Raw genomic sequence first — 499,379 nt, 5'->3', positions numbered from 1 at the left:
TGGGCCCATATTGTGCCTGTCTCGAGGCTGAGGGCCGAGGGTCAACCTGCCGTAAACTAAAGGACACGATTACCTGGTCACTGGAATTATATTAGAGATTTTTTTGAAAGAAGTTTCCGTTTTTGTGTGGTAAAATAGTGTGAATTTTGAGAGGTACTTTATTTTGAGACTTATTTTTTTTAAGATAAAATAATATTCAGGAATTGTTCTTTTTATATTCATTTAGGTTTGTACTTCTTTGTTACTGGACACATTATTATTTGTTTCATAAAAAAGGCTTTAATTGTTTATTTGCTACATTTGATCGAATAGTCTTTTTAAATATTTTATGCTGAAAATACTACTGACCTTTTTCTATTTCAAAATAAGTTACAAGTACCTATTTCATAGGTATTTTGGTGCCACGTATTCGTACATTTTATTTATGCAAAACTAATTCAATATTCTATACAAGTTCTTTGTGAAACAGGCTTCGTTTATTTATGTAAATTGAAAAAAATATACAATGAAAATAAAGTAGAATTGGGAGGTTAATTTATTCTTCTTTTTAGAGGTCGTGTTACACATCATCTGGCTAGCCTTCTGGTTAGATAGGGATAAATATAAAAAAAAAAACTACAATGACTTGTTGGATTTTTACCGAAAACCCTGGTGCCTAGGACGCATGTCCATAAATTGTTATCTATTTGTCGAATCTATGACGTAAGATTGACGTAATAGCAGAAAGGTTGTCCTAGGTCCGAAATTAAATGAAAAACGTAGGTATTACTTTGTCTTTCTACTAATCTTGTTTCATTTTTTTGTTACAGATGAATAGAATCTTTGTTTTCCATCTAGAGAAAAACTGATTTCATTAACAGATTTTTTGAACGGACCCCACTAATTGAGATCTTTAAAGTTAACGAGATTTTTTTGTAATACTGAGTCTATTGCAAAAACAATAGATGTTGTTTCATGCGTTGTTACATGACGTCATATCTGCCTATATTTTGTATAATGTTGTAGTGTAAATAAATACAAATACATTACCTCTATATCTTCGATACCATTGATAAATAAAAAATAATAACACAATTATATCATCAAAAACACGCGAACGATTAGTTTATTTTATCGAAGAACACGCGATAGCAATTAAGACTTAGAATAAAAATAAATAACACACAAATTACACTTAAAATAATACTTGTATTTTCTATTAATACTACTAATTAGAGATATAAAAGAAAATGAACATTTTTCTTATATTTATTCGAGTACTTTGATTTTGCCCGTGACTGGTATAGAGTAATAAAGTCTATGTGAAATGTGAAATCACTTTGATTATAACAAAGAAAGTATGTATCTATACTAATATAGTAAAGAAGAAACACTTTTTGTACAAGTTTGTTCGAACCCTAAAGGCTAAGAGACCAATGAACCGATTTGAAAAATTATTTCAGCTTTGGAAAGCTATACTCTTCTCGCCACGGGACAATAGCTAGTTTTTACATCTTCTTACACTAAATATAATAAAGAGAAATACTTTTTTGTTCGTTTGTAATCTAAAAGCTCCGAAACTACTAAACCGACTTGAAAAATTACTGTTGGTAAAATACACTCTTCCCGAGTATCACGGCCTATATTTTCTAATAGTTAGCACGAGACACGGGTAAAACCACGGGTAACAGCTAGTAATGTTAATTTGGAAAACAAACGTCTAAAACAAAGAAGTCTGAGCTATTTATTTTATTAAAAGTCTATCTAGGTCGAGCAAAACTCAGCTATTCTGGGTTTGACCTAAAAAGACGGTGACTTATATTACTTCTATGTAAGAAAAGTTTTACGGCGCATTTTTTGTTTATTTCTTAGTTTTAGTATTAGTTGATAATTGTTTTTGGTTATTTATCCTACTTATATTCTAAATGTCAAAGTTTGAATGTACGAATGGACGTCTATATGTTTGTAAGTATGTTTGATCCTCTTTCACGCAAAAATAAAATGGATCGTGACGAAACTTAGTAGCAATACAGCTTACTAATCGGAATAACATTATTATAGGCTACTTTTTATCCAGGTGCGGAAAAAGTTCCCCCGGTGAAACACGGTTTAAGATAAGTAGTGTCAGAAAAATACCACTTAAAATACCAAATAACTTTTTTAGGGTGCTACATTAACTTTGGGTTTCTCGGGTAACTGGTGGAGGATGTCAGAAAGTCAGTCGCTCCTTGTAAAACACTGGTATTACTCAGCTGCATCAGGTTAGACTGGAAGCCGACCTCAACATAGTTGGTAAAAGCCTAAGCAGATGATGATACAGGAACATTATAAATAAAACCGGCCAAGTGCGAGTCGGACTCGTGCACGAAGGGTTCCGTAAATTACAGTTAAATCAACCTATCTCAAAAACTATAAGAGATACTTTGATCAAACCAAAAATCGTTGAAAGAGTTAATTAGCATGCATCACCTCTATTTTTTTTAGAATTTTATACCCCGTAGTTATAAAAATAGAGGGGGGGGGACATACTTTTTACGACTTTGAGAGCTGATATCTCAAAAACCGTTCACTTTAAGAAAAATGTTTTTTAGAAAACTTTATATCATTTTAAAAGACCTTTCCATTGATACCCCACACGGGTATGTACATCGAAAAAAAAAATTTCATCCCTCAGTTACATGTATGGGGGGCCCCACCCCCAATTCTTTTTTTTACTATTTAGTGTCATATTTTTGTAGCGGTTCATACAACACATATTCCCATCAAATTTCATCACTGTAGTACTTATAGTTTCCGAGTAAATCGGCTGTGACAGACGGACAGACGGACAGACGGACATGACGAAACTATAAGGGTTCCGTTTTTGCCATTTTGGCTACGGAACCCTAAAAAGGAGTTTGGTACGTTTTTCTGCATTACAGTGTATTTCCCATCGATAAAAGTCGTAGGTATATCGATTGCAAACAAATTAGTAGTATGCCATTACGCCTTAGGCAGCCATTGTTGGACCTCTTGACCCGATGGCAATTTGAATAACATTATTTCCCTGTTTTCTGAAAAAAATGGTTTGGTTTTTTTTTGTTCTTAATGGTTTTTTGAGGGTTGGGAAAAATGTATTATGTTGTTTATTGTGTTTTTGCGTTTAAATGTGATGCAGTCAATATAGTTTTTATCTTTCATCGCAAGAAGCTCACTTCCAATTCAATTTTTCGATAAAAATACCACTTAAAGTACGTATTCTGATGACACCACTATTGGTAATATTTTGGAAAAATACACACACTGATAGTTTTAGTTTTTAGTTGTTTTGAAAACCATCTGGCCAATCCATTTTTCTGGACATAAGCCGAGCCTAACACAGTTGGGAATAGGCTAGGCAGATGATGATAATAGTTCACCACTATCCACGGCCTTAGTAATTTACTTCACGCACCCAGAACAATGCAATAGTTTTCATGTGAAAACACAACATATAGAGATAGAGATACTTTTGTATTTATAATGATTCTTCAATACCTTCCAAACCAATATCTCAGAACTCCCACACAACCGTAGCCGCAGCATATTTTAAGAGGCCAACACTGGTGACATTAAATTTCAGTAATTTGGTTAATTTGTGCCTATGTTATCGCAGAACAAATGGCTAGACGTGAGATACTGGGGGGTTTTAAGCCACTGGCAAAATGCCAGCCTGTGGCATGTACGAAAAGAATTAGATATTATAGAAGTGCTATCGTATTTTTTGGGTTTTGGTTCGTTAAATTTTATTGGCTTGTGGTTTTGGCGTATAGATCGGTTTGTAGTACACATGTTACGGCTGTGTTTAATTTACAATTATGTGTAGTTCTTGCAAAATTCAATGGCGGTTTGCAACTAACTTCTGAAACGTGTATGTGCCAAATTCTTTACTTAAACCCTGTTTCAGTGTTCAAGAGCCCATTTGTCGAGGAAGAGTAATTTATTGGCTTATAGGTACTTTTTTCCATGTAGGTATGCGAAGTACCCAATTCGCGCGGTACTCAAGTAGAAACGCTGGTGGAAGCCAGTCAAAATATATTACTATTTCGTTACCGCTAGTTCCAGTTTACGGATAGTCACTCGTCAACCTACGGTACGTTGCCGTAATAAATCCTATGTTACTTCCAGTCATTTAGTTCGCAGTGTCAGAGTTATAGGGCAGTGTACTCCACACTTCGTGGCCCAGCATACACTGCATAGCTTCGTAAATAGTTCAGCTTTTTACGTGGACTACGTTTTTTTGCAAGTAAGTGTACGCGACAACATTTGGCGAATAAAGCTTTTTTGAGTATAGTTTTCTTATCTTAACTGATATATGAAAACGCATATTTTGTTTGTTTGTCTGTATCCGAAAGAAAAGGATGTAAGTGAAAGTCTCCCAATTAATTTATTTAAGGTGTTCATGTATTGTTATTACGGCAACAGAAATATATCATCTGTAAGTATTTCAACTATTACGTTTCATGAGGTGCAGCCTGGTGACATACGGACAGATACTTAGCAAAGCCTTATAATAGGGTAACCCTCTACCATTTAGGAACGGAACCATAAAATACAATACATACAATTAAAACATGTTAATAACATCCAAATATGTACGGTTTTGAATATCAGCAACCCCCCATTGCATGAAATTTGACACTAAATTACACATTATAATGTTTCCCAAACGAACAAACATACTTATGTAATAAAATACACGTAGTGACGTGAACCGGCGTAAATAAAGAAAGTGTACGCGTTCTAGTAAATTACGCGAAAGTGTACGCGATCGAGTAAATTACGCGAAAGTGCGCGGCTCAACTTTCAAATTGATTCGCCAACTTCTTAGGGGTGAATATTTGTTTCGGTTCTACTTGTGGTTCTCGAAGTTGTGATTATTGTGTGAGATTTTTTTACTGATACCAGAAGATTTATGGATTGTGTGAAGCACGATGTGGCTGGAAAGAAAGTTACTTGTCAGATGACATCAGATAGAGCAGTGGGCCAGAAATTAGTAGAAGACATCAAAATGATGATTTTTATATTATTTTTGAATATTGTTATGTTTTTAGGCTGTAGTTTTTAACTATACTCAGCATGCAAAAACCTAACCTAACCCAACCGTGTTCAAGGGACAATACTATTATCATAGCATTCTTAATGCTGAAAGTTTATTTTGCAGTCGGCACATTTTTTTTTTTAGCTCGTTACAGAATTACTCGCATACATATTTCTTCCCTCTAGGAATAGTGTAGTTCGAGTGAGAACTATCAATAAGTTAAACAGTGAGAATGAGACCGTTAGTAGGTTTTCTTCAATAGTCCATATGTATAAGACTATGTTGATTATTTGCCGCGAAAATAGGTCGCGCTAATTAATATCACTTAAAGCACAAACAAGTTCCTGCTGCCTTGGAATTTCACTAAGATTTGCTAGAAATACGACATAAGTTATGTAGACTTTATTTAGTTTTAGCGTACGATAATTGAGTTAGGGATTTTTTATAGATTCGTGTTTTATTTTCGGTTCATACTAACAAAAGCAAGGCGTTGAGGTCATGATTTTGTAAGTAATAACGAAAACTAAAAATATTCATATTCTAACTACTTCTAAATGATAAATGATTTATTAATTTTACAAATGGGTTAGAATTTACACTTTTACTTGTAGATAGGTACTCTTTTAAAGAAAGTTTTGTTTGGTCTTTCCGTCTGACTACATTCAGAAGAAACACCGAAACCAATTCAAGGGTCATAGTCTCTTGGAAAGTCCAAAAACTATCATTATTCTATGTATATGCAATGTGATTATCTACCTACCTATTTATCAAAATGAAAACGATTAAAATTGCAATTAATTTCCCTTCACATTTTTACCCACGACGGAACGGAGCAGGTATATGCGTTTAGGGTGAGAGATGTGCGTTTGTGTGTTTGTGTGTTTGTGTGTGCGTTGGTGCAAAGTAATGTTCCCTCCTATCTTCTAAACTAATGATCTGATTTTGATGCGGTTTTCAATAACGTATTTGTGTTGGATGAGTTCATGTTCTTAGACAGGTGTCATGACTGTAACTCACTAGAGGGCGCCACAATATTAGAGCAAAACAGCAAAGTAATGTTCCCACCTACCTTCTAAACTAATGATCTGATTTTGAGACAGTTTTTACCCACGACGGAACGGAGCAGGTATATGCGTTTAGGGTGAGAGATGTGCGTTTGTGTGTTTGTGTGTGCGTTTGTGCAAAGTAATGTTCCCTCCTATCTTCTAAACTAATGATCTGATTTTGATGCGGTTTTCAATAACGTATTTGAGTTCGATGAGTTCATGTTCTTAGACCGGTGTCATGACTGTAACTCACTAGGGGGCGCCACAATATTAGGGCAAAACAGCAAAGTAATGTTCCCTCCTATCTTCTAAACTAATGATCTGATTTTGATGCGGTTTTCAATAACGTATTTGTGTTGTATGAGTTCATGTTCTTAGATAGGTGTCATGACTGTAACACACTAGAGGGCGCCACAATATTAGGGCAAAACAGCAAAGTAATGTTCCTCCTATCTTCTAAACTAATGATCTGATTTTGATGCGGTTTTCAATAACGTATTTGTGTTGGATGAGTTCATGTTCTTAGACAGGTGTCATGACTGTAACTCACTAGAGGGCGCCACAATATTAGAGCAAAACAGCAAAGTAATGTTCCCTCCTATCTTCTAAACCAATGATCTGATTTTGATGCGGTTTTTAATAACGTATTTGTGTTGGATGAGTTCATGTTCTTAGATAGGTGTCATGACTGTAACACACTAGAGGGCGCCACAATATTAGGGCAAAACAGCAAAGTAATGTTCCCTCCTATCTTCTAAACTAATGATCTGATTTTGATGCGGTTTTCAATAACGTATTTGTGTTGGATGAGTTCATGTTCTTAGACAGGTGTCATGACTGTAACTCACTAGAGGGCGCCACAATATTAGAGCAAAACAGCAAAGTAATGTTCCCTCCTATCTTCTAAACTAATGATCTGATTTTGAGACAGTTTTCAATAACGGATTTGTGTTCCATGAGTTCACGTTCTTAAACAGGTGTCATGGCTGTAGCTCACTAGGGGGCGCCACAATATTAGTGCAAAACAGTAATGTTCCCACCTACCTTCTAAACTAATGATCCGATTTTGATGCGGTTTTCAATAACGGTTTTGTGTTCGATGAGTTCATGTTCTTAGATAGGTGTCATGGCTATAACTCACTAGGGGGCACCACAATATTAGTGCCAAACAATGTTGCAATATAATCAAAACGTCTGATTACAATTCTGTTTTCATCAGCAATGTGTACGTGCTTAATGCATGTTCCCAAATAATAAAAATTACGCCAGTAACTCACTAGAGGGCGCTACAATATCAGTGCAAAATAATATTGCAATAACATATTATGTAGACTATAATTCGTATATGCTCTCTAAAAAGTCTGAAATAAAATTAAGCAAAATTAAAAATTTTGAAAAACCCCCGACGGTAAAAATCTTATTGAAAATAATAAAATAACTCAAAACCCCCGACTTAACCCAATTATATAGGAATAACCGTCGGGGGCTGCCTTTTCTATATGAAAATTCAATAATTAATTGAGTGTATTTTATGTCATCGTTAAACATCTACAATTCTTCAATAATTGTATTCACGACACTAGGAATCCTTTAGCTGGTTTAATGGCAGCCCCCGACGGATATTCCTATATAATTGGGTTAAGTCGGGGGTTTTGAGTTATTTTATTATTTTTCAATAAGATTTTTACCGTCGGGGGTTTTTCAAAATTTTTAATTTTTCAATAACGGATTTGTGTTCCATGACTTCATGTTCTTAAACAGGTGTCATGGCTGTAGCTCACTAGGGGGCGCCACAATTTTAGTGCAAAACAGTAATGTTCCCACCTACCTTCTAAACTAATGATCCGATTTTGATGCGGTTTTCAATAACGGTTTTGTGTTCGATGAGTTCATGTTCTTAGATAGGTGTCATGGCTATAACTCACTAGGGGGCGCCACAATATTAGTGCCAAACAATGTTGCAATATAATGAAAACGTCTGATTACAATTCTGTTTTCATCAGCAATGTGTACGTGCTTAATGCATGTTCCCAAATAATAAAAATTACGCCAGTAACTCACTAGCGGGCGCTACAATATCTGTGCAAAATAATATTGCAGTAACATATTATATAGACTATAATTCGTATATGCTCTCTAAAAAGTCTGAAATAAAATTAAGCAAAATTAAAAATTTTGAAAAACCCCCGACCGTAAAAATCTTATTGAAAAATAATAAAATAACTCAAAACCCCCGACTTAACCCAATTATATAGGAATAACCGTCGGGGGCTGCTTTTTCTATATGAAAATTCAATAATTAATTGAGTGTATTTTATGTCATCGTTAAACATCTACAATTCTTCAATAATTGTATTCAGGACACTAGGAATCCTTTAGCTGGTTTAATGGCAGCCCCCGACGGATATTCCTATATAATTGGGTTAAGTCGGGGGTTTTGAGTTATTTTATTATTTTTCAATAATTTTCCTCTATGTCGCTAAAACACATCTATATAAGTAGAAACAAATAACAGTCATGTTTACCATGAAAATACCCCTAACAACAGAAACTCCATGTCAACTGATTTGCCAACCACTAACAACAAATCAGACTCGTAAATAAATACGTTTGATCTGTTTAAACAAACATACAAACGCGACACAATAAATTACTAGAAACAGATGCGGAACCCGACAATAGTTTTGGAAAATACAACCTGAAATCAACCTTAACATCTGTGTAATAGAGTCTAAAATCTTCATTCAGTTTTCGTGAAAATAGTTGTAGAAATACACAGTGTATTGTCGACTTTAACGCGCAAGGAATACGGTTGAAATTTCAATGGCAGGTGCGTTTTAAGGCTTTGCCCCACAAGTCAGTCTAATGAAGAGTTTCGCTCGCTTCGCTTTGACGCTCGCTTTTTAGCTCTTTAAGTCCCAAAAACGATGATTGTTTGAAATCTCTTAATTGGTGTCACTAAGAGGGAATTGTAGAAAAAACGCATTGAATTTTAATTCAAATTCTGTTGTAATTCCGATGATTTTTTCTCATTGTTGCTGGTTTTGAAACTTTGAAATCATCAATTGATCAGAAATGGCGGTGCTATGCGCAAACCAACTTAAAAAAGTTGGTTCAATGTGAAAATATTGGGAAGTGTAGATAAAATAAATCATTTCACTCTCAATGTAACACGACTCCCCTAGCGACAACCAAAGAAATCCATTGATTGATAAAAAAAGGTTTGTGTGGAGTCAAAGCTATGCTTAACATTAGTGAAACTATGTTCATAATAGTAATAGGTAATCGTGCTTAGGTATATACCACTTTCCTTCTAACATCACTTTGGTCGGTGTTTAGGGTAGTCAGAAGCCAGAAAGTCTGAGAACTAGTCCTACTAAAAAGTATTGTCTTGTCCGTGTACCTGGGTTAAGAACGTCAGATAGGCAGTCGCTAATGATAAAGAAACGTGTTTATAGATATATTTTTTCCATTATTTCTTGACTAATTTGAACATACATTGAGAGATAAGACGGTCCAAAAATAACATTAAATCACGTTTACCTACATAACCATGTGGCAGCTATAAAACATAGCTTTTAAATCCTATCTAGCGCTGTACAACATCCCTTGCGATTACGCAACATTCAATAACTTATAGGAAATTGTAGCACATAATATCTTTGGGGTCCTTTCATCACAGAACCGTTGAACCAGTAAGTGTAATACACATAACAGTTTGGTTTAAAAGGAATACATATATCTCAGGCGTTTTTATACAGCACTAGAGCACAGAGATTGCTGAATGCTTTGTTTTCTAGACGGTATGGTTCATTTAAATTGTAATTAGTTACAATACAATTATACATGTTGAAGTAAAGAAAGAAAAATTATTTATTGACACAAGCCATACATACACATAGGAATAAACAATATAAAAGTAACAAAAGGTTGCGCCAAATAGGTCCAGTTTAGCATTATGCCAGACGGCTAGTGTCTGACGTTGGACTGGAAGTCATTACCTAGTTGAAAGAATTCGGATTACGTCTTTTACGAGTACCTAAAGCACTAAAGTAGCCTTAGTTTATAATGTTAATAAGATAAATTGTAGTTTTATAGGCTTCATTTTAATGTACACCTTATTTTTAGTTTTCATCAATGAAGCATATAAGTATAGCATCTTTCTATAAAATTACACAAAGGTTATGCAAAAAAAAAATAAACCGAACTAATTTAAACCTTATATCCAAACACAAAAGGCTGATTTTACCATAACAGTTGAATTGAAAGCGAATAAAAATATTTTTTTTTATTTCCTCCTTCAAAACAGAATAAAATATACATTGAAAGGGTTCTGATAAAATAAATCATTTTATTTTCAATGGCTTGCTTCCCCAGAGGTGCTCCAAATAAATTTTGCAATGGACAACAAAACTATGGGAACTATTTCGTTTGTATGTTTTTTGGGAATAGTAGGTAAATATTGCTGTAGAAATAAATGGCGTATGCCTAGGCATTTTTATAAAGATATCGCTGTTATTCAGTTTTGATACTAAACGAATGAAAGTTTAGTAAAACAAAAAAAAAACTCCAAAAACCACTGAACGATCCATAGAAAATCTAGACACACTTAATAGCTAGGTACCTATATATTTTCATAACCATCAGTATTTTCAAATAAAACCTTCAATTCCCACCTTCACAAAAACATCTTCGAAACATTCTAAAACCAAACTCCACAATATTCCAAAGCATAGTGCAACAAAAAAAAAAAGAAAAAAAATCACCAAAGCGGTAAGGTTGGCGCGTAATTTTAGGTCTTTCAACATGTCGACGACGGTCGCGGGGTAAAATGAAGCGGTTTGAAAGGAGACCGTCTGGACTCTTTGAGAGGCTAGTATAAAGGACCTAGTCGGCCATTTTACACGAAGGTTGTTAGTAGTTAATTTCTTGCGCACAAGAGCTTGAGTTATTGTGGGCAATGGGTTAACATTCTATTCAGTGGTTGGTTTGTTATTTGGGTATTTTATTATGTGATCTCTTTTTGTAAACGCTTAAGTTATCCAAAATCTCAAACATTTTTTTCAGAATATCGGATGGATACTAAGTGATAAGAATGTTCTTACACTATTAATACGAAGGAACGTACCTAATTTCATTTAAAAAATATAAACAAGTACAAATACTTTTATAAAAAAAAGCCGCAATATTCAATCTTGGACGCAATCCATTCTTTTTTTTCATAAATCCCTCATAATTTTAAGGCGTCTGTCTATAAAAAGTTTTGGAGCTAGACTTCACAATACACAAAATATAATTATACCACAGTTTTGAAGACAAGCGGCCGCGTTAACTATAGTTTTAATTAGTGACAGTGAACTCAAAACGGAAAATTAAAAACTTTTTCGTTTTCCAGACGCCTTTTTTAGACTTCAAATAAAAATGGCAACAACGCCTCGTTTGAAACCTACAATAAAGTTTTACGATCATTAAATTAATGTGCTTCAAGATATTTTTATTTTGTAAGTTTAAAAATCTGGTTTTGTGAGTGGAAAAAGATGTTTTTTGGTACCCACGTTCTGAGGGAAGTACTTAAAAATGTCTCTTTCCTAAAAATGTCCTTGCTTAGGCTTTCGACTACCTGTTTTCTATATGTTCAGTCGTTTTTAATGAAGATGATTATGAAAATAAGCGGGTTAATGAGAACGTATCGAAGGAAAACGTCTTATTTTTTTTTAATGTTGTAATGCAGTGTGTAAGAAATGCAAAAATCCTTGTTAAGAGAAGATAAAGCTTGTTTTTTATCTACATGCTGTAAGTTACTCCTTGGAGACGCAGATGGAGCCATGTGGAATATCTAGTATTATGTACAATTTCATCCAATATTAAAGAACAGCTAACCTGTCATATTTCGTAGCTTCTGATTTTAAGTGTCAACACAATATTTACGAGCTCGTATACTTTATGAGTTATTTAAAAGATCAGCATCTGATGAGGTGATAGTCCCAATCTCAACGATCAAAGGATGATGTATTTTTATGGAAAAACGTGATAAGTGCCGAATTTTAATGAGAATAATGAAAACTGAACCAGGCTGTTCTTTATGGGCCTGATAATACAGACCTACTTAAAAAAAATACTACATGAACTATTATTAGACAAATGTATCCAACTACACTCGCATGCAAAAGGTCCCCTTATTATCTTTTCTGTTAAATTACATAAGTAGTTCACGCGGATAAGACATAAGTAGTGTATGTATATTGTGAATGAAGTCATGCCATGCAACTAGCCAGATGTTTTTATACACCAATACCTACCTAATTTTTAAAAAGTAGTTTGTGTTGAATGAATTCGAGAAAAACTGACAAATGCTTTTTTTGCCTTTTCGTACATTAATATCTTTATTATAGACTCCAAACTACGAGTAAACCGAACTTTAACAACGAAGATCGCCATTACTGCAGTACCTTTTGATATGTTATAGGCGTATTAGAAATCATTAGATATTGTAACCAACACATAGTTTATTATCCCAAAGACAACACAACATTAATTGAAAATCAACAAACGTGTTTCAATAATAGCGTGTCAAAATAAAATATTAGTGTTTACGAACCGAAACAAACAAATCAGAACATTTCTTTCGTTTTCAGGAACACGGCACATATAAACGTTTCGATAAATTTCCCACGTTTTTTGGTACAAGTTAAAGGCTTTTACGGCTATATTTATCATCTATGATATACCTGTGTTTTACCTTACGAAAGAGGATGGACCATCCCTGTGTGTGTAAATGTACATGCACATTGTCTTTGTATGCGTTAGCTCGGGAGGGCTCAATAGTGGTCGAGTCGCCGATTCACATTACACACACAAGCAAGGGACGCCCGCTTTCGTGTTCTTCAGCAACAATCTGTACTTAGACATTTTGAGTTACTGAAAAGTATCTCTATACTACACCTATATCGTTCTTTTGTGGACAATCCTGGAAAAAACAAAATTCAAATCTCCGAAGTTTGTTTTCCAAAAACATTTTTGGTATGCGTAACACTAGCTAGAGCATACCAAAACTTTTTGACCCGTAAATCAGTGCAGGCATCTACAGTGCTAAATTCTAGCAATATGAATCAACTTACAGACCGCAATATGCTTGCTTATATATATTAAGTTGCAAGAACCAATAAATCGCGTTCCTTCATAACTTGAGCTGCTCAGGTAATAGTTGCCATCCCGTTATGAAATGAGGTACTTTGTATGCGAAACTTTGACGTCTTATATCGAACAATAATAGTAAATAACTGAGACAAACGTTTTACAGCCGAGATGGGAATTCTGTACAACAGTTTTGGTTTTTAAGTGTATTTGTAGGAAATATTAGGTGGTCTGGTCAGCCAAAGTAATATACGTAATTACCTACTCCTAGAAGTAGATATCTGAAAAAAATTGAACCTATTAGATATTTATAATGCCTATAATAGTACAGAAACGAAATTGCTATTAATTTTCTGTACTAATTCAATAAAGAGGAAGCCTTTTTCTGTTTCGATACTCAATATTTTATTGCACTCCATAAGTTCCATAGTTTCTAAGTCCATAAGTTTGTTTGTTTGTGCCCAAAAGACTTCGAAACTTCTGAACCGATTAGAAATTTTTTTTCACGAAATAAACAGAACGAATCATTGATTAGCTACCGATGAGCTAAACTTCTCTTGAATTTAACCACACACAGCCAAACGCAACCCAATACTAATATCCCCCAAACATTTCTAAGACCTAAATTACTCTCCCAAAATTTCCAATTACCTTCATCAGCATAGCGAAAGAATATCGAAAAAAAAAATAACATACATAGGTACAGAAACTCTAATCACAGTCGGGATAACATACTGCGACTCGGAACTTTGCACAGCTAATTCCGTGTGCCAAATTGAATTCGTGGTGTTCCGAACTTTGCTTTGGCTAGTTTTTACGATCTACCGTTGACGGAAGATTGGTATGTTGTGAATAGCAGTTGCAAAAGGTTTTTGTTGCAGCTGCTTATTTGAGATGGTTAGCTTTTTGCTTGGAAGGATTTGTGCAATTAGAGCAGTTGTGTTTATTGTGAATGATGTCGTAGAGTTATATTGGCTTACTAAAAAGTTTCGGATAAATCGGACTTTCTGGCTTCTGACTACCCTTATCGATTTTTTATTTTCTTGAATAGCCCTAACTGTTCCACTACTGGGCAAAGTAAGCTTTGTTTATCTCCACACGTCTTGATCCTTCGATTGGTCCTACCAATAACATTGGGACTGGGCTGGACACGTTAGTCGTATGTATCCGGACAGGTGGGCCAACATGGTCACCCAGTGGATACCACAAGGTCACCGCAACCGAGGAAGGAACCGGAAATGATGTTGGGACGATCTGGACCCTTTTTGGACGATTGTTCAAGATATTTAAATCCAGGATCCACCTTAAAGTTTCGTGTATGGAAGATGACAAGATGGTTATCCACGGAACGACCCCGCCAAGCATTGCTTAACCGTATGATCGAACAACCAGTGCGGCTGTTACATAGCCAGAAACTCCTTAAGTAGTCAATACAAGTACGTATTAATGTTCAAACACTTAAGCAAATACCTACCTAGTCTTCAAAAAAGACGTTAAAAAGTTCACACAAAAAAATCCCGCACAAACCTACGGGTGTAGACTGTAGAAGTTTGATAAGCATTAATGTACATCAAAGTACAAGCTATAAAGTTGATATTTTCCCCCATTACACCACTTTATGGTCGGCCATGGAATGGGCTTTCTTCAAAGTAGTCCACGTAATTGAGTTCCAACGGCTAATTACCGGTAGTTGTCGGTATTTACCGGTTTTGCTATTAACTTGCCGCTGATTTTTGTTGTTGAAGGCTGTAGTTTGTAATAGACGGCCATTTTGGTTCCGATTTTGAATGTTGGAGTGGAGTAAATTGTGTTTTGAATTGTCAATGTGTCATTCTAGATTCGCTTTTGTTTTTGCAAAAGGCACGCCCCCTTTTAGCCTTTGCTAAACAGTCGATTTTAATCAAATGAAGGGACTGAAAAAAGTAATTTAGTTGATGTTATAGTTAAAACAATGATAATTTTGATACTTATACCCAACATTTAAGTCATATCCAAAGTTCTACAATAACCCAACAATATTTAGGTTATAACCAAACTTCTACCAATAAAATACATAACAATGTATAGGAGAATTAGTAAAATATATCGCGTGATCGCGAGCGGCGGTCGGTAGTAATTTTCCCTCGCTTGCATGATTGCGCAACGGCCGACAATTTATTGTTTTTGCTTAGCTTAAAGGGTTAACTGCAACTTTGTGGGTAATTTTACAGGCTAGGAGTAAGTTTAAGACTGTTTTCTTTGAAGGGTTGAGTGATGCTTGAGTGGGGTAAATTTTATTGTAGGCTCTTTGGACAATACCTTATATATTGTGTACTTATTTGTTCTTGAAGAAGTGAAGTATCAAAACCTATTGGCACAATTTAAGACCAAATATTCAGTTGTTTTGTGGTGTGTGATTAATGCTCAATCCTTCTCTGTGTGAGAGGGTCTGTGTCCAGCAATAAAATGGTGATGATTCAGGTGATTCAAAAACAACGCAACGCATTAACAGTATTAAGATTCGAATTGTAAACTTTCGGCCAGATGTGATGTAAGAAACAAGATATAGCAAGTACTTAATATACACGCGTGCCGTGCACCGTCCATCCGCGCGGTTTTCCGAGAAATTTTGAATGCGCATAGGGACCGCTCGCCCGCGCGGTTCAGCTGATACATTCAAGCTTAATTCAAAGAAACTAGACTGCCGACCGAGACGAACCGCGGAATCATATGTGAATAAAAAAAAGTAAACTATAAAATCTTCATAGACAAAATATTATGTAATTCTAATTACACGTCCAATGATAAACGTAACCAATTTGTAATGAAAGTTCACGACATTGCCACAAGGGGGCAATCAATCTGCTTCTCTCCTATCAATCTCTCACAAAGATTTATCTCAGTTAAACTAATTGAGTTACTTGCTTGTTACATTAATATTACTTCCTTTGATGCATCAAAATTGAATAATATTGGCTGTTTATGAAATGTCTTGTTTTGTTGATTAGGTAGACGGTAATATTCTATTTATATTGCTATTGTAATATTTAATTAATATTCTGATTCATTTTAGAATAGCTTCCGCGTCCCACGAAAGATACTTTACGCTCCCGGATAAAAGTAGACTACAGCGCCTTTCTCTATAAATAGGATATCGGTATGGACACACGAATTCGATGTCTTATTATCAAATAGCATGTCCCAGAGTATGTTTTTTTTCAGTAAACAACAAAAGTTACAATAAAAGGCACATTATATAAAAAAAAAACAAAAGAACCTACACACACATACATACACATCAACATAACAAGAAAAGAAAAAACAAAAAAAATGAAAGAAAAAAAGGAAGATGAATCGCCCAATTATCACAGAATTAATATTTACTCCCATTGAAAATTACGACTGAATACGTAATCGAGTTGTGACACAAAAAAATCTTTAATATTCAACCTTTGATCTTTGTAGGAAGTTAAAAAAGAACCTATACTTAGCCCGGGGCAGGGTAGTCGAAGTCCCGCTCAAAGAATAAAATGTTTGACAGACGCGACATCACTACTAATATTATAGCAAGGAACTCTGTCTGCCTGTCTGTTTGTCTGTCTGTCTGTTACGCTTTCACGTCTAAACCACTGACCTGATTTTAATAAAATTTGGTACAGTGATAGAGTTGACCTTGAGAAAGAACATAGGATAGTTTTTATCCCGGACTTTTGAAGTATTCTCTTGGAAACGCGATATAACCGAACACTACGCGGGTGAAGCCGTAAGCGGAAGCTAGTAAACCTATCAAACTATTTATATTTCTACCTACTTCAGTCCTTTAGGTGACTCTATAAAAAAAACATTCCGAATAATTTCTTGGTTTCTTAGATATATTTCAGAAGTAAAAAGGTCATGTCAGATTATTATTTGACCTTTCATTTTGTAAAGGCGTTTGTTGTCAAAGGTTTAACTAGAAATACTGGCACTATGTTTTATAGAAAGACTTAAAATAGTGTTTATGAAATGCTTATTTATATATCAATTTTATTTTTAAAAAGTCGGCCAAGTGCGAGTCGGACTTGCGTACGAAGGGTTCCGTACCATTATTTATAAAACGGACAAAAAATCACGTTTGTTGTATGGGAGCCCCCCAAAATATTTATTAAATTCTAGTTTTTGGTATTTGTTGTAATAACGGCCACATCATCTGTGAAAATTTCTGCTCTCTTTCTATCCCGGTTCATGAGATACAGCCTGGTGACAGACGGACAGACGAACGGACGGAGAGGAGCGAAAACAATAGGGTCCCGTTTTACCCTTTAGGTGCGGAACCCTAAAAAAAAGCAACAAATAAAAGGTTTAAAAAAAAAAATAATTGTAATTGTCCTGCATGACGTGTCTGCATTATTTCCACATCTATGTACAAAACGGAACGCAAAATTTCAATTCGCGAATTTGTTATTTAAATTGGTTAACTCAGCTGCTAGTAATTACTTATTCTTTTACTTTGGAAATAACTTGAACGCCGTTACGGTAATCAGACCGATTCCGTGTGAAAAATAGTCAAATATGTATTTAGAAAAAAATATGGATGTCTTTGATTCGTGTTTTTTAGAGCAATAAATAAGTGACCCAACTTAAAAATATAAGTCATTTTAGACATAAGAACCAGTTTATTAATTTTCTCTTAGAAAATGCTCAAGGCTTAAAAACCTAAGATTTGACAAAATATTCAATTCTTGGTATCTTTTATATAAATGCTAATAAATACATTTCCAAGAACATGTTTTGTAATAAAACAACATCCATGAGATTAACGCAAATTCATAAATTATTTCGAAATGTCTAGTAATATTTTCACAACTAGATTCTATGAAAAACATGTTTAAGTAGGTAGATCCTTGTTACCACGAAATTGTGTTTTTGTGGTAAGAAAGATTTAGAAATATTTATATTTTCCAACTTTCTATAATTTTGTATAACTTAAGTATACATACTTTTTGGCTATATAGAAATATATAAAAAATCTTAAGGAGTTTGAAAGGGTATATGGAACCCACACAAGGTAAAAGTCCAGTGCGGATTTTCCTGAAATTCAGCTTAGGATATTTTTCTTTCTATCTGTCTCTCATATATAAACAAAGTCGCAGTTAGAAGCTAGTATTATAATTACCCATTTCAAGGTTAACAATTTGCCAAAACAAAAAGATTACTTCTAACGTAAGCATGTTATTATTTGGAAACGTTTTCTTTGTTTCGCAAAAAAGATATACAATAATTTGTACTCTCGTAACAATTAGCCTATGCGCATGCTACAGACTAACCAGTCGACCGACTGTTAGCCCAATACTTGGAAATAAATATGTAAAAACAACGATCAGGTCATTTTTATATAAAATATTAATATAAAATTGACCTGATCGTTGTTACGTGTATACTTCCATCTATCTTCATACTGATTTATGAGCCTAAACTATCGGCCGACTAAAAGTTTGTAGTGTGTGCGTACTTATTAACATTTGGGAACTATATTTTTTGTCACCAAAATTTATTTTTGTCATCAAGTTGTATCACCTAATAAATAGATTTATCGCCACGAAATATTTTCGTTCTCAGATAAACAAAGAGTGTTCCCATGTATGAATTACCAAATTATTGTCAATAAAATGTATAAAATATGAGATGGATCACCAATAAAATTGTAGTGCATTACATGAATATAAACTTCGTTCTTATAATAATAGTTTTATTACTTAAATAATAGCTTGGTGCTCAAAATGGTAGATCTGTCACCAAATAAATCGATTAATCGATCCCTGACTGCGACTGCTTTTTATTTGTTATTTTGTCACCAATACAGTAGTTACATTTTATTATGTTCAGTTATTAAAATAATGTATTCGTTACCAATTTAATACATCAGTTTATTTTTAATAAAATTATGTTCAAAGGGAAGAGGAAGGGAAGGGAGACAAATTGGCGCGCTTTCGGGCCTCAACGAATGGGTTGTAGGTTGGTTGTAGGTACGATCATACGATGCTTATTTTGACTTTAATTAAGTGTTTTATTTACTATTCAGCTAGAAATTTAATTTAAATATATTAATTATTTAATTTAAATATACTACCTGTGGAAATTAAGACCCTTGGGGGAGGGGCACATGGCCAGTGAAGTAGTAGACTCTTTTGGTTGAAAGGATGATGACGACCACCCTACATTTTAATACAATTCATGAAATTTTCTAGTGATAAATATATGATTTATTGGTGATCTCTTTAAATTAGTTTGCCTAAATACTATTAGGACAAACCTATTATAATACATACAAAACCATTTATTTGGTACTTGACCCCATATCTCCATGATTTTCGGTAATTTATTGTGGAATTGATTTTATATTGTTTGGTGATACATTTTGGTGACAAATCTACTATTTTGAGGGCAAACCCTATTATTTAAGAAACACAAAATGAATTAAATTGGTGACAGCTTAAATCATACCCTTAACATTTTGAGAATTTTCGTAAGTAGGTCACTCTGTATAATGTTTACAATGAACATTTTTCCTTGAGGCAGTGCCTGAGGTGTTAGGTTGCGGTAGAAACGTTAAAATAGAACAGTCTACATAATTGTGGTGCGGTATCTTGCTATTTATAGCTAGTGGTTTGCCACATTCCTGTAAAAAAGTATGTGGTCGTTTCTAAAATAAAAGTTTCTTTTGGTTTCAAGATGTAATTTTGTGCCTAACTTGTAAATGATATCCTAAGACGCTTTCAACAATGTGAATTCTTTCTGATGTTACCCTAACAGCCCAAACCAGACCTCATCTTCAAAACTCATCCTGCAAAAACTTTTGAAACGTACTCTTATACGTATGCAAAATAACTCCCCCTAAATATACCCCAATGCAAACAAAAGAACATTTCGATACACAAAACTCTAAAAAAAAAAACCAAGCCAAAAGCGATGCAATTAATAATATTTTTTCCAGCGTCTGTCCCAAACACTTGGCTACCTATTTGCTTTTTAAAATTTTCTAAAATCGCGACATCTTTCGACTTTAAAGCAACAACGCGTGCTGCCAAAGGCAATATCATTATTTCATACCAGCCAGCTTCGGAAAGAGTCGGCCATTTTTATTGTATGCTACTTCAAAAACGAAGATTGCTTTCGAAAATTTTGGCAAACGACATGCCTGCTTATGTGGGACGCTTAATGTTTAATCGTTATTAGTTGTTTTATGCGAAAACAGTTATGCCTCGTTAAAATTGACGATCTGTTCTACATCTCATCTTAGTATACACCGTTTGTGTTGCGAAAATTTGGTGAACTCTTGTTCTCAGTGATCATTTTTACGGTTCTATACCCAAAATTATAGTCAGACTTCTTTGTCCGTCGTCCATCATCTGTCTTGGTCTTAACAGAGGATCACGCCATTTAAGGTCTTGGGGATGAAATAATTTCACATCATTTTGACACCATTGTGTGTCTTCCAAAACTGTAGTTCCCCATATTCTTTGTAGTTTTTTACAACTTACTATTTACATCCTACGTTGATTATTTGAGTGTTTCGCCTTACCCTGTACTGTTTTACATAATGGCTAAAAGACTAGCCGTATGCTGCAACTACCCGATGCGGTGAGTTGATTCTTACGAGCCCCGCTAAAGTACTTGTTTTGGTGTTTCCTTCGAACGAGTTTCTTGGAAAAAACAGAGGCCATTTTGTTTTGAGAGGAGCTTTAGATTGGTTAGGTTCGTCGCGGATGCTAAAAATAAGTCTCTGGTATTGTGCTTTTGAAAAATAAGCATTTTAGACTCGTAGATAAGTGACAACTGCATGGGCCGATCAATCGTTTGGCTAAAGAACGCATGCACGGTTGGTTCGTGAATGACTGACCATTTTGTCATTTCGAGTTTCCCCAAGTTTAGATAGGAAGTCGATCCATGTAAGACACTGGTAACCTACTGCACTCTGTTAGATTGGAAGCTGACCCAAAGATAGATGGAAAAAAGCTAGATAAGCAAGCAGATGAGTGTAATCTAAACAGCCGTCAGATAGAGGACTATGGAAGAAGAAGCTGCTGTAAATAAGATAGTAAAGAATACTAGATATACCTTTACGTGCTACAGAACAAGACTCTTCGTGCTATAACTTATTTATCCCATACTACTTTAACGTTGTAAACTACGTTTATTCCTTAAACGTTGCTCACTAAAACTAGAACCTACAAAAAACAGCCAATTTAACAACAACAAAACTAGCGTGCAATTTCTCGTTTTAAAAACCAGTGTTAACATGACATGATCTAAATTAATCGTGTACACTGTACAGTGGGGCGAGGAAGTCGCTCGTTTGTTCCCGTTGTGAAAACATGTTAGCAACACATAAGCCTTTCTCTTGGCGGGTATCTTCGACAGATTTTGGTGTGGTATAAGTTAGAAACGAAAGAGGTAGCAAATTGTATTATGAGGCTTATTTCCTATTCATAATTCAGCTTGTGAGAGCTTCATTGCCCACGTAGTTATCGTCAGTTTTCGTTACCATTTCTTTGTTCCCAATATTAGTTCTGCTATTCGTGAAAACAATTTAATAAATAAAAAATATGAAAAACGATTCAGTTGTTTTTGCGTTACTTTCAATTATGTAGCTATACATAGAAAATGATACATTGACGTGTCAGTTTTCCTCTCTTCATAGCAAGCGTCTTATTGGAAATTCAAAATGGTGACCTCTAGATGCAAGCTAAATGTTCCCTTTAAATTACAATTATTTACTTAATCTTGCGCTTTAAACATAAATTACAAACCAGAATCCAATTTCCCCGTAAACTCCTGTATTTCACACCAAACAACAAACGTAATTTAATATTAATTATTTTCAAGGAAAGGTATTAATTGCAAGCGTTTACAACGAAACGGTTCGCGTTTCTTACAAAATAATAGATACCTAACGTGTACCTACTAATAAACAAGGCGATAATAACATGTATTTGGAAATTCAATCTTAGGCTCTAGGTATTAAGGTAGGTTTTTCCTTGAACAATTTTAAGCTAGTTTGATGATCAGATTTCTTATTGGGAGGAAGTTTGGATTATGTAAGTACGTGCTTCTTAGGTATGATTAAATATTTTGTGTATGATCTTTTGTAAGCGTTTAAGCGGGTTAAATATTATCCTATCATATTTATTTAGGGCTCATTTCAGTTAGGTACTTATACTAATACTAGCTTAATCTTATAGTATTTTTTTTCAAGCACCATTAACCTGTGTATAAAAAAAATCCTTACTATTATAAATGCGAAAGTTACTGTCTTTGGCGCTTTCACTTCAAAAATACTGAGCCTAGTCTTTTCTCCTCCGTGTACTGAGCATACATACTCATAATGGTTACCCTTTACCCGGTTAAGGGAAGTGGCTCTCTATATTTTCCTCGTAGTTTTTTTTTTCAACACAACATTGTAATATCACAGATTCGAAAAGCACATTTAATTACCATTTACACCCTTAATATATTACACTAAGAAGCAAAACCACAGCAAAATTCTAGTCCTAAAAATAAGTCTAAGATAATCTGTACCGTTTATCTTAATAACCAGACTGAAGAAACTGCAAGTCATTCATTCAATACTGACGGATATGTATTGTTTGGTTTGTAAGCCTCGACTACACTGCCTGGGAAATTAACGGAGGAGGCTACACTGTTGGAAAATAGGAATAGGTGGTTAGTGTTAGTATATGTTCTAGTTTTTTAACTAATATATCGGTTTTAAGGTACTGTTTATTTTCGTGTCTAATTTCACCATAGTTAGTTTTAGTTTAGACTTATTTGTATACCTAACATATCTTTTAATTTACTGTTTTTTTTTTAAATTTGTAATTTTTGCTAACTATACGAATACATTATTGAGAAAAGCATTCATCAATACAATAATACAAATATTTTCTAAGACCCAAGTTCACAGTCATAGATCTTCTTTTCGTTTCTGAAAATCACTATTGACTATGAATTTTCAGATACAATTTTCAACGTAACCACTAAACAGTTGTTTTACGAAAAGCGGACGTTCAATTGATAGGTAAAAATATGCAGTAAATACACAAACTAAAACAAATTCGACAAACTATATAAAAAAAAAAAATGATTTTAACAAAAAAACCTTAAAACTTTCGTTACGAACAAAAAATCCCTTACACCCCAACTGTAAAATTACTATAACAAGCTGCGCAGTCCCGCATTTGATTCCCGGAAACAATTATCTGATAGTGGCGGCATGCGGTTATCATGTTAATTTATAACATCTCGCTCGCGGGTACGGGAAATTGTTCTTGACTATTGCCAAGCTTTTTTGTTTTTCTACTATATAGTAGTAATAATATTTTCTTCAGGGTAGTAGGTAACGTAGTAATAATTTCACTTTATGTCTAGCTTTCATTTAAGTGTTAGACAGGGAATGTAATTTACCTAATGATTTTTTCCAACCAGCTCTAAACTTACTTGTAGACTTTTGGTTTAAAGGAATGCCGGGTAACTGGGTTGAGGAGGTCAGATAGGCAGTCGCTTCTTGTAAAACACTGGTACTCGGCTGAATCAGCTTAGACTGGAAGCCGACCCCAACATAGTAGGGAAAAAGGCTCGGAGTATGATGATAGTTTAAAGGAATGCATCTGGGTACCAGTATTTTATAGAGATAGAGCTGCCTTAACCAGTTTCTAGCTTCTTTAATGCCCGTGATATAATAGTCTTTGACTCTGATCTTTCTGTCTTTAATCCTTAAATGATAGCGGGGATTGTTTTTACTGTAAAACAAATAAAGTCGTTCCATACCGTGAAACAATTCTTTGTACGAATATCTTGATGCTTATAAAAATCTTTACTCATCTTCTAAGCAGTAACAAGTTATTAGTTGACGCGTTCGTGAATCAATACTTATTTTTCAAAAAATAAAGAGATTACCTGCACATTAATTAAGACTTTGAATTACAAAACAAAACAACTCAATACCTATTCGAAAGCAAATAAACAAGCATCATTTAATTAAACATTACAGGTAAAACAAAGTATGAAATTCATTTAATCTAAGGGCTATTACACACTGTCGACTAGTCGGCGGCGACTCAGTCCCTCGGCGACCGAAACATAGGCAACAACGTGCGTAACTGTTACAACCTTTTTATCGTCCCACTGCTGGGCTGCGGCTTCCTCTCACACGGAGAAGGATTGAGCATTAATCACCACGCTTGCTCAATGCGGGTTGGTGATTTTAGACTGTATAGTCCAGGTTTCCTCAAAATGTTTTCCTTCACCTTTTTTATCACCCGTTGGTGTCTTAGATTACTTAGAAAGTACATACAAACGTAGAAAAGTTACATTGGTACATGCCTGACTTGGAATCGAACCCACACCCTCATACTCGAGAGGTTGGTCCGTTGTCGGCACTGCGTACAGGCCCTAAGGTGAGACAAGCAGGACTTTCATTGCTTTTTCATAATATTACAAAAGACAGTTAATTTTCTTACGGTTACGGAAGTGCGAGTCTATTGTGTAACTTTTCGTTGCAATTCTGTTAAGTTTCCTTGGTGTTAATTAACAATTGTTTTGTATCGATGTTTTGTTATGATCCTTTGTTTATTTTTTGTATCAGTAATTTGTAACAATCACCAAAACAGTATTACTATTTAAAGCTTCTTAAAGTGCGTTTCAACTGAAAGAGAGAATGCTCATTTTAGCCCAATCTAGAAAAAATTGCACTTTAAGTTTTAATTTAATTTTTTTTTGCTTGTTTGCACTGAACGGACTCCAATACAAAGTAGTTGTAATAGTTATTATATTGTATAATGACCTAGAGCGAGGCGCTTTTAAATGGCAATAAAAAATATACAAACAGTTTTTTTTTAATTATTATGAGCAGCGATAATGAAAATTCTTTCGGCTATGCAAACATTCATTTACAAGCAAACTAAACTAATTATTGACTTTACAAAGATATTAGTTTAAAGACTTATTAATTAAAGTGAACGTGCTTACTTTGCTTTATTTTTTACAAAAAAAAAACACACTACTCACAATTAATTTAATTATCGCCGTCCAAATGGCCAAACAATTTCTTACTCTACTTAGTTTATAAATAATACCAAAACAAAATAAGAAAAGCATATTGCAACACAATTCTTAATTCAAAATCAAATCTGGCTTATTGCCCTCCAAAAAAACAAAAAACAGATTCCAAATTCAAAACACACGATGCTATAAATTGGTCCATTATTATATCTCAGTAGAACCGACAGCCAATGACAAAAAGGACCGGAGTTGGAATGTCCCAGAATCTCCGTCTTGGCAACATTGCTGAGTGATAACTTATACCTACTCTTAATTAAACTAACACCGTCCAAATCGTCAAACACTTTCAAAAAAAGCAAGAAAAAATATCTTCAAAATACTACCAAAATAAAACAAGAAAAAAAAATTGCAACACCATTCTTTATTTAAAACAAAAAAAAACTGATTCTAAATTCAGAATACACGATGCTATAAATTGGTCCATTATTATATCTCAGTAGAACCGACAGCCAATGACAAAAAGGACCGGAGTTGGAATGTCCCAGAATCTCCGTCTTGGCAACATTGCTGAATGATTAACTCATACCTACTCTTAATTAAACTATCACCGTCCAAATCGTCAAACACTTTCAAAAAAGCAAGAAAAAATATTTTTAAAATACTACCAAAATAAAACAAGAAAAAAAAAATATTGCAACACCATTCTTTATTTAAAACAAAAACTGATTCTAAATTCAAAATACACGATGCTATAAATTGGTCCATTATTATATCTCAGTAGAACCGACAGCCAATGACAAAAAGGACCGGAGTTGGAATGTCCCAGAATCTCCGTCTTGGCAACATTGCTGAGTGATAAATCATCATCATCATCAGCCTATCGCAGTCCACTGCTGGACATAGGCCTCTCCAAGTGCACGTCACTGAGATCGATTTTCAGCTTCTCGCATCCACATAAACCATACCTACTGTTAATTAAATTATCACCATCGAAATCGTCAAACACTTTCAAAAAAAAGCAAGAAAAGATATCTTTAAAATGCTACCAAAATAAAACAAAAAAAATATTGCAACACCATTCTTTATTTAAAACAAAAACAGATACCAAATTCAAAACACACGATGCTATAAATTGGTCCATTATTATATCTCAGTAGAACCGACAGCCAATGACAAAAAGGACCGGAGTTGGAATGTCCCAGAATCTCCGTCTTGGCAACATTGCTGAGTGATAACTTATACCTACTCTTAATTAAACTAACACCGTCCAAATCGTCAAACACTTTCAAAAAAAGCAAGAAAAAATATCTTCAAAATACTACCAAAATAAAACAAGAAAAAAAAATTGCAACACCATTCTTTATTTAAAACAAAAAAAAACTGATTCTAAATTCAGAATACACGATGCTATAAATTGGTCCATTATTATATCTCAGTAGAACCGACAGCCAATGACAAAAAGGACCGGAGTTGGAATGTCCCAGAATCTCCGTCTTGGCAACATTGCTAAGTGATCACTCATACCTATTCTTAATTAAACTATCACCGTGTAAATAGTCAAACACTTTCTAAAAAAGCAAAAAATAATATTTTTAAAATACTACCAAAATAAAACAAGAAAAAAATATTGCAACACCATTCTTTATTTAAAACAAAAACAGATTCCAAATTCAAAATACACGATGCTATAAATTGGTCCATTATTATATCTCAGTAGAACCGACAGCCAATGACAAAAAGGACCGAGTTGGAATGTTCCAGAATCTCCGTCTTGGCAACATTGCTGAGTGATTAATCATACCTACTCTTAATTAAAGTATCACTGCCCAAATCGTCAAACACTTGAAAAAATATCTTTAAAATACTACCAAAATAAAACAAGAACAAAAATATTGCAACACCATTCTTTATTTAAAACAAAATCTGGCTTATTGCCCTCCAAAAAAAAAAACACCACAAAAATTCAAAACACACGATGCTATAAATTGGTCCATTATTATATCTCAGTAGAACCGACAGCCAATGACAAAAAGGAGCGGAGTTGGAATGTCCCAGAATCTCCGTCTTGGCAACATTGCTGAGTGATTAAAATCTCTGGAGCGTGTATGGGAGATAATCTGGCATCAAACCAACGATCCTTTAGTACTGTAGCCTGCGACTATCTGTTACTTATTTTTGCTGCGTTCTTGTAAGGGGAAGGTTAGATTGGCTTCTTTATTTAAGAAGTTTTCTACTAAGGATTAAGTACTCCAATCATTTTGACTAGCTCTCTTCATTTAAATCACTCAGCTGAATCCAGTGATGGTTAGGCAGATGATGACTATGCACAGTTAAAATTGAGAAAAGAAAACCTTTGAAGAATTACATGTGTATGAAAACGTTCCATTTTCCCTAAATCTGTTTTGGGACTACACAAACCTTGTTTGATTATCATGCAGCAATTTTTGTTGAACGTTTCGTTACGACTGGGTATGAATTCAAATCTAGGATTTTCTATCGTCAAAGCTAGGTAAAATTCCAGCTTTCTTTACCAGGAAATAGGCTCCGAGACCAACGAAAATTTCAAAGAAGTGTTTTCACCGAGTTAAATTTCTTCGAATCCACAATAGGTAGGTATTCAAAAAATATATCTTAATTTTGAAACCAGAGAAATTCTTCGTACTATGACCAAGGCCTAACATCCGTAAACAAGCAAAGGACCTTTGTACGGTCCATTGTAAGGAAGTGAGCACACGAATTGTTTACACCGCTTGATTTTGTCTGGATATTGTTGTGTGTCGCTATCTTTAGCTTCCGTTTATCTACCAGGACATGTTATTAGAGTGTTCAGCTATTTGTTAAAGAAGAATAGTCTTTTAAAGGTGCTTTAGTGTAAAAAGCAAAAAAAAATGGGTAAGCTTTCTCCTCTGTAATTATTGCTACATTTCACAGTTATTTGTTGATACTCGGTTGCCATACTGCTTTATGAACATCATCATCAACATCATCTTGGATATAAGACGTCATCTGCTGAATATAGCCTTCCTGGCTTATGATTAATCACAGCACTTTCGCACTGGCGAATTTTCCGCTGTTGCCAGTACGGCTATCTGTTGTCAATTATTTGATGTCACTCGTATGTCGCTCTAAAAAATCCAGCGGAAAACCCGTTGGTGTGAAAGCATTGGCATATATCATACATTACAGACATATTAAATATTACAACACGTAAAATACACTTTTCGACACCGTAATTACGCATATTGCTATAAAACCCATACAACACACAACATCTACCTTCAACAAAAAACAATCCGTAGGACCGTGACACAGTTTCCCCAACTTCGCAAACGAAAACAAATCTCCGGAATCGAAATACACGAAACGTCCAATATCACAAAACTTCGACTTTCCTATATAAAAAAACAATTTTCGATGTTTCATAAAATTACTAGTCAAGCCCAAAGAATGGTCGAGCATAAGAGTAAAAGCACACTGCAAACTTTTAGTCGGCCGATAGTTTGTTCGGACTCTTAAACCAGTATGGAAATGCTTGATACGCACATAACATCTCATTTTCCGAGCCTTTTCCCAAGTACATGTGTTGGGGTCGGCTTCCAGTCTAACCAGCTGAGTACAAGTGTTTTACAAGTAGCGACTGCCCTATCTGACCTCCTCAACCCAGTTACCCCGGGCAACCCAATACCTCTTGGTAAGACTGGTTGTCAGACTTACTATCTTCTGACTACGGCTAACGACTTCCGAAGATGTTATTGTGGCCGGTATTAGACCGATTGAAAACTTTGATTGTTTTTTTTTTAATATTTTTCTCCAACTATCAGGCAACTGTAGGCCGACTGTTTAGTTTTCAGTGTGCGGGTCAAGCATAAGATTTATATCTTAATTTTGACAGTCCCGTAAGGTTCTTGGGGCGGAATAAATAAGTTATGACTTATCGCTCGGCAATTGAAAAAAATCGGGACAACTGTTACCTTTGGTACGAGAAAGTTTCTCTGCACTATGTGTATTAGGGATCCTTTTGGCGTGTTTTGTATTTGCCTTTTTTTATTAGTGAGTACCTATTATAGAAATTGAATCAAAAGTTGATATATATTTTTAATGTTGATTCAATGTTGAAAATTGTTTACGAGAAGAAACTATTTTAACCCCCGATGCAAGAACGTCGGGGTATTAAAGTTTGGCTTAACTGTGTGTCTGTTTAGAGGAGTACATAAGAGGAGTATATAAGAGGAGTACAAAAGGGGAGTATATAAGAGGAGTACATAAAAGGAGTACATAAGAGGAGTATATAAGAGGAGTACATAAGGGGAGAACATAAGAGGAGTATATAAGAGGAGTACATAAGGGGAGTATAGAAGAGGAGTACATAAGAGGAGTACATAAGAGGAGTATATAAGGGGAGTATATAACAGGAGTATATAAGAGGAGTACATAAGAGGAGTATATAAGAGGAATACATAAGAGGAGTATATAACAGGAGTACATAAGTGGAGTACATAAGAGAGTACATAATGGAGTTCATGAGAGTAGTTTAGTGTTTTCTGAAGTCGGTTTGATTTTTTTAAAATGATTTTTTTAAGTTAGAATTTAGTCTAAACAGTTTAGTATGCTTTTGTAAAATTTCAGTTTTTTTTCTGGAGAGAAACCAAAATACGTACGTAATTCAACAAATGCTTCATATTTTGACCTATAAATAATGTTTTGACCATTCAATAATTTCCATTCGCCATCATTGCAACACTTTTACTTCACAAAGAACAAACACGTCGCATCCAGTATGTCGATACGAATGCAATAATTATAAGTGTCACGACCACAAAGGAAATGATATTGAATCAATTTTGTGCAAGCCATTGTGTTATAATCCGTACATATAATATGTGAATTCTGAGTATTGAGATAATTTTTACCATCTGTATACCTACTAATTTAATAAAGAGAAGACATTTTCTGTTTATTTGTTTGTACCCTAATTCTTCTTCTTCTTCCGAGCTTTTTTCCCGACTATGTTAGGGTCGGCTGCCAGTCAAAGTGTTTACCAGTGATTTACAAGGAGCGACTGTCCTATCTGACCTCATCAACCCAGTTACACGGGCAACCCGATACAAGCATCAACTTAACTCCTATTAGTGCACCTGTGTCTGCGCAAAAGCTTGTGCACTATAATATGTCCTGCGCAGTTGGCGCAGTTAATCTCCTTACACGAGAACAGCCGCCGTAGCCGATAATCAGCTAGGAGGACATCATCATCATCATTATGTCCCTAATCATAAAACAATTGAAAATCGGCGCTCCGACATACAACGGGTTAACGAAGTCGGATGAAAAAAATTGTATTTATACTAATATTATAAAGAGGAAAACTTTGTTTGTTTGGTTGTAATGGATAAACTCAAAAACTACTGGACCGATTTTATATATTCTTTCACCATTACAAAGCTTTATTATCTGCGTGTAACATAGGCTATATTTTATCCCGGCGCGTTCTGTAGCTCCTACGGGACGCGGGTGAAACCGCGGGCAAACGGCTAGTTGACCAATAAAATTCGCCTGTAAACATATTCCAAGCGTGTCCCATTACATAATTACTGGTGACGCGACCATTGTACTTAGCATACAATAATTACACTGTCCCATTTAATTGAATGAAGCTTTCGTATTTTTAATCAATTAATTGGATATTTTTATGGCTCTTTGTTCAAGAGGCAATTTCGTGATTATAGTCTTTAGTGTTTCATTGTTTTAATTTCGCTTTTATGTAGCAGTGTATTATTACTTTGGAATACATGATATTATTATTGTTGATTATGAGTTTGTGACTAAGTAACAGCCGCACGGGTCGATCGATCATAAGGTTAAGCAACGCGTGTTCGGTCCTAGTCATGACAAGTTCTTCCGTGTTTCAGAAGGCACGTTCAATTGGTGGGTCCCGGCTGTCATGAACATCTTTAGTTGTTGTTACAGGCAGTCAAAAGCCAGTAAGTCTGACTTACCAAGGAGATGGGGTTGAGGAGATTAGACAAGCAATTATTCTATGTTGTATACTGGCACTCAGCTGCATCCATGTATGCATGTTAGACCGAAGGCCAACATCCCGTTTTTATCGAACTTTTCTTTGGCAATCGTTTTAGGGACTCTTCTTTTTCTCAACTATTGGTCTTTTCAATTTATGATAAACAGCCGTTTTCTTATATCAAACGTTTATCTTGTTGGTGAAAATAGCCTTTTGTTGGTGAACTATATACACAAAACACCGTGATTTCGTTACCTACGTTTTCAGTTCTATTTCAGTTTTCTCAAATTACATTTATGAAAGTTCAGTTCACATATTCTAGGAAACAGTTTTAGCAAAGTTTTATCATACAGTTATTTTCAGCCGCAACAGCATAATGCTTTCAGCTGAAATGCGATAAGAAATACAGAGTAATGTGTGTCAAGAGATATAAACAGTTTAGTCGGATGAGATGAATTTCATCATAACTGTAGTTTAGTAGAAGTCTTGATGGATGTATAACTAGACTGCAATATCAATATGTAAAGAGGAAATATTTTTTTGTTCCTTTGTTTGTTTGTTAAAGTCTGAAAGTAATGATCCATTTTGAAAATTAACTATTGGGTAGCTACACTATTTGCTACGAGACAAGAGTGAAACTGCGAGAAATAGCTAGTATAATAATATGCGTTTGAAAAAGTTACCACAGCTCTGGTAGGTACATAAAGGGCTTAAGAAGGAACATGGTGGGTTTTAGTTAATAAGAATCTGACACTCTCTCGCGCTGCACCCACAGCAGGATTATTTGATGATTTACCAAATAAAAAAAAATATCTTGCATCAAAACTTCTGTCCCAAGTTTTGTAAGTTCTGAAGTGACATTCCAAAATACTTGTAGTCCTAACAGCAAACTAAAGAGTTAATAATTAACTGACCCGAGAATCGAACTTCAGTCGAAACGTGTAATTATTGTTGTCCATTAGCCAAATTGTGTTGAACATTTAAAATTTATAGAAGGAAATGGGCGTGGTCTAAGAAGGGTCGAGCGTTCTGTTGGCGTCCACAATGAATTAAAATGATCAGAAGGTGCACTTAAAAATATTAATAGTTCTTGAAGGCATTTACGTTCGCTTCTGGTAGGAATTATTATACGCAGATTCCTTACCCTCAGAGTAGCTACCGTTGCCATAGTTTAAAAAAATCAAGGTATGAAAGAATTTTTATAAAACCTTTCATTCTCACCTGCGCGCGTGGTAAAAAACCGATCGTATTCCGTGAAATTGAGCTATCTAACACAGAATGACTTTTAAAATCAAATCAGTCTAGTAGTTTCTGAAATTAGCACGTTTTAAATCAAGAAGCCTTCTTTGACTGATTCCGGGAAATAAAAGAAAAACAGTTTATAAGTTCATGTTAATAAGTGATATGGTTTGATGAGATGGTGTCTACAAAACTTATAGTTTCATTTACATACTTTTGTAAACCTTCTGTATATTCACCAAACCAATGGTTTCCAGTAGAGTTTTATGGGTCACGATATCGAGTAATGCTTGAGCGTACGCCAGCAATTTACAACTTTACTTGTTAATGAAGATAGTGTGAGTACCCCGCCCAAAGGCCACTTCAATCCTAAATGGTTTCCTAGAATACTTCGACATATTTTCAAGAAACATAGAAATGTATGAAAAGCCTGAGTATGATGGCGTGGAAGAAAAGCAAGACTATGAAGTTTCTTAGTAAAACTCTGCTATAATCTACTAAAATGAATCTTACTGCACGGTATTCACCTACATACACGTGTATCGCGGTGATTGATGACAACTGTCTATCATAAATCAAAATTTCATAAATTTTAATACAATCTATTTTTCTTCTACTATTGAGAATTGGATCAATTCTTCCTCAACATTACATTACTATTCGTAATTAAATTAATTCAATAATAGGTGATTCAATAATTACAACGAGAATGCGCAAAAGATAGACTGACATACTATTTTATACACAGAAAAGGATTAAAACAGCAAACACAGCAAACACCTTAAAACAAAACAGCAAACAAAAGGTAACAGCAACACTTCCCAACCCTTCAAACGCTGCCGGTCACATTACACGAGCAGCTACATAATGTAGCACGCAGGTGTTAACCGCACTAACTCAGAAACATGGAGAACTAAATGAATAACGGAGATGTCATAACGCGGGCTGCGGGATTGTTCGAAAGAGTTGCGGCGGCCCTGGTACATAAAGGGCTTCAGAAGGAACATGATGGGTTTTAGTCAGCAAGAGCCTGATACTCATTAATTAGTCATTTGATGACTTCCCATAAAGAAAAACCGATGTCACAATGCAAAATCTCCTAAGAAAGTAGCGCGCTAAAATGCGGGTGTTCGGCGAAAGAGGAATGTTACTAGCTCCGCCATTACAACGCCTTCTTTAGAACCCGCCTATTGGTTTCAAAATAAATTCACCAATCAATCCAGACCAATCTTTGACATATTGGTTTTAATCTGACAAGAAACCCAAAATGCCTCGTCAGTACCAATAACTGATTACGCCTACTGTAAGTTACTTGACATACAAGAAGGCGTACCTACCTTCCTCATAGCATCTCTGCTTTATTTTTCCTTCCTCCATGGTCAAAACTTTGCACCATCACTCTCTAACACGGTTTGTAAGCTGCGTCAGTTTAAATATTAACTGAGCAACGTGTTAGCATGTTCACTACTTATTAACGGGTTAAACTTACTGTGAATTAAGGGCAGAAGGTTAGGTCTGTGGGTATATTACTTGTAGGTAGTTGAGTTGCATCAAGTTGGGGTCGGTTGAAACAACGGACAGTTGCAACATGTTAGGGTCGGTTCATATCTGACGGAAAATGCGTCGAGCGTATCGTAAATGTATGATCGACGCACTAACGTATTATCGGTTAGGTGTGAATGATTGAATGTTTTACCGTATAATTTTGTCTGTTTTGGCGTTACGCGACCGAAAATACGCGACGTATGTTCCGTCAGATATGAACCTACCCTTAGGGTAGGCTGTATTAGTAAGGATCAAATGCATCATTATCAAGGATTACGCAGAAGGTTTGGCAATTAATGAAACTGAATTTACCAAAGTAATAAGTATACATATCTATACATATAATTCTATGATCTAAATTATGCGTAGCAAATGCTAGAATTAGAAGCTAATAAAAGAATTGATTTCGAAGGTTCAAGAAATATCTGAAAGAATTAACCTAATAGCAAAGCAAATCCAGAGCAAATCTGGCGAAGGCATCTAAGTTTGATCCGTATCTATCAGAACAAAATTATGCTTAGCTTTTGATAAATAAGCCAATATTGATGATTTTCTAATTATTAAACTAGATATTATGAAGCATCTTTGTGGTGTTCCAAAATTACATATTTCTTACTCAATAGCGCAGAATATTGTCGTAAAATCTACAACATCAGATACCTATTCATTCAAAACACTGCAGTGCATATATAGGGAACACAGCGTAACTTGTTTGTGGCATAGAAATGGGAATGAATTTGAAAATAGCCCGGCTATGACCTTTATAAACACGCAAATATAGGGATGACGTAGACGTGAGCTGTCATCTGTCATCATGACATCTGTCACTTTCGACTGCTGTCAAATTTGTGGCTTGAAGTGTAATTCTGATGCATATATCGTGTTTATAATATGCTAGGTCTTTTAGGGGCTTAGGCTAAATTCAGCCTGGATCGATCTGGGATGACTGGAGGGTTTGCGTTGGTCAGAGTTCGTAATAAAGCAAGAGAGAGTAGAGAGGTATCTATGTGTTTATATGTTACTCATCTTATAATTTTATTTGTGCCTAGTTGTTTTCCTGCGGTTTCACCCGCGTCCCGGGGAAACTCCTTCCCATACCTGGATTAAATAAAGCCCAGGTATGTTTACCGGGGATAATGTAGGTACCATCCCAACAGTGAGTTTCTTACGTCTTCATAACATTAGTGTAAATTATTTTCTTCATCCATACTTTTCTAACAGCAACTAAATTGCTTTAAGCAAAGATACGTCTTTTTAACCCTAAAATGGCAGTTCGCGTGTAACCCGCGACTTAACAACGCAACATTTCGTAGCTAAAGTACCACTTTGCAACTAACTTTATAATTCTGGCGTACTTGTGGAGTAATGAAGGTAAAACCTGCATAAGTTGCTAGTCTAGAAGAGCGGCAACAGCGCAATGTGGTATTATAGTTGAAAGACTGACGCAACATAAATTGAATCATGTTTTAATAATGTTAGAGTTGGTTGTTCCTTTTGTGGTGTGTTCATGGAATACAATGCGTTTATGTTGACGTTAAATCTAATTTAAGATGGCAGTGATAGGTCTGAGTTCTTTGGGTCTTAATGAGTTGTGGCTAGACGACTGTCTGATTGGGTTAAAAGATCGCGAGCGCAACTATTAGCGACGGAACGTGGTCTCTCGTTTACAATGCGTACAATGCGTTATGGAGTACACCTTTCAGAAAATCATTTAGTATTAAGACGTCCATGCAACTCTCATCATATAGCTTGGGCCCTTTGAAGTTGGCTGCTAGGGTAACAAATACCTAACTTCAGAGAGGTATGACGAGAACGTGAAGTACATTTCATATATTTTGGAAGCACTAGTAGCCAATTTCTTAGCTGGAAAGTTTATCAATAACTCTGATTCAGTTGACAAACCCAAAAAAAAAATAAGTTCCATTCAGCCATTCGACAAGACTGAAAGGTTCCTTTCAAAAAACCCAAACTTCTACCTAAATAATAGGTGCACCAAACAAGCAAGTTGTATGTGTAATTATTGAGTGCAAATAAAGCTCGGTACAGCTTACGATGCAACGCTACTAACGCGGTGCTGCGACAGAATTCAATAGGCCAAATTGCGGAGAGGACAGCGCTCGCCGAATGGCTAAGTCGACGTGTGTCCTAAGGTTTAAGCGGCAGCGAGAAGGCCTTTTACACCCGATTTGTATATTTAAAAAAATCGTTGTTGTATGGGTTTATGGATGGTAGTTTTTTGACATAGGCATCAAGTACAAAAAGTGCGCTTTCACACCATCGGACTTTCCACTCGGTTTTCTTAAGCGGTACAAAAAACCGCGCAGTTTCAATTAGAAAAGGTTTATATGTGACAGAACATGGTGTCTCGCATTATCTTTCGTATAATGCCAAATCAGGCAAATACACGATAAAATATTGAATCATTCACACCTCCTAACCGATGTTTCGTTAGTATCATAATATTTCATATACCTATTAATCATTATTATTATTAGATTTGTATACATTATACTGTTATATACATCGTCGATTCATCGCATTTTCCGTCAGATATGAACCTTCCTTAATTTCTTTTGTTGCAAATAACAATTTCTCACAAAATATATTATGATTTCAATTCAAACATCTTCACGTGTATAAATCGTTAATTTAAAATGTTCTCATACATGTATAGTTGCTCTACAATATGTATATAACAATTATAAATTGTGTTTACCATACCGTTGCTAAAAGATTTAATAATTATAATACGAACAAAATTCCGTAAGCCACATTCGTACTATATTAAAATTAAACGAGGTTGGCCACAATACGTGATTTAATTCAAAAATACAATGAGAAAACCAACAATAAATGCATGCAATGCAGTTTCTCTCGCCGAAACCAAAATTATAACGAAATGATTTTTATATTTGCAAAACCACTTTAAACAATGAGTGTAAGTTATAGGCAAGCCTTTTTCAATAAACTATTGTCATGAAATCATTACTTTCTAACATTATCTGCTAAACTTATATATCTGTGTTCTAAAAGGCATTTTAAATTGGCGGGTCCTGGCTGTTATTTGGACAGTATTGGCTGTTCAGTTTGTCGTTACAGATAGTCAGAAGCCAGAATGTCTGACAACCAGTCTTACCAAGGGGTACAGTTGCTTGGGTTGAGGAAGTCAAATAGGCAGTCGCCCCATATAAAACATTGGTACTCAGCAACATCCAGTTACACTAAAGCTGACCCCAACACAATTGGGAGAAAGCTATGAAATTGACAAAAGCCTTCAAAAACATTTTTTATACGACTCACTACTAAACCGCTCACCGCTACCTCTTAAGCCTTATCCCTCTAACCCAGCCGCACACAGGAAGACTGTAAGCTGTGGGAGGGGGGGCAGGAAATTACGCGGGGTGCGGGGCGCGAATCAACGTAACCGCCCTGTTTATTGTAACTCTAGTGACGGTACAGGATTGTAAAAATAGAAGAGTGTAAGTGTTGGGTTAGAGGTACCAGGATAGCAGAGATTGGAAGGAGTTCAAGATAAGGTACAAGATTATTATGGTTTAAGAGTTAAACAGGGCGTGCTTTGAAGAGTGCCCATTATTTAACCACCTTTCATAAGAAGCCATGATTTTTTAAATGTAAGATAGACTATTTTCGAGGAAACCTAGGTTACTTTTTGGTTGCGTGACATATTTCCCACGGAACACAGGAGAAACCACTGATGAAAGCTAGTTTTAATCATGAATTGCTCTGATTGCACAAGTCCCAATAAAACGTAAATAAACAGTAGAGAAATTAAGGACTATTTCGCGACATAGTTAATCCTTTTTGCCAATACGTGCTGCGTTTATAATATTCTACACGCTTTCGTTATTTAAGAACTCTTCACAAATAAAGACTCCTGAACCCTCCAAGGCTGTGAAAAAACACTTGAAACACTGTTTATTATTTCATAGCCATTTTACAATTTAAAGTCACATTTACGTTGATTGCGAGCTCTTTTAAAGCAAGTCCCATTGTCTCGAAGATTAGTTTCATAGTTATTTGAACTTGTTTCTTTGAAATTAATTCTTTGCCTGGCCTCTTTACTTCTGTCTTAGTTTCAAAGTATTGTAGTTAAAGCAGACCCTGGTATTACTTTTCTTGGACTTCTTATTTGTATGCGTTACTTATTGCATTCAGTGCAAATAATAATTTAAAGTATTTTAAAGGAACATAATTTTATGGGTGTTAAAATGGTGTTGAGTAAGAACTTGTGGCTAAGTAAGAGCAGTATGGGTAAATTACGAGGTTGAGCAACTATTAGTCCGGATGGTTTGTAGATCGATGTAGGGTGACCATTTTGTCATGATGAGTGTCTTTCAATGTAAAACTGGTACTCAGATGCTACAGGTTAGATTCGAAGCCGACCACCGAGGGAAAAGGCTAGACAGATAGTAATATAGAAAAAAATTGATTCAAGGGTCACTGAACTCGTAGCTGCGGGATTGTTCGAAAGAGTTACCACGGCCCTGGTACATAAAAGGCCTACGAAGGAACACGATGGATTTTTAGTCAGTAAAAGTCTGACACTCCTGCGCCGCTGCTAACCCACAGCGGGAGGGGTCATTTGATGATGTTATTAACCATCGATAAAAAAGGGTCACTGAACCGAGTAGCTGAGAAATAGGACACAAACTTTTTATTCATACCTATCAAATAAAGAAACAAAACACTAATAAATAGGTACGTTTCAGTTTACAGAAAGTTATGACTCTATACTAAAATGTTTTACTAAGTAATTTATCCCAATTAGTTTTACTAATTAAATTAGCTGACAATGCTAGCAACACGAATGAGGGTAATCTTCTATTAAGTATAGATAGAGCTTTTCCTATGTTTTGGACATATTTTTTGGAGGTGAACGAACTTTTGATTGGTGTTGGAATTGGGCTAAGTCTGCCGTTGATTAAGAATTCTATTGTTTTAAAAGGTTATCTGTAGGTACTTATATAGTAAAGAAGTTTTTTTGTTGTACCTTAAAGGCTCCGGACTTACTGAACCGATAATTTTTTTTTTCTTCAATTTTGGAAAGATTTCACGGTAGTATGGGAATCGGCCAGTTTCTAATAGTGTTAAAAAAGAATAAAATATGTCTGTACTTTTTCTTATAGTGAGCAGTCAAAGACAAAGTCAAAGTCAAAAACGTTTATTGAAAATAGGCTAGATTCTAGCACTTTTTCACGTGAAAATAATACAAAAGCTACATGTTAAATCACGTAACAAGTCTTATTTTTAACAGCTGACGAAGACAATTTGCATGGGTCATTGAACTTCAAAGTCTGACTAATGTATGAGAAATTGAGCTGCATATCCATATGCGTTCCACTCAGATTTCATTCTAAGCAAGCATTACTAGCTTAGTCTCTAAGCAGTATAATACTTATAAAATAGCTATGTACGTGGCACACTGCTTATAAGAATAAAAGCGCATAAAATAATGTTGGAGAATATGTTTTAAAGTGTTCCTATTTTGTCTTGTACCTATTCTTTCCATGAAGGAACACTTATTTCTATTTAAAATATTTGTCACATTTTGCATGAAAGTGTTGCAAGAAATCTTTTGTACATTTACAACAGCAGAAGAGATTTGCGATTTTGAAAAAATACATAAATAAATAGCAGAATATTACGCCTTCATAATTTGATACTGAATTTGTCCCTCATATTCTGAAATATTTTTCATAACATAGGTACATAGGTACCTATAAACATACGTTTAACATTTGCTTAAGAAAGTACGTATTGTTATTTTCGTTTAAGTACCCGTCTTTCTGTTCAACTTTTTTGACACACCTTTTACAACACCATTTTCACGAACCATGACGTCACACGTTAGAACAACCACCCCGTTTAATATGCAGCACCGTATGTCAGTACATTCGACACTCCGTATATAGGTGTCTCGTGTCCCAATTAGAGCCGGACGGACTGGCCTACCTAATTCCTATTAGAGAGCCGCTCTTATAAGCGGATTGTTTGAAGTCTGTTGCTATGGGTAGTAAATTCCGAAATCCGGTCCCTAAATTCCGAAAAAGATTAAAGATGACTTATATAAAGTTAAACACACTTCTATCATATGTGCTTAAGAAAGTATTTTAATTATTATTTCAATAGCTGTTAAATGTCTTTGTAACTTTTTTGTAATAGGTACCTTTTACACCACCATTTTCACGAACCATGACGTCACACGTTAGAACAACCATCCCGTTTAATATGCAGCACCTTATGTCAGTACATTCGACACTCCGTATATAGGTGTTTCGTGTCCCAATTAGAGCCGGACGGACTGGCCTACCTAATTCCTATTAGAGAGCCTGCTCTTATAAGCGGATTGTTTGAAGTTTGTTGCTATGGGTGGTAAATTCCGAAATCCGGTCCCTAAATTCCGAAAATGATTAATGATGACTTATATAAAGTTAAACACACTTCTATCATATGTATTTAAGAACTATTTTAATTTTGTTTAAATACCTGTCAAAGGTCTGTTCAACTTTTTTGTCATACCTTTTACACCACAATTTTCACGAACCATGACGTCACACGTTAGAACAACCATCCCGTTTAATATGCAACACCGTATGTCAGTACATTCGACACTCCGTATATAGGTGTTTCGTGTCCCAATTAGAGCCGGACGGACTGGCCTACCTAATTCCTATTAGAGAGCCTGCTCTTATAAGCGGATTGTTTGAAGTTTGTTGCTATGGGTGGTAAATTCCGAAATCCGGACCCTAAATTCCGAAAAAGATAATAGATGACTTATATCAAGTTAAATACACTTCTATCATAATAATATGTGCTTAAGAAAGTTTTGTAATTATTATTTCAATACCTGTCAAACGTCTCTTTAACTTTTTTGTCCTACCTTTTACACCACAATTTTCACGAACCATGACGTCACACGTTAGAACAACCATCCCGTTTAATATGCAACACCGTATGTCAGTACATTCGACACTCCGTATATAGGTGTTTCGTGTCCCAATTAGAGCCGGACGGACTGGCCTACCTAATTCCTATTAGAGAGCCTGCTCTTATAAGCGGATTGTTTGAAGTTTGTTGCTATGGGTGGTAAATTCCGAAATCCGGTCACTAAATTCCGAAAAAGATTATAGATGACTTACCTATATAAAGTTAAACACACTTCTATCATATGTGCTTAAGAAAGTTTTTATAATATTCTTTTAAATAACTGTTAAACGCCTGTTTAACTTTTTAGTAATACCTTTTACAACCCCATTTTCACGAACCATGACGTCATACATTAGAACAACCATACCGTTTAATATGCAGCACCGTATGTCAGTACATTCGACACTCCGTATATAGGTGTTTCGTGTCCCAATTAGAGCCGGACGGACTGGCCTACCTAATTCCTATTAGAGAGCCTGCTCTTATAAGCGGATTGTTTGAAGTTTGTTGCTATGGGTGGGTGATAGGGATGACTGTGATGACGTGTGTTTTGAGTGATGTGATTGGTTGGTGAAGATTTGTAGGCTGTGTTCGAAAGTTAATAATTCAATTTAAGCTATAGAGCCACGTGTACCTAAATTACTAACATTTTCATACATGTGCAGTGAAAACTACTCCTCGCACCATGATAAAAAAATTATAGCCATGAACGCATAGCATATGAACGACAGTTTTAAATCGCTCTGTTAGTGATTGATATAACATTTTTTTTATCATTTTAACAAAGAAACTGTTAAATGGTGTAAAATAACATAGACCAAAATTTTAGACACTTAAATAAACAATTAATTTCTATTTTATTTTTTTATTCCAATCACCTTCAATCATAAATCCCATTATTTATACCTATTCAACCAACTCTTAAACTAGTACTCCGTTCTTCATATCAGCAAGCACGATACATTCTACCATAACATGGTACCCTGGTACTCCAACCCTCTCCAATTAGGCAAGCTCGGCCTCTTGTGTCAGATTTCAACTATAAAATAGCGAACATATATCAAGGGTGCTTTGTCTATGGCTTTCAGAATTCATTGTGTGTACCAACCTTTTAAAACTAACGTTGTTTTGTTAAAACAAATTGTTGTTGATGGTGTTGTGACAATTTTTTGTCTTTTAGTTTTAGAATTTTTGTGTTAGTATAATTGGAAACGATGTGTTAAGGTTTATTTTGTAGTGTCCTTTCCGTATTTAGTAGAAGTACTGAGTTTTTTTTTGTTTTTGCTTCTTCATCCGTGTTTTGAGAATCGGTTTGCAGTTTACGTCTTCTTTACGTCTCATGTTTAAGGCGAGTTTCTGGATAGGTGACTTACCATCTGATCAATTATTGTGACAAAGATTGGCCTCTAGCCAGCTATTAAGCGAGTTGATTTAAGCGCTTATTTACTAAGTTATTTAGTAGAATTAATCTTTCCAAAATCACTTATTCGACTTCAACGAGAACAACGACAAATGGCATCTCATTATGAGAAAGACTTGCCTAGCCATGAACCATCGACAATATTGACAATGACTCCTCTATTTATACAAACGACGTGTTCCCATAACAACAAGCATAAGTCTACAACATACACCAACCACAGCCAATCAACAGACAAATTAATAACCCAGCAATCAACACAACATATTGATATTCTAATTAAACAAGTTTTGCTAACGAATCTAGCTATAATTCCGCAGTGTACGACCACAGTTGTAAACTTTCAACCACATCGAGGAAGGAAATGGTAGCTCTATATTGAAGCTGTATGCATTCGGCTGTTAATTTTGATAGAGTGGCGAGATTCTAGTTATTTCGTAAGTCTGTGGTGAGGGTATTTTGTCAGTCAGTCGGCTGATAAGTGGAGGCTTTATGCTCAATTTCTGAAGTGTTATTAATGAAATGATCATCAGTGCTCACTGTTTGAATAAGTGATCTTCAAAACACAATATATTATGGATGGTAATATGTTACTTACTTCAAAAAAGATCGGCGCTGCACGTAGGTACCAAGGAAAATGGAGACAGTGAATCATATGGCTGAAAAATAATGATGATCATATTAATCATATAAAAATATATGTAGGTAGTTTCCAAAGAAAATGGAGAAGGTGGACGTCGTATAGCTGAAAATTGATGATGATCATATTAATCATATAACAATACACTAGTAAACCTATACCTAAAGAACAGTAAGACTGACAGAGTAATATTATTATTTTGAGAGTAAAGTCTTGGTATAAAATGGAAAATACGAATTCACAATTAAATATATGTCCCTAAAGCTGGTACAGCAATGTAAAAAGATTAACAAGTAATTATAACACCCCGCTAAAACGTTACACACTCAAAGTCGAAACTTCACTACCAATCAAACTATAACATTAAACTTGTATGGCATATTTAATTGGCTCGTACCCCGCGAGATTTGTCAGCGATGCGCTCTGCAGGGAAGTGTAAAATTATCGCATTCCTAGTGGCTTCCCCTTATGGAAGGAATACTAGTGAGAAAGTGTGGCTTGACTCGGCTTGTGTATGTAGGCACCTTTTTTAAAGGGTTATTGATAGAAGTTCTATACAATCCCATGACATTTTTATAACTTACTACTATTTTTAAATACTGCCTCGTTGGTCTAGCTGTCGCAAGTGCGGCTGCTGAGCACGAGGTCTCGGGTTCGATTCCCGAGTCGGGCCGAAATCGCTTTGTGGGTTTTAGAAGACTTTCACAAAGCAGCCCGGAGCCTGGAAGCTGGTGATTGATACACCCGTGCATCGGAGAGCACGTAAATGTCGGTCCTGCGCCTGATCTCTCTCCGGTCGTGTCGGGTTACCGTCCCATCGGGTTATGAGAGTGAAGGAATAGGGAGTGCACCTGTGTCTGCGCAAATGCTCGTGCACTATAATATGTCCTGCGTAGTTGGCTAATCTCCTTACATGAGAACAGCTGCCGTAGCCGATAATCGGCTAGGAGGACATTATCATCATCATTTTACCTGTCTCGTTGGTCTAGCTGTCGCAAGTGCGGCTGCTGAGCACGAGGTCTCGGGTTCGATTCCCGAGTCGGGCCGAAATCGCTTTGTGGGTTTTAGAAGACTTTCACAAAGCAGCCCGGAGCCTGGAAGCTGGTGATTGATACACCCGTGCATCGGAGAGCACGTAAATGTCGGTCCTGCACCTGATCTCTCTCCGGTCGTGTCGGATTACCGTCCCATCGGGCTATGAGAGTGAAGGAATAGTGAGTGCACCTGTGTCTGCGCAAATGCTCGTGCACTATAATATGTCCTGCGTAGTTGGCTAATCTCCTTACATGAGAACGGCCGCCATAGCCGATAATCGGCTGGGAGGAGGCATCATCATCATTTTTAAATTAAAAAAAATACGAGTCTTTACAATTGTGGTTATCGACGAAAAAAATTCATTCTAAGATGTGATGTGGGTATAGATCATGAGTTGATACAGATTTCATTCAAAAATGTTGTACCATTATTTATTGTAACAATATAAACACGAAACAAATGAAAAAGCAACGTTTTTGTCTACAAATATTTTGCTTTTAAAACTTATTAGTAGAATTACTAATTACACTAAAATGAAAAACGTTACAAGTTATAGCGTTCAAAATTAAAATTTGAATAAATACAAAACTCATTTGAAAGAGCATAAAATTTCCAACAATTTGCCGTCGACAATAATTTTATTATAAAGAGGTTTTCATTACCAATTCTCGTTCAAATACTGGAATGATGTAATAAAAACATTAGGTACCATGTTCTACGAAGTGAATCCTATGCAATTACGGTTAGCAAGCGACTTTGACCCTTAACGCTAACAAATTAAGACGAGTAATCCATTGGTTAATCTAATGGAAACTAAGTTAAAAGAGCTTTAGCATTGGCTGGCTGTCACACCGCAGTTGCGGTTACAAGGTATTATTTTATTGATTTAGTTGGATTTTGTATTTAAGTAAACTTTATTTTAGCTCTATTTTTTTATTTTAATATCTCTGGTTTTTGCAGTAAGGGAGGTCAATCCTTATCTAACTCTGTATACTTAGTTTCTATCAATCAAATCTACATACACTGATTCCTGTTCGTTTTTGAAAGTAGGCTAAAGACAAGCAATCGCAATGTTATTTAGTAATTGTTATTCTATTACTAGCTGAACATCGCAGTTCCACCCGCGTACCGAGGTAACTTTTCCTTGCATTCAGATAAAAAGTAGCCTATGACCTTTATCATGTTATAGTCTGAGGGTGCACCTTTAATTTATGCCGTTGTTTTGAGGCAAAGGCGAAATATACACTTACGTTCGCGTTTATATAATATCATTATATAAGGTTTATCCGTTCTTTTTACCTTCCTTTATCTAACAAACCCATAGCTATTGCAACTTCTATGCTGCATTTTATTTCTTGCTTGTAATGCACTCAGCAATAATTGTTACGCTTCGGTGTAACAAGCGGCCCGTAGTAATGGGTTGTTAAATTTGTTGGACGCCTTATGGCTGAGAAACGGTTGAGTTGGAGCAAATTTATGCAACGGATAATAATTTTGTTCTCATACTCGGGTTTAGTTCTCTTACTTATTTCATAATATGTTGCAGGGTAAGAGATAGTGGGGAGAAGATAAATAATAAATAACCTACTACATACTTATCTTCAGGTCCTTTTTGTGTACAATAGTCTGTGATATGCAAAAGTTTATAATCTCGGTATCTTTTAGAGGAGTTTTGACTAGTCAAAAAAACCTTGTAAAATTTACTTTGCACATACAGTAACTAATTTTAATACTAACGTATAATAATTTAGTTTGTAAATACAGTATTAGAAGTAGAATAGTAAGTTTGTATATAAATGTATTTTAAAGATTCAATTTTAATTAACCATTAAAAATATACATTTTAATTCACCTATGATCTGTTGACTGATCCTTAAGAAACTACGGGGATAAAAATAAAGCCTACATTGATCCTAAAAAATCATATTTCTGTAATACTCTAATGCTGTTACACTTTTTGAAACCAGCCCTATAGTTTATACATATATGCTTTACAACAAAACCTAGTAAAGATCCACGAAAAAATACCTAGAATTCATTCAAAACCCCAACCCCACTGATAATTGTAAGTACAGCACTAAAAATAGTCATCTATCATAATCAGTACTCTTTCAGAGTGCGATTGTGTGATAGCACTCCCAGTGATTGATGGCGTGTGATTATATTCATTAATATTTATAAATATGTGAGGACATGGCTGGCACGTACTAAAGTGATTTTGGTTGTTGGTGGGACTAATTTTTAGGGATTTAACTATTAGTAGGTATTGTTTTATGTACTTGTAAATAGCTAACAAATATATACATAGCTATATATTTGTTGTAAATAAAGAATACTCGTCTACCTAATTGAAAAAAAAAACATGATTAGTGTTGCCTTTACAAGATTGTTTTGCGTTTGCTTCCAAACTGGTTAAAAACACTTCAGTCTGTAGGTACTACATAATACAAATGCAATTAGATATTTAATAAACGACTTCGTCTACTTGGTCTGTCTGATTATTTTAACTAGAAAATTAGAAATAATCGTATTATTTTACGTGGGTGAAGGAGCGGAGAGACTAGTTTATTCTGCAAAGACGCATTATCTTAGCTATTTTTTTCCTGATCAACTAACCAGAGATGTAGAATTACGTTTTATTGGTTGCTTCAATATAATTGGTCTTCTATTTAAAACAGGTCCTAACTTACATGAATTATTAAAAAAGGTCCATTTAGCATACTTTCCAAAACCCCCAGTACAAAACAGCACAGATAATAAAGATGACGCGATCAAAATTGTGCTGAATAAAAAAGTTAGACTGGGTGAAGTTAAACTGTTCACGAGGGACTTAATCAGAAAAAAAACTTAGCCGCGATGAAAAATGGGAGTAAGCAACTTTGTTCTTTTTTATTCGTTTTGTGGGTTATACTTATCTACTGATATTTTTAACATTATGGCCATTTTTTCTGAAAGGAAATGTACCCGTTTTAGTCAGTGTGTAATGTTTGTATGTTTTGCAATATTATGGTCAATAAATACTAGTGGCTAGGTATATTAGAAAAGCCAGAGACCTGACGATGTCATTGATAAATAACAATTGATCATATTTAAGTATCTGGTACCTAACTTAACCTAAAGAATACCTGTGCCACTTTATTTGGAGACAAGAAATTATGATAGATACCTTACCACTGTGGGGGAAACGGGTGGGTTTGTCAGACTTTTGTGCTCCAGAAGAACTAGAGTCATTGTTGTATCAGGACCATATAACTGTTTCGAATAATAGCGTAGCCCTGCCAGGGTTTGGTTCTTTATTAATTGTTATAGTATTATTAATTACAGGTGAACACCTGACAGTCTGATACCTACACAAAAAAACGTAGGCACTTCAATTTGATCTCAAACTCAAAAGTCACTTCACATCGAAAATTTTCTAATTACATCCGAAACTCTATTAATGAACAGGCATAATTTTAAAACAAATTAATACCTACGTAAACTCATACATCTCAGCAGCCATTTTAATTTGCCGACACCCTTATCAACTAGATGACCGTTTTTAATTAATGAAAAGCTTGGATCAAGTTGGAAAGGAATTTGTGATAATGAACCGGTGGCATTTTTTTTTTAATTTCGCCATCACGAAAAAGTAAGACACTCAGTTGCTGGATGCCAAATTGGATAACAATTTTTTTTTCCGCTGTTACCTTATTTTGGATGTAAGTGTACTTTTTAAGCGGAATTAAATTCTGATGTTTATTTTGGGGCAGAGATTTGGTTTTACAATGTCTGAGTTAAACTGAATGGATCCGAAATATAAGTAATCTAATTCTGTGTAAGTGGAGTGTCTAATTTATCGGGTACCATGGCTATTCTTTCTAAGAAGATTGAAGAGTACAAGCATTTTCAGTTATTGAAAACCCACAAAGCAAATTAAATCGAGACCCCATGAACAACGTTCAGTGATCACTATGTCAATGCGACATTTCAAACCAGTAATAAGTACCTATAATTAAATATATTACATTGATTTTGATATAAATATCGTGAATAACGATTTCAAATAACATCATCAAAAGAGAAACTGAAATCGAAATATGTATACCGATACAATACTTTTAAACAATAGTTTAGCACAACAGGGAGGTATTGTCTTAAAATGCGACATTAATATACGCATTAAAATAACGCAGAGCATAAACCTTAAAAAAAACCACTACAACGATCAGAAAAGAACACAAATAAATTTAATATTCGCCCACTAAAAATATGATGCAATGTAACCCTCAACCGCTCGGGTATTTACGAGCCGTGGCCACGAGTAGTTTGCTCAGCACTCGCGCGGTGCCACTGTTTGCGACGCAATCGCGCGACTATTTGTCGCATCCTGTCGCAGGGTTAAATCGCAACTGAATGGTGTAGCCTTGTTATGTAGTTATTCTTTCACTGTGAAGGAAATGCTGACTGTTGATCGGCCATTTTGTTTAGAGAATTGTGTGAAATTGGATGTATTGATAGAATCGGTTTTGTAATTTTTATATTTGTCAGTAGTACAATTGATTGATTTATTGTATTCCATATATTGTTTAAATCATTGCTCTTTTAGGCAACGTTTTTGTTTTGATAGCGTTGACAAAAAAAATTCATTAGTCACTACCAGTTTCAAACCAAACCTGTGTTTATTAAAACCAGTTCAAATGTTGCCAAAAAAAAAACTGTCGACGTTTTAAATATTTACAGGCACAAAAAAAAACTAAAGCGACAACCTAATCAAACAGTGCGGTTGGCAACACCGTTGACTCCAAACAATTTAGCAGGACAAACGTTGGCAGAATTGTGACAAATGTCATCACGAGCCGAGGCCGAACAAACAGTAGGTACCTAACGTGTTATTTGTATTACTGAACGTCAAGCACGGGAGGGTTAAAAATATTAACGTTCGTATATTAGTCATGTGTACCCGCACTGCTATCAAGTCGACCAATGGAACTAACTCAGTGGATCCCAACCTTTTTGTGTTTGAATAACATTGTAATATTTAGTGGTTAATGATTTAGAATAAACTAACTTCAGATAATATATGCGACTTTTTTTATCTCATAGTGGTATTTCATCTAGCTTTTTTGCCACGATTACAGTCGCGTCGCTTGGGAACTACTGACTGTATCCGAATAAAATATAGCCTATGTCATTCGGTAAAAGTGTAGCTTTCCAATAATGAAAGAATTTTTCTAATCGATTCGGTTGTTTTGGAGCAGGGTACAAACAAACGATCAAAAAAAATCCTCTTATCCATATTTTTTTATTATTTATTATTTTGGTGACAAAACTTTGATAGCCACTGTTTTTCAGGGTCAAATGTTATATCGTGTTCAAATTGTTGGGATGTTTGCTCTGCGTATTAGGCTAGGTTCAGATGAACATCTGACACCCGACGCGTGACGTAAGTGTGGTGTGAAAGCCCTAACGGAATAGATATGAAAAGTACTGGTAAAGGTAACTGTGGGATGAAAATAAAGAATGGGAAGAAAAAATTGGTTACTGGGAGTTATTGTTGCGTGGTTTTCAAACATATAACAAATCTTATATACGGAACACTTTTTACCACTTCACTGATACTATAGGTAAACTATCAGTGTGTATCACATATGACTGATGGGTCAGGGAAGTTATTAAATACTATAATATTGACATTATTACCGAAATTACATACGAAAATAAGAAATATTGTGTTGTTACAACCCCGTTGCATCGCGAATTCCATGCGTACTCTTTTGTCATACACGCTCTCAAAACCCCTTTCTTTTTAATCCAAATACACATCCCTCTTACCCATTAAAACCAGTAACAATTACTCCAGTAAAGCTAAAGTCAAAAAATATAAAACAAAAACGGGAATCATTGAATAGGCAAGCGGATTCCAGTGTTCAGCCTTAAACAAAACGTCCAAATATGAACAGACTGCATGCCATGCAACTGTCAATGAATAGACGGGTAAAACAATCATTTTTAGTGTACAGATCGCAGAAGTGAAGTTGGTAGTTTATTTAATTTTAATTTAGGGATTCATAAATAACCATGTATCTAACCTATTTTTCAGTAATTGAGTATAGAAGGCCGCTTTAAGCTGTAGGTCCCGGCTGTCATTTGAACATCTTTGGCAGTCGTTACGGATAGTGAGAAGCCAGTAAGTCGGATATATCAGTCTTACTTAGGGGTTTGGATTGTCCGGGTAACTGGGTTGAGGAGGTCAGATAGGCAGTCGCTCCTTGTAAAACACTGGTACTCGCTGGACTTAGACTGGCCGACCCCAACATAGTTGAAGAAAAGGCTAATATATAAAGATAATGGGGTAAGGTTTTATTGTCAGTTTGGTTCCCTATAAAATGTTATAAATAATTAATAGTTTTAACCTACTATAATATTCAATAGCTTTTCAGATTTCCCATTTCCCAAGAGGTTCTTAAGAAAATTGGCTCTTAAAAGCAGTGAAGCTATATTCATCCGACTATTTTAAATATTGTAGTGAAAATGTTTAACTCGAAAATTTCGCCCCACTTATTACATTTTTGTTAATTAGGTATTACTATAGTAAAATAGAATGTAATAAATTGTGACCAATAACAAACACTAGACACTGTCACCCCCAAAAACAAGGTAACCAAACTTCAAACCCCCACACCAATTAAAAGCAAAAACTTATTTAAATAAAATACTGAGCGCAATTTTTACGCAAATCTCTGCAACCGTACCTTTTTTTAGCCAGCCGGGCCAACGATACCCGTATATTTTGAAAGAACCGGCCCGCACATCCAGCGCTTTGTTTACATCCATGCATCCGTATTACCGGCTTAACAAAGAGAACAAAGTTGGATCCAGTCCCCGCTGCAAGAAAGCGCTGATTGTGCTGGTTTGCCGAAGACCTACTTTTTAAAGCGGACGAAAGATGTCTGTTACCTGGTGCTGTTTTTTAACAGAGAGGTTATTGAACTTTGTTATAGATGTTTGAGTGCGTAGATATAATATCTATTACGATGTTCTGAGAGTTATTGTTGTGTGGTTTTCGTACGCAGGTAAAAATAAATGTTACATTTAGGACACGATGCATTATGCCGATTGTAATGAAGAACGTGTAATGTATTTGGTAGGTTAAATTATATTTACAAGGTTTCATGAGAAATTCTTCCGCTATAAATGGTTTTGCTGAGCTCGACAGTTACGTTGGGTTTCCAGGTCATTATAACATTTTATTTCGCTTTAAATGTTTTACACGAACTGGCTATAATCTCACATACATGAAAGTTTTGATGTGTGGGTGTAAGATTGTATGTAACTTTTTCACGCAAAAGCTACTGAATATTTGTAGATAGTTCTAATTTCCTCGGGTTGCGGCTAATACCATGAGACAGCTAATATTTTGATAATTCCAAGGAAATAAGTGTAAACTGAAGAGATCACCAAAATCGCACGAAATGTAAATATCGTTTTGCCTTACCATACCTATATAACACGCAACAGTAGCTTCTAATTACATTACATACAGTATTAGTAGGTATATTATTCACGTTTACATAATAATATGTAGATATAGGTATGTTAACCTCAAATCTTCATGTTTACTCTCAAGTATTATTTAAACTCCCAAGAGTTTGGTTAAGTCTATACCAGAGAACTAGACTGTAATTATATACGTTGAACAATCAACCGGGTCACCCGGGTATCTAAGCCCCGTGTAATATCTAGCAACATCCGGTAGCAAGATGGCCGGCCCGGATATCCGGCGCTCTCAGATGTCGCTACTTGAACCGCTCTATTAAAGTTGCTGCGTCGTTATTTGCTTAAAAATGCGATTTTAAGATCCTTTGGGTGACTAAAAACATTTTGATGATAGGACAAAACTTACGATAAATATAAATACTTCATAAGGTATTTCTAGCGGTCCTAACTGTGTTCCTAAGGAACTACTTCAGGCACACGTACAAAAAGAAGCCTATTTTCTTTCTCAGGTAGACTATATTTTTACTCGACTGCCAAGAAGGGTTATTCATAATTTCAATTATATTGTTTCAAGCGTTTTGGCCTGAAAGCGCGACAGACTGTTATTTACATTTACTGACAGGCATTTATAATATTAGTAAGTATGTTATGTAGTTCCAATTCTAAATGTACCTAGGTACATTTCGGTTCTCATATTCAATATAACAATCCCTAGTTTCACAGTTTTCTCAAATCCACCAGACGGCCTCTGACATGGAATTTTAATAACGATTGCTATCCAGGTTTCAGCAGATGAACACGGTTTCAGGTAGGGTATAACTCTGCTAACTATCTCAGTTTGAGCTTCTCTTTGAAACCTATTGAAAAGCCCACAGCAATGACGGCCTGATCCGGGGATCGAACCTGCGATCTCGTTTATGGTGGATGTGTATGTGCTCAATATACTCCAAAGGCAATCAAAATAAGAAGATTCCAACAGATTGAGAACTTCCTCCTTTTTTGAAATCGGTTAGTAAATAAAAATCTTATATAAATGAGCACTAAAGAAATCCGTCCCATTATAAAGTTAAAATTCCAGGTCTCAACGTTTCGACTCAATCAAAAAAATAAAACAATTCACTCTCACTCATTCTATTTTCGATCTAAAAAATCGACAAATCCATTTTATCTACCTGGCAACATTCGGCCGTGTCATTCGAAGCCTTTAAAAGTCGGTCGTAAAAATAAAAAAGGGGGAGTCTATGGACAATAGAGTTGGCGGTAATTTTTCACGCATGTATAGAGTTATAGTCTATGTTAGGGTGCTTTTGTATTGGCGGGAAAGCGTGATTATTTTTTTCGTATTATTTGAAAATGGAAGGTATGAATGTAATGCATTGGAAGTCTCTTTTTGGAATATTTTCCGGATTGATATACATACCTAATGTTTTTATTGGAATTTTAAGATTATTTTTCTTGCACAGGGTAAGATATTGTCAGGTTTTTTTATTAAAAAGTTCTCGATTGCAGCCCCCGGAGTCTATGTTTGGGCTAAGAGGGAAACTGGCAAAATGCAGTGCACGATTATATATCTTCATTTACGTCTGGTAAACATAGGTGGCATACTTACATAAACACATCATATCTTACATACATATTATCTTTAGAGTAAAAGTCCTCGGAGGTCGGTTAATAATTGGAGTTCATCATCAGCCTATCGCAGTCCACTGCTGGACATAGGTCTCTCCAAGTGCACGCCACTGAGATCGATTTTCGGCTTCTCGCATCCAGCTCCTGCCAGCCGTCTTGCGCTGTAAATAATTGCAGTTAAAATAAATTAAATTTTGTAATACGGCCATTAAGAAGGTCTACAACAGGAAAACGGGTCTACAAAAAAGATCTAGAAAATAATGTTGAAAACTAGAGAAAAATTGTTAACAAAATATAAAATTACACTTCGTTTGTGCACACGGCTTTACGCCATATAACTATTATCTGTTGAAAAGTAATAATGTTCTATTGTGAAGGAAAATTCGCTATATATCAGTGATGACGAGCGCTTTTAATTCACAACAAAATGTTATTTGGTAACACGGCTTTGTTACGGCGGTTTCAAATTAGATTGAATAATAACCTTTTATGTTATAGAAGAGAATTAAACATTTTCAAAATGTATTTGTTTGTTGAATAATTTATCATCTGCCTAGCCTTTTCCCAAGTGTTGGATTCGGCTTTCAGTATAACCTGATGCAGCTGAGTACTAGAGCTTTACAAGGAGCGACTGCCTATCTGACCTCCTCATCTCAGTTACCCGGGCAACCCAATACCCCTGTTGTCAGACTTACTGGCTTCTGACTTCCTGTAATCCTTAGAACATTCGTTGTTTATGAAACCCCGTCTTCTTTGATTGGTTTTGTAGATCCCCGAAGTCAAGAAAAAATATAGGTGATAGGTGCGTGCCCTAGTAGGTCTGAATTAAGTTTTTCCATAGTCGTTTCATAAGGCCCATGCGGAATAAAAATCTTTTTTATAGCCTCTGGTATTCGGTCGTCAAGAACCTTTATAATGTAAATGTAATATGAAGCTTGTTTATTTCGAAAGAAAATATAGTGTAACACAGTGCATTAGCTCTTCAAAATTCTCACCACGCCACTTTTGCAGTACACTTGAAGTACTTAAAAATGACCCACTTTCCACGCTCCGAGCAACTCGAAACAAAAGTTAGTAATGGCCATGTCACCCGCGGATATGATCCGGGACTCGAATCTTCGGATATCTTCGTGTATCCTCGGCTATCTTCGGATAAATCCAATACACATTTGTGATCCGACTTACTTACAAGTTGTCGGATAGTCGTCAAGTTGTTCCCGATATGAAGTTGTTGTGATAGACGCCTTGTAACAGTTTGTTGGTACTCGTCAAGTTTTCATACTTGGTGATAAATGTGTAATCGTTGTCTGTAAACTGAGTCGGCTTTTTTGGGTTTCAGTGTTCGTGTATTACTAGCTGTCTGCTTTGCTTGGCCGTTTTGTTTAAAATTATTTTTGTAATTTTCAGTTATTGTAAAGTTTTATTTTGGATAATCTTTGCTCTTTATTACTTTGGATAATCTGTTATCATGTTTTACACTAGTGATAAGCTGCATCTGGTGTGACTAGTAGCTCATCATTGCCCAACTTGGAAAAAATTGATAACTTGGAAATTATTACTTTTACTAAACGAAAGTTCAATTATGCCCACACAAACAAAAGCCTATTGTTTCATCGTTTCCAGCTACCCTTGCTAACTTTAGATATAGTAAGGATGTTAAATTAACTACATATAAGGCTAAACTAACAGTTGCTAAGCAGAAACCATAGCATAACCTGAATCGATAGGTTTGTGAGGCCGGCCTATTGTAAGTGATATCTCATTTGACTATGAATGCACTGTGTATGTGTGTGTGGTTTGTCAATGTTTGTGTTTATTTATTGATTTATTGATAGTTTGCCAGCGGGTTATTTTGGGTCCCGGGAAAATCACTTCTTGCAATCGGGTAAAAGTAGCCTACGTCTACGCTTTCTTAAGCTTGCTTAGCTTCTAGAAAGAGCTAGAGTCTAGACAACACGACGGTTTTTAGTCAGTAAGAGTCTGACACTCCCTCGCCGCTGCTAACCCACAGTGGGAGGGGTCATTTGATGATTTTTGTCGTCGTTAAAAAAAAAGACTATCTATGTACATTTCATTTATAACGTTTGAGTAGTTTAGACGTGAAAGTCTTAAAGTTAAGCAGAGTTACTTTCGTATTCATAATATTCGAGAGGATATGTTGTTACGTGAGTCACTGTGGTGAAAGAAACTGTCTCTTATGAGAGTGGGCAAGTTCCATTCCTATTCATTTCTTTCATTCAGAGGCTTTCCGAATTAGTATGTACTTTCGAATTGTATCTTCTTAGACATCTACAACTACGGTGACTACGGAAACATGACTACTGCTATTAAATGCTTAAGTATTATGTCAACAGTTTGTTGTCCCAAATACACAAAATAACCTTTGGTTTGTTTTTCTTAAAAGTAGCTAGCTTGATAATTCAGGCCATTTATCAGTCTAAAACCTCCTCAAAATTATACCCAAACAGCCTTATCAAAATCATATACCACCACTACACACAGGATATCGAGTTTGCACGTCAAAATCCTCCATCTAGCAAGTCATATGCAAATGGTATATCATACCGAGCGGATTGCTTTCAATAGGCTGCAGTATCTACCGGCTCGTTTGTAGGCGAACCCGGGGAGCACGTCGTGTTATTCTCATTGTATTTGTTGAAAATCCATCGTCGGTGATCTTGGCTAAATTAGCCTAAGTTTATAAAATATATCGTTATCATGTCAGCAAGTTTGTCTAACGTGCTCATGGTAAGAAAGAATGTTACTTGTGAGATGACGGCAGATAGAAGAGTATGGAAGGAGAAAACATGCTTCACCGACCCCAAATAAAATTGGGATAAGGGCAGGAGGATGATGATGGTTAATGAGGAATTTTAAACCGTTCATTTACCGCAAAAGCACAAAAATAAAAAGAAATAAGAAACCTTTTAGATTGGTAAACTAGCCAAAACTAAAACCTCACAAAGTTATACCCAAACAGCCTTATTGGTATGAAATGGTATATCATACGGACCGGATTGCTTTCAATAGGCTGCAGTATCTACCGGCTCGTTTGTAGGCGAACTCGGGGACCACGTAGTGTTATTCTCATTGTATGTATTTGTTTTAAATCCATCGTCGGTGATCTGTGTGGAAATTTGTTTTTGTTGTCGTGGAAGATTTTTAGGGGATTATGATGTTTAGAAAGAGCTAAAGTTTAGGAAATAATAATAATGACGTCTAGGCCTAATTTTTACCACGGCGACTGTTATCGTATCTTAGGAGATCAGCCAGCTGCGCAGGACATACTATAGTGAACAAGCATTTGCGCGGACACTGGTGCACTCACTATTCCCTCACTCTCATAGCCCGATGGGACGGCAATCCGACACGATCATAGACCAGGACTGGGGGCAGAACTGACATTTATATGCTCTTCGAGGAATGGGTATCATCGCCAAATTGCAGACTCTAAGCTACTTTGTAAAAGTTTCTTAAAACCAACAATTCTGGCCCAATAAAACACGAACCTTAGACCCAGTCGAATATTTCGACTATAACACCATCGAGGTATGGTACATAAATCAGTTTGTATACCAAATAAAATGATATTGCGCCCTAGTGGGTCCAATAATATTTGGGCACGCCTCAAGTTTATTACTACAATATCGATGCGGTTTGCACAAACAGACGTACTGACTTCGTATTAGATATTACGTATAATGTAATTTAATGAATCTTTGTTTTTGTTTGTTTACACTACCTATCTTTTTTTGTTGGGAAATCATCAAAAGAACACTCGCACTGTGTGGGTGCAGAGTGAGAGAGTGTCAGACTCTTACTGACTAAAACCCACCATGTACCTTCTTAAGCCGTTTATGTGCCAGACGACTGTTTTTGTAACTAAAAATACCTATAATGACAATTTATTTAAAAAAAACTATTTTGATTAATGATCTAAGTTTTATAAGTATGCATACATACTTAAACTAACGTCTTCCCGAGAGAATATGAAGAAAAATTACAAAACGTCACCTTAGTGCTCTTTCAATAGTTCTGAGCCATCAATTTTATTTTTATTTAAGTATTCTGACATTATTTAAAATGGATGTCCTTTGAATAAACGATACAATTGTTTTACATAACACATTAGAATTGAATTAGAACAATTTGATAATGAATATATACCTCATATTTTTTGAGTCCTAACGACAAGTCACATTTTTTATCACACGTGTCATTCATGAAAACAGTAGAAACAAAATAAAACTCATACCTAAAAAGCCGAATCAGGAAATTTCCAAAACTTTACGTTGTGCCATTTCCTCCTATCGTAATTATTCCCACTCACAAATGATCACGTTACACAAAAGTATCAGTATATCAATACCTCGGTAACATTACATACAAATACAAAAGTGGAAACCAAATTAATTTAATTAAAACGAACAAAAAATATCGTATTACAATTATAAGGGTAATTCCACACTTACAATTGTTATCAAAGATTTTACATTTTACAATTTATCGTCGGCTCCATGGAACATTGTTCAGACCATTTCTGATTTCAATTAAAGTTTCAATATATGGTAATGAATCATGGGTAGGTATATTGTAAAAGCTGGTTCGTTCCATTATTAATTCCTAGTTGGATTTAAGGGCAATGTTACTGTTTCATTTGTTTTTCCTTTATTTTGTACGAAAAAGTTCTGATTGGTGTTTCGTATTTTTGATTGATTGAACATCGTGTTTGGGAGTTCTGTGTGAAATTATTTTGTTTGTAACAGTCTTTTTAATGGTGTGATTTTGGGTATACTGTTTTTTTGTTTGTATTTTTGCGAAACAATATACGGATTTCTTCGTTGCTTTAGCTATTTGTGTAGATTCATAGAATTGTATTCCATCACTTTTTCAAAACTACCTCTATATTCCAGAATATACCTACTCGTTGTATGACTGAGCTAAGCTGATGCTATGATACCTATAGATTTTAACACCACCTTTTAAAACGACGTGGTTATGTGTGTGTCTGTGTTTCTTCAGAATGGATAAACCGATTTCAATTTCGTTTTTTACCAATTAAATGGTGAACATGGACTTTCCTTTCAGAAAACAACTCCTTTTTACCATCCATCATCATCATCATCATCAGCCTATCGCAGTCCACTGTTGGCCTCTCCAAGTGCACGCCACTGAGATCGATTTTCGGCTGCTCGCATCCAGCTCCTGCCAGCCGTCTTGCGCAAGTCATCACTCCACCTGCCTTTTTACCATTTAACATCAAACTCCTCAGAAACAGACAATTTAATCGAAAAAATACTAGCATAAAATTTCAATTTCCCCTTAACAGTGCCAGATGGTGATATGGAAAGAATTGGAACATATCGAGTGTTAAAACGATCGGACATTACGCTCCTGTGAGATTGACTCCGTACCTGTGTTACGTAATTGCTTTTAGCCGCCATATTTGATTGCTTGAATATGTTAGTGACGTCATATTTTGGTTGTAGAAAAAGGTTGGTTTTGAAGTGTTAAATCAAAATCGATATTGATAACCTATACCTTTTTGGGAAGTTGGTTGAAAATAATGTTAATTTATGAAACCTGGTATATACATATTTAATGTTAATTGGTGCAATGATCACCATGTACGACTATTTATTAGTCAAAGGTTGCATATAACGTTATAGTTTTATATGATTGAAACTAGAGTTAACACAGGTAGAAAATATACTTTTTTCAGCTAACCACTCTATCGCTTTAATTATTTGAAATCTTTTTCTTCACAACACTCTACGCTAACATTAGACTTCAAAAATTGGACTCACTATTTCCTCCTGCTTCTAAATGAAGCAACAAATATCTTCAGACTGTTTATCACTACTATACAAAGCTTTCAATAGAAGTAAGGACAAACCTAGCCTCCAAAAATTGATACAGAGCACCCAAAATTAAAACATAAGCTATACCAATTAAAACTAATAAGCCTTGTCTAAGATAATTACCGTTAGAAACTTTAAGGGGACATCCCGAAGTTGCCTTGTTAAAATTATTTTGCCATTTTTTTTCAACGGTAATGATGAAGGCCTTGTTTCGAAGTTTGTTCTTACAAAATTAACATAGAACAGTTTTTATTAATTAATTAGTTGAACCTGATGTCGGCACTGATTTTTCTTGGGCAATTTTTTTTGGTGTTATATAGACTGGTGGAAGAAGGTTAGTCTGTATTTTGTAAACTTTTTTGTAGAGCATAAACTTATTTATTAATTGAATTTGAAACTAAATTAATTATATACTTACACATTATATTATTCGATAGCTATCGCTAACTTTATGTTTGTGAAGGACACCATTGGGTTTCTTTAAATAAAATAGGTATTTACAATACATATAAAAAACTATCCTAGTAAAAAAAGCACTATAACTAAAACGCGTCAAAAAATTCATTCCCATCGCTGTCAACTGGGAGTGTACCGAAGAGGCTGGCAGCATTACCTCGTTGGATGGCCATGCTGATCTTTTGTTTCAAAATAAAATTGAATCTCTTCATAACACATAAACAAATCCAATATTAGGCTAGCTATTATATCTGTGGATATTCTTACTAGAACTTGAATTTTAACACAAGCTCCAAACGACTCCAAACTCCTATCTCCAGTAACCAAATCCGTCGATAGATTATAGAAATCTATCGTAAATCTAGCTCAACACTAACAATGAAATCCATTCAATCAATGCGCGGAGGTCCAACTGTGGCAATAAATACATTCACGTCAGGGCCTCAAATTAGGTTAATGTTTGTAGGCCATTAATTCGGGCACACTCTACGGGTCCACTTGCGACATAAGTTATGTTGCAAGCAACCCTGAAAGTTGGATGTGGCATTTTTTTAGTAGAGATAAACAAAAGATTTTCATACTTCTTGGACATGACTAGAAATAAATACCTTTTGTTTTGTTTGTTATAAGTACAAAACTACTCAATCCTGGATAAAGATTTTCTTATTTATTTATGGTATGTGCATGTGAGAAGGGGCACAAGACTTGATAGAAATAGTGTGTTAGAAAAGTTGGAGAGGGAGATAAAGAAAATATACATGACACGAATTATGTTATTGTGATGGCTTACAAAGAGAAATAGGAACATATTATTTAGCTGACCCCTAATGACTCGAAATGTATAGGTACGCAAATGAATAAAACCAGAGTTACAACATCATAATCAGCCTCTTCTTTGTCATTGCACAGACCTTTTCTCATATCCAGAATCAAAAACCAAAACAAATGTACACCAAAAAGAGCATTCTTCATACTTCAGACCCACAGTCCCAATTGCCACATCAAACTACATCAAATCTCCTTCGTACTCTGTCGTACCCCGAAGTGCACTAAAAGCATAGCATACGAATACCGTGAATTATTTATTGAAGAGAATTCCGACTATGTGCAAGTTTCGTGCACTTCCCAAGAACCTATTAAAGTCACGACTATTATAAGATCTACTTAATTAGCTCCACTTTAATTATAAAGTTTAGATGAAAAGTTTTTTGCAAAAAAATCTCGGGTTTTGAAGCTGTCTGTTGGTAGATTAAAGATTTTATTGAGATTAATAAAATTAGAGGTAGAATTTGAATGGTAATGGAAAGGTTTTTTGTGAAGCTCTAGTAAAAAAGTGTAGTTCAAGGTTTAGTAGTGGAGATAAATGATATGGGATGGTTTGATCACAATTCCTTGAAAATGCCCTCTAAGAATTCAAAAAGAGAAATTCTACTTAATGTAATGAGAATATGCATGGTTTGCGCCTATTGAAAGACTATGGAATATCTATTTTGCTATTAATCTACGTTTAAGTTAACAGAAAAAAAAGGTTTATGTAGCTTTAAAAAATTTAATGCTTTAACTGTTTCCAGACACAAAAAGATAAAGAAAAACAGAATCGTTTAGACTAGTAAATAGTCACAGTTCTTAACAAGAGAGGTACAAGCGAGGACAACAGTGTTCGCTGTTCGTCCCTTGGGTAAAATATCCAAGCTCTTATCTTCCTTTTAAAAATAAATGCTTTCCTATATTGAGAGAATTACTATCGTTTTGTACGGTACACTCAATTAACAGCTTTCTTTGAAGGGATTAAGATGTAAATTGCTTTGATAGGTTAAATAGTGCGGGGTATAATGTTTCCTGGAACTTGTTCTTGGATATTGATTAAGTTATATTATTATAAAGGTATAAGACACAGATTACCTTAATAGTTACTTCGTAAGTATAAGTGTTGGATTGTGTAGGAAAATGTTTATTGGTCAAAATTGGCCGTAGCCTGAAAGAATAACTTTATGCACAGGGTAAAAACTACACTTTAACTTTCATCAATAGACTCGTGGTGACTAAGTGGTTAAAGCAAGCCTCTTGAGTATGAGTGTGCAGGTTCGATTGAAGGCGTGAAAGTTTTCTGAATATATGAACTTTCTAAATCATTGCACAATTACGCATCTCTATAATACATAATTCGCGATCAATTGAATTAAAATTGAATAGAAGGCAGTTACATTCTTTTACGAAACAGTACACAAGAAGGCTCAAATAGTAGTTCTTTACAAAACTTTATCATTCGAATAAAAATATAACACACATATGCCAAAGAAACTTTTACCACAAAGTATAGTCATTACCAAAACGTCAAACTTTGAAGTACAGTTAAACAAGAGTGTTACTAACGGCCAGTTTCTTCATCAAAAGTTAATGTCTAAAGTAAAAGTAACGGTCAAATTCGTTTTTTCAAGGCTAAAGCGACAGCAAAACTAATAGAAAAATTGAATTTGACCGTTACTTTCACTTTAGACATTACTTTGACTTTTACATTGGCTTTAACTTTTGATGAAGAAACTGGCTGTAAGCTTTGCCTGTAAAGTAGGTAGAATCGATGCAACGACGCCGGAGCGCAGTTTAATGAATATTTCCATTTAGTCTACTGCAATAAACTGCTACATGAATGATGTAGTTCGGGAGCTTGGAACAAGAACCTTGGCTTTAAGAAATGGTTGATTTTTGTTTAGCTTTAGTAAAAATACATACAAATGAGGTATCATTGACAGACCACATGTGGCCTTTGCTGCAAAACGTTTGAATTGAGATTAAGATTTATAGCTTGAAATGCAGGAGAGTTTATGTAATATACATGCTCATCTTCGCGGTTCTAACCGAGTACCGTGGGAACTTTATATTTATTCCTATGGCATCTTTTTACTCAAAATGTGTAGATAGACCAATAAATGAATAACCTTCCTGCGTCTGGATCAATAGTAACCTATGCTCTTTCTTTTAAATCGGTTTAGTAGTTTGGCGTGCAAGCGCAACAGATCGACAGGGTTGCTTTCTGCATTTATAATATTGGTAATTCTTTTGGCTTGTCATTATATTTTATATAAAATCCGTTATTAAAAAAATACATTATTTTATTCACAACACCACCAAACAGATCCCCATTCCTTATCATATTTTTGACGTTCACAAACGAAGCTAAAATTGCAGTCCGTACGTGATACATTCACGGCGCTGCAACTTGCAGACGCTGCGATTGAATATTCCCTCGCAGTTAGCGCTTGTGACACGTTAACAAGTATAAACCGGGCGGACTAGACTAGCTGGCTGTGGGGAACTGGTAATACCAGACCACCCAGATTTCAAAGTCAAAGGTTTTTATTCCATATAAACATAGACCTATTACAAGTGTCTAAAAAACGTCAAGCTAGTTGCGCGGTTCTAAAGAGTTAGTTTCCAAAGAGATTAAAAGTAACTCATGTCCTTTCTAATACACATTTTTAACCAGTTTAGTAGCTTTAGCGTAAAAACGAGACAAATTGACACAGTTACTTTCTCGCATTATAATATTAGTAAGGATTTCAATTAGGTACCTAATATTTTCATTTTTTAAACTTTACGCCAAATCTTACAACAAAAACATTATTTTATTCACAACACCACCAAACAAATCGCAATTTCTTAGCATATTTTTGACGTTCACAAACGAAGCTAAAATTGCAGTCCGTACGTGATACATTCACGGCGCTGCAACTCGCAGACGTTGCGATTGAATATTCCCTCGCAGTTAGCGCTTGTGAAACGTTAACAAGTATAAACCGGGCAGACTAGACTAGCTGGCTGTGGGGAACTGGTAACACCAGACCACCCAGATTGAATGTAGCTAATTTCCTTTCTCGGGCACATTTAATTTAGGCGTAAAAGTGCTACAGATTGACGGAATCGAAGACTTACAATTGCTTTTATAACATTGGCAAAGATTTCAATTGCCTAATTTTTTCATTTCATTAATCTTTAGACCAAAATCTGGTGCAATATAGAGATTGTTTTATTCACAACATCAGCAAAAAAACTGCCATTTCTTACGTGATTATTTTAATCAGTTTGGTGGTTTTGGTGTAAAACCGACAAATTGACACACACATTACATTCGCATTTATAATATTGGTAAGGATTTCATTAACTTAAAAGACCAAATCTGCTATGAAAAAAACATATTTTATTCACAACAAATCCCCATTTCTTAGCATATTTTTGACGTTCACAAACGAAGCTAAAATTGCAGTCCGTACGTGATACATTCACGGCGCTGCAACTTGCAGACGCTGCGATTGAATATTCCCTCGCAGTTAGCGCTTGAGAAACGTTAACAAGTATAAACCGGGCAGACTAGACTAGCTGGCTGTGGGGAACTGGTAATACCAGACCACCCAGATTGAATGTAGCTCATTTCCTTACTCAGGCACATTCAATTTAAGTCGGTTAATTTTGGCGTAAAAGTGCGACAGATTGACACTTACATTTGCATTTATAACATTGGCAAAGATTTCAATTGCCTGATTTTTTAAATTACTTAATCAATCTTTAGATCAAATCCAGTGCTGCATAAAGGTTGTTTTATTCACAAAATCATCAAACTATCTGCCATTTCTGACGTGATTTTTTTAATCAGTTTGGTGGTTTTGGTGTAAAACCGCGACAATTTGACACACACATTACATTCGCATTTATAATATTGGTAAGGATTTCATTTACTTAAAAGACCAAATCTGCTATTAAAAAAACATATTTTATTCACAACAAATCCCCATTTCTTAGCATATTTTTGACGTTCACAAACGAAGCTAAAATTGCAGTCCGTACGTGATACATTCACGGCGCTGCAACTTGCAGACACTGCGATTGAATACTCCCTCGCAGTTAGCGCTTGTGAAACGTTAACAAGTATAAACCGGGCAGACTAGACTAGCTGGATGTGGGGAACTGGTAATGCCAGACCACTTTGAATGTAGCTAATTTCCTTTCTCAGACACTTTTAATTTAAGTCGGTTAATTTTGGCGTAAAAGTGCGATAGATTTTGACACTTACATTTGCATTTATAACATTGGCAAAGATTTCAATTGCCTGAATTTTTCATTTAACCATTGTTTATACCAAATCTGGTGCTACATATATAAAAATTGTTTTATTCACAACATCAGCAAAAAAACTGTCATTTCTTACGTGATTATTTTAATCAGTTTGGTGTTTTTTTGTAAAACCGCGTCAAATTGACAGTTACATTCGCATTTATAACATTGGTAAAGATTTCATTTACTTAAAAAGCCAAATCTGCTATTAAAAAAAACATATTTTATCCACAACAAACTACCATTTCTTAGCATATTTTTGACGTTCACAAACGAAGCTAAAATTGCAGTCCGTACGTGATACATTCACGGCGCTGCAACTTGCAGACGCTGCGATTGAATATTCCCTCGCAGTTAGCGCTTGTGAAACGTTAACAAGTATAAACCGGGCAGACTAGACTAGCTGGCTGTGGGGAACTGGTAATACCAGACCACCCAGATTGAATGTAGCTCATTTCCTTACTCAGGCACATTCAATTTAAGTCGGTTAATTTTGGCGTAAAAGTGCGACAGATTGACACTTACATTTGCATTTATAACATTGGCAAAGATTTCAATTGCCTGATTTTTTAAATTACTTAATCAATCTTTAGATCAAATCCAGTGCTGCATAAAGGTTGTTTTATTCACAAAATCATCAAACTATCTGCCATTTCTGACGTGATTTTTTTAATCAGTTTGGTAGTTTTGGTGTAAAACCGCGACAATTTGACACACACATTACATTCGCATTTATAATATTGGTAAGGATTTCATTCACTTAAAAGACCAAATCTGCTATTAAAAATACATATTTTATTCACAACACCACCAAACAAACTACCATTTCTTAGCATATTTTTGACGTACACAAACGAAGCTAAAATTGCAGTCCGTACGTGATACATTCACGGCGCTGCAACTTGCAGACGCCGCGATTGAATATTCCCTCGCAGTTAGCGCTTGTGAAACGTTAACAAGTATAAACCAGGCAGACTAGACTAGCTGGCTGTGGGGAACTGGTAACACCAGACCACCCAGATGTCACAATCAAAGGTTTTTATTTCATACTAACTTCCGCCCGCGGTTTCACCCGCGTTCCCTAGCCGGATGGTGACAAAAACTACACTAAAACCTTCTCCCGGGTCTAAGTTACCTCCCCTCTAATTTTCAGCCAAATCGGTGAAGCCGTTTTCATGTTATGTAGTGACAACGGAAAGCGGGTTTCATTTATATATATATAGATAGACTTATTACCGGTGTCTAAAAAACTTCATGCTAGACGCACGGTTCTGAAGATAGTTTCCAAAGAGATTAAAAGAAGCTCATGTCCTTTTTAATACACATTTTTAATCAGTTTAGTAGCTTTGACAGATACTTTCCACATTATAATATTAGTAAGGATTTCAATTAGATACCTAATATTTTCATTTTTTAAACTTTACGCCAAATCTTACAACAAAAACATTATTTTATCCACAACATCACCAAACAAATCCCCATTTCTTAGCATATTTTTGACGTTCACAAACGAAGCTAAAATTGCAGTCCGTACGTGATACATTCACGGCGCTGCAACTTGCAGACGTTGCGATTGAATATTCCCTCGCAGTTAGCGCTTGTGAAACGTTAACAAGTATAAACCGGGCAGACTAGACTAGCTGGCTGTGGGGAACTGGTAATATTATGGTTTATATTTATTTCAGTTATTGGGGTACGAGAACTTGAAGGGTGAAGATGCAGGAGTATCTTATATTTTGCTAAGAGTAAATAAGGGTACGTAAACTATGATTCGTGAATCTTACAGCCTTTTCACATTAGCGGATTGTCCGCTCGGTTTTTCCATGCAGTGTCGCTCGGATGTTGCTCGCTTTTTCTGCTCCAAAAATTAGGAAATATGAAAAGGCATTAAATGCTCAAAATTTCTGATTTAAATATAATAATTGAAGATCAGAATATCATTAACAAGCATTTATAACAAACTATCCTTTTCCATTTTGAAGTCGCAACGAACTCGTTAAAGTAACGTCAAAAGGAGCTTAGATATTTTCTTGACGAGACACCAGTAAGGTCTTCATAGTAAAATCAACAGGCATTCATTGAACACTTCAGTGTTTGAGGAACGATGGCCGTTTAAGTGCTGGATGCCTTGAGTGAATGCCGAGTACCTACTGTGTAAGCGAAGACAATGCGTTGTGAGAAGTGCAGTATGTATGTATAGTGGTAGGATAGCAATGTGCAGTAGTAGGTAAATTGACGTGATCTTCCCATATGTGTAGTGTAACGGTACACCATATCATTCTTCTCTTTGGAAGCTTTTTTATTGCCACTTTAAAAAAGTTTTTTTTTTTGTAGCATAATATTCATGTTTATTTAAAAATATTTACACCTACTACCTAAAATGAAATTAATTGAAATAAAAATAATAATTCGCTTCAAAAAGCTCCTCATCGCTGCCCACCGGGAGTGTACCCAAGAGGCTGGCAGCATTTTTTCACGTTGGATGGCAATGCTTAATTACTGACGAAAAAAAATATGGTAGCACGATGTTCCCTAATTTCGCTGAATGCTGTAACAAATGTCTTTATTTAGAACATTGCAAGCCCAGCTCCCGGCCTATAGCAATAGTGTTATTACTTACTATGAGAAAACCGCATGAATTAATTAAGTGCTCAACTTAATTAGTTTGCTACTTGTTTCTAGGTCTTAGCTACCTGGATATAAACTTTTTAGGAAATAAATATGAGTTGAAGAATGCATTTTACTGGTTGTTTTGTGAGCGATACCTTTGGAGGACTATATCGATCAGAGCCGAAAAAGGCAAAGGTCGTATTAATCTAATTTTAGAAAATTTTATTTAATGATTGGTATGAAACCTGGCGCAACGTAAATTGGTCGAAAAACCGAATCTAAAAATATAAAAAAACCGAATATAAAAAAATTACGGACGTATCCAGATGATGTTATTAGATTCAGTTGCGTATGACAGGTGTAAAGGAAATATTAAGCATATCGATTTTTTCAGTGCATAAGGGATCGAATAACTATGCGAGACCGCCATAGAATTCAATTCACTGTATACCAAATTTATACTCTATGTACCTTAGATCGACCAATCAGGTAAAAATGCACGCATTACTGCACCAGAACGTGCGATCATTTCTCCTTGTTACCTCAAGTACCTTACTCGACATTGTTTCATCACGATTTATCGAAGACTTTGTTCTTATAGATCTGTACTTTATAGTTTTACGACAGATGTGAATGTATGGGTGGAAAGCTTTGAGCTTCGAGTCTTTGGAGTTTATCGAGATGGGGTAGTATTTTAGTGGTGAGTAAAAAATTACGGGATCCTCCTTAAATTTAGGGTAGCTATAATCGAAGCTGAAACACCAAAATCTTACTAAATAAATACAGTAGACAAGTATATGCCATAAGCACAAAAAACTGTCTCACACTGGTGGATTTTCCAAGCGGAAAAGTCTTGCGACACTACCCATACAAACCAAACGGTGTCGCTCAAAAAAATCTGTAAGGAGGAATTAAGGCAGAAAAGATAATTGGGTTAAAAATATCTATAAACTTGGAAACCATACCTAAAAACCTAAGTCAACTACGAAAACTAAAAAAAAACAGTACAAAAATAAATTCACTACAAAACGTCTACATCACAAGAACCTATTACACAGACATTTTGAAATCGCAAACGTGACAACTTTGCATCGAATTTCCTGCACCTAACTGCACTGTCCGATACCAGACTGTCCCAACCTCATATACTTCTTTATACACACTATTGCAAAAAAAGCGGGCACCTATGCGATTTTTTTTAAAGGACTTATGCGAAATTTTGATTTGTACTTATAAGTGTTTCAAAAGGTTACAGTGACTGAATTATGTTGCTAGCATCAAAAGGCTTTGGGGTTGACTCTTACGTATGTTTGTGCAAACCCTTTTGATGCTAATAATGTAATCTAGTCATTAAAACCTTTTGAAACACACATAAGATCTTTAAAACCAAGATTTCGCATACCTAGGTGGCTGTTTTTTTATGCAATAGAGTTTATATATCTATACGAGTATATACGTAGGTATGTACGTTTGTAGGAAGAGCCGAACTAATCTGGAACACCTGTGCTAAGAAAAATGTTGCTATCACACGCGATCCGGACCTTTTAACATGGACAAATCGTATAATATGTCTATTTAAAACGTATTTAGGATGCTTTGAGCAGATGTTCGCGGGAGGGTGGATCGGCGGGTCGGTTTTTTGGTGTCTATAAAGCGCATTTGGAGTAGTGTTTGTGTGTTTTTTGTTTAATATTAAAGTTGGTGGTCCAATTCCGTGCATAGATCGAAAAACCCATTTTCTCGTACCTTTATCTCTATATAAGGTAACAATACCACTCATAACGACAAACAACTTTGCTTTTTGGGAGGTGTCGATACAGAGGTTCTTACAGCACCTTGTTCAGAAAGAGATGTGAAATCTCATTTTTTTTGTGGAGATAAAACTACCAGACAAAGTTTATTGACACTACTATATACTATCTCAGATTACTCCAATTCTTCACAAAATAAGGTATTACAATATTACCTACTCCCCAAAAATCTGAAAACCGTTCGATCTCCGAAAATTGACACTCCATAACAATAGCGAAACACGATAAACTTCTACCGATCGGACTGAAAACCGGCAATTTTGTTAATTAAAAGGTTTATCGGTAATTTGTACTGTAAACAAGTTGTATCCAAAATCTAAGTTGATTTGTGTAAGGTTGTGTTCGTGGAATAAAACAAATTGGTGTGCTCCGCAATTCGATAATTATGTGAATCTGGGTGCTGTGTTTTCGGTTTTTGCTGGAAAGTTGTTATTCTACCTCTAGAGGTGGCAAATATTTCGTGTCTGTTTTGGTTTGAGTGGCTATCGTACGTATTTCTCTACAATTCTGTTTTTCTTAGAAATCACATCATGACGAGAACACTGCCCTACATATTTTACCATTTAATATGATTCCTGATCTTCAAAATGGCTGCACTTGTAAACCCATACATAAACCTAAACTGTACTGTGTCTAAACTGTATCGTGCAAGAATCAGAACCGGCTTCGAATTTGACGTCTCCGTGTAAGAAAAAAATAAAATAAATCACAAATTCTCAAACCCAGAAATCAAAAAACAAACCAAAGGTGAAATCAAAACAAAAAAATCGATGATCCAATTGGTGATTAAGCTTGGAATCTTGAACAAATTCACCATTATTTAGTCTCGGGGTTCTGAAAGTCGTCCGCTATGCAAATTGTATAGCATAATCACTGAAACTGTTTAGAAGGGTTCCCCAATTAAGTGTACAGTTGAAAATTTCACTTCCAAATTTTCCAAATCGATTTTCTGTGCCGTTTTATTTTATTTACTTGGGAACATTTAAATACGGAGTACGATGTTCCGATTTTAGACCTCCATTTTGAATTTTAGGAGGGATTTTATTTTCTTGATGATATTATTTGGTATTTTCTGATGTTGGACCTTTTTAGAGAGTACTAAAAAACCTGAATGATTTCTTGTTACACTCTCACTGAAAGAGTTGAATGAGATACTTAAATATTAACAAAAAAGAAAACATATAAAAACGATTTAACGTTCAATCTAAAAACACATTTGAGACATATCAAATATTCATCTCAAAATTAATTTTACTTTCATAACAAAAATTACAACTTAAAAACAACTTTGCATGTTGCATATAAAATATTACTTTAAAATGAATATATAATTATTTAGGTTGTAAAACTTGAAAGCTCACTTAATAATCTAAGCTAAAAGGCGCCTAACTTTCTTCAGATTTCAGTGTTTCGAGCTTTCAGAGAGCTTTGTTACGCCTTGTTGAATTTCAAGGTATTATACTAAATTGTTTTTTGAAATTCAAATGTAATAAAATGTGGAGATATTGAGAATGCTGGAACAATTTATCCATTTAACTTAAATATCATAAATATTTTAGTATGTTTGTTAAATCTTCATTGCTATTTACTTAACCTATGTTGATGAGGTCTTCGTCAACATTGTCTTTTTCGAGGACTTACAGATATTTTGTCATCATTAAATCTACCATGATAATATCAAAATAAACAGTACGATACGACATATTGACGTCGACGTTTTTATACAAGAAGTACATACTTAAATAAAGACAAATCTTGACACAACTTTCGCGGCACCCAACCTTATTACAAAATCACGAACATTGTAAACATCCCAGATATGAAACTTCAATGGCACACTCAAAACCAGCATCCAAAACCCACATAAAATACCTAAAATAAAACCACAAGCTTACCTAAAATAAAAATCCACATACGATCGACGCAATCTAAACACGAAGTCGTAACAATAAATTTGTTTCGAGTCGGTTGCTGCGTCTGCGGGCAATTTATGCCGGCCGGCCGTCTCTAGCCGGAGATGTATCGTATCCGATCGTTGCATCGACGTGTTCATTTGCCCTTAAGATTTAGTGGCAGTATTCACGTGGCTCTATTTGATACGTTTGAATCGGGGCTTTTATTTTCTCTTTATGGAGTAGTTTTTGGGTGAATTGAAAGTGCGGGAATTCATGTATTATCTATGAAGTAGTGGTAGTGTCTACGATGCAGACACAATAGTTAAACAATCGGTATGTTGCACGTATGGCTCATGGGGTAAGGAAGTTATTAATAACTCGAGAAAAATGTGCTCATAGTTTATCAAAGTGTAAGCCTTCTTCTTTTTAGGATCAGTCTGTAAAATGATGCAGCAATAGTGCCAAACATAATTAAAACTAGAATCATATTCAAATTGTATGGTGAACTTTGCGAATTTGGCGCTTTTTATAAGATTTTAATCCTTACCAGTTCCAAATGAAAAAGTACAATGCTGTCAAGTGACACTCTTGAAAGAAAGTACCTTATTTATTTTCACATTTATCACCTCCTCAAATATTCTCTGACCTAAAGTTTCCTACCTATCACCCAAACTTCAAATTAAGAAAACGCCGCCAACAAAACACAACAGAAAAAAAAATTGAAGGATCTTTTCCCTCAAAAAACGTGAGCATAATACACGTCTGAAAGGGGTTTTTTTCAAAGGCTGTGCGTCTGAACGGGCCTTTGTGTCATGTAATGATTTTTTTATAGAGTAGTCCGTTATTATGGGCAGTTCATTATAGGAGATAAGGCCCAGGTTATTAGGAAATGATGGGATAGCATGGGCTCTTTGATATGAGTATCAGGTTGCTAATTTGTGAATGCTGCACAATATTTTTTTAAAGTGAAGAGAAATTTTGATGTGATCTTTTCAAAGCTATGTAAAGTTTTTGAATGTATCTTTGAATGAAGATAATAATTATGTGTGTAAAGAAAGAGATAAACGAATCTGACCTAAAATAATTGTTATAACCATTGACTGTCTGTCCGATCGCTTTGAGCAAAAAAATGCAATGAGTCGTTCTCATCATAATCTTGGCAATGATGGCAAGATGGCACTATTAGTTACTTACACATGTAAAATACCTCATTCAGCGATATGTCAAATTGGGAAGAATCATATTTTCCTCGATTTATGGAACTGTGGCCACGTTTATGACCAATATCCTCTCAGATCAAAGTCAATCAACTCGCCAGGGTTGCGGGGATGCTCGAGAGAGCGGCCCTGGTATATAAAAGGTTTAAGAAGGAACATGATGGATTTTAGTCAGTGAGAGTCTGACAGTCCCTCATGCTTCACCCACAGCGGGAGTGGTCATTGATAGTATCTTATCAAAAACAAAAAATGACAGTCAACTCAAGCAGCTCTTCATTCACTATTTCACTATAATTTTGACTCATTTTGATCTCCCCGTCATGCATTCACGTTTCAACTTTAGTTCGTATTCTACGTGACAGGTGGTAGCACTTAGCGCGCTCTTCTCAGTAATAAACACGTCTTGAATTAAGTATTTTCAGCAGAAACAACGTTTCCCTTCTAAAGAGATTTCAATTGAAAATTCTGGAGTTGTAATTTTATGCTTGCTTTCTGTTTTGTTTTAAAATTGTTTGTGGAATTGTTTTGAAGACATAATAGTAATAGGTTAGTTCTAGTGCTTGATTAGAATGTACATAATATATGTGCTCGAGACGCGGCGATATTATATTGGGAGTTTTTTTACAACTTACTGTCCGATACTGAAAAGCAGCATCTAAGTAATTATTAGGACATCTGGGTATAATTATATCATTATTGATACCCTAGCATTCTACACTGTTGCCACTTAGAACCACCCAATCCCCTAAAAATACAAAATCAAAAACAATTCACCGAAAATCAAGCACTGAAAATGTTTCTATCATTTGAACATTAATCATGTTTACGACGCAAATAATTGTTTGGCGATTCTAGTTTGAACTCCGACAAAGATTTGGCCGGTACGTGCAGAATTGGCCCCGTCCGGACTAAAGGGCCTACTATTATTGCTAAAGTCACTAAAAGTCGTTTCCAATAATCTATCTATGAATTTGTTAGGGATTTTGGCATTAGCCCCATACAAGTAATGTCAAATTTTTATCTTTAGTAAGTAAAACCGCGGATGGATTGAATGTTGGAAAAGGCTGTAAATTGATGATGATGTGGTAAATTGTAGATGTTTTCATACTTTTTTTTTTGAGAATCACGACGTGGCTTGACTTGTTGAGTATTTCTTTGTAGATTTCTGCAAATCTGTATTGAGTTTTTTGGTTGGTTTTTATTAATCTTTGATATAAAGATGTGTCTAGATTACAGCTACAAGTGTAAGGTCTGATTGCTTGTTAGCCAGTTTTTTTACTTTTGTTGATTATTGCTTAATATTCTGTTTGCGATTGTAGTTATTAGTGAAAATGTGGCCTTTTTTCTAGTTCTTTTTAAGTAATTTATCGTTGCCTTTCTGCTTTAAAGAATAAAACTATACACTTATACATATTTTGAGTACTTTCCACTTTATACTTTTGCATTTTAAAGAAATCTATTTTTGTTTTCTTTTTACTTAAAATTAAAAGTGTTTGTGCAAAACTTATTAATGAAGCCCAAATTAGAGTTCCGCAAAGTCGCAATTTAAATTAACGTATTAAATTATTCAGTCCGTCTGTCAAGTGTCGCGGCTGACAATGAAGAAGGGAAACCTTCAAAAATTAACTAGACCTTTTAAATAACTGTATTGTAAAGAAAATGTTTGGTTTTTAAAAGTTAAAGATTATAAAATATCATCTAATGTTAGAGTAACGTATGTAAATAAAACTTAACTTATCTGGTAGGAAGTGATTTGTAATTTTCAAGAATTTAAAATTGCACCCAAAAAAATATTAATAGGTTAGGTACCTATTGGCGGATGATAGGTTAGGTTAGGTTTGAAAATTGCAATAAACGTAAGCAGTCACCATAGCCGAAATTGGCAGGGAAGCATATACACAGACCCTTTATGAATATAGTTTTTTAACGTACACTTTTATTCCACAAATAAAATAATCTAAACCTATAAAGATTGGAACGACTCATAATAACATTCCTAAAACCTCAAAATTTTCCTAATAAATGTTCAAGTGACCTCGTTACCATAGCAACGTGACAAACAAGTGAGATTACTACCCCTAGTATCAGCAGGTCACAGATACCATGATTTATTCGGCAATTAATTTTGTAACGGCCATAAAGGCCGGGCCCCGATACTTAGAACTGTTTTAGAGTACCCCGCACACTGAAGACTAAATAGTCGGCCCACACTTGGTAAGAAATGGCAAAAAAGTATTAAAAAAATGGTATCAATTAATCAAAGTTTTTAGTCGTCCTGATAGCGACCAAATACCTAATTGATGTTATGTGCGTGCATCGGAGAGCACTTGTCGGTCCTGCGCCTGATCTCTCTCCGGTCGTGTCGGATTGCCGTCCCATCGGGTTATGAGAGTGAAGGAATAGTGAGTGCACCTGTGTCAGCGCAAATGCTTGTGCACTATAATATGTCCTGCACAGCTGGCTAATCTCCTTACATGAGAACAGACGCCATTGCCAATAATTGGCTAGGAGGACATCACTATTCATTTCCATACTGATTCCTAAGCCCAAAAAAACTGTCGGCCGACTAAAAGTTTTCAGTGTGCAGTTACTTTTAGAGGATTTCTGTACCTGAATTTTGGTCGCAAAGACTGGGAATAACAATAAAGGCTCCTGTTTGTATAATAGAAGGTAATTTATTTGATTTGGTTTTAGTAGGGATGTTTTAGAATGCAGGAATTATTTTAGAATGATTATGTAGTGTTTTGTTATTGTGTGGTCTTGAATCTTGGAGGAAAAGGAAATAGAGGCACTAACATAAAAGGTAGTTATTAGTAACTCCATTTTAATATGGCCAGCATCTTACAATCTTTAAGTAGGTGTTATCTGTAAGTTTGAAAACTAGAAAAATAAATACTAGATTTTTTTTTACAAGCGAGACAATTTTGTCACTCTTATTAAGGCCGTGGGAGACTACTGGGTAACATTCATACATAACCACGGACATGATAAGAGTGACAAAAGTCACCAGTGCGCTGGCTTTAAGGGTGCGTCTACACAGTGCAAGTAGCTTGCGCATGTTGAGGCACCTGCACAGGTTACATGCATTTTAAAAACGTGCAGATCTAGCAACTCGCGCATGTACCAAAGCAAAATACCGACCTGCGAGCTCTGTTGCTTGTTACTTGCGCATGTTACATGCACTGTGTAGATGCACCCTAACACTACACACACACCTACATACTACATAGTAATTTGTCTCGCATTTACAGTCTCGGCGGTGGTTGCATAAATTTGCAGCAGACGACGCTGTGCCGTTCACAATGAGCTTTTAATGTGCTCTGATGTTCTATACATTGTTCGTGTTTATTAGGATTCGGTTTATATTGATTGTGGTGGAATTAGGTACTGTTTGATTGTGGGGTGATCATGATGTGTGACTAAGAGGTGAGGTGATATGTCTTGTGGAAGAAGGCTTAAGTGTATCGACAACATTATTTAGTTAAATGTCAATTGTCGAAGTAGACAGTTGTTTTAAGGCAAACGCTCGCTTATGTTGTGGGTAAACTAGAGTCTAAATCGTGAACTGAATATTTCAGGTTCGATTAACACAAAGAAATGCTACTTTTTTATGGATATATTGGGAAAAAAATACCTTCAAAATTGATCAATAATGAATGGTAACATAAAACGAAACACACAAAGGCGACTATACCTGCTAATTAATAAGTCATAATAATACATAATATCGTGAAAAACGGCCAAAACAACATTTTCTCGAGCTTGTATTTTCCCGACTGTAAAACAGAAACGAACAGATGTACTACATCAAAAGAGACATTTATACATTTGCGCCCCTCCAAGCCGTCTTGATTACAGATCCCGCGAAAATATAAAGTAGGTAACAAAAATCTTTGTCTCTTAAAATTCGCACTCAACGCTATCTATCATAAGAAACCCCTCTGACTTCCTCCCTATAAAAAACTGTCGTTTCGAGGGTGCATTTTTCCTCCCATAGTGTTTATTTTTTTTGCTCTTAGAATTTCTCTATGGAAGGCGATTATTTTTTTATAGTGCTCTTTCTTAGGTTATGGTTGGAGTATGTCTTTTTTTTCGGTGTTAAGATGTTTTAGGTGTTTTTAGGAAGGACATAAACTTGGTTCTTTTAAGGTCATCAAAACTGTAAATGCTGTCTGTTGTTTAGCTCTTCAGAAATAATTAACTGCCTAAAATAAATGTCTATAGTTAACCTAATGATTTTTGTTTCTAACCCCAAAAACGAATGACCCAATCCAGATAGGACTTTCTCATGCAGATAAATGATGACCAAATCACGTCAAATTATATAACGCTAAAAACAAAATTATAATACTTTTGTGCATACAAACAAAAGACCAAAAAAATCCTATTTCATCACATTAGTTTAGATAACTTGATTGCATCGGGTACGATGACCTATCCAAATGAATGAATGTTAGCGCAGACTAAAAACTAAAAACCCTTCACCATTAATAAGATCAGTCACATAGAATACTGAATTTGATAAAACTTCAGTAGATTGCTTTGACAAAAAACCGGCCAAGTGCGAGTCGGACTCGCGCACGTAGGGTTCCGTAACAATTTATAAAACGGACAAAAAAAATACGTTTGTTGTATGGGAGCCCCCCAAAATCTAGTTTTCAGTATTTGTTGTTATAGCGGCAACAATAATACATCATCTGTGAAAGTTTCAGCTCTCTAACTATCACGGTTCATGAGATACAGCCTGATGACGGACGGACGGAAGAACAGACAGAGGAGCGAAAACGATAGGGTCCCGTTTTACCCTTTGGGTACGGAACCCTAAAAATATCAACCAAGGGAATTCACTGTAAAGCTTTTAGTTCGATTTTACGAATAAAGGCTGTTGACACGACCTTTTAAAAAGTGTTTTTTTATTTAAATAAGTTTTCTCTATTTTAGAAATCAATGAAGAAACTGCTTTGTTAGTCTGTCTCGAGTGATTGCTGAGACAGTTTTCAGCGGTCAAAGCCCAGGTTGGGTAACCTGGTAATCGTATACAGAATTTCACACTTTAGGTAGGATATTTCAAGGCATCCTTAAGAAGATTCAGAACATTTGTCCTTCTTATCAAGATATTGTAGTGACCTAGTGGGTAAAGCAAAGCCTCTTAATGTAGAGTGTGTGGGTTCCATTCTAGGTCCGAAACTCAAACTCATTTTTGCATCTTTTGCTTTTCATTGATCTTAGCAACTTATTTTTTCCTAACATTTTAACATAACATAATTTTAATAAATAAATCACAACATCTGTCTGATACATAAATAGCCTAGAGACAGAGAAAGGAGATTGACTACTTTATATCCTGGTGCGTGAAGTAGTTCACTCATCACGAGGCTAGTACAACCGTGAACAATTGGTGATGAAATAAACCCTTATAAAAACGTAGGTAAATAATTAACGCTCGATATATAAACCTGTCATGTTTACTTTTCAATCAAACGCTTCTGTCTACTCCACAATCACAATTCCCCGAATAAAATAAATCAAATTAATAATTCAAACGCTACGGAACTAAAAATAACACCAAATCCGAAACCGTAAAGGCTTTAGAAAACTAATTAATTTATACCTACCAGTGTGACAAGGGATGGAGATAAGCCAACTGAACTTTGCGCTTGTCATACACCTTATGCGATTGACATAAGGTTGATTTTGAGTTTTGTAGTTACGGAAGACAATTTTGCAAATATCTTCCGTTTGGGTAAAATACATAGGTGTTGATTAAAGGCGGTAAGATAAGGCTCGTTCGTTAGTTGGGGTTTTCGCTAAATTTATTAATAAATGTTTTATTGTTTACATGTCATTAGATAGCGGACAATTTAAATATTTGTGTTATTTTATAGTTTGTTGGTTCCGGACAATTAATAATTTTACACGTGGGGCTTATTAATTAGACTATTGGATTAGGTAGAAACATAAACCAATACGATCCTCATAAGTTTTTTTCGTTCATCCATAGTTTTATTAACGTGGAATGATGTTTTGATGAAGTCGTGGTGGCATAGTGGGTAAAGAACCAATCTTTCGAGTGTGGGTTCGATTCCACGTCAGGCAAGTAGGTACCAATGCAACTTTTCTAAGTTTGTATGTACTTTCTAAGTAATCTTAGACACCAATGGCTGATAATAAGGTGAAGGAAAACATCTTAAGGAAACCTGGACTATAAAGTCTGAAATCACCAACCCGCATTGAGCAAGCGTGGTGATTAATGTTCAATCCTTCTCCGTGTGAGAGGAGGCCTGTGCCCAGCAGTGGGACGATGAAAAAGGCTGTAACAGAGTAACAGATGTTTTGATCACAAATTGTATCTTGTACCTACTAATTAAAAAACTCTATTACCTATAGGAAACAGGGTCTTTCTTCTTTAGTGAACTAAGTAACTCACATATCAAGTAGTTACCTAATTACACCTAGCAATTACACCACCATAGTCTGAATAGCTTTTGCACATTGAATTTAGAACCAAAGCCATAGAGCACTATTGTCTACGCCTCAGGGCATTACAAACTAGCAAACTAGGTACAGAATTACGTGTAGCCACAATTAAGCAATTAGGCATAATATCAGATATTATAGAAAGGTGTCATAGATTCTATGACACCTTTTCTAACAGAAAACAATGGGAACACGCCAAAAAACGAGTTACTTACTATATTTGCCCACAAAATAAATAAATAACATATAGTGAAAAAGATCACCTACATCCTGTAAATACTAGTTAAAAATCTCAAATCAGATATCAAAATTATCTGTTTACACGTAGTATTTTGCACATTGAATTTAATGAAAATGAAATCGTTATTTGTAAACTTTAAGAAGGTGGTTTAAGGTACATATGCATTTTACGGTCATACAAAGGCAACATTTACAACCATATAGCACTATTGTCTACGCCTCAGGGCATTACAAACTAGCAAACTAGGTACAGAATTACGTGTGGCCACAATTAAGCAATTAGGCATAATATCTATGACACCACATGCCGAATATGAGCGCACTGAGTTTGACGTTGCGTGCGGTCTGGTTACAAACAGACCTACATACATAAGTGTACCTATTGAATGGCACGTTTCAGTGTGTAAAATGAAACTTACAATTAATGGTGCATTTGATAGCATAATAGGGTCTAATTGTAAGTCCTTTGTTCTTGGTGCTGAATTGAATAGAATTAATTTATCTAGGTATGCAATTTTGTTATGTGAATGTGAATATATTTTTATGTAGGTATATTAACCGATTGCTTAAAGAATCCTAGACCGATTTTCAAAAATTTTGTTTATCCTACAGACAAACTAATCTAATACATTGTGGTCACCTTCATTGAGCCAATTCGTTAAGTACTTATAATTGACTTTATTAATTTGAGCCCCGGTCTCTTTTCATACAGAGAAGGAATGAGCGTAAATCATAACGTGCGCTCAACGTGCATTGACGATTTCAGAATTTTCAAGTCCGTGTTTCCTCATGACGGTTTCCTTCACATTTATTCAGCCATTTGTGTCATACATATGTACTTAAAAAAAAACTATATGTAACTATGAGAACTAACTGTTTACTTTACCCTACGTATCTGTGTAATAGATTTTTGATTAATCCCCGATTTCGAGGCTCTCAACGTCGCCTAATCTGTAGCAATATACTAAGATAATATCCCGTCACAGGTAGGGCAACAGTTCGGCGCCATGCAATATCCTGCCTCGCTTGTTTGCTGTTCCCTATTGTCTGCACTCTAATGCACTTAAGTTTGTGCGAGCGGACAAAATTATTGACCCACTTTTGATAAATATTTATTTCATATTCAGAGGCACAATAAAGCTTATTTAAACCTCCTAATACAATACATCTGAAATTATTAGATTTTTCTAGAATAAGAACTATAGGTAACATAATAAATAACAAATAGCAAGTGATATCTACTAACTTAACTACATCATGAGTGAAACAATAGGCAAGTTAAAATTGTTAATTACGGTAAAATCATGCATACAACTTCTATCAAAGCTAAAGCAAAAATTCAAGGTAAAAACGACGAAATAATAAAATAACTAACTAAGTAAGTAAAATAAATTTCGCACAAAAAATTAAACAAGCGAAAAATTAATTTCACAAAATTACAAGCCCCGGCTTTCTATTCTAAAAATACTTTGAACAAAAGCTATACAATTTTACGGCCGTGAGTGTATCAGAGTATTCGAGTGTGCAGGCATCAAAAACGGCCGAGTTATTATGAGCCCTGTACCCGTAAGACTTAATTAAAATTGTGTTCCTTATTGCCAACGAGAAAATTATTCCATTATGCTTTAAGCTGAAAATGCTTGTTACAAAAAGAATTTCATGTTCACCCACTTTTATTTTGCGGTTGCATAAATGTAATGCATTTTGCAGTTTTTAATTTCAAGTTTATGTTGTAGTAGTTCCGGGAATACGTCGGCTTTATTACTGTAATAATATTAGTTTTAAATCATTGTTAGTCTTTTGATACTAGCGATCGAATCGTTTACTTTAACAACATATATATCATCATTTGCAACCTACTCCAACGTATTTAATGCTTGTACGTATTATTTCTATGATCGTCACTCCTTTCAAAGTCAGCAAAAAAACCTTTTATTTTTTCAATACTTCATTTGGTAAGAACTGATATTGTATTCTAATCAACACCTAATAAAATTTTCCACACAAAAAAACACTCGAACTGTAAAACGCCTTAACCAATAATTTCCATTAAAACCGCCTTTATAATGCCAACTTAACCTAACATTGCCTTGGGCAGAACAAAATAGATACAATAATACTTTTAAAGACTAACTCTTTAGATACGCGCCCGCTGAAAACCGCTTTATCTTCCCTGACCCTGCGTTGTGGTAAGTAGTTGTTTGAAGCCTCCATTATTTGGCTAAAGTTAGTTTTGTTGGTTAAATTAAAACAGGACTGGAGAGCCTAAACAAAAATGTTTAGGCTGCTTTTACTAGGCTGTTGTAGAAATGTTTTTTAGTCTCACTGTTCTCTTAAATTATTTGGCTAAATATACTTTAAAAGGTGGCAAAGCAATTTTTTGTCTTTCAAAATAAGATTTTTACAAACGTTTCTTATTCGCATTTCATTATTAACTTATTTATTATATGTTTTGATTCAATTGAACGGCCTAAATTGTATCCGGTTTACGACCTACTGGGTAACTGAATCACAGTCACACTGTTAAACAGGAACTTCCCGTAACCTAGCGCATACTTACTCACATCCTGTTATCCTCTAACACAGCATGGAGGAAGCTGCTTATAAAGTTCGATCGAAAGGGTGGAAAAATATATGCTTATGATGATGCAAACCCCTAAAAATTACACAACGAAATTCTACACATCACGCCAAAATACACAACGAAACTATTGCCATCTTCCAAATATTTTTCTAACGCACCCAAACGCAAACAGCTACATACTCTCCAGCGACCCATACCTGCAGCGACCAGCAACCTTCATTGTGCTAGTGACAAACTACACGAGACGTTTAATAAAAGCAGTCTTGAGAAATGTGCCCCTTTGTAACATCGCCATTTGTAAAATACGACGAATAAAATATTTTCTTAGAGGCCGGTATGCGTTCAAGTAAACAAAGGTAAAAGGAATTGTTACCGTTCTCTTTTTTTAAGATATTTTTGACTTGATGAGGATTTTCGCTGTTTAGGTTATTGCTTTTTTTGTAAGTAGATGTTGTTTTTTTATGATTTGGAGTATTTTGGAGTCGTTTTTCTGTAGTGAGGATGTATTTTTATGACAGTCAAGGTAATTGTGGATTGGCTATACGGGAAAGGTCTATTAAGTAGATTTCATCACTCTTTACACGTTTCACAGCAGTTGCTGCTGAAAATATACGTCAAATTACCATTGAAATCCCGAGTAATTTAAGTAGCAGATTTAGATCCAGTCTAAAAATAACGGAAGGCTGTGGATAAACCACTTCCAAGCCTGCATAAAACTTTAAACAAAGACTACTTCCAACAGGCCTTTTCATCAAAACATAAATAATTTCATATCCTCATAAAACCTCGCTACACATACCTAATAATTCTGAATATGTGCATCATACTTCAACTTCTTCAAACAGTCGCAGAGCATCGTAAAAGGAAAAGTTGTTCGTATCTAAAACTCTTGGAGTCTCTTCACCCGTTTATTCCCAGAATATCGTACGAAGAAGTGGTCTTGCACTCATTAAGGAACGCATGAGCAACTCCTTGACGCTCGGGTGGAAACTAGGTCGGTTAATATCAGGAACAGACAATTAAGATGGGGAAATTAAGATAGTATCCTATTGTTGTAGTGAGAAGCAAAAGTGGGTCGTTTTTAGAGCGTAAGGTGGGCGAACATTGTATTTTTAACACAATTTGCTAGATAATTTTGGTAATATTTGGTCACAATTTTACAAAATAACCACGCTTTGTTAGCAAATATACGAGACTCATTCTACATACATTTCCAAACCCACACACCTCTTTAGAACGTAGCAAAAGCTCTTAAAACAGCAAAGTACCTAATTCATTGTTGAAAGAGGTTCGTACAGAGGAATTCCACTTTATTTGCGCCCAGAAAACACGAATCCATTGGCACGTTTTAGGCACACAGCAGCCTCAAGGTACACAAACAACATCCCATTCGGCAATTCTTCGCTAATTTCGTGCACACGTAAACGCATTTCGCCGTCCTCATTTCACTTAACACTGCGAACGATCTAAAATACGTTCCCACACATTCGTTCATGTAAATACGGAGGTCTGGGTCCTCACGTTCGGTAATAAATGCAAATTGGCTCCAACTCTCGATTCGCGGAGTAAAACTTTTACGCTGTAGTGGACCGAGTTTCCCGAATTCACTCCTGATACGAATATTTCGTTCCAACTATTAACTAGTGAGGGTGAAATGAGGCGATTGGATCAATTGCTTTTTGTTTTGACTTCGAGATTGCGAAGTGACGTACAATTGAAGTATTTTGTCGAACTTGGGAAAATTATGTAGTTTATGGCTACAAAATATGACCCATATTTGTTCTGGGTTCTGCAGTTTATTTTCAAGACATAGAATATGGCCCAGTTTATATAGAGCACTTCTTATGGGAGCAGCGCTTGAGAGAGCTGTGTTGAAGTATCATACAAAAAGGGGAGCTTATTGCAATTAACTAGTCATAAATAAAGACCCCACGATTAAAGAAAAATAAATATAAACTGAAAACCGAGCAATATTTTTCTTGATTGGAGAAATCAGTGCATAGGTAAGTAGCTTATTTTATTTACGTAACGTTTTAAAATAGTTAATACAAATAAAGGTAAGTAGCTTAATTGCTTATTATTGTGAAGTTAATAAAGCTTATTGCAATAATTAATCCTCTTATTTGCAAGAGCGTTAAAAGGGGTTGTGCTTCCCACCTTTAATTTCGATAACAGATTGAAGAAAATACAACTTAAAATACTGAGTAATTAACGACGTAAAATATTGACTCACATCTTACTTTGTCAAATGATTTGTATGACTTCACTTACATTTTATATTGTTCCTTATATTTTTATGATCGTACTTTTTTCAAATGGATCAACCTTCTTTCAATCTTCCCCTCTCTTTCTCTTGGTTCAAGCTTATTTCTATAACGTTCAATTGCAAGAGAGTAGTAGCTAGTTCTAATAGGGTTATAATGAACTCCCTACAAGCGTATAGTAACGTATAGGAAATCATCAAATTTTATTTTTTTTAACGACGTCAAAAATCATCAAATGATGTCCCGCTGTGGGTTAGCAGCGGTGAGGGAGTATCAGACTCTTCTTGACTAAAACCCATCATGATCCTTCTTAAGCCCTTTACGAACCTGGGGCGCGGTAACTCATGTACATAAAGGCACTTAAATGCAAAAAAACTGCACTACATCCTATTTCGAAAAGATCAGCTAATTTCCCCATAAAAATCTGTAGCACCCTCAATAACCGGTAATCGGAATCACGTGCTCGTGTACAGAGACTAGCAGTCATTAGTCGGCATCACGCCCGCGGCTCAGCCGCCATTTTAATCACGGCTAATAAGCGCACTCGCGGTAATGCTGTTGAGTTTGGACGTCACCGTGACGGGCTCAGATTTTAATTTTTGTACATGGATTTTTTTGAAAAGTTTTAGTTGTGGTTCTAGATTTTAATTTTATTGTGGAAATGGGGACTGCAGTATTTCATCGTTAACTTAATCCATGTTATTAACATTTATACTTCTAAGTTACAGCTGAACATGTACTGAATTAGCTTCAACCTAAGTTTCACGTGGGCTACTCTATTCACCCGATTATAAAGTAGCATACGGCCTTACTCGATAAATGGGATATGTAACACTGAAGTACATTTTTCAAACTTCCTGAGGTTAGCACGTTGAAATAAACAAACTTATCAGCTATATAGATGGGTTAGGTATCCACAAATTGACCACAGAATCATAGGAAACTCCTTGTTGATCAGTGACCATGCCATACCTAACAATTTCTAGTTGAAATCTCCATACAAATCATGCAGCTGGCATCGTCAATACATTTGAGGCTCCGGGCTAGTCCGCATACATTCTATTTGTGGACCATGAAGCGTGAACTCGCAGCCGCTTACAGATGTGGGTGACAATCATTGTGTGGGAATATTCTGGGTTTGTGGTTAAGGATATTATGCAATAAAAGATAAATATCTACTTATTTGTATGAATTTGTAGTTTACCAATAAAGAAAAGAGCTCATGTCATTTTATTTTATGTGTCAATCGTTCAAAGAATAAAGAATCTTTACCTGCATGTCGATTCTATAAAATATCACAACTCACTTCGACATCACTCTCACTTCGACTTCGATCTAAAGGTAGAATTCCGTGGACGCGACAATAGTCAACCTATGAAAATGTATGGCACCGTTGCCGAGGCCCGTGACAGTCGCGCGCGGCCGACGAATTTCGTAAGCTGCTCGCGGCATTGTCAACAATTTAATTCTGGTTTTACTAAAATTCTATAGATGTTATTAAGCGCTAGACCATGTTGAGAAGCGTACGGCCGCCAGCGGCTCACGAAATTCGTCGTCCGCGCGCGACTGTCGCGGCCCTCGACAGCGGTGCCATACATTTTCATAGGTTGACTTTTGTCGCGCGCGGCTGCGACAATCGCGACCCACGGAATTCTACCTTAAAGTTTCGTGATTGACATTGTCAAACTACACTAGCGCTACACTATCGAGCGTGTTGACAAGTTGAACTAAATTAAAGTCGAGATTTTGACAGATCTGCCAAAATCTGTCTATCTATAGGGAGGTAGGGGAGAGATGGGCAGTTGGAGACATGATCAAATCAGATTAAAGGGGTCCTTTTATTCTGATTTGATCATAGTTTTTTATTGGGTAGTTTACGTTACCGACTGGTAACGGTGTTCATCCATAGACTATCTGTCATTTCTGTGAGTTGTCAAGAACAAACACTCGTAAAAGTACTTAAATATTTTGTTGCGGTTTCGGATCGTTATAAAGAGAAAACTAATGAAAGGTATGTGTATTTTCTATTATTAATGATTGATTGTCAAAATCTCCAGTTACGATTATAGTAAGTCGATGCAATCCACACCTATTATACCTCTAGAAGAGGTACTACAGCAATAGTTTATGGGCCCCACGTTTTTATTTTAGTCTAATATGACCGGGACCACCTACGTAGGTTGACAGGTAAGTAACTATTTTTTATTTTCTAGTTTTCAGTGCACATAAGATAAAACCGTTTTACTTAAGTTTTTTTACCGATTTTTTTTTATAAACTAAGTCAAAAGTGTCCAATGCTCCCTATGGTAGGGAGGCTTGGACATACCATGTAATGTATAATTTGTAAATTTTTGTTCTTCTTCTTCAGTGAAAATTTGTGAGGTTATAAATCTGCGCTAAAAATCCTGTTTAGTTTATAGAATCTTGTTTCAGGTACCGTTGCCAACTTGATCTAGGGACTCCATATTTATCAGCTGTTAATTTTATTTTTTAACCTTTTGATACCTCTTGTATTGCTCGTTATATTAAATCTTTAGGAATTTCCCGTCGCAAACCATTCTTTTTAACCCCCGACGCAAAAACGACGGGGTGTTATAAGTTTGACGTGTCTGTGTGTGTGTGTGTGTATGTGGCATCGTAGCTCCCAAACGGATGATCCGATTGTAATGCGGTTTTTTTGGTTTAAAAGGAATGTCATTCGGGAGTGTTCTTAGCTATGTTTGGTGGAAATCGGTTCAGGTCTTCAAGGTCATCAGCTCGTTTGTTAGGTGTGATAGGAATGTTACACGCTCAGTTTACTTGCAAGCATATGTGGGATCTAAAATTTGAAATACTAATGTCTTCTGGAACCACTGAGCTGGTCTGCTGTTAGGACACGAAGATAGGTAACCCTGAACTGCCTTTTAGTAAACCCATCGAGTTTGGACTCGTTTAATTTGTCTTGACTAGTTTTCTTCATGTTTCTAATTGACGAGAACCTAATTCTGGAAATGGGATGTGGCGGATGAAACCCTAGAATGATATATAACCCTGGATCAACAAAGGTCCATCTTTATTGTTTCTCAATCTGTGCAATTCTCCCAGAGCCAGTTTGTCATGAGGATTGTTAAACAGCTTCCTTTGGCTGAGATCGCATTAGCGAACCCATCATAAAAGAAGGAAACATTAAGGAGCTCCTTTAAAACCATGAAATAAAATAAAATTATAAATTAAAAACCCCCGACCCAAAAAAGTACGCAATTATTATGACAAAATGTTATAAACGATAAACCCTATAAAAAGCAAAAAGTAACTTTAAACACTACGTAAGTACCAACTAAAGCATGTCAGACTAAACAAAATTTTGACGTGTCGACGGTTTTATTTAAACCGTTTAAATATCTCGTAATGTTGAAACTGATTGTAATTTTTAGGATAGCTCTTTGATTTTATCTAGCCAAACATAAGAAATGGCAATAAAAGTTGATTATCTGTAAAATCTGATTTTTTATGCAATAAATGTGAAAAAGTGCCCATCGCTCCCCTACCTCCCCTAAAGTATGAAATGACATTACGAATCGAAGTGAAATGCGAGTTGTTGATCGAGTTTTATAGAATCCCAATACTGTACTATTACGGTTATCAAAATTAATCGAAAATATGACTCATAAAAAGTTATAACAACATAAATTATTGTGTATCATGTTAGCAAGACATAAGTAGGTACCTAATAATTTATACGAAAGCTCAATAAAAAATATTTTCATATGTTTAAATAGAATGATAATCATTTTTCATTTATGCAAAGGGAAAGAAAGGGAGTATTTTTCTTTCTTTTTTAAAGGATCAAATATAACGTACATACCGCGAACGTGCCTGATCGTGTCGCGATATCGTAACAGCGCATATTAATTCGATGTAACCGTTACGTGTGCGCTTGCTCTACCAATAAACACCACTAAATGCTTGAAGTCCTGAGCTGGAAAAATATACCTACTGATCGTGACCGTATTCTGTATTTATTTGGTTTCCTTACCTAACCAAGGGGTATTGTGTTGCCCGGGTAACTGGGTTGAGGAGGTCAGATAGGCAATCGCTCCTTGTAAAACACTGGTACTCAGCTGAATCCGGTTAGACTGGAAGCCGACCTCAACATAGTTGGGAAAAGGCTCGGGAGATGATGATGAGAATGATGTAAGTAAGGAAATCAAAAACTCAGGTATAAAAGTTATTCATAACATCCTTGATATTTTGGTAGTCTTTTGCCGCCTTAATTATACTTACAATAGTTCTGGACGTATAACATTATTCATTTAGAGCATGAAGCTTCAGAAGAAAAAAGAAAATAAAAATTCGGTAATTTTCTGATATTTTTCTTCTAACAAATTACTGTCTATAGGTTTGTAGCTACTGAAATAAAGTATCCATATGGGTAGAAATCTGCTACGAATATCATAATATTCTTATTCAGTTAATAAGTAATATAAAATAACTTAATTATTTTCTCACCATTCAAAGAATTATAAACTTCAAAAACACTTATAATTCTTAACTTAAAAGCAACAAGGCGAGTTTGTAGTACCCCGAGTTAAGTATCATTTATTTAACAAGTTTTAGTGAAAAAGTTGTATACTGTGGCTTTTAACCAAGGTAATAGAGTTGGGTTAAAACCGAGCTGGCTTTTAACATTTTGTTCTTTGCATACAAGTTGAAAAACCTTTAAACATCTGAGTGGTGTACTTATTAAAGTTTAAAATACGTAATATAGGTGTAATTATGTTTCTTAAGAATATTTAAGTATTTAAAATTTCAGTATTTTTAATTTTAAAAAATTGACAAAATATAAACGTAAAACAGTAAGCAAAAGTCAGGCGCACTCTGATAGCGTTACCGTTTTTCAGATGTCAATACCTACGTATTTATTTGGTTATACCTGAAAGTTTTTTAAAGAATTTATGAAGCACTTACTGTTCATGTTCACTGAGTCATGAAAAAAGATACTTATATAATGAGCAGTACATTATAATACACAACAAAAGTGTACCATAAACCCACGACCATAACTTGAACCCACGCTTATCAGCGAAAAGCAAAAAAATAAACAAAATAAAATTTACGATTCAAGGTCCATACTGACTACACAAAAAGTCTAACCTTTTGTTTTGCACCTTACCCGTGAAATGTAGTAAATAAATGCAAATTGTTAGAAGCACTCTCTTGGACCATGGAGAATTAAATGACAAGCGGAAATGCCATAAGGGAAAATCTCCTAAGAAGCGCGACAAAATGCGGCTGAGCGAGGAACGTTACTGTCTATCGCCATTATACGTCTTCTTTGGACCTGCCCTTTTATTGTAATACCAAAAATCATAGCCAGAAGTCTTAAAGAACCAGAACTCATAGTTAATTCATTCATAACTGATCATTTCAGTCATGCCCATGCTACGTATTTGACCTACCTGCATTATGGCATCTCCGCTCCTTGTTCCTTAATCCGTGTTTTGGACCGTCTGACACCCAACCTTCTTTTGGTCCAGGGCAGGGTTGGTCCCGTTAATGTTTTAGCATTCGCATTCGAATACATTTTGGGTGGATTCTAATTAGGTTAGGTAAATGTAGAGTAGGTTTAGTTGAAAAAAGTTTGCCAGTGTTTTTTGTGATAGATTGTTAAAGATAGTTAAACTTACATGATATGTTCATAATCATCATATAATAGGACGTCCACTGCTAAACATAGGCCTCCCCCTTAGATCTGCACAGATACCTGTTAGGGGCGACCTGCATCCAGCGTCTTAATATGTTATTATAGAATATACTAGCTGTATGTATTCTAATTTTAGAAAGGTTTATGTCCTCAAAAATATATTTGTATAATATATGTTTAGCTTTATAGATGACTTTGCTCTTTAATGTTGGACCTAACGTATTATGAATCTTCATAAAACAATAGAAGCCTCATAAGAGAATAGTCCATTTAGCCACAAACATCCACTAGGTCCGCCAAACCAATTACCCACATAATTTACTAAAACAAAATAATATTAAATGAAAACTCTCTCCTTTTGTCATGGAAATGGCTTTTAGTGACAAACACTAGGATTAATTGCTTCTATTTCTATGAAAACTACGCAGAAAATGTTATAGCAATAGTAATTTAATTTATGGCATACATTTGCAATATTCACTAGCGAATATGAATTATTTATAGTTGACACTTTTTGAGTGCTTACTGTTCATAATTTGGGATCAGCATATAAGCGCATACATACCTACTGATAGTATTCAAATAGATGTAAATTACTAAGTATCTCATAATAAAATGAAGTATATTCTTATATAAAATGAACCATGCTTTTTAAAATTAAGAGTGTATGAAAGATCATTTTTTATTAGAAGAAAGGATTAGACAGTGTATAAGAGTATAAAAATCTTTAAATAAGGCTAAAAAACTTTACCATAAAGATGCATCGATGAATAAAAATGAGAAACAACAAGACAGAGAACAAAGAAATTAAGAATTGAAGCACAATATTTTTTCAAATGTTTCAAAATCAAGTCTCTAGTTTTACACATGAAAAATAACACAAAAAAACTTAAGCAACCTTTCAATACCCAATAATTGCAAACAAAACTGACTCAATTCACTATTTCAGCTCCATGGAGAACAAAATAACTAGCGGAGATGCCATGATGGGAAAATGCCTAAGAAAGTAGCGCGCCAAAATGCGGGTGAGCGGGGGACGAGTTACGTTACAGTTATATCGTTGACAGATATCTCAAATAACCCAAACGCCTAGTTAGTTCACTAGTAACTATTCGTTTTGGTCATACCCACCGTACGAATTTGACCTACAAGAAGGCGCCTGACCTACCTGCATTATGGCATCTCTGCTTCTCCTTACTCCGTGTCCAGCTCCCTCACTTAGTCCGATTGGCGCTTTTGTTTTTTGCAAGGCGGCTAAGCAATCAGTAGAATAGGCAGACCTAATGTGCCAACATTAACAGAAGTGTTGGTAAAAGGGTGCCGGGGTGAGCTCGTAAATTCAAGCCGACGATGGCGGGTGTATTGAAAAGCTTACTGAAAATCTTGGACGCGTTCGTCGTTTAATATTATTGGCTGGTTTTTGAGGTGTGTTTAATGTAACTGTTGTTTTAACAGCTGTTTATTTCATTAATATTAAGATTTATGATAGCTACAGTTAGCAGAAGCTAGCAGTTTAGGTAACGTGCTTACATTAGGTTTATTTTTTAGGACAGATAAGCGGGCAGATTTTTATAGGACTTTCTGCATTTCATTTACTTTAGTCGAAGGTGAAACCTAAGTCGTCCACAGAAAGAACAGCATTGGTGATTCGAAGTTTTCCTACTTTATTTTATCGAGCTGGGTTTTGTCATAATTGTTATTACTAGGTATTCCAGTTTGAAAGAAATATTCAAAAACAATTTCCATAAAAGAAAAAAAAAATACTGACTTACACATCCTACTTAATATTATAAATGTGAAAATTCGTTTGTTTGCTACGCTTTCACGCAAAAACTTCTTAACCGATCATCATAAAACTTTGTACACATATTTTTGGTGGTACTCGAACGAACATGAAAATAGGCTAGTTTCCTAAAAAATAATAATTAGTCCGTCTTGTAGATTGTCCAAAATTAAGCGATACGTATTTTTTCTTTTTTAAATTGGATCAGAACTTGTTAAGATATAGCGTGTTAAAGTTGAGTGTGACGTCACAAATTGCTACAATTTTCAGGACACTGTGACGTAAAAGGCCCCCACTCCTAATTTTTGAAGCGTATTATCTTTGTCATTTTATGGTTAATTAAAAAAATAAAAAATACGTATCCAATATTTTTTGATTATCTAAAAAGCGGACTAAATATTATTTCATTATTTCGACCCTGGACACTACCCTATTCCAGGGGCAGAATCTAGTCATTCATAAAAAATCTTTCCAACAAAATGAAAGCACCTACAAATACTAAAGCAAAATACGTTAGTACAAGCTAAACTAAATTCCTCAATATCGAGTTGCCAAGTCCTGAGCAATCGTCGGAAACTAATAGGAAGCGGTCGCCTATTCAATGGAGGGTGCAGAAAATAGTTCAATCGGTCAGATGCACTGCGATATGAAAAGGGAGGATTTCAATGCATGATTAAATACGTGACTGACGTTATCTGCAGTATTATGGGTTAGGTTATTTGTTGTAGAATGTGTTCTTGGTGATTATTGTATTGGATTGAGTGGGTAATCGGTACTAATTTTTGTAATAGTATCTTCCTCCGAGCCTTTTTTCCAAACTACGTTGGGGTCAGCTTCCAGTCTAACCGGATGTAGCTAAGTACCAGTGCTTTACAAGGAGCGACTGCCCTATCTGAACCCCTCAACCCGGTTACCCGGGCAACCCAATACCCCTTGGGTAGACTGGTGTCAGACTTACTGGCTTCTGACTACCCGTAATGACTGCCAAGGATGCTCAATGACAGCCGTGACCTACAGTTTAACGTGCCATCCGAAACACAGTCATTGGTGTCTAAGATATACTTAGAAAGTATGTACATACAAACTTAGAAAAGTTGCATTGATACTTGCCTGACCTGAAATCGAACCCGCGCCCTCTTACTCGAGAGGTTGGTTCTTTGCCCACTAGGCCACCACGACTGTTTACTAATATTATGAGCAGGGAAATGGTGTCTTTGTGCAAAAAAAATGAAACTGTACCTAGTTGTAAAAATACTTGAACGACCAAAACCCTGTAAGTAAAAGTAACTGTAAATGGAGGCAATGAATCTCGACGAGTCTAGACTAATCATTATTTATTTAGTCTTTGCGCAGCTCTGGTAAAGGTACTTTCAATCTAAGCTATGCAGATGCAGTGCATGCACCAGGCTACCTGACCTCCGCTTTGCAGTAACTGAGTAACAGTAACGCTTTGCCATACGTGTCGGTCCAATAGCACTGACCGTGGTCACGGGTGGAGTGATGACAGCTAGCGACGTTCCGTGAAGCACAGAGTTTTTGAGCTACCCTCACTTTCTCGGCACAATTTCTATGAAATTGATTTGGTATATTTTATTGAAATTGTGAAGGTACTCCATAAATATGTGGTACAAAACACGAAACTATAAAATCTTGATCCTTTTTTCCATTATGGGCTAAGTGGTCACTATTAAGGTGGAAAAAATGTTCTTAGCTAAAATGAACGCTAAAATAATTTATTTTTAACTCATTAGCCTTCAATGGTTATTTTAAACTCTCCATAAACTTCAGTCGAGCGTCGCATAGCTGCCATAAAGGGGCGACCACATAATAGTTTGAGAAACTCTAAAAGTTATAGACTATGCGTCAAGTTCAGCTATTCTCAAAGTTTTCTGCCCCCTTTTGGGGAATAACTCGGCAGATTGTTGGGAATCAAATGTGTTTACTGTCATTGTTGCCCAACTATTCACTTTGATGAGGGTATTTTGATTCTTAATTTATTATAATTATGCTTTTACCAGTCTTACTCGAATATGAGTCTCTATGTATAACCTGTAGGTATTGGGTTGCCCGAATAACTGAGTTGATGAGGCCGTACAGACAGTTAGTCTTTGTCAAATTCTGGTACTCAGCTAAATCCGACTAGACCCCAACATAGTTGAGAAAAGGCTAGACAGGCGATGAAAATTAAAAAAAAAATGTTCCTCCATATTCATTAAAATGATTACTACCGAAACGAAATAATCTGTACAAAAATCTCTTTCAAGAATAAAAGTACTGCCCACTATTTCATACCGATAGCAAAACAGCTTGCTCCCACATTTAATTACCTACGAACACAGTTAGTTCACATTTTTCAGGTGAAATAGCCAGAACACGACTAAGCTAGGATAACTGGACTGTAACTGCTCTGATCCTGGATTACAACTGGCTTTGTTGGCTCCATACGTTTGGTTTTAGTTCCAAAAAACGTATTGGGGATGTACTGATTCTTTAGAAATTGCTAGATTTCGAATTTTGACCGGGTATTGTATGAACTGGGTGTCTTCATCAAATACGTTTGCTGTATTTTTGGCAGGCAAAGTTTTGTATCTATACATGCAAATTATGTACCGTATTTATGTGCTATAGTCACATTTTGATACATACTCGATAACAAAAGATAGAAAGATGTTTGAGCATTGAAAAGTGGCGTTTCAGTATTCGGTAGTCAGCCTCTGTAGTCTTACCTTAAATGTACCTTATACTTACTTTTTACTCTCACCAACTGGTAAGCTATTAAGGGTATCTAAATGTTATTACTTGTAATAAGACCAAGCAAAAAATATCTAGTCCAAAACCATTTTATTGGAATAGTTGGTTAGTAGGGCGAAGTTTAGACAAAATGAAACCTCAAAAGCGAACATTTTCGAATATTTCCATTTATTTTCGTTTCCCAATAGTTTAGTGAAAACATTCCGACAGTTAGAAAGACTCCATTTTAAACTATTTACAATTATTTAACGTACAAACTTAATTGTTTTTTTTTTTATTAATTATAAAATTATTAACTAGCAACAGAACAGGATATTTTATATCCGCTAAAATGAAAAGTTGCAAAAATTTAAAATTTTAACTATAAATAATAATAATATCGTTTAGTGTAATTGAGTATGTACCCATTTTCGATGATACCCGTCTTAGGGCGCCATTGATAAGACATGACTTTGTAAAAAATCTGATTGTAATTTGAACCTTTTTCACGATAAAAACATTTGTAACATTTTTATTTCTAAAAAAAACTATAAATGCTCATGGTTAAACTATAAATGGTTGAAATAAAAAGAAATCACAATCCTTTATTTAAAACTATGCTTTCAGAATGCAAATTTTTATAATCCATATTCTTTGTACCTACCAAAATTCTTGATCTGAACCAACAAAGTGACGAATAAAAAAAAATGTCCCAGACTTTGCTACATTTTCATAGCAATATCATTTGTCACTTCCAAACAATTGCTATGACACGTAATTAAGACTCATAGTTTTCACGTAAACTGTCATGTTTTACAAAGTCATGTCTAAGTGAATGGCCTTTACACCACTTTAAGACACAAATAGGATTATAACCGTTATGATACAAAACATATTTACAATGTTACTGTATGTACAAAACTCTTATGGACAAAGTAATATGAACTATATTGTTAGTTGTCTAAGTCTTGTGTTCATTTGATAGAGTTTGCTTTTGTATACTTAATAAGTCATTTCTATTTGTGTTTACGAAATCATGGTTCAATTTAAAATTGGAATTTAAAATATGAATATACTCACATTAATGTTTTGGCGCTTTTAATTTACTGGAAAAAAAATATTTCAACAATATTTGTGAAAAACTGTTTTTAAACACCTCAAACAAAATACTTAAATATCTTTTAAAGTCCTAATGTCTTTATATACTTAACTAAATTAAAATATTAACAACTGCACTCAAGTTTTAATCAAGGTTACAAAATGGTTGTTCTAGTTCATAAAATGGCTGGCTTTTGGTATCTTTGTGCTATTTCACACATATTACATAATATTCAAAGAAAGTATGAAGAATATTAATTTAAAATAAGAAAAATACACATACCTCATTGAATAAATACGAATGCATTTATTACCTCTTTTGTTTTAAAAAAATATCAGTTATTATTTCGATCTTTAACTTCATATTCACTTTAAACATAATTAAACTTAACAAGATATCCCTGACACATCATAAAAGCGCAAACTTCTAACATAACAATTCGGCTACTTATAAAATTAATTCAACAATTTCGCTTACACAGCCAAAATTTTCAATCTAACAGTACTCAAATAAATGCAAGGTGAGCAAAATACGAAGTCAAAACGATTTGAATTTTCAATGTTTATTACCAGCTGAATATATGAATGTGACCCGAGCAAACACTACAAATGAACAAAAGAATTGACTCACCCCTTATTCATAAAAATATGAAAAACGCTCGTAAAATCTTTACCTGACATCGACATTTTAATAATGCGTCGGTTTTTCTATAGATTTCAGAGCGTTTTAGGTTCTTTCATTGTTCACGTGGACCGCATGTTATCGTCAAACGATGATTGTGTGGTTTGCTTGTTGAAATAATCAAATGTTCGTCGCTTTGCGAGGGTTAACCAAGATTTCTTTTACTTAAAAGTTAGTAGAAACGTATCATTTAAATAAATCACGTGGTCATAAAAAAGGAATAGATGAATTGAAGTGGCAATTACAAAATTATATCCATTATGTTTTTATGAGAAGACCAGTCCGAGATCCAAAAAATACTTACAAGTCTTTCTTCGAATTTATCAAATCACACCATTTTCTATAGTAATCAATTAGACCACAGTATTAACAGATCAGAGAGAAAATATCAGATCGCAAGAATATATTTAATTTGGCTAATGAGCCTATATGAATTTGGAGAATAAACCAAGCAATCGTCGTATGCCAATGACATGCAATTCATGCAAACAACTAGACCTTAAGTCGTACAAAAGTTCACAAATAAGGGGCATAAATATCACATTTTAGTGATTATGTTTATTAACTAGAATATCAGTTTCATACTTACTATAGTACAGTAGGAAATATTAGTCCAATCTTCAACACATTTTTTTAATTCCAAACTTTTAATGGTTACTAACTGTAAGCTATCGGAATTTGTTAAACCTTTTCTTAATTGATAATTCATATGTTAATTAAAATCTGTATCATTTACTTTAGTATACTTACAGCGCGTTTAGATTTTGTGAATGCTTTTATCTTGTCCAATAAAATCATATTTTTTAACATGTTTTATTTAAATAGCTGCTTCCTATTGTAAAATAATTATGTCAAAAGGCAGTATGTGAAAACCCAAAACAATTGATATAAGCAAGAAGTTTTGACAAGAGTGACTTGCAAATTGCCACGTACGCCGATATTTCATCGAGCGATTTTTAACAAACCTATAAAGTTAATACCAGTTCCTGAAAGTAATTATTTCGAACAAAGTTAAACAAATTCCGATAGCCCACATATTACAATTATATTGATATTCATATAAACTAGTTACAAACGTGGCTTGTTTATTTTCACAACCATTTATCAACGGAAAATGAAAACTTTAAAAACAACGACAATCCGATTTACACTGTTTAACATTTTTCTGAGTATAAATACTGTTTTTACTTTGTTTAATATTAATAACTAGGTTTATATGTGTTATATTTACATGTTTTTATGATTTACAAACGAATTGTAACAGAATTTTCAATTATTTTATCCTACCTAATCGGAATTCGACTAACAATAATATCAAGTACGTGCTTGAAATGCTGAGTTTTTTTTTGTTTGGAGGAAAAATAATAATCCCTTTTAATGCCCTTGGCAACAATTTCTTTTTGAAGATAATATTTTATTTAGTATGTTTTTGTTCGAGAAGGTAATTTTAGTAGATGATTTTCGATTTATCATTTAAACACTGACAACGTTTGAGTTGTTATTTTTAAACGCTGAGATATACTTTTCATCGATTTTATCTGGTCATAGACACACTATTTTTTTTTTTGAAAATGCAATGATTTTTTTTTTCAGAACGAGAATTACTATTTCCGTAATAACTCTATCTATGTAAAACAAAATTTTATTCCCAATTAATACTGACTAGAAAAAAAACTTAATTGTTTAAGAATGGCTAAAGTTTTGGAGCACCTATTATGTGTTTTTGCAATAGTTAGGTAATTATACTCCACTAAATACATACTATTATGTATTTAATTTTAATTGGGGAGGGAAGAGCATTCGCATAACGTTGGCCATAGCCCCCATGGTCCTCAGATTAAATGGTCACAGTTGGACTGAACCAATCAGCCGTGTCCACAGAATTACAGTTGTCTCATACAAACGGTTTTGGCAGTCGGGCATACAGTGTAACTCTGTTGAATGACCATTGATCACTTAGGTATTACACACTGTGAGGGCAGTGATTTGATTTGCTGATGGTATATTGGAAACTTAGATACTAATAAATAAAGTTAATGAATTTGAAGACGTGAACGAAAGTTCATGTTCTGGGCTGTGATTAAACATAAAGGTTTAATATTACCGTGAAAAAAAAACGGTTGTAATTTCAAACTGCTCTCTCGTCTCTTCAGCAAACAAGCAAGTACTTGATATCAACAACAGAATCACTAATCACTCACTCGATTTAAAAAAAAAGTTTTGAGCACTTGGATAACACAGTCGTATTTACATGTCCTATAGCTGCGTGGTCTGTCAGAGCGGAGTGTCGCGGGGGGGCAGGCGCGGGGCCGCGGAGGGAGGCACGGGCCCCGGCGCGGGCCCCGCGGGGCCCGTGGGCCGCGGCAGCGTGCGCAGGTGCTGTAATGGGATGCCACCCGGGGCCCCCGCGCCCGGGCCCCCGGACCCGCGCGGTAACGTGCACGACCCTGACGCGAACCGCGCGGGCGGCGGAATGCCTGACGACGGGTTCTGGACGAATAGAACACCATAAGAATATCCTTCTTCGATCTGCTGGAGAGATTTGGACTTGTTCATTTGAGTGATCGTTATCATCATGCATAAGATAATAATAGAGGTACATATTGTGAACACACAGACAAGAATATAATTAGTTGTTCTGAAAACATGAGGCAACATTTCGTGCATTGCAAATGCGGCCAATCATAACCCACGGCAGTGCCTGACGCCTGACATATGTCCCGACAAATGCGACAGGCAATCCAACACGACCGGAGAGAGATCAGGTGCAGGACCGACATTAACGTGCTCTCCGATGCACGGGTGTATCACCAACTTCCAAGGCCCGGGCTGCTTTGTGAAAGTCTTCTAAAACCCTCAAAGCGATTTCGGCCTGACCCGAGACCTCGTGCTCAGCCGCACTTGCGACAGCTAGACCAACGAGGCAGTTAAAGGCTCTACCATATACATTACCTGTGTATCGTGCATGTTGGGCATCGCGGGCGGCGGCGCGGTGCGCAGCGCGCAGTAGGCGGGCAGCCCGCCGCGCACCCCCGCCACCGAGCCGCGCGGGTTCCGCGACCCTAGCGGTGGCGATATCGTCGACACCTGCTGCTGCCGGTAGTAATCCATCTGGACCAACGTCAAAGTCATATATTGGCACCTTTTCTCGTCAATATTGACAAAGCAGAACTAAATCACCCCAAAAACCTCCTTTCACCACCTAATGCTATCATGGTTGGAAGGCTTTTAATCACATAAGTACGGGGGCAGACCTACTTCGCTCACCAACACGCACGCTCAGTGCGGTGAGTATGGGCATATCCTCTCAGCTTAGAGATGGCATTGTCCAGCAGTTCACGTTTATTTGAGGGTAGCTCTTAAAGAATAAAATGAAAGAAATAAGCGCATAAATATGCGGGCGTTCAGGGGACCAGAAACGTAACGAGCTCTGCTCTCATACGCCATCTTTAAAATCAACAATCGGGTCAACTATCACTCACATATAGACTTCAATCCTACTCTAACGAACATTTTTTACCCGACTGCCAAAGAAGGAGGGTAATGTTTTTTACACAAAACTCTCACCTGCATCTGATCAGTATCCGACGGTATAATATCAGGGTTCCTATCATCACTCTCACTGTCTTCCTTCTCCCTCAGCTTGTCAGGACTGGCAGGCTGTGACGACGGAGGGGGAGCGGACCTTGGCTTCCTCTTGGCACAGCGCTGTTTCATGGCCACCATGAAGAGGATTAGGACTACCATGAGGATAATGCCTCCGCCGACGGCCACTGACATGGCTCCCGACATTTGGAAGGCTGTTCGCGGTAAATCTGTTAGGGGGAAAAAGTTATTAAGGTTTTATTTTGTTCATGTGAATGTATTTTGTAGGGAGTTCTTTTTGACCAATTTTTTTTCTTATGTATAGGGTTAGTTTTGGTCCTGTATGAGAATGCGCTTATGCTGTTTCCTTTGTCCCAAAGTTTTAGTTCTTAGATATGGTATTTTAGAAGACTCTTTGATTGTTTGGCACATTACATTATCGGGACAAAAAAAAATATTACGCACTATGTCTACGATTATTGATCCTGAATTAATGTAATATATTTTCGCTCTAAGAATTGAAGCCAAAATTTAACGTCATGAACCCGAAAATACAAAACCGTCTTTCAACTTACCTAAACTCTTATCATGTACATGATGTTTTTCAGGGGGCCTCAGCGTGCTGGCTCTCAAAGGATACGGATCCCCTCTTCCCTTAGCGTTATAAGCTAAGACTGCAGCGGCGTATGTTCGTCCCGGGGCTAAACCTACTGCGGTGAAGCGGGGTACTGCGCTTGATACGTTTGCTACGATCTCCTGTGGGAGAAGAAATTGATTTGAGCGTTCTTCGAAGCTTGGATTTTGATGATGAAGATGATGGAAAGATAACAAATTAAATCTGGAGTTTCAAAATGAACCAGTTTATGTACGCGCAACTTCGCGGTAAGTTATTACACGAAATTCGATTTTCCACATGTTTATCGTATTTTGACGCGTAGACAGGCGCTTATGAAAGTTTTTTTGGAAAACATACAGGTAGCTGTGCAAAGTGGAAATAAATGGCTATAGTTTTTAAGAGCATCCATAGATATTACGCAACAAGACACATGGTTATTTACCTACTTCTAAAAATATTATTTTATTATGTATTTACCTGCGTGACGATCTCCCGCACTTCTAAAAGGAAGGACTGTGGCATGCCACCGTTAAAGCCTTCGGAACATCGAACCCCAAACGATGTTAGTGACGCATTCACCACTGTGCAGTTGTGGACTTGGTCGGGACGGCCTGCGAAAAAATTACGTACTTAGACATAAAAAAAACTTTTTAAATACTGTATAACGAGGTGGATGATTCCAAATAAGGCATTGAATTGAAGGGGTAGTGAAGGGTAGTTTAATTCTACAAACTGCTTATTTTTTACGGCGTCTCGATAGATTTTTATGGCAGATAATTTTTTCCTACACTTGAGGTTACCATTGAAAATTGAGTAGCGTTTTCGTCCAACAGTCGTGCAGATTTCTTGTATATAGGTCAAAAATCTAGGCAGACAAGATCGATCCTGATAGCAAAAAGTATACATACCAAAGCAAAATACACCACCGAAAAAAGATGCCGTAAGAAAATTTCCCTCGAATTTTCTAAAAAACCTGGATAAATGTTGAACATTATGTTGATATTAAGTAAGCACCTGAATTCAACTTAGTTGGCAAGTGAGGATAAGTAACTTAAGGTTTCATAAAGTCAACTTGAGCGTCCGTGTTGATTTTCGAAATGAAAGAATAACTTAGCGGTGGTTGCTACCTTGTTAGGCTCAATCTACTTCAAGTAAAAAGAGGCTGTTATATATCTTCGAGTTAAGTTAGAAATTGGTGGGAGTTTATATTTACTTCAGTAATAGGGCTTTGGGTTTAAACGATAAGTATGTATATTTTAAATAAGTTCACGGTATAAAATAGCAAAAGAAACCTACACTATTTTGCCATTAATCTGTATTCTAGAATGAAAATAAAATTGATCCGTTCTCATTTCAAGAAATTGATTCCTACAAAAATAACACCAGTCTCGATATAATTTCATCTTTTCGTGAGGTCATGTGAGATTCCTAAAATTGAAATAAATATAAAAATACATTCGTAATATCCAATACGAAATAACATCAAAAGGAAGACCTTTTCAAACCTTTACAAGTACAAATAGATCACAATGTGTCATAGCAAATATACAGAATAAACATGACCAAAGCTTCTTCTAATGACAAAGTCCCTAAAGGCTCAGTCAAAGGCTTAGAGTCAAAAAAAACATATTTCTCGAAATAACAACTCTGATGTTATGTTTTGGTTATAAAATTAGTTTATAGGCACACCCACGTTTATACTTATATATCAAGAAGTTGAGGTCTGAGAGAATTTTGAGACGCCCCGGGCAAGACGAGGCATTTGCGGTACAAAATATACAAATACATATTTTGGTACGGTAATACATGAACTATGTGGTTGTGTAGGTACTCAGTTATATGTATGAGTATTTGTTTTAAGTATGGTTAGCAAGTAACAAAAGCAGGTGTTTTACTCTTATATTTCTTCTCAAAAAATGGATCACATCGTAAGGTACTTCTTCAGCATGATATAGAGGAAGAAGATGCCCAAAGTAACGATGAAAGGGTTGTCTGAAAGTCGATATGGCTGCAAAGAGTCCTACTTGTGAGATGGCGGCAAATAGAAAAGTATAGAAGAGAAAGATATGCTGTGGCGACCCCGGCTAAAATTAAGATCAGGGAAGGAAGATCTAAGTTAGTACAATTAATAAATGAATGAAATAAAGAATTGGTTTGAATATTATTTCCAAGATTTAAAGCTCATAAATAAGCTTTTGATGCTGACTCTACAAGTAAAACATATTTAGGATCGAGTTAGATAGTATCATAACTATGTAGTTTAACATCAATCGCAGTCCCTCCTCAGTATGAAAAGTGGCTTTACCTCGGATTAATGCTAGAGGTTAGAGATATTATTGTATAGAGTTGCTTGTTTATAAGTTTTGCATATAGTGTTAAAATTAAGGCAATATATTATGTAAGCCACGCACCTATTTACGCTATATTGCTTGTAATGTTGGTGCAGATAAGTATGTAGGTATGCGTTCTTAAAAAAAATAACATCTATTTTCACAAATGCGTAAAGTCGCGTAAGTGTATCGTGTGAAATTAGGAAGATCGAATGACGATAAATTAATTTATGACCAAAGAAAAAGTTTGTAATTTGCAGTAAATAAATACCGACATCCAAAAATCTGTCATCATCTGTCCACCTACAAGGTGAACAGACGATCTCATAAAGGTCGCCGGAAGACGCTGGATGCAGGTCGCCTCCAATAGTATCTGTGGAGATCTAAGGGGGAGGCCTATGTTCAGCAGTGGACGTCCTATGGCTGAAATGATGATGATGATCCAAAAATCAGCACCTAGCCTGCAGATACTAACTTAATTCTCTAAATCTATTATGGGCCTAATAGCATAGCGTGCCGTAATCCATCTCTGTTTGTGGAGTGTAGGTGACCGTAGAACTAGTTCCCTCACGACACACGTATCGAGCACAACACAAAACGAAATTCCCTTATTTTAAGTAAACCATTAAACTCACCTGCAGCAATAATATGATAAACACAAGGCACCCTCTGCTTCCCGATCCTATTATGGGCCCAACACAGCAACGTGCCGTAGTCCATCTCTGTATGTGGAGTGTAGGTGACTGTAGAACAAGTTCCCTCACTTCACACGTAGCGAGCACAACATTAACCTTAATTTTCTTAATTAATTATTCCAAGTAAATTAAAAAAGCTCACCTGCAGCAATAATATGATAAACACAAGGCACCCTCTGCTTCCCGATCCTGTTATGGGCCCAACACAGCAACGTGCCGTAATCCATCTCTTTATGTGGCGTGTAGGTGACCGTAGAACTAGTTCCCAACATAAACCTTACTCTCCTAATCTATACTTATAGGTAAATTAAAAAAATCTCACCCGCAGCAATAATATGATAAACACAAGGCACCCTCTGCTTCCCGATTCTATTATGGGCCCAACACAGCAACGTGCCGTAATCCATCTCTTTATGTGGCGTGTAGGTGACCGTAGAACTAGTAGCCAACATAAACCTTACTCTCCTAATCTATACTTATAGGTAAATTAAAAAAAACTCACCTGCAGCAATAATATGATAAACACAAGGCACCCTCTGCTTCCCGATTCTATTATGGGCCCAACACAGCAGAGTACCGTAGTCCATCTCTGTATGTGGAGTGTAGGTGACCGTAGAACTCGTTCCCTCACGACACACGTATCGAGCACAACATAAAGCTTAACAAAAAGTAAATAAAAAAACTCACCTGCAGCAATAATATGATAAACACAAGGCACCCTCTGCTTCCCAATCCTATTATGGGCCCAACACAGCAACGTCCCATAATCCATCTCTGTATGTGGCGTGTAGGTGACCGTAGAACTAGTACCCGCCCGGGACACGTATGTATCGCTCACTTCGTTGCTATTCGCTGTATTGTTGAATGTCCATCGAAACTGGGGACAAAATGGGTAAGTTAAGATTGACGATTTTTAGGAAGTAAATCTTTAGCATCGATATCGGCTCATTAAGTACCAGTTTTTACCTGGAGCTGTGACCGCTGGCTGCGAAAACTAGTTCCCTACTCGAATGAAAAGTAGCCTTTATCTTTACTCAATAAATGGGCCGTCTAACAATCAAATATTTATCTTAATCGGTCCAGTCACTAGTGAAAAGTCGTGGTGGCCTAGTGGGTAAAGGACCAACCTCTCAAGTGTGAGGGCGAGGGTTCGATCCCAGGTCAGGCAAGTACCAATGCAACTTTTCTAAGTTTGTAAGTACTTTCTAAGTATATCTTAAACCATTGGCTGTGTTTCGAATGGCACGTTAAACTGTAGGTCCCGGCTGTCATTGAACATCCTTGGCAGTCGTAACGGGTAGTCAGAAGCCAGTAAGTCTGACACCAGTCTAACCAAGGGGTATCGGGTTACCCGGGTAACTGGGTTGAGGAGGTCAGATAGGCAGTCGCTTCTTGTAAAGCACTGGTACTCAGCTGAATCCGGTTAGACTGGAAGCCGACCCCAACATGATTGGGAAAAGGCTCGGAGGATGATGGTCCAGTAACTCCTGAAATTAGCGCATTCAACCAAACAAATTCTCCAGGCAAAAGTAATATCAGTATAGATACTGCAGTGTCTTGAATAGAAGAAAAAAATATACATGTAATAGTTTAAAAGTTTTTCTTTAAGATTTACAGAGAGAACAGTCGAAGCAGTATTGTTTTTATTTTGCTTTTAACTTATGTACAAACTAAACTCCAAGGATGCTTTTGTTGATTCAACGTTAAGTATTTTGAAACTATCAAAAGTTAAGAATTTTGTTTTAGTTCAGAGCTATAATTTGAAAAAAAAAAATTACAGTTAAATCAACCTATCTCAAAAACTATAAGAGATACTTTGATCAAACCAAAAATCGTTGAAAGAGTTAATTAGCATGCATCACCTCTATTTTTTTTAGAATTTTATACCCCGTAGTTATAAAAATAGAGGGGGGGGGACATACTTTTTACGACTTTGAGAGCTGATATCTCAAAAACCGTTCACTTTAAGAAAAATGTTTTTTAGAAAACTTTATATCATTTTAAAAGACCTTTCCATTGATACCCCACACGGGTATGTACATCGAAAAAAAAAATTTCATCCCTCAGTTACATGTATGGGGGGCCCCACCCCCAATTCTTTTTTTTACTATTTAGTGTCATATTTTTGTAGCGGTTCATACAACACATATTCCCATCAAATTTCATCACTGTAGTACTTATAGTTTCCGAGTAAATCGGCTGTGACAGACGGACAGACGGACAGACGGACATGACGAAACTATAAGGGTTCCGTTTTTGCCATTTTGGCTACGGAACCCTAAAAACTGCAGCTTTGATCTTTCTTTACTAAAATTAAAAAGTAAAAGAGTTTGTTTGCTTGCTTGATGCACCAGTACCAGGGACCACTCTGGTTGGATTCAGAAACTCTTTCAGTGTTAAATAGCTCATTTATCTTGATAGTCTTAAGCTACTTTTTATCCGGGTGCGGGAAACAGTTCCCACAAGATGAAGGTAAAACCAGCGGCAAAAACTCTTCAGTTGTAAATAAAAAATATACATTCCTTGTTTTTGCTAAAGAGGTATGTAATACAGATGTAACAAAACAGGTCGGTATAAAATAACACAAACATTATTATAAATCTGTTGTTCTGTTTTGGTATTAGATATAAGTATAGAACATTTGGCGTATCGCCATATGTGCAGTTAGAATTTATACTTTCAATGTGTACTTTGTTATGAGACATATGCTTTACAATACTATTAGGTACTATTTATCCGACTACGCTAGAAGAAGGTTTTGTTAGTTTTGTGTAATATTTTAATAAAATAATATATGCTATAACGTTTACTGCTTATATAACTTAATTTACTTATATAACTTAATTTACCACCTAAACCTACATTGTGGAATGCAATAAAGAATTGAGTATTGAGTACTTTTTCTAGAGAAAAAGTTAGTTACAAAGTAGAATTTAAACAGTTGTTTGGCATGTTTTTAAAGAAAATTCCCATACGCAATATTTTTAAGTACGTGCCAAACATCTATTTAACAATTTCATAATAACACCACAGATGTTTTTAATACAATAAAGTTTTCAATTAGGTACATCATCCTGCTTAAATTCCTCAGAGAGTCAAGCTTACTACTATTTTCATTATCAGATAGGATGTTTAACGTACCTACTATTGACTAATTTTCTCAAGAAAATGTTATAGCAAATTACACAATCAAGAAATGAAATCCATCTTCAGTAGCTCGAACAATCCCCAAGATAATTAACAAAACAAAAATAAAGTACTAATGCCTATATCAGATTTCTTATACAAATTCGCTGCCGATAATGAGACTACGATTAATTATGCATGATTGCTTTTAGAAGGGAACGCCTTGATATCGATCAACTTACTTTTCACTTAAAACTTTGTAAGTACAGTAGAATCCGGATATAACGACCTTCAAGGGACCGACGATACTATGTCGTACTAACCGGATGACGCACAAAACGGACGGATTATTTCTTAAGTTCATATCTTAACTTGTACATACATACATAACTTATGAATACATATTATTATCTTCTTTCTTCATATATATAAAAATGAATTGATGTTCGTTAGTCTCACTAAAACTCGAGAATGGCTGGACCGATTTGGCTTATTTTGGTTTTAAAATGTTCGTAGAGGTCCAGGGAAGGCTTAAACGATACGAAGTTTGTTGGGTCAGCTAGTCTTCTTCTTCTTATATATAAAAATGAATTGCTGTTTGTTAGTGGAATGGCTGGACCGATTTGGCTTATTTTGGTTTTAGAATGTTTGTAGAGATACGAACGCGGGGCGGGGGTGCGAGTGCGTAGGTAAACAAAACATTGCGCGTGTGTCGTTTTAACCGGACGTATTATAATAAATATTGGTCGCTATAAGCAGTTGGTCGCTTAAACCGGAGTCGCACTAAACGGTTACATTGTCTTAGTACCTATATACGAAACCTAACTTGAGTAAAGATTATCGTTGCTAAAACCGATTAGTTGTTATAAGCGAAGTCGTTATATATGAATTCTACTGTATTTTAAATTACTTATCTATTTTCGGTAGACGATTACCTACTTAATATTTAATCACGTTTTTGGGGAGGAAGTATTGTTAACCTAATTTTGTGGAAGGCCATTTTGGGAAATGAAACTAAAATAACTTCGTACATGAAAATGTCAGTAGCTGTAGGTATTAAGTTAAAGTAAATACTTTTATAGGATTTAGACACTTTTAAAGGATATAAATACCTATTATGTAATATTTAAGAAAGTAAGTAGGATAAATTATGTTCACAAGGACTCAATTTCACGACGATAATCTGACGACCTCTAAACTGAGGAAATTATACTATTGTCTTGAGTGATATTGGAAGTCACGGCTACATAAGTATAGCTCTCAAATGAACGCACCAATTCATTAGCTTTTTTATCAGCTTAATATTATACTCCTTTTTATTGAGTCATCCATCTCTTCACATCAAAATACAACGGTAGCACTAAGTACTTTCCCGGAAGACGTCCTTCACAAAGTAATGAACTACCAGTTATCAAGAAAAAACCTAACAATTGAATTACTAAAATTGAGTGAAAGCCAGAGTGAAGGGTTTTAAGGAAAACCGCGTAGTAATTCCCTCTTGATTGGCAAATTTTACCCTTTATACATAGGTATTTGTATGAAGGGTATTGTATAATTTCTGACTAAATTAACAAACCATAAATGAACTGTGGTGCCTTCCAATTATGTAGATAGCAAGTTGGAATACTAAATTGATTCGCACCTTCCTTTTAGAAGCAGGAAGGTTTAGTAGGAACTATTTGATTGAAAGTGTTGCTATGAGAGAATTTCTTCTGTATAATATTCCTTATTGTGGGTTCACACGATATAGACTTTAAGTATGTACAAATATAAATATGTATCTGTATAAAATCGAATCGAAAATCGATCTCAGTGTGCACTTGGAGAGGCCTATGTCCAGCAGTGGACTGCGATAGGCTGATGATGATGATGATGATGATTTGTATAAATATCTGTGCGAACTTAAACTATGAGTGGTTTGATGATAAGATGTTTGTGTAGACTTATCATTGGCTTACCAGAACTTTTGTATGTACTGATTTGTTGGGCAAACTAAATTCTATGAAAGTTTGTGTGATCTTGGTATCGTGTGGACTAACCATTAAAGATGGATGTTTCAAAAGATAGTAGAAAAATAAATGGTAGATGTAGTTTTTATTTCACTAAGTTGTTTACTCCATTTTCAGTGAGTGAGTGTGGGCGAATCTACTAGTAACTAGGACAGGACTTATTTTATTTAATCAAGCTTAACTAATTTGCTTCGAAGAACCAATTTATTTATTACAAGTTGTTTTTCTTTGGATTTTATTGCGTTGTGAAACATCTTTATATTTTCTTATCATTTACTGATTTGTTTACATAGGTACCTATAAGTATGATTTACAACCTTATATAACCAACATCGGGAACCGGGTTCAAGCTACCGATGGCAACTTTTTTTCCTTACTACTTGCTTCCAGCAGCGGTTTCAGGAAGGAACTACTTCCCGCATTTGGATAAAGGTAGGCTAATTATGAATTGGTTACTCACCACAACTTCAGGTGGATTAGCGTCGACATGGCAGGTGATGTGTGCTCGTTCCTGTTTGGCTACTCCGTGCACTCGCTGCTGGGAACTCCGACAAGTTGGTGCATCTGTTGATAATATGACTTACATTAGGAAGACTTATTGGTATATGTGTTACATCCATAGTGATTAAATAGATATTGTACATGTATTAAATTGAGACCTATAAATCTACAGTATACTAAATTGATTAAAACGTTGATAGAAGTTTGATGATTAGTAGTATTTTGATTTTGATGATTATTCCAAATTAACTTAGCAAGCCTAATTTTGACTTTACTCTCTATACCCAACATTGTACGAAGGGATGGTAACCAGTCTTTTGTCCTCCGTGGATGGTAAACATTGGAGTCATTAAAAAAGTCATCAACTCCCAAAGTTGCGCCAATGTTATTGTTGTATTTCAAAAAAATAAGTTTGACGTAATACACCGCAGTGCAATATTACCAGATAACACAATTTACAAAATTATCAAAAAATATGTACTTACACAAAACATTCAACGAGAAAGGCTTGCTCTCCCCATCACCCTCAGCATTGAAGCCCACACAGGTGTAGTTACCAGCCGTCCGTCTGCCCACACCTTGGAGGACCAGCGACTGGTTGCTGATGATCACGCCTTGTCCGACGTTGTGGAGGAGGGTTTTACCCTGATTGGGGAAAAAGTATAAGATTTTTTATTATGTAGTTATATAAAAATGTGGTCTACAGTACTGTAGATGTCTAGAAGGTATCGTTCTTAGAAATAATAAGACCGTCCATCATGTCACCTACTTTTATTAGATTTAAAATCGTTAATGTTCCAAATTCATAATTATTATTATTCATTTATTTAACTACAAGTGAGTTTCACTTGAAAATCTTTAGTAAGGTTAATTTCCCTTGCCTTTCTGTAAACCTTAGCCATATTAGGCGTCACATAAACACTTTGATCATTCGTTTAAAACTGTTTAGTCCACTTGTTGGAGTGATTATGATGTCATGTAACGGTACGCATCGTGGTGCTGTGGTAGATCTAATAAACGGATCCTAAAAGGGAAAGACAAAAAGAAATAAACCTTTTTTAGGGTCAATATGTTACAACCAAGAAGTTTTCAAGGTCATAATATTCAGCGTAATTTGTATCCTTCAGAAGTGTTCAATATAAATTTTCCTCAATTTTCTCGACATTTAGTCTTGTAATTAATAACTCTATGGTCCAAAACGAAAGGGCTTATACATGGTACCATGTACACGATGTTAACGCGAACTAAAGTTAGTTTGGGAGTTAAGACTCCGTTTCAACCCTTCCATGGGTCCCATGGGGATGAAACTTAGTATTATGTCTCTTCAGGACAAGATACATGGACGGAATATAAGTTTGACCCTTTTGGCTTCAGGGACATTGTCCACGGTTTTTCCTGTTAGGTGGACTGATTGAAAAATGTTGTTAATGCGTTGTTTATTGCTGTTATAAATGGGGTTTAGTATGGAACTGAAGACATAAAGGAAAGTAAACAACATTATTGCTAACTAGCTTCTGTCAGCGGTTTCAACCAAGTCTTACGGGAACTGCTTTATTTACCCGGGTAAAAAGTAGCCCGCGTTTCGTATCGAAATTAGCGCGTCCAATAATCTGTTTCAGCTTTATAATATTAGAATGGGTAAAAATATTTAATCAAACAACTCATGTACCTATGTCAATTATGTATTGTTTTGAGTTATTACCGTATAACTTGAAAAATAAATAAAGACTATTTATTTTTACAGCTAAATCAAAATACTCACATTATGTCTCCATTCAACTTTATACACGTATGGATGCGCTCTGATGATGCAGTCGAAGTACACATCAGTGCCTTCTCTGATGTTTGAGGGGTCCAGGTTTGTTCCTAACCGCACTGTCGTTTCTGGGACATCTGTATGAGAAAATAAGAAGACATACTTAAAGTTGTGATTGGAGCTTCAAACCTAGGAGAAAGACACGTGTTTCTAGGAATATATTGTGTTATAGGAAATAGTTCAAGGTGAGCGGTACAGGGGGCTTTGTCGTGTAATATTACGTTTGAACGCAGGTTGTGAAAAAACATATGCACTTTATTTAGACTTAATTTATTGGTGTTATCGTTTACTGATAGTAAGAGTCAGATTTTACAATGACATCATGTCCACATAATTTTGAATTTGAGTTCGAGTAGATAATACTTATTTCTAAAACTTTTTGTACCAATATTAGATACCCAAGCAATAGTAAACACAAACCTTCAATATTAAATAAATTGTAAACCAAAGTCTTTCAACTCCTCGAACAATATAACAAAAACACTGTTATTCCACTCTTCAATATCAAGAAGTTTTTGTGCTTTCGCGAAAATTTTCATTCTCGACCATAAAATCTAGAATTCAAGAAAAACAAACTTCTGGAAACTTCTCAAGGCTCGTAATAAAATTTGGAAGGGAATATTCGGATTAGCTTAATTTTTATTCTTCAGCATTTTTACTTCCTCATGGGACTCGAGATTAAGGCGTTCAACTTTGGACGCTTACAATTTTGTGATGGAACAACGAATTAAAATTCCGTGGTGTTATAATGCTTTTGGGTAAATTGATACCGTCTATGTAAAGTAAATGTAAATGTAGCCTAATGTGTTGTACCATTAATGTATTACTTTTCGTGGTGCGTATCGCAACAAAATAGCAATTAATTGGCATAGTTACAAAACTGCGTTCATTATTGCACCCTTTGATATTTTACATGAAAGTTTTTTTTATATCTAAAAGTCGATCATTGCATACCTACTATTAGTCCGTAATTAAACAGTTGTAGGTACTATGTAAAGATGATACAATATAAAATGTTCTCTCTCCAAAGACCAACTGTTCACATATTTTGGTCTGCAAATACCAATTTGTCCAAACACACTCAGCACTTACACTGAATATCCAGGGTCCAGTCGTCTTCCAAAGCTGGGACTAAGGACATCTGAGGGTTGGACGCTCTGCAGGCGAGCTTCGCTCCAGCATCAGACTTTGTCAGCTGAAGGGAAACTGTCGATGTCGTTGTGTTGCCGTCTGTTGATAGCTGTTGGGAGAAGAGTTATGATTAATCTACTAATGCAATTTAATAGGAAATAAAAAAGGTACCCTGAAGGTTCCTAAACTTCTGAATCGTTTTGAAAAAATATTTCACTGTTGGAAAGCTACATTATCCCGTAGTAACATAGGCTATATTTTATCTGATTACGGGTAGTACCCACGGGACACGAGTAAAACTGTGGGACAACAGCAAGTTTTTGATAAGAAGCGCTACAATACGTTAGCAAAGATTGATTGCTATTTTATGAATCAAAGGGCAACAGGGGTCACAAAAGTTTTAAACCTATCCTTGTCCTAAATATTTCTGCCTTTTCAAGTAACTTAATCTTAGACCTGTTAAAATATCTAAAACTCCTACCAAAATAATTGAAACGAAATCGATTACAAAACCTAATCCAAAACAGATTACAAATTACAGATTGAACAACTTCTTCAATACAAATGAATAAACAATTACCTAGCTTTTCCAAAATTTCCGTCTACCTGTCCAAGCCAAAAATAACTTTGAAGTTTCAGTCTATCAGTCTATCAATCTACTAATGACTTCTGTTGCTATTAAAATTTACAGAGGGAAGATAAAATCGCTCACGATATAATAGATTTCGGATTACACCCACCCCTTTGAACTTGTTTATAAGCAGAATTGCCTTCAATTAATATTATTTTGAAGTTACAAATCAGAATTCAAAAGGTCACTAGATTGAGGACTTAAAAAGGTCATTTAGTGATTCGTGTCAAGATTGTACCTGAGTATAATTTACAGTTGAAAGTCACTAAGTGGGTTAGTCGGCTTTTTGTCTTGAATTAATTTATATGAGTTATTTATTATAGAGTTACTATTTTAAGCATGTATATTGGTAAGAAATTAACACTACTGAAAATCATAAGGATAATTATGGTACCTACGTTGTCACTTCTACGAAGAAACAATTAATTAATGTACCCATGATTACTTTCTCGAAAAAGTTGCTTGATAAAGAGTTACTTTTCTATTGCTTTTATATTGCAAAGCCATTAAGAAAAGTCTCGATATACATAAAAAAATACAAATTATTCAAACTCTTTATAAAAAAAGTCGTCCCAAAATCAAAAGACCCAAATCAAAATCCAGACGTTAAAATTGACATCAAAAATACCAATCGCGATCCCCGAAATTCTCGAAACAAATCAACCAATCACAGAGCTTACTTCAAATCTATTCAGGATTGATTTTAATTAAGTGTTGTTAATATTAATTTCTAGTTGGCATGTTGGCTGGTTTAATTAAATTACGTACGACAGTCAAACAGGTTTGAATAGCGTATGTGAAATTTGATTGACGTTCCTCTGTGTTGTAATCAAGAAGCCAGTCTTCGTTGATATTTTGGCTTTGCCAATGTAATCTGGTTATATCGTCACTTTTGTGCAAGGAAGCGCGGATAGGAATTTGATCAATGTTTTGGGTTTGACTTTAAAAAGACCTGGTGCTTGTAGGCAAAGATAAAGAATTTAGTTATTCCTTATACCAATCTGTTGCCTGGGGTTAGCACAGAATATCTTCTTCTTCCATATCTACCTTATTGATATCATCTATCAAGTAACACTCTTTGCAGCCCTATCGACTTTCACACAAACCATCTATTGTTTCTTTGGCTATCCTCCTTCTCTATATCTAATCACATTCATGCTCAACTCTTTTCTTAAAACATGATTTTCATTCCTCCGCATCACATACCCATACCGTACAGCCGGTTGCCACACGGCTTATCTGTTACCGGTGCCACTTTCAAACTTCCTCTCTTTAATTAATCGCTTGCTCTATTTATATATTAAATTATAACAATTTTATAACTCTCAAATAAAGTTTATTATTTTGTTTCCTTATTTTTCGTATTAATCTGTCTTTCAAGGTGGGCGTAAGAAATAAGCGGTACCTATCTTTATATTGAACATTTTCAATAAAACTGTTTTTCTTTATTTCATTAAACAAAATATATTATTTTCATTTCTGACGATTCTTAATACTGGGGCTACATTATTTTTGGGAAACAAATGCCCCCTCAGAAATAAATAGAATTTAATTTTAATAAGCTTTGCCTCGGGGACGAAATGTAAATTAAAACACTGAGGGTCTCATAAAGCATCAGAGGTTTCTGCTACTCTCTTATTTGCATGAAGTAAACTAGGTTGCATAAAATTCGAGCACTTTTGTTAAATATGTTACTTTTTTTAAAAGATGTCCTCAGATTTTGTGCAACTTAGGGCCGATTTTTCAGACCCAAAATCACTTTTTATCTAAGAACACGTTTTCCGTTTTGACAGCTTTTGTATAGAAAATATGACATACCGCTATATTTATTTCTCAGATATAACTCAACTGATGATGATTGAAAAATCGGCCTTTAGTTTGCATACAACTTGGTTGGCGATAAAACAGTTGAAAGCTACACTTACTGTCATACTTTTATCACAATTACATAATGCCCTTTTCAAACAAAAGCCTACAGTAAAGATTAAAACGGCCGTCAGAATAAAAAGTAACCCAGATCTGTTGACTGATTGGGTACCAGGGCAGACAGTCATGCGTAAAGGAAAACTAGCGAAAATATAACTTCAAAGGATTTTTTGTTAAAGCGAACCATATATTAGGTTCGTTAGAGATTGGAAAGTTCCGCTGAAAAAGGTTTGCAACCGAAAATTGTTTGTTCGAGGAATTCATAGCGTGATGTAGGTGTTCTGCTATTTTATTTATATTTTACTGGCACTATTAAGTATTCTTTATAAAATGTGTTCTAGAATCTATATTCGGACACTCCGACTTAACTAAAACTTTTTGACATATAGACCGTTTTCACACCAGCACATTTTGTCGTGTGTATTTTCTATGCGACAAAGGATCTGTTTGACGTGTCATGGTTTGTGACTGTAGTTGTCAAATTGTTTCTTGTTGGCAAGACTCTCTTGATCTGCGCATTGCTGTGCAGAAAATCCGCAAGTGTAAAGGCACTGTAAGCTAAAATAAAATAAAAAAATCGGTGAATTTTAGATTCGAAATCAACAAATGTACCTATTTAGGAAAAGGGGCATTGTATTGTACTTTCGTAGAATCGCGAAATTAATTAAATATAAATGTTTTCAACAAGTTTCAAATATTATATTGGACGTTGAAACGTGACATGATATATGAATAATTCTTGGAAGAGAGATATTAATAACGGCAATAAAGTTTTATTTGGTACTTCTGACTTATGTCACAAAGGTACATAACATTACATTGTAGATAAAAATTCTCTTTAGATATTTATTTTTAGGGTCTGAAAGAGGATACTATTTTGCCCTAGGCTTTGTCCGCGTTCTGAGGGAATTACGTCCCACACCCGGACCAAATTAGCCTTTAGGTACATGACATATCTATCAGTTACCCATCCCTAAATCGATTTTTTTGTGTGAAAGCAAAACAAACAAACTGACATGCACAATTATTAGTGAGGACGATAACGATATTATATCAGGTCTCACTAGCAAATTTTTCCAAAAAGAAAGAAAAATCATCATCCTCCGAGCCTTTTTCCCAACCATGTTGGGGTCGGCTTCCAGTCTAACCGGATTCAGCTGAGTACCAGTGCTTTACAAGAAGCGACTGCCTGTGTGACCTAAACCAACTGGGAACCCAACTGGGTTGAGAAGGTCAGATAGGCAGTCGCTCGTTACCCGGGCAACCCGATACCCCTTGGTTAGACTGGCGTCAGACTTACTGGCTTCTGACTACCCGTAACGACTCTCAATGATGTTCTATGACAGCCGGGACCTACAGTTTACAATAAACAAAATAAAAAAATCATTCACAAAAACAAAAAACAACCAACCTAGGTCCAGATTTCGTCCATCTAATCACGGCACGCCTGACAAATTTGCCTCCCCGGACTTTAGCGAAACTTTCACTTGACACGCCCATTCACTAGGAGCCCTGTTGGTCTCTTACGAGCGATTTGTGCACGCTATAAGCATCTCCCGTCCCATTCAATCTACATTTATTACATTTACGTGCCCCTATTTCAAGTTGAGACAGTGCGATTAAATTTCTATGCAAAATTAGCTTTCCTTGCAAAAGTTTTGGGGATTTATGATAGTCGGTTTTATCTGTTAGTCTGTTCGTTGTCAATCTTGATGCTGCGGGTTTTTGATGGAATTTTTCTTTGATCGTGTTAGGTGGATTTGAGTACCTAATTTGAAGAATAATACATTATTAATTATGTTTTCTAAATAGGTAGAATATTAATATCGGTTTAAGAGGAAGGTTCTCATTCGTTTAATTAAGATTTAGTTAGTTTTTGACCAATCATATGGTAAGTTTTGGTTATATTATGTTTACAGCAATATTTCGTGTGTTTATTTACAGTTACTCGAAAAAATAAAATGAATGTAATATAATTGTATCTATTCTTAGTGGTTGGAATTAACTAATTATCTTTGGTTTATTGTGTCGCCAGTTTTTCGAATAATTTTAGTAGCACTTGAATATGATAGAATCAATATTAATGGAGGAAATCGTGACCCAATTTGACTATCTATTACAAATGGAAATGTAGTATGGACAGTTAGTAAAAAAGTCCATTAACACAATCGAAATACTGAAATAGCCGAATCTTATAATATAAAAATGAATCGCAAAATGTGTTGGTAAGCGCATAACTCAACAACGCCTGGACCAATTTGGCTAATTATTTTTTTGTTGTGTTAGTTATTGTCAGGAGAAGGTTCTTATGAAAAAAAATAGGGTAAAGTAGAGAAGTCAGTTGACGGGAGCGAAGCAGCGGGCAAAAGCTAGTTTCAAATAATTTTAGTAGCACTTAAATATGACAGAATCAATGTTAATGGAGGACAACGTGACCCAATTTGACTATCTATTACAAATTGGAAATGTAGTATGGACAGTTAGTAACAAAAGTCCATTAAAACGATCGAGATACCGAAATAGAAGAATACAAAAATAAAATCTCCCCGCAAGTAACTGTAACGACATTAGAACTAAATAGCCTGGACATCAGAGAATCGCAATAACAATGTCTGTTGCCTTTCTCGACATATTTCGTTTTTTTTATTCGAGACTTTAATCTTAAGGTATTTTCCAGTTCTTAATGTACTTATGTTGATGCTTATACCTAGCCGAATATTTCACCTAAATATATCACACCTAAAATAAATAAAAATTCCCTTTTAGTAATTTTTATTTTTTTATTTTGTTTGACTTTGTGTAGGTACTTTTATGCCTGTCTGCACCTACATACTTCAATTAAATATATCTGACCTACAATAAATCACAATGTCCTTTTCGTTAGCACTTACCGTTTCCTTAGCATTGTTTATCCTATGCCCGTTCTTCCACCAGGTGATGGAAGCCGGTGGTCTCGACCCTGAGCTTTGGCAGAGGAGGTCGTACCTTCTGCTGGCTGATAGTGGCTGGTTTGACCCGAGGATATGGACTGTTAGTGGTGGAACTGAAAAAAATGGTGCGTTTTAGTATGTGGTTGCTGATATGATAGATAGATAGAATATTCTTTATTGTACACTAAAACAAACATAGACAAGGACATTACAAACAAATACGTGTGAGTACAATAGGCGGTCTTATGGCTCAAAAGCAATCTCTTACAGACAACCTTATGGTACCTTATGGTTGATGGTTTAGGATATGTTAAAGGTTCATGGTCGTCTAATAATGAAGTTACTGGACCTTGAAGGGGGTAGCTTTGGGTTTAACTTATTTTTAACAAAAGAAGTATCAGACACAGAGATTTTTGAAATCAAATTGATTAGTTCCTAAGATTAGCGGGCCCAAGCAAATACGGAAACATACAAACCGGTCGGCTTTATAATAGGTATTATAGTATAGATTCCTAGAATTACCTACAAGTGAATAAACAAACATAATTCGATATAATTTTAGAAGTGTATTTTGTGTGGGAAGGTACTTTATTACTCTACTTATCTATTTATAAGAATCAAGAAATATGTTTCAGAATTTGTTACATACAAGTGAATGATGCAGATGGCAATGAAGATACGTTCTGAATTTGACGGTTCTGAATATACAAGACATTTTATAAAGAAAAAAAAAAACTGCTAAAATGTATATTCAATATGAAGTGAGCGCTTCATTTTGTTAGCCCGTTTAAAGCTGTTCAACTGTATTTTATATGAACTGTTAACCTTTGTGTCTGTTAATTATGTTTCAGTCCCGAAAATTAATTCAATTCAGGACGTAGACCTATTTTCGCTATTCAATTTCCCTCAACGGAATTGCTACTGCGTAGGATGATGAAATGGCTAAACAAAATTATTCTAACATCCATTCTCGCCAAAGAAAATATATTCATTAAGTACTGAGAAACAAATTACTTATTTCTCGCATTACGTAGACATAATTTCTTGATAATATGACTTAAGCGTTTGAAGAGAAATCACGCAATATTTCGTGAGGCAAGCTTTACTGTCAAATGTGGCTTGACTCCGGTGAAGTTTGAGTGGCAAAGCTTGGTGGAATAAACACCTTCTTGGGTATAAATGACGTCAACTATTATTCTCAGGTACTGCTGGAAATATTTTTAGTAGGTAACGATTAAGAAAGATCTTGCAAAAAAGCCTATCTATCACGTTAAAGCTGATACTTATGTATGGTGATTCCAAATCACCACCATTTATATGAAAAGTCTGAAATTGCCAAAGAACGTAAAGCATACATGGTGATTCACGTATGCTCATTCCATCTCTGTATGAGTAAAGGTCTGTGACCTGCATTGGAACAATGAGAAGGTTGACGACCCCTTTTCTTTATGATCAAAATTTTGGTGACAGATAAAATCCAGATATACTTACAATTCATATCCAAAGTGAGCGTAGTCTCAATAGGATGAGCTCGCGGATGGTTAGAAGCCCTACAGGTGAAGGCTGCTCTAACATCAGCTCTGGTTAGTGGTCCCACATGGAGCACCCCTCGGACCCCGTTGGAGGAGAGGGGCGTGGCTGGCGTGTCTGTTTCTACCTCGTCCCGAAACCATTTCACCCATGGTCTGGGACGACCTGTGAAGGGATAGTGGAGTTAAGATTTGGTAGACCTGAAGGACTTTTATGACCTTAAGTTACTGTGGAAAAGCTTTTGTGTTCTGCAACTCAGTAGAAAAATATGAACCGTTATAGAATCTAAACTTTTATTGTTCCTTTAGTCCGTCACAAAAGCAGACTTTTCAACACATTTGTTGTTGTCGGGTAAGTTGATCGATTGGAGTCTTGGTTGACTACGACCCATTTTGTAACATAACGATGTATCAAGGTTATTTGCAGATGTCGCTTTTAATACAACTGACACAAGGCAGCCTCTGCAGAAGTTGTCTATTCAAACATGTATTCGTTCTTAGATGGATACAATATGCAAGGTATACTCGTCTAAACTCAAACGACTCACCACACTACCACGCATTACGGTATACTCCATCGAGATATACTTTATCTGATGTTAGTATTGTTTTATTTCGAGCTTACCTCCGCTGACATCACATTTCAACGTGAAGGTATCTCCTTCGATGTAAGGGCCGACAATGGCTTGCTTCACATCACCCTTGTCGTCTGTGATCACCATCTTATTTGGTGGCACTGGGAACAAAAAATTTTTTAATGTTCAATACAAGACAAATACTTATTGCAAAGTGAATTCACGAGAGGCTACTACGGGTTATCGTTCTGTGAACAATGGATAACATGTGACATCTCTTACACTTCAATGTTACTCCAATAAGAATATAGGTATGATAATTATGTACTAGGATGTAATCTAATCTAATTCTAACGTAGATTTTTTTTTTTGTAGATAGGTTCTTTGTTAATAAGGTGCCCATGAAAAACAGACTTTATAGGTACTTCATCTAGAAAAACGTTTAACATAAATACGTTTTCGAATCTTTGTCTTATGGAAAAGCTAAAATTATTTAGGAACATATAAAAGTCATTACTAAGACCTACTAAGCGGCTTTCTGGAGGCCAAGAACAAATAAAGAATTACGTTTTTCGAGTCTTAAGAGCTTTATCTAAAGCACCACCATTTTACGTAAAACCTAAAAAACATCATACATTTACAAACTCAAGTGCCTAGTCTTTACAGATTTTATAAATGTGAAAGTAACTCAGCATGTCTGTTTCTTCTGTGTTAAAACTACAAAACCGATTTAAAAGTGGCTTGGCAAACAGTCCAGAGCCCCAGAAAGGACAAAGACTACTTTTTATCAGATTTCAGGCAGTAGTTCCTTCAGGAAGGGTTGAAACCTCAAGGAACGGCTAGTCAATAATAACGTAAATATTTTACACCGCAGTGCAAACTGCAAAAACCGCATACTTTAAACAAAAATGCATCACGGTGATCAAAGTTAATGTAACACCAACATAGTGACATATTGCCTAACATTTTATTTAAATTATTCATTGTTATCGCGTGGTATTGTACTATCAAATACACGTGTTTATTGTTGCAAAAAATCGCAATAGCACAAAATCCAAAATGGCCACCATTATGCCAAACAAACGTTTTAACAAATTGCGATTAAAATCTAAAATAATAAAATCAAATTAACATAATAAAATCCGAGTTTAACAAATAAGCTTTAATTATAATTACAAAGTTCATTAATTGTTGTCAATTGGAGGCGAACTAATTGGTCGCCATTGTTCGGTACACTCAACCAACTTGATAGTGACTGTACGAAATCCATTTTGTTCTTCGTCACGGTTTATTGGAGTAATTTAATTTAACTGGAGTTTTTATTATGTCGTCGTGTAGTTTATTTTGCTATTCTGAAAAAAAATCATCCGTTGTGTTTTCAAAGAATTGAGAAGAATTTATAAACTTATATTCGTTCAGAGCAATAAAAACCGTTTTAGCGATCGATTGGTTGAATATTATTTTTGCTTTTGAGTGGTGTTGAAGAAAAGCTACAAATAAACATTTATTTGTCCACAATCAAGAAGAAAAAGCATCCACTGAACATCTCAGTCAATTTGGAATTATAAACACTGTAAGTATTTATTCGTACATACCTATAGTTTCAAATATTTTACTCTAGAATCGCAAATGGTTCGCTGAAAAAAATCTAACTTTATCAAATATGTGCTGATTCAACAAGCAAGCAACACAAAATATTAGTTTTTCTATGAAAAAAATAAAACTAAATGGCCCAAAACTGTTCGGCATTTACTCTGGCAACATTCTGCTGATCGTTCTGAAAGCATAAAATCTCAGCTAAGGATATCGATAATAGCCTTAATATAATTTTCATAGCCCTATTCCTTTACTTTTTATTATTCATTTAGCATTAATTCCATTTTTATTGGACAACTTTTATGTCCAATTATTTTATAATGCTTCCCGTTGATTTGTTTAAGTGAATTCCGTTAATTTTCCGACGGAGGCACGAAATTGAATGAGGGTCTGATATTATTATGTAAGCTTTTAGGTACTACCTACTTTTTTGTTCTTAACGAATTTTGTAAGGAACAATGGATGTTTGGTAACTAATAACGTTCTATTGTGCTACCTGAAATACTTTTATCATTAAATAACATTTGCAAATTAAAACGAAATTCAACTGTGGTTTCACGGCTGACAATTTAAACCATTATCCTAATCTATTCAGCTGCATTTCCATTTACGCAGAAATCTGCATACATAACTAAATAATTAATTAATAAATACCGCTTTCAAAATCCCAACACAAACATCGGAATAACAAAATATTAATTAAACGAACAAAATGTACGAGATTCTCTCTGAAAATATTCCAAAATTAAAACGGATAACATAAAGATAAGATATTCCTTATATTAATAATTTACTAAACATCTGAGATTGTAAGATCTATTTGATAAAGGAAGAGATAGGATCAAAGAAATATTTTGAGATCAAAGTCTATCGGATTCTATATTCGTTTATATCGAAGCGGAGGGCGGAATGAAATAAAAACAGGACTGTTTACTCCTCGATTTATGATTGGAGGAAATGGACCAAGATGGCGGTCGTGGAAGTGGTTTAAAAACTGTTCTTTTTTCAAACGGTGCAGAAATTCTAGTTGGGTTATTGTTTGAATGGACTTAGTGGTTTTATTGAGCGTTTTATGTTTTATGATTGAGGTTGTAAAATATAAATTGTTTACCAATATTTGTATTTGTTTATAAAGTTTATAGTGGTAAGTGGAAAAGACAAATATTATTATTGCGTAATATACGAAATTTTATCGAATGACATAAATTCATTTTTAAATATCTAACCACAAAATGACACACAAACCGCGCGTCGTGTTTTGAGATGATTACACCTGAGTGAAAAAATGGTTAAAAAATGTTAACATTTTTGAACCAGGTTTTCATGAAACCCATTAAGTAGTACGAGATAAATGCGTGGTATGTCTGAAGAAATCCCAAAGGTAATAAATGCACATCATACATTATGTGCTTCTATGCTTCGATATTGGCAATTTAAGACATTATTATGCAATATTATGCTGATATGTCAAAGATATTGCAATGTGTGACGACAGCATAAAATCTGCTTGACAGGCAATAGGTATATTGTCATCTATCTGGGTTCAGAGTACTTCTCTGAATGTCTATAAGACCTGTGTGTAATTAGTATATAGTACCTAATGTTATAAAGAGGAAAACTTTGTCTCTTTGTTTCATCATCTTCCAAGCCTTTTTCCCAACTATGTTGTGGTCGGTTTCCAGTCTAACTCAGTTCCAGTCGTTTATCATGGATAAACTCAAAAACTACTGGAACGATTTAAAAAAATATTTCATTAGAAAGCTACATTATCTGCGAGTAACATAGGCTATATTTTATCCCGGCATGGGCAGTAGTTCAAACGGGACGCGGGTGAAACTGAGGGAAAACGACTAGTTATTTATGTAAGATGTAAACATCGGTTGGCTTACATATGGCTTACATGCATAGCTTAACCTCATTGTTTATAGTTTTCCACCAATTTTCTCTTCAAGAAAAAATAAATTGTTTAATACATCATCAGTTTGACTGTAAACTGTATTTAATTTTACGATCAATTAATCACAGTTTGACTGCATTATTCGTAATTATTAATTAAAGCTAATTGTAACTGAGCCGATACGATTCAAAAATTAAACATTAAATAATTCAACAATGTAAAATTATTATTTCACAAATACATACTAGATAATTCCTATACACAATATAAAAGCGCAAAAATACCTACATTCTTAATATGAACAGTCATTATCATCATCCTCCTGCCCTTATCCCAATTTTATTCGGGGTCAGCGCAGCATGCAGATAGAAAATTATAGAAAGAGAAACTTTCTATAATCTTCTATCTGCCGTCATCTCACAAGTAACATAAAAGCAGTATCTATTGCTAAAGAATCTCTTTTCTTTACCATTTACCTATTTTCCTAAGCAGAAAGTATAAAGATTCTGCGTAGGTTTGATTGCAACCACGTGTAAGGTGCTTTTATTCTCTTCACGGACCATACACTAATTTTCCTGTTACCAAGTAGGTAAAGTTGCTAGGAAAAATATCCTGTGACCGTCAGAATGCTGTCACTCCTCATCGATCCCCTCGAAAATCAAAAAGAGAGTTGCTACCTAATTGCTACCACTTCGTCTTCCCAGCAAAAACAAATAGGAAATGGTGATGGGCGGGCGTTTTTGGGGCTGTCTTTTGCAAATTTGACCTTCTCCATGTGAGAGATAAAAAGGCTGTAATAGACAGCGGTGACTTTTTATATTTTTTAACAGATGCCATTGGTTGCTACCAATTGCTACTCTCGTAGTTTTGAAGATAATCATGATCTAAAGTAGTAGTACACCTTTAACGTTCCTCTCAACCAATTCTACATTTTTTTTTCTCCAGAGTAAAAGTGCATATCATGCATATTAACATGGACCTGCTGAAGATATTATCTCGTTTTTACGGGACATTGTGGCACTTGCCGTAAATATAAAACGTGTTTTCTTTGTCTCCCGCCCCCGTTGCAAAGTAACGCACACTTTAGTATCATTTAAATTGCCAATTTGCATTTTAGTATTTTTATGTCGCAGTTTTTGGTTAAACAATGCTGTTTTTAGTAAAAAAAACGAAATTATAACACTCTTGTGTGACATGAAATTATTTCTAACAATAAAATTCATTGTTTTGTGGGCTACAATGATCTCTGATCGTTATATCATAGTTATGTACAAAATTTCATTTTGCACAAAACAAATATTTAAATTCGTAAATTCATTTATTAGTCCGCATAAACCAAAATGAAATTGATAACGGTATTTTATACAAACTCTGTAATATTTGCTTTAATTAAATCGAATTTGTAAACCGTAAACAATTTGATTATTGTTCTAAATTCATAGCATTCTAAAACGGCCTTTGTTCGAAATATGAACATAAAAAACGTTAACCAAAGCCACAGAATACCACAGACTAAGCATTGCTGTCCAAAAATACATTCGAAATACGAAGGAGGACCAAAGAGACGTTTTAATAATATCAATTTGTATAGTCTACGTCCCAAGTGCATTGGAATAATGTCGCCTTTGTACTCGGTCCAAGAGTTCTACTTTGTGCAACAACCTACGAATAATCTTATTCTGTGTCACATAGCTTTCCTCTTGAGATGTGACACGTTGCTATGGTAACGATGGCCTGTTTGTAGTCCGCAGTGCTCGTTCGTTTTCGGCTAATTACGGAGGCGGAACGATTTGTGTCAGGGTTTAAAGGAACGGTCTTTGAAATTGGAACAAGAAAAACAAGATTGTTATTTATTGTGAATGTGGAACGCTTTTGGTATTGAAAAGATTTTGAAACGCGTCTTTTTGCATAGAAGAAAATTTTCAACAGTAAGTACCTATATTGATTTTGTGGTAGTTAAGTTACGCAGAAAATGCTATAATTAGGTTTATCGTGGTCTTGGTATTTAAAAAAAACTTAGGTACAGCGTAATTACATAAAAAATAGGTTTGACATTGTGTAAAAAAAATCATACAATATTTTCTTAAACTAACAAACTTTTTTTATTTTCCAAGCGATCGCAAAAAGAACCCCTCGCAAATACTATTTTTACCATCATATTTCTAAGTCAAACGTCATTACATTTGACCTATTTCACTGAACTTTTTCCAAGTCTACAATCTCCTGTTATAACTAAGCTATTTTCCACCCAGGGGGTATACTTCCCCAGTTTGTAGGTACCTTGAACACTGTGATACGGAGTAGTTACATATTTTCTTAGCAGTAGTTATGCAGTTTCGTCATGAATATGTATGTAGTAATTCTCATTTAGCTTTATCAGAGAATGACGTGATGGAATGTAGTTAATTTTTATATTGTAATACTTAGTTTTAGTTTTACTTAGAAGACGCTGAATGTAGGTCGCTTCCAACAGGTATCTGTGGAGATCAAAGGGGGAGGCCTATGTTCAGCAGTGGACGTCCTATGGCTGAGATGATGATGATGATGATGATGAATACTTAGTTATTACCAGTAACATGAGGGTACTACTTCCCTTACCTGGATAAAAAGTAGCTTCTGCTATCAAGTTCTAGACTTAATCCGTGGAACTTTCATTTAAATCGGTTCAGTAATGGCGTGAAAGTCGGACAGACAGATGGAGTAGAATTTTGACGTGACAACGTCTTATAAATTGGTTTGCCGGGTGACATTTCAAGAAACTGCGTTACGCTCCGCTCACGTTATGCGCTCACAATGAGAGCTAGTGAGAGGCACGCGTCCCTTCCACTCGGGCATGGTTAGCCCGCCTAAGAGCGAGAGAGACAGACGTCGTTGTCACGTAAAACTTTCGCCCGTATACCGACTTTACAGGCAACCCATTTTTTTTCTAAGTCTCTCGCTATAATACAGGGGGTATAGTTCCTCAGTCAGTAGGTACCCTGAACACTGTGATACGGAGTAGCAACGTAAGTATTTTCTCAGCAGTCGTTCCGCAGTTTCTTCATGAATATGTATGGAGGCGTGTATGTGTGTGAGAATTGCTAAGACACACTGGTGTATGTAGTTTTCATTTAGCTTTATTTGAAAATGACGTGATGGTATTTAGTTAATTGTCATGAGAGAATTGCTTCCAACCGGATGCAAAGTAGCTTCTTCTACTAAAAGTCGGCCAGATAATAGAGGTACCTACTTTAAAATGCTAGTAGGTATAGTAGCTCGGAAGGATTTTGGCAGTTACTATATTTGCATGAATATAATTTTATGGGTTCATATTATGTGATTTATATTTTATTTAATACACTGCAGTTTTGATTTCCGAGTCTCCGCACATTACTGTGTAACCTCCACCCGTTTGATTCCCACCTACGAGGTGATAGAAATAAAAAACGGGTGTGTACCTTTTAAAAAAAATGTATAATGTACAAAAAAACCACAGCCGGAGGCACACAAAGATTTGATTTGTGGGTCGTGAGTATAACTTTGTCTGAAGTCACTTCTGCAGGGATAGGTACTCCCCTGTAGTGGCGGCGAAATCACGCCGCTGGCCGGAGATGGAAGTAGGCCGAGATGTACTGCGGTGCTGTACGGTGACGTCACAGGGATGGAGACGGTGCTGACGTGCACGCGGTGCTGCACGAAGCTATCGCGACGGCGACACCTCGGCTCGTAACAAACCGAACACGAGGCTGCTGCTGCTGGCGTCTTATAGCCGGGTGGAAAAACCCTAATTCGGGATTTCCACACAACAAATATACTGAATCACTTGATTTAATAAAATTAATTTTCAAAATTAAACGGCCGTGTCTGCTAGGGCGCTTGCCACGACGGAATTTGGTAGGAGGTCAACGCACACACCAGTCTAGAAGCGACCAGCGAGCGAATGTCAATCCGCGCTGCGCTCACGCCCGCCGCTGCATCGATCAAAACCCTTCGTTCCGTTCATTCCGCGCGTTCCTAACCCGCGCACAAACAAAGACCAGCATTTACAAATCATGTAACGTTCCGTTACATTACCCCCGGTCCCTCATAAGGATTTTATTTTAAAAATAAAATCCGCATGACAAACTCGTTACAATACCCTTTTATTCATACTTTCATTTCAATCATGCCTCATCTCTCAAAACCAATCATACCAGACATCACACAATATTATAATCATGCGACGTGTCCTACCATACCAAAAAAATCAAGCGACTATTAGTCGTCACTAACTTTGGTAACAGATCTTAAAAGTTTAATAGTGAAAGGGGAAACGTAACAAAGATCGTGTTTATTTTAAGGTAGAAATTTTCAAGTCCTTAATATGCCAAGACCCTAAATTTTTACCGGACATGTCTTCCAAGACATATACAAGTGGTGACAGCTTTTGAATGACCCGGCATTTAATGTATTTGGGAGCTAACTTTTTACTAAAGTGCTTATCTTTATCGCTCAGAACGTAAGCACGTTTATACACTATATCACCAATATTAAATTCGAAAGATTTACGTCTTAAATTATAATATGACGTATTTTTTGCATGAGCATGATACAAGGATTTTTGGACTTGATCAAAGATAGAACTTAGGCATCCAAGGTTCTCCGCATATACATCGCGAGGAAGAAAAAGAACCTCATCACCCAAGTCAGTATCTGTATAATGCGAACCACATAATACTATTTCTCGTCCAAAAACTAGAAATGAAGGTGTAAATCCGGTGGCTTCGTTGACCGAATTATTTATTGCAAATTGTACTTTTGGAATAAACAAGTCCCATGTTCGATGATCACCATCCACGAAAGTTGAAATGCAAGTAATTATAGTTTTGTTATACCGCTCAACAGTGTTAACTTGGGGGGTATACTTGGGTGTAAGAAAAACGTTCGGTATTTTATATTCCCTAAACAGATCTTGAGTATGACCGCTAATAAATTGGGTACCATTATCCATGAAAATACTTTGAGGAACACCATGAACAAGGAATATGTGTTCTTCCATAATTTTAACTATGATTTGAGAAGTGGCTTTTTTAATTGGGAAGATGTGACAATATTTTGAAAAGCAACAAGTCACTACTAGTATGTAGCTATTTTGTTTCCGTGTGGTAGGAAGAGGTCCCATTAAGTCAACCGAAATCATTTGGTAAGGGCGAGAACATTGCTTTGGGCGTCCCATCTCACCAAGAGTAGCATGGTTCTGAGCTTTATATTGTAAACAAGTGCTACAAGAACCAACGTATTTTGCTACATCTCGATGCATACCCGGCCAGTAATATCTGAGAGCAACGCGCTTGTAGGTTTTAAAAATGCCCAAATGACCTGCAGTTGGTTCGTCGTGATTATCCGCAATAGCCTTCTCCCTGAGCTCAGATGGAACGACTTCCTTCCAAGAAAATTCATTAGTAAGCAAGCACTTATTCTTACTAAGACGGAAGAGAGTGCCGTTCTTAATTTGGAAATTGGGAAAATTTTCAGGTTTTGTGACACAGTTATTATAAATGTTGGTATACCAAGCATCACTAGAAGTCGCGAATGAATTAGCAGTAACCACTGAAGAAACAGGAACAGCTCTAGACAACGCATCCGGGATGATGTTGTCGACACCTCGACGGTGCTTTATATCAAAATTAAATGAAGACAAACGCACCCCCCAACGTGCGAGCCTTCCCGTAGGGTTATTTAATGAAAGGAACCACTTTAACGCACTATGGTCTGTGTACACAGTGAAAACCTTCCCATTCTCCAAATAACATCGCCAATGCTCTAATGCCACGAGAACTGCCAGCGTCTCCCGCTCCGTTATGCTGTAGTTCTTTTCTGCCGCCGTGAGTGATTTGCTCATGTAAGCTATGGGGTGCTCTTTCCCGTTAATAGATTGCGTGAGCATACCGCCTATCCCATAGTTACTTGCATCCGTATGCACCTCAAAAGGAAGATTGTAATCGGGGCAGGAAAGAACGGGCGCAGAAACTAAGCATTCTTTCAGTTTTTTAAATGCGATTTCTGCCTCATCAGTCCACTTGAACGGTGGAGTGTTCTTTTTGTTGGAAGTCAACTTGTTGAGTGGCCCTGCAATTGTACTAAAGTTGGGAACGAACCTACGATACCAAGTAGCTGTGCCTAGAAATCGCTTAAGCTCCTTGCGATTACTAGGAGTTGGGTAATTGAGAATGGCTTCAACCTTTTCTGGATCGGTTCGCAGCCCATTCGCATCAACTACGTAACCTAAATACTTGAGTTGACTTCGAAAAAACTCACACTTGCTCAAGTTAACGGTGAGGCCTGCTTTACGTAATTTATCTAAAACGCGAAGTAGAAGGGAAACATGCTCTTCAAAACTATTGCTAACAATAATTATATCATCTAGATAAGCAAATATACGATGATCTATGTTACCTAAAAGCTTATCTACAAGACGCTGCTGTGTAGCGGGAGCATTTGTCAAGCCAAAGGCCGTCGTTTTAAACCTAAGAGTTCCTCGACCTGGGACGTAGAAAGCCGTCTTATCCCTGTCCTCCTCCGCTATCGGAATCTGCCAGAAAGCCTTGGATAAATCTAAACTAGTAAGAAAACGAGCGTCGCGCAGATTATCCAGAATTTCGGCAATGTATGGCAAGTTGTAGGCATCTCGCTTTGTAACTGAATTTAACTTCCTGCTATCGAGACAAAAACGAAGCTGGCCATTCTTCTTAGTGACGAGGAGAACCGGAGACTGCCAGGCGCTTTCGCAGTACTCCACCACATCTAGCTTCAACATCTCATCCACCTGTTCGACAAGAATTTTCTGCTTCTCAGGAGAAAGCCTATAATATCTCTGTCGAATTGGAGGAGAATCGCCAGTATCGATGCGATGGGTTAAAAGGTGCGTACGACCTAAGCCTTTAATCTCAAATGAAATGTCCCTAAATTGCTCAACAACGTTATCAGCAATAGCACGCTGAGACTCATCTAAGCTGTCATAAGACTGAATAAAAGTTGAATGATTATTACTATTTAAATCTACTACTGAAGGGTGGGAATCAAACGGGTGGAGGTTACACTGGCGCCCCACGTTGGGCGCCAGTGTAACCTCCACCCGTTTGATTCCCACCTACGAGGTGATAGAAATAAAAAACGGGTGTGTACCTTTTAAAAAAAATGTATAATGTACAAAAAAACCACAGCCGGAGGCACACAAAGATTTGATTTGTGGGTCGTGAGTATAACTTTGTCTGAAGTCACTTCTGCAGGGATAGGTACTCCCCTGTAGTGGCGGCGAAATCACGCCGCTGGCCGGAGATGGAAGTAGGCCGAGATGTACTGCGGTGCTGTACGGTGACGTCACAGGGATGGAGACGGTGCTGACGTGCACGCGGTGCTGCACGAAGCTATCGCGACGGCGACACCTCGGCTCGTAACAAACCGAACACGAGGCTGCTGCTGCTGGCGTCTTATAGCCGGGTGGAAAAACCCTAATTCGGGATTTCCACACAACAAATATACTGAATCACTTGATTTAATAAAATTAATTTTCAAAATTAAACGGCCGTGTCTGCTAGGGCGCTTGCCACGACGGAATTTGGTAGGAGGTCAACGCACACACCAGTCTAGAAGCGACCAGCGAGCGAATGTCAATCCGCGCTGCGCTCACGCCCGCCGCTGCATCGATCAAAACCCTTCGTTCCGTTCATTCCGCGCGTTCCTAACCCGCGCACAAACAAAGACCAGCATTTACAAATCATGTAACGTTCCGTTACAACTGTTGGCCGAAAGTTTATTTTGAAAGTTTTCATGCAATTAAACTTTTCGAAAAAAGAAAAATCATTATAAATTCCTAGTTCGTGCATATTTGGTTAAATCCGCAATCATTCGAAAGCTGATTTCGATTCAATGTTTGAATTTCAAACATTAGGTACCCGATTATTGGTGAACTAGTAGTCGTAAATTGGTTTTAATAGTCAACACTAAAAGCATTATAGTTTCCGCTCGTAGTACAAATCAAATGGTTTGCAATCAACTAATATTTGTAATTTATTGAAAGCTCAGTGTAGTTACTTGAATAATATAATTATTGACTCGATATATTTAAATCATTTACCGTCTTACCAAGGGGTAGTACTGGGTTGCCCGGGTAACTGGGTGGAGGAGGTCAAATAAGCAACTGTTCCTTGCAAAGCACTGGTATTAATCTGTATCTTTCTGTGGTTAGACTGGAAGCGGACCCCAACATATTTAGTTGGGAACAGGCTAGGCAAACGATGCATATTTAAAATAGCACTTATCTCCTATGTTCATTTAAAACGGTACAGTCCACCGAATGATATGTGGTAACATCCAAATAAATAGGTATTATCAAACACGTTAAAATTTGTCTGTAAACTCAAATAGACACACATTACAAAAGATATCAGACCAACGATGTGTATACAATATGTATGTTTGTGAAGTACCCTTAGCAACCTCTTACATTATGATTCCTCCTTCTAAAAACATTATTTATCATACTTATAAGTAACTTTACCTAATTAGCTTTTCTCATATTTATAGAACACCGAAATAACGGCTTTCTTATGTTACAAATAAGTAAATTCCTTGAAATGACTGAATTTATTTTTCTTAGGATATGTTTTCCTAGAACATTGCCATTCAATTTATGAACTTATATGTATGGTTTTAAGAGCTAATTTAGAATGATTGTAACATACACGTGTTGTGTAAAGTTGGATAGAATTAAGTTTATCTTCGTAAAAGTAGTTTCTTTGGGAACTTGGGAGCTAAAATTATTTTCGTGTAATTCAAATAATTGTTTTAGGAAATTAATAATTTTCAAGATTTTATTGTTAGTAATGGATAAAACAAAAGTTCTAAGACAAACGGTTATGTATTAAAAGCGTTAACAAAAGAAGATTTGTTAAACTGTAAGTAATTCAATAACTGCTTCCCATCAAATACTTGTAAATCTTCTATCTATGTAACGCATTTGACATCTTGCGCATGCGTATTTATGATTTATTCTTACAATTCGACTACCACAAAGTCAAGACAAATCTGAAAAGACCTTGGTCTACTCTTCAATACAAAAATATACAAAAGAAACTCACCAATAACAGTCAAATTGACTCTTGAATTCCTCGTCTGCGCTTGCTTGAAGTCCACCCTACATCGATAGACTCCTTGGTCAGAAGCCTTCACCCGGTCTACCCCGAGTTCTGCTGGTCTTCTCTCCGGGAGGAAGTATGCTCGTGATGCGAAGACGCTCTCGTCTGACCAGCGCTCTGCGACGCCGAAGTCTCGCTCCCGAGCGTCGACACTGGAAGAATATGAATGTTAGATTCCTCTTTAGATGAATATTTTCTATAAATAGGATATTGGTTGTTAAGTTAGGTTATGAAGTAAAAATGGGTGTTCAATTTACTTGTTCAAATCTGTGTATTACAAGGTGAAATTAGATTAATTTAAACATAAAATTTTCACATAGTTGATGGTCGTTAATGATGGTCAACAGCAAAATGCGGTAAATTATTTTAGTCTTAGAGATCGGGCTGTAACCGGTAAGCATTGATTCGGCGTTTCATGTCTGCGCAATGAAAAATATCGTCATTGTACTAACAAAATAAACTTTACAAATCCTATTTACCTACAAAACTAAATTCAATAACACAACACAACAACGAACTTCCACTCCAAGACTTCTACAGGACTCCAATCCAACAAATAACCAAACTAATTGTTCAATTATTAAAAAAGCTTTACCCCTGGCTTTGAGCCAAAAAACTTGGCACATACACAACATTTTTTACTTCCAAGAAAGCAAAATTGTTATCTTACAAAGCTGTTATCAAAACTATATTCCGTTTTATAAGTGAAAATCAAATTAACTGATTAAACTCGAGCCCTTGCCAAGTTTCAAGTTGCCTGTTCAATGTTCAAGAGTTTGAGAAGGAAGCCTATTTGGTTCAACTAACTTGTATCTATGTATAGTACCTATAGCGTTCTAGTTATGGAAACCTTAATGATTTTATTGATTTAGTAGCGGTTTAAGGTGGTTTGCGTTTTGAGGTAATTAAGTACAGAAACAGAAATGCATGAAAAATATAGCTTATAAATGATAGCATTCTAAGAACGATTTCGCCCTTTCTTAGATCTTAATCTGGTGTTTTTGAGTTCTTCTTTTTCAAGTGGAAAGGCTTAAAATCATTGAGTTGGTCACAGTTTACACAAACTAAGAGAATCACATAAGTACTTCCATTTTTTTTTACTTATTAAAACTACTTTTCCTAAGCCTTGTCTTCAGAAAAAATATTTTTCACCTCGAAATGAAAGGTACTAGTCGACGCTTCAAAATCCCCTTTTACTTACAAATCAAAACAGCGTTTTCTAAGAGTTTCCAAGTCTGCTTTGTAACAAAAGTGCATAGCGTGAATGTTTAAAAATCTCTGGGAACGCCGTTTCCTCATGAAACTTTAAAAAGCGATATTTGTTTTAAATTCTTTTATGTTCAAGTTTTGCTTGTTCTTTGTTTAAGTGGATGGGCGTTTATTTTCATTTGTTTTTGTGGTATTTTGAGAATTAATATGAAATAAGTTATTTGACGTGGTTTCCCGCGTGACGAAGGAACTGCTTCTCGTAACGAGCTGGGAATAAATAGTATTCTATGTCCTTGTCCTAGTTCTAAGCTATCCCTATCAATTTTCATACAAATTAGTTCAGCAGTATTGGCAAGAAAACGCAACAGAGAGACAGATGTTACTATCGCTTTTATCAATGTAAAGATATTAACTTTGATCGTTCTAAAATAAAAATAACTGTCTAGAACTGCAATTCAAAAACAAAAAAAGTTAGCCTTCCATCAGCCATTGATAAAATTGGCCCAACAAAAAACAAAACAGCCAATAGACAACGACAAACCAATTCCTTATCCGTAACAAGCACAAATTACGCTAAAACCGGTCAAATAGCAATGATAATATTATACCAAAACTATGTCTTTTCCTTTACTCAAAAGGTACCTTTAATCTCCAAATAGGGTTCAACGAAGCGTGAGTCACGACCCTTTTAAGGCCATCTTTACTAGAATTGGGACTGAGAAATGGACTTTGGAAAAGTAGTGCAAGCTTAGTCCATCTTGTGTTTGTGCATATTGAAAGACGAGTCCTGATTATATGGGGATAGGGTAAAGGTTTGTGCATACCTGCAGTTTGCGTATTCAATACGCATACTGTGGAAAATAGGTAGTAATTTTCTTGTAACATGTACCGCATTACGTAGAATCCGAATATTGCCTAAGTATAGTTCTCATGGGCTACGTGAGTGAAGTTCTTCGTGTTCTCTCTCGCCTGTTATGGTTTCTCTCTTATAAGTAGGTAGTATAAGTAGTTCCTACAGAGTCTACTTTTTATTCATCTAGAATTATTTCATCGATAGTTCAAGTGCCATAAAAAAACAACTCTCTAACTGCACAATTGCTTAAATACCACCCCATTCTTGTTCGAAACACTTTACAATACCTTCTAAAGTGCCAACTACCAACTGCCAATACGACATAATGTGCACCAACCTTAAGTTCGAAAGTTCACTCTTGCCGTGCATCGTCAAAGGATACATTTGATACTTTTTGTAGCTATACACTCAATGCACTCAAAACTTTTCCGTATGCATCGACGGATGCAAAAAGTACGTTCAAAGGATAAAAAATTGTTTCTGTAGGTTTTTTTTGGTTTAAAAAATATGTGATTACTGATTTAATAGGCTGATTTTTGTTTTGCAACGAGTTTGGGTTCAGTAATGAATTTCGTCATCGCTGTTTGCTAAGCTGGAGTTTTGTATAGCGTTTCAAAACTCATGTGTTTTATGCACTTTTACTTCACGTTTTTTGCGTTTGAGTGACCATCCCAACAAATCATTGATATTATTTTAATCCATCTCTGTAAGTGGCTCAAAAAATTTAATTTATTTCTTGTCTCATAAGATGAGCGTAGGTGAGTACCTAAGTCCAATCCATATTTTTAGTTTGAAATCTTATCTTCTTGTTTCTGAAGGAAATACCTACTAAGTTCTAGACTGTTACTTTACCTACAGTAAAAATATCTAAGACATTATTAAAAAATATCGTCGATAGGTGACTCCGATTGCAAAAGTTTAGTCAAAACGAGTGTTTGGAAAATTAAAATGGTTATTGAAATTACTTCGAGCTGACTTTAAGATGAACTTTGCTAACTTTGGGCTCTCTTCACAAAGTTTATACAAAATTAGTATTAAAATTTTGATATTCGGGAAACTGTTCTAAAAGTCGATTATGTTAAAATTATTATAGCTAGCAATAGAGATTGTTTTTTTGCTAAAAACTAAGATTTTTATATCATAGGCTTGGGTACCTCAAGTTACATGTCTGCGGTAATACGGGACATATGTCTGCGCTCCAGCATACAACTGGACGAAGTAGGAAACAAATGATATTATTCCTCTAAACCACACTTACCTATAAATAGGCGTACCCAGATCCTCCCGGTACCACAGCACGAGTAACACGGCGTCATTGTCGTCCTGTGTCGCGATGTCGCACGGCAGATACACTTGTGTCAAGTGTCTTACAAACACACTTACCTATAAATAGGCGTGCCCAGGTCTTCCCGGTACCACAGCACGAGTAACACGGCGTCATCGTCGTCCTGTGTCGCGATGTCGCACGGCAGATACACTTGTGTCAAGTGTCTTTCAACACACTTACCTATAAATAGGCGTGCCCAGATCTTCCCGGTACCACAGCACGAGTAACACGGCGTCATCGTCGTCCTGTGTCGCGATGTCGCACGGCAGATACACTTGTGTCAAGTTTCTTACAAACACACTTACCTATAAATAGGCGTGCCCAGGTCTTCCCGGTACCACAGCACGAGTAACACGGCGTCATCGTCGTCCTGTGTCGCGATGTCGCACGGCAGATACACTTGTGTCAAGTGTCTTACAAACACACTTACCTATAAATAGGCGTGCCCAGATCTTCCCGGTACCACAGCACGAGTAACACGGCGTCATCGTCGTCCTGTGTCGCGATGTCGCACGGCAGATACACCCACTTGTGTCAAGTGTCTTGCAAACACACTTACCTATAAATAGGCGTGCCCAGATCCTCCCGGTACCACAGCACGAGTAACACGGCGTCATCGTCGTCCTGTGTCGCGATGTCGCACGGCAGATACACCGGCTCGCCGGCCACGGCCACCACTTGTGTCATCGGCACTGTTGGACAAGGAAATAGGCAGTTATTATAGGTATAAATTAATATTGGTAAAACATACTGATGGTTTGAATGTTTCACGTTGAAAACTGAGTCACGATAAATGGGTGTAAAATGTATACTAATATCTAGATCCTTCTTCTATACTTCTATACAAATAAAAATAAAACAGTACCCTGAAGGCTCCGAAACTACTGCAACGATTTGGAAAATTCATATTAAGGGTTATAATATATCCGGGAACGAGAAAAATCCTTTGGAACGTTGGTGAAACCGAGGGAAATACGTAGCTAATTTGTTATAAAAATAAGTAACAATGCTATTGTGTGAACGCATGTACGCTAAGTTCATACCCACTGCGCATTTTCGTCACTTGCTGATACAAAGACCCGAGCAAAATGTGCACCTACGTATCATTCTTAGTTTTGTACGAAAATAAATTGTCACTCCTTTAACATACATATTATTTATGTGAATTCACATTGTTTCAAAATTACACTTAATATTAACACATAATTTACTATGATAGTTCAAAATGACAACAACAACGAATAAAGCCACGTATTCACTGGGAAACAATGTTGCAGATACACAGTTTCTGAAACATCATGTTGATGTTTACAGCAACAATGTTTCGGAAATTCTGCCGTCCACATCGTCCACAGAAACAAAATTATATATTTCTGATACAAAATTATTTGTTTCAGAAACACGTATATATTGTTTCTGAAACAGTGTTTACAAACAATTGTTTCTCAGTGAATACATGGCTTTATGCTAACTTTGATTAGAAAATGGCGCGTCTTCATTCTATTTTTTTTCAAATTATAATTTATTTTTTACTATGCCCAAGGTATTATGTCATTTAGCCTAGGCATGCTTATTTTCGCAAAATTATACAATGAGACCAAAACATTTATGCATTCGTAATTTGAATCTGGAATGTGTTACAAAAAAGAAAAATGGAGACTTTTATATTTTATTTTATCAGTTTTATAATTTTATTTGCGAATTCGCAATTGGAATATAAAAGATGGTTGCCATATTGAATGAATTTAAACTGCAAAGCATTAATATTGAAGAAATAAGTTCAACAGTCCGTTTCTTAGAATGTAGCTGTTGTTAAAGTCGTCTGAGAAACTGTAAGAAGTTTTGTAGTTATAAAGAGACTTCTTCGGCGACTACAGACTATTAAATTGTCGTTTTGCCGTTAAACTATATATTTTTTATTATTTTATAACAGCGCAGTTACGAGATTATAGTGCACTTTTATAATAGGAATGAAATTAATGTATGGCGCTTTTAAATTCAGTAGTAATTTTCTTTGTTATAATCTTTAAAATTAGTTGGTTACCTACCAATGAAACTTTGAGTAGTTTTACTCTATTCTTATAATCTACAAATAAATACTAGATAATTAAGTTATTAAGACGTTAGTAGGTACATTATTTAATTTGAAATAATAAACTGTTGCACAATACACATTTCAATAACATTCTATGCCCCATACAAAGGTATACAATGTCATAAAATAGAATGAAGCTAAATGTAACCCACCCAAAACAAAAATGTGAAAGACTGCCAAGTTCGATAATATGGGAATGCTTCGCCTATAAAAGAAGTGAGATCTAAATTAAGTACCAAGTTCCATACACATAGCTCAGTTAAAAATAGTTACTTTTTAACCCCCGACGCAAAAACGACGGGGTGTTATAAGTTTGAGGTGTCTGTGTGTGTGTGTGTGTGTGTATGTGGCATCGTAGCTCCCAAACGGATGATCCGATTGTAATGCGGTTTTTTTTGTTTAATAGGTATGTCAGTCGGGAGTGTTCTTAGCTATGTTTGGTGGAAATCGGTTCAGGTCTTCAAGGTCATCAGCTCGTTTGCTAGATGTGATAGGAATGTTACACGCTCAGTTTACTTGCAAGTATATGTGGGATCTGAAATTTGAAACACTAATGTCTTTTGGAACCACTGAGCTGGTCTGCTGTTAGGGCACGAAGGTAGGAGACGTAACCCTGAACTGCCTTTTAGTAAACCCATCGAGTTTGGGCTCGTTGAATTTGTCTTGACGAGTTCTCTTCATGTTTCTGATTGACGAGAACCTGATGCTGGAAATGGGACGTGGCGGATGAAACCCTGGAATGCCGGAATGAAACGGATAAAACGATTTATATTTTTGCTGAAAATCTAGAATGTCCAAAGGTTAATCTTTATTGTTTCTCAATCTGTGCAATTCTCCCAGAGCCAGTTTGTCATGAGGATTGTTAAACAGCTTCCTTTGGCTGAGATCGCATATAGCGACCCCATCTTAAGATAAAGTAAATTAAATGAAAGAAGGAAAAATTAAGGAGCTCCTTTAAAAAGCATGAAATAAAATTAAATTATAAATTTAAAAAAACCCCCGACCCAAAAAAAGTACGCAATTAAACCCTATAAAAAGCAAAAAATAACTTTTAACACTACGTAAACTAAATTTTGACGTGTCGGGGGACCGCTTTTTACCTTCATAAATACTTACCTACATAAATCAAATGATACCTACCTAATTACAACATTCGTTTAAAAAAAAACACGTAGGTATCTAAAGTAATGAATTAGAGCGGTCCCCCGACACGACAAAATTTAGTTTACGTAGTGTTAAAAGTTATTTTTTGCTTTTTATAGGGTTTAATTGCGTACTTTTTTTGGGTCGGGGGTTTTTTTAAATTTATAATTTAATTTTTTAATGATGTTACTTGGCAAGTTTTCACACACCTTGTTATAAACCTACAAAACGCAATGAATCAAGTATTTGATTTTCTATTAAAACTTGCCAAGTAACATAATTAAAAAGTAACTATTTTTAACTGAGCTATGTGTATGGAACTTGGTACTTATTTAGATCTCACTTCTTTTATAGGCGAAGCATTCCCATATTATCGAACTTGGCAGTCTTTCACATTTTTGTTTTGGGTGGGATTTCATTTATTTTTGTAAGGTTGTTTATTTTATTTTTTTCTTATGATGAAGTCAGTTAAAGAAATGTCTCATTTATACTATCTTTCAGATTTTTTAATATGCACTATGTTTCTTACAAAGAAATGAACTAGATTAACTAAATGGACTAGATTTACCAACTGACTGACATGACATGTTATCATATATTATGTTCGTGGATCAAAGTTACACATTCGTTATTTTCGAAAATGATTCACACTTGGCCGTTTTCAGATTTTTACTTTACTTTGACTAAATACAAACCTTTGTAACGAATTTCAGATTTCAGATCGACCAGACGACCATTCGAAGATACATTATATAAATATAGATAAAAGTTCGTTTTAGTTCCTTAGGGGTATAAATTTATACCGGGTGTAAAACACCTTCATTATTTTGAAACCGACTCACACTTGGCCATTTTCAGATTTTTCCCTTTACCTTGACATAAAGACCTACCTCCATGCCAAATTTCAAGTCAATACGACCATTGGAAGTGGTTTAGGTTTTTGATGAGTGAGTCAGTCAGTCAGTCAGTCAGTGAGTGTATAATAAAAATAGCGATTTTCTGACGTCAATATCTCAAGACCTACAGTAGGTATATTAATGAAATTTTGTATTTTAGATAAGTGAGGAGGTCTCAACAGATACTAGAAATTTGATATTCGTAAATAAAATAGATTTTGAGTTACAGGGGAATTTGGCCCGAAATGGTTCGTGTAATATAGCCCACGGCCGGTGTGTCGCTTTTTTGCTCGAACTTGGCGGACACACTGCCGTGTGTCTAGATTGAACCTTTATCGAAGTAGTTTATTTTTATTTTTAAATACACATTTTCGCAATTCCAAATTTGAATCTCCACACACACACAGAGAACACAAAATCATGACGCGTAAAATTCTCATAGAATAATTTCCTTGAATAAGAATCGGCCGTCCTTAGCTCGCAGCTAGAGTGGACACAAGTACTACCTACTTTTTTGCGCTCAACTGAGCAAAAGAGTTGCAACTAGCACAAGTACATGTCAAGGAAAGTAGTCCTTTGGACTCCCTACGAAGAGTTGAGGAGACTTAGAAAAGGATTCCGTCGCTGGAAATTAAAGAAATGTGAATGCGCGACGTTATTTTGTACTTTATTTTGTAACTGTATATTATTTTTTATGGTAAGTCTTCTAGTGGTCTTAAGTACCATCAATGTTACTTTTTGATAATTTACTTTATCAAAAAGATTTAATATATTTTTATTATATGTTTTATCATATTTTCTCAAAAATTGCCACATCTGTAATAAGAAACTTCTTATTTTGAAGTCGTTTAAAATCCACATTCATTAAAGATCATGTACCTATGTAGATATTTTCGTATAATCTTCAACCTCAGCTGTCAGATAACATCATACCAAATCTTTATTCCCAAGTTTTACAGAACGAATTGTACCTTCTACATATCACTTTTATGATCGCAAAGAGTCGAGATCTGTCACAAACGTCAACGTCAAAGTCAATGTCATTTCTGTTTGCGAACAGATTTTGACATAATAGGTTAATACACGATAACTTCAAAGAGGTTGAATAAGATGAATGTGGGAAGCATAATCTTATCTCTTCATTTGATAAGTAATCATGAAAGGGAATTTTATAATTCTCAGTAGGAATATCTTATTATGATGCTTCCTGGTTTTCTGAAAGCCAGCGCATAATTTTAAAAATAAGTAAGCTATCTCTAACAGTTATGATAGATCAAGTTTGTGTGTTTGTGTTTTTAATAGGTATGATATGATATACATATATTTAAAAGAGGTCCTATGTAGGAGAACCGCTAAGTATAGGAATTATCGGACCAAAAAATAGGCACCTTACGGCCAGCTGCTTTTTATTTGGTAAATAAAAGGTCTAGAATTCTGAGAATATCAACATCAGTCTATACTGTCGAAAAACCTCTAGCTACTGCATCTAACTAGTACTAACCAGTAAAAGCCAGTCACGTCAAAGTCCCTTCTAAGAATTGATGGCTGAAATTCTGGTGCCCTGAAAATATTTTACTCCCCTTTTAGAATAGTGTACCGGCTTACGATTCCAAGAATAAATGGAAGTAATCACGAAACTTCTTTTCCAACATAAACATAGGGAAAAGTTCCAATTTCCTTAGTTTTTGGACCTTGTATTTTTAGGCCCGGCCGTATTTTCTATAGGCAGATGTAAGGTTTGGATATATTTTAGATATCTAATTTCATATGTTATAATTTTTAATAGTAAAATAATTTGTTCAATTGATTCACCAAACGAAATAATTTAAAAATGACATTTTCCGTTTGGAGGTAACAGCTAGCAACACTTGGCAAATGGCGGGATTCTGAGCGGAGCACCGTACCGTGCGGTCGTGCAAGCGAGATTGTGTTGAAAAGAATAAAGATTGATAGTCTGTTGAAAGTGTTGACGTTTTCTTGGAGAGGAGTCCTATACCTTGGAGTGGAGTTCTTACATTTCAGAAGTGGGATACAGCGCAAATACTGCGTAAGTACACGTCTTCTATTTTTGTTTAGATTATGCGTTAGCCATTTGAATTTGGAATTGACGTATTGGATATTTTAAATAAATTATTATTTTTATACCAATTTGGTGGGCAAATTCACGTGAAAAGGTTTATGTATTTCAAGGCACACCAACAACTTATTTACAATTGCTTACGCATATATAAGTTTACAATTGTTAGTCCTGTGTAAATAAGTCAGTTACAGGTGTGCACAATGCTCACAGAGAATAGTGTGATCGGTTGCCAAAAAGCCTAGCCCTTAAGCCAATAGGTTGGCATAGAATTAATTTAATTTCAATGTTTTTGTGTCTAAGTTATTATTTATTTGGTGGTTAAAAATACAGATACCATGCCGTTCTCTAAGATGATTTTTTTTTTTGGTTAAACCACGTTTTTACGAAAGTACCCTCAAATAATTTTAATCCTCGTTTTTATAAAACCACCCAAAAAACAAAATATATAGCTCAATAGATAGCTAATTTGGCACAACTGGGTATATAAAAGGGTGTGATTTCTCAGTTATTTTTACGATCAGAGATACCGTTTCCAAGATATTTACGATTTTGTCTATTCATCTAAGTATCCTATTATTTTGCTATTGTGAATAGATCTAACGTGAGTTATTTTTATGTGAGTTGCCAGACCAGATAATGGATGCCACCGGCAGCTGGACTCAGCACAGGCTGGAGATGCCGGAAAGAGAGTCGCCGCGAAGCAACCACACTGGCAGTCGAAGCGGAAGTCGCAGTCGACGTCTGGGAGAGCAAGAGAGGAGCGCGAGCCAGCAAAGATCAGCGCCGCACTGCCACGATGGGCACCAGGATGTCAACCAGAAACAGCAACCATCACGAAGGTTATGTAGTCCAGTTTTTACTACTAACGATCTTTTAATGCTACTAAATTCCGTTAAACGTGTACCGTCGCGTCGCCGTCTCAACCCATGGCTCAAGGCGCACCATCGAAACATTTCGATTTTAAAAACATATTGAATGATTTTAATCCGACTACTAAAAATCAACGCATGGATATTTGGCTTAGAAAGGTGAACGAGTGCGCCTCGGCCGATGGTTGGGACGACAAATGACGATACTTTTGCTATGCAGGAGCTGCAGGGATTGGCCAAACTTGATATGAGAGTTTAAACTCTAAACGATTTACGTGGCGGGAGTGTCAGGAGAAATTACTTAGTGCATTCCTTGTGAACAAATTATGGTCAAACCCTGGAGGACATGCTTAATAACTTCCCTGTCCCATGAGTCATATGTGATACACACCGATTGTCTTACTATTGTGTCTGCTTGGTGGAGAGTGAAGTGGTTAAACGTAGAAGTAGATGCTACGAACGAACCTATTTATGATTTATTATTATGAAAAACTTGCTGAATCAGTGCGATATCACGGGAAAAGATATCACGGGAGCTGTAGATTACATTAGCATTACCCACAGAATCAGTGATCGGACTGTGAAATCTAATGCACTTGCTTTGCGAGATGCTTGACCAGTTACTTCAGTCCTTGATTAACAATAAAGAATTTTAATTGTAAGCAGAAGAAGGACATCCTTACCTTCAGTGTCCTAAGCCTTTTATCCGATGCTATAAATGGAAAAGTAGGTCACAAAACCGACAACTGTTTCAGTAAACAGGATAGATCTGAGCTTTTTTTTTTTTTATTTGTGTCAACATGTGTGTAACTTCGTTTAAAAAAAAAAACACAAAACACGACAATTCTTTGAACGTTTAATAACAAAAATCAAACTTTCAGTTATGTGACTTTTAATGCACATCGGATATAATTTTTTTAAATATTAAGCTATAATAAAAATATATTTCTGCAGTGATCCCTAGTTATGAATCAAAATTCAATTCCTGTCCATCGAGCGAAAACAGAACAAAACAGTGTTTTATAAAGAATTTTAAATATTTTTTTTTTTGTTTAAAATAGAAAACAGGGACAGTCATACCACTGAACGCCTGAAAAGGATAAAGCTTCATCTACATGGACGCTATTATTATAATTATGTAATATTCCAGATCAACATTTAATAATAATCAAGAAATACTATATCTTTTCAATAATGGAACAAATAATTACAAAAATATTGTACCTCGTTTACATAAAGATTGTAAACATGAATAAAATAAAATTGATCCCCACAGAAAACGATTATTCTGAATTTCTGAAACAACATCACTGTTTCCATGTAAGCTTAACTTTATAGGATCAGTCATGTTGTGACTTTGAGCTCAGCCCGTATGTGACCATAGATTTGGTCACAAAACGGAAGTCACATTTTCATACTTGCCGATTAGAAAGAAAATTATAAATAATTATTTGTGGTTCTTTTCCATTTGATGTCATTTTAAAAGTAACCGAAAGAAATGGCAGTTTCTAGAAATAAACAGCAATCACATATCTGAACATAAATTCCGTTCTTGTACAACAAAACGTCTACGTTCCTCAAAGTCCTTTTGACTTTAATAGTAAAGTAAAGTAAAACGCAGTAGTATGTTTAAGTAGTGCCTGTTTCAAAGTATTAGGACCCAAAAATTGTGGCTTAAAGTACTATAAAATGCGGTCACAATACTGAATGTTCAGGGTGGATCAAAATTTTATACGTTTTTTATGTAAATAAGCCAGAATATTACAAATAACCTATTAATATTTTTATAAAATGATTATCGATATTTTGTTTTCTTTTATTGATGCGAGATAAGGAATTGTCCATAAATTGATTTTTGTCATTGATTGTTTACTATCAAGTGGGTACCAAGATTTTATTCCTTAGAAATGTCAAAAGGTTAATATTTATGTTTACTTACTTCCTTTTATGTATTGTTAAGTATTGTTAGTTATCCATGATATTCCTTTGAATTCGAATGAAGTCTTTAGATTAAGATGACACATGTAATTGATTGAGTAATGATGATCTTTTGAATTATGCGAGAAATGAATGGTTCACTATTTAGATTGAGTGTCTGTGAGAGGTGAAGGGTTCACATGACAATCAATTTTCAGTTGGATGTGACCTTGCGATAAATGAATGACTCGTTTTGCTCATATAAATGTGAGAAATGAAGGGTTCACATTTTATATTCTCGCGAGAAACGAAAGTTTCGTGGGAGCATAAATTATTAAGTAAGGCTGTAAATAGTTTATTGTCTCAAAAAAGATACACACAAGAGAAAACACACATCAGTGATTACAATTTTCACATGTACAATAATTTCGTTGAACACTGGTACCCAAAGTAAGATTTAACTTGTGGTATGGGTACAGGGGCTCTCGTTATTAATTTCCACAGATAGTTAACGTGAAAGTTAATCGTAGTGAATCGTAGATTAGATGTAGAAATAGTATGGTGGGATCGCTGGGTTCCGTGGATCTAGGTTTAACATGAGTTGAGGTAAACGCGGTTGTTTCTTGCAAGGTCGTTAACGATAATTTGTTAGACACACAAATTCTTATCGGGCAGTTTACCGAGCAGCCACTTCTAGTTATTTAGAAGGATTTAAATGAGCTTAAATTCTCAAACCACCGAAATGTTCGGATGATAGCAATAATGATAAAACGGTTACAGTCAGTAACTCTTTTAAAGTAGAGTCACCGTTTCACGCACTCCATTTAGACCACTTGGGGCCTTTTGTGAAGTCAACATTGGGGTATACTCACATACTGGTGGTAGCTGATGTTTTAACAATATCGTATTTATTAGAGCCGTTAGGAACACTAATACACAGAATGTTATCAAGGTCTTAAATGATATATTTGATACTTTTAGGACGCCCATCCGTTTAATAAGTAATCGCCGTAGTTGTTTTACTTCACATGCGTTTAAAAGGCTTTATCTGGATAAGGGCGTGAAAAATGTTTGAACGCGGTGGCTTATCCGCGCTCAGACGGACGAGTGGAGCGATATGGTCGCGCCAAATTGGAGGCATTAAAGGCGCAAAACGTGGGCAGTGACGAAAGAGAATGGGATAGTAAGATGGGGAAAATCCAGTGGGGTCATAATGATAGCTTGCAGAAGACCATAGGTCCGAGGAGGTGAATGAATGGTGAAATGAATCCCATATTAAACGAAGTAGCCCAGGCTAATGATGTTGATCATGATATTGAATTAGTATTATGATAAGAGTGGAAAGCAGGCTGGAATTTATAGTAAAGGATTTGGTCAAGTTACTAAAATGAATTTGCAGAATGACGGTAAAAGTTTAAAGCTTTTAGAGTTACGAAGATCTTAGGCAACAACAGGTAGAGACTGGTTCCTGTCCTAGTACTTGAGCGTACGCGTACGCCTAGTGTGTGCGCAACGCTGCCGTGGCTGTGGATTGAATGCGTCTTTTGATTCATGCGGAGTCACTGGGGGTGAACGATGACGGCATTGATTGAGTGTATAAATCGAGTAATGATGGTAGTGGTGATGAAATGTAGATAAGCGTTTTAAAAGATATAATATTATGTGATTATTTATTGCGAAACAGATGTATAGATTAGATTAAATTAGTTATTTTCTTATAATACATTCACAGATTATTTTGATTTAATTGTTTTTACCGGATACTTCGCTCCTCCCACCGAATAATATCGTAATGTGACATAACGATGCTTTTTGTTTTATTGCATATTCGTCATGTACATACTCTTTTACACCTTGTAAATTTTTTTCACATTTTTCCTATAAGTATATTACAAACTAGAATTTTTATAATAACCATAGCATTATTATTCGGTTACAGATTTATTGTGCTTATTTACGTGAATACCATCACTAGTAGTGATTACGGGTAGCGCTGCAAATAAGATTTTCAATTTGTTACAATAACGATATTATTCGAGTAAGAACAGGAAACTCATTTTATAGTAAAATATTCTAACAATACTATTCCTGTAGACATTTTATTTTTAAATTATGGTAATGCTAGTTACTATTAAATTATATTTAAAAAAAAACTAACAATTACTTTTGCAATAGTTTACCGAGGCGATGTTTACACTCAACATACGATTACTGTATTATCTATTACCGCGAGCTACATGCAATACGCATCGCTTTCTTTTTTTCTAATGATAAAGAAAGGGATAGAATAATACTGAGTACGCGGCACGTGCTGCCTAGTCGCCGTGTTTGTTTACTTTAAATCAGTACCGGACAATAATTTCGTGGTGAAGTGTTGCGATAAATAATGTTGCTGTTTTAATTGCAATAAATACGAGTTTACTTAAATATAAAGCGATTTTCTGTTTTAAATTAATATCTATAGAGTTAATTGTATAGATTAAGAATAAAGTGTCATCAAAACACTGCAAAAATTAAAAAGTTTGTTTTGAAAAATCCCCGAGCTAGACGAATGTTGGATTTGTTGAATTATTCTGGTCCTCATCATCAGCCTATCGCAGTCCACTGCTGGACATAGGCCTCTCCAAGTGCACGCCACTGAGATCGACTTTCGGCTTCTCGCATCCAGCTCCTGCCAGCCGTCTTGCGCAAGTCATCACACCACCGTGTCTGAGGACGTCCTACACTACGTTTGCCGAGGCGTGGTCTCCACTCTAGAACTCGTTTACCCCAACGGTTATCGGTTCTTCGGCTAATATGGCCAGCCCACTGCCACTTCAGCTTGCTGATTCGGTGGGCTATGTCGATGACCTTGGTTCTCTGACGGATTACCTCATTTCTGATGCGATCCCTCAGAGAAATGCCGAGCATAGCCCTTTCCATAGCCCGCTGAGCGACTTTAAACTTGTGAACCAGCCGTACCGACAGTGTCCACGTTTCGGCTCCGTAAGTCATGACGGGTAGGACGCACTGATTGAAGACTTTGTCTTTAGGCACTGTGGGATCGACGATGTTAGGACTCGACGTAGCTTCCCAAATGCAGCCCAACCCAACTGAATTCTCCTATTCACCTCGTCCTCAAAGTTGTTTCTACCTAACTGCAATGTCTGCCCGAGGTATACATATTTCCGAGTAACTTCGAGAACGGCGCCGTGTATCGCAATCGGTCCCGGCAAGTTCATCCGTAGGCCGATGCGTAGAGAAGATTCAGCCAGGTCGTTCAGCATCTGTTGTAGGTCCTGCAGCGTTTCCGCCATGATGACGATATCGTCAGCAAATTGCAAGTGAGAGATGTGTTCGCCATTGATTTTGATGCCGCGTCCTTTCCAGTTCAGCGTCTTGAACATATCCTCCATTGCATTAGTGAACAGTTTCGGGGAAATAACATCCCCTTGTCTCCTCGATGCAACGGTAACGGGCCTTGTTTGCTGATTCTGTACTTGGACGGACATTGTAGCGGCTTCGTAGAGACATCTCATCACTTGGATGTATCTCCAATCTACTTGACAACGCTGCAGGGACTCCAGAACAGACCAGATTTTAACCGAGTCAAAGGCCTTCTCATAGTCCACAAATGCTAGACACAGGGGCTGTTATACTCTTCGGTCTTCTGTATAATCTGCCGCACTGTGTGGATGTGGTCTATGGTGCCGTATCCGCTCCGAAACCCAGCCTGCTCCGGTGGTTGGAATTCGTCGAGTCTTCGCGCAAGTCGGTTCGTGATCACTCTTGATAACAGCTTATAGACGTGGCTTAGGAGGGAAATGGGTCGATAGTTCTTCAGCTGGGTTTTGTCTCCCTTTTTGAAGAACATGACGACAACACTCCTACTCCACGCCTCTGGAGTTCTCCCTTCAAACAGGACGGCATTAAAAAGCTTCTGGAGCTCCCCCAGTAAGGGGTTTCCTCCTGCTTTTAATAGCTCTGTTGTAATGCCATCCTCGCCAGGGGCTTTTCCATTTTTGAGCTGTCTCAGAGCGATCTCGATTTCGCCACTACTGACTTCTGGCAGGTCTTCGGTGAAATGGCGTGTTAATGTAGCTCTAGAATCCTCATTTCCGAGATCAGGTCGAGATGCATGCGATGCGTATAACCGGCCATAGAAATTTTCCACTTCCGAAAGGACTGCCGGCACCGAAGAAACGACTTCTCCACTTGTTGTGGTCAGCTTCGTCAAGTGGCTTCTTCCAAGAGATTGTACGAACACCTTTGACCCCCGATTCAGCTCAATTGCTCTTTCAATGACAAGAGTATTGGAGCACCGGAGGTCGCGTCGTACGTGCTTGTTGATCTCTTGGTTTAGACCCCGCTTAGCTGACGAAGTGACAGGCGGGTTTTCACGTCGTTTCTTCATAAGCCCTAATGTCTCTTCCGAAAGCTTTGATTTCTTGCCCTTACGCTGCATGTTACAGAATCTCGAACCTTCCTCCCTGAGGATCCGAACCACATATTCATGGTTCTGGTTCACGTCTGTTGTGGTTTCCACGGCGGCAAATCGGTTCTCCAGATTTGACTGGAACGTTTCAGATCCTGTCATGGTTTGGAGCAGTGTTGGTCGGAGCCTGGCCTTCATCAGACGGAAACGTTCGGCCTTGAAGTTGATATTCAGAGAGCCTCGGTCTAGCATCAAAACGTCAATACGAATCAATATTTAATACTCAATATAACTACTCATTTTTTAAACCAAAGAAAGATTTATGTGTGGCACCTTTCTACAGCTTAAAGAGGCTCTATTGAAATAGGGCGCTGTTTACTAAAGTTCATAATTATGGAAGAACAATGAGGAATCAAATACATATCATTTTATTCGGATGGTTGCGCGGGCCAAAATAAAAACCGGTATGTGTTTGCACTTTATCTATATGCCATAAAAAAGGCTATATAGAAAATATTACCCACCGTTTTTTTGAAACTGGTCACAGTCAAAACGAGGGTGACCAGTCTAAAACCAGCATACTCTGAACCAATTGCGGTCAGCAAAGCTCTGCTAGAAGATTTACTCAGCTTATGCAGAACTGAAGCCCACTATCATTCGTTCCGAAGCTGTAATGACAACCAGCTTCGGATTCTGATAGTGACGATGACAATGACAGAGACTAAATTATTGTACTAAGGTGTTTATGAAAGATCGGACAGATCTAATCATAGTTTGGTTTGTAATTTTTTTTTTAACAAATGATTATGTTTTTTCATTTTATTAATAAACAGTTTCCTTTTATCACAAAGTCATAGTTTTATTGAGATTTATATTTCTAATAAATTGATATTACTTGATAGTTAATTGAAAAATAAAATAGTAATAAAACAATAATTTAATATATAATATGCATTATATCGGCAAAAAATCCAGGTACAATCTATTACTGTTTATGTTTGGTTGTCTTTGTTTAATGAATACCATTGTAGTATACTATTATTGTGCACGCTTTCTGCTTGTTCTTACGCGAATAATATCGTAATGTTGTTTTCCGAAATAATATTTTTCTAGCGTTTCCAGTAAAATTTATTTTCTTAAATAACTTCGTTCTAATAAAATAAACAGTAAATAAATTTGTTTAGAATGATTCTATAAATAAATAGCTTTTATTTGATATATAAATCATTCTCTTATGTTGCACAGTTTTTCCAATAATCGTAAAAAAACACTGTTTTATTTTTCCTGTAAAATTTGAATTTATTGATAACGATATTATTCGGTGGGAGGAGCGACTTGTTCATTGTATGAATTTAGTATTGTTACAGATATCGCTCCTCGACTCTAAGAAGTGATTGGTTTAAAGATTCGAGAGAGAAATTCGTCACGAGTCGTCGAGAATTGACTGGTTTGAAGCACATGCAGATGAGTTTTTGGTGTAAGTCCTTTAGAAATGAATGGTTAAAGGCATTCTAGTTTCTCCTTCAGAAATGAATGGTTGAAGGAGTTCGTCTAGTTGAAACCCTCAGAAATGAATGGTTGAGGGATAGGAAGTCCTCGAGAATTGATTGGTTCGAGGCACATGATGAGTTTATGTTGTAATTCCTTCAGAAATGAATGGTTGAAGGAGTTAGCATTAGTGTCCTGACTGTGGTGTCTCAATCAATATATTTATGCCAATATAATATATGTAAGGCTTATTAATGTTAATGATTATTTCACAGATACAGTGTTGTTTTTTTTGCTTTAATTTTTGTGATATAATTTGAAACGATGTTGAATTGTATAAGTTGTAATTCAATTATAATTAAATTGTAATAGACAGCTGTGTTGCTGGGAAGTTTGTTCTTCGCCACTTCTTCTTCCCAGCCATAACACTAGGAAGTGGTGAAAGGGGGGCGTTTTGGGGGTGCTGTCCTTTTATGAATTTTGTAAAATATCGCTATTGGCCAAGTGTAAGGTTATATAGCCCACCTAGTACGTGTATGGGGACATACACGAGGTCAGGATGGACGAGTGTAAGGTTTGGATATATTTTAGATATCTAATTTCATATGTTATAATTTTTAATAGTAAAATAATTTGTTCAATTGATTCACCAAACGAAATAATTTAAAAATGACATTTTCCGTTTGGAGGTAACAGCTAGCAACACTTGGCAAATGGCGGGATTCTGAGCGGAGCACCGTACCGTGCGGTCGTGCAAGCGAGATTGTGTTGAAAAGAATAAAGATTGATAGTCTGTTGAAAGTGTTGACGTTTTCTTGGAGAGGAGTCCTATACCTTGGAGTGGAGTTCTTACACAGATTTATCACTGTTTTTGTTTCGTAACTGCTTGATTTTCGAACGTGAGGATTTGAATTTGAATATTAGTGAAACTGCCAGTCATATTTTGAGCCGTTCTCTGGATTAAAGAAGTTTTGTTCGTTTATTGAGACCTTTATAAGAACTGATAAGCTTAAAATGAATATGTGATGATAATGATAAGTATGAAAGTATAATGGTTTATATGGCTTTATAAAGATCACAGTCATATTTAATGCAAGCATATTAATATTTGTTGATTCATTAGCCTTTTTAAGTCACTACAGTACCTGTCCAAACAGCTAATCGCTTTACTAATAAACCAATCACTACATACTCACACACACAAACAAAACAAAATAACAAAAGCGCATCACGATCCTTTACAAAAATGGTTAAAACACATCCAAGAAGTTCAAATAATAAATCGGCCAATGTAACAGGGGGATAAGTGACGTCTTTGCCATCCGGACATCCGTATGTCCGGGCGTTCTTACCCGTCCAGTGTCCGGATACAATGAGACAATGTACTGAGAAAACCGTACTGTATTTGTGTTAGCCCGGACACAGTTTATCTGTACTTCGCTGTTCTTTTAAGTGATTTAAAATGTTCTTTAAGTCTTTGTAAAATATTGTTGAGCTTGCTTTCTTTAGAAGTAGTTTGTTAAGACGTACCTAATTAATCTATAAGAGGGTAAATAGAAGTGTTTTGTACTGAGTGCATTTTATAAAATTTTGTATAGTTATCGGCACGAATCTTGAGCTCTGACCTTCACCTGCGCAGAATTAATTTATTGGGTCCTTTTTGTGGTATGAAGTGAGGCGCGGGAGCGGACTTAAGCGGTGATTGGCCCGCAGTGATTAGTTCTTTGCTAATAAATCACTTCTGCGCAGATGTAGGTCAGAGCTCAAGATTCGTGCCGATAACTATACCAAAATGGCTTATTTATATTGAATTTATAGCTAATTAGCTGTACAGTCCACTAGTCAATTAATTTATAGCTTCTCTTCTCCTGTGTTAAGTTTATGCATGTTATTGACATAAGCAACGAAACGTCAGCGTCAATGCCTTTAGGCATGTACTCCAATAAGCTTGATCAGGTTACAATTACAGAGTAATTAGATTCGTAATTATCGAGGTAGATTAACGTGGAATTAGTACGTATTAGCCAGAAGTCAACCAGTTTAGAACATCTACTATCTGCTAAACATTTGTTTAAAGATGTTACTTGTAGGATAACGGCAGACAGAGAAGAATTGAAGAATACTTCCTGCTCCGATAAAAATTAAAAAAGGGATAAGTGTCGAAGATGATGATGATGAAATATTAATAGAAAGTGTCTCAGGAGCAATGTCAAGTATCAAAATAACCATAACATGCTCATGTTTAAGAAAAACAAGAGAATAAGGATAAAGCATGCTAAATAAAATAAATATTTAAATGTCCTGCGAGGGATTTCAAACTACTTAAGACTTCAAAGAAACAAATCCCCTTTCTAACTTAACTACTCTATCGTCGAAACAATCTTACGTTCCCAGAACATCCCGAATTCCAATCTCATATCATGAAACATGCATGCCAACTAAACGTCTATGGACGTTATTATTGAATATCCCCAGTACTGGTTATAAATCATGCTAAGAATTGTAGAAATATTAATAACCTACAAAGGTCTCGACGACCTCACTATGCCGGACTGCCGAACCTGAGGTCCCGGGTTCGATTCAAGGTTCGGTCGACAGTTTTGTGATGAACATGCTTGTTGGCCGTTGGCTGGGTGTTAACATGTGTATGTAGCTATATGCAGTTTATCAGTTGTGTAATCACCCATAACACAAGTTAATTAATAACTTATCAGGGGGCTAACCGACCGTCTGTAAAAAGGTGTCCCGACATACTCAAGATGACTTCAATGATACAAATCCTCTTTACATATTACTTACTACTCTATCTGCGAAACAATCTTACGTTCCCAGAACATGCCGAATTCCAATCTCATATCATGAAACATGCATGCCAACTAAACGTCTATGGACGTTATTATTGAATATCCCCAGTACTGGTTTGCTTGCAATGGAAATCGGTCCTGAGCGTCGCGGAAACGTTATTAATTTCCGAATGTCGCACCGTGTCGGGTACGTACGTTTTGAGGCGGTTTTGGCTATGTGAGAATGAAATATGGTCTTGTCTTGTTTCGTTTGGTTTTGTTGGTTATGTTTCTTATGTATTGGGATTGCAATATTTAAGATTATGCTGGAGCTAGACAAAGAGGATATACATCAAGTTTTCATTACAGGAAAGGAAAATTTAAGGCCTTTTTGTGAGTGAATGATAGAACTCATCTTACAAGCTTTTGTAAATGCCATAAATGTCACTCTTAACAGGCTTTATTAGGCTTGGCATAAGCAACAGTATAACAAATAATATCCGGATGGCTAAGTAACTCGGTTAAGCAGGCCAGATTAGCAGACTCTCATGTAAAATACTGGTAGGTACTCTGCTGCGTCTGATTAGAATAGGAGCAGACCCCAACACACTCACAAAAAGGCCGCACAATTGATGATTTAGGTAAACTATTCATAAAAATACTTCGCCGTGTTTTGACACAGTCAGTAACTAAAATCAGTAACTAAAATGAATGCGCACATTAGCTTTAATCCCAGCATTACAAGTCAACTTAAAATGTTCATCACGATAGTCACGGCGTCAGTTCCAGTTGGATCCATAATCTTGTTTAGAAACCTTTCCAGTGCGAACGTGTTCGAATAAATCCTATTTCGTTACTGTGACGTTGGCATCCCTGAAAATACCCAAAATTTGACTATTCAGTTCAGACGTACAGGAAATCGAGTTAAGCACTTCTAATTTAGCTTTGATGTTTAGACATCGTCCGTGTTGATGTTATTTTGAATGTAGAATTCTGTGTTAGGGGTGTAGTTTGATATTTTGATAATAAAATACATTTCTATAAAAATAAAATTTTAAAGTCACTGATTGATTCAGCAATAATGCCCCATTTTGGCGTCATCATCGTCAGAATAATTATTTTTGTAGGTCCATTTCAAGGTGCTCCATAGCTTTCCTCTATATTGAATGAACACTTTTTCAAGGAACTAACTTATCAGACTTGGAAATCAGCACTTGGCGTTTATCAACGACGACGACCAGTATTGTTTTGAAATACATTGGCATAAAACCTCCACAGTACATTGTAAGATTTTCAAAATTATTGTAAGGTAAACTCACATTTATGAGTTTTTTATTGTTTCAAGTAAAACAAAATAAAGTAGCATGTCCAATACAAATGCGAAAGTTTTAGTGTGCTCTGACCCCGCGGTTCAACCATTAATTAACTTTTGCGCTACGTGTCGCGGTTTCTATTCGGGCACAGAACCAATAGTTTTATAGCCCAAAAATAACGGGTTTAGGGCCTAAAATCACAGTGTGTTAGGAAACCTACTATTTACAAAATAGACGCTCTTTTTGACACGCGCAAAAATATGGTTTAACTTACTTAACCAATTGTGATACGGTTTTGAGATAAAAACTAAGAAGAACCTTATGCGAACCTCTCGAATAGCTCTCTATTATCAAGGTACAATCTAGCAGAGATACTAACAGTTTCTGAAATAGCTCTAAAATTCTGTAGTACCTCGAACCTCGCTTATTTTACTAACGACACTATGTAAATAAGGTAATCAACACACCTAATCCAATCTTTTTGTCGTCGTACCAAATTGCTCAAAAACGATATTACTCCCAAACTGCAAGCACAAACTGGCAAAAAGCTTAATAAAGTACCGATATCGCAAAAGGAAATGGCTCCACTTCTATTCAAAAACGTTGCTAACCCAAATTGAACTTTGACTATGGTATTATAAAGTCCAATTTGCATCGTCATTTATTATCCAAAGTTGGGATCTGAGGACGGTAGTGGGACATCATTTGAATAATTAAAAAGCGGCTTTATCTATTTATTCAGTTTCTCCCAAAAGTTGTCGAGTTGCATTGTGTCCAATCTATAGGCGAATTTGAGGGTGCTTTAGTTCGCAACAGCGCTGCTTTTCTCTGGAGGGCTTTTGACAGAAGTGGGCTTTGCAGCCGTCAAAATAGATTCCACTGTATTTGCGAAATGTAAAAATGTTTTTAGATTTTTATTTGTTGTGAAATTATCCTCATGCTAGTTCCTAGAAAAAGTAAAAAGGCTTAGAGGATTTCAGAATCCTCGGTTTTCAATTACCTGTGTTTTGTTTTGATGACAATAAAATTATGAGCGTATGTCTGCATTGTCCTTGTGTTAACTTTCATGTTTTTCCAATTAGAAAGAGCGTTGGATTTCAATCATGTATTTTAGATTTTATTCCTAGAATTTAAAATGCAGAATTAGTATATAGTGAAATTTTGCTTTGAAGTTTTCTTTATTATTTTGTTCTCTTTGTGAGTACAAGCACTCTATTGGCACCTTAGAGCGCGACTCGATAATCGATACAAAGCTTACGAACTAGAAATTTTTTATCGAAAATAGAGTTTAACAAATGCCTTTTTATTGTAGTCTGGAAAAAATCTGACTTCTTATGAAAAAATATGACTCCCTAATATATATCTTTGAATCGTAAAGAATGTTTAATAATTGTGTTATAATTACATAGCTCCTCATAAGTTCTATGTTGCAGGTTATCCCAGGAGAAGAAAGACCAGAAAGAGAAAAACCCAAAACAGAAGCTGCAACAGACCACCAAATCCATATCTCATTCCAAAAACCAATCCAAGATGATCACGACTAAAACCCTGTCCAAGACTAAGATAGCTTAAGTATCTCGTTCGTACAGTTGCGTTCAGAATATAAAATGGTTGCACGTACACCAAACATTGGTTCGCAAACACTTCGTTTAACCATGTACGGTAAACAATTGGAGGCTTGGTACGGTGGACGCTGGTCTGTTTACTAGATCGGTTGGTTAAGATTTTCATGTTTGTGTTGCGACGGTACTCCTTTAGTGAAATTCCGATTTGTAACTTGCAACACGTCACGTTGCACGTTATTTTTGGGAGTTCTTGGAATCGGTTTGGGTTCGTTGTTTAGTTTATTGGTGTATCGGTTGTGTGTTTGTGTTTGTCTGTTAACGAAACTTGTTTGGTTGTACTGTAGGAGTATCGCAAAACCAGTAGTGAGACTAGTGTAGATCCAATTTGCATCAAGTCAGTCCTTTGCATCAAAAAATCTGTTGATAGCAATATAGGTAGATGTAATATTTGTTTTGTCTTCAATGTGTTTGAAGAACTTAATAGAGACCAAATTAGTATAGTGAAATGAATAAAAAATATTGTAAGACTGTAAGCCCTGTCGGTTAATCCACATTTTCTTTTTGCCTACAATTAAGAGTTCTTAATGGCGCATACTCCATTTCCTTCTAAACATTCTCAACTCTTGTTGAGAGAAATGAAACTCAACTGAATACTGTAACAAATATTGTATATTAATAAAAGGCACTGTGCGTATGTCGAGCGGTAAGGCGCATGCCGCTGCCTGCGCTGCCTGTGGCCGAATGTGCTCGGCGCCGCCGTCCGTCGCTCGCGATGGCCGCCGTGGTCCCCCCGCGCCCCGCTGTACTCGACGCGTTCCGTTGCACAGCGTATTGGGCGCGTTCATCCTCCGGGCCGTTGAATGTATTCAACCTTGGTGCACCGGTAAGGGGCACAATTTATTAATTGCCCTTTTGATTGTGCCGGTGGAAGTGTAGATATCCGCCACCCTGGAGATCTCGTCGCCTCCGGGGTAAAGTTTGGTGACGCGACCCATGCGCCAGTGGAGAGGCATTAACTTGTCTTCCTTCAGGATGACGAGGTCCCCGACATCGATGGTTGAGGTGTCCCTTCTCCACTTCGCCCGGTTCTGAAGCTCCGCCATGTACTCCATCCGCCACCTCTCCCAAAAGGCCTGTCTCAGCTGCTCGAGGGCTTTGTATCTGTTGGTTTTACAATTCTGGGCGGGCGCTGAAGGCACTGACATCAGCGGCCGTCCGATTAGAAAGTGCCCGGGGGTTAAAGGAGTGGTATCCATGGGATCTGATGACAGAGGGGAAAGGGGTCTGGAGTTAAGAATTGCCTCTATTTGGGTGAAGAGCGTCCCTAATTCTTCAAATGTGAGTGAGGCATTGCCTACAACACGTTTAAGATGAAATTTTGCGGATTTTACACCGGCCTCCCAAATCCCACCAAAATGTGGAGAGTATGCGGGTATAAATTTGAATTTAATTGCCTCATTGGCTGCATAGTCTGATACCGCCTGAACGCTGGACTGTATAACCCTACCCAACTCATTGTCAGCGCCAACGAAGTTCTTTCCATTGTCACAATGTATAGAATAAGGCTTGCCACGACGCGACACAAATCTACGCAGACATGATATGAAGGCTTCGGTTGTTAAATCACTCACAGCTTCTAAATGTATGGCTTTAGTTACTAAACATACAAATACACATAAATAAGCCTTACTGATACGGTTACCTCTACCCTTTTTGGAGGAAATCATAAAAGGTCCAGCAAAGTCAATTCCACAAGAATTAAATGGAAAGTCTGGGTTGACTCTAACACTTGGTAAGTCACCCATTAAAGGTTGTGCAGTTTGACCTTTCATTCTAGTACAAACTACACACTGCCTAACTATAGTGCGGGCTAAGACCCTACCACCTAGTGGCCAAAATCTCTCACGTACTGATGCCAGGAGCAACTGTGGACCTGCATGCATAAGATGTAAATGCTCATATCTCATCAAAAGTTTAGTAAAGTGGTGTTTAGAGTCCAGTAAAATAGGGTGTTTTTTGTCATACTGACAATCAGACTGTCTTAGTCTGCCACCTACTCTAATTAAACCATTAGTATCTAAAATAGGATTTAAGGGTAACAACTTACTTTTGTGATGCAGTTTTATTCCCTCTTTAATGTGCTTTATGTCCTTTGCAAACGATTCTGATTGGCTAACCTTAAGTAATAGTGTTAAAGAGTTCTCCAGTTCATTAGCTTGCAAAGGTCCATTTAATTTTAACACTTTTTTACAATTATTAATAAAGCGTAAAACATATGCGTAAATTCTTTTAAGTCTACTGTAACTAGAATACCTTTCAAATTGTACTAAATTATTTTTAGTTATGTCTACATCTGAGACTAATACTTTGACCTCTGGTAAGTTTTGAATTATAGTGTTAGGTTGAATAGGCCAATAACCTTCTTCCTGCTTTAGGAATGAAGGACCTTCCCACCACAAAGATGATGACTGTAAATGCTGTGGGTCAATGCCCCTTGAAGCTAAATCTGCAGGGTTAAAGTTGGTTGGAACATGCTTCCATATAAACGCTTTGGTCATATCATTAATTCTATTGACTCTATTACGTACAAACGTTTGTAAGACTTTATTTTTAGTTTTAAGCCAACCAAGTACAACTGTGGAATCAGTCCACATATATTGTTTTGTAATATTACATGGTACATTTTGTAATACTTTCTCACTAAGTTGAGCACCTAAGAGAGCTGCACATAACTCTAACCGTGGGATAGTGAGTTCTTTAATTGGAGCAACTCTAGTTTTTGCACACAATAATTTAACTGTAATATTATGTTTACTATCTTGGGAACGTAAATAAACACATGCTCCATATGCTTGCTGACTTGCATCTACAAAGCAATGTAACTCCGCTGACTGGGTTTCCAAGTTTTCACCCAATACATACCGGGGTATTGTAATATTAGAAAAATGATGTAAATTTTGTATGAAATTAAACCAATTTTTTGCATAAGGCTCAGGTACGGGATCATCCCAATCTAATTTTGCAATCCACAATTGCTGGAGTAAAATTTTAGCTTTAATTACACAACAACTAACTAACCCCAGGGGATCAAAAACTTTACATGTGGTGGAAATAATCACACGTTTGGTAACCTTTGAAGCCAACTCAATATCATTAGGAAAATGCAGCTCATCAGTCATTGGTGACCATTTCAGACCTAAGACATTAGCGTTGTCATGAAAGTTAAGACAATTAGATGATGATTCTGATTTGTCACTAAGTATATGAGAGTTAGTTCTAAATTTTCGTAGAGGGAAACATGCTGAATTTAATATTTCAGTAACATTTGAATAAATATATTTTAATTCCTCTTCCGTAGAGGCTCCTGTATTTAAATCATCGATGTAGAAATCATTTTTAATGACATTTGCAATAATTTTATCCTGACATTTATCAGCCAGCTCAACTAAACACCTTGTAGCTAAGAAGGGGGCTGAAGCCATCCCATATGTTAAAGTGTTGAGCTGTAAAATTTTTAAAGGTTGATTGGTTTGGTCCCTCCACAAAATTAGCTGAAGGTGCCGCTGTGATTTATTCAAAATCACTTGACGGTACATTTTTTCGACATCTCCAGTTAAAACAAATTTATGTACCCTAAAACGAATAAGAATAGATATTAAGTCGTTCTGTACTGTTGGGCCAATAGCCTGTATATCGTTCAGAGATTTCCCTGAACTTGTTTTAACCGAAGCATCAAAGACTACTCTCAGTTTGGTGGTATCATGTTGTTCCCGAATTACACAATGATGCGGTAAGTAACAACCAAACTTAGGCCTTTCTATTTCGCTTAAATGCCCTAACTTACTGTATTCTTGTATAAATTCACTATATTGTTTCTTAAGCTTCTCATTTTTATTTAATTTCTTTTCTAGGTTCAAGAAACGTTTAACTGCTGTAGGAAATGAATTTCCAAGTGCCTGCTCCGGGGCTTCCGTAAGTGGCATCATTACAGAAAATCTACCATCTGCTAAACGACTAGTGTTTTTATTAAAATGAGATTCACAATACTGTTCATCAACTGAATAATTATTATTAGAGTCTGTAGGCAATTCTTCTACCTCCCAGAACCCTTTAACTAAATTATGGAGGTCTTGAAGCGACCCTAATTTATTATTTTTAACTAAATTACAATGTACATTTTGGTTAAAATAAGTTGTACCTATGGGGCCAGCAACTAACCAACCTAGGCTACTCTCCTGCAATACAGGTTTGTTTAATCCTAACACTATTCTATTATTATTTACAATATCAAAAAAGTGGTCCGCACCAATTAATATATCAACTTCAGCTGGCACATAAAACAAAGGGTCTGCCAGTACTACCCCAATGGGCAACCCCAAGTGTTCAGCATCCACCTGAACACCAGGTAAGTTCCCTGTAATTTTAGGAATTACCAGACAATTAACACTTTTATTAAATGAACTTACCCTAGACTTAATTTTTATATTACAATATTCTTTAATTTTACAAGCTGCATTGTTTATCCCACTAACATTAAAAGAATTAATTTGTGTAGCTTGTAACCCTAACCTTTCCTTCAGGTTATTTGTTATAAATGATGACTGGCTACCAGTATCCAACAACACACGCACAAGCTGAGTATTATTGTTGTGTATATTAACTACTTCAACTTGTGCAGTACATAACAAAACATGGCCTGGTGAATGAGCTGACAAACTAACAGGAATAGTTGGTGGCTGAGTGGATTCTGTACTTTCTGTGGCTACGTTAGTAATTGTACTGTTGCTATGTAACAATGAATTATGTTTTTCATTACAAGACCGGCAAAAACTATTCAATTTACATTCTGAATTGTTGTGATCACTACGAAGACAGTTGATACACAGGTTATGCTTAGCCACTTCTAACAGCCTATCCTTTAAGCTCAAAGCCTTGAATTTATTACATTTATGTACATAATGCGCTTTATTACAGATAACACATGTTTTTGTTTTTGAATCAGGTAATGTAGTTGTTAATGATTTAATAGACTTATTATCCTTACTATGAGTAGAGTTTTTATTTTCATAATACCTACTACCATTAGCAGTCTCTAAGACATTTGCTCTATTATCTAAAAACTTTATAAATTCTTCAAGAGAAGGTAGGTGACTTAAATGACCTTTGTGTTCTTCCCATTTACTTTTAGTTCTAGGGTCTAACTTGGCTGACACCAAGAATATAACTAAAGGATCCCAACCAGTTGTAGATATGTCTAATATATTTAAAGAATGTAAATTTTTTTGAATTTGATCCATCACATATCTTAGCGCTTTAAAAGATTCCTTTTGGATTGGATTGATATTAGTTAATGCCTGTAAGTGATTATTTATAAGAATATTTTTGTTATTAAACCTATCACATAAAGACTTCCATGCAACTTGATAGTTTGCAGCGGTAAAGTCTATGGACCTAACTATATTACAAGCGCTACCGACTAATGAATTTCTTAAATAATGAAATTTATTTATTAATGGTATGGACTCATTATTATTTATTAAAGAATCAAATGTGTCTCTGTACTCTAACCACTTAGAATAGTTGCCATCAAATGTAGGCAAATTAATAGTTGGTAATTTGACAGAATTGTTCATTTTACTACAACTTGAATGAAATGACTCAGACTTATTTTCTTTACTACTTTCTGAATTTAAACTTATCAATTCTTGTGTAAAAGAAATCATGGAATAAAATTCACTTTCTGTAGAGTCTCGCTCTAACATTTGTTGATCTAAATTTTGATCAATTTCTTCTATTTGAGATTGAACACTATCAAATTTAGACAATAACTCTTGTAGCTGTGTGAGTCGCAAAGATAGCTCTCTCACTTCTAAAGGACTAAGGCTAGAGGCTTTACTACCAACTTGGTATTTATCAATAAACTGTTTGAATATAGTAAGTCTACTACGTATTCCACCACGTCTACGGACCAACAATTTAAAGTCTGTACTCTCCCCATAGGGAGAGGCAACCGTATCTTGCGCCATGATGAAATAAAAACACTAGTAAACTACGCACAAACAATGAGTTGAGTAACCCCGTAAAAATAGCCACTTAGTGAAATAAAAATGTGCAATCCAACCGGTAACCAATCCAGCAGTCAGGCGGCACAAACCATGCAGCCGCCGCGAAGCCGTTGCCCGCTGCCGCTGAGCTCGCTAACACAGCACGTAGCAGCAACAGCAGCGCGCCCCGGACGCAGCGAAGCACTGAAGCACGTGGTCACTTAGGTAGCACGTGGGTCGCACGCCAGGAACGCTGGAATGTTCGGCATAAAGCTTTGAATTGCATGCAAAATACGGAATGTATTATTATTCCGAAGCTTATAAGCTAACCTTTGTGGTCAGTAAATAGTTTTAGGTTATTAGAAACCAATGGTATGTTCTCGAACTTCCGAGAATTTCATGCGGCGAACATATAAATTTTAGCTTAAGCCGAGCATGGGAGGTACATAAAATAAAGTCCTGTCACGGTCGCCAGATGTTGAGAGAAATGAAACTCAACTGAATACTGTAACAAATATTGTATATTAATAAAAGGCACTGTGCGTATGTCGAGCGGTAAGGCGCATGCCGCTGCCTGCGCTGCCTGTGGCCGAATGTGCTCGGCGCCGCCGTCCGTCGCTCGCGATGGCCGCCGTGGTCCCCCCGCGCCCCGCTGTACTCGACGCGTTCCGTTGCACAGCGTATTGGGCGCGTTCAACTCTCATTCACAACCTCTTTTTCCACTGCAATCCAAGACTACAACAAAAGCCACCTGATCATAATCTTATCTAAAACTCCCATACTCGTACATATGACCTTGTAGTGTCCCCAAGGAAATCTCCTCATGTCCCAGCTTGTCACGCGTGAAATATGAAAGGCTTGACGGTGAGTAATGCTAGTTTCATCTGGATGAGCCCAACGATCCCCCGGATTAAGTCAGACATGTTATTATTACGTTTGTGTGAGTTTCTGCTTAATTTTCGCGTTGAATTTTTGAAGGCGTTATGCGTATGTCTTGGTGAGATTTTGCGTTGAGATTTGAGTGGATTAATTTGACAATTAAACTGTTTTGCACCCGTGGGAGAATGGTTCTTCTGGTAATGGTTTTTGAGTCTTTTATAAGCAGATGTTAGGAAGAGTTTTTTTTGTAGATATTTTTATTCATAACTTTAGTAAGGCATAATTATGTAAGCAACCAGTTGCTTTCGGAAATGCCAATAGAGATCACCTGTAAGTATTTATTCCTATAGATTTAAGACACACAAGTTTCAATGAGAATTGTACCATATTGTATCTGTAAATAAGTTAGAAGCTACTCATGTTTACAACGCCCCACACGCAGATAGACATTGAAAAACAACGGTCCAATGTACCCCAGTAGAACAAAATTACTGTCCGTAATAATAAATGTAGGCTTTCGAAGAATTTTCGAACAGTCCCTAGCAAGAATACGGGACAAGGAAGCAAGAAAACTAATACAAGACGCATTCGGAATATTTTTGCTGAAGTCCAAGTAAAAGTAGAAACGGAAATAATGATCGTCTAGAAATCGTTCTGAGAGAGAATAGAGTGTAATAAATATACGTCTTTATTGTGCTATCAAAAGACAACATTTGATAGCTCGAAATAAAATGACAGTTGATTAGTTGGTCTTCATAATTTTATTGCTATCACAATAGTTTATTGTCTTGTTCTATATCGACAATATTATTGTTCATCTTGATTATCTGAGCTTGAAATAGCAGCATTCAAACTTGAACTTGTACTTGTTGATCATATTTTGGAGTTGTTCGAATCATATTAGTGTCCATTTTTTTTTCTACAAATATAATGAGAGATCTTACGAAACTTTAAACTAGTTCCTTGGTTACAAAGAGTGCATCTCATGCAGAAGAACCGGCAAGAAACTCCTTAGACACTCTTTTAAAAGTGATGATTGGTTAACACCCAAAAACACTCGATAACAATTCTGATCATCAGCTCCCAAATAAATAACAGCTCCCATCCTAATCAAGGAGACATCACATAAAATCCACAGTACATACTATGGATACAGCAAATATTTTTCCACCATTTATCCTAGCGGGCAAACACGGCCATCCCCTGTGTAATTCCATTATGGATGGACTTGCCCGTCCTGTATTATTCAACGTCTCTCGAATCTTTGTGTAAAGATTCTTGTATTTCTGTTTTAATATTAGCCTGTTTACTAAGGAAATTGCCAGCTATATCTTAGTTGGAACTGTCGGCCTTATCTGGTTGTCACTTTGTGTTTTTGAAATTTTTATGCGGTCTCTGAGCGAAATTATGTTCCTTGATTGATGGGGAATATAAACTTTGTTGGAATTTAACCGAGTTGCGGTCTCTTGAGTGTTATGATGGTGTTATAAAGAATGCAGGTGGCTTATATTTGGCAGGGAGTTTCAGAGCTCGTTTTTATGGTTTTGGACGAAATGAATCTATTCTTGTAAGTATGGAAGTGGTCGTAAAGTCGGTATTGGGAATTCTTGGTGATGAAATAGCGTGGGAGTGCTGTTATAATGCGATGTTATTTTTAGACAGATTTAGACACGAATTTTACGAAAGGTTTATGTTTCAAGTAACAAAATTAGTGCTGAATTTTGGTTGAAAGATTTTTGTTTTGTTAAGTAATTTAATGAACCCGTTGGTTTGTTGTATTTTGATATCATTTCCGAGAAATATTTCAATAGTAATGGTTCTCGCTACGTCGTGTGTACGTTTGAAATATTTTTCCAAGAATACTAAAATTCAACACAAATTACGAATAGAACTAATTTCATCAAAATAACACAACTCAAGTATAAATTACTGTATCTATTAATATTATAAAGCTGAACACTTTGTTTGAAGGCTCTAATTTTAGGAAGTGTTTACCCGGGTGTGCTAAATAGTTCTTAAGGAATTCGGGTGAAACCGCTGACGGAAATTAAACGCAACTAAATCAAAGCTGCCGACAATTCCTGTGATTAGCATAATAAGATTACACATTACAATGGTCGTATTACAATCTAACCATTGATTATTGTTGAACCAATCATGTGTAGGGTGGCCTAACTACTCTATTAGTAAATTACAGGACTGGATGTACATAATTATATTATACTAGCTGTTGAACGTGGTTTCACCCGCGTCCTGAGGCATTTACTTCATGTATTTTTTGCTGTCCTGGTAAATAGTGAACGATAGCGTCGATGCTTTGCCCGCGCTATGGGGAAACTTCTTCCCGTACCTGGATAGCCTATGTTCAGAGCAGATAATATAGACTGTATAGACAGCGAAAGAATTATTCTAATCTGTAAGCCTGTTCGTGTCAATAAATAAACAAACATATAAACAATCCAATGTTTCCTCTTAATATATTGGTATATATAGATATAACACTAAATAGAATATTATTGTGTTTGATTGGACTGATTCGTGTGTGATTTGCGGATGGTTGGCCAATTTGAGCAATTTTGGTTACGATTGTAAATGTACTGTCTTGTTTGATATTATTTACTTCAAAGACAAGAGTACTTTGATCAGGATGTAATTGTATTATTTTCATTATTAGCAAACACAAAAGCTGTGTATTTTGCAGGGCCTTTGTGTTAACATTGCCTTTTTCCGTAGGGAATGTCTGTAGATTGAAATTTTGTACCTTGGAATGTAAAATAATAGTACCTATGTTTTTACATAGGTGTTACATAGGTAAAGTATTTTTACTTTTATTGTGATTCTATTTTTGTTCAGTATTTCCAAACAGACGATAAACAATCAGATGCCTAAAGCAATTTAATTTAGAAATAGAATACGTATGATGTAGTTTAAATGTTCTTATCGTCAGCTTTTGTTTCATTTTGTGGTTTTAATTGCTTATAAAGATTAATCAAACCGCTTTTGTATTCTTCATTTTCAAGGCTCGAAACCGTGATTTATTAGAAGCGCTAAAACTAGGTTATCTCCCCACTTTGCCTGCAAAATACATTCCACAGACAGACTCTTAAAAGAAAAACAAGTCCAGCGTTAAAACCGAATTACCAAATAAGATTGGGAAGCGAAAAAAGCGAACGAATTCTCCCTTAATTCAGAATAATAGGAAGTTTTCTGGCGCAGTTGCTCACAGATTTCCCAATCGGGGTTCAAACCTCCGTTGTTTTGAAGATATGCGAAGTAAATTTACGCCCCGAGCGAAGGCCGGGATTGCTCGCGAAAGGCCCAAGTTAAATCGACTTCAGTATTGTAACTCCCCTTGGATGTGAGTTCCGATAGGGCCTATCGAGAGAAAATTTTTGGAACACAGTTTTTTTGGGTTCCGTGCGCAAATGGTAAAACGAGATTCTGTTATTAAGACTTCGCTGTCCATCTGACGCCAGGCTGTATATCATGAACTGTGAAAGTAATAAGACAGTTGAATTTTTTACAGATACCTATGTATTTCTGTTGCCGCTTTAACCAAAAATTATTTAGAGATAGATTAAAATACATACTTATAAAATTTGAGAGGGGCTTCTATACAATACTTTAACGTGATTTTTCATTAGTTTTATAGTGAAAGGTACGGATCCCTATGTGCAGGAGGTCTACTAACGCTTCTCCAGTTTTTCGGAGTTGCGGAATAATAGTTATAATCAGTTTTAGTGTAAGTACTTTTAGTTTGGTTCACTTTGATACGTGGAATGGTTTTAAGTTTGAATTGGGTTGTGAATGTGATTGACTGATTTCGGGATCGGGATTAAAGTTAGGAAAGGCTAAGTAGATCGATAGGGCTCTGGAATTTATGCCGTCTGGCCTATTTTTAGGTTTTAGATTAAATTCATAGGAATATTTATGGACTGGAATTTCATTATATTTTTGGACACAGACAAAACAAAACCAAAGTTGTAAATGATACAACAGACATTTTCTTAGTTATAGTTCTTAGCTCGCATAATAGGTACTATAGCTCATTTGACAAATTAATCACATTTATAGAGACAAAACTATTCACCAAACACCAAAACAATAACTTAAAAGCACCAAAACCATGCAAAACCACTAAATTCTCATTTTTAACCCCATACGCTACTAACAGGCAAACTTCCTAAATAAATAACCATTGAACGAAACCTATATCACCAATAGCCATTAAAATTTAAAGGTATTTTAGCTGGAAACTGTAGCGAATGTTTCAATATATCTTATGTAGGAACAAAATAGAAAATGTACTGCTTCATCCCCCATTGGGTTTATGGTTGTACATTGCGCTGGCAGGGTTGTGACGTCAGATGTATGGGGAACCGGGCGTTCGTCCAAATGTGACGCGCCAATGAACTGGTGGGACGATGGTCACGTTATGGGGTAGATGGGTTGTTGATAGATACTTAAATACGCTGTGTTATAGGCTAGGTAATTGAAGAAAATAGGCTAAGACACTTTGGTCGTTTTTGCGTTGTAGAAACTTCTTCGGTGGTTGCTCAGAAGCCGGCCGGCATTTGATGTGGTGAGCTCTTATATGATTGACTGACACTCTCTATGACTTATAAAACAGGTAAGGTATGCATGGTAGTGATATTTCAGCGGTATATGAGAGTGAATAAATACAATAGAAGATAGCACATGTGTGTGTTACGTTGTAATAATTCCTATTTAGCTAAGTATAGTTCTCTTATACTACACTACTAGACTAACTATCCGTATCTAAACTGTGACTTTGACTGTTTCCATTATGGTGAATACTTGCACAAGCTATTGTTAAGTATCAGTCATCTTGCTTGCTTGAAATATCTTTTTAATATTTCCTTGCGAAATGAAACATACGTTAGCAGTAGTTGACCTAAAGAAGCGTCGGCCTTGAAAATCATATACAAAAAAAATATCTTCCTTATGATCGTAAGACAAAAACATGATGACAACAGAACAACATAAGTACAGTTACATTCTACCCTCAATCTACTTTTACGACTCACTGGGGTGAGTTGATACATTTTATGTTTTTCCGCCGTTTTTAGAGACGTATGCAAATGTGTAGTGACGAATAATAATCTGAAGAAGTCGGAAGATGGCTTGTCGAATATCTTTTAAAAGCTTTTTTGGGTGGATAATTCAGTTATATGTAAATTAGAGCAAATTTAATTTCTCATGTGTCATAATCAATTTTAGAATGTATGTCATCATCATCAAACTTTTTATTTTATAATCACTGCGTCACTGCATAGCATGGACTGGTGATATCATATTTTGTTAAGAATATGCATGAAAATTGCCTAAATAAATCTCTGATATGATTAGCAAGACAATGAAATATTTTTATGGGAAACTACAGCATAACTAGAGGAATATTTAGTCCCCACAGTTCTGCCATCGCTACAAATCTACATCAATGCATTTCCATCGCGCGCACCCAACCAAACAAACAAAAAAACATTTGATCCAACATTTGGCCAACCCCCAAAACCTGGCCATGGTACCCACATAAAATACAAAGCTGAATTTCGTTCCACTTATTAAATAAAACAGGCCACTGACCTAACAGGGATTGATTGCCATGCCCTCACGTTGTTGGCAAATACTTTGGTCGTCTGCAGCCAAAACGGTCACATTTTTATGGCCTCCTTGACCCCATAGTTTAGTTTGTATTTAACATTCTGCATGTATGAAAACTTTTTGCTGGTGTCAAAGTTGGTGATGGCGTGAGAAATGGGAGAACTTTCTTGTCATTTGAATGAATTAATGTTTTCGTAATCAATGGGTTACGGGTGTTATATGTTCGACTATTATCGCAAGTAGGTCATTGCTTCTATTGGTAATCCCTCATTAATTAATGGCGTCTCACGTCACAGGTGAATTTATGCATCGATAGTGATTCGAAGATCTTAAACACGACAGCGTTGAGCTATTGCAAATTGATCATTATTTTAATTACAATAAGACGCATAATGGTTCAACGGGCCACAAAATCCTTATCGATCTAAAACGGCCATATATTGTGATGTAGGGAACCTTTCGCGGTATTTATTACCGTTCCCGATATGGGTAAGCGGTCAAAGTCGGTTGATAGATGGTATTATGCAAATACGTGATACGCGTTATGTTTGTTTTGTATGCGTATTAGAGTCGTGATGAATGCGATGATAGGGTCTGATGGGTGGCTTGCTAATCTCGGATGGACAAAAATTTATTGATTGGTAGTGGTTTGGAGTAGAGGGATGTTAGTAGAACGGTGTTAGCGAATGGATGGTGTCATCCTTCAATCTAGCAGCAATGTTTCCGAATTTGTTTGCCGTTGGATTCCTAATAATACTTCATCTAGGAATTGACCTCTCCAGAATCAGAAGACTATAAAATACTACTGGTACTTTCAAACATTCTTTAAAGAAAAAATATTTCTATTATTTTGTAGATACATTACCAATATTAAGACTACTACAATTACCACTAAAAGCTATCCAGCATCAAACAAAAAACAGTACCTAATAAAATGAGCTTCATAATCTCAAATGTGTTAGCTCTCAAATATAAAGCTAGGAACATACAGACGCTCCTCTCCTAACTCGTAATATTAGTCAAGTCGCCTGATAACGTGTGCTTCGTTATATTAATAATAAGGTCGGTGAAACTTCTTTTAAAATATTGAGATATTCGAAATCAGAAGACTGTAGAATACAGCTGGTATTTTCTAATATAAAAAAAAATTTGTAAGTTATCATTATTTTTTTAAATACACTACTAATATTACCACTAAAAGCTATTATAGCACACAAACAGAAAACAATAATAAAATGAGCTTCATAATCCCAAATGTACATAAAGCTAGGAACATACGACCGCGCCTCGCCTAACTCACAGTAGCTTTGATGACGTATAAATTTACGCGCCTCGCGAGGGATTTGCTGTGGCCAGCCAACCGCAAATAGCGCATTATTGGTAGTATTCTGTGTTTGTGAAATATGTGCTGCGACGATGTTTTGTTAACATGCTCATACATAGATATGTTTGAACGTGTAATATCGTTTACGTGGACGTTATTTTGATGGTACTGCGTATTTTGAGCGCGATCGAATGATAATTAAGTTTTGTAATGGAAATTCTATGATAATGACTATGAAATGAAAGTGTTCTATAAAACTAAAATTAATCCTCTAATTTTAAAAACACTTGAAACATTAAACAGCTTATTTCAGCAAAACCACTAACCATAAATTACAACTAGAATTTTTATTATAATTCCAACAGAGGCAACCTTTTACAAAATTAAAACTACTCCAGCGTAAAATGCATAACATTATCTTTTAAAACACTTTCAACTACATCTTCGTATCGAAAGGAGCTTTTAACTACGAAGGGCGAGGCATTAAACAGGCTTTGCCTTGTCACCGTGCGCGAGGCACTATAGTCGCCGGTGAAAACTAAGCTTTATTTATGTTCCTACTTTTATATTAACGGCCTTTTCGTTTCTTGTAGACTTGGAAATTGTTTAATTATAGAGCAGCATGATTTTTGCTAAGAAAATTGTTTTCTTGGAAAACTGGGGGTGTTTTTTGTATGTCAAGGTGTTTCTTTGTGTTTTTGCGTAATTCTTAATAGAAATTATGAGAAAAATAAAGGTCATTACGGTACAGGTAATACATGAGTAGGTTTCTTATTATAATAATATCTTGCTAAGTAAATAAATAAAATAAATGTTTCTTTCTATCTTTCGTCCTTGGGCTTAGAGTGCCCAGAATTCAGAATCCACTGTGTCGGAACTTTGACTCCTGCTGAGTGAATAGCAAACATACACTGTAAAAACTTATCTTTTTAGGTAATACAACCACAATATTTAACGAATTACACAAACAAACATTTAAATACACAAACACAAACTTGTCATAACCATTCATTTTATTTATATTTACCAACCAACAATGCCAATACACTTATATAAGAACGATTAAATGAAATGACAGTTGTTTCATAATAATGTTTGCATATGCTGTGACATACAGGGGAAAAATAACTGAATTTGAAAATAAATTACGAAAATACTTGTGGCTCGTAGATGAAAGTCATGGTTTGCAACGGAGGAATTACCGTAGTATGTTAAAAAGTGCCACTAAACCTTGATAAAAAAGTCACTTAAATAGTAATTTGCTTATCATGTGAAGGTTTTAAAAGACAGACTTCATCAATGGTTACAATCTAGACAGTATATTTGAAAATATTTTGTTTGTTCGCAAAAATATCCATAAATTCACAGTTAAAAGTGACATTGAAAAGATAAATACACGTAACAAACATAAATTAGTGGTTCCCAAGTTTAGGCTAACAAAAACAAATAAGTCGTTCTTAGGGAATTGTGTACGTTTTTATAACAAGCTACCTAAATGTATCCTTGATCTCACTGATAAAAAGTTTAAGAATGTAGTTAAAGCCATTTTGATCAAAAAGGCGTATTATAAAATTCAGGATTACATTGATGACAGTGATGCCTGGAGGTAAATTAATATTGTTTTTTCTTTTTCTCTGCACATGTGGCTTCTCCAGCGATCACGGGCACGGGAGTGTCTCCGCCCAGACCAGCCAAGCCCAAGCCAGCAAGACCCCAAGACTTGGGGCCCAAGTTGCATTATATAAGAACTTGGTTACCCAATATATTTTTTATTTGAATTGTATAAATCGCTTTTCTAGTAACGATTGCACTAAAATTATTTTGTATAATTTATTAATAAATTTTTAGCTCAATTTGGATTGTATAACATTCTCAGGACTAGATAGAAAACTGTATGAAATATTTAAATTTTATTTTCTTAATATTCAGTCGCATCGTATACAAAGCTGGCACAAGTAAACAAGAGTTAATTGAAAAAGACTAAGCTGAAGATGGTGTTAGATTTAATATCACATAAATATCAAAACACATAATAACCTCTAGCCAGTCCAAAACAAAAGCCAAGGTCACACACACTGCACACTGCCAAAGTCGACCCTTCCCAAAAATCGGAACACGTCCTAATTTGATATCAGCACCCTTTCTGTCTGTCAGTCATGACGGAATTCAATTGTGCTATATCATGGCACATAATAATCCGATCGTGTATACGTGAAATTTTATTCATTTATTCAGTAGCCTTAATATCTGAGGATAATGTGGTTTGTTCAGATGGGATGATTTTGGAGCAACTATATTGTTGCTTTAGGTGACGGATGTGCGAAGATTTGGGTTTGGAGCTCTGATAGTGGAAACTTCAAAAACAGTTAAATTATTTCAAAATATTGCGGGTACGCTTTATTCGCTGATTAAAACATATGGGTAACTTTGTTTGTAAAACAACTTGTGACTTTTGTCTATCTATCAACGATTTGTCTATCAATTTAAAAGAGTAGGAGAAAATGCTTCAAGTTAAATAACATCTATATTTTAATCTTCGTTATTATTATTGTAATCAATTATTACCACAAAATAATACAATTCCATAAGCCGAGTAATTAAAATAAAAGCAAACTATGCCACTAATTGAAATTTTAATAAACAAACAAGGCTTTGTTCGACAGATTGTCAAAATAACTTTCATCGGTGCTCCGCCAAAAAATAATAAAACCGGATCATGCAGAAAAAGCAATTAACGCACATTCTGTGCACCGTCGACCCGAGCCGTCGCCGGTACGTGGTCCCGTGTGAACCCGCCTTTATAGCTCGGTTATGGAACAAAGGATACGCACAAAATAACCACAGAGAGAGGAAAATGATAGAACATGGCCAATTGTTTATTTTTATGATTGAATCGCCAGTGGGGGAAGCTTGTGGCAAGTATTTACCGCAGTTGAACAGATCAGATAGGCAGCATCCATTTAGACTGAAAGTCGACGCCAACTAAAAAATTAAGCTAGTCCGATATAGACATAAAAAATGAAACCATCAGTTCACAGGAAATAACTCGATACACAAATACCATAACTTGGATTACGATGAAACAAACACAGAAGCACGGAAAGCTTGTAATATGATAATAAATAAATGGCCAAAACAAATCGTTAACACGGTCAGGCTAAACCTCACTAGTCAGAGTTATGTTTTGTTTAGGCCTAACTGTTATCCCCCAGCGGGATATTAAGTGAATTTGTGTTTTACGGTAATTCATATTATGTGCGTATATTTTGGGATTCAAATGTTTTAGCTGGCTAGAATTTAGATGGTTTAGAAGTTACATATTAGGATAGTACGTGAGGATTATTCTCTTTAAGAACTATTCATCATATTGTCTAGCTGGTCCCCTAGTCAGTTTATATATTCACTCTCATAAGAGGTAGTTGGAAGTTAGGGTGTTATATAGATTCATTTCCTAGTTGACCTCTATTCTTAGATATGGGTAATTTGGTAGAAGACTGTTAGGGCCTATTTTGGGTCTTCTACAAAATGTTCTTTTTTATCGGTCTTCCAATCTAACGGAATACAATCGCGTACCCATACCAATATTATACCTGGATAACTGCCTCTATAACCCAGTTACAAACAACCCTAAAAGCCCAAATCTTTCTACTCCATTCATCAAAAGCACAACCAAAGACATCCTTTTCTAATAACAGCACGAACAAGATACAACTAAAAAAATAAACCATCCTTCGAAGACACGACGGAGTTGCATCACTCGTTTCATACCTCTGAACCATTCCACTCCTTGGTGCATCCAAGATTAATTTTCCGAATCATTGGTCAGTTTCACACTACAGCGGATTGCAAGAAGATGTTTCCATTACTATCAGTCCTATAACTTTGCAATTCTAATTTGCCTGCATCGTCGTCTGCCTGTAAAAATGTATTCGTTCCGTTTGATAGCGAGTTATTTAAGACTTCATTGCGTTCAAGAGGGAATTATAGTTCTTTTTAGTTCTTATTTTTCCAATAACTGTGAATGGAGTGTTTTAAAAATGGGTGTCGTAAATAAAGGTTTACGAACTCGAAGGTACGGGAAAATATGTTGAAATAATAATATGATGGCTAGAGAAAAGCAACAAAATCGGTAAAAGTTTCCACACAAAAAAAAATATGGTCCCTTTTATTTTCACCATTTGTAAAAAAATATAAACTGACTCGTTAAAATACACAAACAAATAAAGCTCAATAACAATTATGAAATTACAAAACAAGTGTTATCTCATCTCTTTGAACAATATTCAAAGGTAAAATATCACCTGAAAACAATAGATAATTTTCTTTCAAGAGCTACAACACTTAGTAGCAATGGAATGTAAATTGGTACTGCTTAAACCCGCCTCGGCGTAATGTATTCGGAATAATTTACGTAATCTGATGTAATATTGCACAGGCTGCGACGGAATATTGCCACAGAAGTAGATATTGACTATGGAGGGAATATGGTGAAAACAAGACGGCTATGTTTAGTTATAGATTTTACTAGGGAACTATCTGTGGAAAGTAGAGGAAACTATCTTTTAGAAGCCCAGTGCCTAGTTCGATGACAGAAAAAAAAAATGTATTAGCCCATTTAAATCAATGAAACTGTAGACGGAACAAATATTCACCATCATCATCATCTGACTAGCTTTTTCCGAACTAGCTATTTGGATGCATCTGAGTACCAGCGTTTTACAAGGAGCGACTGCCTCTCTGAACTCATCGAGTCAGTTTCCCGGGCAACCTAATATCATTAGATAATATTGGTTCTCAGACTTATTGGTTTCTAACTACTCGTAACGATTGTCAAAGATGTTCGAAAAAATACAATATATGCCACTGTAGTAAAAATTTTACCTAATCGGTAAAAAAAACTTTTACAACCTCATTTTAATCTCTCAAAAAAAAGCTCTCAATCACCACAACACAAAATTAAACCATAATTCCGCAATATTTTTGACTACCGTATAAATTGGCTATTTAATTTGAAATTCACATATCATATTATTTCTCGTTGGAGGAGCCTGTATTAATTTTCAGGGAACACAATGTATTATGCGAGCCTGCGCTTAACGATTACATACATATTTATGTAGACTGATAAATATTTATAGAGAGGTGTTCGTGATCAGTTCCATGTGGTTTTAGTTTGCTATCATCATAGGTATTAATATAGGTTTTGGTGATAGTTATAATAAGTCTATTTTCAGTGTTAATTTTTGGATCACGTATTGATTTTAGGACAAAATGTAACCAGGCCCACAGAGTTGAGGGACTCCATAAATGATAAGTAAGAAGTCGAAAACCACTAGCTTAACATGAACCCCATTTTAGAAAGGTTACTCATAATTTTATTTTAATAATAGGTACCTACATATCTTTGTATAAGTTTTGTTAGTTCCAATAAATGTGATCGAACCTCTAACCACTATGATCAAAACCAGATAAACTCTTTACCTTTTGACACAAATTCAAGAGTGAGCAAATATTCACCATTGCCGCATTTCACTACAAACATATAAAACCCATCCGTTAATGTACTTTCCACAGTACAGACCAGCCCTTTGTCACAGCATTGCTTCTCAGTAATGTGAATATAATAGGATCGTACGTGAGGGACCGACACATAAAGTGTCAACTTTGTGGCCGTGTCCCCGACACTAAGTGGAGTAAAAACGGTATGTTTTTGTCCGTAAAAAGCATGGAGAACAAAATTACTAGCGGAGGTGCCATAACGGAAAATCGCCTAAGAAAGTAGCGCGCCAAAATACGCCATACGCGTTACTGTTTTCGCCCTACTTCTATGTCTTCTCTGAACCCGACCATTTCTGTAATACCAAAAGTCGTTGACAGATGTCTCAAAGAACCCGAACTTCTCATTAGCCCACTCGTAACTGATCGTTTTGGTCATGCCCACCGTACGAATTTGACCTAGAAGAAGGCGCATGACCTACCTGCATTATGGCATCTCCGCTCTTTCCTTACTCCGTGGTAAAAAGTATTTTATCTGACTTTGCTAAAATAGTGAGTGAATAGAGGTATCGGTTGCGTTATGAGAATCTTTTGGTTCCTTATTAATGGTTGCTCATTCGTGGTTAGTGGAGCAAGACTATGTTTCTTTTTGTTCTAAATGAGGTAGTTTATGGGAACATTTTTTGGGATAACTGTGATTTATTACACTTCAAAACTTGTAATAGGCATAAAACTTACTATTTAGTATTAAGCTAGACCTAGGTACAAAACGTATTTTTTGCCTCATATCATGCTAATAAAAACCACATTTTTTTAAGAAGATGCACACAGCTACAGTCAACAGATAATATGACAATACACCCAGAAAAAAATAGCAAACATGAAAACACACTTGCAAACTCAAATTTAAATGTCTTAAATGACAAAATCTTCATAGATCTCTACACAAATCCTTTCAAAACAATACCAAAGATACTCATATCAAAATATCTCAATACAAAATTTATAGGTATGTTTGTCCCACAATCACTACAAACACTAAGTCACGTACAAAACACATCTACCAAAGCATATCATGGTTTGTTCTAAGTTTTAGAGTGCTAACTTGCGCTAACTCTCAATAACTTCTGAACTGATATGAGTATGAAAGAAACTTCAAGCTGTAAGTGTAACTTAGACTGCAAGGAAACAACAGGCTTTTGCTGTGGCTAGTTTATTTTATCTTCTGGACATTTTGTTGGGAACATTTTATGTAAGGTCAGTTTATGACTTAACTAGATATTGAACTCGGTTTCGCCCGTGTACTGTGGAAACTACATTTTGGATCCGTGAAAAAGAAGCTTATATATTGGTCACGAGAATACCACCTATCAACTTGATTTTAATTATAGGATCAGCAGTTTTAAGTTAAAGCGAAACAAGTAAACCCATTGTAATATTAACATAGAAATGAAATGTAGTCTAATACCATTCCTATTGCTGCTTAAAATTTGTTTTTGAGCCTTCAAACAAAAACTTCATAGATCCCAAAAAGTTTTACAACGAAACCAAAATATCGTTTGCAACAAGGTTACATGTATCCTATTCCACATTTTTCAAATCCATGTAGGTATATGCCTAGAGGGCCTAGAGGCTCTGAATCAAATTACCTAAAACTTTACACACAGTATTTACTTACCCCTAGTCATGGAGAACAAAATGACTAGCGGAGGTGCCATAACGGAAAATCACCTAGCAAAGTAGTGCGCCAAAATGCGCATGTGCGAGGAACGTTACTGTCTTCGCCGTTATACGCCTTCCTTGGACCCGACCGTTCTTTCGTAATACCAAAACCCGTTGACAGATGTCTAACTGTAAGGGTCCGTTCAGATAGACCGGGTCGGAGAGCAGAGCAAATTTTTAACACGTTGAAAATTGAGTACTTAGTATTTGAAGTAAGGTTTATTTCTGCATGCGCACTGCTTTTGTCATTGAGAATGCTCGAATGCGCTCGGTGTGAAACAATAAGAGGAGCCAACCGGCACCGATCGTGTATTTTTTTGGCTCCGTTTGCATGCTCTTTGATGCTCGCGCAGCCGATCCGCTCCGGTCTGTGTGAAAAGAAAACTGCGCGCCGATGCTCTCCGACCCGGTCTATCTGAACGGACCCTAATGTTAGTTCACTCGTAACTGATCGTTTTTGTCATGCCCACCGTACATATTTGACCTAGAGGAAGGCCTGACCTACTTGCATTAAAGCATCTCTCATATTTTCTTTCTCCATGTCCCCAGCACACAAAAGCGAACCATTTTGTATTTCAAAATGTATTCGTCAAGTGAGTATATAGCCTATTTCGGCCTCAGGCTAGGTACATTTATCCAGTGTATTCCAACCCTTTTTCATATTATCTAGGGATATGTTTCTTTGTTTTGATATTTTATTTGAAACTTCAACAGTTTTATTTTAGGTTAGAATGTGATTTTTAATGCTTTTCTTTGTTTTGGAGATGAGATTTAATTTGGATAAAATAAGATAATTTTGTGTATTTTCTTTTAAAATGTAAAGTAGTTTTTCATGTAGATTTTATCAGTGAAGATTTTCGATACAATCTTCGGAGATTTATTTGTATTTTTAAAGCCAAAAGGCAACTCTTGTTTTGCGCTAATATTATAATCTCAAAAAAAAAACAGCATCTCTTTCCATTTTAGTTTAGCAACTAGAACAGACTATGATAATTTGCATAATGACTTCTCAACTGATTTTTGGCTCTCTGTAAAGAGAGAAGCTTGTTTAGGATTATAGTGCACCATTCATACCCCAATGGGACGGCAATCCGACACGACCGGACAAAATATTTCTTATCACACAGAAGAGCACACTTGATAAATAATGATTTCAGTGTAAGGCCTAATAATCTAGACCCAAACATAGGGTAGAAAGTAACAAATTGCTAACCATTTGTCTGTGAGACCTACATTACTCAATTTCAATTGAATTTCTCGATCCTGGGACTGAGCTAGTTTATCTAGGATGTAGGTTCAATATGGTATCCTTTTGTTCACGTGTAAGAGAGTGATGACCTTGAATTTGCCTATATTAGTCTATGATAGAAAAATTATATTACGACTTTATAAAAAAATACTGATGATTATTAAATAAAACGGTTATGCATAGGTTTATTTTGTGGTCAAAAATATTTTATCTTAGGAATGAGTCATAAAATGTTGAGACCCTATAGAGTTGAGATCATTTATGGAATATTAGGTATTGCTTGGTTTTCAGTGTAATACATTGTCTGAAATAACAGAAATAATGTTCCATATAAATAAAGTTATTCAAGATAACATACCATAAACAAAATTACCTCCAAACAAAATATCAACTACACTCAAAACCCATCTAATTCACAAGTCACAAAGTAATTAATTCTAAAACAAAATAAAGCGTAAACAAAATTAATACTCGTCAGCACGCCGGGTGCACACATGACCTCGATACGTCGCGTCAGGGAGGAAGAAAACAGCAGAGATGCCATAAGCAAGGTAGGTCAGGCCCCCTGTATAATCTGACAAAGATTGGTCTTAATTGATTGGTGAATTGATTTGGAAAAAAATGGTTGGGTTCCATAGAGGCTGTCATTTGAAGGATTTTCAATCTTTGGAAGTTGTTACTGGTAGTCAAAAATCAGAAAGTCAGAAAGTGACAACTAGTCTTACCAGGAGGGTTGAGGGGGCAGATAAGCAGTCCTTGCAAGCAATGGTACTCAGCTGCAACCGGTTAGACTGGAAGCCGACTCCAACATGGTTGGGACAAGGCTAGGCAAATGATGATAGGAGGCATGTTCCCCCCACACACCCGCATTTTGGCGCGCTACTTTCTCAAGAGAGTTTGCTTTATGACATCTCCTAGTCACTTCATTCTCCATGTTACGCGTATACATAATTATTAACGTATTAGCTCGGCTCGTTTGTCACTCGCCTAATCCCACCTTAGCCGCACCTGCGCACAGACATCTGGGATAAGTCAAAAACAATTTTGTTTTAATGCCACTGTTGTGGATCGATGGGTTTCTTAACGAGGTTTTATGAAGGTATTTTATTGGTGATGTAATGAGAAGTTTTTAATCTGTTATTGGAAAGAGACAGCCATAGAATCACAGACAGGTCAGTTAGATCTGCCTGACAGATGAGCCGGTAGGCATAACTTCTTTCTTGAGGCTTGTTTCGGAAGATTTTTTTTTTGAAGTAGATGTCGATTGTTAATGGAAGTATTTGCTTATTTGTAACCAACTTCTAGCAGGCGATTTCAACCGCATCCTGTAGAAACTATTCAGCCCACTCAAAACAAAAAGCGGGCTCTAGTTTTCCTTAATGAATGGGCTATCTAACACAGTTTTTTTATCAGTCCTGTATATTTTTTGGTGCTAAATATTCTATGGATTAAAGACAAATAGTAAAACTAACATAAACACGCTAACTTTCCTATAATCCACGACAACATCGTTCACAAACATAGCTTCTATGTATCTTCTATACCTACATCCTTATAGCACGGTTTATCATGAAACGTGTATGGGAAATTGATATTAAGTAGGGTAACATCATAATTAATGGAGAGGCAGCCACGTCTTATCTCAAGATACCTGATATTATTAATGTACGTTTTGAATTTGAACGAAAATGTTTTATTAAATGTGTGTTTTGACAAATTAGGTCACCGTTTCGGCTTTTTGAATGTCATTGTTTTATGTGAAATGTCGTATTATATTTGGAAACAGGATACGTTATTTTAAAGAAGTAATTTCTTCGTCGCTCCCGTTCTATATACTTTGTACTGCTTAAAATATAACAAATTAAATCCATTCAGGTTTGTTAGTAGAATTGGAAAAACTTAGGCTCAACATGAAATTAAAAGTAGTTGTAGGAAAGGCACTGAAACAATGTTTATAGGTAATATTTTTTTTATTTCATTTCATCTTAATGCGGCATACGTAAATGACATAAAGTCTCCAATACCGCCAAAAAGATGCTATCAGCACCAAACTATACTTTAAACACCCACCATAAAATATTTCTCGATAATTGAAATGCACAAAAGGACCACAAAATTACAATCGCATATCAATCTCACTCATAAAGACATTTCACACAGCAATCAGGGAATTCGGTATTTTACACAAAAAACCCCTGCACGACTGCGTCCGATTTCCCAAATCTATTGGACAATCGGATATTTTAATCGGACAGTTTTAACTCGATCGTTCATTCGATACCGTTCAAATCGCATCGGTATCGGAAATAAAATAAAATGGATAAAATTAACTGGCGATGTCCGAAAGCGGTATTTTAGGGCTGTGTTTTTTTATTTTAGTTTGTTGATAAAATATTAAAAGAGCCACGCATACAATAAAAATAATTAAATTAAAATAAAAAATACATTGTAATACCAATGTCTCTACTATATAACATTATATAAATTGGAAAGTAATTGTCTCTCTGTCGCGCTTTCACTCCAAAACTATTCAAATTGTTTAAATATTTTGTTTGGTTTGGTTAGTTTAGAGGAAAACCACAGAAAAAGCTACTATTAAATAATGCACAAAATACAATTAGTAGTACTGCATGAAGCTATACATACAATAAACATTTTCATGACATATTTGACATCATATTTTGATACAACAGCCTACTTCAACAAGCTATGCATACCAGCCAATTATACAATGCTACTGATAGCCATTTGGAAGCCACTCAACGCGGCCCAGTTTAGCTGAACACAGCAAAAAGCTGCATCAATCACGCCTACATAATATAGAAAATACCCGAACAAAAACATACACGCTCGATTTAAACCACTACCATATTCAAGAGTTATTTACCTAACGAGAAGAGTGCAAACGCTTTTATAATTTCGCGAGTCAACACTAAAAAGCCATAATACTTAAATTTTCATACCAATTAAATGAGCCTGACGAGGTTCCGTACAAAATGAAATTTGGCAAAACGCTCTCGTGTCGGAACGAGATCGAGCTACCGTGTAAATTTATGAGATAAGTTTGGTTGTGACCCCTTTCAACCCCCCCACTGCCGTTGCCATGACGACCTCTCTAGGGAACTCGGTTTCACGGCGATTGGATTGTCCTCCGAAACACGATACCAAAACTTTTTTCTACTGAATAACCCACTATTTATTACCCTAAATATATTTAAAATTCAATTTCAACCGCTGAATTACAATTTTTATGACCCATACTCCAAACAAGGTAGCGTAATTTAGACAAAAAATGAGTTTTAATATTAATCTTATGGCCGTAGTTTTTACAGAGCGTAATAAAGGCGCGCTCATATCGTGAGTGACACTTAAGCCGGGCCCAGGGTTTTATTAAACTCCTTACGGGACCCACCTTCACTCATCCTGAATTATAAAAAAATGGAACAAGAACGTTATAAAGGTAGAATTCCGTGGGTAGCGGCTGACGCAGCCGCGCGCGGCCTACGACAGTCGTCGGCCGCGCGCGACAATAGTCAACATATGAAAATGTATGGCGCCGCTGCCGAGGCCAGCGACAGTCGCGCGCGGCCGACGAATTTCGTGAGCCGCGCGCGGCATTGTCTTGAAATTAGTCGATTTTGTTCGTCCGTTCCCTCTAGTCAAAGTGCTAATTGATATCCTTGAAGAAGAAGAGGATGACGTGTTGCTGTGGCTGTATTATGAAAATAGATTACCAATCTACCCTATCTTTAAAAAGTAGAAATGATGAAGGATACTACCAAATACTGATTCAAAAGCATTTGTATTGTAATGAAAACAAAAGGTAGTTTTGCCGAATAAATAAAAAACAATTCAATTCTGGTTTTACTAAAATTCTATAGATGTTATTAAGCGCTAGACCATGTTGAGATGCATACGGCCGCGCGCGGCTCACGAAATTCGTCGGCCGCGCGCGACTGTCGCTGGCCTCGGCAGCGGCGCCATACATTTTCATATGTTGACTATTGTCGCGCGCGGCCGACGACTGTCGTAAGCCGCGCGCGGCTGTCGTAGCCGCTATCCACGGAATTCTGCCTTTAACGTCTGCTTATTGACGTAACTTGTGAGAGCAAAGATGGCAGATGAAATTCGGAATTCAAAAATAAAATTCTTGCCAGTCAGTCTTTTTTATGTAATTTCGTTCACGGAAACGGAACGCAATAATTGAAACGTTTCAAATTTCGTAACAGTGGAATTCTAAATGTATTCGAGTCCCGAAAACGGTTGCTTTTGAAAGAGAGAAGAATGCAATTCTTTGTACGATTAAAGAAATCTTTATTCTTTTCCTTAAAAGTTAAGCCAATCAGTGTACATAAGTATACAAGCATGTTGTCTCAACTTGAGGACACGACATAACAATCATGGCCGATCTCGTAGCAAGTTTCGTAGTCCCGTAGCAAGTTTCGTAGCTTCGTAGCCAGTTAGGTAGTTGAGAAGTGCATTCTTGGCTTCCCTGGTACAAGTTTGCTTATTAACGTCATTATGAGGTGATAATCAGCGGATCAAGTGATTTTATTAGCTAGATAACTTTCAAAACGAATCCTTAACTAATTTAATGGTCAAACACCTTTTTAATTAGATTTATTAAGACAGTTGACTCAGCCCCAAATAATAATAATGAAAAAAAAAACAAAATATTGACGATGTTTTAGAAAATGTCTTCAAAATATAAGCAAAAAGTCTAAGTTTGTATTACAAATAAGAACCAATAGAACCACTCAAAACCGCATACTATAACCATTCAACGAAAAAGTTTGAAAATAAAAAGTTTTCAATACACTTAACTTGAACAAGGATATCAAGGAAAGTGGTTACCGAGGGTAGTCGAACAGAATGCACCGCATTATTACTCAATGGTAGAACAAATATGAATTCGTATGGAAAATATCTGTTTATGTACGGTAAGTAATTTGTGAGAAACATGTTTTAATTTAGTCTTTTATCTTGTTTTACATGTTTGCGTTTTGATGAGCTTAAGGATTTTTTTTTTGGTGGTGAAATGTTTTTTGAAGGTGATTTTCAGAGGAACATGTTATTTTTATTTTGACAAATATAATATGACGGTTTATTTTAAGATTTCACATTACATATATCCTATTTTATGTTCGACTATTTCTGGAGAGATAAAAACGTATAAAAGTATTATTTTCGTTGCACAAAAGAAATAATGCTGAAAACGGGGGTTTCTACGAGTTAACTGTAGAATGGAAGCTAGGTACTAAAAACAATACACCTTTACACACTGCATATAGCCTGAATTATAGTCGCATTCAATTCATTTTCCTACTGAAACTCAGAACAATATAAACAAGCAAATACCTTCGCAAAAATAAATAAATTTAGGACTCATCAACATCACCAATTACCATAGCTAAAAAGTTTCTATTCAGTCCAAGATTCAGTTAAATATGGATCCAACTTCTACAGACTAAGGCCGGAGTGTCAGGATTGTCAAGTGCCAATTATAAAGACCGTTTATCTCGTTTCGGTAAATTTGTTTTTATCTTAATACCGACTTTTGACAATTCCGACGGAATTAGAATTCCGGATTTTTATTGACCTACGAGAATTTTGAATAGAATTTGCCAGTTCTTTTGTTTGATGATTTGAATTTTTTGATGTTGTAAATAAGGTTTATTTTTTGAGGGTTTAATGCAGTGATGTTATTATTTGCGGATCAAATATTGTTTTCAAGTTGGATTCAGTTAATACCTCTAGCGACAGAAAAAAGAAGATATTTCAAATAAGGTTCCTCTCATAAATAGTTATATAGTTTTCGGTGACATTTATTTTGCAGTGAAAAAACAACCGTTTTCTTCCTAAATAATTCCTTCGTGCCCCCAAAATGACACATTTGATACACAAGTGCACATTAATTACTTACATAAGAAAATGTAAAAAAAATCTTTCTTAAGTAAGAAATGTTATATGAAGAACAGTCCTCATGCCTCAAAAAACAAAATTTTCAGCTCATAAGATTAAAACAGTAATTAAAACACTAATTACCTTAGCAAATCATACGCTCACACCTCAGCACAGACTTAAATCCAGTCATAAACCGCTCTAGAACCGCCGTAAACCAGTTTGGTGCCGGTATAAACCGGATCAAGCCAGTATTCCGCCCGCACACGCGACGATATTCGGGCATTAAGATGGCGGTAGAAATATTAACGTCACAGTGTAAGTAAATGTTTGATGACGGAAATATTGCTATTTTGGTACTATATAATTGACTCACTTTGGCCTAGAAATGTTTGTACTTATATGTAGTGACCTACTTTAAAGGGAAAACGCGACATGACTTCTCTGAGACGATTTTTATATTCGTTCTCTTAAATCGACGGTGTGATGAAACTATAATTACTTATTTTTTAATAAACAGGGAGAAATGGGCTGAATGTTTCTGAAAGGAAATTTAAAAGGAAGAAAAGCCTAAATAAAAAAACAAAATACCCGACTGCACACTAAAAAAAGAGTAAAACAAGCCCCACAATAATATTGATCAATACAACTTTACTGAATATAATTTATAAATATTGATGGAAAGCATCGCAGGCGGGGACCAACAGAGGCTTATTTATAGTCATTTCGGTTGTGCACCATTTAGCAGAATTTTCGTTGGTGGCGGTCAAGGTGGTCCCCGCCTGCGATGCTTTCCATCAATATTTATAAATTATATTCAGTAAAGTTGTATTGATCAATATTATTGTGGGGCTTGTTTTACTCTTTTTAGTGTGCAGTCGGGTATTTTGTTTTTAATAATAATTCTTTTATTTATAACTTTTAGCTGTTTTATTTAACGAAAATGTTGTAGATGTAGAAGACTATGTATATGTAAGTACCATTTTAAATTATTTCGACGACATTTGGCTTTAGATTACGAGTGATGTTACTCCGCAACATAAATTTACCGCCAATGCGACGTTCAAGACGATCAAGACGACGTTCATGCATTTGATCAAGACGACGTGATTGTATCGCCAAAAGAATCGCTTTTTGCTTGCTAACGCATGAGTTGCTTTGCGTTGACGCAGAATTAACATGTTCCCGTGGGAATTTTGAGAAAAAACGTATCCTATATTAATTACTCCCGTGATTGAAATGAATCTAATGATACCGCATACATATTTTTTTAAAGGGAAATTTAGAAAAAATATCCCGTGGGACTTTTAGGATAAAATGTATCCTATGACACTCCCGTAATCAAGACAAATCTAACGATACCTCATACATCAAAATCCATCAAGCCGTTTAGGCTACAGGAGGTCACAAAGGAACAGACATACATACATACATACATACTTACATACACTCGAAAAACATTACCCTCCTTCTTTGGCAGTCGGGTAAAAATAGTGTTTGCTCTCATTGAAATGTTCTTACCTACTGTCATGTATAAACTCTGAGAACTAAGTCCACCATTGCCTACAAGCTTACAAGTTCGCAAGAATATCCAGCCAAAATTTAATAACCAACCAATATACCACAAAATATTTCAGCCACATCTCTTCCATTCACAAAAGCGTAGACCTAGCCTATAAAAACTAAAATTTCAAGTGCAGATATTCTCCGCAAGGCCGTTCCCGCCAAATAGATACCCACAATTGCTCGACCCAGTAAGAGTAGCCGCACACTGCAAACTAAAAGTCGACCGACAGTTAAGAAACGCTGGCAAATATTTTTTTTTAAAGGAAATTTCGATTCCAATCAAAATTTTCAGTTGGTATAATACCGGCTAAATACCTGATTTTCGAGTGTATGTAAGTATGTATGTATTTTTTGTAATGTGCGTACTACCATTCCTCTGATGGTGATTAATTCACCCGTGCATCGGAGAGCACGTAAATGTCAGTCCTGCGCCCGATCTTTCTCCGGTCGTGTCGGATTGCCGTCCCATCGGGCTATGAGAGTGAAGGAATAGTGAGTGCATCTTATTAGGTATGTCCTGCACAGTTGGCTGACCTACTTATATGAGGACATCATCAAGAGGACCGTTCTTCGTCATACTGATTCATGATCCCAGACAAACTATCGGCCGACTAAACGTTGGCAGTGTGCGGCTACTCTAAATGGAACAAAAATATTTTTGTTAGTTTTTCCCTCCGAGGTCGCTTGTGGAAATTTGATTCGTAGACGGTACTAGAATATAGAATTTCCTCTCCTTTGAGCAAGTTACCTTTTTACTGAAGAAAAATGGTTTTAAAATTAGCGTCTAGAATAGGAGATAGTCTGGGACCTTTTTTTTATCTTTTTTGCGTTCTTATTTCGAAGACTGGGTCGTCGATGGTGATTTTCTTTTTTTTTGTTGGAATTTTATCAGCTTCGCAAATATTTGCCGTTATAGGTTTTATTGTGTAGACTGTAGTAGTTAATCTATATCACAGATTAAAAAACTTAGAAATTAAGTTTAGTTTTTCGACTTCAGGTATTTTAGAGTGATTAATGAACAAGTGACAATTAACATGGAAGTGAAGTAAAGAACCATTTAATTTGACAATATTTAGGCAAATTATTGCCCCCATCAACTCGAAAAGATCTTTACCCTTTTCTATAGCCTCACAAAATACACTCACATTACAGCGTAGGTATAATTATTTAGCATAAACCTTTTTTCTTTTCATAAAAGAAATCGGGCCTCCGTATAAGTTGCCAGATCATTGCTTACGAGCGGGCCCATTCATCCTTTTAAGTCTAAACGATAGATAAGCAGACTAAAAGTAAAATATTAAAGAAAAATACATAGTTATTGGTTAGTCATCCTATTTTGCGATTGAACCTTTAAATGGTGCGTAAGGATAAAACGAAGCGATCGTAAAATAGTGTTTTTAGATTCGATTTTATTTTGTTTTTGTTTATATGTAATAGTGTATGTATTGATGTGGGTATAATGTTTAGTTTTTAGTTGAATTTCGCTGAATTAAGTATCTGGGCGTCGTAAAATGTTTGTATTTTATAGCCAAGTGAATATTATAAAGGACATATCTCTATAGATGTGTTGTCTGAGGATAAAGTTCTAATAAAATAATAGATATTAAAATGACATTAAAAAACTCTTTGTGTAGTTGAGTATTTATAAATAGACAAAGACTACATAGAGTATAAACAAATATTTTTATAGTTAAAGAGTCAACTTGCTAGATTATTTATTTATCGCGTATAAACAGCCTAAGTGTCTTTGTGATATTAAATTATTTAATTATATTGAAGATAAAAGGAGAAAACCTATTTTCAATACTCCATCCAAGTTTTTGAGTGTTGGAACTATTGTTGAGGTTAAGGAATGAGAGCAATAACAGCGTACCAAAAACAGTGTTACTACATTATTAGCCGAAAAAAACATGGCTTATTATTTTAGAATTTGCAACCATTGAAGAGATAAAAAAATGGTTTTAATTATAATTTCCTAAAAAAACTTCAGAAATAAACAACGCAAAGAAGAAAACAGGGCATAATATTAATTTTGGCCAGATATTGCGGTTTCGGGGCAAGGGAACATAGCGATGGTGCCAAAGTATAATTTTATTATCATTTTATGGTAAAATGCACGAGTGCGTTCAGATGGCAGAGGTTTTATAGTCTTATTCCTTTCCCACGGAATTATTTCGCTGACTTCTGATATGTTTTTGTAATACAAATGGCTGATACGCATCTTGGTTTTATTACGTCTTATGAAGGGTGGGTTTTGAGGAAAAAGTTTTTTTTTTACAAAAAAAAAATGGTTTTAGGCTGTTTTTAATTTCGTTAGAGAGATATTCTAAACTAAAAATATAACTTTTATCTGTTAATAATATCACGTAATTCAATCTGCGTACGTATGTCACTAATGATTCATTTACGTAATTGTAGGCATACAAAAATCATAATCTCCAACATTACATTTGCGTTTAATAATTTAAACTGTGATGTGCAAAAATACATATCCCTTTCCCACATTAATAACATCAAAAACAAAGAAATTACTCATAAAATCAGAGGGGCACTTTAGGCATAAACTCCCAACTATTTTCCCGTTGCCTACAATCTTTTTCACACCAGGTGTGAAGCCCTCATCGTTGCCAATAGACAATAGGATTTAAGTAGCCCTCTCTATTTGAAGGAGGGAAAACCCTTAAACTCTGTCTAGTCTGTGGAAAATGATGTTCGTATTTTAAAAGTTTAGTTAAGGGGATGAATAAAGAGTAATTTCTTTTATATTGACAAGTGTAATTTTTGGAAGAAATAATTATAGTTTTTTGACTATGATCTGAAGTCTGTAATTTTAATGTGGTTCCTGTAAATTACCAAATTAGTTGTACGATTTATACGGGTCTCTGGTTTATAGCTTTGAAGTTACCCCAAGTAATTAGCGGAAACTTAATTTACTAAATAATGAACGCTATGCATCAAAACGAATTTCAAATCGAACAAAGTACTAACAACAGTAATATTGTAAAAAAAACCTTTCTCCAAAAAAAAAAATACAGAACAGATCTTTAATGCGGTTCATGTAATAAAAGCAACGCATATTATATAATATATACCGCTCATTACCACAAACCTTTCTACTGCCATCCTTATCTAATCATCAGCCACAACAGAGACGAAAGATCCAAAGATAACTCTATCGACCTGCATCTAATAATACCTTTGGAAAATTGTGTCACACACAGAATAAGGAAATATGAGCGGAGATGCCATAATGCAGGTAGGTCAGGCGCCTTCTTATAGGTCAAATACGTAAGATAAGCATGACCAAAACGATCAGTTATAAGTGAATTAACAAGCGGCTCGGGTTCTTTGAGACATCTATCAACGTTTTTTGGGTAATACAAAAAATGATCGGGTCCAAAGAAGGCCTATAAGGGCGATGACAGTAATGTTCCTCGTCCCCCGAACACCCGCATTTGACGCGCTGCTTTCTTAGTACCAATGCAACTTTTCTATGTTTGTATGTACTTTCTAAGTATATCTTGGTCACCAATGGCTGAATAAAAAGGTGAAGGAAAACATCTTGAGGAAACCTGGACTATAGTCTGAAATCACCAACCCGCATTGAGAAAGCGTGGTGATCAATGCTCAAACCTTCTCCGTGTGAGAGGAGGCCTGTGCCCAGCAGTGGGACGATAAAAAGGCTGTAACTGTAACTTTCTCAGCAGATTTTCCATTATGGCACGTCCGTAAGTTATTTTGTTCTCCATGGTCACACACGACTCCAGGCTTCCTCGCTTCTCGACCTTTTTCGGGCCATTTCATATCATTTGCTGGCTTTGATCAAAATTCACTTGATTTACTCACGAATATTATATTGTATTAGGATTTACATTTTGTATGTGTGTTTTGAAGTTTGAAGAGAGATTTAGATGGAAATTTCGGTATGGAAATGCTTTGTGTATAGTTGAGAGGAAATGAAGCAACTATTCGAGTTACTATAAATCTATACTAATATAATAAAGATGTTTTGTTTTTTACCGAAACCACTGAACCAATTTGAAAAATACTTTACACTGTTGGAAAGCTACCCTCTTCCCGAATAACACAGGCTAGGCTTATCTCGATACGGGCAGTAGTTTGCGGGACGCGGGTGAGACCGCAGGAAAATCGCTAGTTAAGAATAAATTGAATCAGTATGAAAAACCTGTAACATAACATGCAGCAGTTATCGAGACAATTAAAAAAAATGCAGCTCAAATTAATATAAATAAAAAAACGTAATATCGCATGAATTCTCGATTGAAATAAATTAATCAAAAATAATAAATACAATTTTGTTCAACAAAAGAGAAACCGAAATATTTTCAGCGATATACAGTGAACCTATTATGCAATTAGGCCGAGCTCCAAACAGCGGGTGTTATGATATTACCATTTATGTACACCTAGCTTTATTTTTAAGCTACACACTGATACTGAACTAGGCTGATAGCCTACATTTAGATTTATTGTTTTATCTTTGCTTGTTGAGAAACATCATATTCATATGCGAAGTGAACAAAAATACATACTCTTTCGAGGTTCCGTTTTTACATAGTTTTTCTTGCAGCAACGACTAAAGTTAGGAGATTAAAAATATATATATAATTCCAGATGTCATAGTTAAACAGATAAAAAAAATAAGAACCTTCACTAGACTAATACAAAATCAACGTCTGTAGGAAATAAATTAAAATTCATTTCATATACAAAAGATCAACGCGCCCATATTTCCTCCGTACACTATAGGACGTAATTACACAATCTATCATACCAAACATACTGAGAAAACACAAAAACATTGAATGAAGATAGCCAATAGGAAAAGAATGAATCAGAAGATGGATATCTCTTAAATTACGGCCTGTATACTCAATGGAGTCACGCTATACTAACATTACACATACTTAGCGCTTCGGCAATGCTCGGCATAGTTCGGGTGAGCTCGGCAATGCTCGGTATGCGTTCGGTAAATTTCGGCATGTGATCGGATAACGTTCGATGCTGAAGGCTGTAGTGGTCTTTGACCCGTATTTTAATTATTGGTCTTTGCTTTAGTTAGATGCCTTGGTTTGCTTAGTGAGTATTGATAAATGAAATAATTAAGAAATAACATACGGTAGCCAAGTAGTAAACTTATGACTATAAGCATCACGACTAATTTATTTATAGGGTTCCGTATCCAAAGGGTAAAACGGGACCCTATTGTTTTCGCTCCTCTGTCCGTCCGTCCGTCTGTCCGTCTGTCACCAGGCTGTATCTCATGAACCGTGATAGTTAGAGAGCTGAAATTTTCACAGATGATGTATTTTTGTTGCCGCTATAACAAAAAATACTGATAACTAGAATTATACAAATATTTTGGGGGGCTCCCATACAACAAACGAGATTTTTTTGTTCGTTTTATAAATAATGGTACGGAACCCTTCATGCGCAAGTCCGACTCGCAATTAGCCGGTTTTTTTAATAATTTCTCAGTGCTTTTTTGACCTGAAGGACAGTGCATTAAAACATCATAACATAAACCGAATTTCAAAATGGTTACCATTCCACATAGAGCAAGCATGATGATCAAAGGCAAATTTTCTTTGTAACACGAGGCCTCATCAACTTGAATGATGATGATTTATATCGAGTACAGACCTACATTCACAAAGTATTTCATTTCATCAAAAGAGAACACACAGCTACGTTGTATACGACGTAATAATATTACTATTCTCCATAGTCACGACCCACACTTTAATTACCCTTTGAATTTCAAATTTGAATTATTCCATTCAAAATATTTGAGTCGAAACACAAATCTCGCATACATTTATAATGTAAGTTGGTTAAAATTTGTACAGTTAAATATCAAAGAGAATATTATATACGATTTTAATCTGTATAGCTGTGTGTGGTACTATGATCAATAGGACAGTTTTCTTACTAAGATAAAACACTGTGTAACCAATGAAATAATTCATTATAATGTCGGGACATCATTTCACACACAGTCGGTAAGCCCCATGGTAAGTTATTAATTAACTAGTGTTATGAGTGGTAACACAACTACATATATCCATATTGATAAATACTTATTGAAACACCCAGACCACGGCCAACAAGCATGCTCATCACACAAATGTGATGACCGAACCGGGAATCGAACCCGGGACCTCAGGTTCTTCTGTCCGGCATGGTGACCATTGCGCCATCGAGGTCGTCATTATTTGAATTTGGTCGTTATTTGAAGTTGTAACAAGATTACACCACTAAAACTTAGGCTAACAAAGAAATTACTTTAACGTACTAAATATTTTTTTACAACCACGTAAATTGGGTTACCGTCAACCGGACATAAAACAAACAAACAAACAAACACTTGAGAAATTCCACATGACGAACCTTGACTTCATTACATCCAAAAATAGGATCGGACTAACCCGAAAAAATAAACTTTTTTAATCATACAAAATGAGAGGGCCCATAAAACTCGCTCACGCAAACGTAACATCGTTAGAGGCTTTGGCGAACTTTAGATTTTTTAATTAAAAGTCCAAGCTTTCATAATTAAAATGCTTACTTTTAGGTCTTCGATTCGGGTATTCGGAACGTACGTAAAATCTCGCAGGTTTTTTTTCTTGCCAGCTTAAAGCTACATTTTAATTAATTAATTCCGTAAACGATTCTTTATGCCGTAATATTATGCACCCCAATTTTAATTTTGACTTTAGAATTCGTAAAAAGTGTGTGGTATAAACAAAAGAAATAAATGAGCCAAAGATTTCAGTCGTTATTTGCACAAAACAGCATCAATTTCTTACAAGAATTTTACAAAAAATCGCGATTAGAAAGTCAAAGTCAAGTCAAATAATTTATTTCATTTAGACCTTTACGAGCACTCATGAACGTCAAAAATTATGAATAGGTTTGATACTAGTTGCCCATTCCAAAAGTAGCTTTCTATGGAGAAGAACGGGCAAGAAACTTCATGGTTACTCTTTTTAAAACATAATGGGTATAAAAGTATTAAAGCCACATTTACGTAGTTGAAATAATAATCTTATTTAATACCCATCGAACCGCTACAAATACCATCTAACCATTAGTCACAAAAACAAACGACTGCTTATGACCATAGCAATATAAATGAATAACGCTCAATGATTAATCGAGAGTAAAACTGTTTTAATTAAAAATAACTGCGATATCCAATCCCGGGGTTTTCATTAAAGCGAATGGAATTAATCTTTGAAAGTCGTGTTTTATAAGTCGGATTTGGATTTTGTCTCCTTCACGCGTCCGATTTTGGGTTGGAAATGACAGACGGATTTTGAAAATTGTCTGTTTGGAGACTGGTGTTAGGTATTTTGTTGATTGAGTTAGGGAGGTCAATGAACTGGTATGGTAATGATACTTTTGATAATAACCGTTCCTAATTCGTTGAACGACAAATAATCACAAAACATCACAAATAATACCTAATAACACTGTTTGTACTATCAACCAGTATTATGTATATTTCTACACAAATTCGTCATCCCCTTAGGATTTATTTTTACCTTTCTCCTCCGAAAGAGGTTAATCTATACCCGTGATCCTAAATCCTTTTCCGTTATTTACCTACCTTATATTCTCAAGGGAGATACATAAATTCGGTTACATAGCAAACATGAAAAAATACTTTTTAATACTCAGCAGGTTTTAACGTTACAACATGGCTTGGTAAGCGAAAAAAAAATAGGCAAGAAAAAAATATCGCAAGCCCAATAGCGGACTTAATTCTGCCCACCGCAACACTAATTACGGTAAAAGGGCGAAATCTCTAAGGTAAGGATAATCCTTTCTTGTGCGTACTTCGTTTTAATAAATGCCGCGTATTTTACGTATATATTTTAATTAAACATTTTCACGCAGTATCTCCTGGGAGTTCGCACCTCGGGCACGGAATGATAAATTGTGAAGAACCCGCTCTTTATATTAAAAGTTTTTTTACGAGTGTTTTTTTGGTGGGAAGACATGTGTTTTGGGAATAAATTGAGTTGTATTTCTTTCTACCATTTCCTTTTTTAGTTATTTTGAGAATAATGAATTAACAGTCTGAGACAGATAAGCAGATCAGCGAAAACAGATAGGCAGTCTCTGAAAGTAAAGCATTGATACTCAGCGGCCGATTAGACTGGTTGCCAACCTCAACATAGTTGAGAAAAGGCTTGGCAGATAATCGAGTCTTTAATGTAAGAGGATAATGCATCATTCAAGTTATGTACAGACAAGAAACACAGGACTACTTATGTTATTTACTTTGGAGTCTTTCAAAATATTAGTAAGACTTTTTTGTATTTATAAGTGTATCAGCCACTTTTACCTCTATTCGTATCAGAATTTACACAGCAATGCCAATAAAAGTACCTAGTCTAATTACGTACTTTCTGTAACCCCGGCTGATGTTATTGGTTTTTTCTATTAGAAGTTTCTTAGTAGCGAGAACGAACGCAATAAATGTCCATTTGGTCTTAGTATATACGCGATTTGATTACATGGGACGGTATTATGGCAGTGGTAGGTTTTAGTGGCCAGCTGTGTAATAATGGGGCTGTCAAAAATAATGTGTAACCCGTTATTTTGTAGTTGGCTTATAATGTGGTAATATTGACTCTATTAACGCATTGGTGTGAATAATATACGACATACGGTGAAGATTGCGCTCGGTAGTTATGTATATGTTCAGACTCAAAGATTATGACATGATGACATATGATAGTGCTGGTCGGAGAATGAAACTGAAACGATGGTATTCGCTTCTTTTTTAACAAATTATTTTGTTATGAAAGATTTATAATATAAAAAGTGAACTAACTGGGAAAACTTTTGTGTAACTGAATAATGGGTCTACGCTCTTTATACCAAGTCCACTGACAATATGACTGTCAGTTTTCTTAAAACAACGGCTTACTATGAATTTTCAGGCCTTGGAGTGTCTAGAGCGGCTCTTTTAACTGAAGCCATTTTAGTATTAAGTGCTCACAAACAGAAAAACTAACATTTATAACACTATTTAATACAGGATTATACACCAACGCCATCTTTCCACACACCGATCAACGTTCCATTAAAATGTCTACCATAAACTTCTGTTTGAGTTCATAATAAAACATTATGACACTCAATTCCGCCCACACTTGAACCCTTTGCAAACACCTAACCTTTACTTTTCACAGAAATAACATAACTAATAAAACATTCTGTATTTCTTTCGAAATTTCTTCTGAAAACTTTCGAATAATTTTCTCGAAAATTGTGTTATTTCTAGTAGTTCTGTTGTTTTTATATTTGAATATGCTGTGGTACAAAACGGTTCGGTTCAAAATCGTTAGATTTTAACGTCTGTATGATGTAATTTTTTTACAATATACTCAGAATTGGTTACCAGTTACGTTTTAAAACCTTTTTGTGGATTATTATTTTCTACGTTATTTCTTTTGCAATGTATTGAAAAACTTGTTTCCAGGTAGAAGTATAAACTTATGATGTTATATTTGTATACCTATGTAATATTTTTGGACTCTTTATGCCATTAAAGTTTAACAAAAACTTAATAAATATAAGAATACTTTGAAATTTGACATCTGTAAGCAGTAAACTCAAAATATCTAGTATTGTCACACCATTTCAAGACTTCGTGACCCAGATTGATCGCAACAGTGTAAAGAAAACCCCAACAAAGTTCTGTCACGTAGTGTAAATAAACAGGGTTTTGTGTAAACATTAACATTTTAATTAATGCATAAAACTAAGCTTTATGGCTAGAGTTACTGTGTTTATGCTTTACACTCGGGCACACAAGTGTTTATGAATCTAAATAATTTCAAACATTACCGCTAGTTATGAGGAATATAATTTGCATTTTTGCATGGATTAAGTAGTGTTGTGTGGTGTTAACAAGCTTTTCTTTTACTAGCTGCAATTATATTAGTCCGTTTTATCATGAAAGTCCAATTAGGTGTGTAACTCAATATTTCTTCTAAAGGCATAGTACTATAATACAAAGGAAACATTTTTTTTTTGTTTTTTGTACACTAGAAAGAAAAGGAAGAAAGAAGTACTTCCTACGGTACGGGGAAAACGAAACTAGTAGATACAAAAAATGAAAGGTAATAAATATATAATGTTCAAAAGACAAAAAAACAAAATATAATCAAAAAGAGGACATTCTTACTACATAATAAGACTAAGATAAGATCCAAACAAGTGCATATAATGTGTAAATCTTATACTTAATAAACTCAAACAAGAGATAGTTTATTTTCAAGCCCAGGAAGCTTTCAATTACCAGCAGATATAATGAAAGTCACGGTTTACTAATATAAGTATATATTATTACAGCGTGACTCAGTGGCTATTACTCGCGCCCTAAAGGGTCCGCCTCAGTCTTAGGGTAGCCTTGTTATTAGTTAAGGTTTAATACTTTTTAGGGAAATATGGACTTTAATGATAGTGCGATTAAGTTGGTTTTTCTGTTTGGTTTAAGTTTTTACAGTTTCAAGTTAGTCTTTCATTTATTAATGAAAATCTAGAGAAAAACTTTCGCACACTGATATTGGCTATAAGTGACCGCAAAACAGCAAACACTGTCAATACACATGCCATAAAATGGCTGAATTCAAAGTGGCAAAGTTATTCGACGAGAGCTTTACTGTTAATTAGGTAGGTACATGATTATCAACTTAATACCTTCATATGCCCTCTTCCAAAAGCTACCGTTAACGAAGTCAAAAATAGGCTTATTATTTGCAATTCTATATTGAAGTATTTGCATGGCACTTGCTATATTTCGTCTGCACTTTTCCTCTCAACAGTACATTGCAACCAGCAGTATACTTGAACCATTTACCGTAAAACACGCATAAGGTTGCACGACTTAATATTCGGGGTTAATAGAAATAAACTATTTTCGTCGGCAGTTAATTTCATAGCTCTTATGTCATTCTAGTTAATAGCACAGAGTTATGTGTTTGTTTTGACTGGGGAGAGAAGAAACATAATATGGGAGCCATTTTCCTGCAGGAGGTATATACTAGGTATGTGTAGTGTAGTGTAGTTTCGCATCGTCATAACAGGGCTATTAAATTCACGTTAAGCAACAAACAAGAGGAAGCTTATTAACTTGGTGGAAATTTAGAATACCTATACTATGGGAGTTACTTTGTGAGTGCGATTTCAGTTTTGTCATACTTTGAAAGTTTGGATATCACTGACAAACGTCATTATCATCTGCCTAGTTTTATCCGTATTAAGTTATGATCGACTGTACTTTATTTAAAACACAGAAAAACATGCATGCATGGGCTTTAATGGCTAGAATTTTAGGCCCGATTTCTTACTAGTATAGTAAGAAATCGGGCCTAAAATTCTTAAATCAAATCTAATCTTTGAACAATTCTTATTGTTCCTTCAAGAATATTTGAATGTACTTATCATCTATTTGATAGATAAATAAGTAGTTTTAATGCCTAATTTGTAAGCATTACAAAACAATCAAAAGCCAACGCTGAAATAGGCCTTTAAAAATATTTGCTAATCTCAACTTAAGTAGGCTTTTCCGAAGAAGAAGCAATTTACGAAGAGATATCCATTACAATTCTCCTAGAATTCTGTCTGTGCCTAGGTATATTTATATTTGTAGCTACAAGAAAATTTCCCATACTTTGTTTTCGTATTCATTGTCTACAACATTCACTACTGGACCAAAGTCTCCTCCAAGCTATTTGATTACCGCATTGTGGAATATTTTACGCTTCGGAGATACTACTGCCTATTTTCATGCACGGCATTCAATATCCCACTGAGTTGAGGAGGACAGATAGGCAGTCGCTCCTTGCACAACCTGGTACTCAGCTGCATCCGGTTAGACTGGCAGTCGACCCCAACATATTTGGGAAAAGGCTAGGCAAATGATGATTACTACTCTACTGCTATCACCAGAACCTCGACTGTTTTCTAGAAGGGAGCACCATATACAGGTGAGGCTGGGAAAGGACGTGGTTGATTTTATCCTTCACACCCCTATAACTTCCCACACTTACTCATATAATAAAGCTAATAGAGCGTAAACATCCGTAGCCAAGCAATAGTGTTTATAGAGTGTGAATTTGTACGCACACCTCATTTGGCAATCATTATTTTATCTAACGTTCAATAAACCATATCAAAGCACCTACTAAAATATTAGTGTAATATTTTGTACCAAAGAATCTATTAAAATACTAGCTTTTGCCCGCGGCTTCGCTCCCGTCAACTGACTTCTCTACTTTACCCTATTTTTTTTTCTTAAAAACCTTCTCCTGACAATAACAAACACAACAAAAAAAGAATTAGCCAAATTGGTCCAGGCGTTGTTGAGTTATGCGCTTACCAAGACATTTTGCGATTCATTTTTATATTATAGATTTTGTTTCTAAAACGTTTTATGCTTTAACTTAGATTCTAATTAAATTTATTTATTGTTTTATTTATTTTTCAGCCAAAACCTTGAAGAATACTGAATAAAAAATACAGAAATATACCTACAAAAGGATCCATTACATTTTAAGAAATAAGGAAAAATATTTCAATCTATTGTGGAGTACCGATTTCAATACCTTGTTATCATAGGTAAAAGGAATTTATCTTCAAAAAGGTTCAATGAAAAAGTCGCGAAATAAAATATTTTGAAATTTATTTCTGAAGGTATAGAAGATAAATATTTTTGAAGGGCTCAAAATATTAGACATTTTGGTTTGACTCCTGTCGTTTGTGATACTCATTTTTTTATTTGGCATTAGGTAATTAAACTATGTAATCGTAACTTTGAAATATTTATATACCTATCTAATGAATGTTTTGTTCCAAATATATAAAAGCTTATCAGTTGTTGCAGACTTTAAAAAAAGCAACCAAAAAAAAAACCGATTAGAAAAAAGTATATTCTAAAAAAAAAAATCGACCACACAAAATACACAAAAATAAACTTAACCGCCGAAACTCTACCAAATAATTACCAGGCGTGCAGCACTCAATAGGAGCCTATTTCGGTACCCATAATCGTTTCCACTTCCCAGTGTTATTATCTCAGAGTAAATTGACGCTTAATGTCCATCACTCCGCGGAGTTAGGCTTGAATATGACTGTAAGTACCTGGGAAATGATCGGGATAATATGGGGTTCAAGGCTGTGGAAATAAATGTGTGTTTTGCTTGGGAAATATAGCTAAAAATGTTTTTTTTTTGTGATATGAAATAGGTGGTTTTGTTATCTACGTACTGACATAATAAAGAGACAATCTTTTTTTGATTGTCATTGTTTGTCAAAAATCATGGTTGAAAAGCTTGGAAAGAATTTTATCCGGGTACGAGAAAGTTTCCCCGAGCGAGTGCTTAATAATATACGTAGAGTACCTAAGTATTCATAATAAATGTATTTTTTATATATGTATATAAATGAGTATAATAGGAAACCAGAGCTGCCCAAATAATTGTAAAACTACCTACCAAATGAAAAATAAAAATATTTCCCATATTTTCTGGATACATTTTTTATTTTGCGAATCACAAAAGCCAAACCAGACAAAGGGCCATAACATCTTTCCCAGAAACCGTTAACAAACAAAATATTTCAGCCATTTAATTTAGGGTCAAATGCGCAAGTTTCAGCAGCCTTTGTAGCTCTAATTTAGGAGTTACTACAAAATAGTGGTTTAATTGCTCCCCCCACCCTGAATGGGGTGGTCGGAGCCCAGTTTTGAATTAAGAGTAGGTACTCGCACACTGGAAACTAAACAGTCGGCCGACAGTTGACGGCAGTTGACCGATGTCGTCATCTCCCGTGCCTTCCTCCAACTATGTTGATGTTGGGGTCGGCTTCCAGTCTAATAGGATGCTGCTGATACCGGCTAAATACCTGATATTTCTAAAGTGCATACTGTCAATCATCATCATACTGATGTACGGTCACTTCAGAATCGCTGTTACTCGTCATAGATTCCTTTGAAATACATATAGAGAGTTGCTACCTAATTACTACCCTCGTGATTTTTAAGGCAATCAGCAATCATAATTTATAATCAGCATGAGAAATGACAGCTATTGGAACGATCACGATTTATGAGCCCAAAACAAACTGTCGGCCGACTAAAAGTTTGCAGTATAAGTGTACTCTAAGCCTAATAGTGCATAATGTTTTAGGAGCTTCCGCAAAGAATGAAGGCCGTGGTTTATGGCTTTGGGGTGGAGATGAAACCCTCATAAGTTTCATTATTGTGAGTGAAGACGGCTTTTGTTTGCGTGGTCCAGTGTTTGTTTTTAATGAAATACTAGCTGTTGCCCGCAACTTCGTCTGCGTGGGCAATATAGAATAGTCAAAATACTACTTATGCACTTAGCATACTGGTTTAGCCCTTAGCAGTCGCATAGATTCATTGATCAAGGTTGTGTTGTGGATGTGACCATTTATCTAAACAAAAGAAGTAAAGTTTGTGACGTTGTGAATATCTCTGGATCTAGTCAGCCAATTTGGAAAATTATAACGTATGGTGCGTAAGTAATTTTCACGGGAAACAGTTATAATCTATGTCTATATGCTTTGAGTCTCACAAAGCTGTCATCTTCGCCCGCTATCCCCGCCGCCCGCTAAACGCCTTAGCAGCTAAACGTCAAGGAGAGCGGCGCGTGCGCGCCGCGAGCTCGCTGTAGGTAAATGCCGCAGGGCAGCAAAACGCGACGTTCATGCAGCGTGCTCGCGACGCCCGCGCTACTCACACGCCCGAGGATCGCGCACGCCTAATGTGGGGGAGGCCTAAGCCGGGACTCCACCGAAATGTTTGCATTAGTTCACGAATAGGCAAAATGTACGTATCTGTGAGAGTCCACTTCATGTGTTCGTACTTGAAACCTGCAGTTTTGCCAAGATTTTCAAAATGTACGCTTGCAATTTGTCATTTCTTGGTGGAGCCAGCAAATCGAAAGAAACATAAGTGTTGTATACTGTGCGTCACTACCGCACACCGGGAAAATTTCGCTCTTGCGGAGGACGTTTATATACCATATTTTGTGTCACACAGGACGACAGTAAGTATCCATCGAAACGCTTCCAAAGATCTGATGAACGAACAAATCAGACCTGACTTGGTCACCTGGGGCCAATCAGAGCTCTATGAAGCGATCATATGCTTTGGCTCCTACTGTTATTGTGGTTTCTGAAAATTTATTCACCTCATTCAACGATGAATGTAATTCTGATGGTACTATTAAGAACACTTGCTTAGCGCAGAAGCTGACGTTGGCAGGTCGACTCTTTTGACTTCTCGAATAGGATACCATTGGTTTTTGTGCAATGCACACCTGCAATGCATGCTGGATTAGGATAGGATACAGGTGGATAGGATTTGGTATTAAATCGAGAAAGCTCCCATTTCTTATCTGCACTTTGTATCTGGGCTTGTTCTGCTACAGAATCCTACATTACCTACCTACCTCACGCTTAGCAGCGCTTGCGAGAGACAGATCCTTCTTTCTTCTAGGATTAAGTTTACATATTTTGCATCAGAAAAAATAATGGATGTCTACTTAATACTACTCACTCAAAGTAATTTGTTTTAAGGCCACCACATTAGTGGAAGATAAGCTAAACTATGTTTATGAAAAAATCCTGATATAAACTCCATCTGTAACTTTAAATGATAATTAATTGTTATACTAAAGTCATCATTTTTGACATAATATTCAAAAAATAATTTAGATGGCACCGTTTTAAATTTGGCTGAGAACTATTATTTTCCTTTCATCAAGGTAATAATTATAATTGGATTTTGATGTGGCACGGCAAACTGACAAACACTATTGACATGTCTATCGAAAATTACACTACGTGTTAAAATATGGTGAATTACGGAAAATACACAACTCCATCTGTTGAAATAATAATCCTCTATAAAGAATGTATGGTAATTAATTGTCATTTACCACCTCGCTCCTTTGACAAATTTTATGTATTTTATTTAACACAGATTACCACAGATGGAGCTACTTTAACCTTGGCTAAACACAATTTTCATATTTTTTTTTCTTCCGAATATACTTATGAAGGTGTGATTTTCTGTGTAAAGGTTAATAATAGGCCGATCAACTAATATAAGTACAACATTCAAATGTACAGTTTTGACAAACAGATTGCGTGTCGTAATATTTTACATCTTGTATTCACAAAATTAATCATATCTTTTGATAGAGTGAATCGATTTCGATGAAACAAAAACTAAGTAATACCCCAAGTTACGTAGAATTTTTGTATATAAGCATTGTCTGCATTGAATTAGTAGATTTTACGTGAATCCCGAACGAACAAACAGATAAACAGATAAACAGACAAACAGACAAACAGACAAAAATGACAAAAATGATGGAAATGGGTTCTGTTAGTTATCCTTTAACATGCTGGCTATTTTTTTTGCCAATTTCTTCAATGTACAAAAATTACTTTTCTACAGATTTATTATATGTATAGATTATTTTGGTTTGTGGTTCTAAAGTTTTTAAAAATTGTCTGGTAATTTCTTGTACAGAAAAATCTGATAAAAGAAGATAGAATATTTATTTTGAATTAGGCATAAAAGTATGATTTTCTCCATAAAAATTCTTCATTATTAGGCATTACACTGGTCTCATAATTATGCTCAAAAGTTTTTGAAAAATCGTATTATTGATTTTTAAATTATTTTTCTCCAACATTTTCGCAGCTACATAAAACCTTGAAACCAAGCAGTTCATTGACCGACCACGACTTACCTTCGCCCAAATCGAAGCAAATCAAATCGACATTACTTCAAACCTATTTCAAATATCTAAATAATACAGAAACATAACACTAATTACCCTAACATAGTTACCCTTGAAAGTTCACGAAAACACCAATTATTTAGTAGTTAGTACTGTAATAATACCCTTTGAACTAACATCGATCGTTTTAAAAATGTATGGGTATTTTGATGGCTTTTTTGTAGTACTAATTGTGTTAAGTGCCAGTTTTATGGTTAAGGTTTTAGTGATGTTTAAATTAAGAATGAATTTGGGTAACGTGTTATTTTTAAAGATGGTTGCTTGTTGGCGCCCAAATGGGCCATCATTTTGGTATAAATATTCTCAAAAAAGTAACTTTCTAACCCATTTCTTTAAGAACTAGAGGCAGTTTTACTGTGATTTTAGCCTTTCTTTACATATTTTAAGTACCTAAAAATCATTTGATGGATAAAGCTTGCTTTATTTGACTAACAACACGATTATAAACTATATTAAGCTCTTTCTTTGATATCACATAAAGCAATTCTATCAAAAGAAAAAATACCACTAGAGAGACTTTATCTAAGCAAACATAAAACAGAAAGCTTATCCTTAACTATGCAGTAGATTATTAAAAATGTATGTCAGACATAAGCAAGAATTAAGTCAACCTAGATCACATTTATGCCACTTAATATATTATGACGGGTACAAAGGGAATATATAATAGGTTCATAGTTATAAGTTGAGGTATGTACTAGGGAATAGAACTCGCAAAGTTATTACTATTTGTGTAAGGCTAGATTTTATTGGATTAGTTCTGGTTGGTAGTTTTGTGAATGTGGAATGACCATAGCATCTACATGTATTCACCTACAACTGCTCTGCTGCAATCTCTTTGCTATCTAAGAGACACACTGCAGATTAAACAGTCGGCCGACAGTTGACCCGATGGTTGTCAATTTTTTTTTTTAAGAATATTCTTGATTCCAATCAAAGTTTAAGTCGATTTGACGCCCTCTAAATATCTGATCTTTGTACCGGCTACATACCAGCAAAATGTGAGTATTTCTATAAATCTTCATACCGAATAATGAGCCCAAACTATCGGTCCACTAAATGTTTTTTCTCTTTCTCTCTCTTTTATTTCTCTTCTATCTTTTACCAAAAATAAATAAATATTTAAATAACTCTACCAAAAACTCTCTAAAAACCGATCATTAAACACTTCTTAATGCGTTTATGTTATAAACATCGTTATGTAATTATGAAAATGACACAACGAAACATCATAATATTCGAAACGAATTAAACGCTAAATACATTTACTGAGCAACCACGCAAGCAAAACCTTAACCAACTAGACTTTATAAGCCTCAGCGTCAACTTTGAAGAGTATCAAATATTAAATAAACACACTTATAACTAATCCAGTCTTAATTAACCCTTAGTGCACACATGTCTAAACACAGATTTTAATTATTAATTCGAAATATACTAAGGTACTGTGAAGGTAAGATGCTCGCTTTAATTTCCGGACTCCGTTCTGGCCATGGAGAATGAAATGAGCGGAGATGTCATAATGGAAAATTTCCTAAAAAATTCCTCGGGTGTTCGGGGGATGAGGAATGTAACTCACTGCGCCCTCATACGTCTCCTTTGGATTTTTTAAGAACCAAATCACCAATCAATTAATCATTGACAGATGTCTCAAGGAACCGTTATTTCGGTCATGCCTTTCATAAGTTACTCGACCTACAAGAAGCCGCCTGACCTACCAGCCTTATGGCATCTCCACTCATATTCCTTCCTCCATGGTCCCGGTACTTTAATCTCGGCGCCATCTTGGATATTTCGTCTGTATTCTTGCTACAGTGTATTTACAGCCTTAGCATTCTTGTTTGTTTTTCTTGTTTGCCGATTGGGTAATTTTTAATTTAAGCTTAGTACTGGATGCGGATTGTTCGAAGTTTTCCGTTTTTAGAGGATTGATTGAATTTGACTGTGTGGCTTTGCATGTGAGGTCTATTTATGACATACATAGTATATTTTGAGATACTAAAGGAATGTAGTGATGAAATACAAATATCCAATACCGTCATAGTAGAAAGCTGATGTTAGTAACATTTCTTTGAGCGTTTCAGCAGTTTTTGAACATTCAAGATTCATTTAATGTTTAAGTTGAATTAAGTTAACTCATGATATACGAATGTATGTGTAAAGCTTGTAGTATTTACTGACATCACAATTTATGCAAATTGCAATTGGGTATATTCTATATTTCTAATATTAAAGCACTCTAGGAAAGCATGATGGCAGCTTAAATTATGTTATTACGAGAAAGTTAAACAGACATTAAAAGAGTGTTTAAGAACATTTCCCTTAAAAAAATTGACTTAAAAACGTGTCAAACATCTGTTTAACTTTTCCGTAATAACACCATTCATCAATAAATGAAACACAACAGCACTTCGAAAAGCTCCGATAACCAACAACTCAAAGGGTCCACAAATAAACACTGAACAAAGGTAAAATCTCAATCAAACGTAGAAAACGAGCTTAGTACAGACAAAAGGGGAACGGTTAAAAATGGGGGTAAAAAACATCAGTTCCCCGAGCGTTTCATTTGCACCCTTTGTTTGTGATAGCAGCTTCTTCATTAAATGTTGGGGTGACAATATTAGCTGGTCCCCAACGGACTGTATTACAAGTTGTATTACCATTGCGTGGGAATATTTGGTATTGAGATTTTGGTGAGTGAAGAGTTTTGTTGATTGATTTGAGTGCTTATTTTTCTCTAAATTGTAAAGTTGTCAAAAAAAGAATTGTTTTACATTATTATGAATGGCGGCGACCTCCCAGTACCAGCTTTGTTTCAAACCACCACCACCACTATATGTTTTACCACCGAGAAATGGGATGCATTCGCCTCCTTCTGCGAAACAGTTGTGCTAGTGAAAGAGGTAGCGTTTGAGAGACAGATCCATGTAATGTATATTCAAGCGAAACATATGCAAACATCCGAGACATATGGAGAACAAAATTCCTTCCTACGTGACAACCATAGCTACATAAAAACGACACCAAACAAAAAGCAGTTGAGCGTGAAAATTCAGAAATACGCACCTCATTATCCTACTTACGTGGCAAAGAAACCGCAAAGATTCAACCCGAGGCAGGTAAACCACCAACACGTTTTAATGTCGGTAACAAACGAATTTTGAATTGAAACTGAGCATCGGCCCAAACTAAGAGCGCTTAACCAACAGGAGGCGTCATGAGTTCAAATCTCTATGCTACAAAGGCCAGATCGCGCAACGCAATCAATAAAAAACACCGAAGTAAAATTAACCAGTATTAGCCTATCCTGGTGGGAAATCATTGAATTACCCCACCCGCTGTTGATGGAGAGTGAGGAAGTATCAAACTCTCACTGACTAAATCCGACCATATTCCTTCTGGAGCCCTATATGTACCAGGGCCGCGCTAACTGTTTTGAATAATCCCAAAGCTCCGTTATTAGTGATAGTTCACTAGTACCTACATTTTAAATCACATTGTTAAGGTTTCAAACACAAACATAAACTTGACACTCACACGAGTATGATCAAGGTTTTGTACCTTTGGCAAAGGGAAAGGCGTATCCAGTTATTTAAACGCTCCTCGAGCCTAACCGAGTGTCAACCTAAACAGGTACAGTAATGAAACGTCGAAATTATTTCGACAGAACTCGACAACGCGTTTTAATTTTGTCGACTAAACGTGTCGTTCTTTTTCTAATTTAATTAGACCAGCTTTTGTTTTTGGCAGTGAGTGTACGAAAAGGTTGTTGAACCCTATTTTGAGAGGTTCTAAATTAATGAATTTACTGTTATAAGCTTGATATTATCTTAGGGACTTCCTCAGATTATAAATATAAAGTTGAGTTTTACGCTTTCAAAATACGTTTATTTATAAAAAAAATATTGTAGGCACTATGGCTTTTGAAACTGCATCCAGTTAGACTGGAAACCGACCCCAAAATTGAGGAAATAGGCTAGGCAGATGATATCGGCCTGTCGTATGGTATTCTTTAATTAACGCTCAAATATTTTCAGCTTCATCAGACCCCGTTGTAAAACTATAGAATTTACGGACTTTTTTTATTATTCTTATCATTTAAATAGACCAATTTAACCATTGAATATTTTACATCCCTACATCGTTCTGTATCATGATATTTTAGTAGGGTAAATATATGTAGTTTCAAACTGTGTAAACTGGAGACTAAACTTATCAGTTTTTGGCAAAAAAAAATTTAAGAAATTCTTGAATGCAGTCAAAATTATCAGTCGGTCTGATGCCGACTAAATATCTAATTGTTGTAATGTGCTTTCATCTTCATACTGATTTACGAGACCAAACAAACGATCGGCCGACTAAAAGTTTGCAGTGTGTGGGTAATCTAAATATATACTCCATTTAAAATAACATTAGAAATTTAAGTAAACCTTTTTTACTGTTTGTTCAACCGATTTTGACTTCTATTGCGTTAGTAGTATGATTAATGGCGGCTGCAGTAAATACTTGGTGTTGTAACCACTATTTTGCTTTCAATTCCGTTCTTTTGTCTACAGAATAGAATTCAAAATCGATTGAACAAACAGTAAAAAAGGTTTACTTAAATTTCTAATGTTATTTTAAATGGAGTATAGTTTAAAATGTGTGCTATCTAATATGCGGATTGGATTGGTTTTAAATCGGGAATTAGTTAAACATTTTGTTATCAGCAGCGACCATTTATTTTGTTGGGCAATAATTTCATGATAGGCTAATTTTAATATATCATGTACTTATCGAGATCATTATTATCAAAACTAATATAAAAATATGCAGTATTTACAATTATGTATATGGATAATTTTGTGGTCGATGTAAGTGGATGACAAAAAAAAATGTTTTCATTCACAAAAAGATCAAAATGTGCAAATGTGGTATTTTTATTATCTCAGGGTAAAATGTCTAAGTATGTTAAACTACAAGAAAAGTCTGAAAAAAAAACAAAATAACGCTTAAAAAAATAAAGATTACTGGTTTGAATCAAATACCAACTCGTTATAAGTACTTAAAATGTAATTATTTCATTTCAATTGAATAACTGCATAATACATGGAATTAATTACAAACTACCAAAAGTCAAATAACGTTTGATTAATAAATAAATTAAGTATTGCTAATTGTCGACTTAATTAAAAGGTAACTACTACATAATTAGTTTTCCATATGTACTAGTATTTATTTTGTATTTTATCTTTTGTGTGGCTGGGTAAATTAGGACTGTGACTATTAATTTTGCAAATAAAACTATATTTTATAGTTAATTTTGATATTCAATCAAAAACTGAATATATTTTTTAGGTTTCATTTAAAATTTCAGTCAGTCATCATAACATGCCTTTCTTTTTTCCATATATTTGTTTTTTCCTAAGTTAAAGTACTTCTGTAAGTAGGTGGTAATTTCCTTCATTTTATGTAAACAAAAAAAAACAACAACAACTTCTTATTAATACTTAAATACAGCCACAAACCCTATAAATTCCAGACACAATGATCAACTACTAACACTTTTCTCCAAACAGACTATACCTCTAGAAAAACATCACCTGTTCCAGAAAGTTCCATCGTCTACTTTGAATAAAATCAAACAGAAACTTGCTTCAGTCTGTTAGCTTTCCATAACATTGTTGCAGTAGAGGTTTTCGTTTTTACAGTAGCCAGACTTTTAAATTAAATTCTAGTTTGTTTTATGCTTATAGTATGAGATTGGTGAAGTTTATGTTATAATAATAAAGGCATACAGGCCGAACTTGGGCACAGTGTCTGTTCTAGAGTGTAAGGAGATCAGCTAACTGCACAGGACATGTAATAGTGCGCAGACACTGATACACTCACTATTCCTTCACTCTCATAGCGCGATAGGACGGTAACCTGGCACTCCTACTTTCTGGCTAGGCTTTTCAGTGAGGCGGATTCCGCTCGTCCGAGACGCGTATACGCGTGACAAAATCTGCTACTTTACAAGCGCTCTAAGTTCTATTTATAGGCATGCAGGCTTTCTTGGTAAAATCTCATAATATGTTCAGGTTGAAAATAAATGACAACACTACTTTACACGACCCGAAAATCGAATATTTAACCTTAATTCCAAACGTTAAAAGATCACTAGGTCACCGAAATTAAAATTGTAATGTACATCGTAGGTATTTGTGTATATCTTATTTATTTTTCATCTGTATTTAGCCAAGACTACGAGAAAACCAAATTAATTATATTCCCTTTGTTCTACTCAGTAATACCTTCTTTCGCGTTATTTGATTTCAGAATATTTTATTACATACAGCTTGCTTCAATGATTTCACAACGGAGTATTTAAGATATTTTTGTAAATCATTCGAGCATTGTGGAATGTTTCGTTTCCAAATGAAAGGTCACGTTTAATATTTTGGTTGTGATCTGAGAACATATTAAATTATAAAAAAATATGTATGGGTAAATGAACTGAAGCTTCTTTTAATGTACTGCCTTCATGTAATTTGTCTTGAATAAATTGGCTCATTATCTACTTGTTTTTTAGGCCAGACATATTTGCTGCAAAATTACAAAAAATATGTCAGTTTTAAATAAGTCCTTTTTATTCGGGAGCGCGAAGTATTTCTCTTGTTACTATTGAAGCCGCTGTCGGAATACATAAAGCCCGATTATATTCCGAATGAATCATTGACACATTTACAAAGCCAAAATAACTGTACAAACCAAATAAACTATTCACAAGCACATAACATTTATTAAAAAACCACGTCACACAGACCATAAAAAAATCTAGAATTTCACGAACATCCAGTCTAGTATTGTTAAAAAAATTCATAGTTAACAATAAACAACATGATGCCTGAAACACGTTGGTTTTGTACAAAACTTTTGGGGACGGTCACGCCCTTTCGGTGTTTCGGTCAAGCGTGGGCGGTGTACACACGTCTGTTATTGCAATGGACGAATTGGGATTTTTGAGTGTTTTTTGTATTATTTGTGTGTGATCTTATTTTGGGGGATAGATTTTGAATGGTACTTGTGATTGATGGTCATTATAATTGTAAGTTTTGCCTCACACGAAAAAGAATGAGCTAGTTATATATAGCGTGGTCAGAGTCAAAGATACATTATATCCATCATTTCTATACCAAAGCTGCGTCCACACGTGGACCACCTGTCGACAACGTGCGGCGAGGCGGTGCCGAGTGAAATTCAGATTTCAGATTTCCTGAGGCCATATTATTTCTCCATCATACTTTCTGTAGCTTTATACAGCATTTAGAATAATAATGATATAAACTATTAATCCATTATGTTATCAAGCATACCTTCAAAACAGACATCACAAAAAAACCCACCACGAAAGCCCTACCATTAGTTTCTTACCACTAAATAAACAAGCAACCACAAGAGGCTATTATGAAATATTAATAACTGCCTGTAGAAGCCATGGAGAGCCAATTTTTCTGTCCATTGTGTTCAGATAGCGTTGATGAGGACAAAGCGAGTGAACAAAGGAGGCAGCACAATACCGACACTGCAGGAATGAATGTTGTGGGTATTGACTTGGACAGTATTTTAACGGAGCTGTAATCGGCTCTGTTGCTGTTTTAGATCTAGTTCTGTGGAGGAATTGATTAGGTTTGTGATGTGAAGATAGAATTGGTTGGGAATATTGATATCATTGCGGGATGCTAGGGAATAGCTGCAAATATCAATATCATCAGCCTACATTGTCCTCCAAGGCACAAGATTTATGTAGTAGTTGAAAGAAATAATGAAAGTTAATCACCACGCTTGCACATGGCGATTTGGCAACTCAAGACTTTAAAGTTCAGGTTTATACAATTGGTAACACAAGGGGTGTTATAAGTTTGAAAGGTAAGTGTACACAGTGTGTAATTATATACAGCTACGTGTATATGTCTTTTGCGTCGGGAGGTAAAATATGACAATACACATCTGAACTGGTAAATCAATGATTTTATAACCTAACAAAAAACGGCTTATTCCTTCACCATCGCACAACTCTAACCACACCACACCAAGAAAAACCATCCCTAACCCAACAGCAACTTGGAACACTTCTACAAAACTTCTTCCCCCCTAATAAAACATTATTTCATACTAAACCAAAAGAGTTGACAAACTGCTTGACTTTCATTCCAACTAGTGACCACAGAAAATTCATGGAACCACGTTTAAGTCCGTTGAGCAATAACCAGACGTTTTTGAAATTCAAATCGGCTGTTTAACATTTTCGTGGCACGCGAAGGGTTAGCATTTGTTTTGCAAGACATAATACGGTTAAGTTTATTAAATGCGACGATGCCTTTGTGTGTGGGATGTAATTTTAGTGGGTTTAAGCTCAAAGGAAGACGTTTTTTAAGGTTTTAAGGTTTTAAGTTGTGTTTTTAGTATCAAAGGTAGATGGCAAAACGTAGTTAATAATTTAGTCTATCCATGTCCAGCCAGAATAACACACAAGAAATTATATAAGAATAAGCTCTGCAATTCTAAATAAAACCCTCCAACAGCTGCAAGATATTTGTTTTACTCGTCTTCGTTAGAACTCAGATAAAAAGTATCTCAAAGGCGTTCTCCACAAATGGACTATCTAGCACTTAAATAATTTTCCAAATCGTTTCAGTAGTTCCAGAGGTAAGCGCAGTTAAGCAAACAAAAAAATTCTTTAGCTCTATAATATGTACAAGTACAGATAAACTAAACCACTTCTTTCAGCAGAGTATTAACACACATAGAACAAAAGAATAAACTAATACCCTACTAGGCAACTATATAAGCAACTGTTCCCACATATGTTTCGGACAGCAAACCTCCTGACATAAGCATCGTTATCAGGACCATCATATATCATATACCCCACTTTATTTAACGTTAATTCTAGACAATAAATCTCTAAGGATTACCTACCGTGTCTATAGAAAGTTGTTCCAAAGAAAGGGTATATTTTGGTAGCTTTGGTCTTCATTTTTCCGGTGGTTTGTGAGAAAAAATGCCTATTAATGACGTTTCTTAAGGTGTTATTAATTTTGACACGTTTTTATACGGCAGTGAAGACCGAAGGAATTATTTTTCTTGATTGTCTTGTATGAAATAAAAAAGGTATATAAACTATATGTGAATTAGTTAGTTTGATAATAAAAGCTTGTAAAATAGACTCGCAAAAGAGAATTATACATATTTTAAGGCCAAGTTTTTCAAAGAATAATATTCAAAGCTTAATAAAAAATGACGTAGTAGTTACAGACGGTCAAAAAAAAAATACACGTGGCTTTGTAATGTATGTTATTTCACATATTACCAGCATTATACATTTAAGAAATTATCCTTATATTTCCCAAAATCTACGTCAATATAAAAAGCTGATCTTTTTCCTTCTCTCAAGATAAAAGAGCGAAAATTAAGACTGTTCTTTTAAAATGTAAGCCAACATTAAACTCAGTACTAAATTTCGTGTTCCTCTTACATGCCTTATTCACTCATGAATTATAAATGTGTAAGCTAAATTTGTGTTAAAATTATACTTTAAAAGTTAACCTTTTTCAAGCGTTTTATTTTAGAATGAACAAATTAGCATGATATTGTATAGAGAATTAAAATTTCACTTGCATGCTTCGTAATCTGAATGTTAATACATCTTTTGTTGAAATGTTTATTTCGTTTTAAATATTTACATGTATAATTAATTTGGAAAGCATTTTATGTATCGTGACTCTTTTTAAGAGCTTAGTAATTTTCTAAAACATAATAAACTAAAATTGTTTTAACAACCTCTTAATCGCATAGACTTTGTTTAAATTTCGTTTTATGTATATTTCTATTGTACAAAATAAATGAAAAATAAACAAATAGTTTGAAATACCCTTCGGTATCAGAAATAGAAGCATGATTTATAAATGTTATATAAAAGTAGGTCAAATGGAACATTCCATACACTTGTTGGTTACAAATTAGAAATAGAATTTTTGAACACACCCATAGCTGAATGATCGTGAGTATAGGATTACATGAAATTGGAGAATAACTTTAATGATTTCTATTTATTCAATGAACGTGGTTTAAAGCTATAAAATCTTCTTTTAAATATAGGTAAGTATATTCTTCTTTTATAGAGGTCAACATCAAAACAGTTTTAAATAAAAATAGTTTCATTCTTTTCGCTTGTTTTATGAATCAACTTTTCAAATAATGCCTATCACACATGTATTATAAATTATTTGAAAAGCCATACGACGTTTTAAAATAATTATGTCAAAAAAATACCCGAATGTAGATTACATCATCAAAAGCGGGTTAAGAGACTTAATAAAAACTGTCAAAATATAACCACATTGAAACAATAATCCGGGCGTGTCAACCAATCTAGGTTACATTATCGCGGATTTTATCATAAAGTGGCCAGCATTTTTAGGGTTCCGTACCCACGTACCCCGAGACCCTATTGTTTTTGCTTCTCCGTCCTTCTGTTACCAGGCTGTATCTCATGAACCGTGATAGTTAGAGAGCTGAAATTTTCACAGATGATGTATTTCTATTGCCGCTATACCAACAAATTCTGAAAACTAGAATAAAATAAATGTTTTTTGGGGCTCCCACAGCCCATACAGCAAACACGATTTTTTTGCTCATTTTTATTCTGGTACGGAACCCTTCGTCCGCGATTCCAACTCGCATTTGGCCGGTTTTTTTGTTCATAATAATAATCCTTCTTTCGATGGAACTGATTGGCAGCACGCGACGTAATAGAAATAATGGAGTATAATAGGGTTAAAAAGCTAACGATGTATTGATAGTATTTTTTTATTGTTTGTAAATAACTTTTGGTGTCATTAGTGTTGTTTTTTAATGTTTAGGTTCCTGTGGAATAAAACTGCTGTAATGTTTTTCAAAACTTAAAAGTACAACTTATTACCTCTACTATGGAGCAAGTTTCAAGGTTGTTTTTTTTGCTTTTGACGATCACTATACACACACATAACACTACGATCAAATAAATAAAATATTTAATCACCTAATTTTCATAAAGCTTTGCACACAAAACATAAATAAAACTACTCAATCCATCTTACGAGCCATAAACAGAAATAATGAAGGTTAAAAGTTAACCGGTCGATCCATCATGCTTATCATCAAAGTGCATTTGTCAAGTGCTTATAATAGTTCCAAATTGACCCCACCGTTAAGAGTACCTACAATACAGTCTGAAGACTGAACAGTCGACCGACACTCGACAGTTGACCCGATGACTGGCAATGAGCTGCGTGTTTATTCGAAAGAGTTGCCGAGGCCTTGGTACATAAAGGGCTTAAGAAGGAACATGATGGGTTTTAGTCAGTAAGAGTGACACTCGTGATTTCTTGATGATGATTTGACATGACATCAAAAAATAAAAATAAATGGTTGGCATTTTTTTAAGGAATTCTTTTTTCCTATCAAAGATATGAGTCTGTCTGACAATAGCTAAATACCTAATCTTTGTACTGTGTGTACTACCATTCATATTCATACTGATGTATACACTAAAACAAACTATCGGTCGACTAAAAGTTCGTAGTGTGTAGGTACGCTAAGTCGCCAGTTATCGTGATTTTCACAAAGTTTAACGTTTTATTTTATTTGGTTTAAGTGTTAAGATGTTAGCACAAGTTGTTTACCAAATTGAACTTAACTTCAGTTTGAGTTTGAAAGTGATTTTTAAAAGTAGTTGCAGAGTTCACTGCTTGCAATTTGAAATAATTTACTCAGAACAAACTTTAGAAGTTTTACATAATTTTGATTTTATTGAATTCTCAATTTTGAGAGAACTCTTCAACTTTTTGATTTTATAAGCAAACTGTTTGGAATATGAAACGTAAATAATTCTTAAAAAAACATAGTAAATAAGATAACGTTTATAAAAACCAAAGACAGTAAAATTGTATAGAATCTCCCCAACTATTATTCCTTTTGCTCATGATATGCTTTGCCTTTTTCCAACTATGTAGGGGTCGGCTTCCAGTTCAATCGGATGTAGCTGAGGTGATCAAGAGAGTTTTACAAGGAGCGACTGCCTATCTAAGCTCCTCCACCCAGTTACCCGGGCAAACCAATACTCCTAGGCAAGGCTGGTTGTCAGACTTACTGGCTCCTGGATCCCCGTAACGACAATCTTACACAGTTACGTAACAAAAGTTCGAAATATTTTAAAAACTGATTAATATTCTAGATACGATTCAAGAAACAGCTGTCTTATACAGAACAAAGTTTATTTACAAAGCAAGTTTATTTTGCTACGAACTTTATGAAATATTTGAAAGTATACAATCATTTATTTTTCAATAGGAGGCGCGAGTTTTGAGTAATTATTCTAAAGTTAAGGAAACTTAGTTATAAGAGTAATTTTAAGTTATAGAATTACATGGTGATATTTTGATACATTACATCGTAGACATGTTAAAATGTGTTCTTATAAGTTTTTTTATTTATATAAATAAATATGTTGATGCTTCAAGCTGTTTTGAAAATTATACAATGCAAGAGAAGTTAACTTGCTAGACTATGTAATGTAAATTTTGTTTGTTACTGTGTACTGTGTTAAAATATAAATAAATTAAACCCTTAACAACGCCATAATTTTATTAAAATTTTATGGCTAAACGTTAAGCATACTCATTAATTACAAAGCACGTTACCCTTATCAGAATACACTGACCCAAATATTGACGTGCATTATAAACACCATCCAAACTAATATTATAAATGCGAAAGTAACTCTGTCTGTCTGTCTGTCTATCTGTCTGTCTGTCTGTCTTTTCTTCACGCCTAAACTACTGAACCGATTTTTGTGAAATTTGGTACAGACATAGTTTGAAACTTGAGAAAGGACATAGGATAGTTTTTAGGACATATAGCATCTATTGGTCAAATCAAAAATCTGCTGGTAGTCACTATTCCACGCGAACGAAGTTGCGGGCAAAAGCTAGTAGCTTATATTCGAGAAATAGAATGCGCATAAATTAAAACCACAAGATAGACCATAATATTTGAATAATTCATTTAGTTATTGTTTATCGAGTTAGTAAATTAAAGCGCTTCGTTAGGAAAGACAAATGTTTGATTTGGAATTATTATTGACTAAGTTGTAACGCGGTTTTACCCGCATTTCTGGATGCAAGATGTTTATAATTATCTGGAATTTGTTTCTTTTAAACATCTTCTTAGCCGGTAATTGTAGTTTAAATTAGGTAATTCTTTTTGAGGTAGTAGCAAACATAAAACATATAACTGTTGCCATTCATCTTCATACTTATTTATGAGCCCAAGCCAATAGCGGTATTAAAAGATGATTATTTAAAACTTAAAAATAAATAAAGAGATAAGTTGATTTCATTTTCTCCATTTCAATTCACACACTGTCTATTAAAGTATTAAAAATCCATATGAAATCAATTTTAATTCTTAATAGTTATTCATATAAAACAAACACGTTATCCGAGTATAATTTGATTCGGTATCGAGTTGAAATCGCAATCGGAATCGTTAAAATGCAACACGAGACTTTAAATCATGGGTTCCGACAGTTTGTTGTCAAATCATTTAAAATTTTATGTAAAATACTTTTGTGGTGATATTTATTATGTTTTTACTGTATTGCATTTATTTATGACCAGTATATTATCATCTGCCTAGTCTTTTCCCAACTATGTTAGGGTCGGCTTCCAGTTTAACCGGATTCAGCTGAGCACCAGTATTTTACAAGGAGCGACTGCCTATCTGACCTCCTCAACCCAGTTACCCGGGCAACCTATTACACCTAGGTAAGAATAGTTGTCAGACTTACTGGCTTCTGACTACCCGTAGCGACTACCGAAGACGTTCATTGATAGCCGGGACCTACACTCTGTCGTGCTCTCCTATACACAGAAATTAGTTCCAAGATATACTTAGAAAGTACATACAAACTTGGAAAAGTTGCATTGGTACTTGCCTGGCCTGGAATGGAACCAACACTCACACTTTAGAGTTTGGTTCGTCACTCACTAGGCCTACCACGACTTCTCTTTACCCACAAGTCACCATATAGGTCATAAACTCAAAGTCAAATATACATACATATAAAGTGACCACCAAAACTTTATTGGCATACACATTGACCCCATTCGTTAGGCTATCAACGGCTTTTTCATAGCATTTTGGCTATTTTACGTGAATTCCGCCTTTAATTACAAGCTGGGCTATTTAAGACAGACGTTAAAAGTCTTAAGTATCGCGTTTCATGTTTCATGAAAGTAAAATGAGTCGTGTTTCGGAAGAAAGCCTTTTGAAATGTTCGCCAATTGCTTTGTTTTATAGAATTTGTGTTTTTTTGGTGTGGGCTGAATAATTTTAATTAGGAATATGTAATGTATAGTATATTTATTTATTTATTAGAAAAAAATATGCGCAGAGTTATTTAGAAGGTTGTACAAAAAAATCATAAAAATGGTAAAATTATTTAAAGTAAGCTTTTTAGTAAATATAGGGAAACAAGTAAACATTGTGTTCGTTTTTTGAAGTGTTTTATAGTTATCGGCACGAATCTTGAGCTCTGACCTTCACCTGCGCAGAATTAATTTATTGGGTTCCTTTTGTGGTATGAACTGAGGCGCGGGGGCGGGCTAAAGAGGTGATTGGCCCGCAGTGCATCGCGTCATAGCCGTCACTCGGGCTTGGTTCTTTGCTAATAAATCACTTCTACGCAGATGTAGGTCAGAGCTCAAGATTGGTGCCGATAACTATAAGTATCTTGCAAAGAGATAATATGATTAAAAACACACAATTTCTTTGACATCATTCAGATTTGTGCTGTAATTTAGGAAGCTAAATCTCCCTTCAAAACTAACTTAGAACAGTAGAAGCTTGATTAAGCTCAAAACTTTTTAATATGAAACATTGTTACCGAAATAAGCGAAACAAAAATATTAGCTGCACCCGCTACGACGTAGTTACTACGGCGTAGCTGCTACGCCGTAGCCAGTAACTCCGATAACTTAATTATGCAGGTGCAGAATTCGTACGATATATTCGAAATTACACGGAAACAAGCTTTTCGTGATTGCTTATACTTATTATCCTTGAATTTTATATGATAAAAAGGGTGATTTTTCAGAATTTTATCATAATTGTAGTTTTGAAGAAAATAACTAATTATATATTTATTGGTAAAATAACACCAACAGCTTCTGTGTATAAACTATGATAATTAGTAACAAGTAAATGGCTTACACAGATTCCAATTACAAGTGAACCAACAGTCACAAACAATAGGGTAGTGTCCAGGGTCGAAATAATGAAATAATATTTAGTCCGCTTTTTAGATAATCAAAAAATATTTGATACGTATTTTTTCTTTTTTTAATTAAACATAAAATGACAAAGATAATACGCTTCAAAAATTAGGAGGGGGCCTTTACGTCACAGTGTCCTGAAAATTGTAGCAACTTGTGACGTCACACTCAACTTTAACACGCTATATCTTAACAAGTTCTGATCCAATTTAAAAAAGAAAAAATACGTATCGCTTAATTTTGGACAATCTACAAGACGGACTAATTATTATTTTTTAGGAAACTAGCCTATTATGTAGTAAGTTAAACGAAATAATATAAAAAAGGAAAACAAAATATTAAGTCTTACGCAACAAAAACAATTCGTTTTAAAATATATTTTTTTGATCAGTTATCTGATCTTCAACATGAAAATCATCCTTGACCTTTACAAGAGGCTTACATCGATAAAATATTGAGCACAAACAGTGTTCTGAATTCGGCTCTTATCGGGACTTGTTCATCTCGATCAAATAGCCAGTGTGTGGGCGTATGGCCTATTTTAATTGAATACCAAATTAAATAAAAGATCTAAGAAATGTTTTTCTTGTAAGATCATTTATTTTAAACAAAATGATAGGAATAAGTATACAAATAAAGAAACGTTTTGCTATAGTTACTTAAAACAGCAGTAAAAAACTCTGGTACCTACTTTAAGCTTGTTACAGAAATTATGCATTCTATTAATCATTACAGGTTGAGTTCATAGACATTTTTTTTTAAAATAACAACTAAGGTTGCATCTAGAAGGCTGCAGGTTGTTTGAAAGAGATACCGCGGCCCTGGCACATAAAAGGCCTAAGACGGAACACGACGGTTTTTAGTCAGTAAGAGTCTGACACTCCCTCGCCGCTGCTAACCCACAGCGGGAGGGGTAGAACATTCAACTAGCAAATCACGATTCCAGATGATGATGGCTCTCTAAACGGCAACTAGTACTATACAGAGTTTTATTGACCTTTGCATAGCCCGCATCCAATAGATTCCCATGTATCCAAACTCAGCATTTTCAAAATCAATATTCAAAATCCTCCAACATTCCGTCGCATAATTATTAGCTCATTAGTATTGGGGGTGCGACCTCAGAAGGGTGAAGACTCAATTGAAAAGAAAAGGGGTAGATTTGGACCAACTAAGGACACTTATTTATTTGACAAGATAATACTACTGCTGTACTAATTGACATTATAATGAAGACAAAGTTTAAATTCTTCTTAGAGAATTTAGACACTGCCTACCAATGTGTCAACTATCAATCCAATACCCTTTGGTAAGACTGCTTGTCAGACATTCCGGAGTCTGACTATCCGCCAAAGGTGTTTAAATCACACGGGGGATTAGTCACGTCACGGGGGGCACGTTTAGTTGCGTGCCTCACAAAACATGGAGGAACTCGACATGATAAGAAGTTCATCAATATACGGAATACCCGCGACGTTAATTTTATCAGCGATCGGCCCACGTTGCTAACACTTAACCACGACCTAGGCTCTATCCATTAATGTCCTAAAAATAACCCCTATTTCCTTCCAAAAATAACTTCTATTTTCTACAACACAAACGTTCTACGAAGCTCCGAAAATCCTGGTCGTCGGCGGTCGGTGTTCTCGCATATTCATCAGCTCATTATTATTGGTAGCCCGTCCTGCCTGAAATATTCAATGCGGACGCCCAATGAGTTTGTTTATTAGCTTTTGTTCCAAATAGCTGTTTGATAGTGCCTCTGTGCCCCTGATTTGTCTTTTATGGGACATACGAGAACTAATTTACCGTACGATTTTTTTGGCGTCGTTTTTTTTGCGTCAGTAGTTCAGTGAACCCTTTGTTTGGTCGGTACTTGGTATTCGTTCGTCAGCATATGAAAGGAGTCATCGAATAAGATTGGGAAGTATTGAGTTACTCTTTGTGATTTTTTCGGGGAAGTTGTATTAGTGTTCCTGTCTGTTGTCAGGCTGTGTTGCTATGTGAGATGAGCCGGCGTGATACATACATATGTACACCCCGTATGTGAGATATTCAAGCCGTATTTTTGAAATGGAGTCGAGTTCATAGAGCCTTTGTCTCTGGACACTGATAGTTTCCTCAAATTTGACCATGTCTTACAAAAAGCTTACTTTAAAGTACCAAAACCATATCGAATATTGTGTCATGAATTTTTACGGAAAGTATTTATTTACTAGATATCATATCATTTTGCAAGAAGCTTTCACACGTAAATTAATTCAACTACATCAGGACCATTCCTCACTCCACCCCAAAAACCTTGCTTATCACTACTCACACGCGTTTACTTCCATACCTATATCATAGAAAGATTATAGCAAGTTTAAGCACAGTGTACATAGCACCATCATTCTTAACCCCCCTTAGCCCCTTAGCCACCCAGCTTATTCTGTAACCTTATAATCCTAGCAGCTTATACCTTTTTCGTTTTATTCGCAGCCGGGATAAAGTCAATATCAAGCCTTCGACCACGAAATAGAAATCAGATTTTTTTGGCGTTCCTTTTATTTTCTTTTGGGAGTTAAGCTGGTTATCAAGACCTGCTAACTGTGTAGATATAGTAGGAACAATGTTTTTTTTTTGTTATTTTTGTTGGGGATAAGCATTTCTGGTCGCGATTTCGTTTTGGGATAAGGTTGTTCTGAAATTATTATTAAACAAAGTGAGCAATGGTGAAAAGGTCATGAATTTCATGTCACTCTTTTTTACGAATCTCAATCATGTTATAAGAAGTCTTGAATCTTTTTGGAACCAAGAAGTAATACGAATTCTTTGACTTAATTGCAGCGGGGAAGAATTTTTTTATGCCTTTTAGTTTTAGTCTTTTACATTTGTAATATTAGTAGGATAGGATTATTTTTAGGTGCTTATTTATGTAAATATGTTTGTATATATTTGTAAATCGACTATATTTTTTACAAATATCAGTCAATTGCCAAACATATGCCTACTTACTTCATATGTATCTCACGATCACCATCCAAAACTCAAAAAATCTCACCCAAACACTCCCATAACCGCCGCATCATAACAGCCGAACAAAGGAACGCCCAAAATCCAGCAACGCACCCACAACATATTAATGTAGCTAGAATGATATATTGCTCAGTCAATTAACAACAGACATTGACTAATGTTAGTCAGCATTATGCTGACTTACTTACGAATAAAAAAACTCGAATTATTTATCTTCATTTTGAGAAATGCTTGAATCTCTGCGAACTGTGACAGGAATTAAGCCATTTTGGATTTGGGCGTGTTAAATTGTGTTAGTGTGTCAATTATATTCGAAGTTAAAGATGTTTTTGTTTGTGTAATGGATTTGTTTATTGTTTTTTAGATGGTGTTTGGAATTAATGGTTTAGGCGAATTGTTTTTGTTAGATGATCCCGAGTCTATTGGGTTTACTTCATGTGTTTCTATGCTGCATATTACTACTGTATTGTCGTTACCTCTATTTTGTCTAAATATCGTGATAGTCAATTGAACTATTCTATTGAAAATATTCTGGATCGAACTACAAATATTTTTGCGTATATTTGTCTAAGATTGATAATAATCTGCGTGTCTCTTTCAATAAGTCTCAGTCATCTATTGTTTCGGCAAAATGTATTGTTTGTTTTACAAGAGGTGTTTCATCCGCTTATAAAAGGAACCAAAAAAACCGTACATATCATTTCAAAATGTTACAAAATAACGAGTAGTTGTCCTGGAATTTAAAGTATTACTTGAATTGCTTCTTTGAAAAGGTCAAAAACAACAGTTCTTTTGAACAATGAATTTTCAACAAAATAATGTTTTACAACAGATACCATTACAAATCAGTTTTTCTATGAAACATTAACGATTATAAGAACTGAATATAAATTGAACATTTTCAGAATATTTCTTATGCGAAACAACTTTATTTATAGCCTAGTTTTCTTAGAAAAAGAAAATTGCTTTGTAAGTCATACGTAGTAAATGTTTCTACGATTTTTTTAAATGTCATGAATTATCCCTTTTGTTAAGTACGACGCTAAATGAAAATCGATATCACGTAACAATTCATACAAATTAAAATTAATCGAGTCGAAATTAATCACACAAAGCCATATTAATTGAAAATCAGATTCGAGCTCAACAATCGTAATTCACGCATTTTCTTACACTTGATTCGATTTAATCGAGTAGCGATTTGTTCTCGATAGATCGGTGATCGGTAGACGGCGTGTGTTTAATTTGCAAGCTTATATTGGCTTAAAGGGCTCACGGCTCAAGGCTCTAAGGCTTTTGTTTCATTTGTTACGTAATTTGGCCTAATTGTTAGACGTTTTCTTTAGGAAAATGTTTATTAGTACAATGTGTCTCTTGAGAATTTTGCCTAATTACTTATCTTTACTTTCTCAGATCTGAGTACTAATTATATAAGCCAGCTTAGTTAGTTATGTATTAGGATAGTAATTAATATTGGACGCCGTAAGATTATGTAATATTTCAATATGAGATCGTAATATGGGTGAGGTGTGCCTTAATTTAATATCGTTTTGAGACAAGCTTATAATATTACTTGAGGTAAATATTCGCTCTCTGGGAAGCGTTGATTAGAATCTAGACGTTCACAGGTAAAGTTCGTGTAAACATTTAGTGCGAAACCTAATTAATAAATGTTCAGAGAATTAAGGTTGCTGTTTTATTTCAGTTTGTTACTTACCCTGACTGATCTAATTTTTTACGCCGACTGAAAAAAGATTACACGAATTTTAAGACCTTGTTAATAACAAAGGTCATTGTAAGTCTAAACTAAACGCAAAGGTATTATTGATTGGAGGCCTTGCTAGAACGAGGTGGTTGCTCATCCATGCATTGAATACACAAAGTATTACTGAACCTTATGACCAATTTGCACTTGCGGCTTCCAAAAACGCTAAACCCTATAAAAAGCAAAAAATAACTTTTAACACTACGTAAACTAAATTTTGTCGTGTCGGGGGACCGCTCTAATTCATTACTTTAGATACGTGTTTTTTTTTTTAAATGAATGTTGTAATTAGGTAGGTATCATTTGATTTATGTAAGTATTTATGAAGGTAAAAAGCGGTCCCCCGACACGTCAAAATTTAGTTTACGTAGTGTTAAAAGTTATTTTTTGCTTTTTATAGGGTTTAGCGTTTTTAACCTTTTGTCATAATTATTGCGTACTTTTTTTGGGTCGGGGGTTTTTTTAAATTTATAATTTAATTTTATTTCATGCTTTTTAAAGGAGTTTCTTAATTTTTCCTTCTTTCATTTAATTTATTTTATCTTAAGATGGGGTCGCTATATGCGATCTCGGCCAAAGGAAGCTGTTTAACAATCCTCATGACAAACTGGCACTGGGAGAATTGCACAGATTGAGAAACAATAAAGATTAACCTTTGGACATTGTAGATTTTCAGCAAAAATATAAATCGGTTTATCCGTTTCATTCCGGCATTTCAGGGTTTCATCCGCCACATCCCATTTCCAGCATCAGGTTCTCGTCAATCAGAAACATGAAGAGAACTCGTCAAGACAAATTCAACGAGCCCAAACTCGATAGGTTTACTAAAAGGCAGTTCAGGGTTACGTCTCCTACCTTCGTGCCCTAACAGCAGACCAGCTCAGTGGTTCCAAAAGACATTAGTGTTTCAAATTTCAGATCCCACATATACTTGCAAGTAAACTGAGCGTGTAACATTCCTATCACATCTAGCAAACGAGCTGATGACCTTGAAGACCTGAACCGATTTCCACCAAACATAGCTAAGAACACTCCCGACTGACATACCTTTAAAACAAAAAAAACCGCATTACAATCGGATCATCCGTTTGGGAGCTACGATGCCACATACACACACACACACACACACACACACACACACACACACACACACAGACACGTCAAACTTATAACACCCCGTCGTTTTTGCGTCGGGGGTTAAAAACCACCCTTGAAATACCAAATGAATTCCAATCCCACTAAGACACATTTATTACAAGGAAACAAATAACTACATAGAGTTGAAAATCGTTTGCGCACCAAATCTGACATTGACAAACGTAATTAATCCAGTGGTATAGGCACTAGAACGAATTAATTGTGCGAATCCAAGTTTGATCGATTCGTCATGCCAAGATGACGACAAATTTAATTAATTCCCTTTCATTGTCTAAAAGGCCTGGTTTTGGTAGGTCTGTTTTTAGGGTTCCGTGCTCAAAGGGTTACGTTATTACTAAGAGTTTGGTATCCATCTGTCACCAAGCTGTTTCTCGTGAACTGTGATAGTTAGAAAGTTGAAATTTTCACGGATTATGGATTTCTGTTGCAGTTATAATACATAAACATAAACACATAAGGAAACTGTGTATTATATATAAGCATTTACATACATATTTTAGGGGGCTCTTTTCCAACGTTTTTCTAAGTCGTTCTTTAGGTAATGATGCAGAACCCTTTGTGTGTGAGTCCTACTCAAACTTGCCCGGTTTTTTATTCCACTTTTTACAACTGAAACGGTTTATATGTAAATGGAAGCTCTATTCTATTATTGCTCTATGGGGTTTTGTTTTCTTTTTATTAGTATTCCATATCGGTAGATGTAATAAAAATATGTGGGATATTGGAAAAATATTAGGTGTACTGAAGTGTGGCGGGAAAATTGGTATGTTTTGTTTATCGATTGTATTACTAGCTCTTTCTCGCGATATTCACGTTAGATGGAAGTGTAAAAGAACAGTATAGCATCAGTACAAGTGTCAAATAAGATTCCAAAGAAAAGAGCTCAAGAAATAAAGTATATTTCTTTAATTAAATAAGTATTTTATACTAAAAATATTTTTCATTAAAATCCACTTTATACAAATCCAACACAATAGTTTCTGACTCTGCATTTATTTCACAAATAGAATCGAATTTCAAAAGAATTCCTTCGTCACACTTTAAATCGTTAAAACCGAAATTCGATAACAAACATCGAGGTCACAGTTGCAACAATTGCAACTTTTAAAGAATAGACTCGGAGGTCCCCAATTTCGGTAGCTGACTCCCCCAAACCGTGGCCCCCAAGCGTTTGATGTTCCTTTGTAGACTTCGGAAAATTAATTGAACAAAGTTAATTGGGCGACACTTTCCATTGTTTGAAGTGATATTTTATCATCCGGCATAATCTTTAGATGTTTTCTTTTTACAAGTTTTTACTTTGGACAAAGACAAATGGATGAGATGGATTGTTTTCGAACGAATTTATTTTATTAATATTTTTTGAGGTTTTAGGAATGTAATTAGAGTTTTTTTGTGGGACCAAATGTTTTGTGGGGACTATTAAGGAATTTGAGCATAAGGTCATTGACATCTTATTACTTAACTGCCATTTTTTTGTCATCTTTGTTTTCTTGCGTTTAGTGTTAAAAATGTTGATGATCTTAAAATTAAGTAAATATGGCTTAAAAATCGGGAAACTTTATTTCACAGTAGTCGACTAGATTGTATGTCAAGGCCACTCACTTTTTTACAAACCCTATAAATACCCTTACTAGCCTCACATAATACCCCAAAACTACAAAATACACAACATTACTACAAAACCTAGTATTTCGGCAATAACTCTCGTACTGCAAACATTTCTATTTCAATAATATACAAGTATACATAGCGATACAGCAAATTGACCGAGAGGGGCTGCGACGCGTAGATAGTGAAGCGCACTATTCGCTTTAAGTTATACACTGAAAGCGGATTGGGGGACTTTGCAAACGTTGTCAATACAAAATGTAGTGCTACAGTGTAGGGGCTCAATTTTGTGTGTTCCGACAAATTCTAGTGTTTGCAACATGAAAATTGGTGCTGGTGAATTGTTGAACAATGGAAAGGAATTTGCAGGATTACTAACAATAGCTGATACCTATTGTTTTAATTCTAGTGAAATATACTTAAAGGTATTTAAGCGAAAAATATTTTAGCTTTAGTCGAAACTTTGAGTGAAAGGTATTCTTTAGTAAATCATAATTGTATCACTAATATGACCCATTGAAGCGTTTTTATGAATAGTTGACAAACCAAACTATTTAAAAAAAACAAAATACACTGAATAGTGCTGCAGTGTGATAAAGTAAAGAAAGACAAGCAAAGACAACTAATCCAGACGGAAATCCGCATTTCACGGGCCCCGTTTAAAGCGATATCACGTATGAATTAGATAGACAGTAATGCAGGAAATTGACTAGAAAGCTGCAATACGTCGATAGCAAAGCCTTTTTATCTTTTAGTCCAAGTTAAAAATGATCAGCGATTAGTTATTTTTTGCATTTCATTCGTAAAATGCGAGTCATCTTTTTACTTGGACCATACGTTTAACAAGAAATGTTAAAAGCACTTTCTGTTACGTGGAGTTATTTTCAGGAATTAGGTTTCATGATTTTGATAATGTTTCGTAAGTAGTGTATTTATAAAGTAACATTCAACATTCACAGAAATGTGAAGTTTTAATTCAACTATCACATACTATGGTGTAAATAGGCATGTTGAATAGGTTGTATGTTAGTTCAATTTTGATGTTGAACATCGAAATGTTTTATATTCGTTTCTTTTTTTATAATTTTTTGTATGAAATTCCAGTCTCATCTAGCTATAAAAATATATATGACGTGTTCATGTTTTTCAACCTTTTCCCCGTAATATTATGTAAAGCTTATAATTTATCCTTTATCCATACTCAGCAGCTTTCCTTTACAAATCGCTGATTTCCCAAGACTTATACCACAATCTTGCGGGAGTGTGGGATGCGGGTGCTTGTACCACATAGATAGATACAGACGAACGTTGGCACAGAAATTGTAGCTTGCTTTTGATGTAGTATCCGCTTCCTTCATCCACACCCCTTATGTACCGTGATAAATAATTTCAGAGCTGTCGCTTTGGTTTTCAATTTAAATTATACTGTTCACGCTTCGGTATATTTGGTGTAGTTCGGTGATTGTGAACTGGGATTGAATTGTTTTTGATGTTATTTTGTTTTGGATTAAGCAGAAGTTGGTAATATGGAAATGCGATTATGTATGCAAGTATTTTGGAAGATATTTTTTAAGCCTACCTTGAAAAAAAACCTTTTTGTTTTATTTACGTACGTACGATCAAGCAAATTAATGACGCTTGACGCGGTTTATTTGTTATCTCAACTCTAATTCGTTATCTAACTAAGTTTTAAATGCAACAATATTTTTGATGAAAATAAATCTGAAATCTAAAAGTATATAATTTGTTACCTCCACAAGGCATCAAATATAAGAGTATCGATAAACATTCTCACTCACAACACTACACAAATAAAATTGACCCCCAATATCAGTCTCATTCCAAGACAATCACAAACCAAAAAAAATAAAAACAAACACAAAACGACACGACCTTTGTCTGACACTTAGTTTCCACATATTCCAGGATATAATAATAAGTCAAATAAAAACCGGCCAAGTGCGAGTCGGACTCGCGCACGAAGGGTTCCGTACCATACAAACTAATATTCTAGAGGTATATATATTTATGGATTTCGAACAAAAATTAGCAAAAAAAATCACGTTTGCTGTATGGGATCCCCCGAAACATTTATTTTATTCTAGTTTTCAGTATTTGTTGTTATAGCTGCAACAGAAATAGATCATCTATGAAAACTTCCACTCTCTAACTATCACGGTCCATGAGATACAGCCTGGTGACAGACGGACGGACGGACGGACAGAGGAGCGAAAACAATAGGGTCCCGTTTTACCCTGTGGGTCATCATCCTCCGAGCCTTTTCCCAATCATGTTGGGGTCGGCTTCCAGTCTAACCGGATTCAGCTGAGTACCAGTGCTTTACAAGAAGCGACTCGTGATCGTTTTACCCTGTGGGTACGGAACCCTAAAAATATAAGAAATCATACATTTTATCTGTTCAAACCAGTGTTGAATTGACGAATGTACGTGGGTAGTGTACTGAGGGCGTGAGAAGTATTCTCTGAGCGTTTCGATTAGGCTAGGCAGAATTGTGCGATGCGCAATTTATATTCTGTCTGCTCTGTGAATTGTTGAGTTCTGCGATTGTGTTGAGTTTTATCAATGGTATTGCTGGGAGCTGGGAGCTGATACCTTCGTTTTGTAGTCGATGAAATTTTGGATTGAAGGTTGATTAGTTCTTTAACTAAAACGTAATGGAATTGGTCTTAAATATTATATACCAATACATTTTTAAAGTAGTGGTAAATCATTAAATAAAGTCTCTGCTGCTTTGGGTGCCTAGGGTCAGACTCTTTTCGACTAATACCCGTCCATCTCTATTTTGGTACCTTATTTTTCATTTTATATTTTCATGGTTATGATACTATTTGAAACAAAGTTGTAGCCTCAGCTGCCATGGTCTTAAATGCTAAAAATATTTTTATTTTTAGCGAATATATAAAAGTGATTGTTTAAATGGTCTACCTATAAATAGCTCAATAACAATAATGTTCTTGATTTTAAAAAATCTGACAAATAAAACCTTGTCTACATCTAGCAAAACTGGTCAATTCCACAAAATCTACGAAACAAAATGACATCACAAACACACATACATTCGTATTGTCAAACAAGATTGGATCCATATTCCTATTGTAGTATTGTTTTGTCAGACTCCGTAGTACTTGACTACGGGCTACGGCGTAGCAGCGTAGCAACGTAGCGATGTAGCACACAAGTCATCTGGTTATCGTTTATCAAGATGATAAGTTATAAACTTTTGAACAAAGATGTAAGTTTGAAGTATTATCAGTAAAATTTAGTATCACATATAAGATTACTAGTAAGTATGCTTCGGCTTTAAATTTAAATCCATTCAGCTCTCATATCAGATTTAAAAAAAACTGTCAAGTTCAAAAGGCAAGGGTAATGTGTGAATTTGTGAAAGATTTATTAGAATCCCCACACAATGACTAATGTATCGGCCGATAACAGGCATTATGGTTGGTTGACAGTTTATTTTAATGTTAATCGTAAATCCAATCAAACTTTTCATTCAGTTTTATGCCTTATCGTTGAAATGTGTACACTATCTTTCATCTCGATAGGAATTTATGAGCCCGATCAAACTATTGAGCTGAATAAAAGTCGATAATATGCAGGTAATAAAAATGATATGACACTCATATTACGATATTTGTATTATGTATTTCTATTTTACCTTGACCTGTAATATTGCAGACTCATTTTCACCAACCTTTTTATTATGAAATAAATTACAAATTAACCAATATAGGGAGTGTTAGACTTTACATACAGCAAGTAATGGATACAGTGGCAACTCACATCATTAATCTCACCCAAAGCGGGTGAGTGCGTCTGAAATCTGTCAGACCGTCAGACCGTCAGACCCTATTAAACTTTTGCGGAGATTCGACGGGAGATGTAATATTTTTCTTAGGCCTTTTTTTGGGGTCGTTTTGTTATTGAGAATGGGTCATGTATATTGGAGAATATCTTTCTAACGCCTTGAGGTGTTATGTAAGTGATCATTTAAAGACGAAATTGATTTGTCTTTGAGGTCAGACTACCACAGTTTCTATGTCACAGTATTTACTTTATAAAACATTTCATCAAAACCATGATACAGTTTAGTCAAATACTTTTTCTTCGTTTTCATGAATTAATTAATAAAAAAATATTCGATTTTCCTCATTTCATAATTCTAAATTACATGTCTACCTTTGAAAGCTTTATCATATACATAGATATGACTCAGTATATGGATTCTCATAGTGTATAGAATTATCGTGCAACAAAGTCGTATATAATAGCAATGATTCAATATAAGTATATTGTTTACGGTCTGTTTACGCGTCCAGCTCATTAACCGCGGTAATTACTTCTAAGTAATAAACGAGACGAAAAAGTCGTGGTGGCCTAGTGGGCAAAGAACCAACCTCTCGAGTATGAGGGCGCGGGTTCGAATCCAGGTCAGGCAAGTACCAATGCAACTTTTCTAAGTTTGTATGTACTTTCTAAGTATATCTTAGACACCAATGGCTGATAAAAAGGTGAAGGAAAACATCTTGAGGAAACCTGGACTATATAGTCTGAAATCACCAACCCGCATTGAGCAAGCGTGGTGATTAATGCTCAATCCTTCTCCGTGTGAGAGGAGGTCTGTGCCCAGCAGTGGGACGATAAATAGGCTGTAACTAACTAACTAATAAACGCGGTTCTCTTTATACTCCGGTACACCTATAGCATATAGTGATTGAGTTAGTTAGACTGGTTTGTATGTACTAAGTAAGAGTACTTGAGTTGCATAATAAAAGATATGGCGTAGTGGTTTATGATTAGTTCTGTCTCATGATTTTTTTTAAAGTCACAGGATTTTAATTTCAATTGATCTGGCTTATCATAAAAATTAACATGTTTTTTTTTTATTTCACTCTGAGAGATTTACTTTCTAAAAACCATGTTTGCTTAAAACGGTTTGGCTTTGTCTTTAGCAGTCCAGGTTTTCTAAAGATGTTTTACTTTACCTTTATCCGGTTATTTGTGGTCAAGATGAAGATATATAATTCAATAAACTCAACAAAACAAAATAACATTCCAATTCATAAAACAAGAAGTTTTTAATCCTACGTTACTTTATCTGAACAATACCCAGCAAAAACGAAACACTGCCTTCTACTAACACTTTTAGGCATTTTTTCATATCGGCTAGAGAATCGATTTTTGCTTCGTTTGTTCGTTTCATATGGGCTTTCGATTTTGTATCGAAGGTGCACTGGCGAGCAAAAAAAACGAACTAACATCGACCACCAGCCAGGCGAACTCCGAAAAATGGCCACTGTTCTTTCTAATAAAGTTTTGACGTGTTTTTGTAGAGTAAAATGTTAGTTTTTGAGTCGGTAGGTTCTCGTTTTGGGGAAGATGATGGTTGTTTTTAATTTTTGGATTGGTTTTTACTAGTCATACAAATAAAAAATTGAATTAGTATTTCCACTAAATATGACTTTGAAAAACATAATTCGGCAAAATAAAAAAAATGGAAAAACTTTATTTCTAGCCTGGCTTTCGTAAAAAAAATTAAAGGTTAGTGACCTCCAAAGACATTTTCTAACTCCTAGTCCAAGCTTGACACTAAAAAATAACCCTGACTAATTCAAATCCTGTAACATATGTTCAACCCGAAAATTCGGGTTAAAAGCATCACATAGCTAACCCTCCCCTGCATTAGCATAAGAATATGAGCTGTGACGTCATTTTTCTCGAACATTCTTTGACTTGACACCATCATTCAACGTCTTGGCACGCGGGGGTTAACTTAGAGGATGGACGTTTGAGGGTTCGGGGCACGGAGGAGAGAAAGTTAGCGGAGATGCCTTACGGAAGGTAGGTCAGGCGCCTTCTTGTAGGTCACGGTTATTATCGCGTCATAAGCGTCATCAGTTATTATTATTATTCTTTATAGTACACAAAAAAATACAAAACAATACATAGAAGTTATGTATAAAGGCGAGCTTAACCCAGAGTTGGGTTCTCTAACAGCAAACCTTAGAGCGATAACAGATGCGATACGGAAGAGTAAGTCAGAAGTGCACAACAATAGTAATTTAAAACCAATAACAATAAATTAAAGAAAGTTACTAACAGTAACGACGCGTTTGGTTTCTTGTCAAATCAAAACCGATTTGTCAAAGATTGGTCTTCATTGATTGGTGATTTCATTTTGAAAATAATGAGCTGGTTCCAAAGGAGTATGAGGGCGGAGCTAGTGGCGTTCCTCGTCCCGACACACTGGCATTTTGGCGCGCTACTTTCTTAGGCGATTTTGCGTTGACACCTCCGCTAGGCATTTTGTTCTCCATGGTTGAGGGTTGTAAATCGGTTGGATTGATGAGTTGGCACCAGCTGTTTACAGTGTAACTACATCGCGATGGTTTATGCTTGAAGTTGATTAATTTTGATGGTAATGACGGGGCGTGGTCAATTTAGTAAACTGTAGGTGCGTTGCAGAATAGTATAAACTGTTTTGAATGGAATGGACGTATTTTTTTGCTACTACCTATTCCATACTCAAACACATAAAAGAAGTGTGTGCAGAAGGCATTCAGAAGATTGAATATACCTAATTATGTTAGCCAATTTCAATTAGTGAAATTTTAAAATCGAGCACATTAGTACTAAGGAACCGGAGTGGCATTTTTATTAAAATTTTCCTATGTAGGAGACAGTCCCCATAAACCACCAAGTATATACCAAATACATCTCATCTCAAAATAATTTCTAACAAAACATACCATCAAAAAAGCAGGGAAATAACAAAGACGTTTTTACAGCTTCACTAACGACATTTTTATATTAATAAACAAAAAAATCTTGCTACGACCGCGCAATTTACATAAATGTAAGCTCACTGTAACATTACAGCTCTTTTTGCAAAAACACTGAGACTTCATTTGCATCGTAACCATATTTTTTTGGGTGTTAAAGTGTGGGGACATAGGGGATGGCGTTTTGGACGTGGACGGTGTGAAAATGTTAGGTATTGTTCTAGGTCTATTGATTAATATCACTAAAAAGGATTTTATAGCAATTTAACAGTCGCATAATTTGGGTAATTTTGACGTCTGTTTGTACAAAATTCAAAAAGTTATATATCGAATTCAAAATTATATATATTTTTCATTTATATCTGAACCATATTTCATTATTTAATTTAAATATTAGCAACAATCAGGCAATTTTGGAGGTTCAATAGTGTAATTTCTTCAAACTTCAAAACATATGAAAGGACAAGTAAATAATTATTACGAGCTTTTCAAAATACTGTCTTTGTATATAATACAAAAAAATGCGTAAAAATTCGAAAATAATATAATTAAACGCAACAAAGCATCCGTATATTTTCACCATATGTTTCTCAAGCTAAAGAACACAAGAGTTCCCCGCTCCATACCTCTGTGAAATCACATCACTACATACGCCGTACATAATAATTCAGAGAAGAACATGAATTATTCATTACTTCACCAAGTTTTACTTACATTTTTGTGATACCTGTTATACAGGGGGTATATTAGGATAAGCCGTGAACGTAGGTACGGTGATATTGCTGGCAAAGCTGTCTTTTCATAACATAATCTCACTATGATAAATTATGACAGCACCCTGTGTATATAATTTTGTTTTGTTTAGTATATTTTTTAGTATTTGAGTTTTTCATGTTTTAGAGGTGTCGCACACTGCAGACTTTTAGTAAGCTGGTAGTTGAAACGTGCTTAACTATGAAGTATCAGACCAACTGAACAGTTTTATTGGATTCATAATTATTTTTAAAATAAACTATCCAACAAACATCGGCCGACAGTCTAATCTGCAGTGTACGCAGGCTCTTAAACACGAGAAAACCTAGAAGGATACCTGTTTTATTTCAGACCATGATAAAAAATATTCCTTATTTAATAAAGAATTAAAATGTAATGTTATTCACATTTTCTGAAGCTTTATTAAATGTATATTTTTTAAACCATAGGAACCGCTGTTTTTACTTTGGCTTACTGAAATACCTTAAATCAGCTCCTTGCAGTGATATCAAACCTTCTTATCTCAATTTCTAACTCAAGATCCTGTTGAAACTACCGAAGCCTAGATCTAAGCCCATTTGATTGAGATTGCCAATAAGCTCGTATCCTTATCACACAGGATTTAACAACATAACCGGTTCAATCTAGATACAAACCTAACCCTTCTGGTTAAGTAGATAAATCTTTCCATGAAATGATCAATCGGATATTACCTCTAGATCCGATAAGCTTGGTAATAAAAATACGTATTATAGACAGATAATGTAAAGGCGAGATTTCACCAGTGTGACGCAAACTAATGTCTCTTCTGGTCTTCTCGCTCTAGGCATGCGAACATATCTAAACTGTTCGCAAAACTGCAACCTTTGTGCATGAACTTATGTTAACAATATCCACAGGCAGACGATGGAAACGGGCTACCCAAGACCTGGATAGTTGGCGCTTACTTAAGGAGGAATACATTCTGCAGTCGACTATGATCATCAGATTTACATATCAGGATGACTGGTACTGATTATCCTCACAACTACCAGTGTAGCAATTGAAAGCAACCATTGGCAGCTGGTAGAAATTAGGTAGCAACTCTCTATATGTATTTCGAAGGGATCTATGGGGAGTCATTAGTCGAAGCAGGTAGGTTGATATGCCACTTGCTAAAAGTGGACTTGCGAAAATGCACTTATTGGAGTTTCTTACCCGTTTTTCTCCATAGGAAGCTACTTTTGAAATGAGCAACTAGAATCAAACTTAATATTGTTGATATTCATAAGTGCTTGTACAGTCCGAAATAATTTAACGTTATTGATACTTTCTATATTTTTCACGTTCATAAGTGCTTGTAAAGGCCTAAATGATTTGCCTATTTTGTTCGCGAACAAAACTGCGCGAACAATTTTAGTGGAATTTTACCTTAGCAATAAACCTCTCAAATCTAATCCACCTTATTCACAGAACTAAACCATTGTCTCGAAGATATTCCTATACGATTTTGTTCTCTATGATTGTTCAATCAATTTCGCATTATGATCCGCTTTCAGAGAGCTATTGCAAAACAAATCTTTTCAGAATTGATTCCTATATTCATGTTTATTGTGTATTGAAGTGAAGACGCGCCTTCGACAATATTTATAAGTACCTTTCAGTTTTATGCGTGTGTTGTTTTGGTTATGTAACGTTTCGTTTTTGTGTGAGGTTAAAATTAGATGTAGTTTGTTTTTGAGTTATTGGGAACTTGTTTTTTTCAGGTTGTCTGTACTGGTTTATTCGGAAGATATAAATGTTCCGTGTTTTAAAATTACGAAATAACTGGCATACATTTAGTATACATAGGTACTTTGCAAATAAACGTTTTCTATTATTTTTTATGTAATTTAGTTTCGACATTTATGCTTTTATTAATACAGCATTTCAAAATGCTCTGAAGTCCACATTTTTCTTGAATAAATATGACTTAAAATCATGTATAATACCAGGTAATAATATAAAATACAACTGTACGCAGTCGTTTAAACATAGAATCACAAATCATATTTTAATGCATAACCATATCATAGTCCAATTAAAAAAAAAAACATTTGAATATCAAAACAGAAAAACAACTTACCTAACGCGAGACAAATGTTGCAATAACAACAAAACAGAACAAAAAACAAACAAACAATATTATTCTTTTGTGTTACCTCATCTCATGAATTTCATGAATAGTAGTTTAAGTACAGCTCCTGAAATTTACCTGAAACAAAATGTAATAGCATTAGGTAATATATGAAAATAAATTCTTTTGAAGTCTAGTTATCTTATTACAATAGAAAATTCTTATTTAGAGAATAAATTGGGAAAACAAGAATATTTAAATTTCAACTCAATCATTTATGTTATTTTTAGTGTTACCATTTTTTTTTTCAATATAGTTGAAAAATCTAGGTCTGACTGTGACTAGTTTTTTATGGTTACTTAAACAACTAGACACTAATTTAATAAATTAACTTGTTTTTATGATGATATTTGCTTATTATTTTTAGTTCTGGAGGCTTATTTCAATTAAACATAAAAAAATGTAAATTAATAGTTCTTAAATAATTTCTAACAAAGGCCACTTTAGAAAATCTCAATTCAGTTGTTTCTATAATAGGTAGTTAAGACGACATTTAAAAATAAATGTCGTCCATGAAGCTAAGATTTTCCTAAACCTAAAGACCTTTTTGTCTAAACTTGCTCAATCGTTTTCGGAAGAAAAGTTCCAAATAAAATATTAATCTTCCGACTATTTTATCGCACTTTTAATCTTGTTGATGAACTTTCTTTAATATTTTTAAATTATTCAAATTCTCAATTCTCTACTGACTCAAATTAAATGCAACTAGTCCACTAATACAAGGTATCGTTGCAATATATCTAACTATCTAGCTATATCCTCTAGCTAGAGCAGTCAGCTGTTTATCACGTTCCTATCGATAGGTTTAACACATCGCGGCTGCAGATCAGCCGGTCCGACGGCCGTATTACCCCGAAGCGTCGGATAACCGGCTGTAATGCCGGATAGCCGGTTAAACTGCCGGATCGTTTTATCGATAGCTTCGGTTTTGGATTAGTTGGGTGTATTAAGTGCTAATTTAGTGTTGGTTCGAAGTGTTACGCTGTGGTCTTAGTTTCTTAGTGATGCTCTAAATACAGATTTATATCGATAATTTAAAAAAAATAAGTATCAGTTTCTTTTCTCTGCACCTTTGTTAGTATCTTACGGAAATAAAAATTATTATACTTTTTGATAAAAGCATTTTTTGTGGTATTAATTTTTAAATGTAAGCTTTTTGCTATAAAACTGCAAACACTAACTGGGATTCATTACATAGTTTACAAATGACTCCTAGAGAAAGCTATTAACAAGAAGCAAAAATATTTCAAAAGTAAAAAATAACAACAAATATTAAAGCCGTTCGCATCAAACACCTGATCCTAAACAAAACACCTCGAAAAATATAATCCAAAATAAATCAACCATTTTCAGTAAAAACAGGCATAAAAATAATCCCCATCTGCCTTAGGTATAATTTTATATTTCATCACAAAAGCACAGTCGAAGTAAACAGCTGCAGATTTTACAAAGGCATTCAAAATGCTTCGTAAGAAAATAAATCCTGGAACACATTGCTGCCTACGATACCTGGAACATATGAAACACTGGATACGCCAATGTTCTCCTCTGCTAAAAGTACGAGTGTGCCGCTCGTATTCATATTTATCCGCGCATACATACTTGTATTTACTATCAATAAATAACATGTAGGTACCTATGTCTTTGTCTAAAAATCTTTAAATACTGCCAAAGCAAACAACAAAGAAGGTAGTCCTTCACAATGATGCCTTAATGTATTTGATTGTTTTCTAAAACTTGGTTGGAAGTACATGTATGCGTGCTTTGTGTTTGTCAATTTTGTCAAGTGCGTGTATAACGATGTGATCGTAAAATGTAATTGTTAACGCGCACACTGTGCAGGCGCGCCAAACCGATCCACCGTGCAGTGCGAGAAGGGGATGCGGGACGCGCGGGAGGAGGGCCGCTGGCCGCGTCGCTTCGCCGGGGCCGCGCGCCGGTCTCTTTCGCCATCGGCACCGGACGAGTGCACACGTCGTGATTAACCTAATATTTTTGTATAACGCCAATCGCCACACGTCGTAACTATGAAACCTATGTAACTAATTACTTTCTTAAGAATATAAGCAGTTTGTACCAGAGGCACGCGTCGTTTCATTCATTTGGCGACCGTCTATGACAATATTTTTCTAACTCGAAGAACCTACAATCTACGCCGAGCGGCGCGCAGCGGGCTAAGTGAGGACGGCGGCAACACGTGCAGCCAACGTGTCTCCGCGGACCACGCCGTACCACCACCACGAGTTCTACGAAGACGCAGACTACAACAGCAGGCGGCATCAGACGGCGGAGGTCTAACCCGAGGGAAGTTGCTCGTTTCCTATTATTTCCTATCCTTTTCCTAGTGTTTATTTGTGTGAATAGCCTAGCGGGCTTAGGTACTATTCGTTAATTAGCTTGCCTATATTCAAAATGGTACAAATTTTGCTTTTCTAACCTACGACGCTATAGTGGGCGAGTCCATTTTGTGCCGCGTTTTCTAACCTACGACGCTATAGTGGGCGAGTCCATTTTGTGCCGCGTTTTCTAGCCTACGACGCTATAGTGGGCGAGTCCATTATTTTGTGCCGCGTTTTCTAACCTACGACGCTATAGTGGGCGAGTCCATTTTGTGCCGCGTGTGTGAAATTGCATAGCCTAAACTTAATTTCATTTAAATCGTGCATCCTAAACTACGTGTACGCCTAATTAATCTAAAAGCATCTATATTAATGCACCTAATAATTATTTATTGTACACACTAAAAGTGTACCTACGCCTAATGCACTATAAGCATATCTACCTAAGCATATTAATTTTGCAAATTGAGGTTTTGGTTCTAAGTATTTACCAAAATACATGCCTATTGCCTAATAAAAGTAAATTCCTAACTAGCGCAACAATTAATACAGTTATTATACCAAAGCTTGCCGACTATTTCAGTTGCGGTGAATGTGCATGTGCTTCGCTCAACCAACTGCTAGCTACCTGCGGCCTGTCTACTAATCGCAGCGCAGGTGCCTGGTGAGTGCTGCCTACTTCGTGCTGTCACAGCTTCAAAAGGTTACCGTGAGTTAGCGGCTTTGAGTTTCTATTGTAATCTGTGCCTACCCATTCATTGTTGCCTCTAAAGTGTTAGGTAGTTTATTCTTTTAACTAAATTTGTACCTAATTACAAAAAATATTGTGTTAGTGAGTTATTCAAAATGAGTGAAAGTGAAAAGTCAGAGATTCAAGTTCCTATTAGAAAACGTAGTGCCATCAAAGGCCAAGTTACAAAATTCTACAACTATTTACAAGAGATATCTAAAAATACTCCAATTAGTAGCTTGCAGTCTAAAGAAATTGTTTTAAAAATAGAGAAATTTCAAACTTTATTAAGTACATTTGATACCTTGCAAACTGAAATTGAATTGAATTGCTCAGATTTAGAGGAACAGTTAGCTGAGAGAGAATTAATTGAAGAAAATTTTCATAAGTGTATCGCATTGGCTCAAGAAATAAATGAATCAGCGAGTGTTTCAAAAACTGAACATCAAAAGCATGAGTCAGAATATGGTAGTGTAAATAATAGTCAATGTAGTCATAGGTTTAGTTCAGTAAAATTGCCCACAATAAAATTGCCATCTTTTGATGGAAATTACCTTAAATGGCTGGAATTTAGAGACACTTTTGACAGTTTAATTAATAGTAATGAAAATATTCCTAACATAAACAAGTTTCATTATTTAAGGTCATCCTTAGAAGGAGGAGCACTAGTAGTTATCAAATCAATAGAATTCACATCTAACAATTATAAAGTAGCATGGGATTTAGTTTGTCAAAGATATAATAATAAAAATTTACTTATAAATAATCATTTAAAAGCATTATTTAATATAGAAGCCTTAACAAGAGAATCCCACAAAGCTTTAAGATTCTTAATTGATTTAGTTTCAAAAAACTTAAGAGCACTAAATACTTTAGGGCAGCCAACAGATAAATGGGATGCTTTAATTATTTATATGGTGTCCACAAAGCTAGATAGCACCACTAGTAGAAAGTGGGAAGAATTAAAAAATGGGTTACCAGAATTACCTACTTTAGAGCAATTCAATGATTTCTTGCGTAACAGGGCAGATGTTTTAGAAACAACACAAGTTCAAAATATAAGTAGGAATGATAATTATAAATCACAAGGTCCTAGGGAGCAAAAGTATTCTAATTCTAAGTCTTTTGTTAGTTCAATGAGTAATAACAATTCTTACAAAAATTCATGTGATATTTGTCATGAAAGTCATCATTTGCATGCATGTTCAAAGTTTAATGATATGTCAACTGAAGCTAGGTTAGATACAGCCTTAAAGTTGAAATTATGTCTCAACTGTTTGCGAAGTGGACATACTGCAAAACATTGCTTCCTAAAAGGTTCCTGTAAATATTGTAATAAGAAACATAACTCTTTGTTGCATAAAGATTCTACTGTAGGATGTAGTAGTAGTAGTTCAATTACAAATAATAATAACTTACCTTCAAATACTTTACCCACAACACTTTCAGCAGTCTCTGCAAGTCAGGTACTATTATGTACAGCTATAGTGGAAATTGTAAATCCTGAAAATAATATTTCTTACCGTGCTCGAGCTCTCCTTGACACAGGTAGTCAATCATCGTTTATTACAAATAAATTCAAAATAAAGCTAGGTCTACAGACACAATGTTCAAACCCAATACGTATCGCTGGCATTGGTAATGTGCAGTGTGACATTACAGAGAGGTGTAGTTTGAAATTATTTTCATGTATTGATAAATCATTTAACTTAGAAATGATGTGTTTAGTAGTACCACAAATAACTAGTAGTTTACCAACACTAAAAGTTGATGTTAAAGTTTAGGGCTGCCGGCTAACATAATCCTTGCAGACCCTGAGTTCCATTGTCCCTCCGATATTGATATGTTATTGGGGGCAGACGTTTTTTGGGAAATAGTAGGTACCCAACAAATAGGATTGGGTAGACATCGGCCTATATTACAAAGCTCTAAGTTAGGCTGGCTAGTAACTGGCCCTATAGGAATAGGACAGTCTAATTTGTCACATGAAAATTCATATATTAATGTTTTAAATTGTAGTATTATAAAGGATGATATTCATGATTCATTACAAAGATTTTGGGAGGTAGAAGAATTGCCTTCAAATAAAATATCTTACACGCTTGAAGAACAAGCATGTGAAAACAGTTTTAAACAAAATACAAGTCGCTTGCCAAGTGGTAGGTTTTTAGTTAAAATGCCACTGAAAGAATCACCAGAGGAAGCATTAGGTGATTCATATAATATTGCCAAAAGGCGTTTTTTTAGTTTAGAAAACAAATTAGATAAGAATCCTAATATTAAGAAACAATATGTAGATTTTATTAAAGAATATTTAGATTTAGGTCATTTGGAAGAAATAGAGCGTCCAAGGTTCGGTAATTATTTACCTCATCATGCAGTATTGCGTGAAAAAAGCGAAACAAAACGTCATTTACAATTAATTTTGTGGAGGGAAGATACATCTCTACCACTTAAAGTTTTACAATTAAACACTGTAACATATGGTACAGCTTCAGCACCTTTTCTAAGTACTAGATGTCTATTGCAATTAGCTGAAGAATGTACAGCTATGTCTATTGCTAATATAATTAAGAATGATTTTTATTATGATGACCTAAGTACTGGAGCATCTACAGAAGATGAACTATTGAAAATCTATAACTCTGTGACTGAAATATTAAGTTCAGCATCATTCCCATTACGCAAAATACGCACTAATTGTCCAAAAATATTTGAAAATGATGTAAATAATAATACATTAAATCTAACTAAACAGTCATGTGTACTAGGGTTGAATTGGTCACCTACAGTAGATTTGTTTACATTTCCTATAGACATAAATATAGATTCATTAAATATTACTAAGAGAACAATAATATCTACAACTTGTAAAATCTTTGACCCTTTAGGTGTCTTGTGTGCATGTATCATTACTGCCAAAATAATATTACAACAATTATGGAGCGCTAAGATAGACTGGGATGATTCAGTACCTGATGATATTAAGAATTCTTGGATTAAATTTACAAAAAACCTTTCAGATCTATCAAACATAAAATTGGAAAGAAATGTTATCTGTGACTTGCCAATATCAGTAGAGCTGCATTGTTTTGTAGATGCATCACAGAATGCATATAGTGCTTGTGTTTATTTAAGGACAACTAATAATAATAATCAAATTACAGTTAAGCTGTTATGTGCCAAGGCTCGAGTGGCTCCATTGAAGCCAACCACCATACCTCGCTTGAGCTGTGTGGTGCCTTACTCGGAGCAAGGTTATGTGCAAAGTTTTAGAGTCACTACGTTGTAATATTATCAGTAAAACTATTTGGACCGATTCAATGGTAGTACTTGGTTGGCTAAAGGTTCAATATAAGCATCTAAAACCTTTTGTTCGTAATAGAGTAAATGAGATCAATGAAATTACAGCAGACTATTCATGGCGACATGTGCCTACTGACTGTAACCCTGCTGACCTAGCCTCAAGAGGTGTAACTCCACAACAGTTGCAGTCCTCATCCTTGTGGTGGGAGGGACCTTCATTTCTTAGAAGGGACCCAAGTGAGTGGCCTCAGCAAGGTGTACCAAATTTAGAATTACCAGAACTTAAAGTAATGGTTACTAGTATAGACACTAATTTCTTAGATTTTACTAGATATTCAAATTTTACTAAACTTAAAAGAATTATGGCCTATGTTCATAGATTTGTTAATAATTTTATTTGCAAATATAGTAAAAATAAAAACTTTAATAAGCTAACAGGTTGTCTTAGCACAGATGAACTTTGTAATTCCCTAAAAACATTAATTAGGTGTTGCCAAGTGCAATCATTTTCTTGCGAATTAAACACAATTAAAACGAATAAAGAACTGCATCACAAATCCAAAATGCTACCACTAAAACCATTCATAGATGAAGATGGTATACTTAGAGTGGGTGGTCGTATACAAAATACAAATTACAATTTTGAAAAAGACATCCAATTATACTTGATGCCAAACATAGTTTTACTAAATTACTTATGAGACATGAGCATTTAAGGTTATTTCATGCCGGACCACAACTACTTTTATCTTCTATAAGAGAAGAATATTGGCCTATAGGTGGTAGGAATTTAGCTCGTAGTATTTTAAGAAAATGTGTAGTATGTATACGATTTAAAGGTAAAACACTTCAACCTATAATGGGTAACCTTCCTAATGTAAGGACAAATCCTAGTTTTCCTTTTATTCATGTGGAACAGATTTTGCAGGTCCGTTCATGATTTCAAGTAGAAAAGGTAGAGGTAGTCGAGTATCAAAATGTTACCTTTGTTTATTTGTTTGTCTTACAACTAAAGCTGTTCACTTGGAGCTCGTTAGTGACCTTACTACTCAAGGTTTTTAATGTGCCTTAGGAGATTTGTTTCGAGAAGGGAAAACCTTACGAAATTTATTCAGATAATGGAAAACATTTGTAGGGGCTAACAATGAATTGGGTAGAGTGCTTAAGTCTAGTCGCGAGGCTGTGACAGAGTATGGCAGTACTGAAGGCATTAGATTTAAATTTAGCCCTGCATATTCACCTCATTTTGGGGTATTTGGGAAGCTGGGGTTAAATCATCCAAACATCATCTTAAGAGAATAGCTGGCAACGCAGCCTTAACATTTGAGGAACTTGCAACGTTGTTCACACAAATAGAGGCTATCCTAAATTCCCGTCCCCTATCTCCTCTCTCATCCGACCCAACCGATCTCCTACCCTTAACCCTGGCACTTCCTAATCGGGCGGCCACTCAAGTCGGTGCCGTCCTTGCTAATTGAAAAGTCTAGAGCTAACAGATACGAGCGTATAGAGCAGCTGCGGCAACAGTTTGGGAGCGATGGCGCCGAGAGTACCTCGCCGAACTCCAACAGAGGACCAAGTGGCGGAGACCAGACCGGGAACTCAAAGTAGGCGACTTGGTCATCCTCAAAGAAGACAACCTACCTCCATTATGCTGGCGACTAGGCCGCATAACCAAACTTTACCAAGGACCAGATGGCGTCAGCAGAGTCGCCGACGTCCTCACATCGAGAGGGACTGTCAAGAGGGCAGTCCACAAGTTTTGCATCATACCTGGAGATGACATCGACCCAAATTCAACTGCTTGATAGCTGTGCTATCAAGGCCCGGGAGGATGTTAACGCGCACACTGTGCAGGCGCGCCAAACCGATCCACCGTGCAGTGCGAGAAGGGGATGCGGGACGCGCGGGAGGAGGGCCGCTGGCCGCGTCGCTTCGCCGGGGCCGCGCGCCGGTCTCTTTCGCCATCGGCACCGGACGAGTGCACACGTCGTGATTAACCTAATATTTTTGTATAACGCCAATCGCCACACGTCGTAACTATGAAACCTATGTAACTAATTACTTTCTTAAGAATATAAGCAGTTTGTACCAGAGGCACGCGTCGTTTCATTCAGTAATAAATGTGAGCTATCACTATTTGTAGCATAAGCTCGCCCCTTTGTGTAAATCAACAGAGTTCTGTGGCGGTTCCAGTTGGTTAATACTCTAAGTAACGAGTGCTGCCTTGAAATTCGCGACAGACACTTTGCCTACACATCTGTTTTAAAAACCTTTTATCACAGCTCAAGATTCATACAGTTGGTAAGAATTTTCGTGTGCAAAGCGTATTTTTACGTTGTCTACACGGTATTTGTGGGGAAAATATTAGATTTTGATTAGTAAGTGGTTTATCGGATAAAATACTTATTTATTTAGATCTTACTTACTAGAATATTTTCAGCAGCTCTTTAAACAAAAATCAGAGAAAATTAATTTTTGTTGGTAATTGACGACTAATCACAAGACTTGATAATATGGTGGATCGCATGTTTTCAGTTAAATTACATAAAAAATCTATCCAAAAGCGTTGAAATGTATATAAACCAATCAATATGTAGATATTGACTTTATGAAACTTTTAAACAGACCAAAATCTACCTGCTCTAAAAACACCCATTGTATCAAGATGTCACCATAAAATTCATGTTTTACGATAAAATTTCCACGTTCCGCAATTTTGAACGATATTCACAGCTTTGAACGGTAAACCATAAAACTCACTCCGTATCAATCACTCAAAAATTTCCTGTAGGAGATCGAATCGCTTACACGTGTCGCGTCGAATCGCACAGTGTGAACACGCCCTTAGCATTATTTCTTCTACATCTGTAGTACGGAGTAAGGAAAGATGAGAGATGCCATAATGCAGGTAGGTCAGGAGCCTTCTTCTAGGTCAAATACAATTGCATGACCAAAACGATCATCATCATCATCATCAGCCTATCGCAGTCCACTGCTGGACATAGGCTCTCCAAGTGCACGCCACTGAGATCGATTTTCGGCTTACGATCAGTTACGAGTGAACTAACGAGGCCTTCGGGTTCTTTGAGACATCTGCCAACGATTCTTGGTATTACAAAATTATCGGGTCCGAAGAAGGCGTATAAGAGCGAAAACTGTACCGTTTTGGCGCCCGCATTTGGCGCGCTACTTTCTTAGGAGATTTTCCATTATGGCACCTCCACTACTCATTTTGTTCTCCTTGGTCTGAAGTATGAATTCTTTTATTATATTTATCTGGGGAAAGAAGATGGAACTAAATCCCTTCGGCGGGGATTACTTTATCTGTACAATGTGAATTGAGATGAATCCCAGCATCCGATAGTTCGATTAGGTAGTTTTTAGTAAATTGGAAGCTGGAATTTATGGTTTTCGATGTTTTGATATAAATAATACGATTGTAAAATGATATTGGTTTGATCAATCAAGTGCATAGTTTTCATTGTTTATCCTTTTGACTAAATGATGCTATTATAATCATGCTAACCACAGAAAAGTGTGTGTAAATGGTATTGAATTAAATTGTTTTTATTTGGAATCTGAGTATTATTTTGGGGTATATGTTTTGGCCTTTTTGCATAGTGTTTTTGTGATATTTTGATTTTGTGAATTCCCAAAGTTTTATTGAGGAGGCAATCTCTAAAGCTTTTGAACCCATTTTAAAACTTATTCTACTTCTAGAAAGCCATTTTGTTTTGGGGCTGTCATGGGCTATATTTTGACACGAATAAAAAGCAGTTCCCTCGAGACACAGGTAAAACCTCGAGTAAAATTACAACTAAAATATTCAAAATCACTACTCAACAATGATCTTCATCTAAAGTAAAGTCCATAAAAGTACCTATTTAATCACTTCTCTACAAATCTTAGATATCCAGTGCTCAGATTAAGTGCCTATTTAACGACTAGCTTTACAAACTTGAGGAAACTGAGCATCTTCATAAAAACACGCATTGAATGAACGGAATTAGTTGCAATTGTGGTGATTGAGAGTGAATGGAAATGCTTTTAGTTCGGTCAATAATCTGTAAGTCTGTTTGAAGTATGATAGCGATGGTTTTTTGTATGTAAGTGGATTAATTAAGATGGTTTTTGTAACAGAAAGTCTGAGGTAAGATAGTTTTATGATGTCTTGTTTCTTTTTTTTTTAATGAGCGGATTTACGTATGTAGTTGAAAGTCTAATCCTAGATGGTTTTGAGATTGAAATGTGATGATTTTGTAGCAGTTATAACTTCAATGTTTCTATTTTTAATCAATAAATAATTAATATAAATATATAAATAAATAAATTTATATATATAAATATAATTAATATAAATATTGTGATTCTTAATTATAAGAAAATCTTAAGTCCGTTGAAAACTAATTTATGATTGCCTTAAAAGACACTATCGTTTATATTATTAGAAGCAATCACTTTCTAAATAACTCAATACTCACTCATCAAAACGACCACACACCACAAAATTTTCTACCAAAGCCAGCTAATAAAAATGACGATCACAAAAGATACGCAAAGGCAGCTTCGCTTACGCTTGCTCGCACTTGAGCGACGCGCTGTCGCACCGCATCGGTGCGGCAAATGCACGTTTCCTACAGTCACAACATGTATTACGTAACTAGGCACGTGGCTTGGCTTGTGTTTTTTATTATTTTAATTGGCTATATTGATTTATGAAAATAGTTACAGGAAAATCATTATAGAATAACTTAGTTGTCTGACTGGCAAGACCCTTTTTGCATGGATACACAATCTTTGTTTTTCATTGTCATCTGCCTGAGAGAGATAATTTGAAGACTTAATAAACTACACAAATCAACCAGAAAGTCGTATAATAAGTAGGTACCAAAAACCCACCCTACTACAATTTAATTCACCAACAAAACACAAAAACTATCATCAAACATCAAAATACACCAGAAATATTAACTGAAGCGCAAAAATTAAATAAAGCCTAGCTGTTTATCATAACTCGCAATTTGGAAATGTCGATCACGAACACTCAATAATATATTAGGCCCTGTCTTGGCAGCCGTCCTAATCTTGATCTCATAAATTATTTCAACAGATGATAATCTACTCAGAACTGTGAAACAGATCACCTAGCGCTCAATAAAAACGTAATAAACCCTGAAAGAAAGAGCCACTAAACAAATATTAATAGCTCGCATAAACCACTCAAAGCGTTTACAATGGAGAACAAAAGACTAACGGAGATGCCATGATGGAACATCTTCTAAGAAAGTAGCGCGCCAAAATGCGTGTGTGCGGAGGACGAGGAACGTTACTGTCTCCTTAACTTACACATCTTCTATAAAACCTACCCATCATTTTCAATATAAAATCACCATTCAAGACCAATATTTGATAGATTGGACATTTTTAGAAGGATCCCTACAGTTTTAATAACTGATCACGCCTACTGTACGCTGCTTGACCTACAAGAACTCGCCTGGCCTACCCCTTTTGGCAGCTCTGATATCTTTCCTTCCTCCGTGGTTCAGACAAAGACAGTGGTGTGAAATACAGTCAGACTGAGTTCCACCACAAAGAGATATCTCGACTAGATCGTTACAAGAAACGTCTAGGGTATAATACTGTACTTCAGTTGGGGCCATGAAAATGGCGGACGAAAAACGACGCAAGAATTGAGATTTATTACTCTTAAAATAAAATTGGTTTGTTTCGAACGAGGATTGAAATTTATGTTGAAAGTAATTTAGAATTTAAGTATCTGCAATGGAGTTAGTTCGTGTATTTATTTTCTAAAATGTTTTGTTGGAGCGAAGACTGTAAAGTTTTTAGTGTCTTCATTTATTCAAAAACAATACATATAGACTATTTAACGTTTTAACTGAAAAACAGTAAAATAACATATAAACAGAAAATATAAGCAGATAGTTTAATCTAAAACAGTGATAAACCTGTTCATTTCCCAAACAAATACAGAAACGCGAACTTTTTATATGTACATTGCATTTTGACATATAATCAAATCTATGAAAGCCACACGTAAAGTCACATTGCAAATAGACAAGCCATAACAGTAAATCTATCCCATCCTATCCAAACAGGCGCCCATCCCTTCACCCACAAATTGAAAACAAAACAAACATACGAACAAACAATTCTCACTTCAGTCTCAGAGCTTTGTCTACTGTCAAACGATAATAGACCTTATATTCATGGGCTTAGCATGTAAACTCAATTAATCACATCTTTCGCTTGAAGTCGCTTCGATTCTTCAGGTAGGCTTTGTGATAACTGATTTTAGTTATTATTTCGATTGCGTCAAAGTCGACTATACTTTGACAGCGGAAAAAAACAAAACATCTTTTATTTTATTGGAAGGTTTCAAATGACCTCTCCCGCTGTGGGTTAGCAGCGTAAGAGAGTGTCAGACTCTTACTGACTAAACCTACCATGTACCTTCTTAAGCCCTTTTATGTACCAACCCGCGGTAACTCTTTCAAAAAATTCCCGTAGCCATACCATATCCATATGTTCTTAAAATCGCTGTTCTCCTAGCCCCGTACCAGTAACTCCGGCTGGAGGCATTTTTGTTTTCCATCACCCTGTATTTTCCCCTTCCATTAAGCTATATTAAAGGACCTGCCTGTATATCGGGACAGGTTTTCATCACGTTTTCACGGTGTCATATAGTGTCGTAAGTGATTTTTCCATTGAAAGGTCGCCTTTTAGAATTTTTGGTATTGGATTTAGAAATACATGACATGTTTTGTTTGTGTGTGTGGTTATGTGTGTGTGTGTGTTACCTTGCTTTTTGGCTGTTTCTATATAATTGTCGTTTGTTTGGAAGCTCTCTCCTATTGTGATTAGTACCACCTTTTTAATGTTGTAGAGATAACAAAATTTTTAGCGGACACATTTGTAGTAGTTAAAACGTTATTACGTTATTTTTAAATACATAAATCTCCAGAAATATACCCTGAATGAAAATGTCTATTTAATAAAATATTTTATATAGGTAATTTATTCATTTTATTACTCTTTTCTTTCACTATTCACGATTTAGTAACTACAGAATATTACAATATGAAGATATGTCGTCATGGGAACAATTCTAAACCTAGTACATAGTTATCACGTTTCATGTTTGTCAATACAAGATATTGTACCTACATAACACAGGGGATCGATTCACTAGATCTTTGCAGATGACAGGTACAAATGCTGTTGCTGAGAATACTACATATTTGAATACGAAATATGAAAACGATCATTGCAATATAAGGTTTATATGTGTGTTTGCAGAAGTCTTCTCATCTTTGACGTTTGAAAACTAATTGCAACGTTTTAGAATGGAAACACGCTGGAAACTTTTAGTCGGCCGATAGGTGGTTTGGGCTCATAAATCAGTATGAAGATGAATGATAGTACGCACATTACAAATATCAGGTTTTTAGCCGGTCTCAGACTGATTGAAAACTGTGATAAAAATCAAGATTTTCTCTTAAAAAAATTGCCAACCATCGGATCAACTGTCGGCCGACTGTTTGTCTTAAATGTCCTCTTACATGTATATTTCTAAAAACCTTTTCATCTTTGACGTTCGAAAACTAATTGCAACTTTTTAATGGAGTAAACTTTCAATTTCTCGGTATTAAAAATGTTTAAGTAAAAAACATCAAAGTATTGGAAAAACGTAATATAAAATTTTGTTCGGTGACCTTGAAACATTTTTGGCTTCGTTTGCCAATTTCGATACGCAACATTAGACGCTGTGATTAAAAATCTAGGCAATATTGGAAAACTCGAAAAGTCACTAATTGCTTAGTTTTATTTTGTTTGAAAATTATTATTCTAGACAGGATGGCAATAGGTGGACTTAGTGGCGGTGCTCACAGCGTTCAAACATCGAACGGACCAATCATGTAGTAGAATTCCCAACTCATAAATTTCAAATTTGGTACGTGAGCATACCTCCCGCCACTTCCGATCAACACATGCCATCGGCAGCGATTGCCAAGATCCAAGCCGACGTTTCACGAATTTCGTATTTCGAATGTACGAACCGGACGTCGTCGGACCGACGCCCGGCGGAAACACCCGAGCGGACACGCTACGCCAGTTGCCGGTAACAGCTGATTTGGAAGGAACGGTGTGTTCCGTTTTCGAAATTTATACAGCGCCATTGTACTGGTTTTTGAGGGTTGTTCCAGAGATTTTAAAAGCTGAGCGGATTTTCGGATTTTGAATTTGAAAGAGATGGTTTTGCCAAACATTTTTTTCGAACAAAGCAAAACAGTCTGCAACAAAAGATTATATCTAGAAGCTATCTGATGATTTTTGCATTTTTTTGTGCAAAAGATCCCAAAATTACAAAGCTTTGATCCTGGCTTTCTCAGCAATTTACAGTCTTCCCCATCAACCAGTGCTTGAATGAAAAAGTTGTGTTCCATTTAGCTATAAGCCTCTCAGATAGCACTTTGAAGCGTTAGCGACCGTCAGAGATGCTGACTAGAAGATTAGCCTACCCTTAAACAAATTTACACTTTAACACTAGGAAATAAAGTCTGATTTCCCTTGATAAATTTATGCTTTTTGGAAGCAATGGCCACGCATATTCTTTCGCCGCGTTGAGCTATTCTGCACGCATTTTGCGTCAAATAAAAAGTCGACCTTAACGTGGTTATTTAGGGTGCATTTTTGTATGTTTAAGCAGCATATTTGAGAAGTTATGGCCCACAAATAAGTTTACGTACGATAATGGAAGGCTTCGCTTAAATGTAAGCTGAAATGCTTTTATAAAAGTTTTGGGGTACCAAACAAAAAGTTTTGCGTATGTTCTGAATAGTTTTCTGTGCTTTTTCTGCGAACTCATTTGTTAAATGTGTTGGTGATTGCTTGTTAGCAGCCGCAGAATTATTTCGGAAAACGTAAGGAAAGAAAATATTTATTTTAATTTCATCAAAAACTAGGTCATTCGTTCATTCGTGACGTGTTTGACTAAGGTTTATGTTACAATTTTTAGAGCCGTACCAATTGCTCCGCAAAGTCAGTGATTGAAACAAAATCTTTAATAAAATCTCAACCTTATGGTTCGGCGATAAGGTTGAAAAAGGTATGCACATTTCCATGCAGGAAAAGTGCCATAATTTTTGTAGAAACAGTAATAACACTTCAACAAATGCCACAAGGTACGCCATTAACCCCCGATTAATTTCAAAAGCTCCTTACACTCCGAATGAACTAGTTCGAACTGGTTGAAACTGGTTCCGACTGCTTCGCTTTTGGATTGAACGCAAATCGTTTCTAAATGTGCTGTGAGTTAACTTAAATTACACTGTATTGCCTTGCTATGGAACCAAGTTTAAGTTAGTGGGGTATGTGAGGATATTACACTGCAAGCCATGAAATTTGAGTAGCAAAATCAATGATACTATGAGCAGTACACGTTATTCACAACTGATCATGTCCTTATCCCAAATTATTTGTGGGAGTCGTAAAATGTCGTTTTCATACATCTCTATCAGCCGTCATATAAGTATTCATTCGCTTTGTACCCATATCATCTTTTGCACGCTTTGGTGGTTTAGCTTTTGTAATGAAAGATCAAGCAATGCGTCTCTTGACTTTTAAAATTTATAGATTTTTTTCGCTAGCCGTGTGACTGAAAACTTGACTTCTAAAAGGTATAAATATCGGACTATTTTAACCAACCTAACCTATATTTGGACAGTCGGTCAATGCTGCTCCGATTTCATCGATTCACCATTATTTTTAGCTCAAGTCTGTCCCTATTACAGAGAAGAAATGCAGAGCGTACACCAGCAAACCTTTTTCGCCTACTGTACAGCGCAGTCCGAAAACTAGGTCAACGCCCTTTTGACACCTTTTAGCGGCACCTACCATCAGACTAAATTAGGGTAAAAGCACAGGTTTTCACGCTCGGGTCTAATTCTACCTCACAGTTCGCGAAATTCCTTTGTACCATCGTAAAACACCTAAACTAAAAACCGTATATATCACATATCGTAAAAGGTACCATGTGAAAAGTTTTTTGATGTCCCCAAGGGTTTTATTAGGGCTGTTTATTGCATATTTTTATGCGTGGTACGAATTACCCCGGTGTACCGCTTAAGTACCATAAATTTCTTGTTTTACTAATCTTAATTCGGGGAGAATGGTCCACTAGGGTTCATCGTGTTCCAATTTAGGTTACGCTGTGGTTTCCAAAGGTTAGTCTTTGTAGGTAGTTTGATAATAATGGCGCCGATTTGGTTGACCACGGCTTTGGGGAACTTTGAGTTATGTCTTGTTTGAGATTTTAGACTTATAGCTATAAATATGAACGTTGTGAATGTTTATAAATAGTAGCTGCAAAGCAAACTTTATAAGTATTTTTGCTCTCTATTATTCTTTATTGCAAGCTCTATTTATGAATACATCAACTGTCTAACAATCATCAAACCTTATTGTAAGAAACAAAGTTCATACATGGTAAGACAGCAACACAAAGCAACTTTAAAAATGAATTCACAGGTTTTCCTATAGAAGCCTATTCTCCTATACTAATTACATCGTACCGGTAATAGTAATTTCCGTGCATTCCGGTAATTTCCTGTGTCAATTAATAGAACAGAAATACATAATAGGTTGTCGTGTTGCGAGGCCATAAATTTGCAATCTATGGCGTTAGGCAACCCTTTTTGGTAATTAGTTATATTATTTGGGTATTTTTTATACTTACGTTATTTGCTTGTGAAGTATACAACTGTGATGTTTTAAACATAATTTTGGTAATTTTGGTACAGAAATAACTAACATAAAGATACATAACATAAAGGTGTGTTTTCTAGCTGTAAGTTGTGAATGTATAATTACACACACAAGTACCTATGGCTTACCAGCTTACGTGTAATAAAACTTTTCCGATCCGACACGAGACACGCGCAACTCATCTCATATCTAGCCATCGATGAGTCAATAATAAAACCAAGCCAACCTTTTAAGGTAACTACAGGATATACAGCCAATTAATAGTGTTGTACATAAATAGAGGCAGCCCTAGTAAGTTACAATAGTCTTTATGTCGAACACCCAATTTACCAAACCAAAAATATATCCCCAATCCACGAAGATCTCAAACGCTCAATTTGTTACAAACGCAAAAACCTAAACGGGGAACATCACAACAAAGGCCCAATTCCCTAAAAGGTATCGGTGAATGAAAAAACTAATTAATTATCGAGATTCGATCGACTACAAGACGTATGGCCGGGTCGGGGCGGAATGGACCAGTCATCCAACCTGTTGGTCCAACTGTCCCCTTATTCGTCAATCCGACGAGTTTATTTAGGTCAAGGGTCCAATTGTCCCATTGTTTGCCAAGTGAGAACGAATGATAAAGTAAATAAATTATGGATGTTTTTTTGAATCAGGATTACAAAAGGTTATTCGCCTAGCCAATTTACAAGGGTCCTGGTACATGACGCCCTTTTCTTTTTTGCCCTTAAAAGGGATATTGATAGTAACGTTATGTACGAAATTGGTATTTTTGCTCGCGATATTTTCCTTTTACTTAGTGAGAAAGGTCGATGTGATATGAATCGCACTTATGCTCGCTTTTACGTGGAACGTGTGCCTTCAATATTGTTATAGAATAAAATATAATGACGTTATTGATAAAAGGGAACTATTTTACTTTACCTGTAATGGCGTGAGACTGATGTTTTCTTAGAGCAAATTCTGAGAAATGATCATTTGCTTTATATCCTCACTAGTATGTGTACACAACATTTTTTATATAATTGAAACAGCAAACAAAATTATGATCAGTAAGAGTACTTAATATAAGTAATTGACTTTTGAAGTTTCTATCCTAGTTACTGGTAAATGCATACTAGGCATACTAATTCAAAGGGTATCTAAAATACTCAGAGGTATGAGAATGGTCACCAATTTACGGATCATCATTTGAAAATACTGCTTGACCTTGATATATCGACCTACTTCAAGAAGTCCAGAACTATTTCCAACTTAACAGGAGTAAATAGTTGACTAAAATCGGAACCAGGCTAGATATTGAGCTTGAATAACTTAAGTTCCAACGAATAACTAGATTTGATGAATTCCCTCTCAAGCAGAATACGATAGTAGTTGAGATAGGCATAAATTAACATACAATTTATCCCACAGTAATTCTATTGGAGTATGTTCAACTAACGTATCAAATGCTTACATATTCATTTGACTTCAGGCTGAGAAACGTGAGGTTAAGCTACCATTTTAAAGGTCAGTACTTGGATGGGTGAGCGTAGCATTTTTTTAATTTGAAATGTGAATGGGTGGATTCTGATTGAGCTAGTTACCTCGTTATGTTACGTTAATTTCAATCTCATTACTGTAATTAATTGTAGAGGTATAATATTATTAGCTAAGTAAATTATATAGTAATTGGCTACACCAATGATTCAATAACATATCATAATTATCTCTAAATCGTCAAATAAAAATATCTAAGCAATTCATTTGTATCTGTACAATTTGCAAAACTAACTACTAATCTAGCTACCATAAGAACCAATACTAAAATATATAGGTACTGGTACTAACTTAGAACTGGCTGTTGGCATTAATACAGAACTGGACCTATTTGGCACAACCACCAACACACAGATTTATATTGCTTACTATAATGTACTGTTTATGTATGTTTTTGGGTACATAACTATAGGTATCTCTTAGTAGAAGTATACCTGGACAGTTTTGCGGACTAAATAATCATTCTCATCAAAGTGTTTTTATTGTCCCAATGCAGAGGCCAATCCTCTTTGCATAACGATAAGTGTGAGGGTTAATCGTAATCTGGCTTCAGATTTTTTAATTCCAGGTATCATCACGATTTGTTCCTTCACCATTAGCCAGACATCATATAATGTCAATTCCCAAGATACATTTAGTAGGTACATACAGATAGCTTGGAAAACTAGCCTGATATTTGCCACATCCGCATTCTTGTACTGAAGAGGTATTTTCTTCAACCACCAGACAACTAGCTAATATATTGCGCCAGTACCTAAGAACTGAACATTAGCATACAAAACCTCATTCGTTAACTGGAAATCGTTGGCCAAACAAGAACAGTGTTTAACCTCCATACATCTTAGCTAAAACAATAAACGGGCGAAACACTTGGCCTGCGTTCCTTTCGCTCAATACATCACCCGTCGGACCAACAGGAACATGGAGAACCAAATAACTAGACTACAGAGATGTTATAACGCAAAATCTCCTAAGAAAGTAGTGCGCCAAAATGCGAGTGTTTGAGGGACGAGGAATGTTACTACCTCCGCTCTTACACACCTTCTATGGAGCCCGCCCATTATTTTTGAAAATGAAATTACCAATCAATCATGACCGATTTGTTTTGATTTGACAGGGAACCCCAACGCCTCGAAAGTTCCAATAACTGATCATGACCTATAAGAAGGCGCCTGACCTACCATCCTTATGGCCTCTCCGCTATATTTCCTTCTTCCGTGAGCAGCAAAACTAAATGTTCCACTTGGCTGCTTAGGAATAGGAACACCAGATATATTGGTCCAGGAATCCGGCAGTAAGACAGTTCAGTTGCTATTTTATAAGCCAAGCTTAATAAAGCAGAAAACTGGTTTCGTTTCATAGCGTAGTTTGGGGTTTAGTTTTAAAATACCTATTGGGGAACTTTGTTAGGTGTATCAATGTGATACTTTGAAAGGAGATGTTTAGCTAATGTTGATTTCGTGAGGGGATTTATGCATGTTTATGGTAATTCAATTCAAGCTTACCTGTTATGTTCTGCAGAAAAGAATTACAGATTATTCTTAAGTACCTATGTACTTCACCGTATTTTTCTTAATCCATTAGCAAACTGTCATTTTTTTTAATAAAGACACTATTTTTAAAGACGCTATGTGTGTGTTTATTTAAAGTTATGTTGATGATACTTAACAGTGAAATACCTACATCAGAATAACCTTTATGCTACTCTCATCTGGGTAAGGGAAGTTGTTTGTGAAACCGCAAGCGTTACGTAGCACATAGATGACCTTTTTAAGCAACAAAATCCTAATCTCCATTCTAAATCTATTCCTTCACCAGTTACTTCCACTCAATACAAACCCAGTGCATCACCCGAGAAATAACGTTAAAGAAACAGCATCCTGTGCAGTCGACTTGCAATTTATTGTTCTACCGAACTGCAGCCTAGGAATTGTGTAGTTCAACAATTTACTATATTTCCTTGGGAAATAAGCCTACTGCAGTATATTTTGTTTTACGATTGCTCTCTTTGCTTCTTGTGTAGTGTGTCGTTTTAAAATTAATGTAATGTTTGAAGTAATGTTGGTTTGAATTCGATTCTGTGTGTCATGGTGGTATTTTTATTTATTTACAGGTTATAGGTTATGTTTCGATAATCAGTAAAAGATGAACTTGAAAATATGATCTTAATTTTCCATCACAGTAATATTATTAAAATGGTATGTACGTGTGTGTATGTATGTTACATCGTCCCGAAAAAATTGCTTTTTTTCGTAAAACTTGGCAGTAACATGGCTCGTATAATATAGATTGGCTATTTTATCCGGACACCTAAAGTGGAGATGGAGTATGGAGATTAGGATTTTCAGGAAGCAGTGAAACAACTGGGTTCATATAAATATAAAATGACTATTAATTACAAAAAGCGTTTACATAAATAGATCTTATTCCACCAATCAAAGCTCCTAAAACTGAGCAACAAAATGAAATACACCCAAAAATCTTTCGAACATAATTCTCTCACTCAAAAAAAATAAAATCATCAAAGGAAATATAACAAAGAACTCTTGAAGCTTAAAAGCAAATATAATATGTGTAAAATTCCCTCTGAAACACAAAAATTCAATAACACCTACGTCTTTACTGAAAAATACATGAGCTATAATTACGTTTTCCAGTCTCTGTTCTGAGGTTAAGATTAAATAAGACGGAGCGAGGGTGTAGGGCTACTGGCCGCCATTTTGTGATTAGCCGCTATGCTTTTCATTTTAGATGCTGTTGTTTTGTTTGTTTTTATTTGCGAACTATTATGTAGGGATATTATAAAGGTCGCCGTAAGACGCTGGATGCAGGTCGCCTCCAACAGGTATCTGTGAAGATCTAAGGGGGAGGCCTATGTTCAGCAGTGGACGTCCTATGGCTGAGATGATGATGATGAAGAGATATGCTTATGTTTTCTAGAAATAAATTCTCAATAAAATCGTACATTGTTCTGTCTTACACAGTTTTCGCCATTCCGCCGTGGTCATAGTTTTGTTCAACAATTGTATATAGTTAATGTTTTATCTTGTGAAAGACATTGTCTTTGTACGCATAAGCTCTGGAGAGCTCAGTATATCTAATTCGATAAGTCATACAAATGCAATGTGCATGTATATACACACACACAGGTATTGGTCACCCTCTATCGTGAAGTAAAACATCAATTTATCCGAGAAAAATATGTGATATGAAAAGATTTTCTTTCCAGTTCAACAAAATAACATCCACAGCAAACAAAAACGAACAGCACATACACACAAACAAACTCAAAAATTGAAAAACAACCGCAACTTTACCCAATACTGTGGTAGAAAATATTAAAAGAATACTGGTAACCCTGGCTACCATCCGTTATGGAAGTCTACGTGAGGTTGAGACAAATGAAAGTTTTTGAGTACAAACCGTTATTGCGATGTTCAGTGCAAGCAACGTACACTTCTGTCCGTGCTTGTAGATTATGATTAATTCAATTTAAGTCTGGGCGTACTGTAGTACAGTGCGCCCAGTTTATTTTTAGTTTAAGAGTGGCTGAAGTTTAGAGCATAGTTTTCGAACGTTTTGAAAGTTTATCAAAAAACTGCATCGATTCATCTATCAAAATTTAACGGTAAAATAAAGAATTAAAATCGTTTTTTTTACCGAAAAACATAAGTGAGTATTATGGTGATTCAACATTTAACAGAGGAGGAATATTTCAACAAAATCTACAAAGAGAAGATCAAAAGGTTTTCTGTGTAACACACGAATGAATTCACAATTTAATGTTTAAATTATGACATAAAATAATATAGTTTGTATCTCTACATATCATTTCAAATAAAATATGACAGGACTTCACAAAACATGACAGCCTCTTTGCTATGACGTCACAAAAGTTTCAAAATGGCGGCTAGATTTTGACATCAAAATAACTTTGTTGACATTGTTGAACTCGACGATTCTAAATTTGAATTTAAATAAAGGACGATCCCATGGTTACAAGAGTTTAAAGCCATTGTGTTCGAAATTTAGTTTTCGAATTGCTATTATTTTTGTTTCTGGTCTTTAGATATTATTTATTTATTTTGTGAGAACTTTAATTAAGTACCTATATCACATTTTCTTAGGATCGTTAAGACCCGGTTGTTCGAAGCTCAGTTACGTCAAGGTTAGGGTGAAATTCTAGTTACAGTAAAATTAACAGGGCTTAAATTCAAAAAGCATTGTTGAAGAACCAGTTAGTTTTACGAACGTTAAAATTTCGTAATAAAAGCGTCAAATTTATTATCCGTGATCAAAATTGACATCGGTCAAATTTTAACTTTATCTTTACCGAAACGTACGAACAACCGGGCCTTAGTATTTAAATAAGCAATTAGAGTAGTAAAACTGAAATAAAGTAACCTTAACATAGATTCATATTACTGGCACACTTTTGATCTAGCAATTTTGCTTTTTACAAAAAGCTGAAAAATAAAGTCTCTATCAGGTGTAAAATCTCGATAGTGTAAGTGACATTTTGTTGGCATACTGCCATAATATCAAAGCTATTCATTTTTGTTGGAGGTGCCAAGTGAATTTCGCAAATTGATCGTGCAGCTCATAAGATGTTATATTGAATCTGAGCTGGTTAATAAATTAAAGAAGATTTTATATATTTGACGTTTTGAAAAGAGCTAAGTCAATGATTGAATACCTAATTATGTTTTTTTTTTAAAGAAATTAGTGAATACTCGCTTCACATCATAACATGTTAAATAAGTCTATCCAGTATTCAGGCGAACGTAACAAACAAAAATGAAGTACTTTGAGCCTAAAGTATTAATGTTCTCGCAAAAATTTTAAATAAAACGTAACATCAATACTATTGAAGCAATTTAATTTCACAGAATCGCACCGAAAATTGTAAGTTTTCATAATATCCGAACATATGTTAAATAAATATCTCTCTCCTTTTAAAAAATGTACATTTCATATCCGAATTCAGACCGAGTCTCGATCAACAAAATCTTGGATGGAACGAATAAAATGCGAAAAACGGCGAAATATCTAAATGAAATCAACATTCGATTCATTCGATGTTTCGATTCATAAGACGATTGGCATTGCGATTCGATCCGATTCTCAGTCCATTGGACGTGAGCTTAGAATTTGTCAGGCGGAGCATTGGAGCGCAGGAATCGTGTACCCAGATATTTTTCCATTTATCTCGGGATGTGTTTTCTTTTGTTTTTTTCTTTTTTAAATATTTTATAAAATGCTCACAATTTAAAATTCTTTTTTCATGTCCGATTCATCGCATTTTAATTTCGCTTTAGAAAAGCGGTCATATTGAGTTAATTATAACACAACAAATACTTAGTATGATATGTTATAAATGTATTGCCTCTTATTCCTGTGTGGCCTTAATTTACCATCATTATAATTAGTGTAGTTACTTTAGGACCTTTATTCGATTCATAAACTTGGGAAATAGATTGCCTACTTATAAACAGGTTGAATGTCATACTTGATGTTGTGATTGAAATATAATTCGATTGACCTAAATTACCTATTGAACTAACAAAAAAAAAGTCCGAAATCAAATCATGTCATTCGAAATTCAACATTTCAAAACCAGAACAAAGTGAAAAGCAAAACAACGCCAACACTCGAACATCGAATAACATTCTATAATTTCAAAAACGTCAATCTACATTCAGATTCAAATATTTAAAAACAGAACAAATATTTTTCTAAAACAGCCAGTGTTTGCAACGTTTTCAATCAATCCCTCTCGATACAAATCAATGCGGGGACGTTGGTAGTACGTACGGAACGAACGAATGAACCAATTCCTTAGTATTGCTATTCAAAACGAGTTTGTGGCTCTTATAGCCCGAGGATTGAGAACGAATGACTTTGGAAGGATTAGAAAAGTTTATTGTGTTCTGTTTTAAGGTGGCTTTGTGTTGGAATTAGTTTTTGTTATTCATTTGAATGGCAGTCGGTTAATGATGGAAGTTGGATCTTGTCTGAGCTGTTAAAGTTTTATAGCTAAGTTGCAGTGCAGCTGAAGTCTAATAAGTGTCGTTTATTATGGATAACACAATTTAATAATATGTTATTTTTAATAGATTTTTGGAATAAGAGAATTTCACAGAGATTATCGCAGTACCTAAATCCAGACGCGAGATTGCTTCTGCGAAAATTTTAATTGCTAAACTCAAAAATAGTTAATTGGCCGTTACAAAATTGATACGAATTTCCTGTAAAATATTTTAGATATAAATAAATATGTCTTATAAACATAAGTTCTAAAATTAACGGCAGAAAAAGTTGTAAAAAAGTGAAGAGTATCGTAAAATGGAATCATTAAAAATTGCTGACCTCACGTTTTGTAGACGTTTCGCTCTCGGAGGGTATCAAACTAATTTCATTTTAACTAGGAAGTCAATTCACTATCTTAAACTGGTTTCAAAAAGTATAATTTCTTCAATATATATTAATATCCATAATATATAAAAGTTTATTCTCCCCCAAGACGCACCATAGACAATACATATCAAAATGCAAACTATTTTGACAGACTCGGTCTCTTGTCTACCCCACCTCGTTAGCACCGAAACATAATTCTAAGAACGAAACCTAATTCCTCCTTCAATTTTGTCGAGTATTTAGATAAATAGAAATAGACTGAACATTGTATAATATTGTTTCATTTCAAGTAATTCTAGACTCATTTATAGATGTCTGTTTTGTTTTCAGTTATAATTCCCTGGAAAATGGTCTATGATAAATTCGATAGTAGACTCGAAGCTGTTAAAGGATAGTGTTACATAAAGCTACTTCTGGTGGATAATCGTATTAATTTCAACACGTAGATAATATCTACTTTGGCTCAATGAAATTGTAGTTTTAAGTGTTGGAATCAATTCAGAATTTAAAGAGATGGGACAGCTAAAAAATAATGTTCGCTATTCCATACACAGTATTCCATACCGAGTGTCAATTTAATATCACTTTATGATTTGACTAAACGTAACGACCGTCAAATATCTATGTTCAATGACAGCCGGGATCCTACAGTTTAATGTCTCATCCCAAACACAGTAATTGGTGACCAAAATGTACAGAAAGTGCATACAAACTTAGAACCGTTGCATCGCCTTCATAATCTGCCTTAAACAGAATACAAAATTTTACACAACACATATTAAAGGAGCGATTACTTAGTGGCTTTCGCAATAAACCGGGCTCCACAATGATAGTTCCACATTTAATTTATGCGATCATAAAATCTTTTGTCGCCGAATAGTGATGTCGTAAAACGTCAAATGTGATTCTGGCCTTAGCTTGGACGTATTCACCGACATGAAAGGTTCCGTACCATGGAGAAGAACATGACCAGTGGAGGTGACATAACGGAAAATCTCCTAAGAAAGTAGCGCGCCAAAATCTGGGTGAGCGGGAGACGAGGAACGATACTGTTCTCGCCCTTATATGCCTCCTCGGGACCCGACCAGTTTGTGTAATACCAAACATCTTTGACAGAGAGTCTCAAAGAACCCAAACGTATCATTATTTTACTCATAACTGATCGTTTTAATCATACCCACCATACGAATTTGACCTAGAAGAAGGCGCCTGACCTACCTGCAGTATGGCATCTCCGCTCATCTTACCTTACTCCGTAGCTCGTATATTCACCGACATGAAAGGTTCCGTACTTTATGTTTTTATTTATTCATGCAAGGGTTATAAAGTTTAATTCGGAAATTGTATTGGGCGGATTTGAGTGATGTAATTTTTGATATGTGGATCCCCACTCTTGTTATTAAGTGGGCCTGTATGATATTCCCAGTTGGTGAGGCTTAGAAGAACGCAATTTCTTGAGTGAATACGATAAAGGCATGATGATATATTATTATTTTGTTTAGATAAAAAATGGGATTTTCTTAAGAGTACATAATGCCTACGTATTTTCACAATCTGTTCAATAAGCTACTTGGTTAGAACAATATTCGTACTAAAAATGATTATTAAGTCGAAGATAGTTCTACATAGCTCCCTCCAAAATTAAAGACCATGTAGACCATGTTTACCATACATAGACACTGCGAGCGGAAGATAAAAAATCCTTTTTATATAAAAAAAAACTAACCTTCGCCCGTGGCTTCGCCCGCGTAGAGTTCGGTTATATCACATTTCCAAGAGAATTCTTCAAAAGTCCGGGATAAAAACTATCCTATGTTCTTTCTCAAGGTCAACTCTAGTACTGTACCAAATTTCACTAAAATCAGTTCAGTGGTTTAGACGTGAAAGCGTAACAGACAGACAGAGTTACTTTCGAATTTATAATATTAGTAGGGATAAAGATGCGGATCCCTCTAAAAGAAAAGTTTAAAATACCATACTTAAATATAATGAACTGTATTTAAAAGATATCAAAGGAGTCGAGTAAAGAATTAGACCTCTTACAAACCTTAGTAAAGCTGAATACAGTTGCGTAACTGTTGGAGATTCCAGTTTTCCATTTAGTCCATTTTGTAAATTTAACTTACAATGTTAGATATAAACTGGTTTTATCCTTTATTCCTATTCTTCATATTCGTTAGAATAATACTGAGAATTTTTGTGATTTTAGGAGTATTTTTGGGGAGTATGAAGTAACTTCTTTTAGTAAGAAAATGACTTGTGAGATAATCTTAGATAGAAAAGTACATATAAAAGATGGTATGCTGTGTCATCTCTAGATAAGAAATGCTGCAGTGTGCGTGTGGTAGGATACCCTTTATTGTTACATATTTTTTCATCTTTGCATACGAATGGTAGATAAACAAATATTTGCTACTAAAAATAGAAATCATTCAAGTCAAAAACGTCTAAAATTATAGACACTTATAAATGGTAAATGTACTAGAAACGCAGATTTTAAGGGCATCACCTCGTGCATCTAAGTAAGGCAACCGATAGTGTGTAACTTTCCTAACATGCCTTATTACATGCAGGTGCAAAAAATTGCGTGTTTCGTAATTTTTAATGGTGGCAAATTACTAAGTTTTTCTTTTACGTTTTCTCGTGTAGGAAAATATGGCCTTGCTATGCGATAGGGTGAACACGAAAGCTGTTTATATTTTTAAAAGATTTATGACTTATTAAAGAACTACTTTAAAGTATAGGACTGCAATTAATTTCCATAAAGTACTGTAAAGGCCATATTTAATTATAGCGGAGTAAATCAACTTGAAACTTAAATAAAGAAACTTTAATGTGTTTCAAATTTTATTTAAGTAAGACTTGTTTAGCATAGTAAATTAAGGGCAGTCGGTCACCTTGCATTGTTATAGAATATCAGCCTTACTTATAAAATAATAAGTTATACTTAAGAGATGTTTAAGAAAAAATCTTACTTATAAACGTGGCTGAAATAAATCATTTTCTTAGCAATGTCTTAAATGAGCTGTCAAATTAAGTAGCCTCACACCCTTGTTTAACCCGCTAATTATCAAAATGGCTGGATTCTTACCAGCTGATTTTTCATTTCCGGTTTATTGACAGCTCAACTTTTTAATTTTATATTTTACGGATGCCATTGTTGCCATTACACAACGTTTTGATGACAAATATTTTTTTAAGCTACCAACATTCCGGTAGTGTTGAGAAATTAGTATGTTTTTATGTCATTATCTGTTCATTACTTAAGACATGCTTAAGCAACGTTTATAGGTCAAAATAATTTAATCACTACTTAAGGCTTTAAGTAGTAATTACTTAAAACAATGCTTAGAAGATGATTTGTTGATTTTTATAAGTAAGGCTGTTAGCTAACAACTGAGTATCTATGCATAGAATAAAACTTTACACTTCATCAATTTGTAGATATGATTGCCTTATCTAGAACCAACTGGTTTTAACTTCAACAGGTAACTCCCAATTTTTCCAGCAAACTATCAATAAAATATACCAAACTAACCTAAAACAAACAAGCTTTAAAACGCGAACAAAAACAAAAGTATCACCATTTCATTTTTACGACTCACCACTAAAATTTTACCTTCAACCGTTAGTTAATAACACGGTACTCAAAACGTGCGGAACCAGCAAACACAACTCGGAAATTAACGTACAACCCTTAACTAGCCGTCACTCGTAAAAAATTCTACATAAAAATATGCGGAGTCATTAAAATAACCGTATAACCCATTAAAGCTGCGACTGAAATTCGCGTCGCATCACACGACGTCATTTTAATCGCAGACAGGCTTTCCAATTAGCGAAGCTTTGCGCGTCACTCATTACTGGTATAAGCCCACGAAATCCCCCAGTGTGACACAACAGTTAGGACCGCGTTTCGTTCGCGCTTGATATTTTTTAATCAAGGACTAGCCAAAGGAAACGAAAGTTTTTGATGCATATTCATTTGTCACAAACTGTCACGCGTATGACACTTGCGGATGACGAATTGTGTGCACGCGGCCTTACAAACGGCTTTGTGACGCCATTTTAGAATCAGAATTCAAAAATCAGTGACATTGTTTTGACAGTTACGCAGACATTTTTTTTAAACAGTTACCAAATCGATTTAAATATTTAAAGTGTTAAAATTGACATTTAAACAATAAATAGTATTTGCATTAAATTATTCAAGACATAATTCGCACGTTGCGTACAGAATTTAATGTTGTAAAATCAAATTTTAATGTCCATTATACATTGAAGCTTGGAGCGCGTAAATGAACTGGGTACTTTAACACTTATTGGTTGAAATCAAATTGAAATAAAACTTAATTGGTTCGAATTAATTCAAATCCTGTAATAACGTCCTGGTATTTATTCACGGAGAGTTTATTATAGCTTGTTTAATGGAGCTCGGATAGTTTAAAGTTACATTGCTGAATTGCCTTTTATGAGTCGAATTCCATTACACAGTTACGCTCAATGGGATATTAAAAGTTATTTTTGTTACAATGTAAGGGATATTGACTTCTGCTTCAATAAGTATTGACGTCATTTTCAGCAGTTTTCCTGGCCAAAGCACCTAAAATAATCTCGAAAGCATTATTTCGAAATTTTGTTAATTACAATTTACAACATATTTCAATGTTGTTGATCTAGGTAGGTTCTCCTGCTTAATGAACGACCCCTTCTATTTCCAAGCTAACGCCATTTTGTCTCAATCCAATAAACTTATACAACGAAACAAAATGAATCCACATTATAAACTGAAAACTCCAAACATAAGTGGTACAACTATGTCCCAAATTTCAACTAACACAGTCCGACATTGTCGCTTAGTGAACATACGGCATAAACCGTAATTGTAGCCCGAATTAGCTGTACGCAGTGTAATTGTACGCGGTGTAAATGTACGCAGGTGTAATGTACGCAACGTGTTGATAATATGGCGCGTAGTGTAAACACGTCCTTCATTTGCTAGGTTCGTTTGTATGCATCGCAGTGTAGTGAGGCGCGACTTGGAATAATGTTAACTAAATAATTAGTAGCGTTTATTACTATTTGTTTTATTACGAGTTTAAAAATAGCCAGCATTGGTAAAAATGTATAAAACGAAGTAAGTACCTAATTCTTAGTCAAATCATTTATTTCATTTAGGCCTTTATGAACATCAAAAATATAAATAAGTTTGATTCTAGTTGCCCATTCCAAAAGTAGCTTCCTAATTGCACATTATATAACTCATAAATGGATCTAGCACAATTGTAACTACAAGTGTATTTATTTATTTATTATGTGTACTTATTATTATAAATGATTTATTACTGTTATATATTACAAAAAAAACATTATTGTAGTGACTCATGCCATGTCAAAACTACCGTTCTATTCTAAGCTCATTCAAATTCTAATATCAAACATTCAAAACCCTCTTCTTAAATATATTTACTTGTATAATACCTACTATTCAAAATAAAATATCACCAAATATTATAATAATTCCGCATTGTATACCGCTCACCAAGCCGACCCCAACGTGATTGGGAAAAGGCTCGGAGGATGATGATACCGCTCACCTGCAGTAAGGTCACTGACCTTAAAGTGCATCGCATCGTCAAGCGCGAGCGTTGCACGTTCTCTTCTATTATTTATTATTTTCATGGATACTAAACAGCTGACGCCTTTTGCTAATATATTTTTAACAACGACTTTAAAAATGTAGAATGTTTTCAATTCACCTGTCAGTGTTTATGGAATTGGTACTTAAGTAGCTTTATTTTTTATTCAGACCAAAAAGTGGTGTTTGTGAATTATACGCGTAAAAGTAACCATGTCTGTCACTACTAAATATTATACGCGTAAAAGTAACCATGTCTGTCACTACTAAACTGATAAAAAAATAACGGGTCATCTAAAGTCTGAAAAAAAAACTGTATTGTTTTAAGAACCTAGAATAGAATCGCTGGTCCCTATTTCTTAAGTATAAAATTAAAAAATTCTACAGACAACATATGAAACCAATTGCCAAAAACGTATTTAGAAGAATACTTAGGTTTCACTACCACCAACATTCCCCCACTACTTTGTTTTTATAATGCACATAAATTCATTGAATTTAATCGTAAAAACACCTTTTTTCAGAACGTTGTGTACAGTTGTCTAGACAAGTAATAAAGTGACATTTAAAATATAAATTATTTGCTAAGTGTTGACTAATTATAAGGAAACATAGTATACCTTTGTTTCTATATTGGATAACTTTTTCTTACCGGATCATATAACATTATTATCGTCAACTCTGAAGACTTTACCAATGCAAAAGAGACTCAGCAAATCTACCAAGCTTTCAAAAAGGGTGTCCGATATCCTTAAAACACAAATTGGTTTTATAAACATTAAAAAGTCAGTATTAAATTCAGTAAAATCAACACGAACACTTTCCTTCTTCCCTGTACTCCTGTTTTGCCTAAAACTTTTCACTTACCAACTTTAGTTATTGTTACAACACAATGTTTTTCCCTTCAGAGTACCGCAGACTGCAGATTTTTAGTCGGCCGATAGTTTGTTTGGGCTCATCAATCAGTATGAAGATGGATGGTAGTACGCACATTACAAAGATCAGGTATTTAGGTACGGTATCAGACTCTAGTGGGCCCACCAGGGCCAAAGAATGCCGGGGCTGCGGAATTGTTCGAAAGAGTTACCGCGGCGCTGGTACATAAAGGGCTTAAGAAGGAACATTACGGTTTTTAGTCAGTAAGAGTCTGACACTCCCTCTCCGCTGCTAAACCCACAGCGGGAGGGGTCATTTGATGATTATTGGCGTCGTTAAAAAAAAATAGACATGCTACTAAAAACTGTGATTGGAATCAAGATTTTCTTTAAAATAATTGCCAAGGTCTGTGTCAACTGACGGCAGACTTTTTAGTCTCCAGTATGTTCTTATTTAATACAGTTTCTTTCACTGTTTGTTTAATAAAAACTTATGTAATTCTATTAACATAATATTTGTTCGGAGTTCGCGACGCATTCTCCGAATGTTTTGGCGTTTATTTTGCATAAAGTTGTTTGGCTTATGTTTCGTGTGTATAATTAATAAGTTCTGTGCGGTTTTATTTGTATTTACTTTTAAGGAGTTACAATATGTGTCTTACTGAGTTGGGAGATTTCAGAAACATTTCTTTAGAGATAAGATAAAGTCAGGCTGAAAATCAGCTCTTTTTGAAAGACAATTAATTTTTTTAGCGTCCGACCTTCACCTCTTCCTCTATGTTTTCAGAGGGTAGAAGAAATTGTGAAACAAACTCCCAACTCGGGAAGTTTAAAAAACAAAATTATAGTATTTAACGTTGACTTTCCTACCTTAAACCCATTACAAAGCTAACATACTACTAAAGATGCAATCAGCTAACCTAACGTAACCATTGACTGACTATATTAACTCCTGCTAGCCATAACTTACCTCAAAACCAATGGAAAGCGCAAACACACTACCCACACATAGACCAGTCATGCATAATCAACATACAAACACACACACAGACTCATGTCACACCATGGAATAAGGAAAGCAGAGATAGCATAATGCAGGTAGGTCAAGAGCCGTCTTCTAGGTCAAATTTGAAACATCTGTCAACGATTTTAAGGGTGCGTCTAGACGGTGCATGTAGCTGGAGCAAGTTAACATGCGTAAGTGACAAGTGATAAGAGCACGCGGGTGGGATTTTTCCTTTGATACATGCGCGAGCCGTTAGACCCACACGTTTTAAAATGCATGTTTCCTGCGCATGTGCCTCAATATGCGAAAGCTACTTGCACCTTGTAGATATTAGTATTACAAAGAATAGTCGGTTCCAAAGGCATACAAATAAGGGCGAAAACAATAACGTTCCTCGTCCCCCGCTCACAGGCATTTTAGCGCGCTACTTTCTTAAGCCATTTTTCGTTATGGCATCTCCGCAAGTTATTTTGTTCTCCATGTGTCACCCACACTTACACATCTGTGCTCAGAGTAGCGTGCATGGCCACAATGCACCCACAAACGCCCGGCCTAGTAAAACTCCTGTAGCATTAAAAGGGCCAGTGTTGAACAACGCACTTGCTAATACGGTACAAGTCATGAGAGTTCGTGTATTAAGGAGTTCTATTGCGAACTTTTTGATGAGAGCATTCGAATTTTAAATTTGGAAGTTCGGAATTCGAATGGGAAGAGTTTTCGATTGTTATTTTTTCTTTGTAAGTACGTCTTTTTAGATTATGTATTTCTGTTCTGATAAAAATACTGACAATTCAGTCGCCGTTTTTCAATGGCTTCATTAATAAGATAGTCAGTTCTGGATAGGACAATAACGATGTAAAAAATCGATCTTGTGAAGCAATCTAGTGCATTAAGATATTTTTCAAACGCGTTATGCCCCTTACAAAGAAATTAAATGGTTAATAAAAACTGTATCAATCGTTTGACATTAAATACAGGCATATAATATACAGCATGTATCTTAACTACTAGCAACTAGGCAGCCATTGCAGCTTGCATTAATATCAAGACTAAAATTATACTTTAATGAATGCGCTCGTACCAGATACCAACCACCCTGTATATAGGTCACATGCTGACTAAATGAGCACCGACTAATGAACGCGAATCTTAGAGTGGGCTACACAGGGTGTTCTATACTGGGCGCGCATAATTTGATTGAGTTACAACTTTGCAGAGTTACAAGTTTGATGAAACTCAATTAATAATTTCGTAGCAACATTGTGTTGGTCTAACTGGTTAAAGTGTAAGACTAGACAACGAGAAAACTTGGTGGAAGTTTCTTAAACAAGGGGAATTACATGCTTGAGTAAGCATTTTAAGGATGTTAGAAGGTTGGTGCTGACCGATTATAATGTGTTGTTACATGTTACACGGTGATCACTCATTCTGTAAATATCAAGGGGTTCGCTGCTTGCTCGCTTAAAACTGCGCACTGACCGCATAAATGTTCGCTGTTACAAAAAATATTTTAAAAAGTCGATTGGTACACAGGTAGTCAGTTAAAGATACATCAGGGTGCATATGTTAAATCATACAGTACTTATCTAAATAGCAGATAAACTTTAGCATATCTTTTAGACAACTGCAGAAGTGGCGTATACTAATTTCAAAGTAAATAAATAATGAAAATAAATAATTTATTTATTTCTGAACCAACATAAGTCATTATGAAGCCTCTTTGACTAGGTAGCGCCTATATCTCAGAGGGCAGTTCATTCCATATCTATTTACTGCTAATAGAACAATTATCCTGATGTCACAAAAAAGTCTATAACCAACAACATCGTCTCTCTTTTACACAACAAACTGCCATTTTAAATATCGAATCCCAACCGCCATAAAATTTGAATCAGCACCTCATTACCTGTTTACTATCAAAATATCGGCTCTCTGAAGCACCAATAAGTTTTTATGGGCACTAAAAACCGTTTAATATGCCTTTCGCGTTTGGTTACTAGGAACTACTCATATGAAGCTGGATATGTGCCAAAGTTATCTCCAGTGTAGACTACTTAGTGTGGTCTATATATCATGGGAGAATTATGTGGGAGAAATATTAAAGGAAATATGGTTCCCATGTGTTTTATTGTTAAAAAAGAGAACGTAATTTTTTATAGTCTATCAGTATCAAACCTATATTTTTAGAATCTCCGTGAAAGAACAAAAAGCACACGACAAATTAGACCATTGATAATTCGTATGTAAAAAAAGTAAAATTACTTTTGACGTTTTGACGGGACGTTGACTTTGTCTCAGTCTGACTAGATCAATGAACTAGTTACTGGATAATTTTACTAGAAACTGCTATATCTAATCAATATACAAAATACCTACACCTCCTAATCTAAAAACCAAAAACTTCAAAAGATATCGCCTTTTAAACTAACATCAACAAGCGAAACTCAAACATGTCGTAATAAATTCCGTATGTCGCTTTCAAAGTTTGAATTACTTCTCTATTGAAAATCACCAGAGATCGGGACTTCGCATTTTGTCCGATTCAGCTGGCAACTTAGTCTACACGTGAGCAGTTTTCTTTGGTGTACTTTAGACATACGATAGTATACGCTTGTATGAAGATTTAGTAGTTTGGTTCATGATTTATTACGTTCTTTGTGGATTACTTTTGATGTTTGTGTGTAGTTTTGTGCGAGTTACAATTAATCATCATAATCTGCCTAGCCTTGCCAGCTATGTTAGAGTGGGCTTCCAATCTAACTGGATGCAACTGAGTAGTAGTTACATTATGCGAAAGGATATCTGATTACCTCAACCCGGGCTACCCGATACGTCTATATGTTTTATAGCGCTTATAGATTTCATTTCCATTTAAAATATTTAGGAATGGAAGACTATATCATTTTCTATAAATTCTAGTGTAACATCATCCACAACATAATCCTGACCTCAAATAATGAAGCCTCTAAAAATTTAACTACAACTTGAAAATGTAAAGACATTTTATTCCGATCGATTCATTTATGCCATCATCATCACACAAAACTGACAAAAAGTCCAAAAAGCGACTCTCAATAAAGTCACTCTTCCAACACCGTTCGTCGCATAGAAAGTTAATAAAAAAAGGTGATACAAAAACACTGTTATACGAGCTATCGAAAGTAGAACAGCCATCACACTTCGCCAAACTCTTCACACATCAAACTGACAGAAACCCTTAAGACCTGCAAACTGCAGACTAAATAGTCGGCCGATAGTTGCCCCGATGGTTGGCAAAAAAACTTTAAAGAAAATTGTGAATGCAATTACAGTTTTAATTGGTCTGATACCAGCCAAATACCTGATCATTGTTATGTGCGTGCTACCATTTCGTTTATATGTGAATAGATTGATGAGCCCAAACAAACTATCGGCCGACTAAAAATCTGCAGTATGGCGGCACTAACTCAATTAAAAGTTCAAAAGAAAATAAGGTTGAACCGTAACCCGGACTAGTAGCGGCTATAAAACATAAACGTACCCACTACACGACCGTAAAATGTACAAAAAAACACGTGACTAAGTCAAAAATTCAGCACATCTCTACGACTTGTAATGGCCGGTTCAGACGTTACGACTTTTTGTAGGGTCATTAAAATGAAAGCCCAGAATAAGTATAAAATTACTGTGCTACTTTGTATAGCTAATGCAAAGATGAGAGAAGCCTCAAAGATAATATTTATTTAAGTAGTTATATCTTCAAATGAAAATATAAAAACCATTATTTTTTCTGTGTTTCAGATGGCTGTAAAACTGTAGGTCTCGACTGTCATTGAACATCCTTGGCAGTCGTTACGGGTAGTCAGAAGCCAGTAAGTCTGACACCAGTCTAATCAAGGGGTATTGGGTTGCCCAAGTACTGTTGTTGAAGAGGTCAGATAAGGCAGTCGCTCCTTGTAAAACACTGGTACTCAGCTACATCCGGTTAGACTGAAAGCTGACCCCAACATAGTTGAGAAAAAGGCTCTTAGCATGTTGATTTTTTGAGAAAAGAAAGCAGCACTGCCAGTGAAGCAAAATCTATCACAAACTAACGTCCAAACCAAGCTCAACAGCCATAAACTAGCCACACAGAGGCTCGTACATAATAAAACATCAGCAACCCTTCGAACCGCACGTACAGAAAAGCGACAAACAAGTGGCCCTATAACTCAAAGCGACACGCTGACAGTTGCTGGCAGCGTCGCTGGCAGTTGCCCCATCTGAACCCGGCCTCATGCGGCCCGTAAAACCGAATGACCGACGTTTCGTGAATTTTTACGATGTATCAGAAACGACGCAGTACTGCGTATATTTAATATTAAACACGCACTGTCATGGCTTGTATGCCATGTTTTAATATGTTATGTTAGTAAAGAGTGGAAAAAGTAGTGGCTTGTTTTGAGACAAAATATTGTGAGCGTTTTTCGTGGTGTCGGTTTTTGCGCTGCGTTTACGTGGAAATAGATTTTGTAGTTGACAAAACTCAGACTTCAAAACATTATTCAAACTTGGCTGTAAAACACCACTTTTTGAACGTCATTTGCAAAAGATAGTCCCTATGCGCCCACTTTCTATCACTTTCTATGTGATTTTGCTGGAATGTTCAATAATTTAGAAAATGATAAAAATGAACCTTAACCATCCAATTGTTTTTGAAAAATTGCTGCCTCTTGATGAGTAGGACCGTTTTTACTCTTTGCCATCTACTTATACTTAACGTCAAACATCTGCAAATGACAGCCTTACCGTACGTTCGTTTCGCATCTCAGAAATCCGGCCCTCAGCACCGCATTTGTTTTTTAGAATTGATGATCAATTTAAAGCAGAAATAATATAATTTAAACAAGAGTGAGTATTTTAAGACCTTGTTGTTACAACATAGTATAGTATTGTTTTTCCAACGATAGTTCTTAAAACACTCCAATGTCTGCGACTTAACAGATTTCACTTAAACTAAAAACACTAAAACGTACAAACAAACTCATCACAATTAAAAATAAATCAGGATCCCCAAATGCAATTAGTTGCATAGCTTTTTCAAATTAGAATTCTGCATTAACTGAAGAAACAGAGATCCTCTTTGTAAGACTAAAAGGCTAACGTTGTCTACGGCAATAAAAAAAAACAGTCCAACTGTGAAAATACAACAAAAAAAATAAAGCTCAGTCTTCACTGGAACGTGCTTTAAAAACAGTATACCAGATTTTTTTTATTTTTTTTAACTTTTTTATTTTGCGCCTTTGTACGCCGTTCTTAAAAAGGTTCAGTAGGTCTTGTTGTTATTAAAACACTTTGATGTTACTTAGTTAAAAGTGTTTTTTTGAAAGTCCATAAAATATATTTTTTTATGTGGATTTTTTGCAGTATTTTTTAATGTTTACAGAGTTGTTAACTAAGTTGTCGTCTACAAAAGTTATTTCGCTGTTGAAAAATGCACTTAGAGGACTTGCTCCTATTGTTAGTTTTTTTTATAGTATAGTTGTGATCAAAGTAAACTCTTGCAATTTTAATCAAATCGTTGTTACTGTTTTTATGTACAATAATATTTAAGACATTACTCTCATAACCTGCGGCTTACCAATGTTTCTATTTTAAATAAACTTTTGAGAGTTTTTTTTCAGATTGACTCGATCATAAAGAAATACACTTACAATTCATAAAACACTAAAAACGAACTGTCAATTCTTATTTTACTGACGTAAAAATAACTACAGATATTTCCAAAGAAAAAAAAAGAAATGTTTTTTTTTTTGTACTACCACTCAACCACAATATCCTTACCAACCCTCACAATAAGAATTAAATCACCCCATTAAAATCTGTGTACACATTACCCCATGAAGAGCCAAGACAACCCTTCGCACGCCGGCAGGCATAACCCTCCACTGACAAAACAATAGAACGAGGAAGATACACAATGCATGCATTGAGGACATCTCTAACCAAAGTCTTTTATATTGTGATGAACACAAACAGGTTATGTCATGCATGTTTATAGGCATCATTTGAAAGGAAAATGTAATGTTTTTTTGTACAACTGATGGTAGGTAAGTTGTTTGTTTGAATATAAATAGGCTTTAATGGAGGTAGTGTTGTATTTCCTATCGGTGTTTCGGATGGCACGTTAAACTGTAGGTCCCGGCTGTCATTGAACATCATTGGCAGTCGTTACGGGTAGTCAGAAGCCAGTAAGTCTGACACCAGTGTAACCAAGGGGTATTGGGTTGCCCGGGTAACTGGGTTGAGGGGGTCAGATAGGCAGTCGCTCCTTGTAAAGCACTGGGACTCAACTATATCCGGTTAGACTGGAAGCCGACCCCAACATAGTTGGGAAAAAAGCAGGATGATGATGTTGTATTTTCTATCAAAAAAGTGTGGTTTTATTTTTAAGGTAAATGATCTAATCTGCTGGGCTGCTTCTCTATTTCGATTACACAACTCGTTTCTATTTTAAATCTACATAGGTATTTTATTTTTACTAGGCATAAAGATTTTTTTCTTCTCACTATTTTTCGAAAGGTCGTCTGAAAAAGTTTTCTGAAAGTCCTTAAGTCCTCCTTTGTAAAATATCTAAAAATACAACGCTAAAAATATAATACAAATATTTCTCGGTACTACAATGTTCAAGAGACGTAATTTCACACCCAATTTTATTTAGTAATTACTCAAAGAGAAACACAAAAATATAAAAACCTTAAAAATGCGTACAATGATGTCGTTTACCCTATTAATCAGATCCTCAAAGTCTTTGAGCCCTGTTGAGGTCCAAAGTCTTTGAAAGACATTATTGCTTTTAATAAACATGTTTATTCTGAAATATTCTGAGTGCTATTGTTGAAAAGTTTATCGTAGGTAATAAAGGATTTCTAGATGAATGGCCTCGGAGACTTTTTTGTGAAAATACAATGAAATTACTCAAAGTTTTATTTTGTGTAGCATATAAAAAAGTTTATATACAATTTATTTGTAAAAATTAATTTAATTTGCTTATATTAACAAAGAGAGAATATAACGGATTTATAGTACAATGGGTATAAATGCATAGATCAAGACATGTTAAAGCTCTTTACTTCGTCAGTACGGTACGGTACATTGTTAATAGTATAACTGCCGAAGGAAATGTATGAAGTATAGAAAATGTCTGGAACGACTTATGTATTTCACAAGTTTCCGTTAACGTAGGAACATAAATATCAATACAATAATTTAAAGGGTTAGAGAAAGACATCGGATATATAGTTTTTAACTGATTTTCCAGTGTCAATTATCACGCTATGCAAATAGAGAGGGGCAGTGTCTTCTATTACATGTATTTTATTTATGTTTATGTGTGTCTGACACAAGAAATTATTATTTTTATAGACTTTCCAAAAATAAGGAGGTTATCAATTATTATTTTTTGTCTTTGTTCGCATAGTAGCTTGACCGTCGTGACCGAGTAAAACCAAGGGATACATCCAGCAAACAATAATTACAGAACGGCTAAGGGGCTCTGTGTGGCTAAAACTTGGCACCAAAGGTAATCCTCGTCAAGTTTAAACTAAGTTTAATGTAAACTGTCGAGGTTTCACGGATTAGCGGTTAACAGTCGCTAAACCTTGTCAGGGCCAATGGCACAGCGTAGATGGTTGCAGTTAGCTAAGATGAGTCAATCCATTTTATGAATCTGTTCTTCTTCTTCCAATCGAGTGAGATGCAGGTTTAATCACCTAACACACTAGGGCTGTGTCAAAGTTTTCTTAAACCCGCCAGACGGCCTCTGACGTGGAATCTGTTAATATCATGACTTGATAGTAATCAGGTATCTGATGATTTTTACCTTTGCAAAAATGATACCAGTCCTGGGCTACAGGGTTATCCGAAAAACAGCGGCCAGCTACACAAAGAGCTCAAGAAGAAACACGGTGGGTTTTGGTCTGCCAAAGTCTATCACTCTCTCACGCTGCACCCACATTTCATAGGTAACAACAGCTAAAAGAATAAGATTATAGTCCGTCCTGACTAACTGTTATTGTTACTCTGTGACGGGTCAGTTCACTAAATCCGAGTATACAACTATAATACTAACACAGGTAGTTCCTTACTCAGAATGGCCTCTACCCTAATGATGTAAAGAGCTTAGTGTTAGAAATTGGTAGTACTCTAGTAACCTACTAATAGCATTACATAATAGATTCCTAACTTTCTTCAGCAAAGATTTTTATTACTGATCTTACAGATCTAGCATCATCATCATCATCATCATCTAGAATTTCTGTTGTCATATTTCTGTTGTAAACATCATCATCCTCCGAGCCATTTTCCCAACTATTTTGGGGTCGGCTTCCAGTCTACTCGGATTCAGCTGAGTACCAGTGCTTTACAAGAAGCTACTGCCTATCTGACCTCCTCAACCCAGTTACCCAGGCAACCCAATACCCCTTGGTTAGACTGGTGTCAGACTTACTAGATATTTCTGTCTGTAAACACATTCCATAAAACCAGCCTTATCAAGGGGTACCGGTTTGCGCGGAAAACTGGGTTGCAGAGGACAGATGGTTCACTCCATGTAAAACACTAGTACTCAGCTGCATGTCGTTAGACTGAAGCCAACCCCAATACTGTTGGGAAAACGGCTAGGCACATGACTTAAAATTGAAATAAAGATTTTAAAATACCAATAGCTATTTTCAAACCGAATTTTTCGTTTTTCGAAAACAAGATTTTTCTGAAAGCAATGCTAACAGTCATTACATCTGATTGAATTTCTTTTTTAACACAAAAAAGGGTCATAGATAAAAACCTATTATCATTAAACGCCTTTATCGCAGTTCCAAAGAAATGTTATTTAAAAGTTTTTAAGTGTCATCGTTTAAAGGGCAGATCGAACAGATAGTACTTTTCAAAGCTATTAAAATAACTTTCTTTTCTTCTTGAATCGACTGTCTTTCTGTTTATGTTCCAATATTGATGATGACATTTTCTGTAATGGGCAAAAAACTAAAATAAAAATTTGTATAAGTATCGATTAATTGTCTTCGTCCTCCTGCCTTTATCCCAATTTTATCTCGTCTTTTCTTCTTCTATTTTCTGTCACCTGACAAGTTACATTCTTTCTAGCATATGAACTTTCTCTCAATCCATCCATTGTTTCTTTGGTCGTCCCCTAAATCAATATCCATGAAGTTCATACTCAAAACCTTCCTCAAATCTAAACCTCATCAGGTTCAACTAACGATTACAAAATAAATAATTTTGGAGCAACCACTTTTGCATAGAGAACAAATTATAGAAACCATTAAAATAATTGTATTAATCGTCAGCAATTAACATGATGGCACAAAACCTTCGACTGACCTACAATTAATTCGGGGTCAAGTCAAGAAATTAATGTGCTCTAATAAATATTTATGTCAAACCCAAATCAAAGTCAAACATCAAAATATGCTTACCAGCCAGACTGGGTTGGAGTCAAAGACTAGAATTTTCAATTACTTACTGGAGATTTATGACGACTCCTAAATAAAGCACTTTCAAAAATTTCAATCGGAGTATCAGCTATTAGAAGTCTATAAAGACAAATCAAAGAAGAGCCAACAGCGTTATTCCCTCAGACAAAGTTTCAACAAATTCTAAACCAAACAGCATAAAAACAAAACACGTTTCCAATCCCGTCGAAATGCATTCTCTGAACCCCCAACAATTCTAACACGCGTACGAAAACATCGAAAAACAAATTGAAATCGCAACAAACTACGGTAGAATCAAATACACTGGAACTCTCCAAAGTGACTGCAACCGTTTTAATTTCGACAAAATACTCGAAAACAATACCAAAATGTAAACCAGTGTTTGTCAAAGATCAGTACGAATCATTTTGTTCAACAACTTTTGCTTTTCACTAGAAAATTTCTTCACGGAGTTGGGAACAAATATCTTCAGCGGACCCGATTCATTATACGTCTTTCAGACTGGGAAAAGTAATTCAAACTTGCCTCCATCGAACATTCGTAGAGACCAAGTTTCCCCTTATTCTCCCGAACAGTTTCAAGGTACATCAAGTCGCGATTAACTTGTCCTAGGTTTAAAACTAATCTAGTCATAGATTCGATTCTCAGATATTGTTTTATTAGACCTTTGAACCCAAAGACTGCCAATGTTTAAGTTTTTTCACCCCAATTTTCTTTGGGATCGATTGAAGGAATCCAAAAGTTTGTACCGGTGAGACGGGTTCTTAGAATAACTCAGGAGTTTGGGAGTTCTTTGAGGAACTTTTATTTGGTAACTTTAATAGATTTGATAACCTGACAAGTACATTAGCGTTCACGGTAATATGCATGTCACTCATGCCTGTGTACTTTAGAAAATATTTCTGTACTTATGCTGATTAACATACGTACCTACATATAAAACTACGAAATTCACTGTAATTTTAACAATGACGCGGCAACATTTGAATAAGAATCTTCGGAACTTAGTATTTGATTATTATTTACAGAAAAACATCATAAGAAGTTCACAATCTTATTCAAAAAGCTACACTATTAAACAAAGGTGAAAATAACTTTTTGTATTTGAAGTCTCAACAAGAAAAATAACATAAGCTATAGGTACATCCTATCAAGTATGTATCATGTATTCCACAAAGTTGACTCTTTAAACATGCATAAACTGTCCCAACCGCAACGCTTGCCAAAAGATTTATCGGGAACATAGGTACGTACGTAAAAGTATTAACATTCGAGCCATGTCAACGAAGGCTTATGCGAGAACTTCGCTCTAAATAGCACCTGTCACATTTCAGTTTGTTTGAAAATTGTCAAAAGTTTCCAACACTTGTATTCTTGCAAGTTTCCCTGTATGCTCTCCGATGCGATGCGGATTTCAGCAGTCTTCGCGTGGTTCCAAGAATTTTAAAGTTTACTTTTGTAAGTACGAAATTATGTGATGAATTGCGTGTTTGTCTTTAGAGTAACCAAATTATTATTCTTTTCAATCATTCAAAGACAGCTTTTGTTTAAATTTTCCTTAAAAAAATATCATATTATTATAAATTGTCTAACGTAGAAATGCCTGACGAAAGTAATAGGTAGTAGCTTCTTCATTACTTTATATGAACACGATAAACTGATAAACCCACAAAAATAATTTCCATCAACGTCATAAGTTACCAACTACCACAAAACAATTCCCAAACTCCATTCCACCCAAAATATATCTATCCGAACCAGATTTCATGTAAACACATTCTGTTCCAAGCTCTAATTTGGCAAAGACGATAAATTCCTAGCAGCCATTTGTCAAAGTAAGCCACTGGTCAAAACGCTGCCTCACCATAAGTTGTAAGTCAAAATAATGGCGGCCACGTCAAACCCGGTTGGCTAGAAAAGCCACATTACTCAATTTTAACTGTTAATGTAGATTTCCACCTTTTACTGGTCCACTTAAGTGGATTGCAAGATTCAACTGCATAGGATTTATGTGATCACGTAAATTTTCGAGCGTCGTAAATTTTTTGAACATTTATTGGATACACAATAGGTTGGTAAAGTTTTATTACGAAATTATACGTGTGTAAGATGTAAGCAGCATTATGTTAGTGCTCTTGTTTCATTTGGACTAGAAAACTAGAATTTACGATAAAAATAAATAGCAGAACAGTGGATAGATAAACGTACATACCTAGTATGATACTCACTTCAGACAACAATACAAAACATATGAATGAATAAATGAATTGCGAATGTAGCCTAACCCCTCAACACACGCTTTCCATTACAAAAAGCGAAATAAAACGTTTCAAGATCAAACAAGAAATATGATGTCATCCCGACTGCACGCTCACGTTGGAACAGAAAACATTTTAAAGTCTAACAAGGTAGATAATAAAATTGCAGAAAACAACTCTAAAACAACAACAATAAAGTATAAAATTTAATTTCCTCCACGCTCCACGTTTGTAAAAATTGTGATCCCGGCCCCGCCTTGCGAACCAAATGAATATTTGATATGCCTTTCCCCCTACTTTACGGGTTAGCTGGGAACAGATAACTATTATTTTTAAATAATAAAAACAACAGATGGTGTAACGTTTAAGCTGTATTTTAGAAGTATTTACAGGGTTATTTTTCTTGCAAGACAGATTTACTGTGTGTGAAAATTGAATGCGCTGAATGAGTGTGGAGATTTTTCAGGTAGCGCTTGTAATTTCTAACGCTAAGGTAAAAAGAAGACTAGTTTATTTTATTTTAGAGGTGTGGTCCTATATTACTGGTATATTAGTCGCATATTAGTCTCATTGTGGTGGATTTATATGAGTGAAATAGCCAAATACAAATCTATAGTATACAATATCCTGATTAAAACGCAAAACGCAAAACTGTATATACAATATTTTTAGTAAATTATTCGTTTTAAGCTCACTAATGTACCTACAAACAACCGCAACGATCTAAATTATGCTGAACGAATCCCTTCCCCTGTGGAAACCAAAAGCTTCCCGAAAAGCAATTCCTCAATGAATTAGAAACCAAAGCGATGCAAAGACAGAATTCCTTATGTCCCGATCCAATGCAGATGACTAAAATGTTCAAATGGACGTCTAATTGGTCTACCAGCTTCGTTTGAGAAAGGTACCCCGACTTGAATATTTTAGCAACCAACTATTTTAAGGTCGTAGAACCAACTTGATCGTGAATACAGATTATCTCATAAAAATGCAACACCCAACGGGGTTAAAACGGTCAAGTGGCAATATCGGATTTAATCGCCACTACTTTAAAACTCGAGGGAACAGAAAACAATATATTAAACATTCACCTCCCAACACTAAAGAAATCCAATTAACTCGGCAAATTCAATTCACAATATAATTGTAGAAAGCACTCCACATATTTTTATTTCGCTCCGAAAAGTTCATTTTCTTATTCCCCGGAGGGATCCGAAAATTCAAAGAAACATAAACAATTTGGAATAACCAAGTGGTTCTATAGCAAAAAACTCGTAAAGTTACCGACCCATAAAACACGGTGCAGCTTCTGTGGAAATATTCTAGAATTGTTAGAGAAAATAGGGTCTTGATTTTTGGCAGCCATTTTGAGATGTAGGAACATTAGGGCTCTCGTTACGGTAAGTTTTTTTGCTAGTTCGATGAAATACTAAGTGGACCACATTGTGCCTTAGTCAATGTGTGGTCGTCTCGTTTTTACAAGCCCTGGGCTAGTCGTAAAAGGAGTTTACTTTATACGGGTAGCCGTTTCGGTCTAAACTGACCATTATCTTGAAGATAACAGACTGAAGATTCAAAGCAAATTGAATAGTTCAAGATAATAGTTTAAGTCTGGTCAATGTTTGTTCAAAGACCTGCCAGTGAAGTATTGTTAAGGCAAAGAACTCTTAAACATGTTTTTGTGCGTAGTAAACAATTTGTATTAGATTTACGCTAAAAGGGCCAGACGGCTTTTAAAAACGCTTTATTAACTAATCCAGTATCTTTTTAACTTAGAAAATATAAATAGGTATATGAAGAAGACCTAGTTTACAGAGACTGGATAACAATTCATTCAAAACTGATAAATGATATAAACGAAACATAGATTTCTTCAGCCATTACCATGATATCTTCAAAAATCGTCCCCAAAACACATAATACGATCACAAACAAACACGTATACGTACTAAAAAGGCTACAGTTTCCTATTGAATTCACATCCACAAAGGCGCAGAGATGCTTATATGAATCATTCAGCAGTTTGCTTGCAACTGCAGTCTACAGTCTACCGGCTACAGTCTACCATCTTAGTATAAATCCCAGCCCATAAACCTCCAAGCATTATTCGTAAAGCGTACAGCTTATTTCATAACATTTAAGCTCGCAGTACCGTATTAACAATTCTCTTCGGGTGAAGGAGCAATATTTACAGCGAAAGCTGGTTAGAGATTAAGTGCGTATATAATAGCCTGACTCTTCCTTCACAACCTACGAAAAAACATGATACATACAGAACCAATTTATTTCTACCACCCACCAAATCTTACACATTCAAAAGTGAACCTTATGGTGTTCGCAACAGGGGTGTTGAGAAATTTTGGGAGATGTAAAATATAATGTTGTGTGGTATAAAGGAAAGATTTTGAGGACGCTCCTTTTAGAAGAGCGATCAATATAACGCAGAGTGCTTGTCAAATGATAAGGGTGTTCATAGATGTTTTAAATACTTAACATGCTTATATAGGCCGTAAGCATTTCGCGAGATTGTAATGGGGTTCAAGATGAGCGATTTTTTAAGAAATATTGTCATAATTTTGCGGTTTATCGGGTAGGGTTGCCTTATCTTTTGTATCGGGTCATCATTATGTTGTGAATACACAATGTAAGTACTGTCAGGTTGTTTCATGTATTGTACTGTTTTATTATGACTTTTGTACAAACCGTGATAACAAAAATTTTATTTAACTTTAGTGACGAATTTTCATAATAAAAAATGTAGATAGAAAGACAGCAGTAGTCTCAAGTATTTTGACTCCAATAAGAAGAAAATTACAATCACAAATTCCCAAAAAAAATCTGGAACTACCATATAAATCCGCGATCACACTTGACCCTTTTTTGCCCATCACCCGGCTGGTTACAAAAATATATCTTCTGGCATCTTGCCCAGATTTCTGGGCAAATTCCAGTAACTTGAATTGGCATTTCGTTCAAATAACAACGAACCTTTTGGTAACAATGAATTGGAGTCCAACTCAAATATTTAATTCTGTTTTGTTATCTTATTTTTAATTGATTTACGTAAGTCTTGGGAAAACAGACTTGCTCATTTCGTGAGTAAATAAGAACTGGATTTGAAGATTTTTTTTTCTAAATTCTGAATCATTTTTCAGTTGAATTTGAAACATTTATCCCATCGGAGTATGTTGCTATGAGAGCATAGACTTTTTGATGTTGTTAAAAATAAAGTTTAAAAAAATATAACCTCTGTACAATAAATATTCCAAACTGAATATGTTATACAGAAAAAGGAAGGATATCATAGTGAGGGTTATACTTAATGTGCCTTAATATCCCTTAGGCTGTGGAATCGAATCTGTTCTATATTTGATCCATAAATATGACGATATTAGATTCTGCAGATACTTTCGTTTGAAATTGCAATATTTTTTCCTAGATATTGATATCGGCTGTACGCTTTCTGGATTTTTTTTGGTGTAAAAGAAGATTTGTTATTGACATATTCAGATAATGTCCGCGTTTCGAAAAAAAAAGCTGATCTGACCGATACCAATTTCTTGGTCACTCCATTCATCACTCTATTCATAATTACATTTTAAATACATACGAATAATCTCAAGAAACTCTCCCCTTGACTTTTAAACAAATACATGTACGCATATAACTAAATATCCAACAAATTCCTAAAACACACAACTTAGCTACACAGGTAAAATTACCCACTCTAAATTCCCAGTAATTACATTCATAAACTAAAGTACCACCACCACACTTAAAAACAAAAGAAAAACATCTTAAAGAACGTCTATCACGGTCATTAATCTAAATTATAAAAGCATTATGTTAAACGAATTAGGTTTCTGTCGTGTCGAAATGATAAAAAAAGATACCTTCAAGTTATGATACATCGAGTACTTAATTTCGAGTGCTCCGACGCACGTAAAGAGCGAATTTAATCAAGCCAGCTTTGGGTGGGGCTGCAGTTATAGCGAGAAGCAATTTTCTAACGTGGAAAGTGTTTTTGAATGTGAAAATTAGCTACCAGCTGCAGTTTTAGCCGCGACCCATGGAAGCTACAAGCACAAAGATAAAAAGTAGACTAGGCGTTCCTCGATGAATGGTCTATCTAACGACGATCAATTGACGAGTTCATATAACTCTTCATCTATCAGCTTTGATTTATAATTTCAGTAAAGGTGTTTACTACCATTGAATTAAGAGCCGATAGCGATAGAATTAGTTTATTTTGGATGAGCCTTAACTCTCCGATTGACTCATATTAAAATCTCACAAGCAATCAAGATAGAAAAACAGAAACCATCGAATTTAAGTTACCAATTTTACCCCAATCCTGTTTACCACATAAAATTCATAAGATAAACTTAACAACTGTTGTTCATTCGGTCTTCAGCCAAGCTCTATGCAAGTATATTCAGATGAATTAAAAAAGTGAAAAAAATAAGTACCTATTTGATGTATGTCTTCACTGGAGCCACACCAACCCGTTAGTACGGTGTCTGATAGCCGAATCCCAAATTGGGCCCATCCCGACGCACCGTTTTATTGTTTTCCCGCTCATTCCGCGCCATGTTTTGTCACATTCGTTTTTTGAAATTTTAATAACGTACACTACAAGGCTTTTGAATTAAGAACTCTTTTTGTTGAAGCATTTTCGGCCAGTAAAGGTGGGATAAAGATTCATATGTTTTGACCTTACATGTAAAAGGCGGCTTAGCAATAAATCTGAAAATATTATTATATGTAGTACGCCTTTATGTCCTGTATCCGAATGTTTCACTGTTTACCTAGTTATTAAAATCATTTAAAAGAAAAACTTCACCATCATTTTTACACAGTTTATTGAAAATATAAACGAGTATATTTCCAGATTTAAATACACTTTGGAATGCAATAACGATATGAGTATAAGTAGCAAGATGTCACAAAACAATAAAAACTGAGATAACAAAACCACAAAATTCTCAATCAACGTGCAGCTGTCAAAAAACTGTCAGTCACGTCAAAAAAACTGTCAGTCACGTCACGATTACACTGTCGATCAGTATTAAAGACCCACTTATAAGACACATCAAACTACAGTATAATGCATCACTGGCAGAAAAACTTGCTCAGACTCCCACAAAGTTTTCTGATCTATTTTGTTCAATGCCCCAAGTCACTTTGACAGATAGTAAGCGAAGTTTGCCTCGTAAATTTCGAGTTTCTACTACAAAAGTGTCACTTAGTTTGTATGAAAAGAATAAGTTTTATTCGTGTCATGAGGGAGTCGTTGTGAGTGTATTAATATGTTATTTTGATAGATGTGGTGTTGGATGAATTGGTTCATCGATTGTGAATAGTAATCGTTATGTGGCATTCGTAGGTAGGGGTATCTATGTACCTTACTCGATTTGCTATATTTTTTTTTATATCAAAATCGGTTGAGTGGATTTAGAGCCCTAAAATTGTTCTTCTTCCGATTTTTTATTCTATATAATATAAACTGTATTAAAAAGTCTTTTTTTTATTCTTAATTTAAATTGTAAATTCATATACTTATTTCAACTTCACTGACAACATTAAGGTAAGTTTTCTTAAAACAACTGTTTGCTATGAATTTCCACGTGCAATTTTCAAAGCAAGCAGTTGTGTAAAAAAACTGATGTTTCATAAATCGGCATATTATTATGTGGAACTGGCTATATAGCTAATACAAAATACCATTTCGGAAGCAATATACCTACTTCATATATGGTTAACAAGAACAAGGAAATACCCACAGTGTAAATCAAAACCGATACACAAACACAGCACAGAATAAAAATCACAGGACCCTTCACTGAAGAGGATTCGCAAGGGTTCCTTCTAATTAATTAAGTCGATCCTATTACCTCTCTAATTGGGTACTCCAAGAATCTTAGGTTATGTATAGTTATGTCATATCATGTTTTCTGGTTCACCCATGGAATGTGAAAAAAATTGAAAACAACTTAGCTTCTTAAGCTACAACAAAAATATTTCCGTCTCAAACAAAAATTTATCTGAAGGAGCTAGGTAAGTGCTGAACGATATTCAACTTAAATTACAGTCTGTTAAAGTACATTATTGTATGTACTTCCAAAAGCAAAACAGCTGACCCAAACACCGAACAAAAATAAATACCAAAACCCATTACACAAATCATATGAAAAGACAATCAGGGAGCGTTTAATTTTCTGCCAGCCAGTGTAATATTGAAGATATGAGAATAGGCACGGAGAAGGGAAAGATAGCGGAGATTCCATAAGGAAGGTAGGTTAGGCGCCTTCTTGTAGGTCAAGCAATGTACGGTAGGCGTGACCGCTTACTAGAACTAACAAGACATTCGACGTCGTACCACAAAAACTTTTAAACGTCAGTTTAACACTTGTCTAAAAAAATGACAGATTATGACGTTGAAATAAGGTCCATTTTGCAGCCACGCTTTTTTTGGACGAGTGTTTAACAGATGTTTAAGTTGTTGTAGTAAGACCATAAGGGTCCATGCCAATCTGTTAAATATTGGTCTCGATTTTCGTCCCCCGAAAACCCGCTACTCTTTGACGCTCTAGTTTCTTAGAAGATTTTGCGATATGACATCTCCACTAGTCATTTTGTTCTCTATGAGAATAGGTGTATGAGAAGGAAAGTGGGGCCACATGAATAATGATTGTGTTTTTGTCTCCGCAATTCACGGAAGGGCCCGGCTATAATCGTATATCGTATGTTCTAACATCCCCTGAGTTATTTGTACCACAGGAAAACATTTTGTGAGGACCAATGCGCATTAGGGTTTTTACAAATGGACTGAAGAAGAAAATATTTGACTTTTTTCCCCGGTTGACATAAACTTTAAATTGGACTTTTAAATCATCATAAGGCAAAGGTACTGTTGGTCAAATGCCTCTTTCTTATTTATTTAAGCAGGATGCGAACCTCGATTGTGAAGCCCACTTTAAGTGCATTGGTATATACAAGTACCCTCCAGTAGTACTGTTAGAAATAAGATACTGTGATGTAGAGTGTATGATTTCAATTTACAGGTACTTGTACATAGATTTAAATGTAAATAACAACTATTGTGATAGCTTCTTATTCTATTTTTCAGTAATACACAACCTTTTACCAAAATTAATTATGCTTTTCACAAAATCTCTTTAAATATAAATAAACTAGTTTTCTCTCATCAAAAAAAACTGGTCGAGTTCTTTGAATCAAAACAATGTTGATGCGATTATCGTTCCCATTATGCAGGTATTTGCAAAACCAATGAATTTACCTTTCCGCGTTCATTAATCTAATAATAAAAAATGGCGGACGCTTTGGTAGTTTTTTGATTATATTTTGCGTTATTGAAAACATAAATATTGAACAAAAATTGCTTTGTTCCATTCAAATTATTAGTAGGATTTAAATATAGCTATTGAAATTGCTATTTCATATAATACCTACCTATATTATTGAAAATGTACTAACAGAACATGTACAATAATTGTACATATATGAATGTATGTGTGTTGTGCATCGGAGAGCACGTAAATGCTTGCATGCGCCTGATCTCTCTCCGGTCATGTCAGATTGCCGTCCCATCGGGCTATGAGAGTGAAGGAATAGTGAGTGCTGTGTCTGCGCAAATGCTTGTGCACTATAATATGTCCTGCGTACTTGACTAATATCCTTACATGAGAACAGCCGCCGTAGCCGATAATCGGCTAGGAGGACATCATATGAATGTATAAACATACCTAAGTTTATAAAAAAACATTGAAAATTAAATACAACAAAAAGCAGAAACTTCATACAAATAAAAAAAAACTTCAGCTCTTGGGGGCGAAACTAAGCAATCACGGACAAATGTGTAACTTAGGACGAACTTTACAAAGATGGTGCATTTCTTCCAAGTTTTCAAGTTTCAAGTAGAATGCTACAGAATGCCGTGCACTTATAATTGTATTCATGAAAAATCTAGCCATTCTAGGTGTTTAACGACCGTGACTTTAGTTTGAAAGTAATTGGTCTGTTTTGGTAGGTTTTTAGAATTTATTTATAGAAGTTAGCTAAGTGTTGAATTTGACCGATATTATACCTTCAGATACCTATTACAGTATCTCTACTTCATCACAAATATTTTTTTGATTAATCTTAAAATTGACTTTTTATGAGACTTTTTTTTTGCCATGGTAGAAATGTTGCGTGATAAATGCGAGTATGTTAATTAAATACCCTATCAAAAACTTGACGAAATCAAAACGACTTTTACCTACAAGTTTGACAACTAAAAATAAAACAAAAACAACAAAACCCCACTACCAATTTAACACCTAAAATAATTTAATAACACTCTTCATTACAACGTTTAGTCAGAATTAAAGGGCGATTACTCACCCCGCCACCCTTGCTCAACAAGGCTACCGCAAGTTTCGCGTTAATTTTAGCCCCATCCTTCCCCATCGATCGTGGCCGGTCGCCTTAATCCCGGCTAAGTCTTACGTCGCAACGATGTGTAGCCTCGTGTGTGATAGGCCTTAGTCCGGCCTATAAATATTTTATCGTGACGAAATTCTGTGAGTAATTGAAGTTTGTATAGTGTGTTGTTTGGGAAGATTATTTTTTTATTGAAAGGTGGTTTGGATAAAAATAATGTTGGGAATGTAAATTGCTTTTTTGTGTATATTATTTGGTGTAATTGTTATAGCGCCACGTGTAACACCCATGTGTAAACCAACTTTGGGTTATATTATTTTTAACACCTACACCATATAGACGATATCTATGTAACAAGTGCAATTATAAAGTGGATTCAAGAAAAGTTATTTCTATGTGAATGTGCAATTTTGTCTACAATAAAATCAAACTGCAAAATAATCCTCACCTTTTATAAACAATACCAGCTGAAATAGTGTGCAATCATATTTATTTTCCGCTTTTCCTCCCCAATTATTTTTCGATTCCATCATTAAAAAGAATAGAAGATCAGAAAAATAAGTAGCTTCATACTTTGTGTGCCTTTGACAGTCCAAATAACAGTGAGCTTAGAACTGACCCCAATATTATATAACTGTTTTCTTATTACGAATGTGGAGTCAGAATTCCCACTCGACGGCCAAGTGGTCTCATTAGCCAAGTCATAAAATTAGCCAAGACTTAGGCTCAATTGTGTGGGAGGGATTAATGGAAATATCTTCTCGAATAGATGAGGTTTTGTTGGATGTATTTTACTTAGTTATTTATAAAGGGTTAGGGAATATACCCACTATTTAATGGGAATACATACATGTTTTTTGATGACGGCAGATAGAAGAGTTTGGTAGGAGAAAACATCCTGCGCCGACCCCAAATCAAATTGGGATATGGGTAGGACAATGATGATACACTTTTTTTTTGGTCATAATTGCCAGAAAATGTATTTTTATATTTAGTGCCATTTGCCTAAGAGTAAATTATATAAAAAGGAAACTTAAAAAATTACTACCTAACTGTAGTTCATGAACCAAAGTAAATCCCAACCATACTTTTTCCTAGTGGACCTTTTGCTTGAATCTATGTCGTCATAATTCCTAATACTACCTGGAAGACCCTCTTTCCATCGACAGGTATGGCCAATAAGAGAATTTTGGGCTTTATCAACGTAATAAATAGGCTGGCTTTGTCTGCGCCGAAGTGTTGACATTTTTCCATTTTGTTTTGTAATATTGTGGTTTATTTTTTGGATTTTTCTGTATTGAGAAGGTTGGTGTGGAGTGTATTTAGCGCTTGTGATTGGGAAATTTTAAGAATTGAAGTTAGTTTAGTTGGGAATTTTAAAATGTATACTGAAAAATTTAAGTTTTGTGTCTGTTGAAGAATAGTAGAAAATAATAATGTGAAGTTTTTGGAACGAAAAGTGTCTGTAATTTTTTATCAACTAGGTTTTTGAAACCGTGAAAGTAGCTTAATAAATTGACTTTAAGTTACAAAAGGTAAACCTACCTATTGTTATTTTTACATTATTATCGACGTGTAGCAATTTCCTGCATTTATTTTCGTAATTCCTAAATTAGATAGAAGCCTTGAAGGTGTATACGTGATGTCAAAAATTATTCGACTACCTACACCTATTCGATCGATTAGTAGATTCTATTTTTAGACGGAACCCAAATAAGGACAAGGATTTATATAAGGTGGTAGGAGGTCACGTATAGAAGGCGACTATTTATAAAAAAAAAACACGTTCTACGTTGATATTCCACTCTTCTAAAATAACGAAAATTCGAAAATCTCCATATAGAATCATATTTATATCTATCTATCTATCTTATATCTATATATATAAAAATGAAACCCGGTTTCCGTTGTCACGACATAACATGAAAACGGCTTGACCGATTTGGCTGAAAATTAGAGGGGAAGTAACTTAGAGAGAGAAGGTTTTAGGATAGTTTTTGTCACCATCCGGCTACGGGACTTAGTATTTAAAATGATAGCGAAACAATTCTTTTATCGACCTTTTAATCAAATCACACAATTTTTCAAAAAAAAAAATCTTCCAACATTACTTGACCATAATAATTCAAGTTATGACAAAAGCTACTCCTAAATTCCACATAATCTTGCAAGGCCAGAAGGTCACAGTTGACCAATCCCCTCCGGTCTTATGTATTGAGTGCTTCCGCAAACCATTCTTATAAAAAAGGTACTGAAACCCGCCATATATCCTTTTCTACTGAGATTTGTTATGTTTATTTGTTTACGTATCATTTGAGCTATTTTTTGCCCCATTTAGTTTAAGACGTGTAGGTGTTACATAAACATACACATATTTTTACAAACAAACAATTGGAATCGTCATATTGTCAATATGTTGTCTATTAAAAATATCAACTACTAAACAAACGATGCAAGGAATAAGTAGAAAAAATATGCGACTGTTCTGTTACAAGATCCCAAATCTTCAACTCATTAAAGTGGTGCTTTTATCCACCAACTGCTTTTATCTGTAACATATGTTGTAATCAACAAAAAATATGACTATCAAAAAAATACAATCAATAATTTGTAAATTCTTAATCTCATATTGTCAAATATCCAAAGATACCATCACAAACAAAAATCTTGAAAAGTAGCTCCACTATGCGTGTCGTTTACGACTTCTTACTGCATTTTGCAATTCTTCGCCAGAGGCCGACACTCCGACACTCCGGCTCGTAGGTATTCCATAAAGGACAATACGTCGTAAAAGAGGCCATGCTATGAAGTGTTATGGCCAGTCGTTCGGACACAGAATGGGTGTACACACCTTGCATACCCATCTTTTCTCTATTTACTGAGTATATTTACTGATAGGAGTATATACGGATGGATATTTTTTTTTTTTTGTGTGAGCGAGGTTATCTCTGGAATTGCTTTACTTGTATGTAATTATGATTGTACACGGATGATGACCTTATTGTCTGTGAATGCTTGTGAAAAATATGTTTATAAGGGTAAGATAAATTTGTTGTACATAATCTGGTTTAATTTAGAGATTAACTAGAAAGTACCATGGTTTAGACATTCGAAAGATTGAATGAACAATTAGCTGCAATATCTACATTGTCATCAGTACATAGGTTTAGTTCACGACAAGAGTGAATAGGTTACTTCTAGGCAAGTATCATCCATCTTCGAAGTAACATCCTCGCCTACTACCAAGCGAGGTAGTAGTCAAAAGTGTGCCTATCATTAAAAAGTGCCAATCTGTATTTTAAGAAGAGCGACAGCATATCTGATTTCCTTATCCTTATCTGTTCTTAAAGCCTTATAAAATCTAGTTACCATAGACTTTCTTTTCACCACTCAAAACGACTGTCAAAGATTTACTAAAGATAGTCTGAGCTCACCAGCTTATCGTTCTTCCCGAGGCACGGAAGTATTTTTTACTGGTCCCATATGAATAAAACTTTAGTCCCTATTGTGCGAGTATGTTTGGCATACGTCCCAGTAATACAATATGGTTTACGAAGTTTATTGTAAGGAGTATGTTTCTGTATGTTAGTGTTTTTTTTTTGTGTCGTTCTGGTATTTGAATAGAGTTTTTGTTAATGTTTTTTAATAGTAGTTTTTGCCGTGACGTTGTCCACGGTTTGAATGCCTTAAATGTTAATGTAGTTTAGCTTAGACTTACGTGAATGAATTTTCAAAATCTGATTTATAACTCTAATTGGTTGCTTACTACTTTATGGCGAGAATCTGTCAAAATTCAAATATAATCATGAAAGTTTCAGTTTGCGGTCCTTTTAGGATATACACAAGTAATTTTTTACTGTTTGCTGGAACGAGAAGATCAGAAGAATCATTTGTGTGTTTCACAGTGCCGTACCATCTTATAATCTTCGGTCTCTAAAGTTCGTATTTTCCCGGTAAAACCAAGATTATACACCAGTCATACGTCACAAACTTTACCGACAAATGTTCCCATTCCCATTCCAGGTAAAATGATAATGAAAATCTCTGAAGCTATATACTTTGGTACAATCTATCACAGTTGGTACACGACAATATTCGAGGCGGTCCATTTTCAGTGGAAGTGTCAAGTCTAACAGATAGCAGTCTTCAGCTGAAAACTTTGCTCATAAACATGTCGACTGCCTTTATAAAGTGCGCGACCAAGTTCAGGCGGTGTGTCACACCGAAGCGTAACGGTAATGAGGTTGTTTGGTTGGAAATGGGAGTGGCGTAATCTTGCTGGTGATTTTTTTTGGGTCTCGTAATTAGCAGTAGGTATTTAAAATGCTCTTTGTATTTTTATTTGCGGCGGACAGTGAACGCGAGCTTTTTAGAAATATTCAACTGTGAAAGACTTCAGTTTCCAGTGGTTATTTGAAATGTTCATATTGTTTAAACTATTGTTTTCATGATTTATTTTCTTTGGCTCTTCAACAATTAATATAAATGGTATGTTTGCAGTACAACAATTGTTTTGCGAAAGAACCAACATAAAAATGTCAGTTTGTTTCATACTTTAACTGAGATATAATGAAGCATGCTATTTTCTGACACATATAAAATTTTTGTAAAAGACATAGTAGTAGAAAGTCAAAATAGTGTTAACATTGAGTAAATTTACCCATTTATTTTATTTACACTTCATTTTAGTCTCCACAAGGCACTAAAATCACAGTTCGGTGTAACAGTCAGCCGTGCCGGGTACTCTACAAAAGCCTTCTCCAGAGTTCAGCCGACACGTTGTACTAGAAAAGTTTTTGAGTAAATACGCATAAGTTTCTTATAGAGCGCTTTTTACGATACAGTCTTATTTATTTGTCAATGCCTTTTTACTTGCAAATTAATTTGTTGCCGTCAAGGGAGTGGTGAACAAAGGCTTTGGGTTATTCGAACGGGGGTACTTTGATGTACACAAAAATACTGGGATATTAAAACGTGTCAGAAGGGTGATGAAATGTTTTTTGACCTCTGATATTTGGATTCTGATGCTGCTTACTGTCACAACATGTATTTGTGTATTTTGATTAAACAGATGTACCTACTACGATTATCCATATACTTAACTAAGATCATTACACTATTTGTGATCTATTTTATAACATACTTGATGTTCTTAGCAATCAAAGCTATGTTACTGGAGAACTACTTCCTACAACCGGGTTCAAATTAGCCTATCTCATTAAATGGGCTTTCTAACACAGAGATTTTAACAAATCGGATCATTGGTTCTTGAGATAAGCTCATAGAAGCAACACACCACACAACCAAACAAACAAATCTTCAGCGTCTTAATATCTGAATCTATTTTCTACAAAACTTACCAATACTTTTGTCTCCGATCTCAAAACTGTACCATACCATAACTTTTGTTGATACAGACATTAAGTACAATAGCGTAGCAAGATGTTACTCACGTGTTTCATAACAAGCTGTAGGGAATAACGTTATGTTGACAATATCAAAGTTCTACGGATACGCTTGACTTCCAAGTTATTACACTAATGAACTTGTGTTTGTGATATTTTTCGTGAAATATGTATAGGTAAATGTTATCGTATAGTTTTTGACTGTGATTTAATGTTACATTGGAATAAAATTTGCCATGACAGTAACTTTCGTTGATACAAACATTAAGTACAATAGCGTAGCAAGATGTTACTCACGTGTTTCATAACAAGTTGTAGGGGATAACGTTATAGGTTGACAATATCAAAGTTCTACGGATACGCTTGACTTCCAAGTTATTATACTAATGAACTTGTGTGTCTGATATTTTTCGTGAAATAGTAGGTATTGAAATAGGTATAGAAAAGTCGTGGTGGCCTAGTGGGTAAAGAACACCCTCTCGTGTATGAGGGTGTGGGTTCGATTCCAGGTCAGGCAAGTACCAATGCAACTTTTCTAAGTTTGTATGTACTTTATAAGTCATCTTAAACACCAATGGCTGATAAAAAGGTGAAGGAAAACATCTCGAGGAAACCTGGACTATAAAGTCTGAAATCGCCAACCCGCATTGAGCAAGCGTGATGATTAATGCTCAATCCTTCTCCGTGTGAGAGGAGGCTTGTGCCCAGCAGTGGGACGATAAAAAGGCTGTAACAGTAGGTATTACCTATACCGTCATTGCGTAGTTTCTTGACTTTGATGTTCAATTGTTATTTTTTTATTGTCATGGTTGATTTTTTGCTGCTTTTGATTGTATGTAGATATGTTTGTTACAGACATAATAAATCACAACATGTTTGACACCATGTTTAAGAAAATGCTCTTAAAAAAATTCTTAAGCGCGTGTCAAACGTCGGTTACACTTTTTCAGTAGTAAGACTATTAATGTTCCAAATATAAGATTACTATCTTTCGCCAGCGGTTTCACTCGCATCCCTTAGAACTATTTTCCACCTTATAGAAGACCACTTCGAAAGCAACTGACCTAATTAAGTCAATAAGTTTTCCTTTAAGACAGCATTTCAAATAAAGTGCCTAAAACGCTTAAAAGTCAAAAACTATTCAAAACCATTACTCTACTCCAACATATTGATATATCTACTAACAAGCCGAACTCCCGAACTCGTAGACAGTACAAGATCATTACAGTGGCACAACTTTTAACTAAGCACTTGATCTGAGTGGCAACAATACAAGTTTTTCAATGAACATAGTTCTGTTATGAGAATGTGCTGAAGTGGGAGTATTGTTTCTGATACTTAGAGTGAAGATTTGTGAGATAGGTAGTTAGGTATATTCATGTTTTGTCTAACCTTTTCTAGTTCTCAATCTCAACTATGTAGGGATTAGTTTCCAGTCTATAGGATGCAGCTGAGCATCAGTGTTTTACATGGAGCCTCTGCCTATGTGGCTTCTTGAAACTGGACAACTCGATATCCCTTCGTATGTTTGGCCGCTAGATTTTCTGGCCTTAACGAAGATTAAAAAATAACCCAACAAAATGTACTTTCCAAAACATCGCGACGATGACAGATCGCATCCTCGGACTGAACGCGGCAAGTGTTGCTTTACCTTATGATAAACATAAGGCTATGGTCTAAACCACGAATTTGAAGCAGACATTGATCTACAAAAAAACTGGTGAATTTTCACATAGGTAGACAATTTATCGTGGTGACATTTAATGTTCGATATCAAAAAGTGAAATTATTCTAATTGTTATTTTGCAGTCGTAACTTGAAGATTTATAATGCATATTTTTTACATCATAACCTGAATTTTTCCTACATCTTTTTATTTACATAATAATATTCTGAATTAGTTCTAATATACGTAAGAGCTACGTATCTGTAACCCCTAGCACTCCACAGTCAAGGAGCGGAATGTTTTCTTGTGAAGGCCCTCATTTTGCATTCAGACCGGTTTATGATACGCCCTCAAAAAGGCCTAGGTTTTATTACATATTCGCTAAAAGAATTTACATGTTTACTATTCGAATGGCAATGTATAAGAAGTGGGTTTGGGTTATTTGGATACCTACTTGGATTTTCTGTAGCTTTTTCTCCAGTATTTTCTGTTTGAGGCTTCTAATAAGCCTCACACAATTATACAAAATCACATAAAAACTATAGAAAAAGTACAAAACAACAATAACTAACGAAGTTGTCCTTTTGTGAAGAATTTCTTTTTGAGTGTTGAAATCTAAGATATTTTCCAGTATGGCAAAAATTATATAGCTTTACATACGCATACTCACGCATTTTTATAAAAAGTAGACCCCTATGAGGTAGGCAGAAATATAAACCTATATAAATCAACCAACAAATAATATAACAACACAAAATCAATTTCTTCTCACCAAAAATAAAACCTACAAAGAAAGAACACAAACTTACACTTACACTCTACACACTCCCATTCTACCCCACTATCACAATAAGGTTTTAACGATGTCATTTCCTCTCTTCACATCGGAATAATTGCCCACATTTCACAAACAAAAACTCACTTGGTTCTAACAAATTGACACCATAAAGAGCTTACGAGCGTTCAGAGTTGTGACGTATTTTTTCACCTATGACGTCACGGGTTCTGCTGACAAATGATTGATGACGTAAGTCATACGTACGATTGATAAATGTTGGTTATGAAAATGGGTATGGCGTTTGTGAGACTATAGGTCGGTGTAATGAGTTAAGGTGTGGGGTATTTTTTTTTATATTGTTAAGTTGTAGAGTAAGTTTAAACTTACCTACTCCTTAATTGTTTGGTATAAGGGCGTACGAAGTATATAATGGAGTATGCATGGGGACTATGTAAAGCAGTATATAAGGAAGTAGATTACATAAGGGAAGGGAGTTAAGTTCATAAGTACATAGGGATGATACATAAGGCAGTAATATAAGTACTCCAAAAAAGAAGAATTAGAGGCGGCGAGATTTGTCCACAACCACAGTTATAATAAATATATGAATCGCAAATTCTATAATAAAACTCTTATATACCGAATATACTCGTAATATACCTACCGTTCACAAAGAATCCGTAGTAATACGAACACTTATATAACAGAGTATATAATATTGTACCACATCAATCTCGCGGGGTCAATGACCGGCGTGTTTCGTGTCGAAGAATTAATATTGGTACATATTTACTGTTATTGTGTACTCGTGGATAAAAGTAACAGCCAAACGGTTCGATAAATTTTTGACGGTAAGTAATGGTAGCATGGTATATGGTAGTAATAACGGTAGTCTGACTACCAGTCTTAAGGGTCACGGAAGAATAACGTCCACTGCAGGACAAATGCTTCAAAGAAGTATTTTCCCATACTCAAGGCGCTGAGCATGCGCCTTCATGAAGACGCAGATATATTTTAAGATTCGGAGATGCTACACTTAATGATGTGTGGTGGTTATATCGAGAGACGGACAAACAACCCGTCAGTCACCAGTACTTTGTCCGTCTTTTAGTAAAGTGCGACAGGTAAGTTAGGAAGGCAATAGGGGCAGAACGATGTAGGTTTACCCCCTTACATAGGTATACTCACATTTGCATTTAAAATATTATTTATATACGTCGTTTATCAAGCCATCAAGTAGACTTTAATTGATTCAAGCAGCCACACATATAACACAAGTGCCAAACTATTTCACACTCTTCACAACTCTAATTCCTAACAAAAACATGATAATCTACTAATCCCCCATTCGCTGAACACTTTAACTAAATGCTAAAATATAAGTTTGTAACAAAAAAATATATTCGTGCGCCCGGTTTAATATGAGATTTGAACGCGAAACGTGACCCCAGTCTTGGGTAATTACCCGGGTCACCCGGGTATAATACCCGGGTTTTTGTTCCAGCCTTTTTGGGGTAAAACATATGGACACGCGAGCCTATGTAAAAAGTGGTTGAAATAAACTTTTGCAAGTGTTAAATGTGGGTAAAAGTTTTATTTGGGATTGTTTTTGTTTTTTTTTGGTTTTGCTTGTTGTGGCTAAGTGGTTAAAGCTGCAGCTTCTCAAGTATAAAGGTGCAGGTCCAAATTAAGTAAGGTAAAAATAATGACAGTTTTCTTACTGTCTGTACATAGGTATATATAAAAAGTCGTGTTTGTTACACTACTTACAACTCAAGAATGGCTGAGCTGTTTAAGCCGATATGATAGCTTAGACCCGAGAGAAGGACATAGAATAATTTTTGTCACCATCCGGTAAGTAGGTATTTCGGGGCGCGAGTAAACCGTAAATTAAATAAAAATATAATATACTATTTAACCCCATTAACGCGCATACCCTTATAATTAAAGATATCCCAAACCATTTTCTCCCCCTTACCCTCACGTAATAATTTATCTTTATTATTATTTTTTGATTATTACCTCTGTATTGAAAGGCAATACATTGCTCCTTTTATCCGGGAGCCTTTTGTCCGTCGCTGTTCTTTATACCCGGGTTTCAAAGACACGGTTTGTTGAGAATTTTCCGGAGTATTGTTTGTTGATATTAAAAATTGATTAGATGTTTTTTTTTTGGATTAAATGTGGTGTTCCTTTGTTGGTTAGATTGATCACCTTTCTTGTGCCACATGCAAGCAAAGAAATGTGTTATCATCGCGATAAAAACACCTCTATAAGACCACTTTATACGAGTACTAGCTTCATCACCCACATCCCATGAACGCAACTTCGCGCATCCAGATAAAAAGTAATGTAAAGAAAGACCTCCTCAATAAATGGGCTATCTAACACTCGAACATTTTTTCGATTAAGAGTGTGTGCAAGCTAACAAACTCTACAGCTTGTTAATATTAGTATATATATCCTTATAGTCACATAGTTATTCACAACAAGTACAAAGGAACTATATTGGGAGATGTTCTTCACTCCTACGCACCCGAATCTATTGAATAGCAAGCGATTCCCACACAAGTTTGTAGCGACTGGCGCCAGTGACTGAAAGTTGCACAATCATTTCTATGTATCTTTGTCATACTAATATTATTTGTATAATAGGCCTACAATAATAGGGAACATATTATTTTAATAATAAGTTTGTATCGTTGTACAAAAAATGGGCGTTACGTGTCTTTAAGCATAGCACGATGGAATGATCTACTATGACATATACTGCACATAAAAGTCTTAGGCCCAGTTTAACTCGTTAGTACCTACTATCGATAGTTAATATTGTCTGCATATAATTTGTGTCAGATACCACCATCTAAGACCTGTAAAATCGAACATTATAATTTATCTGTCAGAGACTAGAGAAAATAAAAAAGTATTCAAAGAAAGATGACCGACTTTGATACAAAACAATTTGAGTCAAATCTTAAGAAAGCCACATTTATAGTTTAAACTTACACTTAAATGAAACTCCGGAATCCTATCTGAAACCCCAAAAATTCACAAAACACCCACCACAACCTAACCTAACGTAGTTATTTAACAATTTTCTTCGAAACTTTTTTAGTAAATTACGTTGCCATGACAATGGTACAGTCAGCAACGATAATTACGCCTGTCTCGGGGACCACTTCGCAAAAACTTTGCCACTTTTGACAAGTTTTTTTTAATCTTTTTTTTTCACTTAGAGCGACCCAAGGAAATGCTGAAGTTTCGAGCCAAAAGATAACTTCACTTAAGCTGTATTGCGGTTTGTCTCTGAAGACAAGTATGGTTGGTACAGGAACGTTTATTGAATTTTGCATAAATATGTGTTCAAGTAAAAGTGTTTTTTTTAACTGACTGAAACATAATGCACCCCAAAGTTACACCTGTAGAAATACGTCGATTTCCACTGACGGGACTCGAACCCGTACTGATAATTTTAGGCGTATGCGTATATAAGCGAAACGAAAGCGAAAAGAATGAGAGAAAGAATGTAGTCGGAAGGAAAAGCAATGAATTTTATATTACTAAAATGAATCAATATATTGTATTATGCACTAAATGAAATTACAGAGGACTTAGCAAACATGAAACATTTAAGCGAGCAAGTTAAGCGCGACGCGTGTGGCTAGCAGCCTGTCTTCCGAACACTGGCGTGCGCGGTGACACGGCGATCCTTCGCCCCTCCGGCGGTGCACGCAGGGTCCCGTCGCTCAAGGTCGTAGCCGCCGCTGTCCATACAAATATCACGCGCCCGGTGCATGGTAGTGGCACGTGTAAGCGCGCGGACAGATGCACTCGCGCGCACAAAGGATCGTACGATGATCGTATGATTTTTGTGTGTGGCCCAAGTTGAAAATATATAAGGTGGCGGTCCAAGTAGCGCAGTAGGCGCGGTAGCATCGCCACAGTTCCCCCCCGCCAGACCATGACTATGGTCGATAAAAATCGGGGAACCTCACACGACGTCCTCTTTTGGTTGCTCTCTCTTCGCGCGTCGTTTCTGAGGTGGTGACGACGTCAGACGTAGGTGCCTCCGCACTGTTGTGAACTCTGGGCTCGTTGACCTCCTCACGCAACACAAAAGCTGGTTTGAGTCTGTCGACAGAAACGTTAGTGCTCTTCCCTTTTACGTCTAACGTAAAGTACTTAGGCTGTCTTTGAAGAACCTTGTGCGGCCCGGTGTAAGGTGGTTCCAGGGGTTTCCGGACGTCGTCACGGCGAAGGAAGACGTGTGAAGCAGAATATAAGTCCCGAGGAATGTAGAAAGGGGAAGTCGTGTGCCACGATGTTGGTCTCGGTGTCAGATTGGCCATGTGGACCCGGAGACGCGTGGCGTACTGTGTGACGTCGGCTGCGGTGAACTGTTCTGTAGGAGATATGAACTGACCAGGTAGGCGCAAGGGTTCACCATAGACCAACTCCGCAGGCGTAGTCTGGATGTCGTCTTTCCAGGAAGCCCGCATGCCGAGTAGTACCAGAGGTAAGGCTTCTGTCCACTGTGATGTTGAGTGGCACATGATGGCAGCCTTGAGCTGCCGATGCAAGCGCTCAACGATGCCATTCGCAGCCGGATGGTAGGCGGTGGTGCGGAAGTGGCGCGCACCAACCAGGGTAGTGAGGGCCTTGAAGAGGTGGCTCTCAAACTGGCGACCCTGGTCCGTAGTCACCCGCGCAGGACAGCCGAATCTAGCTATCCAGCCAGACACTAAGGCAGTAGCGCAGGCCTCAGCGGTGATTTCTTTAAGCGGGTACGCCTCAGGCCACCGAGTAAATCGGTCGATGACAGTGAGACAGTACCTGTAATCATAAGAAAACGTTAAAGGTCCTACGATGTCAAGGTGTATATGGGAAAATCGGGATGAAGGCTTTTGGAAAGAGGATAAAGGTGCAATGGTATGGCGGGTAATTTTGCTTGCTTGACACTTCAAACAATGTCTAGCCCACTCTCTACAGTCTCTGCGCATCCCTGGCCATACAAAGTTTCGAGACACCAGTCGCACTGTAGCAGTACATCCAGGGTGATTTATATTGTGCAAAGAATCGAAGACTTGTCTTCTTAATTGTGGCGTCACGTACGGGCGAGGTAATGTCGTTGAGGTGTCACAATATATAGGTTTGCCACCATTCAGAGCGGTAATCTTCTCCAGCTTAAGTGACGAACCGTTCTTAATAAAGCTTTGCAGTTCTGAGTCTTCTCTCTGAAATCTTGCAAGTTCATTAAAATTGATGGCTGTTGACACCTCCTCTACCCGCGATAAGGCGTCAGCGACGACGTTCTCTTTGCCAGGCAAGTATCTTATGTCTGTCGTAAACTGGCTAATATAATCGAGATACCTGAACTGTCGGGGTGGTAGACTTTCCTTATTTGCTTTGAAGGCGAACATCAATGGTTTATGATCGGTGAATATAGCAAAGACTCTCGTTTCTACCATATGGCGGAAGTACTTTACAGCTTCATATACGGCCAGTAGTTCGCGTTCGTAGGGGCTGTATTTCTTTTGAGAGGGGCTCAACTTATGCGAAAAAAACGCTAAAGGTTGCCAGTCGTTACCTTTCCGCTGCTGTAAGACGGCTCCTATGGCAACGTCAGACGCATCGGTCACTATTGCCAACTCAGCTGATGGATCTGGATGAGCCAGTAGAGCTGCGTTGCACAATGAATGTTTAGTCTCTTCGAAAGACTTTAGTAGCTCTGGAGTCATGACCACAGGATGGTTGCCTTTTATTTTAGGACCAGCGAGCACGGCATTTAAAGGGGCTTGAAGTTTGGCTGCTTGAGGAATAAACCGATGGTAGAAGTTTACCATGCCCAAAAACCTTCGTAAATCCTTCACCGTTGTGGGGACTGGATAGTCCTGGATAGCCTGTATCTTACTTTCTAAGGGCTTCGTACCCGCTGCTGAAACCTGGTATCCTAGGAAAGTTACCTCGGAGCGTCCAATATTGCACTTTGCTGTGTTTACCACAATGCCATAGTCTTTCAGGCGCTGGAACAGCTGCCGTAAATGCTGCTTGTGCTGCTCGGGGGTTCGTGAGTACACCAAGATGTCATCGATGTACCCGTAGCAAAAGTCTAGCCCGAGCAACACCTCATCGATAAATCTCTGAAATGTTTGTGCAGCATTCCGCAAGCCAAAAGTCATATACATAAATTCATATAGGCCAAACGGTGTTGTAATGGCGGTCTTTGCTATGTCATCAGGATTTATAGCAATCTGATTGTACGCCTTAACTAGATCTATTGTTGAGAAGATTGTACATCCTGCTAGCTGATAAGAAAAATCATGAATGTGACGGATAGGATATCGATCTGGTATTGTCCTGGCATTGAGTGCTCTATAGTCACCGCACGGTCGCCATCCATCATCCTTCTTTCGTACCATGTGGAGAGGTGCTGACCACGGACTCTCTGATCTTCTGGCCATCCCGCTCGCGAGCATGTCTTCAAACTCCTTTTTAGCTGCCATGTGACGCACGGGATCTAAGCGTCGGGGTTTACATGATACCGGGGGGCCAGGCGTCGTCCTTATAAAATGCATAGTGTTATGCTTACCCGGTAGATGAGTACCTGGAGGCCGCGTTATCTCCGGATACTCGCGCAGAATATCGTGGTAGGCTGTCTCTCCTCTTACGGCCTTTACGGATGCTACGTCGTCGGTACCCTTACAACGTACTCCAGCAACTGATAGCGACGTTACATTGTCTATCAAGCGCTGGTTCCTGCAGTCGACGAGTAAGTTGTAGAAACTAAGAAAGTCTACGCCAATGATAGCACGTGACACATCAGCTATCGTAAACCTCCAGGTGTAGTTTCTGCGAAGACCTAGGTTGAGTTGTAGCTGTATCGGACCAAAAGTGTGAATGACAGTATTGTTAGCAGCTACTAAATCAAATTTTGATTGTTTTACTGGCGTCTTAACTGCTGACCGGGGAAAGACACAAAGATCAGAGCCAGTATCTACCAGGAACTGCATCCTGGTCGCACGGTCGGTTATGAACAAACGGCCTGATGAGGAAGAAGGACAGTCGTTGGCCGCTACTTGCGACTGCCCGCTGCGTTTTCCGACTTATATGTGCAGGGCTGCTTACACTTCTTAGCCTTATCACCGAACGTGTAGTGGTAGTAGCAATGCGGATGATCGGGAGGCGGTTGCTGACGTCTAAAGCTACTAGAGCGGTCATACCTTCTGTATCGGGATTGTGAGCGGGAGCGTGAGCGTGAGCGGGGTCGTGACTGTCTTCTGTCTTGCTTATCGAGCCTCGTTGTCAGTAGGGCGACTTGCTTGGTAAGCTCGCTCACTTGTTTAGCCAACTCGGAGGCAGGAACGCTAGCGGAAGCAACTTGCGGGGTCGACGGTGCTATCTCATGCACCCTGTCCGCGATCTCAGCTAGTTGCTCGACCTGTAAATCGGCGATCTGTGAAGCAATGACAGTTTGTATGTTCTGTGGTAAGCGACTTGTCCATATACTTTTGACAAAATCGGATGCACCAGAAGGACCTGCTAAATTTTGCAAATGGCGGAGAAACTGTGATGGTCTCCTATCACCAAGCTCCTCGTGAATTAAAAGTTGCTGTGTGCGCTTTTCTTGTGAGGCGGATAGACGGTTGATCAGCTCTGTCTTTAGTTTAAGGTACTTGTTTGTCTCAGGAGGGTTAGTGATTATGTCCTTAACTTGTAGTGCATATTTAGTCTCAAGCTGCGTGGTAACAGTGTAAAATTTACTAGTGTCACTAGTTATCCTTGAAAGCACAAATTGTCCTTCTAATTGTGCGAACCAAAACGCGGGCTCCTCAGGACAAAATGGTGGGCAAGATACCCCTACTCTAGCAACTTCTCGTTGCGGCACTACGTTACTCTCTTTAGATTCAGCATCACTAAAACGCTCAGCCTGAGACATCTTCACTTCTCCGAAATTTATTAAAAATATTTAAACGCTCACCGCTAATCACTTGTACCAACCCCGATGCAGGTAAACAATTTTTCGACGTGCAGTAACTTCACTATTCCGGTACCACCGCTTCTTCTGTTTCTTCGGATCACGTCGGGGTCACCAATGTAGAAATACGTCGATTTCCACTGACGGGACTCGAACCCGTACTGATAATTTTAGGCGTATGCGTATATAAGCGAAACGAAAGCGAAAAGAATGAGAGAAAGAATGTAGTCGGAAGGAAAAGCAATGAATTTTATATTACTAAAATGAATCAATATATTGTATTATGCACTAAATGAAATTACAGAGGACTTAGCAAACATGAAACATTTAAGCGAGCAAGTTAAGCGCGACGCGTGTGGCTAGCAGCCTGTCTTCCGAACACTGGCGTGCGCGGTGACACGGCGATCCTTCGCCCCTCCGGCGGTGCACGCAGGGTCCCGTCGCTCAAGGTCGTAGCCGCCGCTGTCCATACAAATATCACGCGCCCGGTGCATGGTAGTGGCACGTGTAAGCGCGCGGACAGATGCACTCGCGCGCACAAAGGATCGTACGATGATCGTATGATTTTTGTGTGTGGCCCAAGTTGAAAATATATAAGGTGGCGGTCCAAGTAGCGCAGTAGGCGCGGTAGCATCGCCACACACCCTTAAGTTATAAGGGTGTAACTTTCATCCGAAGAACATGTTTGACGTTTTGACAGCTTTTGTGTAGACAATATCTCAAACCAATATATTTTTTTATCAGATAGAAGTTAACTGATGATTGCAAAATTGGCCATTAGATCAATTGATTCTGTTATTGTAGCGAAAGTTTTTAGTTTTGAAAGCACATTTTCACATTCATAATATTAAGGATATAATGTAAGAACCATGACGCAGATCTTTTCATAAACTACCCTATATTACTTAGTTAACTTACAACCTACATAGCATAAAACAAAAGAAACGCCACCGTGTCGCGAACCTAAAAGACTTACACCATGGAGTAAGGAAAGATGAGCGGAGATGCTATAATGCAGGTAGGTCAGGCGCCTTCTTCTAGGTCAAATGCGAACTATAGACATGACCAAAAGTGTACTAACAAGGCGTTCGGATTCTTTAAGACATTTGCCAACGATTTTTGATATTACAAAAAAATATCGGGCCCAAAGAAGGCGTGTAAGGGCGAAGACAGTAACGTTCCTCGTCCCTTCGCATTGGCACACTACTTTATAGCAGATTTTCGGTTATAGCACCTCCGCTAGTCATTTTGTTCTCCATGCCAACTAACTTCTTGTGACTTGGAAATTAAGGCCATTACCCCACTTATATGCTGATGAACAACGTCCGACTAACGTGTCTTGTCAGTGTAAAACCTGCTTAAAACTTACGAGTTGCCGGCAGCCTTATTGCTTATGCGGGGTGCAAAATAATTTCGTTCTTGTCGACGCCGACGCGATGTGGTGTCGCTCTTAGATAAGCTTTTTATGGAGTGTAAGAAACTTCAGACAGTATTGTTGGTGAAATGGGGAGTGGCCTGCTGGCTGGTTTAGAAGGTAGCAAATTCGGGGTATATTTAATGTATCCTTGGATTTACAAAACTAAATCGACTTCCTCAGTAGGTGTTCTTTTAAGACTCGCTTACTAAGGCTATTTGTCACATGTGGTTATAACCCTTCAAATAAAGGTAATAATGAAGGTTCTATTTAATTGTGGTAGGTTTGATAGTATGGGAGCTAAATTTCGGCTATTCAGAGAACTACCACGAAATTGTACAATGATAATAATTATGTAACACTAGCATTACAAACTGACCCCATAAATGCAAAACAACGAATTTAAATACACAGCTTCCAAACACACGTACGTTCGATAAATTGCAATTTGGATATTATGTTATGAACCAACTTGAATAGCTTACCCCTTACCCCTTTACCCCCAAATCCGCGTACAAGGGTAAAGGTACGTTTTCAATGATAGCTGCCGACTGCAACTGCCGACCGCACATGCCACGACTGCATGAAATCCTCCTACCCATACCAGATGTCGAAATCTGACAGCGACTGCATGTGCTGCTGCCATTTCGATCCAAAACGGTTTCATGTAAATATACACAAACGCAGAACGCAGAATATGCAGAACAATATCATAGTATGTAACATCTATGTTAAACCATGTATCACGCAAATAAATATTCTTATTTTAGAGCAGCTGCGGCCGATTTTGTCACGGCATGTGCGGTCAGCTGCAGTCGGCAGCTAGTATTCAAAACGCACCTTAACAGTATCAGCAAATTAACTGTAACACACCAATACTAATAAATACAAACAATAGACTAAGCGATAATATCAAATTTCCCATTCATAGTTATTCAACGCCACGTGTTTTGTGCAATATATTCAAAAGTTTCGCGAAATCCATACAAATCCGTTTGAAATAATAGCAATGGTTAATTTTAGTTTCGACCGTTTTATTGTATGTGTTCTGTGAAAATATTGTATTGTGGGAATGTGAAATATATTCGTATCATATCATGTCTAAGTACTATTAATTAGTTTCCTGGTATGTATGATGGCCTTGGTGATTTTAAATTAGGTACAGCCTTTTGATAAATTAAGTTGAATGTACTTTTAGATCAACAGGATACAATGTATGACATTAAAAATATTAATTAAGGAAATAAGTGCAGAACCATTATAACTTTTAAATATGCACAACAATTAGGGCCAATTTGTATGTGCATCATACCACAAAATACATAGGTACAGAAGTCAATCTCATGTATGTACTTCACTTTTCATGCCTAAACTCGGCGGTCGCGCTAGGGTTGTCAACTGTTTTATGCGCATAAAACTAACGTGGTAGTTGTACTCGTATCTAATTATTTGATGTATTGTTGAGAACAAAACAGGAAAAATGAAATATAAACCAATAATAATAAAATATTTAATGTGGCATACAAGAGGTTAATAAACACTTTCAACGGAAATTCGTTTGAACGAGATACCGTTTTTCAGAAACCGCAATTTATAATTTTGTTATTCATACATATATACTTACCCTACTCTTTACTTGTGAAAAAAATATTTTTGTATGTAATGGGTTGGTACAGTCCCTGATCTAAGCTTGCTTCTACCTACAGAAAACTTGATGTGCGAGTATTATTTCGTCTACCTTACAACATAGTCTCGCCATAATCACAAAAATTATCAACTCCTACTAGCAATAATCTTTGAGGGTAGGTAGGCAGGTTCGCCTGGGTCGACACTAGCAAAACTTATTACGGCATTGGGCCAGAGGCCGCCGCCGGGGCGATTACCTACCCACCTAACTGTACCTACCTACTGCGTTTATTAAACGAACCATCGAAATATGAGAAAATAAGTAGGTACATACTATAGGTAATACGGCAGGCTAAAAAAACGACAATTCACTGTTTATTGTTGTATAAAACAACCGTCAACTTGTTCAATTATAATACGAATTTTGTTGCTCCATTATTACTTTTTCTTTTGTTATTAAAATTAAAAATATTACAGTCAAATTACAGTTAGGTAGGTATCACAACGCATGCACATTTATCTACCTTTGTGTGACGCGCTTATCTCAAGAAAGCGGCAGCCGCGCTCGCACTGTTTTGAGTTGTTTTGAGACAGCGCGTCTGTGAACACGCACACATAGACACCTTTGTCTGCGTGACTCGAACGCGCTTTGTATGTAGATTGACTTCTGTACCTATGTATTTTGTGATCATACTCAATTACACAATTAAACTTGGTTCATGTTCACGAAAAAACTTGTTTTCGTTTTGCCATCCAATTTCAAATGTGAGCCTAGCAGGATCAAATAACAGTGTTGCAATACTTAAGACGTCTACTGACCCACACAACGTACAACATACAAATAACAGCACAGTTATTAATGTAAGCAACTGAGCGAGTTGCCGTGTCGCATTGCGGTCATGTGAAATTCCCACTTTTACCACGGATTACATTTTTTATCCCGCGGCCCGAATCGGCGTTTCGTGTTCAAGAATTTTTGTGGCCAACTGTACTTTTGAAAAATTTAAAAATTTTCTACCGTCTGATACATTTGTTCGTAATGTCCATTGAGTATTAAAAAGTACCTATAGTTTTAATAATACGAATTGAATTTTTAAAAGAGCAAAACAGCACTTTATAAAATTCAATCATACATACAGCTTTTGTTTACTTTCAATTAAATTGAAGTAATTTTCAATAAATATAGGAAAGAATTTTTATGATTTAAAAATCGTAAATATTAATTTTAAATAAAAATACATAAATGCTCAATGCTCAATGCACCACCCAATACACAGCGCACATTTTATCATGCAAATGTAAGTAAAGCGCTTCATCGCTAGATAAGAAGGGGATGAGCGCGGAACATCGCAGCGGCCCCAAGGGGTACAGGCGAAGGAATCAGCGGTAATAGTTGTATGCAAAGCAGCGCTTGAAACGCTGTTCGGTGACACGACACTCGTGAGACCAACAAGCTTTTTAAAATGTTCTTTTTTTGAATTCGGAAGAGAATTTTTAAATCGAAACGGTTAAGTTCGATGGCCGTTGAATAATTTTTGGATTTGTTAGAATTAAAGACTTTTTTGCACATTTTTTGGATTCGCATGGGTTTTATTGCGAAAAAGTATGGTGCAGAATATTTTATAAAAAACTAGCTGGTGCCCGCGACTTCGTCTGCGCAGGTTTAGTATTTCGAACAATATGTTTACAAATTGTCATCCATACATACAAACTTTCGCGTTTATAATATTAGTAGGATCTGTTGCATTAGGTACTCAAAAATTAATGCCCATTTTAAGAGTCAAATGAATTCCATTACGTAAGCATCATTATTTTGAAAAAATTCACGCTTTTAGCAAAATTGGAATTTAGCAAATAAAGAGCAAATATAGTCATTATGGAGTACTTCCTCTACACAAAGTGGAGTTTGGATAAAGGCCAGAAATGCTCGGATAAAGAAGTTTTTAAGCACTAAACAGCTTAAGGGTTTAAAATAAAGTTAGGGATAATGCAACAATCTACATACTTGAAATGTATGTATGTCCATGAATCAGTTTATAGTGTTTTGAAGAACACCTTATGGGGCTAAAGATAAATAGGTATATAGTAGCATACATAAATAGCGACCAAGGCGAGGCTAACAATAGTACCATCTGACTAGCCTTTTCCCAATGATGTTGGAGTCGGTTTCTAGGCTAACCTATTTGCAGCAGACGGTCATGACCTGATCTAGCTCATCACATCATCACCTGCCTTTATCCATTCAAGAATATACCTAAAAAAACACCTCCATTTAATTTCAAAACAAAATTTTCTCACTTAACACTCAAGAAAAGCGAATCACTCCACATTCCACCGGAATGACCACAGCAACTTTATCGATAAACTATAAAACAAAAAAGCTTTTCATTTTGCAATCGCCATAACGCTCCGAGACGTAAACTTTGCAAATCCAAGACCTGATTTAAATAACGCTGAGATGTTAGCCCCTGCACAAAGAAAACCCAACCCTATTATACCAGCTTTAGAGTACAAAATTCCTTGCTTCGTAGTTTTAGGGGCATCTATGTGTAATGAGTCACAAAACATTGGTTCTGTATGTCTGTTTATTGTCGAGACGATTAAGTGAGTGCCAACGACAGCCGTGGCTGGTTTTTGTAGGATTCTTGTGAGGGTACTGTTTACACTCAGAATATATCTGATAGGTGGCTATGGATTTTGTTTGTGATTGAGGAGTTCGTGGCTAAGTCATTAACATCCGTAGAAGTTGATCGATCATAAGGTTAAGCAACGGTAGGCGCGGTCGGTCTATAGACAGGTGACCATCCTCTCGGGACGTGTTTTCCTGTGTTTGTTTCATAGGAGCCTGAACAGGCCCATTTGAAATAAAAACATTTGTCTTTGACTTTGTGTTACGGAATGCATGTTTAATTTATAGGTATCGTGGGTCCCTTGACAATGGTTACGGTTTTTCCTAGCTTCTTATGTTGGGGACGGCTTCCAGTCTAATCAGATTGAATGTTTTACATGAAGAGACTGCCTTTCTGACCTCCTCACCCCAGTGACTCGGAAGCCCGATACACCTAGATTAGACTGGTTGTTACACTTTCTAGCCTCTAACTACCCGTAACGACTGTCAAAGTTGTTCAAATGACATCCGCGATTCTCTCCAATCGATTGGGCCTTCCGAAACACAGAATAACTCGTCATGACAAGATGTTCACTCATCCAGCGGGACATCCAGTAGTAGTAGGACCATGGTCTGCCGGGGCTGCGGGATTGTTCGAAAGAGTTACCGCGGCCCTGGTACATAAAAGGCCTACGACGGAACACGACGGTTTTTAGTCAGTAAGAGTCTGACACTTCCTCACCGCTGTCAACCCACAGCGAGAAGATGTTCACTCATCTACAAACCGACAGCGCCAAGTGTTACTTACACGTGCGGATCTTACTTAAGCACGAGTTTCCGAAATAATTTTAGAAGGAATTTGTGTCATTTATGTGTCCTGGTTACAATCAATATACAAGCACACTGCAGACTAAATAGTCGGATTGATATTTTTTTAAAGAAAATCTTGATCTGATAGCGGCTAAATACCTAATGTTTGTAATGTGCATACTACCATTCTGCGGTCTGATCTTGCTCCGGGTCGGTATAAGTCCTGTCGGGCTATGAGAGTGAAGGAATAGAGAGTGCTCCTCCGTCTGCGCAAATGCTTGTGCAATATAATATATCATGTGCAGTTGGCTAATCTTCTCACATGAGAACTAGATAGATAGTCTGATAGGTGGACTAGATAATCGGCTAGTAGGACATCAGATCATCATCATTACTACCATTCATCTTCATACTAATTTATAAGCCCAAACCAACTGTCGGCCGACTAAAAGTTTCCTGTGTGTGGGAGAGAGCTTTTAATGCTATACACGTGTAATAACACGTGTCTCATATGTTTCAGTTCATTTGTTTCCTACATTGTATATTTGTTTAGGGATATCCGTTATATTAAGATTGATTCTCCTACGTGGTGAATGCTAAAGGAAATCTAAATTATAGACTTTTCCTTCTTAATCATTCAAGCCTTCATTGTTTTATCTAAACAAGCATCCGCCCGCGGCTTGGCCCGCGTAGAGTCCTGTTACATCGCGTTTCCAAGAGAATTCTTCAAAAGTCCGGGATAAAAACTATCCTATGTTCTTTCTCAAGGTCAACTCTATATCTGTACCAAATTTTATTAAAATCTGTTTAGTGGTTTAGACGTGAAAGCGTAACAGACAGACAGACAGAGTTACTTTCGCATTTATAATATTATTATTTATTTATTTTATAGTTAATGTACCTACACACACAGAATACAGACAAGAAGAAAAAAATAGATACATAGAACATAGGCACAGCTTATTACATAAGAAATCTCTTCCATATTAGTAGGGATTTACTGAAGATTTATACATCTGTTTATTTTCCACTTTAAAATAATTTCACTATTCGTACCTATTTGCTGGTACTAGATGGTTCTTCAACGCGTCATTTCATCTACTATTCATGTAAACTGGGACGGATCTAAACGTTCTCAGGTTGTAGTGTTAAGGTTTTTAGTGTACCTAAGTATTTTATTTACTTAACAGGATTAGAAATAAAGAACTTTAAGTGGGATACCATTTAAGAACTGTTTAAAGCTTTAAATGGTTAAAGATTTCTTACGTGATTTTAACAGACCTACTTTTTTAATTTAAGTAACTTATTGTGCAACAAAATAGTAGGTAAGGTATTTCAATTTTACGTTAAACAACATTAGGTGGAAATACATAAGCCATTTTGCAATATTAATTTAAAGATAATTTTCTGCGCCCTAACGGGGCGATGTATGTAGTTATAAAGAAGTCTATAACCGTCTAAATTATACAATAAGTACCTGAATAGATAAATAAACTATCCCTCAACTTATATACCTATAAAAATAATTAAAAACTTACCATTTTTAGCCGCCATTGCCATAAGCGTGGCGCCCAAAGCCGCCGCAGTGACCAGCGCCCGACACAAAGCCGGCAGCATGGTGGCTATCACATCAGCTCATCACATCACATCACACACCATCACGGTTCACTATCAACAACTTGGTAGAACTTTACGAGTCGATCGGGTGAACATCTGAAACAAAAGAGATAAGGTTAAGTATGGTGGCATCACATCATCACATCACATCACACACCATCACGGTTCACTATGAACATCAACAACTGGGTAGAACTTTACGAGTCGATCGAGTGAACATCTGAAACAAAACGGATAAGGTTGTTGGTCTGTTGTGGGTTTAAATGTTGGGGCCAATATTTGGTTTTAAACAAAAGAACGTTATATTAATTCACGTCGTACGCGAGTAATATTTCTCTCCAGGAGATCAACTCTTTATACAGATGTATACAAAAGTTAAGATGACAGAGACAGATGTATCAAAAGAATAGATTTTTTATGTTTTCAGTACAAGACTTACAATCTATATAGTATTTATTTACTTTATTAACGCAACGAGTTGTAGGCTTAAATGAGCACCTGAAAAATGACACATAATTCTCAAAATTGCTGCAAACTTCAACCTAACACTTCTAATCCAAAAATGGAACACGCATCAATGTTAGAAGTTCATACCTTTGTACCAGATTCTGAACTAATTTGCTGAAACGAAACGCTTCAATCTGGTCAAACGTTGGCACAAATGTTGGCATCGGCTTCAGAAGCTGGCCTCACAAAGTGTTACAAATACAACTAATGCTTTGCTAAATTGAACTTTAATGCTTGGAACATAAGGTTCAATAAAGCACTTCACACTCTCAGCGTAAGATTAATAAAATGATTTGTAGTGGAAACTAGCTACCAATTAGTTTTTTATCTAGCCTGTTTGTTAGTCCGGATAAAACATCAACAACATCCTTATTAGTTCTTGCTAATATTAAAATGCGAAACTTAATCTTTTACTCAGTCTTTTGCATTAAAAAATACCCAGATTTTTCATTCGTATTAGTAATTTTTAGCCTGGGCTAATGTTAATAAAATTCGTATCAGTAGAATTTGAAATCTGGGAAGACAGAATATTTTGGGATGCATAAAGTTGTTTTCGTGATTTAACATTTTCAAGTAGCTCACAGGCGTCTAAAATCCTGTAAAATGTAAAAATGCAGTATTAGATTCACTACAATATCCAGAATAGTTACTACTTCAGTCCACACTGCAACATACCAGACCAGACAGCGTCTTTACATTTTTGTTTTCACAACCTTCCTAGACATTATCTATCTTACTCAGCTCACCGATAACAGACAGACACGATGTCACATTGATACACATGTGTACTACATACATACATATGTATAAACATAATACATACATTTATGTACATTAAAACACGTGCCTTGTCAAGTTCACGCGTTCCGACCGTTTTAATTAAAACTCCACATGACAACACATACAAATTATTATGTATAGTGTATTCAATAGCAATTAGGTATATAAGTATGTAGATAAACTTTGTATTACATTTATTGTGGTAATTAATCATAATTGTACTTATATTATAAAGCTGAAAAGTTTGTGTATTGAAAAAATCTTTCTGTTATATAGCCGATTTATCCGGGAAGGTTTTAGACTACTTTTTATAGAGGAAAAACTCCAGAACGAAACATAAGTGGTTTTAGTCAAAAGTGAAACGATGCTGCTTTAACTACGGCGAATGTGATCATTATATGATAACTATCCGCTATGTCCGCTATTGTTATACACTAGGTGATAATCCTACTTAAACCGGCTAGGCTAGATGATGACATACCAAAGCCATCTACGATTTTCCGTTACCCAACTTTTTATTCATCTGACAATTAGGTACATAAAGGGCTTTTTCCGACCTTCTCTAAACTATAGCCGTCGCATCACAAAAACTGTTAAATGCCTGTTGAACACTTGTCTAAAAAAATTCAAATTATGACGTTGAAATAAGGTCCATTTTGCTGCCACACTTTTTTTAGACAAGTGGTCAGCAGATGTTTACGTTTTTGTAGTAAAGCTGTAACCGTCAGCAGATTAATTCAACCAGTAAGCGTCATTTTAATTAACAGCCATCAACTAATAAATAATTAACTTCAACAAACTGTGATTAATAAATAACTAACGCCGGCTCATTCATCTGGACTTTGACACCCAATAGCGAATTTGTCAGCCATATAATAATTGCAAATTAGTCACGGTTTCAATTAGTATTGCTTTCCAATGTATTTTGACATGGAGAATATATGAATGGAGAGTGCAGTGATTAAAAAGTTCCAAAATTCCAGTATTTAGTCATCAGTGTCTATACCTTACGACTTACGACCTGCATAGTACCTAAGGAACAGGACACACTAAACACAATAGAAAATCTGTTAATGGAAATTTTAAGAGATTTTATCATGAAGAGTAAGAGGCACGAACCAACCATAATCCAAAAAGACATTGTTATATTTATTCAGCACGTACTGTCCCACTGCTGGGGAAAAGCCCCGGGGGGGGCTTTTCCCCAGCGGGCTTTTCCCCAAACGGAAGGCTATGGGGGGGGGGGGCCCCCCATAGCCTTCCGTTTATCTCTATCGTTCGCTTTTTGTAACCAGTCTACGAGGAAGCTGTCCACGTATTTTCTCTAGCGTTTCCTTGATCTTCCTCTCCACCATGTTCATTTGATTCTTAACTTCATGACTACTACCGGTCTTGGAATCTTACTATAAACCAATAAAATACGTTACTCCATACTTTACATGCTCCATGCCCAAACTGTCACCACTTGCAAATAATTAAATAATAAATTAGGGTTATCATTGAAACCAGTAATGTGTAGAAATGATCGCGAACATCTGCTATCGAAAATAGGCTTACATAGATTGCCCACATTAATTATTATGAAGGCCATTAATTTGATGGTAAATACGATTTGTGAGCGTTTATGATGTTATTAGCGTCCAGATAGGTATTGGTCGCGGTTATTAATTATTTTAACGAGTTTTCACTATAATTTTTGACAGTTCAAATGTCATTTTATGTGATGTGCCTACTTTTTGACAATATTTGTGGGTATATCTTGCTATTCTATTATGATCATGGTTAAAGTACTGGACGTTAGAATAAAACTATCCAAGTTTAAGAACACACATCTACATATATCATGCCCCTATTCGCTAGAAATGGGATATCTCTATCGAATCTCTCTGTTTCACAGCACTATCAGAAATCAATATCGTGGTGAATTTTGGCGTTTCCAATGACTGAAATATTTTACGTTTCCGAAAACTCGAAACTCAAACTCGCAAAACCGAGTGCACTCCTTTTTTAAAGCCAACCACTTATAACTATTCTGATGTTACGCGAGTCTAAGGGTGATGATAATTCCTTTGCCTACCATATCATCATCCTCCGAGCCTTTTTCCCAACTGTCTTGGGGTCGGCTTCCAGTCTAATCGGATGTAGCTTAGAACCAGTGATTTATAAGGAGCGACTGCCCCATCTGACCTCCTCAACCCAGTCGCCCGGACAACCCAATAACCCTCGGTTAGACTGGTGTCAGACTTACTGGCTTCCGACTACCCGTAACGACTGCCAAGGATGTTCAATGACAGCTGGGACCTACAGTTTAAGGTGCCATCCGAAACACAGTCGAAACCATATACAGTGACTAAAACCCATGACAAAACACCATCAAAATACCTGGAATCTCGTAATAACAGAACTAGAGCCCCTATTTCAGTCTAGACTGAATATAAACTAGACTGGTAGACTGTATTTCGGTTTAAGGGGTATTTGGTGTCGATGTAATTACAGCCACATGAGATATTTCGGCTTTATCTTTAGGCTGGCAACACAATTTGGTAGACGAAATTACTTTTGGATTATCCCCAGTTCTTGCTAATATTGTTTATGCGAAAATATTTTTTGTGTCTATTTTGTTTTGGTTTTATATAAGGGCGTCAACTTAATGTCTGATAAGGTATGTAGATACATCATCTCCCGAGCCTTTTCCAAACCATATTGGGGTTGACTTCCAGTCTAACCACCTGCAGCTGAGAACCAGTGTTTTACCTTTGCCTATCTGACCTCCACGACCCAGTTACCCATACAACCTGATACTCTCTTGCTGAGTATGTATTAAGTAGGTATACGTCATTAATATAATGATCTAACCAAAACAGCCTATTCGTTCAAATCAAAATCTATGCCTACCAGCAGCCCCCGTTTCACGAGCCCCCGAGGCTAGAATTGAAAGCTAACTAACAAAGAGATACGTACGAAGCCACGTCCAGGCCTATCCAGCCCCCTTCCTAATTAATGGTGAATACACAATACAAAATTTATTTGCCAACTTGACACGCGGCAAAAGCAAACACAATGAGGCTTGTCGACGTCATGGCCGAAAATTCGGATTTCAATTTTCGAACGTATCAGGGTTACCAGATGGGAAATTTCATTGTTGTTTTGGTAGTTTTTTGGGAATCAGATGAATATGATGACATATTTATATATAATATATGTTTATTTAATTTGAAAATATTCAGACTAAAGTGGCTGTATTTTACACGCAATAAGATTACGCTGCTTCACATATGTGCATAGAAACTTTAATATTTTTTTCAATAGAGTTCATTCTATTTCTCACCAGAATAAATTGGTTCAACATTTTTATAATCATATATTTTTGTAATCTGTAATTTTTCGCTAATAAATTTTTTTTTTTTTTTTTTAATCATGTCTGAAAAGGCAGATATACCTTATTTTCGGTAGTCATAATATTAAAATAAGGTAGGCATAAAGGATTAAATATGACTTGTCAAGAATTCAAGAATTTACATACCAACGCGCACTAATGGCATGCCTTGCGTGGAGAAAATATTTGCTTTCTCATAGTAAATTCAAGTTTTATTGACTTGCCTACCTAGTAACGCCTACGTGCGTTAGAATGCTATTTCTCAAAGTTTTTTAATTTTAATATTTTTTAAGCAAGAGGTAAAAATTACCAAGATAGACAAGTATAGTTATCGGCACGAATATTGAGCTCTGACCTTCACCTGCGCAGAAGTACCTAATTTATTGGGTCCCTTTTGTGCTATGAAGTGATTCGCGGGGGCGGGCAAAAGTGGTGATTGGCCCGCAGTGCATCGCGTCATAGCCGTCACTCGGGATTGGTTCTTTGCTAATAAATCACTTCTGCGCAGATGTAGGTCAGAGCTCAAGATTCGTGCCGATAACTATAGAAATATCAAAAGCTTTTATTTGCAAAATGACTTCACTGGAAACAATACCCTTCATACTTTTACATACCTTGCTCCTGCCAGTACACCATTATGATATCAACGCATCTTTAATATTCAAAATTCCGCTGCTATTAAAAGCTTCGCAGCATTTTCCACCGTATATCGGTTTAATCTCGTTACGATATTGATTGCCCAATGATAGACTACCCGCTTATGAGCGCGGAAAATACTGATTTCGTCTCCATACTTCCGAACCGTGTGACCGTTAATTTTAACAAGTGGCAACCCTACGTACGTGCAATGTTCGCCGCGTCAAATGAAATGCGGTTCGTGCTAGAATTCCAATTTCGAAATTTGAACCTCGAATTGTAGGTGCTCCGCTATTGGCCGCTGCTAATTTATTTTGCGTATGATATTCTATATTCAAATCTTACTTTTTTTTGAAGGTCCGAATGTAAATGTTTCGGCCAGCATGAAATTGTTGACTCGCTATAGTACGAATGTGGCTATGATAACAAGATTTCTGTGGTTTATATTGGAAGCAAAAGAAACTGATTTCATGTAATACTTAGCTTTGACCAAAAATAATATTCTTGAACACGTAAATAAAAGATATATTAATCTTACAAAATATACTCTTCAAAAATCATTCACGCGTGAATGCATCGAAATATACTTTCATTATACACTCACAAATTCATTCTCTTTCCATCATAAAAATATTTCAAAATACATACAAAAAAAAGTCTACACACGTGAAAAGATAAAATAAAACCTTTTCCGCAATAAATACAGATGAAAAGATACTTTTTTTATTCTGCCTTGTGCAAATATGTGTGTGAATATTTCAAACTGTTCACATAGTCGATTCTATTCCTTTTTCAATTCCCATGTGTGCACGGAAATGAAAGAAAAATAGTACGTAGGTTTAATATCGTTATGTGGTGCGGTACAAAATGGGCCACTACACTTTTTGGGCTGTTAGACGACTATTTGTTAGAGTAGAATCCGATTACTTGGAGGTCCTGATGGACGAGAAATGACTGGTGAATGGTGTATTGGGATGGGGTATTGTATAAATGTTGAGCATAGGTGTCCAATGAGCACAAGGAATAATTTACTACATCTCTCTCTTTAAAGTAGGGCGATACAAAACAAAACACTTTTTGGCAGTCGGGTAGTAAAAGTATAATGTCTTAATATTTTCTTGAGCATCATTGAAAATTGGAATTAAACTCGAAGCGACCGTAATCCATCCAAAACCCAGTCACTAAGCCGGTGTCCTGCTGTGGTTGCAGCGTGAGGGAGTGTCAGACTCTTACTGACTAAACCCCACCATGTTCCTTCTTAAGCCCTTTATATACCAGGGCCACGGTAACTCTTTCGAACAATCCTGTAGCCCCAGCAGGCTACAACCCCCAAGGCCTAAAACGTAACATTAATAAAATCCAAAACCAAAAAACCGGCCAAGTGCGAGTCGGACTCGTGCACGAAGGGTTCCATAAATTACAGTTAAATCAACCTATCTCAAAAACTATAAGAGATACTTTGATCAAACCAAAAATCGTTGAAAGAGTTAATTAGCATGCATCACCTCTATTTTTTTTAGAATTTTATACCCCGTAGTTATAAAAATAGAGGGGGGGGACATACTTTTTACGACTTTGAGAGCTGATATCTCAAAAACCGTTCACTTTAAGAAAAATGTTTTTTAGAAAACTTTATATCATTTTAAAAGACCTTTCCATTGATACTCCACACGGGTATGTACATCGAAAAAAAAAATTTCATCCCTCAGTTACATGTATGGGGGGCCCCACCCCCAATTCTTTTTTTTACTATTTAGTGTCATATTTTTGTAGCGGTTCATACAACACATATTCCCATCAAATTTCATCACTGTAGTACTTATAGTTTCCGAGTAAATCGGCTGTGACAGACGGACAGACGGACAGACGGACAGACGGACATGACGAAACTATAAGGGTTCCGTTTTTGCCATTTTGGCTACGGAACCCTAATAAAACAAAACGATATCACAAAACTTAACACAGAAACCGAGCGATTTTGTACTGAAGCAAATTAAATTAAAATTTCTACACCATTACACGTTAAAGTTGGGTAAGAATTGGGGTAACATTTGAGCTTAATCTAGTCTTGCACGAATATTAGAAACTGTAGTACATGTTCTGTGAGGTCAATGAACTGTGGAGTGTGTAGAAATAGGGTTATTTTAAAATGTTAAATTCTTTAGAATCTTAAATGTATAAAGGATTTTTTAATAAGTCTATTGTTATAATTCTTTGTTATCTAGGCCTATCATCATCATCTCCCGAGCCTTTTTCCTTACCTAGGCCTATGATGGCCATGCTTCTATATACATTTTACAACTCCATTATAACGTTTAGTTTATTCACAAATAGGTAGCCAAATTTAAGCTTTCTATGCATACAAATGTAAAAATATGAAAATAACTTAACATCTTCACCGAAATCCAAAAGTCAATAAATATTAATAACGACAATAACTGTGACTTAACAGAACCATAATGGAACGAACAATGGTAATTATTTTGTACTGTCTTCTGCCAAGGGTATTGCTCGCCTCCCGTAGGAACTGTTCCATACACCTGAACAAAAGATAACCTATAACCTTCGTCGATAAAAAGGCTATCTGACATTGAAAAAAATCAAGTTTCTAAAGTTCCTGAGATTAGCAAATGTAAACAAGCTACAAACAGGACGTGTATGTATAAAATTTTGAAACAGATGAATAACGTTTTAGTGTCATAATTTCAATATAACCTTTAAGAACGTGGAGAGACTCTGATTATTCCTCACACGAACCAACCGGAAAATCCTTTGCGAGAATCATCCAAAATCTATACATTATTATTATGCTAATTACGGGCTAAATCCATACATCATATAATTTCTATCTCTATCTCCCAATCCAAAAGGAAACAACACAACAAAAGACCAAAGACCAATCACCAGAACCGACAAACTCCACTACGAAATTTTACCTACAAAACAAAACACAATAGGTATTTGTTTAACATCGGAACTTCCTCGTTTTAATGGGGTGTCATAACTACTGAAATGCTTTAATGAATCATCCTAAAGGTCGGCATTTATAGGCTACTAAATTATGGACGTCGTTAGGCTATAACTCAAGGGGTAGATAGGCTAGTTTGGAACCTCTATAGGTTAATTGCTCTGTGTGGACGGTACAGTGAAAAATTGGTGAGGTCCGGTTTTTATGGTTTATCCGTTTTCGGTTTTGAAAGGGTGTATTGTTTTTGGGTGTGTATTGGTGTTTATGTTTAGTAAATTGAGTGGTCCATTTAATTGATTTCCCATACTAATACATAATTAAATTGTTCGCAGCCGGTTTTCCATCAATATTTTTTTTTTTAATTTCAATTAATGAGAATCGGTACATTTATTTGAACATGTGCATAAAAGAAATGAAAATCTTGAAAAAACCGAGCAAGAAATAAATTCTTAAAACACCCTTCATGAATTTATCATAGCATATTATTACAAAATCACATATAGAAAAAACCCATAAAAGCTCAATTATCAAAAACCCACAAACAACAAAAGACAGTCACGTTAAAAGAAAACATAATAAAGTAGCATTAAATATTAACATCACCCCATTATTTCACAATTCGCATCAATGTTCAGTGAATGTCAAAAATGTTAATATTACGCTCCCTACTGAAATATGTTTTATATGTATTAAAAACTTGTTCCGCGAACGCTTGGGTGAACGAATCGAAATGTAATGGTGGAGCCATGAGAACAGCGAGTGGAATAGTCGCTTCCGCTTATGCAGATTGACTTAACCCAGCCGGCCCACACTGGAGCCGATGATAGGATTTTTATCAAATACAGGTATTTTTATACGTCACGAAGATTTTATCAAAAACATCGTGGAAGGGAAGGTCGAAGGAAAGAGAGGAAGGAGTCGTCCAAGATATAGCTACATCAAGCAAATTAAAGAAAAGATGAAGGTTGTGACGTATAAGGAAGTTCAGGAGTTGGCGCTAGATTGGCGTAAATGGAAGGAGCTGCACCGACAACAGCTGGGCTCGTAAATTAATGATGATGAGGTATTTTTTAATCGTGAATCGATAAAAAGTCTGCAGTATTAAACCCTTCAAAGTCTATGAGAACAAGAAAGTATAGTCCTGGACTGCAATACTGAATAGATGTGAGAGTCACCCCGGGGTCACGGTCTGTAAACTGTTAGCCGTGGGTTGTTCGTCCGTCTGCAAAGCGATCCCCCGTATCCAGCAGTTGGAAGTTTCGATAAATACGATCTCGATAACTTTTGAACCACAGTGACCTTTAACAAACTCAATGGATCAGTCGACTAGAAAAAACGGCTCCAAAGATTCAAATAACGGAAAAGTTTTAACAAAAAAGTACTGTATTTTTAATCAAAATGTTATTTTGCCTTTTAACAGAATTTCATTAACCCACCAATTTTTTATTAATTTTCAGCTATTTGGTTCACAAAATCAAATATTTATGCTTCATCAAATATTAATATCAAAATAGAGATTATGAATTACGATGGAAATTAAACTTTACGCGTTTGGTATTAAGGTTTAATATAAATCAAGTTGTTACATATCCCTCTGTAAATAACAAAGCTACGTGCCTAAATACAGTTATGATTAATCTGATTTATGTTTGGGAACGTGAACCGATGTGTTTACTACATATAAATATAAATAGGTATATGTATGTATATTAGTTACGTATGTATATGTACGTACTATTAGTTTCTAATGGTATTGAAATGGGCACTAATGGCGTGGTGTACGCATATTGCGTTACGATCTTCGATTATATATTCTCAGATGGTTTAGGTATTGAGAAAACTGGGTCTGAATATGAATTAGTATAACATGTGCCTGGTTTTTTCCTAACTATGTCGGGGTCAGCTTCCAATCTAGCGACTGTCTAGCTGGCATCTACCTATGTATGTATCAGACACTAGACTGTATGATAAAATTGGCGGTTGTAAATTAGTTATTAACTCAGAGGTATAAGTTGTATAGAATGAGATGCTTTTTTTATGTTGTTAATTCCGCTCCGCTACGTCACCCGCTTCTCGCATATTTCATGGCCCTCGTCTCATGTGACAAATGCATGCACTATTCCAATATATTTCGCGTTTCGCCATAGAAAAGAGTTTTCTACTTCCCCGATGTATTTATTCAATATTGAATTTGAAATTTAACTGTTTTTTTTGTGTGTTTACAAGAAAAGTTCGTGAAACTACGTGCTCCCATCTGTGAAAATGAAAATATTTTTGTAAATTCAATTTTCTTCTTTTAGTAATAAAATGTGAAATATTACGTGAAACGTGATGCAATGTTTGGAAAAAAATGCGTAGGTAAATATACGTTCAAATGTTCACTCGTGCATATCTACAGGGTTAAGTTGTAGTAGTTACCATGTATCGAGTATTATAAAAATAATAATTTAAAGGTTAAAAGCTATCCAGTTTATTAAAAAACCTGGATTTTTAAAAATGAAAAAAAAAAACTTAAAAAAAAGGCTTTAATACTAGACCTAAACCATTGTTCCAAACAAAGTTAATGGTCTAAACGTAGCACTAAAGCAGATTTTTTTTAAAGACCTACGAAAAAATCGCACGGATTATGGTTCAGAATCTCAATCAAAGCTTTAAAATTCTATATCCACAAAACAAATGATTCGTTTAGCTGTTAAACGACATGTTCGTAATGTAATTACGTGTGTTAAAACATAAATAAATATGTCCTCCATTGTCCAAATGTCAACGCAATTGGCTTTGTTGAACATTAAATAAACACGCATAGATAATTCGCTGACAAGGAGGATTTAAGCTGTCTAGTCTATGGTTTTGTATGGGTTATGAGGTTCATTGTAGCGTTGAAATAATTGTTTATTTCTTCAGTGGATAACTTGTTAGTATTTTTCTTAAAAATTGCATTTGTAACTGAAATCTGGTCTTATGCTTGAGCGATAGTTACTTATTGTAGTGTTTTGGAAAAAAGAACATGTATTTCTCTCAATAGAGTAGAGAAAAGATAGCTTAGATTTATCATGGTCAGAATTAAGATTTCAACCTCTTTGAATGGTCAATATATCTTCACCTCACTTAGCTCTCACAAATACCTATTACGATCTTAACTGTAACCCCTTTGTTTCCTCTCCCTTATTACCTATTACCTACCAATAACAAAAACAAGTTACGACCACAACAAAAACAAGCGATAGATCATACCGAGCAACACTAACTAATTAACAACTGGAACAAGTTCCGCAGAAAAAATATATTTAGCTACAAGATAAGTGAAGCTTATTCCTGCAAATTGTAAGAGATCTGACAGATGTAGGCCATGACCACTGTGGAGAGAGAAGCAGAAAGTCCATTACAACGTTATTTAATAACTTCTCTGTCCCTTGAGTCATATGTGATACAGACCGATTGTTTAATTATTTTGTCATCATAGTGGACAGTGAAGTGGTTAATATGCTGGGCAGATATTGCAGGTAAGGCTTCATGCACTGGAACAGCCTTTTAAGTGTGCGGAGAAAATAATTATAACAGTACCTTAGTCATGATAAAGGTGCACTTTTCTCAATCACGAGTGAAATGTAAATAAAAAAACTTGTGTTGCTAGCTAAAAGGATGTCATTATTATTAAAGAATCGTGACAATTTCTCAGAAATAGTGCAAGAATACTTTGTGTAATCACCTAAGTAAGTAGAAAAATTATGTCACGGCCTGAAGGCTACGGAAAACGTCGTAAAAAGATTTTGATTTGAAATGTGGGTATATTTCGTTAATATGTTTTAGAAAAAGAGCACAATTATCAATGCTCATTTTCTATATATCTGAGAAGAGACCATATTTTTGTTGAGGACCCTGTACTCCTAGAATATTCTATAGACTTATCCTTCTGCATCCAGTTTTCTTATACCAAAACTAGGGGAGAGTAGGCCAAGGGCTGTCACACTTCCGCTGTGTCATTGCTAGAAATAGTTTGCTAAACTTATACTGGTGTAAGTGGATAAGAGTAATTAGGCGTGACAAGTAATCCTGTACTGTTCTGATGGAGTTCCTTTGGTGAAGCAAAGATTAGGGGCGTGGTTTCTTTGATCTTGACTGTGGTTGGAGTATAAAGACTTTGCTGGGGATATACAAAAGGATAAATAGAAGTATGAAACCTTAAATAATAACAAAAAGTGACGTCAATGAAATGACGAAAGCATGAAGGAAACAATATTTTATACTAGCTTCCGCCAGCGGCTTCGCCCGCGTGGTGTGTTGATAAAAAGTAGCCTATGTGTTAATCCAAGGTATCACCTATCTGCACACCAAATTTTAATCAAATCGGTTCAGCCGTTTTTGCGTGATTGAATAACAAACATACATCCATACATTCTCACAAACTTTCACATTTATAATATAAGTAGGATATAAGTAGGACATATACATATTAAGTTTGGCCTTAAATAACAATATGATAATCAGCACGTTCTTTTATTTACCGACGTTCGTATTAACCAGGCTTGATAACAATAATTATACACAAAAAAATAATTACCATCATAAATCATTTTCTATCACATTTGACCCCTCCTATACGTATTCCAACAAAAAATATTACCATTCATTTCTAAGAAATCGTTGGACGAAACAAGCTATTTTTCTACACCGAAAAATTAATAACAAAAGTGCGCTAACCCCTAAGCAATAAGGTTCAAATTGGCGTGTAATCAGTTGAAAATCGTCACCATCTGCAAAATGGTTGGAAATGTTCAGAAATTGTACGCTTTCGGTTCGTTAGTCAAGAATATTGGTTCATTGCTGGTAAGGCGAGATTCATTACTCGGCGTTTCGGATCGCTGGGGGCATTAAGTGTTTACTTGTTACTGGAATATCGTGTGGAAGAATAGTTGCTGTGGGTAATCAGGGCTCGGCTATGTGGACGGCTTTTGTGAGGGGTGCTTTGGTTCTGTAGAAGTGGTCTTCTATAAAATACCACAAATACCTACATTCTCTTTTTCTGGCGATCGGTCGATAGCCAAAAATGTGGCCATAAAGGGACATGGAACCTTAAAGAGGTTTCACTGTTCATTAATACAACATGCAGCACTCATACACTAACTCTCGAAAGATACCTACATCTTTCTTTAACTGAATGTGATTGCGGAGAGCGAGCCTGCCGGCAGGCATAAGTAACAATCATACCATACCGTTTACAGTGACGGCATGATTATCTGTCTTTCTCAAAAATCACTAATTGTCACTATCTTTACACATACTTAGAAGTTCCAAATAAAATCTAATCAATTTACAAAACAAAAGTCCTTTACAACCACAAAAGGACGTCCACACACCTTTTAAAATCTCCAACTCGATACACGTACCGCAAGTTTCAAGCAATCCGATTAAAAATATTTAATCAGACTGTGTGTCACTACTCGGACAGTGAAATTTAATTACCTCAGTGTCGGCAACAAACTAAAAACATCGAGAACTTTCCGATTTTGTTAACTGCTACATGTCCCGTACTGTAGTACTGTTGGTTTGTCTGTACCTACTTCTGTTTGGGCAAAAATTTTTTTTTTGCAAATTGTATGTGTTAGGTTTGCAAAAATTGGTGTCCGATTTTTTGTTGGTCAAAAAGTTGGTTACCGATTTTTGTCATGTTTGGTTTGATGATAACGAAACCTATTTTATTCTCTTTTTTTTTGCAAAATGGATCAGCAGGACGAACCGACTAATAAAGATACACGACAAGTTATTGAATAAAAATAACTAATCTCTTGGTAAAAGGTTGATTTTAGATATTGAAATAAACTATTCATATCACAATACACAACCCTATTCATTAATCCAGCGCATTTAATCCTCACAATAAAGCTATATTAAATCCCAACTCAATAACAATTCAAACAAAAACTGGAGCAATCACAGACCCACTCCAATTTCTTTGTCTTAGACACAGAATTATTTATCTCTCTATCAATTATTAATTGAAACACAATACTGCACTCGATGGCTAAGGTCCGATGTTATATAGAATTCAATTAAGGGCCAAATTGCCATCAAACATTTATCCTATTCAATAGGATATCAGTAGAATCGTTTAAGCCGAATCTAGATCGCCTTATAATCCTATTGTCAATGGATAAGCGTGACCTATGGGTATTTAGGCCAAGTAAATACGTAATACTGGCCTTTGTAAATTATGTTCGATTCTTGAATTATTGAGAGGCCGTTTAAGATTAAGAACAAATAAATGGAAGGAGGTTTGATTGCCAATATAAAGGGTCTCGTGTTTATTATGTCTATAGAATAAAACAGGATCAGATCAAAGTTTTTATCCAAGTTCAAGAAATAGTAAAATGCTTAATGCATATCCATGTTTACATAATTTATTTTCATGAAAATTAGCAGCATTTAAGCATATTTATTTTCACGAAAATTAAGCATATTATTATGACAAATAGTCGCCACCAGACCACAACTTATGAGGCAGACAAAGCTATACAAAAGACATAGCATCCTCGCCCTCAGTTTCAATGATGGCTTTAACGCTTTACATTACAGCCCCTAGGGTCCTTTGGGAAAGCACGAAGCAACGTATTTTGTGTGCATTGTCTACTATAAATGCATACAAAATTGGGTAGCCGCGGCAACCGCAGCGCTTTAAAGCGAACTACGTAATATGAATATCCAGAGAAATCTGATAATTGCGTTTGAAAATAGAGTGAAAGGGTTTTGCGAAATCATATTTGGAATTTGGAATAAAGAAAAAATAATACGTTTTGTTTTCTAAAGATAGTCTTTTGTTTAGGTTATAATTTTGAATATAGAACTGCTAACTCATCAACCGGGTGGTTGCTGTATTCATACAAAGGACAATGGGCACTTTGTATGGGATTTGGTACCCGCTCCAACAGTAACGTATGATATATCATTAGAAAGGTATTTACGTGAAGAATAATAAAAACTATGGGGCTTGCCTTAATTAGCTGTCCGATCCGAGTAACGATAAAAATTAAATCGACCTAAAAACAAGTATGTCATCCATATATGCAAATTCATTAAGAGGCATATGTCGTCAGTGTAATAATTTTAAACTCGGTTAACGGACATCTTACATTGTTTGAGATACACTCTATTATAATCTAATGGTTGTAATAGTCTATGGATTCATAGTGCGGAAACACAATCGTCATCTGATTTGACAAAAGATCAAAACATTTCTATTCATCTTTTTTAAAGAAGAAAATCATCATTATCTCAGCACCTCTTGAGGAGCAAGATTGAGTCGTATTATGTACTACGTAAACATCGTCTCCTGACTTGTCAACTTTAATTGATTGTAAATACTGAAAGACTTTCATCAAAAACATAAGCTAGTTCTGCGTGAACTGCAAAGGTTTGAACAGTCCTTTTTTTAAGCAGTGGGCAGGCAAAAGTTCTAAGAAGGCCAAATTCCTGATTTTTTGTTACTTTACCAGTTTTTGTTCAATACAGTTGGATTTAAGAACTACATCTACGTTGATGATTTATGAACATTACACATTCTATTAGTCGATGTCACGCGAAATGGACAAGGATTTGGAACTAGTCGTCATAGTAAACATTTTTAGCCTTGTCAAGACCTACGTAATGGTACTAGAATGAACACTGTTGGACAGGGTACCAAAACGCCCATCGTCCTTTTATTCTAATTTCAATCTATGTCCGATATTCGAAAAAAAACAGTTTTTATGAATTCTAACTCAATGGTGGTAAGTAATATTCAACATTTTTAGGTCTAGATAAGCGTTCTACAACAAAATGAAAATATAGACAAAAACACTCTATTTTTCACGAAAAAAAGGGAATCCACTTCTCCGAATACATGTAACGAACAATACAATACCTCGCCGCGATTCTCAATTTATTCCCGAAATCTGATACGCAAATTGGGTTACGAAATTTCACTAACAAATTCAATCAAGTCGAACAATAGTCAATTTTACGGGGACCTAAAATGATGTAGGCATTACCAAAACCTCAGTACTGGATACATTAACTAATCAAAATAAATGGTCTGTGGTCCAACCACCTTAATTTGCATCGGTACCAAATAACGATACCGGGAAATACCGGGAATTACCGGTATCGGAAATTGGGTTGCCATTGGCGCGAATGGCAATACCATCATATATGGCTGCGTTTGGAAATTGTTTTTTTGATGGCAACATTGCGAATTATTTCTGGATAATATAAAATAGTGTGAAAGTAGGATGGGATGTTTGGATGTTTATATAAATAAATAAAATATCGCGACACCTTCACACACGGTGGGTTAGCCCCATGGTAAGTTATTTATAAGCTTGTGTTATGGGTGCTAACAAAACTGATAAACACCATTTACTTTACATAAAAATATACTTATAAATACATATAATGACATTAAATGTTTGTTCTTCAATAACGCCTCAAAAGGTAAAGGAATATTAATAAATCTTTGCCGTGATATACTTAGCTCATACATCGAAATAAAACATAGGTTACTTTTTAGCCGGGTGCGAGAAGTAGTTCTTCTCAACGTGGACAAACCTGTCAGTGGGAGCTAATATGGCATACACGTGTTGTAGATAAAAGCATGCGGAAACATATTTTTCCCTTCAATATTATTTTTCTATCAAAACACGGATAGAATTTCAAGGCTTTCACTTTAGAAATAACAAAAATATATCCTAGTTACAGTTTGAGTAAACAGAAGCCAGAAAAGTCTGACGAATGATTGGTAAACAGTGCTTTTGATAATAATATCAACAACAGAATCTACGGAAAGTGAATATCTAAATAAGTCAACAAATAAATAACATCTATATGCGTACAAATAATTACTATTTTATGGTTTGCATAATATCAGCATAAGTAATGCATATTATAAAAGAAAGTCTTACACAGCGTCTGTCTGTCTGTCGGTCCACAATATATGTAGATTTTAAACCCACATGTCACCAGATAAACATACAGGAAAATGGTTCGGGCCATACATTTCCAAAGCACAGCCAAGACGGACCAGTAGTACACAATATCATCTGCAAGAACCAGCTCCATACACAAAATATATAAAACAGATCACCAGTTAATTATAAACAGCAATAAAACTCGCTTGACATATCACAAAAACTCCCTCCCCACTCGGATCAGAGAGGATATAAATTAAACTGCAGTCCACTATAGCCGTCACACGTGCCATTCGCAATTCCCCTCTCAAATTGAAAGCACTGAAGAAACGAATACAAAGTGTTTTACAGCTCTCGTACTACAACACTAGTAAGAGCACTGAAATAACTGGAACCGCCATGAGCATAAATAAAATCTATGCAAATGAACTACCAATTTAAAGAGGTGACGCAACGCAACAAATAGTGATAGACAGGGAGAACAAAATGACTAGCGAAAATGGCATAACGAAAAATCTCCTAAGAAAGTAGCGCGCCGAAATGCGCGCAGTAGTAATGTGATGATGATAGCCCTGCCCTTATACACCTTCTATGGAACTCGCCCATTATTTTCAAAATAAAACCCAACAAATTGGTTTTGACCATATGACAAGTGATGCCGTATCTTAAGTATTATGTATTACTAACAAAATATTGACAAAATAGTCTGAAATAAAGAATTTGAATTGAATTGAATTAAGTGGAGGGGAAGGCACAAAAATTTCGTATCCTGTTAGTTAAATATTCTATGGCATACTACGATAAACTTTGCAATACGCCATAAACTGGACTGGACATTGCTTCAGCACGTGTGTAAAATTGACGACTTTACTGCGTTTAGAATGCTTGTCAGAGCTGACGAATGAGTCAGTCAATAATATCAATGGCGATTTGGAAACAGATGTGTGACCTGCTTGAAGGTGCAAACGTCAGACGTTTGACGATCGAATGCATCTCAGTTCGTACGTGAATTTTTGTGAAAATATTTCATGTTATGAAATGCTTTTAAATGGTGATGTCTCTGTGTATTTATGTGTTTTATTTCAGGTAGGTCCTGATATCGGAACGAATTGTTAAAAAAACGGAACAAATTATTAAAGACGCGCAGCTGAGCTGAAAAAATAAAAAGGGTAAAATATGCTTTATAATTTCAATACAGTGCAGTATTTATTAACCACAAAAGTTTTTGAATTGTCCCTAATAGGGTAGTGTCCAGGGTCGAAATAATGAAATAATATTTAGTCCGCTTTTTAGATAATCAAAAAATATTGGATACGTATTTTTTCTTTTTTTAATTAAACATAAAATGACAAAGATAATACACTTCAAAAATTAGGAGTGGGGGCCTTTTACGTCACAGTGTCCTGAAAATTGTAGCAACTTGTGACGTCACACTCAATTTTAACACGTTATATCTTAACAAGTTCTGATCCAATTTAAAAAAAAAACTAAAAAACACGCTTTTTATAGAAAAACGAACTAAAAAATAGAAAATAAATTTTAATGAATTTAAATTAAGAAAACAGTGTTAAAAATTTCAATGAATATGTAAATTAATAATAGTGTGAATACAAAAAAAAATATTTAAAAAAAGCGTGGGATGCAAGGTGTCAATAGTTATAAATATTTTATTGACAGATATGAGTACAGTGATTTTCATTTCGATAATATTTTAAAAAGCACCCCACGCTTTTTTTAAATATTTTTTTTTGTATTCACACTATTATTAATTTACATATTCATTGAAATTTTTAACACTGTTTTCTTAATTTAAATTCATTAAAATTTATTTTCTATTTTTCGTTCTATAAAAGCGTGTTTTTTAGTTTTTTTAAACTATTATTTATTTTCTACTTTTTAGTTTGTTTTAAAACTATTATTTGTTTTGTAGAATTAAAATTCTCTTTAGTATACAAAAATTTGTCAATATTAGAGAAATCGGCTAAAGATAATTATTGGAAATAAAAATTAACATCGAGTCCTGCCTTATCGACTGTAGAGAAAAATTCTAGAATATTTTAATTAATTTTCTTACCTTATCGACTATAGATGAAAATTATATAAATTAACAAAAATCATATTTTGCAAATTGAAAAGCCTAGAAGTCGGTGTCTAATGGATGTTACTAAGTTAATTTTGCCACTGACTTCTAGGCAGATGCACCTAAAATTAGTTTTTTTTTTTGCTTTTTAGTGTTTTGGGAAGTCGGTTAAATTTTTTTGTAAAAAGGTTATTTATTTAAAGCTTTTCAGTGATACGAATAGTTGTCACTATCCATACAAGTGGGAAGTTCTCATCAATACAAAGAATATAAGTCCAAACGAGGTATTTTACATGTTCAGTTGTCGAGTTCCCTCGACTTTCTCTGGTCTCCATCATCAGGTCAGCTCCAAACCTTCACTGTTGCATAGGTCTTGTCAATACGAATAATTTAAGCCCAAACACGAGGTAGTTTACATATTCAGTTGTGGAGTTCCCTCGACCTTCTCTGGTCTCCATCATCAGGTCAGCTCCAAACCTTCACTGCTGCAAAGGTCTTGTCAATACAAATAATTTAAGCCCAAACACGAGGTAGTTTACATATTCAGTTGTCGAGTTCCCTCGACCCTCTCTGGTCTCCATCATCAGGTCGGCTCCAAATCTTCACAGTTGAATAGTGCTTTTAGGCTTTCACCTGAGTGTCAAGTTTTTACCCTATGTATGCCTACAACTTTTGAAGGTTGCCCTCGATTTCTCAGGGTTTCCATCATCAGATCCTGACCTGATGACTATGGGACCAACTGGCAGCTATTCCGAGTCGAACAAAAAAAGAATCACGTAAATCGGTCTATAAACCTCGGAGTAATCGATGTGTATGTGTAACCTCCTCCTTTTTGGAAAGTCGGTTAAAAATGGAATAATTTTATCAAATTAGTGTATTGTCATCGGTCCTCAATAAATCTACAAAGTTTGAACGAAATCTGGCCGTTTAAAGTGGGTCAAAATCGCGCCCAAAGAAGTCGGTTACAAACAAACATACAGGTGAAGCTAATAAAAAGCGTGTAAAAAGAAATACGTATCGCTTAATTTTGGACAATCTACAAGACGGACTAATTATTATTTTTTAGGAAACTAGCCTATTGTACACATATTTATACGTAAACACATAACAACAACTTTTTTCCGACCTTTCGGTAGAATTACACAGACCGTTTTCACGGGTGAACTGATGACAGCTAGCGGCGTCTCCGTGAAGCACAGAGTTCTTGAACTTCGCTTGGTGGTCATAATATTGACATATTTGATCCGCACTATAATTTACCTTACACACTACACCAACGACACATACTGAACATCGTATGCAGTATAGCGTTTAAGCCCCGATTATCTAAAAATATTTATACAAAACATCCCCTTAAAAGCTTTTCCTAACCCTAAAACGCGACCTAAACCTAAAAGGTACCCCAGCGTCCCATTCATGGCACAAGTACGTCCAAATTACCAAAATCTACACGTCACCTTCCATTTAATGCGTAAAACTGGTTACCTGCAATGCAGAGGACAGGCTCGTTTCACTAACCTACCATAACATGAATAAAGGAACTATCATGCTAATTAGCACATGACCTGTTTATTTAATCAAAGATGGCGGAAAAACCTTTGCGGCTGAGGCACACTGCAAACTTTTAGCCGGTTTGTAATTTATTTGGGCTCGTAAAACAGTATGAAAATGAATGAACGGTAGTACCCATAATACAAAGAACAGGTATTTATCCGTTATCAGCCCGACTGAAAACTTTCGATTTGAATAACGAATTACAAAAATATAATATTAAAATCTTATTAGTTTTCAGAGTAAGTCTGACGCCAATCTAGCCAAAGGGTATCGGGTTGCCCGGGTAACTGGTTTGAGGAGGTCAGATAGGCAGTCGCTCCTTGTAAAGCACTGGTACTCAGCTGAATCTGGTTACACTGGAAGCCGACCCCAACATAGTTGGGAAAGGCTCGGTAGATGATAGTTTGCAGAGTGCAGGTACTACTCTAAAGAACGTGATTCGTTTTTGTCACCCCGAAGCCGTAAAGCGGTTTTAGGGTAAAAGTTTAAGATGGAAATTATTTAAAAGTTTAATTTGGAGTGCAGTTTAGTTTTTGCTCGTGATATTTAAATTGCAGACACGAAGGAGAAATGTCCAAAAACTGAATCCAGGTTAGACATTTTTCCAAAATTAGTTTGGTTATTCCTTTTTTATTTTATTTGTAGGCCAATTTTGATTTATTATCTCCTGTCATTATTATATCGACAGAAGGCAGATTATTTATCCAAAAATAAAAGGAAATTCAATTTTGCTAAAAATATCTACTGCTTATTATCCTCCCACCATTGTACCAAAAATAACCTTTACGGAATCTTTCACAAGATAGATTGATTAGAAAAACAAACATTCAAAATTCATTGTCTTTGGAAAATTAAATAAAAACAGAAAAACATCAGCATGTATAACAAGTAGCGTATATACAGCGTGTTCCAAGAATTCATCTCGCTTAGTGCTCTAAGCGCTCGAGATGATAAATAAGCATACAAGCGATGCGAGCGATGATAAAACACTATGTTTTATAACAAAAACAACACCCTGTTTTTCTTTGGATCTATTGGATGGATTTCAGTTTGCACTTCGCAAGTAATGTAGTTTTCAATCGTTGTGTTTTATGTTGCATGAGTTTTTATACAGGGTGTATATTTCAATGGTATGAATTTCTCTGCGAGGTGTTATTTTTCTGTTTACTTTCATGACTTTTAAAGTACGTGTTGCATTTCAAATACAGATAAAACAATAAAAAATAACGTAGCTTTATTCCATTTCATTGCCATAGACATCAAAATTCATAATAATTATACCACATGCCCACATAAGCTATTAACTAAAAACAAATTGTTTAAATATTGTATACTATTGATATTTCTACAATTTCAACAGGCTCAATAATTCTCTATAAAATCTCGTGAATTCATCGAAACATGAGTTCCCCTACGAGAAAAAACTCTATCCTTGGATTTTAATCTTAGAAACTCTTGAAAGTAGTCCCAAAATCTAGATAAAAGAAAGCACAGAATATTCTCAAACATAAACACCAAAGTACTACACATAAGGAGCCCAAAGGACATCTAAATATGCAAGAATAAAAACATACGGCGAGTCAGTTGCACATGTGACTTGACGGGACACATACACAAAGCGACTAAATTGGAAACGTCGCAGCGACACGCAGACGTGTTATTTGTTACCTCAGTTGTGGTGCAAGTTGAGCGAAAAAAGCGATTAAAAAAAACTCAACCTGTATAAATACTGGGCATAAACGTTTTGTCTGATTTCCTCATTCTAGCTAATAAAATGACTATTCTGCGTTTCGGAAATTCACGTTCTCAATACGTAAATTAACATACAACTTAATTACGTAGCATTTTCTATCTATAGAACTGTACATTTTAATAAAGTTTTTTTATCGTATTATAAACGGTGACTCACGTGGTGTTTAAACGATTTATTAACCGGCAAATGAATTAAAATGAAATATTCAAATCATGTATTTTGCAAATTATGTGCTCGCGTACCTAAAATTCCTCACACACATTTTCTTTTCTCGACCAAAATATTGTGTGCAAACAATATTGGTGGAATCTCTCAATAACATCTAGTTTTGAAAGTCACCTTAAGAAAAGTAGGTTTGCCTAATGCCTAGGATTTATTTATGAGTCTAGAATATAGGTATCTCTATAAGCCAAAGCTAAATTATGTTAAAACTTTACAGATGTCTGAGATATTAATTAGGTTCTGAATATAAACTCTTGAAGGAAAATAACGACAATATGACCTTTGTTACAAAAAAGATGAGATACGTAAAGGTCAACGTGAAGCTAATTTTAAACGAGATTTTCTTCCCGACAACTACTTATATTCTTAGTGAACATACATATATGTATACTGCTGGGGCACGATAATAACTGGACTTTGCCGATGCTAGCTTATAACCTCTTCGGCTGAAACGACGACTAACTTAAGCTAGCAGTTTCACCCGTCATCATCATTTGCCTAGCTATTTCTCAAATACCTTGGGGTCGGCTTCCAGTTTGACCCATGAGTACCGTACCGAACCTACATAGATAAGACTGGTTGTTAGACTTACGTTCCTGCCACCCGTAGATATCCAAAGATTCAATCGACAGCCAGGACCTACGGTTTATCGTGATTTTTAATTGGTGTGCATAATAAAGAATATATCTATCTATCTATCTATCTATCGTGCTTTCCTCGGAAGAACGAGCATTTCCTAGCAAGTATATTAAGATCTGAACAGTTTTAATTTCAAATCGCTGCCGCTTATGTACTAGGCCACACAATAAGAAGCATCGCCGGTGCTCTCAAACTAGGAACTGGTACAAGTGAAAAATGTCCCGTCGTTGTGCACCCCCGACAATGGAAATAGAAGTGTTTGTTACATACATCGGTCTTACGTAAATAGCTGTTTAAATATTCATTCATTTACACGAAGCAATGTATGATGTACATTGCGAGATTGTAGTACAGTCTGTACTTAGTAATTATTTGGAGTTGTGCGGGTGTTTTGGAGAATATATGTCGTGGTTTGTGAACTGTGGAATTTTAGAGGTGTTGGTAAATAGTTTTTGAATGTTTTTGTTTATAATATCTCACAGATTGTTGTGATTCCAGGTAGGGTACTGCTTCCCGTAACCGGATAAAAAGTAGTGCTTTTTTTCAAGTTCTATACCTCTGTAGTAAATATCATTTATCGGCTCAGTAGTTTTGTTGCACAATGTGCGCGACAAACTGATTTATTTTTGCATTTATAATGCTAGTATGAATGTAGTCAGTACGTTTTATAAGTTTTTCGCTTTTTGAAAGAACAAAGAAAATTGACAAAATTAATAACTGAAATATTTTTTATTTAATAAAACCCTTTTATTTTAATACTTTTTCTTATTTCTGCAGTGTTCCAACCCTGTAGTCATAATCTATGACCTTTATTCTTGCAAAAAAGGCAAAATAATACATTCAAAAACTACAAAATAAAATAGAATTCAACACAGAAATAACATTTCACTATATTCATTAGCTGCACATCTCAAAACCAATTTCGATTCATTGAATTAAACTGCACAAATGAATTCAACCAAAATGGTGTCATTTTATTACATTTCAATGCGAATTTCAGTGCAATATCATTTCTATATGAAATTGGACAATTCAGGTGTTTTGTGGTTGTATGTTTTGACAAATATACCTATGTACTACAAAAAGGGTGATGTCAATCAGTATAGTGAGTATTATGATTGAAATAATTGAAAAGATGCATTATACACTAGGCATATCACGTTATAAATTAAAGGGAGGACAATTAATAAAACGCTAATAATATTTAAAAAATGGGTTATCTTTAAAAAACACACATATCTTTCTAAAGACAAAAATTATGAGTTCATAAACACAGATAATCAACGGTTATTATTCGGCGGCAATAGAAGCATAGGGGAAACGACATATTTATACGCCTTTAAGTATGGTGCGTACTATACTATAGTTTCAATTTCAATAACATAAACTTTTAAACAAACCTAACAATGTGTATGCAATACATACAAACTCCTCTTAATACCAAAGCTGTGTCAATTGGATAACCAGAATATAGTCTTTAACTCTTTTCAGTAAGCTATTTCAATCGCATACCCAGAATTGCAGTCTCATTTTCTCACTAGTTTACTAACAGCATAGACATCGTGGTACGTTAAATCCTTTACACTATTAAAAATAAAGGCCACACAAGACGAAATCTGATCCCGTTCAGGACAAACGCTAGGAACGAGATCCCAGTGGGGTAGTTTATTTTATGCACAGTACCAAAGCCTTATGATAACGTAGGTATATGCTTCAGGATAGCGTTAAGAACCGTGAGTCGGTTTGCATAATACGACTAGATGCGGGAATTATGGATCGTCTAAACAGGCTCTAACGAACCCGTTCATATTCATAGAGGATTTATTAAAATTTATTTAGATGGTGATTTTGTCAATCTTTTTTGTTGTCATGTTTGCGTTTAAGATTGTTTCTTTGGCTGAGGAAATGTTTGCATCGTTTAAAATTAAGTAAATTGAAATGTCTTTCTTTAAGAAAAAATAATTTTTGTGTGTGTTTGTTATCCGCAGTCATGTCATTAAGGGGCAAAATGGTTTGTTTACAGCATATCAACATCGAGAGAAATAAAGAAATACGTTCATTTATTCGCATAGGTAGGTACTTAGTTGAACATAGGCATATTGTGTCTGGTAGATCAATCCTAAATACTGAAATTGGTACAAAAAGTAGATACTCTAGGCTTATTGTAGTGAAGACCAACACCCCATTTGAAATTAATATTGAATGCTAAAAAAATGATTTTGTTTGCGTAACCTTACATTGAAAGATACTACTAACATAAAAAATGGGACTTCCAAAAGAAAAAATGGCGTATAATAATGACTTTTTACACAGCTTACATTTCGACATCAAGATACAAGCCATTACGAAGACTAAATGTAATGTATTTCAGTATTTATTCGATACTAAAGCTTCCATTTTACAGGCTGTTTCGGAAACATTGTGTCTTTATAGTATACGGTTTAGGACATATCGTATAAGACCTCGTTTCAGATCTGAAAGCTATGTGACCGATATTTGAACATTGTGTTGGAAGCTGAATTTGACTCATCCTGTGTATAGGTATTTGTAGGTGCAAATATTTTTGGGTAACAGATCACAGTATAAAATTGTCTGAATTCGTGAATAAAGTGTAAGATTGGTTAAGTTTTGAATTAAAAATACTATAAACACATAGTCAGTCAACCATAAGTAAAATTTTCTTTATATGCCGAAAACGGCAATGTTTATGATTGAAATGAAAGTAAAATTATCTATCATCTGCATAATATTATGGGTTATGCCATAGCCCTTCAAGTATACGTAATAATAAAATGAAAATGCAAGCACTTTGCATCCCATAACTCACATCATACTTTCTCAATCAATAATATCTAAACCTTCGAAAATCGGTTCATTTTTCTCACAGAACCTTCATATAACTGGTACGTTATAACAGTGGGCTAACCGGGTAGTTATAGTGCAGGGATGGCAAACCACGGGTCCATAGTGACACGTAGAAAATACCCAGTTATTTTTGCACCTATGTTATACCTAGCTAAAATTAGATACAATTTTCAAGTCGTATGAAGAAAAACAAATGTTTGTGATGTGCATTTAAATTCACGTAGCTTTTACTATTTGACTTCTAACACATTTGTTCTGAAAGAACTATTTCTGCAGCTGGATATAAATCAGCCTATCATCTTCTTGCGAGTGTTTTAACCTGTATATTGTTCTAAGGTATAAGCAAAAATTATCCCCAAATTTTATCATAATCTGTTCAGTTGTATATGTATACTTCAAGAAATAACAAACATACAAATAGCTTTCATTATATTAGTGTGATATGATGGTGGGTGATGATGCGATAAGTGCGATGATTGGTGTGATTAACCATAATGACATAACCCGCAATCTTTTTTTATAATTGGGCCCAAAGGTTGACCATCCCTACCACAGTATGTAACATAGCTGCCTACACCCGGCTGAGTCAGTTAATATAACTTGGATAATTTATCGTCGCTCAGCAAAACTGTTCGGAAATAATTCTTCCGTCGGCTGCGATAGGGTTAGTGAATGTAAGGGCGGTTGTGGTCAAACCTTGTGCGATTCTGTGATTTAATGAGGTCATGTTGGTTATTATTTTCAAGGAAATGATCGGTATTAATTTTATTTTCGTCGGAACATCTTACAAAGATGCAATGATTCCTTAGGAAATTAAGTTAAGCCAAAAACTACCTATATAACTTTAACTTACTATTAAAACTATCTACTTATTACTTACAGAAAATTGCAATATTTTTATCTTGCTTTTATGAAATCCTAAATTTTTATTTTATTTACAACTAAATTATTACCTCATTTACAAGATAATAAAAAATTATTATAAAAAAATTTAAACAAGAGGTTTTCAGTTTGACCTGTAAGTATGTATTTATGCACGCGATTAGCTCACGCTTGGCTGAGCAGATTTTGATGCGGTTTTCAGCATAGTATTCGCGAGACTTAGGAGGAAATCTAAGTAGATATAGTTATTGGCACGGATAATGAGCTCTCGGTGGAAGAGGGGGGATCGCTTTGCGCACTGTACACTTAAGGCAATAAACCAATAAATCACTTCTGCGCAGGTGAAGGTCACTGCTCAATATTCTTGCCGATGATTGTAAATATAGAAGTCGTATTTTTCTTAATTTAGATATCCATATAGAATTTTGTGAAAACTCGCATCACAAAGTTACATTTTTAAAACTTCAACAAAATACTCAAAATACCTGAAGCACTTTAAGCCGATTGAAAAAGCAATTTCGATACAAAGAACAATTTGTAGACCAAAAATTGCTACAAAATGGAGTCGGCATCCATTAGTTTCAATTGACGAAATAAAAAGTGTTGCAAAAGTTACGTGTTTCTACCAAGCGTCAGTAAATACAACTTGGATAATTTATCGGTCGTTCAGAAGAATTCGCTGAGAAATATTTCTTCTCCACTCTTTTGTTTTGTAGGGTTGACAGAAAATATGTGGTAGTTTGAAGAAAAAAATATGAAAAGAAAGGTCTAAATGCATATATCCACCTGATACGATAACTTCAGTATCTGGTATAGTATCATATGTTTATTTGTACTAGTTGTATATTTTGTAGTACATATTTTTTAAACAAATTTAAAAATATTTTCAGAGCAACTACCATGATTCCTTAAATGTACCACATTTACGTAAAAAATGCAACGGAAGAAAGAAATTTTGTTTTTATCACAAGAAATGGTAAAGAGAGGTAAAAACTGGTAACCCTAATGCAATAAATCATTTCAAAAACAATTTCAATCGCCAGCAACCCTACACGGAACTCATTTTCTTTCTAGCGGAAGGAATTAATTTACTATAATGTTACAACTTCAGTTGGGACGCGGCGACTATTGGCGAATTCAAATGAGAGCCCGATCTAATGGCGGCCACTGTTTTATCTGTGACAGCTGTTATTGTAAAGTAGTTAGTGGAAAATAATGGGGGAAACTGTTTTTTATGTTTGTGGTATAATTTGGTAATTTTTTTGGGTTATATAGATCTATAACTACTGTTTCATCCATCAGCTGCCTAGCCTTTTCCCTAAATGTACGGCATATTTCAGAAAAAACAATCTTTCCAGATAATACTGGGTAAAAAAAAAACTATGCCACTAACCAGTTAGTGGAAAATAATTGAGGGCAACTGTTTTTTTTTGTTATATTTGCAGTACTATTTGGTAAGTTTTTTGGGTAATTTTGATATATTGTTTTGTATCTCAGAAAAACTTTTCTTCAATTTTGGGTAAATCATCATTTCTCAAGAATTTTTCTATGTTTGGGACAGCGTCCAGACTGCCTATGTCTGATATTGTATGTATGATATTGGGTACATAAAAACTATAATATGCTTTAGTTCTTGTGTAACTTCGACAAATTAATTTACTATAATGTTACAACTTCAGTTGAGACGCGGCGACTATTGGCGAATTCAAATGAGAGCCCGATCTAATGGCCGCCACTGTTTTATCTGTGTCAGCTGTTATTGTAAAGCTGTATAGTGGAAAATATTGATGGAAACTGGTTTACAGTAATTTTGTAAGATTTTTGAGTAATTTTGGCTTACCTACTCTTTTGTCCATCATCTGTCTAGCCTTTTCAATAGATATACTCTTTTGTATTTCAAAGAAAATACCTTTTCATACAATATTGCCAGTTCCATCAGCAATAGATTAAAAGCTACGAAACACATCGGCTTTTGTATAACTTCGATTCCTAAATAAAAATAACTTTGACTGACTGCAAAAAATTATGTTAACAGTTACAATTTGGAGCTTTACTACACCATCCTTATTAATCTTAAAACAAAAAATTATCACCTTAACCGAGGCTGATATTACCCAAATACTATTAACCAAAATACCTACTACCCCCAAAAATATTCCATTCACACTGTACCACTCCCCATCAAACTAACATAGAAAATGTATCACGTTTCGCAACGCAAAAGTTATTCAAAGAAAAAATATATCAACGGAGTGAGTAGAAATATTATATTTAATGTATGCTCCACGCGACTGTACATATACGTGCCGAAGCGAATACTCGTGTAAAGTAAGCTGACTACGTATTAATGTAGTAAGTACAGTCGCGGACATTAGTGGTTAGCTAGTTGACATGTTATGTAGTTAGTCGTGTTTTGTTTAGGTACTAATTTGACAGTAAGTTGTACCTGTTTCCTGAGGGAACCACTTCTGTTACTAATATAAAAAAGCTTAGCCTAAATTTTTTTATGATGAGCATGCTATATTTTTGCCAGGTTTCACGAAATCCATTCTAGCCGTTTGCACGTAAAGAAATAAGAATCACACACACACACACACACGCACACAGCTTTGGATTATGCAATCGGTTGATACATGAAGAGATCAGCGTTAAAAATATTGCATACAATTTTAATATTGTACGCCGAGGCATAATGATGGACTTACTTTGTATTAAAAAAAAAAATGCACAATTCTATGTACACTCAGTTTTATACAAATAAGGCATCTTTTATTAAACACACTGAATTATCATTGTCAACTTGTCTGAATCAAACTTCTGCTTGATGACAAGCATTCACTGGTATTACACTTAAGATTAGTAAGATTTGAAAGTGGCTCAACCATCAATGTCCGCGACTGTACAAACACGGCTGTCTACAAGTTATCAGCTCTGGATTATCGGGATATAGTTTATGCAACTCCTGTTTTGTATGGCTTATTGAATATCAATGGTCGTAAGTCGGAAATAATTTGCGACTTGCGACTCTTTCTTTCTATTATATAACACTAATTATAGATATTATAACGGGTGATTTTTTAAGAGGTATAGGATTTGATTTTCAAAAAAAACACAAAAAATTTGAAAAATTTGATGAAATCTTTATTGGAATCGATAGAACGGTCAATATAATTTAATGTTTGAAGATGATTTCATGCAAATGCTGGCCGCGGCTCTGGTTTAGATGGCCCATTCGCAAGGCCCAATTTTGGCACACTCTCTCCGACATATCAGCCGGTATTTTACGAATAAATGCTTCAATATTGGCTCCCAGTGCGTCAATCGTTGCTGGGTTCTCCCTGTAGACATGAGCCTTAACATGGCTCCACAAGAAATAGTCCAAAGGCGTTGGGTCACACGACCTAGGCGGCCAATTGACGGGCCCAAAACGTGAGATAAACTGTTCACCGAAGGCGGCTCCCAATTGGACCATTTTTTCGCGTGCCGTGTGGCATGTGGCACCGTCTTGTTGAAACCACATGTCAGGCATGTCCAATTCTTCCATTTTGGGCAAAAAAAATTGCCAATCATCACACGGTAGCGCTCGCCATTCACAGTAACGTTTCGGCCATTGTCGTCTTTGATAGTAAAATTTAATCATTTGCAAGCGTTGTTCGTTCGTAAGTCGATTCATGGTTAAATTATAGACCATACTGAACAAGTTTGATAATGACACAAGACACGATTCACGCGTGATCTGTCCAAAACAGTGTTGCCAAAAAGATACCAGCAAAAAATCACCCGTTATAAAGGTTAAAGTTGGTTCCTGAGGATTTTTGTTACTCTTTCAGGCAAAAACTTCTGAACGGATTTTGATGAAACTTACTTTTCATTGGTGGATATACTTAGAAAGTACATACAAACTTAAAAAAGTTGCATTAGTATTTGCCTGTACGTCGATTCTATAAAATTCTGACAACAACTCGTATTTCACTTCGCTATTCACTCTCACTTCGCATTTGGTTCAAAACGACCTTGATTTTGCTATTCACTGACCTGACCTTCTGTAAACATCACCTATTACCTGAAATCGAACCCGCGTCCTCATACTCAAGAGGTTGGTTCTTTCTCCACTAGGCCACCACGTCAGGTAAGTGAATAGCAAATAGCAAATACCAGAATAAAATATATGAAATGTCTTTATCCCGGTGCGGGAAGCAGTTGAGTGCTTCTTTGAAGTTAAAATTTATTACACCATGGTTTTCCTTACATACTGTCTTGTGTCATATAAATAGTTATAACCGCAGCTGAGAGATAATTTTTTATTGTAGCAATAAGGAAGTACTAAAACTAACTAAGCTTATATGAACAAGTTTGATAATTACACCATTCTTGAACAAAGGCTATTTAAAAACGACTAATTAACCAAAGATAAATTCTATTACAAAACATCGACGCTTTCCAGTAATTCCCGAAACAATTGCTTTAGGAATTAACACTAACAATACTAAACACGCTACTTTGTGCTACACAATTTAACCAGTTTAACAGAAAAGGGCGCACAACACGAACAAAACAATGCGCTCACAATTGACAATATTCGTGCAGCTTAATGACAGAAATAATGTCATTGCTGGGTATTCAATTGAAATCCAAAATCAGGCACAAAGCTAATCAACCAGCGTTTGTGTAGTAATTCGTACTACCATCACTATGAATACGGATCATAATTTCATTTACAATATACGGTATTTTAGTTTGACTGTGTATGCTTTTGCCCTAGTAAATTTTGTAGCGCGTGTCGGTTTTTCTACGAGTCACATTGAGTGGATAAAAATCTTTCGCCCGGTTGTAAACCTCATCTTTCACACTAGTAGTTCATCATCCTCCGAGCCTTTTCCCAAGTATGTTGGGGTCGACTTAAAGTCTAACCGGATTCAGCCAAGTATCAGTGCTTTACAAGGAGCTATCTGACCCCCTCAACCCAGTTACCCAGGCAACCTAATACCCCTTGCTTAGACTAGTGTCAGACTTACTGGCTTCCTACTACCCATAACGACTGCCAAGGATGTTCAATGAGAGCCGGGACCTACACACACACACACACACATTAGTAGTTGGCAATTGTTTTTTTTTTTCGAGAAACGCCTGTACAAATCAAGCTCGGAGAATCCGCTAGTATGAATGCGCTCTTATAATATACTGTAACTAAGCTATGACGCGCATAAAATCTGCTTGTGTGAAAGCGAGTTACAATATATTTATGGGATTTTAGCATAACTATGAATAGCTCATTTAAAATGTAGTTTTTGTGTTTTGCTATAATTTACGTTTAATTACATAGCTGTCAATTAAATTAGGTGACAGTAAATTGTAATATGATACCAAAAATCTACCAAAATGGCAATAAAATAACAAACAAAAATACAATTCTTCTCATATAGAATCAGCAAAAATCTATTACTACCATGCCTAATAACCCCAAACATTAAAGTGAACTAAGCAGGAATATAAACGTAGTCGACTCAAACTGGTCAGTTCATATTTCTCAGTCCATTTAACTAAATCGATGGACCCCAAACTCGAGGGAAGGTCCCTCTTTTCGAGGGTAAATATAGATTCCTTTTGTGATCCTATTTTTTGTTCGCAGGAAGTTTTTTAGCACTCATTTTTTGTTACCAGAAGTTATTTTTTGTCATTTCTCATGGTTGAAATGTTTTAGCAAATATTTCGCGTGATTTATAGGGCTTACGGTTAATTTAGTTGATGACCCTTTCTTTTAGGTTTTTAGGTATCAAATGTAAATTATTGTTTTAAATATTTTTTTAACCTCAACAAAGTCTATGGAAGTAATCATTAGCAAAAAAGGCAATTTGGGTACTATGCTATCGTACTCCTTTTTTCTTCTTCTCATCATATTTTCACTCATACTTCAGATTTTTACCACCATCAATTTCGTACAGATATTTGTATAAACTTAAAGTCTGTATCGTATGGATCCACCTCGTGTGTATCCGAGCTGATACGAACGGGTTAAAGCAGCTCAAAACTGTATAACATTATTCAAAACTGCGTTAGTAACTCGGGTATCTTTCGAAAAGCAATCAGATTAGCTTGATCAAGCATTTACGGGCTCAATCAAACTTGAAGCTTTACTACGGGGAAATCGGAGAGACTTGATTATGAATGGCACAATTTAAAGACGATAGATATTTGGAAAACTTTCTCTAGTGTCCTGATTTATCTTGATTTTCAGGTGTATTAAGCAAGCTGATCGAATAGGTTAGTCTTTGTTTGTTTTATGTTGAAGTTTATCTTCTTAATGAGACAGGATTTTTGGGATTAGATGTTTTTAGTTTCGTTTGCTGTTCTATTTATGTTAACTCTTCTTCCAATCAAATTATACAAGATGACCTTTTTAAAGTTCGATCCGAATCACGATTATCCTTGTTTCGAAAAGCATATTAACCTGGTTGGTCCCGGCTCTCATTTGAACATATTTGATAGTCTTCACGGTAGAATGTAGTTAGTCAGAAGCCAGCAACTGACTGACAACCAGTCTTACCAAGATACATTTATGTTAATTTTTTGTACATTCAATTTTTTATTTTTTATAAGTCCATGTGTCACACGCGTGAATAAACGTATTTCTTTCTTTCTTATCGGGTTGGCAAATCGGCATATTACATTGGGTAATAAGCTGCATCTGATAAGACTAGATTAGATAAGATAGACCCCAACATAGTTGAGAAAAGGTTAGGCAAATTATATCAAAACAATCGATACTGCTATCATATCACGGTGACAGAAAATTTTAAAGCTTTTGACGGACATCAAAACTGTATCGGTTACACCCGATTTTTTCCCAACAAACAAACTCGATTTCAACGATTTATTTCGAATGGTGTTCTATTCGATTTTTTGTTGTTTGTTTATTTGTTTTTTTAGAAAGGTTTCGTTTCGGCTGTGTTGCCTATAGTTTGGTTTTTTGTTAGGATTTGGAAATATAAGCTGTAAGATGATTCTTCTGTTTGTTTGAGTATATACATGATATTTTTTCGATATTTGTAAGTTGATTTGTAACATTCTATGTTAAAGTATTTGGTTTTTTGAAAATATATAATTTCTTTCACATAACATCTATTTTCTTTGAGAAAACATGTACACTCGTAGACAGCAGTCTTTTAGAAAAATATCAATAAAATAAACAGCGATTCAAATACATATCTAACTATCTTCAAGTACAAGTGTACACAAAAGCGCTTTGCAATATCATTCATCTCAACTTTTGCAACAACGTGTACTCTTTTCAAAGCAAAAGACAGCGCAGATCTTAATCAATTTTTCAAATTAAAATCTGTCCCATAAATAACAGAAAAACATGTACATATTCAGTGTCACAAACTCCAATTGGTTTCGACATCGTCCCATTTGCCTTTCAGAAACTTTAGTACGTCTGCAACTAACATCTCATATACAAAGCAAATTAAAAAAGTTCATGCAAACTTTTAATAAAAAAGGGTTCACCGGGGTTCACCGGGGTTCAGTGGGGTTCAACGAGAGAGGATTTTGTAGACGACTGTACTGCGCTCGCCCTAATTACAATATGTTTGCTGCTGCTCGAAGTTTTAATCTTAGAATTTGTTTTCTTTACTCTTTTTTTTGTTTGCGTAAGTTAAGTTTTTTTTTATTTAGATATTTTAGTCTGAAAGGCTCGAATAACTTTTTTGTAGGTAAGTGGCTCAACTTGTTTGTACACATATATATATTCTGTTCTTTTTAGAAAGACGTTTAAAGTTTAAGTCAAAACATGCGTCATCAATAAAACTTACCATTTAGGTACAAAAAACCATTTCTCTCAATGACTCCCTATTAATATAATATTCAATATATCTTTTTTAATAAAATATGATTGTATTATATTTTATTGTCCAGGAAAACTAAATCCCAGTAGGTACTGAAACACTAAGGCACATTAAAGATAACTTAAGCTTAATCCGCACCAATCACAAGAGAGTACAAGATACCCTTCCGAACAAAATCTAAGCGCTATTTCATTCCCTACCCTAATCATTTTTCAATAGCCGTAACTCCTTTAGAATAGCCCAGTCAAATTACGAGCAATTACAACCACGGCTAAGTCCCAAAGATACTAAGAACATAATACAAATCACGAGACCAAACTTACCCATGTTCAACATCTGTATCTAACAGCGACCTATCACAGAACTTAGTCATATCTATAATCGTTCAGAACTCCAAAGTCCAAACAGTTATTACTTTTACACACCTATTAGACCTTATCTTCACAACAATAAAGTTCAATTTCAATTGAGCCATCTACTACAGTAAGTTTGTAATAGCTGTCGAGGGCCTAATGTCAATTACATTGTCACTCGAGCGCTCGATGTTAAGCGTTGTATAATCGAGTCACCGTATACCGATTATCGATTACGGTATCGATGTTTAATCGGAACATCGGAATATGTGAATCTCGATAGTGTTAGCGGTTTTCGAATAGCTTTTCAATGCTCGAGTCTAGTTTGAAAGATTACTGGTATACATTTTTTATTGAAAAAGTGCTTTTAAAAAAATATAAAAATGCTTTCAATCTGGATTAAATGTTTGATTAAAGTAAAAAATGAGGGTAAGGTTTTGTGGATATTAAAAGGCATTCATAAGGCCAATATTTCAATTTACTTTTATGAAATAACAGGATCACAGACAAAAAATTGCTTTGAGTTAAGTAGGTACTTGGTTAAGTTATTAAAGGCTAAATAGATAAGCTTGAGCGAAACAAATTGGCTGCCAGGTAAGTGATAGTTTGATAGGTTCAGTTGTAATAGTAATTATAAATTACGTCGAGGTAACCTTAATTGTCTGATATGTGCTTTACTATATAAATACATTGACCTTCGTACAGGTTAAAATAACTACAAATGTATCGTTCTTTGTCCTCGTGTAACCGTATCCTTAGGAGATACTCAGTGCAACTTCACTATAAATTTTAATATTCTTTCATAACAAACACACACAAAAACATAAGATAAAAAAAATCATTCTTCAACCAACAGACTAATAATCACACATCTTTCACAAATCACCGATAATCGAAACGACTTATCGATCCCTAGCAAATCTATCGCATCACTCACGCAATCGATTCCAGAAAAGAAATGAAATTATTTATCAAAGTCCGAGAAAATGGCGGCAATATGGCCGTTATGATGACGTCATGGTATAAATTGGCGCGAATTATTCGGGTCTTGACCGATGGTTGGACTAAGGTTATTCTACTGATAATATCTAAGGCTGTCCGCGTCAGAAATTTTGTTTTTTAGGAACGATAATCGGGCTGATTTTTTGTAGGACATCGTTATGAGAAATCAGCAAATGACCCCCTCCCACCTGTGGGCACAGCGTGAGTGTTAGGCAGGTGTTACTGATTTAAACCCATCATCTTCTTTCTTAACTTATGTACCAGGGCCGTGGTAATTCTTTCGAACAATCCCGCAGCCCCGGCAGGCCTTGGCCCTGGTGGGCCCTGCTAGGGTTTGCTGACTCTCTTTGAGGAGCGCGTAGAACAACGCGTGCTGTCGACACTTATAGGACATCCTGACCGACGTTTTGTAGGACGAGTGCGTTGCACTATTGAATTTAGTGTTTACTTTTCCTACAAAATATCGGTCACCGATTTATCGGACGTGGGTGGGCAGCCTAAATGTCATGTAGTAATAAAGTGCTGTTATAACCTAAGGTAATGGATTCGCCATGTAAAAGTACGCCTAAAAAGCTTTTAATGTAGACCTAAAATATATTTAATTTGTTGTTCCATTTTTGGGTTTTATATCTTTACCACATTAAGGCTTAATGAATATGGATTTTTCTGGTTAATACAATTCTCTTGTATCAGACTTTGACGAGTTTTGAACCTTAGTAGTGACCCTGATATTCATATTTTAGTTTAAGTCTTAAATTAATATCACCAAATATTTGTTTGTTATTGATTAATCGTTGTACATATATGGTTATTAACCGAGGTACTAACAAGTGCTTTAAAATAATTAATCAAAAAGGTATCCTATTAATCTGGTTTTACGTAAAAGAAACATCGGAAAATTCAGCCCAAATAATCATGCAAACGAATTTAAATCGTACCCATATGAAATTAAAGCACAGAATTGGTATAACGAAATTGATTAAACAACAAGGATAAGTAGATGGCGCTCTCATTTATTCAACCCCCCACAAATATAATGGGTTCATTGTAATAAATTACAATTGTAAATCAATTCGGTTTTCACTGAAGGCCTCGATCGAAAACCCTCGCAGCGTATGTACATACATATACGATATACTAGCTTCTGCCAGCGGTTTTGACCGCTTTTCGGGGAAACTTCTTCCGTACACATGGATCACAAATAGCCTATATAATATATTACTTTGATATACGATCTATATTACTAGGTTCATTAAAGTCCATTTAGTCGTTTTTGCGTCATAAAGGAACATCCATACACACAATTACACAATGTCATCTAGTCCTAAACTAAACAGAGTTCTTAGTATGGGTGGTACAAATAACCAAATATAGACACGCGAACTATACCCATGAACCATGTTCATGCACACAAATATTTGACTTGTATGGGAATCAAACTAACAAAGTCCAGCGTGATGGGCAAATACACTAAGTACTACCCCATATAGTCTTCATATTTAGTCTGCTGTCATTGAACGTCCTTGGCAGTCGGTACGGGTAGTCAGAAGCCAGTAAGTCTGACAGCAATCTAACCAAGGGGTATTAGGTTGCACGGCTAACTGGGTTGAGGAAGTCAGATAGGCAATCTCTCCTTGTAAAGCGCTGGTACTCAGCTGAATCCGGTTAGACTGGAAGCTGACCTCAACATAGGAAAAGGCTCGGGAGATGATGGAGATGATGCTTTAGTATAGGGCCTAGACTCCACCAAAGCGGAAGCGAAACCAATAGTAGGTATCCCTCCATAAATCAAATTCGTTTGATTGTTTAAAAACTTCCACACTTCGCTCTAGTGGAGTCAAGGCATGATGTTTTAACCCAATACCATAGCATATTGGCTTACAAATTAGTGCACATTGCGTGTAATTTCACACAATTAACTAAGCTCTTTTATTAAACCAATTAGTTGGATGAAACGTTTCATTGGACGCGTTGAGAACTCGCTGTGATTAAATTTTGTTTGAATGTTGTTGGTGCAATATATTTAATGTTATGTTTTTCCATTCACATGTAATGTCCTTGGTTTCATGGTTTAAGGGGTATCGGGTTGCCCGGGTAACTGGGTTGAGGAGGTCAGATAGGCAGTCGCTCCTTGTAAAATATTGGTACTCGGCAAATCCGGTTAGACTGGAAGCCGACCCTAACATAGTTGGGAAAAAGGCTCGGGGGATGATGATACTTGCACCCAAACAAAAAGAGTGTTGCTGTGTTATCTTTCATATTACAACAATTTAGCTATTTCCCGCGGTTCCAAAGGTGTCCTAAGAGAACTCCCTCCTGCACTTAGATAAAAATATGTCCTTTCTCAAGCTATCTGTGTACCTATATAAGAAAGGATTTTCATTTACCTCTGTATATTATACACTTACAGCTTTATCAGATCTAGCACGATGATTTTCTAACTTTTATGAAGGTCTCATTTTCTATATTCGTTTATCTATGTTCTTTAAATCATTTTATTTAATACCTATTTTACCTCACATATCATGCCGCATGCACTATCGCTCTGAAATGCTCAGCTTTCAGCGTGCACTTCATATCTAGCCTTGTGACCTAAATGGGCGGCCTTTAGACTCATATCTCGTTTTCCCAGCAGGAGCCCTTTGTACCAGTTGTTTACTGGACTGCGTAAGATAAAATTTTATATTAAATCATTCGAGAAATTCTTGTGCCTGTGTAGTGCTAATATTTGTGTTATGCTTTCAAACTTATTTTTTTTTAATCTGCTGAACGTTTTGATTTCACATTTAGTAATATAACTTCAACTTTCAATAATATTTGTAAACACAACAACAACAGACGGAGGAGCGATGAGCCACCCGAACTCACCGCCCCCAGACCCACGCCTACGGTGGCCGGGAGTCATCTCGCGACAACCAGCGCCCGTGGTGTCTAATAGGTTCTTCAACTTCTTGAGATGTTTTATTTCAAAATTGGTCCTTAAAACATTGTAATTACTAAGTCTTACTTCAAAATGCAAACAATTTTTAATGACATCAGATTCTCTGATCTGATTCGAGACCATCACAAAATAAATACCAGCAACGCAATTAAAACGATAAAACCAATTCAAAGAAAAGCACATATTTGAACTTTAAATACGATTTAAACAAAATATCACCGTTCAGAATAATTTTCATAATTAAATGCGATATTTATGTAACGCTTTTCACCCTTATAGTTCGTAATTTCATAGCTTAAAGTCTGAAAGCATCTCATTATCTGCATAATTACGGAATCAATCAACTTTAATACGATCGACTTTTGACTGAATACCTGATCGTTTCATGGTTCAATTAAAAAAGCTTAATCTGTTCGGTTCACGGGTGAAATTATCGCTGGTTCATGTAAAGTATGTTTGTGATTTATTTATTAATAGGTCATTAATTTGTTTGTATCAGATATGTGTATCAGAAAAGTCGTGGTGGCCTAGTGGGCAAAGAACCAACCTCTCGAATATGAGGGCGTGGGTTCGATTCCAGGTCAGGCAAGTACCTATGCAACTTTTCTAAGTATATCTCAGACAACAAAGTCGGTGTTTCGGATGGCACGTTAAACTGTAGATCCCGGCTGTCATAGAACATTATTGGCAGTCGTTACGGGTGGTCTGACACCAGTCTGACTAAGGGGTATTGGGTTGCCTATCTGACCTCCTCAACAAAGCCGTTCGGGCAGCGTTTTGGTAAGACCGATTGTCAGACTTTCGGGCTTCTGACTACCCTAACATGGACCATACTGGTTTATTAGCTAGAGGTGCCCCAAATGGGTAGTATTTAAACGCAAATCAAAAAATATCCTTTTTCTATGCAATAAGATTCCGAATTCCCATCAAAATTACTGATTGCACAGCAAAATATTCAACTCAAAATATCACTAAACACACTACAATTTATTTCCTAAAGCAAAAGCTTTTTCATCAATGCACAGCTAACAATCTTAATGCACATTATACATGTTAACTCTTTTTCTTTTAAATATAGCTTCTATTTTTATATTATTTACAGCAGTTTTTCTGAATAAAACAGTATTTTATTAGTCACAGTCATCTTATTATTTATGAATTACCACAAAATGAGATCAGCAAGAAAATATAAAATTAAATACAAAATTGTAATTTATTGAATTATTAAAGCCAGTAATTTATTAAATTTTTTGCCCAATAGGCTCATTTTTAGCTTCTGCAGGTGGCGCCACGTAGGTACTTGAGCCGGATCGCAAGTCCGATCTTTTGGCATAGTTTTGGAATTTTTATTTTCCTGTAAGAAGCATGCAAACAAGCCTAAGCATGCAAGCAGGCATGCAGCATGTAAGCAGGCATGCAATGGAAGTAAGCATGCAACATGCAGCAAGCATGGCTTCTGTCACGGCTCCGGCGCTTCGTGGCTCCGGCGGTCCCATGCGAGCTTATCGTCGCAGATGGTTTTCACGCTCACCACCGCAGCTTCGGCTTGCTGGCCGGCCCAGCCGGCCAGCCTCAGCCGCGTCGGCGAGCCTTAAAACTACCTGCATCTCAGCTCGCAGGCCGCCTCGCCCCTCCGCGCCTACGCGGTTTTGAATTGCACTCTAGGGGTAGGGCAAACAAGACTACGTGGAGTCTGTTTTGCAGCGATTCGTTTTCGTTACTAGCTTCAATTTTTAAAACAATGTTTTTTAATTGGAGGTTATAAATGGCAATTTGCTAAATAAATTGAATCTAAATAAAATTCTACCATCTTCATAGTACACTGAATGAGATTTCAGTTAATTTGTTCTGCTTTTAGAAATAACGCAATGTGACAGGATTTTTTTTGTTATAATAATCATTAAATTTGCCGAGCATGGCTTCTTGAAAATTAAGACAAATATGATGAACAGGTTTTGTTGTACTTACTGGTTAATATGCGACTGGGATAGTTATTTTGCTATGAAATATGGAAAATTTGCTGTGCAGTCAGTATTTAATGCTTGTATGTAGTATTTTTGTACAAGAATAAATTTAACTGTATTGCATTATAAGAAAAAAAGTAATGTCATATTGATGTATAATTTCGAATTATCTGCAGTTTGAGTTTTGTTAAACATTTAATTTATTTGTAGTGAAGTAAATTATTTGATGTAAAAAAGAATATAAATGATGAGTATTTATTGATAGGCGATTATTTATTTGATATGCAATTTATAATATCCCGCCCCAAATTAGCTTGCAGCGCAAACTAATCAAACATACAACAATAGTATGATATAACAGTATTATTATAACGAACGTATAACAATGTCCGCTCCATAAATCAGTTGAATTACTATTAAAGCGAACTTCCACGATCGTGACCGGTCGCATTGTTGATAACGTGAATTATTACTATTATTGTTGTACTTCATTATTAACTGTAACGTATTGTTAGGTTTGTTGCTAAGTAAGCCACATGAGTTTATTGGGGGTTAAGCAACTGTTAGAGAGGTCAGTCTATAAATGAGTGACCGATTGTTTGTACTTCCCTGATTCGGTCCTGGCTATTATTTTATAGATTTTTGATCAGTTATTACGGGTAATCAGAAAACACTGGTACTGCTGAATCCGGTAAGACTGGAAGCCGACCCCAACATAATGGGGAAAAGGCTCGGGAGATGATGATGATATTACGGGTAATCAGAGTCCAAAAAATGGTGAACCACTAGAAATGGCATTACATGATAAAAGGGGCTAAAAAGCCAGCTAGGTAGTTGTTTCATTTAAAACTGATACTAAGCTAACTCTAAAACAACCAGTAATTCTAAAATCCATTTCAGAAGACCCATTTTCACCCGAGTACCTATTTAAAATCAAAACAGCAAGATTCTCTTCTTCTTCTGTATAATTATTCTCAACATTCTGCATTAAAAAAATAATGTAAAATAATATACTTATAACATAATTAACTACTATATAATTACGTTTGTAATTCAATTGAACCGAAGTTTCGGCAGTGGGCGGGACAAAATGCTTTGTAGTCGGATATCGAATTACCGACAGGTTTGCCCTGAACATAATATATTGTAGGCGAAATTATTTATGCGTGAGACTGGCTTATTATATGCCAGAATTGTTTTTTTTGTTTTGGTAAAATTGGTCATATGTATCCCACCAAAAACATTGAATGTAAAAAAAAGCCAATCCTCTACGCAATTCCTCCACCGTAAAAAGTTTTGAGATCGCATAGAAGCCAAGTCCTGTTCAACATTATTTGTAATAATAAATCAATATTTTGTGACTATATCAATAGTTTCGTTCACTTTACAATAATATTGACTTGGCCATGAGCACAATAAACTACAAATATAATACAGCATATCTTGGAGAGGTGAAAGTCAAACATGAAGTTTAAAATCAAATAATTAAATACTTTTAGTTTATTCGATTGTTACTAAATGACCGACAGTCAGTATCATCCAACATCAATGAACTGCACATGTACTATGGCGCATGTTTAGTCCATGGTGATCTCAAATTCCAATCAGTCCAATCGTAAAATCATGTCCATAATATATATTTATCAATTCAACACATTATTTCAAGGAGCGACTTTTAACTTGTGCTCATGGCCAAGACAATATTATTGTAATGTGAACAAAACTATTGATATAGTCACAAAATATTGATTTATTATTACAAATAATGTTGAACAGGACTTGGCTTCTATGCGATCTCAAAACTTTTTACGGTGGAGGAATTGCGTAGAGGATTGGCTTTTTTTTACATTCAATGTTTTTGGTGGGATCTAATTTATTTTTTGTAGGTCTCTTTCTTTTCTAAGTATATAACAAATTAAATTAACTTACATGCAAGTAACTAAATATATAACAAACTAAATAATTACACCTAAAGTAGCACGTAAACAACATTTTTTTTAACTAAAACATTTCGAATTCTTGAATCGAATATCTTTTAGAATAAAAGAGATCTATTTCAGAGGTAAATGGCGCTATCACATGAAATTATTCGTTTTTTTTTAGTACTACTTATACTAAGCTATGTAACGAAACCATAGCGCGATTTAGACCAGAACAACGCCATCTATCGAGCGAGCATGCAGTATTTATTGCACTGCATTAATATGAAAGATTTTATCTGGATTTTATGATTATTCATTTCATTTTAACCTAGCTTTTTTATTCATATGTATGTATATTTAATACATAATAACAATAGTGGTATATTTTATTACGTAACAATAAAACAAATAGTGACATTTTGTACATAAATAAATAACAAAGTTATCAATGCAGTCAAAATACATACACAATGTTCTTGAAAAACCGCAAATATAAATTTGTTTCCTATTTTTTTTAAGTTTTAAGGTTTTTATAATTTTCACTTTATATGTAGCTAATAACCTATCTTGGTGCCAAATTTGAAGGTTCTAAGTTTGCTAGAAGTACCTTAGACTTTTGATGATCGGTCAGTGAGTGAGTCAGTGACAAAATGGTGTAACTTTGATCGCTCATAACTCGTAAACTGTTTATTCAAATGTCTTGTAATTTTGAGACTGAGCTTGTTCTAATACTTACTCTTGGTCATCGAAAACTTAAACTCTTAGCTTTGTTCACATGGAAGATACAGGGGGCTGAAATAGCCGCGAAACGCTTCGAGAAAAGATAGTACGGCCGTGCCCGTTTTGCTCGAGTCTTGGCTGGGGCACTGCCGTGCCCTCAGATTAGGAGTTGTTAGTAAATTTTTATGAGTTTGTATGTACTTTTTAGGTATATCTTAGACAAGAATGACTGTGTTTCGGATGGCACGTTAAACTGTAGGTTCCGGCTGTCATTGAACATCCTTGGCAGTCGTTACGGGTAGTCAGAAGCCAGTTAGTCTGACACCAGTCTAACCAAGGGTATTGGGTTGTCCGGGTAACTGGGTTGAGGGGGTCAGATAGAGCAGTCGCTCCTTGTAAAGCACTGGTACCCAGCAACATACGGTTAGGCTGGAAGCCGACCCCAACATGGTTGGGAAAAAGGCTCGGAGGATGAGTAAGTTTTTATGACGTTGGGAGTAAATAGCAACCGAATACTGGTAAGACTGGTTGTCAGAATTACTGGCTTCTGAATACTAAGGGAATAAACATAGTTTGAACAATTTGTGTGTGTAAGATGTTGGTTATGAAGAAAGTATGTTCTTAACTCGTTAAAAAAATCGCTATGTATCTCCAAGTCATCCAGTACTTTGCTAAACATCATAATTGGCTCAGCAGTTAAACCGTAAAATTGTTATGAACAGACTTATATTCCCGTTTATAATATCAAGCAAGCGTAAGTAATACGTTACACACACACTTATTCCACGATTTATTTTTGATATCCACCTGAAAAATTTCAACCAAAAATATAAGTATTTTTAAACATTCACTTTCCTTTCAAGTTGCCTGTAAACCTTGTTGAGATGCAAATTTCACAGAATCTGCTCAAAGTGTTGGAATCTGTATCTCTTCAGGCGTAAATTGACGAATATCTGGTTGAAGTGAATCCTGCCTACCGTTTTGGAAACTGGATTTTAGTTATATCAAACTGTCAGTTTGCAGATTCTAATGTTAATTGGTTTGAATTTAATTTGGTGGCAATTAAATTGGGCGTGAAATAATTTTTAGTTGAAGGATTATTTGCTTTGAATAACTGCTGATTTATGCTAAAAATCATTAAAAATATTCAGTTCTATGTTCTACCAAAGGTTAGTTTATACTCAAACCCGGATGAAAAAAAACAGATTTGAAAGATTTTTTTCAAATCGGACCAGTAGTTCCTGAGATTAGCACGTTCAAGTAAACAAAGAAACAAACTCTTCAAGTTTATAATATCAATGTAGAACTATACATATAGCAAAACTCCATATCTCTGTATATCCAACACAAAACTCCTAGAACCTTACCTACCACTACAAAGTACAATATTAAAGATAGTGTAAGTAAACACTAGTCAAAAAATAAACCTGAAAATTCTAACAAAAGTTCTTCCAACACAAGTAGCAGATAATTTCATTCAACTACAATGAATTACTTGACGTTTAAATGGCATAACTTTATCGTCACTTCAAATAATACTGGCGCTACGACAAAAGCCTACGCCAATAAGGTGCTACGCCGCTATTGTAGCACTGTCTACGCCGTAGCCAACATTGTAGCACTGACTACGCCGTAGCCAACATTGTAGCACTGACTACGGCGTAGCCAACATTGTTAGACTACTCAGTATTCAAAAGCAATGGAGCTGTTTTCAGAATATAATTATTTTAGAACGTTCACTGAATGGTTAAATATTACTGTTACTTTTATGTACTTTTTGATTAAGCTTGGATTATGGCCATGAAGAGAGAATGTAGATGGAAGTAGATTTTAAAACTGTCTTAAAATAATGTTTATTAAATATTAAAATTATATTACATGGTATAAAAAAACGAAAGCATTGGAAATATCTAAAACAATCAACTTCATAGCTGATACAATGGCATAGACTGAACTAAAAGCAATTTACAGATTGTTCCAAAAAAACTCAAACCTTTTACTGTTCCAATATGAAAAAAGTTCATAAACCTTAAAATCCCAAAATTCCCATAACACTATACCAACAACCAATATACATATGTATATCTAAAAACTAAATCCTATCGGCTTTTCGCCTCACGTAATTTGAAAACGTTTAGATCTCCACTATCACGTAGGTCTAGAATTTTCTCGAATATTCAGAATAAGCCACCGATATCTATAGGGTACTAGCTTAGAGCATACAATATACTGGATACGATATTGACGTGCCTTCGCATCCACGACCGGTCCTTACACAAATTAACATCTATGTCGAGCTTATACCTTTTTTATCCTTTTTTTCGGGGCGATATATCATCAAATGACCGTATTTTGGGTTGCAGGAGTGTCTGACTTTTAGTGACGAAAACCCACCGTGTTACTTTTGGAACCATTTATGTATCAAGGCCGTGGTAACACGCGCAAAAAATGCAGCCCAAGCCCAAAAAATGACATGAAATGAAAAAAAAAGTTTACGCTTGTCTTTGACAATTTTGTCAATTTTGTTTGCGTGCTATGTGATCGAAATGCGTGAGCTATTACTATTTTGCATTGCGTTTCCAGTTTGTTAAATGCTCTTAGATCACAAATGTATGGCGGATAAGCGGTGAAATGGGAATTTTTCGAATTTTATAAGCGATTTCGTCGGGAGCATTTCAATTTTATTGAACGCTCAAAGGTTTGTGGTACACACTATTTTTATTTTAAATTGGTTTCATGTTATTATAGGATCTGTGTAAGTTTTTATTAGGTTTTTATCTTTATTTTTTGGGAGTGAGGATCCAATTTTTGCTGTTGATAAAATACTAGTTCCCGAAAACGACAGACTCTTTAGTTTATTATTTTCTGTCTGATTCCATCAACATGCCATTTCGTAAAAACTATTATTTTGAAGGAGACATTAAAACTTAAACGAGTCTTGATGGCATAGTATATAGGTAAAGCACCAGCCTCTCAATAACGAGTTCGGGTGCTTTCTAGGTTCTTACCTATAAATACTTTAAAATTGTATCTTGGACTGAATACAGGTAAAGGAAAACATTTTGACAAAACCTGGAAATCTTAAGAACAGGTTCGTGTCCTTCAATGGAACAGTTAAAAACCTAATGATATAGAAATAGTTCACTAAAATTACAACCAACTTCCCCCTTCTACAATATTCATGAAAAAAGACACACATTAATCCAAGCGAGAGCATTTAACACCCCGAACTGACAACCGCGGTCAGAAACTTGCAGACAAACGTACATAATTTACTCGCCATTATTAAAATTTCTTGGCTCAACATAATGTTCTTTCTCAAGTAAAACTCGACAAGGTGCTTAAGCATACTTTTAAGTTATGTAGCAACATTTAAGTTATACTTAGTATTGCAGCTACTGACCCCGTTACAGACAGACGAAAGAATAAGTTAGTGAAAAGATAACGTGGGTTAATAAAGATATTGCTGTTCGAAGTAGTGGCCTGTTTAGATTATGTAAATTGTAAGGGATTCCTTAATAATTCTATTATGTTTCGAGAAGTAAAAAAGTAAAATCCTCAACGTAAAATCTTGGTTTTAAATGGTTTCACATCCTGAGGTAGCCACTTCCTAAGCACGGATAAAAAGCAGGCCTTATTTTATTTTGATTGTTTCCCTTTTTGACTAGAATGGTTTATTAGTTCCCTTACATTGATACTTTTGCTCATCACTCTAATTATCATCATTCAAGGGGTCTAGCCTCTCATCTGAACGTACTTGCCAACATACTCGTATAGCTACCTTTCTTTTACTGACTATTTACTCTGCCTTAAACAAACCCCAACCCAGACCAAACCCTTCTTCAGACTATTCACACGACTGCACCGCCGTATATCTTGTCCACTCACCACATGTACTAATTGCATGTCACTGCATCGCGCTGCACTCAAACACTCTCATATACATTGTGCCTAATTTGTAGTACCTCTTGAGTTATAGTAGAAATTGTCAGGTATATTTTGTATTAAGTTTTACAATGCTATATTATTGGGGGAGTCATTTAAAGTAGACTATAAAATATTGGAGTAATCATCAGTATGCGATTGATTTTCTTCTGGTGATCTGCCTTTTAAAATACGATTATTATAGGCCTTTAGAATACCGTGTCAATTGATTTAGTACTTTTTTTGAGAGGCAGTTTCACATTTTTAAAGTATGGACACATTTATAGTACAAAAAACATACAGTTGTGTTAAGGAACCTCTTTCTTCTTCTTCTTTTCTTCATTTTTTATTTTATAAATTTTTTTCTTTATTATATTTTTTTTTTGGAAGACGGTTGAAAGATAAACATTATTCAGCCCGTTATTCTTAAAACATGTTCTCAATCTCACTTCAAATAGATTAAGAACAAACCGCCTGTATATATTTTCAAGATAATTTTACTAATATCTTATTACATTCAACACGACCTACTTTCAGTACAACCAAACAGTAACGATCACTCATTCATCACAAAAAATAATAAAGTACACCGCCCCAAAAATGTTTGACACCAATATACAAATTGACAAGTGAAACTCTCTCAGATTTATTACGCGATTCCAGAAATAAATGTATTTTACCTAACCTGAAGTGTGTTTGAGATAAGCTGAAACTGTACTGAACATCATAGGTACAATAATATATAATATAACTTTACACTTTTTTCGCATGGTAAGATATTTATATATATATATTTACAAGAACATAGATACATTTTATAAACACCCAGACCAGAGCCAAGACACACGCTCATTAATGCTCATCACACAAATGTTGCTCATACCGGGAATCGAACTCGGAACCATCAGTTCGACAGTCCAGCAACCATGGCGCCAACAAGGTCGTCAATTATATGTCAATGTATGTCATCGATGTCAATTTATGTCAAAAAGGACATCCCGTATAAAAGATAAATCCAATTATTTTATCTTTTTATTTACACTTACACACGGCTTTTGAAACGAACGCGATAAAATTGTAAATTCATTTTTTAAGTTGATGATATTAAAGTTTACAGAATTTTATTAATGTGAATTTTATAAATTACTTTTCTTTAATTTCGATTGAATGAAACCTTTTTTTACACAGGTAAAAACATATTGGTATGATGTTGTATGTAATAAGATTAATACATTCTGAATTCTATTATCTAAATTCAGTTTTCATGTCACACACTCACGAAAAGGTGAATAGGAACTATTTTGCACATCCGGATAAAAAAGTCCGTAAAGCCTTGAAAGTAAAATTAACAATGTATTTTTTTTAATCGGTGTTTTAATTTTTGAGATAAGAGCGTTCAAGCAAACAGACTGTTCAGCATTTGAATATAGCAATTAAACCCTAAGCCTAAAAAACCGGCCTAACCATATTCCCCCTCAAAAAAAAGTCCAAATAAATCTAAAATCAATATTAGCAAAATACGGACTAATAATCTACCCTAACCTACCTGTACCCTTTTATAGCAAACTTTTACCCACCCCAGCGGCCCAATTTTTCACATTTTCCGTCCCCAAATTTTCAGGTCCACAGTATCTATCAAAGAGAATGGACACATACCATATTAATCATTTTTATTGGACAAGAGGTCCCTTTATTGATTTTCGTGATGATAAAAACCCCATTAACTCAGTGGTGTCGTTTCGACGTCGTAATGTTGCGGGTTCGGTGCGCTGAAATGTTATTTTTTGGGAATATTAATGATGGGTGGTTTAAGGCTTGAGCCTTGATTGGGTAATGGCCGATTTGGTTGATTGGTCCATATTCCATATGAGCCGATAAAAGGGTTTTCGTGTATTTTTTGAAAGCAATTTTGCATTTTTTTTATTTGTTGTGGCTGTCCGGTGAAGTGGATTATCATTCTTGTTTAGAAAACTCAATAAAAGCCACATTTTATTCCCTCCTTTAATGTCTTCAGTATGAACTTCTAAGATCCGCATAAAAGACAAGACCTCGTGTTATTGAAATGTCATTCTTTTGTTGAATTCTAGCACCTTAAAATTACGTTCTCAAAAATTCTCAAACAAAATTACAAGTCCCCATAACCTCACCAATATTTACGTAACAATAACCCACCGTAACTAACCAACTTTTTTTTCCAAATTACGGCTCAGGAAATCTCGTTAATCCAAGCCCTTATCGGTTCGAGCCCTTATAAATAATAACTTTGATCCCTTTCACAAATTGAGGCCCTGTCAAACGGGCTCGCTTACTTTTATCTCCTTATTCTAACATTTTTGCAATAACTGCTAGTCATTGATAATCAGCAATTTTGTTTGGGCTATTTCAGTTTTATTTGGTTTGAGTTTTATTTTGGAATATTAGGTGGGAAGTGGGTTACGGGGAAAATTATTATCAAGATGTATTTTTAGCGAGACAGGATCTAGTTTTCAGAAGTGGAAACCTGAACCTTCGAAAGAGTTACATAGTAAGACTTTGGAAGACAAAAATATGAATGGCTTTAAAAGTAAAATAAAATAAAGTTTTGACACTTTTCTTGATAGTAGAAATGAACTTACTTACCTCTATTATAATAACTCTTAAACAAATGTCAAACTTCACATATTTCCTGTTTTTATTTCCGTTTGCTTACATCTGCTGAACTCCGTCAACCTCGCTTTACCGACTTCGAGAAAAATTTGAACCTTTTCGTTTACCAGTTCCAAAAATAAATTCATTAAACTGCAAAATGTTTACCTGAAACAAAAACACAAGATTAAATAAATAATAAATTGTGCACCAAACAAAATGGCGGACATAGACAATTGGACATCATTAACCCGGGTCGTGAAACACGAGCCTTTTTCCTTAACCCGGTTCTCTGTGACCTTTGCAAAAGGTAAATAAATAGCTACAGATCTATTAGGATATTTTTGAACAAGGAAAAACTAAAATCGTATTTTTCTAAAATTTTCGTTTGAATGAAAGTATTCTCTCCTTGAATAACTGATATAAATTTACGCGTCCTAGTCTTAGTATCACTTGCCAAATGAAGACATCTTATTTGATGAACAAGATTTTACCAATCTCATTATTGATAAAGTATTATTCTGTAAAAAATTATACCTGTTTTGTTTTTTATCACAGACCTTAACTAATATGCTTAACTGATATGCATTTCAACAGTTAATATTTCGAGCCGGCTTTGAAGCATTTTCATATTTAAAATCAAACCACTTCTAAGAAATATACCTTAATAAGTAAGTTACACTTCTTAGTATCTATAGGCAATAAATAATGATAATATCTTCACGTTTTACGTTTGGTCCGTTATCTTCGGACGGGGGATAACTTTGTCACCCGGGTGTATCAATGTTTGAATTATTTTAATGGTGTTTTTGGACTTGAATTTGTAATTTTCAATTGCAAAATCTTTGAGGACAATTTAACTTCTCAAAGCCCAAAATACCAGGCCTGCATTTTTCTGACTGTATCAGAGATAAGACAGTATTAGTTCACACTTTCTAAGTCATTTAGACACTCAAATAATTTATCGATCTAACAAATTATATCACGATTCATATTACCCCTACTCACTCTCTAAGTGCATATAATGAAAACACAAAGTAAAAGCTAACCTAACACAACACTAATTCTCACAAAAATATCAACTTTATCACATCAACAATACATTATAACTATCACACCTGACGTGTTTTCCCACCATCATAAAAATCCCCACGACCAAGCTATCTAGCCCCATTGTGCTCGAACAATTCTTAGCTAACAATAGACGGGTGACAGGTCTTGTCAGACTGGCTGACTTGCCATCAATCACGAAGTGGCAGCTTGTCAGGCAATAATGATGCATGATGTATGGTGTTAATAAAATAGTGGGCAGTTATTGTAGATAATTGAGTGGTAAACTGTTTTGATCGGACGATTGATTTGTAGCTGGTAAATTATGTTTTAGATAGCTACGTAGTTGTTTCATTTGTGTAGTGTGTCATTGTTCTTGTCAACGCATATTTAGACTTACTCCGTCTTACCACAAAAACTTTTAAACGTCAGTTTATGCCTTGTCTAAAAAAATGACAAAGTATGACGTTGACATACGGTTCATTTTGCAGCCAAAATTTTATTAGACAAGTGTAAAACAGGGTTTAAAGTTTTTGTAGTAAGGCCAGCTATGTCTTAGCCAGCTGATGTCCCAAGAAGTTTTTAGAGCCTTTACAAATCCGAAGCAGTTCTAAAATAAATGATTCTTGATTTGATCAAGGTTGATCATACAGAACAAGTGACATAAGTACAAAACAAATATTTTAAACTAGCTGACCCGGCGAACTTCGTACCGCCTAATTATTGGAGACATATTTAGTAAGTCACAAACACACGACACGATACTTTTTTGATCTTTGCAATTTTTCCTTATTTGCTCACCGTTTATACCTACCCTGGACTACGACAAACATTTTAAAATCAAAATCAGCTCAATCGGCCCAGCCGTTCTTGAGTTTTAATCAGACTAACGAACAACAATTCATTTTTATTTATATAGATAGATAACACATAAACACTGACACAAAACTTTTTCACAAAAGAAAGAGAAAATATGAAACTAAAATATTTTGATTTATCTAAAAAACAAGTCAAACCGCTAACAAAGTCTGTATAAAATCTAGCAATCCTTAACAATATCAGGTTTATCGAATGCGCCAGAAAATTGTATGCATCGTTATAAAGAACTCAAAGATGAATGCTTAGACAAAAGCTATCTCATATCAAAAGCGACTCAAAGGTGTTTGAAATAGAATACATATTGCGATGACACCATTAATGTTTGAATTTAAACACACAATTGTATTTCCAAATTAATTGAGTGTAGAATTTCAATCAGAATGTGTCAAATAGCTTTTTTAATTTCATTTACAGTTCAGATCAAAACATACTTATAATTATTGTGAATATTCTTTTGTTAGTCCCAATGTAAAATAAGATGAAAGATTGAAACCCAATACATACCTACATACATGAATTTTAAAGTTTTGTACCAATAAGAATTTTTGTATCGTATCTAATTTTAGGTTAGTGTATCTTGCCCGTCCTAACCTACGGTGCACAAACTTGGTCTCTCACGGAGTGTCAGAAGTCCAAACTCAAGGTTTGCCAGAGAGCAATGGAGCGTAGCCTTTTAGGCATTAAACGGACGGATCACATCCGGAATGCCGTTATACGTTCCAGAACAGGAGTCGCTGATGCGGGCCGAAAGGCGGCAACACTGAAATGGAACTGGGCCGGACACGTCAGCCGTATGCATCCGGAAAGATGGGCCACTATTGTCACCCAGTGGACACCCCAAGATGGACACCGCAGGCGGGGTAGACCCCGGAAGAGATGGCGTGACGAACTGGACGCCTACTGTCGAGACTGGTGGACTCGATCGAAGGATCGAGAAGTGTGGAAGCGAGATGGGGAGGCCTTTGCCCAGCAGTGGGACATTATAGGCTAGTAATAATAATAATAATAATAATAATAATAATAATATCTAATTTTAGTATGTACGGTAGACTGCACATCAGTGGTAACGGTCATGCACCTTAACTCAATAGTAATTAATAAGAACGATTTTCCTATAAAACTTACCACTGACCTAAAGTTGACTGTACGATGAAGTATATATAGCTAAATAGTGATAAAAAAAGCATAAGAAGCCCAGAAAAAAGCCAGAAACTACCATTATTGTAAAAACAGACATTATGCACCTGCAAGACTAAAAAACTACCATTGACCATGTTATTGTAACATTATGTTAACTTAAACTCCAATCCCATACTTTTCACATTTACTAACAGTCGGTTCCCATAACTATAATTTCGCAGTTCATCTTTGAACCCCAAAGTCATATAAAACGGTATTGCCATCCCCAAACGCAAGGTTTTTGGTAATAAATAAGTAAAACATACATAACAGTGCTTTTGTACCAACCGTGCCAAGTGTGAAAAAAAGTTCAACACTGAAATATGAGGAGATTAAATAAAATATGTGCTTAACCTTTTTGCTGTGGGGTTTTTTTGTGGTTGCTATAGTTTGGTACAGTTTTGAAAGCTTATGTCAGTGGTTCAACGGTAATAATTTTCCTCATTTTATACTGTTATTGGTGTCCAAGATATGTATATACCTTAGTAAGAAGACACATACAACTTAGAAAAGTTACATTGATGATCTCCAATCGAACTCGCACATTCGTATTTGAAATAATCCTTTAACCATTAGGCCACGACTTTTTAAAATTTGGAAACATTTGAGCTACATAATAAACCTTAACAAGGGGTATTGAGTTGCCCTGGTATAATTGGTTTGAGGAGGTAAGATAGACACTCGCTCCCTGTAAAACACTGGTATGGTACTTAGCTGTATCAGGTTAGACTGGAAACCTACCCCAACATAGTTGGAAAAGGGCTTGGGAGATGATGATTTAAGTTGCATGAAAATATATTTTTTTTATCAAACCGCCAATCCAAATTTCGTCTTCAACACTTATAAATTACAACAACACCTTTCCTTACACACACATACACACTCACACACACGTCTACCGTTATTTATCACGGCCGACATGTTCATGTCGCGACAATCTCGCATCGATTAGAGGATGTTACTAATTAAACCCGAGGCTGACACCTGCTCACTAATAACAACACCCTGTATGTATGTTATGTATGTATGTTTGTGAGGTAGTAAGTAACGTATGTGCTGTTTGTTTTGTAGGTATTTTGGTTAATTAAAATAAACAGGGAAGGTAAAATTCGACCTGGTATGAGTATGAAAAAATCATTCTTCTTTTTTTCCCCAGTATCTGCATAGCTTCTTCCCAGGCTTCCAGTTTAACTAGTTGCTGAATCCCAGTGTTTTACATGGAGTCTATCTGACCTCCTCAACTAGACCGATACCTCTAGATAAGAGTAGTTGTTAGAATATCTGATCAGTTGTATGTAACAACTGCCAAAGATGAATCTGAAGGAAATAATAATAACAGATAATTAAACATCTAAATCTATGAGCTCAGTAATTTTATAAACTGGTTATAAAAAATGCTTTCAATATTGAATACCTCTAAAATTTCAAGGTCAAATCTTAGCTCACATAGATGCAAGTTTGCTTGGGAACTACAAATGCAATGTCTAGCATGGTTAGATCGAAGTATTGCTTAACTTCGCAGACAGAACGCAAGATATGCAGCTGTTGGATTCTATCTATACGTTTAATACGTTATCTTTTATATTTTGTTATGACTTTTTAACCTGATTTCCCTTGAGTTAGTTTCGGCGTTTCTTCTCAGGGATCAGTCAGTTAGGAAATGCCGGCCTCAGCGTTCTTAAAATGACGTGTAAAAGTGATGTAATGTCCAACTTGCAAAATAAACAATTTCATTTCATAAACAATTTCATTTCATTTCATTTCATTTCGATTGCTGTATAAAGAAGACGTTATGAGATCCACTTATTAAGATGTTGCTTATCCCTACTAGTCATATTAATATTATAAATGCGAAAGTAACTCTGTCCGTCTGTCTGTTACGCTTGGTGTTTAAAATCTAAATAGTACAATCTAAATTTATAACAATTGTGATAAACAAAAACAAAATATATGCAGTAATCGATGGATTTCTATACTCAGGAACAACTTAAATTCTTTCAGTGTTAGATAGCCTACTTTGAAGGAAGGCTACTTTTTACCCGGATGCACAGAGTAGTTAGAGGAAATGGATGAAACTTTTTACTACCTCTCCGCGAACCCTTCACGCCATACAAAATGAAAACTTTACTAACCCAACTTTAAGGTTATGTCGCTTACACTAAACATCGTGCCTAAGTCACAGCCAAGTAAACAAGTAGCGTAGACAGGCACCAACTTATCTATTAGATGAGCCGGAAAATTGTGTTACTTAACTTCGCTAATGTTGTCTAACATATGTTTACTTAATTAAGACAGGCGTGTGTGACCCTTTTGTTAGTGTGCGTGAGACTTAATAGAAGGCACGTGTAGTTTCAACTGTCTATGTGTGAGTAGTTGTGACCATATACATCATTGTCACAAGGTCTTGTCAGTCTATTGTTGAAATGGTCTGTGGCGTACTACTGAACTCAGTTTTCAACTGTTTTCTACCAACACTACCATCATAATTCTACAGGTTTCTCCATGGCTATCCTGTAACTTTGTCCAATTAAGTTGTGGAATGCTGTCCAAATGCTCATTTGTTTTAAATTCTCTTTGTACATTATTAAAGATAAAACCAACCATCTTATTTTGGAAGCAGGATTAAAAACAAACTTTCTTCCACAGCTTTTTAGTATCACCTTCCAGAATATCAAGATCAGCGCCATATTATAAGCGAAATAACTCCAAAACTCCGCTCCATAGGCCGTTAAAACGTTCGTATCACTCCTAAATCTAAGATGGCGACCAATAAATTCCATGGAAAGAGTTAACAACTTAGGCCGTTTCTCCTCAGCTTGTTTTGCCCTTATTTCGCTTGTAATTTACGTAAAAACTTTTCAGGTGTTGAATTTTTTATACTCATGGTCAGAAGTTTTGTTGCGGTTTTAAGAATGGGTTTGGTAAAAGTGTGTTTTATGTTCGTGGGGTTAAAGTCCTTTTTTGAGTGAAGTTGGTTTTGGTAGAAGTTTTTTGTTACTTGTATGATTCTCTAGGTCTTGGATTATATAAGATCATCTGCACGGTTTGTATGTAGTTAATATTTTGGGATAATAATCTATGTTTGAAGATCGAGATAAGGATAAGTTTTTGTGTATAGTTTTTACAATACTAACTAATATTAAAACAATATCATGTATAGATATAATGTTATCGATCTATCATAAGGTTAAGCAACGCTTGACGCGTTTGGTCCGTAGATACGAGACTATTTTTCACGTCACCTTTTGTGTTTTAGATGAAGTGTTTAGTTAGTGAGCAACTTAGAAGACAGAAAGACAGACAACCAATCATATATCGTATTATGTACCTACTGTCCTATGTACTACCCCTATGAACTGTCTTATGTACCCTCTTATGTACAATTTCTATGTACGTACTCCTATGTTCTATTCCTATATACTCTTATAATTATTTGCCCGAAAACCAGATGCGGAATATTCAGTCATATCGGATTGATGTACACACAACCCTTTTCAAGGGCTGTATCCACCCTTAACTCAGATATTATTTCACACACAATTAAACAAACAAAGCAATATTATTCTTACATCAGCAAACACAGAATATAATACACATTAACCAAACACATACTTACTCATGGAAATGTCACGACAATCAAACATACAATTTATTAGCAACCAAGCACATTAATCAATTGTCTGTCGCTTCACGCACAGCTAATTCCGTGTCCCCGGCTGATCCCTCGTGTGTTATGAAATAATTCTTTGTAAATATTACCTACATGTTTGTTTACGACCTACTGAAGTACTTAGTGGTTGTATAAGTACTATTACTCGTTTAAAAGTCCAAAAAAAAATCGCTCTAATATATCTCATTTGTGAACACAAGTCTTGGTGGTCTGGTGGATAAAGCACTAGTATCTAAAGAAAATAACGTGGGTTGGGCTTGATTTCAGATCAAGCAAGTTCCACATTGGAACTTTTCCAGGTTATAATTTTGTAGTTCCTTAGTATATCTTGGACAGAATAGGAAAATATATTGAGAAAACCTGGACTTAGCATGAAATCGCCAATCCACCTTTAGGAAGTGTGGTGATTTTTGCTTGTCCCTTCTCTTTATGAGAAGAGCCCTGTGCCTTGCAGTTTAACAGTGAAAAGTCTAGGCTGATAATGATTTTAGGTACTCAATCATGATCAACTAACATTAAATTCATTTTGATTTCAATACGAAAATATCTTGTATTGCCTCTAAAAATTAAGTCTGATATTACCAATTTCACGCCGAGTAAGTACCTTCTCGGCTTAGACATGGCATATCATGACAGTTGAAGAATGTTCGAGAGTCTTACAGTTATAATCCGCGTGTAAGAAGGGCGACGGAGTTAAAGAGATTAAGTCATTTGTAAGTAAGCATGATCAATGTTTTTGGTGAACCTAAGGTTTTGGCTTTTCAAAGTGTATTATGAAATATTATTTTGTTTATTGATTATTCTTAAATTATAATTATTATTTACTAATTTTAACTTGTATTCTTTTTCAGGGCTGTGGAGACACCTTTCCGTCCTCATCTTAAAGATCTATAACTTACAAGTTATTTATAATTAACTAGCTGATTCCCGTGTGGAACCTGCATCTCAAGGAAACTACTTCCAAAACCGTAAATAGCTTATATCCTTTAATATATTCTAGAAAGTCTGTGTGCCAAATTTCATTTATATCGGTTTAGTAGTTTTCAAAGTGTGATAAACAGACAGACAAACAGAGTTACTTACGAATTAAAAATATTTGTACATAATATTAACCAAACACGATTGCTACCACATTAACACTACAAGCAACATAAGGGCTAAAACCACACGAGCGTTTTCACCGCCCCCCTTACCCTATAATTGTAATCACATGTACGAAGCTTCCGTCTTGCATCTGATGAAGTTCCTTCGTTACCTCCTGTGAGGCAAGATTTATTGCTTGTTACCTATGTATGTGTTGGTATTCTTGCTAAGGGCGGGGTTGCATAAGGGCGGGTAACTGGATGGTGAAATCGACATTTAGGAGCAATGCGTCTTTCATATCGTATCGTCACTATAGCACTGTTTGCATGTACACATATACACAGAGGAACTAGGTCATAAGGTTATGATGAGTTGACTATTCTGAAACTACAGCAGAATAATAATTATTGTTCACACAGACTCCGCGGATTTTGCAGGAACATATAACTTAAGCTCGGTTTCAAAATTGACTTTTATACGTGCTCGGTTTTTTTACGCCCGGTAAAAAGTCGTACGTATAAAAACCGAGCGTCATAAGAAACCGCAAGTGTGAAAGTTGTCTTAACAGCTTAAGGCTTACCAAAGGGTTGTTATAATCGAATTGATTGCTTTAAAGAGGTACGTAATCAGAGTGTTTGTTCGTGTGCACTCAGCTTTACAGGCGTAGGCGGGACTAATTAATAGTCTTGTTGAGGCTCCCGGCTGATGGTTCGTCTTGATAATTATAGTACGTATATCGTACATAATGTTATGTGTGTCAGTGGGAAGTATAAACAGTTGCGTGTTTAAGAGTGGGTATTGTTTTGAATAGTCGGTCGAATGTTTGGAGAAATGCTTACTATAAGAAGATAACTAAGGGATTTACTTTCTAGAAATAGTATCTACCTGACTTGAGTTTTTTTGATTACAGGATAAAAATGTAAAACTATTTGTAGCTGATAGTGACAACAGCATAGAAATAAGCAATTTCTGTCTCTCACATTTATATTTTTTTTTTTTTGCTATGTTTCGCTTGAGGCTTCATGCTGAAACTTCGCTAATACACAACTCCTCTACATCACTCTATTTTTATTTCGACATATTTTTCGCACGCGAATACTACCTCAACAAAAAAGTATATACAGACTGATCTAAAAATATATGACACAAAAATCATCGAGCATGTAGAAAAAGTTTTCTACCAAAAAAAAACAAGTTACACACGACACGCAGGAAACTGAGACAGTTTTCTTTCATGCCAACTTGACTTTACCCGACGAGGAAACATACGGGGAGTATCACATACATCCTCGATTCGCTTTATCGCTACCGTCACGCTCCCTCTCGCTGTGGTGTTAATGTAAAGAGGAGACAGAAGGTTTAAGGTCAAAAGTTATCATTTCAAATACGACCGATACCTACAGGTTCTTAAAAAGTCAGAATCTAGGTAAGTCTGCCTGCCAGAACTGCTGGATTATTCGAAAGTTTCCTACACCCGGCACACAACCGGCTCCAGAAGGAACAAAATCCAATCCAGAATATGATGACCTCAATCCATGTGATAAGTGTGAAATAATAAAGAAAACCAAAGACAGGAAAACTGTTCTTTCTGGAATTACCAAATGGATTTTTTTCAATAAATATCATACCTTTCTAGGGGAAACTGAATTAACATGTCACATGCAATAGTATGGTTTCCTAGCAGTTTTACGTATTTTTTCAAACTGCTGTAAAAGCCTGTCTTTTTTTTCAAACCCATGACGTTTGTTAAACAAACGGCCATAAAAATATGTGACACATAAACAGAGTTGCGAATCACCACTGAAGTTGTACTAAATTTGAATATTGAATGATTAAAGGAGTTGACTTTCTGATATTTTCTCTATTACATGTTGTGACAATAACAAAGCTAGGTCACGACAAATACAGGTACCGAAATAACGGATGTTGTGCCCAAATCAAACCATATATTTTCATACTGAAAGAGAGAAATTTACACCCTTACATTAATAATTTAGCTCGAACGAATCACCCTACAGTTTGATTTTACCCGAGTTGTGTTAATAAAAGGTAAAAGGTATACGGTCTAGTGATGTCCGATACCCGTAGGTATCCGCAGAAAAATATACGCAAATATATCCGCATAAAATCGAGTTTGATTAACGATTTCATTTGCATATTAACTGGATGTTTCTTTAAGCATTTTATTGGGGGATGTACGATATCTCTATATTTTCAATTACGTATTGGCCACTTGAAAATTAAATTGGAATGGAGAATTTCGGTTGAGAGTTTAATGAATACGCCTGCATTTCAGAGCTTAAAATATTTTTAAAAGCCATGTTAAGTACCAGTTTTAACTGATCCACCAATACACATCAATACCTACAAACATCATTAATCGCCACCAAAAAAAAAATATCCGACCTTAAAAAAATATCCGCGAAAAATTACCTAAGCTTTGTCCCATCACTAACGTTGGTAAGAGGTAATTTTTCGTGTACGTAGCACGCTCCTTTAACGTCATTCGTGATACATGCCGCTTATGTTATTATTAAGTATTATACAAATACACGCTGAAATATGTGTTTTGGGTGAATGTACGTGACTCTGTAGGTAGATGCTGTAACCACTTTACGATTTTTTTTCTTTCTTTTGAACGTTTTAGGGTAATGTGGATTCATGGGAGGTATTTGTGTGAAAGATATGGTTTTTGTTCAAGTGTTTTTCAATTGTTTCCAGGATGTACTCTTTAATTGGTCTTGGAAATAAAGCTAAGTGATCGCGATGTTAAATCGTTGCTTTTTTGTTAATTATTACTTTTATTACGCAACGTACGACGCAGCAAAGTCACAGGACATCTATCCAGACCAACTTAAGATGATACAGAGATAAAATAGATTTAAATATTGTATTATTTGGGAAGACATAACTTACTTTTCCATAACTGTAACATAGGGAAACTGTTAAAAAGTTTTATTTCAAAAAAAAAAAAAATTAAATTACAATAAATATGCAACTTTACAACCAGTTCTAAATAAAGACTTTTCCTATATTTATCTAAACCCTTGTATCCATTTCACAGTGCAAATGAACCGTCACTCCGTTCTCACCATTTCCCATAACCCTCACATAAGACAGGGGACTGATAAAATATTTTAAACCATATCTCATTACCGTGTTTCCTCTGTAACGTCAGCAGAGAAATCGACGGGAGATTAATGCGAGCCCAGGGGATGATCGTAATTGATTTTTTTGCCAACCCTCATATCCGAGAGACATTAACCTTTTAGTTGATAACCCATGTTTCGATGTTCCAAAATAAATTTTCATTTGAAATATTTCATACTTTTTATTTGGGAATTTTCATTTTTTTAACATGTTTTAGAAGAGTTATGGGCTCTGTAAATGTTCGTGAATTTGGTTTTAAATGATTTAATTTTATGTTTTTGGTAAAATTGTGTTTGTAGTACTTTTAGTTTTTAATGTTTTAAATGAGATTGATGCTTGTTTACTTAGCTGAAGCTGTAAAAAGAAACGTTTATTGTGCTAGTATTTCAAAGTGATAAATATGCAAATTACTTTAGCCATTGTTTGCAATCACTTAGAATGGAACAATCTACCTTCAAGTAAGTAAAGCATTAAATGAATTAGATATTGAAAAAAAATATATATTTGGCCTCATAATATAATGGTTGTTTGCTAAAAATAACAGAACATTACAAAATAATTACAACCCGGATCACAAAAAAATAGGGATTTTTCCAACCGATATTGTATTATAAAAACAAAACATTGGACCAGTGTAAACAAAAAAAGGTATAGAAGCTTTGGTCATATGTACGAAAATGTCCAAAAAATAATATTTTAATTCCGGTATAATTAAAAAATGTTACCCATACACGGAGCACTCGTTCTTAATTAAATTTCTGGGACAATGTAAGGGCGCGTTTGGACTAGTACAGTGCTGTGTTTGGTACAGGACTGATGAGTATCAGTCCACTGTCTTTGTCCAATCTATTTTTGGATTTTACTAAAATATTTTATTAAAAAATAATTGTTCACTTGAGAATATAATACGCTCGAATGACAACATTACGCTACTTGAAATCAACAGTAACCTAAACGATTATTATTAGGTACGAATTGTCTAATCAACGAAAGCCTACCAAAAAAATTATGGTTTTTATATTCATGTTTTGTGTGAACACAGCGTAACTAAACCCGATGTAAACGCAGCATAAGGGTGAAAGTGTTAGTACGCTAATATATCTCCCTTGGGGATAAACAGAGTTTGAGCACGAGGAAGCATTTTAAGTGCGTAAACTAAGAGCAATAATGGAAGTCCAAGGATGTCGAATTTTTAAGTCAAAATTGTGTTTTTAAACATCAAGGAAAATAGGTCGATTTTTTGGGTTAATTGAATAAAATTATTAATCACTATATAAAATATACACAAAGCCGACTGAAACCAATTTACATGATAAAATATGTTTTTATCCTTTCACATCAAATAAAATAATTTTGTGAAGAACAGCCGCTACGTTTTCAACACAGCATCCAAAATCAAAGCTACAAAACCGACCATTCTATAAACATGTCTACAACAGAACTAATCCAAAACAATGTAAAACACGAAAATGCTTCAAAAATCGATAGCAGCCTATCAAACGCTAAGCCTACTAAATCCCTCAAAAACTATTCGGCCAGCCAAAACCACAGCGTGTGAATATCCTGCCCATTATCCCTCAACATCACGCATGAATGAAAATAAATTAAATTTCAACGAGATACATGTCTAGAACCTTACCGTAGCGAGGACCGGAGGTGAAGCCACGATTTATACCGTTAGGCGCCCCCTATATTTGAACCTTTTAAATTTATGTCGCGTTGTTAAAACCGGCCCACTGGCGCAAGAGGTGACGCCAATTCTTTTTTATTGTTTTCATAAAGGTTTAATTTGTGATCTGGGAATTGGGTTTGTTTTGTTTTATTGGGGTATGTGTATAGAGTTGGTTGCGCCGGTTTCTTTAAATGTTTTTTTACGTTGTTCGGTCACGCCAAGGGAAAAGTGTGTTTGTATTATACTTTGTTAGGTTAGGTTATGTCCCAATGGTTCTCACCAAAAATAAAGGCTCTGCCTTGTTGACAGCCTACAATCATGTACCTTTCCCCAACAATGTTAGGATCAGTTTCCAGTCAAACCGAATGCAGCTGAGTACCATTTTTACATGGAGCGATTACCTATTTGACCTCCTCAACTTAGTTACCAAAACAATCCGAAACTCCCCCCTCGTCCTTTCAATAATGATTATGTAATCTAAATGTACTACACAACTAACTTTACATACCATATTCGTTAGGGAAATCACACAGTATTGTTTTCAATTCCATCTGGTATGACGTAACGCTGTACAGTACCAATATAGGCTATATATAGGCTGTCAGTCATATACTAGTGAATAAGACAGCAGTGTATTGGCCGATATACAATCAAAACTGAATGTGTGATCGAATGGCGGTCGTTAGTCGATTTGTTTTTTTTTTACTAAACTTGTTCAAAGGGGGTTTTCTTTTTTAAAAAGTGGTTTAAAAGTTGAATAGACAAGGTAAAGATTCTTAATAAAATGGTGTCATGATGAGTGCTCGCTCATCTTACATCCTACAAATATTATTTTGTCAAATAAGTAAAGTATGTTTTATTCTTCAAACTATTGTTATTTAAAAAGATTCCCGCTAAATTGTTTAAATTATGTAATATACATAAAATATACCGAGCAATACTTCACACGCCAACCAACATCCACAAATGACAAACTGTATCCATTGACAATCAATAAAAAACTACAAAAAACACCACCAAACAATTTTCGACTTTCCCATCAATAAAGCAACGCTTGAAATTAATTTCACGCTCAAAAATTCCGAAACTATTTCAATGGATTATTCTGTAGGGTCTATAAAAAAGCTTTAACAGCTACGAAAAGAATTGGGCCACTATATTGGTAGCAAAACCTTTTTTCCAATCACTGTCAGCGGCCATTTTGCATATAAATAGTTTGACAAGTGAAATTCAATTTAGACTTGAACTATCCTATTGAACACATGTGCCTCGGTTATAAACGTGTAACTTTAGTAGTTTTGTACTACACTGTATTGCAAAAATAGCTGTATAGGGAACAGTTACAAGAAGAAGACTGATTAGTTTTTATTGCATGCAAGTTTATCGAGCGCGGAACGATTTGTATGATTGTGTTAGTACGTGACTTGTTTATTACTTTTTATTTATTTCCCTGAAGAGCTTGGAAACAACTGTTTCTATCAAGCGTAAAATCGGAGATCAATATTTTATTGATATGCAGCCAGTGACTGAGAAATTGAGAGAAAATCGTTCGTCATGGTGTGATGATGTCAGCTGAGACTATCTATATTTAAGAGAACTAGCTATTCCCGCGGTTTCACCCGCCTGCCAGGGCAACTACTTCCTACCTGTACCTGTGCCTAGGTTACTCGGGAAGTTTAGCTTTCCAATAGTGAAAAATATTTTCAAATCGGTTCAGTAGTTTTGGAGTCTAAAGGATACAAACAAATCAATTTTTCCTCTTTAAAATATAAGTATAGAAAGAATACCTTCTTCAAGTAAGGAATTTTAGGTAACTGATACCCATACCATCTATAACTGGAAGGACCACAGTGTACAAATTAAGCTTTCAAACCAAACATAAACTACAGAAACATTTGATAGTCTATGTACGACAAACCAAAGAGCGTTCTCAGTGTAGCAGGGAATTTGTAAGTGGCGACTGGCAACCCTGTGAATTTATGTGTGATCGGTAAAGTCTGACTGGTGAAATGTCAACATACTGTAGATGACCTTCTGTCTGTCTAGTTTTGAAATCACTTGTTCTGTTATTACCTGTAACAATAAATAAATTGATGTTATAACATTGCAGTATTTAATATTAGTAGATCGAAATAGATAATTTCACAATGATCCAACAGACAAACTATGTTTATAGTTTTGTTGGACGTTATGTACCTTATAAAACATAAAATTTACCTTTTAACAAATAAGTACATAAAAATAAATTTGAAAAATGTGATATATTTAAGTCTTTGAGTAATTACTTAACTACAGAAATCAAAGAACAAAAAAATTGTTTAGAAATGTTTTCAACAAAATCATTCTTTAAATTAATTGTAAACTGATTTTTACACATTACTCCATGTAAAATGCTGGTACTCAGCTGCACCTTGTTAAAGTGGAAGCCGACTTCAACATAGACGGGAAAAGGGCAGATGATGACCCCATACAACGTCGTAAAACCCTCTATATTTCAATCCTATCATTAACCGATACTAAACGGATCCCTTCCATAACCACGATTGACCACGTCAATCAATCGATTACAACCACGTAGAAATAAAGAATAGCAGAGATACCATAAGGAAGGTAGGTCATGCGCCTTCTTGTAGGTCAAGTGATAGCAGGCGTGATCAATTACTAGAAGTAAAGGAACGTTCGGCTTCCTTTTCAAATCAAATCCAATCTGTGAAAGATTGATCTTAATTCATTGTAGATTTTATTTCTAAAATAATAGGCGAGTTCCATAGACGTAGTGTATGGGTGGATCTAGTAACTAGTCCTCGTCTCCCGAACCGGCGCATTTTAGCGCGGTAGTTTCTTAGGAGATTTTGCGTTGACATCTCCGCTAGTCATTTTGTTCTCCATGATTACAGAGCACCATAATTCATGGGGAACCTTATCAAAATGTTGGGCGCGCCTGCCGTCTAATAACCAGTATTAAGCAATGGATCAATCAGGCACTATAGCTGCTGCAATTAGGGGTAATAAAAACGGCCCAATGTTGGTAACCCTAGCAGGTTAGGGGTTATAGTACAGTCGGCCTCGAAAACAGTCTTGTTTAGGAGTAGTATTTTTACTACTATCATAAAAAGGATTTTTGTTGGTTTGAATGTACCCTAAAGGCTTTGAAACTACTGAACGGATTTGAAAAATTACTACATTATTCCACAAATGGTATATTTTGTCCAGGTACGCCCCAAAGGACACGGGTGAAAGAACGAGCTATTGACTTACAGCCAGTTTCTTCATCAAAAGTTAAAGCCAAAGTAAAAGTAACGGTTAAATTCAATTTTTCTATGAATTTTGCTGTCACTTTAGCCTTGGAAAAAACGAATTTGACCGTTACTTTAACTTTAGACATTACTTTAACTTTAACTATTGATGAAGAAACTTGCCGTTAAAGTGATTTTGTTAATTATGATCCTCATATAAGGAAATATGGAAATGGGAAAAATTTAAGTCTTTATCTTCATTATAATGAAACTAGGGTATATACATTGCCCTTTATTATTAAATACCTACTTCATTTACTGGAGAAAATTTGATAAAAATGATTTCATAAAAATCTTTTAACCAGTCGGAAGCTGCATTATACCGTAATGTTTATTTGCATATGTACCAGTATTGTGCAAAGCTTATTTTGATATTCAAATAAATACTGAAAATATTCAAATGTTATCTTTTTTATTAGTACGTAATCAAATATTCATTGGAAATAAAATATTTATGTTTATTCTGATAAAATATTAATAAAAATTACCTAGATTTTTTTGTTATTACTTCTCTTTCTCACAGATCATGTTTGGCAATTATTTATTTTTTGTGTAAAATGCGTAGTTTACATTTTCTATTATTTTTTTATTTACAACAAAAATATGTATGTACAGAGCTATTAAATTTTTTTACAAAAAAATATTATAAAAGATGCACTTACAATAAAAACAAGATGGTGGTGCGGTCACAAAATTAATTTTCAATTAAAGCCAATTAAATCCCTAATTAAACACATCTAGAACTAAAATAATTACCCAGGATTTTAATACGATAACGCTATCTAGAGTGTGCAACCACGCCCGGACACGGAGGAAATTACACTTAATGGATGCGAACCCCAGCCATATCGGTGCATAATTGCATCAAGCGTGACGCCAGACCATCAAATTTTAATATCGTTTCCATGTAAAATCAGAAATTTGCGATCATACGATGCCATGATATTTATTCGTCCAATTACGAGTCGCGGTTTGGGTGAGGCCGTATTTTTTGGACGCGAGTGTACTTAATCTTTTTTTGTTCGGCTTTTGTGTGGAGATTGAAAAGTGATACTTTTGATAATGTGTGAAGCCGGTTTGTGTTCTCTGTGATTTTGAATAATGAAGACGCAGTTTTTAAAATAAATCAGGATAATAAAATTGAATTGATTAAAAAAAAAATGAAAAAATGATTTTGTTTCTTTTGTAGCCTTTAGGCTCCGAAACAAGTGTACCTATTGATTTAAATTATTACACTGTCCGGAAACTGGACTATCCCGTTCCGGATATATGGAAAGAAAGTTTCCCCGGGACTCGTGTGAAAGCTCAGGAAACAGCTGGATCCAAACAAATTTTTCTAAAATTAGACTCTCCTTATTTGTTTACCTTTTGCTACAAAGAATCATGCACTCCATTTAACTGTAAATTCAAAGACTTATAACAAAACACCATCAAAGCAACGGCTCTTCATAAAACTTCAGTCTAATTATTACCAACATAAAATTAAATAATGGCCAAACGTAATATTACGTACATAAAACAAAATGGCGGCTATAACACAATCATACAAACAAACAGACATAAAGCAAAGAAATAAATGTATTAAAACTTTTGTACGCCTTAAGTAATTGTGGCCTCGTTTCAAAGGCGATGTCGTTTTAATTACAGATCTTAGTCGCGCTGTTCACGGTACGACAAAAAGTCGCACGAAACTTTGCCGATGTTAATTATGCTTTATTGTGTCAGTGTTTTAAGATTTATTATTTTTAAAGTCGCATTTTAAGAGAGAACTACTCATGTTTGGTTAAAGTATCTTATGTTTATTCACGGATTTTGAAGCATAAGCCATATTTTATTTTATGTTTCAAGATTTGGTTTTATAGCGACACTATTTTGATTGCAGTCACGTTTTTCTCGGATGCGACGCGACGCGATGCGACAAAAAGCCGCACCAAACTTTAACGATGTTAATTATGTTTTATTTTATTAGTAACGTTTATAAGAGTTATGAAGTTACGAGCTTGAATACTGGTGGTTATTTTAGAGTCAAAGAATAAGTCTGGCGAACAAAAATGATAACTTCATTGAATATACCAACAGGTAAAAGAACGAATTTTCCCATATCTTATAAAACGAACATATTAACTCACACATACATATGTAAAAGCGAATATAAAAGCGATTCAAAAGGAAAGTTAAAAGATACGCTGCTGCCAAAGTTTGCGATTCGGCAAAAACGCATTACCATAATAAATTATTCTATATCAAAGCGATCGGACCGTGAATAGCTCGCTTTTAGCGTCCTCCAAAGTTATAGAGCTGAGAATTCGATGTTACTAGTTATTGGACATGGAGAACCAAATGACTAGCGGAGGTGCCATAACGGAAAATCTCCTAACAAAGTAGCGAGCCAAAATACGATTGTTATTGTCTCCGCCTTTATACCATTTTTTTGAGACCCGCCATTTTTTGTAATACCAGAAATCCTTGACTCCAAGAACCCAGCGCGGCCCATCAGGTCCACCAGAGTTACCGCGGCCCTAGTAAATAAAAGACATACGAAGGAACATGATGGGGTTTATTCAGTAAGAGTCTGACCCTCCCTCTCGCTGCTAAGCCACAGCGGGAGGTGTCTTTTGATTTCCCATAAAAAAGGATGTCTCCAAGAACACAAATCCTCGTTAGTTCACTCGTAATTGATTATTTTTATTCACGCCCACCATACATATTTGACCTACAAGAAAGCGCCTGACCTGTCTTGTGGCATCTCCGTTCTTTCCCTACTCCGTGTTATTGGTAGTATGCGGATAGTATCAAGTTGGGGGGGAGTTTAACAACTCTAAATGATATGACTTACTTCGAAAGATATGGCTCAGTTATAATTAAAGCTTTCATGTTTGGTTGGTTCTAATTAATTTGCTTCTGGATGTGTGCTGAATTACACTTTAATTATAATATGGGTAATTTGGAACTACCGTGCCCTCCTTGCTAATATTATATGAGTAGCTCTATCTATCTGTTGCTCATTGGAGCCAAAACTACTGACCGATTTAAATGAAAATTAATTTCCCGTCTACATTTCAAGTAGGAGGTTTTAACAGCTTTTTTCATGTTATTCCTAACTTGAAATAACATTATAGCCTTTCTTCAATAAAATATTGCAGAAACCCTATAAGAACAATAATATCCTTTCAATAAGACGCCCACAGATGCGATACCTTCTGCGTGAAAGGTTAATATGGATCTAAAAAATATAAAAGTTCTACCTACATTTATTCAATCCAAAACCCACGCAATATTACTAGAAATTGTATCCCATCAAAAATATAATTTGATTGATTGTTAAATACGGGTGAGAAATAATCTTATTTCCGTCTATGCTAATATTATAAACCTGAAGTGTTTTTGTTTCAACGCGCTAATCTCAAGAACTGATTTAAAAAAATATTTGCTTTATAATAATGGTTTACCTACATAACACAAATAAATACATATAATACATATATAATACTCATCATTATTCCTTTTATCACCAAATATCATTGTCTACAAACTTAAAAAAAATACACTGCGAGGACGAAAAATTGCACCACAATATCAAATCAAAATATTATAGACTATCGGTTTCTCGTTGTTAATATTTCTTCTTTATTAGATTAAAGGTAGTGTAGAAAATTAACATTACAATTATTAAAACCGACATACAGTTTACCATAATAACCTTGTACAATAAATATGTAAGTTAGTACGAAGAAGCAATAAGTTGAGCGCACCGCAGGCATCGCCGGCAATACTCGACGTTTCCGACAAGAGTTACTGTCTAACTTACTGTACACTCGCGTGCATAATTATTGGGCCATTTGCGGATGTATTTTATTGAGTGGCAATTTTGAAGTTAACAGACATGGCGGTTACGTTTATTAACAAATTCATTGGTTGGATCAATATAGATTGTACATATTAAGCAAAGAATAATGCATAGGTATGAGTAATGATATGCTTTTTTTTAATTCTTTATTTTTAAGGGACTTTTGAACACAGTTAACGACAGTCCCATCGTAACCTAATTATATGCTACAATGATATTTTAGTTGACCTAAAAGCCTAAAGATCTAAATATGAAATGGTATATAATATGGTATTCCACACGTAAATTATTATTACTTTAGAAATACATAGAGCCTAAACTTAAATAGTAATACCAATTCATTACCATCTGTCTAACCTAGAAACATCTTTCATAAATTTCTAACCTTTTTACACAAATAAAGTTTTTGTAACTCCATAAAGGTGACCTACCAACAATAACACATTTTAATAAAAACTTCAGTCGAACAAATATCAAACATATTTCACTTAATGTGGGTAACACAAAAACAACTAAAATTACACTAACACGTAAGTTTTTGGAAAAGTCTACGTAGTTATTTTTAGTTAAGTCCCATCATAAAGTAATTTCGACTTATTATTGTGTGTTTGTTTTGTGGGGATATTAAGTTTTTTGGTGTAGTAAATATGATATTTATTTGGAATTAAATACTTGTTATGTTTGCAAGACATTTTTTATCATAAATAAATAATAATAGGTCAGGTATTAAATCATTTTAATAAGAAAATACTCGTGATGTGCACTATTTCCCAATAACCAAACCATAACCAGTCTCATTTCCGATTTCAATCGGCGATAAGTCAAATGGTGCAACCCACTCTAATTTGGCAACATACTTGTTGTTTGTCACTAGTACAAAAAAGGCGAAAATATATGTATAAGTATCATAATATAAATTCAACATCTAAAACCAACATTTAAAATCCTTTCATCATCTACAGGAACTGAAATCAAAACCAAGAAAATAAACCTTTAATAAAGTTTATGTGACTTCGGAGAACTTTCAATTATGCACCGTAAGATGAAACGAGTTTATTCGGAAAGGTCAAACTCAAAGGCAATGTTTATTGGTTTTGCTCATTTTGGGATTAATTCGTAAATGATAAAACTGACCCAATTTTTTTGAACTTATGTGTAATGAAGACAAGTACTTAAGTATGGTATGTTTTATTTGTAGATTAAAATTGCAATAATTTTTCACATTAATCATTAATTGAAAGTATCATAACAGTTTTAAAATTGATTACATAAACGTTTTATTGGATAAATTCACACATTGAGGTGTTTCTCGGAATAATAATATGATCAAACTCCGTTCTGAGTTACACAGAAATAGGGATGTGCACACATTAGCAGCTATGAAAGACCTTTATGTACTCACTTGGAAGTAGACTGAAGTTTAATAATTAAATCTAAATCTAAGATTAATTAACATCCATCCTAACGTAAAAGATATAACACCTAGTAGAATAAATAAATAAATATAAGAAAATGCGACCCAATGTGACATTTTAGAAATTTTCGGATTACGCATGACAAAACTTTCAAATTCTTATAATCATTTTCTATACGACCTTTATAGAGAATTCACCATATAACTATGCATGCTATGTTAGCGTTTCCATTTAAAAAGCTTTTTGTTAATATTTTGCGAAAAATTCAAATGTACGTACAAAAGTCTATTTTTTATTTGTATACTTCTATAGACAATAGTACGTGTGTGTAAATAAAAAGCGAGCTTTGTTTGGCTTTGTAATTGATACCTCACCGCTGTACGAATGAATATTTAAAAGTATATAAAATATATAAAATGTTGTATTGTACGAATGCTGATATTTCTGCAAAGAGAAATAATGAGGTGACAGCTGACACAAATGTATGGAGTAACTTAATATGCTGGTATTTATTTAAATATAAATATCTGTAAAGATAAAAATGTGGCGGAGTGGTGGCTGAGCAATCGGCTATACTTCATCTCAATTAAGGTAAGGGTATTTGTCCAAATTCTATCTTTATTAGCGGACACTGACGAGGCGAAATCTAGGTTTGTATTACTCCTATCTAGAGCCTGAGAAAGGACAAAGACTATTTTTAACCTCATCTGCCTAGCCTTTTTCCCAACTATGTTGGGGTCGGCTTCCAGACTAAGAGGATGCAGCTGAGTACCTGTGTTTTAAAGGCAATTTTTAACACATTTTTGAGAAGTGGTTCTCCCGGGAAATAAGTCGGAAAATGGTTGGTTATTATTGTATTTGGAAAAGTTTTTTACATAATTGTGCATACTTAACTTAACAATTTACCTTAAAAACAATGTGTTTTTTTTATATCTTCTTGTACATTATCGACACATTTCCCCCACAACCCTACCAGACATATGAGGAAGTAAACGCAAGTTGGTAACAAAATAATGGGCAGCCGTATCGCGACGCGTCGCGGCGTGACGCAAACAAGTTGCGAGCATGACACTACACTTGGAACATAGCGTAATATTAAGCTGTAAGCAAAGTTCATACATAATCCATACATAATCTTTAACTTAACAATTTAGCTTACACTTAATGTTTTATTTTTATATCTTACTAGCTTTCCGCCCGCGGTTTCACCCGCGTTCCGAGATAACTGCTTCCCATAACCGGGTGGTAACAAAAACTATCAAACGTCCTTCTCCCGGGTCTAAGCTATCGTCCCTCTAATTTTCAGCTTATCGGTTCAGCCAGTCCTGAGTTAAAAAATGTATAACTAACTTTCTTTTATATATATAGATTTTAATTTATAAATACATTTCCACGTCCAACCCTATAAAGCATACATGAGGAAGTAAACGCAAGTTGGTAACAAAATAATGGGCAGCCGTATCGCGACGCGTCGCGGCGTGACGCAAACAAGTTGCGAGCATGACAGTACACTTGGAACAGCGTAATGTTAGACTGTGGTTCAAGTTATAGACGGTGATGTTTGTTATTGGGCTAGCAGTTAGAAAGTAACCTATGTATAATTCTGATAAGAAAGATATATTATTGCACAGGTAAACAAAATCAATTTTCTCCAAATTGCGTCTTTGAGAGTGAATTGAGCAAAGCTACTTATAAACATTTTTTTATCCAGGTGCGAAAAGTAATGTGTCGATATAAAAAAAATATATGTTATAGCGAGTACTTTTTATCCCACATTAATGTACCATCTACCTTGCCACGCCAAATACTAGTATAGAAAGTGATCACGTAACATCTATAATTAACGCTTTTAAGATTTAAGCTGAAACTCATTTTTACCTTTTCCCTCACACCAAACATAGTTGGTTTATGTAGGTAACTAACTACGCGTGGTGGTTGATTACCTAATTTATAATGATTACTTATGAACATGAAATTCTAAGAAACTGGTAGCTTGAACCTACGCCCTGTAAATGAACTCGTAAAAGATTTATTATGTACTGCTAACGTAACATGCCTAAATCTATTATGTTATTCTGAAACATCACTCGCTGTGGTATTCCAAGAAAACATAATTTATGAAGTACATACATTGAAAAAGGAATAACCTCACAAACTAAATCATGTAAAAGTGTTGGAATTTATTAATCTCTAAAGAAGCCCTTTGTTCTAAATGTTATTTTTCATACATAACATATTCTTACAAATACACAATTATTTTGATTAAAATTTTATTGTTTAACTTATACATATAATAATTCTAAACTATGATGATGATGATGTGTTCTCCTATAACTGAAGGAGCGCAAATCTTCAACGAACTTTGTATGTTAATGCATGTAATGTGTATCATTTGTTGGAGTTCTTTTCTGAATAAAATAAACAAATAAGGAACACACATCGTATCCATTAAAAGCATCTCTTATCAGTACACGTTTTTATAAACCTACATAAAAATAACTGCAAAACTTTTCGGACAAAAAAACATACTGTGTTTTATCTTGCTGTAAGTCTTCCATGCTGTATAAATAGATAAATAAATAAGCTGCCAATTTTAAGGACGATATGACCGTCGATCGTTGGAAAACGGTTAAATTAGTTATTTTAGATTCCATTATGGCCTGTTAAAAATACAGCTTCACTTGTAACTTGTACCACGCTCTCCCCACGTAACACGATATCCCCCATCAAAATAACTCTTAGCTACAGTTCTCAATATCTACAAGTTTCCCCGCTCCCCGCTTCCCGCTCACAAATTAGAGTGGTGACAAGGAATTTAATTGGCGCCCAACGTACGCGCACCTCTAGTTTTCGATTGCTTGAGATATGTTTATTGCTGGTGCTTAGTGCAGCTCTAAAACTGTTTAATAAAGGAGGGTATACAAGGTGGGGGAAAATGTGGCGGCATAATCGTAAATTGTCGATGTATTCTAGCCTTATGTGTATGTAGTGGTATTTTCCAGGAGAAAATTGCTTAGAATTTTGTATCGATAGCTAAATGTGTGTATTTTCATAGACTTTATACCTCGAAATACTCAATCGTTTCGCGTAAAGTTGATTCTGACTTAAAAATTCTTCTATAACATCAATTTATATATGTAGGTATGATCGGGAAAATGTGATGTTAGAACTAAAGCCACTGAGATTAGATGGACATAAAATAATAACCAGATCAGATTGCAATAATATAAACAAAAAAATTGTCTTAAAAACTCACTCAAATTAGCGCCAAAAATCTATACCTATCAAAAAATATCGAGAAATTCGTGCTTGTCGAACAATTTTCAATACAAGTTCAGAGTAAATTGCATACAATATTACGAAGCATACAAACTATCGTTCTATTGCTAGGTAAAGTTACAAACTGCCGGTCTATTATACACAGCGATCGGTTTAAAAGTTCCCACAACAAATAGAACCGCTTCGCTTTACTGTTTAGCTTCTATCTCAACGGTTTTTGTATGAAAGTTGCATATTTTCATGTTTATTAGTTGGTGTTGCTATAGTTTCCTGCAGTTTTAGCTGTGTCTTAAAAGAGCAAAGAAATAAGGATAATCTGTCACTTTTCATTTATCCTACCTCTGTATCACTTTACAAACATCTTGAAGAAACCTGGACTATACCTACAGTCCGAAATTACCAACCCGCATTGAGAAAGCGTGGTGATTAACGCTCAATCCTTCTCCATGTGAGAGGAGGCCTGTGCCCAGCAGTGGGACGATAAAAAAAAAAGCTGCCTCTGTATCACTTTAAAGTTGGCTGTAAGGGAACCCAATTTTAGGTTAAGCTCGCCTTTGTACATAGACTGTCTCTATTCTTTTGTTTTTCCTGTCAACTGTGCAATAAAGAATGAATAATAATAATCTGCGTAAAGCCTAGACAATTTCGACCCTGTTAATGGGCATAGGTCACTTTTAAACGGGTTTTGGAAACTGGTTCTCCCGGTACATGGGAGAAACTGCGTGTAATTACTAGTTCAGTAATTAATAATAAGCTTAAATATGGTCAAAGTTGGTTGTTCATTGAGCTCTAGAGAGTTATTAATATTTTCATTAACCTAAAGTATATTAGGTCCTAATTCTAACATTAAAATTTCGCATCATGAACTTTATGGAATATCTTTACAGTAATGCCACATACTAGCTTATCCCCGCGGTTACACCCGCTTCCCGAGAGAACTACTCTTGTAGTCGGATAAAAAGTAGACTGTATCCTCTCTCAGGCGCTAGACTATCTGTGTACTATACATTTAAATCGGTTCAGCAGTTATGAAGGGAAAGCTCTACAGGTAGACAATTATTCGCAGTTTTAGTTATTAATGAGTTATTAATGTTGTTTGAGTAACCTTCTTTGAATAGTCTCAATGTCACCTAGAATGTAAATCTGCAAAACAAAATGAAAGAAATATTTGTTTTATGTCTCGACTATTAATTAAAAAAGTGTAGGTGTTCAAAATGACTTTAGCTTTCTGAGATGAGATATCATAATACCTAGTTTCTTTGTAATAAAAATATTGAAGTCAACTTTTGTAAACAAGTAGCTTTTTAACTTATATTTCAACCTAATATTTATTTTATGACTACTTACCTAAAATAAATAAATATTTATTTCTTTAAACCCTGTACATGCAACGCCAAAAAATCCTAACAAAAAAAAATACAATTTCCTCAAACAAAAAATAGCACAAAAATACGAAATTCAAAATTACCTCGACAATTTTACCAGAAATAGCCACCGGAATAAAATAGCCAAGATAAGCCGAATTCTAAATAACGAAGGCATTATTATAGTACAATAGAGCCTGTCATATACAGACACACAGAAGTCCACAGACCTCTTATTTACTATAGAAATAGGGAAACACGGAATAAGAAAACATTAGTGGAGATGCCAAAATGTAGGTAGGTCAGGCGCCGGCTTTTAGGTCAAATTCTTACGGTGGGCATGACCAAAACGATCAGATACGAGAGCTTCGGGTTCTTTAAGACATCTGTCAACGATTTTTGGTATTACAAATAAATGGTAAGGTCCAAATAGAGCGTATAAGGGCGACAACAGTAACGTTCCCCAGTCATCCTCATTTTGTCGCGCCAGTTTCTTAGACGATTTTCTGTTATGGCACCTCCACTAGTCATTTTATTCTCCATGTAAGGAACATAGACAAATATAGGACAACAAGGTATTATTTAAGTTGGGGTCCCAAAGGTACCTGATTCAGGTGAGTAGCTGTGTTTGAAAACCTAATTGGTGTCCTGAGTGGTATGCTAAGATTTCTATAGTACAAAAGATGCTTGGTTTCGTTTCATCGCAGGGGATTTGTAGCTGAAGTTAAATAGAGAGTATTATGGATAATATTATCTGTTAGGAATATTTGTTTGAGATTGAAATTGTCTGATCGAATTTTTAGGATCAGTTTTTGGATATCAGAATTATAAAATGATCCTCTAAGGGTAAATTCACACTGAAAGAGCAGCGGCCGGCAGCGGCCGGCAGCGGCCGTAATTGCAAGGGATTGAGCGTGAGCGCGGCGGGCCGCGCGGCGCCGCGCGGCGCCGCATCGCGCCGCGCTCTTACATTTTCCGTGCTCTTACGGCCGCTGCCGGCCGCTGCTCTTTCAGTGTGAATTGACCCTTATACTCATTTTTTTTTACAAATTCCCTAATAGTGCAATTTATACTTAACTTATGGGTTAGTAATAAGCGACCGATGACTGGATCTAGCTTTGAAAATATGCGTGAGGCAAGAAAAATATTTAAGAGTCGTTTGAAATGGTGTCAGAGAAATTTAGATAAAATTAAAATGGACAATATTGCGAAACAAAGAGCGACTAAAAATTTTAGTAAATTTTGGAAAGCTACTCGGAAACTAGATATCCGGCCTGGCTTGCCGGTGAGTGTGGGTGAGAAAAATGATTCAGAGGATATAGCCAACATGTTCATGGAACACTTCAAAGTACAGTCTCCTCTAGGTCCCTCAGTGACGGCGTTTGATGCTGAGTCAGATCATGTATCAGGAAACAACCTTTTGTACTTTACACCCAAACAAATAAGATCTGTTATCAAAAACATGAACAGAGGTAAATCTCCTGGTCATGATGGACTCAGCATCGAACATTTCAAATATGCAGGTTTTCATCTACCCAGAGTTCTCTCTTTGTTATTTAATTTGTGCATTAGTCACTCGTATCTACCAACCGACCTAATGAAAACTATTGTCGTGCCAATAATTAAGAACAGAAAAGGAGATATATCTGATAAGGGAAATTACCGCCCAATTTCTCTTGCTACTACTGCGGCTAAAATACTGGACAGTTTACTTGACTCGTGTTTAAAACATCACCTACAACTTCACGACGCTCAGTTTGGTTTTCAACCCAAACTTTCAACTGAAACTGCAATATTGGCTCTCAAGAATACTGTTCAGTATTACACAGACCGCAAAACACCGGTATATGCCTGTTTCCTGGATCTCTCCAAAGCCTTCGACCTTGTGTCATATGATGTGCTTTGGAGAAAGCTGGGGGACAGGAATGTGCCAAACGAGCTCCTTAGGCTATTGCAGTATTGGTATGCTAACCAAACAAATAATGTAAAGTGGTCTAACAAATTATCTAATACATATAGGTTAGAATGCGGTGTAAGGCAGGGAGGGCTAACGTCTCCTAGGCTTTTTAATGCCTATATAAATGACCTCATAGACGAGCTCAGTAGCATGCGTGTTGGCTGTTCGGTTGGTGGTGTAAACATCAACAGCATCAGCTATGCAGACGATATGGTGCTGCTGGGCCCGACTCCAGGTTCTATTGCATCAATGCTGAAAGTCTGCGAGAGCTATGCAGCTAAGCATGGTCTCGTGTATAATGCGAAAAAATGTGAGTACATGATTTTTAAGGCCGCTTGTCACGTTTACCGTGTGGACGGTTTAGATTTTAAATTAAACCCCACATTGTGAACATAAAAATTTATTTCCAAGGTCGCGATTCGAATGCCCGTCAGCAAAATTAATTTTGTTATATGGAGGCAAGGCGCGCTAGCACTGTCCTGGCTTCACGTGGAGAGATGTCCGGTGATGACGCTCAGCCGAGGAGGCGCTTCAGGGTGGACGACCCGCAGATGGTGATGCAGTATGGTAGAGGGTAGGTAATCGGTGCACGGTGCCTCTCGGTGCCTGTCGACGTTCGGCCAACGGATCAGCCGTGGCCCGGAGTTTAAGCCGAACTTTGAACCCGAACTTTGGACCCTGGAATTTACGTCCATTCAAATAAATGTCCATTTCTGATTGTCCTCCTCTGACTGTGTTTGCCGCGGAAACAGGAAGCAGAAGCTCAGTGCGCTTAAGGCGAATGTGTGCAAATTCACAGTCAGAATCGGAGTTTACAGAGAACAGCTGAAATGTAATTTTTATATAAAATGTATAAAACATATAAAAAAAATAAGATGCAGGGATAAGCAAATGAAAAGAATAACCCTGACTGCTTATGATGATGAAAAAGGCTACAAATGATGCGACAATGTGCAAAGCAAGAAAAGATGAAATCTGCAAGTCATTTGCCAACGGTCACCCAATAGGTGGGTGGTAGCAATTACACGAATTGTTCAACACTTACCCAATACGGGGAGATACACTGATTCTACAATACAGAGAATAAGTTAAACGAAGTTTGAAAAATATATTTTCAGAATTATAAAATAAAACCGTTAAGACCACGATTAACGTCACGCACTAAGGACTGGCAAAAGTGAGTACTTGTAAGGAGCGCGTGAACGTGTGTCTTCTGTGATGATATTTTAAAAATGGTCGGTTCGCTAAAGCAACTAACCGAACTCCCGGAACACGCCCGTGAATGAGTAGCGAACGAATCCGATTTGCATTGGTACAGCAGTCCAGGTAAAAGAATCGAAACCATATCACAATGACGTGGAGTCGAATTTGGCTCAACTTGCCGTTGCACCGATACAGATAATGACTACGTACTGTTTGGTTTTTAAGTTTTAACTAAGTTACAATTTTTTACTTCTAGACCCAAGTTGTTATAATAATATGAATTTGAAAATACGTTAATCAGTTTAGTAAAAGAAATAAATAATACTTAATTAACGAAACAAATAATTGTACGCGTTTCTAAACGCAACCGTAGGTAGACATTACATTTATTTATTTATTTTTCTACCCACCTTATATTAATATTTTGATTAAAAACAAAAGGCAAGTATTTTAAAACGTTGACATTAACGTACAACGTTACAATACCCCCGCGCACAGTCAAGGATTTTGTTATTTCTCTAAAAAAATGACAAAATCCGCATGTTCTCGAACTAAGTTGCTAAACTATTTGTTTATTCTTCCAAAATACACCCATTCATACATCTCTCAAACACACTCCAGCAGCAGTTACTCTTAGTATCTATTAAAATAACTGACGCACAATTGCATACTGTTATAAGTGCCAGTATTCTTATTTACTTGACACTTTACAAATAGAAGTTCCAAGTGAAGGTGGAAAAGTAAGCGAGAGGGAACTAAAATAATAAATAAATTATGATAAAAGATAACTTGAAGAAAAAAAAAATACTGAATAGTTAAAATTGATGAACAAAAAAAAATATTATCTATTGCAGACAAATAATTTTAAGTCTTTTATGTGCCAAGATCCTAAGTTTTTACCTGACATGTCCTGCAGCACATAAACTAAGGGAGACTTCTTTTCAATTATTTTAGCTTTAATAAATTTCGGTGCTAACTTTTTCGAAAACCGATTTGCCTTATCACTTAAAAAGTAAGCGCGCTTCATGACTATGTCTCCAACGTTAAATTCGGCAAACTTGCGTCTCAAATTATAATGTGAAGTATTCTTTACATGGGCTTGCCATAATCTAGCCTGCACAGTATCAAAGGTACTTGCCAAACAACCAAGGTTTTCTGCGTAAATATCACGTGGCAAAAAGAGTATTTCATTGCCAAGGTCATTGTCAATATAGTGAGACCCGCAAGAAACAAGTTCACGGCCGAAAACTAAAAATGATGGCGTAAAACCTGTGGCTTCGTTTACAGAGTTGTTGATGGCAAACTGTACTTCGGGAATAAATAAGTCCCATGATCTGTGGTCATCATTTACGTATGTGGATAAACAAGTTATAATAGTTCTATTATACCTTTCTACTAAATTTACCTGAGGGGTGTATTTAGGTGTAAAGTAAATGTTCGGTATTCTATATTTTTGAAATAATGCATCAGTCACCTTCCCAGTAAACTGTGTACCATTATCCATTAATACGGTTTGAGGTATGCCGTGCACTAAAAATACTGACTCTTCTAAAATTTTTGTAACTATTTCGGCAGTTGCTTTTTTAATTGGGAAAATCAAACAAAATTTCGAAAAACAACAAGTTATAACTAATATGTAGTTATTCTGCTTTTTTGTAGTAGGAAGAGGTCCCATTAGATCTATAGAGATCATTTGAAATGGTCGTGAACATTGTTTAGGACGACCCATTTCTCCTAAATGCTGATGATTCTGGGCTTTGTAGGCTAAGCACTTATCACAAGTACTAATAAATTTAACAACGTCTTTATACATGCCTGGCCAGTAATAACGTAACGCAAGACGGCGGTAAGTTTTAAAAATGCCCATATGTCCTGCTTTAGGCTCGGAATGATTTTCGTGAATTATGGGCTCGCGAAATTCAGTAGGAACGACCTCCTTCCACGAGAATTCAGAAGTCATTTCATGCTTATTTTTAGAAAGCCGGAACAGTTTATTATTTTTAATAATAAAGTTTGCAAATTTTGAAGGGTCATTTAGGCAACCGTGGTAAATACTTTTGTACCAAGGGTCTTTAGTGTCCACATAAGAATAAGTGGAAGAACCAATGGCACTAACTGGTACGCTCCTAGACAAAGCGTCGGGAATGACGTTGTCTACGCCACGTCGGTGCTTAATAACGAAGTTGAAGGCTGATAAACGTACGCCCCATCGTGCCAGTCGACCAGTAGGGTTACTTAACGACAAGAACCATTTGAGCGCGCTGTGGTCGGTATAGACAGTAAACTGTTGTCCGTTTTCAATATAGCAACGCCAATGCTCAAGAGCGGTAATGACAGCTAACGTTTCGCGCTCGGTTATGCTGTAGTTCTTCTCGGCAGCAGTCAATGACTTACTCATGTAGGCAATTGGATGTTCTTTGCCATCTATTGACTGAGTAAGCATTGCGCCGACACCGTAACTACTAGCATCCGTATGTACTTCAAACGGCTTAGAGTAATCTGGACATGAAAGTACTGGGGCAGAAACTAAACACTCCTTGAGTTTTTGGAATGCAGAGTCAGCTTCTGGAGTCCATTTGAAGGGAGGAGTGCCCTTTTTGGAGGAAGTCAACTTATTTAAGGGCCCCGCTATAGTGCTGAAGTTCGGAACGAAACGTCTGTACCATGTGGCAGTGCCGAGAAAACGTTTGAGGTCCTTCCGACTTTTAGGCGTCGGATAATTGAGTATAGCCTCAACCTTGGCTGGATCTGTACGTAGCCCAGTGCTATCGACCACGTAACCGAGGTATTTGAGCTGTGACCTGAAGAAATTGCACTTTTCGAGGTTAATAGTTAAGTTAGCCTGTTTTAACTTGTCTAAAACGCGCAAAAGTAGTGTCATGTGACTATTGAAGTCCTCAGAAATGATGATGACGTCATCCAAATATGCGAAGACTTTTAGGCCAAACTCGGAAAACAAAAGGTCAACGAGTCTCTGTTGAGTAGCCGGTGCATTTGTCAAGCCAAAAGCAGTACGCTTGAAACAAAAGGTGCCCCTGCCAGGAACGTAAAACGCTGTCTTCTCACGGTCTTCAGCAGCGATAGGTATTTGCCAGAAAGCCTTGGATAGGTCTAAACTTGATAAATAGCGCGCGTCTCGTAAATTGTCTAAAATCTCCGATATGTAAGGGAGATTATAGGCATCGCGCTTAGTCACCGAATTAAGTTTGCGACTATCAAGGCAAAACCGAGGCTGGCCGTTCTTTTTATTTACGATCAGAACAGGAGATGACCATGCGCTCTCGCAAGGCTCGATTACGTCGAGTGAAAGCATTTCATCCACCTGTTCAATCAAAATACGCTGCTTCTCCGGTGACAGTCGGTAGTACCGTTGACGAATCGGTGCTGCGTTACCCGTCTCAATGCGGTGCTGGATAAGACTCGTTACGCCCAAACCCTTGCGATGAAAAGAAATGTCTTCGAACTGTTTGATGACACTATCCGCCAGTTTCTTTTGTGGCTCATCAAGATTAGTATAGCCTTGTATGAAGGAATGTTGAGGAGTATCTAATGAGCAATTAATGTCATTAAACATTGTAACGCTACCAGTATATTTTGGACATATCTTAAATTTACGCCAAAAATCTATGCCCAAAATCAGGTTCCTTTTAATATCGGGAATGACATGTGCCTTCAAAATGTGAAATTGATTCTCGAATTTTATTGGTAAATTAATATAACCTAAACTATTTAAATTTTGACCTCCTGCTGCCGTTACTGTAATGCAATCGTTTTCAATAAGTGGCAAGCCATAATCTTTAAGTATGTTATGAGCACTGTTGCCTATAATGGTTACCGCGGAACCGGAATCTAGAAGACCCGAGACGGTAAGATCGTTAATTAGAACAGATACATAAGGCCTATCATCACAGTCTCCTTTATCCTCGAGAACCGTGTAGATGTTATACGATTTAAAAAATAACCTAAGTGTTTGTAACCAATCCTGCCACTCTTGGTTATCAAATTTATTATTTGCACGGTTCTCTGTAATTAGTTTTTTTCCTTATTAACATCCTTGCTGCAGTTTGGACAATCAGGAGCTTTCACGCCCTCACGACCACAAGAAAAACATACTACCACATCCTTGCTTGTACACTGCCTTAGATTATGTGTGTTATTACGACAACGTGGGCAGTAGCGCATTTTAGAACTAGTATTATGTTTAGGATTAGGGTTAGAATTAGGATTAGGAGTACCGACTGCATGAACATATTTAGCTGTAGAATTATTATTACCTTTGTTATTATTATAAATATTTTGATTATTATTTTGCCTATTGTTATTGTGAAAATTTTTACCATATGTGTTATTATTATTAAATTTAGAATAATGCTTACTATTAGATTGTCCTGAATATGCTAACTCAGGAGCTAAGGTATTCGAGGACGGTTTAGGGGGTTCCTTAAATTGAGAAAATCGTGACTGGATATTTTCATAATTCCGACACAAGGTTCGCAATTCGTCAATGGAATTTATTTCCGAAACAGAAGCAAGGATATTCGCGTAGATTGGACGAATATTGTGAAGGATTATCTCCAATTTATCTTCCTCTGACACCTTCTTTGAAAGTCGCGAAAAGAGTCCAGACATAATAGATAAATAAATCACGATATTTTCAGTCTCACCCTGTGTACGAGTCCGTATCTCTGTAAGCAGTCTGTAGTCATAATCAGACTCATCGAAATCACGTCTCAACGCCAGTGTAAGATCGTTCCAACTCGAAATCGTATCCCTGACACTTCTGTACCAATGCAATGCTTCGCCGATAAATATCTCTGTAGCGTTAGATAATATTTTATTATAAGAAATATTTTTAGCCTGACACAATTCTTCACAACGTTGAATAAATGCACGCACGCAAGACTTGCCATCATATCTTATCTTCGAAAATTTGTTAATGTTGCCTTCACAAGTGACGGAAACATTAACAGGTGTCGCAGTAAGAACGGATGAGCAGTCCGTACTAGTGGTAGCTAGAGGGTCCACAGCAGAATCATTAAGCGAATTAAGCTTTGCAGAAGTGCTCTTGAAAAGGCCAACACATTGGTCGTAAGTCTCCTCTAATTTGTCATCAAATGCAATACGATTAAGACGGTGATAAACATGGTTAAGTAAATTTTGACTCCGTAACAATGTGTTTTTATCTATTGAAGTAGATTCTAAATTATTGTTAACCCTTTCAAGAACATCCAAAACTCCTTTAAGGTCGACTGATGAATCGAACGGACTAGTGAGGATGTCTTCCGAAGGAAACAATGGCCCACACTTAGCAATTTGTTTGCGCAACTCCTGCACTGTAGTAGCTGGAGATTCACCCCTAATAGAGACTTCGTACTCAAGCTCAGCCTTTTGAAGCGACATAAACTTAACTGGATAAGCCATAGCGAAGAAAGATTGAATAAAAAAAAATTAAGCGAAAAGTGATTGGGTGAATGTTGAACAACTCAATAACGTGAAAAAACAATTAGAAATCAAAAAAAAATACTCCGTCTGTTACAATTTTTAAATTTAACTAAGTAACGTCTTGGTTGTTTTTCCACGGAGAAGAATGTTAATGAAAATAAGCGTGAGACAAAAAACAAAAAAAATTGCAACCAAAAAAAAAAATTGCAACAAAAAAATAAAAAAAAACAAAGCAAATTTCGTAACTAATGTGTACGCACATTAAATACACAAACAAATTTATTTTTAATAAAAGAGACAAATAATGTTGCCAACTGTAATAGTAATTTGCAATACATACATTTATGATTGTACCGTTTATATAAAAAAATAAGGTGTTAAAAAAAATTTTTGTTAAAAAAATAATAATGAAGTATTAATTTACACTGTCGACTGTACTGAAGATGTAATAAAATTAACTTGTAGTAACCAAAAAACAAAAAAAAAAAAAAATTAAAATTAAGTGTTCACCAAATTATGCCGTTGATAGTACTTTATGCAAGAAATTCGAAGCAAAATTTTATTTAAGAAACAGTGGGTAATTTACAATAACTATAATGACGGCTAAAAAAAACTTTGAAAAAACAAAATTAACGGCCAATTGTACTAGTGTGTGTCAAGTTTAGGACTGTGACTGCACTTTGATAATATCAATCATTGATTAATATTTAAAATGTTACATATTACAAAACAAATGTGACGTACACCTTAGTTACTATGCAACCAAAAGAAAAAAAACGTTTCACAAAACTAAAAAACATAAAGAACGCACACAAAACACCAAAAAGCACTACTACCTCCATAGAACAAAAAAAAAAATTACTGACCATTATATAAACCACGAAAAGGGCGCCAATGTCACGTTTACCGTGTGGACGGTTTAGATTTTAAATTAAACCCCACATTGTGAACATAAAAATTTATTTCCAAGGTCGCGATTCGAATGCCCGTCAGCAAAATTAATTTTGTTATATGGAGGCAAGGCGCGCTAGCACTGTCCTGGCTTCACGTGGAGAGATGTCCGGTGATGACGCTCAGCCGAGGAGGCGCTTCAGGGTGGACGACCCGCAGATGGTGATGCAGTATGGTAGAGGGTAGGTAATCGGTGCACGGTGCCTCTCGGTGCCTGTCGACGTTCGGCCAACGGATCAGCCGTGGCCCGGAGTTTAAGCCGAACTTTGAACCCGAACTTTGGACCCTGGAATTTACGTCCATTCAAATAAATGTCCATTTCTGATTGTCCTCCTCTGACTGTGTTTGCCGCGGAAACAGGAAGCAGAAGCTCAGTGCGCTTAAGGCGAATGTGTGCAAATTCACAGTCAGAATCGGAGTTTACAGAGAACAGCTGAAATGTAATTTTTATATAAAATGTATAAAACATATAAAAAAAATAAGATGCAGGGATAAGCAAATGAAAAGAATAACCCTGACTGCTTATGATGATGAAAAAGGCTACAAATGATGCGACAATGTGCAAAGCAAGAAAAGATGAAATCTGCAAGTCATTTGCCAACGGTCACCCAATAGGTGGGTGGTAGCAATTACACGAATTGTTCAACACTTACCCAATACGGGGAGATACACTGATTCTACAATACAGAGAATAAGTTAAACGAAGTTTGAAAAATATATTTTCAGAATTATAAAATAAAACCGTTAAGACCACGATTAACGTCACGCACTAAGGACTGGCAAAAGTGAGTACTTGTAAGGAGCGCGTGAACGTGTGTCTTCTGTGATGATATTTTAAAAATGGTCGGTTCGCTAAAGCAACTAACCGAACTCCCGGAACACGCCCGTGAATGAGTAGCGAACGAATCCGATTTGCATTGGTACAGCAGTCCAGGTAAAAGAATCGAAACCATATCACAATGACGTGGAGTCGAATTTGGCTCAACTTGCCGTTGCACCGATACAGATAATGACTACGTACTGTTTGGTTTTTAAGTTTTAACTAAGTTACAATTTTTTACTTCTAGACCCAAGTTGTTATAATAATATGAATTTGAAAATACGTTAATCAGTTTAGTAAAAGAAATAAATAATACTTAATTAACGAAACAAATAATTGTACGCGTTTCTAAACGCAACCGTAGGTAGACATTACATTTATTTATTTATTTTTCTACCCACCTTATATTAATATTTTGATTAAAAACAAAAGGCAAGTATTTTAAAACGTTGACATTAACGTACAACGTTACACGCTGGTAAATGCCCTGATCAGATACCCATTTTTACCATGAATGGCATGAACATAAAAAGAACAAATAGCTTCAGATATCTCGAGCATATACTTACAGACGACCTTAAAGATAATGCAGACGTTGAAAGGGAGCGTAGGGCGCTGGCGGTCCGAGGTAATATGTTGGCACGTAGATTTCACCGTTGTACCGATCAGGTTAAAACTACGCTGTTTAAAGCGTACTGTCAAGGTCTGTACACGGGGGGTCTATGGATCAGCTGTACCAAAAGATCGCTGGATGCCCTGCGTGTCCAATATAATAATATTTTTAGGATGATGTTGGGATTACCCCGCTTCTGTAGTGCGTCGGAAATGTTTGCGGAAAATCGAACCGATGACTTTTACGCCTTAATAAGAAAAAAAACGGCATCAATAATAACTAGGATTCGGGCTAGTAACAACAGAATCCTAAAAACAGTGGCGGAGAATCTGTACTCTCCTATCTTTAGGCATTTTGTGAAGTTGGTAGTGAGGATAGCGTGAGGGTAAATTTGTGTACTTATGTTTAACTACTAACAATAATTTTAAGTTGTGTTTTTACTAACAAAATGGACTGTGTATTGTCTGATAAATAAAGATTATATTAACCAAAGCTTGAAAAAGTATTCGAGTATTTGAAAAAAATTCAAACATATTTCATGCTTTTATAATTAAAAATTGACTACTACCTAATTAGCTCTTAATTCATTGCATAATTTATTTGTTCGATATTCATAACTAGCCAAAGTTACATAACATTTCATAATAGAAATTGGTAGCAAACTCTAAACAACCACAGAATCGATAATTCCAAACTCAAACCAATAATGAGTGGATACCGCAAAACCTGGAACACCACACTGTATAACATTGCGCTTATTTATCATTCGTATAGGACCATACTAACATGATTTATTTTTCGTCATCACTAATATACAGGAATGAATTTTAAGCAGTGCACAATAAAAAACTGGTGGTCCAGAATCATTAACAGAACATACATCTGCATCATCAGTATTTTTTTTTTTCATTCTTTTGTCCGCCGTTGTTACGCGCTTGGAGCAGCGCTCACTGTAAACCGGTTTCGCGTTGCCGCCGTGCCTACTATGACGACTGTGGCCGTACGATCGGTTACAAAATAAACATCTTTCGATATCAATAACTTTTCTTTTTTGAACTAAAACACGACAAAATAAAAATATACGTATCTATTAAACTTATTTAACTATAAGTTGACAAAGTTTGCGCATTGGATAGCATACATTCCTGTATACCTAATAACTCTGTCTGTTACGCTTTCACGTGTAAACCACTGAACTGATTTTAATAAAATTTGGTACAGAAATAGAGTTGACCTTGAGAAAGAACATAGGATAGTTTTTATCCCGCGCTTTTGAATAATTCTCTTGGAAACGCGATATAACCGAATTCTACGAGGGCGATGCCGCGGGCGGAATCTAGTATGAGAATATGTCACAGGTGTGATCTTTGGCAGTCGCGACAGGCAGTTAAACACCATAATCTGACATTCGACCTGATAATTTCTTACGTCTGCGATGCGATCATAATCTGTCATTTTTTTAAGACAAGTGTTAAACTGACGTTTAAAAGTTTTTGTGGTACTACGGTTAATTTTTTACACCGAATACATTATTACACACGACGTAGTGGCCTAGTGGGCAAAGAACCAACCTCTCGAGTATGAGGGCGCGGGTTCGATTCCAGGTCAGGCAAGTACCAATGCAACTTTCTAAGGTTGTATGTACTTTCTAAGTATATCTTAGACACCAATGACTGTGTTTCGGATGGCACGTTAAACTGTAGGTCCCGGCTGTCATTGAACATCCTTGACAGTCGTTACGGGTAGTCAGAAGCCAGTAAGTCTGACACCAGTCTAACCAAGGGGTATTGGGTTGCCCGGGTAACTGGGTTGAGGGGGTCAGATAGGGCAGTCGCTCCTTGTAAAGCACTGGTACTCAGCTACATCCGGTTAGACTGGAAGCCGACCCCAACAAAGTTTGGGAAAAAGGCTCGGAAGATGACATTATTACACAGTTCAAGAATAATATTTCTAAAAAAGGCCAATTGAATCAACCCTGAAAGCATGTTATTAATCCGACTGTAGAATCATATAGATTGTACTAAGAAGTGCATAGTTAAAATTTTCTACCAAGAAAAGAAAAGACTTTCTACCAAGAATCATGAATTCTAGGGTTGAGCTAATATCAGAAATTTCTGAATTCCATACTAGAGATTAAATCTAGTTCTGAGTAGTTAAATATCACTATTATACAAATGGACTTCAAAGTATAGCTAAAATAAATAAATGCAGAAGGCTGATTAAATCTGAATTAAAATACCGTTAGCTCATTTGATGATTTCCCATCAAAAAGGGGGTTTACGGCATTACAAATTATTCTTAGAGTAAAAGAAACATGCCGTCAATAATTGGACCACGAATATAAGGTTAATAGAAAACCACATTGGCATTGCACTCGAACCCAAAAAGGCCTGAACTACCAACATATTCCCACACAAAACGAAAATTTAGATAAATTTTCTAGTACCTTCCTTTGAAGATAGTCGATACAGGCTTCTGAAACGATGCGACAGTACAACGTGGCAATCTGTTAATGGACACCATAGATCTAAGCACGCCACGATATGGCAAACACTCTCTAGGGAAATGTGGGCGTTTAAAAATATTGTACCGTCTGGTCACGAAAAAATTGTGACGAATTTTTTGTCACTTTTTTTGTGGGTTGTGATTTTTGTAATTTGAGTGCGTAGGTGTTGTGAATTTGGTTCCATTTTTGTGACAGTAATTTATATTATTTATTTAAGAAGGCGAAACCAGTAAAAAATCAAGCAATTTAGGCGTAACATAATACACTTTCGTAATAGATACCAAAAATAGATTTGATGTTATCTAGCAAAACGGGGGTGTCTACTTACGCGTTACATCTCTAGCCTAATTATTTGAAAAAAATAAAAAAAACATCAAAGTTAAGTTTAGTAAAAAAGCAACAATCATAGTGTCACAATAAAGTCAATAAACACAAAGTTAGCCTTCCATAAAAACTGAAATCTCTGCAATTAATTCACGCACAAAACCAAGCTTTTAATCACGTGCTAATTTAAAGCTTTAAATGCCACAAAAGCACAATTCCAATTCAAAAATAAACATGACACTACAAACTGTAACGAGAAACAAACAAACAAAAAGAAACATGTTTGAAAATATTGTCTCGCGCATCTAACTGGTCTATTTTACTTAGTACTTTGTCACTTAAAAGCGGATCACACACTGATGATCCGTTTTTACGTTTTTTGTACAAAAACGTGGTACATTGATATATTAAAAGAAAACCAACTGATAAAGTGACCCCACTTCTCCAGTTTTAATACTACGATATTTTTTGATGGCACTCACTTTTCTATCAGAACAAAATAAATGTAACTACCTACTCAGTAAAAATACATGTTTCCGTATCATCAGACAATTCTAACTACATATTTTTTATGTACTTTTTTAATCCACCATTTGGTTTTATGTTGTTCCATAAACACTTCAAGTACCACAGAATTTCAACTCTCAATCAATAACGGTTCACAAAACACACAGACAGACGAACGATAATGGAGTATCGTAAGCACCTGTCAACCACAGAGCCTTTAAAAACATAGTTCTACAAACACAGATGCTAGTGTGGGATACACCTTACTACTTTATCACTATAAGTGGACCAAACGGGCCTGTGGACTTACTACAGATATTTATAGTGCCAACCCTCACACTACCAGACTAAAAAGTCGACCGACAGTTGACCTAATGTACGACAATATTTTTTTTAAAGACAATCTGGATTCCAATCAAAGTTTTCAGTCAGTCTAATACCTGATCTATGTAATGTGCGTAGCACGTAAATGTCGGTCCTGCGCCTGATCTCTTTCCGGTCGTGTCGGATTGCCGTCCCATCAGGCTATGAGAGTGAAGGAATAGTGAGTGCACCTGTGCCTGCGCAAATGCTTGTGCACTATAATATGTCCTGCGCATTTGGCTAAACTTCTTATATGAGAACAGCCTTCGTAGCCGATAATCGTCTAGAAGGACATTATCATCTCTACTGTAGGGATAAATATATATCTTCGTACTGATTTATGAGCCCAAACAAACTGTCGGCCGATTAAAAGTTTGCAGTCTGCGGGTACTGTAAGAGCCGCCGTACACGGACTGCTTCAAGCAGTTGAGACCGACTGCTTAAAGCCGCGACCGCGCAGTGAACTATAGTCATTCATTCGCTGCCGTACACACGACTGCTCGAGCAGTCGCGACCGCTTCAAGCCGTCAACTGCATGATGAAATTCCATCGTGCCGTCGACCGCTCGCGAGCGGTTGCGAGGCGTACACCGACTGCTCGAGCCGTTGACTGCGCTAGAGCAGTCGACAGCTCTCCGACTTCCCTCTCCCCCCCGCCCTTTGCGGCCTCGCGGCGTCTGTTTTCTCATTTGACTGCTCGAGCAGTTGGGTCGTAGCTCGAGCAGTCAACAACCGACAGCTCAAGCAGTCGACGCCGACCGCTCGAGCGGTCCGTGTATTTCACTCAGCCGCTAACTGCTCGAGCAGTCCGTGTACGGCGGCCCTAAGTAGACCAAACGGCCTGTGGAGTTACTTCAGCTATTTATAGTGCCGATTTAGAGATCGCGAGCCGACAACGCAGCTGAATTACAGTGGAAGCACAATGGTTTTGTTACAAAGAATGCCTTTGAGTCTTGGGGAATATAGTGTAATGCAGTTTTTCTATAGTGTTGAATTTGTACCGTTAAATTGGTAATTTATTTATACAGTTATTTGTGTTGTTGCAACCAGTCACCACGACATTTTAGTCAGAAATCGTCACATGAAGCATGATGAAAGTAGTCCATACTTTCCCAATGTTTTATTAAAGGCCGACATTATATAGTGTTACTTATTTATTTAACAATTTATGTACACTGTGAAAATATAAAAGAAGTATATGTAGCACAAAATAGTACAAAGGTACTGCTTATTTCTAAATCGAAATCTGTTCCAGCAGACCCGTAGTAGGAGAGTTTGAATAAAGAGAAGTAGATAGACTGTGTAAAAGGACATAGTAAAGATATATAAATTATACACATATATATAAAGCAAAAGATAATACATACATACAAAAATACATATTTTATAAAATGACTCTATGAAGAAGAGGAGGACAAATAGTAGCTTTTTAGCTTTTGTTACATGTTTTTAGTCACAGAAAAGGGTATGATAAAATAACATTAACACGAAAAAAAATCCCCTAAACCGATTAATTTTCACCATCACCACATATTTTGGCAAAACACACATCTTCAACTATAACCTTATCGTATACCAAAGCCTGTAGTCCAGGCATAGTTCAGTGAGAGTCAGACCACGGCACTGACACAAGTTTCACCAACTAACTACGAATAAACACATTACTTCGAGTCTTCGAGTTTGACACTCACAAATTAGCTAGTTGTTCGTGATGCGTGCTATCTGAATAGTCAGGTGGACACTCGCGTAGTTTGGGTAAGCTGGAATGTATGAAACTGGTGTAGATACTGGATTCTTAGTGCAGTGTTTTGTTTCTTTATTAATCAACTAGCTGTTTTTCACGATTTCGCCAGCATACCTAGAGAATCACTTCCCCGGTACAGGGATATATGCGTCTCATTTACATAGGAATATTCACAAACCCATATGACAAAACTTAAGAATATAACCCTAGAATCATAAAATCCTTTAGGTTAAGTAAATAATATCTGACATAGCATTTTTATACTGCCACATCCCATCGTACATACAAGTTATTACAACAGTAAAATAACGAGAAACAAATAACTGGACACCACAACGAATACCTGCTGTCAAAAACAAAACAAAACAGAAACAATTCACTTCAAAAAAATTGCCTGAAATCCGTCAAAACAAAATCATGGGCGGTAAACTCAAACAGGGACATCAAACTTCCTGACTACCCTCCCCAAACAGCTCTAAGATACGTCATAAAACACTGCATTCATAATTCCGACATTCCTCAGGGACGCAAAAGTTGTTTACGAGTTACAAAAGAAAAAAGGAACCAACGCACTTAGAATTAACTGAATTATGAATGAGTTAGCCCTTGATTTTATATTCTGTTACATCTTTAGGGACTGATATTGTATAATATTTTACCGTTTACCTATTGGGTTTGAACAAAGAGGTATGGGGTGCTTAGAAATCCTATATCTTTGGAGCCGATCTTTGTGCTCGGGACGGCAAAGGTACCGTTCTGTAAGTACTAGCTGAGATTTATGTGTAATAAGATGTGCACTCAAGTGTTTTTGGTCCTTCGAGGCGTACATAGACTGAGGTTAATTTTCAAGTATCTCTGTGTTAAAGTATATAATAATGTGTCTGACCAGCTGCGATAAGTTTAGTACCTAAGCTACTCGATAATCTACACTTTTACTATAATCATAAAGTAAATGATGACGACCCAAAAGAGTTAGGGAGGTGTAAAACTGACATATTTTATCAAATTTTCACGTTTTCGTACAAAAATATTTTAATATTCGTTTTTGTACATGAAACACCTTACCTACAATAAACACAAGCCTCTATGTTGTACTCGTTACCATAGGTTTTTCTAGAAAATAATCTAAAATTTTCAATGGAATAAAAACCTCCCCTGAAACTATAAAACCATATTGCAAATCTGAATTGATTTGCAATATCACATTACACGATTGATCCGTTCCACGTAATAATTTCCAATGAAACGCAATTTTAATTACATCCTATATTTTTTGTTGCTGCTTAAATTCAATAGAGTTGTTTGTTTGAAACCAACTTTTGTACTGATAAAATATGACCATTAATAAAATTTATCTCTATTTGTAAATTGGTTTGTTACATGCTTAATTTTAAATTCTGATATGATGTTTCTTCGTTCTTTATTGTTTAAATTTTGACCTTGCAGTGTGGTTTTTAAACATTATCATAATTATTTCCTACGATGTTCTTACAGTGAAGCAATTTTGTTGTATAGAGAGAAAACTAACGTTGAAAAGAGTCTATTAGAACTGTAGCGAACCAACTAAAGATTAGTCTAGACAAACAATAAAACTAAGTTAATGAAACTAAGTGAAAAGAATCACACAACTTGAATAATTAAGAAACTTTACCTTGATTTAGGCGATTTACTAGTATTATATAGGAACAAATCACTAACAGACATAAAATAAACTTGTAAAAGAAAATACACACATCTGAATTGAGAACCTTCCTTTTTGGGAAGTCGGTCAAAAATATGTATAGTTTGTTAACAAAAGTTTTTTTTATAGGTTTGCTTTTATTTGCCAATTAGGTGACTTTTTACTCATCGGACAACTGGTTAAGGGTTTTCTATTGATACAAAGTGTAGATACATAAAGGAACGCTGAAATGTTCAGATCTAAAACTAAAACTACAAATTTTGCGTTTTCATTTATCTTGGATGGATATAGAGCTTATAGAGGAAGGAGGCTATATGCGTTGAGTTTGATTATGATCATAAATCCTATTTTAATTATTTTCACCCTAAAAGTTCAACAAACAAAAGGCGTTACATTTCACACCTAATCACCAATAAGGTCAAACAAAACAAAGACAATTTGACCTTCCGAAAAACTATTCTTATCGTTCATTAACCTCCCAATCTATCAATATTAATAAAAGCTCCTTTGTTTGACTGTATATATAAAATAGAAGCTTCAATTACTACAGGACGTTGGACGCCCACGCTCGATGGTAATCAATTCGAGATTAGGCTTGGGATATATTATTATTTTGTGTTAATTGCTAGTAATTATAATGGTAGAAAAATAGCTTTTAGGATAATTATTAGGGTAACGTTTTTGTTATAATCTTTGAGTTTATATTTGTTACTAAGCTGGTAAATATTGTCGATTTTTTTTTCTGTAAACTAAGTTTCATCAGCATGTTGCTGAGTTGCTGACGACAGTGTGTTGCAGAATTGATAGTGGCAGTTGACAAGTTCACACTTGACCCAACATATTCGTTGCTCATCAACAATGTTGATTCTTCTTCTTTAGTCGGTCCCTCACTCGTTGAGGATCGTGACCCCATCTCCTACGCCGACTATTAGCTGATTAATAATGTTGATTAACTGTTGCTTTATACATGTTTTCTACGAATACGAAGTTTTCTTTAGCTACTGGCAATAATATGAGTGATGATTCTTTTACATGAATTAAGTTTGAAACTGAACTTCAAAAACTGTGCGACTAATTGATTATTTTATATTTTTGGATAATTAGCCATTTCTCGAAGGTTTAACCATGTCCTTATCAAATTATAGGTAACCATCAAAAAAATGTCGTTCTAAGATTTAAACCAATATGCACATATTACACCTACACTATACACTATACACGGAAAGAGGCCCAAATTATTCCTCTCCCAAAGAAATGTAATCCCACATCCTTCTCCGAATATCGCCCTATTTCCATATTACCATTCCTTTCCAAAGTCCTAGAACGTCTCATTCATAACCAGCTAAGCTCATTCCTATCCAAGAATAGACTTCTCAATCCTTTTCAATCCGGTTTCCGTCCTGGTCATAGTACTGTAACAGCCTTGGTAAATATTACGGATGACATCAGACTGGGCATGGAAGGTGGAAAGTTAACGGTTCTTGCACTGCTGGATTTCAGCAATGCATTTAATACCGTTGACTTTGATATTTTGCTTGCCATTCTTCGCTCTCTTAACATATCTCCAACGGTCATTGATTGGTTTCATAGTTACCTGTACGGGCGCCGGCAACGTATTCGTATTGAAGATAAATATTCTTCATGGTGTGAAACGACTGCTGGTGTGCCGCAGGGTGGCGTGCTGTCCCCATTACTCTTCGCTATATTCATTAATTCAATTTCTTATAAACTACTTTCTTCCTATCACCTTTATGCAGATGATCTTCAGATTTATTCACAGGCTCCACTAGATCAATTAACAGAAGCTATTGAGACAGTAAATAAAGATCTTAATGAAATAGCTCAGTGGAGTAGGAGTTATGGACTAAGCGTAAATCCATTAAAAACCCAGCTCATTGTTATCGGTAGTTCACGGATGGTGTCAAGAATTGACTGGTTTCGTCTCCCGCAAGTCATTTTTGATGGCGTCCAAATACCCTTCAGTAAGAAGGTTAAGAACTTGGGGATATACATGGACTGCAGTATGTCTTGGGATTCACAGATGCAGGAAACCAGTAGGCGGTTATTTGCTTCTGCAGGATCACTGAGACGGCTGCGGAACTTTCTACCCACTGCCACGAAAATTGCGCTTGCACAATCTCTCTTACTTCCTATCCTTGACTATGCCGATGCCAGCTATCTTGACCTCAGAGTGGACCAACTAGATAAACTTGAGCGACTTCAAAATGTTTGTATAAGATTCATATTTGGTTTGCGCAAGTATGATCATGTTTCAGAATTTCGCACTAAACTCAAGTGGCTTCCTATACGACTTCGTCGGAATGCTCATATACTTTCTTTGCTCTATTGTATTCTCTTCCACCCTACAACACCTTCTTATCTTAAAGAACGCTTTGAGTTCGTATGTGACACCACTCACGGTCTCTAAGGTCATCAGAGAACTTAAAACTGAAGATGCCGGTGCATTCCACGTCTTTTTATGACAAATCGTTTGTTGTTCAGGCAACTCGTCTGTGGAATGCACTGCCGGTGACTATCAGGCGCGCACAGTCTCTTGCTGTCTTCAAGAGTATGGTGAAGAATCATTACCTAGCTCTGTAATGCTGCTTCTCCTTCTTATGCATTTCTATTTTTGTTTTGTATTACTTTCTTTATATATGTGTATGTATTGTTTATTTGATTTCTTTGATATAAATAATAAAATAATATTTTTTGTACGCTAAGTATACTACCCGTAATGTATTTCTTTACAGATCGACTCCATCCAAAGGTTGTCTGGAAGAGATCACATTTAGTGATAAGACCGCCTATTGTACTCGTTTACTACTTGTTTGTTATGTCCTTCTGTTTGTTTGTTATTAGTGTACAATAAAGAATATTCTATCTATTCTATCTATCTATACACCATTTTGTATAAAACCTTGGACACATAGTTACACACGCATTTACTTATATTAGTAAGTACAATAAACATAACGTGTAATGTAGCCCCGGCCTAAAGGCTAACTATTAAACTAAGTGCTTTCTTATGTCTGTTCACTAAATCAGGAAAGTAAATCCACTACATTACTGTAAGTATTATTACAGGACTTGATGAAAATGATAACATGAGTGGGAACATTTTATTCGGAAATTATTTTTGTGTAGCTATCTACTCGTATAGATTTTTGTCCATTCTTTATGTATTTGTAAATGTACTAATGTATTAAAATCACATTATAATAAATTGATGAATGTTTCATCACTGTTAGGCTCAGTTTTAAGTTAACGTTTGTTTCCATAGGTTTTTCAGACAAAGCATTATAAAATACTAATCCCAAGGGAACTACTTCTCGCATTAGGACAAAAACCTATTCTTTCTCAGGCTTTCTTCTCTAGGCTATCAGTACAAATACCGTATAATATTTTTCAGTATTTTTACGTGAAAGCATACAGACAGACAGAGTGCTTTTGCATTTATAATGAATTATTTTCTCTCTAAAAATAAAGACTTTTAAGCAGACAGCTACGTGATGCTAAATATTTCAACAATTTTACAAAAATAGCGTCACAAAATGTAAACAGATTACATAAAAATTCAAACAGGCCATTTTTAAAACGCAATAAAGTTAATGTACAGACTCCATTAATGTTTAATACTCGTTTCTAAAAATATGTGTTTGCACTGCAATCTGCTAAATTGCCTAAATTCTTAAAAATGATATTAAAATGAGGTCGGTTATTTTTCAGGTGAACAGTTCAATTTGCATTATTTAACAGTTTATGTAATCTTGACAGTTTGATAAAATAAATTACTTCTGCGAATTATTTCACATCGGCAGGGAACTACCTCCCGCATCTGGATGAAAAAAGCTATGCTAAACATCTCAATCGGTTCAGCCGTTTTAGTGTGAAAGAGTAACTTTAACACTCATTTTTATATGTATCTGAAGGGCCACTTAAAATAGTTTGTACTTAGTAGCAATGTTACAATTCTACGTCAGAAGCTGTCTTGCGGATTTAAGAAAAATCTGACACAATTGCTTGTTAGGTGATTAAACTTGTAGCACTCAATAAGAAGAAGAATACTTACACTACGGAGCGCTACTTTTACAGGGAATTTGCCTTCATCTCCGCTAGTCATTTTGTTCTGTATGACTCGAACCAGATCATTACTTCCTCACACACAGATAGATAGACCCACACGTAAGACAACATGAACTAGTAACAATAATTACTGTGTTGACGTCACATAGAGCCGTGACCGCTAACTGAGATACAAGGTTCCAATTGCCTTGTATGTAGAACTACTGATAACCGCAGGTGATAACATAGGGACCCTATATATAGACTTGTTGACCTCTTGAACTTTTTAATCTTAATAAATAATACGTCCAAGGCCGATTTTGGTAACGGCGGTTATTCTCGTACAAGGAGATCATCATCAGCCAGTTGCGCAGGATATATTGCTGCACATGCATTTGCGCAGACACAGGAGCACTCACTATTCTTTCACTCTTTTAATCCGGTATCTCTGGTTACCGATGAACTATCAGTAACTAACTGACAGTTCATCTGAAACCAGAGAAACTGTCAGTTAGTTACTGGTAGTTAATGCTACCTACGTGCCAGGTAAAGGCTCCTTATATTTTCTGGCAGATATTTTTGCCCGTGTTTAGTAGCTTCGTTTTATCTGTCAGATAAGTTTCTGATAGGCTATTAGAGACTTTGTCTGTCAAAACTACGCAATAGATTTAAATGAAACATGTCAGTAATATACATAGCTATAAGTACATCACAATAATATAAAGGCTACTTTCACTGACGGAAGTTAGCAGTAAAATACAGTTAGTAAATTCGGACGCATTTATTTGAGAGATATTCCGAGAATTCGGTTTCACAGTTGACGCTAAAATTAGCCAAAGTCACTCAAAGTTTCTTAGAACTTAAACTACGAGCTTCTCTTTGAAAGGCTACTTGGTGATAGTTTTTAAGATGTATCTGTCAATTTGTACTAAGGTTTTGCCGGCGGTTTCACCCGCTTCTCGTACCTCATACGTACCGATAAGGCACCTCATTAGATTACGCAGAAGGAGACTGCGTTAACTGATTCGAAAGAGTTTATAAAAATTGCTTTTCTTGCGATCTTCGATCACAGCCTCAATCTCAGAAAGTCATCATCTGCCTAGCCTTTTCCCAACCATGTTGCCGTTGGCTTCCAGTCTAACTGGATGTAGCTATGTACCAGTGTTTTACAAGCAACGACTGCTTTCAATCTCAGAAAGTAATAGTCCAATTTAGACAATTATTAATGTGATTCAGCATTCGAGTACAGGGAGAAGTTTTATCGGAACGCGGTAGAACGACGAGAAACAGTCAGTAATAAATAAAAATACTGTTCCTACCACCCAAAATATAAAACACCTAACACATCTAAACTATAAAGTACTTCCAGACCCTCAGTATTCATAGCCAATAGAAGTAAATTCACAGGCCATAGTTTGTTACAATCCTTTCATAATAACAAATGATTTATAATAGTTCGCGACGTTTTTACGACGCCCCTGTGAGAGACACAGGTAAGTTTTCAGTAACTACGTGATACTGTCTGGCTCTGTTTTTAGAATTTGAATGACCTTTTTGTGTTTAGATATTGGGTGTTTTATGTTTTATTTTTTTGGGTGTTTACTTGTTTACCAGGCGTTGTAAACCTGGACATAATACTGTCATTGTAACAGCACATATTATGATAAGAATAAAAATTCATATTACGATTAATATAGTTGTACGAAGTTTCAAGCAAGCAGTCAAAAGCAGAATGGAACTTTACTAGTTTCAGTTATTTTTAATCAGTTGAACATAGTACGTTCTATGGAGCAGGAACAACATGTTCTTCAAGCATTTTTTATGAGAGATCAGCACATTTAGTGTATATAAAAGCAAATAAATGCAATTACAATAGGTATTGATTCGAAAAAACCGTAGTCTCATGGAGCTGTTGAACATATTTTACAATTCTTCTACTTATTATAAACTGTATCGTAAAGAATACCAACTTTAACTCACAGTTCCTCCACAACACCAGACATACAAACAACAATAATTACAAACAAACAAACAAACCAACAAACAGACATACAGAAACAAAACTTGTACAAGATAAGCCTGCGGCCTATTTATTCCAGGAGCCAGACAATAGCCACAGGTATCAGTACTATTACTTAGAACCTCAGAGACACTTTAGATCTAAACTTAATCATAACTTGTAAAATCTCTAAGGCTTCACTTGCTATACGAATTCAGACTCTATGCTGAAGCAATAGGGAGTAATATTGGGTTTGCAGTAGTGTATGTCATTAATTGTTTCGTCTAGAATTTTCCATAGTTTTGAGACTAGGTTTGTGATTTGTTGTTGATTTCTGAATTGGGTTTGTTTGTTTGGATTTACATTATATTTTGGTATTTTAATTGTCGGTGTCTGTGTTTTCATAGACATCTATTTTTTTTCTCTCATTCGTTTCTTGAATAAAAATGTTTTTTCTTACGAAAGCTAGTGAGTGATTCTTGGGTGTGTAAATTTACATGCACATTGTCTTTGTACATGACTCGGCGACATGACCACTACTGAGCACTTACGCATACTAAAATACTGTGAATGTACGTACACACATAATTATGACTCACTCGCTTTAGTGAGATAGATATTCACACCTTATATACTAACAGTGAGGGGAGGCATTTTGGTCAATCTTGGACCTATAAGTCTGAAATCTTGACCCGCCTCACCAGAATAACTAAGCCGCCTTTGTATAAACTGACTTAGCTCTGTATTAACTCAATATAATCCTCTTGTAATCATAATGGCCATAGTATTACCTAGTTCAGCATTTCATTGTACTAGCTGTTTTTCATGGTTTCTTTGACTGCCCCAGGCCACTAATTCCACAGACTGTTAAAAAGGTAAGAACCTCAGAAATTCAAGAGGCTTAAGCTAAATTATCTGTGTACCAAACACTTAAATCAGTCCAGTAGCTATGGCATAAGTCTGACAGAGTTAGTTAGTTTCGCATTTATAATATTAGTAGGATTAGTAAAAAGAGTATTTTACCTAACAAATAATATTCCATTCCAAGACAAAATAGACGACCGATGAAGGCCCGAGTGGTCCTCAAAAAGCGACTAATGTCTAGCTTATCGCTACTTGAAAGGTTAAACTGCTGTGAATGGGATATGCTTGTCACTGTCTGCCATTGATAGACGGCCATTGAATGGCAATCTTTAGTCCGTCTTATCTCGTGATCTTAGAGTGCTATGATATTTGAATCTTTTGCTATTGTTATAATATGTCTACAATGTTTTTGCAGTAACTGTGGTTTGGATATTTTTTGTATATGTTGATGAAGTATGTTCTTTTAAAAGGATTTGGTGACTAGTTCTTGCAAATAAAGAAAAGTGTCATTGTTTCAAGGTTAATTTCTACGTACTCGTATAGAAATAGCGCAGAACTGTATTACCGTAATTTAAAAGTTCAATCAATTTAAATGAAATTACTCTGCTTTTAGACCTCTGAAAAATAGCTAGTTTTAGATATTTATTTTTTACCGTCAAAATCTTATTTACAACTGTAAAAAAAATTAAATCGACTACTTAATACGTCATTATGTTTTAAAGTCTAAAATAAAAATAGCAAACGGTGCTTGATTCCCACGCTCTATAAATATATCTTCAGTTTCAAGCGATTCATTTATAATTAACTGAAAAATATAGTTCTTATTTTACTTCAACGCCCACCAAGAGTATGTGTAATTATGTACACAAGCCTAAAGATTTTTTTTATCTACATACATTTTTTTTGTCAGCCCATAGTTTGTTTGGGCTCATAATCAATTGAATCAGTCAAAAACACATTATAAAAATCAGGTATTTAGCAGTATCAGACCGCCTAAAAACTTTGATTGTAATAAAGATTCCCAGTACAAAAAAAATTGCCAATAGTCAACTGTCGGCCGAATATTTAGTCTGCAGTGTTTTCTTACCCGCAATTCAGAACAAGGATTGGCTCTTACAAACATCTGAACTTAGATGATTTTAACACCAACGTTTGAGTCATCTTTTTTCTTTCAATTACACTTTCTACAAACGCATTTAAAAACTCAAATTAATTCCATGGTAAAAGTACTTTTTACTTTTACTTTTTTACAAATACTACTTTTTATAAATTATTATTAAACAAACATAATCTTTTATATCTAAGAAGTTTTTAATTGAAGTTTCATTCCAAGAACAGATATTAGTTAACTTGAAATTACGAGGAATTACTATAAAATATTTTTCAAAAACACCGAATGCTAAGTAATAAGAAGCTTACCTGAATTATTCAGCTTCAGAAAAAATATTATCCTCACTAATTAATATAAATGACGAAGTAACTCTCTGTATGTTTGTCATGCATGCTATCCAAAATTACTAAGCCGAATTACATGAAATTTTGCACACCGATAGTTGAGACCCTAAGAAAAGACAAAAGCTACTTTTTATCCGAATACGGAATGCGAATGGAACCGCGGGGAACAGATCATTCAACCTTCTTTTATCTTTATGTAAAAAAAAATATGTATCTATATAATTATTCTCTAACAAATGAATAAAATATAATAATAATATATATATATATTTTCTTATATTATCACAAGGCAAAATGTATCCGCAATATTATAAATCTGTAGAGTTTCCCTTGTTCTAGCTGTTTTTCCTTATTGAACAAGAAAATAACGTAGAAATCTGACCAAGTTCAAAGAATTTGTGAGCTTAGGGCGGGAACTGGGTTGTCGATAAATTCCTATCGATACGTATTGATTAGGCAAATACGAATGATTGATGACGGAAATGTTAATTTAAAATCAATAATTAGTTAATTATAGAGCGTGTTTCCAAGTATAAAATACAAGATTAAGCTTAATTAATTTTCCTTCTATTTTGATATCCTCAATCTGTTTACGACATCTCATCAAAATCACGCTTTCCTCTCAAAAGGCGAACTGAAAGAAATACCGCCAACGCGACAAAGCCACAATATATCACATTTTTAATAAGAATTTCATACGATTCGTCATTATATATTATTCTCCATACATAGTCCTGGATATATATAAAGAATTTTCCTTATATTGCTTTAGTAAATATCTCTTATTTACCTCAAAAGATTTCATCCGCACTCACACAACACTAGTTCACAATCACTTCACTATCCGTACGTTTGTGTTTACGCACACATACACACAACTGTATTGCAACGATTCTCACACTTATTACATGCAATAATGCGTAATTTTTATTCAACAGAATTGTAATTCGTGCGGTCGGAGTGCGACGTAGCGTGTGCTACGAGCTACGCGCGGGCTACGACTGGCGTAGACCCCACCCCGCGCCGCCGCTACGTCCCGTAGGCGCTACGAATCGCTGGGGATTATTTTAATATTATTTTTTTTTTGTTTTGAATTGTTTTGCTGATTCAAATTCTGATCCATTTATTTGTTTTCTGAATTTGATTTTTTATTTTAAAATCGCTCAAAAATAGAATAAAAGCTGCTATTTATTTTGTCAATCGGGTCGAAAGATTGATATTTAAAGGGGGGATAAATTCAAGGTCGAATAGGATGACCTTGAGATAATTTACCATCTTTGCATAATTTATGGAGCGCAGTTAACCCAGCAACGGATCATTAATGGCGTATTGTTTAACGAGAGGTTATTGACCGATTGTTAAGGACTCATAAACTTTCCTTTATCTTCTCATGAAGCGAATCATTACTTTGCGAATTGTATTAGAGAGAAAAACTAAGGAGCATAATGATATTTTATTCATCCATTACGAAATTTTATTTTGTATTTTAATTTTGATAAAATATTTAAACATATTTGTTCTTTGTTGTTTTATACTATAAAGTCAGGGTTATATTTTATGCAGAACATAGTAACTAGTGATTAAAGAATTTTACTACAAAATCCTATTAACCAATCTCACCACGGGTTCTATGCTATTTATAAAACGCACTTCTTTACCTTCTTTACCTAATCCAAATTGTTGATGTTTTGAGAAAAAATCATTTTATTTTCTCTTGGGCGAAACGAGGCTTTATATACTTTAGTATTTAAGCATAGCCAGAATAGTTTACTACGTTACTGATTTTAAGATAATTACCTGTCGAAAAAAGCACCTTACAAAGGCCTACTTCAAATAACATTCCTACAAAAAAGGCCGTATAACACAACATTCATTCACCAAAACAATAGACAATTTACAGCCGACTTTTTCATGATTTCACGAAGGTTTACGATCGCCTTCGGAGCGAACAGTAAACTGGCAACACTTCACCATGACAGTCTATAAAGTATTATATTAGAAACAAACACGACCGTGTTACAACATAAACTGTAAGTCTACTTGTTTTCCCGATCAGATACTTTACACAGTAACTGTTAACAAGGGATATTCGACCTTAACTTATCAGCTATAGGGTTGAGATTCAACTGTGGGGTGACGTATTGGTCTATATGCAATTATATTTAGTTTGAAAATTGAAGTATTAGTAATATTTTATAGATGGTAGTTGAGTAATGTTGTGAAAGATAGTAATTATGATTATTAATGCTGGATTAGGAAATATTGTTTTCCGGTGTTTGAGTTTCTATTTTGAGTTATTGTGGTTAATATTTTATTAGATGACCTTGACATTGAACGAAAATAAATACAGGGTACATTTTTTAAACGGCTATTATTTATGACGTATAGAGGAAGCGTTTATATTGTTACGTCTTTAACTGAGGACAAAACATATTTATCTAAAAGAAAATTACATAAAATTTACTCCACGTGTATTTGATGAAAGAAGAAAGAATATTCGTAACATTTTTTTGGATCGAAGTTTCTTTGCTATAAATATAAATTGACAATAAAAATGGCACTCCAGTAGATCTTACTATGTATGAAGCACATCCTTCAACATACAATTAAAGAAGTTATTGTTAGCCACAAAATAGTCGATACAATTACTTACCAACGTAAAATTCAACTTGCAAACAAAATTACCCTACTTTTAATGAATCACATAAAACACGATAAACTATCGATATATTTTTGAAGCAAAACGCTGTAAACTAAGCATTTTGTTAGGAACGTGCGATGGCGTGCTAACGATCGGAGTAATGCAACGTGTTACGTTTAAACATTGCACTTTGTAACTAGTACTTGTAGTTATATGCAGTTTGGTGGAGTTAGGGTGGGTACATAATTGTGGCATTTGAATTCTCTAAAATAAGTGTAAGTTCTTCTGATCTAAAATAAAGAACAGTAATGACTATTTGCGCCAGTGACGTGGGCTGACTCCCGTGGATTTGTTCCTGTGTCTTCACAAAAGGTTTGAGTCATCATCAGCCAGGCCTTCTCCCAACTATGTTGGAGTCGGCTTCCAGTCTAAATGGATGCAGCTGAATGCCAGTGTTTTACAAGGAACGACTGCCTATCTGACCCTCCAAACTCAGTTACCTAGATAATCCGATACTTGATGGTAAAACTGGTTGTTAGCTTTTTAGCTTCTAAGTAGCCGTAATGAAGCCAAAGGCGTTCAGCAATATGGCAATTAAAAACGACCTGAATAAAATCCTCTGTGTACCGCCTTTTAATTGGTTCAATAGTTTTTACGTGAATGCAGGAGAAACAGACGGACAGAGTTACTATAGCATTAAAATTATAGTAAGAATCAATAAACACCCCACGTTACATACATCTCAGATATCTCTTCTTAGAACGTCAATAATTCAGCAAGCTTCAAGTGTGAACTCCGCCTAAGTAATATTGAATCACTTGATGTAGATAGGTCCTAATTATAATATTGTGTATGTTATAGATTACTAGTAGATTCTGCTTAATTATTCGCTTCTCGGAACCAATGAAGATTCGGTTTGCAACACCTGCATGTTATGTACTAAGTATGTTTGTTGTGTATGTATGTATTATATACCTTGTGTTCAATGTTTGTGTGTTACAAATTGATGGTAAGTTACCTAGTGTATGTCGAGTTTAATAGTTATTGTTCTTTCTTTTAATTTAGTGTTAGTGCTGATTTTATGGATTGTTAATATGATACCGTGGACTAATTTTAATCAGGCTTAGTTTTTTATTTACCTATCTAGTAGCTATTAAAAATCCATTTTCATTTAAATCGGTTTGATATTGTTTTTTATGTAAATGCAATAAATAGACATGCAGAGTTAATCTTGCTTACGCTATTTTGGCAAAGAAGTAGTAAATTAAAGAATTATAGCCACGTCTTTAATATCATGTTTCATCGTAAAGAAATACTGAAATTAAAAAATACATAGGTTCATTCAAAATTATTTGATGATACTACATATACGTATGTATAGACAATGGAACTACCAAACATGTCACAAAACCGACGATTTATAACATTCCATCGTACCTGGATTAATATTCTGCATACTATGCAGAATATTAATCCAGGCTTCATGTACATTAATATCCGTCGATATAAATGTAATAATGTAATGCTGAGCAATAACTGCAAGTATTGCCGTCTCGCTCTCACTCGCAGTTCACACGGTCCTACCACCCTTGACGCGCGGTGCAAGTTATCAGCGATTGCTACTTTGAAAAACTTTACGTATAATGTAGGTAATTATTTTGCTATGTTATTTGATTCTGAAACGGTTTGAATCCAGGAATATCAAATTTTGAGAAACATAAGTAAACATATACATACTAAGAAAAGCTTACCTCTAAGTGATGAATGACCTGTTTTTTTGGGCTAATAAAAAAGTTTCTTTGTTATGAAGGTGTTCGAGAAGATAATTGCACAGTAGTAATAACCACTTCGCCTCCACGAATCCTTAGCCTGCACAAATCTGGAAAGTTAGGAAAAGAAAAGAGTTGATACTGTAGTCGGTCAATGTGGATCTGCAATTTTGTAATCATCTTCCGAGCCTTTTCTTAGCTAATGGGGTCGTCTTCCATTTTAGCCGTAGGGCCTAAGTATTAGTGTTTTATAGAGTGCAACCGCCTATCTGACCAGAGGAGGTATCTTATATAGATTTCAAGTTTTCCTCTACTATTTTTTGTATTTCTCTTTTATGTTTGAGTTTTTTTGTTTTTTTACAATGTCTCAAATCATTAGTTTTTGCTTAAAAATGCCCCAAAAGTGTACTGAGTTGTAGTCCCAAAAAAATGCCACTGCCATTTTAGACAGACAAATAATTCTTAAAAACAATTAATCCAAGGTCAACATTTTCAAGGTCATCATAAAAATCCAACTAAAATAAACTCGCTCTTCACTCAAAACTTGGGCCACAATCCCCCGGCGCTGCGTAACGCAGGCGCGCTGCCTACGCCCCGGATAAAAACCCCTGACTTGCGTATTCAACATTTTTTATAATAGTTAATTACTAACCAAAGTTCATATTCTTTATACGTCGAGTTTATTGCTCATCATTATGAGGCTTTCATTAAGTTGTTTGTTTGTGTTTATGATAAAAGACTTTAATGTGTGAAGGTAAAAAGCAGGAATTTTCAAAATTGTTTTGTATGTGTATAAATTCATAACTGTACTGTAATCGAGAATTAAGAGTTTGGTTGCTACGTGGATAAAAAAATACTTATTGGCTTGTTCATTCTGTCTGTATCTCGAAAGATGAAGTAAAATCTCAAGATTCAATAAGTATATTGAAGTAGGTACTCACGAATTGTATCACTGGATTTGCGATAAATTGTGTACCTTATGTATTTAGATTTTTATCTTTTCCCTGCGATTTCACCATCATCACACAGAATCTGATAAAAAGGTAATTTATATCCTCCCTTAGGTCTTAGAGAGACTATATCTATGTACCAGGTTTAGTAGTTTTGGCGAAAAGAGGCGACAAACAGACATAGTTACTTTCGCATTTATAATATTAGTAAGACATTGGTCGACTTTAGTAACTCAAATAACATACGTCAGAGTATACTTTTCATCCAAATATAAACCATCCAAAGCCCAAACAAACAAATTCCTAACACAAGCGAGTTCAATACACCAAAGCTAGTATTAGCAACAAAATGTACTACATTATCATCTGGCGTTGTCTGACAGAAGACAATGCAATAGACTGCATCGTTTTGTGCAGCCCATACTATTGTGCAGCACAGTTTAGGCTTTCAATACTGCACTAAATGTAGGTGCATACTGTGAAATAATGAAGCGATAGAATTGATTCATTGAATAATGGTATTATTAGAAAGGTATTTTAAGTGGAATAGAGTTATTTAGGTAATTATGGAGTATTTACCTTTGCACATTTCACCTATATGGAAATAGGAACAAGCCTTAATAGCCAGGTTTTATAAAGATGAGGTTCCTAAGCGTAATAAGCTTAGATACACTTTAATAAGCTTTTCTCATCTAAGCCGATTCTACATATATGTAACAACTATATAATTGTAGATCACGCTCGAAATCGTAGTCGGAGTTGAAGCCAAATATAATATGTATTTAGGAAAGATATAGAGTAAAAGACTATACAGATGAGATAAACAAAACACATCATCTACACATAGCTACACGCCCTTAACACAGCTTCCAAAAACAAGTTATACAGTACCAAAAGTCAATCGCTAAAGTTAGTTTATAACGAATGAAAGTCGAAACCAAACGATTGAAAAACTTTTGGATTGAAATAATTTCGAAACAGATAGACGTTTGTAAGTTGTTGACTCCTAAACTAGATATTTACATGGCGTTTAGATCGAAGCTGTTTTCGGTAGTTTTATTGTTTTGAATCGACGATAAAATATTGAAATGTTGTTTTCATGAAATGGAATTGTGTTTGTGAGATCGTAATTTGAATTGCAGGCGGTTAGTTTGATTTTTATTTCAGCCATTAAAGGGTACCTACTTGTGTAGACTTCTTTATTTTTGTGATTTTTTCTGTGATGTTTTAAAACAACAGTCAAGAAATGTAATGGTCATTTTTCTGGTTCCAGACTTTCCGCAAAAACTTTCATAACCAACGGTAAACAACTATCTTCAAAACATAAAAATCCCGTATTGAAAAAATCTTTTAACACAGCCAAGCAACATTTACCTCTTCTCATGATGTACAAAAGAACAACCAATTTCACATGAAAAAACCTGCCATACATATGTTCCTATTGACGCGGCCATGTTTAACCATGGTTTAACCCCATCGTTCAGTCACGGCCTGTCGATACACGAGGCATCTCCTCACAGACGGCAGCTTATCGCCGATTATCTACCATAACGGCTGTCGGAACTGCTACGGAGCAACTTCAATGCACGGAAAAGGCACAGTTTACAGAAATCTGGTTTTTTGAATGTGGGTCAAATGGGGCTGTAAAGGGACTGAGATTTTTTAGGGGTAGACAAAATTTTTTGAAAATGGTTTTAGTAAATTGTGAAACTATGAAATATACTAACAACAGTAGTTGAGTTTTGATTTGTCCTTACAATTCAAGGCCGTGGCAAGCAAGTATCCACTATTAAGAACAGATTTTATACGCTACACTCAGTGCACTACAATCCTACTACTTAGATAATTATGGTCCATTGTTTCACATAGAATATCAAAAAATACACTTCTAACATTTACAACGACTCATAATATCGAGACAGTAAACAAATAACAAGAATCAACAGACAAAAAAAACAAACAAAACAGAGCATTATTTGTTCAAAACAATAATTAACAAATTGTATCTCAAAAAACATATAAACAGACTTATTAACCTGCAAAAAAAACAATAACAACAAAACGAAGTAATTTATCAAATTTAACTTAATTTCTTTGACAAACTTCAAAAGACAACGAGTGAAAAGTTTTTTTGAGTAAAAAAAAAATACGTGGAGGAGAAAAAAAAGTCTGGTCGGAATTTATGCTTCGTAGTTTCTTTTTCAATTTGCGTAGAGGGGTGTTCGTTAAAAATTCAGAGGACGGCCGAGAGGATATAGATTGGTTGGCCCTCGGAGTAAGCAAAGATTAGCGGAGATGCCATAATGCAGGTAGGTCACGCGCCTTCTTCTAGGTCAAATGCGTACAGTGGGCGTGACTAAAACGATCAGTTATGAGTTAACTAACAAGGCGTTAATGTTCTTTGAGACATCTGTCAACGATTATTGATGTTACAAGAAATGGTCGGCCCCAAAGAAGGCGTATTAGAGCTAAAACAGTAACGTTCCTCGTGCCCCGCTCACCCGCATTTTAGCGTGCTACTTTCTTAAGAGATTTTCCGTTATGGCACCTCCGCTAGTCATTTTGTTCTCCATGGTCGGCCCTCTCTGAAGGCCCTTTTTCTCTTTGTTAACTCTGTTTGTCTGTGAAATGTTTTGATTTCCATTTTGATGCTAAGTTTAGCAACAGCCTGTATGTGTGTGTGTTTGTTCGATGCGAGTTTCTGGGAAATAAGCACGAATGGTTGGGATAGGTTTTCCTATTCTGTGTGCAGTTTTATGTTAGTCTGTGTTACCAGTGAATGATTGGCAATCAACTTTATGATTAAGTACAGATGTTATTATTACTAGTATAGTGGGTGTTATTTTTATTGGAGCTTATTTGAAAAACAATATCTAATGACGTACTTTTGAATTAAAAATTTATGCATAAGGTTTTGAATAAATATTTTTAATACGTATACTAACTAACACAACTACAGCTATAGCTTAACCTATGGGAATGAAATTTGATTTGGACATATAATATAGGGTTAAATGAAGCATTCTTTTCACGACCTGGGACAACGAGGGCCAGTTTTTTTTTTTCAAAATAAGTAACCCAAGTACCTAGCTTAATAAACCTATTCTGTGCAACTCTTTCTGCGCATAACTGTGCGCACTTATCATAGATCTGTCTAAATCCAGTGCGTGCTATCGTAACTTTCAATCAGCAGGACCCACTGTCCCCGTAGATGTATCGTAGCGATAAATTATAGCGAACTGACGCTTCAGAATTATTTATTGCTTATTTTATTTGCGCGTACTTTTGTGTGAATATATTGTATTGAAAATGGTTTTTTGTTTATCAAACATAAAGTTGATTTATGGAGACTGTTAGATGGTTAGAATCCGTTTTAGAGTTAGTTGACGCCATTTTTTAATCTATTGTCAGAGGTCAGATTTCTAAAGCTGAAGATCAACTTGTCACGAATAAGGGCATGCCCATGCCAAGAAATAATACATTATAGGTTGTTAATTAGTAGCCCTACTAATCGTCAAATAAACGACAGCATTAACTTCAATCTAGACAAACTCTGATCAAGCTGCCAACTTGGTTTGTGAAAAAGGTTTATGAAACTCTCTCTCGAGAATGTTAGGAGGATCTTCTTCTTCCAGCTCTGTTCCCAAGTTATTTAGGGTCGGCACAATACATTTTTTGCTTCCATTTCTCTCTATCAGCCGCCATACTAACATTCACACCCTTCTAAACCATGTCTTCTTTCAGACTATTAATCCATATTTTTCATACACTTTTAACACAATATTTTGTTTCACCTTCTCATTACATGCCCATTTTAGAAGCATGACCCGATTGATGATTATTAGTCACACATTAACCAACACACAGCATTTACAAGGACATTATTCTATGATATTCAATATCACACAAACAGCTATGTTCACGCTATCACGCAAGCTAATTGGCAGCTCGACAGCGCGCCCCAGAGACTCGGATGTTCCAACTCGGAACTCCGAAACTATAACATTTGTACCGGCTTTACTATAGTAGAGTAGTTGTGAAAAGTACTGGAATACCCACAGGATTTTTTGGATGAAGATATACCTATATCTAAATATATAAAACTCAAAGGTGACTGACTGACATAGTGATCTATCAACGCACAGCTGAAACCACTGGACGGATCGGGCTGAAATTTGGCATGCAGGTAGATGTTATGACGTAGGCATCCGCTAAGAAAGGATTTTGATCAATTCTACCCCCAAGGGGATAAAATAGGGGATGAAAGTTTGTATGAAACTTTCTCAATTTTAAACCGATCGGACTGAGACTTTGCATGCATAAAGCTACTATGGCGTAGGCAACCCTTAAGAAAGGATTTTGATAAATTCCATCCCTAAGGGGATAAAATAGGGGATGAAAGTTTGTATACATCTTCTTAGATTTGTACACGCTAATCTTCCGAACTACTGAACGGATTTCAATGATTTTTTCTTTGTTGTATCAGTATTAAGCCTGGTCAACATATAGGCTATAATTTATCTTCGAAACTTGAAGACCTGATGCAGAACTCCTACAGACCAACAAAACTATTAGAGATACAAAAATGGTGCCATGGCAAAAATTGTTTCATGTGATGAGCATTTTCAGCTGAGATAATAAATTTTAAGATCTGGAACACCTGATGTGGAACCCCAAGAGCCCAGCTTCTCTATACCATATACAGGTATGACGTTTTAGCAAAAGTTGTTCAATTTGATAAGCACTTTCTATTGACTTACACAAATTGAAGATCTAAAACACCTGATGTGGAACTCCAGGGGCCCAGCTAGACTATAGCATATAGAGGTATGACGTTTTAGCAAAAGTTGTTCAATCTGATAAGCACTCTCTGTTGACTTATAAAAATTGAACCACACCTACACCTGATGTGGAACTCCAGGAGCCCAGCTAGACTATAGCATATGAAGATATGACGTTTTAGCAAAAGTGGTTCAATCTGATGCACTCTCTATTGACGTATAAACATCGAAAATCTGGAACACCTGATGTGGAACTTCAGGAGCAATACTACACTTGAAATGAATAGAAATGAATGTTATGAAATAGGTATGGTGAATCAAAAAAGTAATTAGTCCGTCTTTTAGACACGTATTTTTCTTTTCTCTCTCTCACAAACAAATAATAACGAAGATACAACAACGCTTGAATTCACTGCTTAGTACAAATTTTACATACCTAGACGTGGCGTCACGAGCCCCCACTCTCTGACTTTGTTGCGTTATATCTCATTATTATATTGTATGTCTCTTCCAGACCTCGGGACTATAGAATGCCAAGAATGTTCAATGACAGCCGGAACCTACAGTTTAACATCCCCTCCAAATGACGGTCATTGGTATCCAAAATATACGTAGAAAGTACATATGAACTTAGAAAAGTTGCATTGGCAGGCACTTGCCAGACCTGGAATCAAAGACGCACGCTCATACTTGAGAGATTGGTTCTCTACCCACTAAACCACCACGACTTCCACTAAGTCACCACGACTTTGTCATCTATTTAATGTTTTTTTACGTAATAATACTTGTGTAATATTTTTGCCACACACAAATGCGGACTAATTAGAATCACTACTTTTATCCCTATGGTCACGTCTATTGCGGTTCAGTTCTCAGCGTTTTGTTTAGTCTGCTGTGCTTTTGCTGTTAAAGTACAAAAATTAAGTATATAGAACGTTTCTCTTCGGTCCCTTAAAATTCAATATCAGACTATTTAGATCTTTGATTTTGCTGACCCCGTAGTCGCTGGCATAAGGGACAGGATCCGCGTACGAAGTCGCGGGCAACAGCTAGTATCTAATATATATACAGTTAGATGTCAGGACAACAAGCTGTCAAACTTTACGTTACACTAATTGTTAAAGTATATTTTTATTATCTGTGGAACTATAAATTATGCGCCTTCCGACTATAGACTTTTTAATCTGTGCTAACTCTCTCTACTCCGTGGAACATGTAGCGACCACTCGCACTTTTAAATATTATCACAATAAATCCAGTTAATTAGTATCCAAATCCTTTTATTGCAATACTAATATGTTTTTAAGTATAATTCTAATTTATTAATAAGTTAGTAATTTAATTCTCCAACTTCTTTAAACTGTGCTCTATAGGGTCCATATTGTTTCTAATCATAATGTACCAAAAAGAATTGAGTTTTGATGAGTACATTAGAGTAATACATAAGAGAGTACATAAAAGGTGTACATAAGAGGAGTACATACGAGAGTACATAAGATTGTACATAAGAGGAGTACATAAGAGAGTACATAAGAGGAGTAAATACGAGAGTACATAAGAGGAGTACATACGAGAGAACATAGGATTATACATAAGAGGAGTATATAAGAGGATTACATACGAGAGTACATAAGATTGTACATAAGAGGAGTACATACGAGAGTATATAAGATTGTACATAAGAGGGTACGTAACAGAGTAGGTACATAAAAGAGTACATAAGAGAGTCAATCTCAATCTTTTGACCTCGAATAACTTTTGACGCAAACATGGGAACGATGGGAACTTTTAATCCTTTAACCCCAACCTTTGCACCAAAATTTTGCTTTCCGCGAATTATTGTTATTTGACCATTATATGTCTAAATTGACCGGACTATAAGCCGGACATGTTTGCAACTAATGTAGTGGACGGCAGGTAATTGTCGGGCGACAGACAGCCGGCACAGGGGAGACGCGTGACGTCACAACCACGTTACTTACAACTAAGTGAGATAAAAATCACAATAAATATTCTGATTTTTAATTGGTTGCTTAATGTTCCCTGTATTAAAGGAATCAGTTTCCACATTCAGGTAAATAATGACTAAATTCGCGACCTTTAGGTACCAGGCCCTAGACGATCTGGTGATTTTTTTTTTAATTTAAAGCGATTTAGTAGTTTTTGGCGTGGAAGCGCGACATTTTATGATAAAAAAATTATTGTATCAAACTTCCAAATTGTTTTAGTCTACCTTTGTTTGCACTTCAACTTGCAATCCTGGATTTTTCCTGTGTTCAGAAAATAAATATGTAGAAACGATTCCGTGTGTGAAAGGTTAATATCATGTTGGTTCGATTTTAAAAAGCTTGTACTAATGTGGAGTAATACACCGTCCTATAAACACAATTTTACATATTCTCAAAATATTTTTATCCCCTTAAAACAGAAGCAAATTAAAAACATAATTAATCGCCATTCCCAAACAATGACGATCAATTGACCTACATACCGACGTACACAAAAATTGATTTTAAAAGCTATGTACGGGAAAAAATCCGCATATAATGGACGCATCGTCGAGCCAACTAATCGTGATGGATGGCCATCACTAGTGCTTCAGGCAGATTGATAGCAGTCCAAAATATCGACTATAGCTACGTCACTAAAATATGGTATTCGCTACTATGAATATTGGACTGAGGATCCAGGAATTCCTATGAAAATAAATATGTATAACGCCACTTCACCGACGATATAAAGAACATATATGTTTGTACAAAAATATTTTTTTACCACGAAATTTCACGTTCAATGTACAAGGTAAACTGTATTTTTTACACATCTTAATTTTGCCTTATCTAAGAGCACATTGCCGACTAAACTGTTGGTTAATAGTTGGCTCTTGTCTGATGATTTATTTTAAAAGTAAACGTGAATCCAATCAAACGTTTTAGTCGCCCTGATACCTGTCAAAAACCTGATTGTTAAAATGTACCCATTGCCCATTACCATCTCCATACTGATTTACAAGCTCGATGAAATTACCGGACAACTCAAAGTTTGCAGTAAGCGGAAGCCTGGCTCCTGAACCAATAGCTAAAAACTACAACTAGTTAATACTGAATCATCAAAAAGTTAAATCAATTTCCGAACTAACAACCACAGCATTAAATCCCATCATAACCGGCCGATAAAAACATCAAAGTATAAGTTGTCACGGTCAAATCGCGACTTATCTATCGGATCGGACCGGAGCAAGCCTGTCAGGACCGGCGGCGACCGGATCGAACCGGATCCAATGGTTGCTTTGATTGATAGCTTTTAATTTGATAGCTATCGGCCTTTATCGACTGTGTCCGATGAAAAACGTTCGGTTTAGATATTTTGTAGTTTGTTTTGATTTTTTTTAGAAATTAAATTGAGTACATAGTGTCGTTGTATTTTTGTGTTTGTTTCGTGTTTTAGTTTTTTTATTGTCAATCGTTTTGACTAGTATGCCATCATTTTTTTTTTTTGCAATATATCCTTGCCCAATATTGTGTGCTTTACCTACCTAACTAACGTGGCTACAAGATAATGTATTAATAGCAAGGGGGTAAAATGATATTGGGATATCGTAAGTGGAATTTCTATCGATGGCAGTAGTTTTCCCAAATTGTATTGGACTTTATGGCAAAATGATCGTGTTCAAAATGTGTGGGCAAAATATTAATAAATATCATCATTCATTCATCGTTAACTACGGGCAAAATATTCATAAATATTTACCACATAAACAAGACATATACTTATTCCATCATATTCTCCAATACCTATACTAAGTACCAACGATTATAATGAAAAATATATTTGTCAAAGGAAGTTCAGTAACTTGAAACTATCTTACGACAGCCAAAAAATCAACACGTTCGAAAAAACCCGGCTCTTATTTTCTATGATCCAATTCTCATAGATATTCATTTGTCCTCAGTCCCCTGGCACGCCATCACAATCCCATTACAGTCCCCTGGCCAGCATTGTGTGACATTACGTAACAATCTAACTGGACGTCAGTCCCCTGGGCTCTGTCTGTCAGCCTACCAATTAACTAGGTGCGGATGACAGTGTAATAGTTTTGTGACATTTCCTAACAATGTTATGTGTGTTGTATGGTGGTGATATGATCCTGTTTGATGTAAGAAGTTTAGGGATATAAATACAGCTGCAGTGGCTACACTACAGGTTTTTTTTAGTAAACAATTTAATGTCATTAGTCACGCTAGCTAGGTTTCACCCGCGTTCCGGGAAACTTCTTCCCGTACTGGGATAATTATATAGCCTGTATTATTCGGGGATAGTGTACCAACAGTGAAAGAATTTTTCAAATCTGTTCAGTAGTTTTGGGGCTTTAAGGGTCATTATCTGCCTAGCCTTTCCCAACTATGTTGGGGTCGGCTTCCAGTCTAACCAGATGCAGCTGAGTACCAGTACTTTGTGTGTTGTATGTTTGTGTGTTTATTATATTAGTATAGATATTCTATCGTCACGCATTAACGGAAACACGTGCTAACCGATTAGGATGCAATGCGGTCGGGGTGATTTTATCCGGGTGCGTGGGCATCTCGCGCGTGTAAGATTATTAGAGGGTACGGTAATATAAATAACCCATTTACGTTACCAATTAATTTATAATAATGGCAGAGGATAATTATATTGGCTAGTACAATTTAATGGGTTGTATTTTTAATCAGCCTTTTCATATACGATAGGTATATGGAGCGTTAGTTACGCATGCTCAAGGTTAATTTTTCAACCATAAATAACAGATAGATACCAACTCCAAAATCATTGATTCAAACTTGGTTAGGTCAGCACTTTTGAACGTCAAAATTTATAAAAGACAACCCCCAAAACGTATACATTTCTCCACTTCCTATGTGTTTTTGCTTGGAAGAAAAAGGGGCGCAACTAATTCCCCAGCAACACATGTCTGTCTATAGGTATTCTTGCATTGATCAAAGTTAACAATTTCAGCCCCCCTACAACTCGACTATCCACAAATTGCAATCAATCAAATCCACAAAACTTAAACGCTATTACCAAAACATAGCCATCTTTGTTCAAAATATAACCAAGAACTGCAGTTTAACTAAATTTCCGCATCACAAATGCATATTGTTTGTTAAATGGAAATCTAGTGTAAAATATTTATTGGAAATGTCTTAGGCACACGACAGTAACAACGCCGGCAGTTCACTCCGATCGGCCAGTAATTTTTGCCTCTATTGGCTTCTGTAAATAACAACTTGGTAACCGACTTCAATTTTTTTATAAAAAAAATTATTAAAAGACTTTTCTTAAGAAAATTGTCGTTCATTTCCATTTTCAGAAGGGTGTTATTAATTGCTTGAGTAACGAACCCCCGAAAATTATAAAATTTACACTCATCACGCTCATATAATGTAAATATTGGGTAACAACATAATATACTCGTACTTTATTACGTCAATTACAAACCCAGTTACATGCAAAATTAGATTTTCGATACGAAATTTTGTACAAACGTACGACCTCCGAGCTTATCAATCCCTTTTATCTCGGCATATTAATAATGTAAATATCTACATCCTTACCTTCCCTTTTGTGGTAACCAGAAATATTTAATTGAGTGTTCAAATTGTACGCATCGGGGCAAATTCTTGACATTGTAACGAGTATGCCAAATATGAGATCCGCCATAATAACTCGTTTGATGTCATTTGTGTTGATAATTTTGTACATTTTAATCCTATTGGCGGTTTAATTAATCGCATTAATATTTTGATCCTCAATATTTTAATGAATAATGTGTTTTATATCGTAAAATACCAGATTCAATAAACATAAAAAATTATGGACGTCATTGGTGTATCCGTGAACACACATTTATACTGCGTTTAAAAGGATCAACCACATTCATTTAACTGTCAGACGAATTACACTACTAACACCTTTAACAGCTACACAAAAAAAAAACAAACGAAAAATTTTCATCCAGACCACTTCCAAAACTACAACAATCACCTAGAATGTACTGGCGTGAACAAAGCAGTTTGTTAGTGCAGTACTTTTGCCTTACACCGCGCCTCTCAAAACGTCGAGTGCTTTTTCATTTCCTGCCGCCAGGGGGCGACGGCTGTTTATTTTATTTTCGCTAATGCCCTCCAACCGGCGTTATACAATTAAATTGTTTTTGGAGCTATTTTTTGTGAGCTACCTTGTTTTCGTGTTGAGTTATGTCTTGGTGATTTAGTGTTAGGAAGTGTTTTGGGTGTGTATACTCGGTTAATTATAATGCTATAGGTTGTTTGCAGCACTTCTTACTAGCGAATTACAGAGAGTTTAAGGACTATCCTTGCACTGAAATAGTGGTGATTATCATTTTAATCAGGATTGTTTCCCATATAGGTACTCTTTCCCAACTCTGATATCTATCTAGAAATCTAATACAAAATGACAAATACACGAGGCATTATTTGAGTTATAAAGATAACCTTATACAAACTTTATCAATTCTCGTGGCTGCTACTTAAAAACTTACAGTTAGAAGTAAAAATATTATCAACTACTTGGTTATAGGAAGCCGACCCCAATATTGTTGAGAAAAGGCTATGCAGGAGATGATGATGACCATATTTGGTTGCCAAACTGACATAGTTGACTAATAAACCCATAAACAGCTAAGACTAAATACCGATCAAAAGAACGCCCGCATAAATAACTATTATCTGTATAACGATAATAAAATGGCGCGTAAACTGAGGTCCGAAAACAAAGGGAAATATTCCTTTGTGGTCATGCGTGTGATATGCCGTGGTAATTTGATCGTACCTCGACTAAAAGGTGCTGGAAGAGACATCATATTATTAAGACACTGGCAAGCGGTTTAATCCGCGTTCTCCAGGATCTAATTCGCGTCTCATAATAAAGAATAGAATAATCACTTCACGAGTTAAAAACAGCCTATGTAATTGGTCAGGCTCTAGACTATCTTTAGTTTGTAGCAAACATTTAAATTGTTTAGTTGTTCTGGCTTGAAAGCGTGACATACAGAAAGATAGAGTTCCTATTCATTTAAAATATTTGTTAAGGTAAAGATTATCTGAGCAGCAAAAGAAATATGTTTTTCAGATAATGTTAAACCAAAATGTACCTTTTCCACGTTGTATTACAATCTAAACATAAAACTGAAAGTATACTAGATTCCAAAGCCATTATTCGCATATTAACACATCTAGCTATTTAAATAAGTCCTTGACCAACAATTCATATCACCCATAATTTCTTGAGCGCGGATAGTGACCCCATCAATTTTCTATGAGCAATGAGAAAACAAACCTTACCGTTGAAAATTACAATTACAATTGATTCAGCTACTGTTGTTTTAGGCCTAATATAACGGTTAAACCCGGAGGTATTGTAATTTTATGAAACAATTTGCTTATATTATTATATGGATTGGAAGAATGTGAAATTGTTGATTTTAGAAAATGGCCCTTTAATAATGGCCTGCAGTGTATTGTGGGAGGTGAGGAAATGAGTAAATACCAGTTACATTCCGGATTTTTCGCCAAAGAAAAGTAAAAAAACCGGGTCTAAATATAACTTTTAGATATATGCCTCTCTGAATAAGACGTAAATTTTATTATTTTTCCATTTTTACGTCATCTTACTATTACAATAAATCCTAAACGTTTGTATGTATTGATACAAAATATTGCTCTTTCAAGCAAAAAATTACCGGATGGATAACCTTTGTAGTAATACCTGTAGCTTATGTATCAGAATAACATACTAGTTAATTTTTATCCGGGTGCGGGAAGAACTTCGAAAACGGGTGAAACGGTAATAGCTATATATTTTTTTCGAAAACACACTAAACCTTCAATGTGACTACCAAAACCATCTTTAAATAATTTGTATAAAACCCCCAATCCTGTCCAGTACTGGGGTCTAATTGAATCTGATTCCAGCTTGGATTTCAGTGACACCGGCAATGTTTGTGAACGTCACCTCCGAGGCTAATAGTAGCGGCATTTGTTCTGCATGAGACTACCCACCAAGAATACAGAGCTGAGAAATTCTAGAACAGATACTTTTTTCATGTGAAATTGACAAAAGAAGCAATAACCAGGAAGGTGTGAAGATCTATGTAGCTATATAGATTTTTACATTCGATTTGTTCACATGTTTATGAACAATCGGGACTGACTGAGACCACCCATGATCACGGTCGGTGCAATTCGATTGTAACGTCGTAAAGAGAAAAAGGCATCATAACTTTACATATAATTTCGAGATTTTTTATAAACCTATGTACCTGTCAAGTAAGACTATTGACATGATTAGAATAAGGAAAACTAACAAATGAGGAAGTCTTTAGTTTTAAGGCTGCTTGAAAATTTGTCTTTTATTAGAATTCTGTTCGTTTCTAAGACTTATTCGTAATTCTTATTTGATGATTTTATCTCCCGACTTTTTAGTTTTCATCAAAAACAAAACTCATATGTCTACAATTTAAAGGATTTTTTGACAATGCACTCTCTACACCTAATATGTTCGTAGCTCTGCACAAATAATGTATAATGTATGTATGAAGGAACGCAAGCAACCTTTGTTAAAAATAAAACATTCCTTCGGTCTGCGACTTATGTAATTCTATCATGAACACTCTGAAATACTTATAAAACTTGCAAGTACGTATTTTTCTTCGTACATTTGTTTGTAGAAACGTACTCTTAGAATATTGTTTGAGTAATGTATGACTAAAAAGTAACGTTTTTTTTTGTGTTAAGTACCAGAATTCATTTCTATTAAAAACCGTGTCAAGAGTATGGTAAGCCTTATTTTGAAGAGACCTATTACTTCAATTTATCTGTTCTTAAGTAATTTCCATTTCAAAGAATTTCATATTTTTTAGTAAATATTTATGGCATAATTGGTATCTAATCACATGAAACAAACAAACAGACTAATGAACTGCACCTCCTTGCTAAACTTACTTATTTATATCGTAAAAACTTGCCTCTACCACTTAACAAAGACGCTCAAATACAACAAAACAAAATACATAAGAAGTTTACAAATCACTCCGTTCTCATAACAACATGGTATTTAATAAACTTATATTGGAAAAACAATATAATTAAAATGCTTTAGGCACAAGAAAATTGATTCTGAAAATGCTAAAACAATGTTACAATTTAACTTTAATATCGCCTTTGTTTTACTACAAGTTGATTAATTTTAAGCTAAGATTTAATTAGATTCTTATAATTTAATTTACTGTTCACATATATTGAGCAAATTACTTTGTACAGTTTATTTAAAGATTTTACTTGAGAAGTTTTAAAGGTGAAGTTCTACCAATATTGTTTGTGCAGCTTTGTTTGCGAGTAGAACATGAATAGGTACTGCTCATTGGTCTCTTATGTTTTTTTAATTGTTGAATTTTTGCTTGCGCATCCTTTGTTTTTTTTATATTTTTCAGTATTTTTTTACGATTCATCATCATCTTCATCTGCGTAACCATTCCCAACTATGTATTTACTAAACATAAATCTTTAAAGTTCTAAAAATACTCTACCATTTGATTACCATTCTCACTCAAGGTTAAACCCTACATTCCATACAAAATCAACTCCACATGTTTCACCCGAACTCCAAAACCCTCGTACATCCCCAAGGAATACCTGTTACCTAATTTGGAACCGATAAAAAAGGTTTCGCCTTCACATTCCCTGATCGCCATACTAATTAATGTTGTACATTGTACCGCCGGTGTACGGTAGCGAATACGTTTTATTTCCTACATGGAAAGTGTTTGGGCGTAGCTTTCAAAGTAATGTTCAGTTAATGTTAGCAGTGAAATTAGATTAGATTCTTATGGGCTAAGTTAGGTTGTTTCCAATGGAAGGTCAAATACTGGGAATGTTTGGGTCCTGGAAGTGTTTTCTAGGATTTGTTGCTAAGTTTCGGGCGTGTAAGTTAATTATACTCTTTTTGTGATCTGTCAAAACGTTATAACGTGTTGAGTTGCTATGTTGCAATAGCATGTTTTTATGCCATTTACTGAACTCTTAAACATAATTGAGATATAATTCTGAAACATAATTAGCTATTGCTTTCATTCAGAAACTATAGTATAGCAATAGGGCACCATTTGAAGCGAGTAATTTCTTTCTAATCTTCAGACGAGGAGAGGCATTATTTTGGTAACACACTTAACAGAACTATTTTTAGCCAGTGACACACAACACACATGATTTGTAACTGGGTCACCGGCACATCCAAAATACTCCATTATTAGCCTCCAACATTTAAAGCCTCTTAACAAAACAGTCCATACATATTCAGCCATTCAAATGTAAGGCACACAGGACGAACAGCCGCCGTCACTTACCGCTAATCGCAGCGCAACATCGATGACTCTTGAGCTGAGGAGGAGGACCTTGGAGCGCTCAGGAGGGCTGGAGCACCCTCCAGTATCGAGCCATTTCACTCTCCTTGTATATTATAAACTTTGGGGAATTATTGCGTTGGGAATCTTTTTTTGAACGCAGTATTCTATCTATTGTTTGGCTGGCTAGAGATAGGAATTTGACATTAACTGTATGGTAAGCCCATACTAGTAATGTTAAATTGTATCTCAAGTGAGATAATCGACAGATGTTTAGAATATTAGGAACGACTGCAAGTCGGCAGCTCTCGCTCAACGGACTCATAATTCGTTAAATGTCTGTTGTCCAAGGAGCCAACTGCACTGGATAACACTATAGTTCTTAGTTATAGTCCGTGCACTCTTTATTCCCTCACTTTTTGCGTTAATAACGAAAAGGCAATCCGACATGACCGGACAGAGATTAGGCGGAGGACCGTCCGACTTTGAATCTTCACTATTTTCCAGATATTTAACTGTTTTGCTACAAGTTATTTTCTCAACTCGATTTCGGCTTGACCTGGGAATTGAAACCAAGACCCCGTGCAAAGCAGTCTTGCTTCTCAACCACTTGACCGACCAACCTTAAACACACAATCCCACTATAAATAACGAAGTCCTATCAAATATGACGGCACTTTGAAGGCCTCTCACCATACACCGGTATCGCAAGATCGCCAGCTCAGCTGCCTTTGATTAGCAGGGAAATTGTTCCAGCGTTTTTATTTTTAATAGAAGGGCCGAGCTTACTTCGGCATTTTTCGGGCCAAACATTGTTCTGTGAAGCCGAAGGTACGAAATCTGTGTAAAGAGGCCCGATAACAAGCTCATTGAGATTTTTTGTTTGGGTCATGGGAATATGCAGTGAAGGTTTATTAAAAAAAACTTGGTGAAAATGTTGGTAGGCGTTTGTTATTTTTAAGGTTGGTTATTGATTTTATTCTGGGGTTATTTGGTTGTTCTTACTTGTAAATACTAATATGTATCATGCGTCTTAATTAAAGTAATTTCTCTAATTTCTCTTGCAGTACTATTATGTTAGTAAGATAGTTTTATAGACTGATATATTTTGAGCTGTCTTTTATATTGAGAGTCGTGAAGATTTAATTTACTCAGTTATTCAGAGGCTGAAGAGTTGTAGTATGTATTATTGGAGAAAAAAAATTAAAAGTGTAAGGCTAAATTGCTAAGCTTAACTGTTGACTAGCACATTTAATGTAAATTCCCCGTACAAAATTTTATACAAAAAAAAACCAAAAGCACAATGAAATTAGAAACCAAATCATGAATATAAAAAACAAAAAACCTTATCTTGACATTTCATAAAACTAAACAAAAGCTAACATAATTAAAAACCATTAATTCTCAAAAAATCAACTCTTTTGTTATGCAAAACTGGGACCCTTATCAGAATTATTTAAAGCGAATTAAATACAATATAGTGATACAAAAATGTGACCCTCAAATGCGATTGGTACAAGACCTACAGACTACAGACTAAACAGTCGGCCGACAGTTTACCCGATAGTTGGCAATTTTTTTTTTTTTTGATTCAAGTCACCGTTTTCAGTCGGTTTGATAGCGGCTAAATGGCTGGTTGGCGGGTTGTTCGAAAGAGATACCGCGGCCCTGGTACATAAAAGGCCTACGACGGAACACGACGGTTTTTAGTCAGTAAGAGTCTGACACTCCCTCGCCGCTGCTAACCCACAGCGGGAGGGGTCATTTGATGATTTTTGACGTCGTTTAAAAAAAATACCGGCTACATACCTGATCTTTGTAATGTGCGTACCATTCAACTTCATACTGATTCAACCAATCAAACTTGTAGGCCGACAATAAGTTAACAGTGTGTGTATTCCAAAGGTGGACATACATATAAATACTGGTTTCAGACTGGAATAAATTAAGTCGGTTGACCGAATAATTGTTAACTGCTGGATAAATAGTACAAATTATACGTCTAACCACATTTATCTCTTGCGAACACTCGAAGCGGGGATCTGGGGCTTGTATGACTATGGACTTGGCGAAAAATTCTTATTTTTGGTTATTCGAAGAAATACTCTATGTGTATATGTCAGCAATGACCAGAAATTAACCTCGGTTTTTCAACCAAAGGTGATTAACAAGCAAGTCTTATGTACATTTGTTTCTACAATGACGCTTTATATTATGCTGATTCCTCTTAGTTTACACATAATTTGCCTGTGAGAAAAAGTTTTAAAAAGCAAATGTGCATGCAAAATAATTTAGTTTTATTATACTTAAAACATAAAAACGCTGAAGACTATTTGTGTCTTTGTCATGAACCACAGGGCCGTTTGAATTTTTTTTCCGTGTGTGATGTGTCGAGGAAGGTTTTCCGTCTTTTTATCGCGGTGTGTTAAGTATTGCCAATGGGAAAGACTAAACCTCTGGTAAAACCTAGTTAACAATGAAAAAGATACTAATTTGATTTATCCAGCTAATCGTCTCATGGCCACGAAAAAATCCAGGTCCAAAGTTCTCGCGTCAACCCATCGTCCTCTGTTTTTCCATTACTCGGTCAGATCCAAGGAAAATGGCTCTTTTATTTGCTGAATAGTGAATGTTGAGCACTTATCCTTACGGGTTCACTTAAAGAGTAATGTGGACACTTTGCTCAGGCTTAGTCATTGGCCCACAGTTGTCAAGACGGTGCTCGGATTTTGTGCCTAATTTGCATTTGACTCTTAGAGGTTTGGTACCTTTTGGCACTGTTGTGATGTGATTTTTGATGTTATTACTATAGAGATAGTAAGGGGGTATAACTAAGTATAGACCTACTGATTAAATAATGTAGATATTTATTTGAGATATTTTTGTGGATGAGAAAATGCTGCAAATTAATACTTAATCAAATAAATCTTAATTTTAATAATTAAAACCTTTAACAGTTTGCTTTTTATTTCCTTGTTCTACTTAACAATTATATTTATTGAACTGATTTCCCTTTTATATAATTAATTGCTGGAAATACACAACCCAGTTTCGGAAATGTTCATCCACGTGCGCAAATATTAATTTACAGTGGGTTTCGTTGATTTCCTTATTCTCATGTTAATCCTTTTGTGGTAAAACTAATTAAACGTACAGTTTTGATGAGAACTCATTTTATAACTGTTATAGAAATAACATAGGTATTATAAGCAAATATTATGGATATTAAATCCTTTGTTTGATTTGAAACCCCAAAAATATAGTTACAACTATTTTTGCAACATGACACGGTTACATGAAGATAAACATAGAATAGGTCCTATAGCAAGGTTTAAAAATTTGCTCTCTAGTTAACACATGACATAGGTTAGTAATTATTCTTTACATAGCGAGAATAAAACATCAACTTGGTAAACTTAAAATTACGGCCTCAATCGATCACGAATCTATTGTGATACTTATACACCACCGTCAAAGAGCTGTCGGATCTACAATTATTTATCTTTAATCTTTGACCTTCCATCTTCACTATCAGAATACAGCACAATCTCACCGAAATTAATTAATTCAGAAGAAGTTCGCGATACTTGGTGTTTTTCGGCGACAACGCAAATGTTTCGCCGAACTCAGCAGAACGAGTTTCGCCGAAAATTATACTCTCGGCGCATATCTGACTTTGTATACCGTATCTTGAGAAAAGAGATTTATTTCGGGACTAGTTGCTTCTTGCGGTTTTACCTGCATTCTAGCGAAACTTGTTAATGAATTCAAATTAAGATAATCTATATTCACTCATATATTTCAAGCGAAATTGTCACCTCATTAACAAACTTCAAAAAACGAGGAGGATCCCAATTCATCGCGTTAAAAAAATGTTTAAATTGGTTCAGAAATTTTACCAGTGACTTTTCAGCCATTACTAGTTGTTTGCACGCGGTTTCATTTACGAAATAATTCCTTCAAATATATGCCAGATTCTGAATTGTCTCTTTACAATCTTGTTCCATCCACCCATCTAACACTGACTGCGTGACACACAAACTTAAATACAGAGCCTTTTCCTCATATAAATATTTTTAAGCAAGGATTAGGTTTAGTCACCGTAACCAGTGGTTCAGTTTTTATGCTGATGCTAGTATAATACTTGCAATGGCTGACGGATGCTTTATGACATAAAGTTTGGAGTTTTACAGCTGTGCAGATCTGTTTAAAGTCTACAGTAAGAGATAAACGTTATGTTGACTTTAAAATGCTGAGTTTTGGCTTTTGAGATTTTTTAGGAATCTGTTTAAGACTTGTGTTTGTTATACGTGTTACTGTGGATGGTTAAACGATTATGATTTTGGGATCTAGTGCACAAAGTCTAGAATTAAATAATTAATCAGAGTTTCCACAGATTAAAAAAGAAGAATCAAGCCAATGACACACCAAAATAGATACCTATGGCGAGTTAAAATAATTGCAGAATACCTAATATCCAAATTTTCCGAACATTGAAAGTTAACATCGAAGAACTTTTTCGTGTTAACCTTAGGGGGAAAAAAGTATACAAAATTCTTACAGAAATCAGTGCAAAAATCATTCATCAACACTTAAAAAACATAAAAATATAATCGACAAACAACTTAAAGGTCAAAATCAGACATTGAATCAGCAACATTAACCGATAAGCCACGAACACAACGCACTTACTGCGATAACCTAACGCCTTCAGCGCCGCATAAACCAATGGAGGGTTTTAAAATAACCTGTTAAGTGTTAGAGGGACTGTGGTGGAAAGGTTCCGTAGCGTCAAAGATGTTCAAAGAAGTTACTGTTGTAAAGATAAGAAGCTAAGTCTCATTCAGTGTTGCTCATCTCTTGGTGTCGGCCAAAATACACTAGAACTTTACCTATACGTATTTATGCTCTTGGGGTGGAAATCCAACTGTCACTTTGGTTTTTAATATTTGCGTCAGGATCACAACATTCTAAAAAATCTTCCGAAGACAAAGAAAAAATCTTCATTGGAGCATCCGATACACCGGTCGCCGACTTTGATTGAAATCATCTAAATTTATGTAAAGTTAGTGTTTTTTATCTACTTAGTACGGTTCATTACACTGACAAACAGAAAAACAAGCACCCCCGCTTAGTAACAAGAGCTTAACACCCTTCACACACGGAACCCTAAAACCGCTCAAATACATTAAGAGGGGGGAAAGAGGAACAATAACTTTCACTCAGTTGACTTCGCCAGAGATGTACGGGATCCTGTGCTAAATTGATTTTTAAAATATTGCTCAAACTCGCCCGGCTCGCAGTGTACTTGAAACTTTACATTATGGGTACGGCTTCAGTCTTAAATTGTAGTGTAGACAGCTTTGATGGAAATATATTAAACTTAAAGGAGTTTAGAATGGAATTAATGGTTGTCTACCTAGGTCTTCGTGAATGTACATTCTTTGCACATTTAGATAAAAAATAGCATATACCTTTAGAGTTCCACATGTATCTATATCTTTGTCTGAACGGTTTAACTGTAAAAGCGTATTAAACAAACTCACTAATTCATAGATACGCAATTTTCCTGCAAAGAGAAGACCACTTCCTAGCTCAAAAATCTTGTCAATAGTTTTCAAGGAAGTTCATCTCGCCAGCTTCAGCTTTCACTGAAAATCAGGACTCTATCTCTTATAGGTTTACAGCATTAAGCTGAATCGTTTGGCATGGGAGTCATGCATATTTCCTCTTATCTATTCTCTTCTATCAATTCTCTTTTGTTACATATTTTGTGTGTATATTTTATGTGCTATGTTCTTTCTTTCTTTCTAAGTATTTCCCGTGTCTGATTGTCGTCTCTAGGGAATACCAACATATGTATGTACCAGGTGCGTTTCATGACCGTTTATATCGAATTCTACCTGTGTCAATATATTTTAAACAAATTAACCGCTCGATATTTCAGCCGACAATAAATCGTTGGAACAATGTTACAATTTTATCCTTTTTTTCAGTATTTTGCGTATTTATTACGGCTGTTGTTTTATTGAAAGTTTATTCTGTTAGTTTAGGGACATTGCATGAATACACAAGTACATATTGATATTGTAGTTGGACAATTATTGGTCAGGTTATAAAGAGTAAGTCAGATGAGAAAAAGTTGTAGATTGTCAAATTAATTCAAAAAGTATTTATTAAGGCCCAAAAATGCAAACCTTTCATCACTTTCTATGTTCTATACTGTAGCTGATTAGCAATGTTATACACGGAGTGACTGCCTATTTGACCTCCTCAACTCAAGTGACCTGGACACTCTTATATGATATGATATGACACCCTTAGCAACTACCAAGATTTCGCAGTATCCCAAGTATATCAGTGAGCTTAAACTATATTGTAGGATATAAATGTTGTTCTCAACTGCAATCACTCGTAAAACTAAGATCCATAAATACAGATTAATACACGAACATAGATTTGTCTTGAGCATGAATTTGAAGCCATTTGATTGGTTGAATTTCATTTGAGCTATTTACATGGTACCTAGTACTAGTTTCAGTATACTGAGATTTATCCATAATATTAATGCATTTCGCATTGTCATTACCATACTCATAGATTAAAAATAATACTTGCAAAATCCATTAACATACCTCTAAATAAAACTAAACAAAAAAAACATAATTAAAAAGTACAGTCAGCAAAACAAAAGCTAGCAGCATATATTATTCAAAGAGCTACAATTTCATAGCTATTGGCGTGGTCAGTTATTATTTCGCTTGGACGTGAACTTTTTTGCAAACGGTATTCACCACGGAGTAAGGAAAGATGAGAGAGCCTTAATGCAGGTAGATCAGGCGCCTTCTTCTAGGTCAAAGGCAACACAAGAAAGGTCAGTTACGAGTGAAACAACGAGGTATTCGGGTTCTACTTGTGATCTGTCAACGATTTTTGGTATTACAAAAAAATGGTTCTAAAGAAGGCGAATATGGGCAGAGACAGTAACGTTCCTCGTCCCTCACTTACCCGCATTTTGGGGTGCTACTTTCTTAGGAGATTTTCCATTATGGCACCTTTTTTTAACGTCAAATATCATGACCTCTCCCGCTGTGGGTTAGCAGCGGTGAGGGAGTGTCAGACTCTCACTGACTAAAAACCGTCGTGTTCCGTCGTAGGCCCTTTATGTACCAGGGCCCCGGTAACTCTTTCGAACAATCCCGCAGCCCCGGCAGGCCTTGGCCCTACTGGGCCCCGCTATGGCACCTCCGCTAGTCATTTTGTTCTCCATGGTTTTCACATTCATGTGGGCAATGGGCGTTTTTTGTATAATTATGTTTGCCAGGTGTTTTTAGCACTTAGTAAAATTCATATCAAAAGCTTTACTAATTATTCGGTGGTTTAATGAACGTTGTGGTGGCATTTTATTCGCGTTTTGTGGTAGATTTTTGCGTTGCTTTGTTTACGATTTTGCTTTAAAACATAGCGTTGTAATGTGTAATAATGCAAGTTTGTGTTATTAAATGTACTAAATATTTTTTTTGGTTCTACTGAAAAAAGATTTACTTAAAAATATAATTAATGTTTAAAACAATTCCAGACTTGAACCATCACTTTGACCTTAATATTGTTAAATCACTACCCATAGGTTATCCTTCTTTGAAATCAAGACTTTTTGGGACTTAGTAAAATATCGATTTGAAGATAATAATAAATTGTTTTTTTTTTTCAATAAAGTAATCTGTGGATAGTAACAGGATTGGATAAAAATAATTCTTGTGTTGAACAAGGAGATATTTCGTAGATAAAATACATTACTTACTACATAAATTATAATTCTCTTAATTAGATCACCATATGCCTTAATTAGCACCGTCTTTTTGAACGTAATTTCTTTCCACAATATGCCTCCATTTTATCTTTACTCTGACGAATATTCAGCTTTTACATAATCTTGGCTTAATTAAAAATATGATTCTACCTGTGTTAATTAGGGCCTAGTCTTAATCTCTGGGCTAATGTACTTTTTCATGCCTTTGCTTCGTTCCTAGGAAAAGTTTGGTCGTATCAGATTCTGTGAGACTTTGCAGAGGGGAATATTATTTTTAATAAGCTCTTCTAAAGGAGTTAATGTCTTTAGCATTCTGGGCTCTTAATTAGCAGTTATTTGTTGCTAATTATAGTTGTAGTGGTGGCTGAATTTTTATCGTTTAAATGGATATTTAACGTTTTTATGGCCACCTTTCCCGATTGATATATGACACTGGGAGAAGGGTGAAACCGCATAGAATATTTTTTAAACATCGATGTTTTTAATCAAAACAAACTTTAAAGGACCTTCGCGTTTATTTTGACCTTGGCAAAAACCCTGAGAAGAAAGATACTACCGATACCGAGAAGAAAGATGGACTCGAATCGACTGTTCAAACAAATCGATATACGATTTCTCAACTCAACTTACTTCTCGAACATTGGGCCCAAAAAAAAAATCATTTCATGCATTTCCCAAAATCGTAGTCCACGAGAATGTATCGCGGGTAGGAAATAAAAAACACATGCCCAATAGGGTTGGCTCGTGAAATTATAAATCATACGGGGCCGAAAACCTAAACATGTCCAGTTGACAAAAAGGGTGATTTCTCAAAATTTATGGGAGCTAGCTGTTGGGATGTTATGTATATATACATATATATGTGTGTATATATATGTATATATATACTGTTATATTGCGTTGACGTTTGTTTGTTCGTCGACTGATATGTATGGGGGCCGTGAGTTGTGTTATATTTTAACGTATTAAGGGTGGTTTGGCTTGGTAGCCGATGGGTTTGTCACCATTTTGAGTGAATGCTATGCCGTTTATGGCTTATCTTGAATTATGGCTTATCACATTTAGACATTTAATTATAATTACTAACTTTCAAAAAAGATATAATTTCCTATGCATGTAACATGTAAAGTAATGCATAGGCCTGCAAACTTCGAAAATATATAGGTCAAAATAATAATGATTAAGTAGCCTAAAGATGATTCGTTTGCCGCCTGCATGGCTGACTTTTTATACATATGAATTATTTTACCACCTACGTATATCCTTTTCGTCATTTCATGATCAACAAAATGACTCAAGAAATCTACCTCACACAGTTTAAATTTGAACACTTTCTATACAAATACTCTATACAAACTCCTATTCCATCTCAGTCATCAGGAAAATCCTTTTAAATCTGCTAAATGCATAGCAAAAGCTTTCGCTGCAATCAGTTAATGAATGCAAGAATATCATGTGCTCAAAGCGCTCGCGTTGCATCGATACAAACACGCTTTGTCTTAGCCGATCTCATTTTGTTCTCATATTCTATCTATTCTATGTATAGTTAAACTGATGGAAGGCTGAGAGCATACTGCAAACTTTTAGTTGGCCGACAAATATGGAAATGAATGTATTGTAATGAAAGTGTAAAAAGTATTTTGCAAGCCATCGGACCAACTGTCGACCATCTGTTCAGTTTAGTGCGCACTCATTCAAATACTTCTAACACACAACTGAAATACTGATCAGTTCTTCCAGTATCAATAATAATATTGTAAAGAATATAATTTTAGTTTCCTGTAGATGCTGTGTGACGACGGATCAGTTGAAAAAGAATGAGAAAAATCTAAGTAATACTTTTTTGTAAAAATATCTGTTGTCTTCTTAAAGAACAAAAATCGGAACCACAGCTTTAATTAAACTTTATTTGAATATCAAGCGAGATATATGGGATACCATTAAAGTAGTGTATGGGTCGTATGTGTTTACTAATATCAGCTATATGTTTATACTAATATTTTATAAATTAATATTCAAACAAAATAATACCATTAAGCAAACAAGAATTAATTCCAAACCAAAATTTCTAAGAAACCTTTATAAATGATGTAGTGTAGACTATCAAAAACTTCAACGGTATTAATTAGAATAAATAACTGAGCACAAAGATTCACTAATACACTACAACATTATTAGCATTAACTAGAAACCTTATACGGTTAATATTTTACGTCTTACATATAGGGCTGCCATCAAACCTGTACAAAAATAATAAAAAAACCCGGACATTTGGCGTAAATCGCATTTTTGCCCGGACGAGACCGAAAAAAAAGTAAAACATAACAAACCTAAATTAATCCATTTACTATTACTCTATACTTAAATTCAATGAGGTACTTCCTTACATGAAAAGTGTCCGGGTTTTTCCCGAACAGTTCTTGAAACCGGACGGCCCCCGGACGGGCTCCAAACTAGGACCATTCGGGGAAGCCCGGACGGATGGCAGCCCTACTTACATACATATGTATATCATAAGGCTTCGCCCGTGTAACGAGCAAGTAATTATATCGTAACCTAATTATTAACAGCTTCAATATTAATGGGGCCTTGCAAAGAGGCCAATAAGTCGCGTTTGACCTATAAAGTATGAAGTATTGTAAATAGTTTTACTGATATAAAGTAATTTGTGTTAATTTGTGACTGTGTTTTTGTTTAATAAAAATGACGACCCCGAATAAAATTGGGATGAAGGCATAAGGATGATGATGATGTTTGTTTAAAACTGGATGAAATCTGGTATGCCTATTTTACCAACAGACAAGGTACATAAGGAAAGTCGCACCTAACTTTTTACTGTAGACGTAGATACAATTCTATTTCAAACTCAAACTCAACACTTTTCGAAGCCAAAAAGTTTATTTGTCACAACATCCATCTTCCTTTTCATCTTGCAAAAGCAACGTCACCCATTCATACCATAGTCAAAGCCCAACTTCACATAATAACTTATTTAACCTCACATAATATCCATATCACATTATCTACCTACAAACTGTTGGTCCAGCAACGCCCCAGAAACAGGTGAGCTAACAAATACCAGCAGTGCTGTCCATCTATCGATAGGATGGGTTGTCAACTCAATCAGATTAGGAACGCATCAAGTCGGCACTAAGTCCTGATTAATATCCAACGTACGCTGCGTGTGTGGCCGTGGTGGCACGGAGTATGGAGTAAATGGATGGATAGAACAAGATGCGAGGAATGGTATGGAGTATATGTAGGAACAAGTGCTGAATAAAAATAAAAACAGGAAAACCAGAGGGTGATTTTAAAATACATGACATACTACTACTTCCAGCAGTGGACGACGGTGCCTTGATACTTGATTTTTAGCCTAACACAAGAAAAAGAGCCAGCTAATTAAATGCTAATTAAACAATCATTCATATCCTTCACTTTTATTTTTCGTTTTTATCATTAGTCAAAGATTAAAGTATTGTTTACAACCTATTTGCAGAATAAATATCATTTATCATTTAAAGACATCTTCGACTTTCTTGTATTTAATTACCCAGGATTTACACTTCATTCTATTTAATGAAGTCTAGTACAAAATTGAGTATTCCATTCACTACATCATCCACGACCACCTACTGCATATAACCAGCGAGCTAGGTCAATTAGTGACCAATGCTCCGCTTCATCTGTATTTATGAGTGAAAGTAGGTCAGTCAGCGTATATGTTACTAATGTGTTTGTTTCATAGTGTGAGTGACTGTTGAGATGTTCAAAACGATGAAATTTCGCGTTGTTTAGTTTCTATTAGTATGAGGTTTGGTCAAAATAGTTAAAGTGAAAGGAAAAGGGTTGGTAGATGATGACAATGATAATAGTCTCTATATGTATAGTTTGGGGTTTTGTCTCAGTAATCGGAAAATATAATTAGTAATAATAATAATGTCGTCCACTCAATTAAACGATCAGCCTTCAGCCCCACTATCGCCTCTCAAAAATCCGGGACTCTATAATCACGTGGTCTGGTAGAGACACACAAATAATGGCGGCCTAGCCAGTAGTCGGTTCCAGCAGGTGTTCTAATATAAGTAGATCAGAAAGTTGAGGATTTATTATAGTGCACAAGCTTTTGCGCAGACACAGGTGCACTCCCTATTCCTTCACTCTCATAGCCCGATGGGACGGCAATCCGACACGACCGAAGAGAGATCAGGCGCAGGACCGATATTCTGTAGTAATTGATACACTTGTGCATCGGAATATGTATCTATTTGTGTATGTACATAATACATATTGTAATTGTCATCAAAACACATTCAAATCATACAGAGTAACGCATATAAATAATGGCACTCATTGTCCAAAATGTGTAATTGCCTATTTCATATCAGATCGCTTGTCACAAACGTGAAAGTTGACACTGCACTGATAAATTATTGTTTTAGTTGGTTTGTGACTTAGATCATTGAACGAACTGGAAATGCTATTGCCGCGCGTTCCTCCCTACCAAAAGTGCGAAAGCGCCACGGTGACGCGGGTCTGTAGGCGGCGAGTTTCGGGTAGCTCACCGTAAAGAGATGAGAGACCCACGTCGGCGGCACGCTTTGTTCCACGGGCTCCTGGAAAAGTGTCAGCAAACCCAGTGGAGCTACTCAGGGCCGAAGCCTGCCGGGATTGTTCGAAAGAGTTACCGCGGCCCTGGTATACAAAGGGCGCCAGAAGGAACATTATCGCATAAAAAATTATGCACACGACGGCTCCATTTAGTTCAATGCTCTAAGTTTCACACAAAATTTTACAACATTTTTAGGAATACATTTGTGGTCCGATAACAGTAGCAGCTAATATTTTATTTATTAGTTATTTGCGTTAATTTGGTCGCGATGATTAATCTGTGGCTTACAAATCATTGTTAGGCTCTGATGAGCTGATATTTGGTGTGATTTCGAACCGTAATAGATTAAATGTAAATATCAACAGGCAATTCTGTATGTTACACGGAGTAAGAAAATATGAGCGGAGATGCTATAAGGCAGGTAGGTCAAGCGCCTTGTTCTAGGTCAAATACGTATGATCAGAGTGACCACAAAACGATTGGTAACGAGGCTTTCAGGTTACCTATTTGAGACATCTGTCAACTTTTGAGTTCCAAAGAAGGCGAATATGGACGAAGACAGTAACGTTTCTCGTCCACCCAACACTCCCCTTTTGGTGAGGCGACTTTTTTAAGAGATTTTCCGTTATGACATCTCCGCTCGTCATTTTGTTCTCCATGGTAGGTTCATATGTTATGTCGAGAATATTGAACTAATATTGTTATTCCTACAAATGGTAGAATAACAGCCAACAAATAAGAATGGAAAACGTAAACATGTGGCGCCGAAACTACACGTGCGTTGTAACTGAAATAAGGAGAATCAGAACCTTCGTATTTTCCCAGAACTTATTCTATTGGCATTAAGAAATATACTGTTTTGATTGCCTTCATAGAGAAGTAAATTCGTGGTACCAGGCGAAAGACGTCCACTGTTGGACAAAGGCTTTCCTCAAAGATCGCCATTTTGCTCAATCTTCAGCAACCACTGCTTCCCGTAAGATTGTGAATTAAATTATACAGAACTAGCAGTTTTTCACGTGGGAACTAGTAGTGCAGGTAGCGGGACAAAATATCGCATAATTATGTTACTCGTAAGTAGTCTAGCTTTTTAACAGTGAAAGAACTTTTCAAATCATTTGAGTAGTTTCCAAGCCCTTGGGGTAGAAACAAACAAGCCAAAAAATTTATTCTCTTTCTCTTTATTATATTACTACAGATTTAGCATAGATTATTACTATGCAAAAAATTTTTAGAATTTTTTTTCCGAGACTAAAGATTAACTTCAGAAATACAAATTTATTTAGCACAAACTACTAAACTACTCTTTTTTTCTTGCATTATACAGTAAAGGTCCGAACTTTATTTACAACAAAAATATATAACTACCTATTTAGTATACCTATCTACAATGTTCCTTAGTGACACTGTTTAGACAATGCCAGTCTTTGTGACACGAACACAACCCCAGTGCATTAACAGAGCGTAAAGCCAAGGAAGGAAGGGGCGATATTTCATGCAAACATAGTCTCGGTTCGATTCCCTTGCTGTGCAAAAACTTCACGGCATATACTTTGTGAGAACTCATCATCTTTTTGGGGTTCCGTTCCGAATAATATGATTATTGTCATTTTATTTACCTATTCATATAAAGTAGGTAAGATAATTCTTACAGACTCCTATTCTAATGATTCTGAGACAGGTTAAAATTTTAAAAAACATGTCCTTATATAGAGCCTTCATGTCCCCTATTTACACCGCAGCTTCACGATTTTTTAAACGAAAGTCGTACTTTGGAGAATTGTATTTGAGAATCTGACTGTGAGCGTGCAAGACTCCATAAAGTAGATATCTATTTGTGACCAGTGCAGTGACAGTGGTGAAACTACCGCTGTCGTTATGTGCTAAAGTTAGGACACTAGTAAATCTGACAAAAAAGCATGCTTAAATAACTGCTAGGTAGGTACATATTTACCATCCAAAGTTCAGACCCCACCTTCGCAAATCCGACTCGCACTTGCCAGTTTTTACATGCTAATAGCGGAAGACCCTAATGTGCTTCTGCGGGTAACTGATTTATTTAAGAAAATCTTTTTGCACTGAGTGTGGGTAGGAAACGGTTTGCAAGTCGCTGATGTGTAGACGCCCTTAGGAAGGAAAGTTCCGTGTGTATATTTTAATGTAGTTGAACTAAGACAAAGGGAAGAAAATATCTCTCATATAAAGTACAATATTGTAAAAAAAAAAGGTTTTTCCTAAACATTATTGAATTATGTATTAATGGCTCTGAAATGATCAATGCAGATTAATCACAATAATACAAACAATGTGAAAGCAGCTAAATATTTTTCAAGCTTTCTTAATGAAAATAATTTATGTAGACATTTAAATTAATTAATAATAAAAACTATCAATTCAGCAGTAACCATTGTTTTCCTTCGCCTTTATTCAATTCTGTCCAAGATACCATTAATTACGATATTATTTACAGTTTACACAAACATACAGAAGTTCATACACAAATACATTATATTTATTTTTAATATACAATTGTTTGCGTACATCTGGTGCCCACACGGAATAATTCAGGTCAATGCACCTTTTCAATGAAAATTGTTTTAATATACACTTTATGCAGGTTAAGAATTTGTGTGTTTGTTTAAATGCATATATCTCCGAAATTAGCAGTCGGATTTTTTAAACTTTTATTTAATTTGATAGGTAAATTATTGAGGAAGATTTTAAGCTATACTACATAACTGTATGTATTTTTGAATCTGGGAAAATTTCAAAAATATACGGGTGGTAGATGGAGTTATTTATTTCAGGCTACGGTTGAGTAAAACCGGTATACACTGCTGGTATAGTAATAAAACACAAACTTCCGACATTCATGTAATAACCCGACCGACGCAGATAGTTTAATTTTAATATTAAATAAATATTCACTTTAATACGGTTTTATTATCATTAACCGATCTGCGAGGTAAAGCTATACATCCCGCGTCCGTATTATGGATGGGCACCCACAATGTCTAGAAGCATGATTATCATATAATAAGTAGTATGTTACAGCATGTATTATATGAATGTAGTCATATCATCATTGCATTTGGTCTATTAATTGTAATTGCATACCAAACTTATCCCATAGATACCCATCTTAACAATGAGATTAAGAGAGAGAAATTCATAAGTAAAACTTAAGCTTTTTTATATATGTAAGTGTTCACTAAGCTTATATTTCTAAAGGCAATATTCCACCAGGTTGTAGCATAGTGCGGCACTATGACGCTCACAAATGATTCTTCAAGTCACTCGCTCTAGCAAACAATAAACAAATTGTGTGAACACATTTTTAATGTGAACCAATCTGCAACGTTTGTGCCCCTGCAAACGCGTTTACATATGTTCGCGAACAAATGCGCGCGAACAATTTTGCTTGAAACGTTACAACTAAAGCAATACAGTGCAGTTACTACATATATTTCATATAACAAAGTACATGATCCGCGGAAACTGGAACGAATACAACAATAGCTTTCAGTAAACACCCAGTATTTCAACTATTTAATCATTGCGTCGAAATTGTGTGTCTAAACGCCCATAACGGGGGTAAGGTGTGGTCCCTCTGATAGCGGGTAACTGGAGGTTTAAATTAAGAGCAATGCAAACTTTTAGTCGGCTGGTAGTTTTCTTCGGGTTCTTAAATATGTATGGGGATGGTAGTGTGCACACATACAACGATAAGATACCCGCCCGGTATCAGACTCAAAAGTTTGATTAGATTTACGATTACTTACGAAATAAATATTTTGCAGACAGTCTAGTCTACAGTTTTTGGAGACCCTAATCACACTGAAGAAATATGGATTGGGGCGTTCTTGGCCAGGACAATCAGCCAATACCTCTCTTGGTAAGGCCATAAAACCACAAACATAAGTATGTACAATTAATAGGTGGGTAAATATGAAATTTATTATTTAATAACTAGCAGCAAGCTTGCAATTTCATCCAGGTCCCGCAGGACGAAAGTAACCAATAGTGACCTAATGATTTAAACTATGTAGGGCATCACGACTATCAAAAACAACGGCAGAAAATAAAGCAAGTATACTACCTAAGCTACACCGACCCGTTATAACTTTACAAATATATACTCTATAACTCAGTCCCCACCCGCTGCCGAGTCAAAGAGACCATCTCAAAGCAACTGGATGCAACCAAAATTCATAATCACAAGATACCGAGTGGCGCAATGAAATTCTACTTACTATTAAAATATAAACAGGAGCAGAGAATGTGTTACGTGCATACTCGTGTATTACAGGTACCTACGTACCTGTTTTAGTTGTAAGTGTAGTAATTTGGGGTGTGGTCGCAAGGAGTTTTATTATTAACTGACTTCTTAAAGGGAGGTTCTCAATTCTTTAAAATCTTTTATGTTTTTTTACTATCCTTTTGCATCCTGAGGAATTGCTTTGAATACCCAGAAATAATATCATATGTTGCTCACAAATAACTTATATATGTAGATAAAAGAATTTTCAAAATTAGTTTAGTAGATCCAGAAATCTAAATGTTACAAACGTTACCTCTTTATTACTGAAAACAAATTTTCAGCAGCGCTTTGAATTGCAATGATTAGATTTGAAGTATCTAACGTCCATGTCATGGTTCCAATCTACCACCCCACTTGTTAGCCAATTCGGTTCAGCCGTTCTTAAGTAACTAACGTGTAACAATAACTAGCACGACTTATTTAACACACTAACATCGTTACCTCAACAATTTGCACCAACCGAGAATCAAACCTACAGCTAACGATGCAATCACACACACTTACACAGTAACACATACACACTCGTCAATTACCAGTAAGGCTATAATTACTGGGCAGGTATCCTGACTGTTGTGCTAGATCTTAATTAATGGCCCACTAATAACTGGTAAATGTAACAAAACAGTTAAATAGATCCAAAAACACAAACTCAAAAACTCTCTTTTCAAAATAGAGACTAGCCGCGTTTTCACCCGCGACTGTGAAATTAGAAGTATCCTATGTCCCTTTGTTGGTTCTAAGCTACCTACCTACCAATTTTCAGCTAAGTCGATTCAGCCGTTCTTGAGTCATATACCTTGTGACACGCCCTTTTATAACACACTAGCCGTTTTCCCGCGGTTTCACCCGCGACCCGTGGGAGCTACTGCCCGCACCGGGATAAAATATAGCCTATGTTACTCGCAGACAATATAACTTTCCAATGGTGAAAGAATATTTAAAATCGGTCCAGTAGTTTTTGAGTTTATCCATTACAAACCAAACAAACAAAGTTTTCCTCTTTATAATATTAGTATAGATTAACATCGCTATCTTAAAAATTTACCCCTAACGAGAATCAAACCCAACAACTAACGAGGCAATCACACACACATACATAGTAACACGTACGTACACAGTTATATACACTCGTCAATTACCAGTAAGGCTATAATTACTGGGCAGGTATCCTGACTGTTGTGCTAGATCTTAATTAATGGCCCACTAATAACTGGTAAATGCAACCTAAGCTATTGCCTGGATTTGACTAATTGTTGACAGATACGATGTATTGATGGGTGTGAAATGGTTCTTCGGGTTTCAAGGTTAAGCTGTTGGTGTGTGGATGGGTGACCGTGAAATGAAATGTCTTTAATATTTGTTAGAGCTAATTAGGTGTCATCATCAGTAGGTATTAATATTTAAGCTGAAGAGTTGACTTGTTTGGACGTGGTAATCTCAAAAACTGCTGGATTTATTCGAAAAGTTTAGTCAGTCTTAGATTACCAAGAAAGACCAATACTTTCTATCTGTGTGCCCACGGCTGTGATCTTATAAACTACATTGACAGTAAAATTCTACATGTTACAAAAAGTATATAATCTTATTCTGGCCGACATCTTCAATAGAGGAGTTAGTAAGAAGGAAACTGACTAGAACTGTGTTATATACTGGCGCTCTAACGTATACAAACAGCATTTACATAACAGATTTACTCCATTATACCTAGTCCGGCCTCACATAGAATTACCAAAGTGATGCACAGCGCATGCTAACCACCACACGACAGCACCAGCGTGCGGTCTGCCGCTAAATGTCAGCGAAATTAACGTTTCACTTGAGAACCTACAGCGCTGCATCAAGCGCTTCATATTGCGATCATAACTCAGACGCTGAGAAACACCGACGCGAAATAAAGCGCTTTTATGCTTCACCTACATATTCATAAACAGCGAATGCATTCCAAAAGAAAAGTTGTTCCATGTTTGAATAATTGTGTTTTCAATTTGAATGATGCGTTCGAAAAACAAAAAGGTTTTATGCGACTGTCTGTTTTTTTTTTTCGTTTTAATGAAAGAACTGACGTTTGTTATTTGTTACTTTTTGTATTGTTTGAATTTTTTATCGTTAGTGCAAAGACTGGGAATGTATGAAAATGCATTTGTAAACCACAGAAACGCTATTAAACACATTTTTCAGTGCAAAACACGAGAATAAACCAGACCGATACATTTTGTCTCACCCACAGGCAACGGAAACATCTTTAACAAACGGCCCAGCGAATTCCCACTAATTCCCGCGGTCAACGCTTAACGCAAAACTCTAAAGTAATTTACGTTTACAAATGAAACTTTTAGCGTGGTCGTAAATTAAAAAAAGAGGGTCTTATAAAAAAACAAGTCGCTTGCTCAGTAACTGCCGACGGGAACTTCTTAACGTTATCTTGTTAAGATTAAATATTGTGTGGTTTGAGGAAAAATAATGAAAAGTCCTTGCAAAAGTACATAGGTACCGAGATAAGTAATATTTATGCGAAATTACGTTTTTGTGGACGAAAACATGCGTAACACGGAACTGTAGTAATGAGTCTTTTGAGATTAGAATCATTTTGCAATAAACGCATTTTAGTTACTTTTAATTGTAAAAATAATATCATGGTTTTGTGATGGCAACATTTTGGAGGATACAAGTTTCCTAGCCTTATTTTTATTTACACTTGTGAAAACTCATCCTGATTCATCTCATATCCCGAACATCCTAATATCATCGGCCTAACCTTTTCACCAACTATATCGGCGGGCCGGCTTCAAGTCTAACCGGGTGCATTTGAGAACCAGTATCAACATGAAATTAATATTTGATGGAAGCATCCATACAACAAACCTGATATTACTGTTGTTTTTCATTTTAATGACAATGACACTGAATTCTTCGCTTCAGGATGCGAACTCAAATCCTCACATCCTTTATCAAATCCTGTCCATTATAAATATATTCTAACACTAGAAGCTCATAATGAACACTATAATTAACGAGAAAGGCGCAGGGAGCCCTTTTCGCGCCTCCCTGAATGTTGGCACAGCGTTCTGACAAAAGGGGCATGCGTGCTAGCATAACAAAAGAACGTTGCTACCATGGAGAACAAAATAACTAGAGGAGATGTCATAACACAAAATCTAGCGCGCTAGAATGCGCTTATTCGGAGGACGAGGAACGTTACAAGCTTCGCCCTTGCACGCCTTCTATGGAACCCGTCCATAATTTTCAAAATAAATAACAGATTAATTAAGACCAATCTTTGACAGATAGGTTTTGGTTTGACAAGGAACCCGAACCTCTCGTCAAGTTCTAGAAACTGTTCATGCCTTCGGTATGTTGCTTGACCTACAAGAAGTCGCCTGTCTTACCTTTACCTTTCACCTGATCGGTCCAGCGCATAGGAGTCCTTCCTAATGGCATCTCCGCTATCTTTCCTTCCTCCGAGGTTGGTACATACATAAGTTCTTACTAGACAATGTAGGTTTGTTTGTTAGACACGCGCTTTAAGTGTATGGTTTTTTTTTCTAGCGTATTTAGTGGTGAATTATGAATAGTTTGATGATAGGGGAAATTTTTTGAAGATATTTTTAGATTGTTGTTTGTTTGTTTGTAGTTTGAAGTGTCTCAAAAGAATTTTAAAAATCAATAGGTAGGTATAATACCGATACTCGAAGAAGCTACTTCCTACTCCCTAATAAAAAGAAGGCAATGTATTTTTTCAGGTTCTAATTAGACTATCTGTACACGTAATTTAAATTTCTTGTGACAGCTCTATTGAAAGAGTTTATTTCGCATTTACCTATACAAAACTAGAAAAATATTATCATCATCACATTCCTAATCACTAAACAACAAACTCCATTCTTCCTACTATCTTAAAACACAGCATGACATAGTGTAGATATGTTTTCAATAGCAAACAGCTCGTATAAGATTTGTTGTCACAACGGATAGGAGCCAGTCCACGTACTGAACTCTGTTGCACATTATTATTAGTGTGCGACGACATGCTGGCAAAGAGTAGTGTTATTTATATGCAGAAGCGACATGAAAACTATATTTTGTGGATAGATTTGATGCCTACTAACAGTGCCGTTCAGAATATTATTTGTAAATCTACTATTTACTTTGAAAATTGAACGTTGAAATTAATAAATAAATAAAAAATAAATTAATTAATAAATGATTTCTATTTCATATTAAACAGTGTTACAAACCTACTGACCTTTGGGTTGTTGGTGAATTCAGGGCTAAAACTATTATTTTACATGGAGATTCAACAGTCTGTTATTTTGTAGGAATTTAACAATACTTGTATGAGGCTAATATATATATAACAGGTAGATAAAATATAAGGCTTATGGTCACTGTATAAAAAACGGAGTGGTATCCTACCTACCTTATTTAATGGAAAATTTGAAATAATTAATTTTCCGAGAATCGTTCTAGCGATGGAACCGAGGCAAAAGGACTTTTAAGCGGGTCTTAATCATCGTTAGTTTTCCTTATTTTGATAAGATTAGCAATCACCATGATTACAGAATTTAATGGTTATAATTATGCACGAAATTTTGTGGATAGTAATAAACAGACAGAAACCATAATAAAGAGCATCCACGTTTATTCATAAAAATTGCAAGTAAAAAAATACTCAAAAGCCAATTAAATAACTATCACACTTCTCATCCCAGAAGCTCTTACAATTAGGCACAAACCCACCAACCTCCTTGTCTTATCTACCCAAACAATCTATGGCATTAGTTATGAATTTTTCATGGTGCGGCCGGGCGCCCATGTGTTCGCCGCGGTAATGCTGCCGTTGTGATACTATACGTACCGCATTCGATGCCGGCCTGATGCACACGAATATTACCTGCTAGGTTATGTTTCGGAATAGTTTTTGAGGTTGGGTTACTTTCAGTTTTTAAGGGAAAATTGTGTTTTGTTTGTATGGTTAAAAGTGGTATTCTTACTGCACAAAGCGATGTTTATTTAAAGATTGGTATAATTAACAAAGATATGGACCAAAAATCATGAACGATTTTTTTAAGGTATATGAGACACGTATACGACTATATCAAAATATACAAAACTATATTAAAAATATTAAAATAATATGTCAATATGGTACTGACTGGAGCAGAGTCTGCCCGAAGGTTTCATTTACAAAAAACCTGTGACATTGATTTATTTTGAAACACATCTAATTACCGAAAATATAAATTACCTACGCGAATCTACTTTCGTACATCATCATTACTTGCTCATTTCTACTCATGTATGATTTCCAAAAATATTTCACGTAGGTATATTAATACCTCTGCCTACCCATTTTCCCACACTACGTTTTCTCTATTCTGTCTATAGTTTCAAAGTAAAAGTTTAGCAAAGGCTTCTGAATGGAAACTAATACAGTAAACAGGCTTGTTCACGGCTCCTGTACAATCTAGCACTTAAACATACTAGATAACTACACTATGTTGGAGCAAGAATATAAGATCGGAATAGGACCAAAGAAATGAGGGAGATATGGCGTCTTTCTCCAATTAGTGCATCCTTATATTATGAATAAGAAAAGTTTTTGTGAGAATGTGTAATAGTTAATCTTCAGAACTACTAGACCGATCAAAAAAACTTTTATTCGTCGAAAACTACTATAATGTATGAACATTATAATACACTCCGTTGGTATTAATTTTCCCTTCTTCCAAAACTGTGGCTGAATTTTAAATAACAGTTTAATTAGTGATATTGTGCAATGCAAACATGCATGTAACATGCAACATTTTAATAAAATGGGACCAGTGTCAGTTTTTTTTTTATATTATATTAGGCTGTACTATGCTACTGCTGGGCAAGGCCTCTCCACTCTGCCTCCCCACTTCCCAGTCCCAAAATTTAACCAACTAACACATCAATACACCCCACTTCTCACACAATTTCTCTCAAAAACCAACTACATAAGCTCAAAATATAAGTAGGAAAAGCTTCCTCCATGACGCGGCGGCCATTTTGTGAACGATAATAAGCACTCTCTTACCTGTACAAGCAAAGCATTAATCTTCTTTGCGATGTCGGCTAAAAAATACTATTAAAACTTGCAAGCAGTTTTTCTTGGCATAATGATTGTGCAGTGATAAGTTTGAGAAGGGGGTTAATTATGGTGGGATGTTAATGTAGCGTGGGAATAAAATGTGTGGTTTAGTGAATGTAGTTTATGGTTCTTTTATAGCATGTAAGGACCTCCTTCTCTGTATTTTTTTTACATGTTAACATGTGATTATCGAAGGAAAAGAATATCAGATTATGAGAGTGGACCATATGCTTGATTTTTTTTAAGAAAGTTGTTGAATTCAATGAAATTTTTTAATCGGTTTGATACCTGATCGTCTTTATGAGCATTCTACCAATAATTTATATATTGATTTATGAGCCCAAACAATAAATATCTGTGTTTTTAAACGTGTGTGTGTGTGTGTGTGTGTGTGTGTGTGTTAGAAAAACTTATTTAACGAGACGATGTTCATCCTTTACAGGCATGATTTTAAAAACCCTTCTAAAATAAAACCGTCCTAATTGAAACCCTCATCCTTCTTGGAAAGTTGGTTAAAAAGTAACTTCAAATACTAAACAAAGAAAAACAACACCATTATTTAGTCAAAGTTTTCTATTAACAAACTGTAACCTGTAAACTATCCCACTTAATTCCGTGCGAACACGAAACCGTAAAGAACTTAAAACAACTAAATATTTGCAAAGAAAATTTCATTAACTCGGTGTTTTGATTTATCACAAAGTGCTTCAGTAGATTTAGCAACAAAGTTGTACTAAAATTCATTGCCTTAATTGACTTTTTAATTAGGCAAAAAGTTAGGGAAACCCGTCGTCGGTCGGACGGGCTAGCGTGATTTATGAATATCAGATTTTTTTTTATTTACGCCTTGATTCGAGTGTGTAAGAGTAAAAGGGATATCGTGTGTCGGATGTAAAATGTAAGAATAATATGTTTAGTACGTTCTGTTGGTGTGCTTATTTTAACGGAAGAAAAAAGGGATGTAGTTCTTTAATGAGGTCATAAAACTGACTTCTCATATTATTTGCATACACATACCTACTCTACATAAAGACTTAGATGCATATTTAACGAAAATTAAAAACCAAACATTATGTACCTTCGAATCTCTAACGATTTTTAAGTTTACAATCAAAACAGGCTTCGTTCCAATAATGTTAATTAACTTTAAACTAATATTAATCCACAGCTTTAAAACATAAATGGCCTGCCTACTCTAAACTACTATCATAAAAGCAAGCCACAGCAAATATTATAACAACAATTTATCCAAACATGCAGCTAATAACTAAAAAAATAAACCTAATAACATTCCATAATGGTTTCTAGTCCAAAAATTATTAATTTCATAAACCCATTAAACACAGGAATGTCCACAATATTAAAACCAGCTGTTATGAACAAAATATTCTGAAAAGTATTAAGGTTTAACTTTATTGCAATTGGGGGACATAAAAATTACCATTTTTATGCTTATAGGTAAATTTTAGAGACGTAGGTGATTAACTAAAATTGAATAGTGATGTCCATGTTCGATATCGATTAACGATTAGTCGACTATTTCAGTCGATATAATTATGTAGTACCTACGTTTCGGATATCGGCTTTTGAGTTGAAGTGACATTATTTATTTAAGTGTAATTGGACGTTTTGCCTTGAACTTGATACTTGTTTCAGTAACTTTAGCTTTGTTAATGGGATAGAATTACTGGTTGTTGTTTTCACTTGTTGTACCTGCCTAATGTTTATTTACCGTATTTTTTACTTTTTGTTTTATCTAAGAAGAAAAACAGTCAAAATTTTTAAACATATTCCAACCAATGGTAGTGTGGGCTAAATCGATCAATATTCGGTACTTTAAATAGAGATTTTCTTTTATGTATACTTATATTTTACTTTATAACAAAATTTTTAACGAATACAAAAGTCAAAACATCGACAAAATACAAACACAACACTAAAAAAACGCGGCTGATTTAGAAGTGATTTATGCACAATAAGGGGCAACTTTTAATTTCGTAAGACCGGTATATCTAAGCTATTTGTTTGAGGACGGTTATAAAACTGTCTACTTGGCGTGTTTTATTGTACAAGACGTGACTTTAGCACTCTGCATGTTGCCTAATTTGCAAGACGATTTATAATTTTCGGTCATTAAGGCGAATTGAAAAATGTGAGCTGGTATGTTAATGAGTTTTCAGGTTGTGATGTTGTGAGCATTTGCTAGGATATTTAGTAGACTATGATTATGGTTATGTAGGCTTTCGTTGGACAGAAGTACAGTAGCTTTGCATCTCTGAAGTCAGTCACTTCACGCTTATGCTGTTTTGTTGAGTGAGACTTTTAACTATCGTGAAGTCTCTTGCAGCTAACCTCGGATAATTACTACTATATCTGACTATATCTCTACGAAAAAGTGAGCAAGGAATCAAATAGTACGTAGTAATATTTTTTGTATTGACATGCCTCTGAAATTCTGACGGGTTTTTACAGAACTAAGTCTACCTACTTAAAGTTATTAACCAATTCTATGATAGGAGTTAATAAATGCTAGTGTCAATAGATCATTTGATTATTTAAACTGGTGTAAAGCATTATATCGAGAAGTCATTCCACCTAAAATAAAACACGACCTGAATTAACAGTCATACATTACCTCCAACCAAAGGCAGAAAACATTACATTTTTCCTTTCTCATCCGTACATCCATCAAGTACATACATGTACTATGTATCCCTACTAATATTATAAATGCGAAAGTAACTCTGTATGTCTGTCTTTCTGTCTGTCTGTCTTTTCTTCACGCCTAAACCGATACTATACCACTACTGAACCGATTTGTGTGAAATTTGGTACAGACATTATTTGGAACTTGAGAAAGGACATAGGATAGTTTTTATTACAAAAAAATATACAAATAAAAAATAAAATTTATTCCGGACATATAGCGCCATCTATTGGTCTAACCAAAAATCTGCCGAAAGTCACCATTCCACGCGAACGAAGTCGCGGGCAAAAGCTAGTATTATTATATACTAAGAAACCTTCATATGTCGTGTTACATAAGGAAGCGATGCTCTTATGAGATGCCTGTTGAATTATTCTCGACCTTTGTAGGCAGCATTACATTCTCCGTTGTCGGTTAAGTATGCAATCTGACGGGCTTTTAATTTAGATGTTTCTGTGTTTCTGTTTTTTTGTTCTGTATGGTTAATGGAACGGTACTTGTACTGTACTGTATTATTATTTTTTGAAAAGATACGTGGGAAATGTTTTAGGGTAAGGTTAGGTTATCTTAGTACAACTGTGTTTTTGTGGTCAAATGATTATAGGGGGAATGTTTTGACGAAATGCTAAAATGTACATCAGATTAAATTGCATAAGAGTTTATCCTGGTCCCCTTTGCTATCGGGAAATGCATGGAATGAAAATCAATGTCAAACTCTTAGTAACTTTAGCGTGTTATACTTTCTAGGGTCGTCAACTTTCAAATAGTCTCGCTTTTCCCAAAAAAAGAAGCCAGAAATCCAATTCTTGGTTTGTGTCTTATTGTATGGAAGATTTATTTATTTATTTATTTATTTATCTTATATCACAAAGGTAGCCATCTTATATGCTAAGCCCCACAAAACCGTTGTAATGGTTTGACTGTGGGGTCAGTGAGTATCTTTAAGAACAATTAAATTTACTTATAACTAAATACTATACAGTAATGACAAAGAACTTGCAATTACAAATATAAAACTTAAATAATATCTAAATAATATAATTTTAATTTACGCTTGAATTTTTTTATATTAGTTTCACTCCTTATGTCTGCCGGCAGACTATTCAATAGATAAGGTATTCTCTTTTTTAATGTTCTGTCACCAAAGTAGTTGGTGACTCTGGGTACATTAAATCTACCAGCAGCCATAGATCGTGTATTGTGGTTGTTCTTTACATAAGTTAAGTTATGCTCTTGGATACAGTGATGGTTAACTAATAAAAGATATCTATGTTTCAGGGTAATCGGTAAAATTTTGCATATTTTAAATAATTTTCTATAGTCTCCTTTACAGCTGCTTTTAGTTTTTTTAGTAACAAGTAGTTTTAAAAATCTGATTTGAAGGGCTTCCAATTTATCTAAGTTAGTTTTGAATGTTAACCCATAGCTGTCAAGAGCATAGCTCATAATAGAATCAACTAATGACATATAAATACATCTTAAAATATTAATAGGAACTTTAAAGCTTAGGTGGTACATTTTACTCAATAATATTCTTAGCTTATTAGAAATGTAGTCTACATGTTGTGACCAGGAAAATTTATCATCTATTCTCGCGCCCAGGTAAGTAACACAATTAACTCTTTCAATAGGTTTACATTTACAGTCCAGTAAGTTATTGTGGTGACATGTATAATCATGGGTAAATAAGGGTGGAGTCACACTATTAGATTGCAAATATGGTGAATGAATTAACATTAGTTTAGTTTTACTGGCATTTAATATAATGCCATTGTCATGCGACCATTTAACAACAGCGTCTATATCTTGTTGAACTAACTGACAGATATCGTCTATGTTAGCTCCAGAGCGAAGTATGCACAGGTCATCTGCGAACATATATGCAGAACAATGCTGCAGCACTCGGCACAGGCTGTTCACGTGCATAAGGTAACAAATTGGGCCACATCCAGAGCCCTGCGCCACCCCGCTCCGCACCTCGACTCTGTCGCTAAGAGTATCCTCCACCTTCACACAGTAGGAGCGCGCGGTGAGGTAATCACGAAACCATGGATTAAGTGGTTCTCACCCCCACTCCTCCATTGCATTTAGGATGGTATCAAACTGCAAAGTGTCGAATGCTTTTTTGTAATCAAAAAATATTGTAATAACAAATTTTTTGTCTTCTAAGTAACTGTTTATTTCGTCAGTGAATTTTGCAAGCAATGTATTTGTACTTTTCCCTTTTAAAAAACCGTGTTGACACTCGTTAATAATATTATTTGTTTGTAGGTAGTTACTTAATTGATTAACTATACACTTTTCAATGATTTTGTCTATGCTAGATAAAATGGAAATAGGTCTATAGTTTGAGACATTTTTGCGATCACCTTTTTTATGGATTGGGCGGACTATTGCCTCTTTAAGCTTATTAGGAAATTTGTATTTTTTTACAGTTTGGTTTATAAGTTTAGCTAAAACGGGGCTTACTTTATCAATAATTATTTTAAGGTCGGACATTCGCACAAGGTCGCTTCCCGGAGATTTATTTACATTCATGTTGTTGATTATGTTTTTGACATATTTCGGGCTCACTGGTTGCCATCTCATGGACATGTCCGAGATGGATGGCAGATTATTAAATGATACCTGCCACTATGGGTATAGCAAAAGAGAGCGTCCGGTTTTTACCGCCCTTCGCCGAAGGATTACTCTTTCAGACAATCCGCTAGCCCCAGGCTTATTAAGAGGGCCTTCTTATTTTACTACCAAGATGGACCATCACATATGATACTTAAATATAAACATAGGTACACATAACTCCCATAACCGAATTAACTAAAGCACTAAATCACCAATAGGACACAAAGGCGTAAACGAAGTCAACACAATTCAATTAAGTGTCGTTGCTATGTAAATTAGTTGTGTTGCCATACTCGGGTTCCGCCAAGATACAATAAAGGCGTTATCTGTGGAGCACACCCTTGTTGCTTCGAACAATAGGACGTGTATCTACGGGGTAGTGAGCCGCTTAGACTGGGGGAATTGGATAAGGAGTGATAAGGAGATAGTGAAGTAATAATAGGACAAAATATGATTCAAATTTTTTTTCGCTGATAAAAACTTCGTAGGAATCAAATTCCAGTTTCCTAATCTAACTAAATCATAGGGGTATAAAATAACAGAAAAATTTAAGAGCTCTTGAAAATTAAAGTGTTGAAATTGAAAGTAAAGTACAGGCATTTTTGGAGAGGACACAAAAAAACCATTTTAAAATTATATTATCATGGAGTCCATTTTAGTCGCAACTCATTATTTAGAACTAAACACAACTACATTATCACAAAAATTCAAACTATTTTTCTAACAATACTCGAATGTTGTTTCTTAATTAAGTGACTCATTATCTGTCCCATTCTTATCCACATTTTACTAATCCAAATCCTCCCATGAAAGGCAGTAACAGCGGGTTGAGCGATAAGTGTTGAAGCCAAGGGTTACGCGAACAACATGGCGTTACGGGGTTGCAGTCACCCCTTCATGGTTTTATAGGGCTTGTCCCCATTGACCCCAAACCAAGGCTTTCTGTTAACAAAGTTTTCATACATTTCCTCGTCAAAGAAATTGAAATATATCTTCAAATTCCTTTCAAATGGCTCCAAAAAATTGCCATAGGACATCGCTCCTTGTGGCACACTAGTACTCAGCTGCATCCGGTTAGACTGAAAGTCAACCCCAACATAGTTGGAAAAAGGCTCTGAGAATGACGATGGCTCCAAAAAATTGTGTGTATCGTCAGCAAAATATCAAAATTACGTTTCTGTACTTAAAATCAGGGGGAAGGATCTTATTATTTTTAAAGGATTGTTTTTTTCGCTTTGGACACGCTGGGAAGGAATTTGTGGAGCGGGTGGGAACAAACCCAGATTTTATAGGCCCCCAAGTTACGGGGCAAAGTTGTCGCCTTTTCCCCCGAAGCGACCAGCCCAAAGATGTTGAGATACGCTTTTTATGACGGTTGGTCATGATAACCTTCTGAATGGCTTAGTAATAAATAACAACCGGCTATTGTGGTCTGTATTTAAATAATAATGTTTCTACAATTTATTGTTTTAATCTTTTTTTGGAAATTACGGGCGGTTCGCAATTATTGTTATTATTGCGGTGTAGTGAGTTGAGAGCACTTTAAAAATTATTATTTTAATTAAAGTTTTATTTATTTGTCGCTGGTTTTATTGGTCTAGACTTTCGGCTATTGTTTGAATCCAGACTCTTTTAATTTGCTTATTACAATTTCACCTTGGAAAAAATATTCACCCGTACCATACCGTACCTAGCATAACTGAGTTATAAGTGTCGAATAATGTGTCTCGCTACTGGGAGTTTCCATTCACGAAAGATATTATTTTCGACTTTGAGAACTCTCGTTTTATATAATAAAGTGACCCAAAAGAGTCTCATAGATTATTTTTTGGTTTAGGAACTTGCTCAGTACTTAACTTCAGTATTTGAAAGCCATACTCCGTTTACCAACAGTACGTATGCAGGTAAAGCGTGTAAAATTCTAGCCTGAAACTCGTTACACCATGAAATTTCAGCTCACTAGCTCTCTATAGCCATACATTACACTCCACTGGCTTAGCTACAAAATTACATAGATAACTCCACTGTTTTTGGGTGTAAATAAAATCGGGGGATTATTTTGATTTATTGAAATAATATCTTAATGCTTCTTAACTTAAAATATTACATAGTTTAATATCTAGTGTAAAACTTACGTATATAACTCCACTGTTTTTTGGTTGATAATACATAGTAGAACTATATTGATTTACCTATATGGAATAACGTCAGTCTGTTAAATTTTAAAACTTCTGAACTTAAAACATCTAACTACGTTACATCTCTGTTTTTTTTTTTTTCAATTAATATATTGGCACCCATTCTCTGAAATATTACATTTCGACAACAAACAACTTGTTGTTACCTATACAATTTACATAACGTCTGTCTGCCACATAATCGAAACATTTGTCTTATGAACAAGTAACTCTAGAGGTAATATTTAAGTGACTTGAATATTCAATAGTCACAGTTAAAACCAGTTCCTTTAACGAAACTAAAATTCAACATACTAAAAACTAAAGTTAAATAAAATAAACTTAAAATACGCCAAACCGTTATTTATCTAGTCTTATCCGTTGTGGAATTTACTTAGCGCAGTAATTCCTAAGTAAGCCCTTCATAGTGGTCTCAAACTGAACGTAGTGTTGTGCACTGTCTTGATAATCCCGGGATACGGGATATCTCCGCTTTCCGATGTTCTGCATTCTACATCTGATCCCGGATTTTGTGCGGCCATTTCTGTGGGACGCTTGTTATTTTGAATAATACTGTGTACGTGTAGAGTTAATTTAATATGGGGTTTTTGCTGCTATTGGTGTTCGTTCTACTTTTGTAGATGAGATTATATTGTGTTATATGTACCTACTAACACAGTTTATAAGTTTAATTTGTTACTAACCCTAAATGGATAATAATTATCTGAATAAATAAACAAATTCAATTTTTTTTAGATGGTGAAGGAAAGATTTTAGTGTTTTAAATAATTTATGTGGTTTGATTTTAAATCAAAGGATCTTAATAAAGTAATTGTTTGCCCCTATCTATATTAATCCCATATGGCAACTCTATGGGTGGTGGCTTACGGCATGAATCTAATGAGCTTTGATCTTTTAGACTCCTCTTTTTTCTTATATCCCGGAGTGATTCCCGTCCAGACACAACACTAATCCATGTGTGGGATCCGGGAGGTTCTGCCATATTATTATATCGTAAATCCTGATAGTGGTTACCGTTATAGTCAAGTATGCAGGTTCGATGCCCGGGCAAATGAGTTTTTGAATAATACCTTGCAAACTTGTGGTGACTTTGGGATAAAGGACGGTGGTTAACTAAATATATCGTGATTTGATTATAAGTGCTAGTCTAGCTTAAATTCAGTATTGATCCATGTCACCATATGTTAACAGGGAGAGCAGTCATTTAGAACGTATCTAGTAGCTCTTTGCTTGCTGCTTTTCGCGTAACACTACCTAATGTTTGCATAAATGCTCGCTATGTAATATGTTACTTACACCTCGTAACCCAGCTTCATATACTACTTATTATATTTATTTATTTTTCAACTATGTGCAAAAAAATCATCTAGGAGCTACAAGCACAAACACAGTCTAGTCTTTAGTACAACTTATTTCTTTACTACATAAGTCTCTACAGCAAAAATCACACAACCTTAAACAGAGCGCGAACAAACAAGAAAACCATTTTAAAGCCGTAACAACAAATTCAAGAGCCATTCACAGTTATACCAACATGAAATAAAGGCAAACAGATAAAAGGAACATTTTCGCGTCCGCCATAAAGCATAAGACACAATATATTTGGTGGGGCACATAAATCGGGGTGATGTTAAATATTCGTTAAGTCGTCCCTTCGACGCACCATCCCTTATAATATCGGATACATTTGCCGTTTGTTCAAATACATGGGTTTCTGTTACATAGGGACGAGCGTTTTTTGTATTAGTTGATAAATTGACACTTCTTCACTATGGAAGTTGGTCTGTAAAATATTGCTCGAGAGTAATCATAACTGGTGATAAGTAAGCAACCCTTAATAAACGAACATTCTTAGAAAACTTTGATTAACAAATCTTTTACACTTGCGAATTTTCCGTTCAGTTTTTCTCCATGATAGGTCACGGTTTGACCATATGAGCGATATTGGCTGTACAATCTCTGATGATTTAATATCTAAAAAACGATATCTCTAAATACATACTTTTATTTTCCTAGATCTATTCCAATTATCTATTAGACAACATTAAAGTACGTCCATTTACTTCCTTCACAGCACAGTCCATTACGCTAATATCGCAACATTTTACATCTATTCAAAAAGTACATCTCTCTTTGTTTTAACTAAAGAAATATATACCGTAGGGCAATAGCAATGATATACGGCGCGAACAAGTGTAGAGAATTGTATATTTTAGGCGTATTTTACGGCACGAATAATAAAAAGAGAGAAGGTAAAGTAAGCATTTCTATTCCTTTCGAAATTTGCAAGCTCTAAAACCGAGTTATTGGGTACATGTTACAGGTAAGGCATAAAATAATACTATTTATACAGTATTATACAGGTATATTTTCCTATGATAGTGTGGGTACCTACTTTTATTTTGAAGGAGTCCATATTTTATCTATGCTCATATTTTTCGGGGATAAAAGTTTGTTTGTACGTAGAATTTCTAATCTAAATGCAGTATGTTCATTGCAGTTGATTTTTATTCGTACCAAAGATGTTGAATTAAACAACATAATTTAGTCATTAAAACGTCGAATGTGTAGTGTCTTATTCATTGGAAACTTGATAGAAAAAGGCAATAGAGTTCTATATTCGAAGTTGCATATTTAGTTGCAGCTAAACCCGTTAAAAAATAAAGATTTGTTTCGTAAAAATTACATATTTTTGTCTTTTACAAAGCAAGTAAAGTCGGGAAACTAAAGCTATATCTGACACGTGTAGTTGTCAGTAAGATTAGAAGATAAATCCCTCATTAAAGTCGTAGCCTTCAGGTGAAATCGTGTCTGACTTAACTTGTCCGTCATGCTCTTTGTAAAAATCTTCATTTACTTCAAGACTTGGCTTATTATTGTTCTTTCCACTTCCATTTAAGCATAAGATTTTTACTTAGTTGTACCTAAGTATGTTTAAAATAACTTTCATTCACATTCTCTCACATATTCTCTTCACTTATCTTACCTATATATGTATGTAAAATTAGTCTTAATCGCAAAACCTATTTTTTGGTATGGCATCTCGCAGTTCGGCCTAGTGCGCTGCTAAGCCGGGCTTTCCCTGTGGATGTCTAGAATGTAAGGCATCTAGCCAGGGGCGATCACAAAACCATGTCAAGATAAACTATTAGTTCAGATAATTAGGACCAGATCTTTTGGGGCCTGTACCTATATCACACTTAGCAACATCGACCGGTATCACTACACTACACTTCGTCACAACATACTCATTGTTCCCCACCCATACACCCGCGAACATTCGCTGAAACGTTCGCTTCTATCGAAATTCGCTCTCGATATTAAGTGGTCATAAATCGCTCGTGTCACCGATGACTCGAGCCGTTTCACTTTTAGCTTCTTTTTCGTATTATTTTTACATTTCAGCGTGTTCCAAACGTGTATGTATTATTACTATATAGGTAGGTATGTGTATGTAGGTAAGGTATCGAATTGCGTATGTAGTCGGCGAAAATTCGCGTACCGTGTGTGGAATATTGCGTGTTAAGGCTGTTTAACAGGGGGACTAGTACTTTTTTTAGAATCATATTTTGTTTTGAAAATTGGTCGTATATTTTTAGTGTTTAGATATGGAAGTTGTTGTCAGTAGCGACTTCTTATTAATAGATTGGTTCCAAATAGGTATTAGCTCTCTTTTGTAAGGGAGATTATAAATTGCGATCATGCGTATAATAAATATCCAAGTTTAGTAGCTCTGGCGTGAGAAAGTAATAAAATCCGTATGTATTTTCCTCATTATAGGTATGTATTTGACTATTCATTCGTTTATTTTAAATTAAAGTCGCATCACAATCTTCACCATCCAAAGCAGAAGAGAGCAGAACACCCCGCCTACATCATTTCCTATATGTATTGATAGTAAAGACATACAGAAGTATACTACTTATCCCATCATCTACCCCCAAAGATTGCCACAAAAACAAACCCACGCGCAAAAGCTAGCAAGCCAAAAATTCTTTCAGCAGCTGTCTACAAAACATAATCACAACATCACCGTCCGGTCGTCACGCCATTCCGCATCCCCCTGTACCAGTGACACAATTCGCGCACCCTGTATATTACACGGAGTAAAGATAAGCGGAGATGCCATAATGCAGGTAGGTCAGGCACCTTCTTCTAGGTCAAATTCGTACGGTGAACTAACGAGGCGTTCGGGTTCTTCGAGACATCTATCAACGATTTTTTGGTATTGCAAAAAATGGTTGGGTCCAAAGAAGGTCCCATAAGGGTGAAGATAGTAACGTTCCTCGTCCCCCGCTCATCCGCATTTTGGCGCGCTACTTTCTGAGGTCATTTTCTGTTATGTGGCACCTTTTTCCGATGGCAAAAATCATCAAACGACCCCTCCCGCTGTGGCTTAGCAGAGGTGAGGGTGTGTCAGACTTTTACTGAATAAAAATCCATCCTGTTCCTTCTTAGGCCTTTTATGTGCCAGGGCCACGGTAACTCTGTCGAACAATCTCGCAGCCCCGGAGGGCCTTGGCCCTGTTGGGTCCCCCTGGGGTTGCTGACATCACTTTGAGGAGCGCGTAGAACAACGCGCGCCGTCGACACGGGTCTGTCGTCTAAGTAGACAGAGGGACGATGAGCCACCCGAACTCACCGCCCACAGACCCACGCCTACGGTGGCCGGGAGACGTCTCGCGACACCCGGCGCCCGTGATGAGTGGGGATGAGAGATCCGAATCCGAAGTCGTTCCGCCGTCTCCTTCTCGAACATGACCGCTTCACAGGCATGACTGCTTCACATCCGTTATGTCACCTCCGCTAGTGATTTTGTTCTCCACGGTATATTCAGATCACGTATACAGGGTGCGTGCACTTACCTCCCCGACATTAACCCCTTCACTGGATACATTGTCAAGTAATAAATTAAGTTTTCTTTATGCGGTGTTGGAATGTTCCATTTTATGTTTCTTTCTTTCTTTCTTTCTTTTTTTGAGCGCGTAATTGGTTTTGTTATCTGATTATGTTGAAGGTTGTGTGGGGTTGTTTGTGTGTGTACGTAGGTACGTTTTGGTGTAGTAACTAAACGAAAACTTACCCTATTTTGATGAATGAGTTGTCATTAAAGGTTTTTAAACTTTCACGATTTGTATGCATATTTTTAATTAACCACGACTTAACCTCAGTACTGTATAAAAAGGTAAAGGTACGATACCTTTATTTTCCCGACGTTTCGGTAGAATTGCATCGACACCGTGGTCACGGGTGAACTGATGAGCTAGCGGCGTCTAAGAGAAGCACAGGGTTTTTAAGATACCCTGGCTTGGTCGTCATCATTGTCACAAATTGGATTCGCACTATTATTTACCCTACATAATTTATTGATAAATATGAGTTTCATATGTGAGAGATATAGACCACATTTTATGTCATAAAGTAGGAGGTTCTCAATTCGTCGGGATCTTTTCGGAGGTCAGAAAAGTACAGGTTTTAACTACCTGTAGGTTTTATGATTAAAGTGAAACGTCAACTATTTTTTACTGTAATTAGGTACTTCATTGCACCAATCCTCATATCTACCTCTTACCGGCTATACCCCAGCAAAGCCAATTCAAACCGGATCATTTTTAGCAAAGACCAGAACCAAAAATTAATCATCGAAAATACCCCACCGTTTAACCCGGACGTGGCCATTTACTCTCAAAATCCATAGAGTAAAGGTTCCATCTATCACGGTATTCCACAGTATAGTCGGCTACCAGTAAATCAAAACCACCCACCTGCACGATGACAAACATTTCTGAGCTAAACAAGAGCCATTAATCGGGAAACAGTTTTGAGAGCGCTCGGGAACTGGCCGTGGGTCTTAAAATGCCGCTTTTAGCTGTAACGAGTTCGTACGGTCAATGTGTATGTGGTTCTGAAGTGAACCGATTTTAGATTTTTTATCTAACAGAAGCAGGTGAGCCATACCTTTGTGAGTAAATATACCTGATCATTGTCTTTGTATAACTCAGCAACTAGACCATTTCTGAGCGCTTCTGAGCTTACGCATGCAAATACAGTCCGCTTGTACATTTACACACACAAGCACAGCTCAGCTACCTTAATATCAACCTACCTTTTTAGATAGGTCTCGAAACTTATCTTAAAGATCCTACTGTACAGACAATTTGCTATCTTCATATCTCCAAGATTCGCCTTTTGAAAAAAGCATTTCACACAAAAGCAGCATCTTAGCCGCCTAATATTTCACTTGTCACGGGTGGGGGCACCTAAAACGCCACTCAGTTTTCAACAGCCAAAAGACACTTTGGTCCTTATACTTGAAAAGATTCCTTTTCGCACAAGTGCAATGGACAATCATTAATGTCGGGGTTTTCCAAGACTTTTCGCAGGTAATGGCTTTTATATTTGACATTTGACCCCTAAAGGGGCCAGGAAAACGGTTCCGTAGATTGAGTGGAACAGTGTCTAGTCGTTCGTTTGCGTCCAATCGGGTTAACTTTGACTTGAAGGGGATGGTCGTGATTGGCGTCTGTCGAACTGTCCTGCGATTGGGTCTCACGTGTTCATGTGTGAATTCGTATCGGATTTCATAAATGTCATCGTGTTTTACAAACAAATCGAAATATCAAACCGGTTTTCACATATCGAAACCTGTGTTACATACACAGATATCAAGAGGCGTGTTGGTATATCGCAGATCTACTCTTTACTAGTTAAAATGTATCAATACTATTTTTATTAGGCTGAAGTTTGATTGTTTGTTTATTTGCTTGATGATGCTTATTCACTGACCAGATAAGAGGAAGACCATATTGAGTTACAGATGGGCTACTTTTTCTTTGGATGCTCGAAGTAGTTCCCAGGGAGAGATAGTGAATCAGCAGGTAGCAACTATTTAAAAATATTATAATAAAAAAAGCGTGTGGAAACAAATTCCTACTAACTTTACCCTATCAAAGAATTAGTAGCGAATTAGTTAATCCTAAGTGAACACCTCGTCATATATTCAATCGCGTGACTAAACACAGTAATGTTACTAATTTATTGAACCCGGTGGAATTGCCGAGCTTTAGGATATGAAACCCACTGATATTAATGCTAAGTAATTATGTTTAGCTGCATACAAATCTGAAGAGGTTTAATGTCTTTATAACATTATATTTTTAATGTAAATACAGAAGAAACACATGTTCAAATAGTATATTGAAGTACTTTTTTTACTGGTAGCCGATTTGCACGTAAAATGATCAAATGGTCTTGAAATTATATCTCAAACTTTTCATGGTAATAGAGGTCAAGTATATAATTTTTCTGTTTATTTATTTCTCCGAATTTTCACAGTAAAACTTTACAATTAATTTCGCAACTGAAAACCAATCACATCCAAGTCTCACTAGACATTTTAACCAATGCACTCGCCAGCTACAGAAAATCCACCTCATTCTTTCACTCTTCAAAAACTTTCTGAAGGTTGCTCCTAAGTCCTTTAATTTTAATTGTAACAAGTTCTCAAGTAGTAAATATTTGTCCAAGTTATTACCGACCACTTATACTTAGGAGCTAAGTCGCTCCGAAGCTATTAATCCGTGGCTAAACCGAGTGAACCCAAGTGTTTGTGTTTCGTACTATTTAGATACAACCGGCTTATTGTCAGAGTTAGGCCGTGATAAATTGACTGAAAATAGGACTGCCTTTGTGTTGATAGGTGGCAAAAAATAGGTTTATTTTATGTTTCTTTTGGGCTGTGTTGTTGTAGTAGTAAGTATATGTTTTATGTTTGTCTGTGCAGTTTCAAGATCAATTGAACTTTTATTGCAAAAAGTCGTTATAATTATGGCTAACCTGTGCCAAAGTTCACTAAAATTAAAATAGCGGAAATTAAAAGAACGGGATATAGATTTACTTTATATCCCGTTCTTGTTGAATTATTGTTTTTTTTTTCAGTTTAGTAGTTCATTATTTACATTGTATATAATACATGGAATGGATTATATTTTTATTTATGTCATGTCAATATTAATTTAGAACTCAATATTACCTACACCATCAAATATTCAGAATAACATAAGACTTATTATACGCAAGCACCCATGTAGACAAAGTCATGCCCAAAACCTAGTGAGTATACAAAATAAAATACCTTCTTACTATGCAAAGGTTGTGCGAACGTGTGTAGTGTATGGCCATAAGAAAAGCGATAGCAGTCATCTGTCAACGCGAACTGAGCAGAAATTGGTTTGTTTCCAACTACATTATAAAACATGCCGTTATTGATGATGTTATTTGTCAAGGTCAAGGGCCGTTGTCCTTCGAACATTTGTGTGACCTGAGGTCGTGCATTTTTACCTGAGGTTCAAATAAACTGTTACTTAGACAAATAAAGCCGGCAACGAATCGAAAATCAACTCGATTTTTAACCGATTCTCAATTCGGTTGCTATGCAACTAAAAGACTTCTTGTTTACATTGAAATATAAAACTACTAAAGGTCTTTAAAAACATCGTAGTGTGCAGCCAATGGACCAGCAAAATTGCTACATTTGATGGCAATGCTTAACGTTAACGAACATTTTAGTTTAAGTCAACGTTTGTCATCATTCAGCCTTCTTTTGTAAATCACAGTAAAATCCGTAAAACTTTCCTTGTAAAACACTAGAAGCCCGACGCCAACATTGTTGGGAAAAGGCTAGGCAGCTGATAATGATTTCCAAAGATCCCTTCATACAAAACATTAATCGCCCTTGACTCTCATCCACAAAGTCAAACCCCATTGTCGATGCGGACTTTTTATCCAATTTTTCACATTGACATAACGGCCCTAATATTTCAGCAGCTAAACAAAATGAGTGCGACACACAATTTTGAAACATGTCTCTTGCATTTGTAATGCCCATCCCTGGTATCGGGCTGTCCGTCCCGCACACCTATAAATTGTAGCCTATCACGTGCCAATCACTGTGTAGGAAAAACAGAAGACCAACTAGGAAAAGCTTTTAGACGCAACATGAAAGAAATGTTATGGTTTCTGCAAACACAATCACAGCTTGACACAACAGATGTTTTTGATGCTATAAATAGAAACCTGATATAAACACATAATTATAATCTACATACACTGATACAATAAAGAGGACGCATTTAAATATGTGGGTCTGCAATAAAACGTTTTTATTAAAAAAATATATTTTTCATCCCACCATCTCGGAAAGATTAGTTTTACCCTTTGATATCTGAGCGCAAAAGCCGTTTTTATCCTCTAGAGCGGCAAAGTGATTTGAATTTAGAACATCGTGTGCAATACTCCATTTGTGACAATCTTGATAAGACTTTTATTTCAAACAAATACATATTAAACAAATAAAATACTGCTTAAAATAATTATTCAATCAATTAAGTAATTTTAACTATCGTTTTACATAGATTTTTAACCTCGTTTCATTTTTAAACTGAGTGGTTACGCGGGAAACGCAATATGGTTCAAAGAGATGCGAAAAATTTAAAAAAACTGGTGATTGCAAATGCGACTGGAAAATCGGCATACTGCGGGCGACACAAAACAAGAAAGTATGTCTAAAAGGAAAGGAGCACAGTACCTGTTGTCTTCTACGGCGATTTCTTGTACGAGGGGCACTGCCACAAATAAAGTTCAACACAAATCACACCAATTTTCCACTCAATATCGATTTTTTTATCGGAGAGAGACGTGAGCTCTCGCGCGCGTTGTCAGCCATTGATTTGTTTGTTAAGTTGCACACACGACTTAAGGGCGCTAGTGTCGCCTCTCGCTCCAACGAATGCGTTGAGGTATGTGCGGGAAAAGGAAGGGAATAGGATTGCAAACACCAGTGAAATTACCAATATAACAAATTCTGAGTATGAAAATTACCGCGCAACCACTGAGTTTTCAAATAAATGAACTTTAATAGGTACTTCTCTTTAATTTGATATTCATATGAGCGCGCCATTTTGTTTTTTTTTTGCATTTAGTAATTACCTCGATGAAGTGGGATGAAATTATTATTTTTTATTATTTTGAGGTTGATTTTAAACCTCATTACATTTCAAACTGAGTTTTTGCATAAATAAATTTTAATAGGTACCTACATCTTTTTAATTTTCCATGTGTGACGTGCGTGCCATTTACTTTTTTTTTGAGTTTAGAAATTTCCTCGATGAGGTGGGATGAAAAGTTACGTGTTGTACTCGAGTGCAAAGATTTTTCACCTTGTGCTCTTTTAATTCCCTCGCTATCGCTAAAAAGCATCTTTGCACTCTTGTATAACAAATAACTATTTAAGTTTGCTTGTTTGTGCTCTTAAGGCTACGAAACTATTGGAAAATCCTGGTTTGAAAAATCCTTTCACTGTTGTAAAGCTACACTCTTCCCGAGTAACATATGCTATATTTTATCCCGATAGGGGCAGTAAGTAAATCTCACAGGCCGCGAGTGAAAACGTCGGAGTTTATAATATTTGTAAGGATGCACGTGTACCGACCTATCAACAGCTATTGACCTTCTGATTTCTCTACACATACGCATAAAACAAAACGTAATTTTATATATGTTCTGTCACGCGGTTACACCTGTCCGCTTTTAACTCGCATTTTTTAAATACAACAGCATTTTGGGGAAAATTTAAATCCGTACGATGTCCAAATCTGAACTGAATAAAATCATCGAAGCTTTGAAATATTTTATACGATATTTCCGAGAAAAATGTCAGTAATAAAGTGATGGTATTTGGATCACACAAACTATTTTATAAAGTTTATATCACACATAATGTTTTAATTTATTATTTAATTTGTTTAATTAGGTACATACTACATGTCATGTAAAGTGTACAAAATTCATGTTTTAGAGATGATCTCAAAAACTACTGAATGGTTTATTCTGTTTTCATTACCAGGCAGAATCAGTTATGATGAAAGTTCTAGTACATATTTTAAATCCCTGCGAAGCTGAAGAAGAAACTAAATAAATAATGCTATTACAAAAACATGATTACTTTATACTTACATATTCAAGGACTATATCTATAAGTACAAAAAAAAAACATTATTTTTTTCTACAACTACTTTATCATGAAGTACTTAAGAAAATTACAGCACTCAACAGGCGTACATTTATCATAGAAAATAACAACATTAAACCTACAGACAGCACTACACACTTTCCATCTAAATCTAAATAAAATTATTCGTACCACGTATCCAATACTTGCAAATAGGTAATATACACCTAAACGATCACATATAAAGAGCCACTTTAATGTTCCATTAACGTATTACCAGCTCAAAAAAAAACTACATAAAATAGTGCAATTTATACAGCTTAATGTATTATCCTGTGATAAATGATCCGTCAAGAATCTTGGGCATAACGGGCCATGTGGCAACTTTGACGACCGACAGAAAACAGACGATAGTCCTATCGCAGAGTAATGATAATAATTCAAGAATAAGATAAACAGGTTACAAATTGACGAACGTATTTTAATGTCGTTAGAAAGTAATGATGTCATTTGTTTTACGGTTCCAATTGAGATTAAAAATCAATTAATAATGTCCAAGAATTGAATCGAGATAAAAAAAATATATAAAAGCCCTTCAAAGGAAGAAAAAACTAGTTATTCTCTAAATAAAATCAATAGCGATCCATCTGTAATAGTAATAGCAGCTACAAATAATCTAAAAGAAGAAGCATCTCGACCATACAATGTTGCACCTATTAGCATTTGCATTACTTCTCCACGGAGCATTCTCAGCAGAGAAGTGCAAAAATGGACAAGAACTCGTTCTAGAAGAGACCAAAAACCCCCTGGACATCATTGGAAGTTGGAAATTTGTATACCACTGGGATGCAGACAAAAAATACACGAAGGAATTCGAAGAAAGACTAAACCATGCGCCCAACTGCATTGAGATGAACATAGAAAAGATTGCCCCAGAATATGTGAAAGCTAAAAAAGAAGAATGTGCGAAGGATAAAATTCCTTTCAACTGGGATGATGCTAAGCTGAAGGTGGAAGCGCCTTCAGTAGGTATAAACGGAGGAGTTATCGTCATAGGAGAAAAGGAAAATTGGATAATGGAGAACTGTAAGACAATGGTCAGACTTGTGTTGAGGAAGGTCTGTGAGGATTATATTCTGATGACGAACCCTGATATTGAGCATTCTTCGGAACTGATTGGTAAAGTTGTACCTTCATTGGAAGAGTTGAAGAGTGTTGCCCATAATCTTGATATCTTGAAGGGTGCGTCTGGTTTGGGCGTTTGTTACAATAAATAGAAATTATTTTCTCTTACCTACAATCAAGAAAAGTGGTCGAACCTAATAGACATGATATTGTGTTATTGATAATAAAATATTTTTTCAATCAGATCCTGTCTTATTCGTTACCTTTACCATCAGTCAGGGTTCAAATATTTTATCTCATCAGCAAAAGTTTGCGTATCCTTTTGTAACACATTTTGTTAGTTTTTATTATTGAGAATAATTTCTAAAATAATTTAGACACTGTTCATTATATGACGCAAATGCCATTAACACAAGTTAGTACACTCGTATTAATTAGATAGCAATTAACAATAATATAATTACAGTAACTGTACCCAATTATTTGCTATGTATGCAATTATTGCTTAGGGTTACTCATTGCTAACAATGGAGTTAAATTACATCTGTTATCACTTTATAAGTCAGCTTATAATTTAAATTCCAAAGCGTTATATATTTTTTGAGAACGAAAGGAAATACAAAAAGAAAAACCACGGCTACTACCAAATTACAAATCAAAATAAAATGGCCATGTTTTATAAAGGTTAGTCTTTGATTCTGAATTATATTGCTCTTGCACTGGTATCCTGTTTAATCATTTTGATCAATTTCATTAGAAATCTATTACCATCAAATTACAAGTAACATTAGCAACTGACAATTACCGTTACATCAATGAATAAATACGGGAAAATAATTAAGAAACAATTAAAGGTCTTAACATCACTAAATACCTTAATAATCATATAAAATAAGGCACCATAGATATAAAGAGTCATTCTTCAAGATACCATTAAACACACAGCGACGAAGAAAAAATAGTTCTAAAATTAAAATGCTGCCATTATACTTTCTGACCTTTCTCATCCATGTGGCTTTCTCCTGCAAAGATGGCGTCGAAATCGTGACAAGAGAAACCAAGAACCCTGCTGATCTAATTGGAAACTGGACTTACGTCTACCATTGGGACAACCTGAACCAATTCAAGTACGAGTTCGCAAATAATGGAGACCATGAATTGAGGTGCCCAGCCATATCTATTGAAGCTATCACTCCAGAGTATGTAAAAGAAAAAGAGGCTGAATGTGGCAGCTCGTACCCCTTCAAGTGGGCTGATGCTAAGCTCAAACTTGATGCTCCGTTGATGAAGATGAAAGGAGGTGTCTTAGTCATGGGAGAAAAAGAAAACTGGATAATGATGGAGTGTCTTCGGATGGTTCGTGTGGTAATTAATAAGGTGTCTGATGATTACCTGGTGCTCATCAATCCGGAGATGGCACATATTTCGGAAATGATTGCAAGGAAGACGCCGAGCTTGGACGAGATAAAATGTGTCGCACATAATGTAGATGTCGGTAAAGGCATGTCGGGTTTCGGGTTGTGTGCGTGATTTCATTATAATTGTGTACCTTTAATTAAAGTTGTTTCTGGTAATTAACTAGTTGTTTTATTTATTTACTTGCCATGCTTTAAGTGTGAAGTGGAAGTCGAAATTCTGTAACAAACATGTGCTTTTGAACAGTTCAAGGAAAAATTACCCCCAAGTTAGCTAAAGCATATTGTTTAATCAATGTTAGAAAACAATAAACCATTGATCAACAATTCTTAAATTCAAACCAATTTAAAAACACTAACCTGAAATAACATCATTCTTAACCCACGTGGGTTCACAAATGCAATGTTTGAATGGCTAGGGGTTCGACTCGAACACACCACAGACGATAAACGCATTTATATTAAGAAAGTTGTTCCGTACTTAGCGATAGTTTAAAATCTCGATATTCTCAGCTAAAGTAGGAAGTTTAAAACTTTATCTGAGAATCCGAGCAATATTGCTTGTAGTGACTGCCTGTTTGCATCTTATTACAGACTTAGATTTTGTTGGGAAATATTAGAACGATGAGATTGGTTGTTTAGCTAAAGTTCTCGTGAAATAAGTTGGCCATTTGACAGTTTGCACATGCGCTGTAGTGTTTTGTTTGTACATTTTGACTATAGTGACGTCACTAGGCGCCTAATTAGGAGTGGCAAAGTTACTTGATAAGACCTGAAGATGCATAGTGTCCCCTCATACTGGTATTGCTTGAATAGGTCAAGTTATAAAACCTACTTAGGCTCAAGTACACAGACAACAAAAACGGCCGTTTCTCAAAACTGTTTACTAGGAATTTTCACAATCATTTTCGAAAAAAACTGTTTCTTTTTGAGAAAAACGGCCGTTTATGTTGTCGGTAAATAAAAGTGTTGGTATATTGTTTATACCTATGCGTAACACAAAATATTACTACTGACCTCATTTCAGCCGACAAAACTCTCAAACAGTTCTTCAGACATTCCATCTACAAAACAAGTTAATTTACCAATACACCAATATTCCCATAATTCTAATAGCAATATGTATGTAAGAGCCAGCAAATATATTACAAACACAATATGACATGATCACTTCAGTACACTTGAACTCAATACGTGGTACAGTCACGGACATAACTGTTAAGCCACTTTTTGTAATGTGTAATGCAATCGGTGGAAAAGTCAAAGTAAAAAAGATACATAAAAAAATATTGAATAAACGAAAGTATTTATAGGATGGCTTGCAACAAGGATGACAGATGATCTGATGAGGAATACCAAGTTTATGCTGGATACTTGTCTGATCAGAAGAAAAACTAGCTTGAGGAGGTCAGATAAGCAGTCGTAGCTCCATCCGGAGGGCTGGAAGGCGATCCTTACAGTTGGTAAAAGGCTTGGCAAATGAAATCTTTGTAGATTAAAAGGTGATTAATCGTGTAATCTCGCAAATATATTCTACCTCAAAATTACGATGGTTAAAAATTGGCTCAACCATGTATGTCCGCGACAGTACAGTCAAGTACACAAGTCGTAAGGACTAGCAAATTGTTATTAGCTTTGTTATGAGTTTGAATACGTCGAGTTGCGTTATGTTTCCGCTGATATGCATCAGTTGTCGTCATCTTACTAAGTTTGGCGATTTCCTTGTTTTAGTTTTTGTGAGGACGCTATAGATGTTATTAGGGCAAAAAATATGATACGAAAAAAAAATCCTGTACAAATATTTGTTCTAAAACGTGAAATTGCGATATTGTGAATAGTTTTAACTAAAAAATATACAATGGGTTATTAATTCGCTTGACAATTTGGATTTTTTTAATTGAAAAAAAACATATTTTTACTGCTAATAAATGAAAATATTTATATTTACTGTGTTATGTTATTTTTACCATATTTCTTTATAGTACAGAATAGAATAGATTTATTTATTTGCATAAAAATGTAGGTAATTTTTTACACACAAACCACATTAAAAAAATCACAATCCAAGCTTCCTCACGAGATAATTCTTCAAAAAATCCGTGTCGTCAGCATAAGCATGATTCTGGTCACGGCCACGGTGACACGGGTCGGCCATGGTCAGCACAATTTGTCTTGCCATGCATCCATCAATTAAACGCCATGGATATCGGCCATGGGAGGACCAAACTGGACAAGTGCGAGTTGGCTCGCATACGAAGGGTTCTGTAGGCATAATACTAGACTTATTTGATCGACATATTCAGATGGCGGGGCTTAGGATACCTTAGAATTTAGATATTTTTTAGATATTTATATTATGCTCTTTAGACCGTAGTAGACCGGGGTCAGCATATTTTGTCTTTCTATGCATCAATCAATTAAACGCAATTCATAGCGACCATGGGAGCATGGGATGGTTGGAAGCAAGTATGATCGGTTCCATAGTTCGTACTGGTATTAAAATAAAGCAAGAAATGGCAAATACCATTATGATTGGCGTTCATAAGCATTGTTTAACGTAGGGATCCCACTTACGTTCATCAATGAACGGCAATTGGCTGATATGATACGATGAAGAAGAAATATACAAGCAAGAATATGCGCTTTACGTATTTAGTCATAGTCCAGTTATGTGTGAACTTAATAATACCCGACATAAGACAAGTAAAGTTTAACGACAATACCTATACGATTAGATGCGTATCATATAGATAATATCTATGCGATTGGAGGCGAACTGCACAGAACCCTAAAAACATGGCCGAACCGCACTGATTCTAGGTGATGTATATACAAAACAATTTTGTTTGGCGCTCGCAACATTCGCAGGAGTTCGCGAAATATGTGCGGGTGGACTAAATATTTTTATTTTTGGTTTAGATAGTGATATGTATCAATGGACGTTTTTGTGTTGCAGTTAGAAATACAAACAAAATCGGTTTCAGTAGTAACTTCTGTTATATCAAGCACGGGTTCCAAGTTATTGAATGCAGTTATATTTTTTAACCCTTTTTTTATTTGTATTTTGTTTATTTGCTTGCTTAAAGCACTGGTACCCAGCTACATCCGTTTAGACTGGAAGCCGACCCCAACATAATTGGGAAAAAGGCTCGTAGGATGATGATGCTTGCTAAAGCGCTAAGGATAAATTACTCCCTATCCAGGTTCAAGAGGTAGTTCTTAAGGGAGGCAGGTGAAACCGTTAGAGAAAGCTGGTGTATCTATGAAGAAAACAACTAGTATAATAAGGAGTCAAATGACTAACTTCAGAAATACAAAGTTAATTGGTGGGGACTGTACCCCTTTTTCCTTAAGGTATCTATTAATGATAAAAAGTCACCCCTTTCACTTATTTTTTCCGCGGGTTGTTAAGAATTATTTAATTTGTAGACTTTGAAGGGTGCGATGGCGGAAAAGGGTGCAAAAATAATTACCAAAAGAATTGCCACAATGTATTTATTTTGGACCAAGTTTGTTTGATTTGCAGTAAATACGCAGAAATGTCCGTGGTATTCTGTATTTATTTTTGGTTCATTACATAATATAAAACATCACAGTATTCATCATTAATAAATAGTAAAGGACTCATCATCCCTATTATTAGAAAAGAAAGAAAGAAAGAAAAATAATAGCCTCTTTACTGTCCCACTGCTGGGCACAGGCTTCCTTTCACACAGGAGAATTATATAGTGAAAGTTAACTTAATAAATAAGGATGCAATTTTTAAAGATTTTTTTAAACAGACTTTTTTTTTGTACATAACTGGTAGATTGAATGACTTACAAGATCTATTTTTATATCTCATCATCACCACATGTCATAAAAAAATGTAAATGTCGGTTTAATCACTTATCAACTCATATTAAGCAGCTGAAACTAAAAAAAACATACAAAGCAAAACAACAATCTGTGAAAGTGCAAACAAAACGCTTTTTAATCCCCACTAAATAGAACACTCGCCAAACACATACGGGAAACTAGGATAAAGGTCAGTTCACACTTAACAGTTTTTTCACACGGCCGTAGTTCAGCTCTCAAATATTCTGAAACCCGTAACGAAAACGTAACACTTGTTTATAGCCATTTAAAAAGTTTCAACTGAACTCTAAAACTGCATTTGTATACCAACAAAGTAATTTCAACTTTATATCAATCGTAATAAGGTCTAATTTTAGATTGTCAGTTGTTTTTGGTGGGATTAAGTCGTCGGTGTTTGAGTACCAAAATGAGAAAGCTTCTTCTACTAGGAACGAATTTAGGTGTATTATTAAAAATGTCTTATAGTGTACCTATTCGGGTCTAGAAATAATTAGTTCGTGCAGTAAAATTTTAGCATCAATTTCTTTGAAGTGTGCTGTTGAAAATTTCTAATGGTATCTATAAACTTGAGACTTATTTTAGAACTGGTTCTATTAAGAAACTAGAACACGGTTTTACACTACGGAGGCATAAAACTTAGCTCAAATTATTTTTGCGAATTAACAACTAAATTGTATTTCACAAAAAAATTCTAATACACTGACATAGAAAATTATTTTCGCGTTTATATTTCAGATATAAAAATATTTGCTTTACAATGATATTTTCATTCAATCTGTCTCTCAGATCTAGTTCTGAATCTAAGAGATCAGACAGCTCTGAAAACACTCTAGTTCTACAATCTTGATCATACAAGTTACAAAAATATACAATTTTCTTAGCTTTTCTCTCAATCCAAAAACTAGAATTGATAATACATCCCTAAAGTAAATAAAAAAAACTTATCACTTCATATTTCATATCCAAAAACACATGGATAAAAATTCACACAGCCAAACCGCCATTGCGCTCATTAACTCATGCATTACACACGTTAATACCGCCAATCCTCAAAAAAACAATATCACGATAAAACTCCGAAAATGCTGAGCAAAAACCGACCGAATCTTTACCGAAAAAACCGACAATATTGTGTAACACAAGGACTGAATGGCAGGCATAATCGTGACGGGCTCTTTAATTTTCCTGCTTGTATCTGAAAGAGAACAATGGAACTCATTTTTGGCCACAATGAATTTCATTTTGGTAGCCGAAAATACATTGTCATTAAAATCCTTCCGTTTTTTGAGGAAGGTCTAGGTATCCTAGGTGTAATGAGCAATTATCGTCATATTTGTGGGTAGATGTAATGTTGGGTTTAAGGTAATGTGTGAGGGTAGAGATTCTATCGGTGGTGATAGGTTTAAATTGATCTATTTTGGAGATATAGGTGTTTTTGATTGGTATCTAATGGAGCTATTTGAAAACTATGGGTGTCAATGTGAATGAAATCAAATGGATTCGTGGTTAGGCAGTTTCTTCAGCTTTTTTTTCTGGTTGAAATGCTAGATGATACTGTATTTTTTTTAAGTACACATGGAAACTTTTACATATTTAAATGAACTTATTATTGTTAGAATATTGACAGCGTCAGTGCAATATTTTACTTTAGTAACACCTTTGACAGCCGCATCAAGTTTAACGATTACGCATTGTACGAGGCAATAACTACGACTACAATACAACACAACTATTCACAACTTATTTAGCACAAGGAACACAAACAAACGCAGCACCATAAATACGCCATTTAAATAAACCATTCTAAATTCAACATTAACTGTAAGACTATTAGTTGAAGCATTTCTCACCGCGTTCCTATTCCAACCACGTAGCAATTAGGAGCCGTTAGTATAATCCGGTCGAAACCGGCCCAGTCCAGTTACAACCAGTTTTAGCCGGTTTTCATCGAACATTCGTCGGATTTGTTGCGTGTAGATTGTTTTTGTTGGCGCCCAACGTGGGACGAATCTTAAGAGGGCTAATATGGGCTAAGTCGATACGGAGGGTATTTGTGTAAAACATGTAACTGTTGTGGCTGTAGTTTATAGGGGGTGTTGTTATATGTTCCTAGTATGCCGGATAATCTGGGTAGATAAATAATGTATCGAGTTCGCCAAGTTATTCCGAAAGGGATAATATCGTTTACTAACGCATTTGTCGAAACTGTTTATATTTATGTTTGTAGGAGGATTTTATGAAGGGTTCCATATAATGCAAATCCATCGCGGTTTGAGAGCTAATCAGTTATGATGTTATGATGAAATAAGTAACCATACTCATCGTGATTATTGTTGACGCTTTCCTGACCTTTATAGTTAGGTGTAATAAGAACCATATTGATGTTAATCTGAGTAATTTTCATTTGATATGATTATTAATATTGGTGACCCACTTGTTGGTTAAAAGACCATGAGTGCGCGTTCAATTCTATGTCAGACTCCTTATGTAACTTTTCTTATGTGTACGAGTATATTCTACATACATCTTGGACACCAATGGCCAGGCGTCCAGGCCTCTCATTAACCGATGAACGATCCCAACGTATTGATAAATCTCCTTTTTGGGAAGTCGGTTAAAAATCAAGGTGACACGAGGCTATAGGTATTTGTACCAACGTTTTAAAATGTTACTTGCTAAATATACTTTTAAGACAAAACGCACACACAGAAAACACGTTTTCTTTGTAAAAATCAACCCATTCAAATTCAATACCACTCTTTCAAATAACTTACACAGCTCATCTCTTCCTATCAGAATGTAATAAAAAGAATAAAATAATATCTAAGCCGAAGCTATCATTATCGGAAAGTTTTCCTCCGAAGCCACAATTTTTCTTCCCCCATAAAACTCGGAACCGTCAGACGTCCGTTAAATCTTTACGGTTTCCACTTTCCGCCTTGCACCGGGTTTTATCCGGGTTACCCGGCTCTGACAACCGGGTGCACACGATTTTCAAGCTTGTGTAGCCGGGAGTTTGCATATTATACTTTTTGGAAGGTTTAAGTTGTGAGAGAGTTAAGCTTATTCTTAGTGGTAATATTACAAGGGCAAATAAAATTATGTATCTCGTTTGTCACGTTAAAATTATTATTATGTTTTAAATGAACTTCAATATGGTAGAGATAAATTTGATATAACATGTCTAAAAACCACGGGTGGTGACTTCCAAATCGGTTCATCCATTTAAAAGCTATCACAGACACATATCCTAACGGTCAAACTTATAACACTCCCTTCTTGCTTCGGGGTTAAAAAAGAAACTAAAAATGTTGTTGGATGTCCCACTGAACCGTGTGTCTCCGAAGACTACAAGATGATCTGCATAAAATCATTTTCGCCAACAATATTATTCAAATATTTTCCTTTCACTACCTCACAAAGGTTGCCACTGCAGTTTTTTCTTTAAAATTCTAGAATAATCTTTGTTTAGTTCGCTGAAGCTGAGAATTTTTACATCATAAGAGCAGCAAGATTTTATTTTACTCGAAAGCGAACCTGGGTCTAGTCGTGGCCCAAAAGCGGTTACTATTATGTATATACATCCTCTTTATAGAACTCAATGATATAAAACCTCGTTGCCTAAAACTCCTTACAAATGTAGGCTCCATTTAAAAAGTAAGGAGCTGTCAAATTTGACAGACGTCACAATATCTCGAGGGCAGTGCCCGCAGGATGATGTTTAGGGAAATATAATAAAATTACAATAATAATGGATACTTCACAGTACAAAGCAACATTTTAGGAATGATTCAACCAGTCTGATTTAAATCTTTATGAATTTCATACAGTCTTTCCTGGGTTAGTTGTTTAAGCTTTATTATCATGACCTGCAGTTTGAATGTTGATAAGCACATTATTTATTGCTATTATGTTGCCCCGTGTTTGTAATTTGCTGAGTTCAAATCAGGCCAGTAGTTCTTACGATTAATTACTTTACCATCGATTTAACTAAGGCATTAACAATTCCCAAAATATTTAAACCCAGACAGATTACAGTAACCACTATCTACTTAAACAATAAACATTAAATTCAAAACATATCCCAAGTGAACTTTAGTGTCGTCCCTTCGCAATAAATACTAAATTGCCTGCTAACGATCTTGTCATATTGCAGCAAGTTATGAAAGATGAACTACTACAAAATGTCCACTATACAGCAAGAATAAGCAAATACTGACATGAACACACTTGCTGGGGATGCCACAGACAGCTTACTGGTACATTTTACGTTATGATGATGATAATGTCCTCCTAGCCGATTGTGCTACGGCGGCTGTTCTCATGTAAGGAGATTGGCCAACTGCGCAGGACATATTATACTGCACAAGCATTTGCGCAGGCACAGGTGCACTCACTACTCTCATAGTCCGATGGCAATTTTTTTTACACTTGTCATACGCTACTGTGTACTGTTCCGTGAAATATGTGAGATTTCATAAAAGTTCTCATCTAATACTTAGCTTAGAAGTTAAATATTTGGCCAATGAGAATCGACAAGACTTACCTATACATTTTTGCTTTATATTATGTGTAGTAGGTATCTACCTATGTCTGTAATTTGTTATATCATCCTCCGAGCCTTTTTCCCAACTACGTTGGGGTCCGCTTCCACCGTAGTTGGGAAAAAGGCTCGGAGGATGATACAACTCGCTACAGTAAAATTACCAAGTTTTTTCTTTCAAAAGAGTCACATTAACTTTACTCGTATGTGTTCCTCAGAAACGCCATAAACCTATGGAATTCTGGTACTTCGGTCCAGTGGTTCTGGCAATTGTTATGTTTCTATTGATGGGCACAATCTTCGAGAGGAGGATAGAAGCTCTCTATCATCGACTCAGTGAGTATGATGAGTATGTTGCACTGCCTACTTATTATATTTTTAGTTAGTTTAATATTCGGTATGAAGTCCCCTGACTAGCTACTGAAGTATTCCCATTCCATCACCAAAATTATAGGCACCAATCGTTTCAACACCAATCGGTATTTAAATTTGGTGCCGAAAATGTAATAAAAAAAATCTTGGTTCTATTCTCAGCACCATTAGCATCAGCACCTACTTAAACTGTACATGATCATGACAACCCCGATAATGTATTAACAAAGCTTATTGTGATAAAAAATAATAAACCAAACGGAAGATAACATAAAAAATACTAAAACATATACATGGTTTTTTTCAGTCAACCACCGCCAAGCGCATTTACTACAACGTGAGAATCACGACGAAGCAAGTGGACCAGGAAGTGGACCAGCCACTTCTGCGCAAGCGGCCAAAACTCCTTCACAAAGAACCTTAAACGGTGGCAAAGCTGCCAGCACTTCAGCCGAAGCCGCTCCACCGCAAATACTAACAACCAACTAATGTATAATGTATACACTATTGAAAACTGTTATTCCAAAACTGCTATACCTTATCGACGAATTACCTGACCCTCAGTACTTAAAATGTCAGACGATTTTAACCACTATTATATGTGTGAACAATGGCCTGGTACATTATGAAGCCATGCAGGCCAACTTTTTCGAAAGATGCCAGGTTATAGCCCAGAGGTTCAATGAAGTGGCTGAGCATCTGCCAGATTTTAAGTATACTGAGATTAAACTGTTTAAGACCAGTCAGACCGAATAAAGGATTGGACTACCTACCTAATAATGAACATGACATACTTAAAGTTCTGAAAACATGCTATAGATATTGAGTATGCGTGAAACTTCGCTTGGGTATAAAACGCACCCAAACGCCTCCAAAAATGCATTTATGCCCGAAATCGCTGCTCCTGAATGCGCATACGAAATTCTACTAGAAAATCCTCGAATACATGCCAGAATCGAAAGCTACAAAGACAATACTATGCACAAAATATTATTTTCACCTCTTAATTTCGACAAATGATTCTGCCTGTATGATTTTTAAAATGATGATTTAATTACTCGATTCCAAACAGCAAAGATTTGGATATTGCTACAGCAATAAATGTAATTTTTAGCTTGGAAGTGACTTTTGAAAAACAAGAATACTGATAACAGGATGATAAGTGTTTTTTCATGACATTGAAGCAAAATGTATAAGTAATTTGTTCATATCGCAACAGTCTTGAAAAATATTAATAAAGTAAGGTGTAGCAGAATTCCTTGAATTTGTTTTTAACTTAGAAAATGTTGTTGTAAATGATTTTCATAAAATTTTGACTAATCTACAATCTGCTTCTATCATTCTTAATCCACTTGATCAAGATGTTTAGCTTATTGATTTCAGGTATAAAGTCTCTAATACTTGGTAAACACAGCCTAATATCTAAACAAAAGGATTTCCCAAACCTTGGTCCCATTTCGTACCCTCATGATCAACAGTTTTCACAAAACAGAGGTCAGACTTTAAACTAACAGGCACCCAACATCACATTATTAACCCAATCCCAAAAATCCTTTCACCCACACAATGTCAGACGTCTTGGAGCCCTAGAGACACCTATCTTTGATAACTTGGCCTACGTGAGAAATAATTCTACGCACGTCTTACAAGCTTATTTAAAATTAATCCTACGACCTTTGGAGACCCGGTTTATTGTCAAACTTGTTGATATGCCTATGTAATGGCAGTATGCACTTGCTTTAAAACAACCTCTTTAAATATTTACTCGAAATTATTTTTAAAGCATTCCGTTTCATACGCGGAATATTTAATTTTTCATAATTGAATTTAATTTATGAATTCCGAGAAACCTGTCGATAAATTCATATTACCTGTATTATTGAGTATTAAATTCCTCTGCATATAATAATACTGATATTCACGTTCGTTACAGACGTCGCATTTTTGGAACAAAAGTATTGCGGCTGACCAACCCCTTGTGAGGTTTTTATTATATTGAAATCAATGAACAAACCGCTCGAGTTTACCATGATATTTCCCAAAAACACAAATATGTATTTCAAGAACTTATTTCTTAATAATTTTGTATTTATAAAAAACATTAGAAAAAGAAGCTTATTCACGAAGTTCCATAATGAATTTACAGTTCATATCTTCGGACTCCATTATCAGATCAGTTCAACAGTACCACATAACTGTATTGTCATTGTCGTCAGTACTACAATATACAACAGCCAATTTTCATGACGCTACGATCATTGGAAGATGGATTTTATTAGTTACCTTAGTTCCATTACAATTACACAGTGATATACAGGTTTTACATACATTTATTTTCTTTATATGTCCTGCGCAGCTGGCTGATCTCCTTATATAAGAACAACCACCGTGGCCTATAATCGGCTAGGAGGGCATCATCATCATTTTGAATTTATGAATAAAAACTATCTCCTACTAAAATCTTATAAACCCGATACACTACAATGGGTGTTACAAATCACGTGCTTGTTTTTACATAAGCTGGGGCCGACCTTGCAACGACATGTAACCCGTTGATACCCTACCGGTTACCCTGCCCGGGTAATTTCCCTGGTGGCTACGATCTTGGGAGCGTTTAGACGGGAGAGTGTGGTGGAGAGCTCATTGTTGTATTTAATGGGCGAGTACTTTTGGAAGGAGAAATGAGATTGGTACATTTTTACACCTTTTCAATTGATGTTTGTATGTTTTAATAGACTGTTAATCTTAATCGGTTTGATTAAAAACTGTTTCTTTACATAAGAATACTTACAAACTCACTTTGTTTGTACATTGTAAACACGCTAAAAGAATCAATGAACTGACTGTGACGAGAATAAGCGATAACCTAAATTATTCGACACTTTTGTTATTACTATTCGTTACAAAGCTTTCATTTTTTTTTTTATGGTTGTAATTTATTGAATTTAAATATAAAGAGGAAAAGCAATATATTTGTACTTGTTTTGCCTGATTTAAAGCTTCTTTACTAACTTACACCTGCTCCCACACTTGCCTATACAAGCAAGTTACTCGTCTAACTCCAACGCTCCATCACCGCGCATACTGTTTGCTCCACAATGCTTCGGTTAAACGGACGGATTTTATTATTTTAAGCTCGCCTCGTTACCTAACCTTGTACTGGAACCATGTGAACCGGTTATATCTGCTCTATACTTGTAGCAACTAGTTTTATAGGAGAATTTATGTGAATCTAGCTGTTCCCTTCGGTTTTGTCCACGTTCCGAGAGAACTACTTCTTGCAACTGGGTAGAAAATAGCTTTTGTTTTTTTCAGGCTCGAGACTATCTGTGTGCTAAATTACATTTAAATCAAGCCATAAGTTACAAGAATATAGCCAATTTTACATAACATGTAGTTTATTACACACTATAAATCAAAATGTCTCACGTAATAGAAGTTAATCCAATAAAAGATTTCCCATAACTCAAACACATAAGATAAAGAAATCAGCTAGACATTAATAACGGTATAAATTAGTTCAATCTTTAATTAAAACAATCAAGTATTAGCAAACGTCTGTAACTCATTACACAAGACCGGCCAAAGGGCATGGAAAAATTCTGTGAAATTAATTTCTTGACTAACACCCTAGGATAATATAAATAACTGGATACGCCATTAACATGCCTTATTTGTCAATGGTAAGAGAGCGCCTGCCGAGTCGCTGATACCCTTCATGTGTGTTTAAAGTGTCTTCAATGACATATCTACAACCGGGAGAGGTTTTGTGGCAAATACTGTGCTGAAAACCGCATCAAAATCGGTTCGGTCAAACGTGAGAAAATCACGCATAGGCAAACATCCATGCATACTGTGAACCTCCTTCTTGAACGAGTGAGTGTGTTATCACGCCCGGCGCTCGTGGCTATATCAGTAGGTACTTATATCGGGTGTGTCGTTCACAATCACATTAAATCATATCGCATATACTTTATGATAAAAAAAATAACCTAATCCATTCAGTGGTTTAACCACAGGAGTCATTTTTCGTTTTTATAATTTACAACATCATGTGTAAAGCAGAGATAAAGTTAGGAGTATCGTATGTTTTGATCAGTTGACAGCTGTCAGTTTTCAAGGGAGAATTTCAGTTGTTTGTAATGACTGACTTTTATATGGTGTTCTAATTTTTGCACATTTTTATTCCATTTACTTTGTTTGAAAAAATCATTTTTTTATTCTTACGTATTTTTCTTTTATCTTTGTGTTAATCGTCATATATTAACCAGTATATTAACGCATTTAATTTAATGTGATTATAAACGACACACCCGATATAAGATTGGTCCTCTTGGCGGTTCCTGTAGGTTAAATGTTCTAAGTGAACACCCGACCTTCAAGTCACCGACCGTTTAAATCGGCGACAAAAAATACAAGTTTATACTGCAAATAACTTTACTAAAGAAATTACAATTTACTTTATGCTTTAACTTATTTTGGAATAACTTTGATTTATTTGAGAAAATATTGGATTTACTTGCTGAATTACGTATTGGTAGCTTTTCATCTGATGAGATAAATGGAGATTTAGTTTTGTGACTGATTTCTTATTCATTCTCAAAGTTAGTGGGAGTTAAATGTTTTATGATTTTCGAATAACGACTGAATGTCGCTATCATTAGTTTATTTACTGTTTTTAGCTTTATTGCTAAACAATGTTACTTAAAGGCGCAATTCTAAGATAGAAAATGTATTTATGAACGTTAGATGATCATTTGAAAAAGACCGAAATATTTTTTATGGATCCAAAGAACCTTGACCGCCTTTATATCAAAATTTAGCTACATACTTTTTCATGTTTTTAACAGTGATAAAACCTATGCCATTTGAAAGCTTTTGAAAAGCAAGTTCGATTCCAGAACATGGCCATTTAGACCAATAAAGAAATAGTTGTAAAAAAAATGCAAACATGCATTGTTAAAAAAATTGGTACAAAATCCATGTTCCTTTGTTTGCTCTACTTAAACGTGGCCATTGAAAGTTTAACCTGATTTCAGTAAACAACGCAGATCAGATAAAATATTTAACATTTATTTACCAGTTAATCAAAGTAAAGGTGTCCTGTGAGAACAGTAATTAATGTGGTTTTTCTTTTGTTCGTGGAAATAAAGTGGCTGATCGGATTTACCCAAGCGCGGTCGGCAGCTACACTGAAAATCATGTTCCAATAGTATATTAAATTTTTTATTATTTTTATCGCAAATCAATTAATAGATATTCTACCAAGTTCGCCGTAGACACTACTTAATATTATAAAGTAGATGTTTGCTTGTTTGAACGGGCTTATAACTGCTAGTCTGATTTGACCTTCAGTTTGTCTCATCACTTTTTATCCAGATGCGTGAAGTAGTTCCCTAAGGAGACTTACTGCGCCGATTCCAAATAAAAGTAAGAAAAGCTCAAGAGGATGTTGATTAAGTGAAAAAAAAAACATAATCGTGAACGCTTCTTTCTCCTAACACAAAATAAATAACTTACGTAATAAATAATACTAAAACTGCGTTCCCAAAAGCCTTGAAAGTCACACCATATTTCTTCAAACAAACCAATAAATTATATCTGAAACACTATATCGATAACTGAACGTCAAACTCAAGTGAAATAATTAATTTCAATTGAAACTCAGCGTAGTGTAAGCCCAATATTCTGTATCATCAATCGCCTGACATTGCAAATTGTAGCCTTATCTTCACACTGGTGGATTTTCTACTCAGTTTTCCCGCGCATAGCAAAACGGAAAAAATCCGAACGGCAAAAATCTATCGCTCGATTTTAATTCGTGCTAGTTGCCTTTGACAAAAACCGCGCAGGAAATCCTCTAGTGTGAAATCGCTGATAACAGGGCTCATCGAGTAACTTTGCTTGTCTGAACTTAACTACTAAACACTACTGCAAATCTACGAGGCGTAAAACCGCTAACTTCGGAGTACATTTATTAGACGTGAACTGTAATCTTTGAGCTTGCGAGTTGTGACGTCACTACAAAGAAAATTAACACCCTTCTCGCCCCAGAAAAATGAAATAAGATTACGATATAACATTTTTCGACGGTAACCCGAGACGGGAGAATTGTATTTGGGTTTCTTTTATGGCGAATAAACAGGCGAACCACTTAATGGTTAGTGGGCACAGTCGCTTATGTAGGTGCATTACTGAAAGCTGAAAAGAGGTTGATTGCCTAGAAATAATAGCGTTAATACTACTAACCAGGGCCTATAATAAATAGGTATAATTCTTTCTAATGTTTTAAATGCGATAAATAGTTTGTTTATTACACTTTCAAACAAAAACGGTTGAATGGATTGATATTCAAAATTGGCAAAGACATAGGATACTTTTAATTCGATTGGAAAAATGGCGTGGGATTTTTGTTGGAAAAACGATTTCAAATATAGGATTTTCGTGTCCAAATAAATTTATGTTTGAAATGGACGAAAAATTTCAACGTTATTACGAAGTGTTTTTGACCAACACATGGGATGCCTTCAAAATATTAGGTACTATAAGTCCAATTTACTTGTTTACTAACAGACATTCTAGGAAGTCTAATTCTCAAAATTCATGATCTAACATCTGGTCCTTTTACCCATAAAGGACAAAAACAACCGCCCTCTAGACATGACATAATTAATAAAACGTCCCCAACTTCTAAGAAAGGGACCAATACGTTTTCTTTTCATCAATAGTCACAAAATAATTCGTTTCCACATCGATATCTCGATTACATTCGCACGAAAATATCGAAAAGTAAATTAGGCCGAGACACACTGTCATACACATTAATGAAATTCATAAATTCATGAGCATGGCACACTGGATGTGCCATCAAATATTCAACGCCGGTGCGCTCGCGTGTAATCAGAATATTAAAACTGTTTTCTTTCCATATGTGTAATGTAATGATTTTTATTCGTAATGTCTTCGTAATATCGATAAGGTTTATTTCTGTGAGATGTGTGGGAAGATTCTCGAATTCGATGTCTTTTCCGGTCCAAGTATTTTGGTCCTTGTTTCCATATTGTGAGGTTGAAATAAAAGGTTGTACACCCACATGTGAAATTTCTAAGACAGATATACTACGCTTGAGCACGGACTGATTGATTGCGGGTTAGGTCCAAAATGATCAGACAAAAGTGTACTTTCAGGACTATTTTTTTAGCCGTTTATTTTTTCTAGTCTTTCGATAACTTATTGGTCTACGTTTGGACAAAAAACTATAGCAAAATAGTGTTTTCTTTTTGCGATTTGCCAAACAAATGGCTTCAGAATAAGATCAATCCTTACATAAGACACCGATGTTTGCTTTTCTCATCTGAAATTCACAACAATGAAATGATATACAAAAGTCGCGTGTTCGTTTTGTGCATAAGTCAAACACGTATGTTCATGAACGTAAGATTTAGTCTGGGTATTCCTATGTATATATTATGTATTTACTAAAGAAATCAAAGTGGAGGTAGGCAGGCCCTCCACTTTATGGACGGACAATTTGGCCAAGGTCACCGGGAAGCAGTGGATGCGAGTTGCTGAAGATCGAGCAAAGCGGCGAACCTTATGGCAGGCGTTTGTCCAGCAGTGGACGTCTTTCAGCTAATGCGACTTATGTATAAGCACGCTTATAAGTTTTACTTATACCTACCTATACCTGTATGTATAGTTGTATAGTACAAGCTCCACTTAGTTCGGGTCTAAATCACGTTGTGTGAATATGTGAGGAATATTATTTTCAAAACAAAACATGCCTTAACATAGTCTTAAAAGTTTCACCAATTTTTGTAACAGGCTTTTGCAGGCTCATATTAAAAACCCATGAATTTGTTCGAACTGTTCAAAAACTTGGATTAAAAGGAGCCAAGATTAAATCGAACGAGATTACTGACCCAGTCGGCCAAGTTATTTCGCCAAGTATGGGTACCTTTTGCAGTGTAGCCAAGCTTTGTTTACAATCATTTTTTTTATGAGAAAGCCACCATTGTGTATGAGACACACTCGTGGTAAATCGGTTTGTATTTCGATTTGATTGGAGTTTTTATTACCGTGTAGCTAGATTGCTGTAAGATCTAAAACGAAGAGAATTAATACTTATTCATTTGCACAGAATGTACACGGGGTATTTTTGACCAGAAGCATGAAAACAGTTCCCTCAGAACATGATTAAAACAGCGAGGGTTGCCAGTTTCAAATCACAATGTTGCCATAACCAATAACAGTGCAAGTCAAACGCAAGTATCGAATAAACAGAGTTCAAGTAAACTCAAACTAGCCAGAAAGGAAAACAAGAAATCCATTACGTATGCCAAACAACTTTTTTTATTGGCAGCATGTTAAATACGTCTCAAGGAAGTGCCCTGCGTTTGTTTAGGACTAGTCAAATAACCTAGAATAACAAACTTATACATACAGCCACGAAACAACCCACAAATGGATCTTAACCTCTATGCTCTTTGATATAAAGTTGTGTTTCGTAGCTTGGATAGTTTCGGGGTGGTAAAGTTAATTTGGTAGGTAAGTCAAGACTTGATAGAATTAAAATATAAGTAGCAAATGTTAGCGTATCTATTTGTGAAGTGTTTGTCTTATTTGTGGAAGCTTTCAGTGTGGTATCGGCTTTATGTGGTGTCGGGTGTCATAATGTGTTGTCTGGTGTAACACTAATAAGAAATGTTGTTGGTTTATTTTACCTTTTAGGAGAAGGAGGAAGTGTTATTTCATTTTTGTTGTATTGTTGTTAGATAGATTGCCAAGGTCAAGTTGCTATATCTGTATTTTATAGATGCCTGGGTGCCATATTGTTTAGCTAATCATTTTTCTCCACTAAGTATACAAATACTTGGAAAGCACAAAAAAACTTTGACCTAGCACCCGCTCTTTTTAATCAAGTCAATCTTATTTCTACAAATAACGACTCTCCTTTATTTAGTTAGTGCACAAATCTCCATAACTTAACTAAATAATTCTGTCCGTCGTTTTGTTTTTAACAAAATTCCATTAGTGTTCAAATTCTTATTAATCAAATAAACTAAACCACATAGTTAGCTATTAAGTATTACCTGAAAAATTACCTTTAAATTCAATATCCCAGCCACTAAGCCTAAGGCTAATTTGCAACGTATCTAAGAGTTACAAAGTGCTTCACCAGCGAACACCCAGTGAACTCGGCCCACGCCTACATCAGACAAAGAAGCTGATAGTGTACTTTCTACTTTATGGCTGTACTTCTCAAAGCAAACTGATCTGGATATTGGCAGCGCAAACCGGTTAGGTTTCATATTCGTAATAGGTTATTGAGTGGATTTTAGTTTCTATATTTAATTAGATAATCGGAAGAATTGGAATATAAGTTTGCTGATCTGTCCTTATAAGAATGCCTAGCTACATATTTACCGCGGTTCCATTCCACCCGCTTCTGGTGAGAACCACTCTGCACAACTGGACAAAAAGTAGCCTACAGCTTTTCTCCACTTTTTGAAGTACAGTCCACGGATAAAGAGATGCAAAAGAGATGGGTTGACTTTAGATACAAATCTATACTAATGTTATAAAGCTGAAGAGTTTGTTTGTTTGTTTGTTTATTTGTTTAACGAGCTAATCTCAAGAACTACTGGACCGATTTGAAAAATTCTTTCAGTGTTAGATAGCCCATTTATTGAGGAAGCTATAGGCTAATTTTATCTGGGTCCGTGCCGTGGTTCCTACGGGATGCGGGTGAAACCGCTGACAGAAGCTAGTAGGGGAAAGGGGGATAGCCCCGGCCAATTTTGTTTTTTTGTTATTGTGATTAAATTATCAAGGGAAATACAACGAAAACTACGAAAAAATAATCAACACAATATTTATTCGTATTAGAATATCGAAAATTTTAACAAAAATAATATCCAATACGTTTTAAACCCACTTCAAATAGTGGTCAAATTTTGATATCTTTTAAAAGTGGCGGGTAGCTCCGGCCACCTACGTAATTAGTGGCCAAATCGATTTTTGGCGACACACACATCGTAGTTATAGTACAAATCCGATGGATTTATATCTACACATGCCTCGTGAGCCCAATCTAAATCCGATCTTGACCCGATCCTGCAGAGAAGTTCATGGAACGTCATACTGATCTGCGGCAGCTCTCTCAGAACATTTTTTCTCAAGCACCGCTTGAATTGCTTTTTTTCATGTTTTCTTCACTCCAGTCTCCGCGATTCGTAGTTCTAGTTTTAAATTTAGGCATTGTGACACTGAAAAAAATATTTTTTTTTAATTAAGACTTAAAATATTAACCTCTATATAAACTAACATATGGCCGGGGATACCCCCAAAACTAATGGCCGGGGTTACCCGACATGACTTTCTTCGAAAAAAAAAATATTAAAAAAAAAGCAGCTAATTATGCGTTGAAATAAACTTCAAAGTGCAAAATAGAATAGTATTCCATTATGTAAACAAAATCAAATAAATAATTACTTACCTTTATCCAATGAATAACGGTTTTCGAAAAAATTGAAGTCACGCGGCCGTCGACGACGAAAAAGAAATTGACTCTATCACGCCCGAACGCAGCGATCAATCGACTTCAACTTTTTGCATTTGACGAATTACTCTTTAACGCACATGGAGATCACACGAACTTCAAAGTCACGCCGCGCGAAATTCTAATATTTACTATGGCCGAGGCTACCCACCGGCCGGGGCTACCCCCCTTTCCCCTATCCGATAAATTTATCAAACACTTGGCCATAATTAATTTGCATACCTAAGTACTTTTAATAAAAAATATTTATCAACCATTGGTCTTCTTGATCATAGCTTTTAACTAGCTCGACTTGACCACTTTCTTAATGTTAATACATACCTTAAATAACTACATAATAATTATGTACTTCAGTCTTTCATTACATTAAAGTAGATACATGTTTTCACATCTAAATGTAAATAATAAGATACAATTATTCATTCGTCTCCCGCTGTTCGCAAACAAAATCATATAATTTGAAATTGTAATTGTCTGGGACGCGCACCTACATAATTGGTTGCATCTATTAAATTATTTGATGAAAAAAGTGTTTTTTCTAGGACAATTTGCATTAATGCAAAAATAGGAGTAAGAAACACGTTTTGGTCCTTGTAGAGCAATGTTGGTCCGAAGTTGCGATAGGTAGGTAGTATTGATAACGATAAAAACCCCATTACTTCATTCCTCACTTCTTCAACATTATCATCCATACTATAAACGTGAATAAACTGAATTATTATGGTCTTTACTTCGAACAAAATCGAAAAAACAAAAATTAACAAGATATTTCTAGGAATTGAAGCCAGAGACATCTACAGGAACAATTAAGAAGTTGTAGTCAAAATATACAACCACATGTTCCAGCGTTCACCGGTAGATGGCAGTTATATAAACTTGAATGAGAAGAGCATAATGGAGTTTCATGATTACCTAAATCTTAGGTATTTAGTTACAAGAAGTTATGTAACCAGTCTTAGCAAAGGGTATCAGGTAGCCCGGGTAACTAGGTTGAGGCCTGATAGGCATTCGGTCCATG

General features: G+C 35.6%; 2 protein-coding genes and 2 long non-coding RNA genes across 5 annotated transcripts; 3 read left to right on the top strand and 1 right to left on the bottom strand.

Annotated features, from left to right (window-relative positions):
* Window positions 1-97,830: 97,830 nt before the first annotated feature.
* LOC110382677 (hemicentin-2) lies at window positions 97,831-415,564 on the bottom strand. The gene is made up of 17 exons (XM_064039711.1): window positions 415,348-415,564; window positions 311,606-311,780; window positions 135,678-135,810; window positions 131,673-131,881; window positions 119,132-119,242; window positions 118,469-118,672; window positions 116,939-117,090; window positions 111,452-111,599; window positions 110,306-110,436; window positions 109,029-109,188; window positions 108,503-108,606; window positions 103,595-103,784; window positions 100,360-100,493; window positions 99,842-100,022; window positions 99,249-99,496; window positions 98,634-98,792; window positions 97,831-98,213 (listed from the first exon to the last, which is right to left on the bottom strand). Exons 2-17 carry the CDS (start codon window positions 311,682-311,684, stop codon window positions 97,956-97,958), a joined length of 2,601 nt encoding a protein of 866 aa, XP_063895781.1. The 5' UTR covers window positions 311,685-311,780; window positions 415,348-415,564; the 3' UTR covers window positions 97,831-97,955.
* LOC135118304 (uncharacterized) lies at window positions 140,990-150,821 on the top strand. The gene is made up of 2 exons (XR_010277493.1): window positions 140,990-142,171; window positions 149,900-150,821. It is a non-coding gene; the product is annotated as an uncharacterized LOC135118304 (long non-coding RNA).
* LOC126054199 (uncharacterized) lies at window positions 236,785-237,508 on the top strand. The gene is made up of 2 exons (XR_010277480.1): window positions 236,785-237,006; window positions 237,109-237,508. It is a non-coding gene; the product is annotated as an uncharacterized LOC126054199 (long non-coding RNA).
* A 71,007-nt stretch (window positions 415,565-486,571) lies between the features above and the next one.
* On the top strand, window positions 486,572-488,763 carry LOC110372508 (uncharacterized). Of its 2 annotated transcripts, none has more exons than XR_010277497.1 (4): window positions 486,572-486,725; window positions 487,042-487,144; window positions 487,647-487,777; window positions 488,108-488,763. XR_010277497.1 is itself a non-coding variant. In XM_021329267.3 (4 exons), exons 2-4 carry the CDS (start codon window positions 487,106-487,108, stop codon window positions 488,287-488,289), a joined length of 339 nt encoding a protein of 112 aa, XP_021184942.3. In that variant the 5' UTR covers window positions 486,572-486,725; window positions 487,042-487,105; the 3' UTR covers window positions 488,290-488,763. The 2 variants fall into 2 exon arrangements, 1 of the variants encoding a protein (XP_021184942.3); XM_021329267.3 differs by having other exon boundaries at window positions 487,647-487,764.
* The last annotated feature ends 10,616 nt before the right edge of the window (window positions 488,764-499,379 follow it).

Source organism: Helicoverpa armigera, chromosome 20, assembly GCF_030705265.1.
Source record: "Helicoverpa armigera isolate CAAS_96S chromosome 20, ASM3070526v1, whole genome shotgun sequence".
NCBI lineage: Eukaryota > Metazoa > Arthropoda > Insecta > Lepidoptera > Noctuidae > Helicoverpa > Helicoverpa armigera.
This window is presented reverse-complemented; position numbering and strand designations above follow the sequence as displayed.

Bases quoted from the DNA above. Each gene is read 5' to 3' on its own strand.
- LOC110382677 (XM_064039711.1), bottom strand. From the start codon at position 311,684: ATGCTGCCGGCTTTGTGTCGGGCGCTGGTCACTGCGGCGGCTTTGGGC. The intron at 118,673-119,131 runs GTAAGCTCGAAA...ATCCCTTCACAG, and splicing joins GAAATGTGATGTCAGCGGAG to GTCGTCCCAGACCATGGGTG. The intron at 98,793-99,248 runs GTGAGAGTTTTG...ACGTTGGTCCAG, and splicing joins CGGATACTGATCAGATGCAG to ATGGATTACTACCGGCAGCA.
- LOC110372508 (XM_021329267.3), top strand. From the start codon at position 487,106: ATGAACACACTTGCTGGGGATGCCACAGACAGCTTACTG. The intron at 487,145-487,646 runs GTACATTTTACG...TGTGTTCCTCAG, and splicing joins ATGCCACAGACAGCTTACTG to AAACGCCATAAACCTATGGA. The intron at 487,765-488,107 runs GTGAGTATGATG...GGTTTTTTTCAG, and splicing joins AGCTCTCTATCATCGACTCA to TCAACCACCGCCAAGCGCAT.